This window comes from Crocodylus siamensis, chromosome 4, assembly GCF_052110815.1.
Source record: "Crocodylus siamensis isolate JL-2025a chromosome 4, ASM5211081v1, whole genome shotgun sequence".
NCBI lineage: Eukaryota > Metazoa > Chordata > Crocodylia > Crocodylidae > Crocodylus > Crocodylus siamensis.
Genome location: NC_143398.1, coordinates 24180675 through 24720352, shown reverse-complemented (window position 1 = coordinate 24720352; position 539678 = coordinate 24180675). Strand labels below are relative to the sequence as shown.

Genomic DNA, 539678 nt, shown 5'->3' with positions numbered 1-539678 from the left:
CGGAGCTTGTCTTCTGTGCTGGGCCCTCCAAGGGATTTACAGGAGATTTGGGTATTGCCATGCCTGGTATCTGGATCTCACAAACCAGAGTACTCTGCATATGTACATAAGCTTTAGCTGATCCAGTTAGAGAACGTTGCTGCCCAAAACAGGCACCAAGAGAATGCAGAAACCCAGTGACCTTTTTTTTTTCCCCAGCAGCAAGAGCAAGGGTTTTCTGTTTTGTTTTTGGGGTTTGGGGTTTTTTTGGGCATTTAGCCCCCTAAATCTCCCACTTCCCCCATCCCCTCAGCCAGTCCCATTTGGCCTCTGTAAATTTTACACTTTGATTATTCCTCCAACATATAAAACATCACCAGCTGCATCCAAACTCTGATTTTTGGTATGTAGAAGTAATATAGTGAGCTCTAAACACAGATCTTGGCAGGCTGGAGAAAAGCCTTTTAGTTTACACTTAAAGCATATTTAAGGCACTTGCAGATCTGCTAATAGTTTCAGACCTTATAGGTTTTAAGAAAATGTGTTAAAACATAGTGTTCCTGATTGTTTAGTAAAGTACAGGCACATAACCCAATGCAAGAGGAGAACTCAGTGTTGTGTGCCTACTTGTTAAGGAAAGGTATATTTTCAGAGCGTGGTTTGGACCTTCTCACAAATTACACAAGCTCAAGTGAGACTCCACCCCACATCCTGTAAAACAGTTCATAGGAATGTCCATTGTTCTTTGTGATTAGCAGTTACTTCGTATTTCTGCCTGCACTCTGTTTAAAGTACTATGTGGAAAAAATTAATGCAAGAGAATCTTAGCAGTGCTCACCCCTGCCAGATGCTGAATATGCTACTCTGATGGAGGCCAATGTGAGGAGAAAGGAAATCGGCACCTTGGTTGAGGAGAGAGCAAGTCACTCAGCATCTTGCAACTGCAACATAGCATTTAAACATATTTTAAATATTACCCCTGGCCTATAGGAAAATAAGTCGCTGCTTTATATAAATCATTTACTACACTTTGTCATCTACTTGCCTTTTTTGGGTGTTTTTCTGTTAAACTGTGGCCTAGCTAGTGTTAACATTTTGAGAATTCAAGGTTGCCAAGAGAAGGATTAAACTACACATGCTCCTTTCCAGCAATCATCTGAAAGAACTCACCTCTTAGTGCCAGGCTCCTGACTGTTCAGCAGTCCCAGAACATGTGGTGCATAAAATGGGATTAGATGGCAGGCATTCAAGTAAACAGAAATTCCCTCAAAATGAGATCTACTTTTAAGTCTTTTTGAAGCGCCTGTGTTTTTTCAACAGACTGTTCCAGGAACGCACCTTTTCTGCCTTTCTTTGGCCTTTGCCTACAAACTATTAAAATAATATTTTAAATCTTTATGAAAAAAATCAGTGACTTCAGTTTCCAGTTAATAGTTTTATTTATATATTTTGATTTTATGCCTGGCAATTTGTCCAGTGCACCTTCAAACTTCTGTTTTCAGTTTCAAGTTTGAACAAACTCCCAATCTAAAATAAAATGTAAATTCACCATGCTTTACCTGATTTTGCTTTCAAGCATTGTTGCAAAATTGCAAATTACATGCAATTTCAATGGAAAATTACATATTGGAGTGGTTTCCTAGAAATTGGGTCCAGATTTGCATGTCAAATCCTTTAAGGTTAGTAAGCCTTCCAATTTACGTGGACTACATGCTGAGTTTCTAACAAAATTGGCTGTGTTTGTTTTGTATCCACATTTTATTGAAAAAGTGAAGTGGCTTCTGCTAAAAGCTACAAAAATAGTTCAAGGTTTAAAACCCCTACCTGAGAGAGAGAGACTTAACCAGCTTGATCTAGTGGTTTTTCCAAGTGAAGGCTGAGACATGACTTAATCATGATTTGTAAGCATTTAGATAGGGAAAAGTTTCCTGATAGTTGATATCTCTACTATAGCAGAAAAAGGTATAATACAACACAGTAGTACACAAGTACAAAGGTGAGCCTAGAGAAAACCAAGTTAGAAATAAGGCAAAATATTTTAGCAGTGAAGGTAACTAATCATTGGAGCAGCATACCTAGTAACATGGTCAATTCTCCATCAGTTGTGCTCTTTAAATAAAGGCTGGTGATCTTTCAGGAAGAGTTCAGGTGGACATTACTCTCTGTGTTCTGTGCTCTTTTATTATGCAGGCGGCCAGATGCGACGATCATAGTCATCCCTTGTGGCCCTAGTCTTTTAATATGAAACTAGGTGTTTTCCCATGTCTGCTGGTGCAAAGAGCAGTTTCCTTTACAACATTTCTGAAAACACAGCACAGGTGTTTATAAAAGTCCTGTCAAATGTTCAGTGTGAAAAGTTCCTGCTCAATACAGAAGTGTGAACATGAACTCCCCACCACTAACAGGATCAAGCTTGTGCCCAGCTCCTGCACAGGTACATCCAGGAGAGACAGCTTTGTGTAAACAGCCTTCAGCCTAGCCTTAAGACTAAATCACAACAAGCAGTGAGGAGTAGGAGGACCTACCTCCTGCTCCTCTGTCCTTTTCAAGTCTCTTTGTATTAAAAGCTTAGAAGTTTAAAAGGATTTGGGCTGTCTTCCCCCATCACTCTTCAGCTGCTGCCACAGAAGACTTCAAGCTACCCCTCCCTCTTCCAGCTTTCACTTCCTCCCCTGCCCTTGGGGGCACAGTGGCATGGGTGTGGTACAGCAGTGTGAGCTCACACTGACTGTGGTGCTGGCATCCTGCTGCAAGGGAGTGCTTACTGCACAGTGCAGCAGGGGGACCCACACTGCTTGGTGGACATGTGCCAGGGGCTGTGTGGCCCTGCAGCCACTCAGAAGTTGGACAGCTCTGGCATAGGTCCAGGGTATCTAGATTAATTAAAACTCTGGGATGAAGACTGCACAACAATTTTATTCTGTTGGTTCTACCAAACTTCCTACAGTAAGTAAAAATCATCTGTGCATGAAGCAGAGCGTTTTTTGGTGGCTGTTACAAGAACCAGCTAGGACCATGAAAGGACTGCCCATTTTCTGCTTCTGTCTGGCACAGTGCTTTGACTTAGCCTTCTGTCAGATAAACTTACAACATGCGCACATATAAAATGAGTATTATAAAATACAGTTCCAAAACAAATCCTTTTATTGCTCACATTCTTCCCCTAGGCAGAGTATGAGACCTAATGTATTGTTACAGCTCTGCCTGAGTCTCTATGGACAGTAACCAGCCTGCCTTATTCGACCCAGCCTTAAGACTGCACACCCTTTGAAGCCAGGTAGCGCTGCAAGCCAGACCTATCTCCTTATCCAGCATTTCCTTTATTTGGGATGTGAAACTACACACTCCAAACTGCTTTATGCCTTGTCACCAAGTCTCAGCTTCTCACATCTCTCCACCCATCCACGCAAGCTTCTCCCAGAGCTTCATCCTAGTAGAAACTCTGGTTTACATGTTCACCCTTTGGGATCTCTGAAACAGTTAAAGAAAGGATTTCAGACTTTCCAAAGGAATGAATTCAGCACAAACACTATTAGATGACACAGTAAAGTTACAGATCTTGGCAAGAAATACACACAGCCTCCGTCCTCAATGCTTCTGAGAATCCTTTGCCTTAGAAAAGGCAAAGCCCCCACCTAGTCCCATTTTTTCCATTTGTCCCTTTCATTCTGGCAATGATGGTGCTCCTGGGCTTATAGAACTTGGTTGTTTTTTTTTTAAGTAGTCTGTCATACCTTTTCTCTTTCTACCCTCCCACTAGGTAGAGTCAATCAGTGGGCCTGCCAGTAGCAACTCTGTTTTCCCATCAGGGACAGCCCATCCAAATAATGAATAACCCTATTTCAACTTCCTAGAAACAGACATAGTATGTTCCTGCTGCAAAAGCCAAATTCTAATAATTAACACTGAGAGTTAAAAGAATAGACACTGTTCATAAAACAAAAAGGAATTCACTATTTGACCAGCATATTCCCCAAACTGCAACATGTGGCAGATGTGGCTTATGCAATACTGGAAAGCCTTCACATATTAAAGTGATCAGCCTCCTCCCCCAGCCACCAGTGGAAGCAGATCACATGGGAGCTAGCAGGTAACAATCCCCACACATTCCCCTCGTGCTCAGAGGCAAATCTCCTCCCCTTTTTCTCTTCCCCCACTAATCACCCTGCTTCCCCAACTGTCCCAAGGACAGTGGAAGCTTTGGAGTTGCTGCTCCTCAGTCCAGGCAGGCTGCCTGCTGGGACAGTGACAGTAGCACTGGCAGCAGTAGTGGCAATGGGCAGGGATGTGCATCCTGTCTGGTCCTCTGGGAGCAGGCACTGCTGCTGCCACTGTCACTGTCACCCAAATGAGCCTAGCTCCCTGTGCAGCCCAGCTGGAGCAGGAAGGAATGGCTCTGAAACTTCCCCCACCCCTTGGAAAGCAGGAAAAGCAGCAGTGGCAGGGGAAGGGAAGGGGAAAGGAGGGGAGGGGAGGGGATGTGCTCTTGAGCATGGAGGGGAAGACGGGCAGGATTCTTATTTGGTTTTGGGACTTTATAACATTCCCAGAGGCACCTGCAGCACAGTCAATCCAAAAGCCATACCTCTGCAGACCCTCTGGCCTGGCTCTGTAAACTCAGCACCCAACCCAGCCCACTACAGCCTAGGAAAGCTTATGCCTTTCTAAACAAATAAGTAGGGCACCTTCTACATGTTTTCTGGTTAATTGAGCAATTACCTTAAGACCAGCTACATGTGCAAAGTAGCTATACTGCCATGAAAAGCTCCAGCCAGCTCTAAAGTTAGACCTTGAAAATGTGTACTAACTTTACAGATGGTTGCTATCAAGTTTTCACTTGCACATGTAGCAGTGTCTCCCCTGTGGCTGGGAGCTAATGGCACTCCTAGCCACAGGGATGCACTATGTCTAGCGGAGGCTGGGAGTTCTGCAACTGAAGGGACTCCCAGCCTCAGCAGCTGCCGATTCTGGGCTGAGAGTCCTGCAGCTGTGGATGCTGGGACCCAGCTGAGTCCTGGCAGCTGGCAGCATGGCTACTCTGGGAGGTGCTCTGGGCAGAGGCAGATCACAGCAGCCGTGATCCTTCAGTCATGGAGGTTTCACACACCCCTGAGCCAGGGAGATCAGCAGCTGCAATTCCCCAACCCCACGGGTTTCACACACCCCTGAGTTTGGGAGATTGTGGCAGCTGCATTCCCCTGGAGTGAGTGCATGGGACACCCTGGCAACTGGAAGCTCCTCAGCTGAGGAGGCTCTAAACTGCAGCAGCTTGCTTCTTGCTGATGCAATAAAGCCGGATGGGATCTAATACACAATCCCACAATCAGGCTTCCTGCCATGCACATGTAGAGGGGGTCTAAGGTGTCATCCTGCCATCCTTTCAGCCTGACTAATATGTTTAACTACCTGTCTCTAAACATATTAAGAATAATTGATTCTAGACTCTTCTCTTATTTAGATTGTTATAAATTAGAAAATAGGGAAGTCAGGCCTTTTAACTGGGATTGTAGAACAGTCATACAATTATTTTTTCTAAGATTATTGTATTTGGTGCTAGGAAGTTTTGTGAACAATAATGATTCCACTTATCATTTCACATGGAAGCCTGTTGAAAGGTTTACCTTAAAATTTACACCACATTAGATTTGCTTCATAAAATATACTGATCTGTTTGCAATACTTTAACCATATCAGAACTTCAAAATTTTAAGGGATTGGCATATCATGTTTCCTACATTTAACATGACATAATTTTGATTTCTATTCTTCAATATCCTTCACAATTTAAAGATCTGATTATTATGCTGAATCACAAGGAGACTGAGTTTAAAGACTAATTTTTTATTACAGTATTTTCCAAACTCTAGACAGGATCTGTGGGTATTAAATTCATGGGTTGAGAACCTGTTGTGAATAACAGTAACATCTGATTGCATTTTATCACCTCATTTTTATATTTTCCCATTTAAGTTTTTACTTGACTTATAGCTAGTGACATGTTTAAACAAAGCTCCTGCGAAGCAGCACATCTTTAAGGAAATTATACACAATTTTAGATACATTATATCATTTTTTTTGGGGGGTGGGGTTTACTATAAAGCCAATAAAAGCTGTGGATGAAGTGCAGCAAATGCAGCAATGTGTGCCTGAATCAACAGCTTTAGCCACAATATAAATGGCCCAGTTATATTACTAGGTTGTTAATTCTGTGGCCTTTGTCCACTTAGAAAGCTTATACTGGTTTAACTGAAATCTGATTTTAATATTAATTTAGTACAACTAGTGCAAACCACTGTAACTTACCAAATTTAGGTAGATCAGCGTAAGTCAGCTGTGAGTGTTTACAAGAGTCTTCCAAAAGGGTTGCAATGATACTGAACCCATTAAGTAACTTATTTTAGTTCAACCAATGTAGACTGCATGTAGGCAGACTCCAAAGCCCGCTACTCAGAAGCTCCCCTGACAACAAAGACTGCGCTCATCTTTGTGGTGGGTGATTCAAGGGGGGTTGAATCCTTCTCCTATGGGAGGAGACAAACTTGCCAGGACATGGGCAGTGGTCTAGGAAAGAAGGAAGTCATGCATAATCAATGAGAAATGGTGAGAAGCCCTCCATCAACACTATATAGAAATTTTTGGCAGGTGACCCTCTGTTACCTTGAGGACTGGTAGGGCTACAGTAAGGAAGGCATAGCTACAAATGCCCTCCTACCTCTATCCAGTTCTGTATAGCACAGAAATGATAGTACGCAAATATAATATCTTGTCTCTGTCACAGTTAAAAACATTCAGTATAGAAGCGCCACACTTCCCCCAAATTATTTAAAATACTAGCCTACCTGGTGTTCCGCTAGGAAGAGGCCAAACATTTATTTAGAACATGAAGTTTATGTTTGGAGAGATTGGAGGGCTCAGGGCTGGAGTAATGGGATGAGAAACATTTCACTTCGCGGTTTCCAGTCAAATCTAGCCCCTGTTGACAATAACAAAGCCCATCAAAATATGTCTGTCCTCCCTAAGTTCAGTTCCTCCTCAAGCTGGTCACCACAAAGCCCAGAAACTGTACATTTCCTAGACACTGAGCTCTTAAAAGGGAATTAATTCAGGGAGTCAATTTGATCAATAGAGAAAGACAGTTTCACCAGGACCACAAATGGCCACCTGGCCTCATGGCAATCAATAAATATATTCATGAAAAATCAACATGTGTGCAGATCCTCATTTCCTTTAGCTAGACCATGAAGCTACTCCCAGAATTTTGAATCCACGTTGTATGGCATGGAAGACATGAGCAGTCAAAGGCAGACTGGAAAAATCATACTGCTATTTGAACGCTTTAGGGGGACTGTATGATCTGTGGGCTTACTGTTATTGGTCATAATGTTACAAGTGACACTAGAGATGACTAAAACTGGAGGGAGGTAGTGAAGCAAGCTGTGTTTCTGCTCTCTCTCGCAGGTTCTTTTTGCATGTTTGCCAGTTTCACTGTTCTCTTTGAAGCTTGATTGTACTTCCTGTCTCATGTCCTGTACTAGCATAATGGCTTCACCCTCATGCACTGCTCGAAGGGAGCGTGGTGGCATGCTCTGACCAACCCCGTTTACCGCTAACTTAGCAGAAGCTTTGCTGCTGTTTCTGAGTCTGGATTCCCTGGGCAGTCTCTCTTTCCAGGCTACCAGCACAGAGCGAGGCAGCAGCAAGAAGCAGCGACTAGTGAGGGGCCCCTCTTTATTCACAAGCCATCTGAATGAAGCTGGGAAACAAAGTGTCCTCTTCATCATTCCTTGAGTTCTTACGCAGGGCCAGGAAGCAGTGGGACCTGGAAAAAAACTGTCTGCTTCTCAGTAGCTCCAGGATGAGCAACAGAAACTAAGGAAGCAGCAATGAGCTGCTGAGCCCTGTGCCAGGCTGAAGGCAACAGAAGCCTTCCTTCCTCAGAGCGCTGAGCAGGGCGAGAGGAAGCCGGTACTTGGAAAGCTCCCTTCTTTCCTCCTCAGCGTCCTTCACGAGCCTGGGGAGCAATGGGAGCCTGTTAGGAAGGCAGGGCTCTATATTCTCATGATCACGGTTCCTCCACATATCCCAGGGAGGCTGGGGTATGAGGAGCTTTGCCTTAGAACGGAGGCTGCTGCTGAAGAAAAACAAGCCCCAGCACATTTGGTGCGCCTGCTCCAGCCCATTGCTCTGTAAACACGGGGCTCTGAGCATGTCAGGCTGTACTAGGCAAAGGGTCCTACATGACATGTTTCAAGTGGCTTGAAATCAGACATTTAAAATAAAATAAAATAAAATAAACCCAGGTGGCAGGTCCCTTTAAATCTTCTTGAAATGGGCTCTCTTAGCGTGAGTCATCTGCAGCTGGAGAGAAGCCCTCAGAAACAAACTTTCACCAAAGCCTGCTCTCCTTCCCTGTTACTCAATGGAGCTGTCAGCGTTCCCAGAGGCAGGGGAGGAAGAGAAATGCCCTGATTCACTTCTGAACTAGATGTGCCCAAGAGAATTCCCCAGAGGGGAGGGGGAGACGGGGAGCCATGGCAGAGGGGAGGGGGAGGCGGGGAGAAGCAAGGTTTTTTGTTTATTTATTGATTGATTGATTTCCTTATTTATGTGTCTTGTTAAAATCAGGCAACATTGTGTAACCTCAAACTTCTACCCACAAGATTATTATACCCAAAAGTCCATCCCCAGGAAATGCACAATAGTGTTGATAAGCCTGTTGCTACAGAGGAAGTGGTTTCTGTTATAACCAAGCAGCAATCTGCCAAAGTCAACACCATGGACAACTGCCAGGCCAAATGTTACTCAGACACCATTTACTTTTTAACTCTTTTTTAAAGACGTCTTTCAAATATTCCTGTTTCGCTCCACAATTTCAACACCCCCCCCCCATAGCAGTTTTGGTCTAAACAATGCAGTTTTTCAATTAAGAAAAAGAAAGATGGGGTTTCAATAAAGGATCAGATTTTTTTCAATAAATAATAACAATCCTCACAAATTTGGTATACATTAGTGAGGCAGAGGTTAAGGTAGGTGAGACCAAGGAATTATACCCAGCAGTGTTCTTCTCCTTTAATCTATATCATCTGTTTTCCAGGTGGCACTGGAAATATGACACAGTGCTACAGAAAATGTATATTAAAATCAGGTAGTATTTTGATCTTTGAGACATCAGGCGCCCCCTTGTGTTAGTTTTCTTTTGAACACGTGAAATACAAATTCTTTCCATTCCCTGCCCACCCATTACAACCTGGCAGTTGATTTCAGACCCCTTTTTAGTTTGCATGTAGAATAATATGCACTTTGACTTTCATCTTGCTACTGTCTTGCTTATTTTCTGCTGTGTGTAGGAATTATTCTTTCCATACATAAAGCATGTAAAATCTACAAGTAGGTTTTATACACCAAGGCATCAGAGTAGTCAGGGCCACGCACTCCCTGTCACATGCTGCACAGGGCCATGTAGGTCTTCCCCACGCTGCTCCTCACTGCACCTTTGCCAGCATCCTCACATTATGTGCCCCCCCCCACTGCATCATGTCCATACTGCAAGGGGTCCCCAGATCTCCCAAGCCCTTTGGCCATGGGCTTCCTTAGTTCTACTCCCGGGGTCAGAAAACAGAAATCAGAAGAGAAGGAGGGAGCCTGGAGACCTAGGCGGCAGCAGCACAGACTGAGGGCTACATGCAGTTCATAGTAAGGCAGCAGCTAGATACCATCAAACAAAAATCAACAATGCAGTTCAAACTTATCTTGGATACACAGAAGTGTCTTATGTTATTAAAATGCAGACAAATAGGATTTTAGCTGTACTAAAAATGTCAGTCATTGTTTAATATCTTGTTTTAGTGGTGCACGGTATTCTAAGTTGAATCTCTACATCCATTTTAAATTAACAGTTTTCAGGTTTAAATTTAATTTAAACTGGAATATGATGTATGGTATTATTAGGAACTCTTGGGGAATTCATAGTTAAGATATACTAGTCTTAAGTAGTAATATGTCAGAAATATTTAATGAATGTTTGCGCCTCCCTTTAACATGCAGTGCATAGAAATGAGCATGACCTAAAGTTAAAATATTTGCTATATGCCCTTTTAGTCTGCTTATGTCAAGTTCACTGTTCATGACCCAGAATGCAGCATTTTTTATGATACCTATAAAGTAATGGTGTTGAAATCCAAAGTAAATAAGGTAAGTTTTCTTACACAGTTAAGAGTAAGGCAGAAGCCAAACATGCTAGGCAAACCCATTTTTGGTTAGATTAAAAACCAGAATATTGGTTATTTTTCTCTCAATTGTTAGTTGACCAGAGCAATAAGTATTACTGGCCTGCATAACCACACGTTCCTGTCTCTTGGACTAGGGACAGAAGTTACACATAAATTAGTTTAAGTTATCAGGAACTGGTTTTAACCTGTAACAGAACATAAGTTCAGTGCAGATAAATCAGTTTCAAATGGGCTGAAACTGGTTTAAGATAAACCTGGTCAAATGTAGTATCAGACTTAACTGATTTGGGTCAAATCAGTTTATGCAACTTCTGTCCTAGATCCCTTCCTGGTTTAAGTTAAACCAGAATCCCCCAGCATCCCAGTATGCTTTTCAGCCTTGAGCTACGCTGGGCTGGGCTGTCTGCTCCAGAGAGCAGGGCTAGCCCCGCTCCTTTCCTCCCTAGACAGAGCACTATCACTGCTCCAGCTAACTGAGAAGTGGGCAGGAGACTGCAGACCCAGCAACATCTTTCTGGCTTTCCCCTGTGTCCCTCCCCCCCACAAAAAAATCCCTAAAAAACTGCTCGCTGCTCAAGCAGGGATCCCTCCTCCCTTCTTTCCTCCCCTCTCCCACAGTATAGACCCCACAGCACAGACCCTATCCAGCATCTAGTCACAGTCATGCCACCCCCCAATCTAGCTAATGTTGACAGGTGTCTGTCTGTGTGTGTCTCCAATTACACTGGGACAAAGGCAGCCAGAACAGTGTCCGCTTAGGACAGTGGTCTCCAACCTTTTTAAGAAGGAGATCGCCTTTGACATTTAAAAGCAACCCAAGATCTATTGTGCACCGCCACCACCTCTTCCCCTGCTTCCAAGCAGGTCAGTCTGTGTGGAGGGAAGTGGGGGGGGGAAGGGGGAGGGGACAGATTGAGGCAGAAAAAAATATTTGGGGGCACACCTCCCCCGCAGGTAAGTGCCACCCAAACAGAGCCCCAACTCAACTTACTCCTGCTCCTGCCTCTGCAGCACTGTCCCTCACTGTGGGGGCCCCCACTCCTTTCCTCCTCCATGGACTGACCTGCTGGGCTGGAGCATGCACGTGCATGCACATGGGCACTAAGCCCCACACCCCAGCCTCAGATTGACTTTGAGAGGCTCCAAGATCTACTGCAAGAGGCTTCAAGATCTATCAGTGGATTGAGACCTACTGGTTGCTGACAACCACTGGTTTAGGGCTTTTTGGAGCTAATCAGCAGGTAAGCTGGTAATGTCCCTCTGTTCCTTCCTTGAAGAAAAAGCTGTTTAAGAGCTTGAACTAATGAGAAAGGCTTCTGTTTTCTTGATGGGCTGATAAACTTTGTGTTATCAGCTTCCTCCTGGCTGGCTTGTCTGTCAGTTTGTTGCAGACAGTATGAAGAAGCAGGGAGTGGGAGACTGAAAGCTCAGTATCATCAACAGCTGCATGGACTCTACACAAACAGTTGTCCCCCTTTTGCCTCAGAGTGCTAGTGGGGGGGGGCAGGGTCTGGCAACACTCCCACCCCTTGAGCAGTGAGCCAGGCAAAGCCCGGTGAGGGTTGCTTCCCCCTCCAGGAACACCCCATCTGGGGACTATGCAGGCCAGGACAGGGGTTTAAACTCCTTCCTAATCATAGTGTTCTGCCAGGGCCTGGCCATGCCCCCCCCTCAGCTCAGCACTGTAGAATGGAAGGGAGGGCTGCTCCTGCTTGTGCCCCTGGCTTCTAGCATGAACCATTTCAGGCATGTGCCTGAATTTCTTGATTTGAAAGTGAACGTCTATCCACTTGCAAATCAGTTCATAGATTTCATAGACATTAGGGCCGGAAGGGACCTCAGAAGATCATCGAGTCCAGCCCCCGCCCAAAGGGCAGGAAGTCAGCTGGGGTCATAGGATCCCAGCAAGATAAGCATCCAATTTGCTCTTGAAGGTGTTCAGTGTAAGTGCTTGAACCACCTCTGCCGGCAGATTGTTCCAGACCTTGGGGGCATGGACAGTAAAGAAATTCTTCCTTATGTCCAGCCTGGAACGGTCTTGTAGTAGTTTATGACCGTTCGACCTCGTCATCCCTTGCGGGGCTCTGGTGAACAAACGTTCCCCCAGATCCTGGTGGTCACCCCTGATAAACTTACAGGTGGCCATCAGATTACCCCTGAGCCTGCACTTTTCCAGGCTAAAGAGCCCCATGGCTCTCAGCCTGTCATCATAAGGTCTGTTTTCCTGACTTCTGATCATGCGCGTGGCTCTTCTCTGGACTCTCTTGAGCTTCTCCACATCCTTTTTGAATTGTGGAGCCCAAAACTGGATGCAGTACTCCAGCTGTGGCTTCACCAAGGCCGAGTACAATGGGAGAATGACGTCCTGGGATTTGCTTGAGAAGCATCTATGGATGCAAGCCAGCATTTTGGTCGCTTTACTAGCCTCAGCATTGCATTGCAGGTTCATCTTGTGGTCAATGATGACCCCCAAGTCTTTTTCTTTCATAGTGCTAGCCAGCATAGCACTGCCAAGTGCTATACGGATGCAGGTTTTTCTTCCCAAGGTGGAGAACCTTGCATTTTTTGGTGTTAAACACCATCAGGTTCTTGTTCGCCCATTTGCTGAGCCTGTCCTGGTCAGCCTGGATCACCCGCCTGTCTTCTGGTGTGGATGCTTTGGCCCAAAGTTTGGTGTCATTGGTGAACTTGGCCAGTCCACTCCTGACTCCAATGTCCACATCATTAATGAAGATGTTGAACAATATGGGTCCAAGGACAGAGCCTTGGGGGACCCCACTGGTCACAGGACACCATGATGATTGACTTCCTTCAATTACTACCCTCTGGGTCTGACCACAGAGCCAATTTCCCAGCCAGTGGATTGTGGTGGACCCAAGGCCAAGCTTTGCAGGCTAGACTAGCCTGCAAAGATTGAATCAATTCAAGCTTGGGCTTTTAAAATGTCTGTCCCTAGCCTTGAATTTTAAGGCCTATATCTTTAGGAGCAGACTATCTCACTATTATTGCCCTTTTGATAAGGAGCCATAGATCCCAGGAGACCTCTAAACTGAAGAAACACTTGGAACACAGAAAATGCTAAATGACTGTGCTCCTGCTGGCATTCTTCTGTCTTCCTGGACCTTGTTCAGGCATTTAAATATGCCTCAGACAAAATCTTTTATTCCCCTGCAGGGACTGTGCAGAACCAGCGCAGACTCAGACTGGGCATCCTGACATCATGTGGTGCCACTTACAGCCAGATGGTGGTTGGCACTCACTCTGCAGCTGTTTTTATGCATGTGACTCTTTCAGACCAAAAGTTCCTGAGAATGATTGTCCTTGTGTGCTAGCAATTGACTGTAGGTAAAGCCTTATAGCAGGAGTTGTCAATAGGGGTGCGCACACCCCTGAGGGTACCTGAGAAGGCTCTAGGGGGTACACGCAGCCGGGCGGGGATGGAATGCCACCATGCAGCACCCTGTGCTGCCGTGGAGGTGCTACTCTGTCTGGCTACATGCCACCCTCACCCTCCCCCCTGCTCGGCAGCCGGGGATATACTGCTCTGCATCCGGCCACCAAGGGTACAATGATCCAAAAAAGGTTGAAAACCCCTGCCTTATAGGATCTCCCCAGGATCCTTTATATGGTGCCTCTCAACCTCTGCTTCATGTGGTATTTGTCATGATTTAAAGTAAAAGCACTTGACTTGATTTTGTACCTTGAAGATCAAGTTGACACCACGGTCACTGACTCAAGGCAAAGACTTAGCTTCTTTTGAAACAGACAGATCATAAAATGCAAGGGCTAAAATTGTTTGTCCGTGTTAGGAAAGAGAGCCTGGTCTGAAGCATAGTACAGTATTTGGAGTCCTGGTTCTGCCAATTACTCTTTGAGTTTGGACGTGTCTCTTAGCCACTCTGTCTCAGTTTCCTCCTCAGTAAAATGGTTATGGCATCACCTCCCCACAGTCTGATGATTTTGTAAAGATCAGTTAATGTCTGCCAACTGTTCTCAGAGTGGGAACTGTTACCAAAGGGCAGAAGATTTATAATATTATAAATACATGTAAGAACATATATCTACAGTTAATCATCAAACATCAGCACATAATAAGCTCCACACAAAGGATCAGAATTCTGGCTTTAGCTAATTTTGCACAGTTCCCACTGAACTCCATTGGTTCAATATACAGATCTACCAGGCGCATCTACATGAGACACTACATGTGCAGGAGACTAATTCTACTGTGCATTAGCATGGCAGGCAAAAGCTGCCTAATGCACAGTAGAATTAATTTACTAAACATTAGCGTCACAAAAAAGCATGAATCAGTGCTACTGCACAGTAGCGCCAATTACAGCACATTAAGTTAGTACCCATTATTACAAGTACTAATTTAATGCACTGTAATTATGCTGCATGAATTAAAGTGTAGACGTGCCCATTGACGGCTTGTGAGAATTTGGCCAAGTGAAGGTTAATGGCTCTTTTGTTCTACAAGTAGGGTTTTCTTACCCTTCAGCTACAAAGCTCCCATCTTGAAACTGCAGCAGCTTCAGAGGTGTGGGTAAAACAATTGTTTCCAGTATATCAGTCCACCTTTTAGAAGTGATAGACTGCAGGATTCTTGGCTGCTTTGTTCACTGCAAGAGACTACTTCATGACCACTTCTAATGCTATGTAAGCCAGTCTTCTGGGTGTGTAGGAGGGAAAGACAGAGGATTTCTGGTCGCTGGAATTCCAATGACTTTTCTCTCCCCCAAAGAGGTTGCGGTGGCAATTCATACAGGGGTAAAGAGGGACAGGGTTTATTGTAAAGTATCTTAGATCTATTACAAGATACAGAACAAAACCCATTAGCATGACAGCATGCCTTTCCCTGTTTGCAGAACAGAACAAGTAAAGATAGATGAATATGAAGAGACATAACCTCCTGAAGAAAACCAGTCATTCCCAGGCACAGGATGTTGTCATTAATAATTTGAGCTAAGTATGTGGTCTCGTGTTGTTCTTTCTTTAAATCTAGCTACTTTCAACTGACAACAGAAGACTCCTTATGGCTGGAGACCTTCACCTCCCTGCTGGAAGCCCTGACAGTGCCAAGTTCTGTGCTGGTTGCTGGTGAACGATCGTTCATACATTTAGTCCTCAATTATACAGTCAAAACAAGATACGTAAAGGCAGAAAAAACCCTAGAAGCCTGAAAACAAATCACCTTTTTCAAGTTATCTTGCATTTGATTTTCTGTTCAATGAATAATGCAGTTACTAACTTCCAAAAACCTGGCAGCTGTATTGTAACATTTAGGGAAATAACCCCCAAACAAGGAGTTTATGGTATTATTGTATGTATATTACATTTTATTAACTAAGTATGCCCAAGAGCTGATAGTATTCGAATACAGACAAGGAGAACATGTGTTTTGTTAGCTGTTTAGGACTGAATCCACGAAAAGGACCCCCTGCCTGAAAGAATCCACTTCCCTGAGTTAGGCATCAAGAATCCCGATAGAAGAGTGCGACTTAGGTCCCACTTTTCAGAAGGAAGTGCCTGAGGAAACACCTATCTTTGCTTGGGCCTCACAGTTGCAAATCCTCTCCTGAAGGTAGTTTCCTAAGCCAGGTCAGTTCTTTTTCACAATGAAAGTGCCATCCTGTGCCAAATAGCCAAGTAGTTAACTCAGCTGGCATGCAAAGGACCTTTTCCCTGTCTGAGGGCAAGGTTTGGAATTAGAGAGAGAGCTGTAACCACTAGGATAGTGGGTATTCTGGGCTAGGGCTCTCCAATTCTTTCCTTCTGGAGCAAGTCTACTTTGCCATGCTTCAGTCTGCATGGCTCAGAGACTGGAAGGCTTTGCTTGGCAGCCAGCCGACCCTCAATGTTAATCTGTAAGATTCGGGGTGCGGTCCCGATAGCATGAAAGTCATAGGATTGCATGATGTCTGGGTGGTCAGTGGCAATGACTCTGAGATTCCTTTGAAAGTCTGCAGAATTCAGTTTGCTAGGAGGACCATTAGTTTCCCTGATGTGGACCAGGTACTGACTGTTGGTGTGAAATGAATGCTGATCCACTGCCAACCAAATGGACTGTAAGAATGCACATGGTTGCTGAGGATGCTAGTGTATGGCTCAATGGTTGCACGCATGCTGACTGACTGAGGGACTGGAAGCTGAGTCTCTCAGCTGCCTGCACTCCGGTACAGCTGATAGAGCCAATCTCACTTTTACTTTCTGGCCAAATGAACACTTAAGTACTTAATACAAAGAGGGAAAGCTGCAACAGGAGAGACTGAGAACAACCCCTTCCTCCATCTCAGAGTGAATGCGAATCTAGTGCTTAGAGCACTCAGCTGGGAGGTGGGAGATTTGCATTCAAATTTTTGCATCAGGCTGAGTGAAAGAAATTTATATCTGCATCTCCTACTTCTCAGGCATATGCTCAAGCAGCCGGGCCATAAGGGGCCTCCTGGTTGTGTTTCGTGCAAAGGCCCACTCTGCAGACAGGCAGAGAGCACCTCACTGGAGAATCCCACCTGGGCTTACTTGTCAAGCTGCTTGTCGATGTCAGGGCTTGGGTGGTTGTAGAGATGCTTCTGACAGACATTTAGGCATCTAAGAGGACTTTATAAGCAGAAAGGTATGCACCTAGGGAATGTAACTGTCATAAGGCAGTCAGGTTGAGGGCCTCTGGCCCAGCAGGGGTGGGGAAGGAGTGGGACTAGGGCTGGGGGAGAGGCAGGTGCTGCACAGCCAGTGGTGTACAGGACTGAACCACGAGTGGCTCATCTAGGGGGCATGGCTCCTGCTGCTACCTGCACCCCAGGAGGCATGGGGGGGGCGCATGCTCCCAGATGTGTGCGGGGCAGGCCAAGCTGCTGCTGCAGGCTGGGACTGGGGCCGCACCAGCGGGTGGGCAGGCTGGGAAGAGCCCAGTGCAGCTTCCACCCTAGCCTGCAGTGGCACTGTGCCCTGCCCTGCGCAGATCTAGGGACATGCATCCCCCATGCCTCCTGGGACGCGTGCAGGGGTGGCAGCTGCTACCCCCTCCCCCTGGAGAACAATGACAACTTGGGGCGGAGTGGGCGTGGGGGCTCCATCCCCTCTGGCCCATTGGCATAGCCAAGGCTGGCCCCCGTTCCAGGCCCCCCAGATGGTGTGGCGCTGGGGCCAGTGTGGGGATGCAGCAGGGGCTGGTGCAGGGTTGGGGGTGCCAGTGCTGGGCAAGAACCCTGAGCATGGGGGAAGGGGCGGCTGCATGGGCACAGCAGGCCCCACCCCCGGTCCTGGCTCCGCTCCTCTCCCCACCAATCCTTGCCCAGTCCCAGGCCCAATCCATCCCCACCCGTGGCCCTTCCCCCACAGACTTTCCTGCCTGAGGGGGTGTGCACGCACATGCTCAACCCCCCCCCGCCAAATTTTTTCCCCCTCTGCCTATGCTTACATGTTAGGATAGGGCATGGGACCTGACCGTATGCCAGCCACAGACTGTTCAGAGGAAGCCTGAACAACTTGATGGCATTTGTGCTCAGGTATAGTTGTTTTTTTGGTGTTATTTTTTTTAGGTCAGGCACAACATGAATGCTGATCTGCTAAAACTCATTAGTCTTGAGGTGGTACTACCAGCACCTGTTATCTTGTGAGCGGCACCCTAACACCAAATGCATCTAGGAAGCATCATGAGCAAATATAGTGAGGAGCAATCACCTCAGATGTCTTGTTATGTGTGTGTCCCTGGCCTTGTATGCCTCTGGGGTAGTCCAAAAAGCGTTATATTTGGGCAAAGGACAAGGACTCAGACAGCACATACAAGGACAAGGTTGAACATTAAAGTTAACAAGGATGACGTTGCTTTTATTTAAAATCTCTGTTAAATACTTTCTTAGTCATATCAAAGGAGACCAGTTTGAGCTCTGACAATTGCCAAGTTATATTATTGCTGACAACTTTGTATTTCAAGATAAGTATGAACAGGAATTCTTTGTAAGAATCAATAATCTAGGAAGGTCATAATGTGAAGCCTGAAACTAGAAAATAAACAAGTCCTGAAAATGTGTTTGGAAGGGAAATGCTCTATTCTTCACATAGCAGTCAGCCTGCCAGCAACAACTCATGGAAAGCTGTGGGAATTAGTGGTATAGAATACCTGCTGACAGAGTGAATGCAGGCTAAGGAAGCCACATGCTATGAATCTGAGACTGATTTTTTTCCCCATTCTTAAGTCATGCTGGATCAATAGAGGTGAATTATTTCAGCATTTGCTAATGATAGACCTTGCTAATGATAGACATTTAAAGTCACAGTCATTTAAAGAAGCTTAAACATGTACTGGAAATAACAATAAATAAAAAAGCTGTCCAAAACTCAAACAGACTTAGTAATATTAAATTTTGGTTTAATTGTACTATTGTCCTCTCATGTCAGTAGAGCTCAGAAAACAATATGAATTGTGAACTGGAAAGAGTCTGAGGAGATGAGAATGGGGGCAGGGAGGGTACCATTTTACATACTGACCATGTCAGACCAACCTGATTGCCTTTTATGATCGGGTCACAAAGGCAATGGATGCAGGTGTTGCTGTGGATGTAGTCTTTCTGGACTTCAGCAAGGCCTTTGACACCGTCTCCCACCCCATCCTCATTAAAAAACTAGGCGACTGTGGCATTGATGCCTGCACAGTCAGATGTATTGCAGATTGGCTCAAGGGTCATACTCAGAGGGTGGTGGTGGATGGGTCATATTCAACCTGGGGGGAAGTGGGCAGCGGAGTCCCCCAGGGCTCGGTCCTTGGGCCTGCGCTGTTCAATTTCTTCATCAGCGATTTGGATGACGGGGTGAAATGCAACCTGTTTAAATTTGCTGATACTACCAAAATTTGGGGTGAGGTGAGCACGCTAGTAGGGAGGGGAAGATTGCAGCAAGATCTGGATAGGTTACAGAAGTGGGCTAACATAAACAGGATGCATTTCAATACCGACAAGTGCAGGGTGCTGCACATAGGCAGTAGGAACCAGCAGCACACTTATAGAATGGGAAACTCCCTTTTTGAGAGCACGGGGGCAGAAAGGGATCTTGGAGTCATTATTGACTCCAAGATGAACATGGGCCGACTACGCGAGGTCACGGTTGGCAGGACTAACTGGACCTTGTTGTGCATCCACAGGTGCATCTCGAGTAGAACCAGGGAGGTGATCCTCCCCCTCTATGCGACGCTGGTCAGGCCACAGCTGGACTACTGCGTCCAGTTCTGTGCGCCCCATTTCAGGAGGGATGTGGACAACATTGAAAGGGTCCAGAGGAGGGCCACCCTCATGATCCAGGGACAACAGGGCAGACCCTACATTGAAAGACTGCGGGACCTCAACCTGTTCAGCCTTCACAAGAGAAGGCTGAGGGGGGACCTGGTGACTGTCTATAAACTCACTAGGGGGGACCAGAAGGGTTTGGGGGAGACACTGTTTCCCCTAGCGCCCCCTGGCATGACAAGGAACAATGGACACAAATTATTGGAGAGGAAGTTTAGATTAGACATCCGCAAGAACTACTTCACAGTCAGGGCGGCTAGGAGCTGGAACCAACTTCCATGGGAAGTGGTGCTGGCTCCTACCCTGGGGGTCTTTAAGAAGAGGCTTGATGCCTACTTGGCTGGACTCATTTGAGTCCAGTTTTTTCTCCTGCCCAGGCGGGGGGTCGGACTTGAAGATCTACAAGGTCCCTTCCGACCCGACTTCTGTGATTCTATGATTCTGCGATACTGGATCAAATTGTCTCCAGTGAACCAGTGTAGAACTGAATGAACTAAAATGACCTTCATTGGAGTTACTGTTTGTTATACTGGATACAACATTTGCTCATTGTTCATAGACCAGAAGCAGTTGTAAATCTAAACAAAAATATCTGGGGAGGGATATACCAATATTTACTGGTAAAGGACACAGCTTCTGAAAAGAACCGCACTACAGTTTTCTGAATTCTACCTTCGGTTGTCAGTCAAAAAAACATTTGGAAAACTGGCTAGCTGTAATAGCACTACCTGGTGAAGCCAAAATTATTCACACTGGATTTACACCACTGTAAGAGGACAGAATGTGAAAGTACCCCTGATTACAAAACTATTGATTAAAGTTTTGGGGTCAAGTTAAAGACAGTAGTGCCTGTTTCTGCAGCCAAGGACAAGATTCCTGTTCACTTAAATGGTGCAGAATCAGACTGGGAGTGAACAAGGTTAATGTCCATGCCTTCGTCCTTTAATGTTCTGCTATCCATTTCTGGTCAATAGAAGCAAACCCTTAGAAAAATCAGCTTGAGGGGGCTTACCCTCTAGTCACAGTTTTTTGGATGGAGGGCAAAAGGAAAACAAACAAAAGCAGGTGCAGGTGGGATTAACACATTACATGGACTATTGGAAGCAGAGAGCTGTATGTCCAGCTCTGTTAGTGAGAACATATTTGATTTTCTGTGATTCTGTGCTGTGCTTTTGCCCCTTGCATATATTTTCTCATTTTATATATTGAACAATTCCCTTGTAATGTAATTGTCATTTAATGAATTTGCAGATTAGACACATTCTACCAATAGCAAGCCTGTCAGACTGAATATCTTCCCTACCTATTAACATGATCTCTCTTGGTTAACCTTATCAGAGGACTTTCATTCTCTTATAATCTTTGTTTTAGGAAGAGGGAAACCTTCTGGCATTATATTGCTCAGACAGTTTATACTTATACCATTCTGGATAATGAAAGATTAAATAGAAAGGGTCTGAACAAAATACATGTTCTAATGAGATACCTAGTTTATGAGCATAGATTTTAAGGTTGTGAGGGACCATGATGATCTTGGTCTGATCTTCTGTATAACACACAGAGTTTAGAATCTTCCTTGGCAATTTCTGTAGCAGCTCAAATGGAATTTTTGGTCTTACTCTTAAACCATGTTCCACTGATTTAGGTAGACAAGAAAAATTCTAGAAAAATCTACATTGTGATTTAAAATTTTAAGTGATGGCTGCAAGAAAGAAACTGGCCTGAAACACCTCTCACTCATTTAACTCACCTGACTTCAGGGGACTTAATCTTGCTTTATTATATTAAATAAGAAGAGAATCAGGCCCATGAACACAGAAGAGTGGGAGGAAGGGTCCTATCAGAAAATTTAGATCGGGGCGGGCAATTATTTTGGGCAGAGGGCCGCTTACTGAGTTTTGGCAAGCCCTCGAGGGCCGCATGACAGGCAGCCCAGGGTAGATAAATATTAATTTTCTAAATTTTTAGGGGCCCCACGGGGCCTGGAATGGCCTGGAAGGCTGCATCTGGCCCCCGGGCTGCATTTTGCTCACCCCGATCTAGATGATAGCTTGTGAAGAAGTAAGTGCGGGCGAGACGGGGAGCAACGGAGAGCGCCGCTTCTGGAGCTGTTGCCTTTTTAAGATCGAAGCTCTGACAGAGCAGCAGAGCATGGGGATAGGAGGTCGGGAAGACCAAGGAGAAAGGAGAGAAGAGTCCATGGAAAAGTGGGGAACATTGAGGGATCCTTCAGCTGAGCTGTGAGAAAGCAAGTTGGGTTTATTTGATTCTTGAAGGAAACGAGGGGGCGGATTCCCCCTCGAGAAAGGCTCCAAGCAGTGTGAGAACGTTGCAGTTGCAACAGTAAAAAAAAAGAAGAGGAAGAAAAAAATACTTGGCTTTGAAACTGCAATGAAAAAAAAGAAAAGGATTTTTTATTTAAACTGTATATTAAAAGACTGGTTTACATGTAAAAGAGAAGTCTGGTGGATGACTCCTCCATTAGTATAAATAAATGGATTTATGTAGAGAGAACTGAAGAGATAAGATCCCTCTTAAACTTAGGAGACTTTGAACCAAAGAAAAGAACTAAGAATTCTAAGATTGAGATCGTTCATTAATACTAAATTCATTTAATTTATGCTTTATCTGTTAACAAGTAACATAATCTTGTGTTAAGAGTTACATAGTTAAAATTTTAAGAGATAATTGAAAAGTATGCAATAAATATCTTTTATCTGACTGTGTGTAGAATTTGAACAAAAATGTAAAAGGAAAATAAAGGAAAGCAATTGATGTTGACCAAATGGTGCCTGAATATCTGACTTCAAGTTCTGTTGTCTATGTGAGCAAGTAGATTGAATGACCCACATATGAGAGCCAGTAAAAGACTGTGGTAAAAGACAATTAAAGGGAAATAATCCTCCCAACTAATAACATCTAAAATGAATATTAATAATAATAACATCAAAGACATGGGAGACGAGAAAGTTGGGTCATACTGCCAGTACATAAAATAAAGGCAAGCGCAGGAAAAGGTATCATAAGCAAATCACCACATAGCTGTATTGTCAGAGCAGTATTGCAAAGACAAAATAAAATTCTGTTAAAGGAACAATTAATATAGGCTGGAAATTTGACATGCTTAAAGACATAATTAAGACATATATATGAAAGCTGATATGTACTGATCCTCAATATTTTGGTTTTTGAATGCAAATAATAACTAAAATTTGCCAAAGACTTCATTACCTTGCTCTGCAAGTAGTATTGATACTGAGGCAAGGTACACATTGAAGTAAGTAAGAGTGGCAGGATTTTGTCTTCAAAATCCAGTGTTTTCTGCTCTTTCTAGACCCCAGAATAAAAAAAACCCCAACCAACCAGAATCTCTATTCCCAGAGTGGAGCTGGCATCATCACAAAGCTGTAGAACACAGATAAGCAAATGAAGCAGAACCATGCAGTATTTTTATTCCATGAGAAATACAGGAAAGAAAAATCAAATGTTTTCCACAGTCAAAGGCAGGAGGAAGACAAAAAAAAATCTTAAATGCTTAAAAATAAACAAGGAGTGGCAAGAGGAAATTTTAAAGCCAAAATGAAAACTCTGGCAGAATTACCATGTTTTCGCTGTCAAAGTGGTTACTTAACACAGGAATAAATGTTTGAAAAAGAAATCTAACATAAACTGGTCAGTTGATTCATCTTAGGTGTTATGTAGTGTAGGAAGAAAGCACTGGATGCTTCAATCCTGTGTTGTCTTACCCCAAGGCTACTAGGTCTGTTACCATAACTGAGATCTTTAGTTCCTTATAGATCAAGGACATGGCTGATGGCAGCCATTCACACCTTCCAGAATGACACTGTTATGTAATGGACATGTGCCTAAAAGCTTGTAAAGAACAATTTTTCCAACTATTTAGTTGATCTGATAAAAGATACCACGTTTACCCAAAGAACCTTGTCTGCCACTGTTATGTAATGAACTGTAGTTGTCAACTTGGGGATTTACTCAAAAGGCTGCATGACACACAACAGGGGGACCCAGGGGACTTGCCATGATTAACTCCTTAGGATACAATTCATTTGCAGCAAGCACTGCAGTAGAGAAGTGGAGCCCAACCTTCCAGCTTCTGCAGGCTGGATAAATGGAGTGGGGTTTGTACAGACCCAGCCCAACCTGCACGCCTGGATCCAGCCACAAAGTGATCCTTCACACTAGCCTGACCACATGCCAGTAAGATCTAGTGTGCAGGGCCACATTATCTGGCTTGCTGGGCTCCCCATGGATCTTGAAATTTGACAGCAGAGGAGTGGCAATTAACACTGCCACCACTCCCCCACTGCCAAATTTTCCAACCTGTGGAGAGCCTCATGGGCTGGATGGGCATGGCTCTGTGAGCCAGATTTGGCCTGCAGGCAGGAGGCTGAGCACCACTACTGTAGGGGAAGATTGTTGTGTATTTTTCTGTTTGCTGCTGAAACACAAGGGAGTATTTAATCATTAACTACTGTAATGATTGTACCCATGACATATGCTTTGTTTTCAGTTTCCCTCCACCTCCATTCTCCTAACTGGTTTGATCCTGCACAACAGGATGTGGGTGACCTATGCAAAGACCTATGCTGTGCATCTGATGAAATTATACATCTCTGATTTAGTTAGTCTATAAGGTGCATTTCTACCTTGCCTTCTTCCTGACTTCAGACTAACAGGGCTAACTCTCTATACAGAGTGATCAATGAGGGAGAGGGAGGGTAAGAGAACAAAGCACCACCCTAAAGACCATGTTACTGTGATATAGAAAGCTAGACACTCTTGCCTAGATTGGGAGAAAGGTCTACGGAGGGAGCACGTAGGCAAGTATTTAATTAACATAAGACGAATTGTGCTGAAGCTATTGTCTTTGGTCAGAAACACTTGCTGTCTACTCATTACTTCTGTTTCATGGCCCCATGCACTATGAGGTTAAGTAAGAGGGTTGAGGTACCTGGCTGTGGTTCCAGAAAAGTGAGTTTGAACCTACTCTGAATTAATGCCAAAGGCTGCTCTTTATCAATCCAGATGTAATTGTATATCTATTTATTTGGAGTGGGGAGTCAGGAGTTCCCAGGCATGGCATAAACATATGACTATCCTGCATGCCACTGGCTGTAGAAACCAGCAGACCTTACTCAGTGCAGCCTGATAAGTCACTAGGTTCAGGCAACCTAGAAGTTTTGTTCTGGAAACTGGGAACCTTGTAGAACCTGGTCTTAAAAAGATAGCAGCAGAGGAGGTACTGTTGTGCCCACCTTTTCGACAGAGGCTTCTCAGAGTTGGTTTTACTTCCCTGTTATGAAGCAGGGATAGTTCGTTCTTTACTATTCCTTACCACTGCCAAAATTGCCTTAAAGTTTATCTTGTGTTGTATCGGTTTTACCTCTGTACTCTTGGAGGTCAGGTTCTACTGCACTTGTCATGTATAGAGTCACACGCTGCAAGATAGCATCACTTTTATTTAATCACCATTGCCGTGTACCAAGGATATGCTAAAAATGCATTAAAGATTGTGCTGCTATAACACAATCTCTTCCACCAATGAAACAAGACTATCTCTGGGATGGAAACAAGGTTGTAACCCTGTGCTACTACAACAGTATTTTATTTTAGGATTGAACTTGGAGACTAGCTTAGTTAATTGAAGTGACAGGTGAAGATGAAATAAATAGAATGTAATTAGCCATCTCCCTGTCACTGGGTTACTACAAATACACTATGGTATCCTTCAGAATGAAAGGTTCTATGGAAATACAGCAGGCTATTATAGCATAAGTGGGCAGTACATTATAGCATTACATCTCACCCATAAGAAGGTGCCTCCAGCAGCACAGCTCTTCCACTGTGAAGTTGTGGCAGTGATTCATCATGCAGTGGAGGAAAGAATGTACATTTTGGGAGCATGCAGCTTTTACTCAGAGGTCTCCCATCCAACAGGGATTGGCTTATCTTATGAAAGCTGATCAGCTCACGGAGCCCACAGTGGCAGGACCTCAGGCAAATTTCACACATGCTGAGAATAGCACAGAACTGGAAGCAAGCTTAATAAGACCTCTGATGAAAGTTGCTGCGTAACTATGCCACTAATTGTCAAGTTCTATTAAGTAAATAAAGGTTCATTGTTTGGTAAGTCCCAGCCTTACTGGTACAGAAATTTGAAATCATTCATCTTATCAGAAATGAAAAGCATCAGGCATTTCAAAGGAGGCAATGTTTGCTGTTTGCTGATGATTTGTTACATGTAGAAGCTTTCAGAAATACTGCAGGACAGGTCTGGTAACATTCAGCTAATCTGCAATTCTAAGGCTGATGAAGGAATTTTGTTTTAAAGTGTGTAGTGGTGCAATGAACCGCAGGGCTTGAATCTTTCTGTAGGAAGTGAGCTGTAGGAAAAGATCACCATAGTATGTGCGCATGAGACCAAGGGTATTTAAAGCCCCTGCAGGCACTGCAGGTCTTAATTGGAATCCACACTTCTGGAGCAGTGAATAAATTTGACAGAATAATCTAAGGAGCAGATCCTTTCCTCCTGGTACAGCATCAATCTTATCACCGCCCTGATTATACTCTTGTTATCTATAGACAAATTACTTCCTACCTGTTCATTTTGTCTCGGGCTTATCTGACTTAAGGAATCTCAACCTAACATATGTCCTGCTTAGTTTTCTAAGGGTCTTGTTACAAGTTGCACTTTGATCTGCTCAAATATTGATCAGTGCTTGGAGCAATCACACCTTAAGATTAAAAACCTTCTTTGAGCATCCCGCTATGTGCACAACTGTGACTTGCCACTAGAGGGCTGGCGAGCAGGGGCCTGACTAGGAGCTACAGCTGGGGCTTGCCACAAGAGGGCTGGTGAGCGGGAGCCGGCACGTGCTTCTATCCCTGCTCTAGGCAGGAGTGTGTGAGAGATGGGCATGAGGGGGCCAGGAACATGAAGCTGGGAAGTGGAGAGTTACTGTGGCAAGGGTGGGTAATGAAATGGGAGGTAGAAAGGAAATGGGGTGGGGGAAGGGTGGTGAAATGAGATCAGCCAGCTACTGAAAGATAAAAGAAGTAAAAACAAATTTAAAAGGGAATATAAAGGAAGTAAATGAAAGGTCTCATGCTTTAGTAAATTGGGATTGGAGTATGGGGAGTGCTGGTCTTACTTCCTGGTATCACTGGGGAGATGGAGGCAGTGACAGAAAGTGCTTTTGGGGGAGCTACTGCCCCTGTCATGTGAAGAAAGTTCCCCCCCCCTCCAAGTCCTGGACCTCTCCATGCCCTGTGAGCTGGCTACCTGGCATATGCTCTGCAGACTGTTTGTATGAAGTTGCACCCTTGGGCGGGTGGGAGGGGGAGCTGGCTTGGTGCCAGAACTGCCCCCTGGGCAATAGAGTTCAGAGGTGGAAAGTTTGTCCACACAGAACAGGACAGTTGGGGAGGGGACACTGCATCCTGGGATGCTGGAGGACTTCACCTTGGGTGGCTTATCTGTGGGGAGTGGCCACACAGTCATGGAACACCAGCTGGGAGCTAGGTAACATGGATCAGAAGTAAACCTGCCCTGGTGTGGTGTAACTATAAGCTACCCAAATTGTGCTTAAAACTAGCTTCAGGTGTTACTGTGTGGACTATCCAGGGGTTAAGAGCTCCAGGAGCTGCCTAAAATTAATGTGCAACAAGGCCATATGCCTCATGGTATTTTGTACCCCCAATGGACCACAAACCAGTTAAAAACCTGGCTTAAAAGGCCAGTGGAAGATTCCCCTTGCATCTGGAATTCCTGTGATGGTACATGCCACAAACCTAGAGCAAAGGAGGTCATCCCAGTGCTCTCTGTCTGCTAGAACAAGGACACAGTAAGTGTAATGTATAGGGAGCTGTCTGGTGCCTGCAGCTGAAAACTATCTTTGCACCCTTGTCCTGGTGCACAAAAGGACCCACCCCAGGAAACAGGCCCATACTTAGACTATTTTAGTTTTCTTAACAAAAAAGTTTGACATCCAGGTGTTTAAATGAGCCCTTTGTTCTTCTGAATAAGAAGACGTGAAATATTCAGCTTGTGAGTCTGTTAGATGAAATTCCTGTTTTGCATAGATATAATTGGAAATCATGGCTCCTGACATGACCATGCAGAAATGCAAGCAAGTATGCAGAAATGCAAGTGTATGTTCATGTTTTCCTTTACAACAGCTGAACACACATGAGTATTTAGACACCTAAATATACATTTCCATATACAAGTGCCTGCATACAAAAAAGCAGTCCAAGTTTCACTTGTGAGTCTCCAGCCACTTTTCTTCATAATGAAGCTGTAGAGATTACAGTTTATTTTGAAAAGGAGTAGTCTGTGCCAAGGCAGGGCACAAACAGTATCTTTTCATGTATGCATTATTTGTATGCAAATGTAGCAGGCTTACCTTTTTGGAGCTTGGGTTGAGTCCCAGGATGGAGGGTCTGCTGTTTGATTGGTGGAGCCTGCCCACCAACCCAGAGGCAGAAAAAGGGAAGCAATGCCCTGCCCTTTTCTGAAGAGAGGGGACAAGGAGCAGCTGAATCTGACTTGGAACTGAACCAGGCAGGTCCAGAGACCTTCAGGGGTGGAGCCCCTGAAAAGTATAAAAGGGGAGCTTGCTCAACAGGCTGAGCAGATGCAGTGGGGGACTCAAGAAGAGCGGAGCCAAGAAAGGCTGGGGAACTCCCCCAGTGAGCAATACGCCTAAGGCTCTTGTAGCTGCCACTGGAGGAGCAGCCTTGGGAGTGGTGCAAGACTGCTCAAGCTGTTGATGATGCACAGGGACAATACAGGGAGACCTGGCCCTAGGAACAGTGTGAGACTGCTCAGGTCCATCACGGTGCACGGTTCGGTGCACGGAGCCCAGGCTTTGGGAGCCGCAAGTGGTGGCTTGAGCCTGCAACCCTGGCAGGGCTATCAGGCCACATAGTGCACTGAGCAGCACATGGGGCAAGGGCATTGGGGGCCGCAGTAAGTCAGCTCAGGCCCCATCTCCCAGCAAGCAGCCAGGTTCCACAGTGCACAGGGCAGCGCACAGGCAAGAGCCTTGGGAGCCAGGGAGCCGCAGAGGCTGCTTGGGTTAGCCACCTGGCATGAGGATAGATGGATGGAGCCTGAAGGGCCCGGCCTGTGCTAAAAGAGCCCTTGGTGCTGAAATCAGGGCACGGGGAAATAGTAGTGCTGCAGCATGAGGCCCAGCACCCAGAAGCCAGCAGCGGTGGTACAGCAGCTGACAGGAGCTGAGCCCTCAGTGCCCAGAGTAGGGCACAGGGTGGGGAGGAGCCCAGTGCTGTGGGAGAGGCCTGGAGAGGAGTTCCAGCAAAGGAGACCCCATCCAGCTGTGCGCTGACCACTGTCACCTGAGGAAGCGTGAGTCATTGGGTCTTTGGGTCCCACAGGGGAAAGACATTTGGGGCAGGCAACCCCTGCCTAGTTAAGTCCCTAAGGGGAGGGGCCCCTGATGCTTCCTGGACACCTCCCCCGCCACTAAGGGACCCCAGTGGAAGGAGGACTATCTCTTGCCATGGGTCAGGGACGATATTAAGGAATAGATGATATTAAGATTGTTCATGTTTGCGCCTTATATTTTGTAATTGAAATGTTATATTGTGTTGCTGCTGCTGAAATTGTTTTATTGTGATGGGTAAATAGTGTTATTTAGGGTTTGACCTTGGTTATTGGTTAATGTTCACTGCGTTAATAAATATATGTATATGATAGCTAGTTTTATGTTTATATATATTATAACTTAATAAATTGTATATAATTAAGAACTTTGGGCTTGGGCTAACTCTGTAGAGGAAAGAGGGGTCTGCTCAGAATTCTGGCATCCCTCTCACAGCACCCCCTCCCGCCTACCCATCCAATCTGATTGAGAATAGGGCACACCCTTGGGTGTACCCAGGTTACACAGACTTAATTCCAGGCTTTGACTGATTCCCAGTGGTAGCTTTAGCAGACAGCCAGATTTACAAGGTTCAGTATGGGCAGTTAGTGTAAACACGTGTGTGTGGTTGGCTAAGTGGATGCACAAATCCAGTGTGGGTTCTCTATGAAGGTAACTGCAAACATGCACTATTAGCTAGGCACATGCAAGTACTCAATTAGTTGCTGTACACCAGCTACCCTCAGGCATCAGATAGGCACACACAAATGCATGGCCGTGATTGCATGTACCACACTGAAAATTTGTTCTTTTAAAATGTTCCAGGATCATATGGAAGCAACTGTTATTTCTTAGAATGACTCTCAAAATAGAAAGAGGATAAAAAAACCTATGAAGCAAGTTTGGTTTGTTCATTGTACTCGAGTCTCTTCCCTACTCTGGCCCTAATAGTCAATCTCAGAAACCTTTCAAAACAATTCAAATGTGAAATGTGAGCAGATAAAATATTACATCCAGGATAATATAAAGCAGAACTAAAAACCAATGACAAAACATTTCACAGTTCGTCAATAGACAAAGAGTGTACAAATTAATTTAAATTCTATTGTTTTGGTAGAAACTTAAGAGCTTGATCCACAAAGGAGGCTTAGGAGTCACGCTGATGAGGCACGAGCATCTAGTCTAGGGACAGACATTACACATAAACTTGTTTAAGTGATCAGAAACTGCTTTAAACCTGTAACAGAACAGATGTTCAGTGCATATAAACCAGTTTGAAAATGGCTGGAACTGGTTTGATATTAATCTGGTTGAATGTAGTATCAGAATTAACTGATTTGGGTGAAACTGATCTGGTTTGTGCAATGTCTGTCCCAGACCTCTTGCTGCCTTAAGTTAAATCACAGTTCCCCAGCATCCTGGCATGCTCTCTGGGCTGGGCGGGGCTCCCTGCTCCACAGCAGAGCTGCACCCTCCCTTCTACTCCCTGGCTAGAATTCTAGTAGGCACAGCAGGGACAGTAGGCACAGCAGGGTCTGCTGGCTTCCCCATGCCCCCTTCCCCCACTCTCAGCACTCGCTGCTTAAGCAGAGATCCCTTCCTCCTGTCTCCCACAGCACAGACCATAGCCAGCATGTAGTATGCTAGCTAATGCTGTGTAAGGCTCTGCAAGACTGAAAACTCAATAGGGTCTGCCTGGCTTCCCCCTGCCCTACTCCCCACCCCAGCGCTCAAGCAGGAAATTCGCCCTCCACTCCCATCTCCCACAGCAGGGACCCCAGATCCAGGGACCCTAGGCATGTGGTATGCTAGCTAATGCCAAGAGGTATCTGTGTGTGTCTCTCCAATTTCACTGGGATAGGCAGACAGAACAGTGGCTGCTTAGGGCTTTTGGAGCTAATCAACAGGTCAGCCAGTAAGCTGTTTAAGAAGTGTGAAGAAAAAGGCTATTGTTTTGCTAACTGGGTGATAAAGACTGTTATCAGCTCTTCCCCCTGGCTGGCTTGCTTGCCTGTCAGTTTGCTGTAGACATTATGATGAAGCAGGGAGGGAGATTGAAAAGCACCATATCATCAACAGATGCATGCACTGCACACCCCCCTTGCCTCATGCTAGCTTGGGGCTGGGGCCTGGCAACACTCCAGCCCTTTGGGCAGCCAGCAGGGAAAAGCCTGGGACCATGCAGGCAGACCCCCCTAATCAGAGTGTCCTGCTGGGGCCTGGTCACACCCCACTCAGCTCAGCACTATGGAGGGAAAGGGAGGGCTGCTCTAGTGTCCCCCCACCAACTTCTAGCCTGAGCCACTGTAGGCTTGTGCCTGAATTTCCTCAGTCTAGAAAGAATGTCTGTCCAGTTTCAAACCAGTTCAGCCTAGCCAGGTTAGATTAACCTGTGTAAGATTTAATCAATTTAAGCTAAGGCTTGTTGAATGTCTGTCCCTAGCCCTAGACAACATACACAATGCCAGGCAGGAATTAGGTGCTAAGGATGGGATCCATGAAACCCAGCCTCCTAAGCAAACATCCACCTTGATTAGCCAATATGAAATACTGGGCCTCTCTCTTGGGCTTCTTGCATGCTCATATGAAAATTTCCCAGAAGACAAAGGAGAGTAGGTTTTACTGTTCGCTGTCAGCTTCTCCTTGGCAAGTGCCCATGGACACACTTTTACCCCACAGTAAATGAAAGCAAATCCCTGGTAGTTTAGTTGTCATTCCATTTCGATTGTTCCACTTCTTCCTATGTAATATAGTGACCCTTCTCTGTTTTGACAAAACTTCCCAGTTTTGTTTCGTTAGTAAATTTCATTAGCACACTCCTACCTGCTAGCCTGAGTTCATTAATGAAGATATAAACAAGACCATTCCCAAGACTATCCTTGCAATACTAGTAATCTCCTCCAGCCCAATTCTTCCCTTTTCAACTGTATCCATTGTCATCTCCCCTTTAGCTGCTCCATACAATTCTGGTACTGAACTCCATCTTTACCAGCCTAACTAATAATTTCCTATGTGGCAGTATATCATTCACTTTACTGAAGCCCTGATAGATTAGATTTACTGCATTTCCTGTATCTAGATTATCAGATAGCAAAGAGAGGTATCAGATTAATTTAACATAATCTTCAGTAAACCCTTGTGCAATTTGTTTTCAGTTTTTCATTTACTTCCATGTTTTGATTATTCTTTCCTTAAACATTTGTTCTAAAGCTTTGTATGCTATTGAAGTCAGACTACAGACTTGTATTTGCCTAAATCACATTTGTCATTGTTAAATAGAGTTGCTACATTTGCTTTTCTCTATTTGTTACTTGACTTGCACCCTCATGTGATAATTCTTCCAATATTCTGGCAGAGATTATATAGGCCCTGTCCTCAACCTACATCTTAAATCCCCCAGAGAATGCCTTGAGCTCTTTTTTTGGCTTTCACCTTGGCTGTAGTACTTTTCAGTTCCATACCCACATTTTCTATCCTGACTATGCCCTTGTGCTAAACTTCCTGGTCCTTATTGAAAACCCAGAACAAGTACCATATTGATTCAATTTTAAGATGACCCTTTTCCCTAAAAAAGAAGAAATAAAATCACAGTTGACTTATATGCAAGGTCAGTCTGTAATTGGAACAATATGATACCGTGTAGATGATTCTGTGCAAGGTGGCCCTTAAGGATGCTACACAGGGTAATCTGTTCCACTGCTACTGTGTGGAAAATCAATATGGTGAGCCTTGAGCAAAGTGATCTCTGGTATAAAGATTTATATTTCAGTAATTTTTGTGCATTTAATCCTTTGGGTCCTTTCCTTGTTTATTTGATTCTCCTGTGGGATTTTGTGAAGATAATAACAATTTGAGGATGTTATCTGTGTTTAATTATATGTATTAGGGGAAAAAGGAACCTGAAAATGTGGGGTTGACTTACATGCACGGTCAACTGCTAATCAGAACAATATAGTATTTGTTTATCTCTGGGGCTATATCTACATTATCTTTAATTTCTATCGTCAGTGAATAGCCTTCCTTCTTATTTCCTTGTTCATTTTTATTTACATAGCCAAATAACCTTTTAATACTTGTTTTAATTTCCTTTGCAAGTTTAATTCATCTTGATTGTGGGAATTCTCACTATATTGTTGCATTTCCTGACCTCCCAGATCAGGCTTTCTTTGCTGATCTGTTCCTTTTCCAAATCCTCATAAGCTCTCTACTTACTCCCAGTGCATTCTTGGTGGCAGTTATGTGTCTGGTTAATTCTGCAGTCTTTCCTTACACTTGTGTTCCCATTGACTGGAAAAGTTTCCACTAAAAGAAAACCTAAGTGTCCTTCATATTCCTTGATATACACTCACTCCTGTTAAAACTGTACCATGCTGCATGAAAAAATTAAATTGGACTAATTAAGAGTCACAGGAATCCAGTACTAATCAATTACACCATATTTTCTTGCATACCATGTGCAAGAATATGCATCAATACTAATACCATACTGCTAGCATCTCTCATAAGATTTGTGTCCTTGCTGGAACCAAGTCATGTGCCCCCATGTAAAACATGCATCTTGATTTTGGAAGGCAGGATGTAGATTTTTTTTTTTCAGAGTCATGGTTGACTGCATGACAGAGTGAATCTTCCTGGAAATGCAGGTGTTCAAATGTGGCGTCCCATGAAACAGGCTGGGGGAGGCAGCAATAACTTCCTGGCATGGCAGGACAGCAGTGAGGCTAGGTCTTGAACCCTTGTAAAGGCAGTAGCAAGACTGTTACTTCTCTACTGTAAAGTTATATATATACGCCCCTGTAAATAATAAGTGTCTTTTCCTACCACAAGCCTCATCAACAGACTGCATGCAGCAGCTCATTGTCAGCCAGCTCAATGGCTCTTCAGCCAAAAGCTACTGCCTTACCAGTGTCTGTGAGAGGATTAACACTGGTCTCTGCCCCTGCTTTTTGCAGCTCCAGGGAAAAGCGGCAGCCATCTGGGCAGCCATTTTAGCACAGTGTCTATGTGCTCAATTCTACCCTGCTTCTATTCCAGTGAAGAAAAATCAGCTTTACCACCTAAGATACCCACCCCAATTTTAGAGGGCTGATTTTGGGAGAAAAGGTGCATGTGATATTCAAGTAAATGTGGTACTTAATAAATGATTAATTGGTAGAGAAAGAATGACTCTAACAATTATTAAGTAGGACAGTCATCTGGAATGGGATGACCTGGGCTCTGATCCCTGCTCCAATAAATTGCCCTCCTATCTCCCAGCAGATTGCTCTGACCTTTAGGATAAAGAAACTTTTCCTCCCTCTCCCCTGGTGAACATTGAATTATTCCATGCATTGAATTAAACCATGGTGGTTTAAACCCCATCAGGTAGAGCAGGGCATAGAACAGGCTTCTTATCTCCTCAGTGGATGTTCTGGTCACTGAACTATTGAATAACATGGTTCTGGCAGCACTACCGCCAGCACCAGTGGTATATTTGGGGTGGGGAGGGCAACTGGATAGGTGTGAATATCATAGAGTACCATTAGGAAGTGCTGGGCTGGCATGATGAACCAGATGGGCATAACACTATCTAACACAATGCTGACCAGTTAGAATTCAGATACTGGCTCTAAGTGGTTCATGTACTAACACATACCCTCCAGGCAAGATGTACAGAGGAACACCTAGTTTACAAAGCTCAGATGTGAGATAGTTGCCTCATGTCCCAGTGCTATCACGAATGAAGTGCCTCTGGGCATGCCCAGGAGCAGATCTTTAGAAAACCAATGTCAGAAACTTAGACACCAGGGAACTCTAATGTTGGAAGGATAGGTACCTTTGAACTTTTGGGGAGCATTCAGATGAGTGAGCACATGCCTCTTGCCCCATCTCAAACCCCTTTGAGGCGGGGCAAGAGGCCCATGTAGAAATGAAAAAATGTTCCCTACACTGCAAGTGTGCAGCACGGGATATCCAGGGGTCTAAAAAAAATGCTCTGCAGAAGAGCAGAGCAAGGCACGGTCTCAGACTGTGCCAGGGAGTCAGTCCTCCAAAAGAGACGTTCTGGTGTTAGCCAGAGCATCTTTTTCATTCTCCTGCTGCCTCCGGCCTCCGGTGCTGTTCAAGTTAAGTGGCAGGGGGGTTCATGAGTGTGGGTGGGTGATGGGTGGCAGGGGGCTGTGGGGGGGTTTGGGGAGTGGTGGGGGGATATCCCCAGGGCTGTGGGGTATATGGACCCAGCCCATCCCCATGCAGCTCGCTAGTTGGGCTTTGCACCAGAGCGGGTCGCAGGGCTGCAGGAGGCATGGGTCCTGTGTGTGCCTCCCAGAGCCATGTGACCTGCTCTGGTGCAAAGCTGGACCAGTGAGCCACACAGGGCTGGCCCAGGTCCTGCAGCGTGCCACCTCCCTGCAGGCACAGCGGGGCAGAGGCAAGACCCGGTGTGGTGCATAGGGACCATGTGCCACACCCAGATGGGTCTTGTTGGATTAGTCTGGGCACCCCTTTGCACCGTGCCAGGTCCTGCTGCCATGGACCCTGCCCGGCCAGGTGGCATGTGGTCCCCACGTCCTGCTCCAGGTCCTGTCACCATGGTTCAGCCCTGCCAGGCAGCAGAGAGGCCCCAGGGCTGGCAGGACCTGGCTGGGCCTGGCATGTGGTCCCCATGTGCCACATCAGGTGCTGCCGCCATGACTCAGAGTGCCTCACTCCCACTGCTGCTGCTAAATGTAAGTTATGGGCCCTAGGCGGGAGGGCTGGGTCCCTCCAGGGGGGAGCTGGGACCCTGGGCGGGGTGGGGGCTGTGGCCCTCCAGGGTGCTTGGGACCCTGGGTGGGGGGGCTGGTGCCCTGTGGGGGATAGGGGCTGTGGCCCTCCAGGGGGAAGCTGGGGCCCTGTGGGGGAGAGCATTCCATGTGCTGTGGGGGGGGGCTGCACCCTGTGGGGGCAAGGGGACCCACCCCTCCTCAGCATCCCCTGCACAAGGTCCCCCACACCCACAGTCCCTCCAGCAAGTACCCAACACCTACCCACACACCAACCCACAGACCAATCCACATCACTCCACACACCCACACACCCACCCATCTTCCCCCACAGCCCTTTCCACCCCATTCCTGCAACACCACATCCCCCCATCACATACCCATCATGGCAAAGAAAACCAAAAGTACACATCAACACATATAGGTATTTAGACTTTATTTTATCTTGATGATAGAGACACTGGTAGGCTTTCACGTTGCTTTAACATTGTAAATATACCAATAAAGCATTACCCAACTCATTGCTCTCTCTCTCTCGGTAAATATATGTGTGTGTGTGTGTGTGTGTGTGTGTGTGTGTGTGTGTGTAGAGTGGTCTTTTGTTTTAATTGTGGAAAAACATGGATTTGGGAGTATTTTTAAAAATGGATTTGGGATGCGGCTGCAGCAGTCCAGCTGGCATAAGGGGTAGTGTCCCCAGATTCCAAATGGCTGGGCCCCAGAAGCTCCTAAAAGAGAGTAGCCCTGAGCTGCTTGCTAGGGCAGCTTTTTATACTTCTGGGGACAGCACAGGTGCTGGCCCCGGGCTCTAGCTCCCCCTGGCTGAAGATCCAGGAGAAGCCAGCCAGGGTTATTTTGCCCCAAGTGGTACAATTTGCTCCACAACAAAGTGCATGTCCAAGCATGTATGCCGAGGCAAAAAGCCCCAGCTCAAATTTGCACTGCTTCTATCTGAGCTGCTGCAATCGCACATTCTTGTATGTGTGGATGCATTCTTGGACTATTAGGGGTCAGCCAGATAGGGATATAAGCACATATCACAAAACATTTTCTCAAATCTCACATCTGTCTTATAATATTTGACAGGGAAGTGTTAAGAATCCATTTCTGGTACCATAATATTGGGTTACAGGAGGGTATTTTAAATTTAACTATAAAATAAATCTAAAGAGTTTTAATAAATTGCTAAGAAAATTTCTATTTCTTTTTTTTTAACACTGATGAGAAGCTAACCATAAGGAAAAACTGTTTCCCAACAGTGAATGCTCCACCGCATTTATCATTAAAAGAAACTGAGAGAAACATTTTTCCTTATAATGTCATTAGGATCCAGGTAGATCTAATTTAAGTAGTGAGCCTGTTTCTAAGATTAAGAGCAGTACAGCTAAATGAATCTTATCTGACAGGCTATTGAGTTATAAAGGCTTTGCATTGGAATTGTTCTCCGGTAGGAAATAAACAAGAAATATTTTTTAATAAGATCAGACAGATAATGGAGAGCTAAGCTATGACAAGATGAAGCTTAGGAACAGATAGTGCTAGATTCTTAGCTGATATAAATGAAACTGCAAAGGAGCTCTGCTGATTTACCCCCACTGAAGACATACCCCTCAGATAGTATCCCCAGAGCACTGAGAAGACAGCAGGGCTCATCAGAGGAATTAAGTTCATAAACCAAAAAAGGAACACAGACTGTGTGTGGAGGCTTGGAAGTGCTCTAATTAATCCCAGAGATTTATAAATTATTTCCTTGTAATGCTACTATACAATCATAATTTTAAAACCTGGAATGAGAATCCTGGAAGAAACAAAATTAGGGGAGAAATCAAAACCCAAGGACCAAGGTACAACTCTTTACAAGTGAGAGGTGACACCAGCTACCCAAATTGGAGATGGGTGTAAAAAAATAGAAAAACTTTTTTTAGTTTTTCCCTTAAAAGTGTTGCTTAAAAAACTAAGGAGATTTTAACACTTCCAAAATGCCTCTTCTGTGATAGTTTTTCACAGTGACAGAGAATTGCTTCTCTTACTGCCCAAACAACACAGCTGAAATTGTTTGTGACAAGTCAGACACAGGTTTACTGTCAGTAGTTATTTCCCAGTTTCTTCTTCTGAGTTGCTGTATGACCTGGAGCAAATTAGGACCCAAGTGCACATCTGAAATGTTGGTTTTAGGAAGTTCTGTGAACAACTGTCTTACCCATAACCAGATGTAATTTGGATTTTCCTGTATTTTGAGGAACAAATCTTGCTCCAAACAGATCCTCTTTTCCTCTTCTCCACTTCCCTAGCGTGTTACTGGCTCCTTTGTTGGTTAGTTCCATAATTTAGATTGTTTCCAGTCCTGTAAAAATTTAATTCTTCTGCCTCCACGCTCCTCGCGAAACACCAAATACATGTGTGAGGGCAGTAAGATCACAGCAGTTAACAGAGATGGGTGTTATGGCTTGGAAAAGATTGGGGGGCTGGATTCTGTCCATCTACTTCAGCAGGTATGGGGACCATAAACATCCCACAAGGGAATGGGAGAGAATTTCTCTGATGCAGACCCTATCTCCCCTACAGGCTTCTACATGGCCCCTCTGCAAGCCCTGCTATACGGGGGCATGCTGGAGACAGGACAACCATGTTTGTCCTCACAGGATTTCTCTCTCTCCCTCATCCTTGTTTGGCTCTTACTGTGCCAGTCCTTGCTGATTAACTAGTGCCAGGGAGACAAATTTTGTTCCTCTTCCTCTCAGGCTGAGGTCTTTATCTTCCATTCAGGGGACTGCCAGCTGCTGAATGACTTGGTTGGCTCCCACATTCCAAATGTAGAATAGCTATTTGAAGTCAGGATGTTTAATGAGATAAAACAATCCTTTTCACCTCCTCTGTAGCTATCTAAATGTTGTCCATCATGAGCCATTTCATTCAAGGATAGATTAAGGCTAAATGTGTTCTAGACAGATAAAAAACACAAGAGACCCTCATCAGTATCAAACAAGTAGGACAGAACTGGGATCAGTCCAGTGACAGCTTAATCTACCACTGTTCTGTCAGAAAACAGTCTGCACTGCTTGCATTTTGATCCAGAATATGGTTTGCCTCTAACATTTGGCCAGGAAATTTGATTATTCCATTCATAGGAGTTCATGCTAATCCCTTAAATGAAACCTACTTCTAGCAAGACTCAAATGCAAGAAAAAATGGAATTGCAAGGCCAGTGAGTCTGTCTGTGCAGAGCAGTAGCATGTTTTTGACAGCAGCTAGTTCTTTTTGTATCAGATGAAGATGGAAGAAGCTCCCTGGTGGTCAGTTTAGGAAGTAATCTGCCATTTCTTTCTGTGATCCATCAGAGTGAACAGAAGCATGAGAGTTTACATTCTAATTTTTCACTCTCTCTAATGTAATTGAGGACATTCTTGCTTTCTATTTTGATGTCCAATACTATCTTGAATCCCTCTAAGCTTTTGGTTTCAAACCTTGTGGGTGCATCCAGACAAGCATGCACATGCCTCTTGCCTCACCTCAAACCCCTTTGAGGAGGGGTAACAGGCATGTGCGGGAATGAAAAAACATTCCCTGTGCTGCAAACTTGCAGCTTGGGGAGAAAATTAGACCCCTGGATATCCAGAGGCCAAAAAAAATGAAGTATAAAAAAGTGGGGCAGAACATGATCCTTGACTGTGCCCTGAGGCAACCAGAGGTCTGGCTGCCAGAGCATCTCTACAGTTGCCCCTCACCCTGGTGATGAAACACACGGCTGGCCACGTGTTTCAGCACCGGGGCTCTGGTGCCAGTAAGGGGTTGGGGGGGACTGGAGGAGGGAGGAAGGGACAGTGGGGGGGACCTCTGATGGCCCTGCCCACTCCCCCAGCCCCTCTGAACCCCGCCTGCCCCCCCAAGCCCTTCCGGGGCTGGCCCCTCCCTCCGCCAGCTTCCCTGAGCCCCCCTCCCCCTGCCAGGGCTGGCTGCTCCCACTGCCAGTCCCCCCGAGCCACCCGACCCCTGCCCTGTCAGACCCCATCCCCCCAAGCCCCCCTATCCCTGCCCCCACACCCCATACTTAAAAAAAAACCCAAGAAAACCCGCGGCACTTACCGCCAGGTGGAGCTGCTGGGGGCCCCGCCTGCAGAGTGTGGGGCAGGCTGAGAGCCCCAGCAGCCCCAGCATGAGCTGTCCTGGCCCTGTGCTGTCCTGTGCTGCCCAGGGGCTCTGCCAGGAGGCCCTGGAGCCCCCCCACCCCTGCTTCTCAGGTAAGCAGAGGTTTTTTTTTCTGTTCTTTTTCTGTTTTGTTTTTTTTGAAGTGACGGTGCCTGGGGTTGTGGGGGTAGCCTTGGGGACCTGTGGGTGCAAGTTGGGGGGTGGGGCTGGGTGGGGAAGTGTGGCAGGGCACTGTTTGTGCCTGCCTGCCACTTTAAGGGCCTGGAGCTGGCAGCTGCCAGGTGCCTGATGAGGAAAGCCATGTTGAACCTAGGGCTGCCCATATAATCAGGGCAGTTCTGCTGCTGGAGGCCAGGCAATAACATTGTTTGGCCAGAGGGCTGTTGGTATCGTCTGGAGGTAAAGGAGGAGCTGTAGGGGGTGGCAAGGAGGCTCCTGGTGCTGGGTATGGTCTAAAGGCCATAGACTCAGGCTTGTCTGAACTTCCCCTGACTGGCCCACGCTGGGGCCAGGACCAGAAGGGTCAAAGGGCCAGGGGCCCACCGCGATGAATGCCCAAGAGCCGAGGGCCTGGGGTTCTGGCTGGCTTGGAGGTAGGGCACGGCCAGTGAGCTGAAGGTCCCGGGGACCACACCTTCAGGGGAAGCAGTTCAGGGAGCTATGCTGCCTAGTATGAAGGTGGGTGAGACTGCCTGAAGAGAGGAATCCAGGCGGGGTTCAATTAGGAGGATTCTGGGGCCCAGTGTGGGGCCAGTGAGGATGACAACATCTAGCTGCCATCTGTGAGGCTTGGGCTGCGGTGTAGGGGAGGAATGGAGCCACAGATAGCGCCCCCTGGCATTGAGGCAGGAAATGGGCAACCTCCTGCTTGATTAAGGTCTATTAAATAATTAACAACAAGGCATGGTGGGCGAGGAGGTGGGCGGTTAGCCCAGAAACAGATAGGTGGGCCATGGTTAAGTTGGCCCTGAGCAGGCCAATTTAACAGGAAGCCACTGGGGGGATCTGGTGGGGGTAGGGCAGCCACTGGGGGGCTACAGCAGCTGGTGGGGGATGGAGGCCCGTAGGGCAGCAATCAGGGGGCTGGTGTGGGGCATGTTGGCTTTGCAGGGGCCAGTACTCCCTGTGGAGGGGCTGTAGCCCTTGTGTGGAGGCCATCACCCTGTGGGAGGACAGCAAAATGTGTATTCATGAATTCATGAAACTTGTATTTAGAGTTCACTTTATTATTTTGATAAGAGACTTTGCTTTACCACTGTAGCTATATCAATATAACATTGTCCAACTGGAATCTCTCTCTCTCTCTCTCGTGGTCTTTTGTTTTACTTGTGGAGGAACATGGATTTGGGGGTATTTTAGAGAGTGACTTTGGGATTTTTTTTATCAGGGATTTTTCAGCTTTCCAATAGGAGACATCAGAATTCCTGCTAGGGAGGCCAGTGGCAGGACCCTGCCTGCTCAGAGCTGGCACCTTGGACCCAGCTGGCTGTGGCTGACCTCCTGGCCAAAATGGGGCCAGGAGGACATGCTCTGACAGTTCAAATCAGGCCACCACACCTGGAGCATCTTCTGGGTGATAGCTGCCCAGATGGCTGGGCAGGGGGCACAAATGGCAGTAGTGCCATACAGAGGCCAGTCCTGCAACCAGTCCACTGGCAACTGGCCCGGAGAGGCAGATGCCTCTACTGGCTGTGCAGTCCCCATCAGAGTCTGGCAGGTGCACAGCAGGTCACAGCCAGGCAGCAGCCCCCACTGCCAGACCCCTGCAGTGGGTAGAGCGTGCAGGGAACTCTCCGGGCTGCTTCAGCAGTCCAGCTGGCACAAGGAGTAGTGTCCCCAGGTACCAGTTGGCTGGGCCCCAGAAGCTTCCGAGAGCTAGTCGCCCTGAGCTACTTGCCAGGGCGACTTCTCATACTGCAGGAGCCAGGGCAGTGCAGCTTTTTATACTGCTGGGGACGGCACAGGTGCTGGCCCCAGGCTTTAGCTTCCTCTGGCTACAGATCCAGGAGGATCCAGGCAGGGTTATTTTGCCCCTAGTGGCCCAATTTGCTCCACAACAAATCGCATGTCTGAGCAAAATGGCACTTTAGTTTCAGCTCGGTGTGCCCCTGCACTGAGCATGCCTAGAAGAGGAACTGTGTTAGTTTGATACAGTCTGTATAGCTCACACACTTTAGCAGGGCTTTTTGGCATTTTAATTGCTGATTGAATTGGTATTAGATAAAAGATCCAAAAAGCCCTGCAGCCTATACAGATGCTGGGGAACTGAGTCAAACCAATGTGGTTCCTCCTTCTGTTAAAGTGCCATTTTCCCTTTTTTAACACATTTGTCAGTGGCCTTAGTGCTCTTCTGAAACTGAGTTCCTGCCTGAACCCTGCTGACGGGTACTTTTAACTCCCTTTGTAGCACCAGCGTTATACTACTTCAGATTTCACACCACTGCATCTTATACCCACAACACTGAACGGGCTACCTAGAGATCTCAGTGAGACTGTTTATATAAGAAGTATTTAAACAAAGTATTTCAATGTGATCAGCAGAATGTGGTGAGCACTGAGGGTGGAAAGTTGGCAGGAAGTGGGGTAGAGTTAGGCTGTTTTGGTGACCTTGTGTCCGAAACTTTCTAGCATGTGTGAAAGAGGCATGACATGCTGGTATTTCAGTGGCTGATATTGTAGAATACTACTGTGCTTTCAAAGAAAGACACACATATATAAATGTGTGTGTATCAATAAAAAATATTTAAGGGGTTTTTAAAGATTTTTTTTTTGCTAACAAAATAAAAGAAATTATTTGATGAACCTGAAATTCAGAAAAGTACAGAGTATAAATGGGGCCTCACTATCTTGTACCTTTTTGTAGTTTTTTACACCCATGTAAAATGTAGCCAGATCAGAATGACCACATGTTATGCTTACTTTGCACAAGTGAGTGTGTGTGTGTAGGCTATAAACTGTTTTATATATACATAACTGAGGTTTTTACCACATTTTTTTATAATAATAGAAAAATGATTCTAACCAAAGAGTCATAAAAGCAGGGCTGGTGGTCATCTAGTTCACCCCATCTTCCTGCTCAAGTGGTGGGGAAATAAAAACTGAATAAAAGATTTATCTTGGAAGAAACTTTGTTTATTGGCAGGTTGTTCTACAGCTGCCTTTTGGGGAGGCTCCTTGTGGGAATTTTCTGGTTATTGATAACAGAAAAAAAATAAAAATTATTAGCCATCATATGTCAACTACAAATCCCCACTCAGACTAAAGCTTCATGTTATATTTAAAACAGGATCTAAAGAGGATGCCAGCTGAGCTATCCTGCTTGGCTAAATTCAGATATTTTGGAAAGAGAGATGAATGCAGGAACTCACAGATCACTGAGCACAGGCTGATCTTTTTGTGGGCAAACGAACTTAAATGGTTTAAATCAGTGATGCTCATCCTTTGGTCTATGGGTCAAATCCAGCTCATGGAACTATGTTATCCAGCCTGTGAAGCTCTCCATGGGTCCAAAAATGTGGTGAAAGGGCTGTGGCAGCAAATAACACTGCCGTTGCTCCCCTGCTGCCAGACTTTCAAGTTATGTGGGCCAGATAACATAGCCCCATACATGAAACCGGAGCTGCAGACTTGATCTGGTCTAGGGCCCAATCTGGCGCATGGGGTTGGGACCCTGACTGGACCAGCCCCCTGCACCATTGAACTGGACCCCATCTGGGCCTGTCCCTTGTGCAAGACTGGGCCTCAGGTGGGTTAGTCCCATGAACTGGATCAGGCCCTGGCCAGGCTGGCCCCATGCATCAGATCAGACCCATGGACCAGATCCAACCCATGGACCAATCCCACACTATACATCTGGCCTGCCAGCCTGAAAAGTTGGGCACCAGTGGTCTAAATCATAGCTACTGACTTCCATTAACTCTGACTGGGCTGTTTGCTGACTTAGCTCTGGTGTGTGCAGGTTGGATTTGTAAGAGGCGAGTCACCTTTAGGTGTGAATATGGAGCTGCTCCTCTGCTGTTCTACCATGACTTCTGCCCCAGAGACAAAATTTGGGACTTGGTTTCTCCACTCCTAGGTCACGTTTACACAAGACGCTGACTGCATAGTAGCTTGTTACTGCTGTGCAGTAGTGTTGCGTGGCAGGAAGCATAATGCAACACTAATGCGCAGTAGTAACAAGCTACTGCTCAGTCAGTGTCACTCAAAAGCCATTCGGTGATGGTGCTGTGCAGTAACCCTGGTTATTGTTCAGTCATTTAGTGCTTGTATAAACAAATACTAACCCAGTCCCTCAGCAGACTGCACAGTAATAGCTGTGCAGTCAGTGTCTCGTGTAGATGCAGTCCTAGTCACTTATGGGTTTGCTTGGGACTCAAGGATGGGAGAGGTACAGTCTCCCCTGCATCCCTCAGAGTATTAAGCCAAGAACCAAGGAAAAAGGTGAGGAAACCAAACTATCCTCACAGGAGTTAAAACCAGCAGAACACGGTGGCAACCCCTATTGCTAGTTCTTGGTTTTCTAAAGAACATCAGTCCAATTTCTAGAGCTGCTTTCAGAGTATTCAGCCAATAGTTAAGTGAGACTTAGATCTTTATATTAGGGTTAATATGTCATTATTTAAGATCAATCTACTGTCTCCATCTGCTGGTTGGAAGAAGCTATAACCCAGACTAAGGCAAAGCAATGACAAGGTAAGTAGTGCCTTTTGTTAGCTGAAATGATAGCAGCTAGCTACCTATATTTTAACTTTGACACACTAAATCACAGCCTGCGACTCCCCCAAAATCTCACTGATGCTGGTGCATAGTGAAGTGTTGATTGAGTTAAAACAGAGTGAGGACTTCACAATATGGCTCTAAAATGTTAGTTGTGACCTAACAGGCTGAAATTCCTTGTGGAAATGAACAATTCTGAAGGTGTCATCACATTATCTGGACACCACAGGTTCAGCAAGGCACCAGAAAGAAGGTAGCTCAGAGGTCAGGACACTAATCTGGGGCATGAAAGAACTGGCTTTATTGACTGAGAAGCACTGAAACCCTTGCTGTGGAGATTTTTGCAGTTGAACCTGGCCATAAAGGCCATGAGATCCCTCAGCACTGAAATGCCGGTATGCCAGAGGAGAAGAGCTGTGTAGGTGCACCCTGAAAGTCCACATGTTCCCAGAGGAAGAGCTTTGAACTAAAGAGCTTTCCTTCATATAAAGCTGAGGGACTGGGGTAGGATGCAAAGCAATACACTAAGCCAGACATGCTTTAATTAAACGGAAGAAGGGAAGGGGCCCAGAGCAGCTGATTCTTGGGACATGGCTGGGCCTGTTACTGGGGGTTTCTGCAAAAAGGAACTCAGCCTGTGTGTATGTTGTTGGCAGACTTGCTCATGAAAACAAGATACATGCAGGTATGGGAACTACCTGACATGCAGCAGTTACCTGGACAAGAGGTTGACCCCAAACTGTCACAGATCCAGCCCAGCATCAGCAGTACTTTCTTCATGCATAGCTATGTTCTGGCAGGGTCCCAGAGATCTCACATCCTACTGCTTCTCTGTCCAGAAGCTGGGGGGACTTGACTAAGGTGTGAGAGCTTGCTCCCCAGCTCCCCACTGATACTTCTATGAGCTGGTACTAGTTGACCTGGGGCAGGGAGGTCAAGGTCCCATCTTCCCCCAAGAACTGGCAGCAGTGATGGGGAGCACAGCAGGGAGCATGCTGAAGCCTGAATAGATAGAAGCCCTGGGAGGTTGTAGCATTGCCCCTCCTTTTTTTTGGATTAAGACCAAATTAGTTCTGAATTTCAAATCAGCTGAGCTGAGCTCAAATGTTCAACTCTGTGTGGCTCTACCACCGAGCAAGTCTCTTCCCTTCCAGACCAATCAGTTTGGGACTTCAAGTACTCTTCAAATCCATGCTAGGTATCCTACGTGCAGGCCCCAAGCCTAAACGCACTGGAGTTCAGATACACCCTAGTCACACTTGCTCCTAGCTGAAAGGCTGAAGCAATCCAGGGGGAAAGCCAAAGGAAAAGCTCAAACACAGTCCCTCAATATCACAAAATTGATAGTGAAAGTGCGATTAAATTTTTTTTTTTGTGCAAAATACTTATTTCTATATAAATATATAGGTGTGTGTATATATATATGTATATATACACCTGCACCTCTACTAACTTGTCTTGTGGCAGCTGTGGTTCACTTGATAGTCCAAAACATACCTTTACAGTTGCACCATTTTCATTCCCATTCCAAAATCGCACCACGCACCTACATTGTCACATGCCCACTTGCCCATCAATGTCACCTTTAACTGTCACAATTACACAAAGGACCACCTCAGTGTCCTCCTCCCTTCCCCTTTCCTTCACCCTCCAACTCCCCTGCCTGTTTCCCCAGTCCTTTCACTCATCATTGTATTCATTGTCTGTCACCATCATCATCATCATAGACTGCACAGAAGCGGATCCCCCAAAGAAAGCAGGAATGAGCAGTCTTCTTTTTTATTTGTTATTAAATTATTAAAATTTCATTTTCAGAGCCAAATCAGTTGCCAAGAGCAACATGGGGTTGCGTGGTTCCTGGCCTACCACTGCCCTGGGCTGGTTGAGACCCCCTCCCCACCCCAGCACTGCTGCCCATGGGGAGCGGGGCTTGGAGTTGCCACTAGGAAGCAGTCCTCACGGTGGAAAGGCCAGCGGAGGGGAGGGGAAGGGAAGGGAGGTGGACAGGGCCATTTGTCCCACTGCTACAGAAGGAAGGACCAGGCACCCGCTGCCACTCAGAGCCCTAGGTATGTGCTTAGTTTTCCCATGCGTTCCTTTTAGGCCCTGCCACTGCCTGAGCAGCTGTGAGGTTTTCCAGTGCCAGGGCCTTGCATTCCCTGGGCTCAGAAGCAGCCAGGCACAGAGCCAGGCAGGTCTGGGGACAGGTGCAATTAGCAGCTGTAGGCTTGGATCCTGCCCAGATCATGCTCTGAAGAAAATGCAGAGCTTTTAACCCTTTCCCTGCTGAGCTTCTTTTGCTGCCGTGATTGCTCTGAACCATCAGTTACTATAGCAACGCTGGCCCTGGACAGGTGTTTTGGGCTAGCTGTTGGTCCCTCTGTCTGCTGGGTTCCCTGGAGAAAATGCTAGTTTGCCTGGTAGTCCCCACTCCGTTCTGAATCCAAAAGGTGTTGATTTGATAACACTATTACTTTGGCTGAGAATGAGTGTGCTATTTGTATTTGTCTGGTGTGGTTCAGGCATGGAAGTGCCTCAAATGCATGTTTCTAGTGATTTGGCAGGGTGGATAGAAACAGAAATTTAAGACAGAAAATACTCTCCAAAGATGAGATTTTCAAAGTGTTATACCAAGATGCTAACGGGTGTGTGATCTTGCAATTATTTCTGTCTGGCAAGTTTGATAAGGAGATCAAGAGGTTTGCTGAAAGTGATTAGCAAAAGTCTTTTTCATGTAATACAAAATAATTACATTATTAGTTCCTGTGAAATAATGTTCTTGTGAAACAATTTAATGCACACAAATACCAGTACTTCCTGGGCACGTCTACACATTCATTAATGCACAGTGGTTACTAAGCAGTGAGCATTTAATTTAGTACTTTTTATAATCAAGTACTAAATAAATGCACAGTAACCAGAGTTACTGTGCAGTAACACCAGTGAATGCCTATTAAGTGATGCTACCATGCGGTAGCCTAATAATACTGCGCAGTAGTTTATTAGCACTGGTTGTGCTATACTGCACTATTGCACAGTATTATTAGGCTACTGTCCTGTTAGTGTCTCATGTAGATGCACCCCCTGAGCAGGTTCAGTGACAAAAAGCATGTCTGCTTTCAGTTCCTCACCCTAATTTCAGCACTCTTGTTTGGCGCATGCTCCTAACATGTATCTTTTCAGGTCTTGCTAGAAGGACAGGGCTTCCCCAGAAGCCATCTGATGTGTGGGCCAGAATTTTGGGTATCTCTAGAGGCATAGAGTATCCCAGAGCTTTGTACATCCAGAGGGAGGAAAATGTGGGGCTGACAGCCACTTCCACTTACCCAGTTGCCCATCTTGTGTTATACCACCACCCTCTGGGTGCGCCCTGGAGCCAGTTTGCCACCCATGTGACCGTGCATTCATCAGTGCTGCAGTCCCTCTGTTTGCCCACCAGAATTGGGTGGGACACTGTGTCGAAGCCTTCTGGAAGTCCAAGAAGATGACATCGACTTCCTCCTTCACAACTAAGCTTTTTGTTACCTGGTCATAGAAAGAGACCAGGTTAGTCAGGCAGGATTGGCCTGGCATGAACCCATGTTGGTTACCCCTCAACATCACTTCCCCTGCAGGGCTCTCACAAATGTGGCCCCTGATAATTTTTTCAAAGACCTTCCCCAGGATAGAAGTGAGGCTGACTGGCCTGTAGTTGCCAGGCTCTTTGTTTCTCCCCTTCTTGAAAATAGGGACCACATTGGCCCTTTTCCAGTCCTCAGGGACTTGGCCCGAGCACCAGGAGTCCTCAAACAGCCGTGCCAATGGCTCCGCAATGACACCAGCCAATTCCCTCAGCACCCACGGATGAAGGTCATCTGGGCCCGCCGACTTGGATATATCTAAGCCCTCCAGGTAATCCTTAACTAGGTCTGAACTAACAGTCGGGGGACTTGCATCCTTCCCGGGCCTCTCTACGCTATCACCCGAGGGCACCCTATTGTCAGCAGACAGGAACACGGAGGCAAAGAACTTGTTGAGGAGTTCTGCCTTCTCTCGCGCGTCCGTCACCAACAGCCCTGCCCTGCCTGTAGGGGTCCAATGTTACCCCGAGACTTCTTCTTGCTACCTATATACTTGAAGAAGGACTTTTTATTATCCTTAATCCCAGAAGCTAATCTAAGCTCCAGAGCTGCTTTAGCCTTCCTTACCAAATCCCTACAAGCTCAGGTCAGGGAAGTATACTCCTCCTTTGTCCCTGCCCCCTGCTTCCACTGCCAGTATGCTTTTTTCTTTGCCCTCAGGCCAGTCTGGATATCCACGCTTAGCCATGAAGGTTTCTTGGACCCTTTTCCCACCTTCCTGCACAGAGGAATTGTGTCCTCCTGCGCCCCAAGGATAGCCTCCTTGAGGAAGGACCACCTTTCTTCGACCCCCATACTAGCTCCGAGTGCCTCCCTAACTACTGCCCTGAGCACATCGAAGTCGGCTTTCCTAAAGTCAAGCATTTGCGCTGTGCTAGTTACCCTCCCCACCTTTTTCTGAATAGCAAACTGGATCATTTCATGATCACTGTCCCCGAGCCTCCCTTGTACTAGCACCTCCCCAACCAGGTCGTCCCCAGAGGCTAACACCAGATCCAGTATGGCGTTTTCTGTAGTGGGGACGTGTACCTCCTGCACCAGGTCTAGGTCCTGTATGCACGTCAGGAACCTTCATGAGTGGCTAGACCTGGCCGACTGCTCCTACCAGTTGGTGTCAGGGTAATTCATATCACCCATGACCACAACATCCTTTGCATGCACGGCCTCCCCCAGCTGCCTGGAGAATTCCAGATCCAGCTCTTCCTCCTGATGTGGCGGCCTGTAGTAAACCCCTACCACCAGATCCCTCTCCCCCTGCCCTCCTTGAAGTTTGATCCACAGGGTCTCAGTTAAGCCTTCCTCTGGTCCTATTTGGAAAGTAGAACTGGTATACTGGTCCCTAACATAAAGCACAACCCCCCCACCTTTTTTCCCCTTCCTATCTCTTCTAAACAACCTACAGCCCTCTATGTCTACTGCCCAGTCAAAAGTTTCATCCCATGTCTCCACTAGGCCAACCAGGTCAATTTTACTACTTGCAAGCAGGAGAGCAAGCTGCTTCTGCTTGGTCCCCATGCTTCTTGCATTAGTGAAGAGACACCTTAATCCCCCCTTGGGAGCCCTGGGCACCCCCACTTCCTGAGAGACAGCTGGTCCCTTGGTATATACCTGAGCTCTTACCTGGGCAGGTCCTACACCTGGTTGAGTTTTTTCCCTCTCCTGTGGATCCCCATCCTCCTACAAACTTAGTTTAAAGCCCGCTGGAGGAGGTCAACTAGCCTGTAAGAAAAACTCTTACCTTTGGGGGCGAGATGGAGACCATCACGCCCTAGGACACCCTCTGATCTGAAGTGTGGGCCATGGTTCAGGAAGCCAAATCCGGTGTGATGACACCAACTCCGGAGGTGCTGGTTCACCTCACGGATGCAGGTGCTCTGTCGATATCAACCTGGGATGGTGTGGGCAGCAGAGTCCCCTAGGGCTCGGTCCTTGGGCCGGTACTGTTCAACATCTTCATTAGCGACCTGGACGAGTGTGTGGAGAGCACCTTGTTCAAGTTCGCTGATGACACCAAGCTGTGGGGTAAAGTGAATATACCGGCAGGCAGGGACCGCATCCAGGCAGACTTGGATAGGTTAGAGAAGTGGGCAGATCTGAACAGGATGCGGTTCAACAAGGACACGTGCAGGGTGCTGCACCTGGTGAGAGGGAACCAGCATTACGGTTATAGGTTAGGGGCTGACCCTCTCAGCAGCACAGAGGCAGAGAAGGATCTTGGAGTCAGGATTGACTCCAGGATGAATATGAGTCGCCAATGCGACAAAGCAATAGGCAGAGCCAACTGCAGCCTGTCATACATCAACAGGGGCATCACTAACCGGTCCAGAGAGGTCTTGCTCCACCCTATGTGGCGCTGATCAGGCCTCAGCTGGAGTACCGTGTCCAGCTCTGGGCACCGCACTTCAAGAGGGACGTGGAGAACCTGGAGAGGGTCCAGAGGAGGCCACTCATATGGTTGAGGGCCTCCATGGCCAGCCCTATGAGGAGAGGCTGAGGGACCTGGCATCTTGGGGTGCCTTGTGGAGACTGAAGAGATTCAGGGGCCTTGAGATCCTCTCAAGAGTGCCATGGGGTGCCATGCAATGTTAGCACTGTTAGGTGTGCAAACATGAGTCATGAGATAAATTCAGAGATTTTAAATAAGAATCCGTAGTGTAAAAAGCATCTGACCAGCTGTGGTCTTTCTGAGTCCAACAGAAAAAATACTCTATTATTTTTACTTAGTCAAAAATGAATGAAAACTTAGAGCTGGCATTTTCCAAAGGGTGTCTTGAGTCTAACGAGGGATGCCTTGGGTCTAACAAGGCGTGGGTGCCTTGGGTCTAGAAAGGTTGAGAACCTCTGCATTAGGGGAATAAACAGCCACCTCTAAAAACAGACTCATAGGCTAGTTCCAGTAATTTATGTAGTGCAGACCACGTGGGTAAAAGCATCGGCATCCCTATACCTTAATTCTAGGGCCCAGTCTTGTCCCCTCCATGAGCTACCTCAAGGCACTAGTCTTGCTGCCAGGCATACTGGAGACATGGAGATGACCTAGTCATGCTGCCTCTCAGGACCTTAGCAGGGGGCAAGAAGGGTAGGTTTGGAGTTGTAGTTTTGTGAACTTTACTCCCAAGTAGCCAGTTAAACCAGCGTCATGGGGACCCTGTGCTTCTGCAGAAGGCCTGAGGATCTGGCTAATATCTCTTAAATGATTCTGTGGTCTGCACTATGCAGATGGTAATCTTGGTCCCTTCCAACATTCAAATCTATTAACATTTCTCCTAGATTTTAGAGGCCAGGATGGACATCAGTCCAATTTACCTAGAGCTTCCCAAGCTTAGTCTCACTGAACAAAACAGGCTAAAGCTCAAGAAGAGAAGAGCTGGCATTTGTCCCCTCCAGAACTGGGCACACTGAGCCTGGCCTCATTCTGAGTAATTTTATTTCTATAATAAACTGTTTACAGCAGGGAAGATGGGAGTCTGCCACAGACCAGAGGTATCAAGAATTCATCAAGCTGCCCCTGAACCACTCCACCGTATCCACATTTCAGGGATGCTATGCTGTAAGGATAGGGCCTTTCCCCTGTTACCTGGACAGTCCTAACATAAGTTTGTAAAAAAAAACCCACTCAGAGTAGGAGTGAGATAGGGAATGGAGAAGTATTTTTCAGTTTCTTATTGTGACTCTCTAACCCCAGAACAAAGATTTGCCTTGGTCCTGGCATGAGGACGTGGTTATCTCTTCAGTGTTAGCCAAGTCCTACCCAGCTTACATTGTTAGTCCTTTAGTTCAGAAGGTCCAGGGTAGACAGACAATTATGAATGCCTATGCCTGGAGTATGAATCTTGATGGGCCTTTGGTGTGAGTTAAGAACTGAATGCTCAGCATTGTCAAGAGTGGGTTACTTCTTGGGAGGCCCAGAAAGACAGCTTAGGTACCTGGAAAGCTTCAGTGTAGAAAACATGAGTATCTGTCCCTTCAGGGTAAGGTGGAAGCTGACTCAGGGTTTTGAGGATCTAAATTTTTGACTTAGGGACCTGAAGTCCTGCTGTAGGTCTAACCTGGGGTGGGCAAAAAGGTACATCTGGCCAGTGGCCAGGCTCCATTTCCTGGCAGTTTCTGCCCATGTTGCTGGCATCCAGGGTGTGCAGGCAGCAGATGGCAGTTCTGCCTCAGCTCTGGACCACATTGTCACTGCTGCAAGCTCCCCGCCCTGGCCTCAGAGTAGCTCCCCACCCAGCTGTGTGTCCTCCCAGTGCTGCTGGGGCTGGTGCATGGAAACCCCATGCACTGGTATGGGGTCCCACCGCTCCTGGGGTCTCCACGGAAATCAGCCACAGTAACAGGGGCAGGAGCTGCCGGGAAACGGAGTCTGCTGTGGACCCAATCTGGCACGTGGGCTGGACTTTGCCTACCCCTGGTCTATCCTCTTCTCTTCTATTACGGCAAGATACTGCCATTTATATTTTGACTATTTTCAGGACTTTGTGCTACATGTGCTGCAAACTCTTCTTTGAAGTTGTGGAGGCTTAGGGGTCAAATTTAGAGGTGATGTAAAGAGAGGGAGTGACTTCAGTGATGGCAGGACCGAGCAGGTGAATAGCAAGACACTGATAGGGCTTTGGAATATGTTATTTTATAACGAACAGTTCCCACTTGTCCTGCCTCAATCCCCATCTCTCCCCATTATCTACACTTATCCTTTCCCCCATTGTAGCCGGGAAGTTGAATGATTGTATTTAATTTTAAATGTTAAATATGAAATCAGAGGTGGCTTATAATGAGTCTTATCCTGGCATGATGTGATCCATATCTTGCTCCAACTTGAAGAACATGTCAGCCATGCCAGGTAATTACCATGTCAAATCCCCTTAGCTGAGTTCAGACATGTGTCCCAGTGTTTTCTTATGTTAAAGAGCAAAAGACTCCCTATACCTATGTTGTAGTTTCCTTCTGTACATTTGTGTCCTTCTGCAGCTATTGAACAGAAGCATGCCAGCAGATTGCAGTGTTGCTCTGTCTGTGCAGGTTTGTGCAGCTGAAATCTGCACATTCCCTCTAGGCTGGGAGTTTCAAAGGAATTTTATTCATTGAATCGAAATGGGAGGCAGGTACCTAAGTTCCTCAGGTTTATTTGATAATCTCAACCCTAATGGGTAGAGTGGCTGAGGCTTGTGACAAGCGGGAATAGGGAAAGCTGACAGTCAAAGTGAACTTCTGAAGCTAAGCAAATGATGCTCCTATAGTTTCTGACCCCAAATATGAGTAGAACCCATGCAGCCTCATCTGAAGAGATCACTTTGCCAGGGAGATGGGGAAGGAGGCCCATTAAGCCCTGAATCATCTGACCAGGACTGGGAGCAGACTTCTGAGGCTGGTTTTCTGATCCTCCATGTAAGTCAGTGTGAGGGAGTGGGGCCTAGGAGCGGCCATGAACTCCCTAGCGCCCCCCTACCGTCACTTAAGGTGGACTCAGCACCCTCTGTTTCTCGCCCACCACGTCTTTGATGATAATAAGTTTAAATGGGAGGCTGCCTTTATCCCCTGGTGAATGGTACGTGTGTTCCTACCCCTACTCCATATGGGGTGCCTCTGCGCACCCCTGCCTTAAGGGCTATGCGTGCCTTCTACCTCCCCTTTAGCACGCCCCAAGCCTCGCAGCTGTTCTCTGGGCGTTGTTTGGTCCCTTGCCCTCTGGCGCCCCTGGGCCTATCACGCCCTGGTGCCCCTCTCTGGCACCCCTGGGCTTACCACACTCTTGGCGCCCCGAGGATGTCCCGCCCCAGCGCCTCTCTCCAGAACTTCTGTTGTTACCTGCGCCCCTGGGCCTGGCACGTAGCCGCCGCCCTGTTACCGGTGCCCCTGAGCCTGTTGCGCCCTTGGGCTACCACTCAGCCCGCCGCCCCCTTCCGGGGCCTATGCCGCGCCTCACGCGCCCATTGCCCTCTCTAGGGCCTGTGTTGCGCCTCTCGCGCCCGCTGCCCCCTTCCGAGGCCTAAGCCATGCCTCACACGCCCTGCTGCCCCCTTCCGGGGCCTAAGCCGTGGTCCGCGTGCCCGTTGCCCCCTCTAGGGCCTAAGCCGCGTTTCCCACGCTGGGGCTACAACCCCCACTCCCCGAGCACCTCTCTGGCACTCGTCTGCTGTGCCGACTGTGACACCCGCTCCGTGCCCCCCACTGGGCACCAGGAGCCCCCAAGCCACTGGGGCGCTCCTGTGAGGCCTCCCCATGCCCCTACAGCCTCACCCGGTCCTCCGGTACTAACCATAAATAAACCAAACAGTCAGCCAGCCAGCTACAACATAACACAAGGCCTACCGGCTTGTAATCCAAAGTCCACACAGTGCTGACTCTCAGTCATACCGGTGTCCGGACTCTCTCTCTCTCTCCCCTCGCATCATTGCAGCCAGCCAAACCACCATCATTGACCCTGCTGCTCAGCTTTCCCACAGAACTGCAGCCCCTGCAGCTGCCAAAGGAGAACTGCTGCTAGGCCCCGGCCTGAGCTGCTATAAAGGGCCCGGCCCTGCCCCCTTCCGGTCACCTGACCGGCTGGCTGCCATAGCAACCCGCAGCTGCACTGCCCTGCTGATTGCCATCTCTCCTTCCACTTATCTAAGGCACAGGACACCTCAGTGCTCCTGTGACAGTCAGGAATTGCTTTTGGGTTGTAACTTCTTGAGGTGAGACTATCATTTACTATGGTGGTGCAAGGAATGGGTGAGTCCAAATCATAGAATCATAGAAGTCGGGTTGGAAGGGACCTTGTAGTTCTTCAAGTCCGACCCCCTGCCTGGGCAGGAGAAAAACTGGGCTCAGATGACTCCAGCCAGGTAGGCATCAAGCCTCTTCTTAAACACCCCCAGGGTAGGAGCCAGCACCACTTCCCTTGGAAGCTGGTTCCAGATCCTAGCTGCCCTGACTGTGAAGTAGTTCTTGTGGATGTCTAATCTAAACCTACTCTCCAACAACTTGTGGCCGTTATTACTTGTTATGCCAGGGGGTGCTAGGGGAAACAAGGTCTCTCCCAAATCCTTCTGGTCCCCCCTAGTGAGTTTATAGACGGTCACCAGGTCCCCCCTCAGCCTTCTCTTGTGAAGGCTGAACAGGTTCAGGTCCCGCAGTCTCTCATTGCAGGGTCTGCCCTGTTGTCTCTGGGTCATGTGGGTAGCCCTCCTCTGGACCCTCTCAGTGCTGTCCACATCCCTCCTGAAGTGGGGTGCACAGAACTGGACACAGTACTCCAGGTGTGGCCTGACCAGTGTTGCGTAGAGGGGGAGGATCACCTCCTTGTCCCTGCTTGAGATGCACCTGTGGATGCACGACAAGGTCCTGTTAGCCCAGCCAACCGTGACCTGGCATTGTCGGCCCATATTCATCTTGGAGTCAATAATGACTCCAAGATCCCTTTCTGCCTCCGTGCTCTCAAGAATGAAGTTTCCCATCTTATAAGTGTGCTGCTGGTTACTACTGCCCAAGTGGAGCACCCTGCGCTTGTCAGTATTGAAATGCATTCTATTTTAGGTAGTCCACCCCTGCAACCTATCCAGGTCTTTCTGCAGTCTTTCCCTCGCTACTGGCATGCTCACCTCACCCCAATTTTGGTATCATCAGCAAATTTAAACAGGTTGCTTTTCACCCCATCATCCAAATCGCTGATAAAGAGATTGAACAGCACGGGTCCAAGGCCTATTTCTCCCCAGGTCGAATATGACCCATCCACCACCACCTTCTGAGTACGACCCTTCAGCCAATCTGCAATCCATCTGACTGTGTAGGCATCAATGCCACAGTCACCTAGTTTTTTAATGAGGATGGTGTGGGAGACAGTGTCAAAGGCCTGCTGAAGTCCAGAAAGACTATATCCACGGTGACACCTGCAATGCTTTTGTGACCTGATCATAAAAGGCAATTGGTCTGACATGACCTGCCCCTAATGAAACTGTGCTGGTTGCCCTTGATCATCATCCCTGAAGCTGGCCCATCGCAGATGTGCTCCTTGATGATCTTCTCAAAGAGTTTCCCTAGGATTGAGGTAAGACTGATGGGCCTATAGTTGCCCGGGTCCTCCCTCCTCCTTTTTTTAAAGATGGGGACCATGTTGGCTATCTTCCAATCATCTGGCACCTGGCCCAAGCACCATGAGTGCTTGTAAAGCCATGCCAAAGGCCCTGCAATAAACCCTGCTAGCTCCCTCAACACCCTGGGGTGGAGAGCATCTGGACGTGCTAATTTGAACATGTCCAGCCCCTCCAGAAGCTCTCTAACCCGGTCTTCCCCAACTTGAGGTCTGGACGTGTTCCCCTGAAGTCCGTCTTGCATCATGGTGGGGAAGTCCCAGTCCCTGCACAAGAAAACGGAGGTGAAGAATTGGTTAAAGAAGTCTGCTTTCTCCTCTGGTGCAACCACCAGATTGCCCAGAGAATCTTGCAGGGGTCCCACATTTCCCAGTGCTTTCTTCATCCTCCCTATATATTTGAAAAAGGACTTTTTATTATCTTTGATTTTGGATGCTAGTCCTAGCTCTATGTCTGTCTTAGCTTTCCTGACAGGCCCCCCTACAGGCCCAAGCAGAGAAGGTATATTCCTCTTTGGAGATAGCACCCCCTTTCCACCGGTTGTATGTCGCCTTTTTGGCAATCAGGCATTCCCGGACACCCTTGGTTGGGGCTTTGGTGTTATTTAAATAGATGTGTACAATAAACGATATAATCAACTCCAGTTCAATCCAGCTTGCAAAACTGACTTAAGTAAATGAAAGGATGAAGCGCTTCTTAGAGCAAGGCTGTCCAACTGGCAGCTTATGGCACACAGCCATGAGCAGTTCAAATATGGCCTGCGGCCCCAGTGGCTGCCTCTCATGTGGCTGTGTGGCAGGGGAAGGTCTGAGGCTTTGTGTGCTGCCCGTGCAAGGTCAGTGGTCTCTGGGCTGTTGGTGCAGCCTGTACAGTGGGGGTCTGTGTATCACCAATGGGGATTGGGTGGAGTGTGTGCTTCCAGCATAGCCTACAAGGCGGGGAGGACTCTGGGGGAGGAGAGAGGGTTCGACTGAAGTATATGACTCATGTGTTATGCAGCACCCATCAGTGAAGTTGGACAGCCTGCTTAGTTCATTGAGTCCAGCTCCCTGTAGGGTTGTTCCCTGTGCATTTTCTAGTCGATCTTTGTCATTTTTGGTCTAAAACTGCCTCTCTTTTAGGACTATTATCACTTAACTGGAGAGATCCTGTACTGTCAGGAAGATAGTCTGATATTCAGCTTAAATCCCTTTATTTCTCTTTTAGTTACTTGTAATTAGATCCCCAAATATCATACTTTGCAATTCATCACAAAAACCAGTCACTTCAGCTCTGAAATTTGCTTTCCAGGACAATGCAGCATATATAGTACATAGGAAATTTCAGGCAGCTCTGTGAAGTAAGAGGTGCAGCTTGGCTTTGATACAACTTTTTAAAAATTTTCTTTTTCTTTTGTATTATACATGAAAACTTGAGAAAAAAATATCACCCTCTGGGACCCAAAATCTGCATTCTTTGTACATCCCAAGGCCCCATACCTTGAAGTCTAAAGAGCAATAAAATCAAAGTTTAGGGTGTACAGGGAATGCGTAATCAGGTCCCTTGAGCTTAGGCAGTGATTGGTGTAGTGCATATTTTTCACATTATGCTGTCGTTTTTATACATTTTACAATAAGGAGTAATTTGAGTAATCTTATTAATAGATATTCCGTTGACAACTCAGTGCAACAAGAAATATGGGCATTAAATTGCACCCATTTTTTTCTCTCCTGAAGAACCAGCTATACCAGGGTTTATTTTCACATAAAACCAACTTAACATGGAGTTTGTTTTGCTGTTAAATAATGATAATGGTCTTACATTTACAAAGCAACTTGCATCAAGCTAGAATTTAAACATTCTGTGAACCATTCAGAGTCTTTTAAGGGAGGGTCATATATAGGCTGTCCTCCTAGTTGCAGAGTTTTCTCAGTAATTTCTGCATCAAAGGCAAAACCTTGCAATAGAGCAGTGTTTCTCAACCAGGGTGCTTCAGCATCCAGGGGTGCTGTCAGGTCCTTTGAAGGGTGTCTTGAGGTGTGAGGAGATAAGCAGATAAATGCAGACTCAGGGTTGTCCCTGTTTGGCTGACCCCCAACCCACTGCCCAGGTTCCCTGTGTTACTTTAAATTGCTAATTGGTCAAATCACGAGCGAGACCTTATAAAGGGGGATATGGCAAAATACCGTGTTTAGTGATGACATGAATTAGACATTAGACGTTCGGATATACCACCCATATAGACAGACACAAACACACGCAGACAAACACAAAACAACCATTCCATTCAGACATTATAGTTACCAGCAGCAGTTGCTCAATAATGGCACTGGGTGGCCAGCCCCTGGCCTTATTGAGAGAGAGAAAGTTTCTATAGATAGCACTTTGGAGCTCGTCTGTGCTCTGACAAAACAGCAGTTGAGAGAGAGACTCACCCAACTTGGCATTTTTGAAGTCTTCTTTTATAGGGATTGGCATCCTTTGTTTCAGCACTTCGGGGGTTTTCCATACCCAGCTTCTGTTTTTATTTTTGTTCTTCATTCGTCTTCAGCTTATCTCAGCCCAAGGTCAGTTTGGTCGTCAAAGTCGGTATCTCAGCCTTGGAGTCTTCTTGCTGCCCGTCTGGCAGGATGCATGCCTCCTCCTCATTATCTCCTTAGGCCTGAAAGGGATTCTTCAGCCATGCATTATTTAGTTTACTGATGGGTAACTTACATTTGGCACTTTGCTGCTTACATAAACAGTTAAATCTTTTCTCCTGTGTCTATGCCATTCTCTCACCATTCACCCTTTTACACACACTCATACATAAAGACTATGCAGAGTTCATTCACTTATGTCAAGCAGAAGGATACAAAATGGAGTTTTCAAGTTGCTTGCAGGACAAAACTAACATGGTTACATTTCACTACTATCACACTCTATGTTAACATCAGCTACATTAGTTCAGTTCCTGCTACATTTTGCAGGGAGGTATATAAATTAGTTTTTGAAATTATGTGCCATTCAATTCACAAAAGTTATAGAGGGGGCTCAAGTACTGTGAGGGGTGCCTTGAGTCCAATGAGGTCAACCAGATCATTAGATGCAGGGGTAGCAGTGGATATAATCTTCCTGGACTTCCGGAAGGCTTTTGACACTGTCTCTCACCCTGTTCTAATTAAGAAACTGGGGGGCTGTGGTGTAGACACCCACACAGTCAAATGGGTCGCCAACTGGCTGGTGGGCCGCACTCAGAGGGTGGTAGTGGATGGGTCCTTCTCAACCTGGAAGGACGTGGGCAGTGGGGTTCCGCAGGGCTCGGTCCTCGGGCCCGCACTGTTCAACATCTTCATCAGCGATTTGGATGAGGGGGTAAAAAGCACCCTGTTCAAATTTGCTGATGACACTAAGATGTGGGGGGACGTGGGCACATTGGAAGGATGCAACAAGCTACAATCAGACCTAGACAGGTTACAAGGGTGGGCGGACAAGAATAGGATGGGTTTCAACACAGACAAGTGCAAGGTGATGCACCTCGGGAGGAACAACCGGCACCATACCTACAGGTTAGGAAACTCCCCTCTTGTCAGCACGGAGGCGGAAAGGGATCTGGGGGTCATCATTGACTCCAAGATGAACATGGGGAGGCAGTGTGGGGAGGCAGTCAGGAAGGCCAACCGCACCTTGGGATGCATCCACAGATGCATCTCGAGCAGGTCCAAGGAGGTGATACTCCCCCTCTATGCGGCACTGGTCAGGCCGCAGCTGGAGTACTGCATCCAGTTCTGGGCACTGCACTTCAAGAGGGATGTCGACGGCATGGAGAGGGTCCAGAGGAGGGCCACTCGCATGATCAGGGGACAGCAGGGCAGGCCCTATGAGGAGAGGCTACAGGACCTGAACCTGTTCAGCCTCCAAAAGAGAAGGCTGAGGGGGGATCTAGTGGCCTGTTATAAACTAGTCAGGGGGGATCAGCAGGCATTGGGGGAGTCACTGTTCCCCCGTGCACTGCCAGGAGTGACCAGGAATAACGGTCACAAGCTGGCAGAGGGTAGGTTTAGGTTAGATATTAGGAGGCGCTACTTCACTGTCAGGGCAGCTAGGATCTGGAACCAACTTCCAAGAGAAGTGGTGCTGGCCCCTACCCTGGGGGTGTTTAAGAGGAGGCTGGATGAACACCTTGCTGGGGTCGTTTGACCCCAGTACTCTTTCCTGCCATGGCAGGGGGTCGGACTAGATGTTCTGCTCAGGTCCCTTCTGACCCTAGAAACTATGAAACTATGAGGTTGACAACTATTGAAATAAAGGTATAAAAGGACATCTTCAGAGGACAGAGCATCCACCACGTGCCGTGATAAAGGTCTTCCAAGAGTGGGTGATTCTCAGTATTACAGACTTTTTGCTGTTTCTCATTTGGATTTGTCTGTCTTCAATTTCCAGGTGCTGGAACTTGTTAAACATTTGTTTGCTAGATTAAATGGTCCTCTAGAATTGAATATCTTCTCCCAGATGAGTGTTTATACACTGTGACGTGAAGATTTATAGCTGTATTGCACCATCACTTCCAGACCTCCTTGTGCTTTCTACAGTAGCTTTTTACATATGCTACACTGGCAAATTACTCTTACAACACAGCTCTGAGTACAGAGTGATGCAGGGCTGCCTTGACCCAACAGGAGCACAATAAAAACTGTGGCTCAGGGAGGGGCAGTCTTTGCAAAATGCTGCTTTATGTGCAGCAGGAGCCATTGGGATCAAGTGGATTTGTTCCCCACAGGCTACAGAAGAAGTAGGGTCAGGGCCACAGTCCCATCTCCCCTTTGCCCCTTTTTAGTGAGGGTTTTTTTTTTAGTAGGGTAAGTTGCCCCTCTCATTCTGAAAGCTTCTGGAAGTGCTATGGCCCTAGACATAGAGCACTGCAGTTGCACTGGTTTATATTCCTGCCTGTATTCCTGGATGTAGTCCTGCCCCCCGGGCCAGGGATCACATTGAGTCACTGTAACCCACAGAGCAGACAAACCTTTCTAGAACTGCAGCTCCTGCAGTTGCTCCTTTCATTCAAGGGTTTAAGTCCCATGTTTCCATCCCATGTTTCCCTACTGAAAATTGCTATAGAGCGGTATGAAGTGACGGGCTGGCCATGATGTCTGAGTAGGTGGGGTGTCATTACATGTCTGCAGCACTTCTGTGATGTCCAGCATCATTCTGGCCCCTGGTTTGGTCCTGACTAGGATCTGGAGCCCTGGGGTATAACTGAACTTCTTTTTTTACTGTCACAACATTGAAATAATTCATTTGGCTTGTCAGTTTCTGGAAAGGGGCTCCAGTTTACTCTGTGACTGGGACTGCAAAACCAAACAGGACCAACCTGCCCACAAGAGTCATTCATTTTGGAACTATTCCCTGTGTCTTCTGTTATGTTCAATAAAGTGCTTTGTTATAAATAATTCCTCTGTTATACTGACCATCTGTCTTGGAGGTGGAAAGAAGGGCAGCCAATTAAATGCCAGCTAGGGGGGTCATCAATTCTGTGTAATCATAATCCAATAGAAAGAAGTGCACAAGAGAACAGGATTGAGGAAGAAGTAGGAAAACTTGTTTGAGACTCTCACTTCTTGGAATGGTGCCTGTAAGGCAAGCCAGGAGCACACAAAGGTTGTGTTTGCTTCTGCATATGTGCTTGCTAGCTTGGCTTGGGACAGCACCTAGGTGGACATTTTTTCTCATATTAAAGTAAACCAGTAGCAATTTCTTGGCTTTTTAGCCTGATTGCAGTGATTCAGCACCCCCAGCTCCCAGCCTTTAAAAGTGGTGAGTGAGGCCCCCAAATATCATAAGATGGGCTTAAAAATCACGTGATCTAAGTAGGAATAGTAATAAATGACTATGCTTTGTGGTCGTTTCATTTGTTTTTTCAGCCTTTGGGGATGACTTGTGTTACCTTTTTCTGTGTCTCTCCAGGACTATGAGGGCAAGACTGATGTGAAGAAAAAGAATCCCAGAATGTGTGACCACATACATTACATTACAACAGCATCTGTGATGTCATCGAGCTGGTAATTTTGTCCTGCTCGTTGCGTAGTTGGGTGAGAATGTGCATAACTGATGTGCAAGGAACAGCCTATTGTACAATATTTTCCATACACGCAGTAGAGGTGTTGGCTCATTGCAAAGTAATCCTTTGGTTCTTACTGATGTGAGACATTTGTACCACAAGGGGATGTTCAGCTAATAAAGCATTGTCTTAATAGAAAGTTAAGATACTTTTTTGCATATAACTTACACTATATATCCCTAAAGCAGATGGGGGAGAATGAAGATGCACAATATATGCAAGGAAAAGGGCTCCCCACCAGTTCAGAAATGTCATGGGGGGTGGGAGTGTTTGAGTGGTAGCAGCATTAATTGCTGCAGCTCTGGGAGCCATGGCAAATAACACTGCCACTGCTTTGCCCTCTCCTCCCTCCCCATTAAATTTCTGGAACTATGGAAGCCCCCCTCCCAAACTGTGTGCTGGATCAGGCCAGTGCATAGTTGATCCACAGCTGGGGCACTGGGATGGACCCAGCACATGGCCCCAGACTCAGCATGCCAGATTCAAACCTAAGCACTGGCTTTTGAGCCACATGGTGGGTCAGGCCGTGTGGCTCCAGAGCTAGTGCTTGGGGTTGGACTCTCCATGTAGCACGGCAGATTGGGCCCAAGTATGCAGTCCCAGTGCTGGCATGCTGGATTGGGCCCTGGTGCCACACTCCCCAGATCTCAGCCCTGGCACATGGCCCCCAGCTCTGGAGTGCTGCCTCCCAGCCCCAGAGACCCCAGACTTCAGGTACATACTTGTACTCCAAGGTAGCATCTTCATTCCTTTTTGGGGCCTTCCAAAAATAGGGTGTAGGTCATATTCAGGGGCATTTTATATGCTAGAAAATATAGTATTTGTGCAAAAGTTTATGTTTATGAAAAGTAGTGATTCTCAGTCTTTCTCATTCTGTGCAGCACTTGATAGCATGACAGCTCCTGTCATGGAAATGCTTTCTGACCAGCACTCTAACTGTCTGTGCTTGGTTCTCAAAAGATTTCATTCTGTAAAGTAGGAAGTAGAAACATATGAACAGCAGCATGTGAGCAACTGATTCAGAGTCTGACTGATAATAGTAATAAACCACCACTGTTCTGTGAGGCCCTAGAGTCTTGTACCTGCGAATACCCCTTCAGATCCTTGATGAGGATTATAGAACACTCCTATACAGGACAGGGTTGACTGGTTTTGCCATCCTTCCCAGAATCAGGTGCTCCCCCTGGGACATTGGAGCAGAGCCATTTTTGTATCCATGCCAAGGGTCCACTGGATCTGTGCTTGGTGCTGCTCCTGCGGGAGCCACAGGCATCTCTCTCCCAGGCTCCAGATGGTTGGAATATGCTGACTCACACCTTCAGTGTCTGGGCAATTTGCTGCAGTAGCTACATTAACCACTACTGTTCCTGCAAAGCAGATCTGGACCAGCTGTGGTCATTACCTGGTACAATCATTTGGTTTTAGCTAGCTGCTCCCTCCTGAGGTTACCTTGCAAGCTGGAAGCAGCATAGCCAGGTTCAGGTGGCATTATGCCCAGCCTAATTAGTTCTGTTTTTCAGCAGGATTAATCCATATTGCTGCAGTGATGGGAGGCAGCAGTGATGAGAGGCAAAGTTAACTGACTTGGGTACCCTATAGTGTGAACACAGTTTTATTGCTTCTAGTTCAGGAGGTAACCCAGGACCACTTCCTGACCTGGAAACAGTACGTCTGTATTCCTGTGGTGCCAGGCGGTATTGCACTGTGTCCCCTCAGAAGATGCCCGATGACATTTCTTGGTGTTGATCTGGGAACAACTTTTTGAATCTGGGGCAAAAGACCTGTTTCAAGAAGGCCTCGGGGCAAAGGGACACAATCCCAAACTTCCGACTTGTTCCTAAAAATCTGAGATAGTTGGTCACTGTAGCATTGGTTCTCTAGAGCCAATTAGACTCATTTTCTTATGCTTTGTGGAGACATTAGGTTTCCAGATGTGTTGGGTCTCTTTGGGTGGGTAGTCTTTGCTCCTTCATGGCTGAGCACCAAGAGAGTAGATTCTCCCTGAAACTGGCTTTTAAAAATGATACAGTGTCCTCCCCCATGGCCCAGGTGATTGATATACACCTTCAACTTCCCCTCCTCCCAGTTACTGATCAATGGCTCCTCTGACCATTCAGGCAGGGGAAATGATTGCTGGAGTCAACCTGCATACGCAGTAAACTGGAACGCCTGCCAAATGAATGAATGGGTATAGAAGAAACAGTGAGAATTAACACATCTTACTAAAAGGGGGAGATAGAAGAAGTAAGACTATCCTTGAATGTCCTTGAAGGCATTTCTACAGACTGATAGGATGACAAGATCCACAGTGAAAATGGAAGACGGGCCAGACACCACTGCAGCATCAGCTTGCATACCTGAGAATCTGAAAAGTGTGTGAACTTGTAAGTCTGGCCAATGGGCTGGTCTTTCAATTGGAAAATAAGTGGAGGAAGACTATGGGTCTAGATGGGGAAAAATTCAGATTTGTGCTGGCCAGGAAGTGCAGAAAACTGCTTCTGGGAAGCTGCTGCTGAGTACATGGGCTGTGCTATTTAATGGCAAATTTGACAAGGCTCTCATCCACACATATCAGGCTAGTGCTTGGCCTCCTCTGACTTCAGAAATTCAAAGAAAAATAAAATTAAAATTTTTCCCCATCTTAAACAGTCAGTACAAGTTAATATATTTTAGTCCATGAGTTTCTCTAATTCTGAGAGGGACATAATTGTATATATGTACAGTTTTTATTCATCTGGCCTTTTTATAAATACAGATAGAGAAAAAAATACACTTGTAAACCATTTTGGAGTGACAAAACTTGTAAAAAGATCTGCCATTAGATGGCAGCAAAATTTTACACAAACATGACAGTTAACTACAATGTTAAGTTCCATAAAGACACTTTCATTGCTTTAAGCACGTCTACATTATCTTATGCCTGAATAATTTTTTACTTTTCTAGATTACAGTGTAACCATGTTTAATCAAAAATAGAATTAAATACTCCAAATGAGGAATTTTCATGCTGTATCACAACAGACAAAATTAAAACCCAGCCCTATGAGATTGGGAAATTTTTTTGGAAGGCTTCATTTGTTATCTTACAAATGCACTCTGTCTGATACGTGGCAGGACATTCAGTTGAACTGAATCAAATGGTCCTTTTTCTGAAGAGATTTACCTTGGAATATAGTCACATAGCTTTTCTAAAATCAGCTTTCATGGCAACTCAAACACCTTAGTTTATTTAAACTATGATGTCATTTTATTACTACTTTGCATTCTGTAGCAGTTGCCTTTGAAAAATCTCAGCATACAGACATTCATTTAGCCTTGTAACATCTTGTGTGATGTGCCTTTTTATTCTGCAATTTTCTTCACCTATAGGGATAATGAAGCAAAGAGAGATCAGGACCAGACTCTTCAAATTTGGATGTGCTCAGTCACGCACCTAACTCAATATTAATTGGATTGGGCCAATACAGACTCATTACTTTCATATCCAAGAGTGTCAGGGAGCCAGTTTTAGGAATCCAAGTATGAAAATTTTGCTCTGTGTGGTTTATGGTGGAAAACAGTGTGTGGTTTGGAACTGGGAATTGAATCCAGCTGTCTTGAATCCAGGTCTTGATTTCCTTTATCTTCTGTATGTTTTGGTAGAAGAACAAAGTTTTAACATATCTCCCCTATACTTTATATTTGGGAGGCCTTATTTTAGCAAACAAATTATACCTGTTAATGAAATTCAGATCCTTCTAACTCATCTTCAGTTGCTGAAATGGAAAATGCACGTGATGGAAATATATTTCAAAGTAGTTGATGATCATGTCAAACAATACATTGTTTGAATGAAATAATATAGTCCACATGAAAGGGTTTTTGTTAATTTTTGCTTTATGGTTTGATTCATCATAAATAATAAGGGTCTGATTTTGGCTTACTTTACACCTGTGAAAAGCAGAAGTAACATCAGTGCAGTTATACTAGAATAAAACCAGTTTCTATTAGTAAAAGGAGAGTCAGGTTTTTAAATCTTTTATTCAATACTGTTTTTCAGTTGTAATAATTTGCACAGATTACAAGGCTGATCCTGCCCCCTTGAAGTTTTGCAGGATCAACCATAACAGGGGCAGATTTCCAGTGGCATAAATAGCAGTGAGGCATTTAGCACCTGTTGGCAGTCAATATGGGTTAGGTGCCTCACTGTCATTTAGGCCTCTGAAAATATTCCTCTACTGTATTGGGGAACACTTCACCTACTGCTTGGATAAAATGGAGCAGCTATGTAACTGTGCATGGCAACATTATAAAACCACCTAGGAAAAGAAGTGAAGAAGAATTCACTATCCATTTTAAAGTGCAAGGGGAATTTAGGAAGGCAGGGTGCAGTTGTTATGAAGTTGTAATTTAATAGATATACATGGGTCATTAAAAATGTTATGATGTATGTCATCTTTCCAAGTGGTTAGGACCTTGGCTTTCCAGCAACATAATAGTGACCTAATGCTCTGCTGAAACATTTGTTCAATGATGCTTTTAAGGAAGAGCATCAGTTACAAACCAAAATGCTGCTTTCTGTAGCACTCCAGAATTTCCATGAAGGTCTCACATCAAAGCATGAATCAGATCCAACAGGCTTAGCTTGTGGAAGCAAAGCAGCTTACAGTACCTGGAATGGCAGGTACATCTTCCCAGGCAACCTACACAGGTTTTTCTCAGATAACATAATGGGTAAAAACCTGGGCTGTTCAACCGGCATGCTGTATGGGATCTGTGAGGGGTTAAAATGTGGCTCACAGGTCTTGTTGGAGTGGCTGCCAGGTCTGTGCATTGATGCAGCTCTGGAACCTAGGGGGCAGGAGTAGATCCAGAGGGTGGGGATGTGGCATTGCTGCACCCTTTTTTGGACTGGACACCACAGGAGCCACTGGGGACTTTGTTAAGTCCATAAAGCAGGTGAAAACCCCCACTTCCTTTTCCTTGGTGGGCAGAGACACAACCATCCCACCCCCTTCTGCTCCTCCTCCATTTGCCATGGCTGCGTTCCCCACTGCTCCGGGAACAGAAGAAGGGTTGCATGGGTCCTGAGCTCTACTGTGGTCAGGGACAGCAGCAAAAGCATGCTGAGAGAGTAATTTCCCTTCTCCTTACTTGGTTCCCTGGAAGCAGGTGTGACGAGAGGGAACCCTCCTGCACATTGCCTGTTGCTGCTGTCTAGTCTCCATTCCCAGCTGAGCCCAACCCTTGCTTATCCTGACTGTGGCAGGCAGAAGTACCTATATAGAGCTTCCCACCAAGACAGTGAGAAAAGCAGCAGTGACAGGTAGGAGAGGGGCAGAAGAGGAGGGGGGAGGGGAGGGTGCTCTGAGCAGCAAGGGGAAGAAAATGGGGATTTGCATCTGATTTACAGACTTAAAGTCCTAGGAGGCTCCTGCAACACCCATATGGTTGTGAGGAGGAGGAGACTGAGCAGGAGGGTACAGCCACTCCTGCAGTGCCAGGTGCTGATTCCACCCCCACTTTGGGAAGTCCTGAATCTGCCCCTCCTAGAGGGTGAATGCTGCTTCCATTTGCCCCTTCAACCCCTTGCCTGCTGCCAAATTTGGGACTGTTCAGATGCTACTGGCAATTCAAATCAGCAGCAGGGGAACAGTGGGAGCGAGAGTGATGATGGACTGAGGGGTTCTGGAGCGGCACCTCCACCGCCACTCGCAGCTGCACCAAGCCACCACCCTGCTGCTGGAGGTGCGTTGTCCAGCCCAGGAGATCCTTTGCAGTCCAGAGCCAGCTCATGTGACCAGATAAATTGGGCAGCCCTGAGTAAAACTGTCTTTTCCTGTGCAAACTGTTTAAGAAAGAAAAAAGTGTTTGAAACACCATAGATTTTGGTGCACAGAGGAATTGCTCTGTGTTTCTCTCCATGGGCTAACTCAGAAACCACTCAACATGAAGCTGCTTCTTAATTGTATGAACAGGTCATCCCTCATCCTGCTCTTCCTTTTTTAATTGGACAGTTATTGTTTCAGGCCAAATAGCTGGAGAATGTTTCAAACTGAAACTAATGTGACTTTCAAAATAAGTGAAGGAGATTGTGAGACTCTTTATGCACAAATGTTGACTGATCTGGCTGTAATCTAGTTGGAACTGTCCCCAGAAAGTCTAGATTTTAGAGTGGCAATGGACCCTCTGTTCACACTCATTTTTATTATGAAGTCTATTTTTCACTCCCCTAAAATCTGTAAACGAAGACCTACCAGAATGAGAAATGGGTGGAGTACCTCTGAGCTTAGTGGTTAATAGTTCCACCTAATTCAATTGAAATTAAATGGGGCCTGCTATTGTGCCCCTGCCACTGTGTTGCAGGTGCTCAGAAGCTGAGCCACTGTCGTGAACAATTCAAGATCAAACTCAGCCTAGTTTATAGTCCTGAGTGAGGTAATGTGGGGACTGCAGTACAGAGACCGACACAGCAGTAAGTGCACACTTGGCAACAAAGCTCACGTTTTTCCTTCGGGCCAAATTCTGCAGTGATTTGCATCTGCTGCAACTGTAGCTGACTGTATGAGGTCTGTGCAAGGATAGACTGAAACTGGAGAAAAAAAATTCCTCAGTTTTATTCTGTACTATAAAAATACTTAAGCTGGTATTTTCAAACCTGCGTAGGAGTAACTGACATCCAATACCTATTAAAATTAATGGGAATGTAGCCTACTAATCCCCTTGTTGGCTTTGAAAACCTCATTCTTACTATGTAAAGAGATGGTGTACCATATTATTTTGTACTGTATAAAACCACATTTACAGTAAGAGAATAAAGATCATTTAACAACCAGGTCTCTGATCTTGTAAATACACTGTATGTGGACAAACCTCTGCACCCATGCAGAGACCACTGATTCACTGGAGCTCTACCTGCGTAGTGGGGCCTGTCTGTCACCTTATAGAAATGAAGACAGTTAACGTCTAGAAAGAGGAAAGGCATTTCCAAGAACAGCAGCCATTCCCACAGATGAACTGGATAAAAGCACTAGCACACTTTATTTTAGTATGCTACAAAACTTCATTGTTGAACTTTATTAGGTACTTTAATACCAAGCATACCTTAAAGTAACAAAAATTATTGTTATTGTTGTTTTTTTTTTTTACAGAAAATCAGGTATTCCAACAATTTTCTTTACAGTTTGTTGACCTTAAAAAAAATTACGCACAGTTTTGACAAGTTACAATGGAATGGAATGGGAACGTGCTCACATTTAAAAAGATAAAAACATACTACTTATACTTAATTAACATTTAGTGATGTACACCCTTGTAAGTCTTCGCTCTATTTATGTACAAATGGTACATTGTAACTGAAATATCCTCAGAGGGCCACTTGGTCTGGTGATCGCACTTTTTGGCAACATCTGTATATGTCTAGAAAGGGCCTTTTGACTACACAGTTGCTATGATACAAACTCAATAGGCAGTAACAAAAACACATGGCAGAGAGAAACCCCATTACTGTAGTTTCTATTACGGCAAAATATCTTGACTGCAGTTGTCTGGAACACAATTTAACCAATGGAGCAAAGGACGGCAATGATACGATAACACATTCATATAACAAACCTCTTTTACAAACTTTTGAGCTTAAAGTATGTCTGTGATGTAACAACACCAGTAGATGAAGACAAACTGCATTAAAACCCCATTCAGCAGGGTACTTAAGCATGTGCCCAACCTTGCAGAATGTGACTAGTCCCACTGACGTCAGTGGCATTACTCACATGTTTAAGTACCTTGCTGAATTGGGACCATAATGAGCTTCTGTCTCCTCACATGTAAATCATTTTTATGATACCCCTTAACTTTACCTCCGTGGCAGACACTAGGAATATATTTATGCTTGGATGACAGGTTTCAGTGGGATTTTCAAAAGTCCTCAGCGTTGGACTGACTCAACTCTCACAGAAATCAGTGGAAACTCTTATTTGCTACCGTAAGTGAAGACGTAGGCTAAGGCTGAGTGTATTTGAAAATCTCTCCTAAATTTATCTTATTTATTTATTTGGCAACATATATGTTAGGTGTTCAATTACTATGCTGATCAAAACCATATTGATATCCTGACAGATAATTAAAATTCTTATTTAATAACCTGTATTTATTTATTGGCAATGTAATCATAGCTTCCACCTCCAACCCAACATTGATTGATGCACTTAAAGTCCAGAGTTTGTGCCTCATAATCAGAAGTTTAAAGTATTATTTTATCTTTGTATTTCTTACAGTAGTTTATGTGAGGTCTGAAGCAATAAGCAATCATTATTTTAGCCACCAAGTATAGTAATGAAGTTCAAAAATCTGCAGATACTAGTACTCTATGATTAAGCATAAAGGCAGCGGACTACTAACCTACTCCTGTCTCAAAGAAACATCTGAATATTTTCCATGCCTCAGACTGGTCTTATCATTTAATTGCTTTCCAAAATGTGTTTGAGTGGGTAGGAACCATATGAACAGCAAAGAAATGTTGCACTGAAATCAGAACACCTCTGTGGGAACATGCCTCTCACACCACATGAACAAACCAACATTGGAGAGCCAGAGTCATGGCTGTACTCCAGCTGCCTCAGCTACACAGAGCAGCCAGGGAGCATCACTGAATCTGACTCAGAGAGACTTTACATAATTATTAGTAAAGTATATATTTTTTACTATTCATATTAATAGATTTATAGGGCTTAAGGCCATTATATTCTAGTCTGACCTTCCAAATAACACAAGCTGTAGAATCTATAGCACAAAACAGGAGAAAGATAGAATAGTGTTTTACAGCAGCTGTATACTACTATGGTTAAGGTGTCAATTTAGCCTTTTTTAAATAGATGATTTTATTTTGCCACTTTAAATATAAATAATTCTATGCTGCTTAGGAAATTATGTTTGTGATATTCAGAAAGATGTATCTTATACTATATATGTCTTAAGAGAACTATAATATATGTCAGAAATAATTGTTCAGTTGTAAACTTGTTACAGACAGATTAAACAGAACACATATGCAGTAAAAATTGAGAAGCTTTATATTTTAACCAACTTATTATACAGTGAGATAAATGAAAAGCAGCAATACTGCAGTAAAAGATGTGCTTTTTCCTCTAGGTGGTGGAAACATTCAGAGAGTCTATTTATAAATGCTTATTTTAGAGTGATATCCTATCAGTTTCCCAGCTACTAGAACAGGAATAGCCTTAAGTTAACTGCTTCTCTACTGTGAAAGGTTTTAAAGCTTTTTGCTTTTCATTTGAATAAAAAAATGACAGTTTACAAACCTTTTCAATGCATATATATTACATATGTTTACCTAGCAACGACTAAATCCCTTTTAATTTATTTCCCAAATGTGACTTTTCATGCATGTCTTCTGAATGTTGGATTCAGTGACAGATTCTAATGAGCTGGTGTGTAATCCATGATTGCATCTCTCTTCAGAAAATCACTTCCAGGTCTGGCTGATTTACATTTAGAAGGCAGCTCTTACCAATCAGACGTTTTTGCACTTGTCAACATTCTTCTCCATTGGAGGTTCCTTCCCAAGCTTCTTCCATTTAATGTTGATGTACAAAAGCTGTTACTCATTTTGTTTTGTGCTCATTCTAGTGAGGATTGGCTTAGTAAGACTGTGCAAAACAGAAAGAAGAAAAAACGTCAGTTTACTGCCAGCAAACATAAAGGACATTGCTATGTGTGTTTGACATAATCCAATCGCCTGATCAGTACTCTGAATGCATTTTATTTGTGTTTCCATTTATTATGAGAGCTGACATTGGTCATCAGTGTTCGTCAGGTATCACCATGATTTGAAGGTTGAAGAATCAGTTTTTATCTACCAATAGACAGAGGAAGTCAAAACAATGAGACCTGTTTCAATTTAGATTTGAATAGTAGGAAAATAAAGATGCAGCATGGGAGATGCAGAGGTCTGACTGATGTGAGGAATCAAGTAAATGTTCAGGCATGTCTCTTTTTTTGTATTTATGACCTCCTTCCACTGCCTGTATACACAAGAACTAACTAAGCAAGAAGAAACCCTAGTTTGTCAGAGTTCAAATGGAATGACTCCAAAGATGCTGGAAGTGTTTTTGACTCCTACTGATAGGCACTTTTTTCTGTTTTCCTCCAACACCACCCTTTCCAGCATATCATGAATGTTACTTCACTTACAAGCTATGAAAAGCCAAACACAACTATAAACTGTGAAAAAGCCCCTCGCCTCTCCATTATACCATCTATTGCCCTTACATTGGGAATAGACTGGAGGCTCTGAAGGCCCATCGAGCATGCTCTCATGCTTTCAGGGCACTGTCATCTCAGCGATATCCTCCTCCAGGCCTGTGGAATCCTGTCTTGTACTTCTGCAATGTGGATACCTGTGGGGTAGGTCAGCATTTGGCACCAGGTTTTAAAGTTTTTGGACCAGAGGAGCTTGATGGATCTCTGACTAGCTGTATTCTCCCTGGTGACCGGATTGCTTGGGCTAAACTTTGAAGCTCTTAAACTGGAAATATCTTGCTGGAGTTTTGCCTAATTAAAAACTACTCAGGAAATGAATGCTGTCTGACTGAAAGGGCTCTGTACTCAACAGCACATGCAGGCAGCTGCGAAACAGTCAATGGGGCTGATTCATTGGTGCACTATAGCCCCTTTATATTAGCTCTACTAGTTTGAAGGACTGTAAAACCAATGAGTGTGTCCCCACATGCAGAGGCATGTGTTTCCAGGGGTACAAAAAGCAACAGCACACATTTGTGCCACTGCTTTGTGCCCTGGGCACACCCCTGCAAGTGAACCGTAGTGCATGTCAAATTGTCCCTGGTGGGGTGGGTGAGGCTGGAGCCAGCACCTGTGTTGGACCCAGCAGCTTTACCTGGGATCCTGGAGGCCTCCCAGGGCAGCAGTGCTGTCCAATTATTCTGAGCTGTTTGAAAAGCCTCTTAGGGCTGCTGGAAACCAGACCCAAGACAGGAGTGTCCTGAGGACTGAGGGAGAGGAGGGGAATGAGGAGAGGGGAGAAGAAAGCTCCTTTTACCACTTCTCCCCTGCCATAGCCAAATGGAGTAGGATTTCAGGGAGGGGTGGCTGGAGCTCTACCTTATTACTGCGGGGAAACTCTACCATGTCGAAAAAGTGCTGTTTCTGAAATGGATGAAAAACGGAATTTTTGAAACTAGAAATTCTGCAAAATTATCCTTTAGGAAAAATGTTTCCATTTGATTTGTCTAGCTGAAATGGAGCAGCTGGCTTCCCCATTCTGGGGAAGTGGGGGAACTTCTCAGCCTTCCCCACTCCCTGCCTAGGAAACCCCTGGGCTGCTCCAACCCAGCAGCAAGCCCAGACACCCTGAAAATCCCTTCTCAAGTTAGGACTCCTGGAGCTTTCCCAGATTTCCGTTTGTGGAGCTGGGAGCCTAGACCCTGAGAGCCCTCGCTAGAACCAAGCCTGCTAAGGTTTTCAAAGCTCCTGGTTCTGTGACAGCCAGCTTGAAAGCCTTGAGGTCCTCAGGTCTGAGGGAGTCTGCATGGAGGAGTGCCCGTACCTGGAGCCTCTGGAAGTCCAGGTTTCCTCGCAGCTCACCAGATTCTGGTGGAATCCTGCCACTGGCGATTTATCAAAGCACAACCCAATGGTTCTCCAAAATACCTAGTTTTGGACAAATGGGCCTTTTCCAACCAAAAACTATATCAGCAGAAAATTCTCAACCAGTTCCAGACAGGAATTATACTCAGTCAGTAATTATGCTTAGCATGTACATTAAGATGAGATGCATTTTCCTAAGGAGGCTCTTGTAACGGATATTGTTGGAACAGAAACCAGAAGACAAATGGCCCAAGAAGAATAAGCTGATCTTAAGGAGTGCACAGCAGAAGATGAATAGGGGTATTTTGTCTTTGTCAGAAAACTGATATATAGTTTAGTATTCTCTGTGGGAACAACATTTTAATGAAGTTAGTATATAAGAGGGCTGATAATTTGCATTTGTAAAGGAAAAATATCAGCTAAATTTCTCTGAATTTGCTTTTGTACCTGCAAAATATATACCAATAATGAAGGCCAAGCAGTGGAAAAGAAATACACACGGGTCTGATTAAAATAATTTATTAAGAATAGCCTGAGTGCCAAGAATCACAGTGTTTTATAATAATAGGTAAGTTTTATTACAAAAAAGCAGATGGAGAAGGAAATGATCAGTTTGGACTTCTAGTGAAGTACTCTTTTAATCAGCATAGTGTTATAATAATTTCTATCACATAAATGGAGCACTAAGTCACTTTTCCAAAAACAGTGAGTCAGTAGAGTCAGGAATAAATCCCAAAGTTTTACTTCATTGCTTTGTTCAGACCAGTCATCATGTGCTCCGAAACCTGGTACTGGTAGTTCTAAGAAGGTGCTGAGAAGAAATATGTGCTAATAAATGTAGATAGATGGCTTTATGGAGAAATTATCTGATGATAACGCAATTCTAACAAGGAACATCAACTGTACATGCCAGGAAAACTTTAAGGCTGATAGGATTAACAAAGTATTTTCTTTAGGTATTTTCAATCACAATTTATTGTACTTTTGCTGTGCAATGGCCTGACAGTATTGTATTGTATTTCCAGGAGCATTTGACATTCAGCAGGAAGTTTGTACCATATCAAGTGCTTTATTAGTGTTTTTTGCCAAATTTTACACCCAGGTGTTATGCAGATGACTATGGAAATGTAATAAATGCCACAGACTCCTAGTTAATGCTGTGCAAAGGACCTGCATAAATAAGTTGTTCACTTCACTAAACCTCATTCAGCCTGATTTGGCCTTGTAACACATCATATGCTTTTGACTTCTTGAAGTTTCTTTTCATAGGAGATACCTACAAATCCTTTTTAAGAGCTGTCACTTGGATCACAGTTAATGAAAGCAGTCTTTCTGGAGGCCATATTGTCCAAATTGCCCAAATGTTATGCTGTTAAATACTCATTCTATTTAAAGATTGCAAAAGGCTTCCTGTCATGCAGACATGCTGACAATATGATTACTGTTCATACCTGACCCCTGCAATTAGGGCATTTGTCTGCTCTTGGTAACAGAGCTAGAATGTAATCATTGCTTAAGGGGTTTACAGCGTTTCAGTGTTTTTGCAGGTTCCCAGAGTTCATCCATATTCCTTTTTGGGGAGCCATATAGCAGCAGCATTTCCAGGTTGCTTTTTGCCAAAGTATAACTATACATACCAAGGACAGTCAGATACTAGCATATATATACAGAGCAAGGCAAGAATATTCATCTTCCAAGGTCTGAATAGATTGCCTATACAACAGCCATAGCTCTATACCCGTCAGGTGTTTTTTGCATAGTAAGTTCCTTCTAGTCTCACCATAGCCTAAACATACCCCATTGCCCTAGGGAGTGATACTATTTCTTTGCTACTTAGTGACTGCTGGCAGTGCATTTGGTGCACAGTAGAAAGAAAGGAAAATATATATAGTCCCGTTTCCATAGGTTTGCAATTTGAAATAGATATGCAGTGTGGTTCAGGCACCTAAAATTCAGAAGGTGACAGTTTATTCTTTCCTGGTCATCCAAGTGGCTATTTTTGGTTGTCCACTTAAACTCTCAAGGTCATTCTATTCCTGGAGGTATAGCTCTGTATGTACAGATGACTATGCGTGAGCACATAGTTGCACAGACTGGGTTCACACAGTAGTAGCTGAAGCACATATACTTGTGGATGCGTGGAAGCTTGGATCTCTGAGAATGGAGTTGGCCAGAACCTGTGACTACCTCAGGACTGAACAAGGGCTGTGTGTGTGTGTGTGTGTGTGTGTAGGTCCCTCTTTGGGCCCCATCACTCAGTAGCTCAGGCACTCACCTGAGAAGCTGGAGGTCCTGGGTTTTAGGCCCTGCCCCAGCCTCACCCAGATGGAGTTTGAAGCTGGTGTTCTCTGGGCGCGTCTACACGAAACACTAATAGTGTAGTAGCCTCATTCTACTGCACATTAGCATGGCACAAAAGACATGGTGCTACTGCAATGAGTCTACTGCGTATTAGCATCACTTAAAAAGTGTGCGCTGATGTTAATGTGCAGTATTGTCAATTATGGCACATTTAGTCAGTACCTGTTATTACAGGTACTAAACTAAATGTGCTGTAATTATGGTGCATGAATGTACGTGTAGACATGCCTCTCTGCTCACAGCACAGCACTCTTACTACTACACCAAAGGTCAGGCAATATCCAGCCCTTTTTCTGGCACTCCTTTTGGAGCTAAGCTGCTAACACAGTCATTGGAAAAAATGGATGGAAGAGCAGTGAATGATGGAAGCTTTCACACAATGGTGACCTGAGCCCAGGGTAGAATCAAGGGCCCCTTCCCTAACCAAGGAATCAGTCCCTCCCCTGAGCCACACACCTTCTGACTTCCTCAAGGCCCCACAGGTTTCCCAAACACCGCCCTCCCATGGCTTCCAAAGGAGCGTCAGAGAAGAACGCAGGGAATGACTGACCTGTGGGATGGTGGGTGGGCGCTTCCAGTCAATGTCAGGCCCCTGTTCCATAAAGCTCAGATAGAAGCTATGACAATTTCTTGTATCTCTTACATTTTATTGGCTTGTAAGAAAATACTGAAAAGAAAAGACTGAACCTATGGATTTAAATCAGGTGTGGGCAATTATTTCAAGTGGAGGGCCACTTACGAAGTTTTGGCAAGCTGTCAAGGGCCACAAGGGTAACCCCACCCCTTGACATGTGCTCTGCCCCCCTGGTCACCATCTTGGGACCAGAAGTCCCCCTAACCCTTGACCTTTGCCACCAGAAGTCCCTCCCATTACCCCCCAGAAGTAGTCCTTTCAACAAGGGCGTTTGCCATCTTGGAATCATAAAAAAACCCAAATTATATTCTAAAAATCAAACATCTACTACAACATTCATTAATTTGATTTCAAAAAATATTTTTGTCCTGATCTACAAGGTTGTGTAGTGTATATAAAGGTGATTGTATAACAGCTTAAAATGAAGTCTTATGAAGCATAGATGACTGAGTGGACATTACATGTTGCCTTCAACAAGTTTTCGCTCTCCCTCACTACCATGGAAAGCAAAACCACTTCTTATGCAAGCCCAGAAATTTTATTATGAGAATTTAGGGGGTGACTTGCAAAGGCACAGAGGGTAGGGAGCTGGCCAGTTCCCACAGGACAGGGGAGTCTTGCTGCCCTTCATTCTTTTGAAAGTATTTGACTATATCCCTTGCATGTGCACGTGCAAGCCTAGGGCCACAGCCTGCACACGTGAGTTTCTGACTTCTGCATTGCAGCAGCTAAGGTTGGCATTTTCATAAATGTTTGGGTATGAACTAACTGATCCCACTGAAGTCAAGGGTAAAACTCCCATGGACTTCAACTGAGGACTTCTGAAATTCTATTTTTGAGGTTATGCTCCAGAGAGAGGCAACAGTGTATTAAGAATTATTAGCACCCTGGGTAAACAGAAAATTGGAGGCCCCAGACCAGGCAAGGGCAGGGGACAGTCCCTGCCAGAGGACTGTGGCTGGGCCCACCCAGCCTCTGTGGCATGTCTGGGGCAAGCCATGGGGCATGAGCACCGCTGAAATGAAGGCAGCCCTGGCTCAACCCAGCCCGGCCCCTCAGCCCCAAGGGAGTTGCACAGCCAAGGCTGCAGTCCCCAAGTGCTGTAGGACAGGACAGAGGCTGGGGCTGGGGCTGGGACTGGGGCCGAGGCCAGTCTGGGGGTGGGGGAACATGGGTTTCGTGCTGCCCCCAGGTGCCCACCTGCCCCTGCGCTGGGCCTGGTGGCACAGGGCTGCCCAACCCATCTGTCCCAGCAGCGCCGGTGCCAGTGGCTGCCCACAGACAGTGGAGAGTGGGGGTGGGAGCAGGACCACCCATGGGGCCTCCTGGAAACAGGTAGTCCTGGGAAGCTGCCACCGCCCACATGGAGCCCCATACCTGCCCCCTACCCTCTGGCCTTGGCCTGGCTGGAGGGGAGGAGGTGCACGCTGTCTTCCCTGGATGCCCACGGCCAGGATGCCTGCCTGGACCACTCTACCCCTGGTGCCCCAGGGGGCCCTGACTGGTACCTGAGATAGATTGGTTATATATGCACAGCACTGCACTGTTTCATGGACATAGCCTTAGGAAAAAAGACTCCTTTACCCAGTGAGGTTCATTAATACATGCAAGGAAATGAGAATTTCCTGTTATCCAGTGAGATTGTGGGTCTGAAAGATGAACTAATAACCTGGAACAACCAGGCCTAGTGAGAAGGCATGGGCTGAGCCCTATATTAACTCCAGATTACTTCTTTTGTTGACAAGGCCATGTCCTGGAGGAGGGTCAGTGTAGACTCTAGAAAGTATGCAGGCTCTGAAAAGACTAGAGAAGACTAGAGAAGGCACCTGCTCACTGCCTGGCAATTATTTCTTCAACAGAATCATGTTCTTAAATGTACCTAATTATAATGAGACTGTGGCACTGAAATCTTCTGTGTCTGCCACAAAACAAGTGGGGCAGGCACAGAAGCATCCCTGCCAAAATGCTCCGACACCACACTATAGACCTACCCCAAGCTCTTACAATCTCAGGGCCTGTACTGACTTCTTGGGGAGTGCCTGAGGAATAAAGGTTGTAGTATAGGTAATGATTTGGGGATTAGACCCCAAGTATATTAACTATAATATGCATACAAAAGAGACATGGAGAATAGTCCCCAGAAGACAGACTGAGTCATTTCACACGATATTCTTCAGAACCTTTGGTCACTTCTGAAGGATTCAGCAGGATTCAACCGCTAGATTCAAACTGAATTCCTAACAATGAAAGGGTCAGTCTCACATTACCGGTCCTCAGCATCTTCCAGGTCTCTCAGGCCTTGAAATGTTCTGTACAGTTTTGTGCATATTTCAGTGCATTATATGAACAACCTTCTCAGCCTCCAAATAAATTCACAGTACAGCATACTAAAACAAGACAAAAGCAGGATGGGTGTCTGCTGTCTTCCTCCCAGGATATGTTTGGTTTGGTAATATTTTTATTGGACTAAGTCTGTAGTTGGAAGAGATGTCCAAAATGCCCTTCCTAACATCTTTCCCAATTATAGATTCAGTCCAATAAAAGCTATTACAAACAAACCCTGCATCTCACATAGGCTCTGGACCATTGTGGCTATTGCAACACTAGGAAGTCCCAGAAAACAGTGAAAATTGTGTTCTACAATTGTACCATTTATTACATCAGTATCAAGAAAAGGAAGATTTTTATCATCATGAACAAACACAACAGGCAGCACCTCAGATTGCATCTCCCAAAGAGCATCCCTTTAACACAGAGCAAAAAGTCAGCTCATCTTCTGCTGACAGCTCCCTTTCAGAATTCTCATCAATTTGCCTTTTGTACGCCGTGATCTTTCTGGGTGCTTTGAAATGGGAGTCACGTCTCAAAGCAGGTTTTGCTGGCATGGATGATGCAGAGTTTTGCTGGGAACTGGAGGAAGGCAGAAATGCCTTCATCAATAAAGTCTTTTATGTTACGCATCTTTCTCTTCAGCTGAGTAGAAAAACTTGAGCCAGGCAAAATTAGTTATTTTTAATTCATCAATATTTATTTCCTCATTTTGGTTTGCTGTAGCCTTTCCATCCCTGGACACCCAAAGAAATTGCTGTCACAGTGATTCCTAAACCTTTCTGTCTCTCAACGTTTTTCTAGGGAAGCATTTTACTTTTTACAAGTTTTATGAGTTTAACAAATTTAGACAAATCTCTCTTCTGGAACCCACAGAATTGTGAATTTTTTGCTTTTTTCTAATTGGTTGTTTGAACTCTGTTCAGTTAATAGACCCTGATTCATATTTGTTTCAAATATGTGATGAATTCAGTTTGCCAGCTGTCCATAAATTTACAGACGGGCCATAAAAAAACAGCCTAAAATCACCTGCCCCTAAGTTCTGTAAAAATAATTTTGCCTCTGTAAAAATAAGAAGTCCTGTGATGTTTTCAAGATTTATCACCTGAATAAAACTATTTTCAAATATCAGTGCTGGACAGAGAGAGTGAAGTAGCACCACCTGGTGTCTAAGTGGGAGACCTGCTTGGCACCCTGCAGTGAACGGCTGGTCAGGACTTTCTGTCTCACGAGACTACAGCCTCCATAGTTCCTTGTGGCTGGGGCAGAACTATGGGTATGGGAATGAGGGAGAGGCAGTGGGTGATGGGATAGGCATGAGGCAGCATGGTGCAGGGTGCAGTTGGGGGTGTTTGAATGTGGAGTGAGTAGGGGACCTTTTGGAGGGGGCAGAAATGTGTAAAGCCATTGCTGCAGTCACACCAGGTTGCCAATGCCAACCCAAGGTTTTTTAAAGCATTTTTTTTTAATTTCCTTTTCTTAAGAGAGATCTTTTTTTAGTAAAAATATTTCTCTTACAGAAAATGTTTACATGCCCTCCACAAAATTCAGCAAGTTTAACTAGATGAGTTCTCCCTGTAATCTGAAGATAGGAGTATCTAAAGCAGGAGTGGGCAAAATACGGCCCACGGGCCACATCCGGCCCACCAGGCCAATCTATCTGGCCTGTGGGACTCCTAAAAAATGTACAAAAATAATATTTATCTGCCCTGACTGCCTGTCAAAGATGACAGGAGCCAGTGGCAGTAGGACCCAGGAGGAGGCAGCGGCAGGACCCAGGCAGCAGTAGCAGGGCCCACCTGGGCCTGCCTCCCAAGCCTTTCCCAGCCCCAGCCCCAGCCCCAGCCCCAGCCAGAAGCTTCAATCCTAGCGGAGGGTCCTGGCCTGGGCCCTGGGGCTGTTCCCACCTCCATACACCCAAGAGGAGAACTCAGGTAAGAACGGGGCTGGGGGTGGTGGGGTGGGCAGGGATCACTGGTGCAGCAGGAGCCAGCCCAACCTGGCTGGGGAGTGGTGGGCTGGGCGAGTGGTGGCGGTGGGCAGGGAAAGAAGGCAGCTGCAGCAGCCTCAGGCGGGGGGCAGAGGGCGGAAAGTGGCAGCAGGCAGGAGCAGGGCCCTGGGGGTCAGGGCCTGCAGCAGGCAGAGCCAGCTGGGAACCATAGGGCTCGGCTAGTTCCTGCTGTGTTCTGTGTCCCGGTGTTGCAGCAGGAGCCACCTGCGAACCATGCGCTGCTGGGAGGTGTGTGGCTGGGGTGGCTGGCTCTGTGCTATGCTACATGGTTCCCGGCTGCAACACCAGGACACAGAATGCAGCAGGAGCCTGCCTGGCTTCCGGTTCCCAGCCAGCTCCCGCTGCTGCCTCTATTGCTTGGGCTGTGTGCTGGGGGAAGACCTGCACTGGAGCTGCCTTCCCACCCCCTGTTGCGCAGGTCTATGGACTGGAAGTAGAGGGACCCTTCCTCCTGCTTTCCTGTAGAGTCCAGCAGAGCTTCCCCATGTGAGTGCAGGAGCTGCATGTGGTTTGCACAAAGCCCCCATGATAGAGGTGGCTGGGCAGGCCATGCCTCTTGTCACCCCCTTGTGCAGTGCTGGCCAAAGCCATGCCCCACAGGGCACCAGCACCTGCACCAAGCAGGAGCTCCCTGACTGCCCCCACCCCACCTGCTGCTGCTGCCAGAAGCAGGGGCTGTCATAGGGGGACTTTTTGTGGGGAGTCCCCACACACACAGCCTGCCCCCACAGCCCCCCACATATACACACATTCCAACATACCCTATGCCCCGCCACACAGCCATTCCCCCACATACCCCATCATACACATCCTCCACACCCCACATACAATATAAAAAAGTAAGACTGTATTTTTGAGTTATGATGCAGTTCCTTCTATATGCAGGACACAAACACAAATTAAGACAAATATTTTTTGTAATAAAATTAAAATATGTTTTAGTAGGTTTTTGACTTCTAGTGCATGATTTGGGTTTTTTTCTGGTTCTAAGATGGCAACCCCCATCCCAAAAAGAGTATTTCCAGGGGGGGAGGGGAGGGGCTTCTGGTGGCAAAGGTCAGAGGTTAGGAGGTAGGACTTCCAGTTCCAATATGGTGACCAGGGTCAGGGCAACTGTCAAAGGGTGAGGCTAGCCACGTGGCCCTTGACAGTTTGCCAAAACTCATTAAATGGCCCTCCAACCAGAATAATTGCCTGCCCCTGATGTATCCATCAGTAAATAAGTTTATTTGGCAATAAAAAGTTTTCAGATTATCAGTAAAAAAAAATTCTTTGTTTGGCAACCCTGGATGCATTTCAGGTCACATTTGTTCAATGAAAGTATCTGGACAGTTTCAATTGGGGGTCTACTTTTCTGCACATAGGTACCTAATGTGAAACATTCAGGTTTGAAAGGAGCAATTTTTGCCATTTCAGTTCCCTATTTTTTGTATTATGGATGTAGTTTAGTAGATGATATCTAGTGTTAAAGAGTTTTCCGTATTGTGTTGGTGGGTGTTGGTAGCTATCAAGTGCAACTTCAGACTTCACTGAAGCTAATGGGTATGCTTGCCACCTTTCTTTCAGACTAGGGAGAAATAGCAAAGTCCTTTGATGCTATTAGGCAGTAGAAGCAATAGAAGCCACTGCTCACAATACTAGGCCATAGGGTAAGTCCTGAGGAAGAACTAGCTCTGGAAGAATAAGAGAGCTTTCCCTGGACTGATTGCAAATTTAGAGTCTTGGTATTAAACTGGTTTTCAATAGTGTTTGTCAGTGTGAGAAACCCAGAAAAGCCGTTTGAGTTTGCCCTCTGGAATAAAACCAAGACAAAGAATTTCTAGACATTCCCATCTCCAAATTTACAGGGAGAGCTCATCTAGGTCAACCTATTGAATTGTATAGAGGGCATGTGACCTTTTTCTGTGCAAGACATATTTTTACTGAAATATGATCTCTCTTAAAAAAGGAAATTTTGTAAAAAATAGTTGGCATTATAAAAATGCTGTTTTTTATGTAGTCCTTTGAATTTTGAAAAGAAGTTCAATACAACTTTTAGTTTAGATAATCCCAGAAACAAATAAGACTCAACAGGTGCATCTATACATTCATTAATGCTCTGTAATTATGGTGCATTACGTTTAAGATTACAGATCCTAACATAAGGCACTGTAATTGGCACTACTGTGCATTAGCCCAGTGAATGGTTTTTATGTGACACTAATGCACAGTAGATTAATTCTACTGAGATGTTAGCATCTCATGTAGATGTGCCTGCTGTGCCAGCTATGGCTCTTGCTACTGCAGCAGTGGTAGTCTCTAGGGTCTCCCTACCTTTTCTGGCATCTGGGTTCTTCTCTGACTGTGTGAATGGTAGGAGGTATAGTCAGGCTGCTAGCATGACCAAGGGAGAGGCTATATAGCTCATCAGAAGACCCAGGCTGCTCCCATTGTTTATGTGCCAGGAGACCTGGGCTGCTTGTGTTTGGTGTGCAAAAAGCTGTGTAGAAGAAGTAGGCTGCTTATGCTGCTTGCATGGCAGGAAAATTTGGAGAAGGAGAGGTAGGCAGTGTGTGGCCCCGGGTCTGCACCCCACACAGCATATGACTCTCCCTCTCCCTCCCCCCGTCTGTAAGTTGGACAGCTCTAGACTCACTGAATCAGAGATGCATAAGCTTTTGCGAGCAACTTCCTCAAATGATAAGGTGCATCTCTCTCTGCCTGTCTTCAGACTAGTATTGCTCATGGAGGAAAGGTGGACTGGGTACACATGCACAGCTTTGCTGCTAGCTGGTAAATCACTCAAATCCAGGACCAAGTTGCCCTTTGGAAAATGTGTGTTAACTTCACTGACTGGGAGAGTTAGTACCTGGAAAGGGCCATGTCTGCTCTCCAAATAGTTTTGGCCCTGGGCAGCCCTCTACTCAAACCACTCTAGTACCTCTGCCACTGACTGGTTGGGCACTGTACTAATGCCTTCTGCAGGCAGCCGGCTTGTGAGAGCTCCATGCAAGGAGGCTACACATAACTCGTGCTCCAGATGGAGGGCACAATTTTGTCTTAGGGTTTCCTAAAGGACACATCACTTAAGTACTTTCCTCCCATTCCTCATGTAGGTCCTCTTTGCAAAGCCAATATACTGGAGCTTTGGGTAGAGAGAAGGATCTGGCTCATTCATGTTAGTTTATTAAAAGACAAAGTCCCTGCCCCAATATAGTTTTTCATGTGGAAAGAAGATGTGGTGACTCACAAAGGTGAAGAAAAAGCAGCAAGAAGAACAATGGGAGGGTCAGGGATGCTTAATGAAACAGTTCTAGGGGAGCTAATCCTGCAGCCAGGGACTTCAGGAGTGATACAGCACTCTAGCCTTGCCCAGTCCCACTGCTCAGGAACAGGGAGCAGAAGTGCAGAGCATCTAGCAAAGCCTTGTGACTGCAGGCACATCTTGCTTGGCATCAGATGGGGATGTGCTGTGCAACAGAGATGCCAGGTTGGTGCGCTCATCTCTGGTTTGTGGTGACTGCTTGATTGTAGAAGGGAAGCTGTTGGCTTCCACTCCCCTTCTGCTTCAATCCCAGCTCTTCCAGATGCAGTTACCTCCTTGTCCGCTGCTGTTCCACTAGCAATGCCTGCCCAGATACCCAATGCTTGTCTCCTTTCCCAGTGCCATCTCAGACGCTTTCTGTCATCTTACTTCACAGAGCTGCTGCCCTCTACATATCCAGGTTCTTCCTCAAGATTCACTTTGTGCTGGTTGCCCCCAAGAACAGACCTAAATACAACACCAACTCATTCCAGCCCATGTGCTCCCCAGCCTGTCCTGTCTCCTCTGGATCCAAAGCATACCCACTCAGCCAGATGAAGATGTGATTGCAGCAAGGGCAAGCACATCTCTGAGATTTTTCATTTTTCTAACTCAGGTAAGAATAAACAGTGTTGTTATTGTAGTGGTATAAGCTTCAGCACAGGCTTGTGACTAGAGTTCAAACCCTGGCTTTTAGCCTATGTGATGCCTTTCTGCATTCTCCCCTGTTGTGATCACCCACGCTTGCTGTGTTACAGCTAGCAGGGTCTGCCTCCGTGCCACCATCACACCTGCATTTTGTTGAGCTGCCCTGCCCTTAGTACACAAACTTTTCAGGGCAGCTGTTATTTTATTGTGTATCTTGTACAGAGCTGGACACACTGATTAAATAATAATAGCTCTCTGCTGTAGAGTGATGGCTTGTGTTCTGTAGCTGGGTTAATATATGTCAGCTGTCATGGGCCTTGTCAACTGCAGCTGTCAGTGAATGACAGGTGAGTAAATCCGCGATGACAAATACTCTAGAGAGCGAGAAGGGATTCAATATTTTATTACCTCAACGCTGAAACTTTTCCTTATTTGCGAGCATTGTTTTAAGTAAAGGGATCAGTGCCACCTTCAAAGATGAAATGAGCCTTTGAGAAGAGTAAATGGGTGTAGTGGACACGCACTGGGAATACCTGTGCTGTGTGGTAGGCCAAAGGCCATCACATCTTCACACCCTCCTCCTGGACAGTCAGGCCTTCATTCTACTTCAGCCTAGGCATGAGGTTAACAATACCTTGATTTTGAGGAAAAGAATGATGCAGAATCGGGCAGCAGTTTGACAAATGTACTCTTCTGTTGTCCAAAGCTAGAGAGCTTTGACATTTAGCTCACTGTGCAGTTGGACGTGGAAGCAGCAGGCACACAAGCAAGTGGACTCCCCCGAGGGCATGGTTACTGGACATCTTGGGCTCAGGACCAGGCCTATGCTATTGTGAATTCATTCTCATCCAGTAGTCGACTTGATGGGAAACTTCAGACTTGGTTTCAGATAGCAATATTGTTTTATCTATCAACATTTCCAACCTGCAGCATATGTGGGGAATGCAGCAGCTGGGGGAAGGAGCAGGGAGCAGAGTGGCAGATACAGCAGGGGGAAGAAAGCAGAGCAGGAGATCAGGTGGGGAAAGGGGATCCAAGTGGCACTTGTGGAGTGTCCAGAGCTTTCTTTGTGATGTGCCTGCCAAAAAATTGGCAACTCACTGTGCTAGGGCATGGGACCCTGGACACTAATGTAGTGTATTCCTGCATACTGATCCCTATGCATGGACCCCTACTTCTTGGCTCAATAGACTTCACCTCTGCTCTGTTAATTCCCTTCTCCACATGCATTACTTAAGGAAGTCTGAAACTAGAATCCCACATTTTAGTGTTGCAGAAAAGTGCAGCCATCCCTATATATGCACTAATTCAGGACTGCTAAAGCTGATTAGCAATTGTCAGTTAAAAGGGTTTTCTGGTTAGAGAATGGCAATTCTTTGTAACTCAAACTTTTCACAGAAACATGGTTTTTCACAAAACCAGGGTGCCTTTCTAAGGGGAAGAGGGGAAAGGAGAGGCCAGCGTAGCCAACAGTACTGTGCTGGGTTGTGGGAGACTGGAGGTTGAGCACCTTCCTACACCTGATTTCTCAAGTCTCCTGCCATCAGGTTATTCTGATGGCTATTCTGTTCTTCACAGAAAAGTTTAAAAAGATTATCACATTTATGTTTTGCATCAGAACAAACCAAATGCCAATAACTAAGAATGGTATTTTTGTTTTCCAGCAAACCTTATTGCTGCCCCCATGTGTTCAAATACCATGAGACTGTCTTACATTTATGGGACTGTAAGAGAGATGTTTCAGTCTTTGGATTTGTCTGATGTTTTTAAGCTTTTAGGGCTCACACTTTCAAGCTCTTCTTTGCATTTAGGAAGGGTAGAAACTCCCCCATTTAAAAAAAATAAAAATTGAGTGTATCAAATAAAACACGACTCCAGGAGCTGATTCTTTAAGAAAAAATATTGTGAGCATGGGCTACAATCCTAACTTCTTAAGCAACCATTCAGTCTTCACTCATATCCTCCCTGTCATGTGGCTTCATTTCCTTCTTTTGCTCTGTTAACTTGAGATACCATCCTGAACCTGGATCCATATGAGAATATCTCTGTACAGGACACCACAGACACTGGTGGGACCAAGGGTTTGAATACACTGATCCAATGTAGGGCCTTCATTGTGCATATGGTTTCAATTGCACTATCCACCTGTGTTATAAAGCACAAAGCACATCACTTCTATTCTACAGTTAATAACACCTCTGGAGTTATTACATAGGTAAAGTGCAGCCTGTGCTGATTTATTTCACCCAAAATGGCAAACTGTGCCATTTAGGGTGAAATGCAAATTCTATCCCTCAGGCTTCCTGGAACAGAATTTGTTTGGTAACAATACTGTGTTTTAATTATTTGCTGCAGATGATTATCAGTTAAATTGAACAGAAAATGTAGTGACAGAGAAAAGTTCCTTTCTATTTTTCTCCTTCTATTTTTGCATTCTCAGATAAATTCATCATCTGAAGATGAAACATGCTAGATGACTCAAATATGTGACAAAGCATAAAATATTGATTCTAATGTTACCTTCTACCAAAACACACAGCAGTGGGTAGATCTTTTGCAGCTGGAATCCCTGGTTTCTGCTTTTTATAACCCCTGCTGGTACTGTATTCTAGAGGTATTGATGCAAAAAGTTTAGAGACAGGAGCTGCCAACTCCAGTAAATAAGGAGTTAATTTTAATTTTCTTAGTCTGGTAGTTTGAACACCTCTAAGATGACTCCAGCTCCCAGCCAAGTTTTTCTTTATTATCTATTTTGCCTGCAAATCTGTTTGGGGTTGTCATTAAATCAATGGAGTCAGCACCACTCATAAGACCACATGATACAAGAACCGGTATGGATCTAACCAGGAATTTTCAATAGGATTTTTTTGAATTGATAAGAACATTCTCCTGCTTATATAAGAATAAATTCACTTTGAACACATTTATTAGAATTTTGTCAGCGTTTGGTATTTCTGTCATCAATCTCATAATTTCCAGTCTTATTAGGTCACTTTCCAATACCACTGACTCAGCCTGAGTTATCTTTTCTAGTCTTCAATGAAAGCAAACCAACCCTTTGCAGACCAATGCCTGCCAAGACTTTTATGGCTCCATTTCTTGGCTGCACTTCAGCAAGTAAACCTTTTGGCAGCAAGTAAGAAATAATGGACTACTTGCTTCTACCTTTGTTATAAATATGTTGGAAAATAACATGTAAATTGAAGACTGCAAGCTCCTTTATGCAGGAGCTGGCTGGCTCTGTGTGCCTCACCCAACTTTAGGTGCTCAGAAAGAGTTCAATAAAATTATCACAGGTATAATTCATTGTCCTCAGTCAAATTACACCCAGAATGAACTTGGCCCATTGTTTTAACTGAACATTTCATATCTGTACATCTAAAGTGCTCTCTCAGTGTTTCTAAAGCACCCCTCACCATAGTGTGGGCATTTATATGAGGAAAGACATAACACTCATCTTATGAAAGAAGACACACTCTTGAGCTTAGAGATCTCAAATAACTTCAAGGGCTGAGTAGCTGTAGGTATGTTTTCCCTGCAGTTATCCAGAGCTCTTAGCTTAACCCCTCCCCTTACCTGTGTTACACACAAATCCTTTAATATGAGCTAACTTGCAGCTTTAGGGATATAGGTTAACCCTGGTTACTCTAAGCCAGCTCTAACCCTCCTGTTTTGTGTTGTGAAGGCAGCTGAAGCCTGGGGTAGGGGTATGGATTATGCCAGCCCATCAGTGCCATCTCATAGTTCCCTGAGGCTGTACTATTTGTCCTTTCTACCCACTCAACTCTTACCTTCCACACAACTGGATGCTACCTGCCAGCTTACATATATTTGGTTGGCATTTAAATACCTCATTCCATGCAGACTGATATATTTAGGCAGCTCAGTCAATCAGAGAAAGAAGATGCTGTCTACGAGGCCTCAAACCAATGTGTTGCTGGCTCGCCAGAGATTGGGCTTCTGCTGGCCAGCCAGTAAGAGTACCTTCATGTTGAGTTGTAAAAGACTGATTTTTAGATTGGGGACAGCAGAGCTGAGAATGGCATGTGAAGGAGACTCCAGCGTTACTGGAGGCAGAAGAACAGCAATGACCAAAGACCTGGAGGAAACCCAAGAAAGCCAGACAGGCTGTAAGGCATGGGCCTGGGAACAGTCCAGAAAAGAAGTGCAATTAGAACAGGAAAGGGCCTGCAACCCTTTGTTGATATTATGGGAGAAACAGCAGCCGATGTGCAATAAGTGATATTAATTGCTATGGGGTAGTATTTGCTTCAGGTAAGGGTGGAAGACAGACCATTTCCCTCTCTTCCCTCCCTCATTACGGGATCCAAAATGAATTACAAGTGGAGATAAAAGCACATTAAAGCATGCAAACAGAGCTTTACTGTAACAGGTTTAAGCAATTATAGAAAAGATATCAAAGCTGGGATTTCAGGTTTGGTTGACACAGGTGCACCTACATTACCCTCTGTTTGTAACTGTACCCTATCAGTATGCATTTATATTTGTACTAGACTTACAGCAGTGGCCCAGACAGTCTGTATCATGAGACTCAATGACTGTACTAAGTGAAAAGTCCTTTGGCAATGGCAATACTTAGCCTCTTGATGCACTTCGTAGCATATTGCCTGAGCCGGGCAAAGACAGTTCTGTCCATAGCAAGCTTCTGCATTCTTGTTCAGCATCCTGCTCACCTCCTTGTTTCCTACATTTCTGATTGGTGAAGCTTGAGAACTTTTCATAAAGGAGAAATTCAAGATAGTCAGTGAAATTCTTCCCTTGACTGGCCCTTTTTGCATTTGTGGATTGGCTGATCTCAGACAGCAAGTGGTGAAATGTCTCCTTCGAATAGATAAGTGGGGGGTATTTTTATAGAAAAAATTGCTCCCTCTTCCAATAAGGTATCTCCAGTTGCTAAAGCTTGAAACAGTGTTAAAACCAATACGGAAAGCAAGGCATTGGTTTGATTGACCTCATTCTTGTTACCCCTTCAGGCCCAAATTTTTCTTCCTAATTTTACTGAATTTTATCTGAAATATTTATCATTGCATCTCTGTAGGCTGGTAACCAGCAGTTTCTGAAGAGGCTAACTGTACAGCTGAAATAAAGGCAAGTAAATACAAGTGGCCAGTGGTCACCTTGCTGTGATTTCAAATGTAAAAAGGAGATTTTTTTTTTCTTTCTATAGACAAAATATATGCTCCTTCATTTTCTTGGCAGGAATGATACATTCACCCAGGCATCTTGATGAGAAGGTCATGATCCAAGGAGGAAAAAGGTTTATGAATCATCTGCTTCAAGAAATGCATAAGGTTTGTGGACAAGTCACGCCAGCACCTTGGACACGAGGAGGAGGAGAAGGAGGAGGAGGAAAGGACTGTTAGGGGAGGATAAAGAGGCTTTGCAGAAACTAAAGCACAATTAGAAGATGCAGGAGCTGTTTGAGTGGCTGTTCACCCTGACAGCCAGCAGGCTCTGAATACCCACTCTGGCTCCAGCTCTGGCACCTGTGGACTCTACCACATCTTACAGTTACCAGACAGTTTAGAGGTTGGGTGAGTCTATGAGTTAGTCCATGGACTTCTGGAATAGAAATGTGCTTGGGAAGATGTACCCTGTTCACACTACTCCAGAACAACTGCAGGGTTAGGAGGACATGGGCAATGAAGATCTCCATTTCCACTACCAGTGAGACTGTACTGTGGGGTGTTGCAGTTCAGTTTGCATGGCTGCATCCACATGAGTGGGAATGTGTGGCTTGCAGCGCCTCAGACACATGTGGATCCATTCACTGCACTGCATATTTGCAGCATGGCAGCAAAATTAGATCCTGGGATGCAGGAAAAAGAAGTTGGGCAGTGCATATGGCTGCAGCATGCGCCACCCGAAACTGGAGCCTGGCCAGCCAGAGCCACACTCCAGCTGCCAACTAGACTATGCACACCTTGATTGCTGCAGTCCTGGGAGGCCCCCAGGACCCCAGGTAAGGCTGCTTGGTCAGCCCAGGTGCTGGCTCCAGCCTCCCCTACCCCACCAGGGGCCATCCCCAACCCGGGTGTGTACTAGAGCACGTGTGCAGGGGTGTGTCCAGGGACAAATATGTGGCACTGCTACTTGTCCCAGGGGAAATGCATATTCCCACTTGTGGGGACATGTTGTTTGTGGGGACCAAAGTAACATGATAGTTGGTCTTTTCACAGTATTTCTGTCACCCAGGAATTAAAACAGGAATCAAGGATCTTGCATTATTTCAGCCCCTCGAAGGATTCCTATATGGAATTAAAAAAAAATCCATTGAAAATATAAAAAAAAATACTTGCAATATGCATTTATTATTTCTGCTACCCCCAAAGGTTGTTATATACTTTACAGGCAGAAAGAAACATACAGTGGTTGTTGCAAAGAGCTTGCAATCTGCATCTGTGCATCTCCCACAGCAAGGGGGAGAGCATATGCAATGGAACAGCTCCTTGGGGAGAAGGATGATGGCTGCTCAGGAGGAGCACCTGACAACTTCGCTTGGCTGTGCATCCCTTTTCCAAGTGCCAGGGGAATTTTTATAAGCATATCCATTATTAAAACTATTGGCAGTGATTGCATATTACACACACATGAACCCTCAGAGGCCTAGTGTGCTACTCCCCTGCACTGCTCTGGGACTGCATCCACACTAAGGGTTCAGCATGTCCCTGCAGATTCTAAGCCTGTCCCAGTCTGATGTGTTTAGAGACTTATTTTCTAACAAAAACAGTATAATTTTATGGGGTTTTGGTTGTAGCTGTGTTGATTTAAGGACATAGGCAGGCAAAGCTCTTTGGGTAGATGTGATATTTTTTATTAGACCAACTGAGTAGTTGGAAAAAAGTTCTCAGCAAGCTTTTGGGTGCTGTCACTCTTCACCAGGCATAGGAAGAAGTAGGGAATAGAACAGGGAGAAGCAGGGAATAGAAGAGAGAGACTCCCTGTGCTGGACATGAGAAGTATGGGATACTTTTCATGTCATGAAGTATCCTATAGAATACATGAGAAGATAGAATAGGAAGACTTCCTATGCCTGATGAAGGGTGATTGTGCCCGAAAGCTTGTTAAGAGCCTTTTTCCAACTACTCAGTTGGTCTAATAACAGATATCACATCTACCCATCATAACTTTATAACATTTTCTAGCAAAAACTGTCACCCCTATATGGACAGAGATATACCACTGTAAACCACTGCTCCCAGACTCCTGAAGGGAAGAACTGCTTTTTCCCAAAGCCAGTTGGGTTTTCTGGTTAAACACAACTGATACCCAAGGTTGTGTAGCCTAGAACCATATTTAAGAGTAGATGGGAAACAGAATTCCACCTGGAGATGAAGGTGCGAGGGGCTGCAATCAGTGAAGCTGTAGAAGGGGTCAGAATACAGGTACCTCTGTATCTGAGCTAGCACCTTTATACTGGTATAACTCTGTCCACATAGGAACAGTACTGACATAACTATTCTGGTTTTAAAAAATCACCTCCCGCACCCTCAACTAAAATATTTATATTGGCACCAAATCTGTCTGTAAGCCAAGCCTTTGTAAGTGAGCTACGAGTCACTGATGCATTTCACATGACTTTTCATATTGTAGGTCCTAACCATTGTAACTTAATTTTGGTACTTGCACTGCATCCCAGAGGGATTTAGGCTGGGGACATGTGGCTTTATTTCCATTAACCAACAAGCAAAACATTCCCAGGCTTCTGTTTCTGTGCCAACACTACCTTCTATTTTTATCTGTAGCCTTCCATTAGCATTTATTTGCTAAAAATAAACATATTTCAAATGCAATCATCATATGGAGCAGTAAAGACAATTTATGCCTCAGTCAAGACGAAATATTTTAAAAAGAGAAATTGTTTTATGCAAATGATCATTCCTTACGGTAAGGGTACCTGGCTGCATCCACACCAGTGCTCCAGCACTCACCGACAGACCTAAATACAGGAGTTTATTGAGGACCAGATCATAACGAATTCTTTATCTACATTTATCTACAAATTTCACAAGCCCAAGATGGAATTTCTAGTCAAAACCCAGGTATGAGTGGGACTTGGATCTGGGTCTCCTGTATCTGAGTGAGTGCTGTAACACCGCACTCTGCATTCTCTTTGCCTCTCACTCTGATGCAGAAAAAAAGCAGATTAGGAAACATCAGCATTTTTTACAAAACATTTTTTGTTCCCCATTCAGCCCCAATTAGCAGGTAGCAGTAGATCCTGCTCAATTGTGAAGTTCTGGTTTTACTCACTGGAGGGCAGTAGTACATATGAATTAGTTGATTCTAGCACAAGAACATCTAATTTTCAAAATAAGTGGCATTAAGAAAAGAAAGTCAGTTGCTTGTCATTTAATTCCAAACTGTATACTTTTTTTATATGTACAAAATTCCAAAATGATAAAGTCTCAAAATTAAGATCCAATGATTTGCAGTTTCTAAAAGAAGAGCCATTATAGAACTTATTAAATTTACTCTACCAAAAAACCCTAACAGCTGAAATGGAAAATGTCACTTTTAAATATAATCTTATGTTGACATAGATAAAACATTTTAAATTCAGCCCTAATTTGTTTAACCTTAGATAGTATATATAATTGTCCCTGATGATTCATAGTCATTGAGCTAAATCTGCAAAAGCCAATACTTTGCTTTCCCAAAATAATTTATCAGCAAGTTCCTTAGCAAACCATAAAATCTAAGCTGTGACAGATGTAAAGAAAAAAGTAATAGTATGGGTATATTTCCAAAGCTGGGAAGCATTTGTTTCCTCTGAAACAGAAGTCAAAGCACATCAAGTAACGGATCGAAATTTCTAGGTAGGGATGAGGAAAGTGCTGGACATAGGAGGAAAGGCCTTTTCAAGTCTTTTAAAAGTATGCTGGGGTATAGTGGCAGAGTGGGTAAAGGTGTCTTTTGTGCTCTATTGGGCTGTGACTTTAAGCACTGGCTGGGGCTCATTCCAAAGGCTACAGGCTCCGTCCACTCAGCTGTAAATGAGTTGCTGGTCATTTAGGCTGGGGGGTCAAAGGCAGCCAGTGTCGTAGCTACATCACCTGGTGTGTAGTGTTGCCTCTAAGGAGATGACTCATAGGCTAACATGGTTAAGATGTGCCATGTCATCAGGCAGTGTTTTAGACTTTTAACAAGCCTATGCATCTCACCAGAACCAGACATTGTTCATCCTAACCGACATAGCCACTGGAACATCATGAAATTAAAGGATTGCAATTGTTTCTCAAGGTTTTATGCCCGAGCAATGTCTCAGCTGTGGCTCAGATACAGGTAGTCCTCGACTTACAACGTTTTGAGTTACAACATCTCACACTTACAACATTTATAAATTGACACCCTGTTTCAACTTTATGACGTCTGTTTCGACTTTACACTGCTTGATGTGACACCAAGCCATGCCAGCGAACAAGTTTGCTGCGCTGCTTATCTCCATGGAGAATATCTGTCCAAACTTCCTTGGACACTTCCTCTAAGAAAGCAGACAAGACTCCAGAAGAACCTGCAGCCAAGACTCCCAAGAAGACTCCAGCCAAGAGCTCTTCAAAAAGTCTAGCAAAGTCGCCTCAAAGCAGTCCTTCCAAATCAATATGATTGCTATTTACCATATAAATACATTAATGTAGCTATGTTACTCATTTATAATTGATAAAGTACAAAATTCTGGATTATTTTTGGTGAAAATAGGGTATCAGGCCTTGGTTTAGGAACCAATCCCCCATTAATAACATTGTTTCCTATGGTAAAATCAGTTCCGAGTTACAAAGTTTTGACTTAAGACGTGATTTTCAGGAACCAATTGTGTTATAGGTCTGAGGACTGCCTGTACATTCAATGTAGCTAGAGGTAAAGGTGGTGCTTGATAGGGGCATGTTTGTGGTTTTTGGAGCTCAGAGTTCATCAGGACTTGGGCTTCAAGCAGTGTCAAGTCTACTCTGAGCTATGCCTGAATGCATGTGATCTTAGGGGACATTCTGGTAGCCAGGGTATACAGGAGCTCGGTAGCACGGTGGCTACACTGTTTGTTCCAGCCACACCCTCTACCACTGTGGGGTGTCAGGCGCCCTGGCTTTTAGCTGCTATGCATCACCAGAAGGGTGGAGAACAGTCAGATAGGGCCAAGGATCTAGATAAAGATTCTGATATTCCAGGAACAGACTGCCAGACATTATGTCAGACTGCAAGCCTCAGGGTATGTCTACTGCTCTACTTGGGGCAATCTTAAGGGTTGTCCTCAGCTGTTCCATGTTACACAGTTGGTCTAAATCTCCCTGCTTGTCTTCATATGCAAAGCACAGGGTAAGAGACAGATGTGAGCAGGCTAATTCCTAGCCAGGTTCTGCTGAACAAGAACAGAAAACTCTGCACTAGAAATCAGTGTCTCCACTTCTCTGCTTCATTCTCAATTCTGAAAATAGAGACAGGAAGTTGGACTTCTGGCCTTCAATCTTGTTTAGTTCAAGTGAATATTGAACATTGTGGGGATGCTGGGGAGAAGCTTGACTTCAGGCACTGATACTCAGGTGGGTTTTTTGAGGTAAGCTGGACTGTGCTGGGAGGGGGAGCTAATGGCTTTTTATGTAGATGTTCAGTGTATTAGTACACCCCAAGGAATTATGCACAGAAAATTTCAAAATTATGCAAAATTAATTACTTTATTATTTTTTTTTTTTTACAAATTAAACCTAAATAAGGTACACTATTTGAACCTTCTTTAGAAATATATGCAGGTAATTTGTATGGTTGGGATGTGGGGTTGGGGTGTGTGTTGGGGGGTTTGTGAAGGTGTGTGGGGGGGGTGAGGTGTGAGGGTTGTGAAGTAGTGTGGGTATGTATGTGGGGTTTTTGAAGAGGGAGCACATATGGGAGGGTGTGGGGTTTGTGGGGTGTGCGTAGATGGGCTTCAGTCCTCTCGCCACACGTTCCCCTCCTCCCCCCATGGTGCACAGCCTCTGCTGCCAGCAGCTCAGGAGCAGCAGGCAGTGGGCCCTCAGGGAGCTCATGGCTGCAGCAGGCAGAGCCCCTGGTGGCACATGGCTTCAGCTGAGTCCCAGGGGCTGCACGTGGCAGCACGGAGCTGGCCTGGTCTTGCCTGCTGGCACATGCCTTTAAACCAAAGCAGGCTGGCTCCATGCCAGCATGTGGGGCTTGTGGCACTGCAGCCAGGAACTGCACATCATCAGGCTGGGCCGGCTTTGTGCCTCCACATGTGGCTTCCTGCTGGAGTGCTGGAAGCCCCATGTGGAGGCATGGAGCCTTCCTGGCCCATCCTGATGGCATACTGACCAGGAGCCATGCGCTATCAGGCTGAGCAGTTTCAGTGCCTTCACGTGGGGCTTCCAGCACTCTACTGGGAAGGTGCACATGGAGGCACAGAGCTGCAAGCCATCAGACTGGGATGGCCTTCTGCCTCCACACACAGCTTTCTGCTGGAGTGCTGAAAGCCCCATCTGGTGGCACAGAGCCGGCCGGCCCTGCCTGATGATGATGTATAGCCCATACCCACCTACAAACGCCCCACCCCTCTGCAGGCAGGAGTTCCCCTCCTCATTTACTAGCTGTCCAGTCACATGCCACTGCATTCAGTGCCTCCGCATGGGGCTCATATCTGGAGTGCTGGAAGCCCTGCAGAAGTGGAGGCACAGAGCCCACCAGGGCTGAATGATGCAAAATTATGCAGTAATACGCAATCATTCCTTTTATGCACAAAATTGTGTGGGCGCATAATTGCATAGTACCCCAGGGTGTATGTTAGGACTAGAGCTGCTTTGGGCTAGGGGCCAGGGCTGGGATCTTGCAGCAGTGCAGAGTGTGCTGGAGCCAAGGCAGAGCTGCAATCTGCTGCCTGGGTGCCCTGGGTAGGGGTGTGCAAGCAGCGGATCACAGCTCTGTCTCAGCTCCAGACCATGCTGTCACTGCTGCAAGGTCCCAGCCCCAGCCCTGGCCCTAGAGAAGCTCCCTGCCATGTGCCCTGCCAGTGCAGCTGGGGCTAGTCTCCATGGAAATCCTGGCCCCACATTGTCATGGCCCTGCTGTTCCTAGGGCTCCATGGAAACTGGCCACAGGCCATGGAGCTGCTGGGAAATGGAGTGGGCCCGTGGGCTGGACTTTGCCTACCCCTGATTTTATGGATAATCAAAATTACTTTAATTGCCTTCTTTGAGTACTGCTAGTAGTGCAGCTACAGAGGCCAACGCAGGCTAAATTGCCCTGCTTCCTGGGTCACTGTTTAGCTTGTGCATTGTGTCCCTTTTGTGGTGATCAATTTAGGCAGTAAACATGAGTAATGTTCCCAAAACAAAGAAGTCCAGTCTTGAGTGGCATTTGCAAGATGAGGCCAATGTCATGCAGCAGAAGGAGGGAGGACCCTCTTCACATATGACTTCAGAAAACAGTAAAATTATCATAGGACTGTAGGAACTGCCAGACTAGATAAGAGCATTACAGTCCATTTAATACAGCATCCTGCCTCCAGTACTAGCCAGCCACTTCAGAAGAAGGTGCAATGAAACCCTGCAGTAGGCAGATATTGGATGACCTGACCCAGGGTAAGTCTTCCTGACCACATTAATCAGAAGATGCTCTGTGCTCAGAGCACAAGGGTTTACAGCCCTTCCAAACCTTTTTAGTCTTTGCTACTGTGACCCTGTATATGTTCACAATCTCCATATGACTATCCAAGCCTTTTTAAAAATCCTAATAAGCTCTTGACCTCAGTGATCTCGTGTCAGTGTTTCTCACAGACTAATTCATAGTTTCATGGTTTCATAGTTTGTAGGGTTGGAAGGGACCTGAGCAGATCATCTAGTCTGACCCCTGCCATGGTAGGAAAGAATACTGGGGTCAAACGACCCCAGCAAGGTGATTGTCAAGCCTTGTCTTAAAGGCCCCCCAAGGTAGGAGCCAGCACCACTTCACTTGGAAGCTGGTTCCAGATCCTAGCCACCCTGACAGTGAAGTAGCACCTCCTGATGTCTAATCTGAATTTACCCTTTGCCAGCTTGTGACCATTATTTCTAGTCACTCCTGCTAGTGCTGGGGGGAACAGGGACTTCCCCAGTGCCTGCTGGTCCCCTCCGACTAGTTTGTAACAGGCCACTAGATCCCCCCTCAGCCTTCTCTTCTGGAGGCTGAACAGGTTCAGGTCCCATAGCCTCTCCTCACAGGGAATGCCCTGCTGCCCCCCCCCCCCAATTATGCGAGTGGCCTTCCTCTGGACCCTCTCCATGTTGTCCACATCCCTCTTGAAGTGCTGCGCCCAGAATTGGACGCAGTACTCTAGCTGTGGCCTGACCAGTGCCGCATAGAGGGGGAGTATCACCTCCTTGGACCTGCTCGAGATGCATCTATGGATGTATGACAACGTGTGGTTGGCCTTTCTGACTGCATCCCCACACTGCCAGCCCATGTTCATCTTGGCATGAATGATGACTCCAAGATCCTTTTCTGCCTCTGCACTGACAAGAAGGAATTTCCCCAGCCTGTAGATATGCTGCTGGGTTCTTCCTCCCCAGGTGCATCACCTTGCACTTGTCAGTGCTGAATCCATCCTAATCTTGTCCGCCCATGCCTGTAACTTGTCTAGGTTGGATTTGTAGCCTATTCCTCCCATCTAGCATGCCCAGATCCCCCCACATCTTAGTGTCGTCAGCAAATTTGGACAGGGTGCTTTTTACCCCCTCATCCACGTCACTGATGAAGATGTTGAACAGTGCAGGCCTGAGGACTGAGCCCTGCGGAACCCCACTGCCCGCCTCCCTCCCGGTCAAAAATGACCCATCCACCACCACTCTCTGGGGGGGTGGCCCTCCAGCCAGTTAGTGACCCATTTGACTGTGTAGGTGTCAACACCACAGTCCCCCAGTTTCTTAATGAGAATGGGGTGAGAGACAGTGTCAAAGGCCTTCCGAGAGTGCAGGAAGACTATGTCCACTGCTACCCCTGCATCTAAGGATTTGGTGACCTGGTCGTAGAAGGCCACCAGGTTGGTCTGACAGGACCTGCCTCTAATAAACCTGTGTTGGTTGCCCCTAAGCATACACTCCCCTGCTGGCCCCTTGTGGACATGTGCCAGAATAATTCTCTCATAGAGCTTACCCAGGACCAAGGTAAGACTAACTGGCCTATAGTTTTCCGGGTCCTCCTTCCTCCCTTTTTTGAAGATGAGAACCACACTGGCCCTCTTCCAGTCCTCTGGCACCACACCAGAGCACCACGAGTGCTCATAAAGCCATGCCAGGGGTCCCGCAATGACCTCTGCTAATTCCCTCAGCACTCTGGGGTGGAGATCGTCCATGTGGTGGGCCAGTAGGGGGCACTGCTGCGTTGAGCCACCCACCTCACTGTGCCTGACCACCTTCCAGGCTCCGAGTGCCTCCCTAGGGGTGCCTCGTGTCCGGCAGACCCCCCTTCCTGAAGCACACTCGTTAGCCTGGGTATAACATAAACTGCCACCACCCTGAGAAGGGACTGTCTCAGTCCCGTGTCCTTGGGGAAACACAGGCCTAATAGTCCTATGGGCTGCTGCCACTGCAGGGCAGGAGTGGTGTGGGCTCCCCGGGTTCCACTCCTGGTGCCCCATTCATTGCCCCCCTCCTCCCAGGCACGGGCTGTGTCCCCCTTGGGGGTTAAATCCAAGCCCCCACCCCTGAACAGTTGGGGAGGGTCTGCCTGGCTCCTGCACCTGGGGTGCAGCGCTGTCCATGCTGTGGTAAGGACTCCTGGGGGAAGGAAGCCATACTGGTGCCCCCTCTAAGCCAGCACCCAGTCTGCTTGCCATCCCTACTTACACTACTGCGTCTGAAAGTCCACTTCATTACTTCTTCCTTCCTCTGCCCTTCATTTTAAATTCAGAAGTGGAACCGCCATCAGCTCCAGCCTCCTGTTTAGCTGCATCTCCTGACTCTCCCTCTTCCCTACCTTACCCTTGTTTTCTTTATTCTCTCCTCAGGTGACAAGGCACTTTTCTCTCATCATTAAGCCTTTCTCTTCCTGTCTTCTTCACAGTCTTCAGGCTTCTGTACCCTCCCCTGCTTTTTACTTTCTTTTTTTTTATTCTAAGAAGAAAAGAGGAAGGAGAGCTGGCATCCCAATTATTTATATGTAAATATATCTCACTAGTTTTATCCTGATCGAGCAAAATCTTGACTCCTGCAGGGGCAGGGGAGAGTCCCTTCTGCTCCCATTAGGCAGGCTCACAGCTCTATTCTGAGTGGCAAAGCAGAGTACAAGTCCAAAGGATGAGTGACATCCTTTTTACCCTGCTGCAAAACTGGTTTTATAATTATGTGCCCCATCCAAAAAACTATGTGCATCCTTAATCCTCCCAAAACAGTTTAATATGTATAAAAAGCTAGCAATATACATCATTCCAGCACAGAATTTCAATTGCTAGGAAGGCTGAGATTGAATTAAAAAGGAAGCACTGTGCATGGCAATGAGCTCATTTTGACAGGCTGAATTAATTTTAAATAATAAGGAAGTAATTTCCATCTCACTCAATGCCTGCACTTTTCTGCAAAAATAAAACATTACAGGCAGAAAGGCACTCTTGAGAAATCTCTCTCCTGGAGATAAATAAGCTAGATAGTAATTAAAAAGGCAAATAAATTGTAATTACAATTGTAAACTGTAGTATTAAGTATTAATGCACGTCAGTCACAATTACTTTGCTTCAATTCTGTTTTCAATTCTGCTTTACTCCATTAATTTTATAACCAGAATATGGACAGCACTTGAAGAATACACAGATTTAAGCACAGAGAAATATCTACAACAGTTTGTTGTGGCTGACATACTTATGAGGATGTGTCACCACCTGACAGATGCGAGAGAAAGGGAAAGCCAGGAGAAAACAACATGAAAAAGAACTGAGGACCAGAGCCAAAAAAGACTTAGGTGTTTACAGCTTAGACAGTGCAGTGCCTAACTTTTAGATCCTGTCTCCCAGAATAGACAGTGGAACCGTAACCGAAGCGTCTTGGCTCTGTGTACAGCGAAGGGGGAATTAGGGCAGGTCTCCACGCTGTCTTCCTGATGCACCTGCGAGCACTGACATAAAGCGTAAAACCACCCACTTACTCTCACTCCACACAAGCCAACTCACAAAAAAGAAGCAATACAGCTGCCTCCAAATGGCCCTGCATGCATGCCCAGAGGCACTTGTAGGCTCTCTGTCTGGAGTGTGCTTGTTGACACACGTTCGGGGCTGTCCTCAGCTCTCATTTCTGGGACCTGGCCTGTGCTTAGTGGGTGGTACGTGCTTCCTGGGAGTGCTCCTATGTATGGCACAGAGGCATATTGGACAAGTCATTTGGTACCTCAGAACCGAATCCAAAATAGGCAGCATGCTGAGCAGGGTGTCCCTGTAAATTCAGCACACACAATGCAGCTGCTTAGCGCTGACCAACAGGGAAATGCTGAGGATCGGGGCAGCCTCTTACTCAGAAGGCTGCTGGCAGATACTGTCATTGAGAGCCTACTGCTTTCTAAGCAGGAGCCACTCTTTCCTTTTAAAACACAGCTGGAGGAGGAGGAGAGGGTAGCCTTGCCCTTTGTGAACAATTATGTAGAGGCTAGAGCATTTACCAAGGGAGTGGAAGACCTGGGAGCAGTCAAACCCACATCTGCCATCTCCTGGAAGAGTACCTTAACCACGACCATAGGAGCAGAAAGCATCATGACTTTCTACTTCACTGGTTAAGGCCTTATTTGGGAAGGGGGACCTCTGAATGCCAGTATCTGTTCCAAGCACTGTTCAAATATTTTATCCAGCAACAATTTCATGTAAAAGGCTTTGGGGGTGGGGGTCCTTAATCATGAGTCCAGCTCTCTCGGGGGCTTTCTGGTCTTGAATCCTTTTCTGCATACAGGAAACACAGAGGAACTTCTTCACATCCCTCCCCTAAGAATGACTGATAGCTTTATGGTTATGATGCTCCAGGGAAAAGGGAAATAAACTGGGTCTTTGCCATTACTGAATGCTCAGATCTGAAAGCTATTATGAAAGGGGTGAGGGAGGGCTCTTCCTCTGGCCCTGCTCCAAAAGAAAGCAGACATTTCCCCTGCATTTTGGGAGGAGCTGAGTCTTGTCAGGGGATGTAGGCAAAGGAATACCTAATTTCTGCATCCTCAGACTCAAGCATGAAATAGACCCCCAACTGCTCAACCCTGCTAAAACCGAGGCTTTGAGAGAAAAAAAAAAGTTTCTTTGCACTATGGAGGGAGAACAGTGAATTAAATCTAAGTCTCCCACAGAATGCAAGGGTTGGGGGATAGTTAATCACTGAACTGTTGGGTAAGGGGCAACAGGAGCCCTTGTTTTGTGCGTAGCCCCTTTTGTTACGTGTGCTTTGATAAGGTCTATCAGATGAGGTCCTTCAGGCAAGAAAAGGAAAGGAAGGAATCATTTGTAGATGCTGATGTGGCTCAGGGCTGAGAGGGGCTGAGTACTCAGCACTGTAAGACAGAGGCACTTCTGGCTTTAGCTGCTTAAACAAGTTTAATGGTGAAAACTGAAGTGCCTGTGAAATCAAGGCATCTCTGTCATTAGGCTACAGCTGCGTAAAGGTTTTGAGGATCTAGAGTTTGCGCTTTAGAGGAGTAAAGTGGCAGCTAGATTCCTAAGTCCTGCCTGCCTGGGTTTAGCCCTTTGACCTGAGCGGAAGAAATGTTTGGCCAGGGACTGATGATAGCACCTTATCTGATATATTTTAAGTAGACCAATTAGGCTGAGTTTGAGAGGACTAACTTCTCTTATCTGTCCTTAGAGTATTCTGAGTGTGACGACTGAAATCTAAAGAAGTTTTTTGCTAGCTTCAAGACATATTTGATAATCTTTCATATGATATTTAAAAATAAGAATGGGATTCATAAGAACAGAGTATGGATAGGTAATGTATTAATAGCTGAAAGGTATCTACTAAGGGGATATTGCTAGTACAGGTAAAATAAGCTGATAGATGGGAGCATGACTAATATGGCAGTAATGGACATACACTGAGTGAACATGATTTAAACACTGTTGTGAGGGAGCGGGCGCTAAGGGCGGCCATGAAACTCCCTAGCGCCACTCACCGTCACGTTAGGGTGAATGTAGCACCCTCAGAATCTCGCCCGCCACGACTTTGATGTCTAATATATATAGTATGGAGGCTGCCTGTTTCCCTGGTGGACGGTATCGTTGTTCCTATCTCTGCTCCCCAATGGGGTGTCTATCTGTGCCCTGCCTTAAGGGCTACGCGTGCCTCCAACCTCCCCTTTAGCACGCCCCAAGCCTCGCAGCTGTTCCGGGGGACGTTGGTCTTGTCCCTCGCCCGTCGGGTGCCTCTCGGCCACCTGGCTCCCCACAGGGCCTATAGCGTCACCGCCACCCAACTCTCGGCGCCATTGGGCCGGCCTTACCGCCGCCCTTATCTCAGCGCCATTGGGCCGGCGCTATCACTGCAGGTGCCCCTCGGCCACCTGGTAACCCACGGGGACTATAGCGCCACCGCCACCCACCTCTCGGCGCCACCGGGCCGGCATTACCACCGCCCTTGTCTCAGCGCCATTGGGCTGGCGCTATCGCCTCTGCACCGCGCCCCCTCTGGGGCCTCGCCCCCTCTGGGGCCCAAAACCGCGCACCTTGCGCCTCGCCCCCTCTGGGGCCTCGCCCCCTCTGGGGCCCAATACCGCGCACCTTGCGCCTCGCCCCCTCTGGGGCCTCGCCCCCTCTGGGGCCCAATACCGCGCACCTTGTGCCTCGCCCCCTCTGGGGCCTCGCCCCCTCTGGGGCCTGTGCCTCCCTGGCATGATCTTCCGGAACCCCCCAAGCTGTTGGAGGGGGGCCTGCTGAGGCCTCCACGCTCCCCAATAGCCTCACCCAGTCCTCCGAATCTACTTGCCGTTGAAGGTGATCTTGTTCCCTGCATCATCGCAGCCGGTAAGTTTGGTAAGGCTGCCCCGCTTGCCTCGGGCTGCTCAGCTCAGCCGCAGAGCTCCTGCTCCTGCGGCAGCCAGAAGGGAACTGTGAGGCAGGCTTCGGCCTAAGCTGTTTATAAAGGCCGGGCCCTGCCCCCTTCTGGCCACGTGACCCAGCTGGTCACCCTGGCAACCGGCACCTGAGCTGCCTGGGTGATTGGCAGCTCTGCCAATCACCCTCACAGTCACGGGGCACCTGCGTGACTCCGTGACAACTGTTCCAGAGAAAAATGAAACAGTTGAATTATCCACTCCAAGACATAAAGCAGATCTACCCAGATTTACTAGGATGTGAAACTGGTAAAATTCAGTCCAAATTTCTCTGTGTACTCATTTAAGGGAATGAATAGTGAATAGCTTGTTGATCAAATAAAGTGGCAGATATAAGCAACCTTTGGAGCAGTTAAACAGTGATCACAAAACAACAACATTTAAATAAATTATCATCTAACTAAACCAGCTGCATTGTCAATAGATACATCTCCCAGGGGATTAGGTGTAAACCTTATGCAGGAGAAGCAGCTGGTGGCATTAACCTCAAGAAAATGAAACTGTTCCTTTGAATATAGCATTTAAATAGCTCGTGGTCACTACCTCAGAACAGTCTTCCCATACTGAAACTCTTATTTAGCTCCTTGTTTTCACTTCTCTATGGGTTGCACTTAATAGTCTTACTGACGATGCACACTTGACTGCATTAATTACCCAGATTATGTCTGAATAGTTAAAATTCCCTTTGAAAGGCCTGTACATGGGTAGTAGATGGGTCCTTCTCAACCTGGAAGGACGTGGGCAGTGGGGTTCCGCAGGGCTCGGTCCTCGGGCCCGCACTGTTCATCAGCAATTTGGACGAGGGGGTAAAAAGCACCCTGTTCAAATCTGCTGATGACACTAAGATGTGGGGGGACGTGGGTACATTGGAAGGATGCAACAGGCTACAATCAGACCTAGACAGGTTACAAGGGTGGGCGGATGAGAATAGGATGGGTTTCAACACAGGCAAGTGCAAGGTGATGCACCTTGGGAGGAAAAACCGGCACCATACCTACAGGTTGGGGAACTCCCCTCATGTCAGCACGGAGGCGGAAAGGGATCTGGGGGTCATCATTGATTCCAAGATGAACATGGGCCAGCAGTGTGGAGAGGCAGTTAGGAAGGCCAACCACATCTTGGCATGCATCCACAGATGCATCTCGAGTAGGTCCAAAGAGGTGATCCTCCCCCTCTATGCAGCACTGGTCCGGCCGCAGCTGGAGTACTGCATCCAGTTCTGGGCGCCGCACTTCAAGAGGGATGTCGACGGCATGGAGAGGGTCCAGAGGAGGGCCACTTGCATGATCAGGGGACAACAGGGCAGGCCCTATGAGAAGAGGCTATGGGACCTGAACCTGTTCAGCCTCCAAAAGAGAAGGCTGGGGGGGGGATCTTGTGGCCTGTTACAAACTAGTCAGGGGGGATCAGCAGGCACTGGGGGAGTCACAGTTTCCCCGAGCACTGCCAGGAGTGACCAGGAATAACGGTCACAAGCTGGCAGAGGGTAGATTTAGGCTAGATATCAGGAGGCGCTACTTCACAGTCAGGGCGGCTAGGGTCTGGAACCAACTTCCAAGAGAAGTGGTGCAGGATCCTACCCTGGGGGTGTTTAAGAGGAGGTTAGATGAACATCTTGCTGGGGTCATTTGACCCCAGTACTCTTTCCTGCCATGGCAGGGGGTCGGACTAGATGATCTGCTCAGGTCCCTTCCGACCCTAGAAACTATGAAACTATGAAACAAGGCTCAGAGGACAAGGTATGTTTGTGCAGAAATTTCTCATCCTTGATCTTTTTCATTATCAATAGAGGTCAGATAATTTTAAAGAAAGAACACCCATTATTGGCTTTTAACACTCTGGAACACCTCAAATAATCACATTGGAAAGATGCACTATAGGCCTCTGATCTTGCAGGTTGTTTCTACCTCCCTCACTACAGTAACAAGTGGCGAGCTGTCATCCCTCACTCACAGTGGAAGGCCTCAGGAGTTCATGAAGTATTTGATAACGGTAGAAGAGTTGCTTATTTCCACCTGGTAAGTGTTGGCCAACTGGGGCTAGCCAAACAGCTTAAATCTCAAGCAGTTTCTTTTCTATTGCTAAGAAACCAAAATGAACCTATTAATTACCGAAACAAGTCTTTAGTTAATTTTCACCCACCCTTCTCCAGGCGTCTTGCTGGACCTAATGACAGCAGTAAGCCTCTTAGGGATTTCACTCTGGTCTGCCTCATAAAAAGTTGGGCAAGCATGACTGTCAGGGAAGGAATGTTTTTTTTCCCTCTGCAGCACTTTTCATGAGGAGAGCTAATTACCAAGCTTTGTCTTCCAGATCTGACCATCATTTGTGAACCAAGATGCTGCCCTCATTAAACAATTTGTGGAGAGTCTCTTAGACCAGTGGTCTCCAAAGTGGGGTGTGCACACCCCCTGGGGGTGCGCATGACGATCCATTGGGGTGTGGGAAGAAAATATAATAACTTCTATTTATATTTATACTGGGGGTGCATGCTCAAAAATCTTTTACTGATAGGGGTGCGCAATCAAAAAAGTTTGGAGACCACTGTCTTAGACTGTTATTCAAAGGCATCATTCAAGGGGATCTTTCTAAGCACTCCCTTAGGGCTACTTTAGATGCATCTGATTGAACTGCCAGATTTGTAGCTCCAGCTGTTACTCTGACGAAACCTGTTATTTAATTTGGACTTTACATCAATGCTTCAAACTACAGTCCGACTTTTATTCTTTGAGAGGCCTAATCTGGGGTAAGATTTTACCTGTGGCAGCTTCAGCAATGCAGCTGGGCCCCTGGAAGAATTGTGGCCATGTTTGAACTCCTCTTGAAGGTTTCCAGTGAGCCCAAGCGAGGCACATACATAGACTTAGTACCTGCAAAGGACACTAGCTAGGGATTGTGCTCCACAGTGAAACACTACCCTTGTTTAACTGTAGGAAAAATAAAATGCTAATGTGAGAGCGGAAAGTAAGAACAGAAGACCAGGACCAAAGGCTGGAATCTGAACTTAGAAAACCTGAAGGGCACATGAAGCATCATTTTTTCATAGTGAGGGTAATTGACCACTAAAATAGCAACCCAAGAGATATGGTGGATTCCTCATCACTTTTTCAAGAGATAATGTCTCACTAAGGTATGTCCTAGCTCAGCTATAGTTACTGTGTTTGAAGAAGGAATAACTGGATGAGGTTCAGTGGCTTGTGTCATATAAGTCAGGTTTGGAATCAGAGAATCACAGAAAGTTAGGATTGGAAGGGACCTCAGGAGGTCAAGTCTAACCTCCTGCTCAAAGCAGGGCTGATCACAACAGTCTCTTTTGAGCTGAACTATCCATTGCATCATTGCTGAGTCTTGCAGGTTTGCTTGCTTCAGCCCAGGAGAAAACGGAAATTCCTTTGACCAAGCTTTGCTACTGATACTAAGGCCTTAGAATGCCCCTTACTTATGAGCCAAATCATCACGGAGCGGGAAACAATTCCCCACAGATCGCTTGTGGGGAACAGCAGCTTCAGGCATTTGTCTCCAATTGAAGGAACTGGGATCTTAGCTGGAAACAAGGCCCCGAGAAATAGCTTTCATTCGGATATGTGAAACATGGATTTTTGCACCTTTATTTCACCTACATGCAAACTACTTTTCATAGTTTAAATCTAGATTCGGTGAAAAAAGTGTCCAAATTAGAAACTTTATCTACCAAAACAAATAAAATGAAAAGCATCCTTTTAATCTTAACTCCTATATATGTCTGCTAACTCTTTTACGTCCCTATAAGAAGACAGAGCTATCACTTTAACACCATGATTTCTAAAAATTCTCTTCTTTCCATATTACACTCAGGATGGTTTTACATAGGATTTATAAGCAATATTCTCTTCGTATGAAGCACCAAATTGCCTAATGGATAAAGGAAAATATGGAAGCTTACATCTTTTTTCCCCCCTGCAGCCTGGCTAGAAACTGTTGCATCAGCTCATATATTTTGTGCACCTGGCAGATCATAGAAATAAATCTACGTGTTGTATATGTCAACATAGCTGAGAAGTCTCTTGCATGAAGGGAAGGGATGGAAACAAAGTGACCTGGATGAAGCTGTTGAATTGTGGAAATCACTCTGTTGCTGTTTTGCTGAGCTAGCCTTCTTGTCACTTTGGTAAAATAGTCTTGTGCATCAGTTATGGTTATTATTGAAACCCTTGCTCTTTCTGACAGTGGTTTGTAAGAAACACAAGTGTACTGGTTTCTGATTGGTTAAACAGGTTAGCTAATCCTTGAGTTAGCTAATCTATCTCCCTCACGGACACACCTTATCATTAGCTTCTTTTAATTTGATGGGATATAACTAACTCCAAAGGGATCTATCCCCTTGTTTGATGATGTCCATTACTCCTCTGAGCTAAATTCAGTGTTTTGAGGAGTTTGTCCTGGCCAGTCTTTCTAAAGAAATGTTTATTGACTGACTTTACTGTTCATGAAATAAGACTGGAACAAAACACCCAACTCAGTTAACCTTACTGCTGCCCATAACAGGCCTGCCCTTAAAACTGATTGAAAATTGTAAGCTTTTACAAGTCTCTAGCTCAGGATTATAAAAAAAGGATTTAATAAGAGGTACATGCAGACTAGTTATGAATTCAATTCTAAGCATGTAGGCAAGCTTCATAAGATTTTAAACACAATAATACTAATTGGACTTAAAAAGTGCAAGCAATGCAATTATGTAGGGGATTTGTCTGTATTTTGCAACATTATGTAAAACTATAACAAATAATTAAACAAGTCACATTAACTCCTTCTTTGGTACAGGACTTATATGTACAACATGACCAAGATATTCAAAATCTGATTAGATATTTTAATGCTGTGATTTTTTGGGTGCACAATGCCTATGGTCTGGATACAGCAAAAGATCGAAGTGCCTATCCTCTCACATTTGGGCCAATTTAAAAGATCTTAAGTTAGGCACCTAAAATTGGCAGTCACTTATACAAATGTTCTCCTACAGTTTAAAGGCATCGTTCCTTAAGGTGCCTATTACATCCCATCAGCATGAAATAGATGTGCTTATTTTGCTTATTAATTTTGACATGTAATTGAGGAGTTTGCTCTCCAGCATGTAACAATCTTCTTTATTACAATTAATTTTCATTATTTAGAAATTTTTATGACATGGCCTATCCATCGAATCTGTTATGAATGTTGTCTTGAAGAAGTCTGAAGACTCACTTATTAATTAGAACCAATTTAACAGGCTGCTGCTGCCAGCGATGGAATTTTTGTAAACCACAGAGCTGAGATAAGCTGTTCAGGGAAAATGGTGGGAGTTACAGAAAATATTTTAAGTCTTCTATTGCAGCTTGAGCAGCTTATACTAGGTAGAGATATTTATAGAAAAACCTGGCCTTTCTGACAGGTGGAGAGTATGCTAAGCTCTGTTTAATAGATTCTACTCGGGAAGCATTTTAAAATCACAGTCTCTATTCTTATCTTTTTTCCTTGGCAAAAAAATGTTCATTAGCAGTACACAATCATCAGCAGACACCTTCTCTGTCCCAATCTCATTCATAAATTCCTCCCACCTTCCCATATGCTGCAAGGAGCACAGATTGTTTGTTTCTACCACTATTTATTCATGTCATTTTAATTTAATATTTTTATAATGGTAGCAGTGTGCTTGGTGTGTTCTAGACACACGAAACACCATAATCCCCATTCAGAATAGTTTAGAACAAAAGCAATCCACATACCCCGGGTTTTAACCAACATGCATGGGCTGTCCTAGAGGCAGGGCACTTTAGGGGTTTACTTCAAGGTATATTAGGTGAGTTTACCCACGGTCCAGTGTCAAGTACTGATCTTGCTGAGCTCCCGCTATAAGGAGTGCCATATCTCTATGGGGATTTTGTAGAGCAGGACCTACTATATTGTTGGGTCATCTCAGTGTAAAATAACACCTTGTTTCAGGGAGGACAAACCCAAGGAGTAGCATGAATGCGGTGTTAAAAAGAGCGCAAACAAACAAACAGGTGTCTTGTAGTTTTGTAGCTTGTCTTGGACATTTCTAGGGGCCAAGCTGGGCATGCAAGCTTGGTGGAAGAATAGTGTGTCAAGAGGGAGATGGCAGGAGCATGATAGACTGGGCTAGAAAAAGGGTGCTGGCAGCATAGAGATGGGAAGGGGAAATGAACACGTAGGGGGAGGAGAGCTGGACACGGGGGTGGGGGGAACGTAGTGTGGGGACAATGCAGAAAGGGGGCATGTAGAGAGAAGATCTCCCAGCCTGTTCTGTGTGGAAGTGAATCTCATATTATCTGAGTCCCAGTCGGAGAAAACGGGCCACGTTGAATCTTACAGTGTTGCTGCCTGTACAGGTGCACTTCTGTGTGGTGAGCTCAGCATTTGATCCGCTAGTTCCAGAGGACTGTATTTTATCACATATAACATGCCCCCAAATAAAAACACATGGCTTATTTTTGGAAGGCCGAATTTAGGGAGAAAAGATTTTTCCAGAGTCATGGAGAGACTGTGCTGTATAATGGATGCTGTTTCTCTCTCAGTGAGCAAGCAAGCAAGGGTGGCAGTTTCTGGCTGTCAAGTCATTAGCAGCTGAGACAGGGTTAACTCTGGACTCCACTCCTACTGCTTGCTTGCTGAGAGAGAAGCAGCAACCGTATTGCAGAACAGTCTCTCCATGCTTCTATTCCAGGAAAGAAAATCAGCCTACCTGGTTAAGACATGTCCCCTGAATTTTGGTGGGCTGATTTTGGGGGAAAGGTGCATGTGGTTCACAGGTAAACATGGTAGCTTGGTTTATTAGTCATTCAACTCAGTCAGCAACAAGCTTCCAGATTCAGAGGGTTTATTAAGGGCTACAGACAGTTTGTTTCTAGAATGGAACCTGGAGTTGCAACATGCTTTTGGTATTTAAATTGCTTTATAATGGAGAAGACCAGTTAAATACTAGGTAGTATAGCAAGTATGACCATAGACAATTGTGGCTGTAAGTGTGTGCTCAGCAGAAGCAAACACTCAGCATTGCAAGACAGAAACATTTTTATTGAGAGAAAAGACCAGTAAAGACTCCCAGGATGGTTCTGTCACCAGAACCTGGATAGAAATGTCACCGCAGCCACGTGATCTCAAACAATGGACCTCCACTCTTTCATGCAGTGCACTTGGTAGTAGGCATATTCCTACAGGCTTGGGAGACTGGCCCCATGGAAGTATGCTATCTGCATGGTCACAGTGACAGGGAGCTACAAAGACACGGTTGACTGCAATGTATTGCTATTCCTTTCCATGCTCTTTCAGTAAGTCATCTCCCAGCTTAGTAACAGCTTGTATTATTTGCAGATCACTTTGTCTCTTGTGAGTTTGTTTTACAACAGCAATGAAAACAAATTAAACAAAGTTTTGATATTGTTTTATCAAAGATTTGCCCCTAGTGTCCTTTGAGTTACTTCTTGAGATCTCCTCAGGCACAAACTTGATGGAAGCAATATTTTCTCCTCTTGCAGAAGAACTGAGCTTGAGTACCTCAGAGAATACGAGATCTGCTTTCAGATCTGGCTTTAGGCATCCAGGAAATCTACTGCAAACCCCGCTTAATCTGTTGCAGACAGAAGATAGCAGCTGTATGTCTTTATTTCAGGGAAACCTTTTTATCCTGTTTTACAGATGTCCAGACAGGGCGCCTTGTGTGTTTCTGGACCAAGACCAATGGAAGGAGAATCTTCTCTCTCTTCTTGCTGTCCAGCCTCAAGTGTGAAGGCAGTGAACTTTCCTTTCTTTCCTCATTCATCCTTTCCCTCCTTTTTCCCTCTGTGGAGTCTCAGACCCAGCTTTTTCACTTCATGATGGGAGCCAGAACCAGCCTTTTCACTTCACTTAGAGATGGGAAAGACCTACTTACATCACCCTTATCCTTTCGTGGTAAGTCAAGGATTGGTCTCTTCAGCAGAAGATATTGAGAATTATATTAAACACTTTGATTCAAATCATAAAACTGGTGCAATACAGGTGCATTGGTGGCTTTTTGTTTCTCAAGTTTTTGACTGACATTTTTTAGTGGAAAGTGCTGTGACTAAATTGATCACTAGAGGTCCCATCATAGAAGCAATTATTGTCAATAGGAACACATTGGAAGTATTCCTAATATTATCTACTATTATACTCCTAAAATCAGACTGCAGGGTAGTTAGTAAATGTAAAATGAAACACTTGCCTAAAAATAGCTATTGCTCTATGTACGACAGTTTTGAGAGCTGCCTACCCAGTGATCGTTCAGGCTATTTGCCAGCTTTATTTACTGACACACTGAAAAAACACTTTGGGTAGGGACAGACATTACACATGAACTGGTTTAAGTGATCAGAAACTGATTTAAACCTGTAACAGAACAGATGTTCAGTGCATATAAACCAGCTTGAAAATGGCTGAAATCGGTTTGAGATAAAACTGGTTGAATGTAGTATCAGAATTAACTGATTTGGCTCAAACTGGTTTATGCAATGTCTGTCCCAGATCCCTTGCTGGTTTAAGTTAAATCAGAGTCCCCCAGCATCCCAGCATGCTTTCTGGGCTGGGCGGGGCTCTCTGCTCCACAGCAGGGCAGGCCCCTCCCCTCTGCTCCCTGGCTGGGGCTCAGCACAGACTTGCAGGCACAGCAGGGTCTGCTGGCTTCCTCCTGCTCCCACTCCCTTCTCCCCCCTTCACCACTCTCTGTTTAAGTAGAGATCCCTTCCTCCTCTACCACAGCAGGGACCATAGCCAGCATGTGGTATGGTAGCTAATGCCAAGAGGTATCTGTGTGTGTGTGTGTGTCTCCAATTTCACTGGGCTAGGCAGAGAGAACAGTGACTGCTTAGGGCTTTTGGAGCTAATCAACATGTCAGCTGGTAAGATGTTTAAGAAGTTTGAAGTAATGTGGAGAGAGGTTATTGGTTTACTAATTGGGTGATAAAGACTGTTATCAGCCCTCTGGCTGACTTACTCGCCTGTCAGTTTGCTGCAAACAGTATGTTGAAGCAGGGAGGGAGACTGAAAAGCTCCATACCATCAACGGATGCATGCACTGCACCCCCTTCCCCCCACCTTGCCTCAGTATACTACCCTGGGGTTGGGGGCTGGCAACACGCCCCTTTAGCAACCAGTAGGGAAAAGCAGGTGACCACGCAGGCAGACCTCCTTAATGAAAGTCTTGCCAGAGCCTGGCCACAGCCCCCTCAGCTCAGCTCCCTGAAGAAGAGAAAGGAGGGCTGCTCTATCGCCCCCCGGCTTCTAGCCTGAGCCACTGCAGGCATGTGCCTGAATTTCCTCAGTCCAGAGAGAATGTCTGTCCAGTTTCAAACCAGTTCAGCCTAGCCAGGTTAGACTAACCTGAAAAGATTGAATCAATTCAGGCTCAGGCTTTTTGAATGTCTGTGCCTAGCCTATTAGTTTGCCTGGGTTTCTTTTTCCCTCTACCCAGTAGGTTAGATTGCATGCTGACCCACAGAAATGAGAGGAAGCCAGAGGAAGGACGGTATTTCTGATCTTCTCTTCTTACCTGGGTAAGTAGATGCAGCAGATGCAATACCTTTAATTACTATTGTTCTGCCCATGGAGAGTATGTGGGAGGCCAGTCACACCTTAGGAATGTCTCTGAAGATCTCACATGCTACAAAAAGAATGATGGTCCTCTGAGCAAGGGATGGCACTGGGACTCTGGAAGGCAGGGCCGTCCTTCCAGCATTCCCACAGGCTTTCTATAACATACCTTATAACCTGCACCACAGATATCAATACTATGTTCTCTATACTTGGGGCAGAGTCCTTCCAGGAATCAATCTTATTTCTCTTTCTGGGCTTGACTCTACTCACTGGCAGTAGTAAAAGAAAGCCGTAAGCCAGGAACAGGGAACTATAAGGCTGCTAGTGGTTGACTTCCTATACTCACAGCCTGCATGCCTGGGTAAGTTTTCAGCAGGGTGCATTACCCTGTTGGCAGCAATGCTCTAACACAGTGACATGACTTCCAGTTCAGTACTTGGTATTCACAGAGCAGGATGCAACATGTCTAAGTGCGGGCTCACTCTGGGCACAGTCACTACCGCCAGGTTAGTCAGCTCTGTAGAATGGGGACTGCCATGCTGGGGTTCAAATATATCATGGTACAACTGTTTGACCCCATACCAGTAAATTCAGTAGAGCTTCTTGGCTGGGGCTGACTGCTGCCAGGGGTAAAGCTAAGCGGTTTACTGTTGGAGGATTAGGTATGATTGTATGATTGCCTAGCTGGCCAAGTTGCAAGGCAAAGTCAATGGTTTGAGGCAGGGCTGTCCAACCTCGGTGTGGCCAGGGACCGCACACCAAGCAGACCATGCACACTGGGGAGAGGGAGAGATGTCCCCTTAGGATTCTCTCCTTACATGTGGGCTGTGATGGCAGCATGTGGCCCTCTTGCCACATAGGCTGTGTTGGTGGTGGACTGCTCCCTGCTCTTTGGGCTGTGCAGGTGGTGCCTCCTGGGTCTTTTCCCATTGCAACCCAATGGGAGTGGTGGTAGCCGGTGGGCTGCATGTGTCTGATTGTCCACGTCTTGTAAGGTCCTCCTGAGTTCCAGGTGAATTTCAGAGCACTTGATTGCACGTAGTCTTTCCTTCTATAATCTCAGTTGTGCCCTGTCAGCTGTTGAGTCCCATGGCACAACACTGGTCACAACTCTTTTGTATTTTAATCTGTTTAGTTACTTTTGTGTGAGTATAGAATGGATGCTTCATCTTCCATATGCTGTGATCTTTCTTTTTGGCTTGCTACCTTTCTTCTAATATCAGGTGGTGCAATGCCTGCCAATAAGTATAGGGTATCCTTTGGTGTTCGCTTTAGATATCCTGTTGTTTCATGACAGCTGTCATTTAGAACTGGGTATATTTTCTTGGCATGAACTGATTGTTCCCATACTCAGCATACTGTTTTCATTGCATATTCTGTTTGCATTATTCCTGCAGTCTCTGCAATGGAGTAACACAAAGCAGTAGCAGTGGTTTGTAATGTAGCTGGATTCGCTCCCCAATTTGAGGTGAGTAACTTTCTAAGTATGTTGTTACATGTGCTTTGAAGGTAAGTGTTCAGTCCAACGTAACTCCCAAGTAGACAGGGTTCAAGTGATTAGTCAGTGGGATACTATCCCAGATTATGTTTAATTTCTACTTGGCTTCTGTATGGTGTAGGTGAAAAGCTGTGGCCTGTGTCTTGGTTGGGTTGGCACGAAGATGGCACTTATTGTAATAATCTGAGAGGTTGCTCAGTGCACATGTCAGTCTGTTCTTGACAGTGACAAAGTCCTTCTCTTGTGATGTGATACATAGATCATCAGCATATATGAAGCTCCTCATATTACTCTGTATGGATTGGTCATTGGTATATATGTTAAAAAGGATTGGTGCTAGCACACTATCCTGTGGGAGGCCATTATGTTGTCATTTCCAGCAGCTCTGTTTCTTCTACAGTTCTATGTAAAAAATGTCTGTTCTCAGATCAAGATCAGATTAGTTGCACTATGTGGTAGTCATGTAGACTTTGGCAAGCAAATTTTGGTGTTTGGCTACTGCAATCAAGCCACTAATTCCCCAGGATATATTTGTGCATAGAAAGGTATTTGTGCATGCAATTATGTTATTCCAAATGCTGCCTTTTGTATTTGTCCTTATTACCAGGTGGATGAGGCTTCCTTCAAACAGCTAGCAGAAGTTTCCAGATGACAGGCCCTGGTTCTCATGGGGGACTTCAATCACCCTGAAGACTTCAGTCTGTGAGGAGGGCAGTACAGAAGTGCACAGGCAATACAAGAAGTTTTTTGGAGAGTGTTGGGGATGTCTTGGTGTAAGTGTTGGAAAGGCCAACTAAAGGTATGCTTTTCTTGATCTGCTGCTAACAAACAGGGGAGAATTTGGTGGGAAATGTAGAAGTGGATGGCAACTTGGGTAGCAGTGACCATGAGATGACTGAGTTCAGGATCCTGGGGAAAAGAAGGAAGGAGAGCAGCAGAGTAAGGACCTGGGACTTCAGAAGAGCACAGTTCAACTCCCTCAGGAAACCGATGGGCAGGATCCCCTGGGAGGCCAACCTGAGGGGGAAAGGAGTCCAGGATTTCTGGATGTATTTCAAAGAAAGTTTATTAAGGGCACAGGCAAGAACCATTGTGATGCACAGGAAAACTAGCAAGTATGGCAGAAGACCAGCTTGGCTTAGCAGGGAACTATCCACTGAGCTAAAACGCAGCTTACAAGAAGCGGAAACTTGGACAAACAACTAGGGAGGAGTATAAGAGTATTGTTCAGGCATAGAGGGATGGCATTGGGAAGGCCAAAGCACAACTGGAGTTGCAGCTAGCAAGGGACATGAAGGGTAAAATGAAGGGTTCCTACAGATATGTCAGCAGCAAGAAGAAGATCAGGGAATGTGCACGTCCCTTACTGAATGGGGGATGTAACCTAGTGACAGGCAATGCAGAAAAGGCTGAGGTGCTCAATGCTTTTCTTTTAACCTTGGTCTTCACAGGCAGGGTCAGCCCCCAGACTGCTACACCTGGCAGCACAATTTGGGGAGGAGGTGAGTAGCGAACAGTGGTGAAAGAACTGCATTGGCGACATGTAGGTGGTGCATGTGCACCCCCTGAGATTGGCAGTGCACCCCCTGAAAGAGGCACTGCCGGCGGATGGTCACCGCTCACCGCCTCTCTCCTCCACTGCCGACACCACCTGCAGGTGGGTGCTCATCGCTGCTGGCCACCACTGACACTGCCAGTGGTGTCTGCAGATGGTTACCAACTACCAGTCGGCGCTTGCCACCTCCCCAACCTCCCTGACACTGCTGCGGCCACCTGCGGGAGTTCCCTGCTCACTGCTGCCATGCCCCTGCCATTGCCACACCTCTGCCGCTGCCACCACTGCCTGCAGGCAGTCACCGTGCCCCCCCAGCCTCTGGGGGCATGCATTGTTCATGAAGAAAAGGTTAGGGACTATTTAGAAAAGCTAGATGTGTACAAGTCTGTGGGGCTGGATGTGATGCACCGGAGTATGCTGAGGAGGTTGGCTGATGTGATTGCAGAGCCACTGGCCATTATCTTTGAAAACTTGTGGTGATCGGGAGAGGTCTTGCATGATTGGAAAAGTGCAAGTGTAGTACCCATCTTTAAGAAAGGGAAAAAGGAGAATCCAGAGAACTGCAGACCAATCAGTCTCATTCCAGTCCCTGGAAAAATCATGAAACAAACTCTGAAGGGATCCATTTTTAAGCATTTGGATGAGAACAAGGTGCTTAGGGAAAGTCAGCATTCACCAAGAGCGAGTCATGCCTGACCAACCTGATTGGCTTCTAAGACAAGGTGATGGGCTCTGTAGGTATGGGGACAGCATTGGATGTGATGTACCTCGACTTTAGCAGGGCTTTTGACACAGTCTTCAACAACATGTAAGGTTGATAGGAAACTGGCTGGATCATCAGGCTCAAAGGGAAGTAATCAATGGCTCAGTGTCTATTTGGCAGCCAGCATCAAGTGGAGTGTTTCAGGGGTCAGTCCTATGGCTAGTTTTGATCAGTATTTTCATTTATGATCTGGAAGATGGGATGGAGTGTACCCTCAGCAAGTTTATGGATGACACCAAGCTCGGTGGAGTAGTAAATATGTTAAGAGGGTAGGGCTAAGCTTCAGAGAGTCCTAGACAAATTGGAGGATTTGGATTGGACCAAACAAAATCTCACGAACGTTGATAAGGACAAGTGCAAAGTTCTGCACTTAGGATGGAACAATCCCATGCACTGGTACAGGCTGGGATCTGACTGGCTAAGCAGCAGACCTGCAGAAAAGGACCTGAGGGTTACAGTAGACGGTAAGCTGAATATGAGCCAGCAGCGTGCCCCTGTTGTGAAGAAGCCTAGCGGCATCCTGGGCTGCATTAGTAGGAGTGTTGCCAGAAGACTGATGGAAGTAATTTCCCCCCTCTGTTCAGCACTGGTGAGGCCACATCTAGAGGCCACATTCTACTGTGTCCAATTTTTCTCCCCCGACTCTTGGCAGGATGTGGACAAATTAGAGAAAGTCGATACTGGAGAGGGCAAGAAAAATGGTTAGAAGGCTAGAGAACATGACTTATGAGGAGTAGCTGAGGGAACTGGACTTATTTAGTTTTGGGAAGAGAAGCCTGAGGAGGTATTTAGCCTTTAAGTACCTGAAGGGTGGTTCCAAAGAGGATGGATCTATTTTCAATGGTGGCAGATAACAGAACAAGGAGCAATGTTCTCAAGTTACAGCAAGGGACTAGATGATCTGCTGAGGTCTCTTCCAACCCTAATTTTCTACACTTCTATGAATCTCATCTGATTGATTGCAGACCATTTGTCCAGTCTGTTCAGATCATTCTGGATCCAATCCATGCCATTCAGAGTGTCTGCAGTTCCACCCAACTTGGTGTCATGTGCAAATTTGCTAAGCATTCCCTCAGTCCCATCATCCAAATCATTAATGAAGATATTGAAAAATACCTGATCCAGGACAAATCCCTGTAGAACCCACTTGATATCTCCTCCCTACTAAACCTTGAGTATGATGGTTCAGCTATAGGACTTTTGTCTAGTTTGTATTCCTTAGCTTATTAATGAGAATATCATGGGAGACAGTGTCAAAAGCCTTGCTAAAGTCAAAGTATATTACATCCACAGAGTCTGTCACCTTATCATAGAAGGCAATCAGGTTGGCCAGGCATGACTTGCTCTTGGTGACTCCATGCCGGCTATCCCTTTGTTTTCCTCTAGGTGCTTCATGGTAGATTTCTTGAGGACCTGCTCCATTATTTTTTCATGTATCAAGGTCAGAAGGACTGGTCTATAATTCCCCAGATCCTCCTTCTTCCCTGGGCACTATCTTTGTCTTTTTCCAGTATCTGGGACCTCACCCAACTTCCATGAGTTCTCAGGGAGGACAGCTAATGACTCAGAAATCACCTAAACCAATATCTCTAGTAATCTAGGGTCCATCCCATGTGACCCTGCCATCTTGAAAACATCTAGCTTCTCTAATTAGGAATCTGCAGGAAGAAGTGAAAATACTGACTAGGAGAGTCAGATAGCTCCACATGGAAAGGAGGCAAGTAACCTCACAGCAACAAGCAAAACGAAAACTGGGGTTTTCAATCAAGGGAAAGAAGGCAACACGCTGCTCGAGGCCCACTGGGATGCCAGTGTAAGTTAGAAATATCATAGGGTATGAGCCTGCTAGAAATGTGGAATGCCTGGACATTTCAGACAGGATGGCAACTGATAAAAACTACCATTGGATAGCTTAGTAAAGGAAACAGAGCCCCAAGCTGCCATTTAGCAAATTCTAAGCCACCTAATGGGACTGCAGGGAGTGAAATCTACTCTCCAGGAGAGGCTTGGGAGTCTCCTGTGAGATCCTAATTGATTCTGGGCACAAGTTTCTGTGTTTCCTGAAAGACTATAAAGAGAAGCACCATAGGAGAGACCAAAAAAACTAACTAATGTCATAGTTTGGGGTGCTCAGCATGGCAACTGGTGAAAAGATGGAATGTAATGGGCAATTGGCAGACCACTGTAGATACTGACAGCCTTACATAGGAATGGTGTTTCGTCATAGTATGGAGCTCTGATCGAGGACTATCAGTTAGGACTGATATCATGGAGTTAACCTTAACATGAGGGTAAAGTGTGCAGCATATACTTGGAAAATATATTCATGTTATTTGCTAGAATGATGCAATTGGCATTAAGGCAACTGTAGTGTGTATATACTATACAGAATGTCTGCAATATATAGTATGTATGTCATGTATATGTGTGTGTGTGTGTGTGTGCGCGCGCGCGTGCATATAAATAAATAAATAAAATAGCCTGCTTACAATCATAGAAAATTAGGGTTGGAAGGGAACTCAGGAGGTCATCTAGTCCAACCCCCTGCTCAAAGCAGGACCATCCTCAACTAGATAATCTCAGCTGAGGCTTTGTCTAGCTGGGTCTTAAAAACCTCCAAGGATGGAGAGTCCACAACCTCTCTGGGTAACCTGTTCCAGTGGTTTGCTACCTTCCTAGTAAGAAAATTCTTCCTAATATCTAACCTAAACTTCCCTTGTTGTAACTTGAGACTGTTGCTCCTTGGTTTGTCATCTGCCACCACAGAGAACAGTCTAGCTCCATCCTCATTTGAAAGCCCCTTCCAGGTAGTTGAAGGCTGCTATTAAATTCCTACTCAGTCTTCTCTTCTCAAGATTAAATAAACCCAGTTCACTCAGCTTCTCATAAGTCATGTGCCCCAGCCCCCAAACCATTTTCATTGCCCTCTTCTGGACTCTTGCCAATTTGTCCACATCCTTCTGTAGTTGGGGGCCCAAAAATGAACACAGTACTCCAGATGTAGTCTCAGCAATGCTGAATAGAGGGGAATTATTTTCCTTTGACCTGCTGGCAACACTCCTACTAATGCAGCCCAGAATGCTGTTAGACGTCTTGGCCACAAGGGCACACTGCTGGCTCATATTCAGCTTATTGTCCACTGTAACCCGGAGGTCCTTTTCTGCAGACCTGCTGCCCAGCCAGTCAACCCCTAGCCTGTACCGGTGCATGGGATTGCTCTATCCTAAGTGAAGAACTTTGCACTTGTCCTTGTTGAACCCCATGAAATGGAGGGCAGAAGGAATAATTGCATCTCAGGGAACAGGGAAAACAAATGAAAATACATAGTCAAAAGCAGTAGTACTTAATTTTTTGGCTCTGTTGGTCTGGCAAGTGTTGTAGGGTGGGTTGGCAGGCCTGATTGGGCCCTGTGCCACTCTTGCTCAGCCCTGTGCACCAGGTTTCAGGCCCCGTGCCTCCCTATTTAGCCTGCATGGGTCTAGAAATTTGACAGAAGGAGAGCAATGCTACCGTTTTTCTGCTCCCAAATTTTCGGACTTGTGAGGAGTCCTGCAGACTGGATGACATGACACCTGGCGTTGGATCTGGCTGGTGGGCCAGAGGTTGAGCACCCCAATAGAAAATATGGAGTCAGGTGGTGGAAGATATGATTTGCTGTTGATAGATTCTCTTTGAAGAAGGAGAAATGGCGAACTGCACATTGGTCCAGGTTGCTAATTTAGCACTAGAGTTTAAAGCCTGGTACTTCTCTTTCCAAAACATGTGAGCCAAAGCAATAGCTTTGTTGCATAACTTTAACTTAATGCCCTTTTACTATGTTGTCTAACCTTGAATCTAACTTTGTCTGACATGCTAATCGAGATGGCTGGAATGAATATTTGCTTTTTGTCACACTCGTACATTTAAGCAACTGTAAGCTTCAATATACTGAGTTTACACCTTTCTGTGTCATGTTTAGGAAAGGAAAAGAGATTTTTACTAACATATGTAGTTCTTGGTACTTGCTCCTTACTACTTGTGACTTTGTATCAGAATATGTCAGCCATGTACAGGGCAGTTAAATTCTATGGCTGGGGTATAGAGAATCATTTAGAATAGGGTGACAAGAAAGAGAAATCTCATTTTGACTTACAGGTTACTCACTCTCCCTTGTAACATAAGAAAATAGATTTAGGAGAGAGACTCCCATCACAGACTGGGGAAATCACCTAAATTACAGAAACTCTTTCTAGACCTTTAAAAACTGTACAAAAGGTCTCAGCGGTTCTATATGAGGCCAGGCAAGAGGGTCAAAGAAATACCCAGGTATTACATATTAATTGACTGAAATCCTGCATGATCAAAGGGTCGGCAGTTCTCTTTCCAATTTCCAGGTGTGAGAGAGATCCAATTCAAGGAATACCAAAACAGCCTGGGGCAGGGCTACTGAAACACCTGCTGCTATTGATGCTGGCCAGGTAGCATCAGCACAGTCCAAGGAAACTGATTGCATCAATCATTTTGTTTGTTATTTAGAGGTGAGGATACATTTCTTCTAAAATGGGGAGCAGCGTATCGAGGTTACTGTGCTGAGTGCGTTTGTGTTTTGGCACATCTCAAAACCACTCACAAAAGGTCTGGTTTCTTTCAGAAGGGCAGGACCCCACTAGTAGGAAGCAGAGGGTTGGGTGTGCTTCCTGCTGGGATGGAAACTATCCTGATTTTTGGAGGCAGAAGGATGAGTGGCAGGAAGGGAGCTGCTTCTGTCCCCTCTTCCAGGAATAAATTCATAATAGGCTGTTGCCTACTGAGCTTGTGCCTGTGTCTTTGTTCTAGAGACTCTGTCTGTGTTCACAAACCCACCAAAGAGGAGACTTCAATGTCATTATTTATTCCCAGTCTTTTCTCTAATTTATCCCCAGCGTTAGCAGTATTTGAAAACAAGGTTCTTGGCCTTCTTTTGGGAGGGTTGCAAACATAATCTTACTTCTAGAGTATCTTATCTCTCTGTCCAATTTTCTCCTTTGCTTTTAAATTCACTTCTGATGTTAATTAGAGCTTCCTTAGCCTGGTGATCTGTTTTGTTATAGAGTATAAAAAGGTGACCTTGCTCACCAGGTGGGTTTGCTCTGACTCTGACAGTTCTAATCATTAGTGCGTTAAGGAAGAGACCTGTAGCTCCTATGTGGGATAACAGAGAAGAGCTGTAAAAGTATCATGTGTCAAATTTCCAATTGTTATAGTCTTGGTAATTCAGAAGGTAGCTGTCATTCAAATAAATCAGGCATGGAGTTATGTTAGTGTGAAGTTGTATTTTCAGTTTACAGCAAGAAAATTTAACTATGAACTCCTATGTGAATAGTTGAGTTGCAAAGAGTTGAACTGAGAATCCTGAGAGTAACTAACTACATTTCACTACTTTGATTTTATTATCCCAAAAAAGAAAAATGATACTGCACACTGGCGCCCTGACCTGTCACCGCTGGTGATCTGGTTTCCAATTACAGCTGAGGGCACAACGAAAATGAGTTTCCTTCTACTCCCTATTCGAGTGCATCACAAAATCATGACACTGTTAAATAGGAGTGGCAGTCTGAGCTTAAGAGAAACCCAGCATGAGAATAGCAAGGGTGTTGCAGATCATTAATTAGAAGCACCGGGGAGTCTGTAGGGAAGTGTGTACATTTCAGACTAGTGCTATTAGCATCATGGTCACCCACAAAGTTTAGGAAAAGCTAATATTTTTGATTCATAGTAGCCTGTTTGTAGTGTTTGAAAATACAAATTATTCATTGCATCCATCGTATAAAATAGCACAAAAGCTACTCATTTCAGGATAACAGACTTACAGTAAAGCATTCATGTAGCACAGGCAGAGATGTATGTAGCTGTCAGCCACACTAACATATGACTTGAACCCTACAGTGAGCTTAACTTTAAGAGGTAACCACAGAAGAGATCACAAGGTGATTGATGTTGTTCTGAGTCATGTGGATCCCAAATTTATACTTGCTTATTTTACATTTCTATGGAACCAAGCCCAAAGGCATCCTGGCATGGACTGAAGTTTCTGGCTGTTACCGGAACAAATACTTTTTGCAGTGCTTGCAGCTTTGTTGCTATCATCGGCCACAAGCTATTTTACAAGAGGAGAAAAATTATTTAAAAAAAATATGAAATGAAAGTTAATAATATACATATATTTCTTAAATGAAATGCTTACAAGCAGCTGGACATGCTGCCTAACATCAGAAACACAAAACAATAGCAGAAAGCCATGCAATATACTGTGGCAGCAGCACACACACATTTCACAGCTCGGCTTATGGGGTGCCATGCTTACACTTACATTAGTCAGTTTTGTACTACCTTAGTTTGTTTTAAGCATTTCCATCATCTGTGAGGAAGGGAGGGAAAAACACAATGGTTAAGGTAAAACAAAATGAGATCTCACATGTTGTTTAGTCTGTAAACAACCTCATTACTTGATTTAGTGCTAACAGTGTGGAAGGGATGGAAGGAGTTTTTTGCATGGTACGCTTACATATCTATTTTGCTAAATGTAGAAACAGAGCTTTTTTGAAAGCCAAGTGGATGATTCAGTGGATTGTCAAGAAACCTGATGGAAAGCTAAGAGTAACAGAGGAAAATTATGAGGAAGACAAAATAAATAAATAAGAAAACCCATGCAGCCTTGAGCAATACTGTGTCATACTTCATCTTGCCCCACTGTGACAGAAGTGAGACTCTTGGGACTGGTTTTCCAGCAGTGGGTAATTTCAAATGCTGTGTCAGCATGACTGCTTCAAATATATTTGAAGAAAGGTGTAAAAGTTAAAAAAAAAAGAGTCCTTACCAGCCAGGCTAATTAGTTACATCAAAAGGAAAGCTACAGCTGAGTTATGTGCCTAAATGTTTCATTCTTATGGATGAGGAACACAGTGTTAAACTAAAAACATGCATTTTAGTCTTGCTGATACACTGCTCATTGCTATGGCTATATTGTTAAAACCACACATACCATTTCAACAACTTAAACCTCCTGAATCCTTGTTCACACAAATAGCCTCACTGTGTGCATCTGCACATGCAAATAATCCAGGAGAAGTTTACTTTCAAGTAAACTACTTGAGACTAAACTCTCTTGGGCACGTGTCTGCACATGCAGGGACACGGGAACAGACTTGCTGCTCCTAGCAGGAGACTACTCCCACTCCCTGCAGCCCTGCAATGGGTCCCTGCAGCAGCCAGGGGCCAGGACAGAGCTGCTGCTGGGAAGGGCTCTGCCACCAGATAATGTCTCCCTGCCCTGGCAGCAGGGAGCGCCGAGCTCCTGTTCTGCCATCCCGATTGCAGGGCCTGGGCTGGGAGTTCCTTATCTCCCAGCACCAACTCTGCAGGTGGCACTGGGTGATAAGGATCTCCCAGCCTCATGATCACAGGGCTGGGGTTGGGAGCTCCCTCCCGCAGGGGCAGGAGGACATTGTCTCTCCTTGCAAGATTAACTTGGGCTCTGATAGGAACAGGCAGCTCCCGGGGGCAGGGAGTAATCTCCCACCCCCTGCAGACCGGCTGACTGGGAGCACATTTGCTCGTGGGCAGACATCTACACATGCACTACTGTGCAGTAGGTAATCTTGGGTAAATTTGCGGCTTGCATTTGCAGGTAGCAAATTTACTTGGAATTAGAATCAATTACTGCTCAATAATTGTCTGCACATGTAGATGCTGATGCTTACTGCGTAGTAATTAGCTTTACTGTCGAGTTAAATGTCTCATGTAAATGCACCCACTGAATTAGATTTTTAAGCCAGGTACAAATGTTACACTTTTACTGGTATAAGGGTTTGGAAACCAGTCTATACCTGTAACAGACCAGAAGTTCAGCATACATAGACTAGTTTAAACATGCTGGAACCCGGTCTAAGCTTTGCCTCTGCCCTCATTCCCACCCTCCCAAAGAGCAAATGTGTGTTCTGTTTGCTACTGATCTAAACTACACCACTTACAGAAAACCATGTAACTTAGATCAGTCCTGCATTGGACTTTTTTAATGCCTATACCTAGCTTTAGTGGATAACACCTTTGTGCTTTTAACAGTGTGTCCATGTAGGGCCTGTTCCTGTGAGATTTTAAGCTCCCTCAACTTCTCAATAATTGGAAATATAGTATTATATTGAATAAGTGCTGAATATGTTCAGGTCCAAAGTGCTGGGTTTTTAGTTATCTGACTCAATTTAATTTTTCTTTTATGTGTGCAGGTATCTGTATGGAAATCTGTAATTTGCTCATTGAATGAAAAGTTATTTACAGCAACAGAGTAGCTGAAACGATATTATAGCTGTGATGGTCTAGGAAATATGCAAGAGGCAAGGATTTTATTTTATACAGTAGTTCCAATAAAAGATATCACTCAAAAAAATCTTGCTTCTCTATAACAATAGGATTTTCATCAGGGAAAAAAATGTTGGTTTGCAGAGATTTATACAGCATTATTAAACAATTAACTAATTGAACAGGGATGGAAGAAATAAATGAAGTCCCCTCAGAGGAATTTCAAGCTGAGCAAACAAGTGGTATTAGTTTGTAGTATTCAAGAAGCAACCTGGAAGTTAGAATAGAGAGTGTTTGATGGAATAGGCTATGGCAATAAATTTTTTAACCAAAAATAGATCAGCAGTCCCAATATCACTTTGACAAACTATGTTTAACCTCCCAAAGGATTTAAAAGTAGATTTGACACATAAATCATTGAACACCAAAATAGCATCAAATGTTTTAGTTTCTAACCTGTATTAATTTCAGACAACCTTGAGACACACCACAGAAATTAGCTACTTGAAAACATCTAGATGAACTGACAGAATAACAGACATATGTCTAATGAAAACTAATCAATGTATTAATCTTCCTACAGATTCACTGTAGATGGCAAGAAAAGCATGTATTTTTTAAAGGACCTTCCAAGACTTCCATCTTCTTTGGAAGCTTTGACTGCACATATATTGCTACTAGAGTATTGCCAAAAATGATGTATTGGCTTGACTCCTACACATACATTACTTAAGCAATGAAACAGAACACTCCATGATGCTGTTGATCAGTGCACATGCAAGTTGTATATAGTGAGGAAGAAGGCAAAGTACTTGGCTTGATGAAGAGGCTGAAAAATAATGGGAAATATTGTATTATATTGAATAAGTGCTATTAACAGCATTTTATCTTTTTCACTTCTTTCTTCAGTATGATATTTACTGCTTCTATATTGCAAGAATTGGAGGTTAGAAATTCCATCTCTATGAAACCCCACTTATCCCTTTGACCATTTCTAGATTCATACCTGTTAAGCACCAGTTATGATACACTAGCATTAACCAAAGATCAGCTCCCAGGCTACTGCACCAGGCAGCACAGTTTGGGGAGGAGGTGAGCAACCCTCAGTGGTGAAAGAACAGGTTAGAGATTCTTTAGAAAAGCTAGATGTGTACAGATCCATGGGGCAGGATGGGATGCACCTGAAGGTGCTGAGGGAGTTGGCTGATGTGACTGCAGAGCATTTGGCAATCATCTTTGAAAACTCATAGCAATCAGGAGAGGTCCCAGATGATTGGAAAAGGGCAAACATAGTGCCCATATTTAAGAAAGGGGAAAAGGAGGATCTGGGTAACTATAGACCAGTCAGCCTTACCTCAGTCCCTGGAAAAATCATGGAGAAGAACCTCAAGGAATTTAATTCTAAGCACTTGGAGGAGAAAAAGGTGATTAGGAACAGTCAGCATGGACTCACTAGGGGCAGATCATGACTGACCAACTTGATTGCCTTCCATGATAAGATGAGTGGCTCTGTGCATGTGGGGAGACCAGTGGATGTGGTGTACCTTGATTTTGGCAAGGCTTTTGATGCAGTCTCCCACAACATTTCCCTAGCTTGCCTGGGAGAATATGAGCTGGACAGAAAACTGTCTGGAGCATTGGACTTGAAGAGTAGTAATCAATGGCTCAATGTCTAGTTGGCAGCTGGTATCAAGTAGAGAGCCCCAGGGGTTCATTATGGGGCTGTTTTTGTTCAATATCTTCATTAACAATTTGGAAGATGGCATAGAGTGCATGTCTGTGGATGGACTAAGATGGGGGTAGAGGGTGGGGGTGTAGTAGATACATTGGAGGGTAAGACTAGGATTCAGAGTGACCTAGACAAATTGGAGGACTGGGCCAAAAGGAATCTCATGAGGTTCAACGAGGACAAGTGCAAAGTCCTGCACTGAGGATGGAATAATCCCATGCACCAGTACAGGCTGGGGGCTGACTGGCTGGGCAGCAGCTCTGCAGAAAAGGACCTGGGGTTACAGTGGAAAATAAGCTAAATATGAGCCAGCAGTGTGCCCTTGTTGCCAAGAAGGCTGATAGCATACTGAGCTGCATTGGTAGGTGTGTTGCCAGGAGATCAAGGGAAATGATTATTCCCCTCTATTCAGCACTGGTGAGGCCACATCTATAGTACTGTGTTCAATTTTGGGCCCTCCACTACAGAAGGATGTGGACGAACTGAAAGAGTCCAGCAGAGAGCCGTGAAAATGGTTCGGGTCTGGGGCACATGACTTATGAAGAAAGACTGAGGGAACTGGGCTTATTTAGTTTAGAGAAGAGACTGAGAGGGGGCTTAATAGCAGCTGTCAACTACCTGCTGTGGGCTTCAAAAGAGGATAGTGCTAGACTCTTCTCAGTGGTGGTAGATGACAAAACAAGGAGCAATGGTTTCAAGTTGCAGCAAGGGAAGTTCAGGTTAGATATTAGGAAGATTTTTTTTCACTAGAAGGGTAGTAAAACACTTGTAAAACACCAGTTTACCCAGAGAGGTGGTATCCTTGGAGGTTAGACAAAGCCTTGCCTGAGATGATCTAGTTGGGGATGGTCTTGCTTTGAGCAGGGAGTTAGACTAGATGACCTCCTGAAGACTCTTCCAACCCTAATCTTCTATGATTTTATGATTCTATGAAATGATCCTGTTCAAGACTTGGGCTCCAGTCCTAAAGAGTTTGGCCTATTTGGAGTTGCCCTTTAAGGAGGGTAGGAATACTCACAAGAAGAGTTACTTACATGTATAAATAACTGGGGCCTATCAGGAATAAGTCCTATTTGCCTGACTCATTCCAATTATGTCAATGCAATTAAACTACTACTGTAAGTAATATGAATAGGATCTGACCTTAAGTGACATCTACAGCACTATATATTTGGCATATAAATTAAATGGTTTGGGCCAGACGTTGCAGTTATTGTCACCAGTGAAAATCTGAATTCAATGGATTTAGATAGTATTTATACTGGCAATTTGGCCCTTTGTGTTTAGTTGTGTATCCAGTTTGGACACTCCGGGTTCCAGGGGGAAGCAATTCCATTTATTATAAACTCTGACTTCTAAAATAAGTTACAGTCACATTCTGCTCTCCTTTACACTGGTGTAAAACTCTTTGTTGCTTTAAAAAAAACCCCAAAATGTCCTTTTATGGCTTAATTATGATTACAATAAAATATTTCGTGTTGTATATCTATAATTTCCTTCTAGAGCTACTGATGACAGCTTGCCTATGGCAACATGCAGGACTTAATACTATAATAAAGCATGCCTTGTTCCGTCTTCTTAATTAGTCTCCATTGATTAAGCAAGCAGTTATTTATAACAACCACAGCACAACTAAAAGGAGAAAAACTGATGCAGTGGCTAAATTCTTAGGATCCAGTGTGTTTTATTCATCCTGAACTTATCAGGCCTCCTGAATTTATCCGTGACTTACAGAGTTTGAGGAAAAAGGTTTTTTGTTAAGTTTTGTTATTATAAGATAAAATATTTTAAATCTTAAGAAATAGTACCATTTTTAAGAGGAAGGCAACTGATGCTTCAGCAAAGTGAAAACAGTTTTACAAAAACATGTAAGAAACTGAAAGATCTCCTGTATTGATGGAATGAGATGGAACTTCTTAAATATTACAATACCAGTCCTGTAAATAACATAGTCCCTGCATTCCCATCTTATGCATTATACAACTAACAGAAATATATATTTAGAAGAAGAGGCTAAGCATACTATCAATAGATGATGACGATGACTCAGCAGTACATCATCAGAAGGTGAATACTGCTAGTGCTTTGTTATCCTCTACAGGGCCTAGACCTGTCAGACTAACATTTGTAGAACAACTTAAGAAGCTATTTTTGTAATATCCAGAAAATTTCCACTATGTGTCAAATTACGTTATCTGTTTTAAACTACAGCTGTTAGCACATTTTTTTTCTTGAGCAAGACGTTCTTTAGCACTTTTTAGACAATCATATCTCCTGAAACAAAACTTGCCTTTGAATCATTTTTTGAAGAATAAGGATCTTTAAAAGCAGGCCATCAGAGACACTTTCATAAGGTGCTTCAAAAATACCCACGAATGAATGTTCCAGAGACCTTAGATGAGTAGCAATTATAGTGAAAGGTTCCCTTTTCACCCGTAAGCACTACGTGCATTGACTTTAATACAAAAATTTGCATCAGAGACCTGTATTATTATTTTGTGTCAAGGCTTGATTCCATGAGATGCCGAGTGCCTCTTGCAAGATGCTGTCCATTCTCAGCTTCAGCTGGTGTCCAAGAAAGTTAAAGGCACCTGCTATCAGGATCAGGCTGTTAGATTATAATAGAATAATATTGTCTGTCTTTAGCTTGATACTTTGCTGAAAGACCCTTTTTTTTTTTTTTTTTTTTTACCTAATTACTTTTCTCCTGACAGATACTCATAGGGTAACTAAATCCCTATCCTGAGGTATAGCAGGATTACTATGGGAAAATTACTCTGGATAGCCCTCTTCACCCTTCCCCCAGAGCAAAGGGCAGGGCGGAGTGCAAGGTGGTCTAGGAATTGTAGTTCTCCAAACTGGCAGTGGAGTTTGCTGCTGCTGGAGAGGAAACTTGCACCTCATTTTTTTTGCTACTGAAGCCCATGTCTAGAGGACAAAAAAAAAAAAACCTGCTGAATTTGGCAGCAAAAAATGGGGTCAGTTCTCCCTGCTCCATCTCCCTCCTCCCTGCCAGCAGTAGCAAACTCCACTGCTGCTCTACAAAACTAGGATTCCCAGATCACCTTGAACTCTGACACCCATTGTCTGCTCCTGTCTTGCTGCATTCTGGAGCTGGAAAGGGCCAGCTGAAGGAGGTAAAGCAGCAGGCAGGCAGGCGAGCAAGTACCCCAGGGTGAGGTGCCCCCATGTCTCTCTGGTACCCCTCCCCTTAGACAGACCCCAGGGCACATGTCCCGTTTGCCCACTTCATGTTGCACTGCTATCCCTTACTTTGAATTACAGATTATTTAGGTTACCTCATTCTGGATATCCTGAATTCAAAGAAACAGAGCTATATTGCTCCTGCATTTCACCTCTACTGGTTTCCTTCCACAGTAAGTTGTGAACTTCTCCCTGTGCAAGTCACATAGGAAGCCTGGTAGTTCCATAAAACCTGTTACAGATTTGATGATGATCCAGCCTCTCAGATCCTTCATCTATACATCTCAAAATGCTTCATAAAGGAGTGTTAGTGGCATTATCCCCATTTTACAGGTGGGGAAACTGAGGCACAGAGGGGGACCTAACTTGTTGCCAAACAGCGCACCTGTGGCAGAATAAAGAAAGAAGACTCGTCTTTAAAACCCATGCCAGTGTTCAGTCCATCAAGCCACACTGTTTTGATATTGTTGGGAGTGGTCCTGCCTTCTATAACACTTTCTCATTACCAGAGATTCAGGTTTTCTGTTTTGTGTGGAAAAATGCAGAAAAACCCAGATTTTCCCCTTTGAAATAGGAAACCACTGGCAGGGAGCAAGCCACAGGCAGGGGGTGGTGGGAGGGTGTGGCTGAATGACTAGAGGGCACTGTTATACCTGTATTTACAAGAGTCTGGAAAAAAAGACTGCCTATCTTGAAATAAAAAACCCTTCACATGATGAATGATGTATAATATTGCTCCTGAGTTTACAAAGCCTCTCTCACCTTCACAATCATTTGTGAGTCTCCTTTAACTCATCTAATTAATGGACCTGGGAAAATGCATCCGCATCTTTTAAAATACAGAACAATACAAATATATAATGATTCTAATATCTGAATACAACAGAAACAATCCCACTCCCTCCTTCAAGATCCTGTATATAGTCAGGTCTTGAGTATGTTTGTTTGATTAATCCATTTGGATTCCTTCAGGCTTTTTTTGTGTTCCCCAACACAGTTTTCTACTTGAGGGAGAAACTCTGCCTACCCAGATTTCAATATTAAAACTAATCCATAAAGCTAGGCCCTTTCCCAAACCACTGAAGGTCAGGCCTTTGTTCAGGCAGCTGGATCAGTCCCATGTTAACTTTTTCCTTTTTAGAGCTGTTTTCTTTGCTTCATGTTTCCCCTGGATTCTTCTAGTCACAGACTGCAGTGGGACTCAAGGCTTCTCACCAACAGAGCTGTAGGAATAACTGATTTTTTCAATTCACAGCTGAAACAAATGATCAAAATAATTCTGGTTTGGATCAATCTGTAATAAAAATGCTTTGTTTTTTTTCTTGCTGAAATAAAAAACCTAACATTTCTCTTCCAGTGATCAGAAATATTTCATTTTGGATCCTTGTCAAAAGAGTACACAAAAGTTGGCCTAGATTCATAACACGGGAGGAGAAAGAGCTTGACCATTGCCTCTATTACCCTGCGACTTACCCAGCAGGTTGGAGACCCAAGTTTAAAACCACTCTCTAAGTCAAAGCAGAGTTTCCTACCTTTGGAGACAGCTTCCTATCCCCCAGGTAGTATGGGATGCTTAGGTGGAACTTCCTCAATTGGATCAATTCCACTTTGTCTAAAATATATATATATTCATGGAGTGAAAGGCTACACATGAGAAGATGACTTTATAGCTTGGTAATTGGGAAATTCTCCTTGGAAATCATCCAGTCCTAGCTCTAATGGATATTTAAGTATTTTATACAAAGTAGAACTGAGTTGACAGGAGAGACTAAGAACAGCCAAGCCCTAAATACCCTACCTCCTGGTGGCTAGGACATAGTACATCATTAGCTACCTTTCAAACTTATTTCCAGACAGAATTAGTCACAAATTCATCTCACATTCATGAATTGTTCTGGAATCACTGTGTATTTTAGTGAGTGAAGCATTTGGCTAAAAATGTGCCTAGCTCTGCTCCTGCCTGCAGTACCAGGCATCCAACACATGTCACTTTTCTCCTAATATCCCATGTGTCCACGTTCCACATGAGCACTGGCTTCATTAGGGTTCCCTGTGAATGACATGGAGGACTTGGCAAGATCAGGGTGTAATTCGGGGTGCCTCTGTGCAATTTCTGCCTGTTATTTTGCAAAATACAAAGAAGCCTGCACCCTGCTGTTCCTTCACTAGTCTTAGTATTGTTAGTTAGCATGTCCCACAGCAGCATGTTAGCTCCATTGCACACACTTGCACACACTATTATTTTTATATCTAAATCTTCTTAAAATATTGGATAGACTCTTTTTCATAGCTGAGCAGCCAACTCAGCAAATGTGGAAGTTGATTTACAGTTTGTACTTCGTACACTTTCTGTAGTGGAGGAGAAAATTGAGAGGCTTATGTCAAACTCATTCATACATGGACACATTCAAGAACAAATTAATTTTAAAGCACTTACAGGATATATGATGTGTCTAAGTCACCCTTTACAAATCTATAGAGTAATTTATAGTACAATGTCTACTTTAAAGAACAGTGGCTGTGGAAATGATGCTATGTGTTTTCAAAACTGAAAGAAGTCCATCCAGCATTACATTTCTCCATCTTATCTATAACTTGGATGTGAAAGGAATCATGATTAATCACTGGGGGTTGGACTAGGTGACTTCCTGAGGTCCCTTCCAATCCTGATTTTCTATGATTTTCTAAAATAAAATAATGCTCTAAAGGCAAGCTCTTAGAGTACAATGACCTTGGTTAAAGTTAAGATATTTAGGCCCAAGTTTGAGGCCCAGTGTGCTACAGTCTGCATACAGGAATGGAATCTGAGCACTTTAATGTAAATTAGGAGTTACACAGCCTTAAAACCACTCTAAATGCAAGATGTCCAGGTCCATTAAACCAACCATTCACACAGTAGGAGTATCAGGGATCCCTTTAACTTTAGAAACCAGTTTTCTCCCACTCAAGATAAATCTCAAAGCTTTTATCTTGTGCAAGTAGTAGGTCTCTTATTCTTTTTGTGACCTGACCACTGGAGACACCATCAGTCATAACACCAACACATGTCTTTGGTTTGATAGATTGATAGAGTGGCTCAATATAGTGAGATGCCAAGCACCTCCTTTGCACTAATAAATTCCACCAACTTCCACTTAAGAGGGAAGTGATGATCCTTAGCACTTCATAGGATCAGGATCGGCAGCTGTGAAAGGCAAGAGCAGAAATAATGCCTGTGGGGGAAATGTAGGGAGTATGCTTACCAATACATCTTGCTACAGCTTTGGCACAAGAGTAAAGGGGTATCTCACAGAAGACTCCTCTAACACCTGGGTGATAGTATTTAGCCTCCCTTGCCAACAAACCCTTTCCCCATTTACAGCACCATTGCTCCTGTTCATTCTCCTGGGCTAGGGACAGACATTACATATAAATTGGTTTAGGTGATCAGAAACTGGTTTAAACCTGTAATGGAACAGATGTTCAGTGCACATAAACCAGTTTGAAAATAGCTGAAACTGGTTTGAGATAAACTGTTGAATGTAGTAATAGACTCAACTGATGCAGGTCAAACTGGTTTATGCTCCCTCAGTATCCCAGCATGCTCTCTGGGCTGGGCAGGCTCTCTGCTCCCCAGGAGAGCTGCCCCCCTTCCCTCTGTTCCTGGCTGGAGCTGTGGCAGAGACTGCAGGCATAGCAGGGTCTGCTTGGCTTCCCTTTCCCCCCTAATGCAGGAATCCCCCCTCCCTCTTTCCCATCTCCCACAGCAAAGACCCCAGCCCCACGGATCCTAGGCACATGGTATGCTATCTAATGTTGAGAGGTGTCTGTGTGTGCCTCTCCAATTTCACTGGGACAGGCACACAGAACCGCGACTGCTTAGGGCTTCTTGGAGCTAATCAACAGGTCATCTGGTAAACTGTTTAAGAAGAGTTTGAATTAACAGAGAGAGGCTATTGTTTTGCTGATGGGGTGATAAACACTGTTATCATCCCCCTGCTGCCTTGCTCACCTGTCAGCTTGGTGTAGATAATATAAAGAAGTAAGGAGAGGGATTGAAAAGCTCTGTATTATCAATAGATGCATGCACTGCACACCCCATCTTGCCTCAGAATGCTATCAGGTGACTGGGTCTGGCAATGTTCTCACTCCTTGAGCAGCCAGTGGGGCAAAGTCTGGGATGGTGCAGGCAGACCTCCCTAACCAAAGTGTCCTGCTGGGGCCTGGCCATGCCCCTGCCTCAGCTCAGGTTTGTGGAAGGGAAGGGAGGGCTGCTTTAGTGCTCCCCTGGCTTCTAGCTTGAGCCACTGCAGGCATGTGCCTGAATTTCCTCGGTCCAGAGAGAATGTCTGTTTGGTTACAAACTGGCTCAGCCAAGCAAGTTTAGACTAACCTGCACAGATTGAATCAGTTCAGGCTCAGGCTTTTTAAATGTCTGCCCCTAGCCCTGGGTCTCAACAGTTATAATTAGCAAGCATAGGGCACAATTATTAAAAATGAGGTAAATGACTGACCCAAATTTAGTCTTGAAATAAGTAGCCACAACTTCCAACAAATTCACCTGGGCTGTGTGGGTGTAAGGGAGAGCCAAGTTTAGCCTGCTGATAGCAAACTAATGTCTTGAACTACTCATATTGCCTCGGGCATCCTTTTACCCAAATCTTTTCAGGGGTACTTATACTGTCTGTGCAAGCAATGATCTAATATGCTATAGACTAAAGAGCGAAACCTACCATGTTCAGATCCCTACTATTCATCCAGCTTGTTCATGTGCTGTGTCTTGTGTAGCTGGTACTGTAATTCAGGCACAGCTAGTTCATTCTTTCATCTCCTCCAGAGAGACAGAGGCTTAATTAGATTTGGCTGACCTCTAGAAAGTGCAGATTTCAAAGACAAAATTGCAACATAAAGCATTTTGAGCAATGATAAATGGTCTCATCTATGTGTGGAAGGGAAAGTTCATTCTTAATAACACCCAATGCCTATAGACCAAAACATGTAACTTAGAACACCCTCATATGTAAAACAGAAGCAAAACCCCCCCAAAAGCAAATGAATGAACATTCCCCACCCAGTACAAAAGAATATGACCACCAAAAAGTGTAGTAATGAAAAAAGCTTTTACCCCTGAGTCATCAGTGGGACGGCTCTGTCAAGAAGGGTTTCCAGGCTCAGGCCCAAGATCATTTTATATACCTGACTTGTTATTTCAGGATTGATGATGACTACTACCATTTAAAGTGATTAATATCATGGCACAGCTGCCACTTCACACAAGGACACTAAGGAGAGAGTACCACAGTAAACATTTTTCTTCCAGGACAGAGGACAGGACATTAGAGTCCTAAATAAATCCTCTTGATGTGACTTGGGGCATATCTATATGGGTTCTCTCTCAACCCCAGGCCTGAAAAAAATAAGCCCCAGCAGCAGTGAGTGGACAAAGCTTATTTTGTAGGCAATAAGCTCCAGTTACTCACTCTTGATGGGTGCATCCGCTTCCTAGGCAAGCTATTTGAGAAAATTATGCTGGCACACATCCAGGAGGGGCCAGCAGGGGACTGCATGCTTAGGGGCAACCAATACAGGTTCATCAGTGGCAGGTCCTGTCAGACCAACCTGATGGCCTTTTACGATCAGATCACCAGATCATTAGATGCAGGGGTAGCAGTGGATAAAGTCTTCCTGGATTTCTGGAAGGCTTTTGACACTGTCTCTCACCCCGTTCTCGTTAAGAAACTGGGGGGCTGTGGTGTAGACACCCACACAGTCAAATGGGTCGCCAACTGGCTGGTGGGCCGCACCTAGAGGGTGGTAGTGGATGGGTCCTTCTCAACCTGGAAGGACGTGGGCAGTGGGGTTCCGCAGGGCTCGGTCCTCGGGCCCGCACTGTTCAACATCTTCATCAGTGATTTGGACGAGGGGGTAAAAAGCACCCTGTTCAAATTTGCTGATGACACTAAGATGTGGGGCGACGTGGGCACATTGGAAGGATGCAACAAGCTACAATCAGACCTAGACAGGTTACAAGGGTGGGCGGACGAGAATAGGATGGGTTTCAACACAGACAAGTGCAAGGTGATGCACCTTGGGAGGAACAACCGGCACCATACCTACAGGTTGGGGAACCCCCCTCTTGTCAGCACGGAGGCAGAAAAGGACCTTGGGGTCATCATTGATTCCAAGATGAACATGGGCCAGCAGTGTGGAGAGGCAGTTAGGAAGGTCAACCGCACCTTGTCATGCATCCACAGATCCATCTTGAGCAGGTCCAAAGAGGTGATCCTCCCCCTCTATGCAGCACTGGTCAGGCCGCAGCTGGAGTACTGCATCCAGTTCTGGGCGCCGCACTTCAAGAGGGATGTCGACAGCATGGAGAGGGTCCAGAGGAGGGTCACTCGTATGATCAGGGGTCAGTAGGGCAGGCCCTATGAGGAGAGGCTACGGGACCTGAACCTGTTCAGCCTCCAAAAGAGAAGGCTGAGGGGGGATCTTGTGGCCTGTTATAAACTAGTCAGGGGTGATCAGCAGGCATTGGGGGAGTTGCTGTTCCCCCAAGCACTGCCAGGAGTGACCAGGAATAACGGTCACAAGCTGGCAGAGGGTAGGTTTAGGTTAGATATCAGGAGGCGCTACTTCACGGTCAGGGCGGCTAGGGTCTGGAACCATCTTCCAAGAGAAGTGGTGCAGGCTCCTACCCTGGGGGTGTTTAAGAGGAGGTTAGATGAACACCTTGCTGGGGTCATTTGACCCCAGTAATCTTTCCTGCCATGGCAGGGGGTCAGACTAGATGATCTGCTTAGGTCCCTTCCGACCCTAGAAACTATGAAACTATGACACTGGTAATTAGCTGTGTAGATGGCTCTGTGTGTTCTTGAAGTTCTTTGTCTTGGGAAAGCCCAAGTGTGGCACTTAGGGGAGTTGCTCAGGTCCATCCCATAACCTTGGTTCATTTACTCTGCCTAATTACTGGTCCCTGGACCAGCACCAGTGAGTGGACAAAGCTTATTTTGTTGGCAATAGTTCTGGGATTAAGAGGGAAGACCATCTTGAGACCAAATGTTAACAATGGAAATTGAATGGAAGAAAACTGGGAGTGCTTTTAGATTTGAAAGGTACAGTAATGACAGGGATAGAAAGAAGAGTGAGGTTTCCCTAGACCTTGACATACAGCTAAATGTAGTAGGAGTACACTAATCTTATGTGCATTAACAATTTGTAACAATGCCAGTACTGTCAGCTATGAATATCACCAGCATCTTCAATGTAACAAAACTTACTTATTTCATACGTCAGAAGCTTCCTCAGGATCCAGCATTGTCTTGTAAGATTCTGTATGGATCAAATACAACTGATACTGCTTTTGCCACCTGTTAGCCACAGTGAAAAATTATATACCTGAAAACATGTAAACCAAACATGACTGTATAGAGCTAGTCAGGAATTTGCTGACATTCAGAAATTGCTAAACCTCTCCACAGGAATGTAATAGTTTTCATGAAACTTTCTTTAGGAAAGTGTCTCAGTTCCAGAATGGAATTTCTGATCAAAACAAGAGAAACCAGATTAGCCAACAGCCAAGTGTTTAAGATACTCATCTGAGATGTAGGGGGCCACAGCCTAATGCCCTGCTCCCATAAATATTTATCTATTCACAGAAAGTGACAAAAGCTTCAACAAGAGTGATTCCTACACAGAGAAGTCAGTACCCTGGTAGGTTAGGCATTCGCTCAGGATTTGGAAACTAGAAAAGGGGCATTTCAAGCCTGCTTCCCACATCCCACCCAAGTACCTTGGTAACTGGCATGCAGAATCAATCTTTTTCACTCTCCAAAAAACTTACTTAAAAAAGCTTTCAGTTCATCCTAGTGCAGAATGGAAAACTATGAAATCTCTAAGGCTAGGGCCATAAACTAGTTTAAGTGACTAGGGGGTCGGACTTGATACGGGGTCAGACTTGATGATCTATTTAGGTCCCTTCTGACCGTAGAAACTATGAAACTGGTTTAAACTTGTAACAGAACAGAAGTTCAGTGCACATAAGTCAGTTGCAAAATGGCTGAAACTAGTTTAAGATAAAGCTGGTTGAATGTAGAATCAGACTTTACTGATTTAAGTAAAACCAGTTTATGAAACTTCTGTCCCCAACCACTTCCTGGTTTAAGTTAAATCAGAGTCTCCCAGCATCCCACCCTGCTTTCCAGCGCTGGGCTGGGCAGTGCTGTCTGCTCCAGAGAACAAAGCTGGGCCAACCCCTCTGCTCCCTAGCCAGAGCAGTGAGGGCTGGTTCACTGGCCTCGCTGCCCTCCCCCCCACAGGCAAACTCCAACTGGAGTCTGAGGCTAGGGAGGGGTGGTTAAACTCACCTTTCCCCAAATACGGAGCTGCCTTGCCCTGCTAAAACTTAGTGGTGGCTATGACTATGGACCACAAATCCAAGAAGTACCTGGAGCAGGAAGAGGAAGTGATGAGCAACCCTGCAAGTCTTGCTGCTGTACTGTGGACTGGAAATCCCGGAGACTATGGGGGCAGCAGGAAGAGTAAGTGAACGCAGCCAAAGCTGTGTTTATAGGTCTCCAGTTTACAGTTTTTCAGAGAAAGATATATTCTGGTTCAAGCTTTTATAAATCCAGTGCTATAACTCCTCCCACCCACTCAGGCAGAGCACGGGTTGGGGCATAGCCACGACCCCTCTTCTCCAGTAGGGCTTTCTCTCTTCCCTCCCCTTTTGGCAGTGGCTGGTAGGCGTGCTGTAGCACCCCCCCACACACACACCTGGCTTCTGGCTCGAGCCACTGCAGGCATGTGCCTGCACTTCCTGAATCAAAAATGAATGTGTGTTCATTTGAATATCGATTCAGTCTCTGCAGCTTAGACCAACCTGCAAAGACTGAATCAATTCAGCCTCAGGCTTTTGAATGTCTGTACTTAGGTTAAGAGTTTTATGGAATGGAAAGGCTTTTTCACACAGCTCTACTTTTGAGCCAAAGTTTACAAATGTGACTAATGATTCTGGATGCTTCAGTTTTGGGATGTAGGACCTGATTTTTCAGAAAGTCCTGAAAACTCATTCTCTGCAAACCAGATCAATTTGCAGTGTCTCAAGTTGGGCACCCAAGAATCAAAGCTGGCAAAACCATCAGATACTTTAGAAAATATTGGCCTCAGTCTTGTTTTTCATGGTCTCTCTCTGGCCCTTGGTAGCTGCATTGCTACAATGCATAGTGTAAGACAATTACCTGCTTCTGCAAGGGAAACAAATATCAAGAAAGAACTATAGATCTAAGGTATAGTGATAAAACATTAGAAGTATTACAAAAGAATCTAAGTAAATCAAAACTTCAGATTCTGTGGGAATGCCCAGGGTCTCAACTTCACCCTTTTTTTTTCCAGAAAGAAAGCAACACTGGCACATTTACTGACCATAACAATCCTTTGCAAAAAATGATTACTAAAAATGAAGTAAAAAAGTTGCAAGAACCCTAATATACAATTTTTATAGATGATATTGCAAGAAAGCAGCCATGGAAAGTGTAATGATGCTTACAGTTAAGGTTGCATAACACTTTCCATTATAAGCTTCTGTTTTCATTTGCTTATGTGGCAGGCTTACTGATAGTTGCCCAGTGCATCCGGGCTCAGAGAATTTTCCTTGGGATTGGTGGGCAAATGCTGTGGAGGAGCTTGGCTCGCCCCTACCCAGGGAGAGGCAGATAACCTGGACCTGGTTGAAGCCTGCACCTTGCTTCAACCTGATTGATCCATGCGCAATCTGAGGGCAGAGCCCTCAACCCTCAGAGGGTATAAAAAGAGCAGTGTGCCTGACACAGGTGTGACTGTGTCAAGGGACAGAGACGAGGACGGGCAAAGAAGAGCAGGTGTGAGCTGGCCAGTGGTGCAGAGCCAGTGCCCAGAAGAGCCCAAAGACCCTTCTTCACTGGACAGGAGTGGCAAGTGGCCACATCCCCAGCCTGCTGCTAAGGAATGCGGCATCAGCGCAGGCAGTGCTACATGGAGGATCCAGGAAGGAACAGGACCCTGGGAGCTGCTTGAGGCGGCTCGGGTCTGCAATCCCTGGCTCAGGGCCAGGCAGTCAGTGCCAACAGTGTGGCACGGAGCAGTCTGGAACGGATCGGGACCTTGGGAACCACTCACAGTGGCTCAGGTCTGGATCCCCTGGCACAGAGCCAGCAGCCCGGTGCAGACAATGCTACATGGAGGGTCTGGGAGAGGACTGATCCCCAGTGTTGCATGAGATGTCTGGGCCTTAGCAGAAGGAAAAGCTCCTGGGAGCACCTGACGGTGCTCAGAGCTCCAAGTGAGTGGTGCAGGAGGAGTCAAAGGCTCAGGAGGCTCCTGTAAGCAAGAAGCAACGTACTTGAGGGGCCAAGGACCACTCACTCCGGATCCTGGAGTTGTGAGTTACTGGGGAAAAGGATTCCCACAGGGGAGGGGAAATTCCACTTGGTTGGTAAGGGGCTCCTAGAGGGGAGGCCCCGGGGGGAGACAGACCCCTCTGAGTTTATAGCCTGCATTGGGGTTTGGAAGGCCCAAGGGGCATTAGGGTTTTCCCTTTCCACTAGTCACTGGAGTGCAGCCAAGGCATTAGGAACAGCCTGGGCTTTGGGAACTTTTGAAGAGTCAAGTTTATTTTTGATATTTATATGCTATATATTTTGTGAGAGAGTGTCTCATATTTTGTAACGCTGTGTCTTATATTTTGTGTATTTTTATAATTGTATACTGGTAGTTTAATAGAGCGTAGCGTTATATGACTCTTACCTGGGCCTCTGCTGGGACGCTTTTCTTGATACTTACCTGTTGCTTACCTGTTTCAGATCAACTGCTTACCCATGCATTGTTCGATGTTTCTTGAGGTGGTGTAATTGTTTAGCCTTCATTTGCGGGATATAAAGCTAGATGACAATTGTATATTTGAGTATATATGTTTCTCAATATCAATTTCTTTAGATGTTGTATATATGAATAAATGTGTACATAGTTAAGCATTCCTTGTCCTGTCCTGACTCTATAGGGAACAGAGGGAACTAGTTTGCATTTGCAGATCCCTCTCACAGAACTCCTGCCTAGCCACCCATCCCTTCTATTTGGGTGCACCCGGGTTACACTTACAAATGTGCCTGTAATAGGCAGTCTATGGCCCACCTAATAAGAAAGAGTTAGGGATCAGTGCAGTCTGAGAAGGGATCTGATGACAGGAAGAAAGAAGCTCACTCTAGGACCTTTGGGCAGCCTTGTTTCTAAAACTTAATTTAAAACATCAAGGTGTGGCAGGTGGGAGTGAAGCGAGGGACCTAGAGATAGACTAGGGAATGAGTCACAAGGTCACCAGGGGGCATCACAGCTACCCCTGTGACTCAGTCCTGCTACAGTGTCAAATTTTGTCTTTTGGGGCTGAAAATTTCCACACTTTCTTTCTGTTTCAGGTTGAATTTATTTTAAATTTCAGCAAGAATGGTATCGACATTTTTTGAGAATTAGGTTAGGGGGAAAAGTACTCTTCCCAACAGAGAATAGGTTTAACCTGCACAATGTTATTACCTTGGGTAGCAGGAGTAGTTGAGCTTTGGTAGGAGAGGTTAAATTACCCTATATCTCAATATTTGACAGGACAACTTAATTACTGGTCCATAATGCATATTAAGAGATTAACCTACCAAATCAATAAGTAAATGCTCAAAGGGTAGGTGCCCGGGGTTTGCATTTTAGGTAACCTATGCAACATGAGTCATTGGTGCAGTACGGCCTACAATCACTTCTCTTAGTGGTAGCATTAGCTTGTTGTCTATATTTTCTAGATACACAACATATAACCACAAAACACAGCATGGCTCCTTGAAAAATGTGTCATATATGTTTTGGCATTTTAAAAATTAAGATGCAGCAACTGCTGTGGTTTAGTTCTTCTAAGAGGAGAATTTATAAAAATAAAACAGCCTTTTGTGTACTGGGGTACATAAATAAGAAACAATCTCTCCTAAAAATCTTCCATGTCTTGTTGCCATCCACAAACACCCCCCACCCACAACAGATGGGAAAATACAGTATCTTTTCAGAGATGAAGATGACAGCAAGAAAGAAAGATGAAGGGAACTGCAGAAATTTAGTTCAGAAAGGCTGTATTATACATTGCAAAGTGATGCCAATGCACTTGGGAATTTAAAATATATAAAATCTATGCAGCAAAGTGCATGGCATAAGGAGTTCTTGACTTTGAAAGAGAATATGAACTCATCACTTTCACTGTGACTGTCAATGACAGGAGTATTCCTAAAATACTGAGATTTAGGAGAAGTTTCAGAAGTATAATAATAATCACTAGGCCATTGTTAATAAAAACACTAGTGTAGACATTTCCAACCATCTTATAATAAAGGGTGGGAGTGCTTGTGTAGTGACACCCCTAGTGGCTTGACTCCTATGAGCCAGATCCTTAAAGGAGACTTACATATTGCAATATTGAGCATTGTGGATCTAAACTTTTAGGAATTCACAATGTCCAGGTTGGCACCTAGACTCCATAGACTAGGTGTTAGTTTGGTAGCATGCTGCACAGAAAGCTGACTAGGCTACCAACAGTAAGTGCTGATCCTGATGAGGTAGGCTGCTGCCTATGAAAGCTCAAGCCTCGCTGAATGAAATAGTATCTAAGGTGCCACCCTGCCCTGCTTTCATTATCACGTCAAAGGCGTTGGCATGAGCTGGTAGGAAGGAAGTTTATGTCTTGAATTGGCCTTTGATTTCAGTGGTTTTCAGACAGCTGAAAGGGTGCACTCCAAAATAAAGTGTCCCTTTCTGGGGGTTAAGTTCTTGTGTAGCAGGAATTAGGCAATGCCTTCACATGTTCTTTTGTGGGAATTAGTAATAAGACAATATGTTCAGTGCTGGGTTTCCATTCCTTAAATAGAATGTCAGTCTAGATGACCAAATGGGAATAGAAGGTCATTCCTGGTACTTCAGAGGGCCAATTTCCCAAAGATGAGGAAAATAATAAGAAACAGTGATTGAGAGGAAATATTGAGACAACGAATGTGGATGAAAATGAGAAGTTCTTTAACAATAAGTTTAGGTAGCCCAAACCCCACAACTGAACAATCAATATAAGCTCACTTTGGCTAATAGCCAAGTCTGGCTTTGTGGTGGAATAAGGCGGCAATTGGAAATAAATAAATAACACCCCCCAAATAAAAACAGTACAAAACAAATGGGTGAAACAGGTGGAAATCAATATCAGTTAGAAGTTACAAAGTACAGAATGTTGATAGAGGAAAGCCAAACACTTAGGGAAAAATTCATGACTGGCAAGACTGAGAACTATAGAAGCTTTTTAAAGTATTTTAAGGATAAAGAGATCCTAGCAGAGATATAGGATCATTGCCAGAGAGAGATGGGAAAGTTGTTAACCTCGATGCAGACAAGACAGAAGAGTTCAACAAATATTTTTGTTCTGGAGAATGATGTACATGAAATACTTTACAGTGAGGTAGGTGTTAATCATTATCCATTAGTAGCATATTTTTTTTTAAATCAGCAGGCTTGAACACTTGAACCCAAGAGTCCTAAAAGAGTTGGATGGATATACCTGGTTCAGAATGTTAATTTTTTATTAAATCTTGGCATACCAAGGACATTCTAGAAGACTGGAAGAATACTTGCATTATACCACTATTCAGAAAGAACAATGCCATGGGTAACTAAATATATACTTATTAGTCTGACTTTAATGCTGGACAAAATGAAACCTGAAATGGGATTCAACTGATAAAAGAATAAAAAGCTAGAAATACACTTAATACCAGTCAGCTTGGTTTTGTAGCCAACAGTTCTAATCAAATAAGAATGATTGCATTATTAGAAGAGATTTCAAGTCTACTGGTAATGTCATATACCGACTGCACCACCGTACCGCATGTGGATCTGCCCTGACCACCTCCTTCTAGTGTAGAAGAACTTTCACATGGACAGACGGCTCTTTTATCTAGTGGGGAAAAGCCAAACAAGAACTCCCTGCTGGCAGCTAGCCCAGACACGTTCAAATGGAAAATATGCCACAAATTTTTAGTAAATTTCCAGTGTTGAGGGTGATTAAACATTGAAACAAACTATCAAGTGGACTATCTTGATGTGTTCAGATTAAATTTTAAACAGCTTGCTGGTCAAACACAAGTTAAGTTTTAGATAAACCCAATTAAACAGGTCAGTACAGTGCTGACTGGATGAAATATAAAGGCTCTAATTGTTTCTTCTGACCTAAAACGATAAATCCACATTGCCATTGAGAAGCCCCTTCTAGTTTGAATACAGGGAGGTGTACCTTGCGCAGCTCCTGTAATCCTGGTCTCCCTCTGCACTTCATGCAGCAGAGCAACATGGGGACCCTATTTCAGTGAAGCTCTTCCTAACGACTTATATCTTATGTAAGAGAGATCACAAGAGAAAGTATTCGACACACTGTACTCCTGCCAATAGATCACTGTTTATAGTAGTGCAATTTTGGTCCTTTCTTCAAGCCAATTTTAAAGGACTCTACAACAGGACTTTCCCCGTTTCCATTGAGAGGATATTCTGTAATCTAACAAATCAGAAATAGTTTTTCTGTCATTAAATCAAGATTTTTCTTAATTGTGCAGTCCATCTCACTGTATTTATCCATACCCATATCCCCATGGACAAGTCATAAACTATTCTTTTTCCACCCAGTGGCAATGCCCTTCCAGTGCATAAGAATTACATCTTCATTTGCTTGTTTAGCTAAGCTAGAACTCACTTTTTACAAGTCTTCTCCATTTGCCGATCCCTCTGGTTTCCTAATTTCCACATTATATTATGGCTCTGCCCTAGGATCTCACAAATGCTTTATAAATTATCCATAACTTTTTTGACCTGAAATACCTTCTTTTAATGGTTGCAAAGGCTCACAAGGAACTGGCTATGATGTCAGCTGTGGCAAGGCAATAATCGTCACCTTCTTTGAAACTGGCTTGCATCTATTTTTGATTCTTTTAAATTTCAACCTCATTGCAAAATGCTTGCAGAGATCTACTCCTATACATGGCTTCATCTTTGAGAAGGTGCCTGCTTCTCAGAACTGCATGTCAGATTTTAATAAATTTGATCTTTGATAAATACCAACCATCTAGTACCGAGCAAATGAGACTGAAACAAACTTGAGAATATTAGTATTCTAGCATAGTTCTTCGCCACCATTTCAGGTTGGTGATCTTCTGTTCAAAGTCAAAACTTTTCCTGTCAGAGAAAAAAAGGTTCAGTACCAACAATGCTAAGCCTATAAAATTTATTTTGTTGTGTGTGTTGAGAGATTAATAGAGAATACTTGACCTTAAAGGGCAAGAATATGTGGAGTGAGAGGGAGCAAGATTAACGTTTTCAGTACTTCGGGTGTTTTTACACATGCCCAAGGAGGCGCGGAGGGGCACTTTAATTAGCGACCTCTTTTAATTAAAAGTGCGTGAGTGTCACATGTATCAGTATCCCCTGCACTGAAAAATGGTAGTGGGGTACTTTGAACTAAAGCTCATCGAATGAGCTTAGCTTCAAAGTTCCCTGCCACCATTTTTCAGCATGGGGACACTAATACACATGACGCCAGTCTGCTGGAGTGCATTTATTTCCGTGTTCCAGCAGACTCATTTAATGAGTCTGTTCCATGCTGGATTTCCAGTGCATCAGAGCCAGCTCCCTGCACATGTATAGGAGCCCTTTGTGACAATCCTCATTGCCTTTTGCGGTTGCGCTGGAGGTTGCAATTCGCAGGTTGAGAAACACAGCTCCAGCACATCAGAGGCTCTTGAAGGGTAGTTTGTCATCTGGAAGTGATTGGTGGAGTGTTTTGTTGTTCACAGGGAATGGTCTAGTCAAAAGATGCCACTTCCCCATCTTGTTCCAAGTCTAACTCCTACTAAAAGAACCAAAAACCTCATCTATCAACATTCATCATATTTGCTTCGCATTGAAACAACTGTCGTTGCAACCCCAGGGAAGTTGAGAGAGGAAAGGCGTCCCTGAAGGAATCTTTCTAACTACATATAATTAAGCACAGAACCTTTCCCAATTTTTCCCTTAAGAAAGTAAAGAGATCTTTAAGGCAAGACAAATGAATAAAACTAATGACTTGAATGAAGTATGTTTTCAGAAAGACAAGTGATGAACCTCTTTTACCTTTCTTGCCATCAGTGTTATTTTCATTTTGTACTCAATATTGAAAAATGTAAAATGCATAAACACTCCTGGCATCAGGTCCAGAAAAAAGGTCTCCTCCCACAGGGGAGCACCGCCTTCAATGGGCTACAGAGTTATGCTTCCTCTTACTTGCTCTCCTTCTGGTCCCATGAATTCTGCGCTCTTACTGCCCAATGAACCAGCTTCAAAAGGATGAGTGGATACGTTCCTCATTGATACCGCCCAACCCATAGCCTGGCAATTAGTAGACTCTTCTGAGAAGGGGGAGATGTAGGTTTGAGTCCTATCAGGCTGATGAAAGCCTAGAACCAGGTTTTCCACTCCCTGGGTGAACACTGACAACTAGACTCTTGTGCCAAAGGCAAGTGGTGGCACTGCCACTGCCTGTGTTCAGGAGTTAACCTGGGGTGCTGCTAGGGTATGTAGGAGTTTGATCTGGATTTCTACAGACCACCTCTACATCTTTCACCTGACAGGAGCTTAGGGAGCTTTCCATTACAGACTAAAGGTGCCAAAGTGTTTTTTGGACTGGGGTTGACCAGGATCAGTTTTTGGGAGTTAAACATCTAAATTCTGCCTAAGTCCTGGGTAGGTGCCTATAAGGATGATTTGGATCTGGCCCTAAGACTTTAACTGTTATGTAAGAGGACAAAGAAACAACAAAAAAGCAATCTCGTGCTACGCATAGTGTTTTCCATCACCCAGTAGTGATTTATGGCCTGCACTGAAGGTCACTTATGTCAGTGGAATGACTTTTATTAATGAAAATGGGTTTTGGATCAAGCACTTAGTAATTCCACCTGAGCTTAGTAATTCCCTTCTGAAGCTTCTGAGGTGTAAAGTTTCAGACATTTTAATTCACACAAGCCTCTAAACAGCAGTTAGATGGCAATCATGTTAAAGTTTGATAGTGCCTCTGGGACAATCTTCTCCATCTTCAGCCTCTATCCTGATGACATATCAGAGCCTTAGCTGCATACATCCTTGGTCTTAGCTCTTCATTTTACCTGAAGGCCTAGTTCACCTCTCCTACTAAATGAGGGGGCAGTCCATTTGACTTGGTCTTCATCAAGTATCTCTTTCTCTGATGTTTCTGATGTAGCGTTTCTCCTCTGTGCCAGTCACTGGTTCTTATTCAGCCTTGGGCACCCACACCCAGGCACTTGGCCTTTGCATCAAACTCCTAGTCCATCTGCATCAGTGTCATTTTGTCTGCTTTCAACCCTCTCCTCCCTGCCCTATACTCTTTCGTTGATGGGGTGGGTGATTCTTTCCATGCTTTCCTCAGGTCCATCTCTAATTCTGTTGTTCCTCTTTTCCATTGCCCTTACTTTTCTAAGCTCATTGAAGTGCTGTCTATAATCACTGGCTGCAGTTCATCTCCCAGTTCCTTCCTAGACTCTCCTATCAGATTTCTGCTCCTTTTGCTCCACAGATTCATAGATTTTTAGGGTCAGAAGGGACCTCAACAGATCATTGAGTCTGACCCCCTGCCCTGGGCAGGAAAGAGAAGGCCTATCCAGCCTTCTCTCAAAGACCCCCAAGGTAGGGGAGAGCACCACCTCCCTTGGAAGCCCATTCCAAGCTTTGGCCATCCTTACCATGAAGAAGTTCATCCTGATATCTAGCCTAAATCTGCTCTCTGTCAGTCTGTGACCATTGGTCCTTGTTACCCCAAGAGGCACCCTGGTGAACAGAGCATCTCCGATCCCTTGCTGCATCCCCCTAACAAACTTATAGGCGGCCACATGATCATCTCTCAGCCTTCTCTTGTGGAGGCTGAAGAGGTCCAGGTCCCTTAGTCTGTCCTTATAGGGCTTGGCCTGTAAATCCTTAACCATACAAGTGGCCCTCCTCTGGACCCTCTTGAGGTTATCCACAACTTTCTTAAAGTATGGCACCCAGAACTGGATGCAGCACTCCAACTGCAGTCTGACCAATGCCACACAGATGGGAAGTATCACTTCCTTGGATCTATTTGTCATGCATCTGCTGATGCACGATAAAGTGCAGTTAGCGTTGCTGATGATTTCATCACACTGACGACTCGTGTTCCCCTTGGAGTCCACTATGACTCCGAGATCCCTTTCCCCAGCCAGTATGTGTACTGGGTATTTTTACACCCTAGGTGCAGCACTCTGCATTTCTCCTTGTTGAACTGCATCCTATTGTGTACTACCCCCTTATCCAACCTGTCCAGTTCTGCCTGCAGTCATTCTCTACCCTCCAGAGCGTGCACTTCACCCCACAATTTAGTATCATCCACAAACTTGGACAGCTCCACTGAAACAGCTCTTAGAAAAGTCTCCAGTGACCTCCCTTCCTACCCAGAGCCCAAAACCAGGTCTTAATTCTCATCTTTCTCAACTTGTAAATCATCTTTGGTATAATTAATCATGTTCTTATTCTCGCTTCCATCCCAATTCTCCTACTCCTCTACAAATTTCATCAGCGTGTTCTCCAGCTCATCCTTTTCATCCTCCTTCCAACCTTCTGTGGGGCTTGATGGGACTGGTCCCCTTTTCCTGCTACACCTTATCTCAGGGTAAACTCATCTGCAAATACAATTTCCACTATATCTCTGGTGATACCTTTTGTTATAATACAATCTCTTCTGGACAAGAGATGTCTCTTCCTCTTTATTTTTCTGGCAGTACATAAGAAATATTAATAGAGATTTGTTCTTTTTTGTTGCCCAAGATGGGCTCCATTACATGATTTTTCTTTTAATTTAAACAGGCAAAGAGTTTCATTCAGAATTCTCTTCCTGAAGAGCAAAGGTTCCACCTCAGAATACTGTTTGATTCTGGGATGAGTTAAATGCAGAAAGGGAGAGGCATGGTACAAGGAGTTTGCTTTTGGTTGTCCTTTGCACCTTGGTATGCAGCAGTTTGGAGCATGGCATTGCTGTCTATCTTGAAACAGCAAGGTAAGAGTTTAATTCTAACCTGAATCTACACTCCCCACCCCACGCAGTCTCTCATCGCATACTTGTGCATCACGGGTCTTCCTTTGAAATTTGGCTTAGTCTATTTCACCTTGAGATTGATTGATTTGTCTATCGATCTGTCTAATCACCCCTTCTGGTTCTGTGATTCTCTGATTGGCCCCCTCACCACTAGCAGGCTGCTCCTCAGGCAGCCTTTCCTCTTAAAGTGATAGGTGTGCCAAGTGTCCCGTCACAGAGGTATTACTATAAGTTTCCTTTGGAGTTCAGGTATTCGCTCTTTCTGGTGAAACATGTTCTGCTATTGAGAACTATAAGTGTGAATGGCTCAGTCTGTCTCAATTTGAGAAATATGTAGATACCTGAAGTGTCTTTTGTTCTTTGTACAACCTATGCAAAATGAAGGAATTGTACAGGCACACAAAGGTCAAATAACAGTTTATTAACTTTGCACAACATGCAACACGTAGTCACTGCTTTGGCAGGAGTCTGGTGGCTTCTGACATACAGAAGACAATGGAAGTCACTAAACCTCCTAAAGTGCATACTATCCAGATCTTTGCATACTACAATACTGATTACAGTATTCAAACTCAAACCTGCAGCTCGGAAATGTAGCACCAGACCACAGAAGGAGTCCAATTTTCTTGTTGCTAAGGCAATGCTTGCTTTACATGTGGCTCAGATTTTTTTTATTTGCTCATCGGATTTAATAGTGCATCATTCTGAATGTCTTCTGCCAGTAAATTACATCCTTAATTGGAATTTTTAAAAAGTATTTATTCGTATCCTTTTCTTAACAGGTCCTCCCTTCTGGCTGCCTTTCTGGAACACATCTCTTCCTGGGACAAAGGATGAAATATTGAATTTACACCAATGGTCGGTAGAGCAGAAGAACAAGATCAGAAAGAAACAGTGCTTCCCAATCTCTGCTCAGAAACTTGCAGCTTGGTATGCATTGGAAAAGGAACTAATTACACTTTGGTAAGAAGAAGTTGTATCATTCTCTGCTTAAGAATGTTTTTTCTAAGTAGGAAAACCAATTAAAAGTCTTTTACAGTTGCTAAAATACAAGCTGTTACATCAAGCAGAGGAGTACTGGGGACTACTTTATCTTCACTTTAGTTTTAGGGACTACAGCAGGAGATCAAAATAACACTGGCCATTTGGTTATAAGAAAATTGTCAAGAAAGTTTCCCCCCCAAAATTAAAATTGGCTAATCTTGTTTCTTTATTAGTGCTGACAAAATGTGCAGAACTCTTACATCTTAGTGCATTTTTTCATATGCTGTTAGACTAAGGGAAAAAACAAAACAAAAGGATTATGTACAACAGTAACAGAATATACACATAAAGAAAACCTTGAGGTATCTATAGTTGTATGCATACTTCTGTAGCTTTGACTGAGAAGGGATTAAAAACAAGAAAGAAATATAAAGTATTGTGAATCAAATTTAAATGTAAATCCTTTGACTAAAAAAAATGAAAGGTACTTGATTTGTAACCATTCTTTGTTTCTTGCTATCTAAGATAATTTTTCCAGTGGAAGGAATATATTTCTGACCTTAAATAGATTATAAAATTTATTTTAGTTCTACCTTTACAAGACACTCTTTTTCTTCCCCATGTCTTTAAATAAATTATTTGCTTTTCTAAGTCTGATAGAAGGTAAAATATGATTTTATTTTACATGTATGAATCACACTGTCATGCTTTTGGGATTAAAGTTACTTGAAAAAACGTAGTTTTTCTTTAGGTTCTCCTGAAACAAATTAAAATCATATGGGGGGGAAGGGAGTGGGGAATTTAATGATATATGGATCAAGGCCAGAGGAGTCCCAAAAGGAAAACTCTCCTTTTATCTTTTTCCAATTCCTTGCTTTCTTAGCCTTGTTTATAAAGTGATGTTACTGTATACTCAATGTTCATGACACACTTGTTGAACCTAATATAGCATGAACAATGAAAAGCTGTGAAAAGCAAAAAGGTCAGCAGAGCAGTCTCTCTTCTGTGTCAGCTGATGTATTGCTGTGTGCTGTGTGATTTAATGATCTGCTTGCTCAAGTACCAAATTCTCTCAGGAGCATTCAACCATTTGGAGCTTTCTGTGAACATTGGATTTTGAAAAATGGCATCACCTGCAGCAGAGTGACAGTGTCTTATTTCCAGGTTACCTATCCAAACAAAACGGAGCAACCCAGATGCTAGAATTTGGCTTGAAAAACTGGCAAGTTATATGTACATGATCAAACATGCCAAAAATAATCTACAGAATATTCACATGGAAGGAAACTAATACTCATTTGCACATTCTTTGTATAATAATCTTCTGTTGGGACTTAATAAACCTGAATGCATGGGCCAAGCACATCTGAGGTGAAGTTTCACTAACTTGACTAGATTTACACCAGAAATAAATTTGATCTTCAACATTTCAAGCAAGGTCACCTATTCTGTTGTTTGATTGATCTCTTTGCTAAATGGAACAATTTAGCTCTTAGAACAATGGCTCTGTGGTGCAGAAGAAACAAAGCACCAGTATCTATTCTTGATTACATTAGTGTGTATCACAGTAACTCTGAAGAAGCCACAGAAGAATCTGAATCAAAGTTCATAGTTTTCTTGACCCTTTTTTAGTCAGTGTGAAAGTAGAATAATGTTGGTGTCATGATACTGCTCCTTGATGATAATATAAGGTGCCAGGCAGTGGAGAAAGAGCATATGACTGTATGCTCTTACATCTTACACCAATATTGCATCAAAACAATTGGGGTAAAAACTGATGTTGCCAAACAAAATTGGATCAAGCTGTGGCAGAATGTGTCCCGCCACAGCTGATCTGCCTTACTGAGTGAAACATGTCACCAGTTGGGCAGGGGTCTGTTGCAGGACAGTGGATGATTTCTTCCCTTTGCCTGGGGACTTACCATGTCCCTTGCTAACCTGTACCTCCTTGCCAGGACCAGGGACCTATGCCAACCTGTGTCTCACATGGAGGCACAGGTCAGTGCAGGTCTCAGCGTGGGATGGTGTAAAGGTGTGCAGCAGCATGGGAGCCAGAGAATTCCTGACATCTTCTGCCTCCATTTTGGGACCTGTGCCAACTCATGCCCTTCGGTGAAGCCTGTGCGCCTCTGTGTGAAGCATGGGTCTGTGCATGTTTGGCAAGGAAGCACAGGGTGGTACAGGACCTGGGGAATTCTAAGTGCCCAGTGTCTCCATGCTGGGGTCCACATGATTCCTTGCAAGGACTATGCTGACCCATGCCACTCCTTAAAGCATAGGCTGATGCAGGACACAGTGCGGGTACCCATGGAGAGAGGCACAGGGCTGTGCAGGCCCTGGCATGAGGCATAGGGCACCAGGAATTCCCTGGGTAAAAAGCCTCCATGCTGGGACCCACATGGGCATTTCCTACTCATGGAGACATGCCCCTTGAGATCCTGGGATGGGTCACTGTCATTGGGGAACCCTGAATTTCCCTGCTTGGAGAGAGGCATCTTGACATTCCCTGGGGTGCATTTCTGTAAGCTGGGCAAGCTGGGCAGGGCCTTCTGAGGCTCGAGGGGCCCTATCTTGCCTAGGAATTCCTGGGGTGCACAGGACACCTCAAACCCCTGGAGCACCTGCCTAGGATGGCTGGAGAGCATGGGCAGATTTAGGTTGCTTGCTATTTCCTTCAATAAAGCAAACAGACGTCAGCCAAAATATAGCAGCACCTATTTAATTCTACCTTTTGTCATGCCACTGATGTGGCGTGACATTTTTATGGCAGAACAAATGCAATGTCAGGCAACATCTATTTCTACCCTTCGGGATTTTCATTAACAGAATGTATGGTTACCGTAGAGATGGAAAAACAGTAAGAGCTATTTTTAATTGAATAAATATTGCAATAGACATTAATAGGATAGTGAAGGAGAAGCTAGCACCCTAGCTACGTGTGAGCAACAGTCAAACTCACTCCGTAGGACTAATGATCCAACAGATTATTTATTATAGAAGTAACTACTTAAGGAGTGAATCTGCCCTTGAGTCAAGAAAATCCTTCCTTACTGTTAATGGAAATTTTTGCAGGATTAAGCCCTCAAATAATTAAAAAATGCCTGCAAGGTTCCTAACAATACAATAATAACTCTAAAATGTTCTAAGTGTTACAGATCCATAACATTTCAATTTTCTTTGTAACAATAAGTATCAGAGAGATCTGATTCACAATTTAGCTGGATCTCATACATCCCTACATTTATGAATGTCTGTGTCTTTCACCAAGTCAGATACGCCACCAAATCTTGTTCCTTGCCTTATATTCACTACTCTATACAGCTAAAACTTCCAAACTAGCTTGTTAAACATACTTACTAATTTACAGTGGTAAATGATCATTACCCTTCCCCAAAGGCTCACAACATTCTCATATTTATTGGAAGTCTTGCAGAGGCAAAAACTGAGAAGGCTGAGGTCCACATGTGCATTGTGGCAGTGTTTAAATTATAGGTGACTGAAGAAGGCAGCTATGTTTGACCGTCACTGTGTGCCTACTGTGCTAAGAGCAGAATTGCAACAGAGCATGTGTGTGCTTGGCAGGATCTAACAATGCGTGTTCAAGAGGATGTGGAATGGGTTACCAAAGGAGTCTGGGAATGAATGGAACAGCAGGGGCAACAGCAGTAAGTCCCAGCTGCAGTTTGAGAGCATCTACACACCGTTGCAGCAATTCAAGCCAGTCCCCCCAAAATCCCAGGTCATCCCTATCTAAGTTAGGTTGACAGCGTGCCTGTAGACTTATACTGGTTATTCTGAGAAGATGCAGTTTCCTAAGAAAAGGAACCTGGACTTCCTGCTTGGCCCTTTGTCTAATGAGTAAGACACATGCTGTGTATGGGTATTATCCACACAATGTCACTGAAATCAGTGGGTTTGCACATGGCCCAGTGCAGAACTGGCCCTTTATTTTCAGTAGGGAAATTTAATTGCAATAAAAGAAAAGTAAACTGGGACCTCAAAAAGCAAAGTGTTCTGCATTATGTGAAGCTGATTCATAAGTACATTAACCCACTTTTGTGTTGGTGTAACTCTAATGAGGTAAAACTGAAACAATACAGGAGTGGCTCAGTCTATTTTAGTAGTTTGATGATAGCAGCTAGGCTGTTTTAGGGGACACTTTCAGACATAGCAAAACAAGTATGTCTATGTCTACATTGCAGTGTGCTCACAGCTCATGTGGGCGTACCTGAGCTAGCTTTAAATGTTGCGAGCATGGGTTAGATAGCAGGGTAGTTACACCGGTAATGGCTTCACCTGCCATGTACTTACCCAGGGTCCTAGGCAGGCTTGTATAGCCTGAGCTCAAGCCTGTGATCCTGCAGATTGTCTGATATTGGTACACAAGTTGACTGATCTATAGCCATCAAAAGTATGTCTACATCAGCTGCAGTTGCATTTCTTGCCTGCAGGGTAAATAGCCTAAGTCACCAAAAAGGGCTGAAGCAGGAAACACTACAGTTCTGATCTCACTATAGTGTAAAGCAAAAATGATTATCCAAAATAGCTGAACTGTATACACACCCTTGCATTAGCGAGGTTTATGCTGGAAAAGTAGCACTAGCAGTCCAATCTCCAGTAGGATGTGCCTGAAACCAGTGCTGGTAACTCATCATCATGATCACGCAGCTATATTATAAAACACTAGAGAAAGAGAATCAATCCCCTTTGTGAGTGAGAGAGTCTTGGCCACTGCAAACAAAACAGAAACATCTGTGTATTGAGTGAATTATAAGACATGAACTGACTGGAGAATGTGGAGGAGATTAGAAAGGGCAGGCAGATTCCTTAGCAGAGCAATCCAGTTCTCTAGGAAGGTGGCATTACTACTGTGAGTGAAGTGGCTGGAGAGTAAATGGATTTTTTTCCTATAAAAAGCCATATAAAATGGATGGAGAATGTGAATGCAACATGAACTGTAAACAGAACAAATTACCTGAAACTAAACAAAGCCAGAGATGCTGCATTCACTATCTTTATCATGTGTGAAGTTTTTATTGATGCCTCAGGAAAGAAAGGCACTTGAAAGGGATATAATGTCTCTTGAAACATGTTTGCTGAGCTTCTAATGGTTATGCTCCAGGTGGAAGCCTTTGCTTATCAAAGCCTAAGTAACTTCCCTGATTCCACATGCAAAGAGAAACTATGAAGTCCTGGTGTAGAAATCCCCTGAGAAAACTCACCTGCAGAGAAACAGCTGCTCTATCAATATGAGCTAGCGGTGTGGATGGCCAGTGCCTGCTCCTGTACTACTTATATGGCAGTGTGGTAATCCATTTACATAACAGTTGCCTGGGGTGTGTTACTGCCTCTTAGTATCTGAAGATGATTGAAGCAAGAAGGGGTGAAAGAAAGATAGAAATGTCATAGTGCATTTCTATGCATTGTTTACATTGAAGCTAGTGAGAGAATATATGGATAGGAACAGTCCTTTTCACTCCAGAAATGGTCTGCTTTTAGGGCTTTTCCATATAAATGTAGAGCCTACAGTACGTGTTGAATTCACAGCTCTGAAAAATGAAGTTATGTCTCTGAGGAATCAGAGGAACATTAGCATCAGCAATGGAAGTGTGGAGAGACCAACCTGATAAGCCTAGACCTTTCTTTACTCACTTTGAAGAGAACCTTACTCCACGGGCAGCTCTTGGGGGGGAATTAATCACTGAACAAGGGCTTATGTTAGCAGGAGTGGCACAACCCGTACGTAGGCATCAGAGTTAGGTCTTTCTGTCCTTTCATTCATTGGCTTCTCTGCAGGGACCACCAACAAGGATACTGATTAGCTCACTTGTACTTTCTCTGTTGTGGACACATCCAAGGGAACTCAGTTTTGACACCACGACCCCAACACTTTTTCCTGCCATGGGCAGTGGGTCGGACTCAGTGATCCATTGAGGTCCCTTCCGACCCTAGCATCTATGAATCTATGAGTAAGTAAAAGGCTTCATAAAATTACTCATTATCAAATCCCTAAGGCTATGAAGTCACCCTGATCTTGTTTTTATGCCTAATCCCACAATAACTGAAACAGGAACATTATGAAATAGTTGTCCTGTAAAACTAATACAGAAAAGTACAAGCCATTCCTTTTATAGCTCTACGCATAATATTCAGATTTCCTCTTTTCTGACTATGTTCATATATTTCATACAATAAACTTCAGTAAGACAACAAGCAAAGAAAGGGACATTAAGATCAGAATGTCTATAAATTGGATGTACTGCACAATATGTCAAAGGGATCCCAGATACCTTTAATGGGTTTTGGTGGTATCAATTGCTTGTCTTGTTTTTTAAAATATGTTTTAATGAGTCAAATGTATTCACATAATTTCTGTAATGGTATTTAATTGTGTAATTAGTGTAAAGACATGTAATCATGTAATTAGGCTGTGTAATTACAATATATAATAATATTATCCTGTTGTACAAATCCCTTTTAAATGCTGAGAAAAAAAACCATGCATGCAGCTTTAAACACATACATTTGCAAGGCCCAGAATGTGTGTAAATATATCTTTATATTTGAACACAGACTCGGTTTTTACTGCCAAATTATTAAACCCTGGATATAAGAATTTATATAAGCCATTAAAGTTGGCAGTTGTGACTCTGAACAGTCCCAGGAAGCGGATCCTTTGAATTAGATCATGCTAACTAAATAATTGTACTCGGGGCATGTCTAAAGTTAGATGCTCAGAAAAGTTAACTCAAATCAACCAGGAGTGTGAATTTAAAGTGCATTAAACCTCTGTTCTCTGATTCAAATGTATCATCATCTTCCTGTTAATTTATTTTCACTTTCCCAAGTGTTCCTGTGTCAATCTGCCCTTAGAGCAGAGCTGCGCTGAGGAAGACTAATGGCAGCAGAATCCATTGTGTCATTTCAAAGTCAAGGCCTTATTCCACATACTTCATAGGCCCATACCCCATCCCAATGCCATTTAGTTGTTGGGGTGTGCAGGGCCGGATTAACCCTTTAGTGGGCCCTAGGCAAACAAACTGGTGGGCTCTGGGCTGGTCCAGACTCCCCCTCCCCACCCCAGCACTGCTGCCCACGGGGAGCAGGGCTCAGAGCCTCCGCAAGGAAGCAGCTGCCGTGGTGTTGAGGCCAGCAGAGAGGAGGAGAAGGGAAGAGAAAGGAGGCAGATGGGGCCATTTGTGCCACCACCGCAGAGAGGAGTGAGGCCCCTTACAGCTCAGGGGCCTAGGCATGTGCCTAGTTTGCCTACGCATTAATCCGGCTGTGGGAGTAAGAGGAGTGTTGCTGGAAGCATGGTGTTTCCCATGAGAGAAGCCCATTGCTATTCCATTTTGCCTGCTACCAAGGTGAGTCATGAAATATTTTTGTAACATAATATTTCAAAAAATTAACAAAACAAACAAAAAACCCACGGAAACTGGAAATCAGTAACTATGGATTCTTTGAAGAAGCCAGCCCAAGTTGTCAGTGCTCATTTGCATTTTCTCCTTGAACAAGAAATGGTTCATTCCAACACCACTTAATATCATGGGTTTGCATACTAAGCATTTCTTGCTTTCAGCTGTGGGGACTGCATGGTACCTGTTACTCTTATTGTACATAATTAATAAGCGGTTTGCAAACTATTATCGCATCTTTGATAGTTGACTGACACGTTAATTATCGCTTATTTAGATTTTGCAGAGGCACGACCCAGTTTCATTCCCACTTCAAATGTTCCATAGATTCAGTGGCATATTAAACTATACCCTTTAATACAAACAGCTGTAAATATTGGAAGGACTCTCAGGCTTGTGTATGCTCAGCTACCTCTGGTGGCAGACAGCAAACACCACTGCCAAGAGTGCATGCACCACATTATCAGCTATGCTACTAGAGAGCAAGTGCACCCTGGGAAAGGACACAGGAGCCAGCAGAAGGCAGAGCAGTGTCTCTATACATACCTTCAGCCATCTGCCAAGTGGCAAGAGAAGCCATTTGGCTCAGCAGAGGTGGGGTAAACCTGCTGGCAGAGGGGAGGGCTCTGCTGCTGTAGAGGGACTTGCCATGTGACTGCACTGAGAAGGTTGCTGGCAGAACTAGAGTTCTGCTGAACAGACTTTGTGATACAGGCTAAGTCACAATGTAGCCCATGGAGCTAATCTTATTTATAATTTTAAGTCTAGTGGGCCACATTCTTACACCTTGGGCAGCCATTAGGGATCTAAATACCATAATTCAGATTGATAGTGTATTTTACCCTCTTTGCACTGATATAAAAGGCTACATATAGTGCAGTGGGTGTGTCTACCCATTCATTAACTGTGCATTTAGCTTAGTACTTGCTTAATAAAGTACTAACTGAATGCACACTAACTAGTTGCTGTGCATGTAGCATGCTTTCAGAGCTTGGGTTGAGGCTTGAGATTTTGCTGTTTTGATTGGTGGAGCCCATCCACCAATCAGGAGGCAGCAAGAGACATGAAGTCACGCCCCTTTCCTGAGGGGAGAAGTTCCCCCTTGACCTCACTGAAGACTGCGGCACTGCCAGGTCCAGGAGACTTCAGGGGTGGAGTCTTGGAGAATATAAAGGGAGCTGTGTACCCAGCACAAGGGGGATGTGCTGGGGACAGAGAAGAGAGAAGAGCGGGGCTTGGAAGAGCTGAGGAGGGCTGCTCAGCAGGGTGAAGCAGTAGCCTGGAAGAGCCCCTGAAGACTTCTGTCGGTGAGGAGCTGCGGACAGCTCCAGCGGTTAGGCTCTTGGAGCGCAGCACGGCGCGCAGCGTCCACACCCTGGGAGCTGCGGGAGGTGGCTCGGATCTGCAACCTTTGGTGTACGGCCAGAGACACAGTGCATGGGTTGGATCTTTGGAGCTGCTTGGGCAGCTCAGGTCCCCGACCTCCACACAAGGCCAGGAGTTCGGTGCAGGAGGCACTGCACAGAGGGTAAGAGACCCTGGGAGCCGCTTGCGGTGGCTCAGGTCTACAGCTGCTGGCACGGGGCAGCAGCTCAGTGCAGACAACGCTGCACACAGAGTCTGGGACCAAACTAAGCCCCGGTGCTGCATAAGGCTGCCTGGGCCTTCAATCCCTAGCACAAGGCGAAGCGCCCGCTACATGCAGCAGTGCATGTGGCCCTAAGCCGGGCCGGAGGTGCAGGAAAGCCTGGTAGGGAACAGAGTTCGACCTGGAGATCAGAAGGCAACCCTCTGTGACTGTGGAGTAGTAAGTAACCCTGGAGAGAGGGTCCCCACAGGGGAGGGACCCCAGGGTTATCAAGGGGCACCACGTGGGCCACTCCTGGGTGATAGTGGGGGCTTAGGAGTCTTTAGCATTTCTCTCTCCTTTTCTTTCCCCCACCTCCTTTCCTGTAGTGGTACCTTGGAAGGGAGCCCCTGCCTTAGAGGGCACCCAGGTAGTCTAAGGATTGATTGTTATATTTGTAGACTGTGCCTTATATTTTATGTGAATAAGTTGGAGTAATAGTTTGTATATTAATAGAGTTGTAAGGTTGCCTGATCAATATCCTTTGTTGTGGGTTGTTCTATTGTTCATTTGTATGTTTGAATAATTGTTTGTGTGTGTGTGTATACATATATGTATATGTGTATATTTATATACATATACGTATATGTATATGTGTGTATATATGTGTGTGTGTGTATAAATATAGATGGTATACGGTTTATTGTTTAGTAAATTTGTACACACATAGATTTTTATATATATATATATATATAATCTATGTCCTTACCCTTTAATGGTTTGTTGTAATAATAACTTTGTATATAGTTCAGTAATTGATTGACTGGGCCTGACTCTATAGGGGACAGAGGTGGCCACTGGGCTGCTGTGTCCCTCCACAGCACACTGCCCTGACAATAATTCCCTCAGTTGGAGAGGGGAGTAGAAGCCTGTGTACACCCAGGCTACATGCAGTAGCACCAGCTCATGGTTATTTTGTGATGCTTGCTGTGCATTAGCGTAATTACACCATGCAGTAGGCTATTAGCACGGTTTTTAATTGCCACATTATTGTGCAGTTTATTAAACTAATGTGCAGTAAACATCTTGTGTAGACATGCCCACTGAGTCTAGTCCCTTACTCCCTATCTTTCATGTGGAATTACATCTATAGGTAAAAGGAAGTTCTACAAGGACTAGCAAATCTCTGTATTTGATCTTGTTTCAGTAAAAAAAAAAAATAGCAGGAATCTGGGCTGCTTGTACCCTTTCTCATAAATATATACTTAGAGAAGCCCCCACTTGACTTTATTCAAAGATCAAGCAATGCTGTAGTAACTTCTTTGGCCCTTATCAAAGCTTAATCAGAGTTGAAAGGAAGATACAATTCATCTGCTCAGCATATGGAGCAACCCTACAGGCTACCCTGGATAGTGTGAAGGAAGCCAGTAAAGGCCACCATATGCAAAATGGATCCATTAGCCCCTTGGGTCCAGAAAGTCTGATGAAAGACAGGAATTTACTACTGCTAGAGGTTGTCAGTGCTTTCTGTAGGCACTAATGATAGTCCAGTCCAGGCTGAAGAAATCACTTGGAAATAGCATTCTGAAAAAACTGATCTCTAAAGCAATTCTTTAGTTAATGTCATTGAGAAGGTAATAGCAGGAAAACAACAATATTCAACTCCTTCAATGTTTGGTGTCTCTCCCAGTAATGTTTCAAAAGTGGGAATGCTATGGTTGGATAGCCCTTCATTACAACATGCAATGGCTGAACAATCATAACTACTGTCACTGAAATTTAAAATACCTAAAACTAAAAGATCTATTGTTTTTTAAATTTTATAGTGCTCAGCTATTACAGGGAAGGACATGAAAGAAATGCATATAAACATCCTAAATACAGTTATAATTCAATATACGCATATTAGTTCAGCAAACCAAATTCCTACTTTTATTTATTTACAAGTCTGTAAGAAACCAATCCTAAAAGCCTGCACTCTTGTCTTGCTAGTTTGAAATGATAAAGGTGCAGATGAAAACAAGTATTTCCAGCCACTGGCTTTGATTAGATTGCAACACAACTCAAACTATTTTTGTTACATAAGAAAATAAAGACTGAAAGTACATATTAAAGTACTTGCTTAGCCTCTTAGCACATTGATTTTCAAGCGCTACTAAAATGTTAGTCATGTAGACAACCCATAATGAAGTCTAGGTAAATAAACTCTGATGGAATGCTATTAGTGCAAAATGCTTATCCATCTGCCAGTGAAGAATCATAACTATCAAGGCTGTAAACACCTTCAGATTGATCAGCCTGTGTTTTTTTTAGAGCATATCTTAAAGCTGGCAATACATCTCCTTTATTGTGACGTTCTGCTAATAACTGAAAGACCTCTATTCTGAAGATAAAGCAGATTTTCATGGCTCTGGACATAACAACATGCAGAAATAGTAGGTGCTGGGAAAAATGTTCATTTCAGGCTTCATCTCTGATCAATATAGGGGCAGGAATGGTTGTCATGATGGAGAAGACTACTTTTCTGTCCTGCCAAGTAGCCTCTCTTGGTCTTTCAGAATGAAGCAGTGGCAACCACAGTCCTTGGTAGCTAGAATAAGGAAACTTTTCAGAGTGCATACATTATTCTATGATTTTAGTCTTTTCATTTGTTTGTGAATCATTTGCTAATAGAATCTGATTTTTATGCAATTGGTTGCTACTTGTAACCTCAGTCATTGGTTGTGTATGTACTATTCTCATTGCCTCCATCTTCTGTTAGCTGCTATTCATTACTTGTTTTGTGTGATTGATCCCTAAATCACCTGGTGCTATTTCTGCTTCTCACCTTAGTGACTGAAATTTTAACAACCAGGAGAAAAATCAAATATTCCTGAATGGCCACGTGAAACCGTGAAGCACAGACCTCTGGGCCAAAGTTTTCCAAGACCAGACCTCTGGGCCAAAGTTTTGCAAGACTCACATTCCCAAACATCTCTGCATCAGAACTTCACTTTGGTGAACATTTGCAGCAAATGAACAAAGGCAGATTCAAAATTCATGGGGTTTGTTTAGAGAAATGTTTGCCAACACTCTTTGCAGTATTCCCCAACCCTGCCAGCCACAGTTGCTGCACATGCAACATTTCTTTTCGCTGTTATTGAACTCAATAGGCAGCGTGTAGCAGGGTTCAGGGTTAATTAGCTACACACAGTCTTTCACTAATTGTTTACAGCCTTTTTACTGTCTTTATTCCACCAGAGCAAACTCCTTCCTGGCAGGACACCTTCAATGTAAACACTGGACACTATAAATTACGTATCTTGTCAGTTCACTCTGTCACTCCTGCAATATCCATAGTCTCTTGAGACACTCAGAGTTTCAGGCTGAATCTCAGGATAAAAGTATCTGAGATATGGTCCCTGAGCTCCACCATGAGCTGATCCACTAGCTCTCTCCCTCTTAGCCCTCCACTCTCAGGCTCTCAGCTCTTGGACTCCCAGCTTCCAGCTCTCAGCTCCCTGTGGTCTGCCTGTCTATAGCTCCTCTCCCTATGAGCCTAATTCTCTCTTTCTGGTAGTCATTCTCCCCGCTTCCACACTGCAACTCTCCTTGTCTCTGGCTGTGAGCTGCCTGCACACCCCTGCCCGAGGTGTGCGGGCAGCGGATCACAGATCTGCCCTGGCTCTGGACCACACGTTTATTGCCACAAGATCCCACCCCGAAGCAGCTCCCCACTCAGCCGTGCACCCTGCCAGCACTGCTGGGGCTGCTCTCCATGGAAATCTTGGCCCCGCGCTGTCATGGGGCCTCCATGGAAACCAGCCTTAGCAATGTGGGCAGGGGCTGATGGGAAATGGAGTCTGCTGCGGGCCCAATTCGGGCCTCAGGCTGGACTTTGCCCACCCCAATCTAGAGGATGACAAACATTTTTGATAGTTGTTCTTATAAGTTACTTATAATAATATGTGCTTCTATTATGCCTTCTGAAGTATAAATATAATATCTCCACAATAGGTGCCTGAGACAGAGATAAGTATCGATAATGCTTCCATTCTGTGGATGGGAAAACTGAGGCACAGAACAGGGAAGTATCTTGTCTGAGGTCATAGAGCCAGGGAGGAGAGTTCCCGAGGTCCCAGCCCTGTTTTCTGGTCCCACTGTCTTACTGTATGACAACTCCCTATGCAAAACTACAACCAGCAAGAGATTCCAAACTGCTACTGTGCCACTTCTACTGTAGTGAGCAAGATATCACCTATGTTGTGTCCATCTTCAATTTAGGCTAGCTTTACCATTTCTACATGAGATAACATGAATGTGTTTTCTTTTTAGAATAAATATAAATATTGACTTCCATTTTCAGTTATAGATATTTAGTTGCCCTATCTGCAGGATCCTGTGAGACTTTTTTTCCATTTCCACAGTCAACTGCACCCTTCCTTACGTGGCATTTTTTTGGGTTGCATAAGACAGCCAGAGGAATGCTGGCAAGAGACAAAGACACAGGGAGTACCAGGGTGCTCCTTGCTCATTAGGAGCATAGTCTTTACTGAAGAGGGAGACTAGACAAGAGAAATGAAGTCATGTCTTTCACAGCGATTACTCCCTGGGAAGCCTTTTGGCTAAGTTCATTGTCTCACTGAGCTCAGGGGGTTGCACCCACAAGAAGCAGCACTTTCGAATTTACCCAATGTAGTAAGGTTACTTTTGGATTTCTGGATATAGTTAACTGATAAAGACTGACTACAAATCATAAAAATGCTCACCCTTACAAGTACTTAAATGAACAAACTCTGGTACACTGTGCACAAAGGCCAGTGCCATTTACTACTCTCTTTCTGATAGCTTTTGAGTTTAGCAGTTGCATTCTGTCAGGATTGTAAATCTAACCAGTTGGACAATACAGCATAAATAGCTTTTTAGAATAGGAGAAGTAAGTACACTATAAACAGAAATCTGCCCATTGTAAACAGGAACAGAGTTAATTAGAGCAAAGGCTACCAGGCTTGTTTCTAATCTCATTTACACCAATGGTAGGATTAATTTAATTGCAGTTAATAGAGATAGATTTGTGACAACCAGTGAGAGATCAGTCAGACACATACTGTTCATGTTTTGGGAATAAAATACAATTACTATAGAAAAGAAATCATTTAAATGCTACATTGAGCAGTGGGTTTCCATTGTAAAGGTAAGAATTTTGTACTTTGTTTCAGCCACAGGTGAAATTGGTCTTGAGGGCTTTCCTGCGGCTGAGCAGGACACTTATTCAGCTCACAAAACTACTAAACAAGGCATCACCACATACTGTGTAAGTGGGTTGGGAAAAGATTAACATGTAAAAAGTGCTAAGGGCAGCACTCAGGTGTATTTGCCACTCTGTATGACAGAACTTATTCATGGCTTCCCAGCACAATGTCCACTTGAGCTAATATTAATGTTCCTTGCTTTTATCCCAGATTTTCCCCAGTTGTAACAAAAGACATATTGCAATGCCAGATTGCTGAATTTCCTGTAAATGCTCTTCTTCAGAGCATTTTTTCTGAACAGTCATAACGTTCCCACACAAGGAACTAAAAGAATAGTTATTTTTCTTTTAAGAGAAAACAACTTCATGAACTTATGAAAGGTATTGTGTTGACAGAATTAGAGAATAAAGCCACCTGTTTATCCACAAAACAATTATAGTGTGGACAATGGGAGAAGAAGGTTTATCACACTGCCCCTATTAATGTACTTCAGATCTGTTGTAGTGGGGCTGCCTCTAGGCTAAGATGGTAAATTTGTCTCTAAAATAGTTTAATCGATTACTTACTGTCCACCAACAGTATTTAATATGCATATATTCTCTGGATGATCCTCTCACATAGAATAATAGAATTATACAAAATTAGGGTTGGACGGGACCTCAGGAAGTCATAGGAAAGTGAAGAATAGAGGGGAATAAATCATTTCCCTCAACCTGTTGGCAATGCTTCTACTAATGCAGCTCAGTGTGCTGTTAGCCTTCTTTGCAACAAGGGCACACTGTTGCCTCATATTCAGCTTCTTGTCCGCTGTAACCCCCAGGTCCTTTTCTGCAGAGCTGCTGCTTAGCCAGTGGGTCCCCAGCCTGTAGTGGTGCATGCAGCTGTTCTGTCCTAGGTGCAGGACTTTGCACTTGTCCTTATTGAACCTCATGACATTTCTTTTGGTCCAATTTTCCAGTTTGTCAAGGTCTCTTTGAATCCTAGCCCTATCCTCCAGCATATCTACTACTCCCCCCAGATTGGTGGCAATCTTCAAACTTGCTGAGGGTGCACTGCATCCCATCTTCTATGAAGATATCGAACAAAACTGGACCCAAGACAGACCCCTACGGCACTCCACTTCATACCAGCTGCCAACCAGACATTGAGCCATTGATTACTACTTTCTGGGCATGTCTACATGAAATGCTAACTGCACAGTAGTTTAATAATGCTGTGTAGAAGTGTGTAGTAGCACAAACAGTACTAATACACTACTGCACAGTATTATTTAGCTACTGTGCTACAGAGTCACTAAAAAGGTATTTGGTGGCATTACTGCTCAGTAACTCAGACTACTGGGCATTTATTTAGTACTTGATTATACAAGCATTAAACTAAGTGTGCGGTAACTACTGAGCCTTAATGAATGTGTAGACATGCCCTCTGAGCCTGACAATCCAGCCAGTTTTCTATTCACCTTACAGTTCTCCCATCCAAAACCCATACTTCCTTGCTTGTGAGAATGTTGTGGAACACCATATCAGGCCGCGGCCACATGACTGTAGATGTTTGGTTCCTCAGGGACAACCAGACAACTAGCAGCAGCACACCTTGTCCCTGCGGAACACCTGTGCATGTGGCAAGTTACCCTGGGTGGCCCCAGCATGTTTACCTGGGGTCCTGAGGGCCTCTTGGGGCTGCAGCAGCAGTGATCCTGCTGCTTGGAGCCTGGCTGGCAACCGGAGCATGGCTCCAGCTGGCCAGGCTCCACTTTTGGGCAGTGTGTGTTGTTCCCACATGTGCTGCCTCCCATCTTTTTTTTTGCATGGGTTTTTTATTGACCCCGGGATTGCCCAGGGTCAAAAAATCCCCCAGCGCAGAGAACAGCTAAATGTGCAGTATGTGGTGCCACAGATGTGACTGTAATCGCACATACTGCACAGCTGTGCTCATCTGGATACAGCCTCAGAAGCCTTGCTTAAGTCAAGGTATTTCACATCCACTGCTCTTCCCACACCCACAGAGCCAGTCATCTCATCAGAGAAGGCAATCAGGTTGGTTAGGTCTGACTTGCCCTTGCTGAATCCATGCGGACTGTTCCTAATCACCTTCTTCTCCTCCAAGAGTTTAGAAATAGATACTTTGAGTACCTGCTCCACGATTTTTCCAGGGGAAAAAATAGAGGAATCTCTGACTTCATTGGGATGGGCTGTGGCCAATTAAAGTTGTCAAAATAAACTGCCTAAGTCAATATTGTACAAGTTCTTCTCCTGAGCATGCAAATAGGATGAGGAACACATAGGGAGGCATGAACCCCAGTAGTTTTGGGTAGGTTCAGCCTGTAATTGGCAGTTGAGGATTAGTTATTTTAACTGTGTTCATCCATCTTTAGGTATCTGTTTTACAGAAGATGCCCTATAGCCATGCCAGTGGTTGAAATGACAGTAGTGCTAATGTAGTTTATTATCGGAGATGGAATTGAAGGCTGATTTCACTTTGTAACCTTACATGGAACAGGGAACTCATTCTCTGAAGTACAGACTGCCTGCACTAAGGTGACAGAGGTCTTCTCAGCCAGTACTCTACAGAAGGACCAGCATAGGTGCCCTGACGTCTTTATAGTTACGGATTTGATAAAAAATCTTGCTCATGTCTATAATGGCAAATATTCCTTAGTAATAGGGTTGAACCAATAATGTTTTGTTTTTTTGTTTTTTTTTTGCTTTGGTAGCTGAAATGCACTGAACCAGACTTTTTTCAGGATTTTTGGCAAAATAAAACAAAAACAAAGCAAAATATTGGGCCTACCAATATTTCATTTGACCTCAAATGAAGTGATTTGTTTCATTTTTTGTGTTATTTAACCTTTTTGTCGAATCTTTTTTGTTTTAATTTTAGTAAATCATTAAATGAAAAATGCCATTTTGATGGGAAATTTAAAAAGATAGGATTCAAACTTGTTCAGATACAATGGTTAATTTTTTTTAATGAAACTTTTAAATGTGCATATTTTTGCCTTATTTTCTAGGATGGAAACTAGTTACCAAATTCAACCTGAATTCACAACTGACATTTCAGCCCTCTCAAACTCCATTTTTCATTGAATGTACTATTTATTGAAGAAAAAAAATCACCCAATTCTACTGAGTGCTATAATGAGGCATAGGCAAACATATACATCTTTGAGGTCAGGCACTCTAAAATTATCTTGAGTACTTAATAGGGCATTGCAAAGATGGAATTTATATTCACAACTTGAATCTGCCAACAAGTTTGTTGAATCTTTTCATAGCCAGACCTGGACAAAGTCCATCCGTTTCCCTAGAAATAAGAAAACATTAGGAACAGAAACGCCATCCTTGATGCAGCTTTGGGAGAACACTGACATAGCTCACTAACCTGGGCAATGGTGCAGATCTAATTAATGGGCTGTGTGGCTGGGCATTGTTTATCATCTTACTTAGAATATTTGGTGCAATGAACAACTCTGCACAAAGATCCAGCAGTGCTTTTGGCACACACTCACTCAAGACTGGTGATTTATTCTGATAATATTCAGAGGAAAACCATCCAGTCTCTTTGCATCATTTTCAACAGGGGTATCTCAGAGTTGTTCTGTGTAGAAGACTAATCTATTTTTTCCAGTTAGAATGTGTATGTTTGTGCAAAAAGTGGGAGGACAAATAGGGTGATACTAGTTGTATGACCAAAAAACATTTTTCTTCTTTGATGACTAAGTAACATTTTCAGGGAGACAATTACCTTTATTATTTTTTGCTCTTGTAGCCTACACGTTTCTGAAGCATACAAAACCCAAACCACTTTTAGTACAACTGACTCTATATTCTTTACCTTTTCTCTGCTTCTCTCTCTTTCTCTCCCACAGATCAGTTCTCCATACAATACCCATTCCCAGCAGTGGCTGCTTTCAGCATCTCTCAGCAGAATCTTTAAAGCTGCCCTTCCAGGAACATGTGAGTGCAGTGATGAAAAGGTATGGTTTTAATACTTACAACTAGAGAATAATATATAAAGATGCATTGAAAATTTATAGTTTCTATAACTAAATTTCTACCTGCTTTCCTAATGTCAGATGGGATATTGGAAAAAACATCTTTTTCCTATCTCCTGCAATGTACAGTACCTGCTATGTCTGTATTAAAGGTGGATTAGGGCTGAACAAAGGTCAGATCTATCAAAAGCTTGCCTTCACCCTACCAACATTTTTGAGGACAAGGTACTTCCTAGCTGATCCACAAATGGACCCTGATTTTTCATTTTTCCATCCAAGATTCCAGTCTTCTTTTTCCATCCCAGACTCATGAATTCTACTCTTTTTCTTCTCACTTCCTTGTATCAATATGGCCCTGACTAGATGCTTTCCATTGGCTCCTCTCCACATATTTTTTGATTTCCCCCATGCAAACAGCCCATTCTAATTATCTCAGGGGTGGCCAATTACTTCAGCTTGTGGGCCACTTAATGAGTTCTGGTGAGCTGTCAAGGGCCGCATATGTAAAATATTTCAAAATATATAATTTTAACAAGTTATAGATAAAAAACAAATCATATACCAAAAAGCAAACACCTACTATAACATATTTTGATTTTACTTAAAAAATATTTTTGTCTTGATTTCTTGTTTTTTTTGAGTAGTATATATACTACTTGTACAGTGTGTGTTGGGAAGGTGTGGAAGTTTGTGTGTGGGAGGGGGGTGTTAGGTGTGTGTAGGGAGTGGGTGTGTGGGAGTTTGTGGGGAGGGTTTTGGGGTATGTGTGGGGTGGATGTGCACGTGTGTGTGGTGGGGGGGAGGGGGGGGAGTGCTGCCCATGCACTAGGACCCAGGAGCTGGCCAGGGGTGGGAGGAGAGGGGGACCAGGGGGCGCACACAGCAGAGCTCACCTGGGTGGTGCAGTGCAGCTGCAAGTGCAGGTGCAGTCCTCCCCCTCCCACTGTCTGGCTCATGGCTGCTTCTGTAGTGTTCTGAATGGAGCTGAGCTCTGCCTGCTCCCACCCGAGGCAGCCCACACCATGCTGCCATCTGCTCTGCCCTGTGCCCACCAGTGGTACTGCCCTGGCCTGGGCCCTGGCCAGCATGCCCAGCTTCCTGGCAGGGCTGCTCTTGCTGCTGTTGCAACTGCCTGGCTACCGTTCAACTCCCTGCATTTCCAGCAGCTCCTACTCCTTGTCCTGACCCCAGTGTGCGTGGGGCTCCAGCTCCCAGCTGCCTCCCATTCACTCAGCCACCTACAGGTGGCTGCTCATTATGCCGGGTGGGCAGAATGAATGGAAGGCAGCCAGGAGCTGGAGCTGGAACCCCTCTCACTGGGGCAGGAGCTGACTGGGTGCAGCTTCCACCCCACTTGGGGCAGTGCAGCAGAGGCATGAGGAGGAGAAGGAGCCACTGGAGGCGAGGGAAGCCGAGCAGTGGCCAGGAGGCTGCAGCAGCAGCAGGAACAGCCCTGCTGGGAAGCTGTGCATGCTGGCTGGGATGGGGGTGGTGCTGTCAGCAGGTGTGGGGCAGGTGCAAGTGGCAGCATGGTGTGGGCTGCCTCAGGCGGCAATGGGCAGGGCTCAGCCCCATGCTGAATGTCACAGAGACGGCTGTGGGCAGGAAACAATCAATTAGTGGGTTGAATCTGGCCCATGGGTTGTATTTTGCCCATTCCTGACCTAGCTCAATCTTGACTGACTAGTTCTCATTCTTCAGTATCTCCCCCAAGGCCAGGTAGCGAAGTTCCCATTGTTCTCTCTTCCTCTGGCATAAAATTGAATCCATATAGCTTTCCACAAGTATGGCCTAGATTCTGCATATCTATCCTTATTCTGCCCCTGCTTACAGAAAGTTTTCTTAGCTTTGAGGCTTGGCCCATATTACACAGAGGGCACTTGATGGAAGTCCCTAAACTGAAATGGTGGGTTTTTAATAAACACAATTAAACTCAGCAATTAATAAACACAATTAATCTCAGCAATTAAAAACCCACTGTTTCAATTTAGGGAGAACTAACCCCCAGACAAATCAAGATCACATGACTAAACCCTCCTTATGTGTACAAGCAGCCAGAGTATACCAGTTTTGGCTTTTGCTGCCGTTCTGAGGGTGCTAATACTAGTTCTGTCCCAAAGCATTGAATTGATGAGTGGAAAGTTACATACTGCCATATTTTGATAAATTATTTATTTGAACTTGAAGATAAATTAGGAATCAAATTATGCAGCTGGGGGAGTGGAGAATTAAAGGAAGGCTATTTTTATCTTAAATAAATCAATGTATTCACTGGAGATTGGGGTGAAATCTATCACTGGGAAGTAGCAGACAAATCAAGATCATTATCACAGGGGACAAAGTTTCCTAGAAACACAGAATAAAGATAGCTAGGTACTGTATTAAATCACTTTGCTAAATTTAGTAGAATTTGGGTGTTGTGGTGGAGAGGAAATGCAAAGGGATGCTTGTACTTTTTAAAGGATGATAGATCAAGTGATTGTAAATTAACTTCTGGGTGTACTGCAAAGCTCTGAAACTATGCATCAGCTCTAACAATGTATTTATATTATGCCCATCAGTGCGGTAAACCTAATCTGAGTGCATCCCATTCTGTCCCATGGATTTGTATATGTCCAGCTTTTCTAAATAGTCCCTAACCTGTTCTTTCACCACTGAGGGCTCACCTCCTCCTCAAACTGTGCTGCCAGGTGCAGTAGTCCAGAAGCTGACCCTACCTGTGAAGACAGAGGCAAAAGAGGCATTGAACACTTTGGCCTTTTCTGCATCCTCTGTCACAAGGTTGTCTCCCCCATTCAGTAATGGACCCACACTTTCCCTGAACCTCCTCTTGCTACTGACATACTTGTAGAAACACTTCTTGTTACCCTTCACATCCCTTGCTAGCTGCAACTCCAATTGCGCTTTGGCCTTCCTGACTTCATCCCTGCATGACCGAACACTGCTCTTGTAGTCTTCCCAAGTTATTTGTCCAAGTTTCCACTTTTTATAAGCTTCCTTTTTTGTGATTTAGTTGACTGAAGAATTCCCTGCCAAAACAAGCTGGTCTTCTGCCATACTCGCTAGTCTTCCTGTGCATCAGGATTGTTTGTTCCTGCACTCTCAGTAAGGCTTCTCTCAAGTACAGCCAGCTCTCCTGGACTCCTCTCCCCTGTAGGCTGGTGTCCCAGGGGATCCAGCCCAGGAGTTCCCTGAACGAGTCAAAGTCTGCTTTTATGAAGTCCAGTGTCCTTACTCTGCTGCTCTCCAGCCTTTTCTTCAGAATCCTGAACTCAATCATCTCGTAGTCACTGCTGCTCAAGTTGCCATCCACTACTACATGCCTCACCAATTCTTCCCTGTTTGGGAGCAGCAGGTCAAGAAGAGCGTGGCTGCTCCAGCACTTGCACCAGGAAGTTGTCTCTAACACTCTGCAAAAACTTCCTGGGTTTCCTGTGCACTGCTGTATTGCCCTCCTACCAGATGTCAGGGTGTTCGAAGTCCCCCATGAGAACCAGGGCCTGCGATGGGTAAACTTTTGCTGTTTGAAGAAAGCCTCATTTACCACTTCTTCCTGCTCTGGTGGTCTATAGCAGACTCCCACCATGACATCACCCTTGTTGCTCTCCCCTCTGACCCTAACCCAGAGACTGTGAACAGGCCTATCTCTAGTTTCATACTGGAGCTCTGAGCAATCATATGTCTCTTAGACATAAAGTGCAGCTCTTCCTCCTCTTCTCCCCTGCCTGTCCTTTCTGAACAGTTCGTACTGTCATGGATGGGTACGCCAGTCATGCAAGCTCCCACTCAGTCTCTGTTATTCCGATTATATCATAGTTCCATGATTGAGCAAGGACTTCTAGTTCTTCTCACTTGTTTTCCAGGCTTGGTGCATTTCTGTACAGGCATCTGAGGTAACTAGTTGATTGTCCTAATTTCTTAGGAAGTATGAGAGCACCTCCCCTGTTTCTTCCTCCTGCTTGCTCTTCCTCCAGGTCTCCCACTTCCCCACTTACCATAGGGCTTTGGTCTCCATCCCCCAGCAAACCTAGTTTAAAGCTCCCCTCACTAGGTTAGCAAGCCAGTCTGCGAAGACGCTCTTTCTTATCTTTGTCAGGTGGACCCGTCTCTTCCCAGCAATCCTTCTTGGAAGAACGCTGCATGGTAGAAAAAGTCAAATCCCTGCTGGTGACATCACCTGCACAGCCAGGTATTGAGGTGCAGGATGAACATACTCCTGCCCGGGCCTTTTCCCTTGACTGGAAGGATCAACAAGAACATGACTTGAGCCCCAGCCCCGCTCAGCCTTGCACTCAGAGCCCTGTAGTTACTTTTGATATGCTCAGGGTCTCCCCTGGTACTATCACTGGTGCCCACATGGATAAGCAGCATGAACTAGTAGTCAGAGGGTTGGATGAACCTCAGTAGTCCCTCTGTGACATCTCAGATCTGGGCTCCAAGCAAGCAGCAGACCTCCCAAGACAATAGGTCAGGTTGGCAGATGGGAGTCTCCTACCACCACCACTCATCATTTCTTCACCTTGGTTGCCTCCATCCTTCCCGCCTCGGGGAGGAGGGCCTGCCATCCTCCACCAATGGAACATGCTGCTCCCTCTCTGTTGAATATATGTTCTTCAAATGAACCACTGCAGGTTCATTTGAAAAGATCTCTGCTTGCTGCCAGATGTCACAAGCCTCCAGCTTCCACCCTTTTGGGAATCCATGTTGTCTCTCTTCTCTAGTGCTGCCTCTGGCATTTCTTCCTCTACAGTCTGGGAGGTCTCCGTCAGCATCGAATCGATGAAGTCCTCATGGCAGAGGATGCTTTGGAGCCCCACCACTTCCTCCTTCTCTTGTCTGTTCCCTGAGAGACACCGCTAGGAGGTACTGCTCACACCACAGGCACTCCCTGACCTGGCTGTCACTGGAAGGAACCTGCAAGCCGCAGTCGCTGCAGTGCCAAACCTGGACCTGGGTGGAAGCTTCAATGGTGAGCGGTCCTGTCTGAACAGGAACCTCACAGGTGCAAGCAGAGGCAATGGCAGTAGCTCTGGCATTGCGACATCCTTCAGCCATTTCTCTGCGTATCTTAATCTGCTTTCTCTCTCTTACTGCTCTTCTATGCACATCTTCCCAAGTGAACTCACTTGGAAGCTGGCCTGTTTATTGCTCGTTGGCCCCAAAGGGTTCTTTTTCCCTGCTTCCTCATGCCAAGCTGAAAGGTTTGCCCCTCAAAAGGAGGTGTGGGGGTGCAGGGCACCAACTGGCCTAGGAACTGGCCAGCAAACTGCCTGCAAACTACTTACCTTGTTTGTAGCGCCTGTTTGCTGGCTCCCTGGTAGCTTGGGATGTCTCCTTTTATACCCTGCTGGGCCTGGACTGGCTCTGCCCCCTTGTTTATTCCCTATACTTCTCACACTTGTATATATATATATGTGATGGCCAGAACTAGAGGGATTAATAAACAATAAATATGTGCTTCTTGGAGGCATTTGGTATTTTGCCTAACAGGTAATATTAGCTAATATAAAGCTTGTAAGTTCGTAACCTGCAAATGTAACTTGTCTGTCATAACTTTAACCAAAATGATAAAACTAACTGTTTGTATTAATTGTGGAACTGACTGGCTGGGCCTGGACTGGCTCTGCCCCCTTGTTTATTCCCTATACTTCTCACATTTGTGTATATATACAAATGGTGGTAGAAGACATTTTGCATTTTGACCCTCTTGCCGCCTTTTTGTATCACTTGTTGCAGTCCTGTAGCTCTCTGGGCTTCTCCCAGAGTTGAGTTGCCTCCGAGTCCTTTCCCCTCTGGACTGCAAGCTCTGTTGCTGGAGGGTTTTGATCACCAGCCACTATGGAACCTAACTCTAATGCCACATTTTTCTAAAGAGCCCTGAGGGTCCAGAGCTATTCGGCACCCTATGTTAGACATCTGTGACCTGAGTTTCAGGGGTTCTGACTGATAACTGCATTTAAAGGGTATGGGAGCTGCATATGTTTAGCACCTAGAATGATATACCATTTTACAAATTTAGATGTATGTTTCCATCATCCAGTCATCCTCAGCTTTTCTGCTGAGATTCCTAATAAGGATGGTACTTTTGTGTTACAGAAATCTGTTCCCTACTAGGTTGTTCTAACTATTTCAGTCATCTTATGTTTTCAATTTACATCAGACCTGGGCAAATTTGAACCACTGACCGAATTATGAAAGGCTCCTTCTACTATTACTATGTCAGCACTACCTAGTTCACAATTTTCCAAAATAGCTGTACTGGATGATGAAACTGCTATACTCTCTTTGCTTTTAAAATGGAAATGCTGAATGCAGAGGCCTTGGATTTGAATGATAACTCGAACAGCTCTAGCATACTTATTATATGATAACGTTCACCTTGTTATTTCTCAGCAGGTTAAAAATGGTAGTCCTATTTATAATGCATTGACTTTTAGGACTCAAAGTAGTATTAGACCTATAGGATAATCCATTGGGGAGAATCCCTTTCATTTTTATTACTGGACACAAATATCTGGGTCAGAGGGGAGAGCAACAAGGGTGATGTCGTGGTGTTTGCTATAGACCACCAGACCAGGAGAAAGTGGAGGACGAGGCTTTCTTCAAACAACTAGTGGAAGTTTCCCGGTCACTAGCCCTGGTTCTCATGAGGGAGTTCAGTCACCCTGACATCTGCTGGGAGGGCAATGCAGCAGTGCACAAGCAATCCAAGAAGGTTTTGGAGAGTGTTGGGGACAACTTCCTGGTGCAAGTATTGGAGAGGCCAACTAGAGGCAATGCTCTTCTTGATCTGCTGCTCACAAACAAGGAAGACTTGGTGCAGAATATAGAAGTGGATGGCAATTTGGGCAGCAGCAACCATAAGATGACTGAGTTCAGGATCCTGAGGAAAGGAAGGCAGGAGAGCAGCAGAGTAAGGACCCTGGACTTCAGAAAAGCAGATTTTGACTCACTGAGAGAACTGATGGGCAGGATTCCCTGGGAGGCCAATGTGAAGGGGAAAGTTGTTCAGGAGATCTAGTAGTATTTTGAAGAAACCTTATTAAGGGCACAGGAATGAACGAACAGTCATGATGCGCAGGAAGACTAGCAAGTATAACAGAAAACCAGCTTGGCTTAGAAGGGAATCATTCACTGAGCTGAAATGCAAAAAGGAAGCTTAAAAGAAGTGGAAACATGGACAAACAACTAGCGAGGAGTATAAGAGTATTGCTTGGGCATGTAGGGATGAAATCAAGAAGGCAAAAGTGCAATTGGTGTTACAACTAGCAAGGGACATGACAAGTAACAAGAAGGGTTTCTACAAGTATGTCAGCAACAAAAGAAAGATCAGGGAAAGTACGGGTCCCTTAATGAATGAGGGAGGCAACCTAGTGACAGGCGATGCAGAAAAGGCTGAAGTGCTTAATGGCTTTTTTACCTCAGTCTTTGGACACAAGGTCAGCTTCCAGACTACTGCACCAGACAGCACAGTTTTAGGAGATGAGCAGCCAACAGTGGTGAAAGAACAGGTTAGGGACTATTTAGAAAAGCTGGATGTGTACAAGTCCATGGGATCAGACGTGATGCACCTGAGGGTGCTGAGGGAGTTGGCCTATGTGATTGCAGAGCTGCTGACCATTATCTCTGAAAACGTGTGGTGGTTGGGAAAAGTCCTGGATGACTGGAAAAGGGCAAATCCAGTGCTTAGCTTTAAGAACAGGAAGAAGGAGGATCCAGGGAACTACAGACCAGTTAGCCTCACATCAGTACCTGGAAAAATCATGGAGCAGGCCCTCCAGGAATCCATTTCTAAGCACCTGGAGGAGAAGGTGATTAGGAACAGTCAGCATGGATTCACTAAGGGCAAGTCATGCCTGACCAACCTGATTGCCTTCTATGATGAAATGACTGGCTTTGTGGGTTCAGGGAGAGCAGTGGACATGATATACCTTGCCTTTAGTCTTGCACAATATTCTTGCAAGCAATCTAAGGAAGAATGGGTTAGATGAATGGACTTTAAGTTGGATAGAAAACTGACTGGATTGTCAGGCTCTAAGGATGAGTAATCAATGGCGCAATATCTAGTTTGCAGCTGGTATCAGATGGCGTGCCTCAGGGGTCAGTCCTGAGGCCGATTTTGTTCAATATCTTTATCAATGACCTGGAAGATGTCATAGAGTGCACCCTCAGCAAGTTTGCATATGACACCAAACTGGGGGGAGTAGTAGATACGCTGGAGGGTAGGGCTAGGATTCAAAGAAACCTCAACAAATTGGAGGATTGGACCAAAAGAAATCTCATGAGGTTCAGTTAGGACAAGTTCAAAGTCCCGCACTTGGAACAGAATAATCCCATGCACTGGTACAGGCTGGGGACTGACTGGATAAGCAGGAGCTGTGCAGAAAAGGACTTAGGGGCTATAGCGGACAATAAGCTGAATATGAGCCAGTGTGCTTTTGTTGTGAAGAAGGCTAACAGCATACTGAGCTGCATTAGTAGGCATATTGTCAGCAGATCATGGGAAGTAATTCTTCACCCTATTTGGTACTGGTGAGGTCACATTTGGAGTGCTGTGTCCATCCTGCCCTCCCCCCCCCAGAAAGGATGTGGAAAAACCGGAGAGAGTCCAGCAGAAGGCAGCAAAAATGGTTAGGAAGCTGGAGCACATGACATGAGGGGAGTCTGAGGGAACTGGGTTTATTTAGTCTGGACAAGAGAAAACTGAGGGGGCATTTAATAGCAACCTTCAACTACCTAAAGGGTGGTTTCAAAGTGGATGGAGCCTGACTGTTCTTCAGTGCTGGACGAGGAACAATGATCTCAAGTTGCAACAAGGGAAGTTTAGGTTAGATATTAGGAAAAACTTCCTCACTAGGAGGGTAGTAAAGCACTGGAACAGGTTACCCAAAGAAATGGTGGAAGCTGCATCCTTGGAGGTTTTTAAGATCTGGCTAGACAAAGCTTTGGCTGGGATGATCTAGTTTGGGATGGTCCTGATTTGAGCAGGAGGTTAGACTAGATGACCTCCTGAGGTCCCTTCCAACCCAAATTTTCTATGATTCTATGATTTTATGAATGCTGATATAATCACTTCTTTATAATTAGGAAAAGAAAAGAAGAGGAAAGACCCAGCCCTAAAGATAAGAAAACGTAAAGGTCTGAAACAAAGTTGGAATACGAAAACATTACAGATGAGGCTATGCAAATAGAGACAAAGACTGGTAGGCAGGAAAGGGAGAAAAGGGAATAGAGGGAAATATGGAGTATAACAGGAATTTGGCATAGGAAATGAAGTGGTTGAAGTGAATAATGTTAAAAACTATTTATGACAAATGCATAATTTAAAAGAGATAATACTTTATTGCTACATTTACTGACAGCCCAAAAGCAGTGTATGTCAACAGATGAAGTTATTAATTTTCTATTTCATTTCCAAATGTTGAATTCTTTTTCCTAATGGTCCAGTTGCATAACAACACCCCCTCTGTTCAGCAGTAATGTTTTCTTTGGATCAGTGTCACTTTTTTTTTAAACCTTTGATTCTCTCAAGCGGCTGTCAAGTATTGGGAAGTTTTCAGCACAGAAATCTGTGCTGAAGTCAATTTTCACATTTGCTTTGCAGTTCACTTTAAAAAACACTGATGTTTGCATTCAGATCCTCTAAGGTTTTCAATGCTTGCTTTATTTTGGTTTCAACTGTGAGCTGGATCAGTGGTGTTCGAGAAGCTTAGAGAGCTTAGTGGTTAGATGTGGGGGCTGGATGCCTTAACCTTTCTGTGTTTCCTTTTATCCATCTGAACAAATGGATAGAATACCTACCTACCTCGTGGGGCTGTTATAAAGATTAATTAATTTAATTTATGTAAGGCATTTTGAGAAAAATAAGATTAAATGTGCTGCAGAGGATAAATATTATAACAACTGGATGCAACAACACTCTAAACCACTTGTTTGATTTCTCCTTTAAGAGTCTGCAGGGGCTTTACCTTTTAAAATGTTTTTAAACATTAATCCTAGAAAGGATTAAAATAATCTTTGATAAACTTCAGTTCCCCATATGCTCATGCTTAAAGGCCCAGCCGCCAGAGGGGGTCAGCAAACAGAGCAGAGAATAGAAAGATCTGAATGGGATTTATGCCTGGTGAGGAAGGAGCAAATCCGTGTGAGAGAGAATGGACTGATTTGCCTGACTGTAGCTTGGTGGTTTGGTTTTAGTTTGTATGGTCTGCAGCTTGGTTGCAGTTTGTAGTCTGCTTGGAGGCTATATAATGTAGGGGGGGGACAGTGACCTGGAATAAATCTTCCTGCTTTTGCCGATGGACCTGTTGAGCCTACAGGCAGGGTTGACTTAGGCAAAAAAGATTGTCAGTGACCACAGGAACCCAGAAATAAGGATTTTCATGGCAATTTGTGAGGGCATTTGGAGGGACTTTTGCTCTTTTTTTCTTTAAAGATAGTGACCAGGAAGATAAGGTAATGGCTACTAAGGCAGCAGTGAAGAAGAGAGGAGACAATAGAGATGAGTCAATGCATAAGCTGTGGGATGTATGCTATCCTAGAGTGGGTACCTGATGGAAGGCGAGGAAGCTCAGGTGATCAAAGAGGGCATGGAGGGCAGATAGATGAGGAGGGTGACCTGTGAAAGCATAAGACTAAGATGATGAGGCAGAGAAACAGAGCAGATAACAGGGGAGATATGGAGCAGAACAGGTTAGCTGCACTGGAGGAAGAAGAGGAAAAACAAGGAGAAACAGAAGTTAGGTTAGCAAGGAAGAAAGTAAGGCAAGCAGTTCCCAGGAAAAGGGTAAGTTTCTCATTAGGACAACCTGTCAACAGGGTGAATCTAGAAAACAGAAGGATGTCAGGACCAAGGATATTACATATGGAGATGAGCCTGAAAAGGATTCTGATGGGAGAGGGGGGAAAAGCACACAGGTGCAGGGCTTGAGGAAGGATACCACATTGCAGTGGTGACACTCTTCCCTGTTGTGCTCTTAGGACCATGATCAGGTGCAGCTTTGTAACCTGTCCTCACAGCAGCCCAGGGCACAACCTAAGAGCTAAACCCTTATGTGTTCATCCATCAACCCATATTTTATAACATTTTCATACCTTAATTTAGATCTCTGGTAGATCTGGTGACTTAGTTTTACTGCACTTAACTTATATTTCACCTATATGGTGGGCAGGTGAAAACAGTCTCACAGAAAACAGTCTCAGGTGCTAGTTATTTGCTGCTCCTGAGAGTAAGTCATCAATTTACTCCCTTAGTTAACCCCATCTCTTTTTGAGGGCAGTCAGGTATACTTCGGTCAGGAGGGCTCCCAGGGGAGGCCAGATGGGCCCAGCTTTATCTGAAAGCCCACTGATTTATAGTCTGTGTAGTGGCCATGACTCAAAGACACTCCCTTAAAACTAGCTGGATTTCTAGTGCCATTGTAAATGTAATCATGTCACAAAAACCTGTTGGACTATATTTAAAGAAGAGCTTGTCAGTCCTCTTTAGGAAAATAACAAGGCTGGTATGGTGTACGATGGGCAGATTTATTGTTCTTAATAATATGTCATCCTTGCCCCCATGGAATAAAAGCTAACAACCACAGAAGAGCAGGGAGAACGTCTATAAAAAGGAGACACAATAAAAGGAGTTAGTTTGCTCTTTAGATGTCTAGTGTCACTGCTTGGAAGTGGAAAGGCCACGTGCCAATTAATTCTCAGTGGGTTCTCCACCATCATTCTAAATTCAACAGTTAGATTGTGAAGGCTAATGCTGAAAGGGCACAGAAACTCAGCAGGAAGGCAGCAGCAAGGCTGCTACAGATTTTTATTTTCCCAGAGCAGGCATTCTCCTTAACCATTTGGCATCAGTTCTTTCTGTGTTGTGAAATGCTGGGGTTTTATGTAGGATTCAAGTTTTGTGCGTTTATGGTTGCTCTTATCCTAAATATGATGGCTTCATGCTTTCACTCAAGGACGCCAGTGGCCAGCTTCCAGTTAGGTATTTGACATTTTTATCCTCTCTTTAAGAGCTGAAATACATTGAATCATATCTGATAGATTTCTGTTTCTTGAGCAGACTGCTGTTTGTCTCTGGATGACATATATATTGCTCTCTAGTATGGCAAATACCTGACCTTTATTACTTTATCAAGATTTTTATTTGCAGGTGTATTAGCAAGGCCTTATTGTCACAGTGGTATGAGAGTTCTTCAAATGAAATATGGAACTATTTAATACCATATGAAATAGTAAAACACCTGTGAAATGGTACATTAAACTGTGCATTCAGAGAATTGTGACAGCAATCAAAGTAATACTCCAGTATACCTAAAAAATTTGGGCATTTTTAGATCAACAAGTTCCTTAAAACTTAAGTCATGTTAGTAAATATTTAGTGTAAAATGAATCATTTCCAATTATGCTAACCTACCCTTTATATTCGAAGCATGCACTTCTTTAGAGGCATCAGTAAATAACCAGGAAGCTATTGTGTTCTGCCTAAGATGCATCTAAATTAACAGACATTTGCATAACGTCATTATCTTTCTCAGTTTATCTAATGTGCACTCATCACTCACAGCTTATATATTGCTAGGTGGAAACGCCATAAATGTATCTAAACTACTCCTGTGCTCAGGAAGCAAGAAATTATTTACCTTTACACTTCATTGCTGGCAGTGATGCTCCTGGATTTCTAAAGTAGTTGAAGAGTGCTGTCCACCCATTAAAACCTGAATTTGGCCTATAAAGCTTTCTTATTACAAAACAGTAGAGAATGTTCTTTGGCTTGTAGCTATCTTTGCATTGAGACATATCCTGAGCATCTGGGGCCAGATTATGTGAAACCCTTATGAGCTTACACAGCAGGTGTAGAGAGTGCCGTCACAGCCCTGCTAGGTTTGACAGCAGAGTTTATGTTGCACTGCTTGTGTGGATGAACTTAATACAGTTATAAAGGAGAAAAAACTCCTGCGTCAGCTGGCTGCCTCTTCTGCAGGGGAGAACTGTGCTAAACAAACAACGAGACAGAGCTGAACAAACATTCAGATCTCTCCACCGCAGAACTGGGAACCAGTAACCACATCCATTTGCTCTCCATCAGCTACTGAAGTAAAAAAATCATGTAACAGTGTCTTCATTTTCACAAGCAAACAATATGCATTTTAATATAGCCAAATATAAAGTGTTACATTGAAGAATAAGGCCATATTTACGGGATGGGGGACTCTGTCCTGGGGAGAAATAGCTGAAAAGGACCTGGGAGTCAAAAACGGATAGTCAGCTGAATAGGAGCGTTGGCTGTCATGCTCTGGCTGAAAATGCTAATGAGATCCTTGGACATATAGACCAGAATATCAAGTAGGAGTAGGGAGGTTATATTACCTGTATATTTGGTAGTGGTGCAGTTGTGACTGGAATTCTGTGTCCAGCTCTGATGTCCACAATACATAAATGGTTACTGCTAAATTGGCTCAGAGAAATGTGACGAAATTATTTAAATAATTGAAAGATGTGTCTTATGGTGAGAACTCCAGGATCTCTAGCTTAACAAGAGAAAGAGACAACTTGATCACAGCCCTTAAATAACTGTAGGCCAACAAAGGTACAGTGAGATCTGGTGGCTGAAAGCGAGGCTAGACAAATTCAGACTAGTGTAGCCCAGGTAACTTGGGTATACTTCCCTTCTCCAATTGAAGGGGATTGTTAGCTGGCAGGTGTGCTGTGGGGTGGGAACTGCAGACTGCTCAGTTTCCCTCCGTCCCTATAGAACCAGGCCAGGACAGTCAGGGGACTTAACTATATACAAATTTATTTACATTAACTTATCACAGGGGAAAGGAACATGGATATAAACATATGTACAATGTGTGTGTGTGTATGTGTGTGTGTGTGTGTGTGTATGTATATATATATATATATATATATATATATATATATATATATATATATATATATATATATATATCTAAACCAGTAACATAAACAATACCCTCTGGGTAAACGACATAAAACCTTATAGCAGTGCTCCAGATACAGGTAAGTATATGATCTGAAACAGATAAACCCCAAAGATAAACTCAATCCTGAGGAGAAACCCCAATGCCCCTGGGCTTTTCCCAAGCCCTACAAAGAAGCTGGTAACTTTAGGGAGGCCCTCTCAGTGGGACCTCCCCTTTCAGGAGCCCTTAACTAACAAGGGGGGGCTCCCCTCCCTTGTGGGAATCCTCTTTTCCCTGCAACTCATGGCTCTCAGGCCTGGAGGGTGGTCCTTGGCCTCTGCATCAGGCTGCTCTCTCACCTGCAGTGGGTTTTGGGGGGGTGGGGTCACTGTCCCCTGGAACAGGGCTCTGCTATGCAGGGCTTCCAGGGCCCCTGGCTTCGCCCTGTCTGCTGGCTCAGTAGCCTGATCACTGTCTGCCTCTCTGGACTCAACCTTTTGCTATGGATTGGAGGCCTGGGCTGCCTTGTGCAGCACCAGGCTCAGTCCACTCCCAGACCCTCCATGCAGCGCCTCCTGCACTGAGCTCCCAGCCTCGTTCTGGGGGTTAAGGACCTGAGCCACCCACATGCTCCAAAGGTCCTACTCTGTGCACCATCCTGTGCACCATGTCTCTGGCCACACGCCAGAGGTTGCAGACCCTAGCCACCTCATGCAGCTCCCAGGTTCTGGATGCTATGTGCTGTGCTGCGCACCGAGAGCCTAGCTGCTGGAGCCGTCTGCTGTTCCCTGCTGATGGAAGTCTTCAGGGGTGCTTCTGGGCTACTGCTTCGCCCTGCTCTGCAGCTTTCCTCAGCTCTTCTAAGCCCCGCTCTTCTCTCTCCCGGATGTGCTCCCCTCATGTTGGGCACGCAGCTCCTTTTATACACTCCAGGGCTCTGTCCCTGAAGTCTTCTGGACCTGAGTGTTGCAGTCTTCAATCAGGTCCAGGGGGCGAGGGACTCCTCTCCCCCTCCCCTCAGGAAAGGGGCATGACTGAACTCTTCTTGCTGCCTCCCAACTGGGGGATGAGCTCCACCAATCAAAACAGCAAGATTTCAAGCCTGGGACTCAACCCAAGCTGCAAAAGGCAAGCCTGTTACACTAGAAATACATTTTTAAGGGTGAAGTTGATTAACAATTGGAACACATTGTGGTAATATTTCCAATATTGGAAATCAAGATTAGATTAGCTTGACATCAAGATGATACTTTTTTTCTGAAAGGAAATCTAATACAAATAGGAACTGATTCAGGAAAAGCTCTATGGCTGGGGCCATACAGGATGTGTAGATGGATCCCTTCTGGTTTTATCACAACACTTTGTGATGAATATCTGATGAATTGTGGTGTACATCCAGTTGTGATGAATATCACAAACACTCTGACAACTGAGAAGAGACCTAGCTAAGAGCATTGGAGGGTAGGAATATACTGAAGGTGGCACAATACTGCAGCAAAACAATAGGAGTCCTGCCTGGGGATGAGGCATTGACCAACGGCTTTAAAGTGAAGGTGTATGACTATCACACAACACACCAGTGGGGCTTCTAGCTGGTTATCAGCATATGCCCTAAAATATTAGATGTGCAAATATAAGGGGGAGATGAACCAGTGGTTCCTCTTTGAAGTACGTGGTCCCCAGGAATTAGTGGGAGTGTGTGTGTGCATGAATGCATGTTTATGTGTGTTTGCACAGAAGAAATAGGTATGTTTCATCAAACATCCCTGCAAGGAAATCTGCTTTTCACTGCAGCAGTCTGCACTATATTACATGCTATACAACACTGTCTAAACATTGTGTTGAATGTGCATTAGAAATGTTTTTTGACAGAATGATTGCATGCCAATTGTTTGAAAGAGTAAATTTAATAGCATAAACTCAGTGCTACGAGCAAGGTGGTTTATGTACTTTAAAATCTGAATTTAAAAAACACCTCAGAGAAGATGCAGAACCTTGATACAATGTCCTCATATTATACCATCACTTGGCATTGACTGTGTGCATCTCAGTAAACAGGATTAGTGCTCACTTAAAACAATCATAACTGTAATGTTACTCATGAATAGAATATTGCTGTTCACTTTTCCTCTGCTGTCTTGTGCCATTATATCATGTAGTAACAAATTCATGCAGACAAGATGAAGTTACTAGATAATTGCATGTGTTTCTTGGAAGACAGAAGTGGAACTATATTCTGTAAGCTTCAAAATATGCAGACCTAGCAGATCTGCCCAGAGACCCTGCAGACCCTGGAATTCGATGTTCCTCAGCCCTTGGCCAGCCCATGTGGTGCATCTGCTCTGAAGCTGTAGAAATCCAGGCAGAATTCCTGACCTGTGAAAGTTCATCAACCCTAAGTTGTTTGGTGCAAAGGACTCTGACCAGCTCTAGCAGGCACAGAATAAAGGGAAAAAACCAAACAAACATATATTTTCAAGGTACTAGAATGAAATCACATAAAAATCATAATTAATTGAGGATGAGGAAACTACACTTCCAACAACAAATGAATCAACTTCTGATGGTTGTCGTACTGCGCTGTCTGGGGCATTAGGTGTAGCAAAAACAAGAGCTAACAGCATTTCTGAGACACTTTGCCAGCTATGACTTCAGTAGTTTTTTTGTGTGACTTTGGAAAACAAGGCCATTCTTCCTCATGTTCCTTTGATGATTTTCAATGGCCTCTTTATCCTGGAGCTAGTGACAGCACACCTTTTTTCTACAGTGTATGGCTTTTAGGTGCAAACTTCTTCTGACTAAGAACAAAGAGAAGCTTGATTTTCACACAGACTAGCTTTGCTTGAGACAAATTTTAGAGGTGTCAGTCTTCTGTGTCATGCTGAAGCAGCTGATATTCCTCTAAACCCGCTAAAAATGCTGGTCATATGTTCACTTTTCAGTAATTCTGGAAGTAAGAATACAGGGGGATACTAATGAAAATACTAAATAGCACTGGGGCAGATCCAGAGGTGTGCAGCAATGCAGTTACACCCCTCTTCTGCTGCTGCCGCCACTGTCCTTTGTTGAACCCAGCAACCCACACAGCTGCTCTCTGCAGCTGGAACTCCTGGGCTGGCAGGAGACACAGGAAGGGGCGACCCACCTCTGTCCCTGCTTGATGCATAGGGGTAGCCTTCAAGCTGCTCCTGACCCATTCCAGCTGTGGGCTGCAGGAAGCAGCAGGAGGGAGATATGCCCCCTGCCACTGCTATCTCCAGCTGGCATGTGGGGAATGGAAAGCAGCTGTGTGGGGTAGACTCTGAGAATCATAGAAAATTAGGGTTGGAAGGGTTCTCAGGAGGTCATGTAGTCCAACCCGTTGCTTAAAACAGGACCATCCCCACCTAGATCATCCCAGCCAAGGCTTGAATTGCTGGGTTTTAAAAACCTCCAAGGATGGAGAGTCCACAACCTCTTTGGGTAACCTGTTCAGTGTTTTACTACTCTCCTAGTTAGAAAATTCTTCCTAATATCTAACCTAAACTTCCCTTGCTGCAACTTGAGAGTATTGTTTTTTGTTCAGTCATCTGCCACCACTGAGAACAGTCTAGCTCCACCCTCTTTTGAACCCTCCTTCAGTAGCTGAAGACTGCTGTTATATCCCCTCTCAGTTTTCTCTTCTCTAAATTAAATAAACCCAGTTCGCTCAGCTTCTCCTCATACATCATGTGCCCCAGGCTCCAAAACATTTTCATTGAAGAAAGTCCAGCAGAGGGCAATTTGTCCATATTCTGTCTGCTGGAGGGGGAGGAGTCAGGGGGCACTCCAGAGGTGGCCTCACCAATGCTGAATAGAGGGGAATAATCACTTCCCTTGACCTGCTAGCAGCACTCCTACCAGCCAGCCCCCAGCCTGTCCTGGTGCATGGGATTGTTCCATCCTAAGTGCAGGACTTTGCACTTGTCCTTATTGAACCGCATGCGATTCTTTCAGCCCAATCCTCCAATTTGTCTAGGTCACTCTGATTCCTAGCCCTGCCCTCCAGAGTAGCTACTACTCCCCACAGCTGGGCTCAGTCAGCAACAGCCTCAGTGTTCCTCCTTCCAGTAGCTGCTCACCCAGCAAGAGGCGGGCAGAGGGTATGGGGAGGTGGGGGAGGGTTGAGCAGGGAATAGACACCGGAAGAAGAAATCCGTACATCTGTCTGGCTAGGATAGGGCAGGAGCAGCTCTGGGGCTTTCCGCTATGCCCAGGTCAGCTGGCAGAAGATAGGTCCCATTCTTGTTCCTGCATCTGCTCCCTGTCCAGTTCCTCAGTGTCCCTTGCCAGCCCCAGGGCTCCAGCCACATTTCACCCCTATCCCCACCAGGGTCCAAGAGACAGTGTGCCCCCTGTCCTTTAACATATCCTAGATAGGCTTATGCAAGTCATTACACCAATCAGATCAAAAATACATCCATAAATGGAGAGGCTAACTCATATAGTCTTTTGTTGCTTTTTTTCAGGCAAAACATGATCCTTATAGTGCAGAACAGCTGAAAAAAAGAGAGTCAAGATAACTTTACTAGTCCAGTAATTTAAAATAATGGCTGTTAAAAAACATGAAGAAAATTTCTGTGAAAATTTCTGGAATTTGCATCAAACTTAGAAATTGTTTCTGACTGACAGAATCTGCATTTTTTCCCATAAATTTGGGAAACAAAAAAATTCCTTCAGCTCTAGTTGTAAGTCAACTTTTAGCTTACAAACATATCATTGCTTTGCTCAGGGAACAAACATCACCTGCTTTTCACAGTTGGGAAACTGATAAAAATGGTTTTGTTGGTACCGGCAATCAATGCTGCAAGGGAGTGTAGTTTTAGTGTTCTATGGTGTATTAAAACATAGTTTTGGGCCTCTGGGGGGGGGAAATCACAGCTCAACTGCAGCATGTTGTCACTTGTATACAATGTACAAGGTAATACACAGCTAATAGATGTTCCGGGAAACTTAATTTCATGAAATCCAGGACTGAAATTACTATTTGTCTGAAGGGGTTGTTTTTTTGGGGGGTAGGGGGGTTAGATTTATATAGAGTTGTTTCTGGCTTCCTTAAAAAAATGCTTTAATAACTAGTTTTGTATGAGAAATAAATTTGTCCACCTTTAACAAAGCTTCTGTTTCAAACTCAGTGTTTTTTATTAGGGGTGAGATTTTGGAGCCGATACTGATAGCCGATTTTTAAGGAGGCATATTGGCTGATACCAATCCAGTTTCCAGTACAGTTGCATCTAGCTGGTAAGTCTGTTGTGGTGAAAGGGGAGGGGGAGAGAAGGGGTGTGGGGGGCAGATCAACACCCCCCGCAGTGAGGGACGGAGTAGGGCAGGTGCTGCCCAGCTGGGGTGGGGTGGGGCATGGGATGGAGCTGTGGCTCGTCCATGGGGTGCAGGGAGGGGGAGCAGCTTCCACTGCTGCGTGCACACTGGGAGGGCAAGGTGGGGCATGTTCCCCTGGGTCTGTGCAGGGCAGGGCGGGCTGCAGCTGCAGGCTGGGGCCGGGGGCCGCACTGGGCTGCTCTCAGTGGGGGGGCGGGGGTTGGGCTGTGTTGTACTTGGGGCAGGTGGGGGTGGCACAGGGAGGGGGCTATGGGAGAGCTATGGAAAAATTTGAGGTGGCTTCAGCCCCCCCATAGCTCTCTCTCAGTGCTGCTGCCACCTGCCCCCAGTGCAGCGCGGCCCAGCCCCCCCAAATGGGAAGAGACTGGTATGGCTTTACGAGCACTCGTGGTGCTCTGGTGTGGTGCCAGAGGACTGGAAGAGGGCCAATGTGGTTCCCATCTTCAAAAAGGGGAAGAAGGAGGACCCGGGAAACTATAGGCCAGTTAGTTTTACTTCAGTCCTAGGCAAGCTGTTTGAGAAAATTATGCTGGCACACATCCATGAGGGGCCAGCAGGGGTCTTTAAGAGGAGGTTAGATGAACACTTTGCCGGGGTCGTTTGACCCCAGTAATCTTTCCTGCAATGGCAGGGGGTCGGACTAGATGATCTACTCAAGTCCCTTCCGACCCTAGAAACTATGAAACTATAGCCCCTGACCCCAGCCTGCAGCTGCAGCCTGCCCCACACCGACCCAGGGGCACATGCCCCCCTGCCCTCATGGGGTGTGGGTGCATGCAGCAGTGGGAGCTGGTCCCCCTCCCCATGCCCCCTAGATGAGCTGTGGCTCTATTCCATGCCCACCCTGGCTGGGCAGTGCCTGTGCCAGCTCCTGCTCCACTCCCTCCTTCACCATAGGGTGGGGGCGGGGAAGGGGTGTTGATCTGCCTCCACCACCTTCCTTCTACCCTCCCCTTCCACCACAACAGACTTACCAGCTGCATGCAGCTCTTCAAGCTGCTGGGTTGTGCTCCTTACTGCCTATATGCTGTGTTATGGCTGTGCGCATGCACAGACATTTCTTGGCCAAATTAACAGCCACATCAGGCTGATTTCTAATACAGCCAATTTTCTTTATATCGGTGCTGATCTGATATTGGGCTGATGTATCAGTGCACCTCTATTTTTTAGTTAATAACTTAATTCCTATGGGAAGAACAGGGGAGGCCTAAAGTCACTCCAAGTTTACCGCTGTCTTTTCCTGTACACTGCAAGTAAGTATTTCCTTACTTTTGTTAAATTTTGGCCATAACATCACTTCTAGTACAAGCTTAAAAGATAGCATAATGGGATTTTACTGCAGGTTCTTTTTCCTGCAGTCTCATTTGTAACCCCTGCATGTGCACAGTGCATTCATGAACACCTGCTAAAGAGGCTACCTGAAATGCTGTGGATTTAAAATGTCCACCTTCAAAATCAATGCACTGTTTCTTTGGATAAAGTGGAACACATTTAGCCCTGGTTCATGCACCTACAACTCTATTCATTTGACCTAATGTCATCTATTTTGCTTCTTCTGTGTGGTACTTTTATCAGAAAGATGAGCTCCTGATGTGAATGGTATATATGTTACGGAAGAGTTTTAGGTGGACCCTGGGCAGAGAGAGCAGAGGTTGAGATCAAGGAAAAAACACTATGATTTAAGTGCCATGTATTGCTGCAGCTCACCTCTTGACTTCACTTCACTAGAAGGATTGCATCCTTTTACCTCTGGGGCTCAGATTCTTAAAGGTTCTTAGGCTTTGTATTGCTCAGCTTGGCATCATTTAACTCCTGGGTGGCTTTCTCCTCAGATGAAATTGCAGCTTTAGCTCACTGTCCTGGCTAGCCAGATAATGGCTTTTCAGAAGCTGGCCCAGAGGATGTGTGAAAAGCGAGGAGTGCTGCTGTCTAAGTAGCGGACAAGCCAGATATAAGCATCTCCCGCCACTGGGAGAATTCTGCTTTGGGGCTTTGGCTTGAGCTGCTCATTAGATGTGGGGGTAGTACCAGCACTTAGGTGGATTTACAATTGCCACCTGTAGGATTTTGATGCCTCTAAGGTTAGGCAGCAGCTCAGAAACAGCTCTGAAATGTCAGAGGCCCCTAAAGAGGTAGGCAGGTACCTAAATTAGTTTTATACAGCTGGTCTTACCTCTTTGGTTCTTTTTAAAATTTAATACACAGGCAGCAAAAAAAGTTTTTAAATTCAGGTATTGCTAAATCTATTTAGGGGGAGAGACTATAGTTTTAAGTGCCTCAGTTTGACTACCAGTGTGGCCTGAAATGGTGGCATACTGTGTCCTTCATTCTATAGATTCATTAGGGGGACAAAAATTATTTATTTAATAATGCTATTCAGTGAGGCTTCCTGCAGAGCATAGGATCCATCTTTGTCAGACGCCTTGCCTTTATTATTCAGTGGGGAACTACTGCCCTCTTATTCATGGTCTTCTGTTTTTTTTAGCCAGCTAATTAACACATGTTTAAGGGAAATTTTACCTTCTCATCATAGAAAGTGAGAAGGGAAAGATCTCTTGGATCATTTAATATATCACCCCAAAGTTCAGGATATCATTTTTTAAAGGCATTTAAATCAACTTTGGTAAATCTCTAGTTTTAAGCTTCACACTGGAGTTACGACAAAGGTTAATTCCAACTGCCCACTCTTTCTTTTGGGATGAGATATAAAAGACAGTTGGTTACAGTGCAGGTCACATCATTCCTTTGTGTGCTAATGGCTGCAGACATGCTTCCCTTACTACCTATGGCACATCTGTGTGTGCTGTTAATGTACTTGAATAAACTCCAGCACAGTTTGCATTGGAGTTTATTGTTCCCTGGTGCAGTGTTTACATGCATGCCTGGGGCTGCAGCACATTGAGCCAGGGTGGAGTAGCCCTGGCTGGTAGGGAGTAGGGGTTGGGGATCAGCTTGTCAGCTCAGAGCTGCTTCACCCCAGCTCAATGTGTTGCAGAGGGGTTGGCTGGGGCATGAGTGTTGGCTTTAGGGAGCAGGCAGCCCCTGCACTGTAGCACCCTATGCCCCAGCCAGCTCTGGTCACAGTCTACATATGCATGTGAGTGCATGTAACTACTCCACTGTAGGATAGTACTTGTCCCGGACAGTACTATCCTATGGCAGAGTTAATTAATTTACTGCACTCTAATAGGGGTGCACATGTAGACTGTGATGTTTTACTACACAGTTAATTAGTCAACTTGACAGTAAAGTGGATGTGTAGATGTGCCTTGTAGTAGCTTATTGGCTATTGTAGGCCTGGCTTTTGACCTTTTGATTTTCTTTATTTTAGAATAACCCCTAGTTCCTATCCTGCCCTTTTTATCAGTAAATCTCAATGTGCTTTACTAAGGTGGATGGTATCGTTTTTTCTGTTTTACAGAAAAGTGAAGTGAATCACCCAGAATCACCAAGAAAATGTCTGTAGTGCCCCAGGATGGTATCAGGGAGCACCCCACTGAGATGCACCATGCCTGTTTCTCAGTGTATATATACTGAGAACTATAGAAGCATCATAGAAATCATAGAAAATTAGGGTTGGAAGGGATCTCAAGAGGACATCTAGTCCAACGCCCTGCTCAAAGCAGGGCCATCCCCAACTAGAACATCCCAGCCAAAGCTTTGTCTAGCTGGATCTTAAAAACCTCCAAGATGTGGCAGGAGAGATGGGAAGATGCCCTAGGGGTAGAGCAGAGCATGGTCATGGGGCCATCAGTGGGCGTCATGGCTGCCCCTGGGACCCTGACATGTTACACCCTCCTAGTAAGAAAATTCTTCCTAATATCCAAACTAAACTTCCCTTGCTGCAACTTGAGACCATTGCTCCTTGTTCTGTCATCTGCCACCACTGAGAACAGTCCACCTCCATCCTCTTTTGAATCCCCTTTCAGGTAGTTGAAGGCTGCTATTAAATCCCCTCTTGGTCTTCTCTTCTTCAGACTAAATAAGCCCAGGTCCCTCAGTCTTTCTTCATAAGTCATGCCCTCTATCCCCTCACCATTTTTGTTGCCCTCCGCAGGACCCTCTCCAAATTGTTCACATCCTTTCTGTAGTTGCGGGGGAAGGGGTGCAGAAATGAACACAGTACTCCACATGTTGCCTCATGAGTGCTGAATAGGGGGAATAATCATTTCCCTTGATCTGCTGGCAACACACCTACCAATGCAGCCCAGTATGCTGTTAGCCTTCTTGGAAACAAAGGCACACTGTTGGCTCATATTCAGCTTATTGTCCACTGTGACCCACAGGTCATTTTCTGCAGAGCTGCTGCCCAGCCAGTCAGCCCTCAGCCTGTACCAATGCATGGGATTGTTCTGTCTGAAACTGTGTAATTACATCAAGCAGCCAAGCCAGGTCACCTGAATCCCAGGTCAGCAGCTAAGGCCTTTAGTTAAAGTTCCCCCACTGCCATTTTTAAGTGTAGGATGCCAAATACACATGACCCTGCAAGCGCTTTAATTAGAGCAGTTCTCAGAGTGCTGCTCCCCACCTCCACCCCAGAGCATGTGTACAGACACCCTAAGTCACTAACCCCTTTTCCTTTTAACACCCTAAGAGGAATGTAGGTAATCTATTTCTATTCTTTTTTATCTTCATAAACCTCCTTTGCAGTAATGTGTATGGATGTGGTCTGCATTATGGAGAATAATGGTTTGTCTGTAGTTAAGGTTGTGGCAATACAGCAGCTTTGTTTTTATTTTGCTTATACTTCTGGCAAAATTGGTATGATTTGAAATAGCTGAATTTTTTATGTATGTAGGTAGAGATTTTTGATAATGTTTTAAGAAAATTACTTAAACTGCTTCTTAGTTACAGATCATTACTTTTTAAAATTTGTACCTAACAATTCCTTGTGAACCTTTAGATTAAAAATGTCTTGGTACTAACCGTTTATCCTATTCTTATATTCAAAACTCCTTGTAAACTCATTGTGCAAGCTATATTTGAAGAAAATGGATTGTAATTAAAGCAATTAACAATTGGACCTAATTGCAGTGATTATAGTGCATATATGAGCAGCTTGCTTTTTTGTAGTTGGTTGCAGCTGAGAGGGAACATGCGAGTCCTTCACAACTGCAACAGAGATTTTTGCCTTAGCTCAAATCACAGACACTTGTGTTTTAGATAGGGTAAACATACGTCCCATTTTTGCCGGGAGAGTCCCAGATTTTGTAGGCTGTCCTGGTGTTCCAGCCAGACCAGTTGATGAAAAATGAAGCAAAAGTCCTAGATTGGTGCCACCCCACCTGCATGTGCCTGACCCAGCTGTTCCTGGGCAGTGGCTGGAGGCGGAGTGCGGGGCGAGTGGGGCACAGCCTGGGCTAGGGCTGGGGCTCAGACACCTGTGCAGAGTGAGCCAGGATGGCTGCCTACCACTGGTGGCCCCACGCCCCATGGCTGCAGCTGAGGACTGGGCTGTGTGTAATGGCTTTGGGTGGCTGCCGGTGGTGGCGGGGAGGTGCTGAGTGCCCATGCAGCACAGGCTGGCAGAACCCAGGGGGTGCTGCACAGGGGCCATTCCCAGCTGGGTACAGCTTCTGCACACGGGATGGAAACGGCCGCAGGCCTCTGCACTGTCCTGCTCTGCCATCAAGGCTCCTGGGAGCTGTGGGGTCAGGGCTGGGTGAGTTCAGAGCCCTTGCGTGTGAATGCACCGGCCAGAACCCTCTCTGCTGTCGTTCACATGTATGTGCACTTGCATGTGCACACGTGTGCATCCTTGCGGGGCAGGGAGTGCGGAGGCATGGAAGGGGGGTGTGTGTGTGTGTGTGTGTGTGTGTGTGTGTGTGTGTGTGTGTGTGTGTGTGTGTGTGTGTGTGTGTGTGTGTGTGTGTCTACCCCTGCCCCTGCCTCCCCAGCTCTATGCCTGCAGGGTGCCAGTGGGCCAGGCCCTTCCTTGCAAATTTGGGCAGGAGCCGGTGGGTACAGTGAGTGACTGGCTGTTTCTGTGCCGGGGGCAGGAAGAGACTGGGGGGGAAGCAACTGCCACAGGGCAAAAGAAAGCTGGCTCTGAGCTTGGTGGTGCTGTGAATGGGGGCTGAGCGGCAGGCTGACAGCCTGGCAGCACAACAACTTCCCCTGCACAAGCTGTTTGCTGGGCTGGAGGAGGAAGCAGATATGTGTCTGTATGCATGTCTGTGTTTGTGTATGTGTGCGCATCCCCACCCCCGTCCCGGATTTCCTTAAAAAATAATATGGTCACCTTAGTTTTAGGGCTATGAATTAAGGCCAGCAATTCTAGAGGTGGATGCCTAAGGCAGGGGCTTTAATAAGTGGTCTCATTCAGCACCTCTGCTTACACAACCTTTCTCTTAGGAACACAGTGTAGCATTCTGACCCGAGCCCTGGCTTGGCAGGGTTGGGTGACTTATCTGGTCACTGTGGAGGTTGGTTGTAAAATGGTTTCATGGCAGAAGGTTAGGGTGACAATATTTGGATCTTGGGGAGCACTGGATGTGCAGCTGAATACAAGGCTTTAACCTGTGGCCTACCAGAGCTGCTAACCACAAGGCAGAATGATAGCTAAACCAGCCATTTGCTTATGCTAAGTAACCATCTTAACTGTGTTAACCATTTTTCAGAAAAAGCAAGTCTGTGTGAGGCTGCGTGCTGTGAATGAGGTAAAGTTTTAGAAAAATGGAAGTTGGTACATCCTGAGACTAAAACCCAGACTGGAATGTGAAAAACAACATGTAATTGGTAACAGAATCCGAGATGAACATATGTGAAAAGGTGAATGGTGATTGGTGAAGAAGCCTCCAGAAGTTTCCAGGTTTTGGTCAAAGTCTGCCCATTGACCGAAGAGCAGGAGTCAAGGTCTTAGACATGCGCTTATAGCAAAAAGACATGTAAATTAACGACATGCATAGGCAATTCCATGCTAATGAAGCAAACAGTAAACAGAGGTGTAGCTTGAGACAGGAGGAGAAATCGGTGGAGCAGGAGGAGGCACGAAGGTGGAGTGAATGTTAATGAACCTGAACTAAAGTGTATAAATGTGCAAAGAACTATTGTTTGAGGCTGCTCCCCGTGTTCATAGACTGGGTGTCTGTGAGGGAGCTCACCCGAAGCTATCTCCATTCTAAATAAAGCTGTTGCAAGCAATGTGTGCAAGTAGCATTTGCTCCCTATCTGCGCTGGCTAATGAGTAACAGGACCCATGAGCGATTGGATTGTCATCTCCCTAGTCATTGGGCGCTGCATGGAGTTGGGGTCCAACACGTTGTTGCTGCTCTGCCCCCTTCCTCCCCCAACATCATTACTGGAGATGGAGCTGCTGCAGAGAAGGTGCAGGATGCTGGGGGCAGGGCTGAGGCAGTGCCTTGCTCACTCATCTATCAGTGCCTCATTGAAATAAGGAACATGTGGATCCTTTCTAAGTCCTTTGGACATGAAGAAGGAGAGGAAGTCAGTCATGAGAAGGAAAATGAAATATTCATCAAAGAAAAGAATAAAACATCAAGCATGTTAACATTTTATATCTTGTCTCTAAAATGTTGCTTTCAGTTTATATAAAAACAAAGGTCTGCATATACCTGATTTTTATTGACTGGCTACATCAGGGGCATGACTGTACAATCAACAGAGAATGGTAGAAGTACCTTAATAGGGTAGAAGTGGACAATGTGGGACCCAACATCTCCTGCTTCAGTTTGATTTGTAGTTGTAACAGCATTGCTGATGGTTTTTTTAATTTTGGGTTATATTCTGCCTTAATTTGATAACTTGGAAGTCTGAAGTTGGGCAGTTGCACCCGTATCAAAGGCACCCAAATTTGAATGTGGTGATTTGTATATTTCTGTATGTGTTGGTGGGCAACTATGCAAAGAGTGTGTGTGCACAAGCCATTTTTCTTGTGGATGGTACTTGACAGCTGAAAAACACTCTGGCTTTACTCACACGCTCAGCAAATGCATTGTGCCCTACTGCCAAACAGTTGCAGATTTCAGGTCTTTTCAAATCAGTGCCCCAGTGGAGGAGAAAACACCTTAATGGAGCCTGAACATATTATATCTGCCAAATGTATACAGGTGCTGTCTACCTGCAATAGAAGTGATCAAAACTGCATGTCTGAAGGGAAGGCACTGCTACTCTGTCACCAGGAAGCAACTCACTCTTGGTGCACTTGTGGAGAGGAATTTCTCCTTGAATACTTACAAGCTGATGATTCATAACTTGCATGATGTTAACACCTCCTACCATAATAGTATTACTCTAGTTTCCAAAAAAAATGGGAAATACATTTCACTTGATCCCTTCACCCTTTGGCTAGAACTTTACCTTTTATAATGCTGCAGTTCAGAATGTTAAATTATGCTATTATACAGCATATCAAGGTTAATGGTTGATGTTGATGGCTCATTTAAAATGGTGTTGATGAAGCCTAAAGCCAAGATGAATTCCTACCCCCTGTGCTAACACTCTGAATGCCATTACTCCCAATAATATTCCATTTTTTAAGCTGGAACTGTTGGCTCCTAAAAATGAAAGCTAAAAGGTACTTTTATGCTGTTCTCTTTTTCACCAGCGGCATAAATATCACAAGATTCCTTTAGAAATGTTTCTTTCCTTCAGGGGACAAATGATATTGTGGGGAAAAATACATAGATGATAGCATAGAAGTTACACATCACATAAGCTACATACATAGAAGTATAAACTGCATCCTCAATCTGTGTTACATTTATCTGATGTGGAACACAAATGTTGACTAATTGGTTAAATTTATCTTCCAAGCTTCAGCAAATGAGCTGCATAAGGAAGAAAGACTACTTTTTAGGAGACGGAAAAAAAAAAAATCTTGAGTGTCAAAAATGTGTCTCTGTCCTCTTTAGTGCATAATTTTAGATATAACCTTATATTTTTGAGCATTCATTAAATTATGTAAATATATAGAAATCATGTCTTTGAACACACAGCACAATGAGGCAAGCAAGGATCACAAATTCACAGGAAAATTCAGGCTATTCCCTCTACGACTGTCTCACTTTGCTTTGCCATCTTGTTTTATTGTAGATATTTGTATATGTTTATATGTGCTGATGCCCAGAGGCCAGCCTGGTGCCAAACTCAAACAAACTTCCAGTCACAAGGGGTTTTGCCTGAGTTAAGACTGAAGTATAGAGCCTGGAGGACTGGGCCAGCTGACAGGAATGATTGGCTGAAGTTAAAAGCTTCCAGAGGATGGAGCTGAAGAAGAAAGGGAAGGCTGTGGTCTTGAGGCAATACAGAGTTGGTGTTGCTCTCTCAGGGTCTGGGAAAGGACCGGAGAGTTTGATCTAACCATTTATTGTTCATGTATTTTGTTTGTTGTATGATTTATGTTATTTCCTATGGGGACAAGTTTGCCCCAGGGAAAATAAAACTGCTGTGAAAAGTGACAACCTGCTACACAGAATGATTAACTGGAGATAGAAAAGAGCTGTTCAGCAGCCTAAGCCTTGCCTGATAACACCCATCCTCCAAGACTTTTCCATGTCAAGTAAAAACGTTGCTTTCTTGTACTTTAAATGCAAGTTCTTCTTTCATGCCCAGCTGCTGCAGCTACAAATCTCTAAAAAGTCTCTGAAAGCAAAGCTTCACAGAAACAGAAGGGAGACAGGGACCCAGTGGATCATTCCTAAGTTGAAATGAAACATGGGAGAGACACAGGCAGATGCAAGAAGAAAAATGTCAATCAAAGAAAGAGAATGGAACAAAAAGAAATGCTACATTTTAGCTATTGCATAGCAATAGCTGAATGGTTGGGACCAGAACCTTGGTTTCTTGCCTGACTGCTTTGTACCAGAACTTGTAAACAGGCAGCTGGGATTCCCTTTGCATCAGAGAATCCCTGCCTGACAGAGAGCCAACTCAGCCAGCTGTACATCATGTTATCTAGCTTTCCTAGTGTCCAGGGCATGTGGAGTGAGTGCCCAGAATATCTTCTGCCCAAGTGAGAAAGAACAGCTCTTACAGGATTGTCACAGCTGGCCTGGGTTAGGACTGCCGCAAGTCAGTTGTAATTCATACTTTCATGGTCAATGAGTATAAAAGTGGAGCTGAAATAGATTTAGGAAAGCAAATATTTGGAGGAAGTCTTGCAATCCCAATTTTAGGTAAACAGCTACAAATTTATGGGGGAAAGTGTTTTATTCAGCCAGCTTTATCCCTGGAGTTAGAATGGACATTAAAGACATAAAGCATTTACAGACAAGCTCTGAGAGGTGTGTGTGTACACGTGTGTGTGTGGGGACGTGCTTTATCTAGCACAACTCTGAGAGCTGTGCTAATGAAATCTTTTGGAGAGTCATGTGTATCAGCATCCCATGTTGAAAAATGGTGACAGAGCTCTTTGAACTGAAGCTTATCAAACCAGCTTTAGTTTAACGCAGCCCACCACCATTTTTCAGTGCAGGGACACTGATGCACACATTAACTCAGCTGTGAAAATAACTTTCAGTGAAGCACTGGATGCACTGTCAAGATGTTCAAGAAGGCTAAACTGAACAATATAGCCTTGGGCCCCTAGCTTATTACTAAAGCTTTTAGTTTCTTTTAAATGGGATAAAAATATATTGTACACTTATATGTAATGAGCAGGGATCCTAGAAATCCATTTGCCATGGAAAGATGTGGAATTTGCATTTTTCCAGAGAACTTTAGAATCAGAAGAAGAAACCTTATTGAAAATGAAATGCTGGCTCCCCGGGGGAGCCAGTGGTTTACATGGCTGCTGTGGCAGCCCACCAGGGAGAAGCTCCTGGCCCACAGGGAAGCAGCAAAGATGGTAGTCACCCCCTCTCCCCACCACTGATTAGCCAAGAGGGCTGACCATCATGCGGCCCTGCCCCTCTCTGCCAAGGGGTGGGGCCACATGAATGGCAGCCCATTGGCCAATCATTGGCAAGGGGCAGGGCTCTTCAGGCAGCCCTCTCAGCCAACCAGCGGTGAGAGGCAGGGCTAATGCTGGGGTTCTTCAGTCAATTAGCTTTGGGAGAGGAGGGGAAGGGGAGGCTCGCTGTGGAAAAATGCGGATTTTAATTATTTTAATTGGAGAATGTTGTTGTTATCATGGAAAAAACTAGGATCCCTGGTGATAAGGCACCACACCATCTGCACTCCCACCTTTCGAAATCCTAGATCTGCCCATGTAAGCTTCTACTGGCTTCCAACACAGAGGTGAAGGGCTCCAACACAACTGCTGTTGTTGCTATTGTTGTTATTGCCAAGTTTTATAATTCTATTCCATTCCAAATTACCTGTATAAATATTAAATTATTTAGCCATCCCAATCCACATGAAATGACTAAGATACTAATCCAAGGCAACATATTGAGCCACAGCAAACCAGGACAGAGAGTTTCAGTGTTGTTGGCTCTGAACCTTGTGCTCACTCAACTGGTGCCTCAGTGCATAGTCGATCCCATTACATAGTTCATGATCAATCTCCCATGCCATACACTCCCTTCTTTACTGTCTACTGCATGGAAAAGTACTGTGGAATACTATGGGCATTTGTATTACAATGCAAAATCCCAATGGTACCAAAATAAGAACAAATCTAGAGAACAGCATGGACAAAGATAGTCAAGCTTCAATGGTAATGAGATAACAAACAAGTGGGGAAACTAAATGGAAAATGTAAGCATACCTGGTATTTTAGAATGTTAAGTACAGGTTCTTTAATACAGCAGGAAGTATTGTAATTGAAAGATGCCTTCAATTTGGGAACTACAAAGAATTAACTTTCCTTCACCCCAGCAAATTAGAAAATAAGTGTGTGCTAAATTTCACTTGAAAATAAAATAAAATGAAATAATGAAGATCATTGGTTTTTAAGTATCTGCCCTTGAGGCAGCCCAGAGCAAAACAGTTCCCTAAAGCAATCCTACCTTTGTTTTCCAACTTGAGTTCTTCTGCTAGCAAGCTGTCTTGTCTGTTGCCAAGCACAAATGCCAGAAACGAGAGGATCAGGGCATCCAAGATTCCAATAATAGCCAGGATATATGCCCAGCGGACTGAACAAGCCCCAAGCGTGTACTTGTCTGTTTTTTCACCGCACATCCGTTTTACCTCATCCGAATCCCAGCCGTCAGGAAAAATCATACAGCCCAGGACAAGACAGGCAGCTTGGAGACAAAAGAGAGGGAGAACAATGGTTTGATGAAATCAAGCTTCCATTTTTGCTAATATCTACATATTTATTATTAAACTGTGTTAGTCCATCCAGAATATAAAATATAGGTTACTTGCAAAACAAATAGGTCAGGTAATTATAAACTGTGACTACACATTTGATGTAAAATCATTACATCCATCATCAACTTGAAACCTAATAAACTAACATTAAAAAATTAAAGTCCTGTGTCTGGATCTCTCATCTGTTTCTTGTGATTGTGCAATCACATTTTCCTGTCATTAAGTACATTTTGTTTATGCTTCATTGTGACTTAAAAAAAGATGAAGATGAAACAAAAGAGGAAACTGATTAACTAGCTAACTGTACAAGGAAAACAAATGGATTATCTACAAAGTCAAATGTCCTGTGGAAACAGTTTGAAAATAAAATAGAGGGAAAACCCTTCTCTTTTTGGTTCTAGTAATCTTGGACAATACTTGTATCATTCAGAAGTTACCACAGTGTGAGTTTTTACCTTGTCAGTTTCCTTTTAATTTAAGTATGTTTTATGTAAAAGGCATGTATGCCTCAATAATACAACCAATGCCACTGTTCTGTAAGCAAAAATAAGCTGTCAAAATTGCTGCCATGCTCTGATTTAGTTTACCTCAGAAATCTACTCATGACACCTCAAACATGAAAAAACATCAATTCCTAGGAGCAGCTAAAACAATAATTTCTATAGCAGCAGAAAGAATGAGGTTCTTCTGTGGAGTGTAGCTATGCACTAGTTGAGGGCGGGGGAAGCTGAGGGGTGCTGTGTGTTATCAGTTACAAGAAGAACCTGTGTGGGATAACAACCCATGGGGAAAAGAACTGTAATGTATAATACAACTCTGCTGGAAAACCCCCCACTGAAATTCATTTCCAAGCATGAGGAATGAGCCAGTTGGAAGTGTTTGTTGTGTTGTGCAGAAGCTCATGTTACAGTGCTGATTATCATATTTTTTTTACATAAGACAAGGTTTTTTTCCCCAATCAGCATGGGAAAAAAGCTCTTCATTTAACATTTGTATGCAAGGACATCTCAGTAAATACAGTGTGTATCACTGAATTTCTACTAAAAGCAGGATGTGCTCAGTAATGGAAACCTCTGCTATGAAGCTGATTAATGCAGTTAATACTGAGCATGACTGTAAAACACATGGCCCATATTGGGCAAACATACTAATAGAACCTACTACTAGGCAATGTTAATGTAGCCCATAACAGTGCACATTGTGTTCAGTCCCCTTCAGCACTGACTCTTTTTCAAGTCATGGTGAGTCACTGCATTGTACACATTTTGACTTCCTCTTCACTCCAGAGCTGAGCTTTGCCTTTCTTTCCCATTTCCAATGATTCCTATTTCTTCACCAGCCTTAAATATCTGGCAAATAAATTCATGCTAACCTCCAATAATTAGATTGTATACCTGGGAAATTATAACAGGAACATGAGTCTTCAGTGTGATGCTGCAGCTAGTAAAGCAAGCAAAACACTGGCTTGTATCCATTAGATGCTTCTCAGGCAGATCCCAGGACGTCATTCTCCCGCTGTACTCGGCCTTGGTGAGGCCGTAGCTGGAGTACTGTGTCCAGTTTTGGGCTCCGCAATTCAAAAAGGATGTGGAGAAGCTTGAGAGAATCCAGAGAAGAGCCATGCACATGATCAGAGGTCAGGAAAACAGACCTTATGATGACAGGCTGAGAGCAATGCGGCTATTCAGCCTGGAAAAGCGCAGGCTCAGGGGCGATCTGATGGCCACCTATAAGTTTATCATGGGTGCTCATCAGGATCTGTTCACCGGAGTCTCCCAAGGGATGACAAGATCGAATGGTCACAAACTCCACTGTGACCGGTTCAGGCTGGACGTAAGAAAGAACTTCTTCACTGTCTAAGCCCCCAAGTTTTGGAACAGACTGCCACTTGAGGCGGTTCAAGCACCCACTTTGAACACCTTCAAAACACATTTGGATGCTTATCTTGCTGGGAACCTATGATCCCTGATGACTTCATGCCCCTGGGGCAGGGGGCTGGACTCAATGATCCCCCGGGGTCCCTTCCAGCCCAAATGTCTATGAAATCTATGAAATAACGAATTTATAAATTTTCCATATTCAGACCCCGGCATGAGTAAGTGAATGCAATTCACATAAATGAAATAGGAAAAAAGAAGAACTTAAAGATAATAATTGTGTTAAATGAATTAACTTGTTAGTATTTAAGCAAGAATCTGCAAATCCATGTGCTTTTAACTTCCCATTTGTATATCTTTCTTCTGGCTTTTCTAGCTGGGAGGCATGTTGCATCTTAAGTGCAAATCTGTTCCTTCAGTATGGCTGGCCTGGTTCACTGGGGTACGCTGTTCTCCTAAAATGGCCTTCACACTTGCTATAGCCGCTCAAATGTTGCTGAGCTTAAATGTACATTTTAAATATGGATTTTGCTGGCAGTTTCCTGCTTCAGTGAATAGTTCAAAGGAGCTACTTGGATTAATGAGAAATGCATATTCTGTGGCTTTAGGCTTCCTAAACAAATTCTGATCTCATTAGAGAGATGAAAACATTAGGTCAGATTCAAATTGTCCCAGAAGACTCATAACCAGGACTTTCAATTTCAAGATAATGTTACATACTATCATTTTACTCACCAACAACACCCAAAAAACAAAAAAACACTTCTGCACACAACATCGTTATGAAATGCTATGAGAGGGACAGTGCAGTGTACAGGGGAAACAGTAACTTGGATTATTGTTTTCTTTAGGACAGTTACATAAGTAAATTTGGTGAAAAAAGCAGTAAAAAGAAAGTCTGCAGTTAATGTCTGCTGTTAAATAAAACCTTTTTGTACTAGTACATATGATACATTCTTACTGAAGATCTTGCTTATGGGTACATATAACTGCCTATAATACTTCCAAGGACAATTAGGCCTAGAATCAAGGACAATTAGATATAGAGTGATTTGCTGAGTACATGCTGGCTTAACAAATTAAAGTTGCCTGTTGACTGCTTTAACTTATTTACTCAATTTCATAAGGATCTCTGAAGAGTTTAAAAACAAATTGTACAGTAATTTCCTTGCTTTAGCTAGTTATGTTATGCCTTTAAAACAGTTATGTTTCTCTTTGAAATACAAGCATCACCCTTGGATATGTGATTTGCTTCCATGAAGCTTACTCTAAGTTCCTATAGTTCTACCTGAAATAGTCTGCATGCAAAGGCCAACATTCACCCACCGTTTTAGAATGGAAAACACCATTGGCAACCATAGACATGCAGGCTGATTCACAGACTGCATACAGTAGTCACCACCAAGGTTTCATTTGTCAGCATTTATTTATCTGCTATCACGGTTTCTCCTCACAGAAGGGTATCTTTGTGATATGTAGAAACAACAGATATATACTGACATTTCATTGCTATTTGCCAGACACGGGCCCAAAGTATTTCTTGAAAATGCTGTCGACAGTCCCTTTGTATCTAAATTACTAGGAACATATGCCTGTAACTAAGGAATATATTAGAGAACTTCTCAATTAAGATTCTCAGTCTTCCAATTAAGCTAGAAATAAGCTTTCTTAATTTCTGATCCTGCAAATATTTATGCACATGCTTCATTTACCAGTACGATGGCTTATCCCATTGCACATTAGTCATGTTAAATACATGGGTAAGTGCTTTCAGGATCAGTGCCTTACTGAAAAAATTAAAATTGAAGTGAGGCTGATCTTAAAGTTCTTGGACACAGGACAAACAGAATATTCACACTTGTTAAGCCTTTGTATAGGTCAGGCATTTTCTAGTGGATAAGTGCTTGGTCACCATCTTCAGATGCAAGAATCGTGTCACATCTTTGAAAGTTAACATAAATAAGATTACTGAACCTCAAGTCAACATTACTTAAGGAAAGTTTTTTTCACTGAATGCCTATAAGGATACAGGCATGCTTGACACTATTAAGCAGGTAATGCTTCATTTATCAGCTGCAAGACTGAGAAAAGACAGGTATAAAAATCCCCCTACAGGTCTATTTTGTACTGATAGAAGTTTTTACATTTTAATCCTTCTGAAGAGGATTAGGAGATTTTTCTCTGTGAGGAAATTGCTTTTGGTTTTATAAATAGAAAACCATTTTATGTTGCTATTTGAGTTAAACTGAAAAGAATTTATTTGGTGATATACCGTAGATGTTGGACCTGATTCTGCCAGTCCTACCTTATCTAAACATCCACTGACTTCAGCAGGAGGAGAGATAGAATAAGGGAAGAAATAAAGCCTATGTTCTAATACACATAAAAATTAGACATGACAATATATAAATTACGATACAAACAAGAATTCCAGATGAGTGAGTGAAAGTGCTGTTGAAGCATATATTTTTATGCTCAGTAATACAGGATTTACAAAAAATCTGGAAACTCAGAAATTGAATCTTTCCCAGTAGAAGGAAGGGTGGTAAGCCATCAATTTCTACAACTTTCTAGGCTTCCCTTAGCAAAAATATTGACTTTATGTTACTCTAACACCTTCTGAATGCCTAAATAGCATTGTCTCTCTGGGTATGCAGATTGTTTCAGTGTCTCTGTGGCTAATCATAGTTTTCCTAAGCAGAGGCAGAAGAGAACTTGCCAAGCCACAGCCTAGTCTCGTTGACATTATTTAGCATTCTTTGGGCTGCTCTGAAACAGACAAAAATTATATCTGTGCCTGTTTTATTTTGCTTTTGCCTTGAACAACCATTACCAACCTCCAAGGTGCTGGAGTGGTAGACTCCATTCATAGCTCTTCCCCAGTTTTTCATATCAGTCTTCCTCTGGCCAACACCAGTAGGTGTTTGTTAAGGTTCTGACACTCCATAACAACTAATTAATAACTATAACCTAAGCATGCTAGATATACATTTGCTTTTCTTAAGAGGTTTTCGCAAATCTCTGACAAGAGTTGTCAGATGGCTTGCTATAGGGCAGCAAGTGACAAGGCAAATCACTCACATTAAGAAACAGACTCTAAGATTTCAGACTTTGGGGCTGGAATACACAAGGAGCAGTGCGAAGATGATATTTTCAGAGACTGGAAACACATTGAGTTCTATATTCCATTGAGACTAACCAATAAAATGTTATCGGAGTCCCCTCTAGTACTAAACATGCTCAAGTTGAAATCATGAGGGACAACAGTACATGATCAGATGTTTCTCAAAATAATAACAGAGATTATGTTATATTATTGAATGAAAAATACCAAATGAATTTCTATTTATAAATACTATGACAGTTATACAAGAAAGTGATGTAGAGCCTAGCTGCGGAACTTATGCTGGCTCACCATTGCCTATACCCACACAAACACAGGAAATATTGCATCCCTAAAAAGAGAGATTCCTGGCTTTCAGAAATTGTCCTGTGCTGGGGCTGCAGTTTACGTGTTCTGTTGGGGACTGTGTCATTATGGAAGAATTCAACTTCTGATATATAGATTAGAGAATACAATCTATATATATATATAGAGAATACAATCTATATATATAGTATGTGTGTATATATATATATATATATACACACATAGTATATATATATATATACATAGTATATATACCTATATAGTAGGGCCCAGATATTCCCAGATATTCCTGGATGTGATGGGTGACAGATTTCTTCACCAGACAGTCAAGGAACCAATGAGAAGTAATGCTATTTTAGACTTGGCTGTGGTAAATAGCAAGGAAGAACTAAATAATAAACCCAGATTGAATGATCATGAGGTGATTCAGTTTACATCAAATTCAAAGGAAGGATAAAAATGTGTCTGCAATTAAGCATTTTTTATTTCCTAAAAGAAAACTTTGAGAAATTAAGGCAACTAGTCAATGAGTCAACTGGCATGGAGGGCTCAGGGAATTTTATGTAGAGAAGGTCTCAGATTTCATTAAGTCAACATTGCCAAAACTATCTCTATCCCAAAGAAGGGGAAAAATTATATGGAAATTTCCAAACCTAATTGTATGTGTAACAAACTAGTAAAATGATATTGAGCATAAGCAAAGAAATGATAAAGATTAGAAAAGGAGATTTATCAGCAAAGAAAAAGTTAAATTTTGGAGGTCAGGAAGTGTAGGAATAAAGAAACAATTACCCAAATCAAGCTGAACTGTCTGTTAGAAAATAGATAGTTAAAGGTTCTCTAGCCAAATAAATGAAAGAGTACAAGGAAAGAAGGGGATATGCTATAAAGCGAGTACAGAGATAATCTAGGTATGGCACAAAAACTAAATGAGCATACTCCTCAGACTTAGGTGTATAGAAATTACCACGCTTAAGGTTGAAACAAAACTCAAAAACAAATAAAAAAAATGCCAAGGTACTTAATTTGTAAGTCTGGTAGCAAATCTACCAAATCAGGGATGGTACAGTATAGAGAATAGCATGCATAGTACCTATATTTATAAAAAGAAAAATGAAATAGTGAAATGAAAACTGAATGGTGCACTAGCAGACCCAGAAGTCTGACCTCAAGAGCATGCAAGGCTTTAGAGCAAAGTTTGAAGGCAAGAGGTAGAAGTAAAGGGACAATGAGATAAAATGCTTCATGAGTTCACCAGAAATTAATCAGACTAAGCTGATATATTTAACTGATAAGATAACTGATACATATTGTGGCAGGGCAATGTTTGTTGTGCCTGCCACTTCAAGATCAGGGCCAAACAGCCAGCAGGTGCTTGATTGCAGCAGTCATTTTCGATCCCTAGCTGCCTATATAAACAGTTCAGTTCCCTACTAGCTGGTCAGGCAGCAACATTGCCTGGCTGTGTACAGGTTTCTGGTATTGTCCTGGAGGTAAGGGTCCTGCACTTGGGCAGTAGTAACCAGCAGCACACTTATAAGATGGGAAACTTCATTCTTGAGAGCATGGAGGCAGAAAGGGATCTTGGAGTCATTATTGACCCCAAGATGAACATGGGCTGACAATGCAAGGTCACAGTTGGCTGGGCTAACTGGACCTTGTCATGCATCCACAGATGCATCTCAAGCAGGGCCAAGGAGGTGATCCTCCTCCTCTACGCAACACTGGTCAGGCTGCAGCTGGAGTACTGTGTCCAGTTCTGGGCGCCACACTTCAGGAGGGACATGGACAACATTGAGAGGGTCCAGAGGAGGGCCACTCACATGATCTGGGGACAACAGGGCAGACCCTACAATGAGAGACTGCGGGACCTGAACCTGTTCAGCCTTCACAAGAGAAGGCTGAGGGGGGACCTGGTGATTGTTTATAAACTCACTAGGGGGGACCAGAAGGGTTTGGGAGAGACCTTGTTTCCCCTAGCACCCCCTGGTATAACAAGGAATAACGGCCACAAGTTGTTGGAGAGTAGGTTTAGATTAGACATCTGTAAGAAATACTTCACAGTCAGGGCGGCTAGGATCTGTGACCAACTTCCAAGGGAAGTGGTGCTGGCTCCTACCCTGGGGGTGTTTAAGAAGAGGCTTGATGCCTACCTGGCTGGAGTCATCTGAGCCCAGTTTTTCTCCTGTCCAGGCAGGGGGTTGGGCTTGAAGATCTACAAGGTCCCTTCCGACCCGACTTCTGTGATTCTATGATATGAAGTACAGCCCTGGCCCAGTCCCCTTTCTGGGAAGAGGCCAGCACAGCCCTTGACTCTGAGACCACAGCAGGCAGCCTGCCCTTGCCCTATACACAAATCCAGGGGGCACATACCCCCCATGTCTCCCCTGGGGGTGTGCACAACAGCAGGGAGCTGCCCTCCTCCTCACCTGCCTTCCTTTTATTGGTGTTGATTCCATATGGACCGATATATTAGCGTGCCTCTAATTAACACAAGAATTCTCACATGGGGAAGGAGCTTGCTGAAGGGGTGACAACAACAGGCTGTGTTGAAAGGGAGAGCATCAAGTTGAAGCAAGGCTACTCATGGAGTTCCTCAAGGATCAGTCTTTGGATCGATTATATTTAATATTTATATTGGTGACTTGAGCACACATGCAAGGATATTAATGAAATTTGCTGATGATAAAGTTGGGACATATTGTTAATACTGAAGAGGATTGGAATATCATATAGTAAGGCCTGTGTGAACTTGAGAATACTAGCAGTAGAAATGGGATGAGATTTAATATTACAGAGTGCTGTCACATGCTTTGGAAACAATACCAAGCTTTTTAGCTAAAAATTGGAGGCTTATCAGTTGGAAAAGACAGAGGAGGAAAAACATAAGCATATTAGTTAATTACATAGGATGACTCATGCACTCATGAAAAATCAAGTATAAACTTAAGATGCATCAGGTAAGGTATTTCCAATAAAGACAGAAGTATTAATACCATTGTCCAAGACACTAGTAAAACTTCATGTGGAATAATGTGTACAATTCTAGACTCCCCATATTTAAGAAAAGGTCAGAGAAGGGCTGCTAGGATGATTAGGAGACTAGAGAACCAATCACAAGAGGAGACGAAAAGAGGTTGGCTAGTTTAGCCTAGCAAACTTAAACCTCTCAGGGGATATGATTACTCTTTGTGCATATGACAAGTATGTAAATGCCAGGGAGGGACAAAATCTATCTACGCTAAAGGACAGCATTGGGACAAGAACAAATGAGTATAACCAGATGGTGAACAAATTTAGTTTGGGAACGAAGAGAAAGTTTTTAACTGTCAGAGGAGGACGCTTCTGGAACAATAGATGTAGTATTGGGAAAATATGAGCTATTTTTAATACAAGGATTTGTAAAGTCAGGCAGGGCATTATATGATGTGATTGCCTGTGATATGTGGGGACAGGACTTCATGACCTGGGAGGTCATTTCCAGTCCCACGTTCACATGAAATGGAAAGGAGAGTAGAGTATGAAGAACGATGTATAATAGAGAGAAGAGAAAGAAATAAGGTAGAACTTTGAGAAACTGAGCTTACAAAGAATGAAAGCCGTAGCACTGGAGTATAAATATGGTAAGAGAGGTGGCATATAGAAGACAATGATATGCCTGTGCTTTCATAACGTCTTTTTTTTATTGTGAAAGGTGGGGTTGGGATGAAGCTCCCACATGGAAAAGAAATTTACCCAATCAAATCTGTCAAAGAATCAGCAGTAAACATCTCATGTCTTCTAGAAGGAAAGGCCTTTCAGACAAGACATCCTTTATTTGCTAAAAACAAAGGGAGTCAATATTCAGTTTTTAAAATGTCTGTGAATAGTTGTTTAGAGAAAGTGCCTGTGTGGTCAAGAAGAACTTTATTAAGAATACAACTGGTCTCTAGAAACACATCAGGGGTATCAGACCTGGGTGGGAAAAGGAGCTATTTAAGATGAAGGAGAATCTTGTCATAAGAAGAAAAGAGTATAAACTGTCCATGAATAAACTTAGGCTGGAAAGTAGAAGAAGGTTTCTGACCATCAGGAGTCTGATTCTGGAACAGGCTCTCAGTAGGAGCAAAGGGGGCAAAACATTTTAAGCTAAGCAGTTCAAAGCTAGAGCTTGAAGTTCATGAGCAGGGTTTTATGGTGTGATTCCCTGTGACAGAAAAGGATTGCAACTAATGCCCAGGAGGCCCCTTTCTTTCTTATATTCTTCTGTAATAGAAACCTGCATTTATTTACCTCTATCAATTATTCAGCTTTACAGTAATTGAAAAGCCAGGTGCCAGCAGAGCTGACACACTGAAAGGAAGGCAGGCCTTGGACAGGAAAGGTCACCAGAGTTTCAGGTTTGAGCATCACAAGTCTTTGCGCTAAATAGGTACAGAGTTAATCCATATTGACAGCAGTTTGGCAAAATTATCTAGCCTCTGTGCTCTTGTCAGCAAACTACCTCTTTTTTCTCTTCTTTGACAACCTCATCCCTGGGAGTCCAAGGTGTTAGGCTACACTGTATCAGGTGGCTGGAAAGGCTTCCCTGAGCTGTCTGGGAATTAAGCCCTGAAATCCCAGGTGTTGCCCTCCTCAGGGTGGGGTGTGTTCAATGGCGCAAGGTTGCATTAAAGCCCAGATAAGAGCATGGTAAAGTGATATCCCACACAGATGTCTCTTCAGTAAAATACCCAGCAAGGGAGATATGTTAATCATGGTCCCACTTTCCCTGACACTGTGACTTAAAAGTACACTACATAAAATAATAATAGAGGAAACTGACCCCTATGCTTCATGAAAGAGCACAGGTCAGTGGTCAATGCCCAAGCTGATTATCTAGACATAATAACTGGGAGTTCAGGCACTTGTCATCCAATCAGCATTTAATGCATTGCCACACTCTCAGGAAACATAAAAACCCCCCAACTCATAAGAAGAAATGAGATAAGGACAGGTGTAAAGGAAAAGTCTCTTAACTGGGCTGCAGTTTTCTTTCTTTATTAATAGGCACCACACCCAGCCCAGGAGAGTGATGGACTTGCCATATTGTACCACAGATGGAGAAGCGGTAAAACGCATCCTGCTACAGACATCTGTCACGCAGATGTCTGAATTTTTACTTGGTAGCTAGCCAGCAGCAAAAATCAACCTTATGGAAAAAGAAGTAGCAGGCTTCAAGAAGTTGTTTGGTGGAGACTGGGAAATAAACAACGTCTGTCTCTATTCACAATAGCCTGATGCATGGGACCACAGTCACTGCTACTCTCTCCATGATGAGCAAAGCTTTTAAGTATTCTCTGAGAGAGTGGTTTGCCAATGGACATATTGCAGTTTCTGCAAAAAAAAAAAAAAAAAAGATATTTCCAAAAAACATTGTTTTGTTTTTGGGTTTTTTTGTTTTTGTTTTTTTTGGAAGTTACAATGCAATACTTGATTATGGGCCAGTGCAACACGAATCAGAATATTTGATTTATTGGATTTTCTTGCATACAATGCACCCTGGAATAATATGTTCTGCATATTTCTGAAAGGCAGAATGAAGAAAAAATATCTTTCCTTGTAGTAAGCAACCGAGTAGCAGCAGCTAGGGAGCTGAGCCTGTTCATTGTTCCGCTTCCTGTGGACTGCATGCAGATTTTACTTTTGCCCAGTAAATGGCAAAATTGGTCTTACTGCATTTCTTGCATATAATGCTCACTCCAGTTTCTAGCAGCTGATTTTTAGAAAAAGGTATGTATTGTAAGTGAGGAAAATATAGTATCTTGAATGTTATCAAATCAGTTCAATAAAACATTAAAACACATTCCCCTATCATAATACTTTATCTTTCAAGAGCTATACTTCTGGGAGTCTCACTGTCCTATGGGACAAACTTCCAAGGGAAACTGTCTCCTAAAAGTCAATGCACTGAGTTTCCTCTGGTGTACACTGTGGGGAATGTCATCTGGCCAGGAAGCCCAGCTCAAAAGAGAGGGTATAACTCTCAAAACGCAATGGACCACAATGAACAAATAATTTAACATTTAAGTTTTTTGAGTCACTTAATAAAACATTTGATTTGGGGAATAATAAAAGATTTTTTTGAATAAAATATGTCAAATGTTAATTTCAACTTTTGGGAATGGAAATTTTCTAGATATTTATTTTGTGGATATTTCACACGTCAATTTATCATCTCATTCCAGGATGAAAACTTAGTGTAATGTTGTGTGAAAACTGAATTTTGTTCAGTGTTAACCATGAGTCCTTGGCAGATTCCACAACTCTAATTCAACTGCAGGCCAGGTGAGCACATTAATACCTTTCTCCAGTGCCAGCATGGTTACAAGTTCTTCTGTTCTCATTATGGTATGTAAATACCAAATCCAGCTGTCACTGGAGTCATTGACATGTTTTCCACTGATTCAGTGAAGCACGATTAATCACATAGGACTGATCTCCAAAAGGCAACGGTTTGTAGAGGGTCCAGCCTGTTTATCTGCACAAGTTTCACCTGCCCTTGGCACCCACAAATGTCAATTGTTGTGTAAGCAAAGTACATTTTGAGGCGATATCTGAAGGAGGCGAGGGAAGTTACTACTTGCATGAAGGCTGACTAATAAGGTGGAAGCAAATTGATACCAGACATGGAAAAGAAATATGTCATGTCTCTCTCTTTTTTTTTTGTCTTTTGCTTCTTTACTTTTTAGTAAAAAAAGTTATGTTTTGCTAGAAAATACTCAGAAAAAGCTTGCACAAGACTAAAAGATGTGCTGGTTTTTCTCGAGAAGAGTTGAGTGCTCCATCACTTGGGCAGTAGCTATTTCCAAAATGCTAACACATCCTCTGGAGTTATCATTTTCTAAGGGATTTTACTGTCTCCTAAGAGGATTTGTGACAGAAAAGAGGTTTAGGGAGAAGGACCAGGTGGCTACTCATGGGGAAAAACAGATCCAAACTGACCCACCTTCTCTTTTCTAAAACCAACAGTCACGCTCAGGCTAGCCAGAGATCTTCCCTTTCCCCTCTGTCAAAGATCAAAGTCTTTGATTTCAGATGCCAATGGCCAAAAGGTCAGATGGCAAAGGGTCAGAAGCTAACACAACAAACTCTGTGGTTGTAATTTATCCCTCTGTATTAACAGTGCTGCATATACACACCCCTGTCTGTGCCTCATTTCAAATTACTTGAGAGAGAAACTGACCTTGACAGCCCAGCACGAAAGATAAAGTACCTATAGTAACGAGATTAGCTGACTTTAGTAAAGTTGTAAAATTAAATATGCTACGCGCGCCATCCTGTGACCAAACAGAACCAGTACCACCCAAGTAAAAATAACCCCCCTTTTTTATGAAACCTGAGCAAACAAAGAAAGCACAAGTGCCAGCTCATTAATTATTTATAATTGGCATATAGTAATTGGTCACCGGTGTCAAATAAAACTTTGAAGGAGCTTCCGCCCAAGCGGAGAACCGTGTATACACTCAAGAAGAACAGACTGTGCACAACAAATATTTCTCTCCACCTCCATATTTTTTTTTTGGTGTACCCCCGTCTCGTCTTACCGGTCCGTTTATCTCTCTATCTTTGGCGTTTTCTTTCTAATCAAGAGCTCTTAGTAATCTGCAGACTGCAACGGCTTATATGAATCGCTCGGAAGCAACTGTCTTACCCACCCTGTAAATGCTGGGTTACATGATATCTGCATGCTGTAACTAAATCAATCAGCTCCTCTGCCTACGCTGCAGCACATCAGAAGTGTAAGTAAAATAAATCTTTTGTGAAACCATCATGCTGTGTTTAAATCATACTGACTCCTGCTCACCGTTATCACCCACCTGCCCGGTCATAAATCCCCCTCCTTGCGCCAAGCTGGTCGTGCCGACCCAGGCTCGCAGGTCAAGGGTGCACTGGTGTTAGAGGCGCGAAGGGTCCCATGCTCACATGGGGGAAGCTGTGGAAGTGGGCAGGGATAGAAGGGGAGCTGAAGGCAAGGGGCTGAAGGGGCACTAAGTTCTGGGAGCCTGGGTGGGTTTGTTAGCTCACAGAGAGGAGGTGGGGGCAGGGGATGGAGGCAGGAAAGTTTAGTGATATGGAAGACTTTCATCTGCATGGGGAAAGAAGTGGAAGCAGGAAGGGTGACCACCTACTGTTCTTCATCCTGCACAGCTAGGATTTGATTAAATTCTTTCTAATGTCATTTTTTTGGATGGATTGATACTTGAAGTTCTAAGCAGAGGAGGAGCACACTCATAAAGACACACAGGCCAAACATTTAATGGATTATAAAGCCATTGACTTTTGCATCATTCCTCACAATGCACCTGAGGCGCACATGTACATCTTTATGACTGCACATCTTGTCATGTGCTATTCTTTACTTATCTCTGCTGCAGCTCTTCCTGATCTTTTAACAGTTCTGCTCGGGGAAGAGAAGAGGAATGGACAATAGGCCCTCGAGATTATTTGGCCTTGCCACTTTTTTATTCAAGTTGACATTTCAGCACCAACACTATACTGCCTTTCAAGAGCTGATGACTTGCTGAACCTGGCAGAAGTAAAAGTATCAGCAACAGTAAATGTTCCTGTAAGTGAGCATCTGAGCTTTGGATAATGCTAGACCGCCTGGGGAACAGGCCCAATAATAGTGATTATGTCCTTTTCTCTTTCCCTTTTTCCGTTTGGAAGTGAGACTGTATGCTTCATTCCAAATCCCTAGCCTGGGAGGTGCTGATTACCCTTAGCCCCAGTTGACTCTGACAAATGGGAACAGAGAGCTTTAGGGTGCAGACAGAAGTGCAGCTCTCCACTATAACTCAGAACACTTTGCAGGAGGCATTCTGAGTTACAAGGATCCTCCAGACCAAACAGGAGTTCACTGTTGTTTGTAGAGGGGAAGGGAATCTAGCAGCTGGCTGGGAGTCTGCAGCCAGTTTTTCTTAGCAATGGCCCTTCATCCCTGAAAGGCTGCAAAGTTTCAGAATGGGAGTGGGGAAAGGGAACCCATTCTAAGAGTTCCCCAGCCACTGCTGGAGGGTGAGGTGGGTGAATTGGAGCCCTGCCACCTTGAGGGGCTCCAATACACCCACCCCACCATCCAGTGAGGACTGAAAAAACCCAGACAAAATTCCTTCCACTCTCTTTCCTGCTTCCCATTCTGAAAACAGTGACAGGCTGGCAGGCAGTGCAGACACAAGTTACAGAAGATGCTCTATTTTGAAACGAGGGTTCAGATTTTCACCTAGTTGGCAATTTTTGAAGCAGTCTGCAGCTACGCTCTTATGTTTTGTCATGGCTATCAACTGCTTTCTGGGGCCAGATCAGGTAAAAATTGTTACTTCTGTCTGTGCCCTTAAGCATCCTTGAAGAATGTGAGATATCTGCACTGACTTAGAAACTTGATATTATACATCTGTCTGCAGGTGTAGAGGTATTTGTGTTCCTGGCCCAAAAGGAGTAAAAGGTTAAATGAATCTAGGTTAGCTTGGCCTACAGAAATCAAAGCAATGGCTTTAGAGAGCCCTAACTGGCACTGCTCAAATGAATAATGCAGTGAATCCAGTACTGCATACCTGCTTCTAACCCACTGGGGAGATGCATACAGCAGACTGGCAAGGTTCTGATGGCCAGGGTAAACATAGGGACTTTGAAATGGATGCAAGACTGCCTGTAAACTCAGTAGCAGACATGAACTGCAGGGTCAGAGACAAGCAAAGGAGGCAAAGGGGTAGTCTGCACCCTGTAGAAGTGCTAGGGTGAATGAGACAAAGCAGGTGGTACCTAATCTTGCAAGGAAAGGCTAAGGTTTAGGTAAGATAATATACACAAAGCTTTAACTGTATTAACCCTTGTTTTCTGTTTCTTGTGTTCTAGTGGACAGATAAATGACACTGTGGTCCCTGACAGATGTTAATTTAAAGGTGCAATGAGATCTGAGGCAGGATGTCAACAATCATGCTTCCTGGCATGCCACATGTAGGAGCGCAATTGTGGGCTCCAGCATCAGAACCCATTTGGCCATATTGCCAGTGCAGGGGGAGCCTTGACATGGCTCTCCTGTGCTCCCCTGGCTGGGAGCTCCAGTTAGCTTACTGGGGCTCCCAGCTGTGGGAGTGCATGGTGCACTGCTCAGCTGTGTGCCCTGAGAATGCATGGTGCACTCCCTGGCTGGGAGCACCAATTCGGCACCTCCAGCCTCTTGAAAGGCTCCACTGTGCTTCAGAGGCTGGAAACACTGGCCACACATTCAGTTAAAGTGTGACAGGAACCAGGCACAAAGTTATTACACAAAATATGTCTAATCACTTTGTGGCTTATTCTTTGCTTTACCACAACATTAATTGAATGAATATTTGGCTAGGTCACTAGCTAAGATGTGATTAGCCCAGGAGTGGGCAAAATATGGCCCACGGGGCTGAATCCAGAACACCAGGTGACTGGATCTGGCCCATGTCTGTTCCTGTGGTGTTTGGCATGGGGCCAAGCCCTGTCCACTCATGCTGGGGTAACCCATGCCGGGCTCCTGCTGGTGCCTGCAGCCCAGCCCTGGTCAGCAGGTGCAGCTTCCAGTGTGCTGCTCTGCTTCCCCTGCCTCCAGCAGTGGCTCCTGCTCCTGATCTTGCCCCTGCCATGCTGCTTCCAGAGGCTGGGTGAGCAGGTCGGCAGCTTCAGCTGGGCAACTCCAGCCCCAGTGCATGGGGCTCTGGCTCCAGCTCCCAGGAAGGAGGCTGGGAGCTGAAGCCAGAGCTCTGCACACTGGGGCAGAGCCATCCAACGGAAGTTGCCTGCCTGCCAGAGTAGTGTGGCCCAGGAGGGGCAAGAGCAGGAACCACTGCTGGAGGCAGGGGGTGCAGAGCAGCATCTGGCTGGCTGCAGTTGCATCGGGAACAACCCTGTCAGAAGCTGCTCCTGCCCTTGCTGTGCTGCTCCAGCTGGGCAGCTTCAGCCAGCCAGCTCATGCCCCAGCATGCAGGGCTCTGGCTTCAGCTCCTGGCCACCTTCCTGAGAGCTGGAGGTGGAGTCCTGTATGCTGGGGCATGAGCCACCTAGCTGAAGCTGGCCACCCACCCAGAGTGGCGCAGCTTGGCAAGTGTCATGGCAGAGTGGCATGGCAGGGGAAGATCAGAAGCAGGAGCTACTGCTGGAGGCAGGGGGAGCAGAACAATACCTAGTTGGGCTGGGCTGTGGGTGTTAGTGGGAGTACGGTGTGGGCTGTCCCAGTGTGAGTGGGCAGGGCTTGGCCTCATGTGGAGCGCCAGGGCAGCATGAACTGCACTGCTAAGGTGATTTCAGCTGTACATGCTCCCCGCCCCCCACCTACCTAGGCTCCCAGGACTTAGTGCCCAGGCAGCACCCCCTCCACACATGCATACTGTGGCAGAGCACCTTTGGTGTCTGCTACTTTATGGCGGAGGGCAGGCAGCTAGAAGGTGTGAGCCAGTCCTGTGAGGCAGCCACTGTAACCCAGGCTCTCAGGGCTGAATCAGCAGTCTGCTGCTGCAGCTGGAACAGCAACACCTGGCTGAGCTGCTGCTCACAACACCTTGGAAGTAAGGGAGGAACTATGGGGTTGTAGGAGGTTCCTGGGGACCCTGTGGGGTCCCAAGTCTTGGGCCTAGAGAGAGCAAGGCCCAGACTAGAAAAGGGGCTCACAACTTGCAGGCCTACACAGGGGCTAGACAAGCCCCTGATTTAGAACAGGAAGGGGTGAGGCCTGGGGCTCAGGTGAGCCCAGCTGAGAGTAGAGCTGTGTTATTAAGATCTCTGGGGTGCTCAGCAAGTCCAGTGTGAGATGGCTGTATGGCGGGACCTAGAAGGGGACCCCTGTTGTCTAAGGAGGTCAGCTGCTGTGGGGCTTAAATAAACCCCGACTGGTCAATGCAAGAGGGCTGGGGCCGGAAGGCCGAAGGGCAGTTAAGCCCAACATGAGGGGCAGACCTGGGCCATGATGAGTTATTTGGCACTGTGACTGGCCTGGAGGCAGAGCTAGAGCCTAAGGAGGCTGAAGGTCCCCTTGATGTGGGGGGGACATCACTACCAAAGGGAAGAAAGGCTCAGCAAGACAGTAGGCTGAAATGAAGGAGGCTGAAACTCAGCCTCTGGATGAGAGGCAGCCAGGAATAGAGAGGGTGCAACAGAAGGTCCAGTAGAGAAAGCAGGCTAGGAACAGCATATAGCCCAGTAGGGACAGGGCCAAGTCAGGTAGGCCTGCACTGGTCCTGGGTATGATGTAGAGCTGCACTCTGCTGGAGCAGGATGGTCTGGTGGGGCTACCCATGGCAGGGGAGCTCCCCAGAAATGCCAGGCCAGTTGCCTCCCCAGTGAAAGTTGGGGAGGGATGCCTTATAACCCCAGCCCCCACATCCTTGTGGGTTACCCAGGCCTAGGGACAGGCATGGGGGCCAAGCATGTCTCTGGATACCTGAGCCCCATGGGTGCAAAACCCCAGAGGCCCCAGTGAGAGGGGGCAATTGAGTGGCCCCAGTGAGGGGACAGAAGATGTGTGGTGGCCTGCATGGGGTAGGGTGTGCAGTGGCAGCCTGTAGGGCTGTGCATCAAGGGTGTGTTGAGTAGGGCTGTAGAGGTGGCCTGAAAGGCAGCACATGGGCCAGCCACCACAAACATAATAATATAAGTGAAGGCCCTAGTGAGAGGGCAGAGGAGGAAGGCCCCAGTAGGAGGGTATAAGTTGAAGCCCCAGGAAGGGGGAAGGTAGGCAAAGGTAAGTTTGTGGATGCCTGAGGCTGCAGTTGGGCCAGAGGCCAAGACCCTGGTGAGCCCTTAAACATGGTGAGGCTGAGTTTTGGGTCAAAAGTTTAGGGATTGCCCAGTGTGAAGGCACTGACTGTGAGCTCCAGTGGGGAGTGAAAGTCCCATGTGAGACTCTGGAGGTCTGGTTACAGTGTGGGGTACAGGAGCAACATGGATGCCATCTTTGAGGCATGGGCCACGGTGCAGGGATGGTATAGAGCCATGGACAGGGCTTCCTGGCATCAGGACATTAAAATGGACAGCCTCTTGCATTTTACACCACTTTACAGAACAAGTCGTGACAGAAAAGACTCCCTTACTGAGACAGGTGGGCGGGTCGAAGTTGAGACCCGGCCGTGAGTTGGCCCCCTATGAGTTGGCCCCTTGTCACACACACATCCCTTCACACCCCTCTCCATACCCCCCTAAGGGCAAGGGTGTGTAGGGAGTGTGCCCTGGGCCCTAGCCCAGAGCTGTCACCACTTACAGCTCCATAGTGAGTTTTGGTGAGTTGTTGCAGTGGTGGAGGTAGGAGGGGTGCTGACCCAGCCTGTGACAGTTCAGGAAAACATGTGGTGCTTGAACCTAAATAATTTCCCAGGATTAACCAGTTAATCATGTTTTAAGTGTAATGTCTGTCAGGGGCATGTGTTTGAACAAGGTGTTCCCTGTGCTACTCTTTCATACTGGTCATTGAATTTTTTTGGGAAAACATAAACAAGGACTAAAACCCATCTGGACCCATTGAAGATACAAGTGGTGAAGAGGGAACTGTGACTCAGAGACCCAGTTTAAAACTGGGTCAAATCCCAGGAGAGAAACCTAGGTGTTGGCCTGTCACTTTGAAAATGTGCCCAAGGTAAAAACTGAGTGAGGATCAATGGTATAGTTCACCCTTGGTACTGTAATATCTCCTTTTAGATATTGTTCAGTCCTTCACAGGATGAGGCCCTATGGGAACTCTAGAGGGAGATTTCTGAAGAGCAGTGACTCCAATTGCTTTCTATTTACTATTATTTTGTGGCTTAAGTTTTGTTTAGTTAAGGTTTATAAGTCCCTTATAAAAGAGAAAACCACTATGCACAGCAAGTGCTACATACTATCAAATGCAAAATCTTTTTTTACAGATAGGTTTAATGGGGAAAGAGGTCAGAAAATGTTTTCTAGTCACTGTTTTGAGCTTCTTGCACTACAGCTGGAACTGAGACTTTTAACTGCTTAGAGCCTCAGTTAGTTGCACTGGTTATAATTTACATGGTTTCCATCTATGTCACCACAGCAGCTTTTCTGCCATCACAGCCCAGGGGTCTGGGTCCATGTCCAGTCCTCTGCTGAACTATGACATTTGAATCATGACCCCATAAATGCTCATGAGCATTGCCTTACAAAAGCCCAGCAACAGCTGCTTATGATGAGGGATACTGAAGTTTCTTTAAAGCTGCCCCTCAATCACACTCTCACTTCTGCCTAGAAGTTACTCTCCTCCTAAGATTGCTCAAGGGAATGCACCGAGTGATGAAGAAGGCTGATTGAGCAGTTACAGTGGATGGTTAGGGATATCTATCCACACAGCAAAGCCCACATGCACTAACCATGTACAGCATCTGGCAAGTGAAACCATTAACAGGGGGCGCACAAGGGTAGGATTGTTTGACTTTTAAACTGTGCTGAACGGACCAGCACTGAAGATGGCAATGTAAGAACCTAGGTACACCCCAGAAGGGGGAGTTCCACTGCCTGGTCTTAAAACCATCATCCTACTCCAGAGGAAACAGGAGCAGCCTTTCACCAAGCCCTGGGCTGGGATGATGAGGGAAGCCAGTGGGCAAGGAGGCTGGGGGGTGAGTGGTGGCAGTGTTAGCCATCTGGGTTCCAGAGCTCGCTGTACTCCCCTTATTCCTGTCCCCTCCGCCAAATCTGCCCATGTCCTGAAGCAATCCTGTGTGACTACATGAGCACCAGACTGATAGCACCAGCAGAGCTATCCAGACTGATACTGGGGAATGCCTAAACTATGCCCATATCTCCAGAGGGGCCCAATGCATCAGACAGACCCACCTGTTCCTGCCTGCATACACTGTGCTAAAAATGTAGTGATGAAGCTGGCCTGGAGGCATCTCCCACTGCAGCCACTCTCAAGAGTTTGGTCACTGGGGTGCTTGAAAGCGACTGCAGGGGGATATCCCCAAGGCATCTTCAGTGTCACATTTCTGGGCATGCAGTTGAGAGTGGGAGTGTGCAAGTGGGGTGTACTTGCAAGTGGCTTTGCCAGCAGAGGCAGGGCATGCCATGTGGACATATCCATGTGCAGACTCAGCTCTGAGTCCTCGCTGTAAACTTAAAGTTTGAAGTCAACTAAAACTCAGCACTAAGCCTGTCCTAACACAGCTTCACTGATGCTATATCTGCTTTGATGCTACACTATTTTCTACTGACACCAACAGGCCTTCAGCCACAGTGCTGCTTCCCCTCTTCTGATCACATTACTGAATTCTGCTTCCTATAGCTCACAGTGAGTGGAAGCCCTCCTATCCCTCCAGAATTTCCAGTGTTAAGTAACAGAGGTATAGGTTGTAGCCATGTTGGTCTAAGGGCATAGGCAGACAAGGTTCTTTGGGTAAATCTGATATCTTTGATTCGACCAACTCAAATAGCTGGAAACATTCTTCTTTGCAAGCTTTCAGGTACAAATACCCTTGACAAGCTGAGGAAGCATCCGCAGTTGGTGCGTGCTCTTCCTTCATTCCATTGCAACACACCAGTTGTAGATGCTTTCTCAGCCTGATGAAGGGTATTTATACTTGAACGTTTGCAAAGAAGTATTTTTCCAACTATCTGAGTTGGTCTAATAAAAGATATCAGTTTTACCCAAAGAACCTTGCCTGCCAGTGTGAAGTGAGGCATTTCCAAAACACACTTGCTTACGTTTGTGAGCACACATTTGCTACCTTAACACGGGTTTAGCATCAGGTGAAGGAAAATGTGGGTGAGTTCTGTACTGCAATCAGTTTAGAGGCCTAATGCTGGACTCTCTCAGCAAGCTCAGGTGAGGAACTGCTGCACAAATAAAGCTGCTTATTTTGACATTGGGAAAGGCAGCTAGTACCCAGAGTACAGCAAAGATGAGCAACCTCTTACAGAAGATATAATATTCCACTACCCAACTGATTGCCCTCCTGCTGTTATGATTCTGGAATTGCAAGGTCTTAAAGTGTGAGGGAGCCTCACTTCACTGCTATCAAAGCAGCTCCCAGTTCGGTTTTTCTGCTAGAGCCAGAACTCTGCTAGATTTTTTGGCTGAAATCTTTTAGCTGAGATGGGGTTGACTGAAAATGTGTCCAATTGATATTGGTCCCTATGAATGCTTTCAACAAAATATGCAAACGTCATATGTGGAAAAATCAAAGTGCTTTGTCCTGATATTTTCCAAACAAAGCTTTTGGGAGTTTTTTAATTTCAAAACAATGGCTAATTTAAGATTTTATTACCAAATGTATATACTAAAAGTTAATAACCTCGTAAGAACAAAATGAAACTGTTTGTTTTGTGTTGTATAAAATGTTTTGTTTGTTTCAAAATGAATTTTGAAAATGTTTGGTTCATTGACAAATAATAATAATAAAAATGCCTCAGCCCCAAATGACTTTTGCTATTTTACCAAAGTACCAGGGAACTGAAAAAGCTCTAGTCTCTGCACTGGATGGTTGGAGTGAGTTCAACACACATCATTTAGAACTGTGGCCTCCCACATTCAAAAACTCTAGAACCACTATTGATTGTCCTGAATTTGCACTGTGATTTGACCCCACCAGTTGCTGCTCAGTTCACAGGCTCACTAGCACCTGGAGCTGGTCAAAGAAAGCTGCTGCACCTGGCGAGTTCCATCTATTATCTGTGTCATACCCCTCCCCCTCAGTTGTCTGGTTTCCACTGCTGCAAGCAAACACCTACTGACTACTATTTACTGGTTTCCCAGAAACAGAAGGAGCAGCTGCCCTGTCTGTAAAATAGGAATATTTTATAGGAACCCTGTTGAACTCTGTTCAGCACCCTTGCTTCTGTCGGTGAGATCACAAAGAAGTTGAAACTGATATGAGAAAAAGCAGGTTGGGGAGAAATATGATAGAGAAATTGGGAATTAAAAACATGGGATGAAAAGAGAATATCTTGGGATGGAACAGAGGGGATTGTGAAGCCTGACTCTAAGCTCCTATAGGTTCCTTAAACGTGTTTTGGCAACATGGTGCAAAAGTGTCCCGAAAGGCACTGTCTACATGCTCAATTTTAAAGCAAGCCTTCTTGCTTTAAAACTCATTGCACTGGACAAAGCAGCCAAGTGTAGTAAGTGCGCTCTAGTGAAAATGCAAAACTGGGGGCTCTTTGGCTCCTACAAAAACTTTTCAGTATAGTCATGGGTTGAAGCAATGGATTCATTTAAATTTTCTTCAGTGTTTCTTTTTCCAACCAGTCTCAGAGCTGCAGCAGACAGCTATGTGACCTCTGACTCCTTTTTAAACTTTAAGATGACATAATTCCCTGGCCTCCCTATGGAATATTGTTTTCCTTCTCTCCCTGTCCTCTGCCTTTGCTTCCCTTTTTACCCTTTCCCATTCACTGTTATATCAGTCATCATTTTGCAACAACATTGTTCATGTGCCTTTTTCTTGTCTTTGATTGTTCTTTGCGCTTCTACTCATCTGCACTGAACTTCTCTGCATACAGACCACGAACCTCCAGTAATTTTGCTTGTAACTTTTCTCCATCTGTGTTTCATTGCCTTGTCATATTGGATTCTACCCAGCATGTCCTTATTCTGCTAAAGTTTTTGCTAGGAACCATACCTCATGGTGATGTGTTCCTAATTTTGATTAAGTAACTAGTTCAATTAGGCTTACTATTGCTCCAGCAGCTGTCCATGCCTCCAGCTGTGTCACCTACCATCTGCTGCTCAGAATCAGGACAGGAATTTTCCCATCTGTCATCTATGCTCTCACTCATTGCACAAAGGAAGAGTTCTATACAAGGCCCCAGGTTACATAATTTCTGTCATTTGAGGAAGAGGGAAAATCTTTTAACTGTATTGAACATTTCAATCCCCATTTTCTGTGCCTATATATAACACTTTAAGTAAAAAACAAAAATCCAGAACAACCTCCAGTGTGGATTAGTGCCTACTAAACCTGCACCCCATCTCACTAATCAGCTAAAAATGCCTGAGATACAGAAGCAAGAGCCAGGATCCATAGATCTAGATATTCTTAAAACCAGCACAAAGGAGGCTTTAATGGAATTGTCTTGGTTCTGAGCTGGACTGTTACTCGATCTCTCCTAAATGCCCTTTTCCCTGTGTGAGCCCTTGGCAGCTCAGGTCTCCTCTAAACATATATTGTTTCACAGGTTAAAACCAGTACCTTAATTTTCATCCAGAAACTGATTAGAAGACAGTGAAGATTGTGGAGCACAGATGTAATGTGCTTCATACGCTTAATTAAACAGATAGCTGCATTCAATAGCTGAAGATTCCCAGTTATCTGGAGCTGCAACTCCACGACAATCACATTGCAGTAATATCCTCTGAAACAAATAGATTTAATTTCTGGAGCATCCCCTTCTTGTGTGTCACAGTTGAAAATAAGCACTCTGGGATGCTGCTTCTCCTTGAACTCCTAGGAACTGACAGGGATCCAACACAGGGGAAGCAGCAGATTCCAGAACCACACGAAGGCGTAGTTCTGTGGGTTCAGGGTGCTGGACAAGGAGACATAACAGGTCATCACCTTCGCTAAACATACGGGCATTTCGAGAAGCTCTGTAAGCCTGCTTTTGTTGTATTTGTTTCATTTTAAACATTTTCTATCCAATCTGCCTGCTATGAGTGGTTTCACTACTCACACAAACGTCTCAATTTTTTCATGGGCCAACGCCTTATACTATCACTAATCTTGTAAAATGAGCATGTTCAGATCATTACAAACTACTAACAAATATAAATGTAAATACCTTCATATTGCTTGTTATTGTTTTGTTTAAAAATAATGAGAAAAAGCATATCTTAATAGCTTCCTTTAATTTAAACTCAAGAGAGAGAACATAGCCAACACAGACAACTCTCTTCCAACATTATTAGTTAGTAGTGATGCTTTATCACTGTCCTGTCACTTACAATAAAGCACATGACTTCTGCAGTGCAACAGCCCTTTGATGATATATAACTGCTTAGTAGTAAACTACAAGAATGCATCATTGAGAGATACGGTCTGTAAATTTCAATTTGAAGAAATAGCAGTGACTGTACAATTTTTTTTAAATATAAAGAATTTGCTTGGCCAGTAAAGGCTGCATATTATACAAGAATTCTGGATGTCTAGGGGTCCAGCCCTGCACCTCTGACTCAGGAAGGACCAAAATTCCTATTGCTTCTTTTTGCTTGGGTGAATAATAAAGTACACTTATTTCCCGAACCATTGGGTGTGTAGATGGAACAGCCCAGCCCAAAAAGATGGAGTTAAATTGTCTTTGGGTAGAAGCAGCAGTCAGACAGACTCTGGGGGAAACTTTATACTTGCAGACGTAGGCAGAATCCCTCCAGGAATGCTGACGAGAGCACAGTCAGCAGAAGCAACACCTGCATCAATTTCATCTTCCCAATGCCTGATCTTGTGCGCTAGCCAGTGTATGAAGGAAAGAGACTGGTCCTCACCACAGCTGCAGTGCACCCCCCAGATCTCTCCTGGGATGCTTGCTCATGTGAGCTGTGCTAGTCTCTGCCATGTCCTTTGCATTCAGAGGACTATTTTTGCACTGAATTCCACTAGTATTGGTCAGGAATAATGTCAGTGGAATATTGGGAATTAAATCCAGTTAAGCGCAATGAAGTGAGAGGAGAATGCAAGCAGCTACAGTTTGGCTCCCTCCAGTTGGCTGAACTGGTCCCTTTTTGTCATTTGCCTCACACCTTCTCTCCTTCTCTACAGATGAAATCTTTGCTATACCTAAATCAGTGCAATGCCACTGACTTCATTCAGACTAGGATTTCTCCCAGGTATACTCAAATGATGCCATAAGTGAACAAGCTAATTCCCTTTCATTATAAAATGAAGAGTCTGAGTTTTGCTCTGCACCTGGCATAATCATTTGCACCCTTGGAGTAGGATTGTTAAGCAGATATGAAGTGCTTTCATTGTGACTGTGTTGTAATTTCACACTCATGTTGCATAGGTGTAAGTGACTACAGAAGCTTCCTCACAGTGAAGACAAAGATCTTATGGGTGAAATCTTGGTCCTATGGAGTCCACAGCAAAACTCCATGGCCTTCATTGGGGCTGGAATTTCATTGTTTTCCTATTCCCAGTCTTCATATGTTAGATACCTGATTTTGGAAGAAACAGTGACATCAGACTAAAGCGGCTGGCAATGCTTTCCAGCAGCAGCTCAGGCTGAAATTTGGCTCGCACTAGGACCTGGCTGCTGCTGCTACTGCTATCCCTATTGCCTGGCTGTGGGGCAGCTGCAGTCTTGTGTGGTTGAGACCTCCTGCTGCGGAAGCCCGAGCTCTGTAGGCTGGATTCAACAGGCGTTTTTACATGTGTTCTGAGACGTGGCATCGGGCTCTTTAATTAGTAAGCCGCACTAATGAAAAGTGCCTCCGCATCATGTGTCAGTGCCCCCTCACATCCCTGCACTGAAAAAATGGCATCAGGGCGCTTTGAACTAAAGTTCATTGAATTGTTTTATTTCAAAGTGCCCTGCCACCATTTTTTCAGTGTGGGGACACACAGGAACACTGATACATGTGACATGGATGGCTGCCGGAGCACATCAGTTTCAGCGCTGCAGCAGACTCCATTAATGGAGTCTACTCCGACACACTGGATTTCTGGTGTCAGAGCAGGCTCCCTCCAAGTATATAGGAACTCAGTGGCTCTGTGGGCTGGATTTGTCCAGTTTTGCCAATCCCTGGACTAAGGGATTACGAGTAGCTCTGATTCATGCAAATATAGTGGAAAGGTTTTTAGTTTCGTGTGTGATTAAGCATTTATGGACCCCGAAACATCTGCTATTCCAACCCCTGTTACAGAAGATACAATATATTACAACACTACTGTGTTGAATCTGTTAACTTTCTAGTCATCAATCCTGTGATCTTTACTAGTAAATTAAATCTTTATCTTAAAACATAAAGAAAGCATTTTTTTTCCTCCTGGAGAATGTCTACTTTCTTTAAATTTCATCTGATCTAAACACCACTGAAGTCTGAAAATGCTGTTACCAGGATATCAGGTCCTGTGTCAGAACTCCATTTAAAATTTACTTCGGTGTTGTTATACCTCACCATGCTCTGTCAGTTCTCATGATAGCAGTGTGAATCTCTTTCTAGTTTTAAAAGCTCCAGTTGCTTAAGTCAGTGAATACATAAGAATTTCAACATTCAATAGAGGAAAAAAAAATCTGGCTTTACAGTTACAGAGAAGAACTTAAGCAACTGGCCCAAGTGCATGATAATGAATTTAAAAAACAAACAAACAGGTCAATAAAAGAGTATCCCAAAATGCATTAATAAAAAATACTATGATTTTTAAGGTAATCGTATGATTTTTGGATTGATGGTACTAGATCCCATTTGTATATATTACAAAACTTGGCCTTATTTTGGGGCCTATCACAAAATCTGGCCTCAATGACTAGAAACTAAAATTAGAGCAATATTGCAGATAGGCAAAAGATGCACTGTCCCAGACTGCAGGAAGACGGATGACACAAGAACACTGTCTGACTAGACTGTGACTCATCCAGTGAAGGTTATCTTTCTATTGAGATTCAAACAACCCAATGTAGGGCTGTTAGCAGCCTCTGACCCTGCAAACTTGTTTCAGCATGGTGTTAAGGCCTGTTTCCCCCTCATGTCTGAGGCTGAATCAAATAGTTAAGAGGAGTTGTTTCTGCACTGCATTAGACTGAAACAGCCCCAGCCCTACTCTCTATGTCTTGTCTTGAACTACTTCTAATTCCAGTTTCTTAGGACAAGAGGGTGGTCATGTATTCCAGTTTGGCTAGGCCAGTTCTGGATTTCTGAAATCCAGGTCCCAGCCAGTTGGTGAAAATTGAAACAAAAGTCCCAAAATTGCAGGGGCATGGGGCGCAGTCCAGAGGACAAGCAGGTGGGTGGGCAGCCACTGCTGCTGCTGTGCAGGAGCAAAGCAGATGAACTGAAGCAGTGCTCAGGGCAGCCCACCCCCTGCCTCTAGCCATTGCTCAAGAGGAGTCAGGCCAGGCCAGGCCAGGCCAGGCACATATGGCCAGGGGCAGGGGGAAGGGGTGCCTGCTCCGGTCTGCTTGCCTTGTCCCTGCACAGCTGCAGCAGTGCCTGCCTTGGTGCAACATGCCTTCCACCTCCCCGTCGGACTGTGTCCTGCATCCCTGCCTGCCTGCAGCCGTGCCGCTGAGTGGGGTGGGAGGGGCAGTGTCCCCTATTTCCTTAAAAATAATATGGTCACCCTACCTGTGCACCATTGGGGAACACTGGGCAGCTGATACCAGGAAGTGTCAGCAATTTGCTTGACTACTTCCCCTCAATACCTGTGGGATGCCAGATTGTTAAACACTCCATCCCCAGTATCAGCCAGATGCATATCTGCTCCCCAGTGAGAGGTGTGCCCTGACTCTGCCTTGACTAACTCAGGTCTTGGACATGCAGTCACAAGTCAGGCAGTCACCAACTTTTCCCACTCCCACAGTTTAGCTACCAACCACGTTACCTATACTGTGACCTTATGGAAGCTGCTCTTCTGCTACAGTTTCTTTCCTACAGTGTCTACTACAATCAGGTTACTCAGGGACTGTCCAGCACCTGACCCAATTCTCTCCCCTTGATAAACTTTATGTGGCCACAGTTAAGGAAGCAGGCAACTGGAGCTAAGGTCAGGCTGAAAACAACAGGAACCTGAAAACTAACGAAACCTTAGGAGCAACCAGAATCAGAGACCCCAGCCAGAGAGCAGAAGCAGTCCTGTAAGCCAACCTAAGCCCTTAAATACCTAGGAGCTAATTTCAGGGCTCCCCTAAGCACAGCTGCAAAGGCTAACCTCAAGCTATTGTAATTACCTTCAGCGGGGGGCAGACTATAGCCTAAACTAGCTGGGAGCTGGTCCAGGGGCCCTGGCACTCAAGGTGTGAAGCCTAAGTTGAGGTTCATGCAAAAGCATTTTTGGAGATGCTGTAGCTCTCCTAGGTAACTCCTGGAAGCTATAACTTTATTTCCTTCATCTATATGTCTAGATCTGTTGCCAGATAAGCCATTCTGGTGAGGTGTGTGTTGTGGGGGTGGGTCTGTATGTTTCTCTTCCTGGCAAGTTCTAACCTACCAGCCAATCTGCAATGCAGCAAACAGGCCTGTACACTGGTTTTGCTGCAACCCACTCTTATTGCAGATACAAGTTTGTGCAATAGCCTGAAAACCACATGCCTGATCCACGTCCACTCGCCATTCTGATGCTGCACCAAACCTTTTGGTGGAGCAGGAGAAGCGTCCATATGCCTGACCTGCCAAAATATCCTTGTAATACAAACCAGCAGATTAAAGGCTGAGGGGTATTAAGAGTGATGAGGAGGCTACTTTGCAGGGGTACGCAAAGCGGGCCCTATTTGATTTGGATTCAGATTTAGCCCGAATCAGGAACAGCAATTTGATTAGTTGATTCACATCACTGTCCCTGGTTCAATTTGGCCAAATCCAAATCTGAAGATTTGATGCTGATTTGGAGAATCAGCAATTCAGATGTAGACACAGCTTTAAATGTTTTTTCTACATACCGGTGTGGCTTGTGATCACTGTGATGGTGGGGTGGATGGAGCATCCCACAGGAGTGTGCAGGCCCCCCACATGCTCAGCAGTGAACCCAGAAGTGGACTGGAAGTATTTCTGGTCCACTTCCAGGTCTGCTGGGGAATGTGCTGGGGGGCCCCCCATACCTCTCCCCCTGGCTCAGTGATTGGTCACAGGGGGACCCTAGGTACCCCCCCAGACCCAGGAAGCACCAGTTGCTGACAGTGTCAGCAGCACCTTTTTGCAGGGGGTGCACTGCCACGCTAATGGGGTGCATATGCACCCCCTATGCGTCGCCCTGCCCCAGCGTGCTCCCTGGCGAACCCAGAATTGGACCAGGTCTGCTGCAGAGTGTGCTGCGGAGCTCCCTGTGCTTCTGTGGGACACTCCATACACCCCAGCATCGCAGCACTCGCGAGCCGCCTGCTGCCTTGAGGTATGCAGAAAAAACATTTAAAGCTGTGTCTATGTCCGAATCGCTGAATCTTTCCGAATCGATTCAGAGAGATTAAATGGTCCTCTGATTTGATTCAGATTTGGAGATTTGGCCACTGAATCAGGCCAAATCTCCACTGAATTGAATCAGCAACTGAAGCTTCGCACAGCCCTATTGCTCTGGGTGAAATTCTAATAACCTGAAAATCCTCCCATTTTTACAGAAGGGCTAAACAATAAGATCTGTCTTCAAGAACATTCACTAACTTCTTCAAAGAAAGAAAGTGTGAGGGGTTGGATGGGAAGCACATCCTGATAGTTTGGGTCAGGACAGATTTGGGCCTTTGCAACCTTAATTAAGCAGTGATTCCTGAGGTCTGGTTTTTCAGGGTCAGATAATTCAGAAACCTTCCTTGGCTTTGGCAAACCAACTCCTGTTTCCCTCCTCAAGGCTGTGAAGGGGCTGGATCCCCACAGAGAAGGAAGAAGAGGTACCTCTTGAAGGAGCCAGGGATTCTCTTTCCTCTGCTGGCCCTCACCTCTGAGTCTGGGTAGATGGAAAGCATGGCTAGAGCTTTGAAGGAAAGCAGACAGCTCCTTTTGTCTCATAGGTCTTTAAAAATGCACCATATCTCAGCAAATTATTTGCAGACACCATGTACAGCACTGGTACTAAAGCTTTTGTAGAACTAAACTATATTTAAACAAACGTCTGTTTTCATTCTGTAATATACACCAGGTGACTGCTGTCAGACTTGTAATCTGACATTTAAACATTCTGATTGGTTAATAATAATGTCTAGATTCTCAAAGCCTGTAAAAACTTCGAACTCCAGGTTACTCTTGCAGATTTATCTGCATATTTTATTTACCACATAGGTAAATCTCCATGTAAAGGCATATTACATGAACTAAAATAATTCCATCCAAGACAGCTAAGGGAAGTTAATACCTTTGAACCTCAAAAAGTTGCCACACAATCATAAATAGTACTAAGTCATTTTGTCACTGTTTGTGTCCACAGCAGTTTGGCCAGACAGACTATGCTTCACTGTTTGACTTGTGCTTCAATGAACTCAGCTGGAAAAATGGGTAAGAAGTATAATATCTCACTAAAAACCAAAAGCTACAGCTCAGCTTACGTTTCCTAGGAAAATAATATATTAAAAAAAGGTAAGGTATATATCAGAGCCTAAGGTATAGTATTAGGTATACAGTGTATCAAAATACAGAAATAGATCTTTTTTTAAAACTGGAAATAAGCTTAAATGAAAAACACTTGGGTGTAATTTCCTCTTGATATGTGTTCACAATGGACCTATTTCAGTTCTCAGTGAAGTTAAGGGTTAAATTCCCATTGACTTACTAAGACCAAGATCAGTCCTACTGAGACCCTCTACCTTCTTCATGAGAAAGCAAGATAGGTTGTTTTATGAGCTGTCTACAAATTGTTATAACATACAGCCTTTGCAGGTCCCTTGGCTCAGAATCATTGTTAGCAAACAGCTACCTATAGGAATATGTAAGAAGCTTTTGATACCTGAGCATATAAATCTAAGGGGCTGCAACCTACTTCTCTCTGTACCTTTCAGGCTTCTAAGGCTCAAATATGACCTAATCTTCTCTTCTGCCCTACTAAATCCTTTATTTGTTTTATATACATTTATGCAGAAAATACTTGGTAAATGTTATGCTTTGTGCTTTATAAAAGAACAGGAACTAGCATCATTTCATTTTTGAGTCCTCTGGAATAAAGAATAGAAATGCTATATATTTCTTACTATTTGATAATCACCATGGTCCCTTGCTACCTTAAAAATTCATGGCCCTTGGGGAGCCTCAACATAACAAGGTTTTTGTGAGTGACTGGGGATATTAACCAGGTCTCTCTTTGGCTGCTTTTCTTGAGACACACATTTAAGGTGACTCCAGCTGGGCACTTCTAATCAATTTTAAAGAGCTTCTCCATCCAGTTGAGGTGATTCTGGATTTCTTAGGTCACTTCAGTGATTCTCTATTGCAAAATTAAGAAGAGGGAAGTCACAAGTCTATCCACCATGCATCCCCATGGACCTCAATAACATTTCCACATAAGTAAGTGAAGATAGCGAAGATAGAGAAGGGCTCCAAATATGCCTGGGGCAGATGTATATTTGGGTCATGGAACAAGAGGACAAAACTGAAGTATGTTCCTGTGTGTTTTTCTCAAGTTGACAGGAAAGAGTGATAATTAATGTTTAACTTGATACTTTTGAAGTACTGTACACGTGCCTGTGACCTAAGAGATATTTCTAATTTTACCCAAAAACACATGATCAGGATATACTTTTTTTGTTTGAACTAGCGATTTACAAGGGACTGACATTTATGAAACCTTTTTCCTGGTCAAGCTTTTATGCTGTCTCTGTGGATGTCATTCTAAACTGTAGTACAAAGTATTCACCGGAGACAAGAAAAAACACTATGCCAACACAGTAACCAGCACCTCCTGCTTTAATGATAGGTTGACTGATTTATTGTCCAAAGAAATCCTAGCTTCTCTTGTTCTCGCTCTCCATTCCGTTTTTAGGAATTTTTCTTTCCCTAATGAAACAACAATAAACTAGCAGCAAATGCAGACACTTGCCACTGTAAAAGGCAGCACATATTTTAGGGCCTTTGTACACACCACAAAATTGGCTTTTAAAGCGGCTTAAATGCCCTTTTGCACCACTCTAATGGTGTGACTGTTTACACCGCCAGTGGCATATCACAGTTTTCATAGATTCATATATGTTTGAGTCAGAAGGGACCTCAGCAGATTGAGTCTGACCTCCTGCCCTGGGCAGGAAAGGGCTCGGGGGTCAGATGACCCCAGCCAGGTGCATGTCCAGTCTCCTCTTAAAGACCCCTCAGGTAGGGGAGAGCACCACCTCCCTTGGAAGTCCATTCCAGATTCTGGCAACCCTTACTGTGAAGTTCTTCCTGATGTCCAATCTAAATTTGCTCTCCATCAGTTTGTGGCCATTGATCCTAGTTACTCCAGTGGGTACCCTAGTAAACAGAGCATCTCCTATTGCTTGCTGCCCCACACTGATGAATTTGTAGGTGGCCACAAGATCACCTCTCAGCCTTCTCTTGCGGAGGATGAAGAGATCCAGGGCCCTCAATCTCTCCTTGTAGGGCTTTGCCTGCAGGCCCCTAACCATACGAGTGGCCCTCCTCTGAACCCTCTTGAGGTTGACCACATCCCTCTTGAAGTGTGGCACCCTCTGTGGCTGTTGGGGGAGCTGGTGCTTCCCTCCATGGCTTTGTTGCCCCCCCCCAGAACACCCAGGCCAGGTGCTTATGGGCAGATGCTGCCTGGGGGGTGCTGCCACTGCTGCAGAGGGAAGCTCCCTCCACAACAAAAAGGATGTGGAGAAGCTTGAGAGAATCCAGAGGAGAGCCACACGTATGATCAGAGGGCAGGAGAACAGGCCTTATGATGAGCGACTGCATGAAGCACCACGGCAACTGCATTGAGGAGGTCAGCTCACAGCTTTGGAGCTGGTGCCACTGTGCAGGGTTTGGCTTTCCAGACCATGATCCATACTTCCAGGATAAGACCTTGCTGGGACGGGATGGCCTACATCTCTCTCCAAAAGGTAAGAGACTGTTCTCTTATAGGTTGGCAGACCTCCTACGTAGAGCTTTAAACTAACTTTGTCGGGGGATGGGGATGCCGAGTTCAGGACAAGATCGGGTAGGACAAGCCATGGACTGCACACTGGAAATGATCAGGTAAGTACTAAGGGGCCCACTAAGAATCAAGATAGGGGAATATTAAGGGCATCTATCGGGGGGGGGCGGCCTTAGGTGTCTCTATATTAATGCTAGAAGTATGGAAAACAAGCAGGAGGAACTTGCACTCCTGCTTGCAGACAAGGATCTCGACCTGGTTAGTTTAACAGAAACCTGGTGGGACCCTACCCATGACTGGGCAGTAAAAAGTGGTGGCGTACAGGCTATGGAAGCAGGGGGCAGCCACCAAGGAGAAATATATCTGCTTAGCTTGTGCTTGCAGGGAAGCAGCGAGGAAGGCCAAAGCAGATATAGAACTCAAGTTGGCAACAAAGATTAAAGACAACAAAAAGTCCTGCTTTAAGTACATAGGGAGCAGAAAGAAGGTGCAGGGTAACATAGGGCCGCTACAGAATGGACTAGGGCAACTCATAACTGATAGGATGGAAAAAGTGGAGCTCTTTAATAATTTCTTTGCTTCTGTTTTCCTAGACACGGATAAAAATACACGTCCCAATGAGTCTTTAGTCTGGAGTGAGAGTAATACCAATGAACCAATGGTTGGCACTGATCTAGTGATGGGACACTTGGAAGGGCTGGACGTATTTAAGTCAGTGGGACCCAATGATCTTTACCCAAGGGTACTAAAGGAATTGGCTGATGACATAGTAGAACCACTGGCACAACTGTTTAAACACTCGTGGCACCTGGGACAGATCCCAGAGGACTGGAAAAGGGTGACGTGGTCCCTATTTTTAAGAAGGGGAGGAAGGAGGACCCGGGTAATTATAGGCCAGTTAGCCGCACCTGTATTCTCAGCAAAATTGTCGAAAAATCATAAAGGATCACCATCCAGAGCAAGCTGTTCGAGAAAATTATGCTGGCACACATCCAGGAGGGGCCAGCAGGGGACTGCATGCTTAGGGGCAACCAACATGGGTTCACTGGTGGCAGGTCCTGTCAGACCGACCTGGTGGCCTTCTATGATCAGATCACCAGATCATTAGATGCAGGGGCAGCAGTGGACATAGTCTTCCTGGACTTCCGGAAGGCATTTGACACTGTCTCTCACCCCGTTCTCATTAAGAAACTGGGGGGCTGTGGTGTAGGCACCCACACAGTCAAATGGGTCGCCAACTGGCTGGAGGGCCGCACCCAGAGAGTGGTGGTGGATGGGTCCTTCTCAACCTGGAAGGACGTGGGCAGTGGGGTTCCGCAGGGCTCGGTCCTCGGGCCCGCACTGTTCAACATCTTCATCAGCGATTTGGACGAGGGGGTAAAAAGCACCCTGTTCAAATTTGCTGATGACACTAAGATGTGGGGGGACGTGGGCACACTGGAAGGATGCAACAAGCTACAATCAGACCTAGACAGGTTACAAGGGTGGGCGGATGAGGACAGGATGCGTTTCAACACAGACAAGTGCAAGGTGATGCACCTTGGGAGGAACAACCGGTACCATACCTACAGGTTAGGGAACTCCCCTCTTGTCAGCACGGAGGCAGAAAGGGATCTGGGGGTCATCATTGACTCCAAGATGAACATGGGCCGGCAGTGTGGGGAGGCAGTAAGGAAGGCCAACCGCACCTTGTCATGCATCCACAGATGCATCTCGAGCAGGTCCAGGGAGGTGATCCTCCCCCTCTATGCAGCACTGGTCAGGCCACAGCTGGAGTATTGCGTCCAATTCTGGGTGCCACACTTCAAGAGGGATGTCGACAGCATGGAGAGGGTCCAGAGGAGGGCCACTCGTATGATCAGGGGACAACAGGGCAGGCCCTATGAGGAGAGGCTACGGGACCTGAACCTGGTCAGCCTCCAAAAGAGAAGGCTGAGGGGGGATCTTGTGGCCTGTTATAAACTAGTCGGGGGGGGGATCAGCAGGCATTGGGGGAGTCACTGTTCCCCCAAGCACCGCCAGGAGTGACCAGGAATAACGGTCACAAGCTGGCAGAGGGTAGGTTTAGGTTGGATATCAGGAGGTGCTACTTCACTGTCAGGGTGGCTAGGGTCTGGAACCAGCTTCCAAGAGAAGTGGTGCAGGCTCCTACCCTGGGGGTGTTTAAGAGGAGGTTAGATGCACATCTTGCTGGGGTCGTTTGACCCCAGTACTCTTTCCTGCCATGGCAGGGGGTCAGACTAGATGATCTGCTCAGGTCCCTTCCGACCCTAGAAACTATGAAACTATGATCACATTTGCAGGGGGCCAGTGGATAACACAATGTTAAGAGGCAACCAGCATGGGTTTATAGCAGGCAGATCCTGCCTGACTAACCTGGGCTCTTTTTATGACTAGGTCACAAAGTGCTTAGATGCAGGAGTGGAAGTGGATATTATTTACCTGGATTTTAAATAGGCTTTTGACAGTGTCGTACCCAATTCTTATGAACAAACTGAGTAGCTGTGATGTGGATTTTTTCACAGTAAGGTGGGTGAAAAACTGGCTTATGGGATGCACCCAGAGAGTGGTGGTAGATGGGTCAGTTTCTCCCTGGAGGGATGTGGGCAGTGGTGTCCCCCAAGGACCAGTACTGTTTAATATCTTCACCAGCGATCTGGATGAAGGGGCTGAAAACACCTTGTCCAAATTTGCAGATGACACTAAATATGGGGCATAGTAAACACACTGGAGGGTAGGGAGCAAATCCTGTCAGGTCTGGACACGTGGGCAGATAAGAATAGGATGCAGTTTAACAAGGACAAATGCAAGGTGCTGCACTGGGGGAGAATATCTCCAACACACCTATAAACTAGGGGGTACCATTCTGAATACCACAACAGTGGAAAGAGATCTCGGAGTCCTGGCTGATGCAAAAATGAACATAAGTCGCCAGTGTGACAAGGTAATAAGCAAGGCTAACTACACTCTTTCTTGCATCAGCAGGTGCATCACAAGCAGGTCTAGGGAAGTGATAATTCCCCTTTATGCGGCATTGGTGAAGCCACAGCTAGAGTACTGCATCCAGTTTTGGGTGCTGCACTTCAAGAGGGATGTGGACAACCTGGAGAGGGTTCAGAGGAGGGCTACTTGTATGGTTGAGGGCCTGCGGGTAAGACCCTATGAAGACAGACTGAGGGACTTGAATCTTTTCAGGAGAAGGCTGAGAGGTGATCTTGTGGCTGCCTACAAACTCACTGGGGGGGGGGGAAGGTTAGCAGGGAATAGGGGAAACTGTTTACTGGGGTGTCCCTCAGGGTTACCAGAAATATTGGCCACAAACTGAAGAAGAACTTCTTTACTGTCCAAGCCCCCAAGGCCTGGAACAAACTGCCACCAGAGGTGTGCAAGCACTTACTCTGGACTTCTTTAAGAGACATCTTGCTGGGATCCTTTGACCCCAGATGACTTCCTGCCCCTGGGGCAGGAGGCTGGACTCGATGATCTTCTGAGGTCCCTTCAAGTCCTAATGTCTATGAAATCTATGAACTCGGGGAACATTCAGCCCACCAGGAGCTCGCCCTCCCCCTCTGCCACCAGAGAGGCATGTAATGATTGGGCCTGACCCTTGTGTACACACCACAGGGGGTTACTTCGCCCTAAATTGAAGCTGCGTTTTTAAAAACCCACCACTTCAATTTAGGGAGAATTAAACCGAAGTAAGCCCCCATGGCATGTACAAGCAGTCTTAGGTAAATATTGCTGTTAAACAGATTATGGATGGGTGATCCAGACATTTGGATGCTGTTATGCTCAAGATAAATCTGGAATATCTTTATGTATAATTACAAAGGGTTTTGACTTTATTCCATTTGCAGCTTTTACCTTGTAGTGTTGTAATTTTTGACAGTTCACAATTTCTTAATGCATAATTTTTCAGTATGTCTAGTTTTTTTTAAAAAAGATTAACGTTCAAGCCTTTCTAAGCCTTTTTAAATACCACTCTTTCCACACATAGATTTTGCAGTATACTGACTGCATCTATGTAACATGTATACAAACTTGCATTCACATACAAATCCTGGAGTCAGATTCTGATTTCACACTTTTTACAGAGGAGTTGGTTTTATCAATTTCACTACAGTGAACGCGTCTACATGTACATTTTAATTAGCTTCTTTTAATGCACATTAAAGCGTCACTTTAAAAACCTGTGCTATTTAGCTAATGTGCATTAAAATAGGCTAATGCACAATAAGTGTCACTTAAAAATAATGGATGCCTGTAGATGAGCTGCAGGGCTGCTCTGACATGATGTAATTACAGCGTGTCAGAGGAGACTCGATTAATTGAGTCTGCTGGATCATAGTAATTACTGCATTCCAGCCAGCATCCATGTCTCATGTATTAGTGTCCCCATACTTCAAAATGGTGCCAGGAGTGCTTGAATTAAAGCTCATCTAACAGGCTTTAGTACAAATACCGCTGCTGCCATTTTGAAGCGCAGGGACACTAATACACAGGACGCTGTGGCACTTCAATTATAGCAGCTCTTGGAGCCACTTTAATTAAAGTCCTCCCCCTCACCATCCCTGGTGCATATGTAAAAGTCCCCCGTGCTCTTTAGCTAATGTGCATAAAGACAAGCTAATGCACATTTTTCTAGTACCTCAAAACGATATGAGAACTAAGGCTCTGGGAAAGTTATCTTGCTGAAGTGAATCATCAGGATACATATTATAGATAGAACATGTCAACTCTTTCTTATTCAGCCAAAGGATATTTCCAGTCACTTTAACTCAAAAGATGGGTTTCACTTTCTGGTCAAAGTGCTCTCCAATTACAGATGCCTTCAAGGGAAGAGAGGTGTGTTGCTCTGAGTTGCTGGAACGATGTTTGGATTCCATAATAGACTGCTAATGATTTTCAGAGAAAGTGCTGCCCTGTCTCTTTGCAGAACCACAACAAAAAAACTGTGACGCTTACTGTTTGAGCAGGAGAAACAAGGGCTATGCATAGAAGACAAAGACAAGTGGAAACTCCTGGACTCAGGAGGGAATGATTGCATGAAAAAGGAAAGACAGTGGAACGACTGGCTAGGCTGCAGTACTGCAAAGCAGGACCTGGGAGTTACTGTGGACCACAAGCTGAATAAGCCAACAGTGGGCACATCTACATGAGACACTACTGCACAGTGGTTCCTGAGGATTTATTTAGTAGTTGTATAATCAAGTACTAAATAAATGTGCAGTAACCAGAGTTACTCTGTGCAACCTCCTTGAAAGCAGTCAGCCAAACAAATTATACCAAGTTAAAAGGGGCAAGGGGATTTACTGTTTTCAGTTGTTCCATGCTAACTTGTCAGCTGCTTTTTGCTTGCTGTGTTCAGTCCATCCTGAAGTAAGTAGAACTTAAACCATGGTAATGTGACAGTTATTTCATTCAAAGGTTATCTGTTTGTTTAACTTCCACTTACTGCATGTGTCTAGACATACAATCGATGATCATGAACGAAGAGTTTTTCTGCTCCTGGGCACACCGTTTGAATAGGCACCCAGGAGCAGAAAACTCTGGAGCATATTGCAGCAGAATTTTTATTAACAGGGGTGTATTTGTAGACACCAAGATGTTTACTGTGTAGTTAATTAGTCTACTTCACTTTAAATGTCTTGTGTAGACATGCCCTCTGCGGGATAAAGTAGACACATGAAACAGGAACTGCAGTTGATAAGCTCTTCCTACTCCCCCAGTTTTGATGCTTTGGCTCCACTGGACTTATACAGAATATGTATCAGTGCTGGCTATCAGTGTATTTTACCAAAGGGAAATTGCTTCAGGAAATAAATCTTGATTAGATGAAATATGAAAATGTCCAAAATTGGAATGTTTAGTTATTGTAGAATTCAGATTTTCTTCCGCTTCTCTCTCTCTCTCTCTCCCCTACCAAAAGCCATTGAGATAACTGATACCAAAAATAAAAGATAGTTCAGCCACATCACAAACAAATGTTAATATATAAAATAGCCTATTCAGTAAAACACAATAAAAGGTATCTGCAGGGGAGATGGAGACAAACCACAGATGACGTGGAACTAAATTTCCTAACACTTTCATTTAGATTCTTAAAAAGATACCTTTCCTGTCATGCAGGCTTTGTTTTCATTGAATGAAATACTATAAATAGAAAGGGATTTTTTTCTGTGAATAATTTGTCGGTAACCTTCACAAACAAAACAAACAAAAAACTCAAAAAGCCCAATGCAAGTGATCTGACAGATGTCCCCACCTACTGAGAGTAGTGAGGGAAATCTTTCTAAAAAATATAATTATACAGTCATTATACAAATGCCACCCTTCCACCATGGGGTACATTTTCAAAGCACAATTTTTCAGATTATAAACAGATGTTTTGTTTTTCAGTTGGAAGAAATTATTCACTTCAGCAACCTTCTGTGGCATCTAGTTTGTCATACTAGCATGATAACTCGTTAGTTATTGACTGCAACATTAAGATGTGAATGCTAGATTCAAAGTTAAGAAATGCAAATGATAGGATTTGCACAGCATCTATAACTCAGACACGCTGTATGTTATGTATCTCTTATTGGATATGCTAGTTTTACATATACTATACGGCTGTATCAACACATTTGTTTTTGTATACCTGTGCATGAGAGGGGGGCGCATGTTATAGTTTTATATGGCAGTAATAAATTTAGCACTGCATGTTTAAGATGAATTTAAATAACAGAATCATGACATTAGAACCTAATACATAAATGCATATCCTGGTATATGTAATATATTACTAATTTGATTAATTTAGTCTTAATGATATCAGAGGCAAATAATGGGAACTATGAGCATTCTGAACCAATTTCATTAAGTGGTGTTCTCCTTTCAAAGAGTTTTAGCAAAATATTTTCTTGCAGACATTTAAGTTCACATTGTAATTAAAAGGAGCAATCAACTAACATGTTTTCAGGGGAATAGTAGGTTTTTCTTAATTATGTCATTTAACACTGGTAATAGATTAACTCAGCATCAGAAGTCATTCTTAAGTTTTTCACATTAGTACTTTCACAATCCCCTTTAGCACAAACATTTCATAGCACATAATGTTTATTGAATTACAGCTTCTTTCAAGCACTGGTTTAATTACCTATAGGTACTGTTTTCTGCAAAGAAATTATGCACCAGTACCACATTTTCTCTTGGACTAAAGAACTAAAAACAAATTTGCACATCTACTTCACTGCATGACTAACTCTCTTCCCAGCTGATAAACCTTGACAGATTAAAAATCACTCTCTCACCCAACAAGGACTGATTAGGAAGAAGTTTTGTCCTTGAATCTAAGGTAGCTAAATCAGGTTCAGCATACTGGTGAGAAGTGGTGTGATGACTACTTACTGTATATCATTAGGTTTGTTAATGAGAATGGGCAAGCTGGATACTGAAAATTCAACACAAATCTGTTTCAAGCGATCTAAGCTTTGTCTGATTAAACTACATACATTTTTCAAAATCTCATTGAGGCTGAGTAGTATGTATGGCAACTGGATCAATGCAGATTCCCCTCAATACTGATTTTTTAGCCACACAACATCTAATTTATCAGTACAAACAGTACAAAATATAACATTTTATTCTTTATTTCAGAGCACTCAAAGCCAGTTCCTAAAGGACTTGCAGTCTAAGTATAAGGTATTGATTATTATACAAGCTGTAAGCTCCATAAATAGACAATGAAAGAGAAGAGAATAAGTTGTCAAAGATAAGGTGATGATTCAAAGATAATGTGGTAACTCAGTGTACAGCTGTTGATTAAGTTCTTTTCTCTCTGTCTTCTTTTCATCTCTTTCATCGTTTTTCATAAGAAGATGGTAGAAGAGTGGTTAAGTGGGATCTGAGTGAGGTAAGGACAATGACAACCCATATGGAGAAGGAAGAATCATGTCAGAGCCAATGTGGAAGAGCAGGAGAAAACAGCAAAGGAGACATGGAGTACAAAATCCCAGGTGGAACGGGAGAACCTTGGAAGGAATGCAGGACACAAGCCAGAGGAATAGGTTGAGAGTGAGCCGTGTACCTTGTATGGAGAGTATGTTGAGAGGGAGTCTGAATTTGTTATTCAGTGCAATGAGGAGGCCAGTGGAGGCAGCTGTAACAGGATTAGGAGAATGATTCAGGGTGGCATTCTGAATTGGTTGGAAAGGGCCAGATTAGTATCTAGAACACCATAGTGGAGAAGGGTGAAAGAAGGTCAAGGATGGAAATGATCAGAGTGCTGATGAGCCACTTATCCTCTGGGACCGAAAGGAAGAGACAGATCCTTGAAGTGTGCTGCTAGGAGTAGTAGCAAGCTCAGGTGAAGAGGAGGGAGACAAACATGGAGGAAACCTTACGGACTCTAACAAGGAATGGGAGTGAAGAGGAGGAACAGTTGCTGCAGGAGATGATGATAGAAGAACCAGTGGAATTAGAGAGGAACCATGAGAGAAGAGTCCATGAGCTTGGGAAAGGCTAGATGGCCAAAAATGAAGAAATGCTAAAAAATACCAAACAAGAAGAAATGTAGGGATGAAATACAGGACTTGAGCCACAAAGAAAAATTGCTTACAGCCATATTGTGGATCCATTTTTAGAAGTCAGTGGATGATACTGAATGAAAACTGAATGATACAATATGGCCCATACAATTTTTGATTACTTTCCCTCAGTGTCTTGCTCTTTTCCTTGCCATAGTTACAGTATTGAAACAGTAACTAGCTTGCCCAAGATGCTTAATAAAATATATATTGTCAGGGATTTTCACTTTCGGTCATTTCAATCTTTCAAAATGTTAAAAATGTTATCAGTAAAAACAGTTTTAATGGCACCCCATTGCGTAGACAAGTTAAATGTAATGCCCTAAGTCATGGGTGTCAAACATTTGGTCCATGGGTCAGATCCAGTCTGTGGAGCCACATATCTAGTTTTACAGATTCACAGAAGTTTAGGGCTGGAAGGGACCTTGTGAGATCATCGGGTCCAATTTGCAGGGACCCTAGAGGGGCTGGGATTGTGGGTACAGGGCAAGCAGGATTGGGTACTGAAATCAAGGGTAGGGAACTCTGCTGGGGACTTGTGTCAGTGGCAGGGAGCGAGCAACAGCTGTGTTAGCTGCTGTGGCTCCATGATGCCCCTTGACCCACTCTCTTCCATGCTCACAGCGTCCCTAGAAGTGGGTCTGGAACCAGCTGTGTGGAGCTCTGAGGTCCAGATCAGACCTGGGAGACTGACCCAGTTTGACACTACCTTAAGTAACCGATGGCAACAAGAGCACAACATACAACCACAAGATACAGTTTTAATTAACCTGCCATTGCTTACCCTAGCTATATGAAAGAAGTAGTTCCATGCACAGTGTTGCAAAGTGAAGTTAGATTTATATTTAACCAGGTGACAAGTAGCTGATATTCAGGCAAAGGACAAAAACTAGTTATACAGTAAACTCAATAGGGATTTTTGGGGATATCAGCACATTTTCAAAACAAAGCTCTTCCAAGCTCTTTTCACCTCTGGCTTTATACTGCACATCTCACTGAATATCACACATTTTTTAAAGGGTCAGATGCTGCATATTTGATGATAGAAAACAGATGAGACAGCTTAGATCCTTTGTGCTACTGATGTCACAAAGTTTCAAACATGTCAAAAAAGTGCTATTAACAGGAGGTGAATAAGGATACGTATTCACAGTTTTAATGCTCATAATGCATCAGGCTGGAAGTCGTAGAGACCCAAGTTTTCTTTTGACAAGACATGACACGTGGCAAAAACAGTGCAGATTTCTCCAGCTATCTCTCTGGTGCAACTTAACCTCACAGATTCATAGAAGTAGGGTCGGAAGGGACCTTGTAGTTCATCAGGTGTGACCCCTGCCCTGGGCAGGAGAGAAAACCGGGCTCAAATGACCCCAGCTAGGTAGACATCAAGCCTCTTCTTAAAGACCCCCAGGTAGGAGCCAGCACCACTTCCCTTGGAAGATGGTTCCAGATCCTAGCCGCCCTGACTGTGAAGTAGTGCCTTCAGATATCTAGTCTAAACCCAGTCTCTAACAACTTGTGGCTGTTATTCCTTGTTATGCCAGGGGAAGCAAGGGGAAGCAAGGTCTCTCCCAAACCCTGCTGGTCTCCCCTAGTGAGTTTATAGATGGCCACCAGATCCCCCCTCAGCCTTCTCTTGTGAAGGCTGAACAGGTTCAGGTCCCATAGCCTCTCCTCATAGGGCCTGCCCTGCTGTCCCCTGATCATGTGGGGGGCCCTCCTCTGGACCCTCTCCATGTTGTCCACAACCCTCTTGAAGTGCAGCACCCAGAACTGGACACAGTAGTCCAGCTGCGGCCTGACCGGTGCCGCATAGAGGGGGAGGATCACCTCCTTGGACCTGCTTGAGATGCATCTGTGGATGCACAACAAGGTATGGTTAGCCCTACTGACCATGACCTCGCATTGTCAGCCCATGTTCATCTTGGGAGTCAATAACACTTGGGGTGCATGTGAAAGAGAGAAGGAGCCACCAGGCTCCAAGACTTACAGGCTAATCAAAGGTTTAGCAGCCCCGGGTCCGCAGCCCCAAGGAGCCCAGCAGGGATTCCCCTTACCCAGATGTGTCTGGAAGGGAGGGGCCGATTATTCCCCCGCCAGTATAAAGAAGAGCCCGGGACAGGCAGGAAGCAACAACGCAGTACTGGAAAGAGGAGAAGGAGGAGGTGGAGCACGCCGGCGCACGCTGCAGGGAACTCTAAATGCAATGTTGAGTGCTGGTAGGAGCCTGGTTGAGTGCAGGGTTTGCTGGACCCTGGGGGGAGTAGAACTGTTTGTTTGGGAGATGGCTGAGCACGTGTGAGAAGAGTACCATAATAACTCTGATAGAGGGGCACTACTGACTTTGGGGTACCGTAGTGCATGGAATAGTGGCACAGGCCAATAGTATAGACTTAAGCGGTTAAGAGAAATTGTGGCAAGTTCTACAAGGGGCTCTCAGAGAAAGAGAGCGAACCGACAAGAGAGACTGACCCGACGAAGGTCAGGTTTGGTTTTGAGTGTGGCTGCAGACAGCCGGCATAGCGACACAGGCCAGGAGAGCCTTCTCTATTTTCGTGTTTTCTTTTTGACCGTTCTTTTGTTCATTGTTTCAGAGATACTGAGGACACGTGGCTGGACCAACTGGCTGGCCACCTCCCGGTGGAACAGGCGAGGGTGTAGGGGTGGCAGAGCCCTCAGAAACTCGGGGCCTCGCGGGACGCCAGTGAGACTAATAATTGGACTATACGTTAAGGTATCTGAACCAACTCCATTAACATCAAGTTCTGGCAGGCGAAATATACGCGTGTAAGATCCCCAATTATAGCTGGTAACACCCTAGGTGGCGTCCGTCAGGTCAACGGGGGATGACGATCCCTGACAGTCCAGCCCTGCAAACAACAAAATGATTGACTATTCACATTGCCTTCAGCCTACATATATGTAGTGTGAATGGCAACGTGGAGGCTAATTACCTAATGAGAGAAACTGTCCACGAGGAACTGTATCAGAACTATCACATCCTTTCATGTAAGCTACCACAGACCCCACACTATTGACTAGTCACTATCAGCTATGGACTCAGATGCAACCTCCCTCCCGCCCCCGAACATCCCGTTATAAATCTTTAGAACTACCTATTATTGGCATTATTTATTCAGTAAATGCTGATGTTGGACTTAATGTTATACAATACACAGAGAAAGGCATTCTAAAATTAGGTGTGTTTTAAAGATCTAACTTAATTATGATCAGATGGGCTGTTTGATTTAATTTTATTAGTTTAATATTTGGAAAGGGCCTTTAGAATTAGACATTGAGAAGAAATTGGTTTCAAATACATCCTTCACTTCACTTTGAAATGACCATAAGCTGCATTAATTCTACACTTAATTTCTTTACCACTTAGGCCCTGATCCTATAAGTATATGCTTAATATTAAGCTTATTAGTACTGTAGAGTTCAATGGGACTACTCATATGCTAAAGTTAAGCTTACTTGTGTCTGCAGGATTAGGGCCTTTATCACGAAACATGCAGACTGAATGTAAATCCTTTCAGTATATACTTGTTCCTGTTAATTTGAAAAGTTTTCAGCTGTGCTTGCAAGGCACTCTCAGTTACTGTAAGAGTGATCAGCTTCAGAATGTCATTGGATCTAAAATATACAGGCCATATCTAGAAGCATTAGTTGAATCCACTCTTCATATTTATAAATCCAAATTGCAACCTTAAAACCTGCTTTCCAAAACCCATGACTTTCCTGGAAATTTGGTAAAAATCAGAAAATATGTTTTAAGTTTAATTTCTAACATTAAAGTTTTGATGTTAGAAATTCCAAATGTATTGACACTGAAACCTTCTGGTATTACTGGTGGGGATACATCAGGTTATTTTGTCTTACACTAAAGTACACAGAGAAACATAGCCTTATTATTTTGATGTCAAGTAGAAAGCAGGGTAGATTTGCACTTTATAGAGGATGTGAGGCAGCACCTGCTAAAATAGACATCTTCAAATCAACAGGATCTGGTAACTTGTACCCCAAATTCTTAAATAGGTTAGCTGAGGAACTGTATTAAACACTAAAGCTGATTTTTAACAGATCTTGGAAGACCAGGAAACTTCCAATGGACAGGAAGACCACCAGTGTAGTCCTAATATCTGAAAAAAAGATGACCCTGGGAATAATATTGTTTTTATTCAAATACAAGATAAGCTTCCTCCCTCCCCCCAGCATGGGGAAAGCACCCCCTCAAATTATAATCACAGGCAAAGAAATCTCACTAAATGTCTATCATTAAATTTTTGCCAAAAGCAGCACATGCTCAGCAATGGAAATCAACTATAAAGTTGATTGAATGAAGCCAGCACTGGTCGTGATGACTATAAAACACATGGCTCACATTGGGCAACCACGCTGACGGGAATGTACCACAAGAATAGGTTAGTGTAGCCTCTCTGAAAAAGACATATGGTAGTATCCACTAAGTGCAGGTCTCCTCACTGCTGACTCTTTTCCAAGTCATTGTGAGCCACAACATTGCATACATTTTAACTTCCTCTTCACTCCCACAGCTGAGCTTTGCCTCTCTTTCCCATTATCAGTGATTCCTGTTTCTTCACCAGCCTTTAATGTCTGGCAAACATCATCAAAGGGGGCCTCAAGCAGTTCACCCAGAATCTCTCTGTCACCCCCTCTCTCAGCCTGTCACAAATGATTAGTGTGGCCCTGCCCTCCATGAGGTGAAGCTGGACACAGTTACCCTATACTTCATCTGCAAATACATTTTTGGAGCAGCCCAGACTTGTGACAAGAACACCCAGCACAAGCCATGAGTGTGTATGTGTGTGGGTAATTAGCACATGGATCCTTTGTGGGGGGTATCTGAAGTACACACATAAGATGAACAGTGCTGAACTGTGGAGTCACCATGGCTTGAAATGCTGTTAACTCTGGTGGGGCCCAGCCCAATGACCTTTTTGGTAAATCATGAGCCTTTGGCTTTGGACTAACGTTATGCATAATTTGTACTACATATAAGTAGGTGCCAAAGTGCTGCTCAAATGTGTGTTTATGGAGTACCTGTGCTAAAACTTGCAGCAGTTTTAAAAAAAGGTGAACCAATCCTGGATGAATTAAGTGCATCAATACTCTATGCAAATTTCTACAGCCATGTTAATTTAGCCAGGTTATTGTTTTCTAATTTGCTCCATGCTTCCATGTGCTCAGAGAGCGCAGCATCTGATGGTAAGAAGAGGGGGAATGGGCTACTAGGGTAAAAAGGTGGGGGAAAGCAGAGAGCAAAGGGGCTACCTGACACTCAAGATTTATTTCTGCTGTGGCAGCAGTGGGAGCGGGGGCACATTCAAAGCAAACCTCCAATAATTAGATTCTATACCTGGAAAATTATAACAAAATTTATAAATTTTCCATATATAGAATCTACTTATTGCAGGGTGGGGGGAATCACCTTATAACCAGTGTCATCTTCTATTCAAGTAAATATAGTAGACTAATTATTTGATCATCTATTTTGGGCAAAATAATGGAATACTTAATCCAGAATTGTATCAACAAAGAATTAGAAGCCAAAAATATTGAAGTCAGTCAGTATGATTTCATGGAAAGTAGAGCTATTCAAAGAATCCTGTTACAGAATCATAGAAAATTAGGGTTGGAAAGGACCAACTAGATCATCCCAGCCAAGGTTTTGTCTAGTTTTGTCTTAAAAACCTCCAGGGATGGAGATTCCACAACCTCTGTGGGTAACCTGTTCCAGTGCTTTATCATCCTCCTAGTGAGAATGTTTTTCCTAATATCTATCCAAAACTCCCCTTGCTGCAACTTGAGACTGTTACTCCTTGTTCTGTCATCTGTCACCACTGGGAAGTCTAGCTCCATCCTCTTTTGAACTCCCCTTCAGGTAGCTGAAGGTTGCTGTCAAATCCCCTCTCAGTCTCCTCTTCTCTAAAATAAATAAGTCCAGTTCCCTCAGCGTTTCCTCATATGTCACATGTCCCAGCTCCCTCACCATTTTGTTGCCCTCTGCAGGATTCTCTGCAATTTGTCCACATCCTTTCTGTAGTGGGGGGCCCAAAACTGGACACAATACTCCAGATGTAGCCTCACTAGTGCTTAGCAGAGGGGAATAACCACTTCCCTTGATCTGCTGGCAACACTCTCACTAATGCAGCCCAGTATGCTATTAGCTGCCTTTGCAGAAAGGGCACATGGCTTATATTCAACTTATTGTCCACTGTAACCCCCAGGTCCTATTCTGCAGAGCTGCTGCTTAGCCAGTCAGTCCCCAGACTTTACAGGTGGCATGGGATTCTTCCATCTTAAGTGTAGGACTTTGCACTTGTCCTCAGAATCATAGAAAATTAGGGTTGGAAGGGACCTCAGGAGGTCATCTAGTCCAATCCTCTGCTCAAAACAGGACCATCCTCAAATAGATCATCCAAGTTAAGCCTTTGTGTAGCCAGGTATTAAAACCTCCAAGGATGGAGATTCTGTAATCTCTCTGGGTAACCTGTTCCAGTGTTTTACTACCATCTTAGTGAGAAGGTTTTTCTTAATAGCCAACCTAAACTCCCCTTGTTGCAACTTGAGACCATTACTCCTTGTTCTGTCATCCGCCAGCACTGGGAACAGTCCAGCTCCATCCTCTTTGGAACCACCTTCAGGTAGTTGAAGGCTGCTATCAAATCCCATCTCAGTCTCCTCTTCTCAAAAACTAAATAAGCTCAGGCCCCTTACTCACTCCTCATAAGTCATGTGCCCCAGATCCCTAACCATTTTCATCGCCCTGTACCGGACTCTCTCCAACTTGTCCTCATTGTTTCTGTAGTGGGGGCCCCAAAACTGGACACAGTACTCCAGATGTGGCCTCACCAGCGCTGAATAGAGCGGGGTAATCACTTCCCTTGATCTGCTGGCAACACTCCCACTACTACAGCCCAGTATGCTGTTAGCCTTCTTTGCAACAAGGGCACACTGTTGGCTCATATTCAGTTTATTGTCCACTGTAACCCCAGGTCCTTCTCTGGAGAGCTGCTGCTTAGCCAGTTGGGCCCAAGCCTATAGCGGTGCATGGGATTGTTTCATCCTAAGTGCAGGACTTTGCATTTGTCCTTATTGAACGCCATGAGATTTCTTTTGGTCCAATCCTCCGATTTGTTGAGGTGTCTCTGAATCCTAGCCCTAACCTTCAGCATATCTGCTATTCCCCCATCTTGGTATCATCCACCAACTTCCTTAGGGTGCAGTCCATCCCATCTTCCAGATCATTAATGAATATTCTGCATTTCTACTTGAAATTTAAATAAATACATGAAGGTATATCAAATATAATCTACCTACAAATGATAGTTGTGATGCTGTATTGCAGCTGCAACTGGATTAGGCTTGCTTGGCTTACGGTAGTAGCTTCTGTATGTGACAGGTCTGTGTATATCTCCCCCACAGCTTCTTGATGAGTCGTGCATCCATGCCCCCATTTTATTTTATGTGCATCAGTTGAAGCTCTCCAGTCTCTATTTCCATATTGCTGACTCCCTCAAAATTACCCTTTCCAGACTCTACTGCTACTATTAATATTAATATTAATATTATAGTAGTCAGCTATCCACAGTCTGTGCCAGGTCTCAGTCCTAGTCCATTTATATTTATAAACATTTAACATAATGTTAACCCATCATCAGTGGGCATATGAAAACAACTTTATTTAAGTGAGCATCAGCTGCACTCTTCCATTTTGAGGCAATGTGCTTCAGTGCAGAGCACATCTCCAGCTCAACCTGATAAGTAGGCTCTGGAAACTCCCGTACAGAGAGTTAGAACTGGGACTTCCAACAGCCTGCTTAATGAAAACCACAAGCACTGGAATGCCAAGGTTTGCATCAGCCACTGGAATTAAACACATAATCCTTAGCTCATTTTAGAGTCACAGATTCTAAAGCCAGATGGAACAACTGCAATCATCTAGTCTGACATCCTGTATACACAGGCCATATAATTTTCCCCAAAAGCTGGATTAAAGCAATTAGGAAGCTTCTAATCTTGTGCTAAAGACTCCCAGTGATGGTGAGTTCACCACCTCCCTTGTAAGTCATTACAATGTTTAATTAACCTTATGGCTAAGGAAATTGTGTTCTATTTCAAGGTTGAATTATCTAATTTCACTTTTCAGATGCTGGATCTTGTTTTGCAGGTGCCTGTAAGACTGAACAGCTTCCTACTACCCAGTTCTTTCCTACATGTCAGTGCCCATATGCAGGGCTCAAGTCACCTCCTCCATCTTTTCTTTAATAAAATTGAAAGATCAAGCTCCTTCAGTCTCACACTGTAAGATTTTTCAATGGTTGGATCATTTTTGTGACCTTCTTTTAAGCTCCCTTTAGTACTTCCACATCCTTCTTACAGTGCAAACATGACAGTTAAATGCAATGTTCTAGTAGCATTAGTATCATGTGAAAATGGTTATCTGCAATGACCCTTTTCTGACTGTTTTTTCCTGTTATATTATTTTGCTTTTGAATCATACAGTCATAGAAGGTAGGGCTGGAAGGGACCTCAGGAGGTCATTTAGTCCAGCATCCTGCTCAAAGCAGGACCAGCCCCATCCAAACCATACAAGTGCCTGTCTAACCTACTCCTCAAACTAGATAACAACCCTTTTCCATAACCACAAGGCATGTTGCCCCAACACACCAAAAACACCATAATCTGCTACAGGTAGATCAGGCACAGCAGTTGACTGTATTAACACATATTTTATTGCTATATGAACATTAGATAAAAGTTCAATTCACTATGTGACAATAATCTATCCTCCCTATTAATTGCTCTCCCAACCATATTTGTATCATCTGAAGAAATTTTATGTCTTCATTTACACTCTAGATTAAAAATACGGAATAGCATTTGGACCAAAAACTTGGACCACCCTAGAAACAGCAATCCCCATGTTAATAGCTCCACCTTTGCAGACCTGACGGGGAGCCAGCTTTTAACCTGTTTAATCAAGATGTTGTGTGGAACTACGTGAAATGCCTTGGAAAAATGTAAGTATACTGTAACAACACAGTTACTTTTCTGAAGACCTGTAATCTCGTCAAAAAATAGCAAGATTATTTGACAGGACCTACTCTCCATGAAGCCATGCTGACTGACTTTAATGATATTTTAGGCTCTAATTCTTGGTTGATACAGTTCTGAAGTAAGTGGTCCATTATTTTGCCCAGGATGAATGATAGGACAACTGGTCTATTATTCCCAAGGTTGTCTCTTTTCAGATATAGAAACTACATGGCAGTCTGTCTATTGGAATATCCCCAGTCTTCTAAGATTTGTTAAAAATCAGCATTTGTGTTTCATAGAACACCTCAGCTAGTCTAAGACTCTTGTGTACAAGTTACCAGAGCCTATTGATTTCAAATTGTTTTAGCAGGGGCTGCCTCACATCCTCTTTTGTTGTAGATAATTAATTTTCCAGTCCATCTACAGCATCATATGGAACAGATAGTCTTCTTGCTTTGCTCCAAGCACAGAGCAGAAATAGCCATGGAACATTTTTGCCTTTTCTCTATTGATGTGTGTGATTTTATATCTGTATCTCTCAGCTGAGCTTTCCCTTATCTTTGATTTAAATCTTAGAGTAATTTATTTTAAAATTGCCTTATTGTTTTAACTCATTGATTCTTTTAACATCCATCCTCTGTTGCCTACATTTCTTTAACTTTTAATGTATATTCATTGCCATTCACTCCCCTCTTTATTTCATTCCTTTTTAAAAATTTTTTATTTCTTATGGCTTGTTGCTAGTTTCACTTTTTCTTTTAACCAAGACAGATATTGCTGTTAGATCCTTTTCATGTTTGTGGAACAGTCGCTTTTCTTCTTTTTGTAGAACATCCTTTAACAGTTCTCTGTTTTTATTTGTACATCCCTCTTTACATTGATGTTCCCACTCAGTGGGCACTTCTACACGAGACATTTACTGAAGAGCTGCATAATTAGCCCCACAGTAAATGTCTCAGCATCTACATAGGCAGGACTGTTAGGATGAAATAAACTAATTAATTCTGCCTTAGGTTAGCATTTGTAAATGCAAGTACTATCCTATGGCACTGTTTTTTACTCCTCAACAACACATGTGTAGACACTGATGGGGCTGGCTAGGGCACAAGGCTGATTCAATGCAGGACTGGAAATTCATTCTGCAGGACATGACATCTCACACAAATGGGCAAGGAGGGGTGCACAGTAGCACCCCACTCCAAACTGCCCAGAAGAACATAAAGTCTGTCAAGTGTAAACTCTCCATGTTGCCATCTCCTTCTGAGCTTGTACCAAGATAGTACAATAGCTTGTTGCCCCTTTATGCTAGGCAAAGCCTAATGTCACAGTGACGCCTGAGTCATGCCCCTGCCTACTTTAATGTGGAGTAGAAGGCAGGGTAGATTTGCACCTTATAGACTAACCAAAGTGTGTGTTTGTGGGTGTAAGTGTATAAATACACACACACACACACACACAATCACATACTTTTTGGATCTGAAGCTCATTTAATCAGATCCTATGAAAGGCCACATACATATAGCCTTTCACAGCATCTGATGAAGTGATCTTCAGCTCACAAACAGTATATATCTACTTCAGAAAAAATCTAAGCATACCACAGCAGCACAGCTACCTTTATTAATGAGACCTGTGATCTGATCAAAACTTAAAGGATTCAAGATTCCTCAAGGAATCCATTTCTAAGCATTTGGAGGAGGAGAAGGTGATTAAGAAGAGTTGGCATGGATTCATTAAGGGCAAATCATGCCTTACCAACCTGATTGCCTTCTAGGATGAGATGACTAGCTCTGTGGTTGTGGGGAGAGACATGGTATTCCTTGACTTTAGCAAGGCTTTTGACACTGTCTTTCACAGCATTCTTGCAGGTAAGCTAAGGAAGAACAGTTTGGATGAAAGGACTATATGGTGGATAGAAAATTGTCTGGATTGTCCAGCTCAATGGGTAATAATCAGTGGCTTTATGTCTAGTTGGCAGCTGGCATCAAATGGAGTGTCCCAGGGGTTGGACCTGGGGCCAGTTTTATTCAATATCTTCATCAACAACCTGGAAGTAGTGTGTGGCAGAATACCATCTCTGTCTCTCCCCAAACTCTGCTATTTGACAATTTGGTTACCATGGTCACTACAGAGGGCAGACTCCTCTGGTCCCATCCGCTTCAGGTAACCCTGAGTTGTAACCTGAGCTGGATACATTCCTGAGGGAAGGGGGAAATCTGCTCCCTCTGCCTGCGTGACTGGCCACACATACTTGGTAGGGGACTTAAACTCCTTATTGTTCTAAGCCATGCCAACATGACTAAAGGCTAACAACCCTGCTGGTTTACCCGGCAACCAGTGATGCATTTCAAATTGGTTGGTTGGCAGCCAACGGTTGCTGGCCTTCATTGGATCAGATAAATGAGGTCATAAGGGCTATAGAAGTGAAGGACTACCCAGGAGGAGGGGCAGTAGCCATGATGAAAACTTACAGAAAAGCTGAACCATCTGAAACTTTCTCTCTTGAAACTCATGGCCAATGAACAGTTTGCCTCCAGAGGAAATCACCACCTGCCTCTGGATGATACTTGTGAGTAAGCTACTTGAGATCTAATTAGATATTTAGCTTGCAGTAACATAGATGCGTAGTCAAAGGCTACCATGCCACTATTTGCTCTAAGGGATTTCTCTGATATTGCTCTACCCTGTACCCTATTCCAAACCTACTCCTTGTAACCAACAACGTTCTCCTTTGTACCTAGCATGGAAGACTTATTGGGAGAGGGGTCTAGATTATGCCTTGGGGTGCCTTTAGTTTGACTGACTAAGGGAGACCACTATTGGTGCTTCAGACCGAGGGAAGCACCCCAAGTTCTTGCAGTGGGTCAAGTACCCTCAAGGACTACTAGGCCTGTGTTTCCCAGAGGGCACAGGTCCAGGATCAGTCCAGACTCTGGGTGGTGGTAACATTACTCCCAAGCTTGCAGGTGTGCTCCAGGAAATGGGTTGGCCAGATGTGAGGCACCCCCAGGGAGGCACTCGGAGCCTGGAAGGTGGTTGGGCACAGTGACATGGGTGGCTCAACATAGGAGCACCCTCTACTGGCCTGCCACAGAATGTACCTTCAGCAAGTCTGTAGATGACATCAAGCTGGGTGAAGTAGTAGATATGATATAGGGTAGAACTAGGATTCAGACAGACATTGACAAATTGGAGGACTGGACTAAAAGAAATCTCATGAGGTTCAATAAGCATAGAAATCTGGATAGAAAACTGACTGGATCAGTGGGTTCAGAGGGTAGCAGCCAATGGCTCAGTGTCTAGTTAGCAGCTGGGATCAAGTGCAGTGTCCCAGGGGTCAGTCCTTGGAATGGTTTTGTTCAATATCTTCATCAATGACTGTAGAGCTGTAGTAGTAGGAGCATTACCAGAAGATCAAGGGAAGTGATTCTTTTCTTCTGTTCAGCGCTACTGAGGCTACATCTGTGTCCAGTTTTGGGCCCTCTACTACAAAAAGGATGAGGACAAGTTTGAGAGAGTCAATGAAAATGGATATGGGGCTGGAGCACATGACATAGGAGGGGAACTGGGATTATTTAGTCTGGAGAAGAGAAGACAAAGTGGATTTGACAGCAGCCGTTAACTACCTGAAGGGTGGTTCCAAAGAGGATGGAGCTAGACTGTTCTCAGTGGTGGCAGATGACAGAACAAGGAGTAATGGTCTCAAGTTGCAGCAAGGGAAGTTTAACTTGGATATTAGGAAAAACTCTCACTAGGAAGGTGGTGAAACACTGGAATGGGTTACCCAGAAAGGTGGTGGCATCTCCATCCTTGGAGGTTTTTAAGGCCCGCCTTGACAAAGCCCTGGCTGGAATAATCTAGTTGAGATTGGTCCTGCTTTGAGCAGGGGGTTGGATTAGAGATGACCTCCTGAGGTCCCTTCCAACCCTTATTTTCTATGATTTTATAATATTGCATTAGTTGCTTGTGTTCTTTTCTTTGCTTAGGGTCTGATCCTGCAGCTACATTGATGTGGGTGGGCTGCAGTCCCACTGAGCTTTGAGGCACTCCCATGTGTTGCAGCAGCTTACTTATACACAAGAAATTGCAGATTTACGTGGCAAAAATTGGGCCAAACTTGAGAGGGTCATAACAAGTATTTCACTGACTTCAGTCAGTGCAGAACTTGTTCTGTTATATCCTTTTTCCAGCTTCTAAATGACAGTGCTTTTAAAGCTGTACACCATCACAGAAATTTCTCTGGAGGAACACATGTAAATCTGGATACCTTAACAATCGTGCACTGAAGGGAGCATGGACCAGATGACCTAAAAGACTTTTTTCATCTATTATGTCTCTGAGCATGAATGTTTCCTTTTCCTTTATTTTGATTGAAAAAGGGATTTTGTGCAGTTACGTGGATAGGGGAAGGAAAGTGGCAAGACTACATTGATATAAGTAAATGTATTTCCACTGAATTAAAATGATAAGGATAGACATAACCAAAGGGGGAAAATGCAGTGTGAGCTTTATTATCTCTGTCTTCTTGTAATTTTTCCTGAGAGATTCTGCAGTCAAAGATTAACTTCTTTCTTCAATACATGATTTGAAATATTGAGAATAAAAGAATCTAAACAAGTCAACTCAGAGAATCCACAGAGAATCCAAATGTATGGAAAAATGCTTGGGGGTGGATTCAACCCAGCATGATCTGGCATGACCAGGGTTGTCAAGTATCGGTGTGGAAAGTGCACAAAAGGGAGGAATCTATAATGAACAAAGTAGCAACAAAAAAGGTGGTGCTCATTCTGCAAGGTTTGTGGGCAAGGCTTTTGTATCTTCACATGGCAGAAAGAAAGCTGCCTTCTTTCTGTAGAAAACCTGATTGATCAGGACAGCAGAGGCAGGGCCTGACCTCCCTTGTACTGAGCTCCTCATACTGTGCAGAAGGAATAGTGGACCCAAGGAAAGGCCATTTATACTTCCCTACAGCATATCCAGTAATTTTGGCCCTTTTTTGCCAAGCAAAATAAGAGTAATTTAGCATTACACAATGCTAAAAGAGATCCAGCCCCTGTATCATATGAAAATGCTTCCTTACTGCTTTGGGGCAAGACACTTTCATTTCACACTAAAAATAAACAGCCATTAATCAATTACCATTATCTTAGGGCTGGATCCTGAAACTACTTAGAGCACTGGTTTCTGCAGTTCACAAGGGCTGAACCACCTACAATTCTTGCACAAATAAACTGAAAATAACACAACCTGTTTTAGCCTTAACACATTTGATGAAGGCTGAACCAGTTTACCTGTATGCTTTATGAGTAGGGACAGAAGTTACACATAAATCGGTTTAACTGATCAGAAACTGGTTTAAATCTGTAACAGAACAATAACCAGTTTCAAAATGGCTGAAGCTGGTTTAAGATAAACCTGGTTGAATCTAGTATGAGGCTTAACTGATTTGGGTCAAAACAGTTTATGAAACTTCTGTCCCAGACCCTTTCCTGGTTCAGGTTAATTGCACTCCCCCAGCATCCCAGCAAGCTTTCCAGCCCTGGGCTGCACTGTGCTGTGCTGCCTGCCCCTCTGCTCCCTAGCTGGAGCAGTGAGGGATGGCTAAAAAGGATGTGGGGGGAGGGGCAAGTCCCACTGGGGATGCAGCCTAGTCTACAGGAAAAGGGCTGCCCCCTCCCAGGCAAACCCGGGCTGGGGTCTGGGGCCAAAGAGGGGGGTTAAACACCCCGCCTCCTGCTCAAACTTACTACTGGCTGCAACTGTGGCCTACAAATCCCAGAGGTACCTGTAAGCAGGAAGAGGAAGTGATGAGCGACCCTACAGATTCCTACTGCTGTGATTCTGAAGTAGAAATATCAAAGACTTCAGGGGCAGCAGGAAGAGGAACTGAACACACAGCCAAGAAGCCATGTGCTAGTGCCCCCCAGCTTCTGGTCTGAGTTACTGCACGCATGTGGCTGTATTTCCTGTATCAAAGGTAAATGTCTGTTTACATCTGTTTCAATTTAATCTGTGCAATTTACACTAACCTGCAAAGACTGAATCTATTCAGCCTCAGGCTTTTTGACTGTCTGTACCTAGCCAACATGCCCCCTAGCAATGGATATCCCCTACAGTTTCACTACCTACAGAGCAGCTGTTTGCTCAGTGCTAAGCCTCCTCCCCTCAGTGTTGAGGCTAAGAACAATCCCTGCTGCTTGCAGCTACCTCAGGATGACTAGTGTCCAGACTGGATCCTGGAGTTACTTATATTGGGTGTATCAAATTGGTATAAAGTATACTAGCACTTACAAGTCATGGGTCCCTTAGGGAAATGTGTTACTAGACAGCACAGGGTTTATTACTGTGAGCAATGATGCCAACATGAATGGGACTATAACTGTAATATGCATCATGATCAGTAAATTTTTGTAGGACCCAGCAAATAAGAAAACACAAATTACGAATTCTCAGACGAGGTAGACTGAGCAAAACATCTTTGAGAAGATTTTAAAAACTTTATTTTATTTTTGATTTTTCAGAGTATGGAACAGTATTGGAGTTAGGAGGAAACTTTCCAGTGCACAAGGCTACCTGAAGTCTTCCCCTGAAGTAAGTAACTGGTAATAGCCACTGTCTGAGACAGCATAATGAGCCAAATGAACAAGTCTCATCCAATATGGCAATTCCTATGTCCTTATACAATAACAATGTCTTAGGATACAATTTATTGATCTAGTATCCCACCATGTTCGGAAGAAAATTGGAGGATTGTGGGCTTAACTGCAAGACAGTTAGGTGGGTATGAAACTGGTTGCAGGGTCAGACCCAGAGAGTCCTAATGAACGGATCTGTGTCATCCTGATGAGAAGTAGCCAGTGGTGTCCTTCGGGAGTCGGTGATTGGTACAGTACTTTTCAACATCTTTACCAGTGATTTGGATGTGGGGGCAAAGAGCTCACTGGCCAAGTTTGTGGACAACACCAAGTTACAGGGAAGCATGGTCATGCTTAAAGATAGGCTACAGATACAGGCAGATCTAGACAGGCTAACAAGTTGGGCAAGTCGGAAGCAGAAGTTCAACATGAGAAATGTAAAGCGTTCCATCTGGGGACAAAAAACTCCTTACACACCTATAGGCTTTACAGAACCAACTTGACCAGCACCATGAACGAAAGAGACCTGGGGATAATAACAGACCACAGTATGAATATGAGCTAGCAGTGAGATGCTGCAGCCAGTAGGGCAAATAATACTCTGGCATGCATCAGTTGATGCATCTCCAGCAAAACTAAGGAAGTGATTCTTCTGCTCCACTGGTCAGTGGTGGGACCGCAGCTGGAGTACTGCATCCAGTTCTGGGCACCCCACTTTAACAAGAATGTGGTAAAGCTTGAGAGAGCCCAGAGAAGAGCCACCTGTATGATCAGAGACTTGCACAGCACACCATACGTGGTAAGGCTGAGGGAGCTGAGACTCTCCAGCCTGAAAAAAAGAAGGTTGAGAGGGGATGTGGTAGCAGCTTACTGCTACAGCAGGGGAGTACATCTAGGGCTTGGTGAACAATGTTCACCAGGGCACCCTTAGGGAAAACCAGGAGTAATGGCTACAAACTCCTGGGAGACCATTTCAGGCTCAACAGGAAAAACTTCTTCACAGTTAGGGTGTCCAGACTGTGGAATAAGCTCCCTCTAGAGGTGGTGCAATTGCCTATCCTGGAAATCTTCAAGAGGAGATTGGACAGTTACCTTGCTGGGGTCACCTGACCCCAGCTGTCTTTCCTGCCTGGTGCAGGGGGCTGGACCTAATGATCTTCCAAGGTCTCTCCAGCCTTACAATCTATAAATCTATGAATTATTTGTGGGGCTGGTGTAATAGTTTGTATCCACTACCGTGTTTCCCCGAAAATAAGACATACCCATAAAATAAGCCGTAGCAGGATTTCTACGTATTTGCGCAATATAAGCCATACCCCGAAAATAAGACATAGTGATAGGCGTGGCTAAGCGTACCGGCGTGAAGCGGTAAATAAGACGGGCAGCCCTTCTCATTTGCCCCATCGTGACAGCTGCTATCTCGGAGGTGACCGGAAAGGGAGAAATAGAAAGTGAAAGTAAAAGTCTCCTCAGTGAAGTGAGGAGCAGGAAGTTCTGCTTTAGGTATTGTGTGTCCTCAGGGGGAAGAATAAAGCTGTGGCTGCGGCTTTGGATTAACATCATACATAGTTTTGGTATTGGGTGGTGGAACCGGAGCGTGCTCCATCCACTCCATGCATTGACCTGGTATTGCAGTGCTTCCAGGACCGGTGCAAAAAAACAGGGGGAAAAAAAAAATGCTGTTTTAAAAATAAGACATCCCCCGAAAATAAGCCATAGTGTGTCTTCTTGAGGAAAAATAAATATAAGACAGTGTCTTATTTTCGGGGAAACATGGTAATTATTTGACAACATTTGTGATATTCAGGTTCAGCCTCATGTGAAGTTATGTAACATACCATTTGGGTGGGAATGCTGAAGAAACTGATTTGCACTTGCATTTTGACACAGTGGTTTTTGTGTAAAAACAAATCCCCAACAACCTCGAAATAGACAAAAGCTGCTTGAAAAGAAATTCTGTTACCAAAAGGTAATGATTTTTTCCACATGGTGAAAACAATGTTTGTTTAAATCCAAACATTCTCCTTTAGTGTTAGATTAGATGCATCAAAATGCTTGCTCCAATCAATTTCCATTGTCAAATGGAGTGAAAGGCAATATTAAACAGACACTCTAACTGGGGAGAAATAAATAAAATTTGAAAATTTTTCAGCTATAATGATGTCAGCTGTTACTAGTAACATTGTTAACAAAATTATTTTTATCCTCCCTGTATCCTTTTAGGGCCAAATCTAAAGCAGGATGTAGGCACCTAAGATGGAGTCTACATGGATTTTAGGGCATTGGGTCTGAAGCTGTGACCCAAGGAAACCTTGCTTGGTAGTGTTGTGTGACAGTGGGCACGCTTGGGGCCTGGTCTCATGCCAGCCTGCCCACCTGTCTCTGTAGGGCAATCTGCCCTCTCTTGCATGCCATGACTTTGCTGTTCCCATTAATGGATGGCAGATGAGGGAGGCTGCCCATTACATGCCCTGATGCCAGGGGATGCTATCTGCAGTTCTAACCTTCCCTACACCGCAGCCCATGCCTCGCAAATGGCATCCACATGTTGTAATCATACCCTGCACTACAACTGATGCTTCTGGGTCTTGCAGGGACTCTCACCCCCTCCCTGGGGTAGGAAGTCATTGTGCTCAACTACTGGTCTTACTTTCATCCTATACTTGGCCTCCTTGCAGTGGAGGACTTACTGGGGTCAGAACTCACCCCTAACTCTCTGGCTGAGTGTCCTACTTAGCCTCTGGCCCAAACTACAGCCTCAGACATCCACAGGCATGCCTTGGCCTCTTCCCCACACATGGGGTTCCTACTACGCCCTCTCTAGTGCCTCTACACCACACACTATCCTGGGGTCTTCTCATCTTCACAATCAACTTACTCATGGGGCTGGCCCTTGCACTGCCCTTCAGGCTTACTCCCCTTTTGGCCCTACTCAGTGCACCCCTGGGACTGCCCTGCAAGCCTGCTCCCTATTCAGCCCTTAAGGCCTACTCCTGTTCAGCCCATCTCTATGCAGAGCCACACTCTACGCTCTTCGCACTACCCCCATTGGGGTCTCTGGGATCTTGCATCCCTGCTGGGCTCAGGTGGCACTCTGCTTGCTGTGTCTGGCCCCACTACTCCCACAATGGCTTCCAAAGCCCACCCAAAGATGGGGACTGGGGTTAAGGCGCCCCTCCTCGCCTTTCACCGGGGAGGTAACTGGCCTGGCATTTCCTGGGGACTCCTGTGCCACCAGGAGCCCTACCAGGCCACCCTCCCCTGGCAGGGTGCAGCTTTAGGTCATGCCCAGGACCAGGAGCCTCCAGCTCCTACCTGCGCGATGCTCCATGTAGTTCCGCCCAGCGATGTTTCTGCCAGTGTTCTAGAATGGCTGCCACAATCAAGCACCTGCTGGCTGCTTGCCTCAGCCCTTAAAGTGGCAGGCACTGCAAGTGCTTTGCCATATGTTGGAACAGAACTAACATTCATGATATATGTGGCTATCAGAGAACTGAAACAGGGGTGACATGTGTGGGCCTCTATCTGTACGTGACTCAGAGCAGCCAGGCTACAGTATCGGGCTGATTTTGCAGCACAGAACCCTGTGTTTGCATCTCAAGGGGGGCCAATATCCCAGTGCTGAAATCTGCCTGGAACCAGGTACAGCAAGCTGCAGTGGCAAATGCATGAAGTTATTGAATGGATGGTTATTAGAATGTTTAGATAAATTGTGAGAGAGACAGTAGTTCAAAATGAAGAAAATAAGGAAGTATCTCACTGCTAAAGGTGTGCAGTTAAGTAATATTTTTCATATTCACAAAAAAGAATCTGGTCTGATCCAGCTCTAAAAGCTTCAGTGAAACAAAGACATTGAAATAAAGCCAATCAGGGATCTTTCATTAGAATATTAAGATCGTGTTTACCAGCCCTCCATAAACAGGGGATGTGACTGGAAGGAAGTTGGAGGGTAACTCGTCAACACCTGTGAGATTGCTGTGTATGCTAGACACTTGCCTGATGGATTGTTGAAGGCAGATTTCTCCCCGTGCTGTGGAGACCGGAAAGCTGGATGATGCCACTCCATGGCAGAAGAGACTCACCCCATAGGATTATGCTTATCCTTAGCAATTAATCTTGCTTTTGTCAATCAATCAACTTCTCACATTGATTGGAATGATCCAAAGGTCCATTTAAATTCTTTTTCACCCTTCTCACCTTGCTAAAAATTTGTTAACAATGGCCACCTACCCTTGGAGGCATCAATGCCTAGGAGGCCACTCCCCATTTAGTGGGAGTTTCCTAGTGCCTATAATTCTGCCTTCAGTGTATGCCCAGAACTGTGCATACTGAGCATACATTTAGTCTCTGCTCAGCATAAACCAGGTGGAAGAGACATAACAAGGCAACCATCTGCCCAGGGCACTGGGACACATGGGGACAGCAGCAATTTCCAGCCACCACTGTTCTGCCAGTGCAACTGTGGTGACAAATGTTAATTTTGCACCTCCCCTCCCTCAAGTTGGTGCCTGAGGTCATGTGTAGATGAAACAAGAGGCATATGTACACAACACTTTAAAGCAGGCTAAATGCAGGCTTTTAGTGGGAACTTTAAAGTGGGTGCTTTTAGCGGGCAACGCTTTAAAGTGGGCTTTAATGGTATTGATGTTTGCATGTATTGGCAGTGCACTGAGCATTAATTCCAGCTGCTGTAGGAAATTCAGCACCATAATGTGCCTTATATGGCTTGGGGTCCTTCAAGGAGTTTTAGTTTGCTGCCCCTACAGCCGTGGATGGAAGCACCAGGCTCTGTGCAGCTCTACAACCATGCAGAAAACGCTGCAGGCAGCCTGGGAAAGCCAGCTTCGCCCAAGAAAAGTGGCAAGCCTGATCTCCCCCCAACAGCCTGCCTGCCTGAGTTGCACAGGAACCTGGTGCTTCCCTCCACGGCTGCGGTGGCCCCCGGGACTGCCTGAGCTAGGTGCCTGAGGGCAGGTACCACTTTGGGGAAGGAGGGGGGTGCTGCTGCTGTGGAGGGAAACACCAGCTCCTCCCCTCCCACTGCAGCCCAGGGACCACTCCACCAGCACTGGCAGCTCAGCCTCCCCTCCACACTGGAGAGGCAGGTAAGTCAGCGGGGTGTATGCACGACACAGGGGTTTAATCAGCCCTAAATTGAAGCAATGTTTTTTTAAAATCAACCGTTTCAATTTAGGGCCCCCCCATCCCATTTCTACACACACCTTGAGGCTGCAGCTCTACTTACAGTACCGCTAGGTGGAGTAGTGCAGAAGTCCCCATGGAGCTGGATCCCAGGAGTAGTGCTCTCAGCGCACCAACAATACTGAGTTCAGTGCAAAGCCGAAGCTGTGACAATTTATACTCAAAAACAGGGCTGGAAGCAAAAGAGGATTTGCTCACCTTCATATAGCTTAGTGAGTGGTTATAGAACTTGCCTAGACGGTGTGGAGACGGGTTCTAAGCACTTTTAAGCCGGAAGACAGTGCTTTAAGCATCAGGCTAAAACACAGTCAGGAAGGGGCACCTTTCTGAACTCCTATGGAAGCAGAGCCACTGGACAGCCAAGAATATGATACTCATAGGGCTAGAAGAGCAAGTAGGAGGGAGCTTGACTTACAAGGTTGGAGTCCTGAAGTCCAATCCTGCTTGCTCCCAGGACTGTTTATGCATTTTGCATTCAACAGTCACTGGATAGAAAATAGAAACAATCCTAAACACTGGAATTGGGACCCCTACAGCTCTCCTTCTGCTGGCCTAGGGGAAGAGAGGAGGGTGCCCCTCCTCCTGACTTTTCTACAATCCAGTGTTAGGGCTCTGTCCTGGGCTATGGGAGGTGCGCGTTGGAGTTTCCTCTCTGAGGCTAAGGAAAATCTAGAACTCAGGTCTTCCAGTTCCTGGGTGAATGCTCTGTCAGACAACTGTATAGCAGGCAGACACTTCCTTTGGCTGTTTCATTTTTAAAAGGATGAAACCTGCTCAGATCTTTCAAAGTAGGTGCCCCATTTCAGAGTGGCTTCCAGGGTCTGTGCCGCAGATGGATGGAAATGCCTTTCCCAAGCTCTGATTCAGGTGCCTAAGCTGCAGAGAATGTGGGAGTTCAGACGCCGCTCCATGTCCGGTTTTTCCCATTGGCTAGCTCTAGGTACTTCTCTGCTCAGTGTCTTGGACTAACCATCTGTGGCACCTAAGGGCTTGCCTATATTATGGCAGCAGTGGATCCAACAACTGAGGGGATGGATGGGGTGGAGGAAAGGGGGCTGAGTATGCCCTGCCTTCTCAAATCTTGAGGCACTCTCCAGGTCTAGAAATTTTCCAGTGAGGCTGTTCTGGGCTCATACCCAGTGCCCATTCAAAGAACCAAAAGACACGTTAAACTGTTTTTTAATGTGCTTCTGGTTTGGTTTTAAAAAATTCCTTTAAACTCTTATACTAAATGCAGTGTCTACATGGTATAAGTATTAGTGTTTTTATGTAAGTAAATAAGAATATGCTACTTTAATGCAGGAAAAGCACAACCATCACCTCTTACCTTGGCCAGTGCAGCCCAAAAGCAAGACACTGACTTACACCAGAAGTCTATACCTGAATAAAGTCATTGGTAACCAAGGAAACTGAACAGTGGTATAGCTAGAATTTCATTTAAGCTGAGATCAGGGGAGAGCAATAATATGGTTATCACAATCTATTATATTATGAACCACATCAATGTGTCATGCAGCATTTTAAAAATACTTTGTTTTTATTGTTTCTTGTTTATTGGTGTAACAAGACAAAACCCTTCATGAAGAGCAAGTATTTTTTAAAGAGGCGCACTTGGCATGTCCAATACAAAATGTCTAAATAGATCAGATTTGCTTGCATTGAAAACTCTGTTTCAGGATTGAAAGATAACACATCTGCAATCTAACAACTGTAGAGGAAGGTGGTGTTCCACCAAAATCATATACCAACAGAGAAGAAAATAGTTGATGAAGAGAAGGGGGTCCCCCATGAAGGATACAGCAAGCAACTTGTTACACTCAAGACACTCCCAGTAGCCATTGTATCATCTTTGTGTGACCCTGGATTGTTATTGGTTTCCAATTGGTGAATTATGGATCCTAGAGCAGGAGAGGGTCTAACCAGCAATTCATACGCAGACATAATGAGGACCAAGCTTCCCCTCCTCTACCAGTTATTAGCCCGAAGACTTGAACACTGTGCCCCTATCAAATCCATGGCCACAGCTAGGGACATTCTTACCTTTGTGGGAGGTGACATGAGAAAGTAATTTACTAAGGGCATTATTTTTAAACACAAAATGTATACAATTTTCCAGTAGCATAATTTATGCTACTACACACATTTTTCATGGTTTGCAGCCGGGTTAATGCAGGTCAGTGGCTTTAAAATTATGTTGCCTTTAGTAACCATCATCTCACAACTTCAGTGGCTTTGCTCGTGCTCAAACTGAATTATGCGATTAAATATTTTGCTGGCTTGTGGCTCAGGAGAAATAAGCAAATAATTTGCAATGAACAGTATATTTAAACATGCAACTTGTTTCTTCTCACATAACAGTCACAAGTGAATCGTGATTCCCTCAGATTGTTTCTAGTTCTGTATTTGAATGTCTTGTAAACCCTGGATTGATAACTGTTCCTGTTCTGGGGTAAATTCTCTAGGAGTCCCTTTTCCACATCATAGGACCACAGGCTCCCCTTGTACAAACTGTATCAGCAAGTCCAGCTGAGTTCAAAACCTGCTACACACTCCTCTCTCTGAGCTGTGTCCAGTTGATAAATGCAGTGACTGAAAATAACTTGTTAAAAAACAAGCAATTAACTTATCTGTAGGTGCTCCATGGGCAGAAAGAAAAGCTTTGAAAGTAACAAATATTTGCCCTTTCTTGCCAATTTAACTAGGTTCTCCTTGATGCAGGCAGACCCTAATTCTGAGACTGGGTGAAACTCTCACCCTGCATCCTGAAAGTGTCTGCCTCTTTGACAGTCCAACCTTCAGGGCTGTGCCATTTCTCTTATGAGACTCTTTTATTTTATTCCGAAGTTCTTTTGTTCAGAAGGATTTGAGGAGGGCACCTGGACCTGGCCAAACTGGCCCGTGTATTTCTCTAGAGGGGGTTGGCTGAAATCACGGTATAATAGGGTTGGAAGAGACCTGAGAAGTTATTGAGTGCAATTCTCTGTACCAATGCAGCATGCATTCTTCCTGTACCACTCCAAGTTTCATAGATTTCATAGACATTAGGGCTGGAAGGGACCTCAGAAGATCAAGTCCAGCCCCCTGTCCCAGGGGCAGAAAGTCAGCAGGCATCATAGGATCCCAGCAAGATAAGCATCCAGATGTCTTTTGAAGGTGTCCAGAGTAAGTGCTTGAACCACCTCTGGCAGCAGTCTATTCCAAACCTTGGGGGCCCAGACAGTAAAGAAGTTCTTTCTTATGTCCAGCCTGAAACGGTCGTGGAGGAGTTTGTGACCGTTCGACCTTGTCATCCCTTGGGGCGCTCTGGTGAACAATCGTTCCCCCAGATCCTGGTGAACACCTTGATGAACTTATAGGCGGCCACCAGATCACCCCTGAGCCTGCGCTTTTCCAGGCTGAAGACTCCCATGGCTCTCAGCCTCTCTTCATGAGGTCTACTTTCCTGACCTCTGATCATGCATGTGGCTCTCCTTTACACCCTCTCAAGCTTCTCCACATCCTTTTTTGAACTATGGAGCCTAAAACTGGATGCAATACTCCAGCTGCGGCCTCACCAAGGCCAAGTACAATGGGAGGATGACATCCTGGGATTTACTTGAGAAGCATCTGTGGATGCAAGCATTTTGCTTGCTTTACTAGCAGCAGTATCACATTGCAGGCTCATATTCATCTTGTGGTCAATCATGACCCCCAAGTCCCTTTCATCTAATGCTTCTTTTTGAGACCCTTGGGTGAAAGAGATTCTACAACTTTCTTAGGCAGCTTGTTCACTTGTCTTGCCACTGAAAACAGGGCAGGGTGGCACCCTAGGGAATAACTGGTTCAGGAAGCATAAGCCTTTGTGTGTGACATCCTACTTCATCAGATGCTAAGCACCTCTCTCTTACTGCTCCTAGTTAGGAAGATTTTTTTTTGTGAGGATTAATCTAAATCTGCTTTGCTGCAGTTTGAACCCATTGCTTCATGTCCTGCTCACTTCATCCTTCTTTACAGCAGATTTTATCCTGTCCCCCATCCATCTCCTTTTTGCTGAACTATGTCTCTAGTTCTTTCAACCTTTCCTCATGTGGATTGCATTCCAGCCCCTTCATCATGTTTGTCACTCACCTCTGGATCCTGTCAAGTTTCTCTACAGCTTTCTTCAAATGCAGAGCCCAGAACAGCATACAATACACCACCTAAGGCCTAATCAGTGCCAAGTCAAGTGAAACTATCACTTCTCTTATTTTGCATGCAATACTGTTAACGCAGCCCAAAATTGTATTTTTTCTGACTCCATCACCTTGATGATTCATGCAGACTGTGATTCATCAGAACCCCAGATCATTTTTAGCAATGCCCATTATCTCACTTGCTGTATTTTATAGAATCATAAAACAGTAGGATTGGAAAGGACCTCAGAAAGTCACCTAGTCCAAGCCCTAGCTCAAGGTATAAGACCTGTCTCCTACAGCCACAGAGGATAGTCTATCTCCATCCTCTATATTACAGTCCTTCAAGTATTTGTGCATTTGCTTTTTTCTTGCCTAGGGGTAGAATTTCTTTTTTTCTGTCTAGTTACCAGTTCTTCAATGCATCTTAATCTTTCTGACTCTGAATCCTATCTTGCAAAGTGTTTGCAACCCCAGTCACTTTTGCATCATCCTGCAAGAAACTGTCTGTTCTTCCAATCAAATAATCAATAAAAAAGTTAAACAACACTGGAACCAAAATACACCCTTATGGAAGCCCGCTTGAAACCTCTTGCCATTCTGATATCAGTCCCTTTATATTTCCCCTGCTGATTCAAGTATTGTTTGTCCATTAGTATCAAAAACTGAATTATTAATTGTCTAGTTCCTGCAAATATGTGGAGAGCTGCAGCAAGAATTAACTTTCCACAGAGCAACACACTGACCGCAACTCCTGCCAGGAGAGAGAAACAATATTTATAAAAACATATAGAGATAAATCCCATATTTTCACAGCAGTAATCAATGTTTTTGAACCATTCTTTGCTTAAAATGGTCTATGTGAGCTTTGCCAGTTGATTATGATTGACCAGTGTGATGATCTGAGGAATCTATTAAGCCACAGTTTATGAATTCTGGTTGAAATAAAAAACTCCCCTTTTTGTTTAAGCCCTTATACTTATTTGCACTGTGTTCCTGCTTTGTACTTCTGTACTTTGGAGGTAGGTTAGTGGTGCTGTCTACCTGCCTAACTGGTTGGTCATTAAAGACTTTGAGCATTTGAATAGATCTTGGCTGGGCTGAACAAAGTAGCTACTGCTTCCTAGATTAAATCAGTCTTTTCCAACTTCTCTACACAAGGTGGGGGTTTGGATTTTCAGGAAAAATAATGCTCAGAATTAGGACAGAGAAACCAGGATGTTAGTGCTAGCATTTAAAACCTCAGAGGGACTCACAGGGATAGGGACAAAGAAGTTGGCTTTTGTAGTTGATGAGACTTTTGACTGCTGGACCAGCAAGGGAAGCAGGAAGCTGATTTCACAAGAGATGAGAAAGAGAAGCATGAGCTAAAGCAGCTGGATTCTGAATTCCCTGAAAGGCCATGACCCAAATCCAGAGAAGTGAGGAAACTAAGGCAGAGAACAGAAGATACATGTTTGGTTGTTTTACATCTATTTGTATATCTTGTATGGTCCAAAGAGAAGAGCAGTTTTGTTAGAAATCTTTTCAAAACCCAGTCTGTTACTTAAATGTGTCTTCAGAGGTCAGGTAAGAGGCAATGATTTCTTAGGGTGATATGTTTTATTGGATCAACTATGTAGTTGCGATAGTTAGGCAAGCTTTTGGCTGTGTCCACATGAGCAAGGAAGTTTGTTTCCACTGGGACAAGAAGCAGCGGCACACCTTGTGGTGCTGCGTGTCCCCAAGGAATGCCTGTACCACACGCACTCTGGCACGGGGCAAATTACCTTGAGTGAGCTAGGGGAGTCTGGGGCCAGAAACTGTGCTGGCCCCAGCAGCCTTACCTGCAGTCCTGGGTGGTGAGGAAGCTGGACCTGCAGCACTCCTGCAGTTGAGAGCCTGCCAGCAGTTGGAGTATGACTCCAGCTGGCCAGGCTCTGGTTTTGGGTCATGTGCACTGCTGCAACATACACCCCCCCCCATGTTTTTTCCCCCATGGTTTTTGACCCTGGATCTCAAGGTAGTAGCATGGAGAACGCCTGAATGTGTGGTGTGTGCCACATCAAATGGGTCTACGGTGCCACATATCATACACTTCACTTGTCTGGACATGGCCTTTGAATGTAAGACATTCTTCATCAGGTCCTTAAGAGGTAAATCAGAGTGCCCACAGGGTTGGAGCTCTGGGAAAGAATGTGCTTAAGCACCAGGAGAGTGTGGGTTATCTGGCTAAAGTCTCAGGGCCTAGGAACTTAAACCACAGATTTTGGATCTCCGAGGACAGTGCTAGGAAGAGAAAGGCTAGAGACAGACATTCAAAAAACCTGAGACTGAATTGATTCAATCTTTGCAGGTTAGTCTAACCTGGCTAGGCTAAATCAGTTTTGTAACCAGACAGACATCCCAGAAATGCAGGCACATGCCTGCAGTGGCTTAGGCTAGAAGCTGGGGGGCACTAGAGCCCTCCCTTCCCTTCCACAGAGCTGAACTGAGGGGGGCATGGCCAGAACCCAGCAGGATTAGGGAGTCCCCCCTCCCCCTCCTGAACAGCCAAGCAGGGAATGTTTATCACCCCTAACTCAGTGTTTATCACCCAATTAAGAAAACAGAGGAACATTACCAGGTATTTGTTGATTCTGTCTTTGTCCTGTGTGCCACAGCTCCAGGGTAGCCAGCATGTGGTCTGCTAGCTAATGCCGAGGTGTCTGTGAGGGACGAGGGAATGCCTGCTTAGCAGAGAGTGGAGAGGGAAGAGGGGAAGCAGGCAGACGCTCTGTGTCTGCAAGTCTCTGCCAAAGCTGCAGCCAGGGAACAGAGGGGAGGGGCCAGCCCTGCTGTGAAGCAGAGAGCCCCACCCAGCCCAGAGAGCATGCTGGGATACTGGGGGAGTCTGACTGAATTTAAACTAGCAAAGGGTCTGGGACAGACATTTCATAAACTGGTTTGAGCCAAATCAGTTAAGTCTGATATTACAGTCAACCAGATTTATCACAAACTGATTTCAGCCATTCTCAAACTGGTTTATGTGCATTGCACATCTATTCTGTTACAGGTTTAAACCAGTTTCTGATCACTTAGATGGGTTTTATGTGTAATGTCTGTCCCTAGCCCAAAAGTGTGTCTAGAAACCCAGAACCAGAAGCAGTGCATACTGTCTGCTCAGACTCAAGGAAGCTCACAAAAAAGGTCCAGTGTATGGGAACTAGAGACAACAGCTTGGTAAGTGTCTAGTAGGGAAACCTGAGCACAGGGTGACAAGCAAGTAAATCACATGAGAATATTCCAATTCCCTCAGTGTGTTACTACAAAAACACTTCAGCTCAAAACACTAAAGCACACAAACTGGAAATGCATTTTCTCCTGATGGTCTCCCATATGCTTTTGAAAGAATAAGTGCCTCTTTTCATCCTTATTTTTTCAAAAGCAAATGGGAGACCATCAGCAATGCTCCAGTCCTACTACTTCTCCAAATGTGCCAGTCTCTATTTTTTGTTAACAGTACCTGCAAAAGACTGCACCTGGGACAAGGTCTAAAGATCACTGCAGTCCATGAAAACATTTCCATTGTCTTCAGTGGGCCCCATGAAGAACAATATGGGATATGGACTCATTAATTTGCCAAGTATTCATTAATTGTTGACTATGGAGATCTTTCTTTTCAGATGGAGGCTAGTTAATCCCCATGAAGGACCTAAACATCTCTGAGCAGAGTCACTATATCCTGTGAAGCACTCGGGCTTAACAACAATTTGGGCTTATAGAACTACTCTGTATATTTGGACTTCTTCGTTTAAAATAAGGGATGTTCAGCTAATATTTGTTAGGGACTGAAATTATGACAGAGGTATGGTGGAGTGTCCTGCAGCTGTTCAGGCATGGACAAAAATCTCTCAGGTCACGCAGTTTTGATATAATCCCCTCATTTACTCAGTCATGATATTGTCTGCAATGTGCTTTGGAGTATACCAAACAACCCTTCAGAATTCAATACAGTGCATTCAGGAGCCTGAGCATCTCCTGTCCTCCTGGTGGCAATGCCTCTTACTTCCACAAAGCAAAGGACTTTGTCAAACAAGTCCGTATTCTGGCTGTCCTGTATCTCATGTGCGCTAACTTTATTCTGATTACATAACCAAATAGAGATAATTTAAAGGTCCAATTTCTATATGATTTTATATTTTAGATTTGAAAAGCCCAATCTATCAGGTAGCTGTAAAACTATATGCAATTGCTGTATAGAAATACCAAGAATATACTGGGGCTGGAGGAAGTAATGCTCCAATACCTTTAAGAACTTTCATATGGGGAGAGTGACTCTCATTTAGCAATGTAAGAAAACCTATGGGCAGAGAGACACAGAGACATATTCAGAAATGCATGAAACCCCCATATATCAGAGACTGTAGACAGACGTGCTAACAGAAAAACAGCCAGACCCTTCCTGGCATGTGTGATTTAGAGGGGGCAGATGTGTGATTTGGAGGATTTCCAGATTCTTCTTTCCTTATTTTTTGTTTCTGAAGTGAGAAGTTCAACACAACCTGTGCCAAGCAGGTTTCAGCTGTCTGTAACTGTGCCTCTGGAAACACTGAAGGCCAACAGTAGCACTAAGTCTGTGCTCTGACTCCAGCTCAAATAGATGACAGGTATTTGGCCAGCTTCTTAGTTCCCCCAAAGGACTCTAGGGCTATATTGGAGTGTGTCAACCAACATCTACAGACTCATGAGCTTTAGTCTTTTATCACAAGCCCAGCTATACACAAAAGAAAATCATGATTGTTCTTGTAGAGAATGTGTAGGAAAAACAGGAAAACAAAATTCAGATGGTCAGACTGTGGTCACTGTATCAGGATTTTGAGCCCAAGGCCACAAACTACCCACACAAGAAACCCTTGACTTGAAAAGGCTCATTCATCCATGTGTAAGGACTACTAACATGGGCAAGATTGGGTCCCATGTTCTGAATACAAATTTATTTGTGATGTTTGTGAATGGAGTCTCGAGCTGTGTGGAGGTGCATCAACATGAGACACTCGGGGAAAGAGCGGTCCACTGAGCTCTGAGAAGAGCAGATAAAGAAAACAGAGACAGAGAGGGCGGGTGAGTGAGTGGAGTGATAAAAAGTCTCATAACAAAACCAAGACATTGGAATATTTATTTTGATTTATTCAAGTTTTGATAGCCCCAAAGAGCACTTTTAAGTGCTTAATTTGCTTTGCTCCATTGATTTTAATTAATCTTGCCCTAGGCTCGCAAGCCTGCTGAACATGGAAAACTTGGGGGAAAAAACCCTGCTAGTTCATGAGGCAGGATTCCTGAATCTTCTGGAGTTGTGTTCATGTCCCAGATCATTACTGAGGAGATGCAGCACGGCCCTGGCAAATATAGTCAGACTGAGGCAGAACCTACATCGGTGGTGGGGAAGCCAAAGAAAGGGAGGCATCGAGACAGCTCGTTCATATATACAATATGTTGTGCTTTATGCACAACAGACAAAAGTAAAAACTCTGGGTTTTTCAAAAAGGCTAATCATCCTCAAGTCCAAATAAAATCACTAGAAGCCACAATGTTCAACACTTTTGAAAATGTGCCGTAAGCAATTGTTTTGAGTACTCAAAAAACATAAGGCCCACAGTGAGGGCCATCCTTCAATACAGTGGCTATATCCAAGTGTTGTTATTAGTGACTCATGTGGCTTGGGGACCCAGAATCCAGGCCTGAACTGGGAAAATTAACTTTCCTCCTTGTATCCCAGACTCTACAGCATTCCAAAGAGCTTGTTAGTCTGGGGAAGTCTTTTGATGGCGAATGCTGAGAAGGATTCAAGAAGGTGGGATCTGTAACAGAGGCACAGTTGCAGCAAATGAGAGAGAAAGCTTCAGAGAACTAATGGAGATATTGAAAGGGATGGTTTAGCTGCCTAAACACAGGGCTAGAACTACTGAATTTTTCCCTCAGGAGAAAAGATTCAAATCTAGGCAGCACTGGCTCATTCTTTAGTTTTCAAGGTAGATATATGAAGTTCAATGCAGGCAACTGTGCAGTTTTTTTTTCCTGATAAGACCATTAAAGCCTGCACTTCCTGTTCTTTATGGATATTAAAGAGTCCCGCTCCCACTATAAGACCAAGGATTGGTCTCAGTTCATTGTACTGTATTTTTCCTTTCTCTTAACATGGGGTGACATTCAATGCACTGGGGCCCAACCAGATTCAAAGAGAGCTAAATGGATTCTGGGCTATGAGGATTTGGCTTTGTTGGCTGCAGCCATCTACTCCTATGGCTGCACTATCTCTACATGTCTACACAGCCTCTTTCCTGACCTACATGTCACTACTAATAAAATGAGCCTTGCTCACTTGTTCCTACTTGGGTACACCAGTAGTTATGCAGAATAGGCAGCTCAGAGTAGTTCTCCATTTGCAACCATGCTTGGGCTCCCTTTCTCTGGAAAGGCTGAGTCTGGGAGAGGCGAGGTGCATCCAGGCCACTCCCTGCTGTTCATTCTCCCTTAATTATCAGTCTGGTGCACCAAATGGAAATGAGTGTGTTGGAAGGGAAGAAAATTAAACAGACGTGACAAAGATTACGTCTACAGAGGAATGAAGCTGTGATATCAGATTATTAACGTACTTGTGATAGTTTAGTCTACGCTAGCACAGGTAACAATAGAAGAGAAGAAGCAGTGGTATGGGCTTTAGCATGTGCTAGCGATCAGGTTATGTACTCAAGGTCCCCAGGAAGTCTGTAACTTAGCTGCCTGTGCCGCTGCATCTTCACTGCTATTGTTATCAGGATTAGCTTTATTATTGTACTGGGTGGTATGCTTTTTCAGCAGAACTAACTAGTTGAGTGGCTATGCTACTTTCAGTACCTGAGATAGGTCTGAGTGAGCTGGCTTGTATATCAGGGATCTCTCCAATAGCACTGCACTGTGCCCCTTAGTAATATCCAATCTACAAAGACTTATCACAATGGTACTGAAGGATGATAAAACAGATTTCTAAAGAGGTTCAGGATGAAAGGTGAATTATAAAAGATAAATATTACAATATTCTCTACTTCACTGGATGAGACTGATATAGGACAGCCACTTCATTGGGACATCTACCAACATCTATTAAATCTAACAATAATGAATGGAGATGGCTGATGTTTCACTGGGATGGATTGGCACAAAGTCCACTTAATGAAGATGAATTTAGCTATTGCCAAGTAGTTAAGTGGTTGTAACTGGGTGTTAAATAGCTGTGAAATTCTCAACTCTAGTTCCTCTTATACAGAATTGTTAAAGTCTCAGGAGTATTTATTTTTGGCTGCTTCTGTTAAATTGAAATGCCAGGAAGCACAGAAAGTAGCCCATTTCTCCCCTCTACTCGCACTGCTGCTATGTGTGCAAAGTGGCAGAATTGAGGAATGACACCGGAGATTCAGACACCTTGACAAGGTGCACTGGATTCCTGCTTTTCTGTTTCAGTGGGAATCATGTCAGAACAGGAGACAGATGTACCAACTTCATTGCTGGTGTTTCAGAGTATCATACATAGACGCCAAGGATACTTTGGGAGAAGGATGAGCTGCAGTCTGTGACATGTAATCATAACCCCGCATTCCCTCTGACACCACAGGGAGGTTTGAGATCAGTTACTAAGAGACCATTAAAAACTTGTCTTCTGAAAGGGCAACATGCTGACCAGCCTCAACTAATCAGTGGTTAAGCCCTTATTTAAGAAGCCATCAGTTAACTTTCATGACCCTTCTAATTACTATTTTGTCTCAATATGAAGCTTCCCTTTTTTGTGGAAGGTTACCTAGAAGGTCATATGTGCTAGGTGTTAATTAGTTAATCCTGTATCTATGAATAGGCGATTGTGGGTTTTCTGACACTTGCAAGTATTCATGAGGTTAGTCATATAAATAATCCACAAGAAAGGATTTGTTCTGGCAAAGAAAAATGCTGAGAATGTATAGTCACAGGAGTCTTAATAGGGAATACGCAGATACATTAAAGGAGCTCATTAAGAAAATTATTCAGCAGTGGACTATCACACATCCTTCTAATCAATCCATTTTAATTAGCAGAAGGCAAAGAAACTCTCAGTTTGTTTTACTGCAACTCATTTTAGCCAGAACAGGTTATTAAGGATGGCACTTTTCAGAGCCACTGTGTAGCATTTACATATTTGTTATTAAAAAACATCATAGAGTAACAAGATTCATATTAAAAATGCCAACACTTCATCAAGAGCCACAGATGATTGTCTGCTAGTGTGTGCAAAATAGTGCGTGCCATGCTCTCTGCTGTGCCCTTCAGGTAAAAGCTGGCTGTATATAGGGGAAGCAAGCTATACAAAATCCCTCCCACCCCCATTGCATAGCTGCAGGGGGACCACAGGAAAGGTGGGTGAGAAGATAAAGAGCCAGACAGGAACAACAGTAAGTAGCAGTGTCCTCTGCCAGAACAGCAAAAATAACTTCAATAAAAGCAGATTTCAACACTGATTCTCTTAGGTTCTGTCTGATTATTCTCCAAGAGAAGTGTCAGATGGGCAGCCACCAATAAAAACTACTGGGAGCCAGGGAAAAGAAGGAAAGGAGATAAAATCCACCTACCAAACTGGTGGGACCTACAGGATTAGTGCAGCAGAAAACTGGTTTTGTTTTTCCTTTTGGCTCTCCATTTAGGATGGTCCTGTGAATTGGCAAGGATTATGTGAGTTCCCAGTTTTCAAAGAGCTGTGGAATCTTTCTTATCTTGCCCCTCCCTGCAAGCCTGGTAACATAAGAGTGTTAATGACTATGTGGGATTAGTATCATTTTTATCTCTCATTATTAATGCCTCCAATTAATTTATTTATATAAAGGTTTTCTAGCATATATTTCTATAATTATTTTTTGACTGGGCTATTCATGCCCATTTATCTTATTTCATCACAACGTATGTTATAAGAATTGGGGATATACTTGAACACTCACAGTTAACTCTCTTCCTAGGTAAGGCAGAAGGTAGGAAAGGGTGCATCTTAGAGGCTGACTGGTTCAGAGGCATGCATCTTTGCAAGCAACAGTCTGCTTCACCAGATGCTTTGAAATAAGTGGGCAAAAGAGAGGGTTATATATAGAAGAGAAAGGAACAAGGGAGGGGTCACTATTAAGAGAGCTAAAAGCTAGGTTGATTGGATCAATTGAGGTGAATAAGACATTTAACATTTTGTGGCACACTGGGGATTAACAGGTAGTTTAGATAATGAGATAAGAAGTTACTGTCCCTGTTGAGATCATAATTAACACAATCCAGCCTGTGGATGATTTCTTGTTCCACAATTTTCATGTTTAAGTTGGTTTTCAAGGTTTTTTGTTTAAGGACAGCTAGTCTGAGGTCAGTGATGGACCCTTCAGGGAGGTTTAACTGTTTTGCCATGGGCTTTTGTGTATTTCTGGAATTGACGTTGAATCAGTGGCCATGTCACCCTGATGCCCATTCGTTCTTTTAAGCAGAGATTATCCTGCCTGGTCAATGTAGACAGCAGAAGGGCACTGTCTGCAAGTGATAGAATCAAGTAATTAAATAGTGTGTGCCAAAATAATCTTCATTCTTCCTCTATTGACCTTGTTGAGGGATTCACACAGCCCTGCTTCATGGAAGACCTAAAGAAGATGGGGTTCCAGTGTCTCAGCCTGCGTCTTTTTCCAAGCCTCTTTCACCACTCTCCAACTATGCTCTGAAAGGAGCTACTGTTTTCAGAAACCCAAGTTCAAAACTTGTGGGGACTGGCAGACAAGGATCTCTCAGGAGGAAAGCCCAACTTTTATGGAATTCAGACCAGAACTCAGGCCAAGCCCAATCTCTCCAAGGAAATACTATCATAGTTTGATCACTTTAAATAAGAGACTTAGATGGAGGACAGTGAAGGGACAGAAGATGATTTATCCAATATTTTCATAGGGCCACCTCATAGTGCAGTGATGCGACTCAATAATATTTTCACTATTATTTTAACCAAAAGAACACACGCTCCATTCTCCTCAATGGGATGTCATCTTTAATGCTTAGAGAATGTCATAATATGTTTTTCCACTCAAGAAGCGTATGAAAGAAAAGAACAGTACGATAGCATTTGTAAAAGTGGGTGTTCTTTCTTCCCAGATGATTCTCTTAGAGGAGGTCACCCATATTTTAACAGCTGCTATTCTGATGACTCCTAAACTCTGACATTGTCAACCAAGTTCTACCTTTATGGTATCTAATGTAAATGTATGTTAAGTTTACTGAGGGAAACCCCAGCTTACAAAGTCAGCCAAGAAGAAAGACAAAATTTACATTGTAAAATCTTGTGGTATGGACTGGTTGCCAAAGTAGTTCTTACATTTGTCATAATGTGGAACACTTTTTAAAATATAGGGTCTTTGAGAGACAATCTCTGGTGTCAGTCCTTAATTCTTAATCGTTCCAACAAGACTGTTAGCTTGACATAACTTAGTGGCTAGGAACAGAGTTATACATAAACCAGTTGAAATCTGTTTCACAACAGAAGTTCAGTGCACATAAATCACTTTCAGAATGGCCGCAACCAGTTTAAGATAAACCTGAATGGATGTAGTATCAGACTTAACTGATTAAGGTTAAATCATTTTTTTAAGCTTCTGTCCCAGATCCTTTTCATTATCGTTGGCAGTCCCTCAAAGTCAAAGATAACGTCTGTCAGGTTTGATGGGTCCTCAGGTGACTGAGGAGCCGGATTCTGGATACACACATTCTTTGGCAATGGGGGCATATTGTTGCACGGGGGAGTGGGATTTGCAGCCCTGAGTTGGTCTCCTTCTCCTTCCTCCGCTGCTGCCATTCTGCCTCAGTATCAAGTCATTGGGCCTCTAAGTGGTGTGTGCCTTGGTGGACTAGGTGGCACCACACCGAACAGTCAGGAGCTTGCTCCTCCCAGCCATTGGTGTTGATGCCTCTGTGCTGGAGGGTGACCTTGAGTGCATCTTTGTGCAGTTTTCTTTAGCCACCCTTTGAGCATTGGCCAACAGAGAGCTGGGAAAAGAGAATCTGGTGAGGGAGGCGGTTCTCGGACATCTGGATGCAGTGGCTTATCCATTGGAGTTGATTCCTCAGGAGCAAGGCTTTGATGCTGGTGGATGCAGCTTCATGGAGGACGCTCACGCTGGTCCAGTAGTCGTCCCATTTGATCCCCGGGATTCAATGCAAGCATTGCTGGTGAAAGCTCTCAAGGGTCTTAATGTGGTGTTGGTAGACGGTCTGGGTTTGACTGCAGTAGAGGAGGGTGGTCAGCACAACAGTCTTGTAAACCAGGACCTTCGTCAACTTCCAAAGGTCTCTATTTTCGAAGGCACATTGTCACAGTTCGAAGAAGGAGGCGCTGGCACAGTTGACCCAGTGCTGGACTTCTTCACTGATGCTAGCCTATTGACAGAGGTGGCTGCCAAGATACGGAAAGTGCTCCACGTACTCCAGAGCCTCCCCATCTATGTAGACAGTGCGAGGGATGTTCAGCTGCCCTTAGGAAGGGTTGGTGGAGAACTTTCATCTTTTCAATGTTCAAGGACAGGCCAAATCTCTTCTACAAAGCGCTGAAGAGATCTAAGGTTGCTTGCTCATCCTGTGCAGAGTGACCCATCATGCAGCAATCATCTGCAAACTGAAGGTTGTGGATGTCTTTGGTAGTGAGTTTTGTTTTTGCCCAGAAGCTCCCAGGATTGAAAAGCTTCCCATCCAATTGATACTGGATACCGACACTGGATGGTAGATCATCTTGGATGAGGTGGATGATGATGGTTAGGTAGATGGCGAACAGGGTGGGGGTGATCATGCAACCTTGTTTGACCCTGGTTTGGATGCAGAAGGCGTTGGTTTCAGATCTTCCACTGAGGACAGTGGCAGTCATATCATCATGCAGGAGCCTCAGCATGGTGACAAACTTCAATGGGCAGCCAAGGCACTGGATGGTCCACAGAGCTTCACAATTTAAGGAATTGAACACCCTGGTCATGCCAATGAAAGTGAGGAACAGTTCTTGATTTTGCTCCCAAAATTTTTCTTGGATCTGCCTGGCAACAAAAACCATGTCCACAATGCCCCGGGATGGTCAGAAGCTACACTGGGTATCCAGAAGGATCTCCTTGGTGATGGGACAAAGGTGGTTCAGGAGGATGCGGGCCAGAATCTTATCTGCAATGGACAGGAGGGAAATCCTCCTGTAGTTCACATAGTCAGATTTCTACCCCTTCTTGTGGATGGGCACAATGGTTGCATTCTTGAAATCTCTGGGGATGTCCTCTTTGTCCCAAAGGTGGAGGATAAGCTGGTGGAGTTGTCATGTGAGCCAGAAGCCACCAGCCTGGTAGACCTCTGTGGGTATAGCATCTGGCCTGCAGGCTTTGTTGGTTTTCAGCTGTTGGATGCCCGCTTCAGCTCCCCGATGGTTGGTGGATAGCTAAGGGAATCCACCACAGGGTGTTGTGGGATGGCTTGGAGGGTCTGTTCTGATCCAGTGGACTCCCAGCTAAGGAGGAGTTTGAAGTGCTCCTTCCAATGCAGAGAGATGGTGTCATTGTCCTTGAGGAGCCAGGAGCCATTCTGTGATTGAAGGGGGTTTTGTCCAATGGAGCATGGTCCATAGATTGTCTTGGTAGCCTGGAAGAAGTTATGCATGTCATGCTGGTCAGCATAGCCCTGGATCATGCATGCCTTCTCCACCCACCAGTTGTTCTTCATGTCACAGATATGTCACTGGACCTCAGCCTTCAGCTGGTGATACACTGCCATCTTTTGCCAAGTTTGTGGATGGCTTTGCCAGGTGATGAAGTCTGCATGCTTCCACTTGAGGAGATCACAAATCTGAGCATCATTAATGTTGAACCAGTCCTGGTTCTGTCATGATGCAAACCCAATAGTCTGGGTGCAGGTGTCTTGGACAGTGGACTTGAGTTGGTCCCAGTGTGCCTGGATGGTGATGTCACCAGCACTATGGACTTGCTCCAGTGCACTACACAACTGGGCCTGGAACTCCTCCCACTGTCCAGGGTCCTTCAGAGCTGTGATGTTCAGCCACCTCCGGGTGGTCTTCTGGTTTCTTGGCACGAGGCAGATGTTTATCACTGAGCATGCAAGTTGGTGGTCTGTCCAGCAGTCTTCAGATCCATTCATGGCCCTCATGACAAGCACATTCAATGGTCTCTACCTTGGATGATGATGTAGTCCAAGAGGTGCCAGTGCTCTGACCTTGGATGCCTCCACATGGTTTTGAGCTGATCTTTCTGGCAGAAGACGGTGTTTGTCATGATCAGGCCATGTTGGGTGCATTTGGTCAGGAGCAGGATACCGTTGGCATTGGCCTTCCCCACACCATTCTTGCTGATAGTTCTGCTCCAGATTTCATGGTCATGTTCAACCCAGGTGTTGAGGTCACGCAGGAGAATGACCTTGTTGTCCCTGGGGATGGAGGCAAGGACGTTGTCAAAATCGAAGTAGAACCTTTCCTTGACTTCCTCATCATAATGCAGAGTTGGAGCATATGTGCTGATGACAGTGGCATGTTGGTTTTGGCTGAGGTGCAGGCAGAGGGTCATCAGCCTTTCATTGACACCTGAAGAGAGTTCAGGGAGCATGTCAGTGATGTAGTTTCTGATGACAAAAATTATTCTGTGGATACAGGTGTCATGGTTTGGTTTCCTTTTCCAGAAGAAGGTGTACCCTCTGCTGACCTCCCTCAGCTGTCCCTCTTCAGTGAACTGGGTTTTGCTGAGAGCAGCAATGTTGATGTTGTGCCTTGCTAGCTCCCAAGCCACGATGGCAGTTCATTTTTCTGGGCAATCACTCTTTGGGCTGTTGATGAGTGTTCTAACATTCCAGGTTCTGAAGCTTAGCCTTTTCTTATTTCGACTGCAGAAATGGTGATCCTGCTGGACGTGGCTTCCCATCCAGGAGAGACTGGACAGCCTATTTTGGGGGCACCTTTTCTAGCGCTCTCCCCATTCAGGTGAGCACAGGGTATCCTAAAATGGACTGCTCAGTTGTGTATGTAGCTGCCAAAGGACACTCCTGTCCTGACACAGGTGCCTGACGACCATTGCACATCTGCCACCTGCATACAGATTCTTGGTTGGGGGCCTCCAGGTATCACAGCCCTGCCCCTGTTGCCAATCCTCCATTGCCACAGGGCTTTTTAACCTGACAGAAGCCTGCGCGTGGCATGTGTAGTATGGGGATTCTGGTACACAGTCGGGCCCACACAGTCTTGGCAGTTGGTTGGCGGTTGGTGGCCACAGTCTTGGCGGTTGGTGGCATGGCAAGCCATAACGACTGGGGCCACTTCTCCATTGCAGCCTTCTTCCACCTTCCCAGCCACTGGGGCTGCAGCCTTCCTCTGCCTGCTCCGCTGTTGAGGAATTCTTGGATCATTCTTTGTCTGGAACCTCCTCCTTGACTTTGCTGCCATGTGTGGCCCTACCAGGAGCATGAACTCCAGACAGCATCGCTCTTGGGATCATTGGAACATGCAAGCCTCTCCACCACGACAACGTGACGATTCTCAGAGAGGCCAGATCCCCTCCATATTCAAGTTAACTCACAGCCCCGCAGCATCTCAGGATACTTTGCACCTCCTCACAAACCCCCTCTTCCCCACAGGGTGAATGGGCTAGACTTCACCTAAACTCTCTGCTCCAGTTGAGCACGGAAGTGTGCTCTAGTGCTCTCCAGCTTCTGGCCTGGGCCACTGCAGGCATGTGGCTGAATTTCAGGAATTAAAAGTGAACGTCTGTTCACTTGCTTATCAGTTCAATCTATACAGCTTCGACTAACCTGTGAAGATTGAATCCATTCAGCTGTGGGCCTTTTGACAGTCTGTGCTTAGTCAGTTTGACTTTCAAACTGCCTTTGACAGAGTCTACACAAGAAGATAAGTAAATCATTTGGTGAGAGATAAAGTACTATCATAGCTTAGAAATATGCTAAGTAACAGAAAACTAGAAGTAGGAATAAATGATCATTTTTAGTGGACAAATATATTTGGTATTGTCTCAAAATTCCAAACTAAAGCCAATGGTGTTGGTCATTTATTTATGATTTGAGTGAGATGAACATAGGGATTGACAAAATGTCTTTAATCTTGGCAAAATTAGGCAAAGAGCAGGACAATGAATGATATTCAGCCTTGACAAAAACAAAATTATATATATAAGAAGGAATCATCTGAACTACATCTCAGCATTACTAGGCTCTAAACTGATTGCAGTCAAAAAGGAAATTAGATTTCCTGTTAACTTTACAAAAACCAAGATACTTTCCCAACCGACCCCTAATCATTTAGCTGCTTCCCCCCACAATTACAATTAGAGGGTATTTCCCTTACCTGGGTAGTCACCTTTCCCAAAAAGTAAACATAGATGATGATATTCAACACCAAATAAAATCTGCCAGTGCTGCCTTTTGACATCCCCAAAATTGTGTCTTGGATGATCCTGACATCAGGACCCAAACCAAACTTCTCATCTACCAGGCTGTTGTTGTTTCTACCCTGTTGTATGGGTGTGAAACCTAGACAACACATTGAAAATGCCTGAAAACCTTGGATTGTTACCATCAGTGATGCCTTTGGAAAATCCTCCATATCAACTGGAAGAACAGAAGAATGAAGGCCAGTGTTCTGGCTCAAGCAAACACCATGAGCATTGAAGCCATGTTTATACAGCACCAGGTCTATTGTACAAGGCATCATAAGGATGCCTGACAACTAACTCTTGAAACAGGTCCTATACTCCCAACTTAGCAATGGCCACTGCTGTCGAGGTGGGCAAAAGATTCAAGAACACCTTGAAGGCAAATCTAAGGAAATGTGATATTAACATTAATATCTGGGAGACTCAAGCACTGAATTGTCCCCAACAGTGCCTGGATGTACAACAAAGCACCAACCATTTTGGGCAAACTTGCCTTCCTATGGTGAATAGAAAAGAGAGACAATGGTAAAGAGCAGTGACCCAACATCACCAGGATCCACTCCTTCCTTCAGGAACTGTATGCCATATCTGAAGTTGAACATGCAAATCTTAGATTAGCCTTTTCAGCCATCTCCAGACTCACTAAAGACTGCTATATCTACTGGATGACTGTCATCATCTTATCGAGGGATCACTGCCACTGACAAATCATGGTCAAGGAGAGCCTAGGCTCAGTACAGAATACTGGTGCAAAAAACAAACAAAAATAGCAAACAAAATGGCATAGAGATAAACTGATTACATCCTTATCTAAGTGAAATGTTCAGCCTTGCATTGAAAAGTATGTTCAGTGATAATTAAGTTATCTACAAATTATATCAGTCAGGCTGCAGTTGGAGTACTGTGTCCAGTTCTGGGCGCCACACTTCAGAAGGGATGTGGACAGCATCGAGAGGGTCCAGAGGAGGGCCACTCACATGATCAGGGGGCAGCAAGGCAGGCCCTACAAGGGGAGGCTATGGGACCTGAACCTGTTCAGCTGCCACAAGAGAAGGCTGAGAGGGGATCTGGTGGCTGTCTACAAATTGACCAAGGGGGACCAGCAGGCAGTGGGAGAGTCCCTGTTCCCCTGAGCACTACCAGGAGTAATGAGGAATAACAACCATAAGTTGATGGAGAGTAAATTCAGGCTAGATATCAGGAGGCACTACTTCACAGTCAGGGTGGCTAGGATCTGGAACCAGCTTCCAAGGGAAGTGGTGCTTGCTTTTACCCTGGGGGTCTTCAAAAGGAGGCTAGATAGATCCAGCATTCATTTGACCCCAGCACTCTTTCCTGCCCATTGCAGGGAGTTTGACTTGATGATCTGCTCAGGTCCCTTTCGACCCTACCAACTATGAAACAGCTATGAAACTATGATATAGCATAGAGAGATGGAATTTGGAAATGGAGAGTGAAAGGTACAGAACGGTGATGGTCGGCAAAAACTTTCATATCAGAAAGGACTGAAAATACTGGAACTGTTTAGAGGGTAAATGAATAAATGGGAGGTATACAGTTAATGAAGTATACAGAGACATTCCTATTTGCTGCCTATACATGTGACAACACATGAATTTAAAACACACAGACACAGACACACACACTTTCATTCTTATGCTCCTAATTATAATTTAATACATAGCTGAAGTGACTATAGCATCTGAAGAAAGAGGGAAGCAATATAAGACAGTATAAAGGAAACAAATTATAATAGGTCTACCTGCTTCAGCTTCTCTCCCCTATCTTGTATCTTTTTTGTTCATTTTCCATTCCTAATTGAAAAATTTTATGTGTATTAGTATCAACTTTCCCCTCATTACCTGCAGTCCTCTCACTAATGCATCCAGAACATTTTGCAATTTGTTTCTGTCCTCCCAAATGTTTACTAGTCTCCAAATTTAATGGCATTGGCAAGTCTGATGACAATTACATTCACACAATGAAACAAAAAAAGCTGCTAGACTGCAGAATCCAGCAATGTCTCTGGAGAACCTAAATGACTGGCCTATAACTATTAAGAAGCACTGCTGCTTAATGATGAGCAGAAGATCAAGAATGATAGATTTTTCTCCATTTTGACAGAAACAGTTTTGTGGACCACTTGAAATATCTTTAGGACCACCAAAGACTATAGTATTCACTTGAGAATCACTGGGTTAGTGTAGTATAGATTGTAATTGGATACTGCAATAAGGTAAATTTGATTGCAAATCTTAAAAAGACTAGAGAAGTGGTTGTCTGAAATTGGAAAAGGCCAGACTCATTAAAACATACTTTATACTATGTGTACAATTGTTTAATATTTATGAGAACCTTTTTGAGTCTGCTAAAGTATAAGTATGCATCTGTTTCTATTTTCCAGGTACATGAGTCATACTATTTAAAATGAATTTAATAATCTAGTTTATTCATATGTAAAAGGTACACTGAACAACATTAGAAAAAGAATCTAACAAGGGAAATCTTAGTGCGAAATATCCCAGGTTTTCCTATTCAAACAGTTCAACCATCCATACCAGCCTGTGTCTGCAACATGCATATATGAAAGCCTCTTCTCCACTGCGCCTAATTCAGAACACTAATTTTATTTATTAAAGGCTCCTCTAATCCTAGTAAGTCTCTCATATAGTCTTCCTCCTTATGTTTCATATTTTTAAAGAACAATGAATAGAATTGATCATGGGCAGATCTAGGATTTTCAAAAGGGGGTGCAGGTCCTGTGGTACATTATTGTATATAACACAACATATTTTTCTCCAGGTCAAAAGAAATTATAAGTTTTACTAATATGATAGGGACCTAGGGCTATATTATTCAGTTTAAGAACAAAAGGAAAAACAAATATAACTTTATTGAAATATGCATTAATTTGCTGTATCATTCATTATGTATTAAAATCACAACTAAGGGAAAAGTAATCAAACTATGTTGTTTCGTTAGCTCTGTAGTCATGAGAATCTTTGATTTGAAAATCAAAAATAAACCTTCTTGAGAATCTTGACAGTGCTTCCAATGCTTCACTGAAAGTTCTTTGCACACCTGAGTTAATGTTTTTAGCTAATGTCAAAAACAGTCAGCAGAGCTGTGAAATAGGAGCTACATTACCAGAAGAAGCTAACAGACAGCAGGACTGTAGAAGAAAGGATAGCTTGATTAGTGAAGTATTGAGGCAATGAAAAAAGGAGAGAGGGCTGTGGCAGGGCACTGTTGGTGCCTGCCACTTTAAGGGCTGGAGCAGGCTACAGCAAGGTGCTTGTGAACGGTGGCCATTTTGAGACCCAGGATATATACATGGTGAAGCAGCAATTTGCTGCTAGCAGCTGTGACAAAAACATTAGCTAGCAGAGCTGAGGCTCAGGAACAGATTGAAGGTTTATGGGCTGGGGCTATGGGAATGGAGGAAGCTCCAGGTCCTGGGCATGACCTAAAACTGCACCCTTCTGCAGATGGGTGGCTTGGTGGGGCAGTTGATTAGGGGTGTGTGAAGTGGGCCCTATTTGTTTCAGATTTGGATTTGGCCCAAATTGGGGACAGAGATTCCATTAGTTAATTCAGATCACTGTCCCTGATTTGATCCAGCCAAATCCGAATCTGAAGATTCAATGCTGATTTGGAGAATCAGTGATTTGGACATAGACACAGCTTTAAATGTTTTTTCTACATACCTCAAGGTACCAGTGCAGCTCGTAAATGCTGTGATACCGGGGCGGATGGAGCATCCCCCGGGAGTGCGGGGGGGCCCTGCACATACTCGTCGGTGAACACAGAAGTGGATCGGAAGTACTTCAGGTCCACTTCCGGGTCCACTGGGGAGTGTCCTGGGGGCCCCCCTCAACAATCAGCCATGGAGGGACCCAAGTGTCCCCCCAGACTCAGGAGGCACAAGTCACCGAGCTGGGGGGGCATGGAGGGACCCCCCAGTGCACTCCCCGGCAGGCCCATAAGTGGACTGGAAGTGCTTCTGGTCCACTTCCAGATCTGTTGCCAAGCGTGCTGGGGAGCCCCCACATTCCTGTGAGACACTCAATGTGCCTCAGCTTCATAGCACTCACGAGCTGCCTGGTACCTTGAGGTATGTAGAACAAACATTTAAAGCTATGTCTACGTCCAAACGTTGAATCTTTCCAAATCTCTCCGAATCGATTTGGAGGGTTCCAATTTGATTCAGAGACATTAAAAGGTCCTCTGATTCAATTCAGATTTGGAGATTTGGCCACCGAATCAGGCTGAATCTTTGCCAAATTGAATTGGGGACCGAAGCTTTGCACAGCCCTATTGTCCATGGCAGAACAGTCCCCCATAACTGCCAGGCCAGTTACTACCCTGGTGAAAGGTGGGTTGGGGGTGCCTAATAACCTCCAGCCCCTGCAAAGTCCTAGCTGGGGAAAGCCCAGGCCAGTGAGGGGCCTGAAGCTCATGTGATCCAGCAAAGTTGTGAGGAAAAAACCATGCAAGCATCCCAGGCTTGTTTCAAAGTACTTCAACTGGCCCATGCTGGGGCCAGGACCCAGAATGGGGTCAAAGGGCCAAGGGCCCATCATGAGGGATGCCCAAAAAGCAAAAAGGCTCAGGGTCCCAACTGGCCTGAGACAGAGCCAGGGCCTAAGGGGGAGCTGAAGGTCCCAGGGAGGGGACCACAGTGAATGGGGTGAAGGGCACAGCTGAGTTTAGTTGCCTGAGATGCCAGCTGTGAGGCTTGGGCAGTGTAGGGGTGGAACAGAGCTGCAGAGATCCCCCTAAACATTGGGGTGCAAAATGGGCAGCTTCCTGCCTACTTAACAGCATAATTATGTATCATTGAGGCGTGGCAGGAAAGAGAGGTAGGCGGTTAACATGGAGACAGGTGGGTGGGCCAACATCAAACTGGCCCCAGGAAGGCTCACTTGTTATAGGGTCATTAACATCCGTGGAATGAAGAATTCAGAAAGAATCAGGCAGATTATAGTGCGCCATGAAGTCAAATGACTCCCTCACTGCTGCCTGAATAGAAATGCTGCTGACACTGCCAAGCAGTTTTTTAAAAATTTTGGGTGAAGCAGAAATCAAAGGAGGGGTTGCAGCTGTACCACTGCCTCCATCTAGATCCATTCCTGGAATTGATCACAGGAAAGCTGAGCCTAGCTAGTGCAATACATGATGCACGTTGTAGGTCAGGGAGACACCTGGGGGCTTTGCTGATATACCTCTAAGGGTACATCTTCAGGAAAGAGGTGTTGAAAGTTAAATATGTGTTTACATAAATAAATGTGCATTAATTTCACATCCTTTTAATCTTTTCTCTCTCCCTCCCTCTTCTTTATTTCAAGCCTCTCTTCCCTTTGAATAACCTTTCCTACAGCAACTGCAGCTTCCCTCCCACCTACTTTGGGTAGCACACCACTCCTGTCCTCATTCTACTTGCCATAATGATCAGCAATGAAAATGTTAGTGTTGACACTGAAGTGCCATTAGGTTGTGGATGCGTTCTGATGTCATCTTCGGTTGCGTGATCCTACTTTGCTTGTGGAGAAGTTCCTGTGCACAAGAGGGACTCACAAAGGGGAGGAATTAAAAGTTCCACAGGCAACCACAGGTCTGGGATTTTTTAACTTTCAGCAGTTTGCCTTTGCAACTTAAATAACATTGTTTCAACTCAGTTCTTTATTATGTCATTATATAGAGAGAATTATTGCAGGACCTAACAGATATCAAAAAGCTACCATGGCAAAGGTCACCGATTAGCAAATTGATGAGTGAATGAAAGGACAGTGATTAAACTACCTCAGTGATAGAAGCAGTAATAGTTCAAAAGTTGACAAATCAAATTGCTCTATGCACGCATGTACCAGTTAAGTGTACAAACTCACCAGCTCACTACAGTTTGGTTTCATTGTTAACTAAAATGACAACAAAGCAAGTCTCAGTCTAAGCTTATTCCTAAATAATGTTGGTCAGAAAATTGTTCTGCCTTTAACTAATGCAGCACAAAATTAAACTATTTTTATTTCAAAGCCATATAACAACCCAGCTCACCCTTTATAATGATAACATTGGGATCTACCAAATTGTTACAGGTTAAATTATTTGTTGTCATATTATATGAAGGGAAAAATGGTAAGACAAAAAGTATAGTTAAGAATTATGAAATATGTGTGCAACTTGCATAGTATTATATATTTACATTTTTATTAGCCCCAAACTTTAATAGAAAGTCTCATGTTTTCTGCTGTAATGTTTCCTTTGCCTTGTTTTGTGCTGGCAGTTAGCCACAGAAAATGAAGAACAAGTTGCATTGTTATGGCATTTAAATTATATCAATGTTGAAATGCAAACTAGGTACCTTTTTCTATTTAATTTTTAAGGTGAATACTTTCAAAGTAGCATTGTTGTCTGAATTACGATTTGAGAATTATATTAGTGAACTCTGAATACTCTAATTCAGAGCATTCAGCTCTTTAGATGGGTGATTGAGCTCAGCACAAAAATATAATAAAAGCTAAAGATATAGCTTTATTTGAAATGAATCTGAATTTTGGATAACATCTTTGGCTGAGAACCCAAACTAACCCTAACTTTCTAGAGAATCCTTCATCTAAAGTGAATCTTATCTCCAAGTTCTTAAAAGACGTCTATTTAGGACCTTCAAAACTAGAAAAAAATGTGACTTGCAAAGGATTCTCCTGGCAGTATTTCAATGTCATGTGGGAAATTTTATGAATCCCTCATATTACATAGGCTTTGGGGAAGTGTAAAAATGTCCTGGGAATAGAAAAAGTGCCAACTTCTGAGGAAGAGACTTTTATGGCACGTTGCAAGTGTACAAGTGTAAAGTTCAACTGCTCCCAAGCTACAAGATTTACCTTGAATACAAAGAGCAGCAGAGCTTGATTTGCAAGTTTCAGAGGTACATCAAAGTAATTCTTAGGCTTTAGCCTTAGGATATCAAGAAAGTGGCTACCCTCCACTGCATTCCAAGTTTCTTTTTTCCCTTAACCAAGATGGATTATATTAGGTTTCCTGGATACTGCTGCTTATTTAATATTGCATAGGTTATTTCCTTTTAAAGTTGTCTTAACTTGAAAGCACTAGTTGATTTCTGAGGGTGAATGCTTATCTGCTGTTGTTTTCCATGTGTGCATGGGGTTACCATTCATGCTGTACTAATAAACAGTTACCCATCCCTTAAACGGAATACAGTAGAGGATATTCCCTCGTTTAAAAAGAATTAGACCTGGTCTACTAAAGTTTAACAGCCATATGTATTGCCTGGAATGATGAAAAAACCTCCTTTACTTCCCCATCAAATATAGCTATACCAGCAAAAGATCTAGTGTGGACACTTAGTCATTCAAGGAGCTTGTATAAGTTAAACTGCTGATATGAGTGGTCTCCCTCAGAAGTGTCATGTGCCTATATCAGCAGGGGTGGAACAGCCGTGGTGCCCAGCTGCAGGTCCAGCACCCCTTGCATGAAGGCCCACTCTCCACGAGTTGCATCAGGTCAGAGTTGTAAAAGATGCAGGTGTAGTGTGCACTGTCTGCCCAGCTGCTGCTCACATGAACATGCCCTGGTGGTCCACCATGACCTGCAGGACCATGAAGTGGAATCCCCTGCAGCTGTAATAAATGAGGTCTCCATGGGGCAGGCAGGTGACTGGTATGTGGGTCCCATCCAGAGCCCCGATTACACTGGGGGAACCTCAACGCACAGAATGCTGCCACCACCTCCTGGAAGTCTGGGACACAGAGGATGGTGTCCACCAGCACATCCCAGAGGGTGCCACACACCTCCAGAATGGCTTCCCTGGCAATGGCCTTGCCCATGCCAAGCAGGTGTCCCACATACTGGAGGCTGGTGGGCATAGCCCGCTTCAGCAGTACAAGGGCCAAGCAGGTGCCAGTTGCAAGGACTGGGCACGTGCCAGTGTTCTGGCACTCCAGGTGGGGGTGGAGCTGGTGGAGCAGGTCTCAGAAGCTGGCTCATGTCATGCGGAAGCTGTTCACCCACTGCTTGTCATCCCAGGTGTACTAGACTAGATGCTGCCACCACTGCTTGCTGGTGCTGTGGGCCCAGAGGCAGTGGGACTGGAGGCCCAGGAGGGTGATGGTGGCCCCAGTGGTGGCATCCTGGAGCCCTTTGTCAGCATCCCTGGCAGTGGCAGCTGCATGGTGGCAGCAGCCCTGGGAGGGCATGCTGCAGGTGGACAGGCAGTCGTTGGTCATGGGGGAGCCAGGCAGAGCGAGATGGCCATGGGCCAGGTGACGGTCAGCATGGCAGGTCAGCAGGGTGATCGCAGTGGCCAGCAAGATCCCAGGACACTGTCTGTCATTGTCAGGGCCAGAGGCTGGTGCAGCCATAGCGCAGGGTGGTACAGTGGTACCGACAAAGCTGCCACATGCTGCCTCTGCTCTTGCCATGTTTTTTAAACAAAGAAAGAGGCTGCCCAGAGAGCAAAGAGCAGGGCTGGCTTTTAAAGAGGGCTGCCAGGCTGGTGGCAGCTGCAGCCAGAGCTTGGAACTCTCCGCAGTGGGGGCAGGGGTGCATTGCAGGGCTGCAGGCTCTTGGCAGCAAATTTTCTCCTTAATCTTACCCAAAAACCCTTACTGAGCAGTAAATCTAGGCTGAAGTAAATGCACGAGTAGATGTACCTTGTGTGGAGAACAACTTTGTTCTCCAAAAGGTTAAGGATACAACTAGGGGATTGTCTATCTTTGATTATGTCCTGACCAATAGGGAAGAAGTGATAGAGGATGTGAAGGTGATGGGGAACTTGGGAGGAAGCATTTATGCTATAAAAGTATTCCAGACCCGGAGCTGGGGAAAACATGAGGTCAGTAAAATTAGGATGCTAGATTTCAAAAAGGCAGATTTTCAAAAAGGTGTTAATAGGTATGGTGCCATGGGAAGACCATATGGCAGGGCACCTTTGGGTGCCTACCACTTTAAAGGCAGAGGCAGGCAGCTACCAGATGCTTGATGAGGGCAGCCATTTTGAACACAAGGCATATAAAGGCTGCAGTTTGCTGCTGCTAGGGCAGACAGAAACATCACCTAGCTGAGCTGCAGCAGGAACCTTGGAGGTATGGACAGGAGCTTATGGGGATTGTTTGGAGGCTCCTGGTCCTGGGCATGGCCTAAAACGGCACCCTGATGGGGAAGGTGGCTTGGTGGGCTCCTGGTGGTGTGGGAGTCTCCAGGAAATGCCAGGTCAGTTACCTCCCCAGTGAAAAGCAAGGAGGGGCACCTTAACCCTACCCCCAATCTTCGGGTGGGTTTTGGAGGCAGCTGGGGAAGTAATGGGGGCCAGGTATATCCATGTGTAGGTGCCTGAGTCCAGCAGGAATATAAGGCCCTGGAGACCCCTAAGGGAATAGTATGGAGAGCATTGGGATGCCCTGCACAGAGTAGGCCTGAAGGGCTGTGTGTGAGGTGGCTGAGTAGGGCTGAAGTTGGGGTAGGCCTGAAGGACAGCCCAAGAGGCACACTGAGTAAGGTCAAATGAAAGTAAACTTGAAGAACAGCACGAGGGCCAGCCCAGTGAGAAGTTGTGCCCGGTGAGAGGCTTGGGGCAGAATCAGTCCAGGGTTTGACATAAGGCTGGAACATGCAGAGTAGGGGAACTCGTGGGAACTGAAGGTTCTGCATGGTGAGGCCAGTATAAGCGTAGCGAAGCCTGATGGCCCAAGAAGGGTTGCTCAAGGAGGAGCAGGGCAGTGGAGTCTGGCCTGGTAATGGGCAGTATGCCAGAGGACCCAGTAAGAGAGGGGTGGAGTGGAATAGGCTTTCTATGAGAGGGGAGGTGGTGTGAATGTGTGTGTGTGGAGCCCAACTTTAGACTCAGTTTGCTCTGGTCTCAGACTGGGTGTAATATTAATCTGGATGCCATCTCTGAGGCATGGGCTGTGGTGTAGGGGAGGTTCAGAGCCACAGAAAGCGCCCCTGGCATCGGGACATGTAATGGGTAGTCTCCCATATTTACCATCCTTTGTAGGAACAGCAAAGTCATGGCAGGTGAGACCAGGTGGATTGCCTGTAGCAACAGGTGGGCAGGTCAACATGAGACCCAACCCTGAGAACTGCCCCTTGTCACGGACAGATTGAAGGATGCTCAGGAGGGCTGGGAGCTTCAAAGGCCACAGTATTGGAAGCCCAACAAGAAAGTGTTCCCACACAATGGAAACCCAAGAAAAATGGCAAATGACCAATGTGGTTGCATAAGGAACTTCTAGAATGCCTCAAATGCAAAAGGAAAGCATATGGGCAATGGAAAAATGGGCAGGTCACCAAGAAAGCTGACCAGGAAAGAGCAAGAACCTGGGACAAAATCAGGAAGGTTTCCTGTTTCAGCAATAATGAATGCAAAGAGGGTTAGGAATAACAAGAAGAGGATTTATTGGTATGTTGGCCAGAAAAGAAAGATGAAGAAATCTGTGGGTCCACTGTTAACTAGCCAGGGGAACTCTTACCAGAAGATGCAAACAAGGCAGAGCTACTCAACAGCTACTTTGCCTCAGCCTTCACAAAAAAAATTTAAGCTGCAGCCAGACCCTAATAAGATTATTTGGACATGGAAGAGGACAAGCTGAGGGGTAAGATAAAAGAGACAGTCAGAGAGCTTTTGATGGGTCTAAATGAATCAAGTCAATAGGACCTAATGACCTTTATCCCAGAGTACTGAAGGAACTGCTAAAGGATATTACAGAGCACTTGGCAATTATATTTGTGAAGCTGTGAGAGACAAGGTACCAGAGGACTGGAAAAGGGCCAACAAAGTGCTCCTCTTTAAAAAGGCAAAAAGGAGGACCCAGGGAATTACAGACCAGTTAGCCTCACCTCAATTTCCAGGAAGTTACTGGACCATATCCTAAGGAAGGTCATTTTCAAGCATCCAGAGGAGGAAAGGCTAATCATAAGCAGCCACCATGGATATACTAAAAATAAATAGTGCCAAAAATAATGTCATTGATAGAGTAACTACTTGGGTAGATGAAGGGAATGCTATGGATATAGTATATCGGGATTTCAGCAAGGTTTCTGGCAAGGTCCCACATGACCTTCTCATAAACAAATTGAAGAAATGTGGGCTGAACAAAACTATAATAAGTTTGGATAGACAACTGGATCAACAGACACAAGCAAAGGGTATTTATTAACAAGTCCATGTCAGAATGGCAACAGGTCTTAAAGGGAGTCCCATAGGGGTCTGTCCTAGGTCCAGCACTCTTCAGCATGTTTATTAATGATTTGGGTGCTGGCATAGAAAGTTTCTGAGCAAGTCTGCAGATGACATAAAACTGGAATGTTCCAAATATGTTGGAGTATGGTTGTGCAATTCACAAAGATTTTGACAGATTAGAAAGCTGGGCTAGAACTAACGAGATGAACTTCAATGCAGACAAATGCAAAGTGCTGCATACACCTCAGGAAGAATAATAAAAAATACAAATACAAAACGAGTCATACCTGGCTGGCTGGCAGCTCTATAGAGAAAGATGTGAGAGTCTTGGTATATCACAGACTCAATATGAGACTGCAGTGTGATGCAGCTGCACAAAAGGTGAATGCAGTTTTGGGATGCATCAATGGAAGCATTAGGTGTAAGAGATGGGAGGTGAGAATACCTTTCAACTTGACACTGGTTAAGCCTTATCTAGAGTAGTGTGTGCAGGTTTGGGATTCACATTTTAAAAAGGACATGGAGAAGTTAGAGAGGGTCCAGAGGTGGCCAACAAAAACAATCAAGGGCTTGGAAGGCAAGTTGTATGAGGAGAGGTTGAAGGAACTAGGCATGTTCAGCTTGCAGAAAAGGTGCTTAAGAGGGGACATCTTAGCAGTTTTCAAATACTTGAAGGGCTGCTATAAAGACGATGGAAAACATTTTTTCTCTCTCGCTACAAAGAGGAGGACATGGACTTGAAACTGGAGCAAAGTAAATTTAGATTGGATATCAGGAAATACTTCTTCACCGGTAGAATAATGAGGCAGTGGCATAGACGGCTTAGGGAGGCTGTGGACTCTCCATCACTGGAGGTGTTCAAAAAGATGTTGGACAGCCACTGGTCAGGGGTCATCTAGGTATAGCTATGCCTGTTCTGCTCTGGGTGTTTCCCATGCTTCTGGGCTTTGCTGGTTGCTGCATGGGGCTGGGGGAAATTTCTCCATGCTGTCACATGTGTCAGGGTTTTTTAGAACTTCTTCAGAGGCACAGGGCTCTAGACAAGGTTGGGGATTTTGACTGGGCTGTGCCAGTGTTCCTGCTGGGACTAAAATCAAGAGGTTTGCGGCTGGCTGGTGGTTCTTGTCGCTCCACTCAAGGTGAGAATGATTGCCATATCTGGGGTCAGGAAGAAATCTTACCCCATGCTCTGATTTGTATGGACTGTGAGGGTTTTTGCTGCCCTCAGTAGAGGGCATGGCTCTCTTCTTGGTATCTCTTGAGCACATATTAAAACCCTTACAAGTGACAGGACATTGACAGCTGCGGTCTTGTTTTACTTGTGGCAGGTTAGAGTGTCATGTCTTGTGTTGTGACCAGGTTAACTTTATAGTTTTGCTAAGAGGTTAGACAGTAGATTTGTTTGGGATGGTTTGCATAGAGATGATCCTGCCTCAGGGGAGTTGGATTAGATGACTTCTAGGGGCATTTCGAGATAAGCCCGCAGGTGCCTCTTGTGGCATCTCAAAGCAGTTAGAGACACTGCAAGAGGCACCCTGGGAACAAAAAAAAATTCCCTGCACTGCATATTTGCAGCATGGGCTCAAAATTTGATACCTGGGAATCCAGCTACCAAAACCTGCCCCTCCCCCATAAAAAACTGGAGGCTGGGGTCCTCCAAAGAGATGTTCCGGTAGCCAGGGCTCGCAGGGTCTCGCCAGTCTAAAGACGCATGGCTCCACACCAAGCCAGATTGGGCTGCACAATATGGCACAGGCAGCACCAGGTGCCAGGAGGCTGCCCTGCACCATTGTGGGGCTGTGCCAGGACTGCCTGGAGCACCTGGATGGTGACTGCTGCTGTGGGGGGCTGTGGGCCATGGGGGGGGCATGTGTGTGGTGCAGGGGAGGCATGTAGGCCCTGTGGGGGGGGGCATGTGGGCTGTGTGGTGGGGCACATGTGAGCCCTGCGGAGTGCTGGCCCTAGTCTCTAGCTCCCACTGGCTGCAAATCTGGAAGGAGATGGACAGGGTCATGTTTCCCCAAGTGGCACAACTTGCCCCACATGAAAGTGCATGTCCAGGCATGTGTGCTGAGGCAAAAATCCTTGGTACAAATTTGTGCCGCTCCTATTTGAGCTGCTGCAAGCACATGTGCCTGCATGTGTGGGCATGCCCTTGAGGTCCCATTTGGCCCTACTTTACTGTGATTCTATGATTTTTTGCTTCTGTTTGTTCCTGATTATCTGAGGATGGAGACCAGCCCTTGATGGGGAGTAGACTGTATTGCTGTGATCTGAAGTAGCTGCACAGTTTCCTTCTTGTCCTGGCCTCTCCTTGGGTTATTTGAAATTAGGAAGGTGATGAAATGCAACTGTGATTCTCCTATAGCACCACAGAGTAGTTATAGAAAACCATTTTTTCTCCCAAATGGAAGCAAGTAGCATCAATTGTGGGCTAACTCTAGACACAGATGATTAGGAAACATGCTAATTGTGCTGAGGTGATGGAAGATAGATATTAACCTCACTCACCTAAATGACCTGCATTTGTTCCAGCTATCACATGCAAAGTGGCATCTCTCTCTGTGTACTTCAGGGACTGCTGCAGCAGCCAGAATTACAAAACTGTTTTTATTTTTTGATGACCACGAATGGCCACGGCTTCCATAAAATTTCCCATTGTAGCACTGAGAGATGCGAGAACTGACTTGCCTGGTGATCAGATATCATTATATATGAAGGTCACATACACATGAGATTTACACCTCACGTTCTTAAGCAACACTGTTCATTGTCAAGGCCTGTGAGAGAAATTTCTGGGTCCTATACATCCTGGTAGGGGGACCCAGAGTTTCCCAATTTGGAAACAGGAAATATAGGAAGTCTATTTAAATTTTAAGATGAATCCAAGTTTTGAAATACATTTCTAGAGACCACAGTTATACTTTTTTTACACAGATGTTATTTCCAGTTCTCATCATTTTGGGGAGCCCCTGATCTGGAGGTAACAGTATAATTATATCCACACTTCCCCACTTTCTCATAGGCCCAGTTCATCCTTGGTGGCATTGTTTGTGAAAGCACATGGAAGGGGTCAAATGACATTCATTTCATTTTTCCTTTTGGCTTTTCTTCTTCTGACGCACTCCCTGAAGCAAGCTCTTTCAGGGACAGCCACCACTGCAAACACTTGAGGAGGGAAAACATTGCTGAAAGGAAAATCTCACCAAAGGCAAATTCAGCTCTGGGATAGCTGAGAAATAAAACATAATCGAGCCAACCAAAAAGCTTGTTTCTTTCCTCAGAAAGACTTTGCAGAGCATAGGTCTGGCTGAGCTGCGGGCTATGAGAGAAGCAGTTAATGAGGAGAACTTTTAGGTATCAGGACATTCCCTTTATGCCAGGGATTGACAGGTCTGCAAATAAGGTGAAGTGCTTGTAACCTTCATGCGATGAAGAACATAGGGCTTTCTATCCAGTGTAACAGAGTTAATATGGATTAGTTAACATGGATTAGTTCCACTGAAGTCATTAGAACTATATAAGCAAAAAACTAGCATGGAGGGAAATCAGGTCCTATAGATTTAATTCAAGCCTCAGAGATGTATACAGTTCACTAGTTCCAGAATTGCTAACAACACTGCAATATTAACACACACCAGATGATATGTTTCACTCCAGGACATGGAAACACAGGGAGGTGCAAGAAAGCACACAAGTTTAGCAGATGAGGATAAGAAAACTTAACGAATGAATAACAGTAACAAGTACAATGGCTCAGAGTGGTAAAATATGAAATAATGAAATCTGAATACTGAGAGATGAAGGTGACTGACTATAAGTATGACTAACAATATTATTAGAAATATAAATAATACTTTATATTTTGTTGATCCTCTCACATTAAAAACACAAACCCCATTATATTCACTTTGGTCAAATCCTGTTTGTTTTCTCCTCTGAATAGTTTGGTTGAAGCCAATGGGTCCTCTTAGATGAGTAAGCAAGAGCAGGAGAGTATACTTTGCCTTTTAATCTGTAAATTAATATATTCTAGAATCCTGTCTTCTGTTAAGAATAGAAATGAGAATGCTTACGACTCTGTGAAACACAACCTCAATTTGAATGCATTATATGAAATATACTTGGATTGATTATTGCACAAGAAATTAGTGGGTATATAATTAAGATGCTAGTCATGCCTCGATTATTTTCCTGGCCTGATTCCTGATGGGTTGATTTGCTCATAGGCTAAGTGCCAGCTGTACCCCTTCTGTTAATCTGTGTCAACATGACCTTCACCTGCACAAGGATTTGGATGGATAAGTCTACACTACAGTCACCAGAGGCATAACAAAGCAGCCAGACACCCAAGGCAGTGGGACGCATGGAGGCAGTGGTGACTTCTGGTTGTCACTGTGCTGCCGGCATAATCATGCAGCTGTGGCATTAGCTGATATTTTTCCACGCAGTTGCTGCCCATGCTAGCTGCCCCCATTGTTCCACCTTATCTGCACTACTGACAGTCAAAGCAGTTTAAAGCTAGGTTGTGTAGTTGTGGCAGCACAGATCTCAGTGGAGACAGTAAAACGTAGCTGAAAAGCTCAGTAAATACTCAGGTGCTTAGTTTGTGCTGAGCGGTGTGCTATGCTGTTAGAAGTGCCTTAGGTGCTGAATTTAAAGCTACCTTGGTGTGGTGAATGAACCGCATTGACTGCAGTATGGAAAAACACTATGAGACAGCTAGCATAGGAAGTTTGCAGAATTATTAGGAATGAAGCAGATTACCTTCCACTGTGAGAACTTCTGTCATGGAGCCATGTTTTACTTCCATTTATTATAAAAACAGCACTTCACCAATTGGTTTTATAGAGTTATGGCAAATTATATAGACATACAATACTTTGAAACAAAAATCTCTGATTTCCCTACACGGTACTGTGATTTCTAGTTACAGGAAGCAGTTGCCTTGTAGTAGTACCCATAAAAGTAATTGGCCATTAATTCATGTCACCACACTGCATGGAAGTCATTAGCATGCTCAGTACAAGTGACAAACAGCACAGCTCGCTTCTCTAGAGGTCTCAGAGAAAGTGGAAGCCTACATTAAACTTTTTTTTTTTGTAAAATTGAAGGCAACTGTTTTGTTGCCCAGCCTCCAAACTGAACAGCTCTGTACCCAGCTTTCAGTTACAGATTTCAAAGGCTACTGGGGATGTTTGTCCAGGTCTTGAGATATCAGCAACTTTGCCAAGGTGACAACACCTGCATCCTGGTATTGAAACAGAGCGTGCAGTCTTTGCTTCCTGGTTCCCTGAGCTCAGTCTGGATTCTAGAGCGTCTTTGCCAAGCGGCAAGTTTATCCAATGCCTTGACTGTGCTCTGTGCCCAGGGGAAAACCAGAGGAGAGCTGGCTATTTTCAAGCTATGTTGTGCTTTGTTGCTGTCTGATAATGGCATCCCAAAGAACAGTTAAAAAAATAAAGACTTATTATTGGATTATTTAAACACTTCTCAGGTCTCAGTACTTCCTACCTGACAAGATTTTTTTTAGGACCAAGAACATACTCCAGTTTAAAAGAGAATGAGATCCCTATAAACTCTGTGAACTACAGACCAGGTTCTTTGGGTGAATCCGATAGCTTTTATTAGACCAACTTAAATAGTTGGAAAACGATTTTTAAGTAAGCTTTCGGGTTCAAAAACTCTTTGTCAGGCTGAGGAAGTTTCAGCAGTTGGTGTGTGCTCTTCCTGGCTGGAATGAAAAGTAAAGAAGCCAGAGGCTGGGCTGGTGTGCATACAAGACAGGCAGACAGTGAAGATGTAGACTGAGGAGTCAATGGGTGAGAGACGGGCTGGGGTAGAAAGCACCCTGTTCAAGTTTGCTGATGACACTAAGATGTGGGGGGATGTGGGTGCACTAGAAGGGTGCAATAGGCTACAAGCTGACCTTGACAGGTTGCAACGGTGGGCGGATGAGAATAGGATGGGGTTTAACACTGATAAGTGCAAGGTGTTGCACATGGGGAGGAAGAACCGGCACCACACTTACAGGTTGGGGAACTCCCCTCTTGCCAGCACGGAGACGGAAAAGGATCTTGGAGTCGTCATTGACTCCACGATGAACATGGGCCAGCAGTGTGGGGAGGCAGTCAAGAAGGCCAACCGTACCTTGTCATGCATCCACAGATGCATCTCGAGCAGGACCAGGGAGGTGATCCTCCCCCTCTATGCGGCACTGGTCAGGCCACAGCTGGAGTACTGCGTCCAGTTCTGGGCGCCACACTTCAAGAGGGACGTGGACAATATGGAAAGAGTCCAGAGGAGGGCCACTCGTATGATCAGGGGTCAGCAGGGCAGGCCTTATGAGGAGAGGCTACGGGACCTGAACCTGTTTAGCCTCCACAAGAGAAGGTTAAGGTGGGACCTTGTGGCCTGCTACAAACTGGTCGGGGGGATCGGCAGGTATTGGGGGAGTCCCTGTTCCCCCGTGTGCTGCCAGGAGTGACCAGGAATAATGGTCACAAGCTGGCGGAGGGTAGGTTTAGATTAGATATTAGGAGGCGCTACTTCACAGTCAGGGTGGCTAGGGCCTGGAACCAGCTTCCAGGGGAAGTGGTGCAGGCTCCTAGCCTGGGGATTTTTAAAAGGAAGTTAGATGAGCACCTTGCCGGGGTCATCTGACCCCGGTGCTCTTTCCTGCCAAGGCAGGGGGTCGGACTAGATGATCTACCTAGGTCCCTTCTGACTCTAGCTACTATGAAACTATGAAACAAAAGCAACCAAGCCAACTATCTCTAAAAAGTTTTAGACTCCAGTTCTCAATTAGCCAGCCTAATAAATTCCATACTGGGTGTTTCTAGATCTAGCTGGCTTTTTGATACAGGTTTTCTCCCCCTACCAAAACATACATACGTTAAATCAGTAGCAGATCTAAGAATGGGGCAAAGGGAGAGGGGGTGTATCCCCACCCAACCCAACTTCAGCTGTGCTGAGTGTGCTCTGAACTTTGAGTTCACTGCAGATTGTTACTAGAGCTCCATATGAAGAGTGACCTCTGAGCTTACCCACTGATTGTGTTGGGGTCTGGCTGCCCCCCTTCTTTCACGCAGCTCTGGAGCCCAGGAGGTGAATGCTGCTACTGTTTCCCTTTTCCTCCTTCCCCTCCCTTCTTCCCCCTCCTTCTCTCCAGTGAATTCAGCAGCAGGGGAAAGGAGGGAATGAGCAGCAGTAGCAGCATTCATGCCAGACCTTATGCTGAGAGCTCACATGGCACAACCAAAGGGGGATGCAAGTGTGCCATTGCACCCCTTTGAATCTGTCCCTATAGGATATAACCCGGTGATTCTCCACAAGGGTGCCATGGCACTCTGTGATGCTCCCAGATCTTTTAAGGGTGCCCCACAATATTAGCACTCTTATGTGTATAGACACCTCCACATCATTCCCAAGATAAACCCAGAGATTTCAAATAGGAATCCTTAGTGTCAGAAACATGCTGACTGGCTGTGGTTTGAGTTCTTTGCAACAGAAGAATCGATCTGTTATTTTTTCGTAGTAAAAAAATAAGCGAAAGCTAAGAGCTGGCATTTTCTGAGGGGTGCTTTGAGTCTAAAAAGTCTGGGAGCCACTGAGCTATCCATTAGAAAATACTGCAGAAATAGAAATTTTGATGTTTCAAACTATTATGAGATTAATGTCTTGTCTAATGACCTCCATCATTCCCCCCACATATCCATCTCCTTTCTGGAGACTCTAAGTAAGAAATCTGAGGTAAATTAATTTAATTCTGAAATAGTAGGTGTGACATGTCAGAACCCCCCCCTCCCAAAAAACCCTTTTCATAATTCCTGCTTCTTCATAGTTAGGTTTTTTTGTATAAGTTCCGGAAGAGAACATCGAAGAAACATTGTCAATATATATTGTGTGTGTTACTACCAGGGACATCAGTGAAATGTTGTCACAGTTCTGAAATCCATCCTAACAGGAAACCTGGGAAGAGAATAATATTGGACACAGTGAAATTAGATTTATATTGCTAATACAATTTTTGATTAACAGAGCAATGCTTTTGAACAAAATCTAAGGCTGGAATTGAAAATCTGTTTAAATACTGTTTTGTAACTGCACAGATTCAAAAGTTTTCAGATAGGGGGACAGCCCCAGCCATCCCCCCACTGAGAATATAATGATTCAGAAATAGAGACCATAAACATGACACACATGAAACTTTATCTCCTTCAGCAATAGTCCTGTGAGGGCTGAGATGTCAAGGCCAATCCAAGAAAAGTAAGACTTTAGCACAATACAAAACAGATCAACATCTAGGTAGAGCCTATCAGACCTTGCTATGTTAGCTAAAGCTCTGATCTCTAGAAATATAATTTTCCACTACAGCAGCAGGATCTGCATGCAGAGGTTTGATGTCAGTGTCTTCTGCAGAGTACGAGCTTTCATTGTAACAAATTAATTTCTAGACACTCTTAGTTGCACTATTAATATTCTGCATAGGGATTTTTATTTGCTGCCTGAGTGTATGGGCTGAAACAATAACTCAACAGGTGTATCAACTCTAAAATTATCAACACAAGATGACAATGTTAGCATGTTAAACTTTTGAATTGCTGATCATAAACTGCGGCCTGCAATCTTTACTCAGGGAGCTTTTCTGCTCCCTTGAATATGAAAGCAGATCCAGGATTTTACAAAGGGGGATGTGGGAACAGTGACCAGCGCAACGGAGTGGCTGTAGGAGCAACAGTCAGAAACTTTTTTAGTTCCTCAAAACAGATAAGAATTCCTTTTCCTCCCTGGTCAAAGGCACATCCCTTCCCCCTCCCTCCCACTGCTGCTATACCAGCTGTCCTTGGGACAAGAGAAACTTCAGAGCCCCTCCATCGGGGCTGTGCCAGGACTCAGCTCAGCTAGGGATAGCAGCAGCAATTGTAGGCATGCTGGTGGGTTCCCTCCACTTGTGCCTACTTTCAGGCTGTTTGGAAGCACCCACAGGGACCAAGCAGGGAGGGGAAACCTGCTCACCCACCACTGCTGCTGTTCTGGGATGGGCCCAGCCCCTGCACAGCCTGACTGGAGTGGTGCAGGAGCTCCTCTTGCCCTTGGGACAGGGGCAGCAGCAGGTGGTGGGGTGGGAATAGCAAGGGAGGGAACATGCCTCTGAGCACAAAGGAAATGGAGTGGGTGGGGGGAACCCCCTTTTTGGGGACTTAAAGAAGTCTCCAGCTGCTGCTCCTGTGACATGGTTTCTAAGCAGGCAAACTTTCTACTGACTTTTGGCAGTCAACATGTTTAACTATTTCAGTGCTAATACTTCTAAGGATTTTGCTTCTGATCACTGATACAAAAACTGATACAATTTGAAAAGGCCAGCGTTACTCCCATGAAAATCAATGGCGAAGCTACCATTATTTTTCTTAAGGCAGGAAGGGCCAGCTGACCAAAGGAGTAAATTTTAAAGAGCAAGTAAGTCCATGATCTTTCAGATATCATATTTTCACACACAAAATACATACTTCTCCCCTCCAAAAACAGTTGGTGGAAACTGCCCAGTGTACTATATGAGAGAAATATTGTAAGAGCAGTTTCTGCCAGTTACAGGCAAAAGTGAAAAAAAAATCTGCATACAACTCACAGGGAGCAGACCAATAAGGGGGCACTGTTCCCTAGCTGCTGCTGCTCAGTTACTTCAAGGAAAGATCTTTTTTCCTTCATTCTGTCTTTCAAAAATAGGGTGTATATTATATTCTAGGGCAGAGGTGGGCAATTATTTCAGCTAGAGGGCTGCTTAACAAATTTTGGTGAGCTATTGAGGGTCACAAGGGTAGCCCGATCCCTTGACAGGTGCTCTGCCCTCTGGTCGCCACCTTGGGACCAGAAGTCCTGACCCTGATCTTTGCCACAAGAAGTCCTTCCCCCTGCCCCTGGGAGAACTCCTTTGGGGGGTGGGGGTGGGGGTATGATGTTGGAACTAGAAAGAAACCAAACCACCAAATCAAACATCTACTATAAAATATTTTAATTTTATTTAAAAAAATATTTTGTCTTAATTTGTGTGTGTTTGCATAGTGCATATAGAGATGATTACATAATAACTCAAAATGAAGTCTTACTTTTGTATATTGTGGTGGGTGGGTATGCGATTTGTAGGGGACTGTGTGTGTATGTGGGGTGTGGAGGAGTGTGTGTGTGGATGTGTGGGGTTTGTGGGGGCATGTGGGTGTGGGTGACTACAGGGTGGCTCCAGAAACATATACATAAGAGAATCACATCAATATATAAAGCCTGGGAAATGCAGATATGATTAACTACCTAAACATTCTTGATTCCCCAAGGATTCTATGAAGAATGAAGCAGAAATACTGACAATACAGGAGGTGGAACATTCCCACCTGGAAATGGAAAATCTAGTTCTACTCCAAGGGTGAATACAGACATTTGGGGAGGTAAGGGAGAAGGTAGATTGATCTAAAGCCATCCCAATCTAAGGTAAGTCAGGATGGGAGGGTCTAGTGGTGAGGGGGAGGAGGGTTGGGGAGCTTAGTGGGGCAAGCAGGCTCTGGGGTGGAGGGTCAGAGGGATTGGGTAGACTGAGGAGGCAGCAGGGTCTGTGGGGTGGATTGGAGGGGCAGGTGGGGTCTGTGGGGAGATTGGTGGAGTCTGGGAGGCTTGTGGAGTCTGCAGAGGGGAATGGGAGACTCTCCTCCACAGCCCCAGAACCAGGGGCTATTTTTAGCCCCCTGACCTTCCCACCCCAAGACGAACAACTACCCCCCTTAGCAAACAAACCTTCCACCCCATCCATCCCTCTGTCTGTCCTGACTTACTTGGCTCCTGGCACTGGTAAATCCTGGTAACACTTGCATCAGGAGCAGCCTGCAGGATGGGGAGTTCAGCAGACCCAGGGGGGCTAGCTGATCTGTCCACTGGCGGGGGGGCGGGGGGGGGCGGGGAGGGGTTGTCTACCTGGGGATGGGGAGAGGAGCTGGGTTGTTAAAATAGCCTGATTCCAAGGAGGGGCTAGGAAAAGTGCAGTCCCAGGGCTGGGACCAGAGGCTGGGCTTTCCCAGCCCTGAGGTTGTGCTGGGAGCTGTCCAGAAATTTAGGACCCTTGCATCAGTCTAAAAATGGCCAACCCAATTTAAGTTAGGTGAACTTTGGTGCCACTTAGATTGGGTTGGCCATTTTTAGACTGATCTAACTATCCTGAACTTTTGTACAGTTTGCAGTTAGATCGACTAAACTAGTGTTTAGTCCACACCTAAATGAGCTAAGTTAGATCAAGTGAGCATTTTTAATGCAATCTAACCTCCCCCTAACCTCCCCAAACATCTGTATGCACCTCAAGTTATATTGGTATAAATAAGCAGCATCTTACAAAAGCCAGTGGAGCTACTGCTGTGTAAAACAGGTATGAGTGAGATGAAAATCCAAGGCCAGTATTTCTTCACTATTAATTATAGTACTCCATCCTCATGTCTTAATGTAAGACTAAATAGGAGCCCTGTCACTCTTGGGCTTGATTTTCCACTCCACCACAGAGGCATAATTTCACTGATTTCAGTACAAAGACACCAAAGGAAATGCAGTATAGAAAATCAGACTCTTTGGGTGCATCTACACATTGCTGCGCTTGGGTACTTCCTTTTGGAAGTACTAAGACACGGTGCATGGCACACGGTCAGATTTCACCGCTGTGTCACTGTAGTGGTGTGCTATACTGGAGAGCACACTGCTACAGTGACATAGCTGCTGATCATGTGTAGAACCATGTGATTGCTACAACACTGCAGTGTGCTATACGGCAATGTAATATGTCACTATGTTGCTGTAGGGAGATATGTAGAAGAGCCCTTAGTCTTCCAACTGAAAGGTTTAAATCCTTGGAAAATATCATACTAGGTATATATATAGTTCCCAGGACTCGGATATCTGAGTGCTTCACAAAGTTTAGTAAACTGATACAAAACCATTACAAGGTAAAGCACTGCATTTCTATTTTCATAGATGAGAAACCAAAGTACAGAGACTGAATGACTTGCTCACGATCACACGGGCTGTATAGGGCAGATAAATGGGTTTTGGCTATTTCTACCTAATTCTTCACTTTCTTTCTTTGGGGTAAACAGATACCATTTTCTTGCCATGTTTATGCTACTAGAACAGCTATTAAATCAGTATGGTACCAGGAAAAAGAAAAGGAACAAAGACATGCTAATACTATGGAATAGTCTAGACACTGAAATGTAAAAAAAAAAAAGGAAGTGGGATGTGAAATAACCACAGCTGACACATGATTTATTGATTAAACTCCATTATGTGACAGGACCTCAGCTAGCAAAAATAAGAAATCAATATATCATGCAATAGCATACACTATATCAACATTCTCTTGGCAGAAAGAGATGCTGGAATTTGAACTGAGACAGCAAGAAATGATTTGATCTATTTCTGTGAAAGAGATAGGATTAGTTATATTGAAGAATGGTTCCCTGCACTCAAGTGGGAGGTGGATTTGCCAGGTGGCTTCTGAGCAATTAGTCATGATATCCAGGCAGTGGCAGTACTCTTGCATTTGAACACATGTACCTGGAATGCCATACAGGGAAATAAACAACTCATTTATTTTAATGATTACAGATTCAAATAAAATAGATTTAAATAAATGCAACAATGGCAAGAAAAGTGAATGTTTGGGGGTTGGACATTATTTACAAGATCAGTTTGTGAAATGCAGGTTCTAGCTTATGAGTTCTGAAGTACAGCGCATTTGAAATTTCATGCAGAAATACCACAGAAGACATCTTTGATGATTTCTCCTGTAAACTACATTAAGGAATATTCTTAAACATATATTTAGTGGGGACTGGAACCCAGGGCTCCTTTGCTGCGGGGAGTGCCACTTCTTTCACTCCCTCGTTTGCTCTTGTTGCCCCATAAATCTTGCATTTCTTTATTGGGCATAGACAGAAATGACATTTGTTATGTGACTGGCTTCTTGGAAGTGCTCTAAAACCATGCTTAAACAGAAAAGCACAGATACAGAGCCTTCTGATTGGGCAATAAATTAATGCTCATTGTATGGGAGTTCAAATGAAGATGCTTCTAAGCAGAGGGACTTCATTAATTTGTCTGCTCCAGCTGCAACAGCAGCCCAGTGGAGCTGCTGTCACTGGATGGGAGGGGGAGAAGGCATAGGAGGGAATTCCCTTCTGGGGTTTTCTCAGCCCCACTGGAGTGGGGGGCCATGTGGACTGCAGCCTCTCACCTCAGGGGGAGGGGGCTCCAATCACACATCAAATCTCATTATGGGAAGGACAATGCATCAATGCGAAGGACATCTCATCAACAAAGGACATGAACAGACCAACCTAGAGTCCCATCCTGGAGTTGCCCAGAAGACAGTCCTCTCCAGTCCCAAGGTACGCAGTGCCAGGATTACTCCTTCCCTGGAACTGCGTGACAGGTATGCACTTCTCACAGCACCAGCAGACCCGTTAGCAGAAGCACAGGCTCCAGAAGAAGGAAGGCATCTAGCTACCACCCCAAAGAAGAGATACATGGTGGTCATGGTGGGCGACTCCCTCCTGTGGGGGAACTGAGGGAGTGATCTGCTGCCCTGACCCCCTAACCTGTGAAGTCAGCTGCCTCCCAGGGGCTCATATCTGAGATGTGGCTGAAAGTATTCCCAAACTCATCCAGCCCTCCAACCACTACTCCATGCTCCTCACACATTTGGGCACAAATGACACAGCCAGGAACAATTCTGGCTGGGTCATGAGTGACCTCAGGGCTCTGGGGGCTGGGCTCAAGGGGTTGGGGGCACAGGTAGTTTTCTCCTTGGTCCTCCCGGTCATGGGTCACGGCCTCATGGGTCACAGGTACAGGAAATACAGATGCATAGAAGAAGCAAACAGAAAATTCTGGCGCTGGTACTACCATGAGGGCTTTGGCTTCTTTGACCATGGCATGCACCTGTGGGACTCTGGTCTGTTGGGAAGAGATAGCATCTACCTCATGCCAAGGGGAAAGAAGACTTTATTGGCTAGAATGGTGGACCTCCTGAATAGGGCTTTAAACTGAGATCACCAGGGGACTGGCCAACAACTACTAATACATGCCCAAGAAATGGCAACCTTGGAACCAGCATACCAGGGTACAATAGGAAGCATACTCCAACACTGGCCAAAGGACAGATTATTCCATAGCTCACCAGGAAGCCTAGGACCTCCAATGGCCAGTTTAATTGTCTGTACACAAATGCCAGAAGCATGGGAAACAAGCAGGAGGAACTAGCCCTCCTGCTAACCAATAAGCAATACAATCTTATACGGATTACAGAAACCTGGTGGGACTCTATCTATGATTGGACCACAGGTATAGGGGGATACACCCTGTATAGGAGGAATCATATTGGGAACAAGAGCGGAGGAGTTGCTTTCTACATGGAGGGACATTGTGCCTCCCTGGAAGCAAAGATTGGAAACAAAGAAGGGTGTCTCGAGACCCTCTGGATCAAGATATGGGGAGAGCATAGGAAAGGGATTTGACTGCAGGAATTTACTACAGACCTCCAAACTAAGGGGAAGAGCTCAACCAGGAATTCTCTGGAGAACTGGCAGAGGCTGCATGCTCTCAGAGCACAGTCATCATGAGTGATTTCGACTACCCAGACATCTCATGGGATGACCACTCACCAAGATCTGATTGTTCACAAAGTTTTCTCACTTGCATTGAAGAACTCTATCTAACTCAAGAAGTCTATAGACCAACCAGGGGCAGGGCACACCTAGACTTCGTTCTGGACACAGGGGATGATCTAGTGAGCAACCTAAGGAACGAAGGGAAACTAGGTGACAGTGAACATGAGATGATTATTTTCTCCATTCACCATAAGCTGGGGAAATCAGACAGTAGGGTAGAAATCCTTGATTTTAGGAAAACTGACTTCCACAAACTCAGGAGAGTGGTTGGCAAGGCCCCGCGGGACCATGGTCCAGTGATGAAGGGAGTACAAGAGTGGTCGTTCCTCAAGGAAGTGACTCTAAGAGCACAAAGGAAGTCCATCCCATTTCATAAGAAAAGCAGCAAAATACCTCTAAGGAGGATTATGTATCACTGGCCCACACCTGCAGGGAGAGGACCAGAAAAGCCAAGGCTGAAACCAAGCTCAAACTGGCTACAGAAATCAAGGACAGTAAAATGTCCTTCTTCTGATACGTGGGAAGTTGAATGAAAAATAAGGGCAACACTGGACCCCTGCTGAACCAAACGGGGCAGCTGACAACCAACACCCAGGAAAAAGCTAATATCCTCAATGATTACTATGCATCAGTTTTCCACCAGCCCAAGGGGATCACCCTGCCTGACAGGACACAGGATTACCAGGGTAAGGGCAACCATACGCTTACAATTGGCGAGGACCTTGTGGGGGAACACATTGAGAGGCTGGACATTCACAAATCAGTGGGCCTGGATGGAATACACCCAAGAATGCTAAAATAATTGGCTGACATCATAGTATGATCAATGGCAAAGATATCTGAGAATTCATGGCACTCAGGAGAGGTTCCTGAAGATTGGAAGAGGGCTGACATGGCACCTATCTACAAGAAGAGAAGGAAGGAAGACCCAGGGAACTATAGGCCAATTAGTTTGACTTCAATCCCTGGGAAGATCTTGAAAAAAATTATTAAAGAATCCATCAACAACAGGCTAAAGGAAGGCACCATTCTGAGAGAAAGCCAACACTGCTTCATTATGGGTAGGTCATGCCTGACAAACCTCATTTCCTTCTATGACCAGGTGATGCATCCCCTGGGAACGGGAGGAGAGGCAGATGTCATTTACTTGGATTTCACGACAGCCTCTGACTTGGTCTCCCATGATAGCCTCATGGTAAAAATGGGGAGCTGCAGCCTCAACAAGCTTACGGTCCGATGGCTGAGGAACTAGCTCTGTGGTTGGACTCAGCAAGTGATCATCAATGGAACTGAGTCAACATGGCGCGTGGTGACCAGTGGTGTCCTCCAAGGTTCAGTTCTCAGACCAGTACTCTTTAATACATTCATAAACAATCTAGATTCAGGTTTCAGAAGTGGACTGGCTAAGTTCACAGACAGTACCAAATTATGGGGAAATACGGTCACTCTAGAGGATAGGCTGGCAATTCAGGCTGACTTGGACAGGCTTGCAAGGTAGGTGGGTGACCACCCTGCTATAGTTGGTGAAGATCTTGTGAGGAAGCACCTAGAAACGATAAATATTTACAAGCCAGCAGGACCTAATGAACTACACCCTAGAGTGCTAAAAGAACTGGCTGACATGATCGCGTGACCTATGGCAAAGATAGTTGAAGATCCATAGCACTCAGGAGAGGTCCCAGAAGATTGGAAGAGGGCCAATGTGGTGCCTATCATCAAGAAAGGGAAAAAGGAGGTACCAGGGAATTACAGGGCAATCACTTTGACCTCAATCCCTGGTAAAATCCTGGACAAAATTATCAAAGAGTCCATTACTGATAGACTAATACAAGGCAACATTCTGAAAGATAGCCAACATGGCTTCATTATGGGCAGGTCATGCCTGACCAACCTCATTTCCTTCTATGATCAGGTAACTCACCACCTGGATAGGGGAAATGAGGTTGATTTCATATACTTGGACTTCAAAAAGGCCTTCAGTCTAGTCTCCCATTACGTCCTCATGACGAAATTGGGAAGACGCGGCCTTGACTACTTTATGGTCCAGTGGCTAGGTCCAGTGGCTCCAAGATAGGATCTAGAGAGTAATGATTGACGGAACTGAGTCAACATGGTGGAAGGTGACCAGTGGCATCCCTCTGGGTTCAGTAGTAAGACCAGCGTTTTCAACATATTCATCAATGTTTTGGATTCAGGTATTAAAACTGAACCGGCAAAGTTCACAGACAACGCCAACTATGGGGGAGTGTGGTCATGTTCGAGGACAGGCTGGCAATGCAGGCTAACCTGAACAGGCTTGTGAGGCGGGTGGACCTCAACTTGATGTTGTTTAATATGGAGAAATGTAAAGTGCTTCATCCGGGGAGAAATAGCCCACAACACACTCACAGGGTCGGCAGTGCTACACTTGCTAGTACCACAACTGAATGAGACCTGGGTGTCATGATAGATAATTAAATGAACATGAGCCACCAATACGATGCTGTAGCTGGCAGAGCTAATCAAACACTGGCATGCTTCTACTGATGCATCTTGAGCAAGACTAAGGATGTTATCCTCCCACTCTACTTGGCCTTGGTGAGATCGCATCCAGTTCTGGGCACCGCACTTCAGGAAGGATGTGGAGAAGCTTGAGTGAGTCCAAAGGAGGGCCATGTGCATGATTAGAGGCCTAGAGAGCAGGTCTAAAAGACTTGGGACTGTTCAGCCTAGAGAAAAGAAGACTCAGAAGGGACTTGGTGGCAGCCTATAAGTATATTAGGGGCTGACATCAGGGTCTAGGGGAGCATCTGTTCACCAAGGCCGCCCAGGGGAGGACAAGAAACAATGAGCACAAACTAATTGAAGATCACTTCGGACTGAACATAGGGAAAAATTTCTTTACAAGCCAAGTGCCAAGGGTTTGGAACAGGCTCCCCCGAGCTGGTACAGTCACCCACCCTGGCAATCTTCAAAAAGCGTCTTGACGCCCACCTTGCTGGGGCCAGATGACCCCAGCAGTCTTTTCTGCCCAAGTGAAGTGGGGCTGGATCCAATGATCTGTAAAGTCCCTTCCAGCCCCTAACATCTATGAAACTATGCCTTACTGCCTGTGCAGGGGGAACCTGGGATCATGAAAACCTGGTCATTTGAGCTGGCGAGTCCAAAGTTTGCATGAAACTAGCCCACTATTCCTTTCAGTGTCATTAGCTTCAAAACTGGTGCACACCCATGGCTGGGAGCTGGCAGCTGGTCTGAGTTCCCAACTGCTGGGGTGCACCATGTACTCCTGCAGCTGGAAGCCCTGTCATCTGACCCAGGCTCCCATGCAGAAGCAATGCTAAGTCTCTCCTTTGTTACAGCTGGCTTCTGAGAAACTAAGGAAAGGATGTACAACTGGCCCTAATGAGTAGATTTCAGGAAACAAGCACTAACTATTTAATAGACTACAAGACCTAGAATCATAACAACTACAGCATAGTTCAAAACTCAAAAAAAAAATGCAAATATTTTTGGTGCTAATAACAAAACAAACCCCCACAAATTGATTGAAATTTTGTATCCCAAAATTATTTTCAACAATATTCTGTTAACTTGCATACCTACCAATTGCAGCCAAAACACATTTTACTGTTAATATTTCAATAAACTCTCATTAAGATGCTGAGTTCTCTAGATGAGAGGTAGTGGTAGGGTGTTATGGACAAGTTTGAGTTATTTTTTATGTCTCTGTCTTAATACCTCTCCACTTCTCCATACTGTAACGACTGACTTTGATGTCACCTCTATCACAAGAAAGCAGCTAAGTGGTAGGCAAAAGCTCAGTGTATGATGCACATCAGTGGGGTTTCTGTTTTTCACATCACAACACACACCTCTATTCTGTTCGACTAAAGCAGTGAATTCAGAATCCTGTTTTGAATAAGGTTGAATTTCCATTTTCTTTCAAGAATTGGCATCAATAATTTGCCCTGGTTTGTAATAACTGCTACTGTTTTTTTAGTAAACGATTTATCAGCTTTCACTTAAGTTAGAATTTAGCATGATGCAAATTTCATTTGGTATCTAATTTACAACCAAGGTACATTACTTGTCTCAAACCCAGCATCACACTGATGCTAGCTGGCACCCATGTTGGCATTCTCAGCAGGCAAGCCAATGACTGAAAGGACAGGGACACTCAATTACCTGCTCACCAAGAGGACTGGCACTTTCTATGCTGGGATAAAGCAGTGTGGGGAAGCTTACACTACTGCTGCCAGAAAAATACCTAGCATGTGGTTTAAAACAAGGCTTCAGTCTCCAGGGCAATAAACTGCATGCTAAAAATAAATTTAAAATAGACTACTGAGAATTGGTTAGTCCATGATTTAAATAATATATGAGGATAACAGCTTAATATGCTGTTATGCAAGAATGGATTTTTACAATGCTGATTTTTACAAAGTACCGAATACAGAGTTAAATTGATCTTAATTTAATCAATAATTATCTATAAATTTGAACCCTAACTCTTGACTTGATTTTAATGGTTTCTAAAGTATGTAACTGTTTCTATAACTATCCATGTGATCAACTAGCTGATTACTAATATACTACTGTGCTAAAATAGTCTGGTACTTAATGTGAAAACTGTGTTCTATGGCAAAACTTAGTACCAATAGAGAACTTTACATCTTTAATATTTTATACAATTAATTGATCCTTGCCACCTCCTTGTGAGATGCAGTTGTCCAACCATGTAGTAAGCTCACTTGTTATACAGAAAACATTGTATAACACTTGGGATCTTGCAAACTACTGTCTAACATCTACTTCACTTTTTCTAAGCAAGCTAACCAAGAAGCTAGTGGAAGGGGGTCTCTCGTGTCACCTGGCTGTATCCCTGTCTGGCTACAGGCTAGGTCATGATGTGGAAGCCGCACTTGCTGCTCTCATAGATGACAGGCAGGTGACATGCATTCAGGCTCACCTTGCAGAACTTCCACCCATCTTGGGATACAGTTTGCTAATATCAAATACCACTGTCCCATCTCCCAGGAAGTGCTGAGACAAGTAGGAATGGCCTAGGTCCTGACTCCATTATAAAGACTAGTCAGCCCAGCTAACTAAATGCAGGTAGAACTACAATCTGCCCTGTCCACACTGGATTTTACAGTACTGTATTTGTCTGCATCTAAGATGACTGAATTTAAGATAATCTCCCAATAATAACATTCTACATAGAGAAAAATAATTTATAAATTTGTTTTAATTTTCCATGTATATAACTAATCCTGGAGATTCATCTTCAATTTGCATACCCCGCATTGATGCAATGGCGAAAACAGTGGCAAGGGGCAGGTGAGGGGGGCAATTAGGTGGAAAGTCAGTGAGGGAGGCAGTAGGAGGTGGTAGTGGCGCAGGGAAGGGGGTGGGGTCAAGTGGCTTGAGCTCTACCCCTTGTCCCATTCCACTTGTATGTCCTCACCACTTTTCCCCTTGTGCTTGCTCTCCACAGCCTTGGGTCCCCTTCCCCTTGTCACCTCCTCCCTCCTTGCAGATGAGGGGAAGAGATGGGGGGACAAGATCCCAAGGCTGCAGTGGAGACAGGTGTGGGGGGCAAAGGCTGTGGGAAGGAAGGGTAGAGGTAGGAGGCCAGAGGCAGCAGGGGTGCAGCCACAGCAAGTGCAGCACCCCCGCCCCCTCCAGCCTCATACTCAAATCAGAGACAAAGGGCTTTGTTTCCCATATTAAATGGGAGAAAAAACCTTGTCTTGGGTTTGAGTAAATATGGGATGGCCTAATCAGGGATGATCCTACCTTGAGCAGGGGGATGGACTAGATGATTTGGGAAGTCCCTTCCAGCACTACTTTCCTATGATCCTAAAAGCTTGTAAACTAATCAGTTTTGTTCTATTGCTGGTTTGGGAAGGGAGGAAGAGAGCTGAATAGGGGTTACTGTTAAGAGTGTGCACCCTGGAATCATTTTCTCACCTTTAGCACCTTCGTGGATGCTCTTCCAAAACCAGAGTATCTCCTCCAATGGCCTCACCACCTTGCCAGTACAATAGCAGCTGCTCCACGTGTCCATTGTATTCCAATCTCATAACAGAAGAGCATAAGGCTGACTCTGACAGGCTCAGTAAATGGGTGGATGAGAACCTGATGGTGTTTAACACCAAAAAATGCAAGGTTCTCCACCTTGGGAAGAAAAACCTACAGCATGCTTATAGGCTTAGCAGTGCTATGCTGGCTAGCACTATGGACAAGAGGGACTTGACCACAAGATGAACAAGAGCCTTCAGTGTGATGCTGCAGCTAGTAAAGTGACCAAAATGTTGGCTTGCATCCATAGATGCTTCTCAAGCAAATCCCAGGACATCATTCTCCCGTTGTACTCGGCCTTGGTGAGGCCACAGCTGGAACACTGACTGCGTCCTAGTTTTGGGCTCCACAGTTCAAAAAGGATGTGGAGAAGCTTGGGAGAGTCCAGAGAAGAGCCATGCGCATGATCAGAGGTCAGGAAAACAGACCTTACGATGACAGGCTGAGAGCCATGGGGCTCTTCAGCCTGGAAAAGCACAGGCTCAAGGGTGATCTGCTGGCCACCTATAAGTTTATCGGGGTGTTCACCAGGATCTGGGGAAACATTTGTTCACCAGAGCGCCCCAAGGAATGACAAGGTCAAACGGTCACAAACTCCTCCATGACCATTTCAGGCTGGACACGAGGAAGAACTCTTTTACTGTCTGAGCCTCCAAGGTTTGGAATAGCTTGCCGCTGGAGGTAGTTCAAGCACCCACTTTGAACGCCTTTGAGAGACATGTGGATGTTTATCTTGCTGGGATCCTATGATGCTTGCTGACTTCCTGCCCCTGGGGCAGGGGGCTGGACTTGATGATCTTCCAAGGTCCCTTCCAGCCCTAATGTCTATGATCTATGATCAGTACAATACTGGTGTGAGACTGGAATGTGATGCACCTGCAGAGCAGCTGCTATTGTGTTGGCAAGATAATGGGTCTTAGGAGCCTTAAGGTCACTCTGCATGTAGCAATGCAGGGGTTAGTTTGTTGGCCTACAGCTTGGTTACACCTGGAAATGTAGTGAAAAAGATAATTCAGAATAAATTACTTTGAAACAGTCTCTTCAATGAAACCACTACACAGACACGCTTACCTCCATGGAGACATTCTTATTCTGGTTTTGGAAGAGCATCCAGAAATGTGCTAAAACTGAAAAGTTATTCTATAATTATTATTCAATAAATTTCAGTAAATTTCTCAGTGTCCCAAACCTGAGAGTCCCTGCTGCAGCTAGGAGTAGGCTGTAGTCTGCATGCTGGTAGGGTTATATAAAGTTATCATTAAATTCTTTCTATACTACTGCAGAGAAAGCATAGCAGCAGCAATTTTGAAAGGCAGATAGTGCCTCACTGTGAAATGCTGTGCTGTTCAAGCCGTATTTTAACTTCTTCACCTTTCTGCATCTGTAAATTGGGTATGATATATTTATCTCTTATGGTTATTTCAAGCCTTGTAAGATGCTCAGATGGAAGGTGCTATACAACTTCATTTCAGAGTGAGGCACTATATCTGCCTTCCAAAATGGCTGCTGCTTCTGGTGGGCTCCTTAGAAATGGTAAGCTTTGGTAGAAAGAAAACAAGGTCATCAGAACAGTAACAAGGCTGCATACACTGCACTTCTAAAGGAGTTCCCAGTAGCCAGACAAGTAACTGTGGCAGATGTAGCAGATTTCAGTTCTTGGTTTCCATGATCATATTCATTTCACTAACAAGAGCTGTCTCTTTCTTTACCTAAATCTGTTTCTTTACCATATCTGTTCTACGGTATTTGTTGGGTTCCATGCAAGATGTATCATTTCCCACCATAGAAGGGAAGACATCAAAGTAAAAATTATTACAGCAAGCAAGTGTTAAAGTAGCAAAACTACTTTATTCTTACAAGTCTGCTGGCCAGTCATGTTTTCAAAGCTGCATGATTCAAACATTTCATACGGTATCATGCTGCAGTATGATATACAAGTTGGGATTTCAGAGGGAATTTTGAACAATAGTAAAATTAAAAATTTTACAGACCTGCAGATTTCATTTGCAATTTTAAATATTTAGTCAAACTGGCTAAAACAAAACAAAGGAAAACATTCTTTAGGCATTTATTCCTCTGTGTGAAGTGGTGGATTTTTACATTTTTTCATAGATGACATAGTTCATTTAAGATTCCTTGAAGCTTAAATCTCAAACACTGAGGCCAGATATAAGTAATTGACCATTGTTTTAGATTTAAACCTCAGGTGGTATGAGAAACTGAAGGAGTCTGGCAAGCTGAGGTTTTCAGTTACATCTGCTTTTTAAGAATGATTGATGCCAGAGGGTAAATGAATCCTGTGTCAAGAAAACTGTACATTAATGGCTCTATGGAAATGATAGAAAGCTTTCTGGGATTCAGGAAACAAAACAAAACACAGAGAGAAGCAGATTTCATCAGCATGTGGACTGCAAATGGCACCAAGGAGATGCAGAGACGGGATCAAATGCAAGCTGAAAATGAAAAATTGAAAAATATGAAGCTTTTGGGTTTTGTCTTTATTATGTGCCCAGTCCTGAACAATACTAAAAAACTGGTATTGTGTTTCTCCCAAATGTATGCTGTCATTGCTGTATAAAATTTGAGCATGAAAGTAAAAGACAAACAGGCTTGACTATCCCTGCACAGTGTCCGTTCAAACTTCCTTCCAGGGCTCTGCCCAAATTCCTGAACTTTACTAATCCACTGTTTTAATGTTAAATGTTCTTCTGAGCATCCTCTTTTAGACTTTTTGGGGTGATATATAACTATTCCTAATTTCTCAGTAAAGCATACCACCCATTTCACATCCAAATTAATTACAGTCCCCCTGAAATCTGTAGTGGGCTTTAAGGATCCCCAAGGCAAATTTATTCCTCACTTCCTCCTCCATATCTGGCTCAACAAAGGGAAGCTCCTCCTCCTCATTGGAAGTAGGTGATGATCTGCATACCCCTGGAGCACTTCCTCTCAGCTGTCCTTTCTCCACTTAACTGCTCTGGATTCTAGGCCCGATGCTTCATACACCCCAAGCTTCTAGATTCGTCGTCTCCAACGTTTTTAAGATGAAGATCACTTTTTGAAGTAGAGGAGCAACCCAGGATCTACCAGGCCTCCTCCCCACCCCCCACCCCACCTCCAGCCTGCTCTGCCCCTCTGCCTCACCCCCTGCCCAGCAGGCCACTTCGTCTGGCAGGGAAGGAGTGGGGGGACAACTGAGGCCTCCACAGTGAGGGAGGGAATGGGGCAGGGGCAGGGGTGAGTAGGGCCCAGGCCTGGCTGGGTGATGGGAGGGTCAAAGGCCAGGAGGCTCACCCAGGCATGGGGGGAGGGGGGCTCCCACCACTACACACACCCCGACAGAGGCCCGGGGGGCACGCACCACCCTAATCTGTGTACAGGGCAGAGGCAGCTGCAGGTTGGGAATGTGGGGCACCTGCATGGCTGGGGCGGAAGGGGCCTGTGAGTCTGGAGTGCAGAGGGGGCACCAGAAGGGCTGGTGGGCAGGGGTTGCAGGTCTGGAGTAAGAGGCACCAGCAGCACTGGGGGAGGGGCAGGGGCTTGCAAGTGAAGGGCAGAGGCAAGGCATGGGCACTGCCCCCACATCTACCGTGCCCCCCTCTCCTCCCCTGCTTCATTCCCTGCCCACCCAGTGGTGGGAGGCACATGGCGTTGGGCCCCAGCTGGGCCAGGTGCTGGGACAACCTATTACAGCCACATGCAGGGGGGCTCCCGCTGCTCAGCTGAGCCTTGTCCCCTCTGTCTGGCACTGGGCCACTCCTGGGTCTGGTGCTGGACTGACTGGCCTGTCCAAGCCCACATGGGGGGGGGTCCAGTGGCAGGAGCCCCCGTCATGTGGCCCTGGATGAGCTGATTGGTTCATCACTCAGTCCAGGAGCGGGCAGCACTGGGCTGCTTCTGGGCTAGGTGCTGGGAGGATTGGCGCATTCAGGGCCACATGGCTCTGGATGGCCAATCATCCTTGCACCCAGTGCCACAGTTGCCCTGCCACTGGGCTGAGACCTGTCTCCTGCCTGCCCAATGCTGCGATAACCAGCCTGTTCAGGGCTGCGTGGGGGTCCCCAGTGGTGGAAGCCTCCCCCATGGGGCCCCGGATGAGATGACTGCCCCAGCCCCACTGTCCTGTGTACAGATTGGGGTGCAGGCTGCCACTGCAGGTTGGGACTGGAGCCACGCTGGGCTCTTTCCCATGGTGGTGGGGGGGCTGGGCCTGGCTACACTCTGGGTGGGCGGCAGCGCTACGAGTGAGGCTGCAGTCACCCAACACCCCCTCCCAGCACTGCTGCCTGCCCCAAGCACAGCGTGGTCCAGCCCCCACCAGGAAGAGCGCGGCACAGCTCCGGCTCCAGCCTGAAGTGGCAGCCCGCCCTGCCCTACATGCAGGTGCACACGCTTCCTGCGCCCTCCCGGGATGCATGCCCCAGGTTCATTTCACCCCCTGGGGTCTCACTTACCTGACTCTTTGCTCCTGCCTCTGCTCTGCTCCCTCCCTCACTGTGGATCTGCCCCAACCCTTCCCTCCCCACCTGCTGGGCCTGCTCCCCACCTTAGGACAATTAATAGCACTTTTGACAATTAACATCACCTTTGAAAATCCGAACACTTGCCCAAGCCAATAGATTTTTTTGATGAATGGGTTAGCTAGTTGTCTCTTCCTTAATAGCACAGTAAAGAGTTGCCAAGCAGAATCTGGGAATGAGTTGGTTACCTTCCCCAACAAAATTGGAAGACAGACTTCAGCACATTAATATCAGAAACTGTAAAGGATGAAACTGAGTGTGTTACGATATATGCAAAGAAAGTTTAAACCTATTTTAAAATTATCTATGCTGTCCCTTGGCTGTGACAATGAGGAATGTTTTCTAAGAACTAGATGGAAGTCTACTGAATAAGCACAAGCCACTATTTTTATGCCAGCTACTGCAACTCCCTATGAATTGACGAACAGAGTTGTCAAAAATGTTTTTCATGAAAAATGTTCAGTTTTCTGCAAAAAATCGAAACCTAAAATTTGGGCAACAGATGTAATTTTTTTTTAAATTATTATTAGGAAATGATTTCATGGAGCCTCATAAGAGTTGGAGTTGAGTTGTCTCAGGCCTTCATTATCCTCAGTGGTCAAGGCTCCTTAACTGGTCTAGATCACATAGGGCGTGTCTACCAGTGTTTGCTCTGAGCTGTGTGGCATGTGCAGCTGCTCAGGCACACACATGCTGCACAGCCAGGCTTGCCTGCATGGTTACGCATATCACACAGCTTAGAGGGAATGCTGGTCTACACATGCACTTTAAGGTACAGTAGCCTATTCTACTGTTCATTAAAGCATCATGTCAAAAACAGTGCTAATATGCTAATGTGCAGTCGAATTGGTCTACTGAGCATTAAGCATCACAAAAAACACATTCAGCTTTTGTTACTGTGCACTGGGGCAGCCTAATTCAGCTTTATGTAGTACCTCATATTAGATGATGCTTTTACATGTGCTCTGGGGGTGGGGGAGTGGCACTTTAATTAGAGCGGCTCTGAAAGCCGCTCTAATTAAAGTGCCACCACATCTCCTGTGTTACCATCCCTGCACTTGAAAATGGTGGTGAGGGCACTTGAACTAAAGCTCATCAAATGAGCTTTAGTTCAAGTGCCCCCACAGTCATTCTTAAGTGCAGGGACACTAATCCACAAGATGCAGGAGGCTGCTTGAGTGCAGCAATTGCCAGCTGACTTGAGTAATTGAGTCTGCTCCAATGTGCTGGGATTCTAGCACATCAGAGCAGCCTCAGTGCTTGTGTATAGGTGCCCAGAGGTACCAGACTTAATGTGCAGTAGCAAAAATGCCTTAATGAATGTGTAGACATGACCATGAAGTACCATGACACCTCTTCTTATTAAACTGGTCAGGTGCAACATGGGTGATGGGGATGTTATTGGGCTGGAAAAACCCAGCCTACAAAAGAGAATTGAAGCTTTAGGCACCTAAAACTGGCATGTAGGACCACAATGACATTTTGAAATTCAACATTCACTACTTGGCTGAAACTTCTTGGTTCTGGGGTTGGTTTTTATTTTCAATTAAAATGTATTATTTCCTGCAGTAAAAAAATAATTCACAAACAATTCAACTTTGTCAAAAACCCAATAAAATACAGTTTTGAAGGAAAATTGTAATTAACCTTATTGGTGAACCCTGAGATTTTATATATCCATCATCAAAAGTATTTCATGGCCATTCCTGCCACATCTTCCAGTTGAAATAGGTTCAGAATAAAAAAACTAAGTGCTACCAATATAACCTACATTAAACTTATTCTATTTTTAAAATTAAAATCTACTTTTCTCTACACAAAATGGGCCCATTGGGTGGGATGGGCTTCACCTCTCCTAAAGGCAAGCTTGTCTTTTCTTCAAGGTTGGCTGATCTCGTATGGCGTGCTTTAAACTAGCTTTGCCAGGGGATGGGGCCACAGGGGGAAATGACAATGCTTCCCAGCCAAGACAGGTTATGAGCACAAGAAGTACCCAGGTAAATGGCAGAGGTCCGGATAGTCTTGGGATCAGGGGGGCAGTGCATACATCCATGGGAGGCCTTAAATGCCTCTTAATGCTCATAATATGGGGAACAAGCAGGAGGAACTAGCCCTCCGGCTAGCTAACATAAACCTGGACATAGTGGGGCTCACTGAAACTTGGTGGGACCCAACACATGACTGGACGGTAAACATTAAGAGCTATAGACTGCACAGGCAGGATAGAACGGGGAGGAAAGGTTGGGGTGTGGTGCTCTACATCAAAGAGCAATACATGTCCTCAACAAACAGCACGGGGTCAGAGGAAGGGCAGACTGAAGTGCTCTGGGTTAGAATACAAGGCGGGGGTGAGGGGAAAGGGACTACTACAGACCACCCAACCAGCAGGAAGAGCTGGACCGTGAATTCTCAGGTCAGCTCGCAGAAGCAGTTAAGGGATGGGTCGGACTCGATGATCTATTGAGGTCCCTTCCGACCCTAGCATCTATGAATCTATGAATCATGGGTGACCTAAACTACCCCAACATCTGCTGGGAGGAGTAGTCAGCTAGGTCTGACCGCTCATGTAGGTTCCTAGCCCAGATACAGAATCTCCACCTAATGCAGGAGGTGCACGGTCCCACCAGGGGGAATGCCTTGCTGGACCTGGTCCTGGCCAGAGGTGATGACCTGGTGAGGGGACTGTGGGTTCTCAAGCATCTGGGCGACAGCAACCATTGCCTGCTGGAATTCACCATCCAGCGCAGGGTGTCAAAGGCCTGCAGCAAGGCAGCAGCCCTTGACATTAGAAGGGCTGATTTCACTGAGTTAAGGAGATTAGTCGGGGAGGCATTGAGGTTACGGAGGGGAGGGGAGTTGGGAGTCCAAGATGAGTGGTCGTTCCTTAAGAAGATGATCCTCTGAGCCCAAAGGGTGACAGTCCCAACATGAGTCAAAGGGGGCAAGAGTGCTCAAAAGCCCCCATGGCTCACCAAAGGCATTCAGGAACATCTGAAAGCTAAAAAGGAGGTGTACACCCAATGGAAGGGAGGGACCATCACTAAGGAGGATTATATTTCCATTGCTTGAGACAGTAGCGGGGCTGTTAGGAAGGTTATGGTAGAGACAGAACTGGGACTAGCAACCTGGATCAAAAACAGCAAGAAGCCCTTTTTTTAAATACACAGGGAGCAAAAAGAAGGCATCAGGTAACTGGGACCCCTGCAGGACATGCTTGGCAATCTGGTGGTTGCACCAGATGATAAAGCTGACCTCTTTAACAAATCCTTTGCTTCCATATTTCTGAGCAGGGACTGGGACATCCCTCCACACTGGGATCCCAGACAAACTCAACAGAGGCACAGCCAGGCCCAGGGTCAGAGAGGACCTGGTCAGGAAACTTCCGGTGGGACTGGACATCTTCAAATCAACAGGTCCAGATGATCTTCACCCAAGGGTGCTGAGGGAATTGGCAGAGGCCATTGGAGGACCCCTGGCACAGCTCTATGAGCACTCATGGTGCTCTGACGAGGTGCCAGAGGATTGGAAAAGGGCCAATGTGGTCCCCATTTTCAAAAAAGGGAGGAAGAAGGACCCAGGAAACTATAGGCCCATTAGTCCTACCTCGGTCCTGGGGAAGCTCTTTCAGAAAATTATCCAAAAACACATCTGTGAGGGACAAACAGGGGAGATTATGCTTAGGGGCAACAAACATGGTTTCATTAGAAGCAGGTCCTGTGAGACCAACCTGGTTGCTTTCTATGACCAGGTCACAAAATCCTTGGACTCAGGTGTTGCAGTGGACATAGTCTTTCTGGACTTCAGGAAGGCCTTCAACACTGTCTCTCACCCCATTCTCATTAAGAAATTAGGTGACTGTGGCATTGATGCCTACACAGTCAGATGGGTTGCAAATTGGCTGGAGGGCCACACCCAGAGAGTGGTGATGGACGGGTCATTTTCTATCTTAAAGGATGTGGGCAGTGGGGTTCCCCAGGGCTTGGTCCTTGGGCCTACACTGTTCAACATCTTCATCAACAATTTGGATGAGGGAGTGAAAAGCACCTTGTTCAAATTTGCAGATGACACTAAGATGTGGGGGGAAACGGGCACGCTAGAAGGGAGGGACAGGCTGCAACTGGATCTGGACAGGTTACAGGTGTGGGCGGATGAGAACAGGATGGGTTTCAATGCTGACAAGTGCAGGGTACTGCACCTAGGGAGAAAGAATCAGCAGCACACCTATAGGCTGGGGAACTCCCTTCTCATCACAGAGGCAGAAAAGGATCTTGGTTCATTATTGATTCCAAGATGAACATGGGCCACCAGTGTGAAGACGCAGTCAGGAAGGCCAACCGCACCTTGTCATGCATCCACAGATGCGTCATGAGCAGGTCCAAGGAGGTGATCCTCCCCCTCTATGTGATACTGGTCAGGCCGCAATTGGAGTACTGCGTCCAGTTCTGGGCACTGCACTTCAAGAGGGATGTGGACAGAATTGAGAGGGTCCAAAGGAGTGCCACTCACATGATCGGGGGCAACAGGGCAGGCCCTATGAAGGGAGGCTGCGGGACCTGAACCTGTTCAGCCACCGCAAGAGAAGGCTGATAGGGGATCTGGTGGCCACCTATAAACTTACCAAGGGGGACCAGCAGGGAATGGAAGAGACCCTGTTCCCCCAAGCACTACCAGGAATAACTAGGAATATCGGTCATAAGTTGACTGAGAGGAGGTTCAGGCTGGATATCAGGAGGCACTACTTCACAGTCAGGGTGGCTAGGATCTGGAACCAACTTCCAAGGGAAGTGGTGCTGGCACCTACTCTGGGGGTCTTCAAAAGTAGGCTAGACAATCACATAGCCGGGGTCGTTTGACCCCAGGCTTCTTTCCTGCCCATGGCAGGGGGTCGGACTTGATGATTTGCTCAGGTCCCTTCCGACCCTACCAACTATGAAACTATAAAAATGTGTTCAGTAGTCACAGTATTTCCAAGGGTCCTTACACATTTTTCCTTTTGTAAATGTCAGTAGCACTAAGGGATTAACTTAACATTTTAAAATTTCATCGTTTTTGCTTTTCAGCCCTTGAGAAAAACCTTGACACCACAAGAATTTTACATACTTTTTGTCAGTCTTCTAAAGCTAATACAGCCAAACTAATTAACGCAAAATTCTGTAACAATAAATATGGAAACAAAAATATGTACATCAAAACTACTGAGTGCCAAGTTTTATTCTAATCTGAATGAAAAATACGAGTTGTAATTAACAGGTGTTTCTTATATCTGGGCTAGGGATAGACATTACACATAACCTGGTTTAGGTGATCAACAACTGGTTTAAACCTGTAACACAACAGACATTGAGTGCACATAAACCAGTTTGAAAACAGCTGAAACCAGTTTGAGATAAATCTGATTGAACATCGTATCAGACTTGATTGATTTGGGTCAAACTGGTTTATGCAATGTCTGTTCCAGACTGCTTCCTGGTTTAAGTTAAATCAGAATCCCTCAGCATTCCGGCATGCTCTCTGGGCTCAGCCTGCCTGGCCCCTCCCCTCTGCTCCCTAGCTGGAGCTCCAGCAGAGACTTGCAGGCACACCAGCATCTGCCTGGCTTCTTCTGCCCCCCACCACCTTACTGCTTGTTGCTCAAGCAGGAATCCATCCCTCCTCTCTCCCACAACATGGGTGGTAGCCAGCATGTGGTATGCTAGCTAATGCTGAGAGGTGTCTTTGTAATGCAGATAGGACAAAGGCAGACAGCTCAGTGTCTATGTAAGGCTTTTTGGAGCTAATCAACAGGTCAGCTGCGAATGTCCTTCCACTCCTTCTTTCAAAAAAGTTGTTTAAGAGCCTGAACTAATGAGAGAGGCTTTGTTTTCCAATGGGGTGCTAAATGCTGATAACAGAGCTGATAAATGCTCTGTTTTCAAGTGGGGGGAACCCCTCCCTAATCAGAGTATCCTGCTGGGGCCTGGTCATGCTCCCTGAGCACTGTGGAAGGGAAGGGAGGGCTGCTCTAGTGCCCCTGGTTTCTAGCCTGAGCCACTGCAGGCATGTGCCTGAATTTTATCAGTCCAGAGGAGATATCTGTCTGGTTACAAACCAGTTCAATCATAGGGTCCATCTTCTAATGTTTACTTCTGAAGTTCAACATGTTCCTGAAACCCTTTGAAACCAGTCACATTCAAACTGTAACTCTGTAGCTGTAAGGCTCTTTATATCAGTACTTTTGTATCTTTCAGGGAACATTTGCAGTCTTACCTCACCTACATTGGAAGGGTGAGAGAACTGTAATGAGAAAATGTGGCCACAGCTTGATATCCAGAGAGGATATGAAGGAAGCTGCTGGCATCCCCCCTACAAAGTACAAGTGGAATGTCTCTCCCATCCAGCACTTACAGTGGGATGATGAGAAACAATGCATATAAAGAGAGGGCTCCAAAAGAGGTAGGATGATAGGAATGCATCCTCTTGTGAAGACATTTTTTCACACTAACAGTGTCATCATAAATTGATGCAGCATCACAAAGTTTCCAGTGAAATATCTGAGTATGAGAATCCTATGTCCCTGAAAGTCCATTTAATGTTGAACTGACTCTCTGATTATTACAAGTTGAGTATCACTAATCTAAATGGCACAGTGTATATTTACGCATAAGTATAATTCACATCCTCGTGGTCCAGTTGCATAATCACATTGCTATATAAACAGGTTCTCTATGGGGGAGTTCAGGTGGCATATCTGCTAATCCCTTCACACATGTGAAATAAGAATTTGAATGGCTGATCTGCAGTGAAGCTTGAAATATGAAAACAACACATGGAAAGTTCAATCTGCAATTAACCATAAAAGCAACAGTGCCTCAATTTTTATGAACATTTACAATATGATGCCTGAACTGATTTAATAGTGTGTAAAAGACAACAACTGACAACAGTTATTCTCAGAGGAAAAGAACAGAAAAAGGAATAGTTGCATACATACAACAAAATGAAAACTGAGAAATGAATGTGTGCAGTTGACTGATTTTTTTAGGGCATTCAATGATTTCTCTAGGTCAAGATTTTAAAAAATAACTAGTGATTTTGAATGCCTCAGATTTTGGTGCTCAAGTTAAAATAGGGACCTAGTTATCATCAAGTGCTGAACAACTCTAAAACATGAGCCACTTTATGATGGTCTAGTTGGACCTGAGGTACCTCAGATTATGCATCACATTTGAAGATCTTGGTCAATGTCATTCCCCAGTTCTAGTCACCAAAATCACTGGATTTTCAGAATGCCAAATACATTGAGAACAGCACTCAGCCCAGCACAAGTTTTGCTTTTTGTTCTCCTCTGATCCTTCTGTGAAATAAAAAAGAGCAAGACTTTAAAATAGCCAGAATCTCCACAACTGGAAATGAAATGGGAGAATATTTTGTAGCTTTAAGAAAAAAAGAAGGATTTCAGGATTGTTTCACTGTTTGGACATATGAAAAGTGAAAGTCTGTGCTAAAACATGGCTGACTCATTCACCATCCTATATCTTTAAAGCTATGAAAAAAATTACACAATATTATATATCAGTAAAGAACAAAGTAAGAAAACATTTGGGCAAGTAAAAACGTGACAGCGGGTTAGAATTTCTATCTTCCAAGTCACATCAGAGATTCAGACAGTTAAAACTTTGAGGGACATTCCCTAGTAATCTTCCTGATAGCTTTCTCTTCTTCTTTTGTCCACCTCCTTTCACCCACAGCAAACCCTCCTCTTCTTCTGCTTAATACAGTTCAATCCTTATATTCATCCTTTTTTGTAGAGCCTAACAACCTTTAGTTTATTTCACCCAAACCAATGGAACTGAATGAATTTTATTTTCATGGCTCACTTTCCAAATGCTTTATGCATAGTCTGATACATTAATTCAGATTATCATTCTATGCACTTTTTGCATTAATTCTCAACTGACTGACCCTCTTCATCTGTAATTATTACCATGAAGGTTTTGAATATCATTAAACTCTTCTCACCGACTGCATTAACTTTAAAAGGTAATTTGATTAATTCTGCAAGCCACTGGTAGATGGAGATTTAACGCCTCATGGAATTTCTGCATTATCAGTATTTTGCAGCAACTAGATCAGAAAGATAAACGAAATCCTTGGAGACCAGATAAAAAAGGTTGGTTGTTTCTGTGAAAGATTTTAAGTAATTTCGTTAAGCTTTAAAAACAGTGCTCTAAATTGTTTTTCCCAGAATTACAAACAGATCATTCCACTGCATTCCCCTGCAGTACTGATTTAATAACTTTTCATTTTTGTGGAACGCATATATTTCCAGAGCACAGCCAAAGGTTCTTCACTTGGGAAAACACAATGACTCTGAGGCAACAAAAGTTATCAACTGATAAATTGTAGAACAATATAGCCTGCCAAAGTAGTCAACGTGTAAAGACTTCACCTAACTTCAAAACTTACTGGAGACCAAAGAGGCATGTTATTGCAGTTTTCAATGAGCAGTATCATTTTTATCAGAAGCTATGATGTTTAAATAAAGAGTGCTTGGGGATGATTATGGGATAGAATATAATGAATAGTGTTATTGAGTATTAACGTTTAATATTGACATCCTAGCGCAAACAATTTCAAATGATATTCTCTAATGGAAAATCCGAATGTATTCTCTCAATGAGCATGCTTTATTACGCTATTAACATTGAGCTTTTCTTCTTGCATCTGTTAGTTCAATAGTAGAATTATAGCAGAGAACAATATTCATTAAAATTTGATGATAAGTAATAAAGGCTCAAATTTAGAGGAGGGAGTATTTAGAGCTTGGAGTAGGCTATGTGATCCCTGCCACTAAACTGGGTGTAAAAGAGCAAAATTGATAAGGGACATACTGAAAGTGAACATTGGCATCATACAAAATACTTTCCTCCTGCCCTGCAAGGTTTCCATGAAAGGGTTCAATGTAATGGGACTTGGTTGCTGGAAGATGGATGAGTTGGAGGCATATGTGCTCTATGAGGCCTGTGTGAACCTATCCTCACTTATACTGTAAAAGAAAAGAGCTGGACTCCCAGTCAGGATATTTACACACTAGAAAGAAGCTATATGAACCTGGATGGAGTCATCCTCCAATGGATGCCAGTTGTGCAGGAAAGCTGGGAGTAGTACAAATGTTCTGTTAACTATCAGAAAAAAAGCACTATCATTATGAAAGTAATAGGAATTTTTCAGCCATTCAGGTCTGCTGCAGTCATTTCACTATGTCATCCTCATTGCTCCAGGCTAAGTATAAAGTGGGAAAATTATATGGGTCTTCCCAGGTAAAAATTTCCTTTTCACTTGTATAGGAGTGAAGCAGGGATTGAATTGGCATTTTCTTGGCAGTGGATATAAACCCATATTTCAAAATCAAAACTCTTATTTAAAAAAACCCTAAATTCCTAGAGATTGCAGTTATAAAGAAAGTCTTCAAAATATGAGCCAAAGATGACCAACAACAGTGATATCTGCCTGAACACGCAGACTGCTTGAAACACAATACTGTTAAGATGAACTGTTCTTAACTATAATTTACATGATGTATTGACTCAGAAGCCTAATTATGGCAATTTAAATATCAACATTAACTATTTTACTGATGAGCTTTCAAACAGAAACATCCAACTATTGTGAGAAATCAACTTGAAGACTTCCTAGTTCAGTGCAATGGTCAGAGCACACAATAAGGAAGACAATCGTATTTAGAACAACAACAAAAACTTAATAGAAAGATTTTTTCCAACCTACTCGGAGCCATTTCTCCAGGAGGCTGGTTTGTGGGCTGCCATTAGAGACCTCTATTACTTTCCTTCCTCCCAAAATCTGCTTTCATGGCCTATGTGAATAGGTTGAACTGCAGTTATGTTGTTATATGCTTTGGAGAGCAGAAGTGCTACACAAGTGTTAACAGTTATTACTGAAAAAGAATATCATTTATGCTGCAGTAGCAGCTAGAGGCCCAACATAGATTACAATTTGAGACATTGAACAAACACTTAGTAGGACTCAATTCCTTTCCTCTTCATCTCTACTTTAATACTGCAAGTTCCTTAGGGCTAGATGAGCAGCCCTAGTTTTGTATTTGAATGGTGCTTAGCATTCAGTGGGCACTACTGAACTAAGTTTCATAGTTTCATACTTGGTAGGGTTGGAAGGGACCTAAGCAGATCATCTAGTCCAACCCCCTGCCATGGGCAGGAAAGGATGCTGTCTAGCCTCCTTTTGAAGACCCCCAGGGTAGGGGTGAGCAGCACTTCCCTTGAAAGTTGGTTCCAGCTCCTAGCCACCCTGAACGTGAAGTAGTGCCTTCTAATGTCCAGTCTGAACCTACTCTCAGTCAACTTGTGGCCGTTATTCCTAGTTACCCCCAGTAGTGCTCAGGGGAACACGGACTCTCCCATTGTCAGCTGGTCCTCCTTGGCAAGTTTACAGGTAGCCACCAGATCCCCTCTCAGTCTTCTCTTGTGGAGGCTGAACAGGTTCAGGTCCCGTTGCCTCTCCTCGTAGGGCCTGCCCTGCTGCCCCCTGATCATGCAAGTGGCCCCCCTCTGGACCCTCTCCATGTTGTCCACATCTCCCCTGAAGTGTGGCACCCAGAACTGGACGCAGTACTCCAATTGCGGCCTGACCAGTGTCACATAGAGGGGGAGGACCACCTCCCTGGACCTGCTCGTGATGCATCTATGGATGCATGATAAAGTGCGGTTAGCCTTCCTGACTGCATCCTCACATTGGCGGAATCAACAGTGACTCCAAGATCCTTCTCTGCCTGAAGAAGGGAGTTCCCCAGCCTGTATGTATGATGCTGGTTCTTCCTCTCCAGGTGCAACACCTTGCACTTGCCCATATTGAAACCCATCCTATTCTCATCTGCCCACCTCTGTAACCTGTTGAGATCTAGTTGTAGCCTATCCCTCTCTTTTAGCGTGCTCTCTTCTCCCCACATCTTGGTGTCATCTGTGAACTTGAACAAGATGCTTTTCACCCCCTTGTCCAAATCGCCGATGAAGATATTGAACATTGCAGGCCTGAGGACCGAGCCCTGGGGAACCCAGGAAAACAAGCTCCACTCCACAAGTAATAATGACAATAACCTTCAGGAAGTTCCAAAACACTGGTAGTTCCTTCCGTAGAGTGCTTCAGCACTTCCTGGGATATGGGCCCAGTATAATACTTTGGCACAACATAATGGTTTGCTTGCTTACCTTATTAGTCAATTTATCATTAGAGGTATTCAGCAGAACATTTTCCTACTACAGACACCTATATTGATAGCTGACAAAAGAGCCATCTTTAAGGGCTAATACTTATTCATGAGAAGAACTAAGAAGTTATCTGGCACACCCCACAATTACGATGGCATAACATGAGGATCGGTTCACATTGGCATTAGTTATGTTACATGCTTCTTGTGTGGTGATTGACTGCTTTGCCCCTGAAATGCCTTTATTAAATGTTTTGTGGGCCTGAAGAAAGAATTAATCCCCAATACGGCACAATCACGCTTCAAAAACCAATGGCAGAGAGAGGATTCCACTCAAGCCAGAGGACAGCTGGTAACTGATAGATCGTGCTGTTTTCTCACATGAAAATCCATTGTCACTCATTTAGCACTTCACATGTGCTCATCCAGGTGGAAAATCCTCAATCATCTACTGCTGGGTACAGTATATTCAAAAGTAGGGATTGACGTTCTTTAATGCAGTAACAGCAGCTGACATATGGATGAGAAAGTAGTAGAAGAAGGACTGATACTCTGAAAATACAGAGAAGAAATTCTATTTCTGTTATTTGCTACCTACAGCCAAGATGTAAATCAACCTGGGGAAAAACTGCAAGCTGTTCCACACAGGAAGAAATAATCCTGGATATAAACAATGCAGTCACGGAAAAGGTACTTTATCAAGCAGCAATGCTGGAAGAGACAGCATGATAGGGGATTGCTAATCAGATACAAACCTGTACCATGATATTGAGGGGAAGGGAGAGTCGGTGCTAAATGTATTCAGAACTTTTGGCAGAGGTGATATCTTTTATTAGACCAACTAAAGAGTTGCAAAATATATATATTTTTATGTGCAAGCTTTTGGGCTCACACGCCCTTCCTCAGGCAAAGGAGAATGCACAGATTGTAACATTTCCCCTAGGTAGAAATGAAACTTCATACTGCACAGGAGAATAGAAAGATGTTATAGGCTCCCCTGGGTAAAAAGTTCATTTTATGCAAATTAGGCTCAAATAAAAGATGGAGCAGTCTGTTTACCTCCAACGTGTCTGATGGCAAGCAGGGTGTTGAATTTGTCTTGCTTCTTGGTAAGATGTTTTCTACTGCACAGCACAGAGGCTGATGAAATGTATCTCCTGGCCAAGGCAGTTCTGTTGTGTGGAGCTTGTTTTCCAGGTATGCACATTTAGCTCATACAAAAGGCTGGAGCAAAGGTAGAATTCTCCAGGTCTCTGGATGTTGGATTTTTTCTTCTTTTTTGTAAAAATTATGACGTTTTCATTTCAAAAGCAGCTAACTGTGTTATCTTACATTTTTCAGGGGTACTGGTTTTAGCCATGTTAGTGCTAGATGTGCATGCATATGCAAAGGCAAGATTACAATTACCACAAGAAGGATGGCTGGGATTTAGATGAAGGATCAGTGGTTGCCAGCCTGAGAAGGCTAAGAGAGGGACTTAATCTTTTTAGTCAGGGGTGTAAAATAATTTAGCCCTGCAGGTTGGATCTGGACCAGGGCATTTTGTAGGCTGGATGATTTGTGAGCAATGGCAGCAGCAGCATTAAACACCACAGCTGACAGAGCTGCTGTTATCAGTGCAGTTCTGGAACCCCTTTGTATCCCCTTTTCCCCTGCCATTGATTTCAGTTACCAATAGTGACCCCAAATTCAGGGGCAAACCCCAAATTCAAGGGCAGTTAAAGAGGTGAGGATGGGGAGATACAAATGACAGCAGCTTTATTCATTCACTGAATTTTGGGGCTGAACTGATGTAGCAGCTCTGGTAATTGCAGCAACAAGCCCCATGTACCAAATCTGGTTTAAAGAGGTGTGTCATTCTGTCCATGGGAAGCTTGAAAGGTCAGATAATCCACCTCCGCAGGCCAGATGCAGCCTGCTGGTCACATGTTTGACACCCCTGTTCTCAGCTATGCTTCCTAAACACCTGTTTTCTGAACAATGTCTCTTTTCTGTGCCTCAAGTTGGGCCACCCAAAATATCACTAGTCACGTCTGAAAATGTTGACTAGTTCTGCCACTATGCTGCCTGCTTCTTCCCACTGCTCTACTCCAGCTATCCAGAAAAACATGTAGAGACACTTCCTCCTCTTGTGTGTACTGGCACAGCCCCATTGAAATCAGGGAAGCAATGCTAATGCTGACCAACACAGGATCTTGTGCACAGTGGTTGTGAATTCTGATTTCTTCTGTTGATTTGTGCTGTTCCTCCTCTCCACTCCCCATCCCCCCTCTCAAAAAATGCTAGAGGTAATCCAGAAACAAGAAACCCAGAGTTCTGAAAGATGACTAAAAGCCCTCCATGATTATCTGCTTGCTCAGCCATGACTGGGGGGGAGCACAAATCTAAGGGCACCTATACACATGCAGCAAGGCTGCTCCAACGCACTGTAATTACAGTGTGTCAGAGCGGATTCAATTAATCAAGTCTTCTGGAGCATGGTAACTACCGTGTTCCAGTAGACTCCAGTGTCACATGTATCAGTATCCACCACAATGAAAAATGGTGGCGGGGCACTTTAACTAAAGCTTTGTTTGACAAGCTTTAGTTAAGGTGCCCTTGCTGCCATTTTTCAGCACGGGGATACTGATACATGTGATGCTCCAGATGCTTTAATTAGAGCAGCTCTGAAAGGTCCCCCAATCCTGAAGCATGTGAATAAAAACCCTAAGGTTTTACCTGTCTACAAATATTTGAATGTTGCCATATTCCAAACTGGGAGTGGAATTCTTTAAGTAAGTTAAAGAGACATAAGCAGGAGTAATGGAAGGGGATCTGGACAACAAACAGCACAGGCTTAACAGCACAAGAAAAGTTATTCGTGATAGACTGTAGAGTGATTTTACACAGGAAGCAGATGTGGGGACAAAGCCCCTTGCCTGAATCATTTATACTAAACTAGCCAAAGCTGTGGAAGCACTGCTGCCCTGCTCAGCAAGAACAATGGACTTTGTTGTCTGAGAGGGGAGTTCCTCCTCTGTGCTGGTTAGTCCATTTTTGCCCTCCTTCCTGAGACTGCTATCCAGGGTGTATGAAATAATGTGGACATTAATTTGCCTGTGAAACAGGCAGGGAGAAAAAATGCCAAGATACTGCTATTCATACCGTTTTCCACAGAATTTGGAAAAAAATTAAAGCCAAAATCCATTTCTCATATTTGCTTTGATCAGCTGTAAATCCATGAGAGCCAGGCAAGCTTACCCAAGGGCATTATTTGTCCCTTAGCCTTTAGTGTACAGAGACTAATTTATCTTCCAAAATTAAGCTCCTTCAAAAATTAGATTGCTTATTGCAGTGGTTTTGTCTCTGTTTAAGTGCTTGTAGAAGCTACTATTGAGGTTTTACTGGAGTAGCTAAACAAGGGGTTCCATTAATGGCAGAAATATATGGGAGGAACAATATTCTCTAAACAGAGCCAGGTTTGCCCTTTTCTAAGTACAGTGTAGTATGCTGTAACCCATTCAAGTAAATAGGACCTACACAGACTGCTTTGAAGATAAAAGTTCAGTCGTGTTCAGAGCTTTCTGTGAACTTTCTATTTAGCCACTACAAACAGTTCCAGTTTTATCATTAGTTACATTTTTGTGTAAGCAACTCAAAAGGCAGCTTGAGTGATTTCTTTCATTCATGGAACAAATTAGGTGCCTATTAGTAAGTCAAATGTTTAGGTATAGCTAAATAAATTAATCTGTAGAAGTATGCTCGGTTTCTTAAATAGGTTATGTTGGCTTTTAATTCAAGAGGAAGACTGTATACATTCTACTTCTGTATTCCAAAGAGTGCATTTTTCAAGATGGTCCCAATAGAGTTATTCAACAGTATGGGTCCAAGCTATGAGCATCTACCATTTACAGGAGTATAGTTTAGATACATACACGGCATACTTTGCCATCATTTATTTAGTTTCAGCATCCCACTCAGGTAGGTAAGAATTTTCCCCATCTTAAGGATATAAACATAGAGGAATGAAAAAATAAGCCATTTGCCAGAAATGACTCAGACAGCCCCTGCCCTAGCAAGGACAGGCCATCCTGGAATTACTCTGCTATTTCTTATCCATAGGTCTTTTCAAACATAAAATCCTAACAGCTGTTTTCATATTTCAATTAAAAAGCAAGCAAGCAAGCAAAAAAGATCAGCTGAATCCAAATATACTTCCATGCAAGAAAAAGAAATTCCTATAGCCATCTGGGAGCAAGCTAATTCATCTGGAGGACACATCATTCAAAATTTAGTGGTAGAAATATATGGAAAATAATCATCTCCAAACAGACCCAGGTGCAAAAGTGGAGAGCTAATTAGAAATAAAGCTCCATATGGTGGCAAAAAAAAGCGAATGTAAGTTTGGGCTCCATGCACTGAAGTACCTTGTCATGAACGAGAGAAGAAAAAATGATGAAACCCCAACTGTTTCTTCTATCACTCACTATAAATAAAATCTGACAGCTACTTTAAGCTTACTTTACTGTTATAAACAATAATTAGTAGTTTTTACAACAGAAATTAGATGAGAAAAGTGGCTAGAGGGAATACAATAGTTTGAACTGTCAACTTTTCTTCTCTCTCCCCTTCTGTTTCCCTGTAGATAACAATTGCATGCATTTCCCCGCTTGCCCCTCCCCTACCTAGATCTTCCCTCTATAGGCTTCCCCTGTTAACCTTAACCTTCCATTAACATTTTCTCTATTTATTATTAATTGTGGGTTCAAAGACCATTCTGTGATGGCATCTCTGCTCCTGAACTTCCATGACTGAGCAATGGAGTCACAAAATTCCTTATTGTGGGTAGAAATGACTGAATTATTCACTGAAAAAATTATTCACTGAAAAAATAGTAGTGTGACTGCACTCCCTTCTTTATTTAAATTGTATACCAACCAAACCAATACAGATTCCTTGTCATGTCATGGTTTGCCTAATGCATGTTTCCTAGGCACTGTTTGGACTGTGCTCCAGTCCAGCTCCAGCTCTGGTTTCATGAGCATACTTTCTACGCAGAGACTCTCACTCTGGAGTCTCATTTCCTAGAAGTGTTACCACTCAGGCTGCCCAGGGCTTCAGGGCCAATGCTGTACTCTCCCAAGTCACCCCAGGAGGGAAAAGCGCATACTCCCAAGAGCCATTTCCAGGTTCATAAGCATTCTGCCTTAGTACAGGGAAAAAGATTGGGTGATTTTGAGGTCCCTCTCAGACCTCTATGAGTCTATAAGCGTGTTCTGGAATCTCACACTGTCCAGACACCCATGATTAAGGAATGGATGGATTTGATGAATACGAGTGCATCATACTTAAGTATGCTTCCACAAAAAATATATAAATGAAGCTTTTTTCAGAGTGAACAACTCTACCCATAATTAAGCATTAATATTGTAATGTGAATGCAATCTATGTAATTTTCCCCTTTCTTCCCCTTTCTCCAGCCTCTTCCTTTTTCCCTTGCCTCCCAGCCTTGGGTGGTTTCTGGGAGCTGCAGTTCAACTTAACAGTCAGCATAGCTCTATAGACTGCCCCCTGGTTCCTCCTGCAGATGAGTAATTACAATTGCAATATTGTTTGATGTTACAATATTGTTTGACATTTCTAATTTTTTTTAATCATATACTTCATGGTATTTTGTGGAATTCCCTATTAATAAATAGCTCAAAGAGAAACTTGATGGTCTTGAATTTTCTGACATAGCCTAGGATGGTATTGATAAGATCTGACTTATTAATTCAAGATATGACACAATAATCTCTTATTTCCATTGCCAATCATTCTGCTTTCTGCCAGCTCAAATGCATATATGTATCCCATTTTCAATGGATTTCAGCTGCAATGACATCAAAATGACAGTGAAACAATGGTCTCCTTTGAAAATGAGAGTGAAAGCAAACGTAAGAAGTTCAAAATGAAACAGGAAAACACACAGTACAATATACATTATGTAACATTTCGTATTAGGAAAAGTAAGAAAAATGACAACTGTACAAGAGACAAAAAAAATCTCTTAATAAAGACATTGGGAAGTCCAGTGGAAAATATAGGGTGGTCTGCAAGAGTGTCAGGGGATTTCAGATTTATGCAAGTCAGAGGCCATTGTCTCCTAAGAGGCAACACACAGGTTTTTGTTGTTGCCCTCCTCTGTAATAAATCAGAACAGAGATCTTTCTATACGGCTGGTGTTGTTATATGCACTTCTAAAGCACTTGTTACTAGATTACTTGAATGTATATTACATAAATTAATCATACATCAGATTCACTCCTGTTACCACACAATGCTGTTTACAAAATATAGTTTGTAATTCCACTGAGGCTCTTTGTACCCACCATAAATTTATCTCTCCCTTAAAAATGTCTCATTGGAGAATTGTTACTTTATTATATTGTCTGTATGAATTACTGATATTACACACTGTTAGTGGGCCTTGCTAAATAGGGTGCAGACAAGGCAAGTTCTGTATGCGGCCAACCTCCACCGCTGGAGTGTTTGTGACAACCCAGGTTGTAGCTGTGGCAAAATACACACCATGTTGTATATTGTCAAAGATTGCCCACTAAGTTCAGTGGTGGCCTACAGAACCTGCATGTGGCCACTGATGATGCTACTGCATGGCTTGGAAATTACACACATGCTGTCTGAGGCTAGGAACAGACATTCAAAAAGCCCAAGCCTGAATTGATTCAATCTTTGCAGTTTAGTCTAACATGCAGAGTTTGAATCAATTTGCAAGTGGACAGACAGACATTCACTTTTGATTCAGGAAATGCAGGCACATTCCTGCAGTGGTTCAGGCTAGACTGAGGGGCACCAGAGCAGCCCTCCCTTCCCTTCTACTATGCTGAACTGAGGGGGGGGGTGGCCAGGCCCCAGCAGAACACTCTGATTAGGGAGGGGTTTAAGCCCCCATCGAGGCCTGCACAGTCCCCAGCCAGGGTGTGCCTGGAGGGGGAAGGGAAAGTAGCCCTTGCCAGGCTTTTCTTGGCTCGCTGCTCAAGAGAGTGTTGCCAGACCCTGGCTTCCGGCTAACACTCTGAGGCAATGGGAGGTGGGGGAAGGAGGAATGTTTGTGTGGATTGCATGCATCTATTGATGATACTTAGCTTTTCAATCTCCCTCTCCCTGCTTCTTCATACTGTCTGCAGCAGACTGACCGGCAAGGGAGCCAGCAGGGAGCTGACAACACAAAGTTTATCAGCCCATCAAGAAAACAAAAGTCTGTCTCATTAGTTCAGGCTCTTCTTAAACAGTTTTTTCCAAGGAAGGAACAGAGGAACATTACCAGCTTACCTGCTGATTAACTCCAGAAAGACCTAAGCAGACACTGATCTGTCTGTCTTTTTCTCAGTGAAATTAGAGACACACACAGACAGACACCTCTGAGCATTAGCTAGCATGGGGATGGCATGATGGTGAGCAGGTGCTGGCTAAGGTCTGTACCCTGGGGTCCATGCTGTGGGAGAGGGGAGGGAGGATCCCTGCTTGAGCAGTGAGCAGCAGGAGGGGTGGGCAGGGGGGAACCAGGCAGGTGCTGCTGTGCCTGTAGTGTCCCCCCTCTCGCCCCTCCCCCCCCTTTTTAGCCAGTCAGAGCAGTGATAGTGCTCTGGCTAGGGAGGAGAGCAGACAGCCCAGCCCAGGGCCGAAAAGCATGCTGGGATGCTGGGGAGTTCTGATTTAAATTAAACCAGGAAGGGGTCTGGGATAGAAGTTGCATAAACCGGTTTGACCCAAATCAGTTAAGTCTGATATTACATTCAATCAGGTTTATCTTAAATCAGCTTCAAACATTTTGAAACTGGTTTACGTGCACTGAACCTCTGTTCTGTTACAGGTTTAAACCAGTTTCTGATCACTTAAACTAGTTTATGTGTAACTTCTGTCCCTAGCCTGACTGACTGACTGCTATTACAGTGCTATTTTCATGCAATTTTAGAAATTTGAATTGGGAAGAATGAAAAACAGATGGCCTTTTGTAATGGAAGACAGATGAGCAAGACCTGACATTAAAAATGTGTCAATAATATGTATGTTATTGGACTGGGCAATGATAATATAATACAACCCACAACATTTCTTAAGGTATTTTGTGATTACTTTTCAGAGAGACACAAAACCAAGCTAAGATATACTTAAAGGATGTAATCATGATAACAAAACCCCCCAAACAAAACAACAGTAGCAACAAAAACCTCTTTAGAAACTCATGGCAAGCTGGGGATGGAAAACAAACCAGGTTCCTAAAACTAAAAAATCTCCCTAATCTTCCTGCAAGTGGAAGCAATTTCAGCTAAAGCATCTAAGGAGTTTTAAGTGGGTTTGAATGCAAAGGAGACACAGGTAGCTTCTGAGGGAGCAGAAGCTAGGAAAATGAAACAAGCATTTGTCTTGGACAACATTTGCTATGTTGCATCATGTGCTACCAGACACAAGTGAGCATTAGTTAATAAATTAACTTCATCCATGAGTCACTTTAAAATTAGACAAGTTACTCAGCTTTCAAGACCTTGCCCTATGAATTGCAGAAACTTGTCAGGCTTCACTGCAAAAGGCAGTGAAGATAATACATGGATACAAATTAATTGTTAGGTATAGACAAAGGAAAACACTCAAATCAGTTGTGTGGGGAGCAAACTTCCAGGGAAACACTGAGAACTGATTAGACCCAAAGACATACCTGAAGTCCTTGCTAACTTCTTGCACAAAATCCCACAGGTATCCCTCAATTCCAATTCCCTCAAAAAAAACCTGGAGAGCACAGAGGCACATCTGGATTCAGACCTCATTCTACGTATAAACAAAGCTGGTGCCATTATGTTGATGCAGATGAATAATGATTCACCTTGGTTCCACTTGCGCAGTGCTATAAGTGGTGAAATGCACATCAGCGCACAGGAAATGGCAGCAGTGAGGTTTTGAACTAAAGACTCTTCTATGTGTTTGAGTTCAAAAGCACACCACCGCCATTTTCTCAGCACTGATGTGCATTTCTCCGCTTATACAACTGTAAGTGTCGCAGCGCCAGGCGCTTTTCAAAGTGCCTGATGCTGCGGCACCTGCGTGTGTAAAAACTTCCCTAGAACCTACACCTATAAGTCACGTTGCAGCCAGTATGTTTGTGGCCCAGTGTAAAGTTCCTTTTCTGGTTTTATTAGCAACTGTACCATCCTAATGGTATACTTATTGGGAGAGAATCTACCAGAGGTATGTTTGTCTGATTCTAAAACCACAGGCCCAGAAGACAGTAATATTGAAGTCCTTATATGCACACACATCTAATGTATCCACATCCTTTGGACACAAGTGTTTACAGGAATCAACAGGAGTAACTGCATTTTCTTCTGGTATTTCAAACAGTTAGATGCTGTATACTGACAAAGGCATGGGCTGTCTTGTGCTTCATTATTTAGCCATGGCCTGACTGGCATCCTTTAGAATACGAGTTGGCAACTTTTTTATGGCAGGCCAAATTAGTGCAGCTCAGTCTGAGATGAGCCAGTGTTTCTGACCCAGCCACCATGCCACTACCCCAATTCCTCCCCACAGTTGCCACTGACATGTGGGCAACCTGCTACAGAAGCTAACCACTGATGAAATATCACTGTTTTCTCCTGCTGCCAAAATGCTGCTGACATCATAGTTTTGTAGGTTGGATGAAATCACTTGGCAGGTCAGATCTGTCCCATGGGCTGTAAATTATCAACCCCTGCCTTAAAAATCTGCCCTTGGGAGGCCTAGCAATGACTATCCTGTGACTCTGGTATCACAGTAATGGCCTAAGAGAACAAAAATGTGTTTCAACATGTCAATATTTTGCTTAAGTCTCCAGAATAATCATAATGACCTGTTTTCATAAGCGAAGCTTTTGGCATAGCGAAAGTCACTATTTAGCTACAGGAAATAAACATAGAAGTTTCCTACATTTTATCCGATCTCCTGACAAGCAATGAAAACACAAAACTGATATATTTATTGGTTGCATCTTTAGGATGTTTAAGTATAGTGTAAGAGCCCTACATATAAATAAGCATTTATTACTAGCATACAAACTATGAACGATAAAGAAAAGTCACTAAAGAATGTAGAAAAAATGTAAGCTTCAGTATTAAGGTGCTTGTAAATGAATACATAAATAACCAAAATCATGCTTTAATTTAAATGCACACCAGTGCATATGTTCTGTGCCTTTTAACTAATGTTTTACAGGTTAATTGAAAGAATGGAATGTTTTAATAATTTAAGAAGCTACCTGATTAATTTATGGACCTCTGAATTCACGTCATTCAGTTTTTGTTTTAAACCCTCCTGCACTAAGTCAGTAGTGTAACATAGGGGGGTGAGGGGCAACTGAGGCAGCAGTCCCAGGCACTGTCTTTGTTGATGGGGGACACAAAAATAACCACGACAGCAGCAGCAGCTGATTGTGTTGCTGTGATTGACACCTCAGCAGACCAGGACATGGAGCTGCCTGGCTATGACTGTGCACAAGGTCACTATTCAATAAATGTGTTGATGTGTAGGAACACAGCACAGGGACAGCACTTGTCAAGTCACCAGATGATTTATATTGCTTAGATAGATTGTCACAATAAAATCAAATTGCCCAGGTATGCATGTAAGTAGGAACAGTGACTAGTAGCTGAGGCAGGAAAGGGGTGATCAGGGGAGCAGCCCTGGATTCTGCCTTTGGAGAAGGGATGCAAAAACAGCTGCCACCACAGCTGGCTGTCTCCTTTGCCAGCAGCACAGCAGCTGGCACTGCCCCATGTAGAGCTACTTCCCAAGGTGTGGAGCTGCCCTGCTATGCCTGTGGGTGGGGAGGATTTCCTGTTGAAGCTCTTTCACTTAAGATGGAAAATCAAAAATCAATTGGGCAGAGAGAGAAAGTGAAAGAGAGTGCAAGAGTATAGGACATTAAGTATCCACCACTATAACTGCTAAGCTACTAAGTCATTCTTGCTGTTGGGTGCACTTGCTTTCTCTAGTCTAGACTAATGTGTATTTAATTATTCTATGACAAATGGCACAGTTCAAACAGAAGAAACTGAGAAATCCTCTCTCCTCCCTGCCTTCAACCTCAGAATAGTCTGAAACCTAATAGTAAGAGCACTCTCCTTTACTATTACTGGGAGGTGGGAGAAGTAGCTTTGAATCACTTCAGGCAAAAGCAAAACCTGAACCCAGGAGTCTCAGAGTCTGGATGTATCTCTTGACCCCCTTGCTACTGGATAAAAGGAGATCCTTGGAACCAACAACTCCTCCTCCTGCAGCTGTGCTTTGTGCAAAGCCGGATCTCTTGTGTGCTTTGAGAACAGCTCCTGGATCAAGCCCTTCGGACACTGTAGGGAAAGGAAGGAACACTTCATTCAAGGATTGCACTAGGACCCAGATGTAAAATACGCACCAAGATGCTCAGCCCTGTGGAGACTGAGGGGTTTCTGGAATGGTCAGAAGTAGAACCTGAGATGCCTGGGAACTTAATGATTTCATAGATTTCATAGATTTTCATAGATTTCATAGACATTAGGGCTGGAAGGGACCTCGGGAGATCATCGGGTCCAGCCCCCTGCCCAAAGGGCAGGAAGTCAGCTGGGGTCATAGGATCCCAGCAAGATAAGCATCCAATTTACTCTTGAAGGTGTTCAGTGTAGGTGCTTGAACCACCTCCGATGGCAGGCTGTTCTAGACCTTGGGGGCTCGGACAGTAAAGAAATTCTTCCTTATGTCCAGCCTGAAACGGTCTTGCAGGAGTTTGTGACCGTTCGACCTCGTCATCCCTTGGGGCGCTCTGGTGAACAGACTTTTCCCCAGATCCTGGTGGTCACCCTGATAAACTTATAGGTGGCCATCAGATCACCCCTGAGCCTGCGCTTTTCCAGGCTAAAGAGTCCCATGGCTCTCAGCCTGCTGTCGTAAGGTCTGTTTTCCTGACCTCTGATCATGCACGTGGCTCTCCTCTGGACTCTCTCAAGCTTCTCCACATCCTTTTTGAATTGTGGAGCCCAAAACTGGACGCAGTACTCCAGCTGCGGCCTCACCAAGGCCAAGTACAAGGGGAGAATGACGTCCCGGCATTTGCTCGAGAAGCATCTATGGATGCAAGCCAGCGTTTTGGTCGCTTTACTAGCCACAGCATCGCATTGGAGGCTCATGTTCATCTTGTGGTCAATGATGACCCCCAAGTCTCTTTCTTCTGTAGTGCTATCCAACGTAGCACTGCCGAGCCTATAAGGGTGCTGCAGGTTTTTCCTCCCAAGGTGGAGAACCTTGCATTTTTCAGTGTTAAACACCATCAGGTTCTCGTCTGCCCATTTGCTGAGCTTGTCCAGGTCAGCCTGGATCACCTGCCTATCTTCTGGTGTGGATGCTCTGCCCCAAAGTTTGGTGTCATCGGCGAACTTGGCCAGTCCACTCCTGACTCCAATGTCCACATCATTAATGAAGATGTTGAACAGTATGGGTCCCAGGACAGAGCCTTGAGGGACCCCACTGGTCACAGGGCACCACGATGAGTGACTGCCATCTATTACAACCCTCTGGGTATGACCATGGAGCCAATTTCCCAGCCAGCGGATCATGGTGGAGCCAAGGCCACAACTCGCCAGTTTGGCCAAGAGGTGATCGTGGGATACCAGATCAAAGGCTTTTTTGAAGTCAAGATATATGACATCAATCTCTTCTCCCTTGTCCAGGTGATAGGTCACCTGGTCATAGAAGGAAATGAGATTGGTCAAACAAGACCTACCTGCAACAAACCCGTGCTGGCTATCCCTTAGAATGTTAGCCTGGGCCAGTCCCTCAAGGATGGCCTCCTTAATAAACTTTTCTAAGATCTTCCCCAGAACAGAAGTCAGGCTAATGGGCCTGTAGTTAGCCGGATCCACTCTCCTCCCTTTCTTGAAGATCGGCACCACATTGGCCTTCTTCCAGTCTTCGGGCACTACACCAGAGCGCCAGGAGTTTTCAGAGATCCGTGCCAGGGGCTGGGCTATGACGCTCGCCAGCTCCTTGAGTACCCTGGGGTGCAGATTGTCAGGGCCGGCTGACTTGAAGGTATCCAGCTTCTCAAGGTGTTCCTTCACGAGGTCAGCACTGATGGAGGGTAGGGGATCCCCATCACCCAGATCTCCCTGTCCCATAGCAGGCATGGGCATCCCATGGGACTGATGAAAGACTGATGCAAAGTACCTATTTAATAGGTTGGCTTTTTCCTGGGCGTCAGTTGCCAGTTACCCCATCTGGTTTAGCAGGGGTCCAACATTGCCCTTGCTTTTCCTCCGGCTCCCCACATATCTGAAAAAGGACTTTTTGTTGTCCTTGATGCTTGAAGCTAGTTGGAGTTCAGTTGCAGCCTTGGCTTTCCTGGTTTGCTCCCTGCAGGACCGGACCAGTGCAGAATAATCCTCTTTGGAGGTGAATCCCATCCTCCATCCCTTGTAGGCTTTCCTTTTTAGCCGCAGGAGGTCTGCTAGGTCCCTAGAGAGCCAGGAGGGCTGCTGTGCTTTCTTGCTGCCTTTCCTCCGTGTTGGAATAGATTTAACTTGTGCATTGAGGATCGCTTCCTTGAGAAGCAACCACTCTTCTTGAACTCCCATCTCCCTGGGGTCATGGTCCCTAAGGGCCTGACCAACAAGCCTCTTGAGCTTGTCAAAGTCAGCTTTTCTGAAGTCAAGGACTTCTGTGTTGCTGACTGACTTGCCAGATTTACGGCAGATGGTGAAGGTGATCAGCTTGTGGTCTCTGTCACCCAGCTTCCCATTGATCACTAGGTCGCCAATTAAGTCGTCCCCCGTAGCCAGTACCAGGTCGAGCAGCGCTTTGCCTCTCGTTGGCCCAAAGACTTCTTGAGTCAGGTAGAGGTCATCCAAGCACGAGAGAAAGCTTTGTGACCGCTCGGATTTTGCTGAGTGATCTTCCCAGGAGATGTCCGGGTAATTGAAGTCACCCATGACAACCAAGGTCCTGGAGCAAGCGGCCTCAGTCAGTTCCCGGGCGAACTCCTGGTCAAGCTCAGGACTTTGAGTGGGAGGTCTGTAGTAGACTCCCACCGTTGTGTCCCCTGTGCCATTTTTCCCACGAATTTTTACCCAGAGGGTCTCTAGCTGTCCATGCCGGTCGCCAACATCAGCTTGCAGGGACATATAGCTTTCCTTCACATAGAGAGCTACACCCCCGCCCTTTTTCTCAACATGATCCCTCCTGTACAGGGTATAGCCCGTCCAGTCATGGGTGGAGTCCCACCAGGTCTCCGTTATCCCAATGACGTCATAATTCTTTGCACTGAGCAGGAGGACAAGCTCCTCCTGCTTGTCACCCAGGCTCCTGGCATTAGTGTACAGGCAGGCAAGTGTGCCCTTAGGGGCTCTTGCCTTGCCCACAGATTGTGCCAGGGCTGGGGCAGGGGTGGAAACACTGAGTACTCATAAAATCTAGGGGCTGTTTTGATTCGTTAGGCATGCTCGGAGGACACCTTATACACACTGACAGGACTATGGTACTCATAAACTCCAGCTGAAGTTGTTTTCTTTGCAGAACACAGCTATTGGATAAGGTGATGCAACCACTTTTTATATAATAGTTTAGTGGTTAAAGCACTAAGCATTCACCCATGAAACAGGAAATCTGGATTCAATTCCCTCTTCAACCTGAGGGGATTCAAACCCACATCTCCCACAGGAGTGCCTTAACTTCCAGTGACCTAAGTATAAGGTAATAATGGTTTAAGGACTCATGTTTTACATGCAAATACAATAAAAAACAAAACAAACAAAAATACCCAACCTGGCTTCCAATCATTAGCCTCCCACTCTCCAGATGCCCCAGCCAATCTGTTTCACCACAGTTGACAAAATATCTTAGCCTTAATCTGCCCAACCCACCAACCAGAAAAGGTAAAAAACCCCCACAAACACTTGAAAAGTGCTTTAATCAAAATTCGTTAGAGGGCATGTCTTCCTTACCCTTACTCTCCTGAATTTTCACTCAATGGATTTATAAGCCTTCCTATACAGCTAGTGAAGCTTCATGACAACATGTGAGAAGGCCAAACTGTGGCACCACAGCTGATTGACAGGATAGGAAGTAAAGATAACTGTATCCATCTGAGAATGCAGATGATAGGGAATGAATGATATTACAAAACTGGGATTGGCAGAGACACTAAATTTGACACCCTGGCTTCTGCAGTGGAGCTACAAGTGGTTGAGATGTTAAGTCCGGAGCGTTATAAAATTGCTTCAAAATTGACTTCAGAATGGAGGCGATGCTCTGTAACAGGGAACCCTCGCCCTGTCACCAGGAAGCAGGTCCACCCCTTTAAGGCCAGAACTTTCTGGGCAAGGAGTGGTGGTAAGGAAGGGGTTAAATGCTGAGCCTAGCTAGCTAGTCAGCTGACCGGAAGAGGCAGGACTATAAAAACCCTGGGCAGAGCAGCAGTAGGGGAGCAACAGCCAAAGGGGAAGGAGTGCTTCTGAGAGCTTCACAGAGAAGCTGGGTGAACTGTCCAAAGGTGGGAAGGGGGGAATTATAGATGCCCTGGAGAGATAGCAGCTGTTCTACAGCAAGGGCTGTAGCCAACGGTGGGGAGCTGAAGCATGAACTCTGTGAATGTAAGCTGACACGCTGCTTTTCTTGATCATATTTGCTGGTGGCAGTTATTATGCACAGATGGGACTACTTATTTTTCCCTTTTGATTATTAAATAACACTGGTGGTTTGGGTGAGGCTATTAGGGGAAGGAGGCCTCATTTTTGGGGCCCACTGCGGAGTGGGGACACTGGTGCCAGCAAGGGGATGGCTTCTGGGGGCACAGACCCTAGTGCCAGTGAAGGCATGGCTCTTTTGAGGGTACCTATGCTCTGGAGCCTGTGGGGGTGCAGAATTTGGGGTGCTCTGACACCGGGGCCTGAAGGTGTGATCTTAAAAGGCTGGGGAGGCCTGGTGCACCTGAGGTGTGGTATCTTTTGGGGGGGGGGTTGGATTTTTTTGTTTTTTGTTTGTTTGTTTGTTTTTGACTGGGAGGAGGTGAACTTGTGCCCCCCCCCAGCTGTGGGGCTGGTGGCCTTGCCTCTGGGCTGGGGGGCTGGGCTTCAGACTGGACCTCAAGACACTGGAAAAGGCTAGAGCCCCAGAGTCAAACCCTGTCTGATGGGTTTTAGATGGGGAGGCCTATCTAGAGAAAGATGGGGGGGGGGTCAGGCCCAGGTAGGCAAAAGGCCCCAACATACAAAATTACAATAGGTAGTCTCCTGCTTGCAAGAACATCAACAATAACTTCTGTCAAGACATGGCAGGAGAGTAGAGGGCAGGATGTAAGAACTCCACCACGTGAGGCACAGATTACCAGGGAAGATGGCACTGGGCAGGGGGACCTGTTACATGCTTCTAAGAGGCTCTTGTGGAACATGATGATCTCCTACTTCCTGATATATCTGTAGGGAGCAGCAAGGGTTGGGTTATATGGATGATTGGAATTATGGGCCACCTTTGAGTTCCTGGGAATGGGATGAGCAAAGGACTTTACTAAGGCAGAGGGTTCAGTGTTAGCTTTCCTTTACAGAAAGGAAGATGGACAGTGTAGTGATCTTCACACGGGCACGGGCACATGGTGAGACTGCTGCAGAGCCAGGAATGGAGCCCAGGAGTTCTAACCCCAGGCCACAGCTGTAACCAGTGGATGCCTCCCTCTCCTAATTCTTGCTTATTGTTTTCAGGGAAAAAAAAAGCTGTGAGGTGCCTGGGATTTGAGAATAGGTCAGCCCAAGTATTGGGACATTCCCACCTATAATATACAATTATCACAAGAGATGATGTATCTAATCTGCAGCTCATGTCCAGTGCTACCTCCCCTCCTGTAGCGTTATGACCCTCTGTGGAGCCAAAATAAGATGATCAGGGGAAAGCAAGTGTACTTCAAGAACCAGGCTATAATCTCAGAGATTATATGAAGAGGAAAGGATCCTGAGGGAAATGAAGTCTGCTTCCCAAGAGGTTTATTTTTCTACCCAGGGAAATGCCCTCTTTCACTGCTGAAGCAGGCTTCATTAAAGACTCCCACCTTGATCATGACAGCACATGCAATGGGCTGGAACTCTGGCAGGCAGGAGGAGGAATGAGCTGCCACATGCAAGATTTCCTCAGGTCCTAGGAATAGCTTTCTACTAAAAGAAAACTGAGTGTCACAAGACAGTGCTTCAAATGTGATGAGAGGAGCAATTAGGAAGGGTAACACTGCACCATTTGCTGAGATAAAGCAGCAACAGTGATAACATGGGATTCCTGTTTCTCTTGGATGGTCATATAAAAGCCAATTAATCTTTCTGTGTACATTCCACAGTACAAACTTATACTACTTGATTTGTATTCAGCTCTGATATATATCACCTATCCCACTCTTTTCCATAGGCTGTATCAAGGCTGCAATGTTAGAATTCTGTTTACAAAGCCAAAATTCTTATACCATTATGTTACTGCTATGTAGTGTGTAGGGTTGTTACCATAATCTCAAACTAAATGATAGATTTATATGAGGGGGGCCCTAATGGCAATCTACATCATGCTGAGATTTCTGCACCTGAGTCAGATACCAAAAATCGCCCCATAATACATTTCTACTGACCAACCAATAAGGATATTGAAGGGCAGTGCCTCTGCCAGCATTTATCAAGAAAACTTACCTAACATGCTTGTATAATATATTAAGAGTGCATAAAAATAATGGACAGTGCTGTGTGTGGACCACTGTGAAAACAGGGAGTGAAAATCCAAAACGGCAGATGACTTCAGATGGAAGCAAAATATTTGAAAATAAGCTGCCTCTGTGCTTCCCATGTGCACATATAATTGTGTGTCTAAATTGCACTTGTGATCAAAAACAAGATTGGCCTTATGCCTAGTCTGGCTTGTAACTGCTATTTGTACATGCAGATACATTTTTCAAATGGGTAACTTCCACCTACAAATTTAATGCTGGACCCTGCATCTTATTTTTGAGAGAGCAAAATTTATTTGTAATGGGTTGGGTTTTGTCATTATAAACTTAGACTGAGAAAAGGGTACAAACAAGCACAATGGCTGCAACCTTTCCTCTCTGGGGACCTCACTGAGGAACCATGGGATGGAAAGTGCATGATGTCAACAAGGTGAAAGACCTGAGAATGACACTCCACCTCTTTTTGAAGACCATGATATTCCACACTGCTGATGCAAAACCAGATCAGTGCATCATTTCCAGAGCTAGCAACCTTCCTGTCCCCCTAGTCCCCACTGAAGCTTAGAGCTGTGCTCCCCTCTGTCATTAGGGCTAGGGATAGACATCACACACAAACAGGTTTAAATGATCAGAAACTGGTTTAAACCTGTAACAGATCAGATATTCAGTGCACATAAACCAGTTTGAATATGGCTGAAACTGGTATGAGAGAAATCTGGCTGAATCTAGTATCAGACTTAACTGATTTGACCCAAATCAGTTTATGCAATGTCTGTCCCAGACTCCTTCCTGGTTTAACTTAACCCAAAGTCCCCTAGCATCCCAGAAACTTTACAGCCCTGGGCTGGGCTTTCTGTTCCACAGAACAGGGCTGGTCCCACCCCTCTACTCTCTAGCCAGAGCTCCTGAAGAGACTGCAGGCACAGCAGGGTCTGCATGGCTTCCCCATGCTGCGCCACTCCCTGCTCAAGCAGTGACTCCCCTTTTTCTCCCTCCCCCCCACACAGCATGGACTGTAACCAGCATGTGGTATGCTAGCTAATGCTGAGAGGTGTCTGTGTAAGTAAGATGGGACAAAGGCAGACAGGACAGTGTCCAATTAGGGCTTTTTAGAGCTAGTCAACAGGTCAGCTGGTAATGCCCCTCCATTCCTTCTTTGGAAAAAATTGTTGAAGAAGAGCTTGAACTAATGAGAGGCTTCTGTTTTCTTGATGGGGTGCTAAACACTGTGTTATGAACTCCCTGGTGGCTCCTTTGCTGGTCAGAAACACTGATGGGGAGGAACCCCTCCCTAATTGGTGTCCTGCCCGGGCCTGGTCACATCCTCCCTTAGCTCAGGCCCCTGGAAGCCAAGGGAGGTCTGCCAAGGGTGTGGTCCTGCTACATGATACTTCTTCCACATCCCACTATTATTTATATATTTGACTATAGTACATGGAACCCAGGTACTAGCTGCTATGCAAACTCGGGATGAAAAAAATGGATCCATGCCCCAAAGAGCTTGGAGTATAAGGCAAGAGACAGCAGTAGATACATTGTCTCATTGTTTCCTTGTTTGTCAGCATAATCAGCAGTGGTTTCTGCACACCAATCACCTAATTGTCAAGCACTATTTTTGTTGACATGGGCTAGGGACAGACATTTAAAAAGCCTGAGCCTGGATTGATTCAATCTTTACAGGTTAGTATAACCTTGCTAGGCTAAACTGGTTTGCAAGTGCACATACAGTCTATTTCTCTGGACTGTGACAGTGCAGGCACATGCCTGCAGTGGCTGAGGCTAGAAGCCCACTGCTGACTCTGGATCATAATAGGGATCCTGCAAGTTCTTTTCACTGCAGTTACCTCAAAAACATCAAACTGCCTTTCAAAAGCTCCAGCAGAACTATGCCCAGCTGAGCAAGAAGAGCATGTTCATTCTGGCCACCACCATGATTCTGCTGACTTAAAGTCTACAGGTATTTCCAAGGAGATTGTGACGGCTTGACTACTACTCCCCTAATTTCCCAGGGCTCTGTTATGCATTTTGTGAAATATCCCAAGAGTCACTGTGTAGGGGACTTTTGTCAAACATTATGCAAGGGTATAACACAACAAGGACAAATATATGCCAGTTTTAAACTAAATCATCACATCTCAGGTGGTCACACCATAGTGCTAGTCCTTATACCATCACTGCCCCACCAGTTCAATTCACTAGCGGGCAAAAAGCCTAGGAATTTTATTGTGGAAGCTAAATGCTTTCATGAAAGTGTTTTACTCTTTTTAGCTCCCACTAAGTATGTCTATACACAACATTTTACTGTGCATTACACTAATATAATGCACAGCAAAGTGTCATGCAGTCAATTAATTTAAAGCACTGCTTTAAACTAATGCACCAAAGAGCACATGCAGATGCTGACCAGAAGCAAATTGCTGGTAAGCCCAGGCAGCAGTGGGCCACATCTGCTGCCTGGCTAAGCCACAGGCCTCAGAGGGTGGGGGCAGGAGCTATCCTGGCTCCAGCGGCAGCTTCCTCCACCCTCCAGGTTCAGGGCCAGCCTGGATCTCCTTGTGACTGGGAGGGAACTGCCCCAGCAGCTGGGACAGCACCCTCTGCCCCCCAGAACTGAGACATGACCTTCCTGCCCTCTGCTAGCCAGAGGCTACCCTGAAGCCCCCTACCAGCCCAAGGCTCACCCTGGTTGCTGCAGGGGGGCAAAGCATGGCAGGTACTGCCCTAGACTAGGATGCTACTATTAGGCTGTTTGCTCCCAATGCAGATACACATACTGTCACATACCCTAGTGAACCTGAATCTTCCGTGCAGAAAATTTAGGTTAATTAATTGCATGTGTAGACGTGCCCACTGAGTTCAACAGTAACTGAGTATTCAGTTCTGCAGAGATTTGGGAGTTGCCTGGAAAAACTGTTCTGCAGCTAAAACTATTTAGTTCCAGAATAGCTTTTCTAGGTAATACCCAACTCTGCGCAGAACAGAATTTCAGCTTTTCTGCATATAGTCACAGGATGTAGCTCCAGAGCAAAACAATCTCCAAAGGATGGAAAAAGATTTTAATGATTCTCCTCAGAGAATTATTTTTTTTTCTGACTCTTTATAAGACCTAGGACAGCCTAAAGCTTTTCACACAATTGAAGATACAATAATATATTTGCCTTGCACATAATACAAATAGTAGTGTGTGTATTGTATATCTTTTATCCTTTTTAACCTGGCACTGGAAAAAATAATTAGAAACATAAATAATATGAGGGAAGAGTTCAACTAAATGGAGAGCAGAGAGCCCTCACATATACTGATGGTATAGTTCTCATAAGTGAAAATATGAATAATGTAGAAGGTCTATATACCTGACTAACAAATGAAGCAAAAAAAATCAGACTACAAGTGAATGGGGATAAAACATAGCATTTGCTGATAAATAGGACAGCTCTAAATAAGGGCTCTCATGTAACAATAAACAACATACATCTTAAGCAAATGGTTCACTTTGGATACTTAGATTCTATCATAGCACAGGATGGTAATATGAAAGAAGACATTAAAGGAAGAATTGAAGCAATAGTGCTGATTTTGCATTACACATGCTCCTGTCATCCAAGTTCATCCCAAGGAAAATTAAGCTTCAAGTCTATAAAACAAAATCAGGCCATGTATAACCTACAGCAGTCAAATCTGGGTTCTCACACAAGCAAATGAGATACTACTAAATTGTTTTGAAAGGATGACTTTACAAAAAACCTTTGGTGATCCCATAACACAAGAATAGCACATTAGAATAAATAATGAATTATATCAATTGCACAGAGACCCAACCCTAATACCAGAAATTAGAGTACAATGACTACAGTGGCCGGGCCACTTTGAAATAATGGAAGTGATCTGGGCATCAAAGAAAGTGCTTCTCAAGGTGCCTGAGGTGAGAAGGCACCTGGATGACCAAGATGAAGATGGCTAGAAGATGTAGTGTCAGACGATGTGGACAAACAGAGTAAAGGCACACAACAGACAGGAATGGACAAAGATAGTGGAGGCCACCAAAGGTCTCCAGGGTCTACACTGCTAAATAAGAGGAGGAGGAGGAAGAATTTTTATTATGCCTGCATGCTTGCATGCATGTATAATACATATAATGAGCATATTTACAATATATTTGCTGCATCCAGTGTTATGCAGCCTCTTTCAAGTTACATAATTTATCCATATATTTCTAAAAATCAACTGAAACTAAAATCTTACTGTATTATAGCATATTAAATAGTATTACTATCTACTTTCAAATCCCCTTTTCATTATTCTAGGGTCTGTCACTAGGTCTTAGCCACATCATTCACTTTTCTAGAAATGGCAGTTTCAATTTCTGATTCTTGAAGAATATATCATTGCATTTTCAGTACTGAATCAGTAGTTTTTAGCTATTACTTCTCCAACTATTAGAATGCTGTGCATTATTAAGAATATGAAGAATTGCTTTGAAAAATAATCTGATCTTTGAATAGCTGCTTAGGTACTGAACTCTACTGCTAACATCTCTAATTTATTGGTCTCCATAAGGTATATTTTTAAAATCCATACTGTGAATTGCTACTTAAAGTGAGAGAACTGGGATGATAAATACCTCTAAAAAGTAAATTTCTTGTGCATAGTGGCCCCATCTACATGGGATGCTGACTGCGCAGTCATTACTGCACAGTCATTTGGTACTTTAGTTGTACCAAGGTATGGCTTTTATGTGATGCTGACTGCACAGTAGCTCATAGCTATTGCATAGAAGCGTTGTGTCATGCTTCCTGCTGAGTGACGCTACTGAGCTGTAGTCACAGGCTATGGAGCAGTCAGTGTCTCATGTAGATGCAGCTGGTAAGTAATAGGTTTGGGTACAAACTAAGAAAAGCATATGACTTAGAGAGGAGAGAAAAAGAATTAAGAGAAAAAAAGCACTGCCAGCCTTTTATACCATATGGTGTAATAGTAACTTACTACTAATGTCTACAAGTGTTTAAAAAAATTAACTTTTATTTCCACCCTGTGCAATTTGATTAATTGCAAATGAATTGCTTGGGTGTTAGATCTGGTCCAAGATATCTGCACCTCAATTTTGATGCCCATTTAATTATAACTTTAAGATGTACTTTTAGTGATGAATGGACAAATGCATACATGCATTCTACAATATGCTTAGAAACAGGGTTATCTTCACAAAAAAGGAGACTTGAGAATGAGAAGATCAAACCTGGTGTATTCACCTCAACAGGTTACCTTACCATTATCCTAACTGCATATTCAAACACATATACTACTAGACCCTTCAACTCACTCTGATTCAAAAGGTGACATACTACAGGAATGATATTCTGGTAATGAGTCAACCAGTTATTTCAAGCACAAAGGATATGGACAAATTGATGGGCAAACCAATGCAGAGCAATAGTGGTCTGTAAATAAGAAGCAATCAAGCTACCAGGAGAGATTAATACTCAGTTGTCAGAATTGCATGTCTGCACCCTAGGTATGGTTTAAACACGTTTTCCCCAAGGATGGGGTAAGGGAAGCAGATATTCCAATGTTCTTGCGACCCTTCCTCCTCCAGTGTGTAGCCAGGTGGGAGTTTTGGGGTACAATTCCTGTAGACTCCAATTTTTACTTCTATTCGTCAGCCATGAAACATGCCCCCACTCTCACACACACACTCCACAGAAGTGCTGGGCAAGGGAGACAGTGCCATTTCAAAACACAAGGAGGGGCAGCAAAAACACCTCCTGCCTTTACCTCCTTGACATGTTGTGCACGCAATGCTTCTAATTCTGGGGATGTATATGACCTCCTGTCACCAACTCCACAACTGGGTCTTTATCTTCACCCTCATGAACATGTAGCTGAATGGGGTACCTTAGGACTAAGATCAAGAGGCTGTGCTACAGCTCTCACAGGGCACAGAATGGACTTGTGCAGACAGCTCACACCTGGTAACTACAAGCTATTGGAAGATATGATAATTCTGCCTTTGACCAAGATCATCTTGCTCTAGGACCAGCTGCAAACTGTTGACCATTTGTTTTTACTGAGTAAAAAGCATGGATAGGTAGAAGAGGCTTATGTTGCAGACAAAAGCCTATGCATGAGCAGTGAGGCTGCTCCAAGGCACTTTAATTACAGCATGTTGGAGCACACTTGATTTAATCAATTAATCAGCATCCCTTGGCTGAAAAATGGTAGTAGGGGTGCTTTAACTAAAGCTTGTTTGATGAGATTTAGTTAAAGCACCCCTGCCACCATTTTTCATTGGGGGATGCTCATACATGATATGCTCCAGGTGCTTTAATTAAGCAGCTCTTGGAGCCACTCTAATTAAAGTGCCCCCCACCCCGACTCCCTGAGCACATGTATAAATGCCCTCCATCACCAGCAGTGACAAGAAAACCTTATGGTGAGGATAGTCATGTTTACAGAAATCTGTGTTGAACTAGACCCAGGGCTGAAGAGGTAGACTACTCACATGAGGCTCTTTGAGGTGTTCGAACCTCCAGGAAATCAGTGATAGTTTCACATATGCATGGGGTTCCCCTGTTTTTTCAGTGACCAGTGGAGCATGCTTTCCAACTCTTTTTACTCCAAGTACTGATGGAGAGGCATTGATAGAAATGGCTTGTTTCCTGTCATGCAGTAGGGTACAAGAGAGTCACACATTTCAGTATGGGATGGTCCAGGAAGGGCCATAACATGAGAGTTTTCCCACACCCCTCCTCAACTGGTTTCCCTGAGGAGATGGAAATCATTCGCCAACCCCACAGCCGCCATAGAGGTCAAGTGTCATCATTCTCCTTCAGATTCTCAACCCTGACTACTTGCTGCCCCTCTGGCTCATGTAACTGTATACAGGACATCTTGACCACCAGTTACTGGCCAAGCAACTACAGGGTGCTGGTGAAATGCACCTCCAGGCAGCTCAAAGCCAGGTACTGGGTGCTCGCTAGCTGAATGGAGACCTCAGACCAGCACCTCCCTGCAGGAGATGGGTCAAAGGGCTGACCAGACCAACTGCTTCATGGAGGTCACAAAACAATGTGGAAAATCATTTGGCAAACCAATCAACTAAGCTGGGGAGGGGCTCTGAACAGACATCTATTTCATATTATGTTCTGCAGGGATACGGATTCATCCAGGGGTAAATTTGCCACTGTACAGAACTAAACTAGTTTCAGTGTGTATCATTTGTCTGCAGCACTTCTGAACCCATTCAAAACCACTTTTCAGGATTTAAACAATCCACTTGTCCATGTCCTACCTCTCTCTGCAAAATTACAGCAACACTGCATTGGTTACATCAGCATTTTTGTATTGTTACTTTGTGCTTCCTGTCTGTTTGCTGATTCCATTTATTAACTTTTGCCTTGTGCCTTAGACTTCTAGCTCCCCTGGGCAGGGAGTACTTCTATTGTGCATTTGTTCAGAGCCTAGCACAATGGATCTGTTTTCACTGAGATCTTTAAGTGTTGTCACAGTACAAATAATAGCAATAATTGTTGAAGATAGAAAGCTAGATCCTCTTAAAGTTATGTAAAGACTGTGGCTGAGGTACTTTGCACTCTGCTTGCTATAGGTCTATGAATCTATGATTAACAGAAAAAATATGTAATCCTTTTATTTATTCTGGAAATACATTTCAGGTTGGATCTTGGCAACAGCATCAGGGTTGGAGTAGTCAGAAGAATGGTTAAAGGAAGCATACAGCCATGAGCTCCCAGCCAATACCAATTGATCATACAGGTCTGCATAACATCTTATGGACAGAGAGAGATGGAAGACAGGTGAAACCTTCATCTTAGTTATGTAGTTCAGTGACGTGAAACATATGTGGGCTTGAAAAACAGTATGAGTCTTTGCTAGGTAATGCATTTTGTAAGGTCCCTCTTTAATCTTATCTATTCCCTGTTATCTCCCTCATGTTTTCCTTCCTGTGTTTTATCCTTTTCTCTCCCTTTCATCCTGCTTGCAGCTCCATCTGCTCACCTCACCATAATTCTACAGGGAATTAAGAAGTCTATTGCACAGAAGAGCACATTTCATGTTGCTTACAATGGGCTAAATTCTGTTCTAGTTAAACCCAACAAAATAAAATGTGACAGAAGGTAACATTTCTTAATACTGGGAGGACTAGTAACCAATTCAGATGACATATAACCACTGGCAGTGCCAGCAAGGGGGAGAGCTCTCAAATATTTCTCAACAATTTCTCCTTGTTTGTTCAGCTGTTAGATGGATCCGAACTTAAGTATACTCTCTGCATGCAGACTACCACACAAATTAAGGAAAAAACTGGTTCCTCACATGAGTTTCTGATGACAGCATCTCATAAGGAATTAAAAGACAAACCAAAATAATTTCTTAGATTTGAGAGCAAGTGGCTCCTTCTACTCCCTGATTTGTATCCTTCAAAGGGTTGGATTGTCCTGTTGCACAGCCCAGTTTTCCCACTTTTTCCTCTTAAGAACAAGGAAAATCCAAATAGAAAATATTTGTCTTTGGTGTCACAAACATAGTCACAAAATACAAACCTCTCCTGACTGCCTGATGTGCAGCCTTACATTCCCTAGTCTGGGCACCAACTTCCTACTCTGATCTGGAAAGTGCATTCCACTTGCCTTGACCATCTGTTCAATCCATGGGGAGAATTAGGTATTTAAGACTGGGATCCACAAAAGCCAGTACCTTGAGTGGGGAACTGTCCAAGGTAGCTCATAAGGGTGCCCCCTAAGCCCCATCCTTCAGTGGAATTTAAGCAGTCTCCTCCACTAAGGATTCAACCCTGAAACCACTCCTGGAGTTAGGGACAGAGCTATCCCTTTCTCATACAGCGGAAGGTGCAGGTCCTTTCTTTCACTCTGTTTTTATCCACTATTCCAGTGGATACAGCACTCTCCTAGGACAAAGAGAATACTATGCCAAGACCAGAACAAGAATCTCAATCTTTACGCTCTCACACCTGTGCTTTTATCCATAGCAATATCCATTCCCTAAAGAAAACCTTATCTCTGGACAGATATAAGAATTTCTTTGAATGTACTCTGTACCCTTTTAAAAGCATGTCACTAAACATCTGATTTAACTGGAAGTCATTTCTTAAGAAATCTGATAAATCATTAAGGGCAAATCCTCCATTTCAAGGTTCCCCCCCACCATCCATTATCAGAAAGGTTCTTCCAATATTAAGATTTATCACTTGTAAAAGTTTAGCCTTCATGGAGTCGCAATGTTTATCATCCTACTGCCACATGCTCTTCTTTCAAGTTAGAAGTGTAATTAATAAGCGGCAGGCAAAGAGTTTTGGCAAGCAATCTAGGAAATTTCAGATATAAATTATTCTCCTGTGCCAAGGGTGCTAGATTCAATTTTCTGTTATCAGTCTTATAGGCACGTATTTCCATTGTGCTGAAAATATACAATTAAATGCCTAAAATAAAATTAGATGTTAAAACAAGTGCCATTGTCTTCTCCATAGGGCAATTTCTGTGCTAATATAAGGCCCCAGATAATGCTGTGAAGATTTTGGAAAATTTCTCTATAGACAGCTTATGAATTTCCACTTAATTTTATGAGCTGTCTATATTCTTATGAAGTTTTTTTCACTGTGAACTCTCTTACGCTATGGAGCCAAGGAGCAGGGGAGTGGTGCCAGCAAGTCTGCCTTTGAAAGAGAGAGCCATTAAAACCTATCAACTACTGAAAACACCTAGCCTATAAGGAAGACTGGGAGAGCTGAAGTCAGCATTTTATTCAAGGACTGCACAAGTCATCCTTAGAGTAAGGATCAGATCCCAGGTCTCCACTATCAAAGGTGAGTGCCCAAACCTCTGGGCTAAAAAGTAATGGGTTTTTCTGTTAGTTCATTTCAACCCAATGAATCTTCAATCTTTCTCTTTGCACAGTAGCATAGGTTCAGGAGGAACAGCAAATCCTAGTGTGTACAGAAGTGATTCTGAATCAGGGTGCTATGGCATCCTGGATTGAGGTGTGATCCTTTGAAGGGTGACATGAGATGTGAGGAAATAAGTGACATGGGAGAAGAGAAATTGATAAGTAGGGGTCTACCTAAATCATGGGGGGATTTACCAATATTCATGGGCTAATTGCAGCATAAAGTTCTAACTCCACAGTCATTTCACAGCGGCGCCACCTCTCAGTGGGGATTGCTAAAGTAGCTCTGGGGGCTGGGGGGGACAAGGGGGAAGCCACTATCTTGATTGCTGGCTGCCCTTTGTATGGCCCTGCCCCTTGGTGCTGATTGGCAGAGAGGTCCTGGCAGGGGGAGGAGAGATGAGGGGGCAGCTGGTATCTTGTCCGCTGCCCTTTGTGCCATCCTGCCAGCTGGTGCCTTCTCCTCCTGGCAGTGAGGAGCTGGCTCCCACTGGGGAGTCAGCATTTTATTAAGTCTTTTGTTGTTGTTGATTTTGCAGATTTCACAGGTAATCCTGGATGTCGCAGTTTCTGTGAAATCTGTAAAACTGTAAATTAAATAGGTCCCCACTAATAAGTGCAGGCTTAGGCTAATTCCTGCCTAGCCACTTCCCCACCTCGCTGTCTGTTCCCTCTGCATGGTAAGCACAGAAATAAATATGGTAGTTTTTGAAATAGTGTACCAGACAATTCACAACAATTATACTGAATTACTGGATAACGAAACAACACTTTCTTGTTGAATGAGAGTGACTATAGCCATTGTATTTTGCACAGAAATCAATCCTGGAGGGTTGTGCTAGGCATGCTCCCCTTAAGGGAACCCATTTGAAGATCTGAACTAATTTAGATGTTGAACTACTGCCCTGCTTAAATGGCAGCATTTCTGGGCATGTGCAAGAGCAGCACTTTTGGTGCCTAAGGAATATGACTAGCAAAAAAACCTTTGACATCTGTAGAATTTAGGCAGCTAAGAATTCAGGCACTGGTTTTTAGGACTTCAGTTTTGTACTTGGATGCATAAATCTTATTTTAGGTACCTAGGTGCTGATCCAGCAAAAGGCTTAAGGACTTATAAATTTCAGGGGTTCACAACAAGAGAGACAAAAGGTGCTTATTAGTGGGCAGAGAGAGAATAAGTGGAAAGCTGGCTGCAGGAGTGAGAGGCTCCATGATACAGAGGGATAACCCGTATGTTGAAGAAATGGGATCCTGGCTCCATTAAGAACTCTGATATAAGCCCAGAAAATGCTAGAGTGGTGAAGAAACCAAATCAGATGTGTGTGTATATATAGGTTCTCTTATAACTACATCTGTATATTACTTGTGCTAGCTGAAGTGGTTGATCTTTGAACTGTTATTAAGTCTGTGTGACTGTGTTTCAACAAGCGCATGTACTGAAGAGATGAGTTGTAAACTCACACAGTTGGAGGACTGGGAAGAGGCATTCTTAAAATACTGAGAGCCTGAGGGGTCAGCACTATTCCTGGTGCAGAAGACAACTTGGTGGCAAGGTCCCATGCCCATGAAGTTTCAATAAAATGACAGTCTACATCAGAGAGCCTGATGAGGGAGCGGAAAAAAAAGCATTGGAACCTATCCATACCAAGTAAAACTTGAAGTACATGGGTCCAGTGGCTAGGACTTGAGCACAAAAGCCTGGAGAATGCCTAGCAGGTTGGACTTTACCAGGGCTGTGTGACATGCCTCAGGGTAAAAACTATTATCATGATCGGAGTGAGACAAAACTCAAATGAAACCATATCAGACACATTATATTTCTCAGTGGGCATAACTACACAAGGCACTTTATCATACAATTGTCTACACAGTAAAGCATCACTGTCTACATGTGCTGACACTTACTGCACAGTCAATTAGTTAACCACATGGTAGTAACTGCGCAGAATCCCACAGATAGACAGATGACCAGGAACAAATTTGCTGGTCAGCCCGAGCAGCAAAGGGTAAGAGAATGATATCCTCCCCTGGGAGTTGTCTGCTGCTAGGGTGGGCTTTGAGCTTGGAGTCTGGGCCAGGACAATGTCCCCAGCCCTGGTAGCTAGCAGCTCCCAACCCTGGCTGCATGATCAGAGTCCGGGTGGGGAGATTGCTCCCTGCCCCCAGGAGCTGCCTACTGCCAGGCCAGGCTCTGAGCAGGCTCCTGCCCCAGCAGCAGGCAGCACCCAGCACCAGCTCTGCAATTGGAGCAGGGAGCCAATCCGTGCAGGGACTGGCCCCCTCTCTGCCCCAGCCCCCACCATCCCAGCACTGTAGGGCTCCTGGCTCCCCACAGGAATGGGGAGCTGAGCAGCACTGGGACTGGGGAACTATTGGTGAGGCAAGTAGCAGGGCTTGCTGCGAGCTGCCCCACCAGTGGATCAGGGCAGGAGGCTGGGATCTGACTCTTCCCCGCAGCTGTTTCTCAGCCGTGTCCCACAATTGGGTGATTAGGGCAGGGAGTTGGGAAGAATCCCCTCCCCCATAGCTCTTTTCCAGCCCTGGGTCCCCCAATAGCTTGATTGGGGCATGGGGCTGGGAAGCAGCTGTGGGGCAGGAGACTCTTCTCAGCCCCCTTGTCTTGATCACCTGATCGAGCCATAGGGCTGGGAAACAGCTGCAGGGGAGGGGCACAGCTTGGAGCTAGCTAGGACCTGCCCCAGACAGGGACAGGTCCTGGCCAGCCATGGGGAAGCCCTGCTGGGCACAGAGATTGTCCCCATGTGCACAGGGCAGGAGAGCTCTGCAGCAGCAGCTCTCCTGCCCTGTGCACATCAGGACCCCTCCCAAAGTGTATGGGGCCAGGAAACACCTGGAGCTCCCTCTGGCTGCTGCAGGGGGGGCAGAGCAGGGTGGGAGCAAATCTGCTCCTCAGTAGGCTTACTGTGCTGTATTTTTACTGTGTGGTAAGCCAACTTTGAATTAATTGCATGTGTAGATTCACCCACTATTTAATACAGATGTATCTATAAGTAGCAAAAGAATTTCTTAAGAAATATTTCTCCTGTCTCTAGCTCAGTTCTGAGCCTGCCTGAAATACTGCTGCTTCTTATAAACACTTTGGCCAATAAAGTTAGTGAGAGTACACCAGACTGAAAAGTGGGTTTTTTTGTTTTGTTTTGTTTTGTTTTTAGAAATGAAGCTAGGTTGCTGGATATCTGGGGCATGTCTTGAGATTTAAAACTATTTTTAAAACATGAAGCTTGGCTTCATCAACATGGCCAACCAAAGCAAATTCAGGGATACTCATGACATTGGGAATAGAATTGTATATAGTAGAGACATCCATAATGGAACTCACTGTTCTCACCTATAAACATGGGAATTCCTACCCAGGATCAGACCACTAGCCATCTACATGAAAATCCTGTTGCCAACACTGCTTAGTAATGGATGCTTTAGAGGAGGTGTAAGAAACCTTGCAACAGACAGGAACAACATGATCTGCTTCTCTGGAAAAGGTTTCTTCAAACCTTCAGTACTTACAGCTTGAGGTAAACTTTGAAGAATAAAGATGTAAGCTTTGCAAATAAGTGCTTTGGAATTCACTGTTAGGGCTTGTAACTTTAGGTGTTATCACATAAAGGCATGCCCTGTTTTTTGAACCCTGCTAAGTTTGGGGCTGCAATAAAAACCTAGTGGCCAGGAATTCCATACATGCATTACTCAGAATGGAGGAAAGGACTTCCTATTCGAAGATTAAAATTCACTACCTTTCACTTTAATTGAATATTTCCCCATCTCATACCCTACTTTCTCTATGCCACTTTTCTTCTATGTATTTTTCTTGTCTCCTTTTACTCTTCTCCTTTCTAAAGTATAATCTACTGCTTTAGAACTCTTTTCATGTAAGACTTTTTATGTCTACAATCTTTCTTTTCATCCATCTCTAAAGCCCTTTAATCATGATATACTCTCCTCCCATAAAGACAGTTGAAGTCAACTGAGTTGTATTTATGGTCTTTGGGCAGTGGGGACAGGTTCATGGTAGCATGGCATGCCACACCAATACTTCTTTCCAGTTGCAACTTTGTTCTCCAGATATGCAGCTCATTCTAGGGTCCAGCCTCTTACAAAGTAAGTGTGTTACCTAGGATTATCATATATCTGGGTTTTCTCAGACATGTCCTTTTTGGGTCCTTCCATTTCCATCCAGGTGGGTTTTTTTAAAATATCAACAGATGTCCAGGATTTGGGCTTCTGCTTTGCTCAGCATCAGTGTTTTTCCTGGCACTGGGCTGCAGTGGGGTGAGGGAGGTGCCTCCTCCTCCAGTGGGGGAAAGGAGTGGGGGAGGGGCATCCGGGAGTTGCATGGCCAGGCTGCGCCAGCACCCATGCTCACAGAGGAGGGGCATCCGGGAGATGCTTGCAAGGCTGGGGAGCACAGGGCTGCAGGTGAGGAGTGAGGGGCAGAACCAGGGCACCGGCACATCACTGCCCTCCCACAATCATATTACACCTCCCTTCCCCCTGCCCCGACAGGTGTCCTCTTTTTGAAACTGGAAATATGGTAACCCTAGATCAGGGGTTCCCAACATTTATGTGCTCAAGGGCACATTTGAATTTAAAAGAAAAAGCAGCAGGCACCAATATGACAGCATTTTTTTGTTGGAATAATGATTTTTACTGATTGTGAAAATGTGTGTGGGCACTTGAATAAACATCAGGGGGCACCGACTTGGGAACTGCTGCCCTAGATGATATTTACTGAAAACAGATACAGATGCAGGGCCTATGACCAACTCCATTCATAACACATCACTGCAGAAACTATGAGTCCTTTCAAAGAGTTTCTTAAAAAATAAAACAAAACGGACCCCCCCCCCGCAAAAAACAAAAACAAAACTCCCATGCCTTCACAAAGGGAGAATTTATAAGTTGGAGTAAAAAACTGAGAGAGAGAAGGGACTATCCTGATCAGGTGACCAGTGATAATTTCTACTTCATAGGCTGCAAACGTCTTGTAAGAATGGAGATTGTACTATAAAATGACCTGGCACTGAAGCTGAAACCTAATCGTATCACCTGGAAATGACTGTCATAAGCCCTGTGAAGAACTGTTACATGATATGAACAGCATTTGTAAATAAGGAGCTTCAATTACATCTTGCTGTGCTCAGTTCGGAGCAAAATTCCACATTAACCCAAAATAACTCTCTAGCACACTTTTCTAGGTAAAGTAATTCCTCAAATGGACCTCATGCAATATGCATGCTGTGTAGAGTAAACTTCTTAAGGTTATTTCTCTGCCATTATCACCTATCACACCTCAAATTTTAAATATGAGAATGAAAGAATACTGGCTCTGATATAAAGTTTCATGTTTATGTATGCATATACAGAAGTCTTTTCTCAAATGGTACTTTTCTGAGCCTTCCATTTTTTGCACTTCTCATGGTCAATTAGTTACTGCTGAGCTTTAAAATGTTATTTGCATTTTCTATTTTACCACTCTTTTTTTCAGCACCATAATTAAGCTGAAAAATTCCTGGGATTTAGCAAGGGTTGCAGACTGGTTTTGTGAGAAATGGGCTTGATGTGAATGCCAGAGTGAGCTGCAATCCCTAGTAATACATTCTCAACTGGGTCTCATTGCTATTACATGCCATACATGAATTAGTTCACTATTCTACTATTAGTACTAATGGTATGTTCTGCATTGAATTGATCTGAAGGATGCTTGAAAGATAAGTGAGGAAGCAGCTTTTAAAATAAATGAAATGGCTAAAACTAAATCAAGCCTCGTGTGGGATGAATCCTAGACCTACAACCATTTACTTAAATTTTACAGCTGGAGCCCATAGCAGCACATTGCTGGAACCAGGATCTACAGCTGCAAAGGTTTCTTCAAAGTTTGAAGCAGGATCCAACCTGAGGTGGTCATAAATCAGTGGGCCTGCTTTTTCCTGCATCTCTGGAGTTGCAGACTCCATTCAGTCTGAACTCTATAAATAAGAGGAGTAACGGCACAGAATACACATAGTAGCTTAGCTTGCCTTGTCAGCTAGAAAGATCCTAAAAAGCCCCTATGGCCCCAGGATGTATGGCCTGAGATGGATCTATTGGTTGACAACTCCATTTTGGAGCTGTCAGTCAACATGAAAAGATCAGACTCCTCTGATGTCAATGGAAATGTTGCTATTGATTGTAACAGGGCCAAGAGTTCACCTTAGGAAATTGTCCTGTAGTCTGGCAGATCAATCTAGATACACACACACACAAGTATAGGTTTGATGCTGTTTTACTAGCAAAGCTGTAAGATCCTTCCTCATACTTTCACCAGCTCTTGCACCAAACTCCACTATCAGAAATGCTAAGGTTCTCAGAATACAAAACTAAATTTTTAAAGAGATACACTCATTACCCCTCTCAAAGCAGTCAGGTGCCTGTAGTTTAATTTTCAAACAAGGACTGTGTTCATTTGTCATGAAAAAGACCTCATTTAGTGCCTTTCTTTCCCTGATGCTCGTAGTTGTGATGGGTGCTGTATAAAAGTCAAAATATCTAGATTGTTGTCATCACATTCAGAGGAGTTCCAGAACTACTTTTTATCTCCAGAGACAATAAAGAAGGTCTTTCCAAAGGTTTCTACAAGGCAGTTATGTCCTGAATCAAAGGCAACACCTGATGGCATGTAATATTTGCTTTCTTGGCTCAACCTTGTCTCAGTTGTAGTGGTAACAGTTGCCTATAATTCTTTCAACAGCAGTTTGTTGGCTGCTGTATCTTCATTTGAGCTTTCAGTCTCTACCTCTTTTAAACATCACTGCACTCTTCTCCTTTCGTAAGTACATTGCATTTTGTCTGCATCTTCCTGAGTTTTTATTCAGGCACTTTCTTCTCAGTTTCCAGCTCTGTAATCTTGATTCTACTTTGTAGCAGGCTCTTTCATGTTTCTCTGTTTGGCTTCCAACTTGCTTTCACAGGATCACCTATGAGCTATTATTCTTTCACAAGAGTAATGCCTAAGTGATGCTTGTATACAAGGGGAATATATGAAATGCCTGGACTCACTGGCCACACCTATGTGTGTGGCAGACAGCGCAGCAAGCAAGTACTAAATGACTGCAGTAACCGGCATTACTGCACGGTACCATTGCTGCATGGTTTTTGCCCAATGCTACTGCGCAGTAGCACTGATCTGCTATGCAATATTGTCACCCCATGGTTAGTGCCTGACAAAGCTACTGTGCAGTAGCTCATTGCTACTGTGCCATTAGCATCTCATGTAGATGCATGCCCTGGTAACTTCACAAAAACCAAGATACACAGGCAAAGAGTTGTAAACTGACTTCACCAGGTTCTACTCCTTCTTGAAACTATTTGCCACATTTGCAGTTAAATGTGTGGATCTTGGATTGGCCTCCTTAGTCATCTATGGACTCACTCATGACTTTCCTATTTACTGAAAAATTGTCTTCCTCATGTTGAAGGACTGCCAATGACAGCATTGGAAGAGCACTTTTTTCCTCCACTTCCACTTTGACTTTCAAGCCATCTCTCTTATCATGTCCCATTCTTCTTGATGCTTTTCTTGGCATATGATCTACTTGGTGACTGAAATGCTGGGCTTTCTGGATATGAGTTAGAGCTCACTTATGCTTGTTTTATACCCTCATAACCATAACAGTTCATTGATCATCCACTCTAAGTACATATTTGTGACTGTCTCGGGAGGCAAAGTAATGACCGGGACTCGCCTGAAGCTCAGGACGGGATGTGCATGAGGTGGAGGGAGGAGCCCGCGTGGCTCATTAGCTGCCTTTTCATTCAATTGCAGCCAGCTGGTGACATCATTGATGGACACTAGCCGGCAGCGATAAAAATGGCGGCTGCGGCAGTGGAGGGGGCGGATAGCCCAGGTGAGGAGCAGCAGCCATAGCCGTCGGCAAGAGGAACTTCTGCTGCAAGAATTGTGGAGCCAGAAGAGCCAGCTGGGACGTGGACAGAGCAGGGCCAAACCTCCTGACTGGAGACTGCACCGGACAACGCTGGAGCTGGAGGCATGGCACCTGAGGACATGGCTGGAAGAGCACCAGGGGGTGAAGCGACCCACAGGTAGGGTGCCAGGACGATGGGGCATGGAGACAGTCTCACCAGGGAGGAGAAACCCTGGGAGAGCCCCAAGGGGGTACAATTGGGGCGGGCATTGCCGCCAGGTGCAGACAGAGTATCGAGGAAGAGGGAGGAATGCTGGAGGTGATTGGTTCAGGCTGGGCCAGAAGGGAGCCGGAGAGGGCTCGGAGTAGACCGATTAGAGGATAGGGAGACACCGGGTGGTCAGCATTTTGAGTTGTTTCGTTTGTCTAGGCAACCCTGGCTTAAGGGGTAGAGAGCTAGGGGAGTGTGCCCACAGATTAAGGCTGAAGGGAAGCCTCTGTGAGGCCATAGTTTTCTTTGATTTTCCTTTCCCTGAAGGAAGGGGTGCAGGCGAGGAGGGCCGTGGGGCTGAGCCTGACGGTGAGCACCAAGGCTGGGAGCCATGGTCACTTAGAGGCAGGCCAGGAGGCATCACCCCACAGCTGGGAATAAGAACAACAGGCGAGGGACACGCCAAAGGTGGCATGAGACTGGGGTATAGGGGTGGCGGAGCCCCGTGAGTGACCACCAGGGGATCCTGGGCCATGGGGTATCCCATCAACTGACCCCTCACACTAAGGAACATCAAGTTGTGGTGGGCAAGAATGGGGTTGGGGACACGGAGAAAAGATAGCTACTCCGGCACTGACAAGATCCCAACAGGTGTTTGACACCTACCTGCAAAGCAAAAACCGCTTGAGAGCGGTTAATCGAAGCCTGACGGTCACAGAGACACATTGAGGTTACATGTCCTACCTATTTGTATTAGAGCTAGCCACAATTTTACCCTGAAGAAACGAGAGTCCCAAACAAATACAAAAATTCTCATCCTGCCTTTGGGAACTCAAGAGAAAGAACTAAAAAACAAAACATAAAAACCTCAGTCTCTCTATTGCAAAAGCCTACTTGACACCATTATACATAAAAGCATGCAATAAATCAATTTTAAAGTTATAATGGACAGACTCTCTTCTGCTAGTTCCCATGGCCTGTCTGGGGTTCCCTAATTGGGTATGGAGGACAAGAGCATCACAGGTGGCTGGCCAGGTTGTGACTATCATCCACACAGAAGTACGTTGGGGGCACAATCCCAGAAACTGGCAGATGAAAAGAGTTCTCTGCTACCACTATGTAACCCCATGTTCTAAAGTGGGCTGTTAATAAGAGGAATTGAACTTAGAACCCATAGAACTAAACCACATGAACCTCTAATTCTAATTAATTTCTATCTCTGGCTTAAAAGGGACAAAACATTGCACTAAGTAGGTTACACAAGGTTCTCTGAATTAATCAACTAGCTGTATGGGGTGACAGGTTGGCTCCCTCCTCTGGTGTACTCTTATAATGGTAGGAAAAGGTATTCGGGGCAGGAGCAACAGTTCAGCATGGTCTTTGGGGTGACAGGTAGCTCTTCTCTCTCCCCAACACTCCCCAGCACTGCAGGAAGGAGCATAACACTGAGCTGCAATGGTAGGTGTGTTGCCAGCAGGTGAAAGGAAGTGATTATTCCCCTCTATTCAGCACTGGTGAGACCACATCTGGAGTACTATGTGCAGTTTTGCCCCCCACCCCCTCTCCCCACTATTATAGAAAGGATGTGGACAAATTGGAGAGAGTCCAGCAGAGAGCAACACAAATGGTGAGGCGGCTGGGGCACAAGACTTCTGAGAAGAGGCTGAGGAAACTGGACTTATTTAGTCTGGAGAAGAGAAGACTGAGAGGGGATTTAATAGCAGCCTTCAACTATCTGAAGTGGGGTTCAAAAGAGGATGGAGCTAAACTGTTCTCCTTGGTAGAAGATGACAAAACAAGGAGCAACAGTCTCAAGTTGCAACAAGGGAAATTCAGGTTGGATATTAGGAAGAATTTTCTCATTAGGAGGGTGGAAAATACTGGTATAGGTTACACAGAGAGTAGGGGTGTGCAAAGTGGGCCATATTCAATTCAGATTTGGCCTGATCGAAGGCCAAATTCAATTTCACTGAATCTGAATCTGAAGATGAGAGTCTGATTTAGAGAATCAGCGATTCAGCCACAGACACAGTTTTAAATGTTTTTTCTACATACCTCGAGGTACCAGGTGCATCTCATGAACACTGAGATGGTGGGGCAGATAGAGCATGCCACAGGAGCGTGGGGGGGAGGTTCCCACATGCTCAGCAGTGGACCCCCCGCCTTCTCCCCAGCTCAGCGACTGGCTGCAGGGGGACCCCAGTTGCCCCCCTCCCCCAGACCCAGGAGGCACCAGTCGCTGAACTGGAGGGTGGGGGTCCCCCACGTGCTCCGCAGTGACCCTGAAGTGGACCAGAAGTGCTTCTGGTCCATTTCTGGGTCCACTGCCGAGTGCACTGGGGACACTTCTGCACTGCTGTGGGATGTTCCATTCACCCACCATCTAAGTGATCATGAATCACCTGGTACCTTGAGGTATATAGAAAGAACATACAAAGCTGTGTCTATGTCCGAATCCTCGAATCTCTCCTAATTGATTTGGAGCATTCTGATTTGATTCAGAGAGATTAAAGGGTCTCCTGATTCAATTTGGATTTGGCGATTTAGCCACCGAATCAGGTCAAATCTCTGCCAAATCGAATCAGCAACCAAAGCTTCACACAGCCCTACCGGAGAGGTTGTGGAATCTCCATCCTTGGAGGTTTTCATGACACAGCTAGACAAAGCTCTGGCTGGGATATCTAGTTGGGAATGGTCCTGCTTTGAGCATGGGATTGGACTAGATGACCTCCAGAGGTCCCTTTCAACCCTAATTTTCCAGGATTATAGAAAATGTGTCACTGCCACTAACCATTAGGGAGCAGAAGGAAAGGCAGGCTACATAGGGTTTTGTGAGTTTGTAGGGAAACTCCAGGGGTCTGTCTAGGAACAGCTCTCAAAATGGCATTCTAGACCCTGCTGGACAAATGGTGAATCAAGGAGGAACAAGAGGACACGTGTAGCTTTAATGTGTGTGCTTTGCAATCTGACATCACTTATGCTCAGTTCACAACTCAACATCTAAAAGTTCCCATGGAAGTCTATTCTGACATGTGCATGAAATTCTAGACTTTGTAAACACGTCACTTACCAACATAAATATTTTGCCTCACTGCAGGACATACAGTAGAAAGACTTAAATGTCACCAAAGTGTCATAAGCTCAGTTAAAGACAGTGTCAACTCTAACTGTGGGGCTTAACTGAATAATGTTAATTAATGTGTTTCAGGAACCCTGGGTAAATGTTATTATGTATTTGCAAATGTAGGCTTAGCTATAAATGCTTTGAAAAGCCCAAAGTACACCTGATTGGGCACACCTACATTGCTGTACAGCAAAGTAACCACCCATACTGCACTGTGTATGTGGTGCACAGTTAGATTTTGCCACTACATTGTCACAGCAGCACACTAAAATGGGGAAGTGCACCGCTACGGTGACATGGCTGCTGATCACATGTAGACCCACACGATCACTACGCTGCCATAGCGTGCCATATAGTGATGTAGCACATTGCTACAGCGATGTAAGGCGACATGTAGATGCACCCATTACTACTCAATGGATGACTCATCTAATTCTCCGTCAAGAGAGTGGCAGCTGTCACCAATTTCAGTTGTATGTACTGGTTCCATTAGCTTCAATGGGACTATCCAACTGAGGAAGGGCTGTTCATTTGACTCTAAAGCATCAAGACTCTATAATGCAGTTCTAACAGCTCCAAATATTCAAAAAGCATGAGTCAGAGCCCTTAAAATTAAAAGAAAACCCCCCACTATTTTGGGAGTCTTTATTTACCTTCTGGTTATTGCACTTTCGGGGCTCATATTTTCAAACTTTTCTCTGTACTGTGATAGAAACTTAGGGCTCCTATACATGTGCAGGGATCTTGAAAATCCAGTGCATTGGAGCAGACTCAATTAATCAAGTCTGCTGGAGGGTGGACATTAACGTGCTCAGCAGACTCTAGCATCATGTGTATCAGTGTCCCTGCACTGCTGAAAAATGACGGGCGGGCGCTTTGAACTAAACCTTGTTGAATGAGCTTTAGTTCAAAGAGACCCACCACCATTTTTTCAGTGCAGGGACGCGGATACATGTGATGATTGGGCACTTTTAATTAGTGCAGCTCACTAATTAAAGCACTCCCCCACGCCTCCCAGAGCACATGTAAAAATGCCCTTAGTTTTTTAAAAATCAAATCTGAAACCCTCATATAATAACCTGACCCCAAATGTTGGGACTTTGAGATAAAAAATATTACAGGATTCCTAGTAAAATCACTGGCAACATTTAGAATTCGGGTTATTCAGTAAGGAGTTTTCTGGGGTTGTTATGGGTATAAGAACACTCCAACCCTACCACAAGTTACTTGGGGAAGTGAGCTGTGTTTCTCTATACCTGTGAGATACCTAGTGAACTTCTGAGTACTTTATAAACAAATTAATTATATATTTCCTACCTACTTCCCAAAGCAATTTATTCACAATTCATAATAATATATGTGCACTGATGCGTAATTAACTTGCACCTCTCTAATCCTTAATATTTATACGGTTAATGTAGTTATTATGTGCATGAGTTCCATCCGATTAACATTTTTCTCAAATTAAGTCAACTGGTGAGTTTAAATTTGTGAGGCCTGACACTCACACAGAAATATAAGGGAATCTTTTCCAGATGGTGAGTGTTGTTTTGGCTCCAGAATTGCTAGGCGTCTTGAGACTGACATCCCCCCTACACCCTGTTGAAAATTTACTCAAGTACTTGTAGCATACAATAATATATGGTATAGTAAGATGCACTGAGATGGATTTAACAAGCATTTCTACAAGATCTCATCTCTCTCAGCTGTCAAATTGTAAATGGTATACCTTTTCAGCAAAGCTAAAAATAAGATGTTGCATTTCTTTTTAAGCATTTATTATACAGTGATAACTCATGACTTGGATACTTTAAGACCTGATTAATGTAGCAACATATTTTATGGTATCCTTTGCAGAACCCAGGAGAGATTAGTTGATACTGAAACTAGTAGCCAGCATTCTTACTCATATAAAAAAGTTGCAGTACACATGACACCTTATGCTGTCATGCTTGTAATGATTACCAATTGTACTTTGTAAATACTGAAATAACTTGACTTTAAGACAGTCTACATGCAGTCCATATGTAAAGGTACCAACTGTCCTGGATTTTCCAAGACAGTCTTGAATTTTAGGGCTTAGTCTAAGTGAACACAGGGCTCCCCAGAATGGGACTACTGTCCGAAATTTAAAAGTTAGTTCTGATCAGCACCATCCTGGAGAAGAAGCAGGGTGACAGGGCCTGGTGCTCTGCTTGCCATGGTTTGGGAGGCAGCTGTAGGACATCTGAATAGGAGCAGCATTGCTTTATTCACACAGTGTTGCATCTAGGACAACTAATCAGCTCGGTCTCCCAGTGCTGTGCGAACACGGCCAATTAACTAAGCTGAGAGGCAAAGTTCATTCCCCTGTCCGCAGTATCACATTATGGCAGCTACACCAACTGGGACTGGGGTGAGCTACTTCTGGTTCTGGAGATCTGTTGACTGTCCTAGATTTTGCTTCCTGCTTGTTAGTCTGGGGAGCCTCTATGTGACAAAATACATTTCTCCAGAAAGCATTTAGATATGAAAACAGTACCAGCAAGCCACGGGTCAATCTCTTCCCCTGGATGTGAGTAAGGAGTCTGTAGGAGACTAATGTGTGTAAACAAAATGGGGGCCCTAAATTGAAGTGGTGGGTTTTTAAAAAACACCGCTTCAGTTTAAAGCACTTTAACCCCCCCTGTTGTGCACATACCTGCACACACCTACCTGCCACTGTGGTGGCAAGGAGAGGGGAGTGAGCTGCTGGCGGGCTGTGGAGGGGGGATAGCGCTTCCCTCCGCAGCAGAGATGGCTCCTCTAGGCGTTACCTGCCTGCAGGCACATGGCTTGGGTGGTCCTTGGGCGCATCGCTGCTGTGGAGGGAAGCACCAGGCCCCCACAAAGCTCAGGCAGGCTCCAGAGAGAAAAAAATAAAATTAAAGACCAGGCTTGCCGTTTTTCTTGGGCAGAGCCTGCCTTCCTGGGCTGCTGCCAGGCTGCCTGCAGGGCATCCTGCAGAGCCCCTGAGCTGCACAGAGCCCGGTGCTTCCTTCTGCAGCTGTAGGGCAGCAAACTAAAACTCCTCAGTGGAGTTTGTTTGCTGTGCCCCAAGTCATTTAAGGTACATTACACCACCAAATTTACTACAGCGGCTGGAATTACTGCACAATACGCTGCCAATGCGTGCAAACACCAACACCATTAAAGTGGTGGAAAAGCATTTAACCTGCTTTAAAGTGTCGTGCACATATGCCCCTTGTTTCATCTACACATGGGCTAAGGCCCAGATTTTCAATTATATTTAGGCTCCTTTCTCGTGGGACAGAGAGGGGCAAAAGCTGATCAGAACTGCATGAACATTTCCTCCATTTGCTCTGGGCCTAATGGAGAATGGGTCCTTGTCACATTTGCCTGGTTCATAAAAGACGATGAGAATGTGCCACAGCTGTCAACTAATGGATCATGATGGTCCAGTTGGAAACAGTCACAAATGGAAATGGGCAGAGCTAGGCAGGGGCACAAGGTGCCATGGTTCTGAATTGAGATACGGTGCTCAGGCATAGCAGGAAGCAGCGTAAAAAGGCCAGATTTCACACACATGCACTGAGACAAGAAGAACTGGAGCTAGATTTCCCTGTGGATTTTCAGGACCTGAAAAATAACAGCCATGCCCACGGGCCCTCCAAGGACCAATGGCTTCTGTCCAGGAGAAAAGATCTATCAAATTTTCAGTGACCTGTAAGCTACACTTTTCCTTTCCTGCAAGTTTCTCATGGGCTGGGAGACCAGAATCTTCTGAATAGGTGTCTGTTCCATCACTGACAGAGACTTTCAAACCAAAATAAATTCCAGGCTGCACTTCAGCTCTCAAACCATTATTTTCTTAAACACAGGAAGTATTTTTGTCTCGCATAATAATACAGATGATAATTATGTCGTCTTTTTAGTAAAAGCAACTAAACAGCATTATGTCACTGCCAAAGAGCTGGAGAGAGTAAATGTGAACCAATACCGAGTATCAAAAATTATTGTTTATTGCTAGACAAATAAGTGACTGTCTTTGAAAATGGACTTGCTTGTATGGTTAAAGTTTAAAAGAATGTTTATGGTGGCAATCTAAGCTCTTAAAATAAACCCTTTAAAAATAAAAAGGCCATTGTAGTGCATCAGCTGCATTTCTGAAGAATACTCTTAAATCATCCCCTTACTTAATACAGCTTCTAATTTATCAGCCCAAATAAGTTAGGCTTGTCAGTTACAGATTCAGACACATGTAACTGTTAAATTATGTAAAGTACATGGGTATTATGAATCCCATATGTATACTAAAAAAAGTGAATTTCAAATGAACAAGTGTTTTCCTATGTATGGGCTTATTCTGTGTATCCAAATGTTCCCTGTGATGCAGTGTGGCATATTAACTATTTTCTATAGAGATAAGGACTTGAATGGGGCCTGAACTTTGATAATTAAGATGACAGAGAGAAAAACATAATTATTGGGATATCTCAACCCATGGTTATTAAGAGCTTGCTCATGCAATCATTGCAGATCCCACACTTGGTTCATATATGGCTAAGGGTATAGCTGGACAAACCATTATACCATTTTAATAAAAGTGTGTGTGGGAAGTGGGGAGGGGGATTTACTGCAATTCAACTGAGTCTACTCCTAACCTGCAGAAAGCAGAAGTTAAACAGGCACAGCTTAAGCAGGGGCCATGACTTAATTTCCCTTACTGTGCCTGTAAACAGACATCACATTTATTCCAGGATAAACCATTTTATCTCATCTGTGGTCCTGAGATGCACCCTAAAAAGTTTCCTAGATAAGAGGTAGTTTCAGGACATTGTAAAGTACATCTGTAATGGTTATCCTGGGTCTGCATTATTGAACCAGTGGCAGGAAAGCAGCACCACATTCAGCTGCTCACTAAACCTTGATTAGAAAAACAATGTGCGTACATGACAATCCTGGGATATTTGTTCTGGAACAAATATAGGTACAACTTATTCAGGGACAAATGCAACTTCTCTTCCCAACTTGTGGGACAGGAACAGACAGATAAAACAACTTCAGTTGATGCACATTAACACTAACAAGCAGAAAGTCCAACCCAGCTCACAATGGTGTAATTACTCAACTGTCTATGCCCTATATTGTCTGAGTCACCAACTCTCTCTGTCCAAAGAACACAATCCTCTTGAACATACACAGAACTAGTATCGCAAAACCATTAATGATACCTGGAATTTCTGTAGTGCTTTCATGTTCTATGCTTGTTACAAACATGATCTAATTAATCCACTTCCCAGGCCTGATGAGTATTATTAGCCTCATTGATCATGGGGTATAATTATACATACTATTCATAAACAAAAAAAGCAAAAAACTTTGAAAAGGTAGGGCTGAAAGTCTGTTTTAAAGGAGTCCAGCTTAAAGAAGTAATTGTTTTTAGACCCAGAAAGCATTCTCTCAGACTTTGAAGATGACTCAGAGCTGTCATTACAAAAGGGGGCTCATATAATGAGATAATCATTGAAGCCAAAGGTCCCTCCACTTGGGCTGGAGAACAGACTCAATGTGAAGCTACCAAAGGTTGGTTGGGGAACCCACTTCTTTAGCTTGGGTGACAAAAAATGAGGGGTTCAGCCAGGTCCATACTACTATATAATCCCCTCATCCTTCATGATCACCCCACCTACTTCAAACCTCAATACTGCCATTTGAAAACAGCTAAAAAAACATGTAAGCAATGGCCAAAATACATGCCTAGGAGATATCCAGCAGTGAAAGCTGGGAGTGAAGAAACTGGGACTTAATAATTTCCCAGGACCATATGCTAAGACACTGATGCATGATGGGTAGTAAGCTCGTCCTCAAGCAGCCCTAGTGACATTAATAAGACCTCATCGCAAGTCTTATTAAGACCAGTAAACCAAGAAAGAAGAGAAAAGTGGTGGTGGTTGGTGACTTCCTTCTGCACCAATCTGTCATCCAGATTTGAGGGCCCAGTAGGTGTGTTGACTGCCTGAAGCCTAAATTCAGGACATCAAAAAGAGAATACCAGAACTCATCCATCCTTTGGACCACTACCCATTCCTGCTTGTCCATGTAGTTACCAACGATACTGCCAAGAATGACACTGACCAAATCAGAGGTGACTGAGGGTCTTGGCAGGAGGATTAAGGAGCTTGGAGTACACGTGGTGTTCTCATTGATTCTTCCCTTGGAAGGCAAGGGCCCTAGCAGAGACACTCATATCCTAGAAGTGAACGTGAGGCTATGATGGTGCTGTCAATGTGAAAGCTTGGCTTCTTCGACAACAGGCAGATGTTCCTGGGAGGACTGCTATAAAGAGATGGAATCCATCTGATGAGAAAAGGGAAGAGCATCTTTGGTTGTCACCTGGCCAACCTAGTAGGGAGGGCTTTAAACTAGGTTCCATAGGGGATGGAGATCAAAACCCTCAAGCAACAGAACACACAGGCCAGAGAGGAAAAATCCCAAAGAGCTTAAACCTGGGAACAGGCCAGAGAGCTACATGACTGCAACAAGTGATACAAAAGGGAACTGTGTAGATCAAAATGCAAGATGCATCCGATACATGTATACAAATGCGAGAACTATGAGGATTAAACAAAATGAGCTGGAAGCTGCAGCTTGTGAAAAGAACTATGATCTGATTGACATCACAGAGACTTGGTGGGATAGCTCTTATGACTGGAATGTCAACATTGAGCATTACACTTCATTTCAGAAAGACAGGGTTGGGAGAAAAGGTTGTGCTATCACCTTATATGGCAAAAACACATACACTTGTTCCCTGGTTCAGGAGGAGGAAGACAGCAAAGCAGAATGCATCTATGTAGAAATGAAAGATGAAAGATAATGGTGGGGTTTTATTATAGGCCACCTGATAAGGAAGCACTCTTCAAGCAGGTAACAAATCTATCCAAGATATGAGATGGTATTAATGGTAGACTTCAGTTTTCCAGACATCTGATGGAAGAACAACACAGCCAAACATAAAATGTCAAGTTGTGTAAAGGACAACTTTCTCTTCCAGAACGTGGATAGAATCATTTGTCTTGGAACTTGTCCTGACCAATAAGGAAGAACTGGCAGAGGATGTGAAGGCGATGGGTAACTTGGGAGGAGTGAAGCACAATATGATAGAATTCCAGACCCTGAGCCAGGGAAGCATGAGGTCAGCAAAATTAGGATGCTAGATTCTAAAAAAGTGGATTTCATCCACCTTAAGGAGTTAGTAGGCATGGTGCCATGGGAAGATAGACTGAAGGATAAGGGCACCCAGAAGGGCTGGGAGCTTTAAAAGAGCACAGTATTGAAAGACCAACTAGAAACTGTCCTGACACGACGGAAGCAAAGAAGAATGGAAAGAGACCAATGTGACAGCACAAGGATGTTCTACAATGCCTCAAATGTGAAGAAAAAGTATAAAGGCAATGGAAAAATGGGCAAGTCACCAAGGGCTGATCTAGGTGTAGCACTGCTTATGTTCTATGGGTATTTCCCATTCTTCTGGGTTTTGCTGGTTGCCCCCAGCCCTGCTTTCTGCTACATGTGTTGGGGTTTTTAAGCCTCCCTCAGAAGCACTGCATGTCGGCAACAGCCAAAGCTGGGAATTTTGACTGAGGTGTGCCAGTGCTCCTGCTGGGACCAAAGCTGGAGGGTCCACCTTATCTGCTCTGGGCCAGACCAATTACCTTTTTTGGGGTCAGAAAGGAAGTTTATTCTGTTGTCAGATTGATACAGACTGTGGGGATTTCTGTCTTCCTCTGTAGCAGGGGTATGACTCTCTACCTGGGCTCTCTAGAGCATATATTGACAACTTTTCGTAAAAGAAGGGCATTGGCTGCCACGGCTCCCCTGCTTTACCTGTGGCAGGTTAGGGTGTTAAGCCTGTGTTGTGTTGGATTGTAGTGTTATGCAGTGTTAGATAATGGATTGTACAGGATTGTTCAGATAGGGATGATCCTGCATCAGGCATGCAGTTGGATTAGATGACCTCTGAAGGTCCCTTCCAGTCCAACTCCATGCCCTTCCAGCCTGACCTCTTTGACTCTGTCATTATCACTTGAAGTTCAGTGTAGCACCCTACTAGTGCTGGGGCTTGTCCAAATTCAGAAGCTTGCAGGATCACATTTTGCATACGTCCTTTGGGTAATGATGGTGTTTTAGGACTTGTTAGACAACTTTTAAAAATACATATGTAAAAAATATATGATATACATAAAAATACATATATATCTATCCTTCTATAAAATGAAGGACCTTAGTTACTAAAAGTTTATTTGGGCAGGGTTTAGAAGGAAAAAAAAACTTGACCTGAACCACCTTGAAAATTAATCTTTTTCTTTTTTTGGCCTTTTAAATTATCAGTTTAGAAGCCTGGTATCTGAGGACTTCTCAGATGGGAAAAACAGCTGCTTTTTCCATTGATAACAATTTATACTTACCAGTTTAGGAAAGACTATCATGTATCATAGATTTAAGACCCACGTAGATTTAGAAAAAAGAACATTTTCTGGTACTTGATTTTATAGAAATGGCAGCACCTTAGAGATGAACTGTATGAATGTTATCCTAAGCCCTGGGCAAAGTGCAGATGAGGTGGTGAAAGGCACATGATAAAAGGAATCTGAAGCACAGTGCTGCCAGTTCAGTTTGCTCCAACTATGTAGTGTATACTGATGTATAAATACATATACCATCTTTAAATCAACACAGACAGCAACATTCTTTGAAATAGATAAAAGTATATTTCGAAGTGCTATACACCCATTCAGCACCAATTTCTAATAATTTCTCTTATTCAAATTAATTTGCTTCTACTGTTTTTCTTAGAAGCAGTATAGTCTCTACCTAGATCACCTCTGTGCCTCTGTAACAATGACCCATAATGGGCGGGTGCAACCTTTTTGAATGTGGGGCTGGATCATGAACATTTTATCACCCAGTGGGCCGGCGAGCCATATTCAAAGACCTCACAGGAAAAGGTATCATATCACCCCCATTAAATAAAAGTACAGTGTTTATTTTCGTTTCCCGTCACAGCACCTCTGGCCTCAGAAAACAGCTTAGAGGGCTGCATGGTGGCCCATGGGCCATATGTTGGACAAGCCTGACCCATAACTTCCTTTGCCAAAAAAAATATTTCTAAATGCCCAGTCACGTGCACTTTTATAATACAGTCTACATGGGGAATTACTGTTTTTCCCTTTTAATTTTGTTCACTATTCTAAAATTATACAGTATATACAAATGTATGTGTGCCTTGATTTAAGAGATCATGAGGGCCTCAGCTAAGAGGATGGTCCAATAAGTCGTACTTGACACTCAAACTGTACCCCAGGATCACTTCTTGCTTCTGCCCACAGGTAGCATGAGCTCTCGCACTCTGTCAGGCTGTTCTGGATCCTTCTGTTCTATCTGCAGTGCCTGCCTCTCTGCCATCTTTGCCCCAGCATAGGACCTGTCTGGAAGACTCACACCAGGGGAGCTGTCCAGCCAAATCTACATCTAAGGAGTTCATAACCTTTCAACTTCCCAGTCTAGACTGATTCTCCTGTCATGGCTCTCAGTCTTTATAGCCCTTGGAATAGATGGAGGAGGAAGCAGTCAGCTGAAGCTTAAAGGCATCTCTGCTTTTTTGTCATTATATGTCCTATTCCTCCTTTGTCCTGTGAGAGGTTTGTAAACCCCATCACAGAGTTATACAACTAATCCCCTTTGCCATTAATGGTAAATAACAGAACTACTACTCTTTATTTATATAATCTTCTAAACTCTTTTGGAGCAGAAGTGAAGTTCCCCTCCACAAAATAGGGGATGGTGACAATGTATGCCTTCTGTACTGCATAGCAGCGTGGACAGAGTGGGGAAAAAAGGGTGGCTTGGGGCTAGAGGACACAGCAAGGATTCTCTAATTTCCTACTCGCTGAGTATGTCTACACATTCATTTGATCTAAGAACAGTTTACTCAGAAGTAAACTACTCATGAGTAAGTGCTGTCAGATAGGCATCTACACATGCAAGGACTCAGGAGCAGATTTGCTGCTTATGGCAGCAATCTGCTCCTGCCTCTGCTGGCCCTGCACTGGCCCCCCTGCAGCAGCCAGAGGAGCCCTAGGCCAAGTCTCCTGTCTCCTGGCAGGGGCTGGGACATTGTTCCCTACCCCTGGGGGGCTGCCAGGTTGGGCTCCACCACCAGGACCTGGGAGGGGACAATGTCCCCCTGACCTGGCAGCAGGGAGCTCCTGGCCCTGGCTCTCCAATCAGGGACAGGGGACTTGGAAAGAGCTGCAGTGAAGCGGCAGGTCCCAGCCCCCTGCCCCAATCCTCTGGTGGGGCTGGGCAGTGATTCCCACCTGGCTGGGGCTGGGCTGCTAGCTAACACACTGGTGGATCAGGGCCCACCCCTACAGTGCTTTTCAAGCCCCATGCCTCGATCACCTGCCTACTCCCCCAGATGCTCTCTTTCCCCCTTGCCTTCTGCTCCAGCTGTGATACAGTTCCTAGCCTTCTCTCCATGATTGCAGGGTGGGGGCTAGAGAGCCTGTTCCCTGCCCAGCTCTGTAATTATGGACCTAGGTGGGGAACAGGCAGGGAAAACCTGTTCCCCTTCCAGCTCCACACCTGTTCGCCACAAAGCTCTGCGATCACAGAGCTGGGCAGGGAACAGGTTCCCCAGCCCCTGCCAGCAGGGAGCTCCCAGCCCCCACTCCATGACTGGGGAGTTGGGGCTGGAAGAGCCTTATCCCCCAGCCTGAGCTCCACAGTCGCAGGGCTCAGGCTGGGAGATCTTTATCTCCCAGTGCCAGCTCTGTGGTCATGGGGCCAGTGCTGGGAGATCCTTATTTCCCAGCCTGAGCTCTGCAGCCATGGGGCTTGGGCTGGGAGATTCTTATCTCTTTATCTCCCATGGCCTGCTCCGCGGTCACAGGGCCAGTCCTGGGCAATTCTTATTTCCTAGTGCTCGCTGTGTGACCACAAATGCAAGATGATGATGACTTAGCAAGCTTAGCTCAGCAGTCTTTTCTCAAATGAACAGCTTCAAATCAGGCCCTATCTGCCTTCATGTTGACATTTTGGATGGCCCTGGCCTAGCTGCCACTGAAGTTAATTCAGGTGCAGAGATATTATGGTGGACACCTTTATGAGATACAAAATGGGCAGGTAACCATGAATTTCCCCCATGGGATTTCTGAGTAGCCAGATCTAAATCTTTATCACATCTTCCACTCAAACTAAGAACAGTCTTTCCTTGCTCAGAACTAACAGTTTTGCTGCCCAGTTTTGTGCTATAATATTCAGGCACCCCTTTCATGAAAAGGAGAGCACATTTCCATTTCGAATTATGGAATATAATAGAATACATAATTCCTGATGTAATAACCACTTCTTACCAATGCTTCCTTTGTGGAGAAAATGTATTTTAGGAAACACTTAATTTGATTAACAGTCTTCTACACTAATCCTTTGCTCAGTCACTCTTGAGAGCTGTATTAATTTAAAAGAGGCTTTGCCAAGCTGTCTGCATGGACACAGATCAATATCCCAAAAGGCAACCATGCATAAACTTTGATTTGTGACTTTATGATCAAGTAAGAACATCTACCCTATCTGAATACTAATTGCAATACCAAAAATACCATAGTCTCTTTGTCTGGATTACAATATTCATTGCTTATTTGTTACCAGCCCATGCATCCTCACACTCACAGGTGCTGACTCTGGCAACTGACCTGGCCTAGAGTCTCTCAGGGCTAGGCCATGCCTGCTAGGCACAGCCCCAAATTTCAGGCAGTACAAGCCTCACAATTTCACAGGCTGTCCTGAATTCTCCAGCATGTGCAGATAGTGCAAGCACCTTGATGGGTTCAGTTTATTCCCATTATGCCTATATCAGTCACGTTCATTGCACTGGTGCAGAAAGGAACTGTAGACCTGGCCTGACCTCTTCCCTGACTCCTCAGGGGCACTTTATATTCCTCAGGGAAGCAGGAACGAAGCTTGATTGTATCTTCATAAGAGTCTGACAGTCTGACTCATGACATTTCTCCATTAATCACTGAATAGAGAGAAAGAAGTGCTTCCCCTTTGCCCAAAGTTCTGATCTTTTCAACTTAAATTGCTAAAGATCTGTTTTCAGACTATATTCATATAACATAGTCACTGATGTGACAGGGGTTGCACTAGTAAAACCAAGAGGTGACTTTAACCCTGGAAATCCAGAATAAAGTAGAATTCAAATAAATTGTGCTGTTTCGAGTATCTGGTTAAAAAAGGAAAAGCAGACTATAATTATAAAAAGAGAGGGGATGACCAAGGAAGAAATAAAAGGAGAGCTGATGTTTGCTAAAGAGCATTTAGCTTCACTATTGAAAAAGGCCCTGGGGAATATTTGCAAAACAAAGATTAGCATTACTTCCATTGTACTTGGGATATTATTATTCAAGTAACCATTTTATACCAAACCTCTGTTTTAGAATTAAATCACATTTATTTGATGTGGATAATGCTTGACATAGCCACTGTTATTACTACTGTAACTTCCCATTAGGGACTGTGTAACAAGGGTCCCAGACCCTGTTACTTGGGTATAACGGAAGGGGAGGAAAGGGAACTGTGGTAGAGAACCAGGAGGCTCCTGCCTCAATAAGAAGATGCAGCAGGCTCAGCTGGCTGTATGGGGCCAAAGCTGAGGGAGGTCAGGCTGGCCCTTGATTGACAAGGGAAACCCTGTGCAGATCTGGAAATGGCATGTAAGAAAAGGGAGCATGGCTTCCAGGGCTATAAACCTAGGGCCTGAGCCAGAGTAGTCAGTCTAGCCCTGTGTGTTGAAAGGTGAGGAGCTCCTGGAGGAGATGCCAGTAGCAGATGGACTAGTAAGTACTTGACCTGGTCCCTGGAGTTGCCCAGAGGGAGCTGATGGCTCTGTAGAGAGGTTATGATCCAGAGCTGGGTAGATTTTTTGTTGTTGCTTGGAAGCAGGGGCTTTTGTTTATGTGCTGAATTAGCCACCATCCAGTCCTCCAGTATAAAGCCTATGGGGGAAGTCTGGAGGCTGCGGAGGCATGCCTGGTAGAGCACTCAGCATTAGGCAGCCTAGCCTGGGTTGAGGACCAGATGGTTAAGGGCTAGAGAGGCAAGCAACTCAGCCTATGGTGAAGGACCTGAGGGCAGAGACAGGGAAGGTGGCCCAGGCTGGGGTCCGGTACCCTGAGGGCTAAGGGCTTGGCCAGAGTGAGAGACAGGGGGCCTGGTGCCCAGAGACAGAAAACCAACAGGGCTGAGACTTGGAGCTGGGCCTGAATCAGTGGGCCAGGGCTGGAGATCTGCAGCCAGAGGAAAGGGAGGATAAAGCCTAGGGGACTGAGGCCTCACAGGGGACAGAACAGTGTACAGAGTAACTTCTGCAAGGCATGGGTGTGGCTGTAGGTGTGGAAGGAGGCAATAAATTGAGCCCTCAAGGCTCATAGGGCACAGTGGAAGTAGACCGTGAAAAGGAGCGAGAGAGCATCTAGGCTCACCAGCCTCAGAGGACAGCTTCTCTTCATTAAGTTTTACAAGAAGCGACAGGCAAGGAAACAAGGTGGAACCCTGGGAGGTGAGGGCAAGAGCCAGGTAGGGTCAAGGTGGCCACTAGGGCCTTGACAATGGTTATGACAATCCATAGTACCCCATCTGTTACAGATTGGGAAACATGGGGCATTGAAAATCTTGTATCTGAACTCAACTCTTGTGGGGTTCTGCTGAAAACCTTTCCTATTCTCTACTCCATATTGTGCTAAGTTGGAACTGAACTACATTGAAACAAAGTGATTTTAACATATTACTTGAAAATGAATGTTTTAAATTTAACTACTCTGTTAGGGAGCTTATTTTATGATTCAAATGAGTCCCACTGCACTTCTGCATGAACTGGTTCATTAGAGGCAGGTCCTGTCAGACCAACCTGGTGGCCTTCTACAACCAGGTCACAAAATCCTTGGACTCAGGTATCGTGGTGGACATGGTCTTTCTGGACTTCAGGAAGGTCTTTGACAATGTCTCTCACCCCATTCTCATAAAGAAATTAGGCGACTGTGGCATTGATGCCACAGTCAGGTGGGTCACCAATTGGCTGGAGGGCCGCACCCGGAGAATGGTGGTGGAAGGGTCATTTTCGACCTGGAGGGATGTGGGCAGTGGGGTCCCCCAGGGCTCGGTTCTTGGGCCTGCATTGTTCAACATCTTCATCAACGACTTGGATGAGGGGGTCAAAAGCACCGTGTTCAAGTTCGTGGATGACACTAAGATGTGGGGGGATGTGGGCATGTTAGAAGGGAGGGACAAGCTACAGCTACACCTGGACAGGTTACAGGGGTGAGCGAATGAGAATAGGATGGGTTTCAATACTGATAAGTGCAAGGTGATGCACCTGGGGAGGAAGAACCAGCAGCATACCTACAGGCTGGGGAACTCCCTTCTTGTCAGTGCAGAGGCAGAAAAGGATCTTGGAGTCATTATTGATGCCAAGATGAATATGGACCATCAATGTAAGAACACGGTTATTAGGGCCAACTGCACCTTGTCATGCATCCACAGATGCATCACGAGCAGGTCTAAGGAGGTGATCCTTCCCCTCTATGTGACATTGGTCAGGCCACAGTTGGAGTACTGTTTCCAGTTCTGGGCGCCACACTTCAGGAGGTATGTGGCCAGCATCAAGAGGGTCCAGAGGAGGGCCACCAGCATGATCAGGGGGCAGCAGGGCAGGCCCTATGCAGGGAGGCTATGGGACCCGAACCTGTTCAGCCTTCACAAGAGAAGGCTGAGAGGGGATCTGGTGGCCATCTATAAATGTATCAATGGGGACCAGCAGGGAATGGGAGAGACCCTGTTCTACCAGGAGCAACTAGGAATAATGGCTATAAGTTGACTGAGAGTAGGTTCAGGCTGGACATTAGAAGGCACTACTTCATGGTCAGGGCAGCTAGGATCTGGAACCAACTTCCAAGGGAAGTGGTGCCTGCTCCTACCCTGGGGGTTTTCAAAAGAAGGCTGGATAATTACCTTGCTGGGGTCATTTGACCCCAGTACTCTTTCCTGCTGTGGCATGGGGTCAGACTTGATGATCTGCTCAGGTCTCTTCTGACCCTACCAGCTATGAAACTATGGTTCAGTGTCATAGCACACAATATCAGATTTGGCTTAAGGAAGACTTCTCCTCTTTGTCTTTGGCCTAGGTTATGTGAGAAACAAATTTAGTTAAAGGTATGTGTTTAAACTGCTTTAATTAAACTGTCTGGTTGTAGGGATACTTAAACTCTTTTTATCCTAAACGTACAGGTTTCCCTCTCCAACCATGGTTTTAAGTATCCATGCTTCAGAGAAGGGGAGGGGTACAACTGGAAAACAGCCCCCATGGCCCACCTGGCCCTGCTCGTGCCTCTAGCTCCCCTGCCACCCTCAGCCCCTGCTCCCTCAGCCCTGCTGGTTTTGCCAACCATGGGAGCTTTCAGGAATCTAACCCCCACAGCTGGTGAGGGAAACCTGTATATCAATTTACTGTGCAACTGAAAAAAACTAGGTCTTGATTTTTCTGAGCTCTTGCAAAAACTACTTTTATTATTTCTCATCGCTTCAGTTTTTTATTTGCACTCATCCTTTCCTTTGTTTTTGTGGATGGTTATGCAATTGTCTTTTGTTCCTTCCAAGTCATCTTTTGATGTTATTTCTCCATTCTCAGTCTTCATCTCACTCCTTTTCACTTGTGTTTCCCACATGACTAGCTTCTAACCTGTTTTCTCTGCCTGACAATCCTCTACTCTCTCTCCCTCCCCACCCAAGGTGAAATTTGCCTTCATTTGTGTCTCCTCATCCCTTCACTATGCACTCTCCATCTATGCTCACTGAGTGATAGTCAGGTGATAGCTATTCAATGCCATCCGTCTCAATCAGCTGTCTCACTTGCTTCAAATCAATATCTCGGGCAGTTCCTGCGCAGCATGCAATATCTCAGGCAGACTGTTTTGAATGGATAGCAAGGGAGGAAAAAGGTCGATGTGCTGAGCTCTGTAGGCCAAGCTATAAGTAGGAAAAATAGTACTTCTTCATTATGGAGAGAGGGAAGAGGTGAGTGCAGTAGGGACGGTATTATAAGCACTTTTAGTGGAGTTTTGGCACAGTCCAGGAAAAAAAGAGTTTAGTACAACTGCTACATCAAATGTCAGCTTTTACAAGACCCAAACTTCTATCTCCAGTTTTCTTAGCAGACGCAACTTTTTTTGTGTGTGTCACAAGTGCAATTTGATCTATTAAGTTTTGCTAGCAGATTTGGCTGAACTCCATAAGCTGCAGAAATAAAGCTACTGTGTAGAGATATGCTGTTTTATGTAATTCAGGATAATGCTTTGGAGAGTCCATGAAATTTGCCTACCAACTGGCTTTCATGCCACCAAACAATACAAATTATTGGGAGTCCTCTGAACAAATCCCACTCTCCAGGTAGATATCAGATTCTCCTTTCCCACTGCTGAATATGGAAAGGGACAAGACAGAGGGGAATGCCTTCAGTGGACTGGAAGGGATGAAAGCAGTACTCTGCCAGCCTCTCCCCTTCCTTCCAGCAAGCTCGCAGAATCCCTGCCAGATGCATATTGTGTACCTGGGACCTGACAAGCTTGGCAGGAGTGACTGGAGTGTAGTCATTGTAAAGCATGAGACCTCTGGCAACCAAACAGACAACTGATGTGGATTCTGCTTCACATAAGATGCACTGTTCCCTCTCTGATCTTGTTCTTTAGCTTCTGCATTTACAGAAACTTCTTTGGACAAGGATTATCTCTAGCTCCTTCGGCAGCTTATGTTGCAGTCCAGTTAGACTGCTCCACAGGGCCAATACAGATTGGGAGCAGTCCTCCAGAATCCCAGGATGCTCCCCTTCCCCTCCATGCTCAGAGGCACACCCCATCCTTTCCTCCCATTCCAGGCCTACCCCTCCCCCAGCTTCTGGCTCCCCACTTGCCTGCAGCAGCAAGTGCTATCCCAGGGGCAAGGAAAGCTCCTGCCCTACTCTGGGGGCTTCACAGGAGTTTGGCTCACTCCGGAGAGGCGCAGCAGTAGTGGCAGCAATGGCTTCCTCTCCTTGGTGTTCCCAGGAAGCCTGGGAGCAGGAAAGAAGGGGAAACCTGTCCCCAGGGGCCACTGTTGCTACCATTGCTACTTTCTGAGATGAGTGTAGCACCTGGAGTGGGGCAGCCCAGGTGAGTGGCGACTCATGGAGCAGAGGCAGGGGTTAAGGAGTGAGCAGGGAGATAGGATGAGTGGGGACCCAGTCCGAGTGGGTAGGGGCAGTGTAGGCTTGATCTGGCCTGATCCAGGTGATGCAGGAGTGGCACAAGCCTGTGGGGGCTGTATGGGCTTGATCCTGGAGTGTGGGGCCTGGCAGCAGAAGGAGCTGGCAAGCCGGGCAGACTTGATAGCTCCTAGCCATGCCTCTGCTCACCAGCCTTCTAGCAGCAGGTCAGAGTTGTGCATGTTGGAGGGGGGGATATTAACTGTTAACATGTGACTATTCACGGCACACGCTAACCTTAATACTACCTAACATTCCTTAAACTTAGCATTCAGTGGCACAACATACAATTCTCAGTCCCATAAATAACATGGAGGGAACCACAAACTGCGTAGAAGAAATAAGATATTAGAACCTGTCTTCACTTTGGGCCTGCCATCTACATTTGTGGTAAACAGCACTCCTCCTATCAATTTAATATCCATTTGGAATGTAAAAGAGATGGCATCTAGGATTCGAGTCCTACACTGTATGATTAACACTGTTAGTGGAGATGGGATGTGTTCCTTGAATCTGTGTTTTAATGGGCCAGCTTGTGCTGAAAGCAATTCCTCAAATGAATAAGTGCTGCAGCATCAAGTCCATAATTTGGACCCATTTACAGACTTTTGGGTGCACCAGGTACCAGCCACAAAACAAAAAAATGTGTTTTTAAAAAAAGAAAAAAGTAATTTTTATCACACTACTTGTGGTAAAATTAGCTCCATTAGGGTTTTCACAGAAACAATGTTAATAAACAGTGGATGTAATTAGGCTAGAAAATTAGCTTCAGTGTGCACATTAGGTTACATTTCATCGTTTATTTATGGCAACTACAATCCCCTATTTACTTGCTTGTCACTCACTGCTGTCACCAAATCTCATACAGCCAAGTTGTGATGACAATAAAACAATGTCAGCACATATTATACTACTGTACTGCTGGACTAAGAGAAATAAAATACGAACATGGTTATAAATGAACATGATGAGTTTGACAAGGCCACAAAAGTAAGGCTCTTCCAATGTTAACATTACTATTAAAATATACTTTAATAATTCATCCTTGTTTTGCCTCATACTTAACATATATATTTGGCAAACATGGAATGTTATTAATAAAAGTGCAAAATGGCTATAGGTGTCCAGTTGCACCTGGTCAGTGATGCACCTGGTTTCTGATGTGTTAAACACCATTGGCATTTGGTCCCGATCAGACAAGTGACCCAGCTAATGCTACTATTCTGAAGTCCCTGAAAAATGTGAAAGTTACATCAAGAGAGATCTGGAAGCTGTCAGTTCAAAACTGTGAATGTGGTGAGTGCATATTTGCTGACATGAACTAATGTGTCTATATGGGAGTTGCAGAGAAAAGAAAAGTATATATTGGGCCATTTTTTTCTTTCCATACTCTCTCGCTAAGCCATGGATGTCAATGGGCTCATGAAAGGTGTAAACTCCTGAATATGGACCATTGTTTCTTGCTCACAACATGCAAGTGTTAAGGTTGAGTAGAAGTTCCCATTTTAACTTTGTATGGCAACTTCCTATCCAAACAGACAACAGCTGAAGACAGGTTGGTAGGCCTTTGATTGGAGTGAAAATAGCAGGTTAGGCTTTAATTGCCAGGAGCTGAGCTCTTCTTTCTTCCCAGCTAAACTGAAAGATTCAATAGATCATCTCTACACACTCTCCTACAAATAAGGATCTGGGTAGTCAGCTGAGGTAAACTGGTGGTTTTCTATGCTGTTTTGTAGTTTATTGTTGTTCCTTTAAACAAAGTGACTTCCATAAGGCGGGGAAATGGGAAAGAGGACTATCTTTACAAAATCTAATAGTAAGAATGGGCTGGGTCTAAATATACACAGATACTAAAAGAGAACGGAACATGGCTAGAATTAGAGACATTTCTGGGAGAACAAGCACTTGGGTAAGAGCAGGAGCCACTAATAAAAATTATATGGCATCATAAACAGCAACTGTGACCCTAGCTACAGTCCTAACTGGACTTCTCAACTGCCAAGCACAGCTTTCAGGATCGGAGAGTCTGTTGACTGACAACCCAGCAATCATCTTTGTAGCCCAACCTGCCAGTTTCCCATTAGGAGGGCAATCGGGATGAGGAATACAATATTCTCTTGGTCTGTCCACCAGAAGAATCCAGGGCTTTACTCCTGTCCAAGACCAGGACCATCCTCATAGCTGACATTCCTCTCCTGGTCTGACGATGCCTAGAATCTGTGTTCTAGGAGTCTCCTTCGCAGCTGGCTTGCAACCAGCATGACATCTTATGGCACTTGCCCATTAAACTCCTACAACCATTTCTACCATCTTTAATTTTCAAGGGGAAAGCATTATTTCAAACAGACTTTCTATGATAGATCTCAACTCCAAGGTGAGTATTTTTGGAAGGTCTGAACTTAAAACACTGCTGCTATTTTAAGCTACATGAAGGGCAGAGAGATGCACCCTTGCTTTCATGAACAAATATTTCGAAGACCTTTGAAGCACTGTGGCTGCAGAACTCCGAGTTGCAGAAACAAACTCTTTCAGTGAACAAAGTGAATTCCTTAGTTCCATTAAAATACCAATTAATCCTCTGCATTTTGTTCAAGAGCCAGTTCCTTTTACAGAGTTCTCTGACAAAACCCTTAATCGACAATAAGTATTTTCATATTGACATGGTTTGCTAATTGTGACAGTGACTGATTCAGTTAACTGCACTTTCATGAATCTTTTAAAGCATGATTTTTCTTTATAAATCATTCATTCATCACACCCTGCTTATCTCCCTTAAGTAGATCTGTTGTATTTTTTGCCTTGAGCTGTATGCTAAACCTTCTCCTAAGGAAGCTTGATCTAGCTCTCAAGCCAAGCAGTTCACTTGCATGCTGTCAAGGATATCTCTTTATGAAATAAACAGCCAATTGTTTCACTGCTCGTGCCGTTATGTTGGTGCCTTTGCATCCTCCTCCTTTTCCTTTGTTCCTGCCTCTTGGATAAGAGGACCAAATGCTATCTTAGGCCAAATGCTTATGTCAATGAACAAAGCCCATGCAAGAATACAGCTTTGCATAGGAAACTAGGTAGAGTGGAGATCAAACATGCCAAAGTGTATTAACTGTTGCTTGTTTATTTTGGGGTCTTGGTCAATGGACCCTTGCAGTTTGCATTTCCCCCACCCCTGAGCAATACTCTTTCCAGGTGCCATAAGAAGTGCCAGGCCAAAAAAACATACCAGGACCTATAGGAGTCTGCACATCTCATTAGCCTGCACCTTCCAGGCAGCTGAACCAAGATATAGGATTCACTTAGACCTTCCTTGTCCACTTGGAAGGTGACAAGAGGGAAAGAAATAGTTTAGATTCTGGCCTCTCCTTATATAAATTGTTTCTACTTTGCTCTTCATCTCCATCATTGTAAAGACCGTCTCACAGAATCATAGAAGTAGGATCGGAAGGGACCTTGCAGATCTTCAAGTCTGACCCCCTGCCTGGACAGGAATACAAAACTAGGCTCAAATGATTCCAGCCAGGTAGGCATCCAGCCTCCTCTTAAAGACCCCCAGGGTAGGAGCCAGCACCACTTCCCTTGGAAGTTGGTTCCAGATCCTAGTTGCCCTGACTGTGAAGTAGTTCTTATGGAGTCATTCATGACTGCTTTAAGAAAATCTTTCCTCTCCATATTACATAAAAAAGGAAAACAGAAAAGGAGCTAAGAATGATCAGCTGTCAGCTGAAGGAGGCAGCAAACAGTAGAGCTACTTACAAAATGGTCATGCTGGGGCTGAAGCTGTCTGCTGCCAGATTTAGAGCTAGGCCCCTGAAAGGCATGCTGGGAAAAGGTACCTATAGAAATGAAGTCTCACAACTGAGATGGTTAGCAATCTCCAACCTATTGTAAAAGCTATGTTACCAGAGCTCTGGGTTTTTTATCATCAGTCTTACTATATTGGATGTTTTCTCTTAACTTCAGTTTGTGGAGTCATGTCATTAAATGAGAAATTCAGCTTCCATTTTTTTTAAATTAAAGTTTCTTGAGGAAATGCTTAAAAAACACTTGAACACTACAGGCTCAAAAGGCAAATTAAGGGAAATGTATTTTTAATCTAATTACTAAAACCGACCTACTTTTTAAATCAATCTCATTGTTTAAAACTAGTCCCCTGGGGCTCACTTCATGATTTCTGAATGCTTGAGGTTAGCCAACCACATCCAGAGCAGTACTGCTAGGAAGATGGTCTGCTTCTCTACTGTCTATGATTCAAACAATATGGGGGGTATTTAATTTTGCAGTACATGCTCCTTGAGCTCCATTACTGTTCATCAAAGAGTTAATTTCTAATGCATGCTAGTAAACACTCCCAAAGCTTTTGGGGTTGAGGGGCACTAAGTAATTTTGTTCATCCATAAATGCAACAATTCATCTGAATGTTATTAAGACAAATAAATATGGAAGAGGCTCCCAGAGTGGAAATGTTACCCAGTATAACATTAAATGACTGTATTAACAAAGTTCCAACTGTTTATTTTGGAAGACTTCTCCACAGAAAGGAATACAGCCATTTATAGTGAGGAAGGGGAAAAGAGTATGTCCAATTGTTTCAAATTCTTCAGTAATGTAATATATTGTGCATTAGATTGTGGCCTATAGCAAACAGGTCCCGAGAGTTAATATCCAGACAGTCACAGAATGGACCAATCTACCTTTTGCTAGAGAAATCATTATAAAACAAAATCAGCACATAGAAGCTTTTTCAATAGATTGTATCATGTCAGGTAAATAGTTTCTTGAGGGCAGTTATGCCCTCTTCTTAAAATTGATTTAAAATGTGAAAGCTTTGAAACAATGCTAGCTGTTTCCATTTTGGGGCTTCAACTTGAGTCTTAAGTTTTGTGGGGGGAATTGTTCTCACAAAGTGAAGCCAAACAAGGCTGAGGACATGTTCGAAGACAGGCACACAGAATCGGAGAGGTCAGTCTTGCTGACATAAATCACATAAATGTAATCTCACAGTGGTACTTCCAGTGTGCAATCTGATATGCTACATGCATTTTCGGACCATGGGGCCAAGATTCCATCACCAATTCCCCTTGCAATAGACTCTTGGTATAATTTATTAATATGGCAGAATGCCCAATGCTGGTAAGAAAATCAGAGGCTAAACTATCTCACTATTAATACATATCATCAGAACATAACCATATAGATTTCCAGTTTATTTTAATCGTGTAAACCTGGCTTCAACTAGGTATTCACAGAAGCTTAGGGCTGGAAGGGACCTCATGCGATCATCAGGTCCAGCCCCCTGCTCTAGGCAGGAAAGACAGCTGGGGTCAAATAACCCGAGCAAGATGTGCATCTTTTGAAGATCTCCGGAGTAGGTGCCTGCACCACCGCTGCTGGGAGTCTATTCCAGAGTCTGGTTACATGAACAGTGAAGAAGGTTTTTCCTTATATCCAGTATGAAACCTTCTTCTAGGAGCTTATGGCTATTGCTCCTGGTTTTCCCCTGGGGCGCTTTGGTGAATAGTTGTTCCCCCTGATGCTCGCCCCTGACATATTTGTAAGCTGCCACCAAATCCCCCTGAAGTCATCTCTTTTCTAGGCTGAGACCATACTAGACCATTACTTACAACAAATGTTTCTCTTATACCATGAAACCAATGTGAGCTTCTCTTAATCACCATGACGTAAACAGGTTCTGCTCATTCCTTCTTATTGTTCCAGCAGTTCCACTTTGAGCAAACAGGAACCCTGCAATATGCATTTTTGGGGGTGAAACCACATCTTCCTTGTTCTGCTGTTACTATGGTTACCCTCCTACAGAATCCCTGCATGCGCCAGTAAAAGAAACAGCACAGAAATAAACGTACACGTTAAACCAAAAAAAGAACACTGACCTACTAAAATTACAACCTCAGGGAGTTGCTTCATATTTTACAATGACATATGAATAAAGTGTTGATTAGCCTGCTGACTACCACTTTGCACATTGGATCAGGTACAGTCCAGCTGGAGCTAGAAGAAGAATAACAGTGTATTCCTGAACATTTCATCTTCTTTTCCCTCTTTCACTTGCTTTCCACAAACATTTATATGAGGTAACTTTTTTGCATAAAGAAGCTTGAAGATCTATCTATCTACTTTGGTACTTGCATGGCCACTACTGCAACCCCTCACAGCCCTGAATGCCTGTAGCCTCACAATCCACCTATGAGTAGGAAAGCACTATTATCCTCATTTTACTGATGGGGAACTAAGGCACTGAGAGACTAGATCCACAGAATGATTAAGGGGCCTAGGCCTTGACTGAATTTAAGTACCTAAGACTTGGACAGCAATCCTAAATCTCCACCTAAAGTTTTGCATGACTCTTTCTGTCAGGAAAAATCTCTAGGTTCGTAAAGTTCTGCTTCTGGGGATGCTGAGAACTGCTGCCATCTTAGCCACACAAATATTTTGCCATCTCATGCCTGTCTATGGGGGTCCCCAGACTTCTACTTCTTCTGCGCCTGCCCCCTGAATGACCAGACCCAGCAGACCTGCTCGGAGCTTTGCATAATACACAACGGCCCCATCACCCTCTTTTATGCATTTAACTCTTCAGTTGGGGCCCTCTTTACCCCAGAAAAGTCTGTAGCCTGGTGTTTCAGGCATTCGATTGGCCTTGATTCCTCTTAGACAGAGGAGGCCATGAAATCCAGGTCTCCCGCATCCCACTCAATGGCATGGCTCTTTTGTTCAGTAGAGAGACAGCAATATCACCACATTCCCACATCTGATTTTAAAAGAAATATATTAGGCATATGAGACCAGGTGTAGGTTCTGGGCTTTGAATCTCCACCTGACAGAGGCACCTCCCAGCAACTCTGACTTAAGCATCTATTGGAGTCTGAGGCAGGCGCGGCTGGTGAACTCAGACTGGTGGGGTAGTGGAGCATCCCATGGGAGAGCGGGGCAGGGGAAGGTTGCAGCCAGCCAGCAGTAGTTGTGGGGCGGAGGGAGGGTTTGCAGCCTCCCTGCTACTGGCCGCAGTGCCTGGCTGGCTGCAACCCCACTCTACTGCCCCACAGGTCTGAGTTCACCAGCCACGCCTGGTCTGAAGAATTTTATGTCCTAATTGCCAAATTATGTGACCTGCCATACCAGATGTCCATGGCAAGTCACGCAATTCTGGGAATGGGACATGCAGGGAACCCCCGCTTAGCGCTCTTAATTGGTTCCTGAAAAAAAGAGCATTAAGTGAAACCAAAAGTATTTGATAACCCAAGATAGTGACCGCAATTGTTTTTAATGACCCAAGGTAGCAACTACGAGCATTGTAACAAAACTCGCTGAGCGCTAAGTGAAATCAGGTATCAATTTCAAATGAGCATTGTAGCAAAATAGCACTAAGTGAAATAGCCACCAAAACACACATCATAAACATTTAGGGTAATAGTTCGCAGCACCTATTATACATAATTTCTTAACAAAGACATGTCTAAGCAAAAGTTAGGGCATCAGTAATAGAGAAAGAACCTATCACAAAACTGCAGCCTTTTAAAAACTCAATTAGTTGACAGGCATGAAAATCCAAGCTAAAGTTAAGCTTAACTACCACTTGCCCCCCCCATTCAAGAACATGGAAGAGAAAATTAATAAAGAGTGCTTGAGCTTTGCAAGTCTGATAATCACTATACTGACAGAAGTGCATGGCTACAGAGTGCTTTTAAAGTGCATGAACACATGACAACCTGAACCCTCACTGCATGAGGGTTTCGGATGAAGATGCTCCAAAGTGGACTGCCTTCATTAATGGCTGTCAGCACGTGCCAGGAACAGAGCTGGGCTGACAGTGTAGCCCTGCTCTGGGAACTGTCTTCAGAATGGGAGGTGGAGAAGGGGGGAGAGTGAGTTCATTCTAGGGGCTGCCCAAACAGAGCTGGAGGGTGGGGTGCGTGGATTGGAGGCCCCCTCGTCCCCAGGGTTGGGGGCTCCATTCCACCTGCCTCCCTCACTCCAGAGCAGACTAGCCAAATCCCAGAACAGACTTCCCTCCCCTGCTTTCCCCCCTGCCAATTACCATCCTAAGAGAGCATGGGAGCTTGGAGAGGGGCGCAGGACTAGGGGACAGACATTCAGCCTCTCTCCCCAGATCAGCTCCAAAGTGGAGCTTTATCCACCTTTCTGATCCAACAGCAAGTATCTGTTGGATTGGGAGGGTTGGTCTAACTCATGATACTTTCTGTGAAGCACCATGAATTAGACCAGGGAGCTGCATGTCTGTCTGTGCCCAAAGGCACTATTCTATCCCCTAATGGCCAGAAATTGCAACACAACTGAAAATGCGCCAATCCTGTGTCTTGATGGTTTAAGAAACTTACTGTCCAACCTCCAATTCTCACTGAACTAAATAGTTTCAGACCCTCCCCAAGCTATGGTTGAGGCTTATTGGGTAAAAAATTCCTCTTCTGATTTACTAAAGGATATGGTTTCAGTGAGCATCAGTTCATCTGTTTTCCATAAAAAAACACAACTTCATGCAAAACCTAAGAAACAAGGTCTCTCAGAGAATACAATACAAAATTATCATCACCCATATGTCTTTTGGGTGCCCTTGTATATTGATAATGTTGTATAGCTAATTTTCAATGTTTCAGTTGCAAAAAATGCAAATCAAATATAAGACTACTGAATATGAAAAAGATAGTCTAATTATTTTCTTTCTCATTTCCAGGTTTGAAATCACAATGCTGAGAACTAGCATTTCAGAGTCACCTTTTTTGTATGTGATCTTCAAAGGTTGCTGGGAAGTATAAGCAATGTCTGGATGGTAAGTTCATCCTGCCATATGTCACTCAGATGGAAGTGAAATTTCAAGATGAAATTGCAATAAAGAATGTTCTGGATGCTTCAGATACGTTGCCTATATGCTTCATTAGCAAATTATGGAGGAAAGGGGGAAGAAAGAGATGCAAGAGGGAGTAAAACAGCATAACGTGTGAAAATGCAGTCTGATTCCCCACACCTTCCTTGCTATGTCCTTAAGGCATTGCAAGTCCTACCCCAGAAAAGATATTGTATAATGAACACTGATAAAATTAGATAGGTGTCTCATATTCTATAATATGTATAATTTCTTATCAGCTGATAAGCATTGCAAGGAGGACTTTTTGGAAAGAAAGTTTTAAAACTGTTCAGTTTCTGTGATCCTGAACTTAAGACAAACAGTACAGTTAGTTGTAATAAAAGAAAAACAAAGAAGTTATAAATAATTAAATTTATCATGAATTGTATTAATCCTATAGAAACTAAAATATATTGATATGTTGCCTTATTGATGACCAACTCACAGAAGAGAGAAATATGTACTCCAAATTCCCTCATTTACATTCACGCTATAAAGGCACCTCTTACCATGCCAGGGAGCCTGGGCTACTCTGAGCTTCAGAGGAGCTTGCCAAACTATACATACCTACTAGACCTGCTGGGGAGTCTGGGGTTTCGGCTTCCTATCTTCCCTTGTAGCTTAGTTCTTTCCATGGCAAACACTGCCCACCATGGCCTGCTTTTTTCTAATTTAGATCTTAAATATCTCAAATGACATCTTGTAGGTAACCTAGATACCAAAGTGCTGGGCATCATCATGTACACAGACCTGCAATACTAACCATTAAGAAAAGTTATGTCCCACTGATTTTTTTATGTAACATCTGTAACGTGTAAGAGATGTCCATTTAACATAAGCCTTCCTAAGCTTATAGGCCTTGTTTTTGACAATTTTATTTGGAATTATTTATATTTTACATATACTCTGTGCATAATAAATGTGTCCCTTGTATTCTATATCAACTCCAAATACTATGGTAGGCTTAAGCATAAAGTATATTTCTGAAAAACCTCTACTGTGTAATAAGCCAATACTGTATGCAACTTTAATTATTTTTTCTTATTAGTGGCATTTATTCTACTAATTTAAAAGCTATTAAGCAAGATGAAACATTCAGGGGCAGTAAACTGTAATTCTTAAGTCATTAGGGAATGGTTACTGCTCCATAGAAATGCTAATGGAGTTTAAACTTGATATAACCTTTCTAGATTTGAAGTCATCAGCAAATAAAATGTTAATAAAACGTTTGGACTGCATCTAAATTTTTTTTGGATTATTAAGTTTGTATTTGAAGATAAAGAACAAAAAGTGAAACTACTATTTTAAAAGAATTGTATTTCTAACACGTGCAAATGACAAGGAGGGAAATAGTAGAGAGAACTAGAAGTTTGGATTGCTATGAGATACACGTGTACACAAAAAAAATGAGCTCTTGAAGAAGATGTAAGGAAAGCAGATCATATTAAACTGGCAAAGTCTTTACAAGTCAAGAAATTTTACAAGTCCAGAAATTTTAAAATGATCCTTCTATAGCAACTGTGACTTGGCCATAGGTAATACTTCATATTACTTTATAGGAAATTGCTGCAAGAACTGCAACTTTCCAGACTTCTGTGTGAACAAAATTCTAACCGTTAAGTTGAATTAACGTAGTATATTCCATTTAATTTTCTTAATTAAAAAAAATCCAGTAGGGTGATATCAGCAAATAGTTCAGTTGCCTGCTTGGAGGATGTAAGATAGATACTACCTTCTACCAAAGATTATGAATGATTCACCGAGAAAAGTTCCACTGAGATCAATGGAAGGGACCCTACTGACTTCAACAGAAGATCGATTAGGCCTTAATATAGCTTTGCCAATATTTGGGGGTTTAGAAAACCCATCTGTCCCTGTATCTTCCCATAATATATAGTAGGTTGTGAAATTAGACAACATTTCAGCTATCTCAAAACTGAAACATAAAATGACTGCAAATCTATGAGCCATCCAGGTCTCAAATACTTTCTGGGACTCCCCACTGCTAGGTGTTAGGAAGAGGAGTCAAAATAGTGGTCAGGCAGGATAGGAGTGAAAGTTAATTTCAACTACTGTCTGCATACACAAATTATAATTTCCACCCTCCCCTACATCCATGGGGGTATCTGCACTTGGCGCATGGATTAACTCCTGTGTCAGAAATAATTCGTATTTGTGAGGTGCACCATCAGTTTGGGAAACTGCATCTCCAGGGTGGTGACCTGGTGCCTATCCCTAAGAGGCAAAACAGGCCTGCATATGTTCTTAAAGCGTTGTGGGATTTTAATGGGAAATTAGAATTAAAGAGATCAATCCCTCCCCCTGGCTGAGCGGATCACAGCCAATGATTTGGCTCAGGACAGCTGCAGGTGAGAGAGAAGGCAAGTGGCAGGTGGCACTGAGGCACTAACTCTGTACAGACCATTTCCAGCTACCTTTTCTTTTTTTGTGCTAAGGAGCTTATGTTAACTCTTCCTTGTGTGCTGAATAACTGTGCCATGCTCATTGGCTTCTGTTATTTGGTGCCTTTGGTTGCAATGAGAATTAGACATGCCTTATTAAAAGTTGGAGGCCTGGTCAGCTGACTCTGGGAGCTTGCATGTAAAAAACAATGTGACTGGTGATACAAAAAGCTAGTAATCTAAAACCAGTACTAATGCAAATTCTACTGGTGATATGCAGGAGAGGGGAGCATTAATCAGTCTAGTTCAGTGGGCCAGACACTGGGTGTGGGGTTGATTTGTGGACACAGGATCCAGCATGCAGTCAATGCATTGGGGTTGGTCAGTGGGCACAATCCAGCATGATCCAGTATATGGGGCTGGCTCCGCATGCCAGATCCAGCCACAGAGAGACTTTGCATGTTGGTCCAACCCTGTGTTCTGGATATGGCTAAAGACAGGCTCCATGTGCCAGATCCAGCTGCAGAAAGACCCTGTGTACCAGCTTAACTCTGAAAGCCAGATCCATCCACAAACCAATCCAGTGTACAGGGCACAGCACAGCAGGGGAGTGGTGGCAGCGATCACTGCCAATTAATGCCATCACCATTCCTCCAACACAAAGTTTCCAGACTCATGGGGAGCCCCAGAAGCTGGATGATATGGCTTCCCAGATCTGACCTGTGGGCCAGAGGTTGAGTACTACTGGTCTAGTTGTAAGAGGGCCCAGCTGACAAAAAGTCAGGTATGGCAGCACTGAGCATATCTACAGCCAGTTTAAGTGCATGGCTCCTGGAAAGGAACTTGCACCCCGTGTATGGCACCTAAGTCTCTCAGCAGCGAATGGATGGAGTGGAATGCCTCAGAAGAGGGTACACAGCAGCTGGCACACTGAATAAGGCCGTGCCTAGACCCAACCCATGGGAGATGCTGCAGAGGGTTGTATCTGAAACTGCCCCTCTCTCTTACAGTTAGGCACCTAACTGAGAGCTGCAGGTAGGCGCCCAAAACTTCCTCCTGCACTCAGATGTCCCAGTGATCCCTCTGGGCATGCATGATCAGGCATGATGGAGGCCACAGTGCTGATGCTCCTCTTTTTCACGTAATAGTCTAGCAGCTAGAACACTCGCTCTAAAAATAGGAGATGAAGGTTCAGTACTTCCCTTAGCCTGAGGGGGTTTCAAATCCACATCTTTTGCCTCTTGGGAGACAGTGTCCTAACCACTATGCTAGTGGCAGGGCTGGGATTGGAGGAAAATCTTCACCTTTCCTGCTCAAGCTCAGTGACTGTATGTTTAGAGTCAGGACAGCAAGCAGACTAAATTGCTCCCAGCTAGCCCCGACTGCCGAAGGGCCTGGCTGCTATGGCCTAACTAGCCCCAGCTTCTCTCAGTTGCCTATATAGGCATGGCTGCCTACTTACATGCAGCAGCTCTATCAAAGCCCAAGAGGCTACTCATCAGGACAGATGCCTTTCTGGTTAGCCTCAGGCTTCTGACTCCTTGTTCTTAGTTTCATGGTTCCTACCTCAGTTTCCTACTTTTACAGTTCCCCCAGATCTTACCTGTTTTGTGTCTAGTACCCTAGGTCCTGCTTGCTTGATTCTGGTTTTCTGTTCCCTGGACCCTGCTTGTTGGCTTCCTGGCTTCATCCTTGCTCTTGTTTGCTGCCTCCTTGTTCCAGACTCCAGGCTCAGTTCTCCTGTGCTCCATGCTGCTGTGCTGGCTTCCTGAACCCTTCTGCTCCAGATGCCAGCCTAGATCCCTGTCCTCTGATAGGCCCTGGCTAGTGCCTTCAGTCTGGTTCCCTGCCTCCTTTTCCTGAACTATTCCTCCCCACCCCCAGCTCATGGGTCTGCCCAGGCTGACTCCCTTCAACCTAGTCCCTTATCAACCTCAGCCTCCTGGCCCACCTACTCTGTATCCCCAGACTCTAGTTGGGATGCTTGCTTTCCTGACCCTCTGGATTGTGACCTCTTACAGTCAAGCTCTGACCACTATGTCCTGACCATTTGAAAAGAAATACAAGGTTTGTGGTGCCAGAAAGAGAGAGCATAACCCTGTAGCCTTGTGATGAGAGTACTAAACTGGTGGGAAGAAGTCCTGGGCTGCAGTCTTTGCTTTCTCTACTGTTTATATATTATGATGCATCACTATGATACTGAGCCCTGCCAAGAGGCAGAGCTTCTGGGCATGCACAGTAGTAAAACTGTAGGCACTTGGGGAACTTTGCTGGCGAAAACTTAAGGGCTTACAGACTCTCAGGCAGTTAGCTGAGGCTTTTGTGCATCTCACTGTTGGGCTTCAGCACCTAAATTCTAATGAAATCCCATTGTAGATGCCAAGTTATTGGGTGGATCTGGGCCTTGATTTGTGTATTTCGGTTATCTGAAATAATGGGCACTATAACCCTTCTATAAAGTACTGCTGGCAGCAGAGAGGGCCAGGTGGGTGCACTTACGGGCAGGACTTTTCCACACACAAGTACTGAGTCCAGGGGCAATAAAACAAAGAGAACTCTATTCTGTCTCCTCTTTCCGCTTAATGAACTTGGGAAAGCCAGCTATGTACATACATACACAAACATATCTACACATATATGTGTAAATACACTCCTTCTCCCCCTCCCCCCAGATCTGTAGATTGCTATGAAATACGACTCTCACCAGTCGTTAGGCTATCCCCCTAGTTTAGGAAATGTCCTAAACTATGTCCTCTACTTGCTATGGGCTGAACATACAGGTTACAACATAGCTACAGTGAGTGGAGCTTTGTATGTCAGCTGCACCGAAGTAACTGGGTATGTACACACTCCTGGTAAGTAGAAGCTGAAACACAGCAATTGGCCCTTTTCCAGTAAGGGCTAACATACAGCAGTTTAACTTCCACTTATCCCTTTTACTGCATAACATATTGTCCATACCTATGTGAACATCTGGCAAGGTGATGGCTTAACGACATACACCTGTCTATCTTCTATTGCACTTCAACTCCCTGTTTGTTGTTGAGGTCAGTGAAGACCTGTCTGTACTTCTGAAGGGATCCTGGTCTGCTCCATAGGCTCTCCCCACTCACCCAGGAATAGTCTTATTTGTGGGCAGAGGGAAGCCATCCCTGGAGTTCTGCAGCTGTGCCTGCCTTTCACAGCTTCAGCACAAACTCTCTCAGCCCTGCTCTGCGTCATCTGTTGCTCAGTCACAAAAGGTGTTCCTGCCTGGTCTCTTTGCCAGTTCTTTAAAGGGGAATCAGTGCCACACTGGACCCTGAGCAGAGTCCACACTCTCTGCAGTGCTTTCCCAGAAGAAAGTCTCTTGTCTTTGGTTCTGTCCAGGCTCTGCTACTAGCCAGGGTAGCCTGCAGGTATGAGTAAAGAAAAGAACAATTTATTTGTTCTTTCCTGACAAGGAAAAGAACAATTTATTAGCTTCACTGCCCTGTGACTGAAGTACTGTAACCTGTCACATAATAGAAATTCAAATGAACGTAAGACCATTTGGTCATTTTCTTTTGCTCATCAACAGACACCAATGGAAAGCATCTGCTGGATAGCTGTTGCACAGGGAAACATTTGGAAAGAGGCTCCCAATGGGATTTTGAAGCAACTCTGGAGTGCTCTTCTGCAGTTCATAGATTTCATAGACATTAGAGCTGGAAGGGACCTTGGAAGATCATTGAGTCCAGCCCTCTGCCCCAGGGGCAGGAAGTCAGCTAGGGTCAAAGGATCCCAGCAAGATAAGCATCCAAACATTTTTTAAGAGTCCAGAGTAGGTGCCTGCACCACTTCTAGAGGGAATCTATTCCAGGCCTTGGGGTTTGGACAGTAAAGAGGTTGTTCCTTATGTCCAGCCTAAAATGGTCTTGGAGGACTTTGTAACTGTTGGACCTTGCCATCCCTTGGGGTGCTCCAGTGAATAGACATTCCCCCAGATCCTGATGCACGCCCCTTATGTACTTATAGGTAACCACCAGGTCACCCCTGGGCCTGCACTTTTCCAGGCTAAAGAGTCCCATGGCTCTCACCCTCTCTTTATAAGGTCTGTTATCTTGCCCTCTTATCATGCATGTGGCTCTCCTCTGGACTCTCTCAAGTTTCTTCACATCCTTCTTGAATTGTGGAGCCCAGAATTGGATGCAGTACTCCAGCTGTGGCCTTACCAAGGCCGAGTACAGCGTGAGGATGACATTCTGAGATTTGCTAGAGAAGCATCTGTGGATGCAAGCCAGAGTTTTATTCACTTTACCAGCTGCAACATCACATTGGTGGCTCATGTTCATGTTGTGGTCAATCATGTTGTGGTCCCTTTTGGTCATGGTGCTAGTAAGCGTAGCACTGCCTAGCCTATAAGTGTGATGCAGACTTTTTTTCGCTGAGGTGGAGTACCTTGCATTTTTCTGTACTGAATGTCATCAGGAGTTCACCAACAGACAGCAATAGAAAACTCTATACTCAGGGTACAGCATACAAGGATAAGTGTCACTGCTATGAGGCTTTATTATCATATTTTTCTGCATACCCCCCCCCCAAGATACATATCTTGTTTTGGTAAGGCAGAACGAAGAAAGCAAATTTTTTTCCCCAGAGTCATGGCTGAAAGCTGACCACACAGAACAGTTCTCACAGTCTCAGTCCTCACTGACTGCTTCATATAAAAGCTGGTTTAACCGCTTTCACAGCCGTTGCTGAATTGGCAGCAAGTTTTGGCTACTCAGACAAAAGCTACTGCCAATTCAGCAGGTAAGAAAGGGTTAAAACTGAACTCCTCCCCTGCTGAATGCTGGCTGGACAGAGGGAAGAGAAGCGGAGCCCTTGGCAGTCATTAACATGTCTCCATACTTCTATGATGGCATAGAAATCAGCTTCCCTGCTTAAGACATGTACCCCAATTTGGAAGGCGAATTTTGGGGTGAAAGGTGCAAATGCAATGCAAGCAAATATGGTATATATTTGTAAAAACATTTTTGGCTTCCTAGTTGAAAGGCACAATAACAAGAGTGTTAATGGTTTCTGCACATTAAGAAGACTGAGCTCTAAAAATCAGAGCTCTATTATGAAGTACCATTATGAATATTGATTAACATTCACAGAGCAAGCCAACTGTCTGAAGAGGAAGCAGACCACTCAGATGTATCATTTACTTTGGTAAACAGATGTAGAATAAAGCCATCAATGACAGTTCTTCAGATAAAGGGTAAAAGTGGAAATCTTTTTAGCACCTCATCTGGACAGGCTTTCAGAGCTTCTACAGAAAAATCATCTCAGGTGCTTTGAACATGACAATAAACCAAGCAGACAATGTAGTTAGAACATGTAACGGTCACTAAGCTTTAGATGGCCCACACAAATTTTTGCTTTAGGAGTTTCATGTTATTTTACGGAGAATTATCATCACAAGTCACATGCCTTCAGGTAGAGGGCTGACGGTTCTGGAGTGGAACTGGTAAGTGCAGCAGAAAGACAGTCTTGGGGAATAATACCATAGGATCAATAAACTTTCCTTCTAGCTTCCACATTATAAAACCACCTGCAGTGTTGTTTGTACCCAGAAGACCAACTTCTCAGGATTTCCCTACCCTCATCTCCCCCAAAGTCTGGAAAGCAAACTGAAATGCCACTGAATGAACATGGCTCCATGTTAACAGAAAGCTGGTGAAAATTAAGAATAAACCCCGAAAGCAAAGAAAATGCAATTTAGGCAGAAGGCAGGTCAGAGTGTCTATAAGGTGCCATTTTGCCCAGCCTTCTGCCTGACTTCAGGATAACACAGCTAACTACCTCTCTCACAAATGTAATTCAGTAATAAAATAGGTACCTTTTCAAACAGGAAGATCATTATTAAAGGAAGTATATTGAGGGAGCACCCCTGACCCCCATGTAGGATCAGGGCCCCACAAGCCCGCCTTGGGCAAAGACAAGGCTTGAGAATTCCCAAGTTGCTGCGTATGGTACTTCAGTAACCGTGGTAAATCCTTTAATAAAAATTACTCTACTCGTTGATGTTTGTTGATCATACCTGCCGTACACACTAAGCTATCCAATTTACAGTCATCTTATCTAGGATGAACGTGTTATAATTTCACAAAAAACACCAATGTATTCAGGAAACAAACCAATATGATATGTTATTCATAAAGATGTTTATTGTCATTAAGGAAAAGGCTTGTTGCAGTAAACACTGAATAGCAACAACAACAAAATTCAGCAAGAGCCAGGAGAAGCATTTTCCCCTAAGACACTCCATTTAATTGTGCTCAAAACTGTGAGAAACATATCAGTATGGTTTTATTTTGCAAAATGTGTTAGTATAATTCAGAGTCATTTGTCTTAAAACACTACTCCATTTCACTGCTTCTTGTTCAACAAAGATATTTGATTAGCAAAAACTGTGCTGCACTTGTGAAAATTAAGGCTGTATTTGGAATTAGGATCTCTTTTATTAGTATGCATTAAAATCTGTTATTGATCTCCTAGAGGTGCTAATATAAGTGGTTCTTGTAATACAAAACCAAATTATATTCTGATCAGGTTCAAAGTGTTCAATCAGGGACTAGCTAGCAGCGTTTTTAAATGAAATGAAGTTTGTGTTTGGCATTCCAGATCAGCTATTTGACTGAGTCAGGCAGAGTTCCCAAAGATGCAGCATCTCTCCTCTTTCACTGGATGTCTAAAATGCATCTAGCATTCAGCTTCTGTAAAGTGTTGACATATAGTCTTGCTTAGTATAGATCACTTCAATATTTAATGTATATACTATGCTGGCTAACTTAAAAGGGACTGTGGCAACACATTAGATGAAAAATAATTGCTGAACATTACATAGCTAAACTTCTTTATTTGTAAAGGCTGCCATGTATTCATTAAAGCAGGGGTTTTCAACCTTTCTTATAGGATTGTACCCCTTCTGGATACACCTCTGGCGGAGCAGGGGGAGGCAGGGTGGCAGCAGCCAGATGCAGAGCCGGGGGGACTTGCACGTGGCAGTGGCATAGGATGGTGGATGGTGGTGGCTGCTGCGTGTGAGCTCCTCCCTACTGCATCCGGCTGGTTGGGCGGCACCTGTGTGACCTACAGAGGGGAGCTGGTGCCCTCACCTGGCCCTGGTCCTGGGAGGTGGCAGTGCAGGGTTGTGGGTGGCAGTACTCCGTCCCCACCTGCGTGTGTGTACCCCCCACCCCTTTCCAAGTACCCCTTGCATTAAGGTAATCTAAGCATATATTATGTCAGCCTATACAGAACATATTACCACGGCATCGAGCTCTGCATGAAGCTGAATTAGATTTAGCTGAACTGCAGTAGTCCCAAGAGACCCTAAATAGGTTTGGACTCCAGTGTGCTAGGTCAATTTGCATATACATATTAAGAGGCAGTCTTTGTCCTGAAGCATTTAGTATTCAGATTTAAAAAAAATCAGCAAGAGATGTGGAAAAGTGTTATTTCCATGACACAAGTGGAAGGCTGAGAGATACTGAGAGATCAAGTGACCAACCTAATGGGACACAGAAAGCTTGTGTCAAAGCTGGCATGTGAACTCAGCTCTAAAATGCTGGCCTAGAGCCTTAGGAGTGGCATCTTTTCCACTGTACCTGGTTATGAGGTGGTGCAAAGGAAAGACTGTGCCTTTCCCTCTCTCAGCAAGGCTCCATGCACAGTTCTGGTCATTATGCTCATAAGCAAGGACTTCAATCTCACTTGCTTCAGCACAAAGCAGGAATAACTGTACTGAGTGCACTGGACTTACTCTAGCATATAATTGCAGCCAGTAAGACAAGAGCAGTAGAGACTGTGGCCACGTCTCTTAAGTGGGAATGCACATTTCCCTGAGGACAAACAGTAGCAACACAATATCTGCTGCCTCTACTTGTCCCCAGGAAATGCCCATGCCTACCCACTTTGGCATGCAGTACATTGCCCCTGGTGGTGTAGAGGAGGCTGGGGCCAGCACCTGGGGTGCCTAAGCCACCTTACCTGAGGTCCTGAGCAGCACCATACCTAGACTCCTGGTGGCCCCAGGCAAACTTTTAGTACTGGGTCGTCCTTCAGCAGAGATAATGATAATAATAATGATAATTGGACAAAAAACTACCATTTTTGGGTCCCCTTTCTGTCCAGGCCCTGGGCAGCCACTTGGTTCACCCATGCCTGTGTCCAGCCCTTGTCCTGAGGACCTCTTGGCTAGAGACAGACATTCAAAAGCCTGAGCCTGCATTGATTCAATCTTTGCAGGTTAGTCTAACCTAGCTAACCTAAATCACTTTGTAACTGAACAGACATCCACTCTGGACTGAAAAAATGCTAGCACATGCCTGCAGTGGCTCAGCTTAGAAGTTGGGGGGCACTAGAGCAGCCCTCCCTTCCCTTTTACAGTGCTGAGTGGAGCAAGGCATGGCCAGACCCTGGCAGGACGCTGACTAGGAAGCCCCCACCACCCCTGTCACCCCATCCTTGATAACAGAATATTTATCAGCTGTGTTATCAGCATATAGCACCCCATCAGAAAACCAAGCCTCTCTCATTAGTTCCATCTCTTCTTAAACAGCTTTTTCTAAAAGAAGGAATGCAGGGACATTACCAGCTGAGCTGTTGATTAGCTCCAAAAAGCCCTAAGCACACACTGTCCTATCAGCTTTACACAGCATTAGCTAGCATACGACATGCTGGCTACGGTCTGTGCTGTGGGAGAGAGGAGGAAGGGATCTCTGCTTAAGCAAGTGATGGGTGGGGGGAAGGGCAGGGGCAGGGGGCACAGGGAAGCCAAGCAGACCCTGCTGTGCCTGCAAGTCTTTGTTGGAGCTCCAACCAGGGAGCAGAGGGGAGGGACCAGCCCTGCTGTGGAGCAGAGAGCCCTGCCCAGCCCAGCCCAGAGAGCATGCCAGGTTAAACCGAGTGTGGTTTAACTTAAACCAGCAAGTCTATCTGCTGTAAGCTTGCAGAAGGTAAGATTCTGAATGGCAGCCAGCATGACTTTGTCGCAGGCAGTTCTTGCTTTACCAACCTCATCTCCTTTCATGACCAGGTAACTCGCCACCTGGACATGAGAGACCAGGTTGACATTGTATACCTTGACTTATACCAGAGAAGAGCCCTGAGCATGATCAGAGGTCAGGAAAGCAGACCTTACGATAACAGGCTGAGAGCCATGGGGCTCTTTAGCCTGGAAAAGCGTAGACTCAGGGGTGATCTGATGGCCACCTATAAATTTACTGGGGTGACCACCAGTATCTGGGGGAACGTTTGTTCACCAGAGCACCCCAAGGGATGATGATGTCGAACAGTCATAAACTACTGCAAGACTGTTTCAGGCTGGACATAAGGAAGATTTTCTTTACTGACCAAGCCCCCAAGGTCTGGAACAGCCTGCCATCGGAGGTGGTTCAAGCCCCCACATTGAGCACCTTCAAGAGCAAATTGGATGCTTATCTTGCTGGGATCCTATGACCCCAGCTGACTTCCTGCCCTTTGGGCAGGGGGCTGGACTCGATGATCTTCTGAGGTCCCTTCCAGCCCTAATGTCTATGACGTCTATGAAGACTTCCAAAAGGCCTTTGATCTAATATCCCACAATGTTTTCATGAGCAAATTGGAGGATTGTGGGCTTAACTGCAAGACAGTTAGGTGGGTACGAAGCTGGCTGAGGGGTTGGACCCAGAGAGCTGTAGTGAATGGATCTTTGTCATCCTGGCGAGAAGTGGGCAGCAGTGTCTCGGAGGGGTCAGTGTTTGGTCCAGTACTTTTGAACATCTTTATTAATGACTTGGATATGAGCATGAAGAGCTCACTGGCCAAATTTGCAGATGACACCAAGTTATGGGGAAGCGTGGTCACGCTTGAAGATAGGCTACAGTTACACGCAGACCTGGACAGGCTGGCAAGTTGGGAGGATTGGAATCTGATGATGTTCAACATCAAGAAATGTAAAGTGCTCCACCTCAGGAAGAGCTACCCCCAACACACCTACAGGCTTGGTGGCACCAAACTGACTAGCACCAACAATAAAAGGGACCTGGGGGTAATAAAAGACCACAGTACGACTATGAGCCAGCAGTGCAATGCTGTAGCCAGTAGGGCAAATAATCGATCGATGCATCTCCAGCAAAACCAAGGTGATTCTTCCACTCTACTCAGCACTGGTGAAACTGCAGCTGGAGTATTGGGTCCAGTTCTGGACACCGCACTTTAACAAGGACTTGTACAAGCTTGAGAGAGTCCAAAGAAGAGCCACTTGTATGATCAGAGTCTTATACAACAAGCCATACGAGGGAAGGCTGAGGGACCTGGGACTCTTCAGCCTGAAGAAAAGAAAGCTGAGAGGAGCCTGGTAACAGCTTACCATTACACTAGGGGAGTACATCAAGGGCTCAGTGAGCAATGGTTCCCCAGGGCACCTGAGGGGAAAACTAGGAGTAATGGCCACAAACTTCTGGAAGACCAATTCAGGCTCAACATTAAGAAAAACTTCATCACAGTCAGGGTGTCGAGACTGGAATAAACTCCCTCCAGAGGTGGTGCAATCACCTCCCCTGGAAATCTTCTAGAGGAGACTAAACAGTCACCTTGCTGGGGTCACCTGACCCCCAGTTATCTTTCCTGCTTGGTGCAGGGGGCTGGACCCAATGATCTTCCAAGCTCCTTCTGGCCCTGCAATCTATGAAGCTATGAACTGCAGAGACCATGTAGCTCAGTTGCCTGGTCTTACTACCTGGGGGCTCTATTCAGGACAGATGATGCAGCAGGGGGGAAGCTCGCTTTCCCCAGCCATGTGGTCTCCCTGCCCAGGACTCTGACCTTTATTCAGTTAACCAGAGGGCACACAGCAGGGGAAACTTTATTGTGACTCAGTTCCCCTGATTCTGCAAATCCCCTGTTTTTCAGCTCTGCCCTCGTATATGCTCTGTCCCATGCAGCAAGCATGTTGGTTCTCAGCCTTGTGCCCTTACCCCTGCCACCCTAACCTAATTCTCCCAAACCCAATCCCAATTCAGAGAGACACTGCAAGATTTTAATCCTTTAATTTTTGTAATCTTTGTTTTCCACTTCTTTCTCTTTACTCCCCTTTACCTCACTTCATACAGTTTTTCAAGATTTCTCCCCTCCCACCCTCTGCTCTGGCTGGGCTCCTGCTGGCTGTGGAGAGAGGGAAGCCATTGACCCCAAGTTGGTTTCTCTGTCTCAGAGCTACATATCACCTCCCTGCTCCTCTCCCACTAGGGGAGGAATAGCCGTGGCTCCTGTCCATGCCCTGGCTAATCATTCCTCTCGTGGAAAGTCACAGTCATGAGGTCTGAAGTGACATGAAGCCGTCATCTAAGAGTGCTCTAAAAACACCATCATTTTATGGCATCACAACTTTTGACAGGTTTTTGATGTGATACAGATAAAGCCATGAGACACAGAGCTCCACCTTTGAAAGGCTGCTGTGGTGCCACAGCCCAATTCAGGACTCAGGAACTGGTGCATTAAACATATACAAAAAACTTTTTATCTAATATTATAGGTGCCTTTGACATGAGCCTTTGACAGTTAGCCCATCAGTCAAAGAAAACTCAACCTCAACAAAATCCAGCACCTCCTATTCAATCAGTACTAAAGTCTAGGTAGATACATACAGCAAGCAGTGTCAGCAAGAGCAGTTTGGTCTAACATGTTTAGAAGATTTCTAATACTTATACAAAACCCTATGGTGCAATTTAGGTCTCAGAATGACCCACTTCCATCAAAGCATTGCTCAGATTTTATTAGCCCTTGTAGTTAAATGGCAAATAAAGTGTTTTTTAAGGGTCTAGCAGCATATTTGTATTTGGCAGCCTCTCCCTTCCATTCTTGGTTAAGGTGAAGGCTTGATGAACTTGTCTTTGGTTATGATCATAACCAACAGATGAGTAGCATCTGACTTGTTATATGGAAGCTCTGTCTCAAGCAAAAAATACTTCTGCTCCTCTTGGTAAGTGGGCAACAGAAAATGTCAGAACTGTAAGTTTACCAAAAGCCCCTCAAATTCTAGAGGCTTCAGGAAATTGGAGGTTTACAGAACGAAATGCATGTGGTTGCCAGCAGTTTTGCCAAATCATTCAGTGGCAACATCATTGTGACCCACATTGGTGAGATGGAAAGAGGTGGGGAGGAAGAAATAAGGGACTTGCATGGAAAATATGGGTTTCCAAAGAACTTGTGCACATATAACCTTCCTTGTCTAGTTCCCTCCAGAGCAACATGTTCAGAAGTCAAAATATTACCTGCCCCATCAATATTTATGGTCAGACTGTTCTGCATTAATGTAACCCCTCCATCACAACTTTTTTAATGCTCAGGGATGAAGAGGATATTTAAAGAATGGGGGGCTTCTCTAAGGCATGTGAAAGAACCTAGTCTTAAAATCCTTTCCTTGAAGGATGGTCCACATTCAACCTTTTAAAGTTGGCTTCAGTGGGATTGCATCCATAGTGGCTGCCTTTGGGCACTTTACCTGGGTGCTGTCAAGCCCGTTGTGTGAAACAGAACAAACCCAGGGACAACAGCCAGGACAGACATATAAAACACAGCCTCCTTCTGTAAGGTCCTATAGCTCTATCTGAACAATAAGTGAAACGACAGTGAACCCACCTAGAAAGACAGCATGGAGCATGCCTGAAAAAAATCTACACTAATCAGAGTCAGAGAAAACAAAACAGCACACAGAGCTTTTTTTTTCTCACAAGGAAGTGAGGTCATTCTACCCTAGAATCCATTAGTAGGAATGGGGGAGGGAAGAAAGCACTGTTTTGCTGGGGTTTTGAGCCTTCTTTGCCCTTTTCCTGCTGTCACTTTGTCCTTGCACACCTCCTCAAGGCTGTCTTGCAGCTTTTGACATTCATTCGCACCTCCCAGTTCCCTCTTATCTGCTCTCTGACCCAATTATCAACAAAGTCTCTAGCCTACTCTGGCCCCCTCCCCAGAAAAGAGTCACATTTGAAAAGAGCTGAGGCTGAACAGCAGCTGGATCACGCTGTCTCTAAACTTCACATTTCCTGCTGGCTTAGAAGTTCACCAAATTCAACCTTCTGCTTCAGGCTCACCCTTCATGGACAGTTTAATGGGCACATTCAAGACCACTATAAAGCATGAGCAAACCAGACAGTGAAGGGTAGAAAACTCATGAACAACAGCTTATAACCTCCAGCTAAATTCATGACTGAGAAGGGGATAGGGATAATTCATTGCACCAAGCTACCCTTTGTTGTTGGTGAAGTGCACAATCAGCCCCGAAGGCTTTCCAAGCCTTGTGTTCCTTATCCTGGTGAGGGGCTCTGGATTACGTTCCATTTAAAACAGAATATTCCAGTTCATTTACCAGAGGGCTGGCGACAGCTCGGAAGCTTTCCTCTCTCATCGTGGGACACACAAGGTCCTGGTCCATCTGCCAACGCCTCCCCTTCTTCAGCCAGTTTCTCAAACCTCACTGGGTTCCCATGAAGGATGTGCACATGGAAGAGGGCACCGGGCTTTATGAGAGACCGTGGAGCTCAGCGTCCCCCTACTGAAGTTACTGGGTCTTCCCACCCCAGATGAACACCATTATGAGAACATCAATAAGCAGATGTCTCGATCCTGCTTTCAGGGCTACAGTTTAATATATTCTGTTCACTGGGTCAATTTCCCACCCAATTTATGCCTGCACAATCCATGCCAGTGAAATGCAGGGGATTGTCTGGGTGCAGCTGAGAGCAACATTTGATCGGCAGCATTCCTAACGGAGCGGAAAACTCACAAAAGGGGAAAACCATATATTTTCTGGTAGAGCTTTTAATAGAGTTCGTTCCAAGTCAGCTTAAATTACTTTTAAGGAATGGAATGGCAATGTGCACCAACTCAGTTCATATTTTTGAATAATTAAAAAGTTAAGCATGTGCTGCCTGGTAATGATCTTGCTGACTACACAAAAATAATGGCCTTACCAGAGGGCTTAATTCATTCTAAAATCAACGGAGTTAAACCAGGATTGCGCCTGGCCCTGTTCTGTAATATTTATACAGCTTCAGATACTAGCTCCTGAGGGTAATATGCATCCTACATGGTAAACTAAAGTTACAAAAAAGCTATCTTATTTTTTAATTGACTGCAGCAAAACATCATTCCATCCCTAAGATGGTAACTGTACATTGCCAAAGTTCTGACATTTGAGCATTTTCAATTAGTTGACACACCACTAATTTCCTTGGTATCCTCCTAAATAATAACGCATATTGTGACTAAATTAATTTGGCCAGCAGCCAATAACTAATTAAAAAAAAGTTAATTATGCACTTGTCATAAAATGTATCCTATTTATAGTAAAATGTGTTGACTTTAAGTCAGTCTTGATATTTACAGTGAATTACAATTACTATACGGAGCAAATGTATTTATCAAAAGGAATAATAAATTACAGGCACATTGATTAAAGCAGAACATATACGAGAGAAGCAAGTACTGGTATATCCTGGGTGAGGATGTATAGATGGGGGTGAAGCATACTGCTCCCCACATCCTCATTTAATGAGTTCTGGCTTCATGGACCATAAAAAGAGGACAAGGGAGGTAAGATGGGGGTTCTTACAGAACTGACATGGTAAAATCAGGCAAGTTAACACTATAATGGCAGTGTGTGCAGCAACTTGGGTAGTTTCCCCTCATTGAGCAGGAAGTATTCCCATCCCATCAAATGGAAAGCGAGCTACTTAGAGGGGTAAAAGCCAAAGGAAGAAAAGCAACTATTTAATCTAAAGGACAATGCTGACACCAAAACAAATGGGTACAGGCTGGCCATGAATACGTTTATGTTGCAAAATAGGAAGCAGTTTTGTAAACAGAGGAATGAAGTTTTGAAACAATTTCCAATGGGTGTAGTGAGGCCAAGAAACCTAATTACTCTTAAAATAGAGTTTTATTTAAAGGATTATCTTTACCTGTGACAGCAGGGGACTGGGCTTGACTCACAGGGTCCCTTCCGGTCTTTATATTCATATTTCTGGATCCATTAAGCCCCACAGACAACTTGCAAAATGCCATCCACTTTTCCAATTTGAAGGGTAACCCTCTAACTCCACACCTTCCCACAATACTTGCCGCTCCAGACAATGGGGTTAGTGAGTAGAAGCTTCAGCCTTATTTGAGTCAGGGTAATAATCCTCTAATAAAAGAGTTTAAAGGAAACACCATGTATTTCAATCCTAGGCTTTGTCATTTTCACCTTGTTGCCAGCAATAGCCCACTGGGGTAGTTCCAACTACATAGGAGGGATTCCAACAGGTCTGCTAGAAACATCTTTAAAGGGACTATGGAAGGAGGTACTTAGCCCACCCTCTGGAGAAGACCTGAAGCAACAGCATCAAAGAACAGAGTTCATACAGAACTTCAAGTTGGCAAAACTTTTCACTCCAACCCTAAATTACTGAGGTCAATGGTTCATAATCAGATCAGGTTATGAAAGGTCCCTTTGCAAAGCCCTCATTATCTATGATAAGGAAATAGAAACAAGGCTGCAATCTGAGCTTGGGCAGCCCTGGTGCCAGAGAAGATTGGCTAATTATTATAATAAATGAACAGACATACTGATTTTTATGAAACAGACTTCAGCCTTAAGCTCAACAGGATATCATGCATGTGCCTTCCTACCCTTACTACCTTTGTATTGCAAACTAAAACTGCCTAATGGACACTAAATTGTCATATTCAAAAAGGCATCAGCACCATGTGTTGCTATGAGAGTTACTATGGAGTATAATTTAGAAGAAGATGATAGGGCTATTTGTCATAAGCATATCATTCATTCTAGTCTCTGATGAGGTGACACAGGACAGCAGTTCTGATAGCCTAGCTGTCCTTGCTTTGATTTAAAGTAAATTAAGCAAGGCTTGAAGAGAAGAATCCATACCACCTTTCTGCATCTCTGATAACCCACTCCAGTGTGACAGGAAAAACAATAATCACAAAGTCAGAACCTAACATTTTGGCACCAAGAATTCTAAGCTGAACCTCCTTCAACATTTATGGTATTAGCCATTTCTAGTTTCATATACTCTGTCTCTAATCTGAGTGATTCACTGGTTAAAGTTCAAGGCTGAGACACTTGGGTTCAATTCTCTGCTATAGTACTGATCTTCTATGTGTCCTTGGACAAGCTACTTAGGACTAATACTTGAAAAAGTCTAAAGGAAATAAGTGATGAAAACCTTTGATAATCTTGGCCTTAGTCCTTGTATCCCCAGTATGTAAACTGAGTATACTACAATGCCTTACTTCACACGGGTGTTGGGAAAATAAATGGATATTATGAGGTAGTCTGATAGCAACAGTGTATTGTTTTAGGCCCCTGGCAGATGTTAAAATAATGATATGATTTGGATCTGAGGAATTTTATGCCCCATCTCAAAAATGATGTTCTACTATGCCACCCATGCATGGCAGAAGGTGTGCTATTTGGGATGGGGCATAAAATTCCTCAGATCCCAGGTGCACCACTCCAGGGCCACACCAGGATCAGGGCTGCCACTGACCAGATCCCCTGGACTGGGTAGCAGGCACCTGTGTCCCATACCCCTGGGCTGCCCCCAGTCCATTTCCAGGGGACAGGGGAAGTAATGAGAACAGGCCAGAGCCCTGCTCCCAGCTGGACCCAATCAGGAGAGAAGGGTAAGTCATCTCCAGACAGGTATCACTTGTGCTCTGGTGACAGCTGGGCTGAGTGAAACAATCTGGGCATCCAGTCCCTTGAGGCCACAGGCAGCAGGACCCATCTGTTCCACCTGTTAAAAGCCAGGCCATGGGCAGTCCTGCCTTGAGGTTAGGCACCTGAAGCACTGGTACAGTTCCAATTAGTTACTCAGAAAGCTGTCCTCTCCATACAGCTAACTGTTGGAATCTGGACTGGGACAGCCCCAGTCTGGGGCATATGCCACACATTCAATTTAAGGCACCAAGCAAACCAGCCACAATGATGTTCTGCATTACATGTGGAATAGCTTTGTGGCTTGTTTGCCATTGTATGGCACTATAAATTAACTGGATGTGTGGCATGTTGCAATTTATGTCACAATTAATACATTTATAGTGTCCTAAATGCAATGTCTGCCAGCACCCTTTGATACAGAGAATTTCTAAGTAGGTAGCCATCTCTCTTGTTTTACAGCATGGACTGAGTCCTTTGAACATGCTGCTGAGTTTTCTTCTGTGAGGAACACTATGGCGAAAAGGTGTCTTGCTATGTGAAGACAAGGGCTGGAGTGGGAGGGAATACAGAATTTTGTCCTTGCAGTAGTGTAGAGAAAGTTTTACCACCACCTTCTTCAAGTTATTTTATTTTATAGTAAGCTCTTACTTATCGCTTCCCAGATAATGGTAGCTCATCTCTCTAAGAAAATGAGATGACATGGGTCTATCCTATCAAGGTCTTGTAGACTAGTCCCACTGTAACAGCGAATGGGAAGCTAAGCAGTTTGCAGAATATTGGTGTACCCTGCTTTTTTTACTTGTCTGACTAACTGAATACCAGGGTCCTAGCTGTAACTTTCTTGTAATTTCTTACACAGGCCCAGATCAGGGAAATAAAAATAATCTAGGCTGCAAGCGATAAACTTCTGTGGCCAGGTGGTTAACTGAGATAAAATCTCCTTGCTAGATGAGAGGAGGAAGAAAATGCTTATGACTATCGCTGAGGTAGGAGTTTTCAGGGTCCAGGAGGACTGCAGAATGATCCCAAGGTTGCACCATATTTTAATGTTCAATTCTGCCCTAAAAATGACTTTGAAAAATTGTATTGTGAGGTTTCATATTTGCTTTTCAATCATTTCCCTATCAAATGCACCCAGTTTATAAATTAAAGTGACATGCATGTTTTTATAACTGCCAGCTTGGCAAATTCAAACTGGGACCTGGAAGCCAATCTAGATACCATCCCCCCATAGGCATCTTCACACTGAATACCTGAAACAGCAGCACAAAATTTGTCTCCACTTCTCCTGGATTCGTTATGTTCCAGGTCATTGTGAATGCTCCAAATGCATATCACCATATCAACTGGTCTGAGAGTGTTTGATATCCTGAGATGATACATGCTTAAAGAACTCGATGAGAGCACAGCTTTATGCTTTTTGAATTCTCCTCTTTGGCATTCATTTCATAGGATAATAAAACTCCAAACAATCACTTCTTTTAAAGCAATAAAAGATTTCCCTCCTATAAAAGAAATGTCAATGTCTTATTCCAAACTGGAATGCAGTCATATTTGTAATCCCTCCTGTATTAAGGGGCACCCACACAAGGGCTACTGTATTATAGAGCTTTCAGTGCTTTTATTATACACATCTCCTTGCAAATCCTTTACAACTTAATCATAAAAATGTGTGCTGGGCTTCAAATTGCCATACAAAACTCTCAGTGAAGGTCCAATTTTTTACTAGTTTTCAAAATAATTTGGACACTTTTCAGGACTGTGACTGAAAATATAAGCTTAATGGGGTTGGACACTTTTTGCAGTATTAATCAAAACTGGTCTTTGTTCAAATTAAATTCTGCAGGGTGTTACAATTCCTAAGACACAGGCCCTTTCTGAGCTGCTAAAAATAATAAAAGAGCTGTAGTATATCATCACTGCTTCAAGTATGTTATACACTCAGACAGAGTGGGACAGATGAGTCCCTCGGTGCAACCCATGCAATCCAGCTGAGGTTAATGAGGCTGCTCACATGCAAATAGGGGCAAAATCAGATGTGGAGATGGTTTTCATAATAGTTTTATATACACATCATGGGCTACATTGTGTTTAGGTATATGGCACACAGGAGGCAGGAAAAGGAAGCATCCAAGGAGGCTTCTTCCTTTCACCCTGTGCCAGGGCCAGGCATAGTTGTTGTCCTTCTGTTATCTATATACTAGAACCAGAATTCTAGTGCAGGCCAAGGCACTAGGAACACCATAGCTTTAGACATGGGGAGGACCATGGTCCTGTCCACCAGGCAGTGAAAGTTGGCTAGCACTGACAGAGCATATACTGTACCCTGCTAGATATAGCAGATGCTGTGCCTGCCTATGCTTCCTCAGAGGTCCAGTAAGCGTCATGCATCCAATTTTTTCAATCGATACAGGCAGTGGCTCGAAGCCACAATCTTGCCCCATAACAGCAGTGAATTAGCTCCACACTGCAGTTTGACATGAAATCTCAGTCTATTAGGCAAATAATACACATTTTTCAGACGATATGCCCAAATAAGTATTTACTTGATGAACTGTAACAGCTCTGAAGGAGTGTTTTGCACTATCGGCTAAATAGTGCATGTTTACAAAATGGGGTAATTATAGAGTCATCATATCAACTACTTTGTGAGCCTGCCAGAGAGCTAGATGGACCTGCTGCAAGATTAAACATAAGAGCTTGGCCACAAAATGCTGCTTATCTCTAACTCTGCCATTGTGACGTGCATGTAACCGCTTGCTGGAACACAAAAGGGAGAAGAACAGCAAGAAGGATTGATTGATAATTATTTCTTCTTAATTATAAGTTGATCTTTTCTACTGCAGGATGATGAAAACAAACCTACGTATCCACCAATTAATTTGGTAATTCTTAATGATATGGAATTAAAAGCAAAGAGGAGAATTCCTCACTCTCAGTGATCATGCATAAAGTTCCCATTAAGGGCAACAGTTATTTTGTAATGGCAAGCATGTGTTTTGAATGTTTAATTTCCATCACAGGTTTCCATTAAATCAGATCTATTGGCAGAAAGAGTTATGAGCAAAGAGGGAGGAAGGTGAAACAGAAGTTAAAAAATAATACTATTTGTGTACATGGTGTTCTCCAGCTCTGCACTATTTATACATGTGCTCTATACAATGATGTCTTATGGACAGTAGCAGAGCTAGTGCTCATCTCTGACTTCTGTCCTTTGTTACCTTAAAATAAAGTGGCTCAAGTATAATTCCTATCACCTCAGTCCACATCTACACCATCCCTAAATCACATGCCTCACCCTCACCTGCAACCAGTCACCCAAACTCCCACATCTGTACCAGAACCATCAAATTTGATGTACAAAGTACCTCTACAAATACCTCCTGCAAACTTCCAGTGTACAGCTTCTACAAGGCTTACACCCAGCTCCTGCAATGCTTGTTCAGTCTCCTACCTGAGATGAACTGCATAGAATCAATTTGTACTGAAACAACTGGGGTGGGGGGAAGCTGCAAAATAATATGGAATTTGCCTCCCCACCCCACCCTGCTTCCACTTCCATGCTACTGTTCAGGATTCAGACATGCTGGCAAGAGGAATTAGAGGAGAAGTGCGTAGGTGAACCTACTTGAGAAATAAAAGCTGTTGCTATGCTATCAAGATACCTGCTCCATGAGTGAGACATATGGTTTTCTACAAGGGAAATCCAGTCCCGTTTACTCTTACTGGATTTGCTTGGATTAGGATATTGTTTGCCATAGCTCAAAACATCTGAGACATGCACCATAGATAGGAAGCCTGCATGAAGTTAAGAAACTGCCTGCAACGGATGCAGTGGGCCACAAAGAGCTCCAGGAACATGGCATCTGGAAAGAAGTCCTTTTTTAAATACATAGGGGGCAAAAAGAAGGTACTGGGTAACGTGGGGCCGGCCCCTGCAAGACATGCTAGGAAATCTGGTCGTCACAGCAGATGACAAAGCTAACCTATTTAACAATTTCTTTGCCTCCATTTTCCTGAGCAGAGACCGGATCAGCCCCCCCACCGGGTCACCCTCAGGCCCAGAGGAGGTGCACCGAGGCCAAGGTCAGTGAGGATCTAGTCAGGGAACTTCTGGAGGGATTGGACGTATTTCAATCAGCTGGTCTGGACGATCTCCACCCCAGAGTGCTGAGGGAATTAGCAGAGGTCATTGCAGGACCCCTGGCACGGCTTTACGAGCACTCGTGGTGCTCTGGTGTGGTGCCAGAGGACTAGAAAAGGGCCAACGTGGTTTCCATTTTCAAAAAAGGGAGGAAGGAGGACCCAGGGAACTATAGGCCAGTTAGTCTTACCTCGATCCTGGGCAAGCTTTTTGAGAGAATTATCCTGGCGCATGTCCACAAGGGACCAGAAGGAGAGATTATGCTTAGGGGCATCCAACATGGGTTCATTAGAGGCAGGTCCTGTCAGACCAACCTGGTGGCCTTCTACAACCAGGTCACCAAATCCTTAGATGCAGGGGTAGCAGTGGACGTAGTCTTTCTGGAAGGCCTTCGACGCTGTCTCTCACCCCATTCTCATTAAAAAACTGGGGGACTGTGGTGTCGACACCAACACAGTCAAATGGGTCGCCAACAGGCTGGAGGGCAGCACCCAGAGAGTGGTGGTGGATGGGTCATTTTCAACCTGGAGGGATGTGGGCAGTGGGGTCCCCCAGGGCTTGGTCCTCGGGCCCGTACTGTTCAACATCTTCATCAGTGATGTGGACGAGGGGGTAAAAAGCACCCTGTTCAAACTAAGATGTGGGGGGATGTGGGCATGTTAGATGGGAGGAATAGGTTGCAATCAGACCTAGACAGGTTCCAGGGGTGGGCAGATGAGAACAGGATGAGTTTCAACACTGATAAGTGCAAGATGCTGTACCTGGGGAGGAACAACCGGCACCATACCTACAGGTTGGGGAACTCCCTTCTTGTCAGTACAGAGGCATAAAAGGATCTTGGAGTCATCATTGACTCCAAGATGAACATGGGCCGGCAGTGTGGGGATGCAGTCAGGAAGGCCAACCGCACCTTGGCATGCATCCACAGATGCATCTCAAGCAGGTCCAAGGAGGTGATCCTCCCCCTCTATGCGGCACTGGTCAGGCCACAGCTGGAGTACTGCGTCCAGTTCTGGGCGCCACACTTCAAGAGGGACGTGGACAACATGGAGAGGGTCCAGAGGAGGGCCACTTACATGATTGGGGGCAGCAAGGCAGGCCCTACGAGGAGAGGCGACGGGACCTGAACCTGTTCAGCCTCCACAAGAGAAGGCTGAGGGGGGATCTAGTGGCCTGTTACAAACTGGTCAGGGGGGATCAGCAGGCATTGGGGGAGTCACTGTTCCCCCGTGCACTACCAGGAGTGACCAGGAATAACGGTCACAAGCTGGCAGAGGGTAGATTCAGACTAGACATCAGGAGGCGCTACTTCACTCTCAGGGCAGCTAGGATCTGGAACCAGCTTCCAAGAGAAGTGGTGCTGGCTCCTACCCTGGGGGTCTTTAAGAGGAGGCTAGACAAACACCTTGCTGGGGTTGTTTAACCCCAGTACTTTTTCCTGCCATGGCAGGGGGTCGGACTTGATGATCTGCTCAGGTCCCTTCCGCCCCTACCAACTATGAAACTATGAAACTATGAAACTATGAGCTAGGCAACAGAATCCCTGAGGAAGTCCAGAGGAAGAGAAGTCTTCTGCAAAAGCCAGTGTTCCACTGGCCTCTGTGATGAAAAATAAAAAGGTGATATGTTTTCCCCCTGCTGTGTTGGGTTTCTTTATAGGTTAAAGCCTTTGTTGAAATTGTGAATTTGTGATGTTGGGGACTGAGATGTTAAAGTTGCCTGGGAAGTTTTTGAAAAAAAGGAGAAATGTTTCAATTCAGAATGTTGTTGTTCCACCAGGGAGCAATAGATTCCATGGGAGCAACTAAAATTCACTACCCTAGTTGAGAAAAGAACAGAACTGGGTTTTTTTCAAACAAGGAACGGTAAACAGGGCCCAAGCCTGGCCTTCTTCCAAATGGCTCTAACCCTGAACCACATATGGTCAAAAATCCCCCAAAAAGATAAAAATCAAATTATAGAATTATTTCTCTAAACAAGCATAGGATTCCAAAACTCCACATTATGATGCTGGGACCCTATTCACTGATAAATTCCTTGTTTTCCTTGGTATTTAGGACATGAAAAAAATTCCACTCACCTTGTTCATGCAGTCACTCCAACCAAACTTCAACAGGACTACACATCTGACTAAAGCTAAGGGGATTTCAGCCTCAGGCAGACACTCCAGATCAGCCAAAGAACACAATTTCAAAATACAGAACAAAAAACCTCAGTCAAAAGCAGGTAGCAAAACAGAATCAGACAGAACTTCATTGAGAAACCAAAAGAATCTCTAGGCAGAAGCTCACAAGGACAAAAACATCCTTCTTTGAACTAAAGTGATCACTGAGTGAACAAACATAAAATGGAGCAGACAAATCTGGGAAGTCTATTAGTTGACATGCATAAAATATGTCCAATGAGAGAGAAGATTAAAAAGAAAGGAGCAAAAAGGAAAACAAGAGAATATAAGTGGAACAAGCAACAAATCAAACTTGGTGGCAAGTAGACTTTCAAATAACAAAGGAAAATTAAAAATCACGCATGCAACTGGGGGCTAGATTATGCCCTGAAGCCAAACCTGAGCCTCCCCTGCTTGACTGTGGAAATCTTCCCAGAAGTGGAGCCATGGGGTCCCATTGTGCAAGGCTAGGAGCTTCACATTGGAAGAACTAACTGTTCCAATGCACAAGCAGCTGCAATGGAGCAGCTTCATGACCTTGTGCAGGACTCCTTCAGCTCACCCACCTGTGCACCCACTCAGCACTTGATGTGGTTGCTCAGGCCAGGCTCTATATTTTACCTCAAAGGCACAGCTGTGCATTGGGCAGGTGTAGGAGTGGAGAGGAAAGCTACGGATTCTTCCTAGATCCTACTCATGACTCCCTGGCTAGGGACAGAAGTTACACATAAACCAGTTTAATTGATCAGAAACAGGCTTAAATCTGTAACAGAATGTAAGCTCAGTGCACATAAACCAGTTTCAAAGTGGCTGAAACTGGTTTGAGATAAACCTGGTTAAATATAGTATCAGACTTAACTGATTGAGCTTAAATCAGTTTATGCAACTTTTGTTCCAGACCCCTTCCTCATTTAAGTTAAACCAGAAACCCCCAGCATCCCAGCATGCTCGCTGGGCTGGGCTCTCTGCTCTAGCAGAGCAGAGCTGGCCCCGCCCCTCTGCTCCCTAGCCGGAAAAAGGACAGGAGGGGGCGGGCACTTGGCCAGAGGCTGGCCCCCAGAAGGAAGCAGGGAAGAGTTTTATTCTGCACCCCCTGCCAATCCCACCAGCAAGGACCTGCATGTTTCCACTGGCTGCTCCAGCAGTGGGGGCATAGCCAGCCTCAGCAGTAGCTTGGAATGAACTGGCCAGAGTTTAATCCCCCTCTCTCTGTCCCACCGTCATGGACCCGAGCTGGAGTCTGCGGGGTGCTCCCCTCACTGCTGCAGCAGTGGGGCCAGGGTCACAGCCAAACACCAGCTGGCACGGCCCCTGACGCAGAGGGGGCATGGAGGTAGGGCTGTTCCCCCTTCTACATCCCCAGGGGATTGCAGCAGGGTCTGCCCACCCTGACCACCGCCGCTCACACCCTGCATGGGGCAAGCAGCTGGATAAGTCCCCTCCTGCTCCTCCACCAGATGCCAGGGAGAGGGGGGAATAACCCCCCTCTCTGCCCGCTTGGCTAAGGGGCCCTGCCAACCAGCCTCTGGCCAGAACCCTGACCCTGCCACTGGAGTGGCGAGGGAGCAGGGCTCTGACAGGGAAGCAGCCCCTGTCCAGGTGTCTGGAAAGCATGAACCTTTTCCTGGTGGGGGTCTGCGAGTTGAGGTCAGACCTGCCATGGACTGTGAGGGCCAGGTGTCAGCACCAGGGCTCAGAGGGGGCATAGATCCCCAAGCCCCTCTAGTGCCACCACCACTTACGCCATGCAGTCTGTAGCAGCTCTCCCCACGCCACAGTGCGGCCCCGCCACCAGGAAGAGGCTCGCACTCTGGGACACCATGACAGGGGCTCCTGCCCCCATCAAGTTCCTTCCGCTTTCACTGCTCCAGTGGTGGGGACATGGTTAGAGACCAGCTGGCAAGCCCCCCTTAGGTGACGGGCAAGGAGGCGGGTTATTCCCCCCCTCTACCTCTGGAGGACCACAGTGGGGTCTGCTTGCCTGACTGACACCGCTGCTGCTCGTTCCCTGCAAGGAGGGAGCAGAAAAATAAGCCCCCTCCTGCCCCCTCTGCCAGAAGCCAGAGGGGTAAATAATCCCTTTCCCTATTTCCTGCCTCGGGGGCCTACTGCCTGGCCTCTAACTCCACCCCTGCCATTGCAGTGGCAAGTGGGGAGTGACCTTGATGGGGGCTGCAGCCCCTGTCACAGTGTTCTGGAGTACAAGACTTTTCCTGGTAGGGGGCCAGCGGGGGGCAGGGAGAGCTGCCACAGACTGTGTGGGGCAAGCAGTGGTGGTGTTAGGAGGGCTTGGGAGGTACGCCCCACCTCCGAGCCCTGATGCTGCCACCCACCTTCCACAGGCCATGGCAGCTCTCAGCCCTGTTTGCGTCCCACCTGCTGGGAAAAGGCTTGTGCTCCCGGACACCAGAACAGGAGCTTCTGCCTTGTCAGGGCCCTGCCCCCTCACCACACCAGTGGCAGGGGACAGGGAGAGGAGTTATTCCCCCTCTGTCCAGCATCTGGCAGAAGGGGCAAAAGGGGGCTTATTCCACTGCTTGCCCCATGCAAAGAGCAAGTGGTGGTGGCAATGGTTGTGATGGGCAGACCCTGGCTGCAGTCTCCCAGGGAGAGTGGGAGTAGAGGGGGGAATAACCCCCTCTCTGCTGCCTCTGCATCAGGGGCTATGCCAGCTGGCATCTGACTGCACCCGCCACTGCAGCAGCAAGAGGAGAGCATCCAGAGGACCCCGGCTTGAGTCTATGCTGGTGGGACAGGGAGGGGGGAAATTAAACCCCCTCCCTGGCCAGTTCACTCCAAGTTACTGACAGGGCTGGCCACGCCCCCCACCCCCAGCACAGCTCCCTTGCAGCGAAGAGTGTGCTCTAGTGGCCCCCAGCTCCTGGCCTGAGCCACTGTAGGCACTTGCCTGCATTTCATAAATATCTATTCCAGGGGTGGGCAATTATTTTGGGCAGAGGGCCACTTACTGAGTTTTGGCAAGCCATTGAGGGCCACATGGCAGGCAGCCAGGGGCAGATAAATATTAATTTTCTAAATTTTTTAGGGGCCCCAGGGGCCAGATAGAATGTCCTGGCAGGCCGCATCTGGCCCCCCAGGCCGCATTTTGCCCACCCCGATCTATTCACTTGCAAATTGGTTCAAACTAGGCAGGGTGGACTAGCCTGTAAAGATTGATTCAATTCTGGTTCTGGCTTTTTGAATATCTGTCCCTAGTTTCTTTTGGGTTTAAACTCTGCAGCGGCAGTTTCACCATCCCTGTCAATTTCACTGGAACACCCACAGCGCAACCTTCAACCCTAATCCTCCCTCTTGCCTTTGGAGGCAAGCTCTGCTGTTTGCAACAGCAAGGACAGCAGCTCTTCAGCAACAGCATGCCTACTCACCATGCTAGGATGCCAGAAGGGACAGAAATTACACATAAACTGGTAGAAGTTATCAGAAACTGGTTCAGATCTGTAATGCAACAAGGCTAGAGACAGAAATTACACAAAAACTGATATGAGTGACCAGAAACTAGTTCAAATCTGTAACACAACAAAATTCAATGCACATAAACTGCTTTCAAAATGTCCAGAACCTATTTAAGATAAACCTGGATGGATGTAGCAAATTTAACTGATTTAGGTTAAATCAGTTTATTGGACTTCTGTCCCAGAGTCCCTTCAGATTCAAGTTAACTCACAGTCCCTCAGCATACCAGGATGCTTTGCACCTCCCCTGCAAACCCCCACCCCCTACCGCAGGGAGGCAAGCTAACTTTGACCCAAGCTGTTTGCTTTAGCTGAGCAGGGAGGCATGCTCTAGAGCCCCCTGGCTTCTGGCCTGGGCCACTGCAGTCATGCGGCTGCATTTCTGGAATCAAAAGTGAATGTCTGTTTCCTTACTTATCGATTCAATTTATGCAGATTAGATTAACCTGCAAAGATTGAATTGATTCAGCACTGGACTTTTTGACTGTCTGTACTTAGCTCAGGGGTGGGGAGAGGAGTAGTACAGTGTCTCCAGCTTGTGTGCCTGCAATGGGTGAGCAATGGTGCTGCCTGTGCATGAAATCCTGTTTTCCCAGCAGAATTATCAGGCATCCATCAAAGCCCATCGTATCACTATGCTGCATTATGATAATAAGCTGCTGTCAATTTTTTTCTGTTCTACAGTGTTTGAAGAAGCTTGAAAAATGAAATGTATTTTCCCCAACAATACTGTTCCCCTCCATTTGAGAAATATCTATTTCCACTCCTAATAAAGCCAATGCTAGCACAAGCATTCTTTTGTTTCCTTTCCTCTGCAGCAATGTTGTCTATGATGTCAACAGAAATATCCCCAGTTATGGCACAGTGGGCCCAGTCTTATGCCAGTGAAATCTAAAGCTGCTCTGCACAATCAGTCCCAAAGGGGAATTAGTTAAACAGCTGTTTCAGAAGTTTATACCAAATAGATAAAGAATGATTTATTAACTAATGATTCACTTTTATTTCTCAGCAATACAGGAGCAGAATCTCTAAAAATGGTTATGAGTAGATTATGAGCCCCATTTTCTCACTGGGGGAGCACTGACACAAGTTTGTGAGCTAATTGATTTCAAGTCTTTGTGAGGCATCCGAATCTGGAGGACATAGGATTGGAAGGAGCCTCCTAAACCATCAAGTCTAGTCATAGGCAATGCATAGGGGGATCACATGCCACCACCCCACAGAGATTGGCCCTCGCCGTTTGGGGAGTGAGGCCACTGAGAGAAACGCCAGCTGGTGCCCACCCTGAGATTGGCACTAGCCGGGGAGCGGGGGTGCTGAGAGACACGCCAGTGGCACTTTCGGTTTTGCCATTGGCACTTCCAGGGTTGGCAATCAGCTGCTGGGGGACCCCCGGACTCAGGAGGCACCAGTGACCCATAAGTCTAGTAATTTGCAGGCAACTGTTAATGAAAGAAATCCCCCCAAATTGCTGCTTTGAAACTTCACCCACAATTACAAGGAACAATATTTGAAACATCAAGAATACCCTGTAACATACCACAGGTAAAAGCAGGAAAGAGAAGGGCACAGCTAAAGCCCTGCTACTGCAGCAACAAAGAAAAATGACCATATTTACTTGTGTGCCACATACACCCTTGCCCCAAAATCAGCCCTCTAAAACTGGGTTGCATATCCTAAGTAGGGAAGCTGATATTTGTCTTCATTAGAAAAGAAGCAGGGTGGAATAGAGCAAGCAGACATTGTGATTCATGGCCAACGAGAGGACTGCCATTTCTCCTGGCTGCAAACAGCAGGAGTGGAGTTCAGTGTTAACCTTCTCACAGCTGCCAATGAGGCAGTAACTTTCAGCTGAAAAATGACTGAGGGTGAGTGACTTGCTGCATGTAGTCTATAGTATCTGGATGAGGCTTGTATGGAAACAACACTTTGTTTACAGTAAAAGAAGTAGCAATCTTCCTTTTGCCCCCGTAGGGGTCTGGGGCCTAGTTCTGTTGCTGTCGTACCCCACAACAGGAAGTTCCTGCTGCCTCAGCCAGTCTGTCCCTGAGGATGGCGCACTTCCTAGACATACTACGTTTCCGAGAGGACTTACTCTGTTACACACTCGGCTGTGACTCTGGAAAAATATTTTTTTCTACATTCTGCCTTCCAAAAACAAGGTGTGTTTTATTTAGTAGCGTGTAAGAAAATATGGGATGTAATGTACGCCCAAAAGATCCTAAGAAAAGAACCATGCCCTACATGACAGATGAAGGTAAATAAATTTACTAGGTTATGTCCTATATCTACTATTTATCTATTCCAGGTCCATAAATGAATAGAGACTATAGTACTTAATCCTGAAAGTCAGTAGAAATTCTTCCAGTAATGTCAGGAAGGTATTGGATCCAGATGGGAGAAGCGATGTCTTCAGATGTATCGATACACAGTCTAGAACAGGGATGCTCAACCTCTAGCCTATGAGCTAAATGTGGCCTGCACCCATCTGGCCTCCGGGGCTCCCCATAGATCTGGAAATTTGGCAGTAGGGGAGTGGTTGCCAATAATACGACCAGTCTCCCCCTGCCAGATCTTTAAGACTCATTCCTTGGCTGGGTCCAAGCTACACTCTGTTCGCCTGCAAGGCCGGACCACAGACCCCACACTTCTGGATCATGGTTAGGCCATGCCCCCTCTGTCCCTGTGGGGCTGGGTTGAGGTGGGGCCATGCCCATTCCCCTCCAGGACCAAGCCATGCCCCCTTCCCTCCCAATAGGGCTGGACCATATGCCCTTCCCGCCCATGGTGCTGGTTGGGCCTGGCCACGTCCCCTTCCCCCCACAGGGCGGGGCCACACTCCTTCACACCTGCTGGGGCTAGGCCATGCCCCCCTCCCTCTCTACGAGGCCAAGTCAAGCTCCTTTCTTCCTGCAGGGCTACGTTTCTCCCTGCCTGCCTCCTCCCACCCACTCCATGGGGCCAGTGTCCACCATGTCCACTCAGGTGCTGGATTGGGAACACCAGATGGATCTGGCCTACAGGCAGACCAGGCATTGCCAATCTGATCCATGGGGTAAGAAGGTTGGGCAGTGCTGAGGACATCTAGTACTACTGTAATATAAATGCAATACACAGCACAATAAATAAATCCTGTGTTATATTCAAATAAACCTGAAACAAAGAACAAGAAATTGCATCTAATAGAAACAATAAGTCTTATTACAACTGATAAAAAGCTTATAGTAATGAACTTTTTAATATGTTAATGTCACTTCAGCAGATAGGTAATGGTCAAATTTTACTTATTCCTTTGGATTTCAAAGCCAAAATGTAGGCACTGTGGGCAATAGGAATATAATACCACACGACTACAAAAGCAGCTATGATTCACCATCTGTGTAGAAGTCTGTCCATGACTCATATGTTATTTATAAAATAATTGATATAAGTAAAAGATATAAAAAAGCCCAACAAATCATCAGGAATTAAAACTTGTTTACTATATAGGAGTGAATATTTTCAAATAAAAACGTCTAGAAACATCTGCTCTTCCATACTGAGTATGAAAAAGCATGACAGTCTCACATTGTAAATTAACATCATGAGGACAAATCCTTCTTCTGAGCAAAGGAAATTCCTCAAGGTTGTGGTTAAATAAAATTTGCTTAAAAATGTAGATGAATCATGCAAATAAAGGTAGGCAATGGCAATAAAATTACCTACCACAAGGTTAACAGAATACTTTCAGGCACAGATTACAGAATTTTTTAAAACATGACATGAAGATTTTTCGCTAGCTTCACATGAGGATTTCGTTTGCACAAAAGCTAACTAACAAGATATAGTGTTACTTTTCCATGTCTGTGTCAGGGTGGGGACAACAGCCTGTTCACACAGCATAAAGACCCAGGTCTGGGCTTTAAAAACAGGAGTTTCTCATAATCTGAGCATCTGAGCTATTTTTCCATTAAAACATGTCCTGCTTTTAATGCTCACACTAAAACTAACACTAATAAATGTATGACTTTGCTTCTGTTGGAGTCCACAGAGAACTGTGCAAGTTTTTCTTGTATAAATCAAAATACGTACATTAATAGTCACAGAATGCCTCCAAGTTCTAGGTTGACACACTTACTACTCAGGGTGTGTGTCTACACAAGATGTTTACTGAGGAGTTGCCTAATTAGCTCCACAGTAAAATGTCACCATTTACATTTGTGGTACTATTAGGACAGAGTAAGCCAGTTAACTTCATCATAGGTTACTATTGCCAGAGGCAAGTACTAACCTACAGCAGAGTTATTTACTCTGCCAAAAAGCATATGTAGATGCTGATGGGGCTGGCTGGTACATTAGGGTGCTTCAGTGTGGGTCCCAGCCCCCTGCAGCATGTTGAGGCTGACCCCTGGAACCCCCCGGCTCAATGTGCTATGGTCCCAGGTGCACATGCAAGCAGTGTGCCAGGAGCAATAAACTACAGTGTGAACTGCGCCGGAGTTTATTCAGGTGCACTAATCGCACATGTAGGCACGCCCAGAAACCAGTGCAACTGTTTGAGAAGGACGGAAGGTACCAGTCAGCAGAAGCAAGGGTGACAGAATCCAGTTCTAGGTGCAAAGCGATTTGACAAACTGTCTTCAAGCTTTACAACATAAGCAAAAATCACCATTAGCTGAAAACAGCAGCAGGCAGATGTGCACAGGAATTTAAAATAGGGCAGTCATCTCCTAAACAACACTTTAGTTCTTCCAGGCCAGGAATGGGCAATTATTTCATCTGGAGGGCCATTTAATGAGTTTGAGCTGTCCAGTGCTGCACACACAAAATATTTCAGAAGGTATCATTTCAGTAAATTATAGATAAAAAAATCATATATTAAAAATCAAACATCTACTATAAAATATTGTACTTTTATTTCCAAAAATATTTTTATCCTGATTTATGGTTTTTTGAGTAGTGTATATAGAGGTGGTTGCATAATAGCTTAAAATAAAATCTTATTCTTGTACATTGTGTCGGGGAGCAGGTATGAGGGCTGGGGGGGGAGAACAGGGGTATGTGTGGAGGGGTGTGGTGTGTGTGTGTGTGTGTGTGTGAGGGCATGTGACTGTGTGTGTGTGGGCAGGGGTACTTCCCATGTGCTATGTCCTGGGAGTCAGCTGGAGGTGGGAGAATGGGGGGTGGGGAGGGTGGGAGCAGGGGACCAAAGCTTACCTGCACAGTGTGGTGCAGTACACTGCAGGTGCAGTCTGCCCTGCCCCTATCTGTCCTGTGGCTGCCCCCACAGTACTCTACATGGGGTCAAACCCCATCTGCTCCTCCCTGGGGCAGCCTTTGTCGCGTTTCCACCTGTACCCACCCCGGCCCTGGCCCAAGCCCTGGGCAAGGATACACAGCTTCCCAGCAAGGCTACCTTCCACCCATTTGGCTGCTCAGAGGTGGCTGCTCATTGCTTTCTGGAGAAAGGGTGGCAGGGTAGATGGAAGGCAGCTGGGAGCTGGGGCTGGAGCACCACATGCTGGGGCAGAAGCCGCCCAGCTGCAACCTCCCCACTGCTTGCTGCTGCTTCCCAGCCCTTCCTGCTCCTTGCAGCAGCACACCAGAGGCAGTGTAACAGGGTGCCAATCCGTGGCCCCTGTTATATGTGGGATCACAGCAACCACCTTTGCTCATCACCTTCTGGGCCAGGGACCCATGCCAATGTCCTACCATCCCACCAGGAGACTTACTGGGGTGCAGCAAATAGCTGGTTCCTCTCCCTGGGAAAAGTGGGGGCCTCTAGGAACAGCTGGACCCATGTCCAATTTAGAAGAGTCCATGGATGTGCCTGGCAGCCATGACAGGCAACCGGGAGTGAACCTGGAAGTGCCTGAAGTTCCAGGTCTGACGATCTCCTGGCTACCAGGGGTCACATGGAGAAGGGAGCTAAAGATGACTGGATCTTACAGAAGCTGGTCTGTTTAAAAGTGAGTAAGGGCTCCTTTTACCCAGAAAAGGAACTGAGAGCACTATCTCCTAGTTGCTACACTCGTGGTAAGACTGTCTGTGGGATCTGGCCCTAGATATCCCTATAAAGGACTTTTCCAAGGTCAACTATGAGAAAGAGGAGTGATGGCTCAGAGGGTCACACTCAACTAAATATCTGGAACAGTAACTGAGAGAAACGGGGCAAAGCCTGATAGGGCACGAGGCCAGGCAGCCAGGACCTGGTCCTGAGCCAATTACTCTGGGGCAGGGTATTGTGGAAGATCCTAAATTCACCATATGAGGTGACAAGGACAGGGTGTAGGGGAGGCAGAGCCCTGTGAAGAGAACCTATCTGTGGGAAGAGACCGCAGTCCTTGTTATTTTGGTTTCCAGCAATTGGCTTCCCTTTCCTTTTCCATAAAGGCAGGGGGAGTCGAGCAGCACCCAGGTGCCTGCAGCCACATCAGGAGCAGCCCCATGGGAAGCTGTGTGCAGTGGCCAGGGCTGGGGTCAGGCCGTGACAGGTGCAGGGGGAAGTGTGGTGCAGGCTGCCCCAAGTAGAAATGGGTGGGGCTTGGCTCCATGAGGAACGCTGTGGGGGGAGCCATGGACTAGATATAAGCAATTGGCAGGCACCTGCTGGTGAACTGGATCCAGTTAGTTGGCAGGCTGCATCCAGCCCATAAACCATGTTTTGCCCACACCTGCTCTAGACCCAATGGCTTCTCTTCATTTATGCATAGAAGGACCCTCTCTTCCTAATCTCCCTTTTTAGTTTTTTCTACACCAGCAGCCACCCCCCTCCACCTCCAATCTAGAACCAGCTGAAACTGATCTGCAGCTCCAGGGTTCTACACAGGAAGAAGATGGAAAATACTGGAAGGGTTGGGAGAACACTGGCAGGAACCCAGAAATTTAGAAAGAAATGGTAGCATATCCTGGAGCAGTGTAGCTCCAATGAAGCTGCACTGCCAAGAGCCAGAAGAGGAGAATGACATGTAACCGAACAGCAAGACTGATATACACTGGCACACTGTAGTCACATTTGGGGTTCCAGACCTGCACAGAAGTACCCACTGCAGTTGAAGAAAATGTTTTTAAAGTGTCATGAAGCCTGTAAAAAGATACTTTATTCACATGCAGTATTCTTCTGGAGAAAATCAAGGCCAAGATCATCGTTCTTTGTCGGGTGAAAAAAAAGTGTGGAGGAACAAAACCTAAACCAGAACCATGCTGTGGGGATCACATCAGGAAAGGTGGCTTTTCTCTCCCACAGTAAAGTCTTCAGCTACCACACTGACAGAGATCCAGATCCAATTTGTAGGGAAGTCCCATGTCTCCTCACAGGTTCCTCCCTAAGTATCCTCAGCCACTGGAGTCATACTATAGGACTGCCCCAGAACCCACAGATAGAGGAAAGGTATGTGGGGCCTGGGGTTATTCTTTCTATCCTAATTTCTTGGGGAGTTGCCAGGGGAACAATATGCAACCCTGAGGCCCTGCCCCTTGCTCACCTAATTCTCTTCCAGCACCATGTTTCCCAGACTGCAGCCCAGGCTCCACAGGTGAGGAGGAATAGTTCAGCAGAGGGTTTTCTTTGTGAACAAGTCCAGGAGCACAGGGAGATCTCTCTCCTGAACTGAGGAGCCAACAAAGCATTTAAGTGTGTGCTTAGCTTAAAATGAATGATTAATTCCATTGGGACTAATCAAGGTTAAACACATGAGTAAACACTTGGTAGAACTAAAGCCCAAATTAGTTACCAGTGTCACTGTCAGAAGAAATCAGTAGCAGAATAGATCAGCCTTGAAGCTATGATTTTGACCCTAAAAGGCTAACATGGTATTTTATGATGCCCTGACATATTGTGTCTGATATGCTTGTCAAGTACTTTGCATTTCCATCTCACAAAAACTTGTTAATGAGCATGCATAGTATTCAGCTGAGTGGGAAAGGAAGGGAAATAGATAGCTCTGAGGAAATTATTGGTGCAACTATATGTATTAATTATAAGAAAATACAACTTGGACCACATTTTTTTACTTCAGTCGGAGATTTTAAAACAACTAATTTGGAGCTAGACTTTGATATCTTGGTGAAATCTAATAAATAAGCATTTTTTTTATAAGAGTTCAGAAAACTTCCTTCATGTTTCTAATTTGCTTATACTTGTGATCATTGAACAAGAAAAAAGAATATCGACTTATGGGCTGGAGATAAATGGAAAAGTGTTCCAAAAGTAATAACATATAAATGTTTTTATATCCTCGTCTATCAAGGCTCATAAATTTTCCAAATAAACAAACTGATGTTAAAATTGTCCACAATCAGAACACTGTTTTCCATACAAACTGTATATCTATTGCTTTTTTTCTCCACATCTGTAGTAGGCTCCTATTATTTGCTTATGCATACCAATTACTCTTACTCTTGTCCACCCGAAGTGAACACCACTGTATTTTTCTTGTTCTCTATGTTTCTCCCAGTAAACAACAAATCAATATACTCTGATTTTATCATTTGTCATACCCAAAGTTTTCTCATCACTTCAGTCTGATTATTTCTGAGAGCACATGATGTAATAACTCTCTTTCCATATGTGCATGATTAATGCAGGTATTTTTCCCCCTCATATGAGTAGTACAGAAACTTTAATACACGGACATATTCATATTGTTGCAGTTACCATTGCTGTTTGTATTTTGCCACTGGTATACACAATATTGTATGTAAGCAAAGAAATATAACATGAACACCAATAACTTTTTAGAGTGCATGTTTTTTCCAATACATTTTTTTCTGTTTTATTCCTGCCACCATTCCTTGTTCAGATAATTACCAAGCAAAGAGATATTACTTGCCTAACTTTTATCTGGCAATTCAGATTTTGAGATTCAGAGCTCCTAATATAACTCATATACTGAGAGTATGCTACAAGCAGGAGGAGAAATTCAGGGGGATGTTAACACATCAGCTACTAAACTTAAACCTTTTAAAAATTGACAGGCATGGCATATAAGAATTTTAAAAGATCTAGTCAAGGAGTTCACTGGACCATTATTGTTGATATTCAATATGGGCCACAGGGAAATCCAGAGGACTGTAAGAAAGTGAATGTCATATTCATATTTTACAAAGGTAAACAGGATAACTTAGATAATTAAAAGTCTGTCAGCCTGCCTAGCACTGATCCCAGTCACAATAATGAAACAGCCGAAAGGAACTTGCTTAATAAAGAAGAGTAATATAATTAATGTCAAATCACCACGATTTGACAGAAAACAGATTTTTCAACCTTGACTATTTTACAAGATTAGGCGTTTGGTTGATAAAAGAAACAGTTGGTGAAAGTAATATTTAGACTTCTGTTAGGCATTTGACTTACCTCACAGAAACTTTTGCTTAAGAAACTAGCATGTTACAAAAATCTCACGTTACACATTAAATAGATAGTAATCTTGCTAATGAACAGGTAAATGAGAAATCATCATTAAGTGGATTTATTTCCAGTGGGGTCCTACAGAGATCAATTCTCAGCTCTATGCTATTTAACATGGTGAAATGTAAGGTTAGATGTCTAGTTAGATGTCTAATAATGAAGAATACAGGCCATATGTACTGGATGGGGGACTCTATCATAGGAATCAATGACTCTGAAGAAAACTTGGTAGTCAGAGTAAATATTAACCTGAACATGATGCCCCAGTAAGATGTTGTGGCCAAAAGGGTTAATGGGCTCCTTGGATATATAAACAAAAATATCGAGTAGGAGTGCAGCAGTTACATTAGCTGTGCATTTGGCAGTGGTGCTAGTATTATGGAATAATATGTCCAGGTATGTTGCCAGTCCAGAAAAATATTCATAAATCAGAGAGAAAAAGCTAGAATGACTAGGGAATTGGAAAACATCCTTGATGGTGAAAGACTTCAAGTGTCCAAAAAAGAGATGATGAAGAAGTGATCTGCTCTGAGTGACTAAATAAGGAACAGAAGCTTACCAATAGGTTCTTCAGTAACAATGTTCAATTGCTGGAAATTGGAGCAGGATAAACTCACACTTAAATATAAGGTGCAATTTTTTATCAGTAAGAATGATTAGTCATTGGACAACTCGCTGAGGCTGGTTGTATATTCCCAATTACTGGGAATTCTAAATCAAGCAGGGATCATTTTCTAAATTATATGTTCTAGGTCAAACAAGAATTAGTGCTAGGAAGTCCTGCGGTCTATATGCTGCGCAGGATGTCAGACTAAATGATCTCAATCTTTCCGGGATTATACTACAGTTTATTAGTCAGGCAGAGCTGCCAATGGACATGCCATACAGATTTCAGCACTAAATCCTTCTCAGATGACACTCTGTCACTCATGTACTCTCAACAAGTTCAGCATTAGTTTTGAAGCTGTGTCCTGGACTAATGGCTCTGAATTCCAAACACTCAAACTGCCATGCAAATGGTTATTTTCTTGGAGTCAGATTGCTCTGTTTTGCCAGTGGGGTTGTGCCCATCAAGGCTGAACTGAAGCCAGGGGCTCTGATTCAAAGTAAATGCAAATATTTGGTTCCCTAGGGACAACTAGCAGTGGCACACCTTGTGCTGCTGTTAGTTGTCCCTGGGGAACGCCCATGACATGTGCCCTCTGGCGCGTGGCAGGTTACCCCGGGTGGGGGAGGCTGGGGCTAGCACCTGACCCCAGCAGTCTCACCTTGAGTCCTGGGGGTTGGGGGAGCTGCAGCCACATTGCTCCTGGAGCTGGGAACCTGGCTGGCAGTTGGAGTGTAGCTGGGCCATCCAGGCTCTGGTTTTGGGAGGCACATGCTGCCTCCACATGCACCACCATACTCTTTTCTGTGCAAGTTTTTTCTGACCCTGGGATCTCCCAGAGTCAAAAAAAAAACCATGCTGCAAGGTGTGTGGCACCACAGCCAGGTCTGTGGCCATGCTCATCTGGATGCAGCCTAAGGGCGCATCCCCACAAGTGTGCATGTGAGGTTTGTGGTGACTCAGACCTGTTTGAGGCACTGCAAACTGCATGAGGTACGTGCGCTAGCATTTGCAGTGTGATGGGTTTTTTTGGTACCAGGAAATCCTAGTGTTAAAAAAAATCCCACCACTAAAAACAGCAGCACAATGTACATGGCAGAAGCATGCACCAACAGAAACTAGAGCCTGGCTGGCCAGAGCAACACTCTGGCTGTTGGCCAGGCTCTAAGTGGCTGGATCGCTGCTGCTGCTGCCCCAGGAGACCTCCCCAGAACCCCAGATAAAGCTTCTGGGGCCAGCACAGGTGCTGGTCCCTGCCTCCCATGCACCAATCCCACACGCCCTGCAACAACCCTACACGCAGGGCTGTGTGCTGTGGCAAAAAGCAGTGGCACAAATTTGTGCTGCTGCTATTTTTGCTGCAGCAACTGCGTGCCCCTGCATGTGGGGATGCACTCTAAGGTTGCAAAACCAAAGACTCCAAGTTAAGGCATACTACAATTGAGGTTGCCTATGCAGCCTTAACTTAGCTCCCTCATGTACAAGTAAAGGAGTCTTTAAATACGTGATCAAATACTACTTTTTTTCCATAGGATGCCTCCCTCATCTGTGCACAGGGCAGACCATACTGAATTTGTTCAACATTTTGTTTATCTTTTAAGTTCAGTGGCAGAGGTCTATGCACTGAAATGATACCAGGAGCAGGCTGTCATTCTACATGTGCCAGCATTAGACAGGGATGAGACACAGTTGACCAGGATATTTCAGATATTTGCTGACAGCAGGAAAATGGTAACACTCACTTTCTTCCCCCTTACAAATCCATGTGCAGTTTCCTTTCTCAGTCAATCCCAGTTCTCTCTTTTTGATTTCTCATCAGGGTATCTAGCTGGGATTCTTATATCCAATCTTAGTGCCTATCTGGTTCCCGTCCCCTCTCTTCATCCCAGTTCCTTTTCAGATTTTTAGGGGACTGTCACCAGTTCCCACCAGTGGATCTTACCCCTAATCTCCTTGTTCAGCTAGTCTGAGTCTTCCTTCCTCCCATCATGTCACTGTCCACCATCACAATTTCTTCTAGTCCTAATCAACTGCATCCCATCTTTTTACCTGGTTTCCCATTCCTATCTCCACTAATAGTTCCCAGTTCCCTTGCCTGACCTGTGTCAGCCTTACCAAGGAGCTCCAAATCTCCTTACACGGCCTGTCCCAATGATCCCCTTCTAAATCCCAGTCACAGTTTTCTGTTCTCCACCACCTCCAATCCCAGACTCCTTATCCAAATGTACCTCTTCTCCTCTGCTATGCTTCAAAGGAGATTGATAGAAGTCAGACAGACTGCTTGTTCCACTATACTGCATAAGTGCCAACAGGGAGCTCACAGAAAACAAGAAAACACAAGAAACAAAAAACAAGAGAAAATTCCCTGCTCCAAGTTGCAGTACCCTGTCCTGTGATGGCATGGAACAGCAATTACAGGGAAACTACTTCTGAGCCCCCACAGCTCTGGAATACAGCATGCCATGTCATTTGGTGTTTTAAGTGGCTGAGCTTATGTAGGATCAAGGAATGGATCCAGCCTATGGAGTGTGGGGGCTTGGTCAAAGTCCAGGGACAGTGGGCTTCATCCACACTGAAGCTGGGCAACAGGGGGACTTGGTAGGGGAGGGAGCTGCAGTGGCAGTAGCAGCACCCAAGTCCTAGGACCGACCTCCCTCAGAACCAACGTGGGCCATTCTGGCCAGCCTCTAGAAAGTGTTGCGAACCAGTGTGCTACGGCACGCTCAGAATTCTTGGAAAGTTAAACTTTTACATTTGAAGCTTACAGTGAGCCTTTGCAAACTGTGAGAATTTCAGAGGTTTGTATCTCATCAAATTTGGGTGTATTTTGGGAGTGACGGCAAAAGGCAAATCTCACAGGCCACCTCCCTTGCCAGATTTCAAGTCCTTGCTCTAAAATATTGAGGCATTTTTTGTTACTCCTGATAAGGTGGAGGGGGGGGGGGAGGGGGAAGCAAGGCAGGGAATCCATTCTGGCTGAATTTTTTTTTAAAGTATCAGTCAAAAACAGACAACTGACATGGAAAATTTCAGCCCAAATTATTAACATTTTGCAAAGTTACAAGAAACTGAAAATAGGGTCTAATTACAAGGAGTGTCTGACAATCTTAATAATAGATGGTACTATCAGAATCACCCAAAATATAATTTTTAAACTGCTCCTGAAAATACTGTAAGGATGGCTTTGAAACCTGTGCAATATCTACGCAAAGGTTTTCATGCCTTCAGGTTCCAGGCTGATATTTCTCTACCTTGAGATCATTTTACCATCAGCTTTCCAGCAGAATGCCTCTTACCAGCTCCTTAAACATCACAGGCTTCTTTATCACCACACCTAATAAAATGAATCAAGGTCTAATCCCGCTCTAGAAACAACAATAATTTTGTTATTGATCTAAATTTAACACATTATACAAATTTAGATTTTCTGTGTAATCTCCAACTCATGCAGTGAATTCAGCATTTTTGTACTCTTATCTTGGAGATGCACATAAAGTAGGGAAAAGAACTCTTAAATTCCAAAGGGAATTTGGTTGCAATTTTGGAACCAAAAAGGCAAATCTGAATGGAAGGTGAGTACCTCTGCTAACTCTTCCCCCTCTGTCCCTCAATTCCTAGCTAGTTCTCTTCTATTAAGAGAAAATAACTTCAACCAAGTATCCAACTCTGATTTTTGTGCTGGGGCAACATCAAGCCTTCACAGGAGCAGCAGGAGTTCTATGTATTGAAATGACTGAGAATGAATTTTCAAGTCCCATGCATTTCTTCTTGTGCCACAGTCAGAAGGTGCTCTTTGGGGTGGGGGGAGAAGAGCAGTAACGAAAAAGAGCCTCTTCAGTAGTAGATTTTGTCCTACTCCCTGTCAGTTCCCTGGCAATGGATCCAATGTGCTTTGTTCTCACTGGGAAACAAGCTTGGGAACTCCACAGCTACAGATTTGGCCTCTATTGTTTGAGCTGTTCTTTCTTAGTCACTTGGTTCTGCTAATACTCCTCAGCTCTAGGGAACACCTTCTGAAGTGAGAGGGTAGCAAAGTGCTCCCATCCATTCCATCTTTTGCCCCCTTTTACCAACAAAGAGGTGGGTTAAGGCCAAATTGTGCTGATAGGTTTTGCAACGGGGCACACCTGTCCTTTGGGAAATTAATCACTTCATAGAAACCACAATAATTTTGCATAAGCTGCCAAACATTTGTGAGTAGCAACTTTACTTTCCTATGGGTCTGAGCTGGATTTATGATAACTGAAGGGTGAAAAGTGTATGTGTTTAAAATAGAACCCTACTTTAAAAGTGTCTCAAGCAGCTGAAATAACTCCTTCTGAACATTGAATCACTACAGAAATCAGTGAACTAGAAAAAAAATACAACACTAGACTCTGCTATATAACCTAGAGAAATTGATCAGCAAAACAGACAGCTGGCAGTACTGTCACCTCGATTAATGGCTAAAGAAAAATAGCTTAATTGGGAAGAAATGATGCCACTTTCATTTCAGGCATTGATATTTTGAAAAGCATTTAAGGGAAAATCCAAAAGCTGCACAGTAGCCTTTAGGCCTTTGAGTCTCTTCAGGCCTGATCCCAAACAAGCCAAGGCCCTGAAATTCTGAGGAAAGCCAATGGTTTACATATGAAGACCACCCCCTTACTTGATAAGGGCTTAATATCTTGCTTCCATTTAAATCAAAGGAGCCTGAAATAAGCAGAGGAAAAGATGGTGAGAAGAGATCTAAACAGCATGTGCAGTGCAGAATAAATTCAAATGCCAATTACAGGAGGAGGAAAAAATAGGTCCTGCACAAAACTCATTGCATCCACTCCTTTCCCTTTCATATCTGTTTTTCTACTTTCATCCCCAGACCATTTACTGTTTAATAACTCATTCCAGGTCTCGCTTGAATGCTTTGATGCTCCTTGCTTGAATGGATTTTCTTTGGAACTTACTCCTGGTGCTGCATGCATTACATTTGGCATGGAGTCATATTTGCCCATGTAACCTATTATTTTTTTCTTTCTAATTTTCAGTTATTTGCAAAATTTTACAAAACCCCGAACTGAACTCAACAAAACCAGGATTTGTTCAAACCTAGCCACTGTAAAGGAAGAGAAAATCTCCTATTCAAATGCTCTATTTTGTCTTTTTCTGCTACTGGATTTAATTTAATATTTGTACTTGTAAGTAAGAGATAACCCAATATTTTATACACTAAAATTCTTTGAAATATTTATTGAAGTCCTACAGGCACAGTACAAAATCTAGGTGACAACAATACACATTTTTCTTGTGTAATGACAAGATCACAGCCGTGTGATACCTTATATTTGACACTACTACCGATGTCTGTGTTTATCAGTCTTGACTCCTGCTGTGATTAAGGACTCATTTTACTCCTCATGATACATGTAGATTTTATCCACCCTAATTATTCCTAAATATATACTTTTACCACCTCAAGTGAAACTTGATGCCATTTAGTTTGTTTATTTTTCATTTCCTTAGAGGAAACTTTAAATTACATTTTTTTAAAAAAATTTCGCCCTAAATGATTGCAAATATTTTTCTTCTCTATTGATTTGTGTCGTTTTACATTTAACATGTGCTAATCATTTTACCTAGTCTGCAAAGACCTAAAATTGACTTGGCTATTTTTGTTTAACAACCTCAATACATGTATTGCAATTAGAGCAGAACATATCTTTATACACTAACATCATCAACGAAAGACAGCTGTCAGAAGAACCTGGGTTAGTTAAATGGACACTAACAAGTTGCCTTAGGTTTCAAATTATCATTCTAAATAAAAGTTTTCAAAATTTTAATCACAACATTATCTCTTGTGCATTCTTCTTAATATATCTGAATATTATTTATCCTCCAATACGTATAATACATATATACAAATATATGCGCACACACACAAATAATGCAAATACTACATTAAAGAAATGTCTAAAATGGCAAAGTGAGCATAAGGAAGTCATAAAATGTCAGAATTAACACCGCCCATATGAACCCTGTTTGCAATTATGTCTATGCACTACTGCAACACAAATTAGGAACAGTAAAATAAACCTTAAACAATAACAATGCACCTGGTCACATTCATGTGTCCGAATACAAAGATTTTAATGGTCACTACTAAATATTTTCCCTTGAAAGGATGGTGCTTGCAAGGTGCTAAGCACTCTTCTTGATGTCACAAGCATGGGCTCCTAGGGCATTTATAGACGTGCTCTGGGAGGTCAGGGAAGGCGCATTAGTTAGTGAGCTGCACTAATTAAAAGCATCTAAGCATCACGTGTATCAGCATCCCTGCGCTGAAAAAACGGTGGCAGGGCACTTTGAACTAAAGCTTGTTTGACAAGCTTTAGTTCAAAGTGCCCCGCCACCATTTTTAAATGTAGGGACACTGATACAAGTGATGCTGGAGGCCGTGAGCGTGTTAATTTCTGTGTTACAGCAGACTCAATTAATCGGATCGAGTGGATTTACAGCACATTCGGAGCAGCCTCCCTGAATATGTATAGGAGCCCTTAAAGACAGAAGGAAAGAGTAGTTCAGCTTCCGGAGATGTGTATGATCACAAAGATGTCACCTTTCTGGAGGATGTTCACAGCAAGAATGGTGCTTTACAGAAAGAAATTTCTCTGTTGGATGACAATCTGGATACAAGAACAAAGTTAAAATTTGAGAAGGACAATTTGATTCAAAAGGATCTTTCAGTTTTCAGCAATGGCTGGCTGGGGCGGAGAAAAAGTACCTAAATAATCTGTCACCCATTACTTCTAAATTCAGGACCAAATCCATAAATAGGTAAAGACAGCCTCTCAACTCAGCGAGAAGCTCGCTTTGCATCAAGAGACAAGAAGTTATATGTTCTTTAGCCAGACTGAATGGCACAAATCAATGGACACACAGCACAAGTGCCTTCCAGAAATAAAGTCTGTTTGGTCTTTAAAACATCAGCTGTTTGATTACAGTCTCTAGCCTTGTTGCCATTCCTGTTACTTGGAATTCTGAGTCTGTGCATTTGAAAGAGACTGATGTACAAGAATGGTTAGAACAAGTCACTTCTAGGATTCATCATCCACAAGATAGTAGCTTGCTGCTTGTCTTCTGGATGAACTATTTTCTTCAGAACATAAGAAGAACCTCTGTATGCTAAAGGAGTAAGTTCTTGCCGGATTTTTGCTGGTCTGGTCTTGGGTTTTTCTCAAACTGCTTTCATCTTTGTTAGATACAGACTCCTCTAAACTAATTAGAACAGCTTCTGACAGATTGTTTTCTAACTACCATTGTATCAATTCTTTAGGATCTGTATATGTATCATCATGTATATAAATTGGTCAGGAAATCCTTACAGGCAGATTTTAAGTAAATCTGGAATCTCTTTCAGTTTTGACAAATTGCTTTTTTGAGACTTATCCTTTTCAGAAAATAAACCAGACTATTATTAGCTTTGTTGCCCTCCTCACACAATATATTTAGCTCATTTCATTTGCCACCCTGACTTTTTACCCAACAACATATTAAGTTCCCCTCCTACATTTAAGCTACATCCACTTTTGATTTCCTGTATTCTTATGAATGATTTCCATCCTTCACAGTTATTTTTTTCCAGAAAAGTAATTATTTCCATCCATTTTTTTCTGTACCAATTAGACCAGGATGTTTTCTTCAAATGTGGTCTCTTCCCATAAGGTAACACCATGACTTATACCAATACTTTCTATAGCATTCAGTTTCAGTGTTTGTTTTCAGGGTCTGTGATACCCTAAGTACCATATAAAGTCCAATACTTTCCTAATTTTTCCTTCTACATGGCTCATACAGCAGTGCACACAGCAATATGATCTAATCAAATAATACTGTCAACAGCAACCTTGTACAACTTACAGATATTTACAACATACAAAAAATAGAAACTATATGGCAGCATGAACATGAACTATTAAAAAATGATGTTGTTTTTCTTTCTGGATGCAGCTGACTTCTGTAAATACTCTTGGCCTCTAGTATGTCCTAAAAGTAGAGAGAAATAAGAGATATCAAAATCAAGATTTGCCTTCTTTCCTGTAATTTTCTAATAGAAACTTCTGAGAAAAAGAGACACTGAATCACAGACATTTAATAAAGTATTTGTCTGTAGCAAGCAGGGGGAAAAAAGGAAAGTAAAAAGTATTTGTGTTTTTCTCAGTAACCTCCATAAAGTCAGCAAACTCTGCTTCTTTTACTACCCTTCAGGGAAAAAAATGACCAAAATACTTCGATATGCGCAGGCTTTATTTTTTCTCCGTTGTTTGTTTTTCTCAGGGCGGGGAGAATTATTACTTTCCTATTTCAGAGCTCTTTTTATGTCATCTATTTACACAAAACCTCTGTAATGGGAACAAAATGGCTTAAAACCAACTGCTGCATGACAATATGGGTGGTGGTAAGCAAACTACACCATCACTTTTCACCAGTTGCTCACAGATGGTGGGTATCCTACCCCACAAAAATCTTCCAAAATTCCAAAAAAGTCATTCAACATCAAGACAAAATGAAATCATCCTAAATGGGAAAGCCAGCTTCAAGATCCTGTTCTGCAGTTCTTCCAAAATCCCAAGCCCTAATCACCAGCGTACAGACTACTGTGAGGATGGATTTCTCTCTCTCTCTCTCTCTCTCTCTCATTGGAACCATTCTACCTTGTATCAATAATTGAGCATTCACCACAGCAAGAGCTTCAATCTGGGTCTTCCATATTCCAGGTGAGTGCCCTAACCATGGCACTAGAGTGAATTTCATTCTTGGTTCAAAGAATATATAAATTATTGATATCAAAGTGTAAAAGCTCTAACATATGAGAAAAAAGACACCCCACAGAATAGCCAAAAGCACACTTTCATAGTTGGTAGGGGCGGAAGGGACCTGAGCAGATCATCTAGTCTGACCCCCTGCCATGGCAGGAAAGACTACCGGGGTCAAATGACCCCAGCAAGATGTTCATCTAACCTCCTCTTAAAGATCCCCAGGGTAGGGGCCAGCACCATTTCTCTTGGAAGTTGGTTCCAGACCCTAGCCGCCCTGACTGTGAAGTCGCGCCTCCTGATATCTAACCTAAACCTACCCTCTGCCAGCTTATGACCGTTATTCCTGGTCACTCCTGGCGGTGCTCGGGGAAACAGTGACTCCCCCAATGCCCGCTGATCCTGCCTGACTAGTTTATAACGGGCCATAAGATCCCCCCTCAGCCTTCTCTTTTGGAGGCTGAACAGGTTCAGGTCCCATAGCCTCTTCTCATAGGGCCTGCCCTGCTGCCCCCTGATCATGCGAGTGGCCCTCCTCTGGACCCTCTCCATGCTGTCCACGTCCCTCTTGAAGTGTGATGCCCAGAACTGGAAGCAATACTCCAGCTGTGGCCTGACCAGTGCCGCATAGAGGGGGAGGATCACCTCCTTGGACCTGCTCGAGATGCATCTGTGGATGCATGACAAGGTGCGGTTGGCCTTCCTGACTGCCTCCCCACACTGCCGGCCCATGTTCATCTTGGAGTCAATGATGACCCCCAGATCCCTTTCCGCCTCCGTGCTGACATGAGGGGAGTGCCCCAGCCTGTAGGTATGATGCCGGTTGTTCCTCCCGAGGTGCATCACCTTGCACTTGTCTGTGTTGAAGCCCATCCTATTCTCGTCCGCCCACCCTTGTAACCTGTATAGGTCTGATTGTAGCTTGTTGCATCCTTCCAATGTGCCCACGTCCCCCCACATCTTAGTGTCATCAGCAAGTTTGAACAGGGTGCTTTTTACCCCCTCATCCAAGTCACTGATGAAGATGTTGAACAGTGCGGGCCCGAGGACCGAGCCCTGCGGAACCCCACTGCCCACGTCCTTCCAGGTTGAGAAGGACCCATCCACTACCACCCTCTGGGTGCGGCCCTCCAGCCAGTTGGTAACCCATTTGACTGTGTGGGTGTCTACACCACAGCCCCCCAGTTTCTTAATGAGGGTGAGAGACAGTGAGAGAGAGTGTCAAAAGCCTTCCGGAAGTCCAGGAAGACTATGTCCACTGCTACCCCTGCGTCTAATGACCTGGTGATCTGATCGTAAAAGGCCACCAGGTTGGTCTGACAAGACCTGCCACTGATGAACCCGTGTTGGTTGCCCCTAAGCATGCAGTCCCCTGCTGGCCCCTCCTGGATGTGTGCCAGCATAATTTTCTCAAACAGCTTGCCTAGGATCGAGGTGAGACTAACCGGCCTATAGTTTCCCAGGTCCTCCTTCCTGCCTTTTTTGAAGATGGGGACCACGTTGGCCCTCTTCCAGTCCTCCGGTACCTCACCAGAGCACCACAAGTGCTCATAAAGTTGTCCCAGGGGACTTGCAATGACCTCGGCCAGTTCCTTTAGAACACTTGTTGGCATACTCCCCAGAAATGTGTGAGACAAGTTCAAGTGCATACCATAACTGAGGCACTGCACAGATTTTTACCATAGGTCTCCCATGTCCCACATATGTGCCCTGGCTCTGAAGTGATTTGATATTCTATAGGAGGGGTGGTCAATCTGTGGCACAAGTACCATAATACTTGCGGTGCAGTTGTACTTCTCTTCCACTATGTAGCACAGTGAGCTCTTCTCCCTGACCTCAAGCTGGCAGGGACAGCAGGAGAGTGGCAAGCAGGAAGCTAGTTCAGGAAGGGAAGACTGCCCACTTCTGCCACCATGGTCTGGGACAGATATTGCATAAACTGGTTTGAGCCAAATCAGTTAAGTCTGATACTACTGTAGCAGCATTTAAAAAATGGACCCACCTAAAAGAATGGAGAGGGCTGCCTGGCAGAGAGACAGTTTGTCCCAGCAGGGACACTGTAGGCTCTGAGGGCCAGTGAAGTTGCTTTAGAGGCAGCCCTGTTGGAAGTGGGAGGGGTGATGTAACCCCAGCAAAGTTTTGAAAGAGAGCCGTTAGCAAAAGCCTGGGAAGGGCTCTGGGCTGGGATTGGCTGCGAGGCTTGGATAAAAGGGAGGAGCAGTTCTGCCATGGAAAGGAACGAGAGAGAGTGGGGCTGAGGGACAGGCTGGAGACCGGAGGCAGAGTCTCAATGCAGCGGTTCCTTGGAGAGTCCCTAGGAGTGCCCTGAGGAGCAGCAGAAAAGGCTGCCACAGGAGAGATACAGTATCCAGTTCTCTCTCCAGCCCCGGAGCCTGGGAGGCAGGGTCAGAGAGGGGCTGACTGTGTGGCAACTCCAAGCCAGGAAAGACCTGCCGGCAGCCTGGTGAATGGCTGGGTGAGCACCACCGGGGGGCGGGGAGAGACTGCCAGAGTCTGCCCTGTTTTCCGTGAGGGGTGAGGGGCTCCAGGGGCAGCAAAAGCCCAGGGAGGGACTGCGTTTGCCAGGCTGAGAGGTAGGAGAGTTGCTACAGCCTGCAGCTCGGATATTGCTCCCTGCTGAGCCGGGGAAGGGGGTGAAAGGCAAGGGAAGGCTGTCTTTGCAGGGACTGCAGAGGAGAAGCCACTGCCTGATGCCCAGAGACCCTTGCTGCCCGGAGACCACAAGAGCATGGAGACGGACACCAGCACCAGGGGGCATCCATGGACCACGTGCAGGGACACAGACTTTTCTGCTCCCTGAGACACCCCACCAGAAGCAGTACACATGGGATCCCTGGTACACATGTGCAAGTAGGAGACTGTGTAAATAATTTCTTGAGGGTTTATTAGTTGGTATATCAGTGTGTTTATTTAATAGTTATTTGTTATGTTGTAAATAATTAAATCTTGTAAATAGTTTGAGAATTGTCTGCGAGGGTGCTCAATTGAAAGGGGAGGCTCTCTGCTCGGGGGCACTGCAGCAGCTTCCCAGGGGGGCTGGGCAGGGCAACTGGCTATCAGGTACCCCAGGATCCCACTATTCAGGCGAGGGCACATGTTGTGCTGTGCCCAGGATTACACTACATTCAACCAGGTTTGTCTCAAATTGGTTTCAGCTGTTTATGTGCACTGAATGTCTGTTCTGTTACATGTTTAAACCAGTTTCTGATCACTTAAATCAGTTTATGTGTAATGTCTGTCCCTAGCCCATGAGTCTGGCAACCTACACATGTACTCCCCACAGCTGGAGCCCCTGAGCTGGCAGGGAAAACCTTGGGGAGGGGGAGAGGAGTTGGGCACAGAGCAGGAACTTGCCCATTGCTGCCACTGTTCCCAGGTGAGCCTGGCACACTGATCAGCTGCTCCCTGGAACTGGAGCCCAGGTGAGCAGGCATAGGAAGGGAAGGCACTCACCAGGGGAGATCTGCGGGCCACCACCAACATCCCCGGCTGACCCCAATGCAGGGTGGGGGGTAGGGGGGACAGGGCCACTCCTGATGCTCTCTAAATTCTCTGGCTAGAGTGTAACTGGAGGGGGTATTGAGCTCAGCCAGCAACAGTGGCAGGTGGCCCTTCCTTCCTGCCCCTGCTCCTTGACCACCTCCCCCAGGTGTTGCCCAAGGGTGTCTCACCCCCATATCCCCCCATGGTTGAACTACAGTGCTAGTGACATCTGCTGCACCTCCTTTCAAAAAACCTGGATCTGTCTGTGTTCCTGACCTAGTCTATTCTTGAGTTGTATCCATCTGTCTTTGAATCCTATATGTAGGTTTCTCTTGGACTGGAGTATAAAATTCCAGAATTTCCTGATGAGACTGCAGTTGATGCTTACAGGAAAAAACAACATATTTAAATGATTTTGTGGTTCCTTGTGAAGAAGAGGGTGTTCCTTTACTGGAAGTTGAGTAGTGACACCACATGTGAAAATGAGTGCATTGAACAGGTAAATTTATAGGAACAAATCTGTCTGCAGATACCTCTGTCAGAGGGATTATTGTGCCTACTGCAAACCAGAGTATATATAAAGTACTAGGACAGCCTTCCTTACCCTAGTACTGCTTTTATTCTGAGCTCCCCAGTGTATTTATTTTTTATAATTCTATTTCCAAATCCAATCCATATAAATTTTCAAACGTGGACTGTATATCCTATCTGAACTGTTCCCTGTTTTCAAGCGCACATGCTCGAGGTTCTGAAGTGGGCTCGTATGCTTCTTCCACGATTCTGAAGAAAGGAGGGGAAAAGAAGAAGAATCTATCATTTTCCTGTGGGGTTTAGTACTTTTGCCTCTCTGCACTCTCAGTCATTTCTTTCTGATTTAACAGTTTCAGACTTAGTTGAATTTTGCATTTTATCATTGTTTTTGTATTCTTCTCAGTGACCTTCCCTTCTAAAAAAAATAATGTAATCAGTATCTATTGACTTCTGCTGAGATGAATATCAAAATTTATTGACCCCAGAGGTAAATGTTTATAGAGGCAAACTTAAGGTCAATATTTTCCTTGAGGTACAATAAATCTTGACGTTTACTGAAATATGAAGTCAATAAATGTACATACACTGACACCTCTCCAACCCACATTCCAGTAAACTGCAAACTAATGCTAAAAGTAGATTTTGACGCCTGGCGGTTACTCTACCACAGACTGGAAAGGCTCTGCTATTATTGTGGGAGCAGACAAATACAGGAAAATCCTGGTGGACAGGAGGAAACATGTCAGTGGTGAGGTATTTATCCATAGAACGTAGTGCTCCTTTTCCCCCTCTGCTTCCCCTTTTGATGACTGTATTTGAAAACTGGATGGGGCAGGCTCAGTGATAAATACTCTGTACTCCATCTACAGACTTCAAAGTATTCTTGACTGATCTCTACTGCAAGAGTATCCTTCTTCCCCTTGGTATTGTGGGGACAGAAATGGAACCTGACTGAAAGACGAAGGAATAAAGGAGACTTTATGAAAGCCATTTTGCTCCTGCCTTCTCTGCAGAATCTTTAAGGGTTGCAATAAGGCAGTTGCTCTCACAGGCAGACTGGAAGCACGTTAAAATGACTACTGCTTCTTTATATGATACAGGGAGAAAACACCTCTTAGCTCACAGTTGCATAAGGCCTGATATCACACAAAACCTCACCCTAAATATGAGCTTGGACATCTTGGCAAGGTTCCTACAGATTTTTCCTCAGAAATCTTCTGTTTTGCTATTCCCCTTCTACCTTGCCAATTTCTCTGGAACCCATCAAGAGCCATAGGCACCATCCAAAAATTAGAGCAGGCATTTAGGAAATCAAAAAAAGATCAACAGAGGATTTGTGTTCATATTTATTTCCAGTTGTGCCATTCCCCCTCCAATAGAATTTCCCACCGAAGGCATTATATCCAGCCATTACCCAAGCTTTCCCAAACCTCCAATTTTCATAGAACGTAAAAGAAAAGGTGGTCATTCTAGAATACAGAGAGGTTTTTTAAGAAAACATTTTTGGGACATTTGAATTAAACAAAAGTGCGTGTGGAATTCACCTGAGCCAGTGAGGATTCATCCATTTTCATTTCCAGTCTAATTCATTGACCTTGTTCTAGGTGTCAGCATTACATACCACAAACTCATTGATTCAGCACTGGGAATGTTTATGGCAGTTAACAAGGTGGCATTTTATAAGACAATATTTAGATAATTTCTCTCTTCCTTCAGATAAAACAACCACTCCCGAACTGTTGCTGTTGTTACTTAAGATATCCTTATTATATACAAATCCTCCAGTTGCCATAATTCATGCTAGAGATAACTATTCATTTTGTGCCCTACAATCAGTTGAAACAGGGCCTGATTCTCACATTAGTTTCACATTAATACAGCTCTTTTGATTTCAGTGGAGTTATTCCAGATTTATACCAGCATGAGAAAATAATCATGTGTATCTTGTGCCAGTGACTAACCCCAACAACTTATTTACAGTTTTGTTCCATTAGCCTCAAGTCTCCAGACTGAAAGAACATAAGACATCACATTCATCCACAAAAGGCTTCCTTTTCTTGCTTCTTTTCATTACATTGGCAATGGAGAACAAAGCCATGAGATACATGGGGAAGTGGGTGACCTTGAGAAAGCAAATGCAGGAGCGGGCAACGGGAAGTCTTCTCATTCTCCCCGAGAAAGTAGGGCAATCAGCTGGTTACTTCAGGTGTCTGTACACAAATACACATAGCCTGGAAAACAAGAGGAAGAACTGGGAGTCCTCACACAGTCACTGAACTATGACACGATTGAAATAACAGACTTGGTGGGATAGCTTGGATGACTGGAGCACTGTCATGGATGGGTATAAACTGTACAGGAAGGACAAAGAGGGGAGGAGAGGAGGAGGAGTTGTTCTTTAAGTAAAAGAGCTGTATGATTGCTCAGAGCTCCAGTATGAAACTGGAGATAAATCTGCTGAAACTCTCTGTGTTAGGTTCAGAGGGGAGAGCAACAAGAGTGATGTTGTGCTGGGGGTCTGTTATAGACTGCCAGACCAGAAGGATGACGTAGACGAGGTTTTCTTTAAACAGGTAGTGGAAGTTTCCAGATGACAGGCCCTGGTTCTCATGGGGATCTTCAATCACCCTGACATCTGCTGGGAGGGCAATACAGCAGTGCACAAGCAATCCAGAAAGTCTGAAGGGTGTTGGGGACAACCTCCTGGTGCAGGTGTTGGAAAAGCCAACTAGAGCCCATGTTCTTTTTGACCTGCTGCTCACAGACAGGGAAGAATTGGTAGGGAATGTAGAAGTGGATGACAACTTGGGCAGCAGCAACCAAGAGATGACTGAATTCAGGACCCTGAGGAAAGGAAGAAAGGAGAGCAGCAGAGTAAGCACCTCAGACTTCAGAAAAGCAGGCTTTGATTCCCTGATGGAACTGATGGGCAGGATCTCCTGGGAGGTCAGTTTGAGAAGGGAAGGGAGTTTCTTTACAATAAACTTTACTGAAGGCTCAGAAAGATTAACAAATATGGCAGAAGATCAAGTTTGCTTACCAGGGGACTTTTCAGTGAGCTAAAACACAAAAAGAAACAAGAAGTGGAAACTTGGACAAATAACTAGGGAGGAGTATAACAGTATTCCTTGGGTATGCAGGATGAAATCAAGAAAGCCAGAGCACAATTGGACTTGCAGCTATCAAGGGACATGAAGGATAAGAAGAAGATAAGTTAGTCAGCAACAAGAAAATGATCAGGGAAAATGTGGGTCCTTTACTGAATGGGGAGGCAACCTAGTGACAACTGATGTGGAAAATGCTGAAATACTCAATGCCTTTTTGTCCTCTGCCTTCACAGGCAAGGACATATCCCAGACTAGTGCACCACAGCACAGTTTGTGGAGAAGGTGAGCAGCCCTCAGCCATGAAAGAACAGGTTAGGGGCTATTTCTTTGTCAGCGTATAAGACTATTGAGCCAAACACAATGCACCTGAGGTTGCTGAGGGAGTTGGCTGATGTGATTGCAGAGCCACTGGCCATTCTCTCTGAAAACTCATGATGATCAGGAGAGGTCCTGGATGATTGGCAAAGGCCAAATATAGTGCCCATCTTTAAGAAAGGGAAGGAGGAGAATCTGGAAAACTACAGACTAGTCAGCCTCACCTCAGTCCCTGGAAAAATTATGAAGCACGTCTTCAAGCAATCCATTTTTAAGCGCTTGGAGGAGAAGAAGGTGATTAGGAACAGTCAGCATGGATTCATCACGGGAAAGTCATGCCTGACCAGTCTGATTGCCTTCTATGATGAGATGGCTAGCTCTGTGGATGCGGGGAGAGCAGTGGACATGTTATACTTCGACTTTAGCAAGGCTTTTGAAACAATCTTCCACAATATTCTTGCAAGCAAGCTAAGAAAGTATAGTTTGATGAATAGACTGTAAGGTGGATAGATACCTGGCTGGATCATCAGGCTCAGAAGGTAGTAATCAATGGCTCAATGTCTAGTTGGCAGCTGGTATCAAGTAGAGCGCCCAGGGATTACTCCTGGAGCTGGTTTTGTTTAATATCATCATCAACCATCTGGAGGTTGGAATGGTGTGCACCCTCAGCAAGTTTGTGGATGACACCAAGTTGGGGAAAGAAGCAGATATGCTGAAGGGTAGGGCCAGGATTTACAGTAACCTAGATAGATTGGGGTATTGGACCAAAAGAAATCTCATAATATTCAAGAAGGACAAGTACAAAGTCCTGCACTTAAGACGTTACACTTGTCCCATGCACAGGTACCAGGTGAGGACCAACTGGCTAAGCAACACCTCTGTAGAAAAGGACCTGGGGGTTACAGTGGTCAACAAGCTGAATATGAGCCAGCAGTGTGCTCTTGTTGCAAAGAAGGCTAACAGCACACTGAGCTGCATTAGTAGGTGTGTTGCCAGTGGATTGAGGGAAGTGATTCTTCCCCTTTATTCAATACTGGTGAAGTCACATCTGGAGTAGTGTACAGTTTGCCTTTTTCCCCCTTTCACCGCCCTCCCACCACTACAGAAAGGATGTGAACAAATCAGACAGAGTCCAATGGAGAGCAATAAAAATGGTTAGTGGGCTGGGACACATGACTTATAAAGAGATGCTGAGGGAACTGGGCTTATTAAGTTTGGAGAAGAGATGGCCCTGGGGTGGGGGGAGGGGGTTTAATTGCAGCCTTCAGCTACCTGAAGGGTGGTTCAAAAGAAGTTGGACCTAGACATAGACAAAACAAGGAGCAATGGTTTCAAGTTGCAGCAAGGAAAGTTTAGGTTAGATATTAGGAAAAATTCTCACAAGGAGGGTAGTAAGGTACTGGGACAAGTTACCCAGAGAGGATGTGGAATCTCCATCCTTAGAGGTTTGTAAAACCCAGGTAGACAAAGCTTGGCTAGGATAATATAGTTAGGGATGGTCTTGCTTTGAGCAGGGGGTTGAACTAGATGAGCTCCTGAGGTCCCTTCCAACCCTAATTTTCTATGATTTACTATGCAGTCTTGTTTATATTCCAACCTTCTCATTTATATCTTGATGTAACTCACTTTTTCTTTGCATTTAAAAGAAATCCATCCACCCACTTCTTTATGTTCATCATCACTGAATCAATAGAGAAGTCACTGCCTTGTTTTGCTTCTAGAAAAACCTATTGTAAAGCCTACAACACTTTCTCCAGACACCTTTCTACTTCATCTGCCTTCTGGTTAGTCTTTAGCTTCAGGTGTTGTTTTTCATGTAAAACACTCCCTCCATCAGGCTTCGGGAAAGAATGTTTTGATCACCTATCAAAAGGCAACAAAGGCTTCAAACATGGTTGTCCAATATTAAAATGTGGTCTTCCCAATTTTCAGCCTCTTGTTTGATCCTGTCAAGCAAATTCAAATAACTTGATGTTATAAATTGGGTTAAACCTCATTAAAACAGAAGATTTAACCACCACCTTTCATTTAAAGATTCAAGAGAGAGTTAAGTACATTTCCTCCCAAAATAAAGGCAAGTGAACACTGCTCAGGAATTTGAATGAGCTTGGGGAGCCACTCTTCTGCATTTGTTTTGGAAAGGAATGTGTGTGTGGAAAAAGAAAGAACTCTGGTGGATAAGGAATAAGATAGCTCAAAGCCATCAGTGGTATAGCTATACTGCAGCCACACTAGCAGTCTGTGCATGGCAATATGGAATTCAGCATAGGATAATCTACTCTGCTTCTTGGGCACATTTTGCCACTCTTGCTGAGCAATGAGCTTCTGCCCCTAAACTGCTACTAGTACCCAAGTTAGCTAGTTTAAAGCTAGTTCAACTATGTTTATACTGGGCTGCAGTCAGATTAAAATCTGACAGCCAGAATCAGCACTAGGGTGTGGCCTTGGGAGAAATTTAGAGATGGGCTTTGGAGTCAAGGTGCTGGCTGAAAGGTGGTTTGGTGCTAAGGAAATAGTTCTGATTGACTGGCTTGAATGTTCCAGGAAGGATGATTTTGAACTTCCCTGCAAATGAAAATTGCATCAAAAATATTTGCACTCTGCAACTGAATTTTGGCTAGCCACTCAGGTCAAAAGGGATGACAGAAGTTTCAGGATTGGGATCTAGTTTTCATGAAATAAAAATGTGAACAGTATCCCTCTTAAACCAGAATGAAGCAAATAATGGATATATTTGTGGAATTAAAAGATGACCAAAATAATTTGAAACAAGAGCCAGACACTACACAAAAGGAGCCATAAAAAGACCTAAAGACAGGACCTGGAATTACATTCACAAAAGAATTTAAAACAAGTCCTGAAGCAGATAGAGACTTTGGTAAAAGGAGCTAAAATAAGACCTGGAAGCTTCCTAGAAAAGGCTGAAAAATGACCTGCAAGCAGAGATGAAATCTTTGCTGGAAAGGCAACAACAAAAATTCTGAAGATGTTTGAGCAATCCAGCTACACAGCTCACAATCTGGAATGGTAAGAAACATAACAGAGGTGACCAACAACTTCACTGGTACATTACTAGAAGTTTTTGTATACAACATAGGGGAGGGTAAAACATGATTTTGCCAACCAGGAAATAGGTGCAGCAATTCTTTGTTAACAGGATCTATTTCAGCATAAAACCAAAAGGGTTAAAAGAAATGACCACAGCAAAAGCCACCTGGACGTGGCACTGGGCCATTTAGAGGACACATGCAAGACTAATAATTTATAAATAGTTTTCTACCAGATTTGTAATTTACAGAGGGCCAAAGGTTATCTCAGCTCAAATAACACGAAAGGCTTTGAAGGAAACACCCTGAGAGATTTATTTGCATAAATTCAACTCTGCGGTTATTAGAGGAGATAGTGCAAAGCAGTTACCAGGACAAACACAATAAGAAAGCTGGAAAAGAGGAAATCCAATCCTGAATCACAAAGGTGGCCTCAACAATGGAGACAGTGACTAGGGAACATGCACATTTCCAAGAAACAGGAAATTGTGTTAGAAAATTTAACATATGGAATTTCAAGCCTTTAAAGAATGGTGGCCTTAAACAACATTCACTGGCACTGCAGAGTTGAGTGAAAAAGGCATCCTAGGTGAACTACAAGAATACCAGCTGCAAAAACACTTTCATGATGAAAAATACAACAAAAGGTGAAGCAAGATAATGGACTTTTTGTACTGGTGTGTGGGATGACATCTTAGTTTTCCACTGAGCTTTGGAACAAAGTGAGAGCATGACAGACATCTCCAAAAAAATTTACATTTTTTCCCCAAGTGTTCTAAAGGGTTCTTGAAATCAATGAACTGGCAGGCAGCTTAGATGAGTATGTTAGGCAGCAGACAAAGATGTCAAAGTTTACTGGACTATATTGAACTGTAGTTATAAATGAGTAAAATACAATGAAATACTGAAACTGTACAGTTTGAAAGAACTCCACACACGTAGCAGAAAGTCCCCTTCATACATTTCTCTTCTGGACACTGATATAACAGAAGCCCCTTTTTGCCTGCACCCCGCCCCCCTAATTTGTGCATTTCTTTTTCCTTCTAAATATTGGCAGAGACCTAGTGTACTCATTGCATGGGTGTGGCAAGGCTCAGAGCAAGCCAGAAAGCTGAAGTAGCTTTCTGTAGGAGAAACCTAGAGACTAGGTCTATATATCAATTAAGCTCAGTGTCACTTAAGAAAACAAAAGAACTAAAATATCCACTTCAAAGACTGCAAATATATCCTGGTGCTAACCTAACTCACTTACTGTCCCAGTAGCCTTTAATCCTTGCTACCTCACATTGCATTTTTATATCTTTCTCACAATACATTTTATATTTCATCTGTCTCATCTTTACCACAGCATTTTGTATTTTATATTTTATACTTTTAAACCCTTAAGGAATGTAATCCCTGTAGAATGAAGTTACACCCTGGACCATTGTTAAAAAATGCATTGAAATTGTAAAGTGACAAAATCTGCTATATTGGCCTGGTCCTTTGAGTGAATGTGAGTATGTATGATGATCAGTAGGTAATTAAATGACAAAGCAAGAGCCTCTGGCTCTTAATTGACAATAGCCTAGCCAGAGGAACTTACCATTACAAAACTCTACTCTACAAGCCATTTTAGGCTAATCAAGCCAAGGAACTGATTCCTGGAACTGAGTCCACCCTATTGACTATTCTGGTACACCCATGACAATACAGCTCTTGAGTCAAGGGTAGACTCCTGAAACTTTAGGTACCAAGTGAAAGCAGCCTGAGCTCCACAGCTGGCAGCAGCTACCCAGAACCCAGGCTGCCTGCAGAAGCAGCACCAGCCTCTTCCTGGTGGGGGGGGGCTCAAGGAGGGCTGCACTGCAGGTCGGGTGGGGAGGGCTCAGCGCACCCTGGCATCAGCTCTGTGCTGGCAGTGAGCGCACACACATCTGGGGGTGCAGGGTGGTGGAGGGGTTGGGGCAGCACAACCCTGGCCCCTCTACCACCATCCACCTGAAGGCAGGCATGTATGCGCTACCCCATCCACTCCCCTGCCCCACACCCCATGGCTTGTGTTCACTTGCATGGAGCATGGAGCTGAGGCTGGGGTTCTGGAGCCCACACATCACCTCAGCACTGCTGGCGACTGCATGCATGCCTTAGAGTGGATGGTAGGGGAGGGCCTGGAGTTGCAGTGCCCCAGCCCCTCCCCCACTGTTGGCCCAGAGGGATGTGCATTGTTGCCACTGGCACAAAGCCCTACTACAGCTCTGGAGTTCACAGGGGCAGCACTGGGGGCTTTGGGGGGGGGGCTGTGGACACCCCCAAATTCACCTTAGCCACTCCTTTAACACTGCCTGCTCTGAGCCCAGCCCCAGCCCAGTCCCCCAACCAGGAAGAGGCTGGTGCTTCCTCTTCTGGGAGTGCCACACCTTTGCGGGTTCAGCTGCACAGGGTGGGTGGGTGGTGGCAGCACTGGGAGGGGTAACTGTAGGGGGCTAAGGTGAATTTTGATGTGGTCATAGCCTCCCCAAAGTCTCCCTAGCACTACCCCTGCAATTGGCTGATCGGCAGGCTCTGGGCTAGGACTTTGGCCACCGTCCAGAGCTTTTTTTTAATTAAAAAAACCCAACAACAACATCTATGATTATTAACTAAATTAATATGCAGTGTGTCCTACCATGTACCTCCCCCCGCCCCCAGTTTTGTTTTTCTGGCATGCCAGCACTCCGGCACTTTACAAGGTAGTCGTGAGTTTTTTGGCACTCTGGCCAAAAATGCTGCCATCCCTGACCTAGACAGATTGGAGGAATGAGCCAAAAGAAATCTCATGAGGTTCAACAAGGACAATTGTGAAGTCTTGCACCTAGGACAGAAAAATCCCATGCGCTGCTATAGGCTTGGGATCAACTGGCTAAGCAGCAGCTCTGCAGAAAGGGACCTGGGTGTTACAGTAGACAGTAAGATGGATATGAGTCAGCAGTGTGCCATTATTGTGAACAAGGTTAACAGCATACTGGGCTGCATTAGGAGGACTGTTTCCAGCAGATCGAGGAAAGTAATTATACTACTCTATTCTGCACTAGTGAGGCCACATCTGTAGTACTGTGTTCAGTTTTGAGCCTCCCACTATAGAAAGGACATGGACAAGTTGGAGAGAGTCCAGCGAAGAGCAACTAAAATTGTTAGTGGGCTGGGACATGTGACTTATGAGGAGAGGCTGAGGAAACTGGGTTTATTTAGTCTGCAGAAAAGAAGACTGAGGGAGGATTTAATAGCAGCCTTTAACTACCTGAAGGGTTGTTCCAAACAGGATGGAACTAAACTGTTCTCAGTGGTAGCAGATGACGGAACAAGAAGGAATGGTCTCAAGTTGCAGCAAGGGAGGTTTAGGTTGGAAATTAGAAAAAACTTTCTCACTAGGAGGTTGGTGAAGCACCAGAACAGGTTACCTAGAGAGGTGGTGAAATCACCATCCTTAGAGGTTTGTAAGACTGAGGTAGACAAAGCCTTGGCTGGGATGATATAGTTAGTAGGGCTGTGCAAAATGGCAATGCTTTGATTCAATTTCAGATTCACCATTTCGAAGGGGACAGTATTTCGTTTTTGCTGTTTTGAAGCACTGTTCCATTTCATTTCCCCAAAACTGTTTCGCTGTTTCGACGCTGTTTCAATGCGTTTTGCCCATAAGCTATAATGGGGAATCACAAAAATGCCTAAAACTTTATCATTTCTTGCCTGATTAGGATGAAAACATCAGGGGTGGTAGCCGCTTCTGAAGCCATGAAGCCTGTCAAGTTTCAAGGAGAGAGATGCAGGGGTTTCTGGGAAACAGCACCTCAAACTGTTCAGAGCAAAGCTTGTGACTTGTGAATGTGAAGGCACAGAGGGATAACAACAGCAGGGTTGGTATAGCCCCTGCTGAGGCCATGAAGCCTGCCAGCTTTCAAGGAGATAAGTGCAGGGGTTTCTGGGAAACTGCACTTTGTCACGCAGTAGGGTCCCTAGAGATGAGACTCTGATACCGCTAGGGCCCTGTGACCGTGCCAGCTCTGCCCTGCGGGCACCTTCTCATCTCACTTGCAGCCATATCTTGTTGGAAAAGATAATAGCTAGGAAGGCTGCCCTCAAGATTCAGCTCAGTCACAGTCCTAATGGACCCCACTAAACCCTGTAGGTTCCTGGACCCCTTCCTGCGACCCGCTCTAAGTAGCTGCTTCAAGGTGCACAGCAACAGGAGGAACAGATTCAGCTGAGCCACTTGCCTCCACATCCTCTACCTCAACCTTCTCCAAAGTGCCTTCTGGGGAAGGACACCTGGCTCTAGGGGAAACCTGAGTGGTGTGAAGCACAAACTCAGATGATTCCCCCTCCTTCTCCAGAGTTTCCCTTGTTATGGCACGCAGATCCAGATCTATCTCCAGCTCTTCCTCTGGCACTGGAAGGCTCAGGCTGGGAATTGAAATTGGGGTGGAGGAGACTGTAATGCTGGTGCTGCTTGTTGTTGTCGTGGTGGTGATGCTCGGGGTTGATGTTATTATGGCAGGTATTATTGGAGGAGATGCAGACACTGCTCCCATCTCCTTGGTGCCACTAGCAGCAGAAGCAGCATGGCTGCTAGTTGTTGGAAAGAGGCTGCATCTAAGCTGGGGGCGGATGAAAGAGGGGGGAGTGAAACTTAGAGCTCTCCCTCTGTCCCCTCTTCTGCCCTGGCCAGAAGAGCAGCCACCTGCCTTTCCAGCACGCTTCATGTTTGGTGTGCTGGAAAATCTGTGTGCGTTTCTGTAATGTAATGTATGTATTTATGTAATATATAAATATATGTTCTGTAATATATGTTGTGTTATCCTGCACAATCAATGCAGACTGTCAGGGAAAACACAGAATTCTTTTATGTGGAGAAAGAATTACAGAGAATAAAAACAAAAAGAGGATTCTGAGGGAGGAATAAATTGAAAGGAATGGATTAGGAAAGGGTATTAAGGTATTTTGGAAAGGATTAGACCCCACTTGCTAGGAACAGACTAGCAAGTAGGAAGTAAGAGCCTTTCTGATGCTCCTGATGCTGCTGCATGACACAGCTCAGTAAGCTGACAAAAGCCCGGTTGACAAAGCTCATTTCAAACAATGCTTTTGTGCTCCTTCTCTGAGCACTGGGTTTGGAAGGGACCTCCGGGAAGGATCACAGTCACTGGCCAACTACAAAGTCAATATCAGAGCAGTCTTCTCCCCTTATCCCCTTCCCTCTCCTTAGATTGTATTTCCCTGCAAGCCTGGCTTTGAAACTCAAAACTCTTATAAATTTTTTTACTGTTTTGAGTGCCCTGGTTTCGTTGTGAAGCTTGTGTTTCATTTTGGTTTTTCAAGCTTGAAATGCGTCAAAACACCTTAGAAACGAAACATCTGTCAAAGTTTTGCACAGCCTTAATATTTAGGGATGGTCCTGCTTTGAGCAAGGGGTTAACTAGATCAGCTCTGGAGGTTTCTTCCAACCCTAATTTTCTATGATTGTATAAAATATAGGAACCAGTTTGGAGACCCAGAATCTTGGTAGCTGTTAAATTGCATGTGGATCTGAAACACAAACAGGTTTCCAACAAGAAACAGCAAACGTTATGAAAGGAAACCACAGTTACAAAAGTCATGAATCAGTAGATCTAACGAATGCTACTATAGAGGGAAACTATGAGGGGGACAATGGTGGAAGTGAGCAGGACAGTAGTGAAGGAATAAAATGGTCTAAGAACCCTTCTGGTTAGAAATCAGGAGTTGTTCACCCAATCCAGAGATGTACAGGAGAAGGTCAAATTATCTTGATCTGGCAGACTGGATCCCAACCACGGGGCTCTTTGCAGACAGAACAGCCCACCCCTTACACATGCTCGGGGGGGGGGTCAACTTTAATTAGAGTGGGTCCAGGAGCCACTCTAATTAAAATGCCCAGTGTCATGTATATTCAGTGTCTCATGCTACAAAATGGTGGCAGGGGCGCTTTAATTACAGCTCATCAAATGAGCTTTAGTTAAAGCACCCCCACTGCCATTTTGACACGTGAGGATGCTGAATACACGTGACACAGAGGCTGCTGGAGTAAGATAATTAACACTCTCCAGCAGCCTGGATTAAACAAATCTGCTCTGACACATGCTAATTTGCACACATTCGAGAAGACATCTGGCAGGGGTATAGATGCCCTGTGGTTTCAGGTGCTGCTGTGCTGAAACAGTCACTCCTACAGCTAGGACAACACAGCTTAAGTGTCAATGACATTTACTCCACTGCTGATGCCAACACAGATTTCTTCAGTGCTGGCAGCCAAGATAAAAAGCCCTGCAGGACAAACAACCCATCTCTGGAGGCTGGATCCATCCCATGGGCCATATATTTGACAGCCCTGATGTACTGTAGTGATCTAGAATGAAACTGATACTGGGAAAAAGCCACCCATTAAACAGCCACTTCACTGTTTACCAGTAGAACTATCGAGGAAATGTATCATTGTGAGCATGAAGTGGAGCCTTCACCCAACCCTGGAGCTTCATCATAGTCTTGATTAAGGAGACAGTACACCAAAACCAAATCCTATGGAGGTTACACAAATTTAAAATAAAGCCACTATAAAATGATCCTTATCCATTATCTCAAGTAGAAGATACCCTAGGAGTTGTAGCAGGTTCAGTCTAGTTTCCCATGCTGAGTCTTAACATTTGCTTTTGGCAATATTTGCAACCCATTCATAGCATCTGATAAAGTAAGTCGTTGCCTTCAAAAGCTCATGCCTCTGATGCAGTTAATCTCTTAAGGTGGCATTCTGCCATGCCTTCGGCCAGTATGGGAAAGTAGAAGTGGATCTAGTGAAGAAGAAAAACACTGCTTTTGTAAACAAGACTGCGGGACAGCTTACAGTTATGACTTTTGGCCTGTGTGATGCATCTTCCACATTTGAGAGGTTTCTGGAGAGGGTATTACATGGCATACCTCTATCAGCCTGCTTGCTGCACCTACGTGATATTCTACTGCAGACTAAAATCTTTCAGCTAGAACTGATATATTTACAAATAGCCTGTGATAAACTGAAGGCTGCTAATCTGAAGTTGAACCCAAAGAAATGTGAGCTGTTTCATTAAGAGGTAATACACCTTAGACTTAAACCAGGAAGGTGGAAACTTCCACTGCAATAAGAAAAGTGACACTGTGAGGAGCCAGGTAACTCCCCAGACACTCGCTAATGTGCTGAGAGTTTTAGGACTCTGCTTCTATTGCATAAGAATTAGTTGTGTATTTATCAATATTATAAAACCCTCTGCGGGTTGAGCGAGAAAAGAGAGACCATGTCAGTGCTCAACAGAGTGTGAGCTGACATATTCACAGTTGAAAAAGCCCCAGTGACTGCTCCAGTCTTGTCTTACCACGGTTCAAAGTATCTTTCATGCTGGACAGAGATACTAATGCTTATAGTTAGGGTGCATAAACTGATACAAGAACACAAAGAAGCTGAGCAGGTGATGGCTTTTAAAATGGCAAAAAAAATCCCAGCTTGTGGAGAGAATATGATTACACACTATCCACAGGAACTCCTGACAGTGATTAAATAGACTATTGTTTTCAATGTTTGTATGGAAGGAAATCTGTTGCTGGGATAGCCCATGCATCCCTGCAGTGGTTTTTAAAAAATTCAGGAATCCTGAGGGACAATTTGGCAGAAGGTTGGAAAAAATGCAGGCATGAGTTCACAGTGAAAATCAGATACAAAGAAAGGTAGTACAAGCATTGTAGTACTGATGCCTTGTCCCCGAAGTCTTGTTGTAGGCTAATTGGAAACAAAGCCTTAAGCAGAAAAGCAAGGAGTTGGTTTCTCATGGGGATGGGTGTTATACAGGAAGAAAATAAGTGTTTCTCCATCTAATTTTCAGAAGTGTAAACGTGTCTGTTTGAACCAGCAAACAAGTGGATGCACAGTCGCAGGAATAGGACTCCAAAGTAGCTATAGGCTTCCTTAAGGAGAAGACCCCAGTATTCAATTACCAATAACATGCAAATGGAAAAGTATTTGAAATAGAGTATCTTCTCACAGTACCTTAATGAAACCTTCCTAGTAACAATAGGAACATTTGAACTTTAAAGATACAGTATAGGATTGTTTGTATTGTTTGTAATTTTTTTAATTCTTTCCTTTTTTTCCTGAATGATGGTTTACTCTAAGGTATCACTAGTCCATGTTCCATTAGTACAATGAGCAAAGCTTAAGTGCATTCTTAATTAAGGGTGGGGGAGGGGGTAATCATAAATTGTACAAAATTAGATTAAGGACAGTTCTGCCTAAAAAAAAGGATGCTCTAGAATCTGGATGAACTGCAAGGGAGGAACTTTGCTAAGTAATGTTGTGAACAGGGGCATGGTCAGAAGCCCAGGAAGAGTGACCGCCCAGGAGGAACAGCAGTGAGCACCACACAGAAATAGAAGAGTGCCCAGGGCTGTTTAAAGTACACTTCGGGATCAGGGCTGACTAAGGAAACCATTTCTTGCCAGGCACTTCTGTTTAAGACAGTAGGACATAGACAGACTTCAATTTCTCTTCCTTAGTGAAATAATCTACAACATTCCAAATTCTGGCTAGCCAACACAATCTAAAGGAGTTATCACTGTTAATACAGCTATAAACACAATTTCTCTGCAGTTTGTTTGTTCTGTTTTGGATGCTTATGCAAGGATATGTCATTTTTTCCTTGCTTTTAGCTTTTCCAACCTTCACTTGGTCTTATACACTGTTTTACTGTAAATTAAGACGGCTAGAAATAAAATGGTGCAATAATTTAATTCAAATAAAAGTAAAAAAAATATTAAATTCCTGAACAAGACAGCGTATGCCTATCTGGTTTTCAATCTATGTCTGACCATAACAAAACTGCATTAGGCTAATTCTCATGCAGTGCTGCCACTTTCTGCATGTTGACTCTGTGAATGTGTGGTATTCCAGCCTTCCCATCAAGCAAGACAATAATGCTATGGTAATGCAAACCATCTGTACCTGACCATTCACGTCAAGATCTATTAAACCAGGAATTCAGACTTCATACATGTTTGGACTTGATTGCTCATTTCTGGAAAGCCCAATTGCTACCTATGTAGTGCTATAGAAGTAAGAATATTTTTCTCCTTTCTGCAGCTCTGCCTCTGAAAATTTTAATTCACTGGATTTACCATACTGAAGACAAGTTTTCAAACGTAAGTGCCAGAATTATTTTTCAATGCTCTGAGTTCTGGCGTAGTAGTTTCCAACTCAGGCTCCACAGTGGTGACAGACACACAGGTGAAAGCCTGCTGCACCCCCACTCCCCCGATGCCCCCCACCAACCCCCAGCACAGCCAGAGGAAAGTGGAGCCCGTGGTGGGAGGGCATTAACCCCTTAGTGAGTGGGAGGAGACGGCTGAGTGGAGCCAGGCTGAGTCTTGCCCAGCCCAGGCCCCTACTTCTCCCAGCCCCCCAGGAAGCCATGCGACAGGAGCCACATGAACAGGCTGCACAAACAGGTGCGCTTGTCTGCCAGTGCATGACTTAGCGTGGAGTTCACGCAGGAGGGCGAGCAGCAGGGCCTGAGACCCTGCCAGCGAACCCCCTAGGGTAGACAGTTCCAGCCGTAGCCAGCCTACCAGAGGCATGACACGGATGGGCATGTGCCGCACCCCAAGGGTCCCCTCAGCCTCTGTGGCCCCCCCCCCGGCACCTCAGAGATGGCCACCCAGACGGAGCCCCTGGCTCTTGGCTGAGGGAGCTGCCTGTCCCTTTTTCAGGTTCCGTCGGTCTCCCTCCAGGACAAGGGAGGACTCCAGGACCTTCCACTCTGTCCAGACAGGGTCATGGACCAAAGTGGTCAAGGGCCCTAAGGCCCACTGCACCAAGGCCCCTGCCCTGCTGGAGCTTAGCAACAGGTACACACCTCGTGCTGCTCCAGCAGAGCCTGCTGAGTTGCTAGCTCCCGCAGGCCACGCAGGCTCAACTGCAGTTAATGCCTCTGCTCTCCCCAAGACAAAATGTAAACTGTTTGTCGTGGGAGACTCCAACCTAAGGGGGACTGAGGGGGCAATCTGCCACCCCGACCCCTTAGACCGGGAAGTCTACTGCTTCTCGGGGGCCCACATCCAGGACGTTGCGGAGAAGATCCCAAAGCTCCTCCAGCCCACAGACCACTATCCCATAATCCTTATTCATGTGGGCACCAATGACACAGCTCAGAGCACTCCTAGCCTGGTCATGAGGCACTACAGGGATTTGGGAGTGGGGCTAAAGGGTCTGGGGGTACAGGTGGTGTTCTCGTCTATCCTCCCAGTCTCGGGCTATCGGACTACGTAGTCAACCAAAGACTGCGGGCGCTGGGGTCATCGGGAAGGCTTTGGCTTCCATGACCACAGCCCGCTCTTTGGCGAGAGAGGCAGTGAGCTGCTGGGAAAAGATGGCCTCCACCTCTCTCCCCTGGGGAGGAAGCTCTTCTCAGCCAGGCTGGCTGACCTGCTCCACTGGGCTTTAAACTAAGCCCGCTGGGGGACGGGGGGACTACCGCCACTGCTGGCCTGCTGAGCAGCCCTTGCAAGGCCAGTGGGCCAAGGCGCTTAAGGGACCCCACCCCTGCCCCAGCCCTGGTACAATCTGTGGGCAAGACAAGTGCCCCCAAGGGGACATTTGCCTGCCTGTACACAAATGCCAGGAGCTTGGGGAATAAGCAGGAGGAGCTCGTCCTCCTGCTCAATACAAGTAATTGTGACGTCATAGGGATAACGGAGACCTGGTGGGACTCCACCCATGACTGGACCATGGGTATAGATGGCTATACCCTGTACAGGAGGGATCGTGTAGATAAAAGGGGTGGGGGTGTAGATCTCTATGTTAAGGAAAGCTATACATCCCTGCAAGCTGATATTGGTGACCAGGGTGGACAACTGGAGACCCTCTGGATTAAAATCTGTGGAGAACACGGCACAGGGGACACAACGGTGGGAGTCTACTACAGACCTCCCACCCAAAGTCCTGAGCTTGACCAGGAGTTCGCCCGGGAACTGGCTGAGGCTGCAAGCTCCAGGACCCTGGTTGTCATGGGTGACTTCAATTACCTGGACATCTCGTGGAAGGATCACTCAGCAAAATCCGAGCAGTCGCAAAGCTTCCTCTCATGCGTGGATGACCTCTACCTGACTCAAGAAGTCTATGGGGCAATGAGAGGCAAAGTGCTGCTCGACCTGGTACTGGCTACTGGGGATGACCTAATCAGTGACCTAATCATCGATGGAAAAGTTGGGTGACAGCGACCATGAGCTGATCACCTTCACCATCCGGCGTAAAGCTGGCAAGTCAGTCAGCAACACAGAAGTCCTTGACTTCAGGAAAGCCAATTTTGACAAGCTCGGGAGGCTTGTCAGTGAGGCCCTAAGGGACCATGACCCCAGGGAGAGGGGAGTTCAAGAAGAGTGGTTGCTCCTCAAGGGAGCGAGCCTCAATGCACAAGCTAAGTCTATTCCATCTTGGAGGAAAGGCAGCAAGAGGGCACAGCAGTCCCCCTGGCTCACCAGGGACCTAGCAGACCTTCTGAGGCTAAAAAGAAAGGCCTACAAAGGATGGAGGATGAGATTCACTTCCAAGGAGAATTATTCTGCACTGATCCGGCCCTGCAGGGAGCAAACCAGGAAAGCCAAGGCTGTAACTGAACTCCAACTAGCTTTGAGCATCAAGGACAATAAAAAGTCCTTTTCCAGATATGTGGGGAGCCGAAGGAAAAGCAGGGGCAACACTGGACCCCTGCTGAACCAGACGGGGCAACTGACAACTGATGCCCAGGAAAAAGCCAATCTATTAAATGGGTACTTTGCATCAGTCTTTCATCAGTCCTATGGGACACCCATGCCTGCTATGGGACAGGGAGGTCTGGGTAAGGGAGAGCCCCTGCCCTCCATTAATGCTGACCTCGTGAAGGAACACCTTGAGAAGCTGGATACCTTCAAGTCAGCTGGCCCTGACAATCTACACCCAAGGGTACTCAAGGAGCTGGCGAGCATCATAGCCCAGCCTCTGGCACAGATCTGTGAAAACTCCTGGCACTCTGGTGTAGTGCCCGAAGACTGGAAGAAGGCCAATGTGGTGCCTATCTTCAAGAAAGGGAGGAAAGTGGATCTGGCTAACTATAGGCCCATCAGCCTGACCTCTATCCCGGGGAAGATCTTAGAAAAGTTTATTAAAGAGGCCATCTTTAATGGACTGGCCGACACCAACATCCTAAGGGATAGCCAGCACGGGTTTGTTGCGGGTAGGTCTTGCTTGACCAATCTCATTCCCTTCTATGACCAGGTGACCTATCACCTGGACAAGGGAGAAGAGATTGATGTCATATACCTTGACTTCAAAAAAGCCTTCTATCTGGTATCCATGATCACCTCTTGGCGAAACTGGCCAATTGTGGCCTTGGGTCCACCATGATCCGCTGGCTGGGAAATTGGCTCCGTGGTCGGACCCAGTGGGTAGTAATTGATGGAAGTCACTCATCATGGTGTCCTGTGACCAGCGGGGTCCCCCAAGGCTCTGTCCTTGGACCCATATTGTTCAACATCTTCATTAAAAATGTGGACATTGGAGTCAGGAGCAGACTGGCCAAGTTCGCCGATGACACCAAACTTTGGGGCAAAGCATCCACGCCAGAAGACAGGCGGGTGATCCAGACTGACCTGGACAGGCTCAGCAAATGAGCGGATGAGAACCTGATGGTGTTTAACACTGAAAAATGCAAGGTTCTCCACCTTGGGAGGAAAAACCTGCAGCATCCTTATAGGCTTGGCAGTGTTACGCTGGCTAGCACTATGGAAAAAAGAGACTTGGGGGTCATCACTGATCACAAGATGAACATGCGCCTGCAATGCAAAGCTGCAGCTAGTAAAACGACCAAAACGCTGGCTTGTATCCATAGATGTTTCTCAAGCAAATCCTGGGACATCGTTCTCCCCTTGTACTCAGCCTTGGTGAGGCCGCAGCTGGAGTACTGCGCCCAGTTTTGGGCTCCACAGTTCAAAAAGGATGTGGAGAAGCTTGAGAGAGTCTAGAGAAGAGCCACGGACATGATCAGAGGTCAGGAAAGCAGACATTACGATGACAGGCTGAGAGCCATGGGGCTCTTTAGCTTGGAAAAGCGTAGGCTCAGGGGTGATCTGATGGCCACCTATAAGTTTATCAGGGGTGACCACCAGTATCTGGGTGAACATTTGTTCCCCAGAGCAGCCCAAGGGATGACGAGGTCGAATGGTCATAAACTACTGCGAGACCATTTCACACTGGACATAAGGAAGAATTTCTTTACCGTCCAAGCCCCCAAGGTCTGGAACAGCCTGCCATCGGAGGTGGCACCTACATTGAACACCTTCAAGAGCAAATTGGATGCTTATCTTGCTGGGATCCTATGACCCCAGCTGACTTCCTGCCCTTTGGGCAGGGGGCTGGACTCGATGATCTTCTGAGGTCCCTTCCATGCCTAATGTCTATGAATCTATGAATCTAAAACTTTTGCAAAATCTCAAGCAGTAGATCTCCTCCTTGGAAAAAAAGGCTTTATTCACAGTGGTGATTACATCTACTTGAAATACAATAGACCCATGCATTTAAACATTTCATTGTCTTCAGCTGTGGTCCCCAGCTCATGCTGCTTTGGCTCTAGCTGTTTAAGAAATATGTTCCAAATGGGTAGCAACTCAGTGCTCCTGGTCAATGAGTGGTTTGGCATGACCAGCAACCAGGAACAGATCCAGGATGGCACTAAGGATACAGTGGTGGCAGAGAGTTGACTGCACACACATAGTGAATGCATTACATGTGGTTCTAGCAGCTGAGACCTAAGCTCTTAGCAGTGAAGAGGGCAGAGTTTAAAACTGTTTATAAATTTATAGACACTGTAAAAAATAAAAGGCTAAAAATGCTTGTCCATGAAGTTATTTAAAAACTAAGAAAACACAAGCTGGGGGAAGCCTAGGGTGGAGACAGTACAGCGTTGGGTAAGATTGTGGGCATTGCAGTTTGGGGGTGAGTTGGGGACCCCTGGGGTGGGACAGCATACTGTAAAACCATTGCTGCAGTCAAGCTATACTGAAACTCTTAACCGTTTGGGTTTCACTTAATGTTTAATTGTTAAGGTTTTCTCTTAAGGTCATATGTTTAGCCTTTTCCCTGGTAATAAACCCTGTTTCAGTTGAACACTGCTTGCAAGTGGGGAATTTTGTTCACATTAGAACACACAGTTAAATTTGTTTTTCCACATTCTTGGGTGGGTCTTGAGCCAAATTTAGAAAGCTGGTTTGAAACCCCTAAATTTTAACCCGGCCTTGGTACTGCTGGTTGGGCCTGGCAGAAGGGTTGCATTTACATGATTTAAAACATATGCCAGTAAAAACGTATGACAGGAAAAAGTTTGGTTGTCAGGAAAAAAAAAATCTTGAATGGGCAACCGCGGAACATACCCAACTGCACGGGTATCCCTGAACCATCTGCCTTGCTTCAAAATCATCAGCAGGAATGTGACATTGCAATAGTCTTTTAGATCATAAGTGGCCATTGAAAATATTAAATTTAACTGTTTTGTGACGTTAATTATTTTAGGGGATACAGAATGCTGAGATGAAAGATGAATTTGATAGTGGTCCCAACTCTACCTTGTTACCGTCCTGTGCCCTTTTGAACAACCCATATTTGTGGCTCAACCAATCTTTCCATGGTCCCCACAACTGCTAGAATTACTTCATTCCTCATGCAATACTATCAGCAGTTCCAGATTTTAAGTCAACTATGTCAGCAAAAGAAAGCAAAGAGCTTGCTTTTCCGTCCTGGACAACAGTCAGTGTATTCATCAGTAAACCCTATATACCTATCTTTCTGCAGGCATGGGATGCTGCAATTTCCTCTATAAAAATATTTCATTTCAAGGTTATTAATTCAATTTGATCTAAGACTAAGAACTATTTTTAGCTTGCAAAGTCATGAAGTATTTCCAAATCTCTAAAAGTAAATCATATTGACAACTGTGTAAATGGGGTTAAACAAGGTAGCAAACTCCATAATGTCTTTGTGGTGCTTTTCATAGCACAACACTACAATATCCCAACAACAACACAACAATACTGAGCATCTTGTGGACAAAGACACATGATTTCTGCTTCCACACAAGCAGCAGAGTGATCAAATATACAGAGGGAATTAAATCTAAGGCTTACATCCAATTATAAGGAGACTGCTATAACAAAGATCCTTATGATTTCTGCAAACTACACATGCTGTTTCATATTCTGTACATGGCACCCAAGGAGAGATAGCCTTTTGGAAAGGTCACACATGTCTAAGTTACTTGTATGGCTAAGCATACTGCTGTGCCTCATGTTTCATACTTACACAGCCCATGGTCTTTAGTGTTATCTTCTGATTTAAACTAGTGGAAGGGGGCTATTTATCTAAAACAGTCAGCAGTTCAGTTTGAGGTGTTCCAGATAGTCAAATATATTTGAGTACATAAGCACCAAGTACATGGGAGCCCAAGGGTCCTAGACCCCTCAGGAAGAGGCCACAGTGACCTCCTGTCCCTAACTGAAGATTGACAAAGCCAGGTTGCTGTGGACCCCTGCAACGGGTGGCAGGGAGTGCCACATGCATGAGTGTATGCACACACATGCACGTGGCCACGAGTACAACCCCAGGCAGTGGTGGAGAGCAGCTCCCCCAGCTGCCCACATGTATGTCGGGGGGGGAGGGGGCAGCTGGGGGGCCCCCATAGGGAGGGGGGAGGGAGTACGGTAGGGTTGGGACTGGAGGTGCTGCCCAGCCAAGGTTGTATATGGGGCTCAGGGTTGGGGCAGGGAGCAGGACAGAGCCATGGGCGGCTTGTCCAGGGCGTGGAGGGGCTGACTCCCTGCTGCTGGGCAAGCTCCCGGGGAGGAGGATATGGGGGCACATGCCCCCCAGATTCGGGGCTCCCCACCCTGATGCCCTCCCCCTGAGAGCCTCGTGCCACCGTGGAGAGGTGCTCCCTGCTCGCCCAACAGCACTGAAGGTGGGGATGGGGGCACAGAGCTGTGCCCTCAGCTGCTGCCAGGCGGTCAGGGGGCGCCTCACTATGGCAACACAGCCAGTGCTTGGTTTCCAGGGGGAGGGCAGCAGGGCAGGGAACCTCAAATATACAGCAGGCAGCCCGGATCCACCTCTGCCCCCCATGGGCTCTGCTCAGCTCTATTCCAGCCGTGACACTGGGGCCGTGCAGCTTCATCTTAAGCCCCCTGGAAAAAATAAAAGTCAGAGCCTTCGTTCGAATATACAGTTTTTACATCAAGAATTGCTTTGCAAGTTACCTGATGCTTGCAGAAGGAGTTATATTTGCAGTTGGGAAAGGCAGTAATAGAGAGGCACATTTCCCTCCTAAATCAGATTGTGTAATGCTGTAGTAGCAAGGGATTATTTTACTCGGCAACCTATGTCTAGGTGGTCAGCAAATTAAACCATTAACTGGCCTTTGTGGTGCAAGTAACTTCCTCTGGGCTCCCTGACTGCATCTTATCTTTTGTAAGCTTTGTTCTGCTTAGTTGTAAGCTTTATTTCCCTTAAAATGAAATCCATCAGTGTCCTGAAGCAGCAGCCACTACTAAGTTAGCAAGCTTCTAGAAGTTGCTACACTGACTGGTCTGCTGCAGCTGAAAAATTAATTTTTTTTGTACCTTTTGGCAAAGATGCCTGTTTAAATTACGTGTCAGGAGTTGAAAGCCAGGCCCAGTTTTTAACACACAATGCATTCAAACTGACACTCAGCGTGTTCAGCTTCCCCCTGAGGACCTGTGCATGAGGCTGACATCAAACGGCTGGTTCCTCACCCCCGACTGCTGGCAGAACCTTCTGCTCCTCTCGCACTGAGCCCCTCTGGCCACCCATCTCTCTGAGTGGCAGTTCAACGCTGCTGGGCCTGATGTCACTCACAGAGCTCCCATCATCCTTTGCTGCTCTTGTGCCACAGGCATGCAAATCTGCTTGCCAGATAGCATTACTTCCTGTTCTGGATTTCTGAGCAACATGCATTTTCCCTGTCTTGCCCCCAGATTTTCCTGAATCTTACATCTACTTTTTCTATCTACACTTCAACTTTTCTAGCACCGCCTCTTTTTTAACTTGGCTATTTCCCTTCCAAGTTTTTCACTCTCAGAGACTGCCTTCCAAGTTATCTTTGCTGGACTTTCTTATATTACACCAGTTTTTAAATCCAACATTTCACTGTCATCTCTCACTTAATTTATCTTGCCAAATACTTTTGCTTTCAAGTCTCCCACTCACCACCATTTACAGGTAGGAAAGATGAAAGTAGATGAGTAACAAACATTCACCACATCTACTTTCTAAGCTCCTGACTGTTTGGAAAAAAAAATGTTTATTAGCCACAAGACTGGCAGCATATCAGGAGAACAATGCAAAACAAGCCCACTGGTTATATTTGAATTGCTAATAAAATAAACTGATTGCATACTGGTGCTGCATACAAAGAAACGAATAAAGGAAGTGCCCTCCTTAAACTAACAAAACGTATCCTTGTAAATTCTCTTGCAATACAGAAGGGCCAGAAATGAGCGTTACCCAGTAAAATAAAGGGTTGGTTTTTTGTTTTTGTTTTTGGGGGGGGGGGGGCGGGGTTAAGTGACCTTACAGTAAACAAATAGTATGGGTGTCTCTAGCCTCTGGCTCTGTAGTTAAGGACAACTTGTGCTACCAATCACTACTACATATGATCTCCCCAAGTCCTGGCCCAGAGTCAGCAAAAAGACAGTAGGGCAATTACCAATCCTCTCTACCTTCCTCCTGCAAGCAAAAGAGAAGTCAAGATAAAAGCAAATTACATTATTTCAGTCATCTCACTTCCCTCTAGTCTCTCACGCATCTCACTGTGATGCTAGTGATCTTGCCTGTTATAAATAACATCTCTGAGCAGAGCACAGGAGGAAAATAAGCTCCACAGATTGCCGGAGAATACCAGAAGCAGCACTGTCCATTTCATAAAGCAGTTATGATTTAGTCTTGATGCCAATGTTAGTTTGTAGGGGAAATGATACTCTAAGAACGAAACAAAGCTACAACACTATTGATACATTATTTCTGCAGCTCAGCAAAGAACGAGTAAATGGCTACCCCTGCTCTCTGCATCAACTTGTAATAGCTTCTAATTATTTATGCAAATAAAGGAAGGAAAAAAAATTAAAAAGGAGAAGAACAAAGACAAAGACAGGAAAGGGCATAACAAGGGCAAGCTTTTGGCATTTTTAACATACATACTATTCTGAAATACAATTTCTATAATTTTATTCTTTGTTTTCTATATGAGCACACACAGGCCTAGCTCAGATTAGGATCCCAGGGTAACAGCCAATCCCTGCCCAAAAGGTCTTACAAATTGGAGAAAACAAAGGGTAAGAGGGGCCAGCAGAACAAAGGTTCCTTACCCTGGGGCATTAGTAGATCAGCAGCAGCACTAGGCATAGTCTTCTAAACCAGGATTATATATATTGTTGAATGGATCACGTGTAGTGGGAACTAATAGGATAGAGAGGGAATGAGGCAGTGTGGCCCAGACCCAGTCAGAAATATAAAGATGAAAGGACCTGCAAATGAGATTAAGGACCAAGTACGTAGCAGTACAATGAATTCACAAGTCAGTAGGGAAGTCAACCATCCATAATCCATTGAAGTCCTGCTCTTCCATCAAGCGCTCCCATACAGGACTCTCTTGTGCCTATATGCATACCAAACAAATCATGTCCCAAAGGGTTTCATATTCTTCATCACTTGTCTCAAAAAAGGTGCTAAGAAAGAAAAGTGAAAATGTTGGTCTCTGTACACTTCCAGAGGCAAAGGACCACAGGAAGGAGGAGCAGCTCTTTAGAACTGTCCTACACCTAGAGCAGCATTTGGATTTCAGTGGACTACAGATGGTTAGATCTAGATCACTCTTGGTAAGGAAACTAAGTAAAGCAAGATATTGTCCTGCATTACATTTTTACAGTGGGATTATGGATGCTACTTCTAACCTTTTCTATGGCCAGTAAAAACTGTTTAATATTCCAATGTAATATTGTTAATAGGTTAGTAATGGGCCAGACACATAGTGCAATGGCATACGCACCCCTCTTTGCATTGTGCATGGAACGTTATGTCTGGATTCATTTTTAAGGTTACTATCTCTTTCTTCATATCCTCATAAAACTCATTTCCTCTCTACAAGAAGTTTAGTACCCAAATATGGGTTGATTAAGGATGAGGCGGAGTTACTAGCACCAATGTTAAAAAAGAGAGAAGATGATCCAACTTGGTAGTACACTTCATCAAATTTCCTTATCCACTCTCTGTTTTAAACTGTAAATTATTCAGAGCAGGTACTATGCCTTCTTTTATGTTTGTACAGCACCTAGCACACTGATTATTATTTCTGTTGTACATATGACTACAGTTATATTACTTTTACATCACTAATCCAGGTAAAACTTTTCCAAGTTCCCCAAGTGCTATCAACAGTTTGGTCCCTAATGAGGCATATCTAGGAACAGTATTAAATCAGAATCATCATAATCTCTAGGTCTTTGCAAATAGCGAAGTATCTGATTTGGATTCTACCGATTTGTAGGACAATGATTTGATTGAGATCCGGATCACTTTCCTGAATCAGCTTCAGAAGATTCAGCTCTGATTCGGAGAGAATAGTGATTCGGACTGGCCAGAGAGAGGTAGGCACAGCTGGGCAGCTGCAGGTTCTCCCATGGCTCCTCTAGCTGTACCTGCCTCTCCATGGATGGGGGGAGCTGCGGGAGAAGCCCCTGTGGCTGCTCTGCCTGGCCCCATCCTAGTCCTGGTACTTTAAAAAAAAGGAAAAAAGCCCCGCACTGACTGGCTGCAGCAGTGGTGATTGGGGCCTCTTGTGCCAGAGCTCCCCCCTCCACGCAGCATGGGGCAATGGGGGGCAGCAGGGATTGCACCATCCCTACCTGGCACCCGTGTGGGCTCAGTAGGGTGCTGCACACTGCCTGAGAGATGGGACAGCTGGGGCTGAGTGGTGCTGAGCTCCAGGTAACTGCTGGAGCCACCCCAGATCCCAGGCACTGCGCAGCATCCTGTCGACCCACACTACACCTGTACAATGGAACACCTGCTACATGGGTGCCAAGTGGGGGGGGGCAATCCCTGCCACCCCCCACTGCCCTGCATTGTGGGGCTTTGCCACAAGCCCTCAGAGGCTGAAATCCCTGCTGCTGCAGCCAGTGAGTGCAGAGCTTAAAAAAAAAAAGCTCTGCACTGACCAGTTGCAACAGCAGCACCTGGCTGGAGCCTGGCACTGCTCAGCCCCAGCAGTCTCAGTTCCCAGACAGCACGCAGCGCCCTGCCAAGCCACACTGTACCCATGCCATGGGGCACCTGCTGTGCAGGTGCCAAGCAAGAGGGGGGGTGATCCCCACTACCCCACTCTGTGTGGGGGAGCTCTGCCACAAGCTTTCAGAGGCCCCGATCGCCACTGCCAGAACTGGTGAGTGCGGGACTTAAAAAAAAAAACCAAAAACTCACAGGCACACAAACACCCTTCATTATGTAGAACACCAAAGTGATATACCTGACAGTTCAAAAATCACCATCTCAAACCAAAATTATTGTCAAAGCCAGACATAGCTCTTCTGACTGAATCAAATTTTGACTCAGCACCTATAGAGGACAAGGTGTTCAGGAACAGCGAGCATGGATTCACCGAATCAAGTCATGCCTGACCGACCAAATTTCTATCTCTGATAAGGTGACAAGTTCTGTGGATGGAGGGAGGGTAGCTGATGTGATACACCTTTTAACGCTGTTTCCCACAAAAGTCTCATTAACAAGCTACGGAAATACAAACTAGATTAAAGTATGGATATGTAAGTGGTTGAATCATTGTGCTAAGTGAGTAGTCACTGATGGCTCAATGCCTTGCTGGAAAGAAGTATCAAGGGGGTTCCCCAAGAATCTGTCCTGGGTCCAGTATTGTTTAATAACCTCATCAATGATTTGGGCAATGGGATCAAGTGCATCTTAGCCAAACTGCAGATCACACCCAGCTGAGTGGAGTTGTGGACAATTTGGAGGTTAGGGCCAGGATACAGAATGACCTGGACAGACTGGAAAATGGTCTCACATCAATCAGATGAGATTCAACAAGGACAAGTGCAAAATCCTGCACTTGGGATGGAATTATTCCATGCAGAAATACAGACTAGGGAATATAGTTGGTTAGGCTGCAGTACTTCAGAGAAGGACCTGGATGGTACAGTAGACTATAAGTTGAATAGGAGCCAACAGTGTTCACTGATCACAAAACGCCCCCCAGCCCGAGTGTTCTATTAACAGGGGTGTCATTTCCAAATCAAGGGAATTTATTTTTCCACTTTATCTGGCACTGTTTTGGGCCTCACACTTCTATGTCCAGTTCTGGGCCCCACACTTCAAGAAGGATGTGAACTGAGAGGAAAGAGTTCAGTGTAGAGCAACAAAAATGGTAAGAGGTCTAGGAAGCAAGATTTATGAGGAAAGGCTAAAAAGGCTAAGATTATATAGTTTGGAGAAGAAAAGACTCGGGGAGGATTTGATAATAGTCTTCAATATCTGAAGGGCAATATAAAAGGATGGAGGTAGGTTTTCCTCTGTGACCAGAGGGAACAGGACTAGGAAAAATGGCCTCAAGCTTAAGCAGGGGAAATGTAAGTCGGAAATTAGGAAGAATTTTCCGTTAGGATGGTCAAACTTTGGAACAGACTACCTAGAAAATTGTGGAAACTTCATCCTTGAAAACTTTCAAGAGCTGGTTAGATGGATTTGGGTAAGATGATTTAGTCAGAGATGATCCAGCCTTGAGCAGGGGGCTGGATCATCTCACTAGGTTCTTTCCAACCGTACTTTCTTATGATCTTTAATATTGTAAATAACCAAACCAAACCAAACACATTAGGAACCAAGTGTAAAGCCAGTGTGCAGTGTCACCAACCAGGAAACGGGATAAAAAAAGGAGTTCTAGCTACAGTTCTTTTAAAAACTCATGAGGCGAGAGGCAGGCATGGTTCTTTGAGTAGATGTGATATTTTTTATTAGACCAACATAGGGAGAGAGGTTCTTTGCTGCCTTCTGTGCTGTCACAAAGCTTCCCCAGGGTGACTAAAGGCTGTAACTTTGCAAGGTCTTACCTCTATAGGGCCACCCAGGTGCATCTCAACTCTTATTCAGGGAAATACATTTCAAAGACAGAAAGTTGAAAGAATATACAATTTTTTACAGAGTGAAAATATGAACTACAAGAGGCCCCATTTGTATTTTTGTATTTGGACAAGCAATACTGCTAGGGACATCCTAAGAGAGAATAGAAGCATAGCTAGAAAGTGACTGAGAATGCAGTCTCCAACAGTGGTTCATTAATGAAGGTCAGTACCAAGGATCTACCTGCAAAATGATAGAGTAGGTGGGAAAAAGGGCCTGAATACTATTTTGAGAATAGAAGTAACAGGCAATTTTTGACCTAACAAAAATTCAGTCAATTGAATTGCACAGTAAAACCATAACCTAAGGGCCAAATCTTGACTGCTTCTTCAGCAAATGTGATGGAAGCCCCTTTCTCCCAAGCCCCCCCATCACTTAGCTGTGCATGGCACCCTACACCAAAGCACACGTGCTCCTTTGACTGCAACACAGGCATAGAAGCAAAGCGCAGTGTGATCTACCCAGTGCATGGTAAGGACATGTAGAAATCCAGCCAGGACTCTGCCTTTGTGATGCATGGTCCAATAACAACACTAACAAATACATACTCCCAGTCTATAAATGATATGTCAGAATGACTTCCGTATGCTATCTTCTGCCCCACTGTAACAGCAAGCCAGAAGGTTCCTGTTACTTCAAAGGAAAGAGTAGCAGGCTGAGCTGAATTAGGGAGGACTGGCAGCTAGGAACCAAGCTAGCTGCTAATGAGATGGCTGCCAATAGACAGACCAGGATGCAAGGCACAGGGAGAGGCTAACTATGGGAAGGTAACATCCTGGGGAGGGAGAAAGAGCAGTAAAATGCAGCAAGGCCAGTCAGGAAGACTGCTCAGAAACAAGGGGCTGCAGACAAATGATCTCAGTTCTAGCAGGGAGAGCAGGCAAGTCATAGTTTCATAGTTTCTGGGGTCGGAAGGGACCTGAGCAGATCACCTAGTCCGACCCCCTGCCATGGCAGGAAAGAGTACTGGGGTCAAATGACCCCAGCAAGGTGTTCATCTAACCTCCTCTTAAAGATCCCCAGGGTAGGGGCCAGCACCACTTCTCTTGGAAGTTGGTTCCAGATCCTAGCCGCCCTGACCGTGAAGTAGCACCTCCTGATATCCAACCTAAATCTACCCTCTGCCAGCTTGTGACCATTATTCCTGGTCACTCCTGGCAGTGCTCGGGGGAACAGGGACTTCCCCAGTGCCTGCTGATCCCCCCTGACTAGTTTGTGACAGGCCACTAGATCCCCCCTCAGCCTTCTCTTGTGGAGGTTGAACAGGTTCAGGTCCCATAGCCTCTCCTCATAAGGCCTGCCCTGCTGCCCCCTGATCATGCGGGGGGCCCTCCTCTGGACCCTCTCCATGTTGTCCACATCCCTTTTGAAGCGCGGTGCCCAGAACTGGACGCAGTACTCCAGCTGCGGCCTGACCAGTGCCGCATAGAGGGGGAGGATCACCTCCTTGGACCTGATCGTGATGCATCTGTGGATGCATGAAAAGGTACGGTCGGCCTTCCTGACTGCATCCCCAAGTCCTCAGGCACAGTGGGGAAAGTCCTGTGAGTACTTGCAGAGTCATGTCACTGGATTGGGCAGGGCTTAGGACACCCTTAAAGCCTGTGCCTGAAACCAGGCAGTCAGTCTGACTCCACTAGCTACCCTCTTCCAGGCACTGAAGAGTTGCTGCCCTGGAGAGCTGCAGTGGGAGGCTCTGCTGACTTCTGGAGTGCCTGACAATGCCAGTTAGACACTGAATTCTGGCTGCACGGGGGGCAGGACCCAGACAGGCAGAAGCCTGGCAAACAGCCAGTTGACTTGGAGTTTTGTCAGAGCCTGAGTGCGTACATGTTTTGTCTGAGTTTAACCGGTGGCTTAGGTTTGGGACTAATAGGGGTGAGAGGAAGTCCCAATAGTGTCAGAGAGGCATGGAGTTAGAGCAGAGCAGGCTCATATCCCAGAGGGGCAAATGTGGGGCTGATATGAGGCTAGAGTCCAGGAAGCCAGGCCAGGTGCAGTAGGTCTAGGCTAAAGAAACTAGGCAGAGTACAGGGGTGGAGGCTGGGATGACCTAGGCCCCAACAAGGAAGTAGAGCCCTGAGGCGGGCTGGGGGTTTGGGCAAAGTGCCCACCCAAGTGATGAGTGGAAACACCTGTGAGGCATGGGCATGACTACAGGAGGCTATGATTAGCCCTTAAGTCAAGATGCATTAACACAGTTGCTCATGAGTGAGATCTTGCCTGGGGTACCTTGGGGAAGCCTCCTTTTCTTAAGACATAACTTCTAGGCAGGGCAGGAAAGGTGAAGTGGAGATTGCCCAAAGGAAGCAGAGAGGACAAGGGCTGAAAGAGTACTCTAGGGACATTACAGCCACTCCTGGGGTAGGACCATGTTACCCTCCCCTAAGACATGTAACCTGCCTCCCCACTAGGCAGGCTGAACAGCTACGTTTGGCACTTCTGCATGGCACAGCTCTGGTTTTCAGAGATGGACAAGAAGTAGTTTTCCCTCTCTCAAAACTTTTCAAGGAGTTTTCATTCCCCACTGAGACGAGACTGAGTCCTTTCTGAATATTCCATGAAAGAGGGAGATTCACACCAAAACAGCCAATGGGCTGGTGGCCAGGACACTCAGCTAGGATGTAGGACACCCATGTTGAAGACCTCTTTCTGTCAGATTTAGGCCTAGCGACTTGAACTGGTGTCTACGACATTCTCTAGCCATGAGGCTATTGGCTATTTTGGGATCAGTTCCATCAAGGACCTCAGAAAGCCATCCCAAACAAAAATGGGATACTCCTATAAAAATGAATGTGGGATACTCCTATAAAAATGTTCTGCTTTTGATGAAAAAGAGAAAAGAAAGAGACATCTTATCAAAACATTCCTGACTTGTACCACACTAGAATGATAGAAGTTACCTTAGTAACCCTCCAACATATAATATTTATATAACATATTCCCCCCCTGGATTGAGTGTGTCTTTGCATATGTTAGTTCTGAACCAGCATTGTTACTAAGCCTATAAACAAACTTCAGAAAATTCTCCTTCTTGTTGCACATCACTGAACAAAGTAACCGAAAATCTTTTACATTATGAACCAATACTGGCCAAACTCAGACAAACACACTCAAGCCATATAATTCTGGATTAAAGTTATGATCTACAGCATTACCATTTAGAATGCAGTTCCTTGGAAATGAAGGCAAGCTAGGAAGTTTCACATACAGCAGAGTCTTTGTATCAAATGCATGAACTCATGCCCCAGCATCCCATTTTCTCAAGTAGATAAGGACACAGTGGAAGAACATATTAATGAGCAAGACTGTGTATGTGTTTAACATTTGCTCAATTATAGGTCTAAATGCATTCAGCTTATAGTATTTATTTTGTTCTTCCTTAGTAATTACCATACACCAGTGATTAGAAACAATTGCTAGTTAAGGGGTTGTATTTTTTATTATGTCATGACATATTTAACGTGAAATGATCTGCCACAAGGTGCAGCAGAGCAGTCGTGCTCAATGTTCTGCCCCCATAGGCTAGATGAGAGGCATGGAGCTAGCCTGCAGTCAGTCTGTGGGCCTGATCCAGTGTCGGGTCAAGTGCATGGGGTCAGTCCTCAGGTGCCACTAATCCATATGCCATCTCAGTTCTGAGTGCTGGATTTGGCCGCAAAGTTACACCACATGCCAACGTGATCCAGAATGTAGGCCTGTGTCCTCAGGCCTGCAGGGCTCCACAGAGGTCTGGAAATTTGGCAGTTGGAGAGCAATGGCAGCATGACTTGCCATGGTTCTGGAAGCCATGCAATTTTAGGCTGCCACGACACCCCTCTCGTTATATTTCCAAACACATGGGAGCCCCACAGGCTGGAAAACACAGCCCTGCAGGCCAGATTTAGCCCACAGGCTGAAGGTTGAGAAACACTGCACTAGTGGATTACAAGTGCCCAGCTACACAGTTGCAGCACTGCAGAACAAGTGGAGAGAGATGGTGTAATAACCAGAACGTTTTTCTGGAGTTCAACCTGCCAGGTGATACACATATATTAATACAATCAAATTGCAGCTTTTTTGACATGACCTTTTGTCACTGATGGTAGGTGCAAAGAATAAAAACCTACTGTGGGAGGGAGCCAAGTATCCAAAAATCAATCCAACTCAAAATCAGTGTTCTATGAACAGATTAGAATATCTACTGTATTTACTTGAATACAAGACAAGGTCATCCCCCACAACTAGCATAGGGAAAAAGCCCCTCATCTTATAATTGCATACAAGGTAATCTCACCAAATACATTAAACTGATGCCAAAAGTATCATGTGATCAGCAAAGAAAATTAACTACAAAGTTGATTAAATGCAGCCAATACTGAGCATGACTATAAAACACATGACCCACATTTGGCAAACATACTGATGGGAACCCCTTTTTTGTGGCCCTTAAAAAATGAGTAGGTGTTCCCTTTGCACGGAACTGGCACCAGGCTTGAAGGTACTGCGATACTAGGCCAGCATCAGGAGGGTCAGAGCCAGTCCTCTGGTGCCTAAAATTGAATTTATTAGAAAACGTTAAAGTTCAAACAACAAAGTTAAAAGAACAAGGAAATACAGAAAGACCCAAGCGGGAGACTACATAGTAGAGCATGGGGGCAGGGGTGGGAATGCAACTAAGTTACATATGAAGCTTGCAGCCAGCTAAGTTGGGGGGTCAGGGGAGTGGGAAGAGGGAAAGGGAAGGAAGGGGCATGATGCTTACAAAGCAGAGCATACATAGGAGGCCCCACAAAACAATATTACATTGTAATAGGAAGATGGTTGGGAACCACACACAGTTACAAATAACAACATACAGGATAACTGCAGGGGTGGGGAAGGGTCCAAGATTAAAAGTCACTGGAGGCAATTTGGTGCAGGGAGGAGGGAGGGGGAGCATCAGGTGGTCCCCTCTGCGTCGCTTCTGGCCAGCAGTCTGGTGGGGTTCATGTACTGGCACTGTCCTGTGATGTGTTCTACACGGATGTCCTCGAACACTGAATAATGTCAGACACCATGAGGCACCACATCAGCTTAGTGTAGAGGCAAGATACGCAGCAGGCATGCCGGGCACTCTCACTGCTGGGGTCCCATGATCCGAGCACCCCAATGATCAGCACTTCAACTGTCACGTCGTATCGGGGGACACCACGGCTTGAAATATGTAGTAAATCACAAGCCTTTGGCTTTGAACTAATATCATGCATTGTTTGTACTACATATAAGTAGGTGTCAAATAGATGGGATAGATCTACTGACTCTTGTGATATCCTATGAAATATGAACTTTCATTTCTACCCAGGAGAATTTCTATCATCTTTTATCCGATGCCTGATGAAAGGTGTTTGTGCCCGAAAGCCTGCAATTAAAAATATTTTTTTTGCAAAAATCTTGTTAGTTTAATAAAAGATATCATCTCTACTATGAGTCCTGATTGCCTTTTCCTCTAGACCAATATGGCTACAACCTGGATACTGGCCTCACTTCTATGTGCTCAGGGAGAGCAGGGTTTGACAGTAAGGAGAGGAGGAAGGGGTTGCTGAGGGGTGGGGGGGAGGTTGAGGGGAAGCAGAGGGCAAAGGGGTTAGATGACCCCCAAGATTTATTTCCCCTGCTGTAGCAGTGGGAGGGGGCCAACTTCAAGCCAAACCTCCAATAATTAGATTCTATACCTGGAAAATTATAACAAATGTATACATTTTCCACATACAGAATCTAATTATTGGTGGGTCATCTTATAATCAGGGTCATCCTCTATTTGAATAAATATGGTATATATTTTTCCTTATGTGGAATCATAGAGCCAGAAAGGAAAGCAATCAATCTTGTATGTGTGGAGTTAAAAAAAGACTGAGCCAGAACCTATTCCATCTATCAAGAAGCTTACGTGCAATCTGACTCCACCCTACTAGAGTCCCTGAGAAGATGTGAACACAAAGGTGAGTGGGTTTTGCCCACTGCCCACTGTTTTATATGACTTATTTTTAATGCTAAAATGACACTCGTTACATAAGAAGATGCAATGACCAGTTTTCAAGGACTTAAGCAGGATTGAAGAGGATTGTACTAAAGTCCATTTACGTGCTTAACGGAAAGAATAAAATCCAGCCCTATGCTTTTTGGATTGGAAGCCAATAATTTTCAAAACCAATGCTTTCAACACCATTTTTATATGTCTGGTGCCAATTTAGGAGCCAAATATAAAACCTAATTGCTCAATACTAAGACACTTCTGAAAAACACCAACATTTACTATTGTGTTTGTTATTTAGTCAGTAGACTAGCCTGCAGCTCATGTTTGCACAGCCCCATGACAAGGCAGCCCTACAGAACGGAGGCATCAGGCACTGAGTGTTGCTTATTGGAAGTAGGAGCATCTGCTATATGGGCAGGACAAGTTGGCAATGCCATCAAGAGGGGGAGGCTGTAAACTTGGGCACTCAGAAAGAGCATGGGGTTGGCATTTTTTGCAGTACTGGTGAACAGGAGATAGAACATGCCTGTTAGCATTTATGCAGCATCCCTGGTGCCCACAGTGTTCTACATACCAAGAAAACTCTAGGCCACAGGATGTTTTAATCCTCTGAAGCCCACAGCAGGGGGAGATGGTTCCACACTCAGCAAGTTGGATCCTGAGGAGCTGCTGCCTCATGTTCTCCTAAGGAGGGAAGATCTGTAAAGCCGCAGAGAGCCAAAGGAAAAAAGGCATAACACTTTGCCCAGACAGCCAGGCTGCTGCTAACTTGTTTTCCCTTCCACCCCTGTAGCAGGTATGGCAGGAGAAACAGAAGAGGAGTGAATTCTGGGGTAAGTCGGCATTTTACCTCCCGTATAGTTTTCAAGTCAGAAGTCCAGTGGGTGCTGCTCCAGAGCTTTCTCCATCCAGGAGGCTGAAGACCTCCCACCTCCTCCACCCTCACCCACACATGCAGTGCAGTAAAGAGGAGGCTATGGCCTGAAGTGGTAACTTTCAAGACTTTAAAGGCATGGCCGGAACCAGGCCAGGGTACCTGGTCTGCCCTTCAGCCAGTTCACCGTGTCTCCTGTCATTCATGTTCACAGGTGGATCTAGAATTTTCTAACGGAGAGTGGCAGCACACCACCCATCAAACCATGTGGGGATGGGGCAAGGTGTGGCTGGCAGGGAACACCAGGCACTTGAAGTGGGGATCTGTCTGCTCCTGCCACTGACCCTGGAGGACCTGGGCATAGGGATAACCCCAGAGCCACTCCTGCCCTGCTCTAGCTATACATGGGGTGCAGCTGTAGTGTAGCAAAATCCCCAGTTTTTCTTTTAAAATGCATTCCCTTCCCTTCCCCAACCATTTCTGACTTTTTCTTTCCCTCTCTATTCCCTATAGATAAGTATAAGTGAGCTAAGACATAGGATAAGCTTCAGCATCTTATTTTGCAGCAAGTTGTATTTGTTTAGTTTTTTTCTCCTTCTTTAGGTTGTACAATTATTATGTTTATACTGATTTTTACTGTTCTATATTACTGTTTTACTGGTACTATATTATTTAGGCCTACATATGTAAGTTAGCATAAGTCATGTCAAGTTTCCATTTTGTTTGTCAAGTCTCCATCCTGTCCCCAGGCCCAGTTGTGTAACCTATGACTCACACCTACCCCTCCTTGGTTCCTGAATGAATGGAGATGAATGAGGGAGCTTGAGAGACAATGGCAGTAGGTCTAAAAATAGCTCCCTCTGAATGACCGAACCATCAACACCAACTCCTGGACCAACGACCCAGCCCTTAGAACCACCCTCAGCATTCACAAAACAAAAGATGAGGCAACCCACCATTGTGCCGGGCTGCATATGCTCAGTAAGAACACCAGGAGTCCTCTGGGACAGGACTGACGCTGCCTGGACAGCCCCTCCCCATAGGAGATCAGAGGTTGTCTGCCCCATAAAAGGGATAGTGAAGACTGACTCTTTGGGACACCCTTTCCACCTGGACCAGCACCATGCCACACCACCTACCCACCCAGAGGCCATACTGGTGACCCCCTCTGGACAACACCTACTGGACAAAGATCCCTTTCCAGTCTGGATAGGTAGCTATCACCCCCCACCCTCTCTTCAACCAAGGACTTGGACTCTGTTTCTCTTCCTTACCTGGACTCCAACCCTTACACCCTTTCTCCTGCTGTCATTGTAAGTGCTTGTGTGTGTGTGAACCAATAACTTCATGGAGCTGTGTGGCGTGTTGTCTGTTTAATAAACTTGTTATTTGGACCCCTGAGTTGGGTTTTGCTTTACTATGGTTCAGCCCTACTCCAATCTCTGCTCCTTGCCCCTCTAACTTCTGTCTCATTTCTCCCTCTCCTGCCTCTGGCTCACTGCCACCTCCAACACCTGCCCTGAGCTCATCTCTGCCTCCAAACCCCTGTTTCTTTGCCACTGTCTTATCCCCACTGCCTTTTATCCTGACCAGCCAGGTTTCTGCCTCAGTTTCTTTCCTGGCTGTCTCCTCCTTGCCACCAGGCTTCTTTTTTTTTCCCCCTCCCATGTACCAGTGACCTTGCATAATCCTGGGGCCACTTGATCTTAAGTATACCCAAGCCTCAGTTCCTCAGTCAGCTTCTCTCTAGTCTACTGGTTCTAATCCTGGTTCTGGCAACTTTCACTCCTACACTTTAACTCTCTCTCTCACCTTAACCTTCCCCCAAGTATCTCAGGTACCCCAAGCACACACATACAAACCATACCATCCAACTTACCTATGTGTAAGTGGGTTGTATGTGTGTGAACTGGTGATCTGTGTGTGTGTATTGACAATTGATTTTTGTCTAATTTGTAGTGTGTATGTGCTTGAATTGGTGATAGGTATGCATGTGCCTAGGCTGGTTTGGATGTGTATGTGCCTGAGCTGGTAGTGTGTGTGCATGCACCTAATTGATTTGTGTGTTTGTATACGTGCAATTATGTCACACCCTACTGTCTAACAGCACAATACTGAGATCCTGAGAGTTGGCCTGACCCCACAGGACAACAGAAGTAGACAGGCTCCTCCTTCCAGTGCCTACTCCAACCAGTGGCGGACACAGTGGGGGAGGAAGGAGCAGCAGAGAGTAGGTGCAGGAAGAGGAAAACCATCCATTGCCACCACTGTCCCTGGCTGTCCCTGGCACCATGAAGCTGTACCCCATGGCTGAGTAGGGCAGGAGCAGATCTGGGGCTCCCCCTGCACCTGGCTCAGCCAAGGACAGCAGTGGTAGTGGAAGGGGACTGTCACTGCATCACCCATCCCTGGATCTGCCCCTGTCCATGTACCCTTTCCTTGTACAGCAATAGGAGTTCAAGTGTAATCCAATAGCCAATGGGCTGACATCTCTCACTCCTGCCACCCAAACACCAACAGGTATTTGGGAGTGATGGGAGAAGTGAGCTCCATGCCTCAGTTGTTTATGAGAGCTAGCCTTATTAAAATACAAGTCAGAGAAGCAGCTAAAACTTAAAATATAGTTCCTTATGTAGCTTCTGTCACTGCAAGCACTACTAATGGAAAGTCCAGGTCACCAGACTGTTCCAATCTATGCTACCTCCCTCTCTGCTTCTGGCTCCAAAAGCATTTCTGTGAGTCTATGTCTTAAACAAGTGCCCTTCCCATGTTCCTCCTGCCACTGGAAGGTCTTTCACAGGAGTGCACAGAAGTACATACCCTCCCCTCATCTATATATGACCTAGAAGGAGACAAAGAGAAAAATAATGAAGATATGATGGGTAGCATCAGAAGGGCTCTCTGGTACCAGTGTATTAGCAATGGCCACAATGACACAAGGGTACAAATTAGCTCTTTTTGCTCCAATTCAAACAAAAACACATCCAGGGAAGCCCCTGAGACCTATGTTATGCAGGAGGTCAAACTGAATGATTGTAGTGGTCCCTGCAGGTCTTTTAATCTATGGAGTTTATAAGATAAAAAGAATAGCTGTTCTCTCCGCTCTTTCAGGATCAAATTTGATTCTAAGTGCATAAGCCAATTTAAAGCAGTGCCCTGGGCATAGGCACAGGTTTCCTGTCCCTCAACTACAGTATATCCACTTCCCGGTTATAAGGGCAGCTTAGTCCTAGTCCCCAGAGCTACTGCAGTCTTCCTGGGGGAGAGAGAGAGGGAGAGAAGGGGAAAGGTTGGAAAAGGCCTGCACAGTCGTAGGCAGAGACCCACTGGCAACACTGTCCCCTTCTGCCGTACCTGAATCCCCTCCCGATTCCCCTATGCTTCATTGCAGGGAGCATCTGCAGTGTTGCCCTTTAGGGCATGCAGACCTGCACCCCAGCCTCATCTCTTGTGCAGCAGAACCTCCCAGGCTGTACTGCATTGAGGTTCCTCTGTCCCCTGCATAGGGGAGGAGGCAGGATTTGTCACTTAAACATTTCAGACTGACGGGCATTTCATTACGCATTTTTACTGCAAGGTTACCAGGAGCTGCACTGCACTGTTGTAACCTTAGACAAACCTGGATTCTTTTTCATTTACAATTCATAGAAAGAAAGTGATGGAAAGGTCATTCAGTACCAAATCATAATATCTCATCAAAAGCAGTTTACCAGGTAAGTGGTTAATCTCTGATGTTTTTATCCTGGGGCCATTTGCACTGCTCTAGTTAGGTTTAACCTGAAAATCTAGATACGGTCCTTTGTTTTGACAAGCTTATAATGCTGCAGTGGCATAGCTCTGGCCACTTCTAGGAAAGGAGGTAAGGGGTCTCAGTGTCAACATGCAAGCATGAAACTCAGGGTTCAATTACTGGTTGTGCCATAGGTTCCCTGTATGACCTTGGTCAAGTTTCTCAGGACAAAAATTACACTCACATGGCTGAATATAGATTGTGTTGCTTAAAGCTAGGGACCCTCATGCCCCTAGCCTGATTTTTCAGAGGCTGAGAATCTACAAATTTCTGTAGGACTGTGAGATATTCAGTACCTCTAAAAGTCAGGCCATTTACTTGCCCTTCCTTGGGGGAGGCAGAGTGAAGGAAGGTGGGGGATGAGTAGAGAAAAGGCTTATAAGATATTTGCAAAGTGCTTTGAGGGCCTTGTTATGCATTACACTGTGTGCTGCACAAACATTGATAGGTGTTAGTGCTGGCTCCAGTTTGGAGCAGTCACACGTTCAGGCGAGCAGTGGTCTGGATGACCGAAAGGTAAGAACGCTCCCCCCTCACTCCTATTCCAGGTTTACCCCCTGTCCCCTACCTACCAGGGCTCCCCTGGTTCTACCCCGTCTCCTCCCCCCTGCCCCTCAGGTATTCCCCCTTGCCTCCTGTCTCTCCCCACCCCCAGGGCACTACTTATTGGTGGCTGCAGCGCTGCCCATGGGGGGTGGGGAGAAGCAGACAGGAAAGGGTTAACCTGAGGTGTGGCCAGGCAGACAGGTTAACCCTTCCCTGTCTGCTCCCCAGGACGGACATCTCAGGCAGCCACTGGTAAGCTGGGGGAGGGGGACAGTGAGTGGGGACCGGGGGTGCTGCGGAGGACAAGGGGAGGCAGTGGGCCCAATCTGGGCCACCACGGTGGGGGTGTGCAGGTGGTGTTCACACTAAGGTGTAGCCTAGATTGGCTACACTTCAGTGTAACACAGATCAGAAATAATCCTGCCCTGAAGTGGCATATTTTTATGCTGCATAACAAGTGCTTAAAACTAGTTCCAGCTGTTAATGTGCAGACAATCCAGGGATTAAGCTCCAGGAGCCATGCAAAATTCAAGGCCCTGAGATTCTGTGAAGGAAGTGCGAAGTATTAGGACTTGTTTTGCAAAACTACAAACACTAAACTAGTGAATCTCTACAGCATCCCCAGGAAGTAGAGGATTTATATCATAACCTGGTTCTAAAGCTGGGAAAGCTGAGGCAGAGAGGGTAAGTGACTTGCCCAAGACCACACAGGCCATGAGCATGGAGATTTGGTTCCCCAGGCACAACTACCAGTGGTACACCTTGTGCTGCTGCTGGTTGTCCCTGGGGAATGCCCATGCCATGTGGCAGGTTACCAGTGGTAGGAGAGGCTGGGGCTGGGGCCAGCACTGGGCAGGTCCCAGAAGCCTTACTTGGGGTCCTGGGGGTCTCCTGGGGCTGCAGCAGTGGTGATCCTGCTGCTCGGAGCCTTGCTGGCAGTCAGAGCATGGGTCCGGCTGCCAGCTAGGCTTTGGTTTTGAGCAGCATGTGCTGCCCCCACATGTGCTACTCCCCTTTTTTTGGTGCGGGTTTTTTTTGGACCCCTGGACATCTAGGGGTCAACCCCCTTCCCTGTGCTGCTCCCCTGCAGCATGGAGAACAGCTGAATGTGTGGTATGTGGCACCACACATACCGCACAGCTGCACTAGACTGGACATGGCTACATAGTCCACATCAAAACTTTGATTAAGAAATCCTGTCCCTACCCTGCAGTTTGATCTGAGGTAAAGCTGCCTTCCACTTAGTACTGAAATGCCACATACAATCACATTTCTCATTCCCACTTAAATTACTTTAGCTATTTTTAGGTCAGACAAGTAGAATAAATATGGATAAGGACATTTCAGACACTTCTTGAACATGCTTCCTTAACCAGAAAGCACTCCTTTTCATAGAGAGGCATTTTGTAGTCATTAATCCATAAGGGCATTAAAATCTTTGATATTTTTATAGTAAAACAATGAAAAAACATCGAGTTAACTATGTCAGAAAAGCTGCCACTATTTATGTGGAGTTGCTATTTATCATAAGATTTTTTGGTGGGCCTCAATGTTGTTTAGCATGCATATAGTGTTGTGCCAGTGATCTACTGTTTAACTGGTCCAAGCACCAAGCTATGCTAAGGTGCAGCAGACACAGACCAGATATTCCAGATAAGGCTCTCTACATCTTTGTGCCTATGACTTAGACAAGAGGTCTGACATGGCTACGAGAAGCATAGGGAAGGGAACAATAGGAGAGAAAGCAAGGGCACATTGAAAAGCTAACCTCAGGGAACTGAGGTTTTTCTTGGTTTCTACAATAGGTTTAATTTCATTTGTATACTTCTTGTTTTCTTTTATTTTTAAAAAAGTGCTGTGTATAAATTCCTGCATTTTAGAAATATAAGGGATACTGCACAGGATTTTTTCTGGTCAAGCCAGTGCAGATTGCTACTCAGACACTGCACAGTGAAAAATACACAAATATTTAAACCAACTGCATTACCAACTAATACATTCTAAAAATATTTATAATAAAAATCCAGTGCATTTTTCCAGGTTCTACTATCCTTTGCAGCTCAATGCATTTTGTGAAATGAATACACTAGTTTTCTCAATACCCTTGTGAAGTGCACAGTTCTGTGGCTAGGGCACTAGATTATGAGTTGAGATAGGAATTCTATTTCTCAGCCCTGCTGGGAAACCTAGCTGAAATCACTTCTTGTACCCTCCTTTTCCCCTCCCACCTTGTCCTCTTTTCATGAGTTTTGACTGGAAATTCATTGGGGCAGGGATTATCACTCACTGGGTTTGTAGAGTTCCCAGTGCAGTGGGGCTCTGCTTTTGGTTAGGTTCTTTATGGGCACGGACAGAAATTACATTTGTTGCACAATCAGCTGGCCAATCATGTGACAAATTAAACCTCATCAAATGAGGGATAAAATGAAGATGCTCTACTTTGAGAGTGCCTGAGGGAACTTCTGTTCCCTAGGGTCAGTCCGTGGTGTTATTGGGGCTGGGCTGATGCAGCTCAGTCCTGTCCCTGGAGCTGTCTGCAGGAAGGGATGGGGGGAAGAGAAGGGAAGGGGAGAGAGCTGTGGGCTGGGGTTTGCCCAGACTGAGCTGGAGAGCGGGTGGGTAGATTGGAGCCCTCCTGCCTCACAACTCCCTCCCCCCCCCACACACACTCTCCCAGCCTCCCTCCAGTTCAAGCCAGGCAAACCCCATCCCACAGCTTGCTCCACCTCCCTTCCCCCCCTGTCTTTTCCTGCAGACAGCACTGGAGCTGGGAGGGGCAGTGGGGCTAAAGGAGAGAGGTTACAGGCAGGTCCCTCCACTCAATCAGCTCCATAGTGGAGCTCAGTTCCCCACCCACCTCCAACCCAACAGACAAACATCTGTTGGGTCAGGGAGGCTGTTCTAACTCATGAGAGATTAACATGATTCCCCCAAGACTGCACAAGAAATACTTGGCAGAGGACTGGCAGATTTGCTTGGCAGACCTGTTGTCTCAGAACGTCTGCTGCTTGCCTGGAACCCAGACCTGAGATGTCATGGAAGGATCCAATCCTCTGACTACTACCCCATACTGCTAATCCATGTGAGCACCAATGATAATGCCAGGGGTGACCCTGAGCAGATCAAGAGTGACTACAGGACTCTGGGTGCAAGAGTGAAGGGGACAGGCCACTGGTGATGTTCTCCTCAATCCTTTTGGTCAAGAGGAATGGCCCTAGCAGGAGTGGACGCATCCTGCAGATCAATGTATGACTGCACAGGTGGTATCACCAACAGGGATTCAGCTATTTTGACCATGAGATGTTGTTCCAAGAAGGATTGCTAGGAAGAGATGGGATTCACCAGATGAACAGAGAGAAGGGCATCTAGTAAGAAATACTTTAAACTAGGTTCACCAGGCAATGAAGAACAAAGCCCAGAGGTAACTGGGGAAACAGGGGACCTGAAGGAAGCACAAGGAGGAGGGTGTAACAGCGGAGGCCTCATTCTTCCTGAGAAAGTAGGGCAATTGGCTAGCTACCTCAGATGTTGGTACACGAATGCACGGAGCCTGGGAAACAAGCAGCAAGAATCAGAAGTCCTTGCACAGTCAAGGAACTATGATGTGGTTGAAACAACAGAGACTTGATGGGATAGCGCACATGACTGCAGCACTGTCATGGATGGGTATAGATGGGTATTGTGGGGAAACCTTTAAAAGTGTTATGTATAAGTTTCTACATTTGCCCAGGGATTGCAGGAGGGAACAGCAGAGCTGTACACAGGGTACTGCTCTCTGAATAAACAATCTGTATCATTCTATAAGCTTATCTCCTTGGTCTTTTGAGAACTACACATTGTACTAGGAGTGGGATGCGAAGAAAAAAAAAAAATGGAGCATCTCAGAATTCCAGAGAAGTTAAAACTGTCCAGCAATGTACCAGAAAACTGGAAGAAATTTAAGCAGTGCTTCACCATAAATAAGATGGCCAGTGGAGCTATAGAAAAGGAAGATTCACTTAAGGTATCTATTTTTTTAGATATAGCAGGCCCAGAAGCTCCATCTCTTTATAATAACCTACAACTGTCAGAAGCAGAACAGAAAAGCTATGGCATAGTAATAAAAAGTTTGAAGAATATTGTATACCCAAAGAAAATGAACCTTTGAACAGTATAATTTCCACATGAGACAGCAGAAATAATGTAAGTCAATAGAGAAATTTGTCAAAGACCTCAGACTGCTGAGCCAAACATACAACTTTGGAGACCTAAAAGAGTCCATGATCAGAGACCAAATAGTATTGGGTAAAAGGGATACAAGCCTCAGGAAAAACTGCTAGAGGATCCTGAGCTTAATTTGGAAAAGGCAGTTAGAATGTGCCAACTGGCTGAGTTAAATGCCAAGCTGCAGAATCGGGGGGGGGTAGGGGGCAGGGGACAGAACAAGCTGAACTAGACAAGATTACAAGACTCCAAAAACCTAAGGCAACACACAAACAATACAGAAAGGAGGACCTCACTATGAAGCAGGCAAATGGATGCCAAAGAAAATTGCTTGAAGAAATAATGGTCATCTGTAGAAGCTGTGGGGGTTACCACAAACCCATGCAATGCCCTGCATTTGGTAAGTGCTACAACAAATGCAAAAGATTCAATCACTTTGCAAGAGTCTGCAGAAAGGAGCAGGATACACCACACAAGAAACAGCAGGCACATGCACTATGCAATGAGGAAAGGAAGAATTCCCCCTTGGCACAATGCAAAAAGAAGTTCATTCTTCGGAGGATTGGACAATCACTCGGGACACCAATGAACTAATGGTAACTTTTAAATTAGATACAGGGCCACAGGTCAATGTAAAACCAGAAAATGAAAACTAAACTGGTGTATTATGAGAATAAGAAAGTGAGACCTAGAGCATATAGTGGGAACATAGTTTCATAGCTGGTAGGATCAGAAGGGATCTGAGCAGATCATCAAGTCCAACCCCCTGCCATGGCAAACAACCCCAGCAAGGTGTTCATCTAGCCTTGTCTTAAAGACCCCCAGGGTAGGAGCCAGCACCACTTCGCTTGGAAGTTGGTTCCAGATCCTAGCCTCCCTGACAGTGAAGTAGCACCTCCTGATGTCTAGTCTGAATCCACCCACTGCCAGCTTGTGACTGTTATTTCTAGTCACTCCTGGGAGTGCTCGGGGGAACAGGGATGCCCCCAGTGCCTGCTGGTCCCTTCTGACTAGTTTGTAACAGGCCATTAGATCCCCCCTCAGCCTCTTGTGGAGGCTGAACAGGTTCGGGTCCTGTAGCCTCTCCTCATAAGGCCTACCCTGCTGACCCCTGATCGTGTGAGTGGCCCTCCTCTGGACCCTCTCCATGCTGTCGACATCCCTCTTGAAGCACGGTGCCCAGAACTGGATGCAGTACTCCAATTGCGGCCTGACCAGTGTCGCATTGAGGGGGAGGATCACCTCCTTAGACCTGCTCAAGATACATCTGTGGATGCATGACACGGTATGGTTGGCCTTCCTGACTGCATCCCCACACTGCCGGCCCGTGTTTCTTTTGGCATTAATAATGATTCCAAGATCCTTTTCTACCTCTGCATTGATGAAAAGGATGTTCCCCAGCCTGTGGGTATGGTGCTGGTTCTTCCACCCCAGATGCATCACCTTGTACTTGCCAGTGTTGAAACCCATCCTGTTCTCATCCACCCACCCCTGTAACCTGTTTAGGTCTGACTGCAGCCTATTCCTCCCTTCTAGAGTGCCCACATCCCCCCACATCTTAGTGTCGTCTGCAAATCTGAACAGGGTGCTTTTTACCCCCTCGTCCACGTCACTGATGAAGATGTTGAACAGTGCGGGCCTGAGGACCGAGCCCTGGGGAACTCCACTGCCCACATCCCTCCAGGTCAAGAATGACCCATCCACCATCACTCTCTGGGTGCGGCCCTCCAACCAGTTAGCAACCCATTTGACTGTGTAGGTGTCGACACCACAGCCTCCTAGTTTTTTAATGAGAAAAAATTGGGGTGAGAGACAGTGTCGAAGGCCTTCCTAAAATCCAGAAAGACTACATCCACTGGTACCCCTGCATCTAAGGATTTGGTGACCTGGTCATAGAAGGCCAGCAGGTTGGTCTGAAAGGACCTCCCTCTAATGAACCCGTGTTGGTTGCCCCTAAGCATAACCTCCCCCGCTGGCCCCTTGTGGACATGCACCAGGATAATTCTCTCAAAAAGCTTACCCAGGATCGAGGTAAGACTAACTGGCCTATAGTTTCCTGGGTCCTCCTTCCTCCCTTTTTTGAAAATGGGAACCATGTTGGCCCTTTTCCAGTCCTCTGGCACCACACCAGAGCACCATGACAGCTCGTAAAGCTGTGCCAGGGGTCCTGCAATGACCTCTGCTAATTCCCTCAGGACTCTGGGGTGGAGATTGTCAGAACCAGCTGATTTAAATACATCCAGTCCCTTCAGAAGTTCCCTGACTAGATCCTCACTGACCCGAGGCATGGGTGCGCCTCCCCTGTGGCCTGAAGAATTGCAACATGATTGCAATCAAAGGTGTTTGCGTACTGCATGTTAGACACAAGGGGTATTTATTTATTTATCAAAGAAATAACATCTCTGGGAGAAAAGCTATTTGAGAAAGAGGTACAATTCAATCCTGCAAGGGTTAAAGCCATTACAAACTTGCCACCCTCTACAGATAAGGAAGGAGTGCAAAGATTACTGGAAATGATCAATTTTGTAGGGAAATATCTACCTAATTTAGCAGAGCAGACCAAACACCTTAGTTCACTCTTACAAAAGAATGTTCAGAGAATATGGGAACATGAACATGAAGCTGAATTTAAAACTTGAAGTAAAAAGTAATGAAAGCTCCAGTCCTAAAATACTATGAACCTAAAAGACCCATTAAATTGTCTACAGATGCGTCTAAAGAAGGCACGGGAATAGCCTCTTCAGAAACATGGGGATAGCTAGATACCAGCAGCATATGCATCTAGGGCACTCTCTAAGTCAAAATGTCTGTATTCACAAATTAAGAAAGAAAGTTTAGCTCTGCTATATGGCTGTAAGAAATTTCATATATTCATCTATGGAAAACCTGTGATAGCTGAAACCAATCATAAACTATTGGTAACTGTAGCAAAGAAAGAGTTATCACTTATCAGACATGCCACCCAGATTACAGAGACTTTTCTTTCAGCTGTAGATGTATGATATAGACATATAGTACCCACCAGGAAAACATCTACTTATTGCAGCTACGTTGTCCAGAGCATATGACACAACAGAAAATGACAGAATTCCAGATTTAGACATAGTACATGTTAATCTAATTAAAAGAGTAATTCCTGTCACAGATAAAATGTGGGCACTAATTGCAGAAGCTACTGCTCAGAACACCACATTGCAACAAGTGTTAACAGCTATTTGTGGTGGTTCGTCTGGAAAACATATATCTAGGCCCTACTCTCAGTTCAAGGACGAGCTGTCAGTACTGGATGGTATTTTGTTCAAAGGCTCACAATGTGTTGTTCCAGTAGTGCTAAAAAAAGACAAGTTAAACATGAGGGGAATCTAGTCACTGAAAAATGCAAAAAAAGAGCAAGGGGTGCTCTTTTGTATTGGCCCAACATAAATAATGACACAGAAGATGCTGTAAAGGCTTGTATAACATGCCTAAAGTACAGATCAGCACAAAGAAAAGAGCTCATGATGGTCATGGAGGAGCCCATAGCTCTGTGGTATCAAGTGGGCATTGACTTATTCATACATGCAGGAAAAAATATGTATTAGTGCTGGATTAGTATTCTTACTATCCTGAAATTGCATTGCTAGAAAGCACAACAGCAAACTGTGTCATAACTCACATCAAATTGATTTTTGCTAGACATGAGATTCCACAAATTGTGAGAACAGATAACTGACCTCAGTTCAACTGTCTTGAGTTTAAAGAGTTTGCAAATATGGATTCCGTCACAACACTTCAAATCCTAAATAGCAAAAATCCAGTGGTCTGGTAGAAAATGGAGTATAAACAGTAGAGAAATAGTTGAAAAAAGCTACAGGTTCACACACTGTTGTTTACCTTTCACTCAAATTACAGGGCAACACCCATGAAACATGGATTGTCCCCAGCAGAAATGATGTTTAACAGGAAACTCAAAACCAGGCTGCCAAATCTTGGTGGATGATGCTCATCAGAATATAAAGTAGGATGTGAAAACATTTAAAAAAACTGACAAATACACACCAAAAAAGGTACTATGGCAGGGGTTTCAGGGACTTACCACACCTGCACAACGAAGATAAGGTCCTTATTTCAGATGGACAACTGTGGAAACAAAAAGCACTAGTTTCTCATCAAGTAGGTGCCAGATCCTTAAACTGATCACACCAGAAGGACAGGTACTCAGAAGAAACAGATGACAACTGTAGCTCATAAAAGGGAGAAAAGCAGCAGCATCATGAGATTCACCAAAGGAAACAGCCAACATCAAACCAACGAGAAATGACAGAGAAGACTGAAAATGACACAGAAGTAGAGACATCTGAACAATGAAACCAAACCAGAACTGAACCAAAGGGATTGAGAATGCAGAGAAACAAAGATCACTTAGAACTAAAAAGTCAGCACAAAGACTAATAAAGACCTGTTAAAATGTGCTTTAACTATGGGTTGAACTAACCCACCATTGTTAGTGTTATATGGTGACATGTTACATATAAAGGGAGAAGATGTGTGGATACCTTTAAGAGTGTTATGTATAAGTTGTTTTATTTCCCAGGAACTGCAGGAGGGACCAGAACTGTAGGCAAGGTAAGGCTCTCTGAATAAACAAGTTTATCGTTCTATAAGGTTAACTTGATTTTTTTGAGAACTACACAGGCATAACCTGTTCAGGAAGGACAGGCAGGGGAGAAGAGGAGGAGGAGTTGTATCACAAGCAAAAGAGCGGTATGATTGCTCAGAGCTCCAGTATGAAACTGGAGACAGGCCTGTTAAAAGTCTCTGGGTTAGGGACAGAGGGGAGAGGAACAAGGGTGATGTCATGGTGGGTGTCTGCTATAGACCACCAAACCAAAAAGATAAAGTGGAAGAGGTTTTCTTCAGACAACTAATGCAAGTTTCCAGATCACAGGCCCTGGTTCTCATGGGGGACTTCAGTCATCCTGACATCTGCTGGGAGGGCAATACAGCAATGCACAAGAAATCCAGGAAGTTTTTGGAGGGCATTGGAGACAACTTCCTGGTGCAAGTGTTGGAGAGACCAATGAGGTGCTGTGTTCTTCTTGACCTGCTGCTCACAAACAAGTAAGAACTGGTGAGGAATATAGAAGTGGATAGCAACTTGGTCAGCAGTTACCACAAGCTGATCAAATTCAAGACCCTGACAAAAGGAAGAAAGAACAGGAGTAGAGTATGCACCCTGGACTTCAGAAAAGCAGACTTGGACTCCCTCAGGAAAATGATGGGCAGGATCCCCTGGGAGGCCAGTCTGAGGCAGAAAGGAGTCCAGGAGAGCTGGTTGTATTTTAAAATAACCTAGTTTCACAGTTGGTAGGGTCGGAAGGGACCTGAGCAGATCAAGTCCAACCCCCTGTCACGGGCAGGAAAAAATGCTGGGGTCAAATGACCCCAACTATGCAATTGTCTAGCCTCCTTTTGAAGACCCCCAGGGTAAGAGCCAGCACCATTTCCCTTGGAAGTTGGTTCCAGATCCTAGCCACCCTGACTGTGAAGTAGCGCCTCCTGATATCTAGCCTGAATCTACTCTCTGTCAGCTTATGGCCGATATTCCTCATAACTCCCAGTAGTGCTTGGGGGAACAGGGACTCCCCCATAGTCTGCTGAACCCCTTGGCCAGTTTGTAGACAGCCACCACATCCCCTCTCAGCCTTCTCTTGTGGAGGCTGAACAGGTTCAGGTCCCATGGCCTCCACTCATAGGGCCTGCCTTGCTGACCCCATATCATGCGGGTGGCCCTCCTCTGGACCCTCTCGATGCTGGCCACATCTCCCCTGAAGTGCAGCGCCCAGAATTGATGCAGTACTCCAACGGCAGCCTGACCACTGTTGCATAGAGGGGGAGGATCACCTCCTTGGACCTGCTCGTGATGCATCTGTGGATGCATGACAAGCTGCGGTTAGCCCTCCTGACCACATCCCCACGTTGGCGACCCATGTTCATTTGGAATCAATAATGACTCCAAGATCCTTTTCTGCCTCTGCACTGACAAGAAGGGAGTTCCCCAGCCTGTAGGCATGCTGCTGGTTCTTCCTCCCCAGGTGTAGTACCCTGCACTTGTCAGTATTGAAACCCATCCTGTTTTTATCCACCCACCCCTATAACCTGTCTAGGTCTAGCTGCAGCCTGTCCCTCTCCTCCAGCGTGCCCACTTCTTCCCACATCTTAGTGTCATCCGTGAATTTGAACAAGGTGCTTTTCACCCCCTCATCCAAGTCGCTGATGAAGATGTTGAACAGTGCAGGCCTGAGGACCGAGCCCTGGGGGACCCCACTGCCCACGTCCCTCCAGGTCGAAAATGACCCATCCACCACCACTCTCTGGGTGTGGCCCTTCAGTCATTTTGCAACCCATATGACTGTGTAGGTATCGACGCCATGGTCACCTAATTTCTTAACGAGAATGGGGTTAGAGACAGTGTCAAAGCCCTTCCTAAAGTCCAGAAAGACTACATCCACCGTGACACCTCCATCCAGGGTTTTTGTGACCCAGTCGTAGAAGGCCATCAGGTTGGTCTGACAGGACCTGCCTCGAATGAACCCATGTTGGTTGCCCCTAAACACAATCTCCCCTGCTGGTCCCTCACAGATGTGCTCCTGGATAATTTTTTCAAAGAGCTTCCCCAGGACTGAGGTAAGACTAACGGGCCTGTAGTTTCCTGGGTCTTCCTTCCTCCCTTTTTTGAAAATGAGGACTACATTGGCCCTTTTGCAGTCCTCCAGCACCTTGCCAGAGCACCATGAGTGCTCGTAAAGCTGTGCCAGGGGTCCTGCAATGACCTCTGCTAATTCCCTCAGCACTCTGGGGTGGAGATCATCAGGACCTGCTGATATGAACATGTCTAGACCCACCAGAAGTTCTCTGACTAGGTCCTCACTTACCCTGGGCCTGGCTGTGCCTCCCTAGGTCCATTGGGGATCCCAGTGGGGGGATGCCCCAGTCTCTGCTCAAAAAGTTGGAGGCAAAGCAATTGTTAAAGAGGTTAGTTTTGTCGTCTGGTGTGACCACCAGATCTCCTAGCGTATCCTGTAGAGGCCCTATGTTACCTGGTACCTTCTTTTTACCCCCCATGTATTTAAAAAAGGACTTCTTGTTGTCCTTGATCCGGGTCACTAGTCCCAGTTCCATCTCCACCTTAGCCTTCCTAACAGCACCCCAACAGCCCCAAGCAACCGAGGTATAATCCTCCCTGGTGATGGCCCCTCTCTTCCATTGGGTGTATGCCTCCTTTTTAGCTTTGAGACATTCATGGATGCTTTTGGTGAGCCATGGGGGCTTTTGAGCACTCCTGCCCCCCTTTGATCCATGTGGGGATTGCCACCCTTTGGGCATGGAGGATCACATCCTTAAGGAATGACCACTCTTCCTGGACTCCCAACTCCCCTCCCCTCCCCTCCAGGACCTCAGTGCCTCCCCGACTAGTCTCCTTACTTCATTGAAATCCATCCTCCTGAAGTCTAGGGCTGTTGCCTTGCTGCAGGCCTTTGACACCCTGCGCTGGATGGTGAATTCCAGTAGGCGATGATCACTATCGCCTAGGTGGTCGAGAACGCACAGTCCACTCACCAGGTTGTCGCCCGTGGCCAGAACCAGGTCCAAAAAGGCATTTCCCCTGGTGGGACTGTGCACCTCCTGGGTTAGATGGAGGTCCTGTAACTCGGGTAGGAACCTACGTGAGCGATCAGAGCTGGCTGACTGCTCTTCCCAGCAGATGTCTGGATAGTTTAGGTCACCCATGATGACCACGTCCCTTGACTTAACTGCCTCTGTAAGCTGACCTGAGAATTCCCAGTTCAGCTCTTCCCCCTGGTTGGGTGGCCTGCAGTAAACCCCTACCGTTAAGTCCCTTTCCCCATGACTCCCTTGTACACAGACCCAGAGCACTTCAGTCTGCCCTTCCTCTGACCCAGTGCTGTTTGTTGAGGATGTGTATTGCTCTTTGATGTAGAGTGCCACACCCCCAGCTTTCCTCCCTGTTCTATCCATCCTGTACAGTTCATAGCCCCTGATGTTTACTGCCCAGTCATGCATTGGATCGCACCAAGTTTCAGTGAGCCCCACTATGTCCGGATTAGTGTTAGCTAGCAGGATGGCAAGTTCCTCCTGCTTGTTCCCCATACTACCTTACTGAGGGTACAGGAATAAACCATCCTGATGTGCAGAAAGAATAACAAATATGGCAGGTGACCAGCTTGGCTTAGCAGAGAACTCTTCAGTGAGATTAAACACAAAAAGGAAGCTCACAAGAAGTGGAAGCTTAGAGAAACAATTAGGGAGGCATATAAAAATATTGCTTGGGCATGCAGAGATAAAATCAGGAAGGCCAAAGTGCAACTGGAGCTGCAGCTAGCAAGGGTCATGAAAGGTAACAAGAAGGGTTTCTACAATTATGTTAGCAACAAGAGGAAAGTCAGGGAAAGTGAGCGTCCCTTACTGAATGGGAAAGGCAAAGTAGTCACAGATTATGAGGAAAAGGCTGAAGAAGTCAATGCCTTCCTTATCTTGGTCTTCCCAGGCAAGGTCAGTTCCCAGACTACTGCACCAAACAGCGGTTTGCAGAAAAGGTGGAAACTCCCCATGGTGAAAGAACAGGTTAGGGACTATTTAGGAAAGCTGGAAATGTACAAGACCATGGGGCTGGATGCAAGCATCTGAGGGTGCTAAGGGAGTTGGCTGATATAATTTCAGAGCTGCTGGTCGTTATCTTTGAAATCTTGTGGCGAATGGGGGAGGTCCTAGATGACTGGAAAAAAGCAAATATAGTGCCCATCTTTAGGAAAGGGGAAAAGGAAGATCCAGGGAACTACAGACCACTCAGCCTCACCTCAGTCCCCAGAAAACATATGGAGCAAGTCCTCAAAGAATCCATTTCTAAGCACTTACAGGAGAAGAAAGTGATCAGGAGCAGTCAGCATGGATTCACCAAGGACAAGTCATGTCTAACCAATCTGATTGCCTCTGTGGATGTGGGGAAACCAGTGGACATAATATACCTTGCTTTTAGCAAGGCTTTTGATACCATCTCCCGTAGCATTCTTGCAATCAAGCTGAAGCAGTATGAATTGGATGAATAGACTGTAGGGTGGATAGAAAGCTGGCTGGATTGTCAGGCTCAATGGGTAGTAATCAATAGCTCAAGGTCTAGTTGGCAGCCAGTATCAAATAGAGTGCCCCAGGGGTAAGTCCTAGGGCTGTTTTTGTTCAATATTTTCATTAACGATCTGGAAGATGGGATGGATTGTACCCTCAGCAAGTTCACAGACGACACCAAGCTTGGGGTATAGTAGATACGCTGAAGGGTAGCGCTAGGATTCAGAGTAACCTAGACAAATTGGAGGATTGGTTCAAAAAAAATGTCATGAGGTTCAAGAAGGGCAAGTGCAAAGTCCTGCACTTAGGACAGAAAAATCCCATGCACCACTACAGGCTTGGGACCAACTGGCTATGCAGCAACTCTGCAGAAAAAGACCTGGGAGTTACAGTGGACAATAAAATGGATATGAGTCAGCAGTGTGCCCTTATTGCAAACAAGGCTAACAGCACACTGGGCTGCATTAGTAGGAGCATCGCCAGCAGATTAAGGGAAATAATTATTCTACTCTATTGTGCACTGGTGAGGCCACATCTGAAATATTGTGTCCATAGTTTCATAGTTTCATAGTAGCTAGAGTCGGAAGGGACCTAGGTAGATCATCCAGTCCGACCCCCTGCCTTAGCAGGAAAGAGCACCGGAGTCAGATGACCCCGGCAAGGTGCTCATCTAACTTCCTTTTAAAAATCCCCAGGCTAGGAGCCTGCACCACTTCCCCTGGAAGCTGGTTCCAGGCCCTAGCCGCCCTGACTGTGAAGTAGCGCCTCCTAATATCTAATCTAAACTTACCCTCCGCCAGTTTGTGACCGTTATTCCTGGTCACTCCTGGCAGCGCACGGGGGAACAGGGACTCCCCCAATACCTGCTGATCCCCCCTGACCAGTTTGTAGCAGGCCACAAGGTCCCCCCTTAACCTTCTCTTGTGGAGGCTAAACAGGTTCAGGTCCCGTAGCCTCTCCTCATAAGGCCTGCCCTGCTGACCCCTGATCATACGAGTGGCCCTCCTCTGAACTCTTTCCATATTGTCCACGTCCCTCTTGAAGTGTGGCGCCCAGAACTGGACGCAGTACTCCAGCTGCGGCCTGACCAGTGCCGCATAGAGGGGGAGGATCACCTCCCTGGACCTGCTCGAGATGCATCTGTGGATGCATGACAGGGTACGATTGGCCTTCTTGACTGCCTCCCCACACTGCCGGCCCATGTTCATCGTGGAGTCAATGACGACTCCAAGATCCTTTTCCGTCTCCGTGCTGGCAAGAGGGGAGTTCCCCAACCTGTAAGTGTGGTGCCGGTTCTTCCTCCCCATGTGCAACACCTTGCACTTATCAGTGTTAAACCCCATCCTATTCTCATCCGCCCACCGTTGCAACCTGTCAAGGTCAGCTTGTAGCCTATTGCACCCTTCTAGTGCGCCCACATCCCCCCACATCTTAGTGTCATCAGCAAACTTGAACAGGGTGCTTTCTACCCCCTCATCCAAGTCACTGATGAAGATGTTGAACAGTGCGGGCCCGAGGACCGAGCCCTGCGGAACCCCACTGCCCACATCCTTCCAGGTCGAGAAGAACCCATCCACTACCACCCTCTGGGTGCGGCCCTCCAACCAGTTGGCGACCCATTTGACCGTGTGGGCATCGACACCACAGTCTCCCAGCTTTTTGATGAGGACAGGGTGAGAGACAGTGTCGAAAGCCTTCCGGAAGTCCAGAAAGACTACATCCACAGCAACCCCTGCGTCTAATGATTTGGTGACCTGATCGTAAAAGGCCACCAGGTTGGTCTGACAAGACCTGCCACTGATGAACCCATGTTGGTTGCCCCTGAGCATGCATTCCCCCGCAAGGCCCTCCTGGATGTGTGCCAGGATAATTTTTTCAAAGAGCTTACCCGGGATTGAGGTCAGACTAACTGGCCTGTAATTTCCCGGGTCCTCTTTTTTTCCCTTTTTGAAGATAGGGACCACATTGGCCCTCTTCCAGTCCTCCGGCACCTCGCCAGAGCACCACGAGTGCTCATAGAGCCGCGCCAGGGGTCCCGCAATGACCTCGGCCAGTTCCTGTAGAACCCTAGGATGAAGATCGTCCGGACCAGCAGACTTGAACACGTCCAGCCTCTCCAGAAGTACCCTAACTAACTCCTCGCTAACCCTTGGCCCAGGCGTGTCTCTCTCGGGGCCCGAGGGGGGCCCAGCAGGGAGGTGGCTGAACTGGTCCCTACTTAGGAAGACAGAGGCAAAGAAATCGTTAAATATGTTAGCTTTGTCATCTGGCGTGATGACTAAGTTGCCCATCGTGTCCTGCAGGGGCCCCACATTACCCGGGACCCTCTTTTTACCCCCTATGTATTTGAAGAAGGACTTCTTATTGTCCTTAATCCGGGAAGCTAGTCCTATCTCCAGTTTTGGAGTCCCCATTATAGAAAGGATGTGGACGAGTTGGAGAGAGTCCAGTGGAGGGCAATGAAAATGGTTAGGGGGCTGAGGTACATGACTTATGAGGAGAGGCTAAAGGAACTAAGCTTATTTAGTCTGCAGAAGAGAAGACTGAGGGGGGAATTGATAGCAGCCTTTAACTATGCGATGGGTAGTTCTAAAAAGGATGGAGATAGACTTCTCAGTGGTGGCAGGTAACAGAATAAGGAACAATTGTCTCAAGTTTCAGCAAGGGGGATTAGGTTGGATATTAGGAAAACCTCTCTTACTAGGAGGGTAGGGAAGCACTGGAATGGGTTACCCAGAGAGGTGGTGCAATTTCCATTCTTGGAGATCTTTAAGGCCTGGCTCGACAAAGCCCCAGCTGGAATGATGTAGTTGGGGATGGGCCTGCCTTGAGCAGGGGGTTAGACTAGATGACCTCCTGAGGTCCCTTTCCACCCTAATTTTCTATGATTCCAAGGATATGTTGAATGCTTTGACTTTGTCCTATACTGCTGCTACAAAACCATCCCAACAGGAGTTCCATCTTCACATGTGCTGAGCTTCCGTGAATGCTACCAAATTCAGTAAGAAACCACCGTACTCAGTGCCCCTCTGATGCCTGACCTCAGTGCTTTTAGTCAGTAGGTATGGCAGTGTGAAAACAGGCTTTTTTAATTTGGGAAAGAAATATACTGAAAAATAAATTTTAAAAATAAAGTAGAAGCCCAGCAAGAAAACCGAGTATCAGTGACTGAACTGTCTGTTGGGTCTAGGCAGTAACAGGCCTGGTTAATACGGTATATCCTGACCCTAAAGCAGATAATGTAGAGAGACACAGGAGAGGAAGATACAGACAGACATCACAATTGGGCCATGACATGCAAGAATCAGAGAAGAAAAAGGACTTTTTCTTAGGCATCATGTGCCCTTGTTCTTGAAGTGTTAAGGCCTAAACTACAGCCAGTTAAGTGACATGGAGAAGAACCAAGTCTCCCTCAGCTGAATTTCCTGAGCACTGCTCATTACTCTTGAGCACCTAAAAGTAAAAGCAAGTGCTTCTCAGAAATTGGGAGAGAGGCACTCATTGCTCTGAGCAGTCTATAATCTGGAAGGTCATGAATAAGCAGAAGAGAGACCACAAGTAGAGGTAAAGAAAGAACAGCAATTAGTTCATGTGGTCACTCTGCAAGATACATTCCTGCTGTGATGGTTCAGTAAAGTTTTATATAGGTTTTGCTCCAATTAACTCCTCCTCACAGAGGCTGGGCACACAAGCCTTCCACATAAAAGCAAAGAGGAAACAGGAGCTCCTGCCCACCCCAGAATCTACGGTCTTTGTAAATGAAAAGAAACAAAAAAAGCAGATGCGCCTTCACCTGCCTGACACCTCAACTCTGAGCTTCAAAAAATGTGACTCTGAGATGTGATTTCTAACTTCCAGTTATCTGCTCCTCAAATATAAATAGCGGGCAGCTTTCCTTCCTGGGGCAGGGTATTCTGTTCCATCACACTCACAAATGATTTCTAGTCTTGAAGACAAATAGCCATTTCACAGCTTTGTCCAGTGAATCTCCTGCAACATATACCAGCACGAAGTGTAATCCACAGCAAATGCTGGCAGTTCAGCAATTTCTGTAGCAAGGGATTTTCTGCTTCACCACTTCTAAACATCTCCAAGCAAACATTGGACAAATTGCAGAAGCAAGGGATCAGTGCAGTGGTGAATATTTCATTCAGATAGCAAAACAAAGTCCAACTTTGCTTCAGAGAAAGGGAAGAGCATCACTTATCAATTTTTTAATTGTTTTATTTTTTATTTTTTACCGAACTCTACTTATCCGTCAATAAAATACTGCAGAGAGATCACTCCTGAAATCAGAAAAAAAACCCTCCACTCTTGACAAGCTATTTTTGGATACAAAAAATCTCATTCTATTTTTTTATTGCAGCTTAGAGGACATTTATGATAAGGTTTAAGCCTTGTAGCTTATTAGAAATGATGCAATTATGATTTATTTAAAAAAAAAAACTACAGAAGATTTGATTTGAGCTATTAAGCTTTGTTATTATAGACAGCCATTACATAGCCATTTATCTCTCCAAGCAGATATTTTTCCAATTTGCTATAACCTCCCTGTTTGCTAATGCTCCTTTTTCGCATATTTTTTTAAGACATGTTTACCTTTCCTCCCACCCTCCTGTCCTTTGGGTAACACCAATTATCATTATTTTGTTTTTTAAAAACAAAGATTATTATTTTCCTTGGTAATCCCTGCCATTTTCTCTAGGATTCCAATACTTCGCCTAAATCAAGTTTATTTTCTCCCACTAAACAAAAAAATAAAAGACAATGGAAATCGATTACTATTGGAGATCAAGCTGCTTACCTGGGGTTTCTGGAGCATTCTGTAAATATGCTTCCTTTCTGAGGAAGCAAAAACAGTTTTGTGGGCCTAACTAAGAAGCCCCTTTTGCTTACCAGCCCCAAGCAAAAGGGGCTTCTTAGTTAGGGGCTGAGGAATAACAATAAGCTCAGTGACAGAACTGGGCACCCTCCTCAGGTTATCGAGCATCTTACAATATTTGGTTGGTTTCCTTAGGTTGTAAACAGACGTCTCATTTAAGACAGTCCTGATCGTTCTGGGTTTTGACTCCAATCAAAATAGGAGCGACACAGCCCTATACTCACATAGCCCTTCCGAGATGCTTTGCGGCTCCTCCGCGGGTGCGTGGCCTGGAGGAGCGCGCAGCCCGACAGGCTTGTCCCTGGAATGAACCACAGTTCAGTTAAATGAACCAGGGATGTTCTGGAAAAGACTGTTAGCACATATTATACATCATACTTCATAGGTAGTTGAAGCAGGAGAGTAGGTGTGAATGTCTGTAGGAACCCCAGACGAAAGGAGAAATGCAACATCTATTTACAGCCTTAGAGTCCTAACTTCCAATGCTCTGTGAGGATACAGGAATTTCAGCTGTCAGTTTACAGAGGAAGTTTCTAGCACTTGCTGTTGAGGAAGTATGAAATGAGAATCTTAAGCACCAGGAGGCAAATATTTCCCTATGCCATTTACCCCTACCTTCTCAAAAAATACCTATTATTTTTCAGGAATTTTTTAACCTCATAGTTTTAAGCCATTCTTATGGTTCTATGGAGGAGCTAGGGCTGACTCAAGAATGGGACCATCAGCACTGGCTTGGCTGACAATCCCATGTTAAAATTCAGATTTGCAAACTCCTGCATGCATTTTACTTCAGACATGAGTATGTTTATAGCACAGCATGACTCACTACAAACTGTAGGGCTGATCTTCTGCTCCCACTGCTCAATAACTTGCAGTGATGCTCAGCATCTTGCAAGAGTGAGTCTGGACTTTACTAAGTTGATTAGATCCTCTAGAGAGGATGGCATAGTGGGAACTAAGATACCTGGATTCTGTTCCTGAGTCTACTATGAACCGGTATTGTAAAACAGGCAGTAAAAGGTTTTTACATCTCAGTCACTAAGTCTGTTAGAGCACCAGCTCAATTAAAACCATCCCTAACCTTCTTTAAGAAGGTATTTGATGGGGCAATAGCATTATATAAATATGAAGAACTGTTAAAGCACTATTTACATTTCAGAGCGCCACTCACTTACAGAAATTGCATACGAGCCCAGTAGTGCAACTGAAGTGGGGTGACCAGAGGAGCAGCCCCAGGTGCCACCTTTGTGGAGGGGTTCCAAAATAGCTGGTGTCATTGGCACCCCAGCAACTGGCATTGCCCCATGTGCCATGGCTGCCTTAGGTACAAAGATGCCTTTGTCTGCCTCTGTATAAGCAATTTACTGAACCAGTCACAGTTTCAAAAGTCACAGGGATGCCTAGAAAGAAGTAAATTTAGCATTAGTCCTAAGGAAAGAAAAGAAGAATGGTTTTAATGATGACAGATGTGCAGTTGCTGCTTGTTTATTACAATTTAGCCAAAGAATGGAACAAATTTTAGCATACTTGGGCTCAGCATACAAGGAAGTTGATGAAATTCTATGGTCTGTTCTATATAGAGGTGCAGAAGAATGGTCTCTTTTAGCCTTAAAGTCTAGCAATCTGAGTACATCTTTTAAGAAAAGATAATACTTCTGAACATCAGTTGTCAGGGCTGACACCAAGCCCAGCAGGCGAGTAGATGGTTGGGACACTTTGGCTGACATATCACAGACTATATAGTGGGCAGAGCTCTGGTCTCACAGGAAGGATAAAAAGCCTCTGCTAGTATCTCAGATGAGGACCAATCATCTGGGATCCTTGTTCTTCTACCACCTCATACCACTCTCCCACCTGCAGGGAGAAAGGATGGCTAAGGCTCTTACCTAACTCCCTGCCCTGGGCCTCTGTTCTATACCCTGATGCCTGTACCACCCTTGAGACAGATTTCTGAATTGGGAAGCCAAAGACAGAAGTGCTGCAGACAGAAACCACAGATCCCAGGCACAAATCTAGAGACATTTTCACTCAGGAATTCTTTTCTGTAATGCGGAGCCAACAGAAACCAAACTTTTTTTCTCGCTGAAGAATTGAGCTACGTTTTAACAGGCTCTTAGGATGATAGGATATTCAAGAATATTGGATAATATTAATAAGAATTGGAATATTTAAGATAATAGGAAAGCAGGGTTGGAAGGGACCTTACAGGTAATCTAGTCCAGCTCCTTGCTCAGAGCAGGATCATCCCCAACTAAACCAACCCAGACAAGTGTCTGTCAAACCTGCTCTTGAAAATTTTAAAGGATGGAGAATTTACAATTTCTCTAGGTAGCCTGTTTCAATACTTGACCACCCTCGTATTCAGAAAGTTCCTCCTAATCTTCAACCTATATTTCCTCTGCTGAGAAAATGCTCAGTTGAGATCATTACTCCTAGTCCTATCCCTTATAGCCACAGAGAAAAGCCCATCTCCATCCTGTCTATAGTTGCCCTTCAGGTATTGGAAGACATCACATTTCCCCTCAGTTTTCTCTTCTCTAGACTAAACAACCCTAGTTCTTTCAGCCTTTCCTCATAAATCATGCTTCCCAGGCCTCTAATAATCTTTGTCACTCTTTCCAATCAGTCCACATCCTTCTTGAAGTGTGGGGCCCCAACCTGGAAACAACAGAAAAATCACTTTCCTTGATTTTCAAGTGACATTCCTGTGAATATAACCTGCTGGCCTTTTTTTCAACAAGAACACACTGATGGCTCCTATTCAGCTTATGGTATAACCTCCAGGTCCTTCTCTGCAGTGCTGCAGCCTGGCCAACCACTCTTCAGTCTATCTGTGCATGTAGTTATTCCATACCTAGTGCAGGACTTTGCATTTGTTATTGCTGAATCTTATCTGAGTTGATGGCAGGCAATTTTTCCCAGAGTATTTAGGTCATTCTGCATCCTACCACTGCTCTTGAGACTGTCTGTAAATCCACCCAACTTGGTGTCATCCACAAATTTGATAAGGATGAACTCAATCCCATCATCCAAATCATAAATGAAGATGCCAAACAACACTCATATTATCTCCTCTCTCCTGCATTCACAGAAAGATGGTAAGATGCAAGATACTTTTATTAGCAGGTGAAACAAAGGCTAACATGAGGAGGCTGCAGTAGTTATCGGGGCAAGTATATCACAAAGAATTAATCTGGTTAAGCATGTGGCAAGAAGTCTAGAGATCTAGCCTGAGAATAAGGCTGCATAACAAAGAGATACCCAGGCTAGCTAGAATAGTAGTAACAGACTAGCCAGGAAAGTTGCAAAACCCACAGAGAATCTGGGTAAATTAGCCCATGCTGGGTTCTGTGTTGCCTCAGCTAGATTGCTATGAGTAGTTTCAACAGGAATAGCCCCTATTTTCACATCTGTCCTTTGGGGAGTCCCAGAAAAAGATCTTTCTGCCTTCCCCTCATTTGTCAGTAAAATAGAACATGCTGCTTGGCACATGCCAGACACCAAAATGGTTCCAGTGACTGGTGTTAAAAGACGCGCACCCTGCAAGCAAGTTTGGATCTCATGCCGAAATCAAACATGGTACTGGCACCCTGCAGCAAGCTCTTCTTCACTCCTCTGTATAGGAGTATTTCACTCAAAGACATCTTGGCCATAAATTGAAGACAGGCTCTCTGGAGGAAAATTAAGCTGGCAGCAACATAATCAAGAGGGATCACACTGTGCCTCCTAACTCTCTTGGACCGGCACTGAATATATAGCAGAAATCCAAGCAGACATGGAATTAATCACTTTCCTTGTGCTGGAACAGCAAAAGCTATTCTTTAAATGACAGATTGCTAACAGTTCCCTTAATGACATCACCCAATATGCCATATAATTTGCTGCCAACACACTGGATACCACTTTTCTTGCCAGATTTCTCTGGCCACAAAGCAGAGCAGAGCTTCATTGACAAACTGAAGCGCCCTTTTTAAAGCTTTCAGCTTATGGGATAGGTACAGACAGTCAAAAACCCTGAGGCTGAAACAATTCAGTCTTTGTAGGTGAGTCTAAGCTGCACAGCTTGAACTGATTAACAAATGGACAGACATTACTTTTGATGCACAAAATGCAGGCACATGCCTGCAGCGGCTCAAGCCAGAAGCTGGGAGGCACTAGAGCATGGCTGCCAGCCACTGCCCAAGGGGAGAGAAGAGAGACTTGCCCCACTGCCTGCTGATGCGGAGGGGGAGTGGTGAGGCACCAACCCAGGGCTAGCACGCTGGAACGGGGGCCCAGGTCTGCAGGGGGAGGGCAGTGCCTGCCAGCCTTCTGCCCACCCCACCCCTGCCCCTGCTCAAGGGAGCCAAACTGAGGGGGGGAGGGGAAGGTAGTGGCATTGAATTCAAATAATCTTGAATAAGAACAGTTCTTTCTCTGAAGCGAGCATGTACTGAACGCAAAACTTTGCAACATCAAGCACATGACAGAGCAACCAAATTCCTTTGCCTAAGCTAACATACAGCCCAGGCAAACACAGTGAGAGCACACACAGCTTAGTCTAACTTAACTGGAATGTAATAAACCAAAGAGACAAGTCTTTGCTTAGGTATTCCAGTCTGCCACCTTTTACAGCTTCTGCTTTATAATGTAAATGTAATTCTCTCCCTCGTTTTGCCACACTAGCTTAAGCTGTCTTGAGACCCTCTCCTGTTCCTTTAGCTCCGTCTCCAGCACATACATGTGAAGAGCCAGGTCTTTGCCAACACCTCCCACTTCTCAGGCTGGTCCCGCAGGGCTTGACTGTGCTCACAGGCGGCAGGGGACCAGCCGGGTTCCTCAGCCTCTTCCCCATGGCCTGGGGGTGCTGAGGGGAATCATGCCCCCCTCTGTCCCCATCCCCCTTCCTTTATCAACTGCTTACTTTAGCCTCTGCCGGAGGTGGGAGGGGGTGGAGTCTTCTCTCTAAGAAAGGGCCTATCTTGTCCCTTCTTCCAATAAGTCTCTGGATAGGAAAACACATTTTGCTATGTAGGTGGGTCAATAATTGAGAAACAATCAAAGCTGTTAGCCCCATACTGCAGTCTTGATGGCTCTTGAATTAATGTTTTAACAAGGTGTTGCTCACCTTTGCTGTGCAGGCAGTGGCTTGACATGCAGTTATTAAAGAACCAGCAGGGGCTAGCAGGGGGAAACTAAACCCCCTCCCTGCCCCCTTCGCCATGCCAGCTGGCATCTCAAGAGCGGGTGGAGAGGGGGGAATAAGCCCTTTCCCTGCTCCCTTTGCTTCAGATGGCCATGCCAAGCCAGCATCTGGCCACATCCCCGCCCCTGCTTCAGCTACAGAGCAAAGGGGCAGGGCCAACCCTGCTCTCTGGCGCAGACAGCACAGCCCATGCTGGGATGCTGGGGAACTCTGATTTAACTTAAACCAGGAAGGGGTCTGGGACAGAAGTTCTGTAAACCAGTTTGACACAAATCAGTTAAGTCTGATACTACATTCAACCAGGTTTATCTTAAACCAGTTTCAGCCATTTTGAAACCAATCTATGTGCACTGAGTTTACATTCTGTTACAGTTTAAACTGGTTTATGTGTAACTTCTGTCCCTAGCCATAAGAGTAGATTGAGTGATGCCTCTCAGAGTGAGTGTAAAACTGTCCTCCCTGGATCAGCCTGCTTGAAAGAGTACCTTAGAGTGAATTGCTTTAAGTACTTGCCATTGAAATTCTCTCCCCACAATCCCCCTATAAAGCCTTAGCAATTATAGCTCAAAAGCAGGATCTGTCCTTTCCTGGATTACCATCTTTAGGTCATGATTCCAACCAGTCTAGTAAGGATAGACACTTTCCGGTTCATTGTTACTGCCCTCTGCTTCATGAGTTTTGGAAAAAAAGACAGATTACCATCAAGCATGTGCTACTATCAGACAAGACACCCAGGAGCTTTTTGATGTGAACAGAAGCAAAATTCCTCTTTCACCTGTTTATTCTCAATCTCTTATCAGCCTTTCCAGGCAAAAATGCAACAAAATGAAAATCTACGTTTAGCACCAATCAGAATGAGGAGCATCTGCAAATTCCTACATGCAATTCTGGGTTCCTTCCTAACCCCAAAATATCTAGGATCAGACAGACAGCATGGCATAGGCTATCAAAAGATTAAGGAGAAACACTTGAGATTATCAACCAAATGGCACAAAGGTGCTTGCTTATACATTCCTATAGCACTGCTTCCTGCTGGACAGCTGCATTACCCTATCCCTGGACCAGTTTGTTCTTACAAAGGTCAAATATGCTTCCAAGAGCAAAGAAGATGTTTCATCAAATAGGACCAACAGTAAACAAGATGGAAAGTGAAGGGAGCTCTCTCTGTAGCCTGATTTATTTTCCAGCATATCTGAGGGCCTGGGTACACAGCACACTTACAGTGGTGTACACTATCATAAACAAGAAGCAGACATGCTGTGTAACCCTAGACTGGGGCTACCTTAATAGAATCTAGTGTAGAGCTATCAGGGGGTGGGAGGAGCAGACTTAGAAGTAAAACTATACCAGTATAATCTACACATGTGTCTGTATGCATGCACATACATGCATGTGCATGCAAATGCAAGCACATGAGAGAGAGGAGACAGACATATTCAGGAATAACCGTTCACTCAGTATAAATAGCTATTACCAGCTCCCCCACCATCTAGTGGCAAAGCATTGTAATCACACCTAGAATCACAGAATCAAAAAAAATGAGGGTTGGAAAGGACCACAGGAAGTCATGTAGTCCAGCCCCCTGCTCAAAGCAGGACCATCCCCAACTACCTCATTCCACCCAGGGCTCTCTCGAGCCAGGCCTTAAAAACCTCCAAGGATGGAGATGCCACTACCTCTCTATGTAACCCATTCCAGTGCTTCACCACCCTTCTAGTGAGAAAGCATTTCCTAATATCCAACCTAAACCTCCCTTGCTGCAACTTGAGACGATTGTTCCTTATTCTGTCATCTGCCACCCTGACAACAGTCTAGCTCCATCCTCTTTGGAACCACCCTTCAAGTAGTTTAAGGCTGCTATCAAATTCCCCCTCAGTCTTCACTTCTAAGGCAGCTGCCCCAGGTGAGTCTGTCCACTCTGGACAACAATGTAATTTATAATACCCAGGCCATGCAGGAAGTGGAAAGTCTCAGAGTCTTCCCAGACAAGAAAACATCCAAAATTGATCATAAAGGCCATTGCCCAAAAAGGTGAAGATAGGAAACCTGCTGTCAATTTCTACTGTTACACCTCTGATCCCAATTAGGCCACTTATCACTTTCCATGTAAGACGAATGCCTTCCCTTCTGCTACCCTCTATCTGCTCAGGTGGCAGATTAGAGACATTAGACAAATGAGGGAAGGTGAAAGTTTCTCACATGCTGAGCCACCTAGAGGTGGTGTCCTCAGCTGGATGGTCTCAATATGTGCTTGAATACCTTTGGTTACTGCCCAGGTGACAATAGCACCTCTGCTCCCTGCAGCAATTCTTAGCAATAGAAACCAACCATACAACAATTCAAAGGCAATGCTGGAAAAAAAAGTTTTCAAGAATCAGTTACTTGTTTAGGCTTAGAGGATTACTGTCCTGCTTCTCACTGTTATGAAGAGTAAGTGAGCCACGTGCTATATATCTGGATATGCTGCAGGTATGACAATTTTTGTAAGAAAATAAACAAAGCCAAAAAAAGGTACAACTCTCTGCAGAGCACCCTTGTGACAAAGTAAATGGTCTAAAGCAGAGGTTGGCAACTTACGGCTTTTGGGCTAGATCCGGCTTGTGGAGCCATTGAATTTGGCTCACAGAAGTGGGCTTTGGCATTGTTTATTAGTGGGAGCTTCTCCCATCCATGGCAGGGAAAAGCAGGGACAGCAGGAACATTCTCCATCCTGCAGCAGGGACAAGCAGTGGCAGATGGGTCCTAGTACCCACCCAAGCTGGGTCACTCAGGTCCAGGTTGCAAACTGCTAGTCTAAACTTCTTGGAGCCATCAATCACTTTTCAACATTTCATGGCACTCCTCCTTGAGCCTGTCCCACTGAGGGTCATGGCCACATTACATGAGTTGCTAAGTTGATGTTTCCAGCTATGTAATCTTGATGAACACTGAACCTTGGAGCGTCATCACGTTATTCAAGTCCTATTATCAATGGAATAAAAACCTGCCGAGACCAAGTTTGTGACATCAGAAACATACTTTATGTACAGAGTGAAAGCCTTAAATAATGTCCATGAATTTTGCTCTGAAAATTTGATACTGAAATGCCATGCCTGCACTGTGACAGATGTCACAACAGAACCAAGTCCCTCATTAATGCAGAAATAAACATATAGAATATGTTGTCTTAACTAAGAACCCAGTATGTTTATATGTGTGCCATTATTTATCGTACTACAGATGATGCCCATTATGATGTACAGTCATAAATATGTTTGAGTTTTCTCCCATTCAAGATAATTATAGTTTCTCACTGGTTGCACTGATTGCTGTGGTGAGAACAACAGGATCAGTCTTATTCAGACTGGGCTAGTTCCTCTACTTTTCTCTTCACCTAAGTGGATCTTATTATATAACAAACTTAATTAGGAGACTTTAAGATGCAACTAAATTACCACATTTTTTTGCATACAGTACAAACCTTTTTTCAAAATTTAGCTGCTGGAATTTGGGTGTGTATTGTAAGTAAGGAAATATGGTAATAGCAGTTTCTGCCTGTGCTGGGGGCGGTGTGGGGGGAACAAAGTAAAGAGCTTCCCTAGCTGCTAGCTGTGGACACTTTCTCTTTTCCCCTACAGAGGCTCCTGGTCCAGAAGCTGTTAATCAGTTATTAATACTTAGCAGTATTTTCAAGGAAACATCTTTTCTCTTCTTCGTTCTGCTTTTTAGAAACAAGGTACATATCGTATTTGGAGGCAATGCTGCATGAAAGAAAATATGGTATATTAAATCAACAGATCTCCCTTGTGCTATTTAGCAATCAACTTAACTTCTTATGAAATGATCCTTTGGCTGGATTCTGGTAGACATCCAGTGCCTCCTTGCTTAACACCCCATGGTGACCACTGTAAAAAAATCAATGTTTAACCACAGAGAGTCCTTATGCATTTACTGTTCTAAAGTCATGTGTTATTTTGTCAAATGCTGTCTAAGAGGTTCAAAATTTGTATAAGTGTCTGGAATGTATCCTCTTAAACATGGCCAGTAATTTGTCTGCAAAACCTTTATATTCTTTTAATACTAACAATAATCCCTGACACCTATGTAGTACTTTTGAAAGGATGTATCATTATTCTCATGTTGCATACAGGGACACTGTGGCAGAGAGGCAAGATTACTTCTCCCACGTCAGATGGCAGGCCTACATTCATATGCACAATCGGGTAAACTTCATGAAAATGGCCATTTAGGCACCAGTAAAATATAATTCTTGATCATTAAATATTATTACCATAATGTGCACTGCAGTAGAGGCTAGGGGCCACAGACAGGCTAGGGACAAAAATTACACATAAACCAGTATAAGTGATCAGAAACCAGTTCAACTCTGCAACACAACAGTTCAGTGCTCATAAACCACTTTCAAAATGCCTGAAACTGGTTTAAGATAAACCTGGATGGATGTGGTATCAGACTTAACTGACTGAAGTTAAATCAGTGCATTGAACTTCTGTCCCAGATCCTGTCCAGATTCAAGTTAACTCACAGTCACCCAACATCCCAGGATGCTTTGCACCTCTCCTGCAAGCCCCCCTCACAGAATGGGTGGTCTTGCCTTGGCCCAGCTCTCTGCTCCTGCTCTAGCACACCCCTGTTCTGGCCTGAGCCACTGCAGGCATGTGGCTGTATTTCTGGAATAAAAAATGAATGTCTGTTCATTTACTTATTGGTTCAATCTGCGTAGCTTAAACTAACCTGCGAAGATTGAATCGATTCAGCCTTGGGTTTTCTGACTGTCTGTACTTAGCCTCAGAATCAGGGCTCAGTTGTTCTCAGTTTTATTGAAACATAAAATAAAATATAACTTCTGTCCCACAGAGTTTACCATTCAAATAGGCACTCTACTCAGTAGAAAACACAAAATGCAATGGAAGGGGAGGGAAAGACAGAAGAGAAGGGGAACAGTGATAGAAATATGTTTTCTTGTAATTTTAGAGACTTGCAAAGCTAGGAGGCTATAGCTGGGGAGGGTTGTTTGTTTGCTTTGTTTTGTTTCTAAATAAGGTGAAGTGTATAAGAGAAATTAATAAATCAGTAACGAGCCACTTGCTTTGTCATTAATCATGGGCCATTTTTAAATGGGCATTGGATAGATGTTAATTTGCATGCTTTCCTTTCTAACCAAGAGGGGTAGGTGGCAATTATCTTTCACTATACCTTAGTCTAGTGACATACCTGGTACTACTTTGCTTTCAGGCTTGCATGTCATTGTACTCTCTAAAGAGTGATACTGTACTCAGTTTTACACTCTGGTCTCCCTCTGTAATTTGCTGCACAGTGCAGTTCCTACAACATACCTTGTTACATAATACCTGTCTATGAATTTTACTACATGTAAGGATCTGGGGTATTGGCTACAGACTAATCAAATCATTTTACTAATGCTACACTTTTATTGTAACCCATAGTACTATAGGATCTATTAACTCCCACCATATTGTATGTCATTATATCCTAATTTGGCTGCACACTAGCAACGAGGTACATACCAAATGAACTTCTATGCAGTGCAGCCTGTTAAAGCATGTAAAATTGATTGTGCAATGATAGCTTTACATTTACATCATAAAGATGAATTTTCTCCTATTGTATTGTATTAACTGTGGAGTCATGCTGTATTTCATTTGGTGATACAGCAGGATGTAGTGCATTACAACCACATAGTGAGATTTCGATAAAATGTCATACAATATGGGAATTAATAGCTACTATAATATTGTATGGTATGGATACCAATGGGAGTACTTACATGAGCAGAGTTACTGAGTATTCCTGAACGGGGACCCTAAGAAATGAACCTTCTTTTTCAATTGTTGGCTGGGACAGATCTGCTACCCAATAGTTGTTATTTGCTGAAATGGTGAAAAAGCTACTGGTGAGCAAAGATAAACCAGATCATTTGCATCCTTCTGAAATTTGAGATGACACCTTCCTGAGCCCCTATGCAGCAAGCACTTAAGCTTAAGTTTGACTTCAGTGGACTTTTTTTAGGCAAACTGCTGAACAGAATTGGAGTTTCATCCAAAGACTACTGAAATAAAATGGGCATCTTTACATTGACTCCAGCATGCTCTGGAGATCAGACATTTCCAGCACTAAACATACTCTGTAAAGAACTGAAAGACCACAATCTAAATTCACTTGCTTATAATATCTGTTCCCACTCTATAAAGTCCTATGTTCATAAATAAATAAACAATTTACCAGAATTTCTCCCAAGCATACAGAATTAAACAACAAGGCACTAAGGAACATCAAAGAAATGTACATAAATTTCACATAAAATATTAAAAATTTCAAGAAAATTGTGATGTTCTGCACGAGTTACTTTCCACATCTGTTCTTGTCCAAGAAATATCACTGCAACACAGTAGACAATTGAGACGTTTATTTTACCAATTAGTACTTGACTTGTTACAACTATGATAATTGGAAACAATAAATTGTGACAGCTTCCGTTAGCAATTCTTCATACAAATACCCAGTAATCTCTATGAAGCATCAGCCAATTCAAATTTCTTCACAAACTCCATAGATTCATGGCTTGAAGGTGCTGGTTTTATTTTAAGCCCAGACAAAAAAAAATGTTAAGATGGAGCTCAGACTGATGGTGCACATCAGTAATTTAGGATAAAGTACAATACAGGAAGACCACGATTATTCCCAAACTAAGCATTATAAACCCAATACAGAGGTAAGATTAAACTCAACAGAAAGGCAGTGCATTAAGGTTTGGAAACATATACCTAAACCAATCAAATTTACCTCCACCCTATTGCAACTCTTTAAAGTTCCCACAAATTTAAGAATCAGTAAATGTTTCATAGTTTCAAGGGTTGGAAGGGACCTGAGTAAATCATCTAGTCCAACCCCCTGCCATGGCAGGAAAGAGTACTGGGGTCAATGTTGGAATTCACCTATTTTAAATACCAGGAGGATATTGTAGCCCCATGTAAGTTAATGAGACTTTTTCCACCAATTTCAATAGCACTAGGATCTCACATTGGACATATAAAACATGAGAAAATTCTCTCAAGTGGTTACACATAATTGGCACTCTGGCTTCATGGCTGTAACATTGTGTATTTGAAATTTTAAAGATACAGAAATTTGGACTCCATTTAATTTCTGATTCAGTATGAGCCTTCTTTTTGCTCTCAAGTTGTTTGATCTATTAACTACCTTTCTACCCTTGTAAAAGAGTTCCATTATCTCTCAAACACCCCACAGAATAAAAATAAATAAAAAATAATAATAAAAAACCTACCTACCTGAAACTTAGTGCTGCAGTCCTTATTCAGGTAAACCTTAAATTTTGCCTGAGTAAGCATGGCAGGGTCAGGTACCTGTTAGGGCCATGCAAAATTTTGCTGGGTGTTTCATTTTGAAGCTGTTTTGACACGTTTTGAGCTTGAAACCGCAAAATTGAAATGAAACAAAAGGCTTCAAAACAGCTTCAAAACAAAACAAGCGTACTCAGAATGTTTTGACACTTTCAAAATGTTTTTGGTTTCGAAGCTGGGCTTGTTTGGCTTCAGCACCAGTCCCAGCTGGCAGCGGCAGCCTGCTGTCATCCTGCACACAGATCTGGGGGTCCGCACCTCCTGGGAGGAGTCCAGCACTGCCCCGCAGCCCTCCAGGGGGTTTGGGGCCCAAGATCTACGTGCAGGATGACAAGAGGCTGCCACTGCCACCTGGGACCACACTCATCACCAGGAAGACTGCCGTTGCTGCTGGCCCCAGGCAGCAGCAGCAGCCGCCTGTCATCCCACTCACAGATCCAGGGGCCTGAATCCCTGGGAGGAGTCCACCACAGCCCCACAGCCCACCCAGGGGTGCAGGCCCCAGATCTGCATGCAGGATGACAGGAGACTACTGCTGCTGGCAAGTGATGAGTTTTCCTTTCAACTGTTTAAGGTACAGTTTTCCAGTAACCTCTGCACCTATTTCCTTGAGACTTGGCTACCATCCCTGCAATTTTCATCCAAATCAGGCTGGAAATGACAAAATTATAGGCATTTTCATGATTCCCTATTATAGACTATGGGCAAAACGTCCAAATACGCTGAAACAGCGAAACAGCTTCGAAACAAACAAAACAATGAAACAAAACACTGTCCCTTCAAAACAGAAATTGAAACAAAATGGTGCTGTTTCACACAGCCCTAGCGCCTGTGCCTTCTGCATTGTAAAATATGTGCAATACAAACCTATTCACACAAAATCAGGGCCAATGGTAAAACTGAATGTCAGCAAGTTGAAAGGATTAGTTACCTCTCAGTTCTGCTATTTAGTAAGATAACATAATTATTTTGTGATGTCAGGCTGCTATGGATACTAACTCAAAGATGACAAGGGCCACCTTCCTAAGGAAACTTGCATAGCAATATCATGCCAAAGGTTTTTTGTAGGATTTGCTTACAAATTCTGAAGCTTTATTTTTCAAAACAGATTTTAAAGATTCTTTTTCTATCTCCTTTTCGTCTTATACAATCAACAGTATTTTTATCTTCAATAAAGATTAATTTTGAAGAGAATGAAACATCACAGTTTAGATGGGAACTGCAGGTGAGAAAAGCAGCTATAATGCATCTTAATGCAGCAGTTGCCGCCTATGACACCATTATACTGTTTCCCAGGGAATGAAGCAATATAATGGCTTTTTTTCTGTCAGAAGGCAAGGCGGGAATGGAGAGGAAGAGTAGGAGGAAAAATAAGGAGCTCCACTTGACAGACTGACAGATGTTGGTCACTTTCTTACTTTTAACTCTAGCATGCACTCAAAGTGGAGTAAAATGAGCATGATAAAAGAAACAGGGTGGACTGAAATAGAATAGAGAAGAGCAGTCATCTAGTCTTGCTGTTCCTCATAAATTGGTTCTGAAAGCTGATGAGACTACAAGGACATCTGCCTGACAACTGGTGATGTTCCAGCTTCTGGATATTAGCTTGAAAAGAATTCTGGTGATCTAGCAATTGACCTTGCACTTCCTAAAGAATCTGGTTTTAATACAAGTCTCTCGCATTTTAAATTCAAACACTCACGATTGGCAAGCCAGTAGCAGTTTGGACTGCTGTTAAGAGGAATTTGAGAAGGCAGGGCATGGCATTTGGAAGTCAAATAGTCACTAATGACCAAGCTTCCATGAAGTCAGCTCACATTCAGACATCTAAAAAGGAGTGTAAACTTTGTAAAAAAATCTTGCCTTCTGGGAAGGAGACTCCCTACTGTAACATTGCTCTATAGGTAGCTACCGTTTCTAGAACAAGCAATAAAAGGTGGCTTTGGAAAAGAGGACTTGGCAAAGAAGATGTTATCAGGTAGGAAATCTGGTCTTCCTCAAGATAACCATCATCCAGATCTTGTTTAACATAGGTCAGAAGTTGGGGACACTAGCCAGGGTGTATTCTCCCAGCAAAGTCTTGCCAAATAAGTCCATCCAGCACTAAACAACAGATTTCTCTTAGTGAAAAAGACTTGCTTAGAACTTTCTTCCAGTTCAAAACTAGAGTCCCCCTCCACCTCCATACAGAGAAAGAAAGGCCTGTGGGGGTGGACTTTTAGCAACCAAATTTGAGAAATCATATTTTGGTGTTATATTCATACTTACCAATGAATGCCATTTTCTGACTAACTTTGCAATATATTTTTACCTAGTAATCTAAAGGAGAAATATTAAGAACCAGCAGCCAAGTAATAATTAATTTTCTTTAGAGGAAAAATAAAGCAGTAAGAATGATGAATTCTTGTTTTGCTGAAAGATCTGGACCATAATCTCTGTCTCAGGTAATTAATCTAAAAAGCTGGAATTCACTCTTTGGAAAGTTAAACTATAAGCCTTCCTAGCAAAGGTCCATTGTGTAGTGTTCAGGGACATTAATACTGAAAAATGTAGTTAGGTTGAGGTAAATTAATTCCCCAGAGAAGACAGAGCCTGAAACACCTTGTCCTAAACAGAACACGGGATTTGTTTCTGTTTCTAACATACAAACAGACATGCATACAGATAGATAGATAAATCTAGATCTACCTATAGCTAGACATAGATATAGATAGATATAGATATATGTATATAAATACACATATATATTATATTATATATTATATTGATATATATTATATATGGGGTGCACTAATAAAGATTTTGGGGGCCAATATCGATGGCCGATTATTGACCAGCCATATCGGCCAATATTCATCCCCCCAAACAGACTTACCAGCCGGATGCTGCTCTCCAAGTTGCCGGGCTACACTCCTGGACACATGTATGCTGCGGCTATGTGCATGCACGCAGCATTTATTGGCAACATTATCAGCCATATCGGCAAAACAAAGTTAATTGCTGATAATGTTAATTTTCCTTTTATTGATGCTGATACGATGATACGATACACCAATGAATCGGTGCACCTCTAATTATATATATAAATATCTATATCAATTGGTCTGTATGTGTTTTTGATCATGTGCTGTGGTACTAGAGCTCTGTTCCACTGTGGATTTACATGCTTCTACTTGGTAGGCAGGTTAAAAAGTTTAGGAGCTTGTGTGTGCCTGGACCCTGATTTGTACCCAAGAGCCAGTTGTGGAGGACCAGACGGTTCCATGACAGTCAGCAGACAGTTGAGTAGCGGGGTGAGGAGAGGGATGGCAGTGAGAGCAGCACAGCCCCTGAGGTGCAGGTAAGGTATGTGGAGAAGGAACAGCTTCAGGGTAGTGACAGAGGAGCCTGAAGAGCCCAAGGATACTCCAAACCAGAGTCAATCTTTGAAGGCATTTCCACTGAGGCTGGTAAACCCTCACTACTGAACTGGTTATTAGATAGTGTAGCACAAGCCAACAGCAGAAATCTGCCTGGTGAAGAAGGGAACTCAGGCGTTCTGCTCCTGCAGCTGTAGTCAAGCCATCAGTGGTCCCTTTTCCTGGCTGCATGAAGACAGTGGGGACACAAGGAGAATTAGATTCAATACTGGCCCACAACTGAAAGAAATTAGGAGAGAACACATGAAAATAAAAAAACAGGGGAGACAAATGGAAGAAAATCAGAGGGATGATAAGCATCAAGGGTAGGAATGGCACAAGGGAATGGGAGGTGGTCACCAGGGATCCTGGTTTTCCCTGATTTAAAAAATTGCAAATTCTCTGTTTAAACCCTCCCCAAAATCTGCAATTAAAATGAAATGTTGCCATATATAGAGGTATCAACTGAACACAATGTTTTATTGATATATTTACAATTTTAAAGCAACCTGGAAGCCTACCAGTGCCTCAGTCACTACAGAAAAATAAATTCCAAGTACCTGTGAACTTTGGTATTTGATTTTGGGCTTTTTATCATGGATAAAAATCTCATCCTCAGCCAGGATGCAGGTCCTCTGGCCCCCTGGCCCCCTGGCTCTGCTGCTGCCCCTCACACCCCACCAACATTCCCCCAGCCCTGCTGGTAACTTGCATTACCCCCCCACAGCCCCCCAGCTCCCTGTCCCCCACCAGCCCCTCTGGAGGGGGCCCCCAGCTGCCAGGGCTATGAAACCAGGGACCTGGGTTCACAGCCCCCTGCCCCCTGTAGCAGTGCCCTAGCCCCAGCTGTCACCTGCAGGAGGAAGCAGCTGCTGCAGCCCAAGCAGGAAGCCTGGCTCCCCTCCCCGTGGGATGTATGGCCAAAGTGGAGCCTGTGGGGAGCGAGAGCAAGGTGGGAGAGAGGGGTGCTCCCTGACACTGCATGCACTCCTGCAGGGTAGGAGGGACCCATGCCCCCAGAGCTGCATGTGAGCCAGGGGCGAGTGCAGGCTGCCTGCTGCAGACTCAGGCTCCCCACCCTGCTGCCCTACCCCAGGGCCTCTGCACCCCAGCAGGCAGGACCTGGCACAGCAGAGCAGAGCAGAGCAGAGCAGAGCAGAGCAGAGTGTGGCCATACAAGGAAGCTCATTGCCACCACTGAGAGCCCCGCACTGGCCTCGCAACACACCCCCTGCCAGCCCTGGAGCAGTGTGGGCACAATCCTGCACCACCACCCCCGCAGCTGCTGGGCAGGCAGGGGATGCATTGCCAGAGAAGCACGGGGCTCACAGTGGTGGCAGTGAACTTTCTCATGAGACCCCACTCTGCCCTACCATGCCGAGTCCCACCTGCTGGGCTGTGGAGGCCCCAGGGAATGGCAGCACAGCAGGGTGTCTGATCCCACAGTGGACAGGCCACCCCCACCCCACACACAGATCAGGGGGCATGGATCCTCCCTAGCCCCCTCCCCCCAAGGAGTGCATGCAGTGGCAGGGAGCTGGCCCCACCCCCATCCCCCAGATGAGCAGCCTGGAGCCCTGCGACTGCGCATTGTGGCCTTGGGCACCAAGCCCCACACACCACCCAGCTGGGCAGCAGCCCCGCCCCAACCCCGCCCAACTCCATCCCTCCCTTTGTATGGGGGCCCCAATACTGCGCCCCAAGACTTACCCAAGGGAGCTCTCTCCAGGCTGCCTGGTGGCCATATGCATGTACATGCACATGACGCCCCCTGCCTGACTGCCCTCCTCCCACTCTCCAGCCCCTTGCAGGCTGGAACTCTGCCAGCCTGCAGAAAGCTACTTGCAAAAGAGCAAAATCCATGTGTTTCTCTGTCAGAATGAAGAATTTGTATTTTTCTTGGCCAACTGAGGGGAAAATCCTCAGTTTTTTCCATTTTTCTGTGGGAAACGGAAAACCCAGATCCCTGGTGGTAATCCAAAGGAACACTGGGGTATGGATAGACAGAACACAAAAGGGACAGATGGACTGAGGTAGCAAAAGGAAACAGGGAAATGCAGAAGGGCAGGGAAAGCAAGAACGTTACGTGTAGAAAGCAGAAGGCCAGGGGCCACACTCCTTTGCACTGCGGCGTTCTCTGCAGTATACCATGGCATGGAGTCGATCCAGGGGAGGGGACTATCTGGTGCAACAAAGCCAGCTCAGTCTTGATCCTCCATGTGGGCACTCCCATCATCTCCCAGTGACATCTCCTCTGAGGCATTCGTAAAAGATAGCCAGTCTCCCCAGTAGCTGAGCCAGGCACAGTGGTACAGGTCCCTGCCATGTTTGCATGTGTTGCTGACCATGTACTGGAAAGTCTCGTCAGTACAGCACAGCTGGCAGTAGACTTGGCAGGGCTAGCGCAGAACTGGCTGGGTTGTGCAAGGCCAGAGCTCTTTGGCATCCCTGGACCCAGAGCGTAGGGATCAGGAAGGAGAATGTCTCTTTCTTCTGCTACAGGTTCCAGCTGAAGGGAAGGGTTGATAAGCCTGAATGTAACTGCAGGGCAAAGACTTCTCTGGTGAGAGGTGGAGACAGGGCAGACAGTGAAGACCTGGAGAAAAGAAATGAGCCTCTTGTGGTCATGAACCACCTCATCCCCACCCTTCAGAACAACTCCTCATTCCTTCATAAGCATCTTAGTGCCTTCCTTAGTGCCATTCTCAACCAACACCAAGTCGTCCATCTTCCTCCATGGTGTCTGGATGGCCTCCATCCACTCAACCAGAGTGGGCAATTCATTCAGAGAGAAAGCAGAGACCACCAGGTCAAGCTTCAACTTGGGCAAGACAGGGAGGAGCTGTCAGAAGTACACAGCTGAGATGCTGGATGCCTGGGAACCAGAGCCACCTTGAAGCAGCTGTCCAGCAAGGGAGAGCATGGGGGGCTGACCTGTCCACACATGTATACTCATGAAGGCTCTTGCCCCGTCAGCTGCATGCTGCCCAGATGACAGAGCCAGGCCCAGAGCCAGAATCCAACCAGGTGCAGGGGGGCGGCAAAGTCTGGGACCTGATAATATACCTCATGGAAGAGTCTGTGGAAGACGGCTGCGAATCCTTCAGACAGCCAAGCTGCCACATATACAAGACTCTGACTCCCCAGTTTACCTCAGAGCCCCCCAGTGGTAAGTGGCATTTCAAAGCATATATAGCACCTTCCTGCAGCTTCTCTTCACCTTCTCTTCCCCTTCACTCTCCTCTGCCCCATTCAGGAGAGCTGGTGTGTCCGATGAGGAGGGCTAAACCACCTTCTCCCTCAGATGCTGCTCCAGTTGCTGTGCTCTCCTCTCCTCAGATCAGCAGTCTCAATAGGGTGCTTCCAGCTCCACAAGCAGTTAGTGAGGGCCTCCACATGATTCTTCATGTCCTGAATGGTAGCATTTTCCACCAACAGCTGAGCTGCCTCCACCCCCTCAACTGGAAGCCAGACTCTCTTGCAACGCAGGATCCCCATGGGGTGCCAGTGGGGGATGTTGCCCAGGAAGTTGGAAGAACTGTCCACCTGGATGACCCTGGGGAACACAGTGGCAAAGGCCCTCAGTGGGGCCATGGCACCCAGAGCTCCCCCCACCCTCCCTTGCAGCCACTCAGTTGCCATGGAGGCCACCAGCTTGGACAACACCAGTGCAGTCAGTCTGAAGCTGCCTCCCCAGCGAGACCCAGAGCTGAATCCCAAGGGGAGCTCACACAGCAGTCCCCAAGTAGTGAGAATACAGAGTTTCCCCAGCAGTAGCAACTCCCAGCAGTGCTGTCACAGTCACAGGGTGGCAATCCAGAGAGTGGCAAGAGGTGGTAAAGACCCAGAGCAGCAGCAATCCCACGCAGTGCTTCCTAAAGGGGGGGATGGGGGCAAGCAGTGACACAAAATCTTCCCCAGTGACCTGAGAAGAAAATCCTCTTCCCCCACTCTGAACTGGGCAAGGGAACAACTCCCACGGAGGGGAGTCTGCAGTTAAAAAACGAAAGTGACTAAAAACTCTGAAAGTTTAATAGTCTCAGGAGTTTAATAGTTGAGGTATTTAGTAGCTGTTATGTTTGATAAGGTTTAGTAATTTCCTTCTTTACCCTTAATAAAGTTTTATATTCAAAATTATATCCAAAATTGCTTGAGAGTGGGGATATTTTTCTCCTAGGACTCCCAGTAAAGGTGACATTTTCTCAAGTTTCTAGGTGGAGGTTCAAGTCAACCCCCGCCAGATTCAGACCTGGCCCATGTACTGCCAGCAGGGCCTGGCAGAAGGTTTTATACATAAATAATAGAGGTGCACTGATACATGAGTCCATATCATATTAGCATGGATAAAAGGAAAATTGACATTATCAGCAATTGGCTTTTTTTGGCTGATGTGGCCAAAAATGTTGCTGATAAATGCTATGTGCATGGATGCAGCCACAGCATGTACATGGCCAGGAATGCAGCCTGGCAGCTTGAAAACAGGCCAGTAAGTCTGTGTGGGGGAAGGAGCATGGGGTGGGGGGGCAGATTGAGGCCCCTGTAGGGAGGGAGGGAGTGAGGCTGGAACTGGGGCAGAGGCAGGGGCAGGATGTGGGATGGAGCCAGCAACTCATCCAGGAGTCATGGGAGGCTGAAGGAGGGGGTGCAGCTCCCACCCTGTGTGCACCCCAGGGAAGGCATGGGGGGCACGTGCCCCCCTTCCAGTGGGTCTGTGCACAGGGTGATGGTGGGCTGCCGCTGCATGCTCGAGGCCAGGGCTGCACTTGAGCCAGATGGGGTGGGGTGGGCAGCAGCAGTGCTGGGAGGGAGGGCTACAGTGGGGGTGGGATTATGGCAAATTTTAGGGTGGCTCTAGTCCCTACATAGCGTCACCTCCCAGCACAAACACAGCTGCTGGGAAGAGGCTGGTGCAGCCCCAGCCCCGACCCCACAGTGGGCAGTCCACCCTCAACCCACACACAGATGAGGGAGGCACATGGTCCTGCATGCCTCTCCCAGGAATGCACACAGTGGCAGGACCCTCCCCCCCCAGTGTTCCCCAAATGAGCCGCCGACTCCATCCCGCCCCCACCCCACCCCAGCTGGGCAGTGCCTGCCCTAGCCCCACTCCTTCCCTCACTGAGGGGCCTTCGATCGGTCTCTGCCATGCCCCTTCCCCCCACAGACTTACCAGTCGGATGCTGCTCTCCAAGCTGCTGGGCTGCATATCAGCAATCAGATTGGTACTGGCCAATACGGCTAATCAATAATCAGCCATCAGTATCAGCCAAAAAAATCTTTATCAGTGCAACCCTAATAAATAGAGTAGCACAGGCCAGAAACCAGAACACTCTGCCCCACACCTGGGGAATGCCCTAAGTACCAGCCAACAGAATCTTGTTCTTTCTTTCTCAGAGTCATAGAGAAGTAGGGCTGGAAGGAACCTCCAGAGGTCACGTAGTTCAACCTGTACCCCAAGGTAGGATCATCCCTAACCAAACCATCCCATGCAACCATAACCTAAACACTAAATAAGACTACCCTTAACCCTAACACAACATAGACCCAACACCCTAACCTGTCACAGGTAAGCAGAGGAACTGTGGCAGCCAATGTCCTGCTTCTATAAAATGTTGTCAATATACATTTAGAGATCATAGGTAGAAGGCAACACCCTGCCCCTCCACACTCCATACCAATTTCACCGGAGGTAAAATTCCTTCCCGACCCCAAATATGATGCTCAGTCTAACCTTGAGTGGAGAGGTAAGACCCTCTAGCCAAGAACCTCCGGCTTTCCTCCTAGCAAGAGAATCTTGATCTGCTTCTGGCCCAGTGACTCTTGCACTTGTCTGACCACTGACCCAGTTTCAACAGGAGAGGTGAATGGTGCCTATTGTATAGGGCAATCTTCTGAGAGGTAGGAGATCCTCCTCAGACTGAGGAAGCGCTAGAAATCCAGGCTTCCATTTCCCGGATGAGTATGCTAGCCATTAAACTATTACGTAGAGCAGTGGTTCTCAATCTTTTCAGACTCAAGGCATCCCTCATTAGACTTAACCCTCAAAAGATGCCAGCTTTTGGCTTTCACTTGTTTTTGACCACAGAAAATTCTGCTGTTGCTAAAAACTCAGAAAGACCACAACAGGTCAGAATTTTTTTGACACTCTGGATTCCAATTTGAAACCTCTGGATTTATCTTGTGGATCATGTGTAAGTAGGTGTTTGTACACCTAACATTGCTAATATTGTGCAGTATCCTGTGGCTCCTTAAAAGGATCTCAACTGCAGCACCCTGATCAAGACTTACTGATGTGGAAGGTGGACAGCACCATCACCTCCCACCCCATTAGTTAGGTTTTTACCCTCTGAGGAAGGTGCTGTAGTGGATGGGAGAGGTAGGAGTTTGACACATCCTTGTCTTCAATGCATCCAGCAGATGGCTCTCTGATCTGCATCTGGACTCCCTGACTTGCCCTCTGGAGACACCTAACTCTTCTTATTGACTGTATAGGAAACCTAGGCTTCTATCCCCAGTTCTGTGAATCACTTTCCTCAGGCAAGGAACCATTTTGGATTTCTCTCCATATGTCTTCCGTATCAGCTGAACCCTTTGAGCATGTGCTGCCAGGACTCTCCCTGCCCTCTTTCCCTGGGGAGGATCCTTGGGGGATGAGAGTTTCATGAGAGCAGGAGACCTACAGATTTTCTGCAGATCTCTCATTGCAGGCAAAATGGGATGGGGAAGGAAGGAGGAGCAAAACAATATGCACCTTTCAGTTCATCTCCTCCCCATATCTCTGAAGCTGAAGGACCTATTTCCATTTTGTTTACATATTCATAGTGCGTATGGTTCATCATGAAAGCAAAGTACAGTGTAATAGAACTGAACCTCTGCCTGCAGCTGTCAGAGGCACATGATTAGAAGCCAAATTCTGCTCATGTTACTCACACAGGCTTACTTACCTTACTCCTACAAGTAAGGTACATCGTTTTTGGCCCTATGACAACAAAAAATCTCAAGGTTTTGCTAGTGATATATTATAAACATCCTAAACCAGTACATTTTTGCTTGACCTTGTAAGTCAGAATGCCTGTCTAGCTTTCCCACATACTTATGCTGTTCAACACATAACTAGGAAAATGGAATATGACATCTTATCAGCTGTTTATCATAATGTGTCTTAAGACCATTTATTCTGTAGTCCTTTCTTTCTGATTCAGGCTCAATTACTGGTATGAATAATCTCCTCTAAAATAGCACATGATGTGCTTGTGTCAGAGACACTCTCCACAGAGGCTATCTGACACTCTTTAAAATCAATGAAATTCAGAAATTCGCATCTGGCTTCTACAGGAGAAAATAAAACAACCCTTTCTCCTGTTATATATGACCTTCTCATTCTAAGACCAACTTGTTTCAAGTCTTGTGCATCTCTCAATCTGCCAAACATGAAAATGGATAACATCTTTCTTAGAACAGACAGATCTCAGAGTCTATTATATTGTATGTCTTAACGGATTCTAGCAGTAATTTTCTCTTTCCTAGTAATTGGGATTTTCACACTGCTCTACACAGTGGTATATATTCTAACTATCCACTCTGTCATGCTGCCACTAAACTTATAACAATGCCGATAACAATGGCTGTTATCAAATTCTGCAGACCTTTCAGAGTTTAGGTCTTCTCATGCCTATTCTTCCCTGCCCTGCCCCACCACCCCACCCCACCCCACCCCACCCTTTTCCCCATTCCCAAGCAAAAACCATGCTTTAATTTCTCATTGCTGTAACCCTGTCATTCTTAACAGTTGGTTCATCTTAGTAGTCAAATACTGAGTCCACACTGCTTGATCATGCTTCATAATTTCAGTCCCGATATGCTTTCTACCTTTATTTTATGGTATCAAAACTATGGCTATTTATACCAGAGGGCTAAAAATATTCACTTCTAAACAGGTATAAAGTCTTGAAATTCCAAAGTCACCTGCTGCTGTTTGATTAAATATATTCTACCAGATATAGTCTTGCCATTCTACTCCTCATCCTTACTTCACTTCCCTACATAGACACTTTCTTAATTAAACCTTGTAGGTGGATTTTTTCGAAGTGCTCAGCAATGGCCAGTGCCTGTGTCAAGTAAGTCAACAGAACAAGTCCCACAGATTTCAGCGGAAGCAGGCATACACCAAGACCAAGGACTTTTGAAATCTCCACCACTGATTTTATTTGTTCATCTGTACTTAATAAGTATCTTACCGACAGTGGATAGCCTCTGTTTTACACCCTCTTTCAGGTTTCTTTTTCCTCCCCTCATACAATGATTCCCCTCCCCGCATCAATTCGATAAATGGAAACATTACTTAAATTGAATACACAGCTTCATGCACCATCACATTTTGCCACCCTGATCCACTATCTTGGCACTTCCAACCAGTTTGGCATGTTCCCTAGGCTGTGCTTGGATGATAATCAGAAGGTTGTAAGATGCTGAACATCTTAAGTAAAAAGAAAAAAGAAAAAAAAATATATATATATATATCTTGCTTGCCCACACCTCATAACACAGGATTTCCAGGGTCAAGCACTCTCCATCAACTTTTCACACACACAAGTTATAGATTTTTAACTGATATCTTTATTGCAAAAATACAGGTTAGAAACAATTTTTATTTGAATAAGGAATCACCAGCCTGAAAAGTGTGAGGAACACTGCACAATCAGCTCTGTTTCCCCTTGCTTTTCCTAAATAACAACCACTAGCTATTTATTCCCACCCCCTTCCATCTATACAGCACATCACAGCCCCCCTCAATAAATAATTTACAAACAAATGGATTTAAATTAATGTAAATGTACATCTTAATTAACGCAATGGCAATAAATAGATAGCAAGGGAGTCATAGCCTTATCCTTGTACAAATAGATGAACTGTGTACTGAGGATTTTTGCTGGATGTGAAGGGCCTGAATCCTTCGGCACTGAACAGGAGCAAGGTCACACTAGTACCATTAGTGCAAAAGCAAGTCTTCAGCAGCTCCTGCAATTGCTCGGCTCACCCTTTCCTGGAGAAAAGGTGTGGCTGTGCTAGCTCCATCCTTACTTCCACCTGCTACCTTCTAATTGTCCCAGTCTCTTGGGCTACAGGAAGCTGCATTAATGCACAGCTCCCTTAACCAATTCTTCAGGACTTCAGGATCTGACACAACCAACAAAGAGAGACTGCACTGGTTCTGCTGCAGTCTGACAAACGTCACACTTTCTCTCAAAACAGTTATAGCCTACTACTTCACAATACAAACTGAAAAGCTCAGCAAGCTCACCCGGTGAGGAGGAATTTAATGTGATTAGTGAAATCATCAGCCCTGAAGCACTATTAAAATCCTCTGGATGTTCCGACCCGACTGTCCTCTGTCTTAAGTCTAGTGAACTCATTTCACCTTTCCAGAGAGCGTGCAAAGGTGTCAAATGCATGGTTAAGTGCAGAATTCACATTTGATAACATCATACATCCACTTCCAGCCATGCATTTTAAAACTGGAAAGCATCACTCTGATCAGGCAGCCTGGCTTTTAGCCAACACAGGCAACAGTTTCATCCCATGGTTTCTATACCAAGCCCTCACTGACTGACTGAGCATGCTTTCCAGAAAAGGACATGCAATTTTTATGTCAAGACTTTGAGCGAAAGAGAACACACCACACCCTTTGGTAAACTATCTCAACTATCCTCACTGTTAAATAGTCACCCTATGGCACCCTATGACTAGCCTTCGCTTCCAGCCACCAGATTGTGTTGGGTCTTTAGCAAGTAGATTGGAGAGTCCTTCTAACTTTCAGAAATCTCTTCCTCCAGGCAGATACTTGCAGTCTGTGATACCTCTTAACCTTCCTTTGGATATACTAGATAGATTGAGTTACTTTACTTTCTCACCATAGGTCCCTCTTTTCAGGCTTCAAATTGTTCTTGTAGCCCCTCCATTTCCCTTTTTAAAAATACTTTTCAATTTAACATTCCCCATAAAATGTTGACAATGTGAAAGAACACAGATACATCAATAAAGGGCTTACTGAGGCTGTGTACTGTGGTAACACCACCTTCTTCTTGCTGCTTATTATTTATCTTAGCTACAGCATTGCATGGAAAGCTCATGGTCCGTGACTTATTTGCTTTGACCTTTGTTTTCTCCATGTCACCATTTACCCAAAATATAATCTCTTTTCTACAGTTCTGATGGGATCCTACATTACTGGCCACTAGGTATATGATCCTGTATTTGACTTATTGATATACATATTATTCAATTGAACCCTGTTTATCATGCAATCCAGATCACTCTGTAGAACCAAACTTTCCCTGTTTCCTTACTCCACCAGTTTGTGTATCATCTGCAATTTTCACAGCAAAAAGGTTCTTTACATTTTATTGCAGGGCACAAGGTTTAGAGAGAGGGGGAGGGAGGCAGAGAGAGAGAGAGGGAAGAAGAGAGAGAATGAACAGTAGGCCTGTGGGACTCTGCTAGAAATATGTCCGTTGGATTATTAATCCCCATTAATAATTACTTTTTGAGATCTATCAGTTATCCAGTTATTAAATTAGTTTGATAAGGGTTACATTTATTTCAGAGTACATTTGTTTTTAATGACACTGCCATGGGGGATTATGTCACATGCCTTGTAGAAATCAAAGTAGGTTTTATTTGTTAAAATACCACCATCTCACTCAAACTTGTGGTCACATTGATAGTCAGTTTTGCAAGACCAGTTCAAGTTTATTTCTACAAAATCTTGGATTTTTGGCATTACTTATATTTCCTTCATCACATTTCAGCTTGTTTATGATCTTGCCCAAATGTCAAGCTAACCAGCCTATAATTCCTGGATCATTCTGATTACCCTTTTAAATATTGGTACAACATTAGCTTTTTTCTAGTCTTCTGAAATTTGCCAAGTATTCTACATATTGGCAGATATTAATATCAATATTTCAAAAAGCTCCATAGCCAAGTCTTTTAAGAATTCTTGCATGTAAATTTCCTGGTCCTGGCAACTTAACACAGTTGCAAGGCAGAAGAGAATCAGGCTCTTTAATTCTGAAGCAAACACACTGAAAGCCTGTTTAAAAGCTTGTATACTGCTATTCATTCTACATGATTGCAGCCTTACAGGGCACATATACAGGAGGAGCTAGCTTGGGTGCTGAAAGCTGAATAGATGGAGTTAGTCCAGAGCTCTGTCCAAGCTAACATACCCAGTTTCTCATCAGTGTAAATTAGCATAGGAGCAGGAACACTAACATAGTTATACTGCTGCTTGTACTTCATTCAGAGCTGGCTCAGGTGTCTTTATCTGGTGTATGAAGGCATTCCCACATAAATTTTTACTTCTTTTTGTGGTATCTCTACTTTTCCTTTCCTGTACTTGCAACATTGCAATATGAAAATGGGATCACCAGTGTTTGGGAAAATGCCTTATAGGAAGACGAGTCCAGTGTTTAACTTATTAAGAAGATAGGAAGGGTCTCTGAGTGGTTCTAGCACAATATGCATACTCTATAAAAAACTAAAAAGCAATGTATGCAGTTTTCATTTATGAGGGGACAAAGTTTGTAGGTGTCTGTACCTGCCCATACTCTTAGCAAATATAACATTTTCACATGCAGAAAATTGTATGTGCAAGTATTTCCACATATGGTTTTCAAAACCTGATCAGAAAGGCTTGGGGCTAAATTTAGGCTCTTAAAGTTGACTGTCCATAGATAAAATTGAGTATTGTTGCCATTATGCTAAGAATACAGGAAGTGTGAATAGCAAAAACAATTATGAAATCAACGTATGTGATCTTCTTCAAATACACATTCCAGAATGAGTTGTACCTTTTGTCAAACTCTTCTGATGAAATGTGCTATACAGTTCAGAGATCCTTTACCTTCCCCACTCAAATAAAAAAAAATCAGTTTATAAGAGCTGAATCCTGCTTTTAGAGTGTAATACCTCAGATAGGAGCACATGCAACCCAAAGGAAAACCAAGATCCCAAGCTCTCACCTGAAGCTTTAATTCAAGTAAAATTCTCCAGGTAAAATAGGAGCTTTTTTTTTACAGCGTTTTAACACTATATTTTAGTATCATATGATGTATCAGAGGATTCATGTATGCTAAAGTTAAGAGAAATATGGACCCCAAAAATCAAACATACCCACACTCAGGTACAAATATATGTTTAACTGCTTCAAGTTTAGTTCTTCCTGTCCTATACATACTTTTCTGTTTGTCTGGTCATCATGCCTACTGTATCACCTATTTATGAGAAGAACATTGGAAGCTAATGCTGAATTATCTACACTCTCTACACATTGAAATAGCAGAGACAAGATGAAGGAACTTGTAGGAACACTGTCAGAGCTCATCAAAACTGACTTGTTGCTGGGGAGGACAGACCTTAGGTATACCCCTATTACATGGTACATATTTCTAGCTCTTACAAAATCTTGAAAATATGTGACATGGAGAAACTACTGGTGATCTCCAGTTGGTTTTCTTTTGTTTTGAACAAGCTTTTGAAGGCTGCTTATCTAAATCATCAGCTAACAGTTAAATTAAGCTACGTTTACACAAACAGCAGTGCCAAACCCTTTCAGAACTCTGTTATTGTTCTTCCAAGGTTTTCAGAGAAAGTCAACAATAAAAACACAGTCAACAAGGTTAATTATATGTTCATTTCCATGAGATTTTTTCTGAATGAAAATATTGGGTAAGATTTTCTGAAATGCTCCCATTGAAACTGATAGTAACCCCCACTCTACCTTGCTGCCTTCAGTGGAGGCAATCAGGCCATCTTCAAAATAGTGGAAAGTTCTACACATCAGTTTTGTGCAAAAAACAACCCAAGTTATCAGTACTACATTTGTACGCATGCAGAGTTGGGGAGAAACAAACACTGTCAGCTGGATTCCTATCAAACAGCAGCAAAATTCACGTAGTGGTTTCTGGTAATTTGTGTACACTTGCACAGAAATACAGTTAAAGGGATTCATTCATTCCCAATTTGCTTGGATTAGCTTCTGCTGGCATAAAGCAAGGCACCATGTCTTTGCAGCTGGAAAGCTTACTTGGGATGTGGAATGTGAGATGTGCTGGTGGTAAAGGACATGGACCAAAGCAGGCTGAGGATGCGCCAGGTCGTGCTGCTACACTGGCCAGGTTCCGATGGAGCCTGACCAAAGGCCATCACCACCTTGCCCTTTGCTCAAAACAACTCCCCAGGGCAGCACAGGAGACCTCCCTGGTGCAAACAGACAGCAGCTTCTACTTCCCTATGCCAAGCAACATGAATTTATAAAATGAACAGCAGCATATCTGAACACATTTTATAAGATAAGAAGAGGAGTGGCTAATGCCACAGGATTCCCAGAGCAGAGGGACTCCATTTGAAGGCAGGGCCATATCTATCAACGCCGTCCTCAAGCTATTACAGGATTAAGACAGAAGTAACAACACACACAGAGCAGTGTAAAATCTTAAACACAATAAGCAGAATAACCATGACAGGTAAGTACAATATGTGTATCGCTAGCCTAGCACATAAGAAATGCAACAAGCTCAAAAAGCCTCTCCGAAGAAGAAATTCCTGCAAAGGCTTTCTAACTTCAGATGGCAAGTTGCAAACTGGCAAAACCATAGAGCAAATAACTGGGAACTGCCAGAGCTGAGACACTGAAGCGAATGCAGCCAAGTGCCAGACTGGGTGAGCGACTGCACATTTCTGACAACAGTTGCCTTCTGCTTCCAAGCAGCTTGCAAAATGTCTTCAGGTTCAGGGGCTTTCCCAGGATTTTGCTTAGATGCATGCTCAGGTCCTCCCCAAGTTACTGAAGGAGGAACAACTTTCCCCCGTCTTCAAAGTGCTTAACATCGCCATCTCCACTTGAGATCTTGTTCCTCCCTCTCCTCTACCTCCTGCCAGAAAACCATCCGTCTGAGCCTAACCCCTTCCCCAGGCTGTCCGAAGGGTGCCTATCCTCCAGCCCAGCCGCGCCAACCCGCTCGTCTCCACGGAGCCCGAAGCCGAGGCAGCCCGGCGAGCCGGGAGCGAGCGGGGGAGCACCCGGCATCCCCGGGATTTCTCTCTCGCCCCACTCCGCGTCCCCCGCCCGCGCCCTCCCCGGGGAGGCAGCCAGTGCCCGCCACGGGGGATTTCAAACGCAGGCGGCGGCTCCGCCCGGGCACCGCCAGCCCCGCAGGGGTCGCCTCGCCCCGGCGCGCGGGGCGTCTCGCCGGCCCTGCCGCCAGGGCGCGGGCGCGGGCGCGGGCGGGCTCGGCCGCGGAGCCCCGGCGCCTCTCCGGGGACGGAGCGGGCGGACCCCCGCGCCCCGCCTGCCTCCCCCGCCTCCCGGGGAGCTCGGCCCCGGCACTCACTCACTCACCCGAGGTGAGCTGCATCCAGGCGCAGATCTTGTAGACGGTGGCCGTGTTGCAGAAGAAGAAGAGGATGAAGCAGACGATGCAGGCGATGATGAGCATCATGGAGAGGCCGATGAAGAAGGAGGCGGCTTTGAAGGCCCCCGCGGGCAGGCTGGAGAAGTCCGTGAAGCTGCCGCTGCAGGTGAGCTCGCGGGAGAAGCCGTTGCCGATGCAGTAGTGGAAGAGCCCGAAGTAGCCGGCCTGCGGCGTGTCCACGCCGTCGCCGATCCAGTAGGGCTGGATGAAGCACACCACGTTGACGATGGCGAAGCAGATGGTGAAGATGGCCCAGAGCACGCCGATGGCCCGCGAGTTGCGCACGTAGTTGGTGTGGTACAGCTTGGCCGCCTCCTGCGCCGGCAGCATCGCCGCGCCCGCCGCCGCCGCCGCCGCTCCGGGCATCCTGGCCGGGCCCCGCCGCCGCTTCACAGCCTCAGCATCGCCCGCAGCCGCCGCCGCCGCCGCCTCTCGGGGGGAGCATCCCCCGCCGGCAGCAGGCACCCGCCCGGCCCGCGCCGCCGCCGCCGCTGCCGAGGGCGGCAAGTGCGACCCCCCCGCGCGGGGCTGCCAGCGCTGCCGCTCCCTCTGCTGCGCAACCGCGGCCCGGGCTGCTCGGCGGGCGGGGCTGGGGCTCCCCTCACCGCCTGCCCCCGCGTGTCCCCGCGCAGGGGCCGTGCCAGTGGCGGCGGTGCCCGCAAATGGTGGAAAGAATGATTGCTGTTCCCATTATCTCTGGGGAAGAGCAGACCGATACTAAAAGCGTCCCCCCTGCCGGGGACACCAGAAGCCCAGGTGCACCCCCGGCCTGGAGGCCTCCTTCTCTGCTGCCACGATGTTGCAGGCAAAAAACCCGAAGGCTTCCGCGCGCGCCGCACCGGGCCAGCAGTGGGCACGTTATAGGATGTCCGGTGGAGGGGTTAGGCCCAGGGAGGCAGGGGCACGCAAAAGGGCTTGGCTGCGGGGTACCTGTGGTGGCGGCTAGCTGCGCATAGGTCGTCCAAGCCAAAACGTGAAGGCAGAGGTTGCCTTCCACTGGCCGCTGGCCTTGCCGTCCCTGTCTGTACAAGAGCTAGAGCCAAGGCCTGAAGAACGCGGCTGTGGGAGAAGGAGTCCAGCTGGGAGGTGCCCCATGCCATCCACAAAGCTGACCCTGTCTGCAGAGGTGGGTGGGAGAGAGGACGCAGGCTGTGGAGGGCCACCACCAATGGAAGCAATCAGGCCGCTCCATTCTCATGACTTTGGCCTGGTGTATTTTGCATTGAGTATTTTGGCGTGCAGCTGCAATTAGCATATATTAACAGGTGATTATCCTATGCTAATAATCAGTCATACGTGTCCCTGACACTGGAAGGCATGGTCTCTGACCTGTGTGTTCAGTCTGAGTTAATAACAATAATTGATAGCATAGATATATATAGCACTCTCAAGATTGTGCTCTCCTGAGACTGCACAAAGTCACAGAGAAAAAGAAATGAGAAAGAGAGCTCTTTGATAGCAAAGAGGCTAGGCTGTACTATTCTACTCCAAACGATTTCTTCCAGTCTCTGCAAAATTATGTTCTGGCTGATGCCACCAGAGGGCCACACTAAATTAATTATTAGTACTGGTCAAAACATGGGGAAAAGCCTTAGTGCAAAATGTTTTATATAATTTGTTGACATTTTTGTATCCATTGGAGACAAAGTTCAGTAATTCAGAGGCTTTGGGCTAATAGAAATGCTGACTGTTTAAAACCTCATCATGCCTAGTTACCCGATTTTATTTCTTTTGCAGCAGATGAGGTCTGACCTACCAACTGCCTTTTTTCTCCTTGTGTAATTGCTTTAATATGTCTGATGTTAATAAAAGTTGTATTGATGAAATATGCTTTAAAGAATAGACCAGATGCAATGTATTTCAGCAGAGCCAGAGCCGGCTAAATCAGCTCTTTCCATTGTTCAGGCACAAGAAATTGAGATGGAACTAGATAGAGACAGTACAACTAGACAGAGACAGTACGAGCAGAATGATGTCTTGGTTACTTTTAGGTTTCAGGTGGCAGGGGAGGGAAGTGGGGCTGAGGAGGAGCTGGGTAGAACTGACGCCAGCAGACTGATAGTTCGTCCCTGCAAGGACTGCAGAAGGCAAGAAGATCCAAGAATTCGACAGAGCACGGCTGGTGTGGTCCCTTTTGCTACAAGGACCAGATAAGTTACTCGGGACTCAGATATTCTTCTTCTAAATGTCCCAGACCCCTTTGACATTCTGTGGCTACGTTTTTAAAAATATCCAAATGTAAACCCAGCACAAGGGGTTACTGCGGAGATCTTTCATACATCACATTAACTGGGTTGAATATCCTCTTTTAAGAAAGAAACCAATTTTTTACCAGAAGGGAATTAAAATGTATGATGGAGGCTCTTTGGCACTGCTGCAACAATACTAATGATGATGGTTTTTGTCTCTGATAGGTATGCCTCAGGCTGGCAAGAATGGACAATATCACACAACTGAGATTTTTTTAGTGATAGAGGTGATTGCTCCTTAATATGCACAGGTAATAAGAGAACAAGCCCTTTTACCTGGATTTCCCCGCACATTATTATTTAGCTGTTCTCTTCTAATTCCTCGTTTCTTTTTTAAATTATCTAATCTTCCCAAGTGGGTGTATATTTCCCTTGATACATTATGTTAGCCAGGCATTACTGAGATGTATTAAAGAGGATAACTTGTATCAGTTGTACTGAAAGACTTACATAGTCCACAGCAGTACAAATCTTTAGAATTATCCTACAACATGTATATTTGGAGCTGAAACATGCACAGCCAGTTGTATTGCTGGAGGAAGGAGGAAAGTTCTGAGCTATAGGAGTTTAAGAAGAAAAATTGTAGTCTGCCAGTGCTAGGGCAGAGCAAAAGTCAATGAGGAGCTTCAGTGCTACAGTTCTACCAGTCACGGCAACCTCCAGGTGTCAGCGGGAACTTAGGTACAGCGTGAGAATTAAGCTAGTAATATGTAGCCTATAGCCTTGATGTTTAGAGCATTCTCTCCATTGCAGTTGGGGAGATGCTACCCCAACACCAAAGACAAATATTTGGAAATACGGTTACAATGTGGAAGGACTTCACAGAGAAAGCTATTAACAGCACTCACACTGAGGAAAACTTCAGTAGGATTCAGTTTTGAGCTGTAGTAGTTTTCTGCTTTTTCAATCAAGCTCTCAACTTATTAGTAGTTCCTATAGTCAACAGCCTAATTAGTGTTTTTTCATAACTCGGAAATGATGAGCTACAGGATCAAATACTTATCTTCTAGATGACAGCAGAAATTGTTCTCCTGATGTATGAGACTCTGAAGTCATAATGGAATTTCATTTAGGAAATCATCCTAGGGGTTTCCAGAGGTATATCAACACTGCAAGTGTTTTATCTGATTTTTGGTTTTTTGTTTTCTTATCAATGGTGCAGCTGTGCCAGTGGGGTAAGCTGTACTGCAGAGTATGCATAGTTACTTTCACCAGGGTGTCACCTACCCTGAAGAGAGGCAGAGATGATAAGTGGCTGCTGGAGCACCAATGACAAGCAAAACAGAGAGCTGGAAGGGGAAACTGTATATCCATTAACTAATTCTATTTATCATTTTCCTGCTCAAAGGAAGGGGATGTGAAGGTGTGCAGCAGTCATCAGTGACATACTTCCATGCTGGGAGACAAAAAGCCCCTTCCCCCCACTCCCCCTTTGCTAACCATTAATTTGGTCATTTTGTTTTTTCAGGAGAATTCATAAGAGGAAAAATGAAAAGAGAGAGAAACTGTTAAACGATGACTTTTATTGTTTTGTTTCATTATGACTGAATTTTAAATTATACTTTAAAGTCTTTATAGTG

At 44.8% G+C, this 539678-nt stretch overlaps 1 protein-coding gene and 2 pseudogenes across 3 annotated transcripts; 1 reads left to right on the top strand and 2 right to left on the bottom strand.

Annotated features, from left to right (window-relative positions):
• Positions 1-69416: 69416 nt before the first annotated feature.
• LHFPL3 (LHFPL tetraspan subfamily member 3) lies at positions 69417-537600 on the bottom strand. 3 transcript variants are annotated; one of them, XM_090041987.1, is made up of 4 exons: positions 535777-537600; positions 200381-200617; positions 123909-123956; positions 69417-71913 (listed from the first exon to the last, which is right to left on the bottom strand). In XM_090041987.1, exons 1-3 carry the CDS (start codon positions 536213-536215, stop codon positions 123940-123942), a joined length of 693 nt encoding a protein of 230 aa, XP_089898113.1. In that variant the 5' UTR covers positions 536216-537600; the 3' UTR covers positions 69417-71913; positions 123909-123939. The 3 variants fall into 3 exon arrangements, with proteins under 3 accessions (XP_089898113.1, XP_089898114.1, XP_089898112.1); XM_090041988.1 differs by having other exon boundaries at positions 123929-123956; XM_090041986.1 differs by lacking the exon at positions 123909-123956.
• LOC149865561 (U2 spliceosomal RNA) lies at positions 259461-259590 on the top strand (annotated as a pseudogene).
• On the bottom strand, positions 523740-531544 carry LOC149865560 (ribosome assembly protein METTL17, mitochondrial-like; annotated as a pseudogene).
• Positions 537601-539678: the final 2078 nt, after the last annotated feature.

Bases quoted from the DNA above. Each gene is read 5' to 3' on its own strand.
- LHFPL3 (XM_090041986.1), bottom strand. From the start codon at position 536,215: ATGCCCGGAGCGGCGGCGGCGGCGGCGGGCGCGGCGATGCTGCCGGCG. The intron at 200,618-535,776 runs GTGAGTGAGTGA...TTTGTCTCCAAG, and splicing joins CTGGATGCAGCTCACCTCGG to CTGCCTGTCTTGTCCTGGGC. The intron at 71,914-200,380 runs GTAGGATTGCTT...TGTTTTGCACAG, and splicing joins ACTCAAGTTGGAAAACAAAG to TCTTACTAAGCCAATCCTCA.